The 426,740-nt window shown below is 41.4% G+C and overlaps 4 protein-coding genes and 1 non-coding gene across 8 annotated transcripts; 3 read left to right on the forward strand and 2 right to left on the reverse strand.

Moving 5' to 3' along the window:
* The first annotated feature begins 17,920 nt into the window (after positions 1-17,920).
* agrn (agrin) lies at positions 17,921-320,372 on the forward strand. 2 transcript variants are annotated; one of them, XM_049581026.1, is made up of 36 exons: positions 17,921-18,493; positions 20,133-20,394; positions 143,961-143,999; positions 196,269-196,484; positions 222,778-223,002; positions 225,172-225,396; positions 230,950-231,156; positions 242,961-243,182; positions 251,637-251,834; positions 252,361-252,561; positions 258,623-258,765; positions 259,679-259,784; positions 262,257-262,376; positions 262,977-263,141; positions 264,709-264,852; positions 266,873-266,997; positions 267,138-267,243; positions 271,583-272,014; positions 274,703-274,828; positions 278,636-278,763; positions 284,151-284,265; positions 286,549-286,668; positions 286,862-287,299; positions 288,787-288,979; positions 290,774-290,989; positions 291,992-292,221; positions 294,407-294,541; positions 297,172-297,262; positions 297,604-297,768; positions 298,819-298,930; positions 302,569-302,685; positions 305,170-305,353; positions 306,259-306,346; positions 311,049-311,273; positions 313,214-313,317; positions 317,474-320,372. In XM_049581026.1, the coding sequence occupies exons 1-36, from the start codon at positions 18,293-18,295 to the stop codon at positions 317,632-317,634; spliced, it is 6,285 nt and encodes a 2,094-aa protein (XP_049436983.1). In that variant the 5' UTR covers positions 17,921-18,292; the 3' UTR covers positions 317,635-320,372. The 2 variants fall into 2 exon arrangements, with proteins under 2 accessions (XP_049436983.1, XP_049436984.1); XM_049581027.1 differs by lacking the exons at positions 17,921-18,493; positions 20,133-20,394 and adding an exon at positions 135,681-137,989.
* Positions 320,373-328,802: 8,430 nt separating this feature from the next.
* Positions 328,803-378,768, forward strand: ptpn11b (protein tyrosine phosphatase non-receptor type 11b). 2 transcript variants are annotated; one of them, XM_049581032.1, is made up of 16 exons: positions 328,803-328,927; positions 346,260-346,382; positions 357,832-358,026; positions 361,914-362,106; positions 362,261-362,380; positions 362,576-362,689; positions 363,925-364,021; positions 364,251-364,330; positions 364,719-364,874; positions 366,427-366,558; positions 368,587-368,741; positions 371,503-371,570; positions 371,669-371,820; positions 372,152-372,252; positions 372,377-372,506; positions 375,772-378,768. In XM_049581032.1, the coding sequence occupies exons 1-15, from the start codon at positions 328,914-328,916 to the stop codon at positions 372,462-372,464; spliced, it is 1,788 nt and encodes a 595-aa protein (XP_049436989.1). In that variant the 5' UTR covers positions 328,803-328,913; the 3' UTR covers positions 372,465-372,506; positions 375,772-378,768. The 2 variants fall into 2 exon arrangements, with proteins under 2 accessions (XP_049436989.1, XP_049436990.1); XM_049581033.1 differs by having other exon boundaries at positions 362,264-362,380.
* Positions 369,097-369,188, forward strand: trnar-ucu (transfer RNA arginine (anticodon UCU)). Its single transcript is given in 2 exon segments — positions 369,097-369,133; positions 369,153-369,188. It is a non-coding gene; the product is annotated as a tRNA-Arg (tRNA).
* A 2,310-nt stretch (positions 378,769-381,078) lies between the features above and the next one.
* On the reverse strand, positions 381,079-388,108 carry LOC125891643 (RING finger protein 223). The gene is made up of 2 exons (XM_049581035.1): positions 387,799-388,108; positions 381,079-382,324 (listed from the first exon to the last, which is right to left on the reverse strand). Exon 2 carries the CDS (start codon positions 382,232-382,234, stop codon positions 381,512-381,514), a length of 723 nt encoding a protein of 240 aa, XP_049436992.1. The 5' UTR covers positions 382,235-382,324; positions 387,799-388,108; the 3' UTR covers positions 381,079-381,511.
* A 14,548-nt stretch (positions 388,109-402,656) lies between these two features.
* Positions 402,657-424,549, reverse strand: dennd2c (DENN/MADD domain containing 2C). Of its 2 annotated transcripts, none has more exons than XM_049581029.1 (19): positions 424,186-424,549; positions 420,023-421,087; positions 417,023-417,147; positions 416,354-416,427; positions 416,052-416,210; positions 414,957-415,035; positions 414,602-414,646; positions 413,203-413,387; positions 412,560-412,669; positions 411,671-411,740; positions 410,902-410,979; positions 410,490-410,630; positions 409,581-409,729; positions 408,688-408,865; positions 407,256-407,297; positions 406,449-406,557; positions 405,951-406,193; positions 403,591-403,677; positions 402,657-403,502 (listed from the first exon to the last, which is right to left on the reverse strand). In XM_049581029.1, exons 2-19 carry the CDS (start codon positions 420,877-420,879, stop codon positions 403,471-403,473), a joined length of 2,763 nt encoding a protein of 920 aa, XP_049436986.1. In that variant the 5' UTR covers positions 420,880-421,087; positions 424,186-424,549; the 3' UTR covers positions 402,657-403,470. The 2 variants fall into 2 exon arrangements, with proteins under 2 accessions (XP_049436986.1, XP_049436985.1); XM_049581028.1 differs by having other exon boundaries at positions 413,203-413,390.
* Positions 424,550-426,740: the final 2,191 nt, after the last annotated feature.

A 426,740-nucleotide genomic window follows, 5' to 3' on the forward strand; every position in this document is an offset into this window, starting at 1 on the left:
ACAGTCTCTCATCCACCGACACTAACGCTATGTCTTACACAAGGACAGCACATTAGTTCGGTTGATAGCTAATTGTTGCTAATAAGCTCAAATGACAGCTGTCTGTATGGAGACTAACTTAGTTTGACACTTATCTTAAAATACTTTTAAACTGAGCTGCTGACTGAGACAAACAGGCCCAACTGTCTACACCAGCATGTAACCAAGCTGGCGGAGCCAAATACAGGACACACACCAAATCATCTATGTCATCACACTAATTTGAACAAATTTCCGGAACTTTGAGGTGCAGTGGAAACGCAAACCACACAGATTCCCAGGAATTCTTTTACCCAGGTAAATAAATTCCTGGTCATAAAAGTTCCTGGAAATGTTGGTGGAAAAGGGGCTATTTACTACAAAGAGACCCGAAACCACAATAAGATGCATACTAACTACAAAGAGATGCAAAACAAACAAAAACAAGGCAAACCCACCATAAAGACTGTGTGTGTCTTGATCGTATGTAGAGGTGGGGCGTTTTGCATATATTTGCCTACGGGCCTATTGTCTCGTGGTCTTTGCCATGTTTCAAGTTACCTGGCCACCTACTGTCAACATAAAGAGTTGTTTTTAATGGGCATATTTTATTGGCCTCATCTGCACCTACAGCACTCCCAGCAGTACTTCTAGTTAAGATACCTCTAATTATTTTTAGGCAAAGCAGAAAAATCCATGTGACCATGACACAGAAAAAAAATCCCTGTCATTTTTTAACTGTATCATGAAAGCATCACTGAAAACTTTAGTTTTCAACTTGAAGCATTTATTTGAATGTGAGTGCATCGGCTGACTGTGACCCTGTCAAAAATGTCTTTTTTTAAATGCTGAATAAGTTAATAACCAGGGCAGCAGTTGCATTTTAGTCTGATGAGCCCTTCATTTCAAAAACTAAAACCGTAGCTGAACTAAACTTGCCCTAGCTTCAATGCTAGGAAAGACCATCACTTAATATAACGGATTACACCACACAGGAGCATCTGGGTTAAAGTAGTCATGAAACAACCTGTATTTGAACTCTATTTAAGAGTGTTAGAAGCAGTTACTGCTCTTGGTGAATGACAGAATTGAATCACCTTGACACATACACAGTAAAACTGACTCCTGGCAATGAATGTGTTTAATAGATGATAAAACTCTTAAAATTTTATTCTGATGACCCCTGTTCTCTAGTAAAAATAACGTATTCATAGACATAGTGTAAAAAACATTATAATCAAAATCTTTCTCCTAGGATTTCAGATTAATGGGTCTTCTTTAGCTTTTAAATAAAATGCATGAATTAATTAAATGTAGCACTTGAGGCAGTTCAGCATATTTGATTAAGCTGATGTGCTTGCTGTTTGGGGGTTGTGTCCACATAGATAATTGCACTTACTGTGAGTTGCTTGGATACAAGCGTCAGCTAAACAAGTTTCATGTGATGTAATGAATGACTGTTTTTGTGTTGTCTTGTACAAAGCTTTTTTATTATTCATAGTATAACCTCATTATCATCGCAAGAAATTGGGAACATAACTGCAAATGTCATGAATCCACGTCTTTGTTACTGCAAATGTAATGGTGGATAATTTGGTAACTAATATACAAAGTTACATAAGATTAATTACGTAAGAACCCAACCGGGTTGATACCGTAACAGCATGTAGCAGTGTGTTTGTGTGTGGGCATCATACGTGTGTGTGGGTGTGGGTGTGTGTGTTTGTGTGTGTGATGTGGTTTTGCAGAGGGAGGAGAAGTTAAAATAGAGCCTGACAGCCTTACACCACTTTACATGGAAAAAATGAGAAGGTGAGGGAGTTAGAGGGTGGGGAATGAAATGTAACAACTCTGGGAAGGAGAGCAGATTCTTACCTTTGCACCCAAAGGCCCCTCTATCAGGCCTGACCGAGCCAGACATATTTCACTGATGAGACAGTGATTTACTCAATCAGCAGCGCTCACCTTTCTTTTAGACATGTGCTTTCGCAATTAAAGACATTCACTCCATAAACTGATATAAAATGTGCTCAAGTTGGCGAATTAAAAATAACCAGAATGGAGTTTGATTGCATTCTTGCAGGACAGTTTGTATCTGCCTGCCACAATGTTGAGCAATTAAGGCTCTGAAACACCAAACCAACGTCAGAGAACTAGTGATGACAAGAACCCCCCCCTGCTGAGTTGCATCTCGTCGCCATGCCTCAGCCAGAAAGTTGCACATGAACACACCAAACCAACAGCCAACATGCGCGTGAGTTCTGTGCCTGTGTGACAGGACACAACCCTCCACAGAGTAGCACAGGAATGAAACCTTCCACCTGGAAATTAGTTAGCATTTTACCACTTATGGTTCCCTCATCACAATGTAAGTGGGTTATTTGAATGATGCCTGAAATAAGGCCTGTGGTTATCAAGCTTAAGAGACTTTCACATTCTGTTCTATGACATAAAATGCCAACAAATTCTCCACTAGTGAAGCTTCTATATGTCTTTAAAAAGGCTGTTGCTAACAAGTGGCTAAATGAGACCACAGAATGTCATTACGCCAAGCCAAATATGGCTGTGCCAATGCTGATTCGGGAACTGCCCATTGGTCTGACATCCCATTGTTCCGACCATATTAAACCCATTGTTCCTAAGTCCCGTTGTTCCAAAATCATCATGATGCCCTGTGGTTAAGGTCTGGTTAGGTTTAGACACAAAAACCACTTGGTTAGGGTCAGGAAAAGATCATGGTGTGGGTTAAAATGAAAAAGAAAGTGGCAAACACATAAGCCGTGAGCCTGCTTCGCCTCAAGCCTTTCCCAGGTGACCCAGAGCCGGTCACAGCACACCATCAAGGCAGAAATACGCCCGCCGGGAGCCGTTCAGCACCGCGGACCGTCGGACTAATGGGATGTCGGACCAATGGGCTGTCGGACCAATGACATGGACCCGTTGATTCAACATGCTGAATCAGTGAAAAAAAGGCCAACTAGCACCGACAAGAGCCAATAATGTGGGACCCACCCCAGTAAAAAGGGTGGCAGACGGTCACCAATGGCCCTCATTGGTACTAGTCAGCTTTTTCTTGACTTTTTTTTCCGCTTCAGAGTGTTGAATCGGTGGAAGCAGAGCCTGTTGACAAATACCATTTTTCTTTAGCCATTAAGCTCTTTGGCAGAAACAGTTCATGATGGTTTGTGTTATTGTTCACAGGTGCACAGTAAAAAATGCTTTGTTCTTTCAACATTGGATTGTGGTGCTAATGTGCTAACTGGCTAACTAGCGCCAAGTTCTTCCAGTTTTCCTTTTTGAATGACCATTACAGACTACCGCCATCTGCTGGTACAGAGTGGTCAAGGGATGAAGTTTTTCTGTGGGCAGATGGGGAGGTTAGCATTCCACTGGTTCCCTTGTCAAAAAGCCGATGAGATTTTTCCATTGGATTTTTGGTTATTGCCGAAAATAACCTCCATGGCACATAAACATTTATAACACTTACATGATTTGTTCAACATATGTGCTTGTTAGCCGTTGGTTTGGTGTGTTGATGTGCAACTTTTTGGCTGAGACATAGCAACGTGAGGTAACACAGCAGGGGGCTCTCGTCCTCACTAATTCTCTGAAGTCAGTTTGGTGCGTCCGGGCTTTAAGGGGTTAAGGAGTGGGGGCAGTGGTGTATAGTCAGACAATGGGCCCTTGAGCACAGTCATGCAAAAGGCCCCCTTACCTAAACAACATAGGAGCAAATCACACACACTTCATAGTTGTTTGGCTTTGTTTTGTGTTGCTGTTTTGCATCTCCGTGTAGTCATAATGCATCTTGTTGTGGCTTTGTATCTCTTTGTGGTTGTTTTGTAATTTTTGGGGAGTAATTTTTGTGTCTCTTTGTGGTTGTTTTGCCCATGTTTGTAATTATTTTGTGTCTCTTTGCAGTTCCTTTGCATCTCTTTGAGGTCATTTTCAATCTCCTTACAGTCAGAATGTGTTTTTGGGGTCCCTGGCCTGTGCCTGGTACACCCGTTAAGTAATCCTTCCATAAGTGGGGAGTTGTTTGTGCTATTTGTTTGTCTAGGTTCAACCTTCGATTCCTAGTAATGAAAGGACATTAATTTTGCAGTTGGAGCTTTGTACACTGTTATATATAAAAGTTTCTGGACAGATATGTGAAACTTCTCATTGTCAACATTCAATATGCATACAACACTTTGGCAATACTGTATTTTGTTATGGTCATGCCAATTAAATTATTTGAATTTGAATATGAGAAGAGAGAGAAGGAGAGAAGAGGGGGAAGGGTGCTTAAGGGAGATGAAACACACATACAGTCACTTGACTTCAACACACACATAAAACCACTTGAGTACCACAAATGCATGCCCACTCACAGCCACAAAGGGCTCTTGTCCCAACAGGCAGCAGGCCTCCTCTGCTAAGTGACAGACAGGATGTTGGGAGCACTTTCATCAGTCCGAGGCTTTGATTCCTCTGCCGTCGCTCCTGTTTATTTTCTGCTATGCTTCCTCAGCTGCGCTTTTGAAATATTTCCACTATGATGCAGCCTGTCATTCTGCCTAGATTGACGGAGGAGAGAGCAGGGAGGTTGAAAAGGTGAGCTCACTCCTGTACTTACTCCTCCACCCACCTTATTCCACTAACATCCATCTATCTGTTAATAATTCCCACCTTTTTCCTTCCCTCCCTCTGTCACGCACATTGTGATTTACCCTCCACCGCCCCATGTTCTTTCCCGTTCCTCATTTCATTCTTCCACAGGTTCTCAGGGATTTTTCCTTAGCAGAAGGAGGGATTTGGTATGAGTCACAGATTCCTGGGCAAGTATTCATAAGGTAACATCTGCTTCTAGATGCTAGGGGCGGTTCTCATCCCCTACCTGGCCACAGCCCAGCACTGTATCCTGGCCTGAATGAATCTACCCACTTGAACTGGCAACATGCCTGTGGATGTGTTCATTATGGCACTTCCAATAAGACTCCTTTGGATGAGTACTTTGGAGTCTGCAGTTTGAAGGGAACACTGACTTTAGTTTGAAGGATATTCCCTTAGTACAATACTTGGGTTAGCTCGTGTTCTTTGTAAATAAAAAGATAGTATAGCAATAGCTTAAAAGAATAGGCCTAATAGTGCAGCAAGCTTAAAGGACCTGTAACATTAAACGGCATTCAGAGCATATCTGTAATTCAGAGTCTGGGGTGGCATCATCTACACAGAGTTGTCAACCTGGAGGTGGCTGAGCTGGAGCTAGCAGCCAACGGTGCTAACTTAATAAACAGTGCTTACAAAGCTAACACTGTTAATCTATAGGGAAACCGGATAGTGGGAGCAAAGCTTCAGCGACAACAGAGTGGGTCAGGACAGCCTTATCAGCTGTAACCGCCATATGAGCGTAATGCAGGGTGGGGTGATTAGCTAGCCAGTGGGATATACACACAGGATCTCTCCGTGCAGTGTCTGTCATTTTTTCAACCAGCTCTTACCAAAGTTTATACTCAATCCAAAAACGAGATAGTTTACAATCTGTGGGTATGACTGGAGATAGTGTATTGAGGTCTGTAATCCATCCTTAGCCCAGTCAAACAGATCTTTGTTGTTTATCATGATTAGTTTGTCCAAATACCTACTTGACCACCCTACAGGTAATAAAGAGTTCCTCAGAAGACAGTGCCCCTATCCAAAACTTTTACACAGCATGTTGTCAACTTTATATTTTCTAATCAGATAAGGCAAAAAAAAAAAATTTATATCCATGCTAACTTGCCATTCATATTGTATTTTTCAGATTTAAATCATTAGCGGTAAAGTGGAGGGAAAAACATTCATGAATAGTATTTCCTACTGATAAAAATTACAAATCATGTTAACAACCTTGTGGCAAAGTGACCATTCATCTAATTGGTAAAGGAGACATGCAGCTTTTTGCAACTACTTTAAGTGTATGTAACATCATGAAAATAGCTAATTTTGACTAGTACTGTGGCCTGTAATGTGACTAAAGCCCCTTTTCCACTGCACAAAAAACCCATTTAACACCTGCTGCTGCAATGACGCACCATCACAAAATACTGTCGGTCTCCACCTAAGCAGCACTAAAACATCATTCAAAATTAGTCTTCACTGAGTTTGAAAGACAGAACGGATAAGTCAGACATATAAAAAAGGAAGACGTAACAACTGTAGAGTTTACATGAGCCCCCACGCTGCTTTCTACTGTTTACTAACCTGTTTTCTGACCTATCTGTGACATCAAACTTGACACACCAAAAAAAAAAAAAGAAAAATCCCACACACAGAAAGGCATACTTGTCTGCTGCAGAGCCATGTACACAGCTCTGGTCTACCAGCAATAGGAGAGGAGTCTAAAGCTTGATGCGTAAGCATAGCTATGGTAGTCAAGCAAAAAATGGTAACAGCAGCAGTCCACACAGTGTTCAATGGATCAATGATGTCAATCTCTAAGATTCACGGTTTGAATGATCAGTGTGTTGGATTTAGAGGCATCTAGCAGTGAGGTTGCAGATTAAAACCAACTGAATACCTCTCCCCTCATCCCTCCCTTTCCCATCATGTAGGAGAACCAACAGTGGCCCTCATTTAAATGTAAAAACATGAAAGGCTCCCTCTAGAGCCAGTGTTTGGTTTGTCCATACTGAGCTACTGTAGAAACATGGCGGTGCAATATGAGATGCATGGAAGAGGACCTGCTCCCTATGTAGATATGAAGGGCTCATTCTAAGGTAATGAAAACACAACAATTCCTAGTTTCATGTGATTATACACAATTAAAAAATGTAAAAATGTATATTGTGTTCCATTTCTGCCCTTGAACTCTGATGGATAGGTCCAGAATTAATAGTTGCAGTAAAATCAAATCATAGATCATGCGGCTGAATTTAATCAGCATAGCTGGTCAGATGAAAATGTGCAAAGTGGCACAGAGACAATGGAGTGTGCAATTAGCTAATGCAACCGGACAGTCATTTTGGGTTGAACCAAGTCTGCAGAAGAGGAAGCCAGGATGATGCGGCACTTTCTTGTCACAGTGCTTACTTTGTCTTCTGGCACAGTGCTCAGCTCCCTGACTTAGGAAGGGCATCTACAGACACACACACATACACTCACAGAGTCAAATTATTGATCATGCTTCCTTCCCTTGCTGAGACATATAGATCAAACGCTAATAAAGGAATCGCAGTGCAGGGAAACCTAAGACCAGCTTATGGAAAAGAGGATTCACTCTGACACTGAGTTCCTGAACATCAAAAAGTTTTTAATCAGGGAGCATAACAGTGAACACTGGTGCCTCTGGTTTATGATGGTGTTGGTGTTTCCATTGAGACATTACTCATCATTTACAGGCCACTGTCTTCCTATAGGTAATCCTGTTGTTATGGGAAGATTCAATAAGTCACACAGAGAGGAGATGTCTTTAATGGTGAATTGGAGTGGTCAGTTTCACATCATAATGCAACTCATTACAGATCTAACAACAGAAGCAGCCAACAGGTACAGAATACATAATCAGCTCAGCAGTGGCGACTAAATCACTTGGAGTCAGACAGGTTTTGATCTTGCCATTTGTCTGCAGTGGCGTGGTTGTGGGCGTTCGCAGTGGATTCATTTCCTAATGGACTCTAGCGAGCGCCTGCCAAAGAGCAAGCTGGGAATGAATGAATGGTATCCATTAGACAAAATGGCCGTCAGTAAATTGCGGCCACTCTGCATAAACGAGCAGTAGCTGGGCGGGAGCTGGGGCAGATGGATGGAGAGGTCTCGTAACCAACTAATAGTAATGGAAGCTGGCTCGCTATCATTCTCTGCTGCCCTGCCGTCAATATGGCCAGTAAACACTTCACAGCTGGTTTTAAACATAATGATTTACAGGAAACTCATACTCACATATTGCATTTGAGATTAACATTTTGCAACCCCAATTCTGAGTTTAGAAAATTCCATATGACCTTGATTCTATACTTCCATCTTATTATGTGCTTGTATGGCAACATTAAAATCCACAGGAGGGAACACGGTCACTGTGTGTGGCATGAGGAAGTGAGGGGACTTCATCTGGGTCCCTATCTATAATGAAGCAGACATACTGAGTCTACATGGTGTTCCTCACTGACGCTCCTTTATCTTGTCTCCACTCAACCTTATCTACAGCAATCCATTCAGATAAGACAGATACTGATAATAGTGAAAACCTCCAGGACCATATGGCTGGCATTTTTATTGGAAATGAACACAGAAAGACATTGCACATTTGAGTACAAGAGACACAGAGAAAAGAGGGACCTAATGCACGGCCTCTGTGGTTGTGCAACTCTTTGTAGTCGTTATGCATCTTCTTGTGTTTTTGTGTTTCTTTGTGGTTGTTTTGTGTCTTTTTGTGAACATTTGCATCACTTTGAGGGAATTTGGTTTCTTATAAAGATAGTTTTGTTTCTGTTTGGTCGTTTTGTGTCACCTTGTTTCTCCTTGTCATTGTTTTGTGTCTCTTTGTGGATATTTTGATCCCCTTTCTGGTCTGTCAGTCCCTTCCTGTTTATTTGAGTGGCAAGTGAAGGTCAGGGAGTCCCCTGACACTTTTGACCCATGGGCCCGTGCCCAGAAGGCCAGCTCAGCAATCCATGCATGCCTGCAGGACTCCACTACAATGCTCCCCAGACTTTTATCAGTTTGTCATACTTTTGACACCAGCAAAAAACATTTCAGCTCTGTCTAAACTAAAGACTCTCTCACGAAAAGAGAAAGCCAGAGAGAGAAAAAGAAAGAATTGGAGAGGCTTCACGGGGTATTGAACTATCTGACATTCCAGTTAAATGCACAGGGATAAAACCAGGTGTGAAACCACCTCTCCTGTTTAGACTTGACGCCACAAAGCAGAGGGCCATCTGGCAAACTGTCAAATAGCTAAACACAGCCTGTTTGCTGCAGCTTTACCTGTACTGTTTGTCTTGGGAAAGTGGTGCTGCAGTTGAAGGAATATATAATGAGGCACTAGAAAACACAGAATTTCCCCCTAAATGTTCCATCTAGCTGGTCTGTAAGCATACAGAATGGAGTCATTTGGAAATAAAATGCTTTGTATTTTCTGTACTTTAGTCTTTAAAACTAGCTCGGCTCTAGTTGGATCAATGCCTAATATACATCCTAAACAGCAGAATTGGACACATCTGCAATAAGTAAGTCCAGCAAACAATATGCAATGCCTGAAAAACCTGATGTTGTGAATAACACATCATACCTTTTCGAAATATCAATCAACTTTCAATGAACCTTCCACCAGACGGTCTAATAGCTCCAAAATTGAAATGTGGAGAAACACAAAATTGAAAAAAGCAATTTCCTTATGCAAATGCAGTGAGCTGCTATAGGCATTTTGTATATGGCGGACCTAGGGAAGTTCCCACAGTTTCTCAGACACATAAGCAAATGTTAATGTCTGCCCTTATGGCAAGAATAATAAAAACAGAAGTAAAACCATCTGACAATGGCCTCTTACCACAAAATGATCCGTATAAAAACAAGCAATACAGACTCTAAAGCTATTTGGATTGTATTCTGGTTCTCTGGTTCATAAAACTAAGGAAAGCTTGAAGCACGTCCTGTTTATTTACATTTTCCTTAGCACAGACCTCCCTGCTCCTCTTTGTATAGAATCTTCACACACAAACTCTGAGCATGATGCCTGACAGTGAACATGTGTTCAGCCAGTGTTCATATCAGACTCGTTGGTATTAAGAAAAATCATTGATGTTTAACAAAGGTCAAACATTTTTGGGGCTCAGCCTCTCAGTTATTATCCAGTGATGTCACTGGGATTTGTTTGCAGGCTTTCTTGTCATCCAGTGGTCATTTTAGCTTAGGGATATTTATACTATTCCGTGCATGTTTCATCTCTCTGCTGTCATATAATGTTACATTACTTGGTACCGCTACCACCCCACCACCACCAGTGTCGAGGCTTGTCAATACCTTCCTAACGGGGATAACCGATTGGCTGCTATTAAAGGGAGGGCTGCCGGCTGCAACACTGTCTCTTAATACTGGACCAAAAAAATGTTTTTCAAAATGTTTTCTTGTTTTTTTCACTTAAACACAAAAACATGGGAAAATATGATCGAAATACCCAAATTTTCCTTTAATATGGTTCTACCCCTATAAATCAATCTAAAGGGTCAATAGCAAATAATTTTATGATTCTCTCTTATTGTATACTCGAGGTGTCTGTCCTGACTTGAAATTTAACTTATGTTAATGCTAGTATCTCATGTTAATGTTAGTATCTTTGCTAATGAGAAAAGTGGGTTCTCTGACATGGACAGCTAAAACCATGGTATGGTATAGTCATGATCATTACAGTTCAGACCAAGGTGAGGAGCACTGGTTGCAAGGCCAGGTCAGATAATATGTGTTGACCTATCACACCAGCTAAACATGTTTTCCCTGGCCCTTGCTTCAGTACTAAAGAGGTGATAGATTGAAGAAAGCATGTCCGGTGTTGGCTTCGGGTTATTTTATCAGCTCACTGAAGGAGGCTCCAGGGATCCTTTAGAGGATTAATGGGACCGCAGTGTATTTAATGTATCTCTTCTTGACAAATACACAGATGAAGCAATGCTTTCATTCCTTTTGGAATGGTCAAAGTAACCTTCCCTTAAAAATGGTGTCTCTGTACTTTTTAAGTGTATGACTCTGTCAATTGCATTTGTTTTTGTAATAATGATGATTGGTTATAGTTTCATAATTGACTGACTTGAAAGATGGATTAAGGAGGATGTTAGAGTATGTTAACATTCAAATCCAGATATGAAATTAGATGCTCCAAGATTAAACGATTAAGCAAAAAACAAGGGAATAAGTTAAACTGACCCAAACAATGGATACAAAGGAAATAAAATAAACTGTTCCCGAAAAATGGGTGTGTTGCCAAGGCATCTTAATATTATAGGGACTTTTTTTTTGTCTTTGACACAATGTGGTTCAGAAACAACCTAGTCTATATTATACAGATCTATGTGTGGATTCATGCTGGAGCTGGGATGATATCAGATTTTCACTACAGGGTATCAATAGAGTTCATGATAACAATATTATCGCGATATCTATAAAAACAGAAAATAATGGCAATCAGTCCAACTCCTCTTTGACTTTGTTTATTTTGCATTTTGTCTCTCTTTTGCCAAATGAATTTCACTCAAAATTCAAGTGAGGTGGAGAAAGAGTCTGTCACCATAACTATACAAAAGCATACAAAAAGAACAATGACATTTTATCGTGAAAAGGGAACCAGATGGCGTTGGGTTAAAGGAGACAAAGTGATAACATGAGGAATCAGCGATAATTCAAGAGGCTCTGGGTTGTTTACTTGATATTATCATTACCATTATTAACATGATATCAGTATTGCATTTTTAAATGACATGGTTATCTTCAATACTGATGTACTGCGACACCATCATGCATGCATATACAAACAATAAACACAGCCATCATGACTTGCATTTCACAAGGTAAGCACATCGCCAGATGAGTTCATCCACAGCCAGGTCTGTCTTGCCAGGAGACAGCAAGGGAGGGCAAGCTGTAAGAAACTGGACACCATGTCTGTGGTCTGAGGCAGATAGATGCCAGGCAGGCGAGGCTCGCTCCTCTGTTCTCATGCTGATACCTGATAAAGGGGACTGGGCCTGGCCTCTGGAAAAACAAAAGAGCTACAGCAGCCTCTGGTTGATAATGCTGGAATGTCTCAGTGTGTGCGTGTGTACTTTTTTGTTGCATGTTGGGCAATGCTAAGTGGGAGTGTGCCTGCATATTATCTATAAGGGCAATGTAAAACATATTAAATGAACAGGGACTTCAGGATAAAGGATGTTGAAACAGAGTATAAAACTGAATGCCAAGATGCTGAATAACTTTAGGAGTGGTGCATTATTTATGTGTTACACACTGTAAGGTATCACTTACGTGCCTCAAACACAAGCCCAAAGGTTGGATTGGTTTTCGATACTGCACCGCACAGTGATTCTCTGACTGACCATGATGCAGTGATACACAGGGGCTCAGCGATGCAGCTGCTTCTAGGTGCAATGCAACCCCTGGGCTTTGCATACAATTTGGCTGCTAATGTTGCATCTCGGGTTACACCTCTTTCTTTCCAATGACACACGTCTGAATATGCAGTCAACTCTTTCCAGCTGCAGTGGGCTCCTCTGTGTAGGCCATCAACATAAGTATAACTTATCAAAATAGATTATAATAAAAGACTCCATCTGGATCCATCACTGTCATAACTGTGAAAAGTACAGATTGACCGCTGTGGGTTCTTTGAGGCCAAGTTAGCCAATATTTCATGTTGATATTTGACATTTCCAAATTCCACCCTTTTCCTGCCAAATATTATTCAAAACAGACCAACTAGCTTTGCACAGGCTGTGAAAAGGTGCTGATACAAGACGACACACTCATCAAGTTGCTCCTTACCAACCGAGAGTGTAAAATATGTGACAAGAGAAAAATGTCCAAGAAAAGTAATACGCAGTCTTTCTCAGTACACCTTCTCCATTTCAGCCAGTAAATCCCCTCTGAGGGAATGTGGGTTGATGTCTTTGCTCCCCAGCTCCTCTTTATCTCCTGCTGTACTGTAATTGCATCTGCCTACACTTTGATTCACAAAAGAGCCTATGAAATGTCTTCTTTCAGTCAAATACTTGTTAAAGCCTGTTTACTTTCTGAGGCTTTTGTGTTGAAATATTTGTGGGAGGAGGAGGACTGTCAGGAGATAACTGAAAGTGGGGGGATGTGATCAGTCATGTGCTCTGGCAAGTTTCACATTATGAGAGATGTTACAATAACCGTGTTTTGTGTCCACAGAGAAAGACAACTGATAATCTGCAGCGGTGCTCGATGTTTGTCTCAAGGACATTTTCCTGATACAGAAGATTATTGAGGGCCATCTGGCCCTGACAAGTTTTTGCATGCCACATCTGACTTGCATTTATTATGGTTCATACACGCATTTACAAAAAAAATTATATATATGTATATGGTGAAGAAAAAGAAGCTTCATAAACAACTTCTACATTATTTGGATATTCAATAATTTTTTTGTGGGATTCGTTCAAAGAGCAGTACAAATCACTGCTGCAAACTTTCACATGCCAAGTCTATATTTTTAATTTAGAGGTGAGATTAAATAGTTTAATGGAACCAGTGATACACTTCACATTCAGCTTCTGCTTCATTCAACTGCGGCATAATCTTTTTTTTTCTTTCTGCAACTGCAATACAAAGTATAAAATCATGGTAAACAACTTGAGAGGATCTGTTAGTTGAGGTTTTTCTATCCTCATTGAATCAAATTGGAATAGAAGTTCATTTCTGTTGGATACCAGTGCATGTTGGAAGAGAGGAAAATGAGACTGCAGATAAACTTGCTGAAAGTGGTTTGTTCTATGAAAGAAAAAAAAGTCAGTATAACCCACTTGTGAATTATAAACCGTCTTTGTGTCTTAAAAAAGGCGGTTGCTAACAGCTGGCTAAATGAGATATCATGTGACCGTGGTGTAGTTTCTTTATAGCCTGTTAGCTTTAATATTGCTGATTGCATTTAGGCTTCAAAAATCATAAAAGTGGTGTTCATTTGTGGGGATTATCTTGCAGAACAAAATGTGTTAATATAATAAACTTTTGTTTACCACAGGGCTTATTTTCTGCAACAATCCAAAATCCAGTGGAAAAATCCCATATAGGCTTTTTGACCAGGGAACTAGGGTGACACTGCTTCTGTGTTGGCCTACAGAAAAACATTATCTCTGAAGCATTCTTTATAACTTCTCAGAAAGCAGAAAGAAAGATTCATGTGTTTTCTTTTTTTAGTTGATAGTTTTTGGTGAGTAAAGTAATGCTTTTAAACCCTCTGGGACAGTTGGTGGCAACATGCATCTTAAACAATTGGTTTGAAGAAAACTTTTTTTTTTCTTGGCCACTAGGAGCAGTGGAACAAGCTTAACTTCATAAAGTCATAAAGTTGTAATGGTAGTGTTAGCAAACAACTGCGTCATGGAGTCATGTTTTTGGTTACCTGATAAATGTAAGTCCAATATCCACTCTCCTTTTTGCTCTTTTTTTGTTTTTTACCAACTTTTGCAGAAAATGTTTGGTCCTTTAGCAGCTAGCCGTTAGCTGCTAGCTGCTAATGTTCACCAGCTAGCCACTAGCTTTGTTGTTCTGCTGTTAAGTGCTGGGCTGGGAGTAAACAATGACTTTACAAGAGTTTTTGGGGGTAACAACAGCTGCTTACAGTAAGGGGAAACAGGGCTGTTAAGAGAGAATGCAGCAAATGTTAGGGACAGAAACAAACCAATGAGCTAAAAGATGCTAAAATGCTAAGGTAATGTCAGCCCACCTGTGGGTTTGTAACTGATGTACAAGCGGATATCCATTTTATATTTGTGTGTTATACTATAATTAGTGTGCAGAGAAGGAAATACCACTGAAATTTCATACCCCAAAACACTCTTTAATTTATACTCATTACTGTTTACTAAAGCCACAAACAAAGGAAGCGGGTTTTGTCTCAAAATGACAGCAGTAATTCCTGTCTGACACCAATACAGCTACATTACGAATAATTTATACACATAATAACATGCAGTGGAAATGTTTTTGGTGTTTGGGTGTACTCTTGTTTAAACTAGTCATTATTGAGATGAAATGACGCTCATTTAGATGTGGAAGCCAATGAAAATGTTATTTATAACCACAAAGTTGGTCTGCCGTTTACTTTCAGTGGAGCAGCTTCAGGTCATACAGTCGGATTATATTATAGATTAGCATGTCATTTGCTTATTTGAGGGACTATTTGTGTTTGAATAGTACTGATTTCATTGTATCTACTCAGAGGAATCACTTGTAAAGGGTGTTTTCTCCTGTAACAAAAAAGGAACACTCACCACATCTGTCTACAAAACATGAAAAGCACTGGCAAACATCATTTTTCATTCAAAAGACAGTTGTCTATTTGGGTTAACTCAGCTGTCAGAGCTGGGGCCTACTTGAACAAATTTCTGCAAATATCCTCTCTAGCAACTGTGCATAACCAAGCCTGTCATTTTCCCAGGAATAGAAGGGTAGTTAAAATTACAGCTTTTGAGGAGTGGAAATTTACGCACTGTCTGTTCTTAAATAGGAGCTCTAACAAAATAGCCATATGGTAACATTTACAGATTTAAACATGGGAAGTTTTACGATATAAGGGGAATCTTTAATGACATGTGACATAGCATGAGTTTAGCATCTGTTCAGCTGTAGGGTTCAGTTGTACATGCATTTTCAGTCACTTTTCATGACTCCAAAGTTAATACATAAAATGAGAGAACTACATTTGATAAAGGTTTGAGGACATTAAAACTGTGGACCAGAGTAGTTGTTCCATATCAGCGCTATCCTCCAATAAATCATATGAGGGTGATATTAAAGAAACAGAAGAACACTTTCAAGGATCCAGTTGAGTTCAGTTTGGGAGCAAAGGTTTCAGATGGCAGGGCATTGGATAATACAAATATAGGCCCTTGAAAAACTTTATTTAGTTTTATAGTTATTAGTCATATCGTTTTACCTTGAATTTGTGAAGAAGACCTGTTTTTCTCACATGCCTCCATGGAGAACAACTAGCATATTGATTAACTGATTGAGTGGGGACAGCATTTAACAACAGCAAAACCATTAAAACATCTGTTTAAAAACACTCACACAGCTTGTGCAGTATAATCCAAGTCTCATTTATCCAGGTGTTTGCTCATTAGTTCCCACACACATGCATTATCACTAAAAAAACAACAAAGTATTGCAGTTCAGCTTTGAAGAAAGCATGGATAAGGTTCACTTTCAGTTCAGTTTCACATAGTAAGGTTTTAGCGAAATGCTTGAGTTTGGGAAGTACTGAGCATATGACTGGATAGATAAGACTTGGATTATACTGCATGAGCTGTGTGACAGTTTGTAAATGTATGTTTTATCTCTGTTTTGGTCTCCACTAGGAATGGGCATTTTAGGTAACTTCCATATTTGAGTTCTCGCATTCAATTATAACAGAGTACTTGAGCACTCACCAAAAAGGGCGAGCTGTGGGAGTAAACCAAAACAATCAGTTTAAAGATACCAAAATGCTATGTACAAGCAACCCATTCTCATTCCCAGGGCATCAAATACGGCACCCTGGTCAGTGGCCCTTAGCCTCTGACTTATCAGGCTTACAGCTAACTCCAATGAAATGCTGTCCGCGGCAATTATGTGTTAAAGGGCAAGATAGTCCGTATAGGTTGAGAGGAAGGGGTGGTGGATGGATCCAACACGCACACCACTTTCACCTTGGGAAACTGTGTCCCATGTGAAACCAAAAGTCAACTTGATATTTTTTTAAAGGCATACAGTATGTCATGTGACAACAAAGTAAAGTGACATACTCTTTAAGTTAATGTAACAAGCATAGTTTCAGTGGTAGGGCACCTGGTGGCTTAGTGGGTAGGAGGGGTGTCCTATATATGAAGGCAATGTTCTTGCTGCAGCGGCTCTGCAGGCTTAAATCCAATAAAAAAAAAAAAAAGCCCCACCCCATTTTTTAAAAAAAAGTAGTTTCAATGGCTACCTGTCTTTCCTGTGAAGATGGAACTTCATTTTGAAAGACTCTGTAGCATGTAACAAGCGGAAATTGATACGGAATGTGATGCGTCCAAAACTGATGCTAGAGGGATACCTAGAGCATCATAGTTTGAAGCCTAGGGCCAATGACTCAGCTGCTGTATTTGACCAGTTGGATGAGAACACTATGTACAGCTGAGGGGAAAGGCAGAGATGGGTGATAATTCCCTATGGGTTTGTCACAATGAGCAAAAGCTTTTACGTTACTCATACTCAATAGATCCATTGTTAATGTAAAAATATTGATTAGTGCATTTTTAAGGTTACGGCTGTAACGATCTGAGTCATGCATTTTCTTTCTCTTCTTTTTTATCGTGTAACCATTCTAAATCTAATATCCTACCTGAAACCCATCTCTGGATTTGAAAAAAAAAAAAAGTATTCAGGTCCAATACTAAAGCTGACACTCTGAGCTGCATCTAATAATAGATCACACTGGTAGAGTGCAGGTAATTTTACAAGACAAAACATATTCTTTAACAATAAAATCACAGTGATAGACAACAATGAATATTCATACTCAAAGACTCAATACAGGACTTCCACACATTCTAAAACGAGTTTGGAAGAATGTGGAGGGCATGCCTTTTTTCTTAAAAGTAAATTTAACTCATGTCTGTGATAACATTGCTCCTAAAGCCTTTAAGTTTCTGTGCTCTGCCTGCTCCTGCCTTGCAGGTCTGAGAGCAGTCAGTGGCATTTAATATCACTTTGAGCTAGAACAGTGAAAATGGGGGAAAGTAGAGCAATATGCGATTACTACCAATACATTACTATTTGTTTAATGTGACAAAATACAGCCTAACATAGTGAATTGACTGTGAGCTGAAACGCTTGTGTTCTTTGCTTTGTCTTTCAAATACATTTTTAATAGTGCTTTGTAATGAAATAAATTATTTGGAGGTTAGAGGTGGATATGACCACATATGCTGCACACTGATGACCCATCTAATGAATGTCAAATTTTCATCACTGGTATGAATCTTAGAAGATAACATATGGAGAGCCCTGTTTGCCCCTGTTTTGTGCATCTGCAGGGTCTGGGGTATACCGCTGTTGGGGACCGGAGGTAAAGACGTTGTCTGTCCGAGTGGGGGCGGCGTTGGACAGTCACTTTGTGCAGGCATCCCAGTGCGCTCCCCACCACCACCACCACCACCACCCACCTCACCCTCACTTGTGGGATCAGCAATTCAGATCGCATGCAAATCCAGGAGCGTCACTGTGGATGTGTGTGTGTGAGAGGGGACAAGAGAGGGGGAGAGAGAAGTGCAGTTGCATTCCTGGGGAGAGATATCCCTGCCCCTTCCTCCTCCTTCCTCCTCCTTCCTCTCTTCCCTCCTGGTCTCCCAGCCGGCGGCGGCAGAGAGGGATTTTCAACCCGGGCTGCAGATGCGGGGAACAGGGCTACAGAGTGAAAGACACACTGGTAGTCCGTAGGGAAGTTGTGGATAGGAGCATAATTTAAGCGCATCGAAAGAGTTTGGAGTTTGTTTTCGGGCGCTCCGGGCGGTAAAATTTAATTTTAAGAAAGTTTACTTTTTTAGGATACATCCGTGTGGTGGTCATGGGTTCCCAGCGGACACTCGGGGCCGGCCGGACAGCGCTGCTTCTGGCGGGGCTGCTCGTGGCTCTGTGGCACCGCTGCGCCGCAAGTTGCCCGGAGAGAGACTTGGAGGAGAGGGAAGAAGAGGCCAATGTAGTTTTGACCGGCACGGTGGACGAAATAATTAACGTGGACCCGGTGCATAATACCTATTCTTGCAAGGTAAGTGTTTTAATGTGGTTTCTGTGTAACGATCAAGTGAAGTATCCGCAGGAGTGCGTTGCTTCAAGGGAAAGACACCTGCTCTTGCACGAAAACTACTAACAGGGTTTAAGTGGGCTATTAGAGGTCACATTGTCACTTAATACCTTTACTCTGGTGTAACTGATTGAAGTCATTACCACTGAGTTTCTAATCCAACTCTCTCAGAGGCATTAACAGCTTCCCTGAAAAACATTTTACAAACTCATTCATCCAGAAGCCTTTGGCAGCAGTTACATGGACTGACAGTGGATCCACTTTGTCGTCAGAAATAGATAGATGGTGCTTTTTTATTTCCACTTACCAATTATATAGCTACAAGGGAGGCCTAACCGACCTTGTAATCATCCCAAACATGCTGCAGTAAGAGACTGGCCCCTCACTGGCCCCTGGCTGTAGCTCTCACTTGATTTCTACCCTTAAGTGTTGAAAGCATGTACCATCACCCAGTTGCTGCAAAGCTGGTATTCTGAATCATGATTTATTATGTGGTGGTGACAAGTGCCACCCATAACTAGAGATTTGTGACTTGTGGCTGTAACAGTGATGTCTTTGAGATATAAAAAAGTGCATAACATGTAATAAGATAACTGTAAAATACCACAGAAACACATAAAGCGCTCAGTACAGGGATTTGTGATTGTAAAAGACAACAACATGTTTTTTTAATTCTCAATAGAGACCACTGAGAAATGCTGCAAGGTGTGCCCAAAGCAATAAAGATGCATAGCCATGCCTTACGGTGTCATTAGTCACTCATATGAAACCTGTGTGTTATAGACCTGAGAATGTAAATTTCCCCTATTCTCTTAATGTCACAGAAACATTATGTCTCTGACTAATGGACCACATAATAGCGCATGGTGAAAAAAAAACAAAAACATCCACCGTTCCACAAATAAACACATTTTCAGTCAGGATGCAGGCTTCCTCTGTCCCCATTCCAGATCCATTCATCGTGAAACTAACTTTTGCATCATCATGGACTTGTGGTAGACCACTCTATAATCTGTCAAAATAAACAGATCGTTTGGTCAGCTCTCTCGCTGCTCTTTTCCTCAGCACCCACATGCTTCCCTACTCCCGGTGAATCAGTGGAGTAGATTAGAGGCACACGGCTCTCCCTCTGGAAACGGAAACCACCACCACCAAGTGCTGAAATGAGACGAGACAGCTAACATGTAGCGGAAGGGGCGAGCTTTCTCATGACTGTGCATAAAGCAACCTTTGCTGCATTCCCTGATGCACTATCTGTGGGTGCTTGCAGTGTTTTAGATAAGTTTTCAAGTGGCTGTTTTTGGATCTTTTGCATGAGATATGTTCCAATAGAAATAACCACTTGAGAATCACTGTTATCACATGAAATGTCAGAGGATGTTTGGGTTGCAGACATGTGAATAACATTCTCTGTAAAGATTTGAACAGTAAAGTCAGAGAAACACCAGCCTGTCAGGACCTTGATGCAGATACCCCAGATCTGGATAATGCCCCCTAATATCTAACAGCACTTCTGTGCATACTTGTAAATGAAAATATGATGTTTGATTTTGATTCTGATAAAAAGCTAAAGCATGTTCTTGTCTTTCTGTTGTCACCCAAGGTCAGGGTGTGGCGCTACTTGAAAGGGAAGTCCAGTGTCAACCGCGAAATTCTCTTGGATGGCGGCAACAAGTTGATGATCGGGGGCTTTGGCAATCCCGGGATCTGTGACAACCAGGTAGCCACAGGCGACACACGAATATTCTTTCTCAACCCTGCTCCAGAGGCCATGGGGCCAGAACACAAGAACGAACTTATGCTCAACTCAAGTCTGATGAGGATTACTCTGCGCAACCTGGAGGACGTGGAACACTGTGTGGAAGGTAAGCAGCCATTTTTTTGTGAATGGAATAAGACCTATGTCTTTTATGAGGTGGGATATACAGCATATGTCAATTTGCTTTGACTTAGATGGATATTTTGTGTTACCTGTGAGAAGTTCAGTGTAGGTTCCCTGCTGTAGTTTCTCACAGTAATTGTAAATCACTTAAAGAAGCAAGGCTTTCCATACATCGGTGGCTGCTGAAATTACATAGCCTTAGGCACACCGCATCAAAGTTTCCCAGAACTCCCTGAAACAAGGACACCTGAGTCATTTTAGGAGCTTTGTTGCCATGGTGAAGCTCCAGCTTTCCCAGAGTGGCCTTGAGGTGGGTGTGTCTGATTAACACCTTAAGGACAGGGGTTGAGTGGAAAAGAGATGATTCCCAACCTTTGCACCCTGTAGCTGTGCCATTTTATTAAGTCAGAGGTGAAACTGTAACACTTATACATAACACATCACGTGGGAGCTTTACAGGGCAACACAGGTTGCCACACACTGACTCACCATTTTAACTTAAGTGTAAAATAAACACGATGACTCTTTTACAACACAGAGACCAAGAATGCAACGGCAGAAGCAGGCGATGAATGGCTGGATCAATCTCACCCACACACATGAAAAGTCCTATAAAAATAGTTTTCAAGTAGCTGTTGAAGTTTTGTGAGTATGTGAGCATGAAAAGAGTTAATTAGATACTTTTATTCCTCTGAGTCCTTATTTGGTTGCGAAGTAATTCGTCAGGTTCTTATGAGACGAACCATACTGCCATGACTAATAAATCTCAGCATCTACCATGACTGTGGGACTGTAGCAGCCTCTGCCCCCACTGCCAGCGAGCAGTGAGCTTGCTGCTGTTTAACTTTTACTGGTGCTTAACAATGTTGGCAGCAATTCAAAGTTTGAATCTAACACTTAGAGCGGCCGGGAGCACCAGGGGGAAATGAATCAGAGCACGAATCACCTTACTGAAGGCTTTCTGGGGCAATCACTGTTTCAGAGTTGTAGGGTCTATATCCTGGGTACTTTCCCTTGAACATTTCTGGGTGGCAGGATGTTCCAATGGATGGAGCTTGTTTGCAGTGTTAAGTTGCATTTGGCACACACATAAAACTTCTTCTGTTTGTCTGTCCAGGCACGAAACACTGCACTGCTAACCTTTTTATTCACCCCCCTTTTCTTCTTTTTGGACTCCTGTTGTGGAAATGGGAGTTTCTTGGCTCTGACAAACTGTCTAGAATGTGCCCTTTTTGTTTCGGGGCTTTGTATTTGAAGAGGGTTTATTCACATAACCTGATTTTCTCATATCACCTTACAGTCAAAGAGATAGCGGTAAGGAAATACTTCAAGAAGTCATCAGGCAGAAGTTAGAGAGCAATCGTGCTTTGAGACACCTGAAAAGACAGAGCTTTTTTCTAGGGAAGCTCTGGATTCTCTTCTGCACTGACTTTTCCAATAAGTGAAATTGGAAATTGGGACAATTGTAAGGTTCAGCACCACCATGAAATCTGTGTTTGTGTTTTTGGGGAGTGAAATTGGCCCCGATAATTAACTTGCATACCTCCATCCAGTAGAGAATGAGCTCTGAGGCTTGTTTCAGCGCAGAGTTTTAATTAAGAGAGTCAAGTCAGATCCCATCCGTTCTGTGCAACCACTGCCCCCGGAGACTGTGGGATGTCAGTGCAGCGGGACAAGACTCTACCTGCCGCAGCACTCATTGTACCCTCCTCTGCTTTCTCCTCATTCTTGACATTTTCGATAGCTAGGATAGACTCAGGAATGCCTGGCAGAGAGTTAGGTGGGGAGGCGCATTGTCTGAGGTGGAAGAAAAAAGGCTTTGTGTGAGCTCCTTGCCACCAAGAGTTTTAAGAAGGACACAGACATGAAGAAAAATAAGATGAGTGATGTAGAACGAAGGAAAAATAGAGGAATTTTTTGTACATGTGAAGACGTGGATCGTGACGGATGTTGTGTTTGCTGTGGCATATTTGTTAGAGCTTGGATCAGTGCTGCATGAAGATAGATGCCTTCAGGCATTATGTTTCACACTCTTTCTACTCCTGTGCTCTTTGCATTGGGCGGTGGCACTTCGGGGCCACTCAGTCCATGTGTGCGATCACTTGGCTTCAAGCTTTCATCTGCCACAGAGCAGCCCTCCCTAGAGGAGTGTTTACAAGATCTCAGTAAACACTCGCAGTGGCGACCAGCTCTTAGAATGCTGTACACCATATTTGCTGTGCAAAAGACTGCCCTCTTTTTTGTTTCCTGATGCGTTATCTTTACTTACTGAGGCCCCTCTGTGTTTGGAATAAGAAACTGAAATAGCAAAAAAGTGCAACTTTTCAATTCAAAGTGTACCACATCTGCATTGTTGGATTTACACCTTGTCAGGGCTGATAAGCAGGGGCCCTTTGGCACAGAATCTCTCCCTTTGTTTGGTCCTCCAGCTACCATTCAGTGAAATGGTACCTAAGTCAATTGTGCTGTGCAAAGAGTTGACAGATAATATGTCAGAATCAAGGGCAGACATTTTCTGCGTCTTTGGAAACAAAAATGAAGTCATGGTTTTGTAAAAGTGGATGAAGAGGGCAATTCAAGGCTCAAACAAATGGCAGCAGTTGAAAAATATGTGCTGTGTTTATTATCATTTCCATTTTTCTCCAATGCCGTGTTAATGGCAACAAAGAGAGAAGGCGGAGGTGTTAGGGGTTTGGAAGAGAGGAAGCCCTCCTGATGGAGAAATGTTGAGCGTACAGGGAGATCTTATCTGTCTTGGTCTGTTTATCAGCTGCTTTTGTTTCAGCCCTTGATGACTTGATGCCAAAGTCTTTCCCTCGAGGCCCAGACGAAGAACAGCAACAAAGGGCTGTTTCTTCCTTCTGTCATCCCTTCCTCTCCTTCCCTTTTTTTTTTTTAAAAATCTGTCTCTTTTTAGAGGAGGAGAGATGAGCCAGTCAGAAGTCAGTGCATAGTCATGCAACAGCTGCATCAAAGGTCTTTTCTTTGTCCCTTTGTGCTGCATCTATTTGAATACGTAATACTGAGTGCAGCTAGTGTGCTCCACTGGTTGGACAGTCAAAAGTCCTTGTGGGATGTTAATGACCAGCATTTTACAGCTCAACATACCACTGACTCTTTATGATGTGTGTGTACAGCAGTCCAGAGGCTCGCTGGTAATGGGGTTAGCCAGGCTTGCTGAGAACATGATGGGGGTCCTGATTTGCCAGCAGGTGGTCTTGCTTAATGATGGGCGAGCAGACAGTCCTGTGGAATGCTCCTCGGGGTGGGTGGGATGTGGGATGACTGTTTAAGCCCACCCCCCCCCTTATCCTTCAGCGCTCCCTCAGTGAATGAGCCTAGGCCTCACGGAAAACTTTGAGCTTTTTTCCCACTGTTTGTGCAGGGAGGAGGCCCAGAATCTGCAGGAATTCCTTACCTGCACAAGCTCCTACCTGGCTGCCTCCTCCCTCCTCACCTTCTTGATATGTGAGGAGATAATGATAGAATGATAAGGGCAAAATGGAGGAGTGAACGCTTCAGTTTTGGGCAACATGCTGTCTACTTTTTCATAATGTAAATGCCAATCATTGACAGGGCAGTTGACTCCCGTATTTCAAGACAGTTTTAAGACTTACTGAAAAATTCAGGGGTCACTTCACTGTTGTAGTTAATCAGTGACTCAGTGCCCTGGAAGATACTTGAGAGTATGTTGATATGCCAGCCCAGGTTAACTCCCAAGGCTTTTTTTTCTGCAGAGGTGGCCATCTGAGCTGAATTGAGATTCTAATGTGTCTCATGATACTATATGATGACCTATAGCCTCTCTCACTGAATATATGGCTGTATATTAGAGATGCTCCAATGGATCAGCTGGTGCCTGGAATCACATGACATCCAGGTTGATTGGCCATGATCGGTGACTGGACGGTAAATCTCAGATAAAGCTAATCCTGTGCTAATGAAATTTACACGTATTCACTGCACGATGGTTCACATCGCAAACAAGCTTTTGTCAAAGCTGCTGTTCTCAATAGTTGTAGTTCATTTCCATGCATGCTGCGAATGGTTTGAGAGCTTCAATGTTAAGCTAACTAGCAGACTGGGGTATACCATCTAAATTTGTGTTAATCATAGAGTTGATAAGTAGCTCAAAAATGCAGCATAGTAAAGCTAATGCTAACTGTTTCAGGTTTTCTGATAGTTACGAACATTAATTTTCACTCAGATTTTTGTGGATGCTTAATGAGACTCTCATTTTTGATATCGTATTTCCATTTTTACTATTTCAAGTCAAGTTTTTAGTGGCTTTAAAGAAAAATCCCCATTATGTTTGTGTGTGCTGTCAATTAGATTTATTAAAAACAAAAAAAAATCTGAATTGGACAGAATTGGAATTGGCAGGTGAGACTTAAAAAATTGGAATTGGAATCAGCCAACAAAAACTGCAATCGGTGCATTTCTAATGTATGTAGCTTCTACTATCTTATGTAGTGCCTGGGCTTGTTTTCCCTGAATGTTTATTTTATTTAAGTGTAATGATTTCCACTTAGTTTAGCAGAGGCAGTCTTTATTTCAGGCAAGGTGGTCCATATTCGCTAACACTCTGGGAACTCTTGCAGCATCTTTGTCACCCTATAATTTAAATATCAGGCTCCACTACTACCTGCTCATGTTTTAATCTTACCAAGACATCCTAGAGACAGATTATAACTACTCCATAGTGAAACATGACAACCTACTATATATTTGACTTTCCCAGGTATAAAAACATATGGCTCGTGGGTAATTCCGAAGGGGAGATGGATTTTATTTTATTGTGGCTCTGTAAAGTGTGAGAACACTACGCAGACAGGTGACTGATCTAAAGCACTGGGGTCTTTATCCAGTCTATGTCTATACATGCAGCTTTTTGTCTTCGGCAAGGAGAAGTCAAGAAGACTTACTTTAAGGATTGGATTTTTCTCAGGGTCCTTGAATGGATTAGGCTGTAGTCTAAGAGTGAGAGTTCATTTGCTTGGTGTGGAGCTTTTCTACAAAGGTGTACCCTTGGTAAATCTGTGTACCCTGTGTGGCTTATGTCAAAGCGTTTATGCAGTGAAGCGAACAGAATTGGACAAATAGAAAGGCTTGATGGAAGGCTTTGATGAAATAAGCAACAAAGGCTTGAAGGGAGAAACAAGACCAATGGACCTGTTTGCCAGCTAGCCCAGAGTCTCCAGAGTTATTGCACATTTTGGATTTTAATTAAAAATTCGGGAGCGGAGAGCCTGCTTGGCATGGCGATAAAGGACTCCAAAATGAAAAAGCCATGAAAGATGGAAGAGAGCAAAGGAGGAACGGACCACTTAACCACAGTCTGTTCACCTTGGCTCATATCCCAGCCCGAACCAGGAGTGTATCACTCTCATGCTGATAAGAATCATAGATGGTATTGATAGTGCGCAAAGATACCTACGTGTAGTGACATGCCTGTCACTTCAGTGAGATGTTAACATTTCCACTGTGTACATACAGACATACTGTGTAACATCTAGCTTGTCCAAATATACTGTCTATCTTGTGAAAAGGTAGTCTAAATTTATTGTAATGAATACTTGCTCAATGCAATCGGACATGATTTTGTTTGTTACCTTGTTTTGTAAAATACAAAACAAGGTAACAAGGTAATGCTGTTCTTCTTAGCTTACTACCCTCAGGGCAAAAGACATTGAAAAAATCTTGATGTTCACAGAAGAATGCAGAATATAGCCATCAGCAGAAGGTCTCCAACATGCATCAAAATGAAGTCATTTCATAAGTATTTTGATGTAAAGCTGACAGTCATTGACAAGCAGTGTTGTTTGAAGCTCCCAAAATTGAAAAGACAACGTAAAGTTAGCTGGTGTCAAAGTTGAGCTCTTCTTAAGTTGAAGAACAGGAAAGTGAAACTGACCTTGGAGGCTTTGGGCAGGGACTTGGATGTACAGTGACCCGGAAACCTCCCTCTTCTACCCCAGACATAAAGAGCTCAGAACAGCAGTCTGCATGAGATCTGGGCTCCCTCTGGGGAACTGGATCCGTGACAAAATTCTTGCTCCAAGACTGCATTTCTGAAGCAGGGCAGCTGCGGTGGCAAGTGTGGCTACTTACTGTCAACACGCCAAAAACATCAGGTTTAGAGAAAAGGGTTTTGGTGGGACACCAGGGGGATAGCAGAAGCCCTAATGTGATTTGTATTTAGGTCAGCTCAGCTGTCACTATGGAGCGGCTCAGATCAAGAGGAAACAAGGGAAGAAAATGAAAAATGTTTTTTTTTTTTGTGCCCTGTATACTCTTTTTGTTGTCGGGTACAACAGGGACTTCTTTGATAAACTTTTCCTCTGCAAATACTTTGACAAACTATTAGGTTCACTTTGTGTGCTTTGTGAACATTATTTAGCTTCTGCTTTTAATAAAAAGCAGATAATTGAACATACCCATCACATGCTGAACTTCAGTCAGCTGTCTCCAGATGAGTGTATGTCAGCATTTGCAGTATTTAAGATGCTGTAATTTTCTCAGTAATTTGAATTTTGTCAATATTTTTGGCCGCCTACAAATCTGTCCAAGAGTCTCCAACAACGGCAGTTTCCAGGTTGAGAGATGAGACTAAGAAAATATATTATAGAAATTATACCATAGTTGAATAACAGGAAGGACTTGGTTCAGAGGTTAATCACATTCTGTCACCTCCTGGATATGAGCTAGAGATGCACTGACCCATTGCTGGTAAATTAGACCTATCATGATCCCTGTTGTCATGTGGTATGCACCTGTTACATATCACTGGTCATACACATGGCAATGAGGCTAATTATATAAAGCCGTTATCCTTGTTTCCTGGGGTCTTTAGCTATATTTGGACTTGTTAAAATGTTTAACAATGCTTTCAACAAAGACCCTTATATGTTCCATTAGTGATTGTTGAATGTCTCTTGATTTCTTCTTCTAAGCAGGCTTTCTTCAAGAATTTGGATCCTGACTGTGGGAATTTGCTCTCATTCAGTCACAAGAGTATTAGAGAGGTCGGGCACTGTGATGTTGGCCGATAAGGTCTAGCTCACAGATGATGTTCCAGGTCATCCCAGTGGTGTTAGATGGGGTTGAATTCAGGGTCCTGGGCAGGATTTGGATTAAAGTTAGGGTCAGTTCTAGGGTTAAGGTTGGTGGTATCTAACGGTTGCAGCAATAGAGCTTTTAGTTGTGCCAAATCACATACATAAACGTTGCTGAACCCTATTTTGAGTCTAATTCCTTGCATTGCCTGATTTAACACAATGTACCTTACAGTGCTGCACATACAGGAAGCAGGGGAGACTTGACACATGGGGGTCCACCGCACACAAACAAATCACGAGATGTATAGGCTTTTTCTGGGCTATTTTACCCCCCCAGACAACAGCCTTGTCTCCGTGACTTCCTTTCCTCCCCCTCATCCGTCCGTTGATGGGTTGTCATGGTGAACTCTCAGGATGAGCACCTATCTCTCCCTTGTGACTTGTCCTCCACGTTTCCTTCTGTGTTTGCCGTTATCTCTTTATATGTCTTCATACTTTCAGGTGTTATCTTCAATCATATTCTCATATTCTGATGATGTACTGCACATCTGTCTGTCTGTCATCATGTGTGGACATGTCCTGTGCTTGCAACATGTTTTGGTTTGCTATCTCAGATGTTTCTCTGAGGCACTGTTGTGGCAGGCAGGGCTGATATATGAAAGCTGACCCATCACACTTTGGGTTTTATGTCTCTGCTCTTACCTTTAACACATGTTAAATTCTTCCCAAGTCTTTTGTTACCCCACCCGTCTCCCTGCTCTCCCCAGTCGCCCTTTTCTGTATTCTCACAGTCATCATCTTCCTCCTCCCAGTGTTCCCATCTCAAAGTGGTTCCACCTGTAATTAGACTGGAATCCCATGCCCTGTAAAGCTGTCATAGCCCTAACAACCAGGTGCAGTTCGTACAGACCAGCCTCTGACCTAATTCCATATCCCTCTCTGTGTCTCTCGCAGCCTCCTCAAGCACCAACACAACTGATTATCTTAAAAGTCAATTAAAGGATAATACTAGTTTATTTGAACTTGAATCTTTTTTTATTTTATTTTAAAAGGGAATTCTTGGGGAGTGCTACTGCATATGTGAAGAAAGCTGTATAAATTGTTTTGTGGCTGCAGTGGGAGCTGTGAGAAATCTCATAGATTGCCTCAAAGGATGTCACTTGACTTGACATGGGTTAGGGCTGAAGAAAAATCTGGGGGTGTGAAGTAAGAAAGAAGTGAGCTCACCTGACCTCTGTAGCCCACTTCCTATCTCTGCTTGGTTAACTGGTTAACTGCAGAGGACCTTTTTGACTGGTTAAGCATGTTGATCTGTAGCTTAATTTGTACTAGGACTATGTTGTACCACATGAAGAACAAAACTAATAGGGTATTCGTGCTACACTGGTTAGCTAGCCGTGGCCATTCTTCACAGCCAGTGGAAACTGGGGGGCAATGGGCACCATCTGCCTGCATGTTAACATGGCTAGCTGTCAGTAAAGCCAACAAAAAATAAAAGGTGAGACATTTACAACAAAAAAAACATTATAATGTCACCACATCTAAATGGATAGCATTCTGAAATACAATGCTAAAGCTCAGTGAGTCACTGGAGTGCCACACTAAAAGGAAAATGCCTCTCATATTTCACATCATTTTGCGTTTCTTTCTTTTTCTTAAAAATGAGCTCATTAGTTACCAGTTATGGGTGTCAGGCTTTCAAAAGCAAAATTAAACAAAACTGACATCCCTATTTCTAAGCAATGTAGGCGGCTGAGTTGCCCTGTGGGCAATGTAGGCGCCAGGTTTTAACAAGGAGGAAGAATGCGTAAAATATCAACGAGGATATATTTGGTTCTGCTCAATTGATTTTGATACTTTTTTTAAAGAAAAGCTGTCCATCATGAGTCTGAGTCTGACAATTTTAGTAATGTGACTGCAATAATAAATCAGCAGAGTACTTTTTAAGATAAGATCCAAGTTGTAATAAACTAGAATTGTCCTTTAAGATTTTCAGAAGATGCATTTATCTAAACTGGCTAAAAATGAATGAACATAAGTGTTGCATGTATTGATCAAGTACATTCTGACAGGATATTTGGCTGTTGATACAAACATCCATGAGTGGCTTTGGGGATTAAACCAAGAAATGTAATGCCATCTAAGATGTTAGACTTTTCTTTGTCTTCTTGAGTTATGGAATTTGTGATATGTCTTCTGACAGACTCTTAAGATGACAACTCTCCTGAGAGATGAAACCTCTTAGGAATTTTCCCCTCTCCCTCTCTCCCTCTCTTTCTCTCTGCTTGCCCTCCAGGCTGACAGATTTGTCTGGCTGGAGGGAGGCACTCGGCCTGCCCCTGTTGTTTTAGCCAACAATGGCAAGGACATGATGGCTTTCAGAGACAAACAGAGATATCTGGCAGAGGATGTCTCACTAGCTTGAGCATGTATCTGTTTATACACACACACACACACACACACACACACATAAAGACACAGACACACAGACTTAACTATCTCCCTATCAGAATGAGACATAAACATAATGCACTATGTGTCGCTGTATCTGACCTAGCCATTGCATTGTGATTGCTTTCAACAGTGAACAGTCTCAAAAGTAATGACTGAAATTCCTACTAGACGTGGTTATAGCAGTCAATACACACAGAGAAGAGATGGCTTCATAAGGGGGGTTTGGGGTAATAGCTCTACATTACTGCATAAACCATGTGTTGGTTTGTAACAGCCTTACTAAATCTAAGAAAGTAAAAAGGGATAATTGCCCAATTTTCAACCAGCTTTGTATCATAACGGTGTGGGTAGTATGTGTAAATAAACTGTGGTAAACTCCCCTCCATTTTACTGGCAGCCTGCTCAAATCTGTAGGATTTTTGCTGGCTGTAGGGCTGTTGCTCAAACTACAGATTGTGCTCCCACATTTTTGTATGCCCGCCACCACGGACACAAACAGTTTAGAAAGGGACAGAGAGAGAGAGAGACCCACTCCCCCCTCTCTCTCTCTTTCTCTCTCTCTCGCTCTCTCTCTTTCTCAGACCAAACACAGATCAAGTATAAACCAAGACTCTGTTACAGTATTGCCTATTTCTCACCTAAAACGGCTTCAGAAACATATTTTAGTGCACACTTTGGCTGTAATACAAGAATTTATGATCAAGAAGTGGGTAGCATACTGTTTCCTGTATTGTAAAAATGGAGGCAGAAAAAAATGCAATCAAATGGTAAAAGTAGACTGTTCTAATAAAATATGGACCACGATTCTGTTACTGTTACTGTTTTGCCCAATTTTTGCCTTAAATGTTTACAGAGAGATATTAGTGTATTGTTTAACTATAATGCAAGATTGTGTGTCACTAGCTGGTTGCTATATTGTTTTCTCTGAAAGAATGGCCAAGCTCAAGTTACATCGCCCACCAGCGAGAGCGTTTATTGGTTCGGTGTGGTGCAGTGCATTCTGGTAGTTGTAGGCTAAGGAAATAATTGTTTAACTGGCAACCAGTGGCAATAACAAAGCTTCATATTCTAATACCTGCTATCTGTTTTGATACACTTTAACAGCCAATTTTAAAACTTTTATGATATGATGTGAATGCAGTATAAGCTCATTGCAATCAATGGCCAGAATTTATGAGTCTAATCATATAAACTGATGTGACTGACCTTATCAGAAGCTCAAGAAACTTGAGATGAGTCTTCTACTGGTTAGTCAAATGCTCAGGAGGAAATGAGTAACGTGAAACCTAATTGAACTGTCAAATGGCATCAGCATGCAGTAGGCTATGGGTCAGCTGACACAGACATGGCAATTCAAGGGCCTATAATGGAAAAACTAAAGGCTCTGAGACACATGGAGCATATAGCGATACATGCATTTAATGTATTTTAGCACCATACAAGTTTTCTGTGGGTTTGTTTTCTGGTGCTGTATATCCTGTAGGGCCCATTTTGTTCACTGTTTGAGCAATGAAGTGCAACTGCAAGGAGAGAAAATAGCTCTGCAACAGAGGTAGTGTGACCGGTAATACAGCAAGGAAAAAAGGAAAGAAAGAGGTGAAGTCCAAGATTAAAGAGTATGAGCGATGGAGAGTTGAAGACAGCCAGGTAAGAGCAGACTGGAGAAGAGGGGAGGACAGAGGGAAAGAAGGAAAAGGATAAAAAAGTAGTAAAAAGAAGAAGAGAAAAGTTGAAAAGAAGAGCGAAAACAAGGTTGGCTAAAAGTGAAATGGGATGGAAGGGGTAGACAGTCGAGAACGTTGGAATGAGGTTGAGTGGATATACGTCAGTAGTAGTCAGTATCTCAAAATCTCAGCACATAAAACAAAACTGTTGGTCAGACTCTGTTAGGGGTAACTGAATTTTTTTTCTTGTAATTTAGGTGAACTGTCCCTTGCTGCATGAAGCCTGGATTATCAAATAGATTATCTGTAAAGTTTCTTTCCCTCTTGCACTGTGCTGGAGCTCCGTGCATAAAAAAGGGAAGCAGACTTGTAGCGAATGCCATGAGGCAGCTTTTGGCATTTTCCAGCAGAAGCATGGCGCCTCAGAGAGGCTTGGCCTGAGGGAACAAGTTCTATCACAGACTGCAAGCTGTTGCCAGAGGTATGCCCAGATCAGCCTCTCCAAATTTCCCCTTATTGTCACTCTGAAGCCCCTTGTAGTGAGTTACCTAGACACTGTAGCTTTATTATCATACCGCACTGTCAGCCATTTTGAAATGCCCCCAGTCCTCTTGTGACCATGAGAGCAACATCAACGACAAAAAAAGTTTCTACATCCATCTCTCAGAGAAATGATTTTTTCCCCCCTGCACTGTGAGTAGGTAGAGGCATGCCCTGGAAAAGCACTCAAAGCAGACATGTTTGAGTGGGCTCTCAGAGAAATATATGAGCACTGAGATGGACGGAGGCATTGAATGTGGAGAGTTTGGCTTTGCATTGTTCTAGTTTTTCCAACAGGGTTTGTGGCCTGCTTGGACAGGTTATCAGCAAGAATATCGTAGATAAATAAGGCCTTCCTTTTTAGGTTGTGCTCTGCAGGACAAACCTCAACCTGTTAGCAATTGCACTGCAGTGTTTCTTTGTAAATGACAAAACAACATTAATCTATTGGAGACAGATTTTAGTCTTGCTCAAAGAGTTTTGCAGGAAGTGAATTGCAAAAGCTAGTAAGAGAGTGTCGAATGTATAATGTAACCTTGTTATTCATGCTTTAGTTACCAGGAGTAACTATTGCAGCAAAAAGAAATTACATATGTTGACAGTGAACTACTCATAGAAAGAATCGGAGCAGAGATGTTGTTTCAAACTAGTCAAAAGGACAGCCAGTAGAATGGCTGCCGGAGGAATTCTGTCTTCTCATTACACTTTAATTGATGAGATTTTATCCAGACCTCTGTGAACTAAATTCTTGTCATGGGATTAGCAATTAGCAGCTGTGTAAGTTTTACTGGGTTAAAATGAGTATTTAAAAGGAGTAAATCAAAGGCAGTTTGATTTTTTAAAAATGGCTTGGTTGAGAATTTTAACAGACAACTGTCTGGTCTGGATTTTTGCTTAAAGCTGGGGTAGGCAGAAATCTGGAAAAGGCAAAAAAACAATCCTGAAGATCTCCCCTTTCCCCTCTCTATCCTTAGCCCCTCCCACCCTATGACCACAGGCATATGCACACACTTCATACAGTTACTCATTGCAAAGCCCCCTACCACCAGGTGTCACAGTAGGCTAGTGGCCAGAAGCAGCGCCGGGTCTAATCTGTGCAACAGCAGCAACAGAAAGTTTCCTTACCCGGTGGGGAGAAGGGGGTGACTGGTCCCCCAGGGCTATGGTTTGCACTGACTGAATTTGGGTTGCTGCAGCTGCTGACTGGGGTTCCGTCTCCAGAGCTGTTGCCCACTCCCCTCCCAGTAAGTTAATCAGTAGTCAGGAGTGAGGCGCAGGACGCAGTGTGATTCTAGGCTCTAGCTAACATTAGCTACATAAACATGAACTTGAAGCCGCAGCTACAAGTCTTTGGCTCAGCTCAGAAGGAACTATTAGCAACAATTTTTCTCCATCTTTGAAACACTGATATTGACATTTTTTAAATTTCTTTTATTGTCACTTTCTTGTAGATGGTCTCTTGGACAAGTGACTTTTTTTGGGTTGCTTTTAGAGTTGGGTGGTATCCGAATTTTGTTACCGTTAAACCTTCCCCACATTTTCCTGGGGTATACAGTATTACCGTAACTAATTAAAAATCACTTTGAAGGGCTCAGACGGAGTCGCCAAAATGTCGGCTTTCTGCCTATCAGAAACGATAACCAACATTACATAGGCCTAAGAATACTGAAAAATAACAACAAAACATGTACAACATTAACAACTTTTATTAATAAATATTTAAAAAAGGGCAAATACAGCAGTCAACCAAACAGAATGAAATAACAACAGATTGTCTGTGGGCTACAGCCCACTTCCAGTAGCCTACAGTACTCGACACAAATCAAGTAAATTAATACACAACCCTATAGCATCCAATACTTGTAGGCTTATGAAATAATAAAAAAGTAACAATAAATAACGACGGTAAAGAAAATGTGTGCTATACAGCGTATCCTCAGACCGCAGCGGGTACTGTCCGATGGCTTATTTTTAGAGCCTATCAACATAAATCAAATTAAACGCACTGCTTATCAAATAAGAAAAACAGAAGAATAAATAACAAGGCATGACTGAAAATGGGCATGTATAATCCTATCCTGAGAACGCAACGGGAAATACTGTTCGTTGGTTTATTTTTAGAGCCTACCTTTAGTTTGAAAAGTTTACCCTCTCCAAGACCCAGCTGTTTTGTCTGCCAGAACAGGCTACTGCTCAATGGAAATGACAAAAACAAAATAAAATAATAACTATTCAAGTTTTTTTCGCCAGAAAAACCAGCATGTTTACTTATTCCAGCTGGAGCCGGGCACGTAGTGGATTGACAACTTTGGCCGTGGTGCTGAACATCCACTCTGATGGAGAGCTTGTGGCACAAACGCACAGGTACTTTCAGGCAGCCGTTGACATCAGAGGAAAATGCCTGGCTCCATCACATTTCCACCAGAGAAGGGGGTCTTCGTCTCCCTGAATAACAGGCTTGCAACAAAAGGCAGTTATCTCTGCTCCTGCTCGCTCCTGTATGGTGCCGACCGGACCTGCCACCGCATCTGCTTTTCTTTGAAGGAGACTGCTGTCATCTTTTTTTTCTCGGTGTTTCGGGTTGCGCTTCTTCCTCCTCCACTATGATAGCCACTGGACCTGCTGCTGCTGCTGCTTCCAGAAGTTGTGAAGTTTGTGGGGGGTTTTTTTGGGACCAACTTGCCTGCTGTGCGGCCTACCATCTTTTCTTCTCTTTCTCGCTTCTGAGCTGTCACGTGACAACGTCACGTCCAAAAATGTCATCTCCTGACAACAGTTAAGAGAAACATTATAGCCTATTATTAGTCTTAAATTGTAATTAGTATTAAATTGAAAACTCAACCACACATGCATAGGTGCTGGACAAACACTCATTTAGGCATGAAATAAATTATATTTAATATTATATCGTTATTTTTAAATGACGGTAATGAAACTGATACCGTTGCTATTTTTTGATACTGCGGGATACCTTATTACCGTATTATCACCCAACCCTAGTTGCTTTGCGGTGTAGGCAGTAGTTGCCAATGCTGGAATAGCAACCTTCTTTGTAGGATTCTCTGCCATTATATCAGGCCTTCATTGAAGGAACCTGGATACGCACCTGCATTTGTAGGACAGCCAAGAGGAACGCCTTCTCTCTGAAATTACCTGTGATTGGCCAAAGTCTCCCATCAAGGGAGAGTTTGCTGAAGCCTGAAAACAGAGCCAAGAGGAGGTGCAGAAATGTAGTGCTGTCTAACACCATTTGAATTACAGTATACTCAGAGGTTATTATGGGATTTTTGTCCAGTGATGCCAAAATGAAATCGCCTACCTAAGCTTAAAGTCACATGACAAAATATACATGGTTGTTGACTACCTTGAGTTCATCAGTGCAGTGTTACTCATCAAGCACAGGACAAGTTCCAGCATGTGATTCAGTAAATGAGAAAATGTGAAATGTGTTATTGGCTCCCTGCAAATATTTGTTTTTTTGGGTGTCTCAGATGGATGGAGTCTAAAGGAGCTCCAAAGGCTCAAAGGCAGGACAGTAAAGTCCTCTGGAATTAATTAGATTTTTTTCTGAGCATGGCTGTAAGCAGTTATTTTATATCTTTCAGAAATGTGCAGGTTTAGGGAACTCCGCCAACACAGATAAAACCAATATGATTTCTCCTCATCCACACACACTTGATCTTGATCAGGCCTCAGATACAAAATTCCCACTGGAATTCCCCCAGGTTCTTTTCCACCCATTGACTTCCAGGGCCTCATTCAGGCCCCAGCAGCTTTCAGACTTGTGTACCTTCATTGTAAACAAGGGAAGAGTGAAAGGCAACAGGTCAGCCTCCAGTTAGCCTTTACCTGAGGCCAAAAGGAGTGTGAATGGGTTAGGGGCTGTCAGGGTGAAATCAGGGTCAGACGTGTTCGCACTCATCAAAGAAACCCTCGACACATTCCCAGTCCCAGATCAGGCGGAAATCCACTTTCTTTTCCAACAACTACACAGAGTTATTAGATTAAATGTCTCTGTATGAAGCACAATGATTCAGCAGTGTTTGTCAGTCAAACATCTTTTTTACCATCCTTGTTGGCTTATATCTTTTTTCTTTTTTTTTAAACTCTCCTGAATTAAAAGAAAGCTGATCATTAGGATGGCCTGTGACTGTCCAAGCTTCATGGTTGCTGTATTGAAATACAGGATGTGTGTGTGTAAGAGTGTGTGCTCTTGCCCTAAAGAACATCCAACCCCTTCCTCTTCTTTTCATTGCTTGATTGGTTCTAAAGTGGTTTATTTGTCGCTCCCTCTCAACCTAAATCTCTTTCTTTGTCCCTGTGTGTGTTTCTGCATGTCTTTCTGTATGTGAGTCACTCTTAAACACACTGTTGTTCTTCCATCGATGTCTTTCTCTCTGTCTCTCAGTATGGCTCTCTCTTTCTCTGTTCAGTCTGTGCAGATTGAACTTGCTGGTTACGATGCTAGTGGAATCTTGATCAGCTCCAATTTACATTGAGACAATGGTGGGAGTTGAGAGGCGATTGCTCTCCTCTTTTTCCTCTCATTTCCCCTCCTTGAACCCCCCTATTCCTCTTTCTTGTCCTCCCTTCTGCTTCTGTGTCTTTGCCAACAGCCCCCACCCCTCCTCCTTTATTGTGTTTTTGGGAAGATGGTTGTCTTTAGCGACGGGAAATTAAGGATGGAGAGGGAGCCTCCTTGACAGTAGACTAAGCTGAATGCTTCTGGACTTCATCTGTGCTCCTGAGGACACAGCCCTCCTGATAATGAACTCCACACACTTGTTAGTGCATACACCGACACACACCAACACACACCGACACACTCATGTTAAAGCTTGAGACAAGCTTCCGATGGCACAGCCAGCCTTCTGTAATTTCGTCTGCCCGTAATTTGTGCATATATGACATGTACTGTCAATTAACATAATCTTCATTTGGCATCAATTGTGGTGTCACATTCAGACATTGCAATCCAAATACTGATCCTCTTTGACAGAATGCATCCTCAAATAACAGGCTGCTCTGTGCACAAGCATGAAGCATATCAAATTTGACTAAGTGCTGCAAACTAAAACTGACGCGACATAATAATTGCTGTTTAGATTAATTGTATGTAAGAAGACAGCAAGGTGGAGAGGCCTGTCAGGGTGCACTTACACTGTAAAAAAAATCTTTATTTTAAGTCAGTTTAGATTAAGTCATAAAATATGGTTTTATGAAAAGGGGAATTGTAAATATGGACAATGAAATTTAGTAACCCTTGTTGGGTTGTTTGCTGTCCAGGTGCTTTAGAGGGTCTGAAAGCAGGGCTGATATCACTATTGTGTCTGTTATATTAGTCCTGGATGTGTTAGCTTAGCCCTAGAACTGGAAGTGATGTGGCTATCTCATGCCCTTATACCCTTGTATAAGCTGCTTTCCATTTACCTTGGAAGTCTGAGGTAGCAGCTGAGAATGATGTCACACCTGAGCTGATCACATTGTAGTACAGTACAAGTTGCAAAAACTAAGGTGTTGTCAGCAATACAAGTTAAAGCCAGGTTAGCCATTAATTGTAATACCAGTTGATGACAATGCATTGTGCTGTATTTTGCGCTTTCAAACACCATAGCAACATGTTCACAGATAGGAGTTGGACAGTACTGTGAGTACAACTGTTTTAATTACACACAAATAAAACAGAGGTGCCAATAAACAGTACATTACAGCTTTCGCTACTTTTGATGTGCAAAACAGCCATGTTTGATTTCGAGGTTGGGGTTTACGAGGTTCCTTTGACTTTAAGTCGGAAATTCTGACTGGGAACTCAGAAATTCCAACTTCCCAGTGCAAATGGAGCACACCATTTTTCACATCTTAGCTTCTCAGCAGGCTAGCTAGTGCTGAAGTGCTGTGTGCAGTCTGCGGGGCTAAGCTAGCTGTGAAGATTAGTAAATGCCTTCAAACTGTTGGCTGACCGCTGGTTAAACTACAAAGTTATGTTGCTGGGCTGATTAATGGAAAGTACCTGTCGAGTTATCAGAAAAGTTTATATTCTCAATGAGTACTGAGCAATGAGTGATTAATTGCATTCTCACTTGCTGAACGGTGTGGATCTGTGTAGGTCTGTAGCACAGCTCATGGTGGCCTGTTGTAACTGATACAATGCTCAGGAGTAACTAAGCTAATCGAAGCTAAGGTCCAAATCAAACAAATGAAGGACAGACCAGTATATCACCATGCAAACCCCTAAAATAACAAATTTGGTTTGTTATTTGCTTTATTTGGCTTGAAAATGAGACTTTCTAGTCCGTGTGTTACTGCAGGCTGTGGAGTGACTTATTAAAAAAAATATATCAGCTGCAGCTCAAGAAATTGTTAAACTTGCTCTTGTTTCATTAACAGTTCACGCGCATACTGTGGTCTGGTTTTACTTTGGGAGAGGGAAGATCTTGCTGATTGCACCTAAATGAAGAAATGCCAAAAAAGTGAGATCATTCTGTTTGATTCACAGCAGTTGTAGCTGTTTGAGAATGTGTGTGAAACTTGAGTATCTTTAAATAGACCCACCAAAATAATTGCATTTGAAACAGGTGAAATTTATCAAGTTTTCGAGCTCCTTTGAGGCTTTAGTCCTTGTGACACTTGGCGCGTGATGCGTAACTAATGTTATCCTTCAATTCAGAATCATAGCAAATAGGAAGAGTGGCCACCAAGTCACGGGAGCTCCTGTCTGGGGGCCGAGAGGCGTTCTGCCTCAAGGTTTACAGTTGGTGGATTACCTGCAGTCAGTCACGCCTGCTGTGTTTTGGATTCACTCGCTTTAGCCCCGCCATTACTCCTTTGAAGAGGCTGAAGTGAGATCCACCATGCAAATCACCTGGTTGGTTTGAGATGAAGCGCCAACAATCCTGATAAAGGGCGACGCTTCATTGCCTGCCCTCTCCGCATAAACGATAGAGTCTGAAGTTTATTAAAAAGCCTCCTTTCCCAAGAGTGCCCTTTTTCCATTTTAGCTTTAATAATGGAGATATGGAGAGTGTGATGACGCTAAGATGTGTGCATGCTCATGTGTAGTCCTGATTCTTGTGTGTCTCAGTGTGTGTGTGTTTTTTGTAAATTGTGTGCACAAATGTATTGTTGTGTGTGTTTGCAAATACACATGAACGAAGAGGAGCGGCAGCCTTTTTCTCTGAGGCACCAGGGCAGAGTATGAAACCTCCTGAGAGTGAGCAGACGGCTTTTTAATTTCGCTCCTCTCCGCCGCCGGTCGGCTGAATTAACAGGAATTGAAATGTGCCGAGAAGAGAGAAGTTTTTTCATCAACGGCAAACTTTGAGAGCAAACTGTTATCAGACTCACTCATTTATTAAGAACTGAAAGGGAGATTGAGTTCAGCTTGTGGAAGTGACGGTGGGGGGGTTCTATTGTATTTGCCAGTGTGATGTTTAGTGAGGATTGTGGAATATGCACTCAGGATGGAGCAGATTGTAAATTATCACCCTCAGGCCACCGCCCAAGCCTCTCTTAGATCAGTGTTGACAAAGGCCCGGAGCAAGGCTTCTGGTGGGGTGTGGAGGCCTGGGGGGTGCAGCCTTTGTTGTTGACTTCTTGTCTTTCTGAACCTTCCCCTCCCAACCACCTGTCTTCCATCATGGCTTATTACCAAAGCTCTGAAGTTAAGCTCAGCGTGCACACTTACCTCTTCTGGACTTTTTCACTTCATTGTGCTAAGCAGTGACAAAAAATGTTTTTGGTAAATAAAGAGAATGACTCTCCTTGGAGCAGCAACATCAAGTTCATGGAAGGAGGAACTGTTGGGAGGAGAATGGATTAAAGAGAGAGACCATGGCAGCTCTGAAGAGTCAGGGTATTGTTGCGGCCTTCTCATCAAAGCGTAAAGAGAATTCTGAATGAGCACAGGGGAAGGAGAGTATTATAGGTATACTCCTATCACACACATTCACACTCACACACACACAGTCTTTGAGTTTGAGCTAAAATATTGTGTTGCTTTGAACTTTAACAATTACAGTATTTAAGAGGGCCTTGAATTAATTCTGTAACTCCAAAACCATGACCACCACTCTCTAAAATCATAATCTTTAGGGGTAATTATCAGGTTTGTTTTGTGGGGCTTTGCTGCAGTGCATATCTACTGCACTTTCCATAGCTTACTTGTCAATCAAGTGTGGCCAGCACTGTTTTGCACCTTTGATTTAAAAAACAAAAAACATTTTCTTCATCCGTTCAGCCATCATGGTTTTGCTAACGCAACCACCCGGATCCTAACAACAGGTCAGTCCTAGTAGGCCTGTGGTGAGAGAGTCAGAAAGACCCACACACAAACGCTCACCCAAGCACACTTCATCCTGCCCACTCTGGGTTAGGGAGACAGGTTCTCATGTCGGCAGATTATTCACGGGGATTTCGTTCTAAATGAGGTGAAGTTATTGCTCTCTGTGAAGCGGGTCTTTCAGAAGCCGCTGCCAGGGCTCGAGCTGCTGCTTTTTGTTCCGCTCCCCTTTGTTGGCCTGCACGGCAGAGTAACCTGACCCCAGACGTGACAGGCAGTCAACTCAAAGAAAAAAGCCATTTTTAGCAATGACTCTAAATTTCAAGGAACGTTTAGTACGGTGAAGGGGTGTTCAACAACAGTGCTTCTACTCTTTCTTTCTTGTCCAGATACTTGGCTCTCTTTCTACTTATGATAATTGATTGAAGTTTTTAGTAATAAAATGTTTGCCAAGTACATCTTACGGTGGCTCCTGCATCTCAAATATGAGGATTTGCTGCTATTCTTCGGGGATTTGGACTCTCATTAACTTCTTCCACTCCGCTAGGATGCCAGCATCCTCGGCCCACATTACTGTCTTTCAGAGGCTGTAGTGGGCTGAGGGACTCTCTCTTACCTCAAGATGATGATGAAAAAGGTTTCTGTGGTTACCCATGAGTCTTCCCTTGACAGGCATGCCCACTTTATGCAGTTTTAGGGTAAAAACCATGCAGTTTTTTGCATGTACTACAAATATGTTATTTTTGCCTGTTTTTAAAATTTGAATATTTCTGGATATGGAGGTCCCTAAACATACTTGGAATTGAATAAATTGGGTGGAAAGCTGAGACTCATGTGGATACCATGAGCCCAATTGTATTAGTGTGTAATGATTTAAGTCCCAATAGTAGCCATTCCATTGTAGTGAAACCATTTTTTGAAACTTGACCATACTGATTAAACTGATATATAGTGACCTATAGGATAATCACTGCCTCATGAAACATTACAACCACAAACTTAAGACCGTGGGCATTCAGGGGATCTATGGCTCTCAAAAGTATATCGACAATAAGTGGTTTTCTCAGCAGTTTCCAGAGCAGGAGTCCTGACCACCCAATTGCCAAAAAATACAATTCTTATAGAAATGTCAGAAATTTTTGTCACCACATCGAAGCATGGATTATTCAGTGTTGTTCCTCTAGGTCTTGGTGTCATAATTCTTTAACACTTATCAATTCTAGAGTGGTCACAAATTGTAAAATTTAGCACAAAATCTGTGTGACAAATGGTTTCAACCCTGCACTATGAGAAATAATCCAGCATGGGAATGGCTATCAAGCTTCAATCATAATGTTCTAAGCTCCCATGCATCTTAACCATAATCACAACACAATGCTTATTACAGATTTATGATTAGAAAAACTTGACATGATTGGTCTATGGTAGGGAGGAGTGAAGTGGGAAAGGGTAATTGGAAATGAAATGAAACGGATTACTTTCTATCACTTTATTTTAAGTGGGAGGAAGAATAAAGGCACATGGCCAGCCAGTGTTTTTCTAAACTTGAAAAGCGGAAACCATGAGGTATGACATTTCCCAGTTAGCGCAACTTAGCACTCACTTCCCACATTCTTCACCAAGTCCTTAGAGGAAGGGATTGCATGTTGCTGTTGCGTAGCTCTGTGTATTTGCTCTTTCCAGGCCTGGCTGTCTGCCTTGCTGTGGGCCTGTGAGTATGTGGAAGTACTTGTGTGGTCACTCGGTAGTGCTGTAAATGCCTGCATGCACAAACACCATGCCACTTTGATGTCTGGACCACAAGTTTATTCAACATTTGAAGACAGTTAAGTGAGACAGGACTGTGTGTGTATGTACAACAGGTCACTGGGAAACGCACACAAGCTCCTGCTTCTCTCCTGTGAAACGCTCCTCCTCCTCAGTCATCCTCTTCAGGTCCTCTCCTGGCCTCCAAATCATCTGCAAACATTATTAACATACTTGATACGATGACCGTCAGACTCTCCGAGAAGGCAGCAGAGGATGTTTGCGTCGGACTGTTATCAGTTTTCAATACATGTTCAGTCATTCAGATTACTTCACCTGAACAGGGGCCACATGCAAACATCCCTGTTCATTTTTCCATTCCAGATTTATCCACTTGCCTCATTCCTTTCCAACTCAGGCACGTCCTGTTCTGCTCTGTCGCTCACAGAAGCCTAAGTGTGAGGGGAATCATGGGGGGAAAGATGCGGGGCAGAGCCAGGCTGCATTTGGAGTCCTTATCTGACTTTGGGGGGGGGGGGGGGGGGTAGCTGTAGTTGGGGGTCTTCTCCTGCTGTTTGGCCTGCCCTTTTGTCTCCCTAATGACCTGGCCGCGTAATGTTAGCAGCTCTATTCAGGAGGCATTAAGGGTCATTTTACCTGACGACGGCCATTTCCCCCACCACTAGCCTGGGGGAAGGGATGGAGAAGTTCCTCTCCAGTGGTCAGCCACAGTGCCTTTGAGAGCACAGTATTAACCATACTCCCAATCATATTTGACTTCTGCTTTTAAAGAATGGGGCGGTGAAAGAAACACATCGACTTGTTCTGTTATCTGGTCTGTTAATGTGATAATATGACACTTAATTGCTCCTTTTGAAGACTTTTTTCCCCCCTCCCCCCCTCCCCTCTCTGAGGTCTGGGGTCAGGATTTAGTTGCAGCACAGCAGTCATAAAGCTAGAAGGGATTCACTGTCTTGTTCAGACACTGCAGCAGGGTAGCTGTTTGCTGACACATGTCTTTGAACTTGGATCCTCCAATTGAGGGCACACTCAGTGCACTACTGCTCAGTGTCCACTACTTTTAAGCCCCTTTCCCATAAGACAAAAATCCCACTAACACCCACCAATGTCTGGCTTTTGTATTTAAAGGGAAAGGTTTTAATCAGCATTCACTCGAGAGACAAATGACTCTGCAGTAGTCACCAGTATGTATTGGCTTCAGCTCTGATCAGCAGAAATGGAAATACAAAACTCAGGTGGGTACTCTAATTTTAGCACCTTTGCCTACATGATGCAATGAAGGGCCACCACAAAATGCTGTCTGTCTCCGCCCAGGCAACGCTTGTCATGGTTCAAAATTCAGTTGGTGTCTAGTTTGAAAGAAACCGAGTTAGTAAGAGATGTACCCGCCAAAATATGCTGCTGTCTACTGTTTATTGGCCTGTTTTCTGGCACGTTTGTGATGTTGAACAGGACATACTAGAAAAAAACACAAACACAGAAAGACATTAAACTACAGAGCCATGTTTATGTTTTCCTGTGTTTGCATGTACTTGGTACTTTTGATGGAAAATGTTTTTCATAAATGCTAGGCATTGCTTTCAACTGCGGGAATGTAGGTTTTGAAAATGCATTTGAAATCCTGAAGGGTTTCTCATTCTTACTGGTCACACAGATGCTCTTATAGCATCTGTTGTGCAAGGGACTCTGAAAATGTCCTTATCAATCATGTTTAATCAACTTACAGGGACATTTATGGGACAAATGGACGGACAAAGAAACACTGAGCTTTCAAAGTCCTGGCAGCCGCCCAGAAGGACATTGAATCTATTCAAGTCGACTACTCAGACATATTGATTCACCCTCTGTAAAATGCCCCATATTCTTTTGAAGTTACTCAGTTTTCTCAATGTACAATGAACCTAGCAAGCAGATGTCCAGGATGCAGAAAGTCAGCGTTTGTAATTAGACGATGACCAAACTGAACCCTCCCGTAAACATTAGATTATATAAGTCAAAATTGGAGTAAACCAAACCTGATTAACCAAGCGAGATTACAATGGTATGTTCAGAGCTTAGTCTGGCTTCTTAAAGTGATTTGATTCTTTGCATGCACCCCAAAGGTCACATGGTCAAGTAGACAGAAAGATCTATATGCAAACATGCATGGTAACACTAGAACTGGTAAAAAAAAAAAAAAAAAAAAAAAAAAAAGATTTTTAAGGAAAAACATCACAGAGCTAGGGCAAACGTGAACTTGGTCCTGAGTGTGACATTTTTAGCTTTTTGTTTCCTGTATCAGACCTCAGACCGCATCATTTTAACTCAAATTGTTGGGGAAACTGATTAAGTAATCAACCCATCACCCTGACCAAGTGATCAGTTTAAAATGTCCATACAAATGTACTGCGTGAGGGTTAAGGCACTGGCATGAGCCTTCTCATTAGCATTCAGTTGCCAGCTTTTGGTTATGTGCTCTAGTACCTGCTTGGTTGCTAAGGAATTGGCACTTAGGTAATGAAATGCCCATCGCTGACGGGGGCACTTGATTGTGCTGAGACTGAGAGAGTGGGGCCAAGTGAGAGGGGAGTGGGAACTAGAGCGAGGGAGAGAGCTGGGGATGGGCCCAAGTGAACATTGAGCACATAGCAGAGAGCTGGAGGGGAATAAGTGGCAGAGGCTGCTGCTGCTGGCACAGATCCATCACCTGAGGAAGGGTCTGACTTGTCCACTTACAGAGTACTCTCTCCAGAGGGGCAGGTTGAAGGCTTTGCAGCACATCAAGGTCTAAAATCCCGCCCTCTGTGTTTTATGTAAGAATTCAGTTTGTGACTATCAGTTGGAATAATAAGATTAGAACTGGCTTCTTTAATTGACAAATTCAATTTTGTTTGCTGCTGTTTCCCTGTCATCCCCAACCTTTCTTGCTCTCATTTCTTTTCACTGCTTCTTTGTCCTCCTCTGTTCAGTAGTTGTTTTTTCCCACTCTTTCCCCTACAGATATCGCCACCCTTTTGTGCAACCTCCATGCTACACACAGTCACCTGAGTATGAAAAACAGCACATGCTCATTATCTTTAGAGCTTCCGCACCACTTTGGCTCCATTACCTTCAGGCCTCCCACAATCTCTGACCTTTGCTTTTACTTTTTGACCCCTGTCCTCAGATTCTTCCCAGCATTGTCCTGACCTCATGGTGATGCATCGACTACATTCATGCTTCAAAAACTAGCTAGACATAACAAGTCTACTCTGTATATTACCTACCTGCTCATTTATTATCAACTGCTTCTGTGGACACTGACAGGCAGGTTACGATCTTTGATTATGTTCCTGCAATAAGTAACAGCTCAAGTTAACAATGAAACCTGAGGAGACTATTTAGTTGAGTATTTGCACCTCTGTTGACTTTTGAACATTTCTCAAATTCCTTCCTCCATTCATGTTTTGTGTGGAAGTCGTCACGTGTCAGTGCACCCCTGGCCTTGTTCTGGTGTAACTTCCAACAATACAGTGTATCCTGCACTTGGATAGAATGAGTGCATGTCCTGCTATCACCTGTCATTTCTATGGGGTATCGGGAAATTCTCTGAACTCAGTGTGAATGCTGACACATAGGTAGGGCTGCACGACATGCAAAAGAATTTCGACTGCAATTATTTTGACAGATATTGCAATTGTAATATGGGTGACAATTTTAGTGGGATAGTAATTTTTGCATTTCATTTTCACTAAAAAAATAAATCTGTACCAAACAAGCATGCCTCTCTGTAGCACCACAATTCTTTATTTATGGTGACATTTTGGCTTTATCAAAAAATTGCAGGTCCTGTGATTTGGATATTGCACTTGGCTATATTGCAGTTTCGATTATATTTCATTTACTGTGCAGCTCAACACATAGAGCTGCACCAATTAATTATGTCGGAAGATTGACAGGCCATGACAATATCCAAGAGCCCAAGGGAGTGTCTTCAGATTTTTGTTTTGTAATTTTCTGGAATTAATCAACAAATATTCTAATTCTTTTTGCAGCTGTGCAATAAACAAAATGGATGGTAAGGTTGCAAGATGGTCAGTAATTCAAACTTACAAATAAATGTGAAACTTGACAGTTTTGCTCGCCAACTTCATATTACATTATGTTGTTTTTATTTCTTTCATAATTGTTTGCCTCCCCTCCTCTCCTCTGGAACCTTAATCAAACTATAGCAACTGGGTTTGATTGATGGTTTTCCTCTTTCATTCTGTGTTATTGCCTGCTTAGCCCATGTGGCCAGTGCACACTTTTTTTTCTCCCAACTTCAAATGCTAGGGGAGAAATTGATTGAAGTTGCATGCTCCCTAAATTGCTACCTGCAACATGGAGGTCTTAGCAAAAACCTGTGTTGTGGAACACAGGTGTTTTCATAGCAACAGAGAGGTGGAAAAATGAGGGTGAGGGAGTGTGGGAGAGAAAAGAAACACTATTGAGCCTGGAGATCTCTGAGATGGAGATTGTGTTTTCAGTGTAGAATATCCAGTTGAAACAAATTCAGCCTTTTTCTTTACCTGTTCCATATAGGAAGCTACATACAAAAGTCCCACTCCAGATTGAGTAGGGCGAGGGAGTGTATTGTGTAGGCAAACAGATAAGAGTGAATTGGCAGAGTCAGTCTTGTGCCAACAGTAGACAATGAAGCAGCATGATAAGGACTTTGTGTGGAAGTGCAAACTGGATCGTGATTTTCAAGGTTTAAACCACATGGTGCCATTCACACAACAGTTTTTTTTTTCTTTCATTTTTTCATATTTGTATAAAGTCTGAGGAATTTTATTGCACACATCATGGCAAACACTATGAAAACACCTAACAATGAAATTGTTGAACATTTCCATCCAACACCATTGTCTTTTCGCAGTCTCCTATCCAGGCTGTCCATGAGATCCTGAAACCTTGTTACAGGGATTTGCTCTTTGTCAGCCTAAAGAGTGTTAGTGAGGTTTATGTTGGTTGACAAGACCTGACTCGCAGTCAGCATTCTTGTCCAAGTCAAAGGTGTTGGATGGGGTTGAGGTCAGGACTCTGTGCAAGCCGGTTTAGTTCTTCCACACCAAACCTCCACACCATCTCTTCATGGAGTTCACTTTATACACTAGGGTATGGTTTTGTTGAAACAGGAAAGGCCCTTTCCTAAAAAGCATACTAAGTATTGCCTCTCTCCTACTGGACAAAAAACCCATTAACACCCACGAACATTTGGCTTTTGCCTTTAGTGGAAAAAGTTACAATCGGCATTCATTCCCAGGACAAATAACTCTGCAGTACTCACAGGTATTTAATCGACAGTGATGGAAATACTGGGAGGGTGCACTGATTTTTACCCCTTTTCCGGCATGATTTCGTGATGTGTTGCCAGGTATTTCATCTGTTTCCGTCCAAGCAGTGCTCAAACATTGTTCCAAATTAGTCGGCACAGAGTTTAAACAAGACACTAAGTAAAAGATATAAAAAAGAAGTAGCCACATTTTCAGTGGTCTCCATACCCCTTTCTTCTGTTTCCTTCCCCTGCATATACATGCTGATTTTGGTGGGAAAAGGGTTTATGTGGGTGAGGGAGTCCATATACTTTTGTAGCTCTTCTCTTATGAGTGAGAAGAATAACAGCTGGAGGAAGGGAGGATCCCGAGGTGTGGGGATATTTGAGTCTGTTGTAATTGAATTGTGGGTGTGAACAAATCACACTTGATGAGACACATTTTTTCTTGCAGGCTTTCCTTTACACATGACATTTGGTGATTATTTACAGTGGATTAAACTGTACTACTTTGTTTTGGGGAACATCTATAAATAAGGTCAGTTTCAAATAGGATTTTACTGTGTAAAGGCTGTATCGTTCAGAGTTAGTTATTCTTGATTGGTCAAGCAGGCCTCCTCACTGTAAACTGTGCACCCAGCCTTATTGGCAGAAGCTCTCGGTTCACGTCTCTCCCCTCCCTTGCTCACTCTGCAGTGGGATGCAGCATTTGAATTGAGGCTATTGTGATAAGTTGCCATGATTGAAGGTCGGAAACGCAGGTGCAGTGACTCACTGTTTGCTCATTTGGATTTGTCAATTGGCGGTGATAAGAAGCAAGGAGGGCTGGAGAAAGAGGGAGAGAGAGAGAGAGAGAGGGGGGGGGGGGAGAGAGAGAGAGAGAGAGAGAGAAAGAGGTGAACAACCTGTTCATTAAAGCAGCTTGCTAATGATTTACAAGAGCTTGAGAAATGCACTCAGCAGAGTTAGTGAGCCGAGACGAGGAACAGAGGGTGAATCACAACAGCCCTGTTTGTCTCAGATTTCTTGATGTCCATGTACCAAATAGCATAATTAAACACTCAGAAGTTCAAGCAGTCATTAGTGCTATAAAGCAGCGCGGATTTCCAGACCAGATTCTTTTATGGTGTATTTTTGTGTAACTTTCCTAACACAGCCACCATGGCTTCATGCTAAAATATTATCAAGGCTGTCTGAGTTTGATAGCAGGAAGTTTAAGCTATCTAAAATCAGTTTTATGTATGAGTCTCTTTAGGGGGTTCAGACTGAACACATTCAATCTGAAACCGGTGCCCATTTTGCACCAGAGTCAACAACCACAAAGGGGGAATGTATTGTAAAGTAGCCATAGATAGAGATACCATAGAGATATGTCAGATAATAGCATAAATAGATCAGAATGCAGTGCATCCACAGCACATGTTGAGGGTGGGGAACAGCTTGATCAGACACACCCCAGCATTTCTCATATTCCCAACCAATTCCAAATTGGTATTCTGGGCATTGTAGGAGCAGTGGGTACACCATATTGTGCAACAGCTCTTTACAGGATAACTCCTGAAAAGCTTAAACTCATTAGTGATGAGATAGTATCTATAGAAGTGTAATAGAATGACCATTTTTGTTCAGGCAATTCCTGGTGTTCAAATAACTCATCAAGAACTACTGCTCAGCCTCATATGGATAATGATCTCTGTGTGTGTAATGAAAAATCATTTTCGGAATGACTGCCTTGGAACAGAGGACAACTCCTAACCCCCGCAGGTTAACTGAGTCTGATCCCACTTGGAAAGATAGCTCTCATGTCCTCCATAACCTCCTTTGCTTTGCAGCCCACTGGACTTTGGGGCAGAAACATAAGCCTTCTGACATCTGGTTATCATTTTTCAACATTTTAAATTGGATATTGGGATTAGCCTGGGCTAGCCAAGTGTCCCTGGGCTCACTGTTGATGTAGCTGGATTGCTTAGCTTGTAGTGGGCAGAGAATCCCTCCTGACTTTCCCAGGGCTCATAAAGCAATCCCAGCACTTCCACTGCACAGTAATGAGCAGCTGCAGGGCTCAGGTTCAACCACGGGGGTTAAAGCCCAAAGCCAGAGCATCCACCACCACACCAGCCTGGACCGTAGCCCAGACAGTAGGGCGGACTGCTGTCCAGTAAGCCCCTGGGCTACAAACACAGACTGTTTAGAAGAACAATAGACAAAACCAGCAAAACTAAACCTCAGAAACCCCTTCAATTCCCCTCGGGTTTAGTCTTGTTTTTTTGTGAAAGCGAGGCATCTCATCTCCTGTCAAATTAGCCATAGCAGTTATAGATCATTCCACATCAGTTCTTTTTGGGACCAGAGGAAGCTCTGCAACATAATTCACATGGACCGCAATTTCATTGTTCCTCATCTTTTCCCTCAAAAGTTATCTCTTTCTGGCACATTTTACTCAAAGCTCAGTTCTTTTTTTGTAGTCAGGAAGTGTAAGAATACAAACACTTTTCATCAGTTTGCAGATAATCTTTGTGCTCGGAGGAGTATTGAGATAGGCGATGCAAAAAGATAGTGAGACAGAAAGTTTGCTTTTATTCTTTCTCTAAAGGCTAAACACAGCAAAGCTTCATGAAGGCCTACGGGAAATATCCACTCTCAGACACAGCGTTAGATCTCAGTGTATGATCAGTACTTTTCAGAAGTAAGTTTGCGATAAAGTGTTGTAATTTATTCCTATACCATTTTGTTTATTCCAGTTAGTGATTCGCCTCATTTGCCAAAATGACTTTCGACAGCCTCCAGAGAGTATACTTGTAGCCGGTGCATTCAGCTGTGGAAAGATTAATTGTGGTAACAATAGCAGGAGCTAGAGTTTTTCAAGATTCAGTGAGGATAAATTGTCATAATGATGATGATATGGAACGACAGACTTGCCGTTTTGGCTCTGAACGTCTGTCATCAGTGTTGATGTAGAACACTTTCCTCTGCTGAGCTCCCTTGTCACTGTGCTGCATGTGACAGTATGATATTATGTTGTTCAGTTACCCATGCAAAAAGAGACAGTCATACAAAATGATCTAAATTGTTCGGGTTCCGTTGATATTTTTCTTGAAACTTTTTTATTAAAGTATCCTCTGCTCTGAAAAGTACACTTCCACAAAGTCCCAGTCATTCTCTGTGATTCATGCAAGAATGCAAAACATTCATGTTGCCTTTCAGTGAATTTGTCACCCTGAATGCCAGCTGTAAAATATCATAGCCACTTTCTTAACAGCCCTCTTCTATAAGTAGCTCTTTATGCAGCTTTGCTCCTTCAACTACAGTTATCCATCACTGTGGCCTCTCATAAAATGAAACTTCATTTTGCCTTTTGTAAATGAAATACATCCCACATGGCTCACTAGCAACAGGTTTCAGATCATAAAGACTACTGAAGCTCCCCACATTGGCAGGAGTATTAATTGCCTGTAAAGTTTATGACATTGCTGAGCCCATCAAATTTCCCTTCCTTTAATGGTCTCCCATGGTTTAGCTCTCTCACCCAGAGTGACTCTGCCTCCCCTGCAGGCATCTCTTGGCAAAGCCCTTGGGTAACCATGGCAATTACCATGGGAACACCCCTGCCAAGCCTTATTAACCCCCGGCCTCTCAGGATCCCGTTCTTGACAGCTGGCACATAGTGGCTCCTTCCCACCACATCCTCTCCATTGACCCAGGAAGTGCTCCCTTTTCCCTCTAGAGGTGGCCCGCAGGTTTGGAAAACCTTGGCGCCCCTCCAGTGGACATCCCAGCCAATTTCCCCCAGACTCCTCAACTCACTTTTGCATGGTTGGACTGGTTACCTGCATGGTCACATGTGAAAGAAAACCAAGCAGAAGAGGTATAGGAGGGATGTAGCAAGAGCCACCTGGCTGAGGGGGATGAGAGTAGTGTTGCACCTAAGCTGGTGTCAACTTAAATAGCCGTAGGCCCCTGCAACCCCTCTGTGCTCCAGTGATCAAGTGGCTGGAAGCACTACAAACCAGAGCCAAGTATAGGCTGGCAGCCATTATAGCTAATAAGAAGCAGATTCTAAAAACATATGGTCTCACTTGATAAAACCCCCAGAGCCCAGAGAGGAAATGTTGTATTTCCACCTTATGAAAGCAGTCGAGAAGCACCTGTCACTTTGTTGGTTTTTCATTTGAACAGCTTTTATTACATTATGTTGAACTGCTGTGAAGACAGACAGCTGTTTAGATTGTGTTTCGATCTATTTGCTTTCCCTATAGCTTGTCATACAGCCATATGTTTCTCATCATGAGTGAGGGTAACGTACATGTACAGAACCGTTTAACAACCACATGCTCTGCCAATGAGCATTAGCCAATGAGATGCTGTTCAGCAAAAAGAGCAATCCAAGAATGTAAGAATTTTGTCTTTTAAGATGATTAAATCTTATTTTTACTAATCAGAAAAGTCGAGTTAAGCACTATTTGCATTTGATTGTTAAATTAATTCCAAGGTAACTGGATATATCTATTAAAGGGATAGTTAGAATCTTTTAAAGGGGGGTTGTATGAGGTGCTTATTCACAGTCAATGTAGTACAGTAGGTGTCTGTCAGAAGTAGGCAAGAGTCCGACAAGGCCAAGCAATGTGCTGCTGTGGATGGGGGTCAAAAATGTATTTTAGCAACCTATAAAAAGGCCCACCTAAAAAAAAATCAACATTGATTTAGGTGTACGCTATACACCTATACAGACAGCGATTTCTAACGCGGGAACTGAAGCCATTATATTGCTCTCTTCAGAGCCAGACTCCACTAACAGTGATTTAACATTGCTGAATACAGGACCTGCTGATCTACTGCTGCCTCTCTCAGTTTAATTTGTGTTATTGCGTGACTGTAGCTTTCTAAAAGGTTAGTTTAGATTCAGCAAAGTCACACAATAACACAAACTAATGACCTGATTGTGGCAGAAGTAGACCATCAGCTTCTGTGTTCAGCGAGCCAAAAATTACTGCTTTTGTCAATGGAATCTGGTGGCTTTGACGAAAGCATAGATGGGGAACTGAAGCTTCCCCATTGTAACGAGCTGTCTGGCGGAAAGGTAAAGCGGTTAAAATACTCTCAATGTAGTGTACCCATAAATGGGTACAGATTCTTTCAGGTGTGACTTTATTAGGTGGCTAAAATACATTTAGCTGCTGCCTCCATCCACAGCAGTACACTGTATAGTACTCCTGCCACTTCAACAAACTGGTGGCATGCCTATGGACATCGCTGTATGTTAAACACTGAGTAAGTACCCAATATGACCCCACTTCAAGACTACAAACCATCCCTGTAAGAGAAAACTTGATGGCTTTCTTATTTTAAAATCAGCTTTAGGGGCTGGTCACACCAGCGTTAAATGGGACTAAAATCAATTCATTTCAGTGGAATCATTCGTTTTGGTTAACTTTGACACCTAAGCTTGAAAGTGCTCACTTTTTAGGAAATGAAGACCAAAATGGGGGAGTAAAAACATTTTTTGCAGGGCACTGTGGAAATATGTTGTCACATTAGGGGCCTTTCTATGGTGTTGAAATTCAGTGCAACTTTGCTTGGAATGGCTATTATTATTAAAATGTGACTCAATCCTAGTATCTGTTATCTCCCAGTGGCGTCTTCTGTTTGCTGTGGCTGGAAGCAGCAAAGCCTCAGACAGCTCTGGGGTCAAAAAGGCAGATAAAGGATGACAGTGTCCATGGTGCTGCTGAAGCAGATATCTGTGTGGTTTATCCTCTCAGGTCGTACGTTTCCTCTGCCTTTTTATGAACTCTTAAATGTCTTGTTATTGTGTACATTCATTCCTGTTTGTCAGCCCTGCATGCTTGCTTTTATCATAGCAACATTCTCTCCTCTTTATCAGAAGGTTTCTGAGAAGCTTTCTGAAACATGTTGGCCTTGGTTGATTGCCAAGATCGACACCGGTGCAGTTCTCTCGATTTGCATTATTCATTTCCCTTATTGCAGTTTTCATATGCTAATCTAATTAGACTCATCTGGAACAGTTTGTTAATTAAACATACAGCAAAGAACAAAATGTAGGGCCTGTTCTGCTTGACGGAAATCTTTTGGAGCCTGAAAACACATTTCCTCATTGGAAACAAATCCATGACAGGCGTAATGCTAGAGATCACGGTGAAGTTGAGATTCGCAGTGCGTTAACTGTGTAATTATTTGAGCCCTGCATTTCCCTCGGCTGCTCATTTAGAAAACCTCATTGTCATGTTAAACCCTCATTAACATGACACTGGCAGACATGATGCTAATGATATTAGAAATTAGCAGTAATTTGGGCATCTGGGAGGCGTTATTTCAAACTGGAAATGAGTGAAATCAAGTCTGCTTTACACATGCTTATCCTGTAGCTCTTGGATGCATTGGTTTCTTGTTTCTCTTTCTCATTCACTGCAGTTAAGTTTCAGTTTAATTTGCAAAAAAAAAAAAAAAAAATATGAACAGGAATTGTGTTTATTGGTCAGTCTGTGCCAAAAACAGATTTTGTGTTTTCATTTGAAGGCCCAAACATGGTGAAAATGTAGCTGGGAGATAAGCACTTCTCTACAGTATAATGTCCTCGACTTCCCTGACTTAATAAGAACTGCTTAGAGTGCTACACTATCGACAAAGTTTAAAACTCCTAAAATTGTCACGGACATGGCCAGTTCGTCTTTCCAGTGTGTTTGATCAGTGTCCAAGATAGCACTACCAGATGAAGCCAACACACAGGACTTGTCCTCTACAGTGTCCCTCCAAGATATATTCAGACAGACATCTTTCTGTCTGGAACTACTTAAATAATCACTCAGGCACAGCGTTTTAATCAATATTTCATTTAAATTTATGCGGGCCACAAAATTAATTCTTGACAGCTTCATCCAGCCATTTATTTTGTTAAAATGATCCTTACAGAAGTGTCATAACACAAGCTGACAGATCCATCATGAGTTTGACTGTTAAGACAAAAGTGTTGCGTTGTGTCTGACAAAAGGATTAGAAGCATTTTACATGCTTGACTTGACTCAAACGCTTTTGAATATAATCCCCTTCATTTGAATACCTAATGAGAATTATTCTGTCTAGATTCTCACGCATGATGCCTGTCAGAGGCTGTGATGATTATTGCTGTAAAATGTAATTGTACCTGAGATTTTGTTAGCTCCAAACAGCAATCGGGAAACAGCACAATAACTTGTGTTGACAGTGTATTTCAGGGGGTGTTTGAGTACATGTGCAAGAGTTTTCTCGTGGACATTCTTCTAAACTTTGCCTTTACCTACAAACAACCCTGTGTTCCCCATAAACATCCAGTGCAAAGCTATTATCAGCAGTGATGGCAGGCCAAACAGAAGCCATTCATTAGCTTTAAACAACTGTGGCCATCTTCTGTCTTCCCTACCACTGTTTCAAAGGCACCTTAGCAACCATGCGAATAATACCAGTGCTGGTCATGGCCACAGCGTGTGTGTGGTCCTGTCCCAATTGTAAAAGATGCAAGACAAAGCACTTCGCAAGCACGGACTTTGGCTTGAGCAGGTCACGTCGTTTCGTAAGGTGAACGCACTTGTTTGCTGAGGGACAAGCCAGAGGAATGCAGCCACAGTGGCTGTGAAGTGTTTTGTGTGACATGGACTTGGCCAGGGTTTGTGTATAGTAAGCCTTGTTACTGTCTCATTGACATGTGAGGCATGTTTGACCTTTGGCACTTGCCTAGCCAGAGGCCATCCCTCTCCAGTCTAGCTCTGGAAGATGTCAATAGGCAATCTTGTGAAAATTCAATAATGTTGGTTTTCCTGGGAAAAGTTCAATTGATGGGTGAGATTTGATGGGAGTTCTTTCAATAAGGGCTCTTTGTTTTCCTTTAACTATGTGAGGGTGACTTTCATCTCTTGAGGAGAGACTGCAGCAATCCAGTGGATGCTTTTCTCAAGCGCTGATGGAGATCAATGCTGGCTCATCGTTTAGGCTGCTCAGTCGATGGTCCCTTGGCTTCTCTGTAACTAATGCGCTCTTGTGTTAGTACTTGATGTGAGGATCGGCCTTCTTTTCTGTTCAGGAGAAGAATGGTCCTGTCAGCTATGCACGGGGAGACGACTTCATCTCTCCACTGGTAATTAGATCACTGCCACCGCTTGCTGAGGAGCCAGAGAAAAGCACATTGGGCCCACAATAAATGAATCAATGCCACTGTATCTCCATTTGCCTGGTACTGTGGGGACAACGAGGAGAATGGAATGCTTTAATGGAAATGCTGTGGTGACCTGGGCTGTGGAGGCAGGGAGCAGCTTCAAACTGTTCCTTTGGAAGTCCTGCTGTCAACGTGCCTTTTCAGAAGTGCCTGTGGCTGTCGTAAAATACGCAATGAAAATGTTAACTTGGTTTGATTTCTTTCTTTCTTTCTGTGTGTGGCTCAAGACCCCCTGGGGTGAATGGGAAAATTTACCCTGAGTCCTTCCTCCACTCAGTCTTGTAATCTCTCGAATTTTCCCTCAACTAAGTCTCGCCCAAAACCAACCCAGAAAAACACCTTGTAGTTTTTGAAGTAATGTGTTTCACTGCCAAGAACCACAAAATGTTTGATGCTAATACATTAATATTACATCTAAAGACAAAAGTCTTTACCTGTTATGGATGGTCACACTTAGTATACTACACAGTATACTCCACTGGAAGTGCTTGCCCTATGTTCAGGTGGCTTCAGCGTCCCTCTACCCAAACACCTTTCTGTAGTCAGACTCGGGATAAAGTGTCTGACCATTTTTGTAACTTTCTGAAAGTCACGATGCGACACGATTCACAGTTTACATCATGACTGGCCAGCTGTGTGAGTAAAGAAAGTAAGCCATGTCTGATCGTCTCTCTCACATTTGCCTTTTGGACTTGAGACAACCATTTCTCTCAGTTTTTGTACAACTGAGTGCAACACTGTCTGAAAATGTGTGCCATTATATCTTGATTTAAACAATAAAAGGTCTCCCCTGTCTGTATGATAGCTGGCTGTTTTGATTTCCAAACGTGGTTTCACAGCACATTTTAGTTCTGATTGAACATACTCTGACTATAAGGGGGGCCAAAAGCCTGCTGTCATAGCTTCCTCCTGGGTGCATTTCACTGTCCCCCTGATCTGTCTATAAGAATGTTGTATTCTGAACACAAACATGTAAATCTTTCAGCCGAATGCACTCATGGTTGCTTGTAGTAACTCATCTTAATTGTTGGTGCAGATGATAAACAGATGACAACATATTTGAAATTGGTTAGAGTACAACTGAAAGCTTTTACGAGGACACCTACATGTTCTGTTTGTGTTTCTAACAGCTGCCTTCCATCACAACAAGTAACCATGATGCATTCGGCGGAGAGTCATGAGCTAGTTAACACTAACTCGTTAAACCAAAACATCAGACAGCATTGTACTTGTTCTGTTTTTTGGTGTCGACTGAATAACGTTTACTTTGTGGTCTTGAGGTTACAGTAATGCCACAGTCAGTTATAGACAGTAGCCCACTAACGTTAGCTAGCTTAGCAGTGTTTACTTGGCTGACATTACTAATTTCACCTTCAGTTGTTTCCAAAGTTAAAGTTTATCACTGCTGTTGGAGCAGCTGAGAACTGCACAGGTTCTTCCCGAACTCCAAGACATTGTTGTCAAAAATAATGTTACATGAAAAGTAAAGGTAAAAGTATGAAATTGCACACTTCTCTGGACAGCTAGCGTTCAAATGCATGGAGACTGTAATGGTGACTTGTTTACTTTCAGTACGCCTTGAATCATCTATATGTACCAATCTATAGAAACATACAACAGCTGAGATGTCAGTCATTTAAGGACCATACCAAGGTCAGAATCCAAGCAGGTGTCTTAATCCCCACATGCCCCCCCGTCATTTTTGTGCCAGTATGCATGCTTTCTCTGTACAATGCTGGCCTTATTTAGCAGAATACCTGTGTCAGGGTGCCTCTGCACTCTGAGTTCCTTTGCAACAATGGGATCCTTTCTCATTCCCCTCCGCCCTCCTTCACTCTGTTTCCAGCTGAGAGCCCTGCAGGCAGGCTTTTTTGTCGACACATTCAATAAGACCTCTCTGCTTTGCCGTGATTCATTACTGTAGGCGAAGGTCAGTGCTATTCACTGCAGTACAAATGCAGAACCAGTGCAACCATTAGCACAAGAGATGACATATTAAGAAATGCAACCATGCAATTGCAATGCATGCTTTGTGAATTAAGGTTTTTGTTGACTCTGATGGATTTGTGGCTGTTACCGGGAACTCATTTAGGGGAGCTTACTGGCACTGCTGCACATACACACACAGATATGCACATAATCAACACTGACACATACAGGGCACCTGAAATCATCCTGATTCATCAGTGAGATATTTCAGCAGGTCGACAGTGAGGCTTACGCTGCCACTACAAGTTCACTCATGTTTCCTCTGTTTGGCCTTTTGTTGTTTCTGTATAAACTCAGTGTGTTTTTACAGTCTGAAGTTCTTACCCGCAGGCTAAAAGCTCCACAGTAGATACTAATGCAGACTTGTTCTTCACAGGGCTGTGCTGTATCGACAGACATGTTCTCTCATGAGTCCAAGAGTTGTCGAACAGAGTTGTAGATTAATTTCTGATAACTAAATTGGGATTGCAATGCCCTATGTGAACAGTAGAATAGTCCATACTGAAATAGCTAACAATATCAGTGTGGTATTTTTTCCCCACTAAACAGTTTATTTTTCAGACTAATTAGTAATGGACAGAGGGGAGCAGCCAACACCAGCAAATTAAATGTTTTTGAGCATTATTGTGATACTACAGTCAGTTGGTTTACATGGACGTGGGCATCCCTGTTAAGAGGCTTATTCTGGTTTTGATCATATTTGAGATATGATGTTTACATGGAACGCAGAGAAATCTAGTTATTCATATCCCCAGCAATGGACAGGAAATATTTCACATGCACTTCCCTTTGACTGGTGTCAGCCTGTCACTGCTACTGTGTAGGACAAGGGAGCAGTAAATGAAGATTCATACGCATGACTGATGGGATCGGGCTGTTGTGATGGGGTTCAGAATATCTGTTTCTTTATCGCTCCAGAAGTTAGAAGGTTTAGCTGCCACCACCGTTTTGTCTATGTAACGTCGGTTGGCTTAAGCCAAGGGTAAGGGTACTATGATAACGGCTTATCCAAGGCCCTGTTTAGATGACAACGGTTTCTCTTAAAACGGAAAAGTCTGTCCTTTGCATTTTAGAAAACTTACGCGTTTATGTGACGACGTTATTGAAACGATCTCTGTTCACACGCAGCCGCAAAATCGAGTAAGGTAAAGCTGCAGTACCGGAGACAGCAGGCTGCAACCTGAAGTTTATTTATATTTTTTTGCTATACCCAAATACTACTTTCTTATTAAGTAGTTACAATCAGTGTTGGGCAGTAACACGTAATTTGATTGATGAAGCCCAGGTAACTATACATTACCATTGCCGGTCCTCTCCGCTCCCCTCACCCGCACCTAAACACCCATTCTGGGATACAGTGTTGGCCCGCTTTGTCTGACCTACGCGGTCCTCTCCGCTCCTCTCACCCACACTTGAGCATCCGTCCAGGGAGGACCGCTGAGGTCAGGTAAAGCGGGCCGACACTGTGTGTGTACCCCAGGACGAGTGCTCAAGTGTGTGTGAGAAGAGCGGAGAGGACCGCAGAGGTCAGGCTGGGTGGGCCGACACTGTGTATCCCAGAACGGGTGCTCAAGTGTAGGTGAGAGGAGCGGAGAGCACCGCGACAAGGTGGAGTTGCCACAGTAGATCTACACTTTGCTGGAGAAGCGTTGATAAAATCAACAGGGTGAGCAGCACAAACACAGCTCGGCATTGTTGTTATGATGGTCGACTTTCTCGTGCATGCCTAGTGACTGGAACCGTAATGTGCATGTGCGAAAAGTCTCAGTTTTCCGAGGAACTGCATATTGCAAATTTACATGACAACGGAGACGGTGCCGTTTCCAAAAAATTGCACTCTGGTACCTGTTTTCAAAACGTTGCATTTTCAGGCACCCAAAACGCCGCTGTCGTGTAAACGATCGGCCAAAATGCAACTAAAGTTTACCGTATTCAGTTGAAATCATTGTCGTACATATTTAGTAGTAGTACATTTTTAAGCTGGAATGAAAAAAGACCTTTTCTATGTTGATTGTTATGTGGACCATTATCAGTGGATTGAATTTCAATCAGAAACGCTGTCATCTAGCAATATTTCATTGGTCTGATGTAATGTTAGTGGTCACACAGTAACTCATGGTTCACTGTGCTGAGTCAAGAACACAAGTACCTTTACTTAAGTAAAACTTCTTTAAAGTCGAGCACAATATCGTCTTACTCTTTCCACCTCTAGAACCTGGCAGTAGTGTCGCTATGGTAAAGGGTTAAATTCCTCACACCAAATAAAAGCACACACACAAAGGTTTGCAGCATCTCGATGATGAAGACGTACAGGAGCTATTCACATCATCCCAGCTGGTTTGTATGGAAACAAAGTTTTGCAGATCTTACTAACAAGAACTGTTAGTTACTAGGGTGGTAAAGTTTTTCAGTCATTCAGGAAGGTGAGAACACAAGTATTTGGGGAGAGCCTCCGGCTAATGCCACACAAGCCTCCCAATCTGACCCTAATTTCAATTACGCCTCTGTCTGACTGGGAAAGTCTTTGTTTGATGAACCCTCTTATCTCATTGAGTTTCCAAGGGGCTCAGTGCTGCTCTGATGAGACACTCTGTGCTGTGTGTATAGGGGAGGGAGATGTATTCTGAATAATGCATAGTTCTGTGTGTGCGTGTGTGTGTGTGTGTGTGTGTCTATGAAGAGGGTGTACTAGTCTACCATCCCATCTTGACCCAATTTGGGTTGGTCATGTGACTTTAGATTCAACATTACACTACATACAGCGACTGGTGGGTGCTGGCCAAATTAATGTTTTATAAAGAAGATAAATAAAACAGAAAAACCAGTTGGACTTAGTGTTTCAGATGTTTTCCCAGGGTCTGTGTGTTCTCAACAAACCATTTCGAGCAGGCGAGATATAAATCGGTCTCAGCAATTAGACCCTTTATCTGAGGATTTAGGGAAGTTTGTCCCTTCACACACACACACACACACACACACACACACACACATTCTAGATGAAGGGGAGTAAAGTGAAAGATTGGGAAAAAAGAGAAAAGCGTATGTGTTGAACAGAGGAAGGAAGAAAAAGAGAATGAAGCAAGATCACAGAGCCATGCAAGTTCTCACTGCCAGAGGTCAAAGGTGACAGCCTTGAAGTGATGGGGAGGGTGAGGAGGCTTAGGGCGTCAGGTCAGGTAGTCTCTGAGACTGGCAGTCTGTGGGAACCACAGGTCGGACACACATGAAGAAGCACATACACACACAAACACACACACACACTAATTAGCAGTTAGTGTCAGAAAAACTACAGCTATGGAAGAGGCTGGAAAGAAAAACTTTGCCGACACTTTACTCTCAAACACAAAAAAAATAGTATTGTGACCTATGTTGTTATTAACTTTAAAATTGGCTGTTTTTGTACTCTGTTAGTCATTTGTATTTAAAACCCTTTCAGTTTACATTTTTGATAAATTGTGCATTAAGTGTGTTCTAACGTCCATACAGTACCTTGAAGGATATTGATGTGCTATACTATTTTTGATACCATGGGCAAAATTTTACATAGAGGGCACATGGTGTATTTGTCACAGTAGATTTACTAAAATACACTTGAAAGTTGCACATTCAGAGACTAGGGTGTATATTAAATAGTGAATGAATAAAATGTCAAAATGGATTAATCTAGTGAACACTATTTTTCCATCCTATTTTTCCTCATGTGTCATGTGTTTAATGTGTCAATGATACAGAGTCCCTTATTTTTATTTCACTGTCATGCATCACCAAGTTCCGTCAGAGCATGAGGCTGGTTTATTTCTCTAGAGGCAGTTTGAGCTTTAAGAAACTTTGCAGGTTTACCTGCTTGAAAGCAGAAACACGCTGAGTCAAAGCTGTCACACTTTGCTAGCGAAATGACCGTGAAATGAAAAGGTGAATCCAGCTGTAATGTCACCTGTGAGAACTTGACATTTCCCCATTTTTTGAATTAATAACGTCAACCTGCTAACGCTCATGAATCAGACGTCAGATTGCAGGGTTGAAGAAAAAGCTCAATGACGGGGCCGCTTTTGTCAGCTCTTTCTGTCAGCTTTCTTTTATGAACCACACCAGGATGGATGAATTAGATACTCCACATAAAAATGGATCATAGAGACAGACAGCATGCTGCTGGAGTTTCCCCTCCCATTTGTTTTATACCCCATCATCTGGCGTCAGAGAGAGAGGAGAAACATTTGTCAGTGCATGTCTGTATGATGCAGGACAGTGAAAACACAAGATTGCTTTTCCAGATGCAGTGTTTGCTGTTCTGCATGGTAGTAACACACATTTTTCTCAACTACTTGAATGATATCTGCAGATGGAATGAAACCTATCTACAGAAAAACAATACATGCTATGTTTTATGCTCATTGAATTTCAACAGAGTAGAGGCTGCTGCTATAAACTTCAAGCAGGAATTAAATTGGATTGGACTTTGCAAACAGCAGCCAAATAGCTTAATGAAACAAGAAGTCTTCGTTAATCAATGCACCCATTTTGGCTTAATGCACCGATCATGTTTTTAGGCTGGCATTTGTGTCAAACACTTAAGTCTTGAGTAATTCATATATCAAGGAAGCTGGGCTGCTCTTTAAAAGCAAATAGCCAAATTGGATTGAATCCTGATACATTGTGCTGCCACTCAACTTTGGCCAAATGAGATAAAGTACATTGTTCCAGCCACACTGTTACTGCAAGCTTGTCTTGTCTGCAATGTAGGCTAAGCTGTGCTTTAGTTTATTGTTTGGAGTTGAATAGAATGCACTGTTTAAGGAGAGGAAGGGCCGGGTATCCTATTTCTCTCGTGTCTTGGCATCTGTCTGTTTTTTTATTTAACATGTATCAGTCCTACATAATGTTGAATTCCTCACTTGTCAAAGTTAGCTTCAGTTCAGGCAGCTCACTGTCTGCAGGCGAACTCTCAGCTAAGCACTCCAAATCCTCGTACTTGGAAGTTAGAAGCATTTCTTGATTTAGTCATAATCCAGTTATCAGCCCAATCAGGAGTGCAAACAATCTCTCAAATCAGCAACCACGTTCTGTCTTCTTTTTCTTTTTTTCAAACATTACACACTGGTAAATACTGTCTTTGCAAAGTTATTGTCTCTGTTTCATTAAAAAGTGCATAACTTGTGATGATTCAATGTTTTGTCTTAAAAGATAGACATGTTTTACTCCAGTGCCTCTGAAAGGCTTTACCTTTTAGATTCTAAGCCATGGTAGCAATCCCTCCCTTCTGCTACACAAACATGGCTGCGATTTGTGAATGATAACGTATCAGCGCACTGACCCCAAAACATCAAAAGGCTTCACACCTGCTGCGGGATAAGCCTAGCCAACTGTGACATGATCCGTAACTGATTGTATTCATTCATAACGCTGCGGTAACTCAAACAACACAGTTAATGCAATAACCGGGGAGAGAAGAGAACAAACCCTCAGTGTGTGTGCTCAGTGTCCAAATGAATCGAGTCCATCCATCTCAGTAATACCAATCCTCCGTCCGTCCAGTCATTCCACTCAGCACATACGTCTTGAGAGAGTGTCAAGTACAGGTCAATATGCTCCTGGCAGCCCAATCAAGGCTGATGAATACGAGAACAGCTAAGTGCAGGGCCTCTGCAGTGAAACCACAGGAGTAAATGGATGACCCAAGACAAGGCCTAGAATGAATATTACATGACCTTCCTTTGCATTAAACACCATGAAATTCAAGCATATTAAAAGACATTATTTTCATCCAAAGTTTGATTGTCCCTCTGCTGTCTGACTTTCAGTTTTCTTCTATTCTATCATCTGCTTACAACAAATGTAGGAAGAATGTGAAACAATGTAAAGGGCCTAATGTGATCACTGGTATGGGCTGCGAGGAGGGATGAGCACACGTCACAAGCTTATTTTTTACTCATACATTGGTGAGGTCTTTTATCTAATAAATCATTATCTAACTAATGGTAACTAGGGCTGTACCCAAATATTCGAATATTCGTTTCTATGGGTAGGTATTCGTTATGAAAATTTGGTATTCAATATTCGTTTTTTTTATTTTTTTATTTATTTATTTTTTTTTACATATATTTTTGGTGCTAAATGTAGTCTTTTTGTTGTTGGTAAATGTAGGTTATCAATAAAAATCAAAACTTTTAAATTGCATTGTTAAAAATGTGAAAATATAGTATAGCTTACCAACTGAGCTTGTGTGCACGGCACGCTTGAGCGCATCCGTCTGAGGCTGTGGATCAATGCCAAGTTTTACCACTTTATCACTATTCCCTCTAACTTGCAGCTGTTTTTTCGTTATCTTTTGAATTTAATATGAATTATGGAACCGTTTTTGTCAACATTTGTTTCCCCCGTTTTGTACAATAAATTATTGTTTAAAGTTTCAACAAGTTTCTTTTGGAGTGCGTGACACAAGTGTGTTTTGAAAACAACCGCGGACTGTCACCTGCTCAACGCATCAGTACCTTCGAATGCCATGACAGTAATAGCCAATAATGTCAAAATATCATTTACAGACCGATTTAACAGACGATCACTGCTGCCCAACCTGCAGGTCCATTTGCAGGTTCCGTGGGTTACGGGTCGACCTGCGCATCACTACTCAGCTCAGTCTATAAAGGCTGTACACAACAGTAAGGCTATAGACATTATATTCTATTCAGGCCGGCAGAACCAGCAGCGCATCGGCTCTACAGTGCACGGCACTGCTGATTAACCATTTTATTGCAGCACAGAGTGTCTGCCAGCAACCAGTTACTTGCAGGGGCTTCCTACAACTTGTTTCAGCGGTTCCGATTTAATCAGAAGACAAATGAAACAGGATGACTAGCCAATGTGAAAATCAAAAGAAAGCACAGAATAATGTACTGAAGGAGACTGTTGTGCCATCACATTTTTTTGTGGTTTGAAAGCAAAGATCTGGTCGCCGCTGTGCAAAACTCCGCAGTACAATTAGGTCCGAAAAAAACCCGGAGGAGTGCTTCGCAAGGAGTCTCTGAAAGGAGCTGAGCCTGGCGTAAAACCGGAGAGAGAGTGAAAGTTAGCAAGTTGTGGCTTTTCACTAAAAAGATATGACTGTGAATAAAAATGTGACTAAATGTAATGGGAATAAAACTTAAACACATTAACTCATCCATGAATATGATTTCAGCATCATCAAAGTCCGTCTTTTGTTATTGTCTCCATTAAGAAGTTACATAATGCGCGTTTAAAACTTGTACAGAAAATACTGACCACAGTTGAGATTTCTGTCTTATTGTTTTCTTTATATTGTCAGCTAAAACACCTACAAAATGTTTTCCAGACTCTCTACACAGGGTTTGCTGCATACTGCTAAACCAGTATTAATATTTCTTTGTCCATTTACTGCTATTTAAAATTTTTAGCCATATGGCCCAGCCCTACGTAGACCTCATGAAAAAACTTACAAGACTACCTGATGAATGTCTTGATAATTGCTCAATCTGCACTGAGAACTCCTGGCCAAGCCCTCAGGGAGCGTCTGTTGTCAGCCTAATTTAATTATAGGGCAGATGAAAAAAAAGCCCCAACAATTGTTTGTATTTTTGACTTCCTGAATTTGAAACTTGAAACATTTGGCATCCACCATTTTCCTCTTCCCCTCATGTAGTCAGGATCTAAAACCTCTTGAATGATGACTCCATAAAAACGTAGTGCCCCTTTGCCACAGGCTTTTTGGAAATGCTCTAAATTCTTACAAACCCCACATGACTAAAGCGGAGAATTATAGACCTTGAAACATGAAACCACTCACAAGGAGGACTCTAGAAATCCTTTCAAAAGAGTCAAAACATGATTTACTGTACTTGATCTCTTTGTCAGGCCAGTTCTCTTCATTTGCTCAAGTCTCTACTGTTTCAACAGCAGCATCACACTCCTACTCAGTCTTTGCACAGGTGTCAGGGGGTGAATTGAAGTCAACGTGCCTCTGGAGAGCAGCACACAGTATTTATTGCTCTGACCCAATAAGTTAAGGGTCAGCAAGGGGGCTAGCAGGGTGGGTGGGTGGAGTTTGGAGGGTTGGTAGAAGAGATGACAGAAGTGTCAGTGGGGGTCGTCTGGATAGTGGTTCTTGTTGGGGGAGGTAGAGGAGTGAGACCAAACAGCTGGAACACATGGCTGACTGTCAGCAGCCCAGAGAACTGGGCCTGTTCCTCCTTTCCTCCTGATCTGTTTATTTATCTCCCTTTCAGAGGGCAGAGAGCAAGCTGGCCTTGAATGAGAATAGAGATGATTTAAATGAGAAAAAGAAGACAATGCATCTCAAACTGCCAGGCCAGCAGCTTTGTATGACTGAACCAAGAAGGGGCATCTATTTTTTTTTCAACCAACTCTGAATGTTTCAACAAAGCACTAAACCTGTCAGGCTTGAGGGTTTTCTCTTTCATCATGTGGATCTTGTCACAGAGAACAAACCAATGCATCTGTTTTCAATATATGGAGGACGATGACATTTTCTCTACATTCTGTTACAGTCTGTTTTAGATCTGTTACTGAAAGTGTATTTTAAGAATTTTAATTTTTCACTTGTAAGATTTATTTTGGCAGCCAAATAGTAGATGAACATAAATCTTCAATGCAGAAAGTGAAATGAAAATGAGAGTCCATGTTAGCCTGGATGAACTCTTTCTCTGTTGAGTTGTGTCAGATTTTAAGATGTGCTTATATAGTTATCCCAAAGCTATGCACTTCTCTTTGGCAGAGACCAAACTTATTGGATATTAATTGGATTGATTAGTAATTTATTGTATCTGCAAAGGTAATGTGTAAGATACAGACATCTCAAAGATTTAGCATAGCAATTACATTAAGTTCAGGGACTTGCAAGAGACAGATTGAAAAAAAGCAGTGGTCAGAATCAGTGCAGTGTAGGCCAAGATATCCCACCTTGCTGTCCTCATGCAACTGCCTTTGCCAGACAATTCCTGCTTGGTTAATGCCTACATCTTTAAAACTCTGTGGCCTAAGTGTCAGGTTTCTATTAACAATTTTCTAATAACCCAATCTGGGATAACCCTGATGACATTAACGGAATTATTCCTCACTTTTGAAAGCTCCTTTCAAAGCCACATAAGCGTCAAAGGTTTTGCGATACTGTTTAAAACCGGTGGTGTGCCCCTTTAAGCCTGTTTTAGCGTTTGTGTGTGTGTGTGTGTGTGTTGTGTGTAAGCTTGTCCTATCGTCCTTCCTCAGAGACGTATTCTGCAAAAGTTGCCTGCTTCCCAGATCCTCATCCCTTGCCAAGCATCCACAGCATGGCTGTAAAGAAAAATCTAATGAAATTGTTGCGTTGGATCCTGCATGCTTATTGCATTAAGTACAATCAATAAATCCTTTTTGTACGCTAGCGACCTCCCTCTCCCTGAATCTCAATATAGCTGAGTGCTCTCTGTGTAATGAAGATTGCTTTGGAACTTGATTACTCTTAGTGCCGTACAACTTAAGGGGCCGTTCTTGGCAATTTCCCCCCGCACTGTACGGGCCATTACCTGACTTTTTTAATATATGGGTATGCTGTTAAAACAGGGATGCTATATAATTTAAGCCTGTGTGCGCTGAGTCGAACTGCGTCATGGTAACAGGACAGGCAGGGAAGGTTTATTGCATCCTAACAGATACTGTATCTTTTTCATGGAACGCCAACTCACTGAAAGTGTCACTATGACTCATACGAGCCATTCAGAGTGTCACTATTTGAGTAAAACATCACTGTGCTGTTACTTTTGCAGCTAAAAGCCAGGTTGTGCTGCTAGAGAGACTGTGCAAGCTTGGAAGGAGCTGTTTCCATTTGAAGTGTCCCTATTATCTGGGATGTGTTTTCAGCAGACTGCACTCTTCAGTTTGAAATGTGTCCAACCTCTAGCATAGGTGTCTTCATCTGTACAATCTATGGAGGTGAAATTCAGTTGAAAATATTATTTTTATGCCTCTGTCCTGGTAATCACCATGGCATTCATAGGTTAAATGTCAAAGTGAATGTGACCTTGTCTGTCTCATTCTTGTAAACCTGCTATCTTAAGAATACCTTGAGGGATTTTTTTCAAATCAAGCATAAACGTGAACTTGGACTCAAGTCGGTGAACCAATTTTAATTGAATGGTCAAGGTTAAAGGAGCAGTAAGCGAAATTCATCATTTCTAGATTGAAGGAATTTAAAAAAATGGCTATGTGATGAACTAGAGGTGTAATTTCATCTAGAGTATAGCATGACCTCACACACCCACTCTCTGTGTTGATCTCCAGCCCATTTTTTACAAGCCAGTCCGGCTGCATGTTCATGTACGCCACCCCCCCTCCCACCCCCCCTCCCCCGGGGTCCTTGGCCCTCCCTCCCTATAAAAGCTACAGCCAGTGAACAATTGCAGCGCGTATTTTTGAAGCAATAACCGTAGTAGCTCTAGTGCTAATTCCAGGAGCTAAAGCTAACGTCCCTACTGTTCTCCGTGAGCCAGAGCCATCTGGAGAAGAGGAGGAACGTTAAGGCCTCTACACATGATCAGCTGTAAAACCGCTTTGCGCTGGCTGTCCCATTGTTTGTCTATGGAGAGGGCAACGCCTGACAAAGTGGCACCGCTACCCTTGGCGTCGTGCGCAACTCAGATTTTTTGACCGCGGTGCTGCGCTGCACCTGGCGGTGAGCGAAGCGCGCTATTCTTATCATGTGAAGGCCGCTTTAGCGTGGCAGCCAACTAGTGCTAACGCTAACGTCCCTACTCTTCTCCGTGAGCCTGGTGATCTCATGGAGAAGGGTAGGGACGTTAGTGTGGCAGCCGACTAGTGCTAACGCTAACAGGAAAGCAGGGAAATAGCTAAACACAGCAGAGACTGCGAGTGAGTGAAAGACATCGCTAACTGCTAAACTAAGCCAAGCTAAGTTGGCTGTTTAGGTTTTATTTCCTCGCCCCGTGGCGATTGAATCTGCCTGTAGTGAAACCGGGGTTAACCGGTGCTTCCTCCTCAGGCTCCACTTAACTCAGCTGCCAGCACAGCCAGTTAGCCTCCGCTAGCTTCCCAGCTAACGTTAGCCCCGGCTCTCCGTTTGGATCCAACCGGAGCACTGAGCCCTGGTTTGTTATTCAGGTTAATGTGTGAAGAAGCAGCGGGTTTATCGGGCAGCTGAGTGAAGTGGAGCCTGCGGAAGAAACACCGGGACCGTCTGGATGTAATAGTCCGTGGAGGTGCTGCGGTGCTCAGCTGCACAGAGGCGAGTGGGGTGGGGGGTGGAGAGCAGAGGTAGAGGGAGGTGTGGCTCATGACACACTTTGTTTTGGTCTACAGGCAGTGCACAACAGCGAACCTAGCGGTGAAACGATTTCACTTTTTGCCCCTTTAAAGTCACTGTGACCCTGGGTCTGTCTCATTTTTGTGAATGCGATATTTCAAGCAGATCTTGGGGGAATTCTCTCAAATTTTGCATAAATTTCCACTTAGATTCAAGAATGAACTGATTAGAATTTGGTGGTCAGAGGTCAAGGTTAAGGTCACTTTGATGTTACAACACTTGTACTTGACCGTAACTCAAGAATTCATATGCTAATTCTGACAAAATTTCACATTTCTGTTTTTAATTGAATTTCTGGCCCATTTCTTAGACAGGATTTCCACTTTTAGGTTCTCTAATTCTTTTTGTGCCTTTACCTCTGAAAGCCCCAACAGAGGATTGACTCAGCCTAATAGTGTGATTATGGTTTCTGTCCCTTTGTTCTTCCGCCCATGCTAACCAAGACTAAAGTAGACTTGTCCCAGTTACCTCACAGCCCACTCTGCCCCTTCCTCTCATCTGGGTGAGGGAAGGCTTTAGGGACCTGCTGGTTTCACCCGCTGTTCTCATGGACCAGACTAGATGGATAGGGATGGATATCACTCCTGGCTGAGAGAGGAAGCGACAACACAGAAAGGAGAGCAGTCTTGTTTTGTCTAGAGCTCTTTTTTTTTAACCACTGCAGGGTATCTCTTCATCAAGGCACCAAGCTGTGTGATAAACTTAAGAGCTTCTCTAAGAATCTCCATTCTCCCTCTTTATTCTCTCCATCCCTTCCATCTGTCATTATCTTTTAAGGGAGATGTAAAGCTCAGGAAACCATTTTCACTAAAAGTGTAGTCAGGATCACAGCTTTTCTGCACAGTGTGTTATTTGAGATCACAATCACCATTACTCAGCACTAATAAATCATGCATTATTACCTCTAGGTCCCAGGTTAAGTTCAAAAGATTACATACATGACATACTGTACTTTGATACTGTATCACCGTAAAAGGCAAAAGCAGGGGTGAAACGTGGGCTTGGATCAAACATTAATAAGACAATGATTTCTCCAGACATGGCTCTTGTCTCAAAGCTTTGCATTCTTTCCCCAACTCCTGCTTTGAAGTCTTATCAGATCAGTATCCTGTACATGATTTTCTGTTCTCATTTATATTCTGGGTTAGAAAGCTTGCCTTTGCAGGGCCCCCAATGCCTTTTTGAAATATGAATGACAAAAGGAAGATGACCACTGTGGCTCCTGCATAATGCCACGTGGAACCTGTTGGTGAACTAATCCTCAGACTGTAAATATTTTAGTGCTTGTCACGGAGCTGAAGGATGGTCGCTAAAGAGTAGGAAGGGATGGAGATGGAGTTTCTCTGTACTGCAGTTAATACCTTTCCCTTCCACTGGGAGCTATGGAGGAGTACATTTCTTCAGCAGCGGGAACACAAACTCAGACTGTGAACTGCAAGCACTCAGTATCTCTGAAATGGTTCTTGTGGACCTGATTCTGGTTACTGATTAATCCCAATAACCAATAAAAAGTAACTGAGCCAAGTTCAAGACTAATTTGATTAACAATTATAACATAATTATAACACCTACAATAACTACGATAAAGTGGAAAGCCAGTATATACAACAGAATCATGTTAAAATCTGACAACACATGAACTTAGTTTGTTAATTTTGACATTTATTACAAGGGATGCAGATTTCGTTACTTTTTTCTCTTTTGATGGGGGGAAGGGGGAAGTGTGGCACAATGTTTCTGCAGCAACGCCACCATGGATCAGGACGGCGTTACAAGTGATAATCAAATGAATGGCGACGCTACATTGTTCCCATCCAATCCATGTGGTGTGCAATATATAGTGGCGGTGGCTAGCTAACCAGTGTAGCATGAATATCTTATTAACTGTTACAGTTATGCTGTTGCATAACTCAGTGGTTAACTAATTACTGATTAACATCCTTAAAAAACATACATGATGGGTTATTCTTGACCTAATAAAGTAAATAGTTACATGGCAAAAAAATAAAATTAACATGAGGTCCACCTGCTAGCTTTTTCCATAGCTTTCAATTGAATCATGGGTGTAAATGTTGTATTGCTGGTTTCCGAAATTTGCAAAAATGGTCTGACACACCTCCCACCCAATGCTGGAAAGGGGTGTGTGTGTGTGTGTGTGTGTGTGTGTGTGTGTCTCCAAAGGTATTCGACCATCCAACAAGCAGTTCTGAAAGAGTATACTGACCACTTAAAAAGCTGCTGCATGAACATTTTTAAAACAAAATCCCCATTGTGTTGTGTGTGTGTTCCTTTCTGTCTGCTGCTTATTTTTTATCCTATTATGACACTGCCATAAATAAACACAAACCTTACGAGACATTGAACAAATCTAACAACATCAGCTAAAACCGGGTATCTACTGGGGGGAAAAATCAATACTTATCCTGTTACAACACCAAAGTCAGAGAGCTTGATGTAATTTTGTTGCGATCCAGAAAGGCAGATGCTTGCAGTACCCGTCAGAATGCAAGTATAGATCTCTTAACCTTGAAATATGAAGATGATTGATGATTTTTGCTGTTATGTGTCTTGACTCAAAGTGCTTTACAGTGATAGTGTGATGGAACACCATCTCTTTCCAGACAAAGTATCCATTATGGCAATAGTTTGGTTTCGAGCCCCCATAAAACCAATAGGGACCTCTGTCTAGACAGCACTTTGTCAGTACAGTGATTGTATACAAATGTGCTGATACGTGGCTTAAAGCTAGGTAAACAGTGTCTAATGTTTTCTTGTCTTTCTCTTTCATGTGCTGTCTCCTTTTTTTGTACTGCCAACGCCCTACCAGGTAAGACCACTCCCTTTACTTTAATCTCTCCGTCATAATGGCCATGGTCTCTTTCCAAAACCACATCTGCTCACCCCCCTTTCTCACCTCAAAAGACCACCGGATCTGTAGACATAGAAGGTGGCTTGGATTTTCTGGAAACAAATGTCAGAAATAGTCGTGTTTGAACTTGTATTTGAGTTGATGTACTTGTTTTGTTATTGTCTTGCTGTTTGTAGGTGGTGTCTATCTTAATGTTTAATCAGTGTTTTACAAGTACATAATTTCTTGGTGTATACTGGGCCAAGAGCTTTTGCCATCCATTTCCTGCTCATGCTGTGTGAAAACGACATCACCTAGACCTATGGTATGTCTCTGCCCCACTTATCTCACTGTCATTTTCCATGTAGTCAACATCTCCTATGAATTTGACATGGTTCTGCATGAAAAAAATTAGTCTTTTTCATGTTTAGAGTGGAAAAGTGGGAATTTGTTGAATTATTTATGGCTGTTTTGACGAACGTGTTTTAGCTTTGGGAGAGGGGTTGCCAAATGAGAGTGCACTGTCCTGTTCTGACTATTTTGCGTGCTCTTTGTACTCTTTACAACAGCGCTCATCGAGACAGTGAGAGTAATGTGTCTACTCAGGGCTCTGTGTCATGTAAGAGAACAGACAAGGACATTGAACAAGGAGTGACGAGCTCTATACAGTTTTAATAGTTAAAGCCTATGGCTCCATTTTAGCAGCTGAACTATCTGCCCTTTTGTTTTGAACTCATTGTGCACGAAGAGTGCTGATCTCCAGCTGTAGAATTGGATGGGCCATCAAAGAAGCGGAAGGTTTTTGCTCAGGCAGATGCCTTTGCGCTTTAATGGAACCTCCACCACCGCTGATGATGACACGATGAAGAGCAGCAGCAGAAACAACAGAAGTTTGTCAGGGGATTGGGTGCTGTTGCCAGGGAAGGTCCCAGAAGGACGTCTTTTGTCATGCATATTAAAAGAGCTCTTCAGTCAAAACAAGGCCGCTCAGTCTGTCATTAAAGCTTGCAGTTGACGGAGTCGTCCTTTCATGTGTTCCCCACTCAGGGCCCTTCCCTTCCTGTCAAAGCAGTCCAAGCCAAGCCCCTCTTCCTCTTGATCTAACAAGTCCACCAAAGTAGCTTATAAAACTGGGATGCCTGGAATGAGACGGGCTTAGACGCATTTGAAGCTGCTGTGATATGCATAAATGTGCACTTTTGACCAAGTGTACAGCCGTGATACATAGCATCCACTAAGGAGAGCATTTTTGAAAAGCTCTTTCCTTTCAGTGACTGAAGAGTCATTGTGAATGGTAGCCCAAACAGTACTGAGAACATGACTGCGTTTAACTGCTCCTTCTCAACTGCATTTGACTTGAAAAATTTGGGGTCTTTGATTGAGAAGGCAGCGCTGGTGCTAGTTAGCATTAGCATTTAAGTACCTTACAGTGTATTGTAGCATTACCAAGAAACAGTGGAGGCTTTGTGCATCGTAATAGGATTTTAATGCCTTCTCTTTGTGGCTCAGTGAAGATTTCTGCTGATTAAATTCCAGACTGGCCTTGTGAACTGAACCAGCTTTTCAGAATAAACACACCTGAAACCCTAAGAAGCACAAAAACCTCAAAACGAGCATGTGGCTTTGATGTGTAGTGGCTCCATTCAGCACTGTTTATACCCCTTCATTGTCACAGTGGCTTATTGATTGATGTTGAGTTTTACGTAAGCTCTGGTTTGTAAAGGCAGAAACGACCATGTTTGCCTTAGCATGCCAAGCTCTTCTCCCTGCTTGGTGTGGGATTTCTTCGGGCCTTTCTGTGGAAGTGGCCGCTACAATGGCCACATCACGCCGCTCTGAGTGAGACAAAACACCTGTCAGGAGTGGTCACGCCTCATCACGGTGCCTGTTAAAGTGGGAGGTCCTCTTGTCACTCAGTGCAGAACCCCCATCTTTTCCTTAAAACCATGTTTTTGGAGGAGAAAGCTCTTTAAAGGGCCTCTTCAGTCGTCAGTGCAACTTTTCCAGCATCACATCTACTTTTTTTTTTGTCTGTGATGACTCCTACTTGAAATGAGCTGGCTTCTTTGAATGGCTGTGCTCTTGGTTTGTTGGTGTGCATAGTTTTATGTGAATATAGGAATGCTCATGTACAGCCATAAAACCAGCACAAATGTGTATGGTCTTGGCCAGCAAGTCACACACAGCGGGTTCCCTCTGACATGAAAAGGGCAGAGTGAGCGGTTTGATGTCTGTGTGTGTGTGTGTCTGAGAAGGCTGGAATGCAGATTTCATATCCTCCCAGATAATGAGATTAAGGACGTGCCATCTGAGGGAGGAATTCCAGCTATCCCTCTTCCAGTTGCAGACTTCTGCTGCTCCGACACAGAGCTGGTGCAGGGCAGCTCTGCATCTCGGCTGCCCTATTTGCTGTTCTCTTCATTTAACTGCTTTTCAGCAGATCCAGAAGTCTGTGAAACATCTTCTTTGACATTATCCAAATGTAACTGATGACTTTATATTGTAAAGTCCCCATCGTTCTCCAGTTATCTCCTAGAGAGAAATTAATTTAGAATGCTGATTTCTTACACCAGAAAGGACTATGTCATTTTGTTGAAGTTATATTCAAAAGTGAACCACTATTTGATTTGTACAGTACTACCTTATTCAAATTATTTGCTCGGGTAAAATGTGACTTTTTTTCCCACAGGCAAGCACAAAATAATATGGTTTCAGATATGGAGAGGGAAGATTCTGATAAAAGTTAATATTTACTCTGAGTTTAATAGATAAAGTATGAAAGTATCTTCATACAAGGGTTCGTGTAATATCCTGCGAATTTGAGCCCCTCAAATGTAGTCATCAGTACTTAACATAAAGTTATGTATTTAATGTGAAGTTACATAGGTTAGGTTTAGGTAACTAAAGTTGGGTTTAGGACAGTAAAGTTACATAGGTTACCATCAGGAAAAGAATCAAGGTTGGGCGTCATCATGTTACGTACTTAAAGTTGTGTAGGTTAGGTTTAGGCAAGTAAAGTTTTGTTGGTTAGGTTTAAAAATGAATTATTGTTGGGCATCATCACGTTAGATACTTAATATAAAGTCACATACTTTATGTGAACTTCTATAGGCTGCGTTTAGGCAACTGAAGATACCTAGATTAGGGTTAGGAGAGGAAAGGTTACATTCAGGAACAGAATCTTGGTTGGACATCGCCATGTAACATACTTAACATAAATTTACTTAGGTAAGGTTAAGGCAAGTAAAGTTAGAAAGTTAGGTTTCATGAATTTAAGTTATGTAGGTTAGGTTGTGAAAAGTATCATGGTAGGGTGACATCATGTTACGTACTTAAAGTTGTGTTGGTTAGGTTTAGGCAAGTGAAGTTACAAAGGTTAGGTTGTGATGTATTTGTATCTAAGTTGCATAGGTTTGGTTTAGAAAAAAGACTCATGGTTGAGCATCAACAAAATACAGACTTAAAGAAAGTTGTGCATTTAATGTTATGTTATGAAGGTCAGGTTAAGGCAAATAAAGTTACGTGGGTGTAGGAAAAGAAACATGGCTGGGTGTTGGGAAGTACATGACGTAAAGTTACATAGGTTAGGCTTAGGAAAAGGAACATTTCAACAGCACCTTAATCTCTCAGAATGTTGGTTCTGTTTTCCTTATAATTAGTACCAAAGTACACAATCAGGAACATCTTATGAAATTATTGATAGAGTCACTAAGAATAGATAAGAACTCAGAGGCCTTATATATAGTTATTCAAGTGGTTTGAATCAAGTCATTTTTGTACTACATGTATATTCACAATATATATGTTCAACAGGAAAACATTTCTTTCCATTCCAAAGTACAGGCTGAAGAATACATCAAGCCAGTAACAAAAATAGAGATGACTCCTGGAAACCTGCATTTGAACCATCAAATCCCTCAGCAGGGTTTGTTTCTGTCAGATACACTTGGCCATATTTCATATTGACATACATACCGAGTTGTGATACCTCAGCCAACAGCCATACTGCGGATACATATACTGCAGATGGGAAATTTCAGGTGAAGAGATATGTCACAAAGCTTGCTACGTGTGTGTTTTTTTCATTTAACTAATGTACTTCCACTACTGTGTAAATCGCTCTGTCATCCTGTAACTCCTTTTCATGTTTTGGTTTGCCAACATGCCAGTCAGTCTCTTCTGTGGAATGCTAAGAGCAATTTAGAGTAGTAGATGATCTGCCCAGACAAAATCACTGTACACTTATTACGGCCTACAAAATTATAGACCACCATATCCCCTTCCTTTCTAACAAGCGCTCTCTAACACATGAAGTCATTACGAAATTGTCACTCTCAGCGAACGGTTGTCAGGAGTCATTGAATACAGATGCAGAGAGCTCTCGAAAACTGTGTGTGTTCTCGTGTTAATCCCTGCATGCAACCGCAGCAGTGACATGACTGCCTGTGTGTTTGTGTGCATGCATGTGTGCAAAATGCTGCATGCCTCTGTACCACCGCAGTATGGGGATCCCACACGGCAACAGGCACCTACTCCATGGTATGTGTGTGGGACTCTGTGTGAGATTGTGTGCGCAACTTGAGCCCCTCCACGTGACAGCCCTAGTCCCATTTTGCCCATTCACCCATAATTACTGGCCCTCCTGAGACACACACACACACACACACACACCACCTTACACACACACACACACACACACACACACACACACACTCCCAGCATGGGTGACTTCCGACATAGGATTTCTTTGGCATTTTCCCAGAGCCTCTTCCTTGGTTCACAGCTAAACGAGAAAACGATGTACTGCACAGACTTCAAAGCTCTCAAAGTGTGTGTGTGTGTGTGTGTGTGTGTGTGTCAGGGGAGAATGGGGAATGAAAGGCACACCTTAGAAAAGAGTAGAGATGTCAGGTAGGAATGGTGCAGAGGCAGAGACCTATAGAGAAGAGATGTGACAAGTTCATACATGTCAGAAGCTGATCCTGTGTCAGCCTGCACCTACATTCCTCTCTCTCTCTCTCTCTCTTGCGCTCAGTATGTGTGTGTGTGTGTGTGTGTGTGCGTATGAGTGTGTAAAAGCTATTTCTTTGGATCAAGTGAATCTGTTAGGCAGAATTTACTCATGTGTGGCACTGATGTGTTTGTGTGTGTGTCTAACTGCACTCAGCACAAAATGGGCCCATAATGTCATTTTAATGACTCTGTAATAGCCTAATAATGAGCAGCCAATAATCATCATTTGCCTAATGGGCATAGCTTCACAGCTAATCACTTGGACATGGATGTGGATTTCAGTCTTTCAGTGGCTCCACCATCTTTCCTTCTCTTCCTCTCTGCCCACAGATGTGACAGAAACAGGGTTGTAAACCAGCAGTTAATGTCGAGGCTTTTTGATGAGGATTTTCATTGCCTATGACGAGAAATGGGTTTGTTTCCAGTAAATTCTTGCATAAAAATAATCAAATTTCAGACGTTTCTGTTTCCATTAACTACCTTTATGAGTATATATTCAAGATGACAAGATTACATAATTAATTAAGCATTAGTGACTCCTATACATAACAGAACTGCTGCTCCCCACCTAAGACGGCATTTTTCATCTTTTTAATCGATTAATTTTTCTCTTTTGGTTCACATGCACCATGTGAAGTTTTTAACAGCCAGCAAAAGGCAAGGGCCCCTCTTCTGGACTGGTTACATCCCCAACACTCCCGCTCTTTTGTAATGTAACAGTGAGTGGCAGTATTACATGAATGCTTTGTCTAATGTTGAGGTAGCAGAAGCAGGTACTACAACATCAAGATACCTGTGAAAAATCTTTTTCCGTCAGCCCCTTGTCTTTTTCAATATGCCAGCTTTTCTTTCTCACCCATCCGGACCTTTCCACTCAGATGTTTGGCCAGGCTAGTGGCATGGATCGAGCATAGGCTGTATGAAATTGTGGACGTAGCCACTGTGACATCACTTATTGGTTTGTGAACTCCTGTTATGAAGCCTTGAGTTTGGCATTTTGGCCATCACCATCTTGGATTTGAGGAGCCAGAAGTAACCATGATTAAATGAGAGGGTGGAGCTAACTGTAAGTAAGCTGCTAGCTTAGTTAGCATGGTGCATTTACAGCTATGGTTAACTGTGCTAATGCTGATGCTAATTTTTGCTCGCAAGAAATGGGCTTAAAACCATTAGATCAACGCCTGATTGCAATACAGGCTCTGTTCCATTGAGTGTGTGCACAGTGCCGTGCTGCGGGTTCGGGCCGGGCTCGGTTATAATCGTATTGGACTCGGGTCGGTAAGGTCAGGAAAATGCAGCCCGAGCCGCGCTCTATACTGCTCACCTGTGTGTGTGTCTGTGTGTGTGTGTACGTGTCTGTGTGTGTGTGCATAGGGGCAGAGGAGAATTGTAAAGGCGTGACCATGTAGAGACAGAAATGACATGCCGTTGTGTAAATAAGATAAATAACATAAGGCTATTTAGTTTGTTTAGTAAGAGGACAAGGTATAGACCTGTTCTATGGGAAAGGTAACCTTAAATGACTTCTGTTGTGATCTTGCGCTATATAGAAAATAAAATTAACCTTACCTTCAAGAGGGGGCGGGGGTGCTGTTGGGAGGGCGGGGTTCCCTCCTAATATAATGGTAGGGGAAACACTGGGATATGGATTGACACGAAATCAACAGACATTCATGACCCCTTCAGGTTGGATTGTAGTCACTTTCGTGATCCTCTGACTTTTTATCTAGCGCATCATTGAGCGGGAACTCACAGGCGGGGCTGGTGGAAGGAACACTACTGCACATATTCAGTGGGCTGCATACTACAGAAGCAAACTGGGAAGCTAGAAGACTTTTTGGCGTATGCGCCAGGCTCCATTGGAATGGCCCTGTCTTGCCATCCAGTATTTAGTTTTTGTTTTTTTTAATCTATGGCTTACCATGAACATTTATTTAACAGTTATTTTTAGCATGTTAGCATGCTGATGTTAACTCGGAGCACCTCAGGACAGTGCTAGCATGCCTGTAAACTAGTCTTGTTTACGAGCAAACCATAAATTGTAACCAAGGAAGTGTCATTTGTTGAACATGATGAACCTTTGATCATTTTTCTACAATACTAACACAGATTAGGGTAATTTTTGTAACTAGTACCGACTGATTTTGGAATTTGTACATTTATTGTGTTTTTAGTTTCCACCAGCATCTGCAGTCACTCACGGAGACTACAAATGACTCCAACATGAATGTAAAACATTAGCCATTTACTTTGGCCTGACATCCTCATGCTCACATTTTTCTAAGGTAGGTCGATGCTTAAAAGCTTTCTCGTAAAATGCTGTCAAACTATTAATGACTGTTAATAAAAGTTTTATACTGCAAACTTTCTTTGCAGGGCCGTAATACAACCTGCTTCAATGTAAGTGCCTGTCATCGCTGTCAGCATATACTGTAGTCAATACGTGGAAACTCTTTGGTTGTGCTGAAGTACTTAGTGGTGATGGCATGACATCCTGGACAGAGACACCAACTTTTAGCTTTAAATCTTCCTGTCATCGAGCATACACGCCGCTGAAGTGTCCTTGTATAAGACGTCGTCACCCTGCTGATCTGTGACAGTCCCTGACCTCTAACCTCCCTGGAGGGTTTCATGATAAAACTCCCCAAGAATTTCATAATGATTATATATTGTTCATCATAGTGTTTTGAGTGGGACCTGTCCCCTTTACATTCTGTGTGCTCTTCACTGCAGCCTGTCTCTTTCTGTCTGTTTTAGTAGATTGATGGTTTGTAATTCCTCCATTGTCCCCCCTGTGGACACTTGGTATGTAACCAAACCCCTCAACTCATGAAATGGCTTAACCAGATGGCTGCAGCAGAGCTATACTGCAATGAATTCCTCTTCTCCTCTTTCTCAAAGTCTTGACGGCTCCCCTTTCACTTTGCTTTATGTCTGCTTGAGTCAAAGACGTGAGCGTAATAGAGAACCTGGGCATCCTGCTCACTACAACTCCACACAAAACACCAGCAGTAGTTACAATGGCGTTGTTGTCTGTGTTCTTTATTGTGGCTAGTCTATAAAAAAGATCTCACCTCATGAAAGACGGGGTGTGGTGGGAGGTGTTGGTCTGTGTGTGTGTGTGTGTGTGTGTGTGTGTGTGTGTGTGTGTGTTTGGAGCCCTCTTTCTGTTTTCCTCATTCACTGTTTTTCTGTCAAGTTACGTCATACTGGGAGAGTTTACCAGTGGCTGGAAAATTGTGCATGCTTTCACAAACAGCAGATACACACACAGCTTTCCATGTGGACCTTGTCATGCCAGCCAGGCTGTTGTATGTGTGTGTGGAGAGCAGGGCCCTCGCAGCATGTCTCTTCCCTGTGGGAACATAGGTGGCCATTGTTGGGTGCTCAGAGCGCTGAGCAGATGGAGGCGAGTTTCTGATGGTAATGCTGGAAGGGAGCCCAAAAATACTGGGGCAACAGGGCTCCCTGGCCTGTGTGTGTCTGTGTGTTAGGAGCGCTTTGAAATAACACTCTCACCCAGCATGCACACACACGAACACACACTCCGACCATCCTCCTTTTCATTAATTGAATTATCTGTGTGGAGCAGATTTTGCAGCCAAGCCCTCATTCCCATACCACAGCAAGCTGAGTTGGGCCACTGACTGAATTTAATCTGAGGATTATGGTCAATGTAGTCAGAACAGCCCTAAGAGCTTTCATGCTATACTGCAGTGTAGCTTTACAAGTGTTCTACTGCCATTCTGATAGATACAGTTGTATTTTCCAAAGCATTAGTTTTAGAGGTTACAGATGTCACCTCACAATTCACATCAGTCAGTACTGTGATATTGGATGTACTGCATCATATCAGAACTCTTGCTTTGAGGCATGTCATTGGGGAAATGACCCTTAGTGCGAACCCAGATGGTAAATGGTTCGAGATACAAGTATTCTCACAGGGACACCACTTTCTGCAAGTCTCTCTCTCTTTTACTTCTCAAACAGCTGGAAGTGTAGCCGGCAGAAACAAGTGGATCTCTGCTATTCCTGGGCCATCTGCCGCTGACTGGCGTAAATGTTGGGAAGCTAATGGATGTTAAAGAAGGCTGTGGTCTGTCTGCAGGCCTGCAAAACACTGCAGCCTGAGGCCAACTCTGGACTTTTACTGTATTGTCAACATTGGCTTTTAAGGATTCATTTTGTGCTTCAGCAATGCTGTTTTTTTATCCCTAGGAGTTGAAGAGGGCTGGAGGCTAGAGACCAGAGAAACAGGGTTTACAACTCATCCTGCATTATTTCATATTGTCTCGATGGGCTCTTTTTCGTAAGAAAAGTTCACAAGACAAACAATGTACATCAGAAAGTGAAAGGAGTTTGAGTCCAGAAGATGCACTTTTTTTTTTTTTTTAAGACGACAGACCAACACAGCACACATGTAATCTCCAACCCCCTGCTGAGCTTTTTTTTTCTGTTTGGAAGTTTTATTTAGGTCAGAAGAAACTACATTTACCCCTGAGAGATTATTGCCAGGGATGTAGTGTACAGAAGAGGGGAAACCATCCTTCTTATCTTTTCATTTTTTTAGCTGTCGTAAATGTAAGCCGAGCCATTCAAGTTGTTAAATCAAGAAAACATAAGGCACTATATGAATTAAAAAGAATATACACATATATATCATTACTGCTTTTTAAATGTACTGATTTATTGTTTCAGTCCAGCAAAACTGCTAAACACTCTTTGATTCCAGCTTTTGGACTGTTGATTAGGAAAAAAATGCAACTTTAAGCAGTCACTTCAGGGTTCCTGTGGGTCCTTAAAAAGTGTTAAAAAACATTTAATTCATTCATCTAAAATAAGGCCTTAATTGGTATTAAAATGTCTTAAATCAGTCTTTTAAAAGTCTTAAAATTGCTTAGACATGGGAAGTAGGATTTGATAAAAAATAATTGGTAACATCTGTCTTTTATATATATAATTTACCAAATGCCTCTCGCATTAACAGCACCAAAAAAGTCACGTTTTATGATAAAATAATTATTTGGTCAAAATAAGTGATTAATTTCTGTTTAGTTTTGGTTCAGTGGCATTCAATAAAGTCTTTAAAAGTCTTAAATCTAACTTGCCTTAAGGTGTAGGAACCTTGCATTTATTTATATTATTTATAGGATCAACAACGATCATAACATATAATACATAAATGATCCTGATATAAAAATAATCATTATCAATTAATACTTATTTGCAGCGTTAGAATTAATAGTGACTTTGTCCCTAACAGCATCTGTAAGATGACCAGAAGCTCATCAATCCCAAAGCCATTAGCACCACACATGGTTATCTGACAGAACACATCCTCTTATGGACGAACACGTCTCCAGGCTTTCAGCCTCAGTGGAGCTGTACAACTAGATCAGACGGTGCCTGCCTGCACACCTGCTACAGCCCTTGATGATAGTGTCAAGGGATGGACCCACACACATACACACACACACACACACACACACACACACACACACATGCACTCACAGAGCTACATAAGTACTTGCACACACGCCCTCCTCCCTCTAACCCTCAGGCATGGCTGTTGAACACAGCATCAGAGGATCAGTATATGAGGCAGCATGTTGATTACAACATTTAATTAGTGGTTCGTGACATGACTATTCTGTGATGTTATTAAAACCACCCAGGGCCAATTAGACTGATTATACACCCCTCTCCTGGTCCATTATACACGAGGCTGGCCATGTTTGCTAATAAAGTGGTCTGGTTTTGGAGTCCTAAAACCCAGAGGGGAGATAGCTTAATTTTTTTTAAGCACTGGGTTCCCTTGTCTGAAAGGCAATTATGATTTGAATGGAGTTTTGGTTAACGGGATGAGGTCTGTGTTTAAGGCATGCTTCAGACAGTTGCAATGTTTTATTCAGTGAAAGAAAATAAACCATTAAAAAGAACTGAAACACAGCGGGGTTGTTTCAAATAACAATGTGTCATTACACCGCCCTGAAGCCTTTAGACTTTAACACTTGTTCCCTTTTCAATTTAGCCAAACTCTATTTAGGTTTAATTTGAGTTATTCTGTGTTAAACACAGCTGATTTACAGCACCAATCAAAAAAGCATTGAGGTTATATAATTATTATTAAGGATACACAGATTAAATTCTGGGTCAATAATAACAATTTAGTCAGTAGCTCATACTAATACCAATATTTTTTGGTTGTTGTTTATTTTGTTTATGTTTTTTATTCAGCTTTTTATGCCAGGGAAACAAAAAAATCTTCTGTCTTTCTGACTAAACTGTTTTAAAGTAATTAAGCCTTTCATTACACTGTCTTTGAATGAGCACAAATTCAGCCATACAAATTTATGAAACAGTGTAATATGAATATGTAATTCCTCTGCTGTAAAAACATCAACAAATTTCTTCTTCAAACAACTGTAATTGTTCAAGTTTCTCCCAAAAACTAAACTTTGCAAGATGACATTTGAACACATCATAATTATTAGAATAATTTTCCTTCCCTCAGTACTCATTTTACTGAATAGACCTTAAATGTATCATACTGTAACTCAGTGAAACCTCTGTTAGCTGTTGGTTCAGGCCATCCTCTGATGTGTCGATAGTTTGCAGCGTTAGAATTATGTCGTATCCTTATGTCCTGAAAGCGTCCTGGGTAAGATCTCTATTCGTCTCAAACAAGTTTTCCTTTGTTACCGGGACGACGGGATGCCATTTGTCTTGAGACCTGCTTTTTAGCCTCCGCAAAATTTGTGCGACACAACGGAAAACCATTGTTCACTGCCATTGATGAGTGTCATCTTATTTTGCAATGCCAGTCAACAAGATGAATTACATAATCAGTTTTTTTATTACATGTACATTGGCCACCTTCATCTGTCAGAGGGGTGATCAGCAATCGTAAATTAAAACATCTACATCTTCGCAAACTGTTTTCATTTGTAATTTTAAAAATGTATGTAACTCACTAGCTCTCCCAGTGCTTTTAACCACATCTCACGGTCTTCATCAGCATACAGAGATTGCTTAGTTGTCATCATGTAACCTGCAGAAAGTTTTGGTCACGTGAAAACAGTTGGTTGTAAAGGTCTTTGACGATGGAAGTAAACGGCCTTCTCGATCTTTCACAGCGGTCCACTGAGTTTGACTTTAACTTCCCAGTCAATGTTGTTCATTTAAGTCATTTGTTCACAGATAGATGGTGGATGGTAGCATTCCAAAGCAGGTATCGTCCACAGAAATAGTCAATCTGTCATATGTGTCATTAGTTTGTGTCACATCCTCTGCCGACCACAGTTACTGGTAGAGTTACTATCCATGCATAAGGATCTGGGCTGTGCAGGGACTTGTCTATGTATGAAGTCATGCTCTGCTCAGTTTAAGAGGCTACAGATTCCTGCTTGTGGTAGTTTGGAGTTCAGACAGCTGGTTTGGATGGTTGAATGAGGACTGTAGATGTAAAAATCAAACAGATCAATCATCTAAAAGCCAAACTGCCCACCAGCTGCTGGAGAAGAGTTCCTTCGCACCTTCTCAGATTGGATTTTGTGGATTGTCCTGCTTGCTGCAACCTCTGTCACCCTTTATTTTAGATGAGATGGCATAACCATTTCATCCTAGAGGATTATGGGAAAGGTGCGCTGAGTCAGCAATGTCTCGCCTTTGTGGCCGATACTTTCTATCACATGTAATGACCTGCGCTTCAGAGGGGGCTGGAGAGAGATTAGAGTGATGGATGTATGTTGACATTGACATAGACACTGTTTTTGGATTAAACTTCATGGACCAATTTTAGCGGATTGGAAGAGAATTGACATCCATTGATTCTTTTGTTGGTTTTATGCCAGTAAAAACATTTCATGAGAACATACATCAACCCCTTAAGTAGGCAAATTGGCTATTCCTTTGTAGTTTTTGTTGAGTTTTGCTTTGTTTTAAGGTGAAGAAGTGATTTTTATTTGTCTTGTGCAGGGATTTATAATTAGGTAGAAAGTTCCAGAATAAGAAAGAGGAAAAGAGAAGGCGCAGATGAGCTTCCTCCATTTGTATGCAGCACAGGGCAGATAGGGAGCTTACCTTAGCCAGCCAACACTCACAGGAAGGTTTCTCATCAGCTCTCATTGTCAGCCAGAACACTTAAGACGATTGCTTCCCCGGTGACCTGAAATGCGTGGGAGGTTGAGATGAAAGGATGTAGAGAGAAAGAGGAAGGGTGGAGAGAGTAAAAAGGAGGTGAAAGAAAGACTGTGATGAGGGAGAGGAAAAGAGGTACAGGGTGTCAGTACATGCTGATATCGACATGATTCCTCCCTCTACTTTTTTGTGATTTTTTTTCCACATACCTTCAGCACCAGTAGTGTCAGGCTGACCTCTTGAACTATTGAGAAATAAAAGAGAGAGTAAGCATTGAACATACTACACACTGGTCATGGGAATCCTGGCATTTAGGGAGGTGAATTCCATCTAGACAAGGACGGTTAGGGAAGTTACAGGTTTAACAGCTTGATCAACAATCGCTCAATCGCCGGTGGTGCTACTGTAAGTTAAACTGGAGGAACCAAAATGAAAAATATACCTGTCAAGAACATTTTTAGTATCTGGTTTAGCAGAGGAAGTAGAAGTGTATTGAATTCTGCATCAGGGTCATTGTGGCAGGCCCGATAGAATATGTCTGTGCGGGCATCTCTGTCATTGTCCTGAGTATACAGCTATGAATGCCATCCTCAGGTGTCTGTGTGTGTTTTTGTGTGTGTGCATGCACCAGGACAGAAAGCCAGTCAGTCGACTGCTTAATGAAGTCTCTTTCATTTTGGTGAAGATGAGAGGTGGATGCACTTCATTAACCTCAATGCCACTTTGAACACACGCGTGCGCGCGCGCACACACACACACACACACACACACACACACACACACACACACAAACTAGGAGAGCAGAAAAAGACACAGGCTACATTGAGGGCGGAAGTAACTAAAGCACATGCCAGGCGGATGAAGATGGATGGCAACCTTTTCACTGGGTGCTTTATCTTGGCCCACACAAGACAAAAACAGCAGCTTTGTCCACGTCCCATTCTGTTTTTCCAGTGGTGAATAGAGAGACAATGTCTAACGACTAAAGACCCTGACGTTTATGGATATTAATGACATGTCGGTTGGGCTTCAGACAGAGCTGCGGTGCATTCATTGAAAGCAGAAACAATACCTGCTATTAAATTTCAGTACAATTCAGATAATTTTCATCTTAATAAGTCCTGTATATTCATGCTGAGAGAATCTTGTTTGGTTTCTTAAAATTTTAGTTTCAACTTCACTTTCACTTATGTTAGGATACTAGATAAGTAGGTGTCAGTACATTAAAACAGTGACTCCTGAGCATACCGATCAAGTCTTTAAACATGCAGTGTTTGTGTGTCCCTGAAAGAAATTCAAATTATTGATGGATTTTTACACTTGAGAAAAATCAAATTGTGAGAGTCTAAAATCACCAGAACTCTCCAAATCTAGTTCTGTATTGTATATTTCCATCAGTGCATTATTTTTTCTGTTAATCTGATAACTGTTTGGTCCAAAAAATGAACATCAGAAAAAGGCCCCTCTTACCTACTAACAGTCTGAAACTCCAACTCATAAAACAGGAGAATGTTTGCAGTGTTGCATTTATGTATGAAAAAATGACCTAAATGATTACTTGATTGTTAACGTTGCTGACTGACACAAAGTCAGTCAGCAACGTTTAGTAAAAACTCTTCAGTGAGAACATGAGTTGCGCAGCTACTGCCCCTTAGCTTAGGATGCTAAATGGATAGGATGCTAAATGAATTAAATGCATAGTTAAAATATCATTGCTTCCCCAGAATATGATCTTTTTATGACACGCCATTATCTTATTGAGTGAAACACACAAGTTTCTTTGTAAGAAGGAAGAAGGAATTTTTTCATGTCCACATGCATTGCTAAATTGCTGTAATTGTCTTTTGGAGTGGCTTTGTCAAATTTCAATTATATGGAGTTGTTGCGTGGCAGACCATATGTTAAACAGTGACTTTGAAATGCCTACTATTACATTTTGACAAAGATTTTGCATTGATTCTGGATGACCGCTACATCACGACCGAGTAACTGATTTTGCAGTGTTTCTTTTTTCCTGTAACTTCAACAGCTACCATGGAGAATACAAGTTATTGTTTAGGGTTGTTGACTTCAAAACGACATATAAATCTTACAGATGCTGATTTGATTATGGCTTGTGAAAAAAAACAACAACTGAGTAACTTGTAAGGTGTGTACACAGCATGGTGTTTTGAGAGACCTACCATGAATAAACAGAGCCGGAGGTCTATGATCCTGAATCCTAAATCTTGTTCAGACAATGCATGGACAACACAGTTATTCAGAAGGCACAGAAAGGCATCCCTGATGAGGATAAACTCTCCCTCAATCACTCCACTGGACTAAAAAAAACAGTGATAAACCATGTTTCCCATTCTTAGGATGTGATTGGGTAGTTTATTCTAGTCAGGGGTGCCTCTCTTTGCCTTTCAGTGATAGTGTTATTTTTACAACATGTAGTTTTCCAGCTGTGTGGAAATTGCAGAGGTAACAGTAAGTCTTAAAAAAACACCTTTTCAGTAGCATTCCTTCTTGAACTTCTGTCTTCTGTGTCTCTAAACTGGACTGCAGAGCTGATATCTCCTCTCTACATATGTTAATGCTTGTGTGCGAGTGCATGTGTGTGTTTTTAATTATGTTTGCATGTTTGCATGTAATAGACTTGTTCCTACAAATTTTTTCGTATGTTTTCCTGCAAAAAGCAGTGCACCCAAATTCGTACATATCCCACATATTTTGAGAGGCTGTGATCATGTGACCAATGTGCTGTCAGCAGTAAACAAGGAAGCAGTCCCGAACACTTGTGAGGAGTCAGGTTGGGGTGGTGGATGGGTCACAAAATAACCGACTTGCCCAGGACTTTCCCCTTGAGTGACATGTTCGTATCTGTGTGAACTTCAAATGAACTTTGAGTCATTTTAAGGTACATGCTAACCATGTTTCTTTTCCTAAACCTAACCTCAGTTACTTTACTTGCCTTAACCTAACCGAAAGACACCTTAACCTAAAGACACCTAATCATGTTTATTTTCCTAAACCTAACCACAGTGACTTTTGTTGCTTAAACCTAACCTCCATTACTTTACGTTAATTACATAACTGTACATTAAGGACGTAATGTCATTCGTAGGATATTATATGAACTGTTGCCCATGCATTTTTTGTAGGATATCAAACGAACCATTCTGTGAGAATATGTTGCTGTATGCCATCCAGAAGTAGATAATTCATCATAAACATTACCACATAGAGACACACACAAAGTTTAAAGATAGAGTATTTTGATGAAAGCACACTGTTGAAGCTACAACTTTACACCAAAAGTTCTACTGTGTAACATTTACAAATACTGTCAGGGTATATATGCATGCAGCAAAGAAATACGCTGCTCAAAAAAATTAAGGCAACACTTAATGGTCACAGTATAACACCAAGTCAGTTAAACTTCAGGGATATCAGTCTGTCCATTTAGAAAGCTCATGTGATTGTGAATCAGTTTCACCTGCTTTGGAGCAAATGAAAGTTGCAACAGGTGCAGTGAAGAGGCAAAAGCAAGACAACCCCCAAAAACCCCCAAAAAGGAAATGCATGCATGGTTATGCATGTGGTGGCCACAGACAGCTGCTCACTGCTTATCCTTCCAGACTGATTCTTTTACCTGTTGATGGTGAGCTGTTTGTAGAGGTGCAGTAGGAGCCTGTTGTCTACAGCCCTTCATCTAATATCTCACTGTGGCCGTTTCTGCTTTCATTTTCTTCCCTACGGTATTATTAGACCCGTCTTTATTGAAGAAAAGCTGTCAACAAAGTTCTGCTAATTCAGTGTTAAACATATTTAATTTCTTTTAAATTCTTTATAATAAAAGTCCCCTATTATTTTGTTATGTAAAAGCTTTTATTGTGAAGCAGCAAAATAAGGAAATGTTGAGTTTTCAAGCAGTAATTTCACACAACTTCTAATATGGCTGATAGCGAACATGGAACAGTAAAATAAAGCAGATGTTTAAAGTATAAACATGCCAGAGAAGAGAAACTAAACTCCAAACCACAGAGATTCAGTCAGGAGCTACAAAAGTACTGAGAGCTGAACACAGAGAGAATTTTAAAAACGCCTTTCTCTCTGGTCTCATGACTAAATGTCTGCATCAAAGTTTTTCTGCCGCTGCATTTAGTAGATGTGGACATATTTGACAGGATAAGTGGAAGTTTTGACCCAGAACTCCAGTAATTTAAAAAGAAATACAGTAATACATTTAGAGGATTTTGTCTCCCTTCAAAGAGAAGTAAGGGTGCTCAGTCAGAATCACAAAACTCTTGATGCAATGTACAAAGAAACAAATGCATCAAATGAAAAAATGAACCTTCACTGTCAAACTCTGAAGCAAGAACTTCAGGCCCTCAAAGACAGAAAGGACAGCTTTACCACAGTCAAAGAAGACTATGAATTTTCAAGAGAAGAACGTGAGGTTCTTCAAGGAGAAATTTAGTACCTGTAAAAGGAACTCCAAAATGTGTCTGTTTCTGAGAATATGTGCACTGCAGTGAAACAGGAGACAGAGGAAGGACAACAATGCACTGCAAAATGACAGCCAGCAGCTCCAGGAGAGGCTTGGGTCCAAGCAGATTGTAAGCATTTGAATGTTTGTTTCTTTTTTAACTGACGAGGAACAAAATATTTGATGTTGCGTTCAGTGAAAATGTGTTTTGCTTGACTACGTTTGTATTGAATATTTATTTCGGTCAAGATCTGGAATGCATCCCATGTCTATTAATTTACACACAAATAGTGCTACTATGTGAATGTGTCAGAAGTTATCCTGGAAAATGCAAATATTCAGACCACCTACAGGATGGAAAGAGCAGGAACTCTTAAGCTTTGCATACAACCTTAACACTCAGTTACTGAGGAAACAGCTGATTGTTGGGGATCATAGTAGGTTTTGGCTGGATGAATCATGACTTGAATTAAATTATTTTTTCTAGAGTTGAATGAATTGGATATTTGTGATTTGTCACAGGAGATTAGCTCGACATCCAAACCTTTTAACGTCGCAAACATTAAATGGCGAGTTGATGAAAGCATACAAGAGTCTAGTGGACTATGACTTCTTTGGGTGTGGTTAGGTCCACAACTGAAATGACTGCTGTCTTGTTTTGGATGGGTGATTCAGTGTGCTTGAGTATCTTTTATATTTCAACTCTGTACATGGATGCACCACTAGCAGGCTAATGTTACCAGGTAATTGTTAGTTAGTTAACTTAAGCTACTATTTTCAACCTACTAAGTCTACTGTTCCCAAAGGTTTTGTGACATGCTGTTAAAAATCTGGGTCGTGGCTAAAAACACAGAGAAGTTGTCACAGCACATTGTAACTGCATCAAACTCAATACATGTTCAACACAACAATTTAACTTTACATCTGAAATTATGTAACTCTGCTTGTATAGACTGAAGATAGAGGTTTTTGATCCAAACCTGCAGCTGTTTCTTTTTACTTCTCCTGTTTACACTCTACTATTTACGGCACTCAATCTTTGTTTTTTGCCAATTTGATTGTTTGGAATAGTTGTAGACAGCGCAAATCTTCATCTTCGCCTCCAGTTGCCTGCCCTCCATCTGGACACTGATGTGCAGTGTCATATGGAAATAAGCCATTTTGCCACTTCTGCTACCATTTTTGGGAGTAACAAGTGGTCTTGGGCTGGTGGGAAAGGAAGGCATGATAGAGCATGTCCATAACCCCGAACATACTGTACATGTACATGCAGCACGTGCAATCACATGCATGAAAAATGACCCGCTTATATACTTCTGGGGTGTGACTGCCTTTCCTGCCCAATTTGTTTCAGTATAAAGAAACTGGACCGTTAATAGACATTTGCCTTTTAAATACACCAGACTGCTCCTTCATTAACCAGCACACTGATCTCGCAGTCCTCTCTGCTCGTGGGCGGACATGAATCAAATCCTGATATCCCTCATCTGCCGAGTGCCTGTACCAAGGACGTTACACTTCTCAATTACCGTCCTCTGCACGTCCTCTGCCTGCCGGCTAATAACTTCAGCCTACATTCATCATCAATTTCGATTTTTCATCTCTCATGGTTGGATCAAAGTTTGTGCCTGATTCAAACAGAACGTTCTGGTCCTCTGTTTATGTGTGATAATTAGCGGATCATGGGATAGCTGATGGTCCCTGTCTTCCTCTCATTTTCCTCACTCACATGCTCGCTCTCTAATTCTGTGAATCTCTCACTCCGCTGATGAATTTACAAGCTTGTTAATTGGCTAAATTAAAAGCCATTTCCTCTAATAGTGAAAGCTTTAGGAGCCATTAATGGATCAGTCTATTTCGTTAAAAGGGGGTAAGGCTGTGTTTCTGATAGGGGTGGAAATTATCTAAAGGCAGGAGGTGATAAAAGATGGGAAAACCATAAAATAAAAGGGGGGTCGAGCAGAGGATTCAGTGATGTCATCAGTGGCACCGGGAAGAATGACTGGACTCACTGCTTTATGGATGGCTCTGGTACTTTTCATTTCCCTGTGCCTTTTTGACTTTGACCAGACCGACATTAACTGCTTGGTTGAATTACGCAGCAAGGCCCATCTGAAAGCTCGGCCATGCCAAGCCTGCATTTAGCAATGGACTCATGATCCTGATCCATTTGATGAATGCGTCTGGGAGAAAGCCTTTATTTCTTAGCTGCCACAGACAACGCTTGACAAGCTTAATATGAGATGGCACTTTCTGGAGTGATCTAGTGTCCTCTTAACAGCTAGGTTTCACTTTTGCTTGTGTAGTCAGTGTATTTTTTTATGGATTGTTTCTTCCAATCAGAGCCTTAGTGGCATCTGAGGCATTGCCCACACTAAAAGTATTTTCACACTTTGTGCAGATTTATGTGCAAGATATTCACACAAAAAAGGAGATAGGTAGTTAAATGTTAAAAAAAAAAAAATGTATCACTTGGAATGTTGCTAGATACACTAACCAAACTCTTCTCCACTTCCATGGAATCAATGGCTTTGACTGAGTTGAGCATTTCATCTACAGCAATGGATTGTTGGCATTGGCAGTGGTAGAGGAAGTACTCAAAACTTTGTTTTTCTGCAGTAAACTATTGTTACTACACAGTGAAAGTCAAGTCAAATAATACTGGATATTTAATGAGTAAAATTTCAGCATATTTTAATTTATTTTATTTTATTTGTTGTGTTTTATAAATAAAGTCTGAATCTGCAGTGTAACCAATAACTTGTCTCTCTCAGGTTAATGTAGCAGTAAACTGTTTTCCTCTAAAGTAGATGTAGAGGTACACAGTAAAGAAGTAATAAACCGTAGAGTTGCATAGTCTTTAACTGCTTTGGGGGCCTTTTGTCAGTTATTCTGGGGTACAAGGAGTTAGAATAGTAGTGTAAGTAATTATTTTTCATATCTAAACATCATAATAAATCTGTAGCTGTTTGGGGCCATTTTAGTTTTGGCTTCCTGGAAAATGCCTACCTTGCCTTTCAATAAATCTTCCCTGGTGTGTTTATTAACCACATTGTGTTTCCCCTGTGTTTCTTCTTAACGCATGTAGCCACAAATTGGGTGTGTGACGTAACAATGTCATGGCAGTGGCAGGTGTATTGCTCAGCAGTGCAGTGTGAAGTGTGAGGTTGGTGTTATGAGCGGATCTCTAGAAAACTGCAGACAGGGCCGTGTAATCAGCCCTTTCCGAACAGGCATGTTTTGAACAGGCACTGCACTGGTTATTAAAAAAAACTGTCCAAACTAGCAGTCTCATACTGTGTTTTAAGTCAAACTCACAGTTCAGTTGTTCTCATTTACATATTCTTCCGGTTCTTGTGGCAGACAAATGAATGGGTATAAAATAGTGATTTGATGGTGGCTCATTAAGGCTACCTGCGGACCAAGGCCAACAGCACAGGACTGATTTTCTGAATTCATGCTTTCAGATTTCATATCTAGCTTTAGCTTTGTGCGGACATGGCCTGAGCCTTCACACACCTTGAGGTTGTACAGTGCAGAGGTTTAGGGGAAACTGTCAACTCTTGCCACAGCTGGAATGTCAGGAACGTGGGGGGCCATCAGCCTCACGCCTCCTCATAATGTCATCAGTTGCAGACTTGGAGCTCCTTTATACCACGGCAGCTCCCACCTTGGATTTTTTAACATGGGCAGAGCTGCATACTGTTGCGGACTGCCAGACTAGGAGTGGGAGGAACGGTCCATGGTTCACATGTCAAAATAAGGATAACACTGACAAAGAGACAAGCCTTTGAGGCGTTTGGAGAGCCAAACGTTTTTATCCATCTAGTAATGTAATTTCTGTCACGATTCTCTCTAAATCACATAATCTGTGCTTTTAGGTAAGCATTTGTGATACTAGACTGAACATAAAGCTCATTTTATAGTATCTGATATGGGCACTTAAGTAAGACAATGAAGATGTGGCTGAACAAAACTGGCAAAAAAAACCACCTCATATAGCAGTGACAATTTATTTTCATTACAGCAGTGGCTTTTTCAGTCTGTCTTTGCTGTCTATCTTGATGTCTGCTGTGGGGTGTTTAATCTCTTCCCTCACACTAAATTAATCAAGGCAGGCCGGGGCCCACAGAGGAGCTGCCGATTTGCGTTGCGTGAAATTACGCTATTGTGAAAAGATTCTGCTTGAGCGAAAGGAAACTTCTTTGCATTTCTATCTTCTCTTTTATATAATCATGGTGCCACTGCGCTGCATATTCAAATGACTCATTACAAAATGTAAGTGGCCCTCTGTGCTCTGAGATTAAGCTAGCCACAGTGAAACACTACTAATCACAGGAAAACACTCTTACACGCTTGACACCCTGATCCAACTCACCTCTAACACTATATCCGGAAAATAGATTATTAAAAACACCAAATAGTTCCAGCGTGAGGACAGGCAAAGAGGGTGGATCTCACTCTGCGTGGCCTCAGCAACTCAAGCCTTTTCCGTCAATTTCTCTGTCAGCTCAGGCAAATCCACCACAATGAAGATAAACAAATGCAAGCTTTGCTTTTTCTTCTGATGAGCAGTTGTTTGGCAAAGTTCGCCAAGGCCACGTAAACTGGGGCAACATGAAGGATGTGTTGCATGAGGTAAACAAGTACCACAGGGATCCCTCTCTCCTTTTTCTCGTCTCACCTCTGTCCCATTTCTCAGCCTCTATTTATTCAAGTGGTGGAGAATAGGAGGGGATGGTGAAAGGGTTGTATACACCTCACAGCTGGAAACTGATAGGACTTTTTACAACCCACAGTGTCCTGCGTGTGAGAAAATGCATTAGTTGGTCCAAGTCCCTTAGAAATCTTCCCCCTTCCTCCGTTCTTGGCCCTGTTTGTGGATGACCCTAAGGCTCTCCAGTCCAGACTCACATATGTTGTCTGAAGCTCCCATACATCCTTTTTGAATCAGGGATCTGAAATGGCTGCTTTTGTTTGTCCTGATGATGTCCACAAGTAGTTTACAACTGGAAGAGAGCCTTTGGAAAAGTGGTAAAAAGAGTTTGTTAAATTGTGATTTTTATGTGTTTTAGACAGCAACCTTAACCACAACTATTATTGAGATATTAAACAGGTAGAACAGGTTGATTACAGCAGTCACAGGCTAACTTACCACTGTTCTGCAAATGCAAGGTTTCTCCTTAAAAGCCTGATCAATGTGAAAACAGAGGGACATATTTAAATGTGTACAATAGAGCTAGAGAGGGGGAGGGAGGATGGTGCATTTCTCTTCCTGACAGTGAAGTCCTTCCTTTAGGGGGGGCAGTATCCATAGATGAGGGGGTGTTTCTTTTTGCAGTCAACAGACAAAATCCCCCCCCCCCCCCCCACCCACTCCCCGCCGCCCCCTTCCCCTGTTACAAACACACACAAATTTTGATAAGACTTTTCACATGTCCATCTTTACAGTTCACAGCATTAAGAGAAAAAAAGCTGCATGCACAGTGTGTGACACATTTAAGACCTGCTTTGTTTTGCTTCAGACCAGATCTTTGTCTTTTTGCCTCTACATGTATTCAGCCACTTTTATGGAAAGCCCACTCCAGAGATCTTTTAGGGATGACCGATTTATTGCCCAGACATAGATATTTTGCGATATTCTCCTTGTAGACTGCCAGTAGCCTATCAGCAAATAAGATGACTTCCACCGATGCCACCAATTTTTATTTGTTGTTTCACATATATTTTGCATAGTCTAAAAAGTAGGGATCAAGACTAACGAGGTCCAGAGGACAATAAAAATGTGCTTTGGACAAACAAAGATCTTTACCAGGACGTCATCAGGACAAAAGGACGCAGTAAACTCACTATTAACACGTCAGGGAATGCACCCTATTGTTTCCCTGATAAGGCTACATTATGAACAACAAGTCCTTGTTGAAACTGACTAGAGGAGAGCTAGTTAATGTTAGCTGTTAGCAGCCAGTGGTCGCAACCAACAGCTCATGGAGGTTGCACTGAGCTACATTATGATGTCTTCAAGCTGCTTGAAGTAGCATTAAGTGAAGGTCTCATGATGTGTTCAAATATAATCTTGTAGGATTTAGATTCTGGCAAGAAACTTGAATAAATACAGCAATTTGAAATAGATATTAGAAAGGGAATAATGATATACGAGGTAAAAAGGCTTGAAGCAGTTTAGTAAAGATGTTATTTATGTAAAAGGTTATTTTACATTTATACATTTTTCATAACTTTGGTTAAACCTGTGCTCATTAAAGATAGTGTAGTGAAGGGCTGACAGACTTGAAAACAATTCAGTTATTTTTTTTATAATGGAGAGTTCTTTCTTTGCCTGGCATAGAGGGGGGAATAAATGACCAAAATATAATAAAACAACAACAAAACATTGGTATTGGCTTTCAAGAAAGCTGTTATTTTAAACATCGGTATCTATATTGGCCCAGAACTTCATAATCACTGCATCCCTACTTTTGATACAGAGATCAAGCTTTTGACGTTTGGGAGCTTAGTTTGAAGTCCATTGACATGCTGTGTCTGCCCATATTATTTGTGTGTGGGTGGCAACATGCAGAAAGCCATTCAGAGTCCAGTGGGTCCATCTGCCAGGTTTGAGGCCCTGCTCACACATATGGAGACACACACACACACACACACACACACACACACACACACACACACACACACACACACACACACACACACACACACACACACACTCACTGCTGTCCACCTCTTGTCTCTGCCGCTGCACCCTGCTGCCCAGCTAGATCCATATTTTCATCACCCCATCATGCCCCTTGATTATGTTCCTTTCCTTTTTAGTTTGGCCTTGAAATAATTGAATGTGCTTAAGACTAGACAGCCCACAATTACGGTCTGTTGCTTTGACAGTCACAAAAGAACACATGTTGAACAACACCATGGATGATAGGTACAGAGTCATGTTTCCTGGCAACCAATGAAATTCTGCACGACACAGTTTTTTGTTGTCCTGTCCTAAACCAGAAACTGACATCCAACAAAAACAAATAACCTTCTAAATTTATGCTGCCATTTGCACAGAAAGCACAATGAAGGAAGGAAAACTCTAATTCTGATTGGATGGTGGATGAGGGAAACATTGCTTATGTCTCCATCTAATGCTTAATGTCAACAAATGTCCTCCAGTTGAAATCATAACACATTTTTTTAAAAGTTGAAATAGTTTCAGTAAAAGTCATGGGTATTTCCATCTGCTTGCTACACATTTCTGATAAAATACCATTTCTCACAGAAAAAAACCTAGAAAGAATAACTCAGTCATAAGCTTTCCTGAATTCCCCAAGATGGCTCACAGGGGTTTGGAGCTGCATTAAAATGTAAAAGTTTGACAGTTAAATGAAAAAAGAGAGTTAGGTGAAATTTACTGAAAGATATTCTGTTCATTTCTGACCCTGGGTGGTACCAATGAGCATTAGTGTGCGCACATTCACTTGTACTAATTATGGTACCAGGCACTAAAAACGAGCTTGCACCCCCATTCTTATTTGATCTTGCATACATGTATGTGTGTTTCAGGAAGTCCTGTGACCCCCCCACTCTCCCTGACATGAATCACTTAGAACCAACGCAGTTTAAGCTAAATGAACTCCCCCTCTTGCTCAGCCTTAATCACATTAGCCTAAGTGATATGGGAACGCCAGGCCAGACACACACTCCCTCCTACTCTCTCTGTCTTTCAACCCAAATAAATAGCCACTCCTCCAGAGCTTTAAGTTGTCTTAAGCTCCATCTTTGGATAATAGACCATTTGCTCCTCCAAAGACCCCAGTGTGGAATAATGAGGATCAAGACGAAGGCAGAGAAAGCAGGTCTAGAGAAATGCAAGAGGGTGGAACAGAGGAGGAGAGCTGACACTCGGCTAATACCCGCCCCGGGACAAAACCCATCAAAACACCTGTTTTGTCAGGGTCCAAGGTTATTGTGCAGAACGACTACTGGATTTTTTCGTAGTTGACTGCTATTGGGTGGTGGTTGAATAAGTTTGAACAAAACAGGCTCATGCCCAGATGGTGGCCGTTTTTGACCAGCTGAAACTCCCAACTGTGATACAAGACTTAAAGCACAATGGAGGGTTATTTTTGATGTTTTAAAAAATAAGCATAACTGCCAGCTCATAGGGCTGTCAAGATAAATGAATTTCCCCTGTGATGGTTTAGGGTGGCTCAACAGCTTGTTATGTGCCATTACTGCCATCTTTAGTGGTTTTAGCAAATTGCCCAATTTACCCTGATTTTAGGGCTTTGTAAATTAGGCTATTATTAGGTGAATTGCTGCTTTTTGAATAACAAAGATGATAGTTTTAAAACAAATTAATACTTGTTCACTGTTCAGGCAGAGTATAGAAAGGCAATGTTGTAAAGGGCTAAGGGGCGCAGCCAGAGGCATTATGGTTTTGGAGTGTCTGTCCATCTGTCCCATTCTCATGAACATGACATCTCAAAAATGCCTTGAGGGAATTTTATCAAATTTGGCACAAACGTTTGGTTGGACTCAAGAATGAACTGATTACATTTTAGTGGTCTCGGGTCAAAGGGAAAGGTCACTGCAACCTTGTCACTCTCGTAAACTCAATATCTCTAGAATACTTTTGGGAATTTCATCAAATTTGGCACAAACGTCCACCTGAACTCAACAATGACCCACTTAGAAATTGGTGGTCAAAGGTCAAAAGCTGAGGTCATTCTGAAATCATGTTTTTCTCCTTCTCATGAGCTTGATATTTCACAAAGGATTTGAGGAAGTTTCTTAAAATTTGGTACAAATGTCCACTTGGACTCACAGTGACCTCTCAAAACATGGTTTTCTCAAAAATAATTTTTAGCAAAATTTTACAAAAAATTGAGTAGGATAAGGATTGATAGGATAGATAGGATTGATAGGATTCATTGTTTTCATTTTTTATCCATAAGATCAAAGGTCAGCATCACTCTGACATCATAGTGTTCTGCAAAAACATTTTTCTGGCCATTATTCAAAGTCATAACTGAGGAACAGAAGCTGAGACTGATGAGACTGAATGAATTGTTGACACTAATCTTGGGTGCCCACCTTGAAACTGTGCCGACTGCATAGATCTTCTGTGCTGCTGGGGGGAAGATGTGTGTGAAGTATCCATGTATTAAAATTTGTAGCTTCATGCAGCAACATCCATGCCAACTGCCATGGCTACATATGAGTCTGGACAAACATGGATGTAAACTGTAACTGTGGACGTTGACTGGTTCACGGAGGCATATAACTGTTTTGTCTGGTTGCTATGATACAGAATATCCGTGGAAGTAAAAATGTTGGCGCAAGGTAGAGTACCTACTTGCTCTGGCCCTTGCTCTGGATGGAGGGAAGGCTGAAGCACATAGGAAGTACTCACCGGTCTGTGTGGGTTCAGTAATAATTTCCTGCTGTCTGATGTGTTTCAGGCCTGATAACTTTGTTACTGCATAACATCAGATAAGTGGCACATTTCTAAATGAAAAAAACATGCGTTGACTGGTTATACCAAGTGCAGTGGCTTCAAAAACTGTAATGGCTAACAACTGCATGGAGATCATCCTTGTGCATCTATTCTTTGTGTTGGCACACATGTCTAAATCCTAGAGCAGTTGCAATTTGGCAGCATTCATATGATATTATACAGTTTTATTTGATGTTAATTTGCATCTCTGTGCAGAATGATCAATGTTACTGGCCGTGCAGGACACGGACAGAATGTCCCCATGTGCGCCTAGTTAATAATCGATGGAGGGGACTCTTTGGTATCTGTGTTATTCCACAGTAAATGGCTCCCAGTTCCTGCCCAGCCCAGCCCATCTTTTATGGATGAGCCTCTCATATGCCTTGTCAACACTGCTTGCCCTCAATCTGCATCAGCTGGGCAAACAGCAGATTGACTGGCCTGTGTGAGCTTCTGGTTGTGTGAGATCGAAGAGGTGTTTGTTGTGTTTGAGGTGGGTGGGTTTGGTCAGGTATACCATCCCTTACAATTGTTGTTGGTGCTGGGCTTTGAGCCATTGAATTCAAAGTTATGTGCAACTTTCAGCATTTTTTTCCATCCTGTTTTGCATTTCTTTACCTCAGCGATATTCAGAATTCTAGATGGAAGTGATTATATATATATTGAAACTTTTTGACATGCATATCTTTTGCCAGAGATGGTGATTGCTACTTGTGAAAAAGACTATTCATAGTCTGTGGTCACCTCACCTCCTCATCGTCCTCCTCCATCCACTTCCTGTCACTCATCCATCCCAGATCTTTGCATCTTTTTCTGCTTCAGGCCTCCACTTTTTCCAAAGTTGAACACATTCTGATTCTTTCATGTCTTGTTTGCTTTTTTAGAGGTCTAACTTTCACTAATTGTCTTTTCCCTTTCCCTTTTCTTTCCCTCTTTGCCTACTGAAGCTCACAAATATATAATTGCAGGTAAGAGCACCAAATTGTCTTCCAGTGCTTCGTTACCTTGCTAACAAGTGGTTGATCCTCACGGGAATCTGTATCCTGTTGGTCAAACAGTTTATCTTGAAAGACCCAAATCATATCTTGAAGCTCTTTCTCATTATGTAGGCCTAATTAAAATGACAGTCAATACAAGGAGCTTGAAGATCAGTGACACACACACACACACACGGCACTGAAGTACACCCCCAGGAGGTCTGTGTCTGAACAAAAAGTGTCTGAGTTGGTGTCTGTGTGTGTATGTGTGTGTGTATCTGATTTAATACGGTATGGGGAGGATTTATATTATGTGAGTTGTATGAGGATACATCCTCTCTGGGAATAGAGGGCTGTGATAGTGTTCACCTGTTGCATGCATGAAAAAATATCTCTAAAATTGCTTCCTCTTTTATGTACTTGATACTTGTAATTGCTGACAGAGTTGTCTCATGCCATGCATGCTGTAAGTATGCAATTTGCTGTGGTGTAATTAGTGCTGCTACAGTAATTTTATCACAGCAATGCTGCATTTGTGTCAAGCTGCCTGCAGAGAGAGGAATAATTATGTCAGCACAGGTGTTTTCTTCTAGTTTTTATTGTTTATTGTCAGTTAATTATTATTTTTGCTTTTATTATCATGTGAAATAAATAAATCATGGAAAATAATGTTTCACATTTTTAAATTTGGTTGGATCAGTCATTGGGAGTACATTTCACATAAAATTATGTAATAACTGTTAATTGGCTAATATTGTCACAGTAGGAAAAGCACAGGTGTTAATAATAAAGCTTAATGATGGCTGAGTTCCACTTAGCTGCGTGAGTTTTAAGGTCTTGGTGTTTTGCATGCAGGCTCATTGTCATGGCCTACTTGGACACTTGAATTGAACAGAGCCATTGTTAATGTTATTACTAACAGCTGTTCCTTCCCTACTATGACAAGTTAAAATGTCTGCTGTGCAAGAGGCCCATTGCCTTTAAGCTCTTATTGCTAACATGTTATAAGTCAATCCCTACTTACACCTACAGTAGTAAAAGCATGAGGAGTGTACACTAAGTTCTATATTTTCTCTCCTTTTTGCACTATTTTGGTCCCCACCAGAGTTTGGTCAAAATTCTATGTGGTTTAGTACATTTTCAGAGTGCACGTAGTTCATTAGATCCACTGTTAATAGAAAAGTACTGAGGAGCTATAAGTGCCTGTGGTTAAAAAAGACAGGTCTGTAATTGCATAGTATATCACTGTGCTTCTGGCAACCGCAAAATTGTGATATAATGTTCATGTTGCAGACCTTAAGTGGGCTGTTGCATTTTATATGATGAAAATTATTTGTTTATTTGTTTAATAGTACCAGTTAACCCACCATATCCCCGCAGCCTGTTGCGTTGCACAACTTCAGAGCTGGGAAATCAAAAATGCCAAAACCCTATGAATCACCTATGAATCATTTGTCCTGAACAAATGCGTGTTTGTGTGTTCTCAAAATACACACACCTGTGCATGACAGTGTCTGGTATTAAACTTCAAGTAAGGCTTTTAGACTTTAACAAGATTATTGGTGAGGATAAGGGTAGGGGTGAGGTCAAAGGTCATGCATGGTGGGGTGATGAAGGCTCTGGTGCTTGCAGCAGGCTGTGCCCTGCTCAGCGTCAGTTTCCTTTGGGAACTCATTAACTGCTATACAGGCTAACCATCCTCCACTAGCAAACAAGCACCTGCTGGAGGAGAAATCAACACAGTCTAGAAAAGCCTTCACACCAAGTGGGGTTCAGACTACAGGGTAATAACAAGGGTGAAATTTTTTTTTCTGTGAATTTTTTTGCCATACGAATCCTATTCTGCCCTCCTCACTTTTAGTATTGATGCTGCTTCAATCCAATTATTGTCTTGCTCTGTAACATCACAGTACAAGACAGTCTGTTTATGGTACTGGATGGTGTGCGGCATTTTGGATCATGTTAATTTGATAAGTAACCTACTGCCACACAGGCCTGTGGTTGGTGCCCTTTGTAGTCACAATTCAAATGAACCAGCTTGAGCCAGTGTGTGCATACCTAACCCGAACTTATCGGGTCCCCTCAGGTCTCTACAGGCTGGGTTCCGACAAATATTTACCACGTTGGGTTCAGCTTACTTGACGTGGTGCTTTAAGTTCTTTTTAGTGAAAACATAGTGTGAAAAAATAAATGGGTTGAACCTATCTGTTTCTCTCAGATCTGGGTAGGGTTTGAACAAAAATATATGGCCCAAGCTGCACTCTAGTTCTTGTGTCAGTGCCTAGTTTTGATATACAACATTGTTCCTCTATTTTGCTTCTGTCTTTGCGCTGTGAACCTTTTATGATCTCTCATGCACTCCTTTTCCCTTTGAATCATATGTTGTTCTTCATTTTAATTTGACAGTAAAAAAGGGATGAGGGTAAGGAGTAAGTGGGGCAAGATATTTTTCCTTTTTTGTCGACTAGTTTCTAGATCTTTGTCACATCTGCATTGTTAGACAGAACATTTTCCGCAGTGCTCTGTGGCAGTGTGTGACAGCACATGAATAGCACAGTCTGCTATCAGCTACATGAGTCTCATCACTGGCGGACCCATTATATGCACACCGGCATTTTCCTCGAGCACCCCCCATTCAACAAGGACCAGGTAGTTTGGCCCTTTTCAAAAAGCAACGCACCATTAACAATGCGCGCTTAGCTATGAATCGAGCAGATACCAATTTCCTTCCCTGGCCAAAGACAGATCCGTTGTTCCATTTGTCCGCTCCAGTGATCTCTTTTTTTCTGAGCCAGAACTCCATTATCAGCCCTTTAATGTGACTTTCAAATGTGAGAGGATGCAATTATCTGCTGTCTGGTTTGGGAGGTCAGTCTGAGCAGTAATCAGGATGGGAGGGTTGAGGCCTGTAGCTTCTGGCTCTTCAGCTCTCTGTTCCCAAGAGGGTAGGTGTCATTTATATTAAATGATAAGCTCAAGGTCAATATTATCCAGCTTTGTGGTGGATAAGTGGCCACTACACATTAATTCTTCATCTCTGCGCATCTTATCCTACTATTGCCCGCTGGACTGTTTGCAGAGGCCTGCTTCCTGACTGACAGCTGACAGTCAAAGGAACTGACATGTAGGGAGAGCACTTTCTTCTTCTTGCCTTCTTTCAACTGAACCCTGAAGGTTTTCTCGCTCTTGGCCAAATTTAAGGTAAAGCTGAGAAGCTCCATTTTGGGCCAGACAAGCAGCAGACCCACGTTATCGTTGACTATTTATCACTTGCAACCCCCCCCTTGTCATGTCCCTTTCACTCCTTCTCCTGTTTAACTTCCTCTCTGTCTCTTTCCTTGAGGTCAGAGCGAGGCCCCGGCTCCCCTCCAGGAGCCCAGCCTTGGATCGGAGACATCCTCATTTATCAGTCCAAAAAAAAAACAAAAAAAAAACCTCCCTGTAGTCAGGGCCATCCTGACCCTCTGTATCAGCCCTTCCTCAGATAAGAGGCTAATGAGCTGACATGCTCACAAAAGAGACCAGATTTTCAAGGACCATACCAGTGTTTTTTCATTGTTCAGCCCCTTAACCATGAATTGCTTATGCTTGACATTACAGCAGCATGCTTTGAATTGAAGAAAAATGACCTACCTTCCAGGCAGCTGTTTGGTTTCCGTTTATGTGAAAATTAACCTGCAGAGACTTGCTTATGATAGGTGATCAATCAGTGAACTTTCAGTCTGGTTTATCCATCTTGTCCAAGTTATTTTGTTATTGAGCACAGACTTTTGAGAACTCTTCCTTTGTGGTGTATTTCAAGACACCCAAGACATCCAAGATTTGTGATTTAGCTGCCAGGCATTCCTGAGGTATGTTGTCTGGAAATCAAACCCAGACAACAAACAACAAATAGATATGAATGTTGTGATAAGGAAAGTGTGGATGGCAAATTAAATGTAATTCTTAAATAGAATATGCTTAAAGCTCATGCATGGTCATAAGGTTGGCTTATGCTATACATTTCAGAAGACGCACAGTCTGTAACTGTTGGGCAACTTTTTGATGTTTATCCTTGTCAGTAAATATCACGTTTATCTTCTACATGTGTTGTATCCATTCCAAGGTGTCCGAGCCTCAGAGGTTTACGTGTCAGTTCTTGCATGCCGGTATGCGTCAAGTGTTTATGTCTGAAAGAGGGTATGACTGTTTATTTCCATCGGCGTACGTGTGCACAAGAGTGTTTATTTCCATGTGTGTGTGTGTGTGTGTGTGTATAAGAAAGTGAGCTGTGTATAGAGAGCAAATGCTCTCAGCAGCATATGTTTAGTGCGATGAGTGTTTATTTCCAAATGTGTGTGTGTGTACAAGAAAGAGGGCTCTGTATAGACAGCAGATTCTCTGAGCAGCGTACGGTATGTTTAATGCTGTGAAGCAAGGCAGGGCTGACAACATCTTTTCTCCCAGCACTTTAACAACTACAAACCATGCATGAGACTGTCAAATGTAAGAAAGCATATTTTAGCATCAAACATTTTACGCTTGACATGTATAACATAATACAGCTGTTGTCATTCTTATAAGTTTATTTGTTGACGAAGTTAGACACTGGCAGGACCAAAAAAAAAATACTCTGTTCAAGTAATCTTAACAGGCCAGAATTATGTTGCATAGCTGTGACAGCAAAACGAAACAAACAAAAAAGCATATCTCACAAACCTAGAAGGAGTTTTCATTTTTATGACTACAATTTCAAATTCATATTAATGGGGGCTTGCTCTCCCAACACACATACAAATCATTGACATATATTAGTTGCAAAACATACACAAAACAAAATGAAGTTGCAGTATCCTCTGAGCTTTTAAAATTGTGTTTCTGCTGTCTTTTTAGTATTCTTATATAGGAAATACTTTATATTAAGTTACACATATTTACCATTAGTGAGTTGCTCATTAGCATATATATTTGTAGCATACTGGTATTTAATTAAGAGGCATGCATGATAATATGGGCACATCATAAGCACCAGCTGATATTGGCTTTAAAATACAATGTTGGAATTGGCCAACATGCTGATAATACCTGTACGTCATCAGTATCGGCCAATATGGGTTTGAAAATGAACCATCAGAACTGGCCAACATGCTTTTTCTTATTTTGCACAATGAATGAATATTACATACTTTGAAAAGTATTGTATTTCATGTCTCTATCTGCTGGACCGTCACAATAAGACTATGCATGCATAATATGATGTTTATTCCACTATGATTGCTAAATGAGTTGTTAGATATCGGCATATTGAATATCGGCAAAAAATCCAATATCATGCATCCTTATTAATTTGCCATAACACACCACTTAATGCCCTATTCTGCTACCCTGGAAATCCAGAGTTCTCGCAAGAGCACAATTTGAATTTGCTCAGCGAGTCACTCTGACAATCAGTAATGATGCTCATTACCCATGCCCATGAAACCGAGCTGCACCAATCACATCAGTGTATCTGATATAGGCGGGCTAGAGGCGAGCTAAACAGGTGACGACAGCGCTGCGACGACAAAGTCCGGAATCAGTCAGTAAACATTGCAAGATGGCTACGAATGAACACCAGTTGTTTGAAACGGCTTTGGCTGCTACAATGAACGAGTTAGACTTGGGTTTTTCTCTAAAAGAGGAACAGAAGACAGCGTTCGAGTCTTTCCTTTGCAAGAAGGACGTTTTTGCTGTTTCGCCGACCGGATACGGCAAGAGTGTAATCTACCAGTTATCTCCGCTGGTAGCTAAGCGTATACGTCACCCCGTGTATTGTTCTGATTGGTCGTAGTGCTATCTAATTGCGTGCAGTGATATTTACAAATGCATGCTTGGTGCCGCCCCTCGAGTTGGGCCATTTTCATTACTCATGGCCAGACCCTAAATCTTTCTAGATTTGGGTCTGGATTTCCAGGCTACTATTCTGCATGACCTTAGTTTACAAAGACTAGACTCTTCCCTCAGCAACCTCCTAATCACTGCTTATTGATAGGAAGTAAGGAAGTTGTTGTACATGAATTATGATCTTGATATGCTTTGCTCAGTATGGGCCTTATAACATGATAGTACCACTAGAAAAATCATTCTCCCTTCAAACACTTAATAAATATGGTCAATTCTTATGTTACAACACACAAAACTACAGATGTGAATAGTGTCCAAATAACTCTAAATTAAGTCTTTCTAACTCAGAACATGTTCCCTAAAATTCAGCTTTCAAGATGTTTTAATGTCACTCCTGTTATATAAATATAATGTTTTGAAATACCTTTTGCTGGGAGGCTCCACCAAAGAAAAACAGTAAAATCTACAATCTAGTAAACTCTAGATCAAGAGGCATTGAATGCAGTGTAATAAAAATCATTGGGTAATGATCAGACAAACCCCAAAAAAACAAACAAACAAAAAAAAAACAACCATTAAAAATCTGAAGGGCACTCAGAGAGCACAGAACCCACCAATGCCAAATGCCCTATCTTGCAATGTTAATGAAAGTGAAAGATAATTTGTGTATCTGCCTTGTGATTTGGATCTGCTCCAAAATTTAATGGGTTCTTCCTTGGCCTATGCTATATATTTCCCATGAAAGCATTGTAGCAATATATTGTGAAACTATATACTGTAGTATGAAAATGATGATTTTTGTAATGGATACAGTTACTATCTACATTATTGAAAACAGTAATACAACCACATGAATAATCCCTATCTCTATTGTGCATCTCCTTTCCTCTTCGACTTACTGTATACTGTATACCATGAGACAGTAATATTTTCTGAGACAGTTATTGTACTCGTATGGTCAGTAATCCTGCTTACAAACAAACAAACCAAGCTGAAAACATAAACAACTTGTTTGGTGGATGTTAAAACATTCACTGGAAGCACGTCATGGCTGCCTCAGATCATTGACCATTTTTGTGAGGCTATGCATTACTGAACCATTTAAGTCTTCAAAATGTAAATGTCGTTAATCTGGTAGTTTATTTTATTTGGACTTCAAGTGCCTCTTGAAAAGAAGTATTTCAAGTGTATGTCTACTGATTAACAGCTGTGCTTTGCTATGACTTGTGTAATATTATTGTTGCCCTGAGGCATGTTTATTGAGTTGCTTGTATTCTTTTTGGCAGCTCCAAAAATGGCCAGGAGCCTGTCTGCTTGGCTGTCAGGGTTATGTTCCTGCCTTCCTTATTGGGAAGGAATCACTCTCCCTCTCTTTCTTTCTCTCTGACACAGACATACACACGCACACACACACACGCACACACACACACACACACACACACACACACACACAAACTGTGCTGTAACTTAATTGACTTGGTTGGAACATGACCAAGGGTCCTTGCAGTGATCCAAGCCACTCTTTCCCCCTGCAGGCCTGAACACTATCCTCTCTGCTCCACCTCACCGTCTCCTGCTGAAGCCAGATACAGGCAGCACCTCAGCTGTGTTTACACTACTCTCCTCTACAGTGATTTCTGACCCACATGCAAACTCTTATCTCCAAGGCTCCATCGAACTTTGTGTCATGGCCAAGCTCATTAGTCTGGGATATTCCTGCATTGTGTATTATTACCTCTGTCTGGTTAATGCCTTGGCCTGCTATAAACGCTGTAAACAGCACTGCAGAGGAGCACCACACCTTAAGAGGTAGCCGCTCCAAGTGGCTCAAAAGCACATGGGAAAGTGTGTGGAGTACTTAATGGGTCCTCTGCCAGTTTCAGTTTCCTAGTCATGTGTGTGAAGTGTTTTGGTGCATTGCAGTTCCTCATTTACCCTTAAAGTACCTCCAAAAAACAACCAGAAAGTGCCAGTACTTTACTTTTTCTGACTCTTGCAGACTAAGAGCATCAGATTTGCCTCACTTGACTCAAATATTTGAAAAGTACCATGGTTTTACTTGGTTAATAAGACTGATAACAGACTCCACTGTGGTATCAGTGCATGCCTGGTTCTACTTCAAGTTAACAATAAAATGGTGGCTTTGAAAGACAGCTCACTACTTATGCTCTAAGTCTAAATACTATAAGTTATGATCAGAGATGTTGTGGATACTAAACGCATACCATATCGATTAACCTGATCTTTTATGTGTCTTGATCCTCGATATATAGATTTGAATTACCCTGACTGAATGTATCTTGATGAATAGTATAAAGCTATAGTAGATATCACCCCAAAATATATGAGGGAAAAATATATTGTACTATTGACAATTCCCTGCAAATATCATGGATTTAGTTTCCAGCACGTACAGTATATTGACAGCTGCACTCAGTTAATGAACTTCATAGGTTTCCCACTTTTTTATGTAGTACTTCATCAGTCATGTTGATGTAGGGAATGAGATGGAGGTCTTCAGAATGATTAAGAGTCCTCCCACTCCACCCCACCTCACCTCACCCTCCCTCACCCCCCACCCACTTGTGGAGAGTTTTACAGTAGCTCTTATTCCTGGCACTGATGGCATGAATGAACAGACTGGGGCTACTCTTTGCATCTGCTGCCATCTCATGGCTGCCTGCTGCACACTGCAAAGTCAATGTACTGCTCCTTCATTGCACTGCTGCCCTACCTGTTACTGTAACATGTGTAGTACTGTAATCAGAAAAAAACGAGACAAGTGACTGTAAATTGGAGTTGGGTGTCTTGTGTTGTGCAGATAGCTTGTTGTTAGGATATTCTAAGGAAATTTGCAGTGTTTCTGCCCCTTTTATGGCTCTAGATCGCAACAGTAGTAAATCTGTAATTCTAGTTGGCTTTTCATTATTCCATTCATCAGCTCAAAGTTTAATTTGCACAGGTTAAACTGCAAGTGCCCAGTTCTCTCTTCATACTAAAACCATATAACCCATCTATTTTTTGTTGTCCTGGGTATCCAAAACGCTTTTTTTTCTGAGAGTTGCTGATAAATGAAACATGACTCAGCATGAAGAAGAAGAGGAAAATGGAAACAGATAGCACTTTGAAATAACTGTTGCTGCTTTGCTCTGTGTGTGTGTGTGTTGAGGTCAGGAGCACTGCCAGACTGCCTGGACAGCTTTCCCACATTATGCTTGTTCTTGTCTGGGTCTCAGCTTTTTTTGTCTGTTCTGTTTAAATGTTTGGAGAGAACATTTCTGTTTCTCATCCCTGAATATCCATGTATCTATCACCTCTCTTTCTGCAGATATGCAATAAGAATTGGGGTTCCTGAAGTATGGTCTCTGTCTATTTGACAGCCCAGGTTCAAGCCCTGCTTATGCAAAACTCCGAATCTCTGCCTGATCTAATTTGCTGTTGTGCAGCTGACACTGACCTCAGTGTTTCTTCACATGGCTCAAAAGAGAATCACAGTTACTTTACCACCATTAAAATAAAGAGACAGTTCATTCCTCCTTCACTGAGAGTGAGTTTCACCTTAGAATGCTCAGGTGTTTTCTTATTTCTGCAAGGACAAGAAGGTACACTAGGGGGCGCACATGCTCCAACACTGAGTATAGGAGGTGGCTCCACCACCATCCACGGGTCTGGAAAGTCCAAACTTGAGCTCAGCCTTCTCTCTGCCCTCCTCCTGCCTCTCTCTCATTAGGGCATCACATAACAGACTCAAAGCAGGCTGAGGACATTATCATTCAAATACATTCTTTTTACACAAAAAAAACCAAACTGCAGCTCAGGCAAAATGTGCCGTCACAGAGGTATTTTAATTTAATGGTGCTTTTTTTATGGTGCATCTGCTCTTTAGAAAGAAAAACAAGAGCCAAAAGTGACAGGAATGAGAAATGAGAGGGGGAGGTTGTGAGATGGATCTGAACCAGAAATATTATGAGCACATCATATACACTGCAATCATTAAAAGGAAGAAAACAAGGAGGGAAACAATGAAAGGAGGGCAGTGGTTCATGCACATTCATATTTAATTTGTCATTTGAGCTGCTGTTGCATCAGCTCTTGTCATTCTGGTGACTGAGTAGCTGCTGCAAAGTCTTCATCGATGCTGTGGTGGGCTGCTGGGGTTGTGTTGCCAAGGGCAGCGCCTCCATCGCAACCCACTGGGTCATGGGGGGTTAGAATATCTAGGTTATGGTAATATAATCTCTTTCACCCATGGTCGCACCTACTGTATATGCAGAGGGCTGCAGTGAAGGGATAAGGGTGTGTGTTTGCATGTGCCCAGGGGCCTGCTAAGTGGGTATATGTGGGTGGGGGGGTGTCCCATCTGGTGTGTTGTGCCTTTCCGCACCCCACCCTATGAATCTCCAGATTAAGAGGCCAGCACCGAGTCCCTGACCCAGAATTCTTGCCCCATCCCATCACAACACCACCCACGCCCTCCTCCCACGCAAAATGCCCCCCCCCCCCAGTCACCTCCATTTCCTCCTCAGGACAGACGGCCTCATGGGAGAGACATGGGGTGAGGTCTCCATTAGCGGGCCTGCCCCTGATGTGCGGCTGCGGTGTTGCATTCATGGACTCACACTGAAGAAAAATGGGAGTTAAAAGTGATGGTGTCAGCTGTGGATTTGAATAAAGGGGCTTAAACTGTTACAGGGTACAGGGCTACACTCAGCTGACATCTGGTAAAAAATGTTTCTGCATGGAAATGACATTCAGTCTGAATCACTGGGTGTACGATACTGGATTGTTAAGGCAAATATTGATATTTTTTAGATACCCATTTGTGCCCAAAGAAAAAATGTCAACGCATTTCTTCTCATTGGTCTAAAGTCTTAAAATCTGGTATGGACATACTTTGGGCACATATCTTTTGGTGACCACAGTCTTCCAAATTACGTGTGTTATACACAAATTACTAGCTCATGATTACGTACAATGTACGAATTTTGCTGCATTACTTTCTGTAGAAAAACATGCGAACAGTGCATGAGAACAGCCTGCATAAATACTAATTACTTGATTGTACTTATTGTACTTTCTGAGATAGAGCCATTTTCTTATCATAGCCAACTATATCTAGTCCTTGGACACATGGGACTACTGCTTTTTTCTGAAGCATAATGAAATATATTTATAAAAAACAGTTCCATCAGCCCAAAGACTAGATATAGTGTGATAAGAAAAACTCACAGTTTTACCAGTTTTGAAAATCTCTTGATACTTGTGCTTAAGCAAGACCAGAGAACATGTCCACCAAAGGAAATCCCAAATTTCAGTTCCTGGCACAAATGGGTTAAAAAATCTGACTGTGATATACAGTATATGCTGATACCCATCAGCTGATGATACAATGATATGGGTTGCACATGTATTTTTTGGCCTCATTTTGGCGTCACATGTCTGGCAGCATATTCTGAAATAGATTCTAAGATTTTTTTTCATGAAGCAATAACCCAGATATCTATGTATCAACTCTTCCCCCATATATCCATCTGCTTTACCTCTGTTACTCCATCAGCTCCCCATTGCTGCCACTCACTCACCCTGGAACCACTCTGCTGTCCCCAATACACCCATCCATCCATCCATCCATCCATAGACAGACTCTCTCCTAAGGCGCTGACCCAGTGGGGGCATTGTTTGAATCCAGGCCACACCCAGTATGGAGGACCCAGTTTTGTCTTGTCTGCCACACTAGGCTATGCTAGAGGCCTTGCCACGCTGCTTTACCTCCACAAATACCAAACCATGGTCCAATACTCTGTGCACACTGTGTCCCGTGTTAATAGGGGATGTAATGGATCTTCTTTGACATCAGAACAATAAGATATGGCTACATTTAAAACCTAAGCAAGAAAAGAAGCTGCCCCAAGTAACAGACTGTGTGTGCTGGCTTGTGTGATGCCTTTCATCACCCGAGTAGCACAGGACGTGCTTTTCTTCTCTTTTTCAGCACCAATTACCGTCATTGACAGTGATGAATTTTGATTTTGACACGTTGGCTTTCACGCAGCGATGTCGCCCCACGCTGTAACAGCGAGGAGGCTTGTTTGCGACAGAGCCGAGGAAATGACAACACAACATATGGGGCTTTATGATCAAACTGTAAGCATCCAAAATACTTTCACTTTAATGGAAAGCATGCCCCATCAAGTAGGGTGTGGGAGGCAGCATCTAAAAGCCATTAACGGCCAGGCTTCTACTGAATCCTTAATGACTACGTGTTGAAAATAATGTGTCCAGAACTGCACCAGTGTTTGAAATGATTGTTGATCAAACTGGGGAAAAAATGGCAAACGGTGCCCTTTGGCTTTCACTCTATTTCCAAAACTAAACAGTATTTGTCTTCGAGACAACTGTGTGCTGTTTGAATAATTCTTCCACCTGATTCTCCACCATCCTTGGGGGTCATTTGAAAATGACTCATGAATTTTCAAGTTCTCTATTTTAATTTCCTCAAGTGTCTACTCCCATTATCACTAAAATTAAGCTATAATCCATTGTATGGTAAATTGAAGAAATTGGTTTGGGGATTTAGAACGTACCTTATTTATGAGGTGATTGTGCCCTGTGGCAAGTCACATTTCTCATTTCAAAAAAGATTATGGTTCCCTAATTGATAAGATAAACAGGCCATTATGGGGTTTCTTTGCTAAACCTTGGAGACTGAATCAAGTTTCTTACACCCTGTCATGTAACACTAATCCATCTCCCAGTTTCTTAATGTAGTGCATGTATCAAGGCAACATTGTTATCAGACCCTTTCAATTATGATTTGTACTCCAGGCTAAATAATTATGTTTGCTCAGAGCAGAAACATCTACCCCTGCTTTTGGACTGAATGTTAAAGTGGACCTATTAAAGTTACATTATTTGGACTCACCATGGTGATGTAACTGGGGTAAATGGGAGTGTTGGAAGAGAGATAGTGGAATGGAAATCCATTAAGGGCCAGTGGGGAGAGGAAGGTGGGAGCTGCTGCTGGGAAAACGATGGGGAGGAGAGTGTAAGGGGACATGTTGCAGAGGTAGATTGGCCTAATTGGCACTTTTGGCCATCTTGTCACATACCTGCTTAATTGGCGTGCCGAGAGGTCGGGGAGAGTATAAGCAGGGGCTCAGGAGTGGGTGGCTTATGCCTGCAAATGTGTGGGAATCGTGTGTATATGAGCGGCGGCAGGGATCAACGGAGCTCAGAGTGCATCTTTCCGAGAACCAGAGAGACAGATAGAGCGTCAGCTCATCAGCATAAAGCATTAAACATTTACGCTGACCTACAAAGGCTGACAGCCCCCCCCTTTCCCTTCAGTCACACCCATCACCTCTCCTTCCTCTGCTTCATATCCTCTGCTCCTATCTAGCACTTCCCCTCTCTACACATACTGTACACACACTCAGGCGCATCAGCTCTGTTTTCTTTGGTTGATAATGAGGACTCGGCAGGGGAAAAACTAGAGAAATTGGTGGTTTGGATGGAAAATGAGGGATGGTGGGTTGTGCTCTCGTTAAAATAAGAGGCGCTCTTTAGGTTTTAAACAAGTAGCAAACCTGATGCTCTTTATGCGCTCTACCTTCAATCAACCACTCCACTTCTTTTACAAAAGAGGGCTTTTATGACCTGCTTTTATTTTGTAGAAAAATAAAACAGCATTTTTCCAGTTCTGGTATTAGCTGTCTCCTCTTTGCCAAAAGCTAGAATTTTTGAATAGTTGCATTGGAGTCTCATTAGTCTGGGTTTCTGAGGAGAATTTTATTGTTAAATGAAGGCTCTAAATACCCTATCCAAGGCTTTTGCCTCCTAACAAGAATTGTTTCTGGGAAAAATCCAGTTGTTTGTATAAAGATGAGATTATCTTCTCCATTACAGCCTCATTATGCAATTTGTTGTACAAAATGGATACATTTTTAAATCAAAAGCTTGGTGTGTCTTTAAAGATATCGGCATGAATGAATCAGCAGCTGCACTCCAAAGATGTCTACACCAATGTTTGCCTTCACAAGTTTTAATTCCTTGCGTCATGATTTAATGCATTCCATGAAGATGCAGCAGCTGTAGCTTTTACTCATGCGGCTCCATGGTTTTTAGGGAAACAAATGGGAGAGATGCGGGCTGTTTATCATGATCGACTGCAGATGTCTTTTTGTGGCCAGTGCACTCTGCTGTGGAAATGGTTTGGGCAGTGAGAGAGGGAAGAAAAATACAACAAGGATAAAAAAAAGGGGAAATGAGAGTCTCTCTTGGTCTGTCTCTCTCGTTCTCTTTCTTTCTCGGTCCATCGATGGTCTGTAATAGACGTGATGGAAATTGATTTCCAGGTGAATTATTTCGTGAGCCCCTCAGTCTCGGCGAGACAATAATCTTTCCCCTTCCTTCCTCCCAGAGAGGCCTGTGTCACTCTCAGGCTGTCCTTCGCCGCGCTTCTTCCAAGAAGTACTGCTTTAATTGTCCATTTCAATATTCTGGGCTGCTAACGTGACTCTTTCACCTCAAGCCTTCCCGCTCAGCGTTGAGCACTACCTGTCTATTAGGCAGCTGATTTGCCGATCGATAAGATGGAGAGCGATGTTAGGAAAGAGCAAAGCTAGAATCACTGGAGAAAAAGACCGATTTTTAAAGGGCAAGAGCGCCCAAATCATTTCTCTTTCTTTACCTTGGCAGCAGTCTCTGTCCCTCCACCTACAAATCACCGTCTTGTTAATCCCCTTCAAATCTTATCTTTCTGGGTAAATGCCAACGCGACTTTTGTGAGTTTTAGAAGGAAACCGCCACAAGAAAATACACAATGTTCAGCGCTGTGAATGGGGCTTTATCATCAGCATCGCCCTCTGTTTTTCAGGCCCGTGATCAGTCCTTAGGGGTCATTTCCTTTGTTTCGTATTTACAGAACCAAAGCAGAAGCTAAAAGGCTACCCTGTGCTTTATCGACAACAGAGAAAGGGGTGGTCGATGAGTCAACATTATTGACCTGGGGATATGGGACTGAGCAAAGATAAACTCTGCTGAAGGGATGATCAAGCTTACTCTAAGTTATGTCTTGCATCATCAGCTATTTGGGCTTTGAAGCCAAATCCTGCTTTGAGCCAAGGTCAGACATCTGGGCTTTTCAGACTGTTATACTAGAGTTACATTGCTCAGTATATTCCATTGTACAAAACACATATATAGTAAGATATGACACAAAGGTTTTCATATTATTTGAAGCATTTAAACTGGTACCTTTTTAGAACTAATGATTAACACAATCATACAACTAGACAATCACAGTCTGAAGTGCTTATACTTTCTGTAAAATCTGGATCAGTGTGTCTACAGGGGCATTCACCTGAGCTAGCACTACTGTAGATGAGCAATTTGTGGTCATGGTTCCTTGTGCCATCTTGGCACCTAAGCCACGGATCATTGCTAATACTCCAGCCTTGGCAACACAGAAGTGGAAGAATAGGGGAAGTAATGCTTGAAAAAAAAAAGGTCAGCACAACACCAGGCAACATGTATTAGTTTGGATAGTTTTGGCTTTGTGTCTGATGATAGGACTTAAGTGTGAGTTGAATGTGCTGCACGATAACTGTTCATCAGAAGAAAAACAAATGAAGGTTTTTGATATTTAAATATCAACAATCATTACCATGTTAGGTCTTAGACATGTACTGGATAAACTGGATAAATGAGACTTGGATTATACTGCATGAGTTGTTTGAGAGTTTGTAAACTGATGTTTTGACATAGTTTTGTGGTTGTTTAATACAGTCCATGTTTAATTCAAATCATCGAGAATGTTCACAGTATTTGTTGATTGATTGATTGATTGATTGATTGAATTATTGATACTTTATTGACAGAACAGGTCTGAAATTTGTGTTGTGTCTCAGTAAGTCCATTTGCAACATCATAAAAACAAACACACAAGACAAAACAAAAACAAAGCAAAAACAAACAAACATACATCCCACATGACATTATAACCACGAAAGTTAGGACAGGAGACAACAATATTACATTTAACAATATATAAAACACAGAAGATGACAAAGATGATGAAGATGTTGTCTTCTGGAATTCAGTGTTATACAGGGTGAGAAACTGATATACAAATGATCACATTGTGGTTGAAGGTTTCCATTAATCCATTAGCGTGTTTGACTATGTAGGATTTAGCATCTAGCATAGAAAAACAGTGGCAGGGTAAAAATGCCCCTCACCAGCAACATTCAGTGTTTGGGCCATCTTCTCACGTAAATGGGCTTTTCTGTCTTTGTTGTGATCATTTCAGCCTGACATGTATTACAGCTTGATAGACTGTAGCTTAAGGAGCAGCAGTGACAACACCAGTGCCAGATTTTCAACTCAGAGCATTGGAGTGGCCATACAAAGATGCCTGAGCAGCCACATATGCGCTCTCCTTATTGGGAACATTTTTTTAAAAACGCTAGCAGTCAGAAAACAATGCTATTTGAACACATGCCTATAATAATTTGCCTACAAATTGTCAGAAAATAGTGGAAAATGGGCATCAAAATTATCCAGAGCCCCAAGTGTTGTAAAGAACAAATGAAGATCTTGAAGAAAAGAACTACTTTGCAGGCAATGCATGTCTCTTCGCACTTTCACTTGTATGTTAGTGTATTACCTCTAGATGTATATTGGCTGTTGACGTGTTGCCCAGACTCTGAGCCAGAGCTCATCCAGCTGCATCTCACTTCCTCCTTCCACCTCTGACCAGAGGTTGGAGCACGCAGCCTAGGCAGGCAGGCTGTCTTACACCAGAAAGAAGAGCTCCCCTGGGAATTATCGCAGCAGAAATCCCTCCCTCCAAATCTCAACCACAGAGAAGTTGAGGAGCCTGACACCAACTCTCAGACCTGCCTGCACAGCATGCACCATACCACAATGCACACACACACACACACACACACACACACACACACACACACACACACCAACCTACACACGCCGCTCTCCTCTGCAAGCATCGGGGTCTTGAGGGTTACGCTGCTCAATTTCTCTCCCTCTTTTCCCTCTCTGGTTCTTCCTCTATCTTGGCAGGAGCTGCTCGCACCTCTCCCACCAGCCATTACCCTCTCGCTGTCTCTCCCTTACGCTCACCCTTTCAACTCTTCGCTGTCATTCCAGCTCCCCCGTGTTTTCTTCTCTCTCTTTCTGTTCATTCACCCCTTTCAAGCTCTTAACATCTAATCTCTCTTTTTTTCTGGCTGCACCTGAGTCCTTTTAGTATCACTCTTTCTGTCTCTCCTCTCACACCTCTCTCCCCCCTTCAAAACACACACTCCTCCCCCTGTTGAAGCAGTCCGTCTATTCCACCAACTTGTCCTGCTCTAACCCCCCCCAGTCTCTCTCTGTCCGTCTACCACTCTGCTCTTTGAGCTCTGCACTAATTTTCCTCCTCCAAGCTCGGCCCTGGCTCCAGCTCCTTCTCCCCTGAGATGTGATTGCCTGCAGAGTGTGTGTGAGAGCAAGTGTGAGATAGTGTGTGTGTGTGTGTGTGTGTGTGTGGGGAGAAGTTTGATTGTGTGAGCCCTGTCTGTGATATAAAGTGTGCATAGTTAAGTTCAACCTGTGTGTGCAGGTGCATTTTGAATTATACAGTTAGTGTTCAGTTGTGTGTGTGTGTGTGTGTGTGTGCGCGCGCGCGCGTGCGTGGCTGTATCTTCAACTCGACTTTACCCTTGTAATGAAGCAGACTGCATTAGCAGGACGTGGGTGCCATGGGATCTTGATAGAAGTAAGCCACAGGTTTAACACTCCCCCCAACACACACACACACACACACACACACACACACACACATAGACTGTGCCCCACTGTCTCCCTCAGGGTAACTCACCAGCTAGCAAATCATTTATCACGCAGTAATGGCTCTGATGATCTCTCTCCCTCTCCCCGTCTCTCCACTTAAGGGGTTTGCCCTAGATTCTTCATTACAGGAATCTACAGCCCCACAGCACACACGCACTCACACACACACACACGCACAGTGATCCAAGAGTGTGTGCACATATTAAAAACATCTTAAAGCTGCTCAGGACATGATTTTTACTGAAAAGTACACCTGTCTAATCAGCCAAAACCAGGAAGTCGGGGTGCAATGCAGAAGACTCTCTACGCTCTCATTAGCCCAAATGAAAGCGCGCTTTCATGTTTGAAAATCTGTAAAGATAAAAAGATAAACTAATGCTGAATTTATTATTGGTTTTTGTCGCTGTTTGACAAAATCTTGAATTGACAGTATTTGTGACGATCAATTAATCACTTATACATACATACACGTACATTCCTCAACATGGAAATAGTAGTCTGACAAAATAATCTTAGCTCAAAGTCCACCTACTGGCCTTTAAAAAAAAAAAGTAAAAAAATGTTCATGAACACCAAGGTTATTATAGTTAACTAAAAACTAAAACCATTTTTTGTTTACTGAATTGAAAATAAAAAACTAGACTTTAGAAAAAACAAAAACTAACTGAACTAACAATATTTTGTACTCACAAAACTAACAAAAAAAACTGAAAATATGTGGGAAATGTCTTCAGTTCTTGCCCCAGACAAATACCCCCACCCCTATATTATAATAAAAAACAACTAAAACTGATACTGAAACTAATAAAAATGAAAACAAAACTACAGATTTTAAAACAAAACAAACAAACAAACAAAAAAAAACTAAACTGAAGTGAGCATGAAATGACCACTGTGGAAACTGAAACTTGACTGAGTTGAAAACAAATATTAAAAACAAAATGAAAATAAAAACTGAAAAAAAGAAAAATGAAAAATACAAAGTTGCGGTTTATATTGGGTGTCGTGTGCAGGATTATTACTTGGTCAGGTGCAGTGACTTCACAGAGTTTCTGCAGGTTGCCTGACAACGTCATGACAACAGCACTTGAACAGCTTGATTAAGTAGACACATGAGAGTATTATCAGTCCTTTTGTCTAACTCTCAGAAGTGAGCAAATAAGCACATTTCCCAAAATGTGAAGCTGTTTCTCAAATACTGTAACTGTTGGTCAGACAAAACAAGCAGTTTGAACATGTCACAAAGATGCATTTTATAGACTAATTATCATCATGTGCAGCCTATTGACATCATAATTGTTAATATTAACAAAAAATATTAATAAATAGTGGTTGCTTTTTGACACAGTAATGATTCTGCCTTCTTTTTTATTTACTATTTTAAGTACCTTGTGTTTGGAAAATCTGTCAGGGGGAGAATCAGATGCACAAGCATTTGATTGATGCTTTTGGTTTGTGTGGTTAACATCAGCAGGTAATAGTCACCAAGGCTGAACACACAAAGAAACTAACATCACGGACAGAGACAATCCAAGATAAAGCACATGACTGTTGGCACTACAGCAATGACAGCAATCTTCAAAATGGAAAGATAAAAGACAGAAAAAGAAATTCAAGGATTACCACTGGAGTGAAATCCTGTCTGGCAAACAGCAGTGGGCAAGTGCTCCATCTTAAGAAAGCAGGACTCGCTGGTGTTAGATCCTTATTTTCTCTCTTATCCCTTTGGTACCCTTTGGTACAAAGCTTCACAGACCAGGCCTGATCGGTAAACATGAAGTGCCGCGTACAGGTTCTTAATCCTCAAAATTCAAAAACAGTTTCATCTCTCTGACATTTTGGGGCTAGCAGTATGTAATAATTGCATAGTGCTGCTTAAAAAAAATCTCATGAATATGGATGCATTGTGAAATCTCAATTCATTGCATTTAAAGTTCTGTAGCTTGTAAGCCTGAAATTCTCTTTTTGAGGCTCTTCAGACTGTTTTTCTTGCTGTGTTGTATTTCTCTTGAGGGATCAGCCCAGACAAGCAGAGCTGCTCTCCGTTAGACTACAGTTCTTTTCATTTTCACATTCATTCATAGTGGCAAAATTGAGCCTACAATTTATTCTAACTGGATTTGAAATACATTTTAAATTTAACCTGATGAAACCTGCCTGGATCTGCACAGCTTGCTCCGTTATAATGTGCCAGTAATGCCTGAATAAGAAAGCGCTGCAGCTCTGTGGTGCTCCGCTGTTAGGAATGATGGCAGAGACCCATGGCAGCCAATCAGGCGAGGTATTGAGCGCCTGGTTCATTTGTTGCTGTCGAGAGAGGCGAGACATACGATCTGGCTTCGGGTCCCCAGGGAGACACCGGGCCCTGCAAGGGCTCATAAGGGTCAGATGGCAAAGATCTGGATTTGATCAAGAGGTGGGGAGGATTGTTGGCGGAAACCTGAGAGGGGGACTGGGACTGAGGGTGGAGGGACAAAGAAGGAGAAAGAAAGACAAGATTGGAACAGGGCTCACCATTTCCCCCTTGTTTGGATGCAGGCACTGTTGTGTCCTGGCCCATACTATGCCAGTGTAGAAATTGCCAGTATGTTATCATTCAGGAAATGTAGTGGCATGCGGAGAAATGAAAGGGAGAGGTAAAACTGACAGAATGCAAATGGCTTGCAGGTGTTGGAATGGAAATGAAATGAATGGCAGATGAGGTGTTTCTGCTCGCCTTATAGAAATACAGTGACAGAAGTGACCCAAATTGTCTAAAGCACTGCTGCAAATTGCTGCGAGTGAAGCCTCACCTCATTCCTCTCCTTCTTCCTCTCATTTTTCTCTCACTGTATCTGTGTGTCTTTTCTTTCTCTCCCTCTTTCACTGTCAGTCTTTTTCCCCTCTTTTTCCCTCCTTACTCTCGACACTGAAATGGCTTTCGAAATGAAATCTCACAAATCACCATTTTTCATACCACGGCATGGTGTTTTCTGCATATGAGGTGTTACCGTAGCAACAGGGCAATAATTCATCCCCCTGCTGTCTCGTACAGATCGTGTTGCATGAATTTGGCATGACACGTGAGACTTGAGATATCATTTTTTGCTCTCTCTACCTGTGCTGCTAGACTGATGCATCTGTTTGGGACATTAACTTGTGCTTCAGAAGGATTGGCAGTTTGATTTCTGATTGGTGGAAAGTGGTCAGGGGTCTGATGTGGACAGTGCTGTGTGCACATGGTAGGTGGGTGATTGATGATGTGAGAACCAGTAGCCACTATACATTTGTTGATTCTGCAGAGATGTGAATCCTCTCTGTAACACCTTGTCTGATCAGGCACATTTTTAGGGGAAAAATGTTTTTTTTTTTTTTTTCCCTGAAACTGCGGAGTTGCTCCACATTACTCTTCTCAAGGATGAGAGCCGCTTTGCTTTGACCCTGTGTCCAGACCTTGTTGTTTACCTCGCAGATTAATATGCGCCTCAGGATGCCGCTGGTGCCGCCGGCTTCTAAATGTCTCTTTTGGTCCGTCTGCATGATTTTCGTTGCCATTGTTCCTCTTCATTTACCTCGTTTATCAGTTTGTTACCCAGATGAATAATGGATGAGGTCGCTCGTTGCCTCGGCGACACGCCAAGCTCATCATTGTCATGCTTTTGCTCGCAAAAACCAGGTCCACTGCCCTCCCCCTCCGCCTCCCCCTGACTCCACCCCTGCCACTTCTAGATGACAGACGATTTGACACATCAGCACACTCCGCTCCCACTGTGATTGAGTCTTGGCTGTCATGCACAAGCCAATGAAGAAAAGGAGGGATGACCGTGAGAGAAGGACATGTACAAATCCATACATAGACACATACATACAGGTCTCGTGTCTCATCAGGAGTCCAAAGAAGTGCATGTACCCACTTCAGTTGATTCACACTGGATTGTTTTTGGTTATGGACCCTCTGTCTTATATGAATAGATATATATCACTTAGTAAGTCTTGAATTGCGTTGTACTGCAAGGTCCATCTCTCCATCCATCCATCCATCCATTCATCTATCTTATTCAGACTCAAGGGCAAGGGAGCTTCAAACTATCCCAGCATGCTTTTGGCGAAAGGCAGGGAAACACCCTAGACTGACACCTAGCTTATTTATGAGTTCACAAACAAACACGTTTTATACCTATGGGCATCTATGAGTTTTCAGAGCTTTGCACTGTACCAGGATACTGGAGCATTGAGATTTAAAAAGTGTTCAGTATGAACTTAGTACAGAAAGGGTTAGAGGCGCGAACCGTGGGCCTTCTTGATGTGAGGTTCCAGTGTTTAACAGAACTCAAACTTTACATTGTAAGCACTGATCAGAAAATTCAGTGCTATCTTTGGTTGATGTACTACGCATAGAGTTGGTTAGCATTCACATTTCAGGGCACTTAGCGGCGCTTTTGCCCCCTCTCTAGTCCCAGCAGTCTTAATCAGATGCTTTCTCAGGTAAAGAGACTTGTCACTGATTGACTTAATGTAAACCGGTACGTAATAATACTGACATAATTTGGTCGCTCCCCTTAAAAGTAGAGAGTTTGGTACCCAGCCCCAATGATAAAGCACACCTATTTTCAATCCTTCCGTCCAAACGTAGACCCAAGAGGTTAGACTGACACAAGACAGATGACAACAACCTCCAATTCATTTAATGTTTTTCAAATCTGCTTTGCTCTTTGAGGATGCACTGTACCTCTACCATTTGTGGACACTAGTTAGAGGCTAAAATTGAGGTCAATCACCAGGGAAGATTGAGGTCTTTCTGCTTCGACCCAACATAAGAAAGAATGATACTTTATTGATCCCTGTGGAGAAATTCTCTTTTCTCTTGTCTCCTTAAAGATGGAGGTCAGAGGTCAGGCTTAGCTGCAGGACAGCACTCAGAAGCTGGATGTGGTAAAGAGTCTTGCACAAGGACACTTTAGCAAGCAGGATGTTTGTGAAAGCAGGAGTTTGAAGCTGAGTTTTCCAGGTAATCACTGTCTTGGCCAGTGAAGCGACTTCTTGGCTGTGAACAATTAAATTGGAGGTCACAAAACACCAGCAAGTCCTTCAAACTGGCATATGTGTGCAGATACCTGAAGCAGCTCTTTTTGAAGTCTTAAACTTTTTTGAATAAGAAATTATAAAACATCCACAGAAAAATCTGGTTTTTCAACGCTCATATAATTTTTGTCTTGCATTTTTCTCAGCCGACCATTTATTTTAACCCTGCAGCACCTTGTGGCATTTGAAAGAAGAAACGTGTCTGTCTCTATTGTTCTTCTGCCATGCGTGCTAATGCCAAGTCATCTTGTGTGAATGTGTGTGTTTGAGAGTCTTAGAGCATTGTGTGGCTGGAAAGGAAGCAGCTAAAGCCTTGTGGTTGACAAACGGCTGGTCTCAGGCTCATAGGAGGGTATGTTGTTGTCTGTCAGCCGGCTGAGGAGTCTTGACGATGGTTCTTTAGCAGGTACTCTCTGCTTTCTACAGCCAGTAATGGCCCTCTTTCATGGCTTTGGTTTCCTTTTAAGTGCAAACCACCTATGACAGCACTGACCCCCACTAACCCATGAGCTGAGGATACAGCAGCATAGACCAAGAGCAAGAAAGCCCTGTTTACTTTTCCTGCACCAACAGAATGATGACAATGGAGGCTATAATAGTGCCCTGCATCTCTTGTCCAGATTGTGTCTCGCTTTGATGCTTAAATTAAGACTGCAACTACCAATACATGTTCAGTTCAACTGTGGCACTGGGTATTGTGGCATAATTCAATAATAGGGCCTGAGTTTTGGTACTGATACCAAAATTATTCTTTCTTTTCAATGTTTGAGAAACATGAAGCAAATCTCTCTCTCTCTCTCTCTCTCTCTCTCTCTCTCTCTCTCTCTCTCTCTCTCTCCCCCTCTCACTCAGTACGTTTACATGCACAGCTATGCTCAAAATTCGATTTTGGCGTCTAATCGGACTTCTGTCCTTGTCCCAGTTTACGTGCAACTGAGAAAATCGAATTACTGAGGGGAACGTGTCCTCTTCCTCAACACTAGGTGGCGATATGCGTCGTTTCAGCAGGTTAATATGGCCCCCTTTCCAGTTGACCTATTACGTCACTTAATAATAAACAAGTGGAGTTAGGCAGCAGACCGGCATTTTCAAACAACAGCAAGATGGATAATTGTACAGTTTTGTTCATCTCGTACGTAAGGTACGCGTTACTGGTTGTGCAGATAAGGTGCACGCTATCCCTCATGGTCATGGTGATTTCGAGAGGCAGACAAGAACGCCGTATGCTGTTGGCGGGTTACAACAATAGCACGTCTTGTCTGTTTCGGGGAGTTGGAGAACTCCGATATTAGTTGGAATAACGCGTTTACATGCACTTCAGTTGTCCAGTTATTGTCTGATTAAGGCAATAATTCGTTTTTTTCAAGTGTCATGTAAACGTACTGACTTTGTGTGTGTGTTATTGTACAGAAACTGTGCCTCAACACAAGGCTGTTTAAAAGTAGATTAAAAAGTAGCAAATTATAAGGATACTTACTACTATTACTTAACCAGGTCTATCTTATGGTGGTGTAGGCAGTGTTTGCAGATTAACAGTGTTAAGGAGCCTCCATGTGGCCATCTTCCAGAGCTTCCCACACCTATGCCAGGCAAAATCCAATGGATGACGCAAAACATCTCATTGATGAAACAAAATGACTTGTTTGGCATCGTCCGGTAAACTTTTGCTGGTATGTGGGGGGCCATCACCTTTCATCCACACATACTGCCCGTACCGTGGTGACACAGACCTGGTTGGAAATCGGAAACCATTATTTAGTCAAAAACTGTTAGAAATAAATTGAAAATTATCAATACAGTAAGTACAATATCCAGACTTATGTTTTAAATTTGCTTGTTCAGTCCAAAACTTAGACATCAGCTTAAAGATTAAATTGGAGAGACTGTCCTCCCAAGATAGAAAGCATCAGTCGTTTGAGCAATTGCCCCAAAATGACACGTTTGCATTCAAGTGACAGAGCCTTCTAGCAGCTGTATTAATTCTGATGGGAGCAAAGGAGAAAGTAAGGTGATGTTGTTAAAGAGTGAAGTCCGCCAGTCAACATTGTTTTCTTTAAAGCATGGCTATGATCATTCCATAACCTTAACTATATGATTGCAACTATGACAAAGAAGGTCCCCCAGTCTTAACAAAGTACTTATTTGAACCCAAACCATAGTCTTTACTTAAATCTAGCCAGGTTGTTTTGGTGCCTAATCTCAACCAAAGGTTAACCATAATGTTTCCACATCATCAATCAGGTTCAACTTTCAGGTGCTGATTGATTGACTTCAGCACTCATTTAAACACTTTGCTTGTACACATTAAAACTTGTCACCTGTTCTATCTGTCTATAGCTCATGGTTGAATCCACGTGCTTTCTTTTTTTTTTTCTTTTTTTTGTGTCTTGCTATATAATCCCCCGCAGCCATTCTTCATGGATCAGTCTCATTTCATTCACACCTGGTTGCTAATAGTAGGTGTTCCTTGTGTGCATTCACACCTGAACTTTATCTGTTTTCTGTCTATCAGAATCAAACCCTCTGAACGCAGGATGCATTTTAATACCTGGTGCTAAGCGGGTCATTCATTTTCCTGACTGTGATTGCAGCCAGAAAACAGCTATTTCGTCATTGTGGCACCATATTTTCATTAGTCTTCTACTTCCAGCACATAGCCGTGTCTGACTGCACTCTTACCAAAAGGAACTAGAATTATTTACTAGGAGGGGAAAAAAAAGGAATAGCAGAGAAGCTGTCTTGTTTGAGAGAATAACTTGAGCACATGCTGTCTGATTAGGCATATAAATAATTTATAGCCGTTTCATTTATGGGCTGCGTCTCAACAAGGGGGTATTGCTCGCCAATTAATATTCCCTCTCTGCCCTCTATCTGAGAGGATCCAGCTCGATGTGCAGCCAGCAGCCAGTGACGGGGCTGAGAGGGAAGGAAGAAGAGAAGGGAGGAGCGCATGTTCATTACTGTAAATGCAAATGAAAGGGTCCCAGCATATAATAGCCTGTCACTGTCAGCTTTGATGTCAGAAGCCGATCATGTAAATCTGCTTGTGTACAATATGGATATGTTACAGCGATATATAATGACTCGTCGTGCTACAGTCAAACAAAGGTAAAGGCAGTGGTAATTATATGTTCAAAAAATGCAGGATTATTGATGTAGAACACAAGGGATTTGCTGTATGGTGGAACATAAGGCCTTTGATGGAGCTGGAATCTAAAATAGTCTATTTCTACTTCAAGTCACTGTGCAATGTTCCGCTTCAGACATGCCGCTCATTAAATAACTGAAACCTTTTATTTGCAAGAAATGTATGAAAAAAAACTTTCTGTCTTGGCATCGTTTCTCGTCTGTGGGCAGCAGTGTATCCCCATGGCCTTAGCATTTTGAGCTTTTAGAATTACACTTTACTGTATCTCTTGACTTTTTTTTTTACATTAGTGTTAACTTACTGAATGATAATAATCAAGGCTCCTGCACAGTTCTGTTGTCTCTTCTGTGTTCCCTCACATCTGCCTTAGGTTGGGTATCATTCGAACATTGGTGATTGGTGCCAATACAATACCTGAGATTACCTGAATGATACTTTTTTTTATTAAAGCCTTAAGGTGTGATCAGACTGAACACAAAGTGAATTTCAGAGGTGGTTCCATATTAAGTCATTATGTGGACATAAATAGCAAATTAAAAATCCTTGAAATGAAATTGTGTATCCTGAGGCTTTATGACTCTGATTAACAGAAGTAGAGAGACAAGAGGAAAAATAAGACAGGAACTGGAATTCCTGGTTTTGAGGTCAGTAAGAGTCTGAGCTGTCACACAAACACATCACAGACACACTCCACACACGTCACGTGTACACATTGCTCGCTACAATATCTGACCATTGGTTGCAAAAAACACTTAAGTGGTCATATTTTGTAAGTAGCTCAACTTTTTCACTTAAAGGCTTTGGATATAATTCTTTTTTTACCTGTATTAATCATTTTTATTGCCAATGGGTGAACAGATTGTAATTTAAACTGAGACTTTCCCTGATTATTCAGTTGCCTATAGCAGCCTGTGGACTGACTTCTATGTAAAGCACTCGAGCCACATTTTTCACAGAAAATTCAAAAGATGTGATGTTTTGCACATTCCAGTGCCTTGCCTCTCTTGAGCTTTACAACAGCACTAAGAGTGTGCAACAGTAGCTACGACCAGCACCCACCACAGTACAGAGTCCACACATGCTGTTTCTGTTGTATACATTTTGCAGTGGCAGTTCAGCGGAGACAGATCTTTACTTAGCACTCCGTCTCAACTTGAATTCAGCCAGAGCAAGACCAAGTGCCTGAGTGCTGGGGCTTTGATCCAGTCCCCCAGAGGAGTGTTGGTCTTTGAAGCTATTTCGTAGTGGCCAAAAAGTGGAATTACAACTGCTGGGTCCGTCACATGATGCCCTGTGGCCCATAAAGACTCACTGACTTACATTGACAAAAGAGACGTCTGTAAATTATTGGATACATTCTTTTTTAGCATCTCAACCCCTATGAAATGACTTGTTTTACTATCGGGATTTGATTAATTCGGTCCGTAAACATTTGGAAGTTCTACAAGAGCTGCACGATGAATCTTTTTATCCCCATTCAAGTTAATGGAACACTAAACTGGAAGTAGATGACTTGGCTGTCTCCAGTGCGTCTACTCAATGGGTCTCACCGTGCGGAGGCAGTGTCGACTATCCCTGGATCATCTGGGTAATTTTATGTGCGACAATAAAACCATTTTTGCTTCATGTGCCATTAGCAACTCTCACTAAATTGAACAGGGTCCTGCCTTCAACACTGCATCCAGGTGACTTTATACATCCATGGTCTGATCCTGGACTGCCCCAAGTCCCTGCCAAATCAGCACACTTCTTTGCTGCCCCTTTCCATACCTCCCCAGCTAACATGATACATGTTATGTGATACTACAACTAGTGTTGATTTAGCCAACAATAAAAGATGGAATGGAACAAAGTGCTTTCTGCTAGCCAAGAATGATGCAGCATCGACCAATGAGCTAACCGTAACCTTAGCTAATGTTCGCCAGCTAGCTGTAATATAACTATTCTGCATGGTTGCTTGATAGTGTAATTTGGAAAGATAAGCAATGATCCAAATGAAATACAGAAACTTTGCAGATAGTAACATTATTCTAAATAAGATAGTAATATATTTTCCAGCCTTCTATCAACATGACGATTGTCAGTCACAGTCTTGTGTTTGTCACTGTTTAGGCCGATGCCCAGGTGTTGCTCATGGTTACCGAGTACAAGCATCAGAGCATGAGCAACAGGACGCTGACTGCTGTTCGCTCAACCTCAGAGAGAGGTGTCACTAATTACAAGGACATTCTGAAAGTTACATACAGAACCTGTAATGATATATGGCAAACTGCTCAATGTATCAGTGTTGCATCAATAACTTCTTAAACTAATTTAGATATCGTCTAAAGTTTTCTGTTTCAGATCAAGTAATATCTAAAGCACCAGTGAACAAGCCTTAAAATCTGAACAAGCAATGCCAACTTTTTACATTTCACACTTTTAGACAGTACTCCAAAATCATTGATATTATGTATCTTCCTAGCGCTACTTGTGCGTCTCTATGTCCTCTGTCTACACCAATGCAAGGTAAGCTACTGCTGGGAATCGGCCATGTTGATAGGACTTCTCCAGGCTCATAATGACCGGTCAGCACGAGTCTCCCACCACTTTCTCCGCATGACGGGGCCAGTGTGACTTGGCCAGTTCCCCATGACAGATGGCTGACTTGGCCAGAGACTGACATCTGTATCATCCTTCAGCTCCATCAGCCCTGCCTTTCCTGTGTAAAGGCTGTAAGAGCCAGCCGCTCCTCCTCTTGATTCCCTGCTCCTAGCCTTCCTGCTCTGTTGCCACAATTGGCTCCATATGCCAGCCACATGGAGAAGTGTCTCTCTCCACTCGCTCTCCATGTAGCAGCCAGGTTGCTTTTTTCCTCTTCCTCTCACCTTTTCTTTTTCTGTCACTCTCCTTTTTGCCATTTCATCTTTCATCTCTTTCTGTCATTATTTGTCATTATTTACTTGCCTGTGCCTGTCCATTGGAATAATTTCCTACATGGCTATTAAGGGAAAATGTTGGCGCTGGCGACCTGAATAAACAGGGCAAGGCAGTGGAGCAGCGAGGATATTACATCCTGTAATCATTATTGTTGTGGGTGTTGATGTGCAGGAGGGGCTGGCTAGAAAATCAGAGCTTGCTAATAATGAGTTACTCCTTCCTGAATGAGTTCCTCTTCATTTAGAAGACCAATGGAAAAGGAAAGAGGAGGGTCAGTGGGCGGCAGGCCTGAGAACTGCAGCCCTCAGGCAAGGATCTGCGTCTTCTGGCTCCAGATGAGCCCCGAGGCGAGGAATATCATCATCACTGCATGAGGGGGAACTAGATGTCCAACAGCGGACAGGTCCTGGATGAAGCCCCAGGCTAAGAGCTGGCTCAGAGTAGGCTGAAATAGCAGGTCATGGCAGTGTGGGATGGAGTGGGAGGAAGAGGCTAATGTGGCCAGAAGTGTTGAGTGTGGACAGGTGGATCATATTGACTGGAGACTCCTCTGTGGTTGGCTAAACAGCATCAGCTGGAGGAGCAGCCAGCATTCTAAACAAAGTCAACATGCACTGGTATGGTAAAATGGTACTCAGATGCCAGATGTCAAGATGACCCAAGTGTTTGAAGATTCATTTTCAGCTGTGGGCTGCATTTCACCGCTTTCAGCGTCATAGTGTGCCCAAGTTGACACCAGATACTGGGCGATGTGTCACATTGTGAGTCATATTGAGTGGAGCCCATCTAGTGTGGGAACTCTCTCATTCACACTTACAGCAGTGCTGCACAATAGTTCCATAATCCACTGAGTCAGAAATAGTGTTGTCATGAAAACAGGATTTTGACTTTATTACCTACATATCAAATGTTAGAGCAATATGATTGGGGAAATCACTGACTAATGTTGTGCCACATCTGTAGCAGGTTTGTCCAGGTGTTTGCGTGCTGTTTGCATCTTTGACCATCAAAAAGTGCAATACACCATGAGTGCTGTCACCGATACTGGAATTTCTAATTTATATACAGTACCTTTCGTTACCATTTCTGATACCCCTGGGAAAAACTGACATTGAGGGTATACAATTTAAAGTAACCTAATATAACAAAATAACAAGGCTATAGCATGACAACAAGGACTTTTCCTTTCTGTGCTAGCATCAGAGAACGGCAGAATGACAGTAAAATTTTTTTATATTAAAGAAAACAATATTATTCTTGCGGTAGTGCACAGATGCAAAAGCCTGTCAGATTGTCACAATTTCAAAATGCAGTAAATTGTAAGTAAAAAACAAAACAAAACTGTGCTGCAAAAGCCCATAGGCAGCTGGAGTCAATTAGACAAATGACGTGATAACAGCACTTAAAATGAGTCGAGGGGGGTGGGGCTATGAGGGCACTGCAGTGCTGTGTGTGTCAACTCTCTTTTGGAGAGAAGAGAGAGCTCGAAAGCATTAATGATGGTTTTGATACTGAGGAAAATGAGTATTCAAACAGTTTCAAATATTCAGAATCAACATGTAACATATATTTTGATTTATACGTAGAGATGGTGGACCGTTTTGAATTTTTAACCCTTGTAGGCTGTGGTTAAGATCCAGATTCCATCAGTTAACTGTTATGATGTGCACATACAAAGTGATGACAATTTAAATGAAAATACAGGACACAAGGGCTCTGTGAATGGTTTAATGAGTCTGACAATGATGTGAAAAATATGCTATGGGCCTCACAGATACCACATCTGAACTTAACTGAACACTTAGGGAGCATTTAGGAGTGTCGCCTTAGGCGGCGTTCAGACTGACAGTCTCATGTCATTTATTTCAAAGAGCTGTGCTCCAGCAAAAATGAAAGGTCATCACCTGGCAACAAAGTTGAACCCGTCTTAACTTTTGCTGCTGGACAATGCAACATCATCCAGTAAGACACTGTGATCTGCAAACTAATACATGTAAGTGTAAATTCCTGGTGAAGTACTTGGTCGCGTGACATTCTACTGTTAATTAGGCAATCCTTGTGTTGTGATAACTTTTTAAAGTTAGAAAATCCTTCCTCATAGTCCTTTTAACTGTGGTGCACTCTTTTAGTCCTTTTAAACGAATGGAATAATTCCTCAGAGCATCCCCACAGGGCTGTTTTCAGTCTGAAAGCCCAGTGAGAGAGTGCTTTACCTCCATCATCAAAACACCAAATTAGGGAAAATGTTTTGGAACAATCATGTTCATCCCTTCAAACTCATAAATTTGAAGAATTTGAGACAAGAAGCATTTCAGCTGTTCTGGAGGCTTATGGTGGCCCAACACCTCACTGAAACATTTAATGCTTGTTTTTGTTCTTAATTTATCTCCCATCTGCAGCCACTGTTAGGATGTAAAATGTAATTTCAGTTTACAGATTGTGAAACAAGTACTGAACACTTCCAAAATGAAATCATCCAGGTGCTGCAGTGTTGATGCTTGGTTGCTATGATAACACTGGCCATAGAAGCATCTTGTTTTCGTCCCTCATCATCATCTGTCCTTGTACCTCCCACTCTATTTTCTTGAGACCCAGTTCAGCAGAGGTTAATGCCGCTAGCCATGCACAGCTGTGAGAGGCCCCAGTCTCGTCGTTGCTAGATGAGCGCTGCTCAGTTCAGAGGCGTGATGACTGGGAAGTCTGGGAATCTGTTGGATGCTGCAGTGAAGTCTGACTTATGATGATTGGAGTTAATACCATGGCGAGACAATTGGCCCACCTGCTAGCATCTCACTGCTGTCGCCCACTGGGTGAGGAGTCTGATTTTCCCTCCACCAGCCCGGCTACATGGCTCGATGCACATGAAGAATTCAACATGGCCTTCTGATGTCGGCCTAATGTCCCTGAAAGCGGAATTTGCGGCCTTGAATACATAGTTCGCCATGGAATTAGATACATTTATAGTCTCGCTCGACTCATGTACTGCGGGGCAGCCAGTAGGGCAATATAAATACATACCAGGAAATAACTGTCAACCATCAGATTGAGCTTTGAGAAGCAATTGGCTGAAATAACCCTCACTGCAGAAGATTTCTCATTATCTGTACATACGCATGCACAAAACACAACATGACAAATATTACAGTGAATTATCTTTGAAATGAGGCGCACATGAATAGTTGAGTGGGCCAGTAGACAGGCTTTAGTGCAGGCAATTACCAAATCCGTTCTAAATTTTAACAGACTTTATTCTTTTCATCAACATCATTAAAACCCTCATTTACAATGGACAGCAGGAAAGGATGATCTCTAATACCATTAGTGAAGGCAACAGCTTCACTTTTGATAGCTCCTGCTTTGAAAAATGGACAGAATCCCACTCTAATGGGGTGTTGGTATATTCATCAACAGGGATTTTTTTCCACATACTCTAATGTACAAAGCTGCTGTTGTCGCATTTAACGATTGATCTCTGCACAGTTTTTTCCAAACGGATTATTTCATGAGAGATTCAGCTGAAGAACTCATACTTATTTTATGTTCCAGGACAGTTCTGTGCTACTGAGCTTGAAAAAAAGAAGTATTATACCCAAAGTCAGACAGAGAGTCAGAACACTAAGCCTGTAACTAGGTTTGGGACGATATGCTATTTTATCGTGGATTGCAGTAAAAACACAAAGTGAAGATGATTGAGGTAAATTTCTGTAATTGGGACAATTGTGAACATTGTGTCATGCAGCACCCAAAGAGTCAGGGCTCAATGTTAACACTTCCCATTACCACAAGTAAACTGGAATGCATTATGCCCTTGCCCAATCAGGCAACTGAAAAATAACTGTGAAGTCTAATGTAACATTATCAGAAAAAAAACTGTGACTGTATCGCTGAAGTGGAGCTTTTCCAGCTGAGCTGCGTTAGTCTGTCTCACCACTAAGCATTAAACAGGACTAATGAGAGAAATCTGACATACTGGACACTATAGAAGTTAACTTGGTCAAGTCAAAGATGTAATTTACAACACAACGTTACTAATGCTAAATATCTCTGGAACGCTGGGTGTGAGAAGCTTTTTCTTATGCCCAGAAGTTAAGCATCTTGCTGTTCCAACAGATCTTTTTGCAACAAACATTAAATCTGTAATGATAAATCTGTCATTGGCTGTTTTCTGTGACAATTACTGTGTATTTTTTGTTGTTGTTTGTAAGCATATTTTGCTGATTATTGGGATAATATAATAAATTGCAATTATATTGTCAGTGAAAATCGCAACATTAAATTTGCATATTTTCCCTTGCCTACCTGTAACATTATTAAAATAAGTAGAATGACTTAGTTTTGTATTGATTTTGTCAGTTCTGAACCAGAAAATGCAGTGTTATGAGAAGTACATCCCTTGGGTGCTTATTCACCTTTACTCTCTGTGAATCAGCACCACAGTTAAAATGTTGTTAATGCACATTTGATATTTAGGTCTTTGATTGTTGCCTGTAGGAGAGAGTTCTGCTGATGTTGACTGGTTGTTGCTTAGCCACAGGCAAAACATGATGATACATGATGTTGAGACCCACCTAATCAAAAAAAAAATCAGTTGAGAACTTATGTCTTTCAAATCTGTAAACTGTAGAGCTTTAGAGATTTGGTAGTTTTATTAGAAAATGCACACACATTCACATCTCGTGCTTCTTATGTCAGAGCAGTGACCCCACTTTGCTAAACAAGCTTTTAGCTTTTAGGTACAAAACAGTGCTGCCTGGGTACCATTTATCGTTACAAAGTTGCAAAAGTATCATGTGATCTGACCCTTGCTCCTGTGGCAGTGCAGCTGAAATGTAGCTCGTTTGAGAAATATATAAAGATGATGCAAAAAGAGAGTCTTTAAAGTAAATCTCACTCGTGTTCACATGATAATCCTTTTGGCTTTTCGAGGAGAAATTGTCATTCAGCAAAGGCAACAACTGTTTTCTCTTAGATCAATTAGATCAACACCGGCCAGCCAGAAGAAGGGGATGTGCGCTGGGCTGCACACACCCACACACACACGCATGCACACGCACTTTGATTGAAGCATAATTGTCAATTAGATATTGAACTTGACAAATTTCTCACCCTCTGCACAAAGAATAGCACACACTCATATGAGCACATGCACACACACATATCAACTTTTACTTCTGCCAGACCATTAAACAAGAGAGCAGCTCCTTTGGCTCCTTAATGGAAATTGCCATTTCAAAGCCTTCAGAGGGAGATGTTAACCTTGCGCGCTACTTGTGGCATTAAAAATGGATCAAAGCAGTTGAGCTTTGATGTCGACGGAAGATCTTATTTGGGTCGTGGAGGCAGAGCAGAGTGCCAGGGCTGACTCCCCAGCACCCTCTGCTGGGAGAATTTGGCACCTCTCACTGTGATGTCGTGGTGGTATACACCTCTGAGTGTTGTAATTGTTTTAACCCCTTGCTGAGTCCACAATTCCCACTTGTTGAGACAATAAGCATGATGATAAAGACACAGTTACAGATAAAATTGAAAAGGGAGACACAAGAGAAGCAGCAAATGACACAGCAGCTGTTTCCTTTTTCTTTTCAGTCAGTCCATCAATCAGGTTTTGTTATGCAATGTGAGAGCTGATGTGGACTGTCTGGGGTATCGTGTCTGGGAAGGGCACAAAGAGGGGAGGCACCTCTGGGTGGGTGGTGTTGCTGATGATTTGGGGGGGGGTGAACTCTTGACCCTCAGTGGGCAGTCTAAAAATCTGGCTCCCCTCGTATAAGAGTCTCCCCCACAGAGCTCAGCTTAGGCCTGGGAATGAACACCCTGTCCAAAGAGATAAATGACTTTGGGGGAGAAGCAAGATCACCTACCTGTGTGTGCGAGAGAGAGAAGAAGAAGAAGAAGAGAGTGCACTGTAATATGAGTGCGTGTCCAAGTTGTGTGAGCTTGTAGGCTGCAAACTGATAGAGACAGAAAGACAGAAGGAGCCATTTTGCTGTGTGTATGTGTTTCTATCAGACAGAAAAGGCAATTGTGTGTGCATTCATGCAATTCCTCTGTGGATGCAGACACTCTGTGCATCACCGCCAGTGTGTATGCTCGCGCGCACCCTTGTGTAAAGCATGGAGTGGAAGAGGGGGTTGAACGGTAGAGATGGAGACACAGATAGAGAGAGTGAAAAAAAACATAAATAATTGATGATAGATACCGCCTTGCATCTGGCGCCTGCTGCCGTTGAGTTTGTTCAAAGTAGATATTGATGCAGGGTCTTGCTAAAACACAGTGTAACCACCCTCTGTTCTGACCTCATTATCACATTAGAAGTGTGGCAATGCATTACTTTTAAAAGGGCAAAATATTAACATGCTGTGACATAAATGTAAATGTGGATTGTTAATTAATTGAATATTGGCTTGTTATGTGGAGTTTCTCAGACTTGTTTCTGCACTGGTGGCACATATCGGTCAAAAACAAGTGGGCTGGGCTGTTTGGAGAGACTCAATACGTGATTGACTTTAATGTATTTAAGTTTTCCTCTCTCCCTCCCCTTGCAGGCCTATTTTCTCTGTTTGCCTCATTAAATCTTTGTGGAAATTCTCCAGCTCTTGTGGAAGAGACTTTCTTTTGATTAGGCTATAAACAAATGGAGGAGTTGGTTGACATCTCCCAAGACCGTAGCCCTCTTTTGTTTTGCTGCTGCACTGTTGCTGCCCCCCTCCCCGCGCTGACAGGACTCGAGTACTATTCCCCAAAGCCTTTATTCTCGCTCGTTTTCTTTTTTTTCCCCATTCCCTCACTCAACTCCAACCCCTCCTCCCCCCTGCCTTTGTTAAAGACAGCCTCTCAACCACTCCCCCCACCTCTCTCTCTCTCTCTCTCTCTCTCTCTCTCTCTCTCTCTCTCTCTCTCCCTTGCACTGTCTCTCTTGCTCTCTCATTATGCGCTCATCCGTTCCGCTGGCTGAGGGCTGAGAGAAGAGCGCTCGGGAGGAGAGTGTTTGGGAAAGCAGCGACACGCCGCTGCTGTTTTCTCCAAAAGAAAAAAAAAAGGTGGACCAAAGTGTCAGGAGCTGCTATTCCTTATGCCAGCACTCCTCCTCACTCCCGTTTACTACCCCTCTCTCTCTCTGTATCGCCGTGTCTGTCTGCTGACTTCTCATTGACTCACTCCTCTCTGCTTCAGCTGGCTGACTGAGTGCGCTGACACTGGGACCACTACCTGCTGCCTGGGGATTAAGCGCGCTATGAATACCCGGAGCCTAATTTGTTGTTTTGGCTGCCAGTGAATGTTGGATCCCCACAGAGGAGAAGCTGGTGCATAAATCCTTGTGGCCAGGACACTGGGATCGCCTCTGGACTGAGACAACCCAGTGAAAAAGGGACTGGATGCTTGAGGAAGCATATGAAAGAGAGGCGACGAATCAGAGAAAGAAAGAAAAGGATTGGACAAGTTCTTTCCTGAAAGGCAGAAATAGAAGAAGCTAAATCAACCTCAGTCTTACGAGGATCAGGGTGCAATGAGAACCTTTCCCTCTCATTATCTGGTTGGGATTCTCAGTCAGGGTGCTGACACAAGGAAAGAAAGCCCAACAAATCTCTGCCTCAAGCTTCTTCGTTGATTTCTGATCACACACACGTTTTTCTCCTTTTCTTTCCACGAGTTCATTCATTTAGAGCATCTCTGTGTTTTACTGCTCATCCATAGCTGGTTGGGGGAGAGGACGGCTCTGCACCGACAGGTCGAGCGGGGATTGGGATCGTTCTCCTCTCCAACTTTTCCCCCCCTCTCCACTACTTCTTCTGTCCTGCTTTCAGCCCCAGCGTACCAGCGGGGTGGGGGGCAGCTCCTCACCCACTCCATGAGACCGGCCGGGAATAAAGGTTATTGAACCGAGGAGTGGCAGGCACGCAGGAGAGAAGGGGAGGAAAAACAAACCATCTCCGCAAACCCCGGGAGCATATGGCTTAGCGAGAGGAAGCCAGCTGCTTTCCAGCCGTCCTACTAATCACGCCACAGCAGATACAAGTTGCTCTGGTGACAGTGTCAGGTTTGGACAGATCTAACGTGCCATAGTCGCATAACTCTTCACCGTGACAAACGCTCCCAGACCATCAGCCAAAGAAGCCAGTCTCCAGTGGATACAAGGAAGCAGTTGTTGAGTTAAAGGCACGCTGGGCAAAGCATTGCTCAGGAGAGCTGCTAACCTTTGTTACTCCAACAGGCAACAGCCTTAGGGAGGCTAAAAAAGATGCTTCTCTGTCGCCTCTTCGGGAAATACTTATGACACATGTTGTTGCTGAGCACCAGACCTTGGCTTGGTGTGTAAAGGCTTTTGACAAGGAAAGAAGGGGGAGTGCTCTCTGAGCCTGCATCCCCAGACCTCTTTCGCATCCATCTAATTATCCGTAAGGGTCACTGGGAGCAGAGGAGAGGATTCCATTTGTGGATTTACTTGCCTGGAAGTTTTCCGTGTGGATATTTGACAATTCCAAACACCCACATCCAATCACACAGATTTCTGGCTTAGGTGCATCTCACACACATACATGCCAAAAGCGCACTGACGCACATTTACAAACACATTATCACCACCCACTTAAATCCACACACATGTTTGCACTGTAAGTATAAACCACTTCACAACACACACACATAGTCACGGATTGAAAGCCCATTAGTTTGTCCTTTTCCTAGCGGGTACAGCAGAATGGAGGTCGTGTGGACAGGTGGGGGGCTGTAGGAGTCCCTGTCCCCCTGTCTGTCCTCTTTCCCCAAATGGATGTTATTATCTCTAAAAATGTGTTGCTTGGAAACCACTGAAAGCGTGCTGCTGCGATTCTCTGACAGAAACAGTCACCGGGTCCTCGCCACGGTGCACAGCTGGAACCGCAGCTGAAACACCGGCCATTACACGTCTTTTTTTTTGTTGTTTTTTTTATTTTACATTCATCTTCATCCTCTGCCCTTACCCCACCGCCATCATTTTTTCCAACGGGTCTTTGGGCACCCCTCGTCGCCCTCCTCGGCCCGTCATCTCCTCCACCTTGGAGGGGAGGGGGTCATTGGAGTGGAGCATGAGCGGGTGCCACTATCCCTCACCGCCGCCACAGGAGCATGACCGCAGGTACCAGCACAAGGTGTCCCTGGTGGTGCGCTACTTCATGATCCCCTGCAACATCTGTCTGATCCTGCTGGCCACATCTACACTGGGCTTTGCTGTGCTCCTGTTCCTCAACAACTGTACGTTTGTTCAACAGAAACACACAATTTTACTGTCATAGCACCTAAGTGTATGGGTCACTGCTCGGCAATAGAATGCTTGCCGTAAACCCGTAATTCAAAGTATTGCTGATTTTGCATTGCATTCTGCAGTTTTTTCAAACCCCCCCCCCCCCCAAAAAAAAAATGACTGCCCAGTCAACAGAATAAAATGTTGGCATTGTACATTGTACATTGTTTCATAAGTATGATGTAGATCAGATTACATGTATATTAGCCTATATTAGCTCACATCAGGATGGTGGATGGTCGACACCTAGGTGAGACATCAGTCAAGCTGAAGATTACTGTTCAAGACCAATAGAAGCAGGTATTATTGAACATGTTGGGACATATCCAGCCCTGTTTATAGTGACAAATTTTTATTTATTTTTTTTACAGGAGTTGAGGACATATTCACTAGTATTTGGCATGACTAAATCACGTATTTTGAGCCAAAATATGACCGTATGACCCTAATCCTAATCAAATGATCTTTGTGACTAAACCTAACCACATGTTAACCACAGAGTTGTCACAACATGAAATTAAAATGTAAATAAGTGTAAAGTTTCAATCTATTTGCTACATATGAAATGTACAAATGTAACGTGGTTTGCAGAAATGTACAATGCTAACATTCATTCTGGCAACTGGGTTGAAATTGAGCTCACTTTGCCTTTCATGACAGCCTTATCTGCACTTGAACTAGGGACATCAGGACATCTAAAGTCGCAGCCCCCCTTTGCTTGATTCTATGTCTGCAGGCTTGAAACTGCTTCATATCTCCACTCCAAAGACTTGGCATTTTCTTTTGAACTGCGGGATGAAGTATTAAATGGCGACTAAATGCCTTTTGGAGGATGAAAACATGTCTTTTGGCCTGGAAAGCCTCAACCTCTCCTGTCATCTGCCTCTAGTGCATTATTCTTGTCCCACTGTATATTGAAAGTACAGCGGCTCATTAAGAGCATAATGTTTGTGTGGCTCAGTTCCTGGTGGCAGTTTTGATGGTGACTATCACAGTATATTATTGGGTCAAAGAGTTTTCAGAAAAGAGAGTTAATTGCTTAATTCATCTTCTGTTGAAGCACATGCTGGGTGTCATTTGAAATGTTTCTCGTGCCAGTGAAATATGGGAGTTTTTATACAAAAACAATTTTCTTTGAAATGGTGCTCAAAAATGATTAAAATCTGATACTCAGCACTACCCATAGCAGGTTTAACCTTAAAGGTACAGTAGGTAACTTTTTAGCAAATATGGCCAAGGTTTTTTTTTTATTACTGTCACTGTTACCTGACAGTGGTGCATGAGGCACACAGTCTGTGGAAAAAAATCATGTTCCTCTGCCCCCTCATAGTGCCCCTAATGGCATTTGCTAGAATCACCAAAACAACCAGTCAGAGCTGAGGAGTCTCACCTGTCAGTCATGTCAATCACTGCTTGTGAACTGCAGCATTGTCTATTTCTCACCTCAAATATTTTCAGAAATATAATTCAGGGTACTGTTTAGATGAACTTGACAAAGTTTGCTCCAGCTGGTGAGCAGTGCTTTGTTTCAGCGTGACTGTTTTCAATATGACAGCTAGAGCACCAACTTTCTCAATTTACAGCTAAACAGTACACTAAAATATGTTCAGTAATAGTACAGTAACAGATTCATAGTTGATAAGTGCTGCCTAGTTTGACAGTTTGGCCACAGTTTACGAGCAGTGATTGACATCTTCTCTCTCTGAAAATGACCTGTGATTGGCCAGTCTTGCATCACTGGCTAGATTTTCCAAAGCCTGAAAACAGTCTGGTGTTCTGTCAGACCACTTGAATCACAATATCATCAAAATTTAGCGTGGGATTTTTGCCCATTACACCAATATTAAACTGCCTACCCCAGCTTTGAAGGGCCAGTAGTTTGCCTTCACTACATGACTTAATAAATTCACCTGAGCATATGCTACCTTTTTTCTACATCAACAGTTCAACTTCTGCTGTTGCTACAGTTGGCCTGCCTGTGTTAACATTGACTTATTAATTCTCCTCACTCCCTCACAGACTTACACAAGTCTGAGTGCCTTGCCAGTTTCGACTGTGTTAAAGGTGAGAGCCTTCCCAGCTCTCCAAAGTGAGCTATTATTTATGCAAGACCTGTGCCACATAATCACGTAATCATCAAGTAAATAAGTTAAATAAGCACAGTCATTTTCAGGCCTCCAAATTGGGGTTGAAGTGCTATTTGAGCAACATTTTAAAGGGAGAAGCTTGTTAATACTCTTTGTCCATGATTGTTGTTCCATGTCAGCCCTTTTTCTCTGACTTTCTGTGAGTCTGTTATCACACTGTTGACTTTTCAGCCATGTACAAGGCAGAGTCCGTTTAGCTAGATGCACCTCTTTGTGTTAGTCTTCTTTTCTAGGTTTGTGTCTTTTCTATCATTTTTGTCAGGCTTTTCCTCCTCAGTCTAATTGGTGGATGTGGGTGACCAGGATCAGGATGGTTCATTTGTAACCATGCCGTATTACCAAATCAATTTCAGCCAGACAGATTCTATTAGATTTAATACAGACTCAGTTAAAGCGGGCCAATCTTCACCTCTCACATGACCGAGTGAAAAGAAATGTGGGCTGGAGAAAAACTGATGAAGTAAAAGGGGCTCTATTATGCTGCTGAGAGCCCTCACCATGTGGCCACAAGGACAGCTGGATAGGATGGTGATAGTGCTGGCAGCGGTGACGTGTGTGTACGGGTGTGTGCGGTGGGAGGAGGGGTGTTAGAGGAGCCGTGCAACCTCGGATTCGCTATTTCTATTGTCGCCATATGGGGTGAAGCATGTCCACACACACACACACACACACACAGTTTTTTACCCCCCCAAAACCTCACTGCCTGCCAACAGAGCCCACACACAGACACACTCGGTTTATCATTCTGCATGACTATACATCAGCCACACCAATAGGGAAGATGACACACGTTCAGTGATACATACATACACCCTTCTCCCTGCACATGGCTAAATGTCACAGTCAGACACATATTGATTTGCTGAAGATATAGGGTGAATGATGGCCATGCTCTGACATTCAAACAGGCACGGGAACTCACGCAGGCTCTGCAAGGTGCAAAGGGAGATGGGGAAGGCTGATATGTTTATGGAAAGACCTTATCTTGTCCTTTCATTATGGAAATGTGACGAAATCGTTTAGCTTCGCCCCGGCACTCTGTACACCACCTTCTCTGTCAGGCTTTTTTTGATTCGCCTCGTGCGACAACACGTCTGTGTGTGTTTGTTTGTGCATGCTTCCAAGACAGAAGTGCAGCCCGTGCGGATGTCTGTTTTTGTGTGCTCTCCCTCACACTCTCAGCAGAACTCCTGCATTTTCCTCATTCCAATTTCTGTTTCACTCGTTTTATATGTTTTCTTGAAATCCCCCCCAGATGGAAATCAGTTACCGTCATGACTGACTGGGAAACAGCTTCAGCCGACACTTCATTATTCACCTCTAGCACTAGCCTCGCCTCTCCTCTCCCCTCTCCTCATTTTTTCTCTCACACACACACACACTTTCTCTCCCCCCCTACTCCAAAGCCCCGGCTGTTGACAAGCAATTTTAACTGAGCCTAAATTTAAAACTCAGCTGTGTCTTGGGACGCCGACGGGTATCGCACAAGTCCTGAGAAAGGCTCTGCCGTAGTGGTTGACGGAGCCCCGGAAAAATGTGTTAGCGGGGTAATTGATGTGATGTGTTTTATCTTCCTCATTATCCCTCGCACTGTAGAGACATCGGAGAGATGGCTGGGTGGCTGCACATCTTTTCTGAGTGTGTGTATGTGTGTTGGTGTGTACACTCGGCGCAGGCAGCTCTGACAACTCACCGGAGCTCTGTTTAGTGAGTCAGACAGCCGAGCTGACTGCGAGAGTGCAGATGGTGGTTTGGTTGTGCTCGATACTCTAGTGCCCTAGTACACTGTGACCAGTGTATCGTGATGGCCTTCGAAGAACACATCATATTTGTAGGAGGCTTCCAGTTGGTGAAGCTCTGTGGTAAATGATGACACCAAAACCGTTTCTGTAGATCAGTACTTGTGCTTCTTGAGGGTGATTTTATGGTGATTTGTGTATGTGTGTGTGTAAGAAATAGTCAGGAGCTGGAGCTGGATTTATTTTCTTTTTACATGATGTCTGTGAGCTTAATTTGCTTATAGCTTTGTATCGTTCAGTGCCAAAACTCTATTGTATCTGTATACACTTTGCATAATTGCTAAGCTAACCAAAAGGCAGATAACGCACTTGAAATGATTAGTTGTTTAATGAACTAGCCAGTCAACAAATAAAATTAATCTACCACGACTGTAATAGGCGATCAGTTGTTTAGCAAGCAAAAATGCCAAACATTTTCTGGTTCCAGCTTTTTAAATGTGGGGATTTTCTGTTTTCTCATCTCTCTTTCTTTATATTGTAAATTAAATATGTTTTGGTTTGTTTGTTGGACAATATAAGCAATTTGAACACACCCCCTGAGGCTCTGGGAAATTGCTTTTTCACAATTTTTCGGCATTTTATAGCCTGAACAATCAGTGGTATAATCGAAAAATAATCATCAGATTAATCGACGATAAAAATACAGCTAGTTGCAGCCATAATTCTGTTTGTGCTTGTTTTTTGTTGCCACTAACAATATCCTCCTATTTCCTTTCTAAACAATGTGAAAGCAAACTAGGCCTACATGTTCGCCTTGTTGTTGATCCACTTACATTGCTTGGTCAGGATTGTCCTCATTTTCAGGCTAAAGGATTACTTCAACCATTAGATGGCCATTTACATATCACTTAGTTGTGCTGCGTTACCTTGAATTCATGAAGCAAACTTTGTTTATCTCACATGCCTTCATGCAAAACTGCAAACATATTGATGTACTGATTGATTGGGGACCATGTGTAACAACTGCAAAACTATATCAAAGCATCTGTTTACAAACTCTCACACAACTCTCGCAGTATAAGCCAAGTCTTATTTATCCAGTTTATTTATCCAACTGAAAGTGAAACCTATCGATGTGTACATATATTAAAGGTCATATAGGGTTTTTCAGACAAAAGGCATGTGTTTGGGAAGCACTGAACACACTGAATAAAATAGACTTGGATTATACTGTAGGAGTTGTGTGATGGTATTTTATAGTTTTGCTGCTGTGAGATGTGGTCCCCAATCAATCAATCAATAAATAAGTATATGTTCACTGTTTTCTGTGGATGCAGCTTTCCTCAAGAATTCAAGGTAACACGGCCTGACTCACAGATGCACAAATGGTTATTTTTTGGGTGAAGTATTCCTTTAAGGTGTCAAATCTGCAAACGACTCAGGTTTCATGAGATCTTTTTTCCCCTGAGTGTTACTCCATACTCAGTCATTTGACACTGCAGGCCTTGTTTTATGGTTCCCACAAACCGACAAGCCTTATGTCATCGCCTGCTGGGTGTTGACCAGGAGAGTAGTATGATGTCATTTGATATACAGGAGGAAAAACAATCTGATTTATTCTGCATATGGTTTCACTGCTGCACTGAATGTTATCACTGCTGTGGAACTTCAAATCTTATCTCACACCTTTCAAACCAAAACAAAACAGATCCCTTCCCATGTGTTTTTCAATTCTCATGTTCTCTTATAATATCGGAAAGTCATGCGGTGTGGTTTTGGGATGAGACAACCATAGAAACAATGGTGATACTGCTATCGCTGGAATGTACTCCTGTCGATTAGCTCAGCTGGGTTCCCTGCAGGGCCCAGTCACAGCATTAGAATGTGTTAGATAGAAAAGCCAAGCCTGAAGTCAGAATGTGTCTCTCTTTTTTTTGGTAGCAACTCAATTACTTGGCCTGCACCCTTGGGAAGTCTGTGAATCTCCCCCAAAACTAAAAACCTATTTCTCTCTCTTTCTCTTTTATCTCTTTCAGACAAACCTCCTCACTTCACACCGGCCCAGCCTCCTGATGGTAAGTCCTCTGTGGTTTCTCTCCACTCGCCTTCGCTGACCACTGGTGTTTTGGGAGGGGGGGTGTACCTGCAAATAATGACCTCAGACAGCGGATCCCTGCCTTTGAAGTGGGCAGCCGTCTGTGCGCCATGCCAGATTTGGCCGCTCCGCTTTTTGTTTCTACACAGTTGGTATGGCGGGCACGTGGCCAGGTCTGCTCGGGGCTTTGATGTGAGAAGGATCTTTTGATGACTTGATTTGATCAGCTCCGCACGGCTAGTTGGGCTGATGTTCAATACCTGTTACCACAGCAGCATCCACATCCTTCTGACAGGGTCTAATGGGATAATACCCCCCCCTTCCCTAGGTATTGTACATTACCTGAGGCTGCTGGGGGTTTGTAGGGACAGGAGCGCAGTGCAGCGCCTTCACCTCACCTTGTTAACCACATGCTCTTGCCCCATCCTGCACAAATAAATCTTTGCAATGGGTGCTGCATTGTTTTAGTTGTTTTCAGGCCCAGTAACATGAGCTTTTAATTAAAAAAGCAACAATTTATTTCCAAAACAGCGCATCTCGGCAAGCTTTAATTGGAGGAAAACAGCTGGTTTTCAAGCTGCTATCATGAATATTTATCAGAGGCAGCGCAGTGAGACAGTGTTTGATAGACTTTGGTGTTGTATTTTCTTTTTACTGCACTGACAGACAGACAGGGATGGACTCCTACTAGTTCTGAAGGTGGTGTATCATCCTGCTTGTGTACAGGCTACAAAGCCAGAGGTTTGGAGGGAGAAAACATGAGGAGAAAATGTTTCTAATGATCCCAGCTGGCCAGCTGATGTCAGGGACAAAAGGCCACAGTAGGGGCTTTCTGAATCTGTTTCTGGTAATTGCTCAATCACTCGCCCCATAGGCCAGCTTGTTTGGAAAAAGCAGTTTGTGAAAGATGTCAACTTAAAAAAAAGAGTATCAAATTAGAGGTGGTTTATGATGAATGTGATTGTCTGGCGGAGTCGGGACAATAGGCTTTTCACTGTCGATGTGAAATGGCTGTGGCGTTTGGCTTCAACAAATAATTGTGCTTGATTGGAGCATTTCTCAACTTGGCCTCACCTCAACACCTGAGGAGCGTGCGAGATGTCTATTTTTTTCCCTTTGTTTGCCTCATATCACGAAACACTGCAGTTTCAATTGGAGCCGGCGCAGTTTACAGAAGCTATTTGTTTTTGTTTTAATGGCAGATGAAATTGACTTGACAAATGATTATATCTCGCAGAGAGGTCTCTATTTGTCTGTTTTTGAAGCAAATATTGCCATAAAATTTGGCTCTCCACTGGGAAAATGAGAAACAGTGTGCGGGCAGTGAAGCAACCCATTTCTGTCTCCCATTGAATTTCCCCCTACAAAAGAAGTAACGCCCTGCTTATCGATTGAGCCACTCATTTCCCATGTGTTAAAGTTTTTGCTGTCTGAGGGGCACAGTTTGTTTCTGCACTAGTCAACCATTTAAAAGCTGCTGCTAGCCCTTAATTACATTTCCAATAGTTCTGTAGGCTTTACATCAGCTGCCTATGCTGTTTTAATATGCCAAGCAAAACAAAAGGCAAAGTCTCCAATCAGCGGGGTAAGCCTGCCCTGTGGGACGCAGTTTCTCCGGGTCATTTAACGCTGGAGAGATTAGTGAGACAATTAGAGTTGGCCCAAATAAGACAGTAGGCCACTTTTTGGAGACGCATGGTTTTAGTAGTGGTGGAGGGGCGATTTAGATGATGCTCTAAACCAGCAGAGGGATAATATAGCTCTGCCATTAGTCAAATGTGCTCCAAAGAGCACAGGCCTTGTTCTACTGAACCTGTCCTCAGTGCCAAGGACACTCTGCTCCCCAGTACTTCATTACAGGAAATCACAGACAAGATACCTAGGAGTGTGCATTTTTAAACAGCCTAATTTGTCTCTGAACTGCCATTGATGAGACGTCCTTATTAGCGCGTGGAGAATCTGCAGAAAGTAAAAAGGAATTTGTTCTGCAAATTAGAGCGAGAGAATCTGGGGACTTGCTGTGGAAAAATGCAGGTTCGGCACAACATAAGCAAAAGCTCATAGATGATATTTATGGTGTGCGCCACCCGCAAATAGCTGACGAATCCTCCCCAATGAATGGCCTATAATCACCAGTCAAAAAAAAGTGACAAAAGTCACAAAGCAGCCTTTAATTAGGCGCTTTCTTTGAAAGCTCAAAGCAGCAGTTGCTTGGCTCAGGCCACACTCATTATTGCCTGTCGTCTCCTGATAATAAGACAGTTGTTACGTGTTTGGCCAAAGCTAGAAAGCTCAGAGAATTTTGTAGCTTGAGGGATTAGTATTGGGCTCTGGAGAGGGGTTCGACTCTGAGAAATGCTTGATGAATGAGGCTCTTGGCCCTAGCTGTCAGTGTCCAAACCAGAGGAATCATGTTTGTGTAGTGGTTAAGGGCACAGGAAGGAGGCAGTAGTATCAGATGCAATCTTAAGTGTTTTTTTTTTTTTTTAATTAGAGCTTTAAGAAGTATAATTACTTAACTGGGTATTTATGTCATATGATTTATGCCAAATCTAGTTGTAATTGAACAAGGACAAAGAATAGATTCACTTTTTGAATTGTGTCTCAAGGACTTCAGGCTGAGAGGAAAACCAGGTGTAGATTTCTCCCTGGAGCTACTCTTCATTTTATCCTATTACAACCTTAGGTGACTAAACATTGGCCAAACAAGGTCCAAAATAGGCCAGAGACTCACAAGAAAGGAAGTATAATAAGAAACAGAGCCTCAGACAGTTCAGAGGTCCTCTGTGACTGTCACTGTCTCCAGCACAACCTGCCTGGCAGGAGCCCATTTGCCATGAATCCTTCAATTTCGCATTTGTCACTGACAGTGTTCCCCAGAGGATGCTCCTCGCTGACAGACAAAATAAACTCCTGGACTGAAATGTGATTTGATCTGAGATGGTGGGATGCCTACAAAAAAAAAGTGCCAGAGGGCTCACTTACACTTTGAGAACACTACCTCTTCCTAAAGAATTGACATAACTCTTTGTCAGCTCTGGGAGAATACAGTAACTAAACGCTCCACACCCATTACCCCTAAGGTGTGTGTGTGTGTCTGTGACGGGACACACACACACACACACACACACACACACAAAACTGTAATTTATTCTGCCGGAGCCTTTCCCTGTGTTCTTGACAGTAAGCCTAACTCGGAGAGAGGCAGAATTAATTATGGCTCCTCGGCCTATCTTAATTAAATCATTTCACATCATAGATTTCACACAACAGAGGCAAAATATCTACCTCATCTTTTAGCTGGGGTGGGGCTACTGGCTGAGAATGCCTCACATCGAGATATCAAAGGTGCACTGTAAAGTTGCCTCTCCAGGAATACGATTTCACAGAAGAGTTGTCATGTCCGGCTTTTAACAGAAAGCAGCTTGTTAGCTAGCTATTGTGGAGGCTGGCAGGGGGAAAAGCGGAGGGGGACAGCTTTGACTTTATCAACAGAAAAGTTTGTTGCCCTTTTAAAGCACACAGAGCTTTCAAATTGCACAGCTGAACTCTGTACTATCCTCACCTTGGTTAGGGTAGCCTGTCTCGTTCTGTGTCTGTGGACTCAGCAGATGCTTACGTGAGCGTCTGAAGGGCTCAGTAAGTAGAGGTTTTTCCATAAACAAAGGTGAAAGGCAAAGGAATTAGCCAACTCCCGTCAACCCCCACGTCTAACCACCCGACTTTGACAGCGTTCCCACTCAGGCTCGCCTCAGCTTACCCAGTATTGATCTGCCAAGATAGGTTAGAAGCAGTAGACCATAGAGAGAAAAACAAAAATATTAGCCAGACAGGAGAGAACTCAGTGCTGATGCTGTAAAGTGCAGCGCTGTTTGCTTTTGATTCCCTATGACATAGAGTAATTATTGACACAGTTAACGATGCAGGTTTGCTTTGATGTGTCCCCTGGCTGCGGTAGCAACTCCTGCCGATTGTCGATGCCGCTTATTCCCGGACCTCGGACCTTGTAAGGATCAGTAGTTGTTTGATGTGGACGGACAGCACGCTGTGCTATCTGGGGCTGTGATCTGGAAGCTGTCAGCCAGCATCCCTGATAGCACCGTCTCATTTGTTGGCATTAGGCCTCTCTGTTTCATAGAAGCATGGGAGGTGGGTGGTTTCTTTGGGTCTCTTTCAGGTAATTTTGTGTCTTAATGAGGTAATTTTGTGTTTCTGTGAGGTAATTTTGTGGCTTTTTTGGTTATCTTGTGTCACTTGGTTTTCATTTTATGTCTCCTTGTAGTTGTTTCGTGCCTTCTTGTGGTTGTTTTGTGTCTCTTTGTAGGCTTTTATGTCTCTTTCTGGTTGTTTTGCCCATTTTTACAGTTATTTTGTGTGACTTTGCAGTTCCTTTGCATCTCTTTGTGGTCTTTTCATGTCTCTTTGTGGTCATTTTGACTCTAATCCTGGTCAGTACTTGTAATTTGACATTTTACATTTTGCAAGAAAAGGACAGGGCCCCCACCCCCTTTGGTCCCCTGCGCCTGTGCCCGGTAGGCCCGTTAAGTAATCCATCCATGCACAGAAGCTGTATAGAGGTGTGATCTGGAGTATCACAAGCCACATATCTGCTTCAGTTCAGCTTTTTTTTTTGTCCTCTTGTTGCTAGATAAATGTTTAAAAAAGCCAGCCACAAATTGCAGGCAAATCAATTTTCATTGTGTTGTTTTTCAGTACAGCATTTTAGTGCGTATTTCACTCATGAATATACGTCCACACTGATGAAAGCTTCCTGTGATGGCAACTTTTTTTATTTTGCCTTGTTAGTCTCACAGTAAATCCATCCAGACTTTGTACGAGTGATTTCCTTCTTCCTCATGGCAGAACAAGAGATTAAAAAAAGACGGAAAGAAAATAAAGCTAATTTCCAGTATGCCAAGTCTCTGAAATGGAATGGAAAGAATGACTTTAGCAGGATAAACAAAACCCCATCGACAGTATGAATCCACACGAGCCAATTAATAGCTTCTAGCTGCTTATCGAAGCCCTTATCACTCAGCATGGAGGTGCATGGGGAGGGTTGAAAGCCCACCCCTACTCAGCTCTTTGTCATATATTGGAAGTAATTAGCGTGCAGAATGGCCTAATGTCGCTTTAAATGAGCTCTCTATGTCCTTCGCATGTTGACGGCGACGGCGTCCATTCAGCACCAGTGAAAGGCCATGTCGTTCATTCCTTCTCATTAACACAGCGGCAAGTTATTTTAAATCGGGGCTTGGTTGTCATTCTATTTTAATCTGTGATGGGTAGGTGCTAATTTAATTGTTGGGTGGCGATGTCAGAAAATAACCACACAGGGAAGTGTAACCAGCAGGACGAATTTCATTGTCAGGTTGTTAATTAGAGGAAAATAAGTGGCTTGCCGTGTCAACGTGTTGGTGAACAATATTGCGCTGTGATATCCTGCTATTAGCCGAGTCCTGCATCCCAGTCAGTGTTTTCCCCATTAAGAAGTGGAAGTTATTGGAGCGTTTTGCTCGGCACTGACAATATCCAGTGTTCACACGGATCCTGTACATGTTGTGGATTTCTGCAGAAGCATGGTTGCTGGGAAAGTCAGGCATCTGCAGTTCAGTGCTCTCTTGTTCCCTCTTGTTTCTGTCAGACACACACACACACGCACGCACGCACACACACACACACACACACATACACACACACACACACACACACACTCACTCTCTCTCTTGAACATTTCACCCCTTGCTTCTTGTTTTTCTTCACTCAGCTAGAAACATTGTTTACAGATTGCAGTTGAACCTCAGGATGTGTGCACGAACACACATACACTCCCGGCACACACACATTACAGAACCCCGAACATCCGATTCTACAGTTTGTATCAACTTTTATCCATGTCTGTGTTTGCTGTGTGAATGTCCGTGTATGTGCTTTGTGTTCCTGTGTGTGTGTGTGTGTGTGTGTGTGTGTTCCTTGGAGGCTCATACACAAGGTGGGCAGGAAACTATCCATTCTGAACCTTCCACCCTCAACCTGACCCTGACACACACACATACACACACACACACACATACAGACTAAGTTTCAGGGTGGAATGAATGGATTGCCTCCGTCAAACTATCAATTTTAAAGTGAAGATATTACATTGTTTATTTGTCTTCTGTCCCATTGCATTTATTGAATGTTGTCATGGCAACCAGATGTACAGCTAGTTGCAGGCCAGTCTATGGAGTCTCAGTAGAGCCCCATACTTCCATTCTGGTAAATAGCCGATTCATAATTCACTGCTCGTATGGTTGCTCCATCTGCAGTAAGTAGGAAATCTCACCCACCCTGTTAATACACACACACACACACACACACACACACACACACACACAGTGGGTAGCTCTTTGCCTCTGTGTGTTTGTCGTCATCCCCCTCTCATTTGACTTCCGGACCTTGGAAGCCCTGACGTCAGCCACAATCTGTGTGTGTGTGTGTGTGTGTGTGTGTGTGTGTTGAATATATGTGTTCTGCTCCACTGGACACAATTACAACACACTGACACATGGCCCAGCAGCATGTCAGCGACACCATTTACACCACAAGACACACACATACACACACATACGTGTGTCTGTATAGCATGCTGATTGCTGCCCTCTCACTGAGCTGAGATTTATGATAGCAGAGAGTGAGACAGAGGGCAGAAGATATTGAGACAAAGAGAGAAACAAAGAGAAAACGACTGTAAATCACTACTATTTGAATGTTTCTGTTCGGCTTTTCCCTCAGCGTAAAGAAATAGAGATAATATACTGTATATATTGTAGCTGGGGAATGGGGGGTAAGGACAACATATTATATGCTTCAGTGTGACACAGAGCCAGCCAGGGGCATAGCGGAGGGTAAAGACACATTACACTGTTTACCCACCTGTCAAAGTCTAGAATAGCATTTTTGCATGATCCTGGGGCATAAATGTAGATTACATGTATGCATATACTTAAGTTCTGGACTTGCTGAGTTTGGGATTGCTGGTTTTCTCCTCCACTAGACTATGGTTTACTCATGTGAGCACATAACAGCCTGCTTGATAGCTTGATAGTGATTTGCTGATTCCTGTGCTGCATCATTGGCTGTTTTACTCTCTAATAGGTGTTCAGCTCAAATATGCATCGGGTCACCTACCTGTCGTGGTAATTATTATACATTATATTATAATAAAAAATAAGGGTGCACTAAGGCCAAACACCAATATTCCATAGTAATAGCTGAACATTTTATGGCCATTTTCTCAGAGATGTTCTGATTTGACTTAAAACAAAAAAATCTCCAGATTTGTAATGGGTACAGCTACCAAATTTTTAAATGACCAAAATTCCATTTTCATGTTAATAGGCATTATGTGTGGGATAAATGCTTGAAAATTGTGTTTTTCAGCACATATCATATTTTATATAACAATTTTCTTCACCCCAAATTCCCTATTAAATTATTACTGCCATTCAATTAGGTAAACCATTCTTTATAATGGGCTTGGTGTTCTGAAAAGTCTTTGAAATGTGCCTTGACAAAACAGTGGCAACCCTGTATAATGATTCCTCTCACAATCTGCCTACTCGGAACCTTGTAAAATTCCTCAGGGCTGAATGCACAGTCCCACTTAATGATACAAGGGATTATGTATGTAATGTAAATGTATGAATATACACATTATCAGTGTCTTGTGCCAACATCTTAAGACAGCGTAAAAAATGTCATATTTAATTGTCATGTCTTATGCCCAAAGAAAAACATCTTTTTAGATGATGTGTCAAGGTTGGGTTTCTAAAAAACATCCCTTTAACAATGCATTTATATGCACAAACAAACAAATACAAAACAACAAAAGCAGAATTCAATAGTCATATTTCATATAGGGTGACATTTACTTTGGAGGAGCTATGTGCCTTAACAACATATATGAGGTAACTGAAATGTGTGACACTTGTCCATACGTTTTAAAAGCCTACACTACAGAGACTATACTGGGTGTGTGCATACATGGACCTGTTCCAAGCATGCATTTTCATGCTTGTTTGTGAGTATGACAGAGTCATAAATTTGAGTTGCAGACCCTAGCAGAGAAAATAATTACGTCACATGCACACTCATGACCATGCGGATATGGAAAATATAATTTGGGCTTAAGTGGCCAACCGTGGAGATAACCAGCCCTTCAATTTAAAAATAAAATTCATCTCTGAGGCGGTCAGAATGAGATGCTCTCTTTCCCTGTTGTCATTTCATTTTCCAGCCAATCACTGTGCTCCAACTGTGCTGCAACTGCAGTGAAGAGGAAAACCATAACTATTTTCAGACGGATCATGATCTGTCTGTATCTATCCCTCTGTCCACTGCTTCTGTCCATCTGTGTGAAGGAATAGTTTACATGAGAAAAGAAAAAGAATGTTTTGTGCAAATGAGGGGAATTAATTTCCCCCCCAGGGGTGGCTTGTGCATGTATTGTTTTGTTCACTCCCCATGCATTTAACTCATCATTATATTACTTCGCCCTCAGTTTTTTTAGCCATACACCTCGGAGCGTGTGTGCGAGAGAGAACAAATAAAGAGCGCGCTTAGTATTCCAGCAACCTCGCACATCTGCCTGCTTGCTCATTTCCATAATGAGAGAGAGAAAGAGGAGAGAAATAGAAATAGAGTGAAGAATTGACAACAATTTGAACAATTTAGCTGTTGTGTTTACTTTTTGAGAGAGAGTTATTGTGTGTTTCTTGATTGTACACAGCAGATGAACGCATGAGGCTCAGTGTGTGAATAGCTCTGTAATTTGGTTAGGTGAACAGGTTTTATGTTGTATGAACTGGAAGTTTCCACATCAACACAATGTGATGAGCACAATATGCGGAGAGTCCTGTGGAAAATGTCAAAGGTTTCCCATAATAAGCCAGCAGGCAGGCTGGTGTATGTGTCTGTATATCAGCTCAGTTCTCATTCAGTTGAGCTTGTTTTTCCGCTGGAGTCTCATGTACCCCAGTATACTCTGAAACTCCATAATTAGGGGTTGGTGTCACTGAAGGCAAACACTGTGTGTGTGGCACTATGTGTGTGTACTCTTGAGGAAACTGCTGCATTTACTGTAAATTGATATTTGGTCCAACCCTTTGTCAGGGATAGGGTTAAGGGTTACGCTGCAAAAAATACTTTTAATTTTAGTCTTGAAATCTTTTCACCCCACCACAGTGAAATGGGTGAGACATCTAGGGGAAATACTTAAATGTTTTTAGTAGCTGCATTTAGGAAATGGGTAATTGTTTAAGGGGTATTTCACCAATTTAACACGTAAAGGTCACTTATCATGTAGAGTACTACACAGCTTGTAGAATTAACCAGGCAGGGAAGCTCTTATGAAAAGATGCTACTGGTTTTAGGGCTGGGCAGTATATCAATATTATATCCATATGGTGATATGAGACTAGATCTTGTTTTAGATTTTGGGTATTGTTATACCCTAAGTGTTGTCTTTCCCTGGTTTCAGTAAAGGTTTACAGTAAAGTGATGTAATTTTCTGAACTTACCAGACTCTTCTTGCTGTGCTAATATTTGCCTTTACCCACTTAGTCATTAGCCTTATTTCTGATGATTTAAAAAAAAAAATCCCCTTGTGTGAATGTTTTGTGAAAGCATCAATCGTCAGTCCTACAATATTGTAGGACTGACGATATCTTAGTTAAAAATAGTGTGAGTTTTGATTATCTCCGTATCACCCAGTCCAAGCTGGTTTGCATTATGGGAAATGAAGGATTCAGGACATCTCATCCCTCTGCTTCAATTTTGGACAGTCTTGGTCAAAAGGGAACGCCAACTAAATTAAGAATTCCAATATGTTATTACCATGGCCTAGGGAAGTTCAATCAATATTTGTGAACATGAGCTACTCTCTCAAAACCAGAAACCAGAGAAGTCTGAAACTTGTCATATCATCAAGTATGAAGTCTGGAGCTGCTCCATAGACAGTGAATAGGAGGCTGATTTTGTGGACCCATAAAATGTTTGTTTTCTTTTTTATACCCAAATGAGCTTTATTCTGTTGTAGTGCTCTCAGTTATGAAATGTACCCATATACTCAGAACATTCCCCTGGGTGCTCTGGTGTCATCAATAACATCTTTTCCAGTTCATTGTCTATGGAGCAGCTCGATGCTTCATACTTGATGACATAACAAATTTGAGCTTTAACACTCCAGCTTTTGGCTTTGGAAGAGTTCTCATGTTTACTATTTGGACTGTCTTAGACCATAGCAATAACATACTTTATGGAATAATAAATTACTCCTTTAAAGGAGTAAATCTGTTTTTAAGAAACTACTATTTTGGTTGCACTATAGTGTGAAAATTGTATCTTCACTCCAGTGATAATACAGTAAAGTGTTTTTTTTAACTTCCTTGATAAACCTGCAAGCACACACACATATACGCACACACACCAGCACAGCTCAGAGAGTTTTATGTATGTGTCTTGCTTGATAAATGGTTGAAAGGGTTGTGTATCAAATGATTGTAAAGCACTAAAATTCAGTCACTCGTACGCACACATGCACTCAACACGTGCTGCACACATGTGGAATTTCATTGCGAGTGAGCTCACATCTCTCTCTCTGTGTCTCTCTCTCTCTCTCTCTCTCTCTCTCTCTCTCTCACACACACACACACACACACACAACTCCCATCTTGTAGGAAACAAGCATCCAGTGTGAGTCTCTCCACATGTGATGTGTATTAGCTGTGACATTTCCCACTGGTGTCAGACAGCTCTCATCTCCCACAGCTGTCTCCTGTCACTGCACTGCAAAAACTTCATCTTACAGTAACAAGTTGGTTATTACTGAGACTTAAAATCTTAAATGTAAAAAGTTTATCAGCAGCTTGACACATTTTTTTCCCGTAATTTTTATTTTCTTTATTTTCTTTCTTTATAGAATTACAAATTTTCACATCTCTCCACCGCCACTCTATCAGGATGTTATAGCTTGATTCAAGGACGCGATTGTAACTGGTAGTACTTAAGAGTCTTGCTTTTTAGATATTGCCTGATAGCTTGAATCAGTGTTTAATCAGCTGTGGCTGTGATAGTGGCACCATTAATGTTTGAGGAAAGATGGTTTTACAGACTCCACACTTAACGGGAACCTATTATGCTTTTCATTATTCTCTGCCATATATAAAATAAGATGATGGTCTGAATACTCTTCTACTCTTGATTTCTTTATATGATCAGCTGCTCCAGGCGCACTACTGCAAGTGTAAGTCACATTACGTAGCCTACACTGCTACATATAGCTACATGCTAACGTCTGGGAAACATATAATCTTGGGTACTGATTTAAATTTGTCCCGATTTCAGATTATATTTCTGCTTGAACATATGCCATTGTGTTTAGAAGCTTGTTTTGATGAATTTTAACAGAAGAAAGTGCTGACAAAAACATTCAAAATCATTCCCCAGCTGCAAGTATACTGCTACATGCTAACATGGAAATGTAATCTTGGTTGCTGATGTTTTTAATTTCTCCCTGATTTTGGAGCATATTCCATGTGTGGTCATGTTTCAAAGCTTTTATTGTTTATTATTAACGGTAGAAAGTGCTGCTATTTTCCATCATATTCACACTTGAGCTACAAAGACAGGTTGAGATGCAGAGATGGGGAATGCCTTGAAATGCTGACCAATCAAAGCAGAATGGAGACAGGTGCTGAAATGGAGAGTTTCACTGCGATGATGACTAATGATCCAGCACAGACAGTACGAGGAAAATAAAGTGTTTTTGACCATTACAGCATGTAAACGTGTTCTAGTCGACACCTGAAAGTGACCATAATAGGTTCTCTTTAAACTGAATGCTTTCTGTTTTTGTTGTTTTTTGCAGTGTGCATTCCTTTTCTTAATCCCTTCAGTCTCTATCTCCTCTCTGTACTTTACTCCCTCTAAAGCTAACACACAAACACATTCCACATAAACAAAGGCTCTACCATAGACTAAACTACAATCCCAAGCTACACACACCCCCTCCACACACAAAATCGCACCAACTGTGGCTACAACTTACCAGGTGTGTTTATGTCTGCAGGAAATGCTGAATACATATGCATGTGGGTTCTTGTGAATAATGAGTGTGTGTGTGTGTGTGTGTGTGTGTGTGTGTGTGTGTGTGTGTGTGTGTGTGTGTGTCTAATTCGGTCCATTAGTTGTGGCTGTAGCTCATGCATGGTAGTTTGAGTGAGGAAATGGGGGGCACAAAGTGGCACGACTGTTGCTGTGGAAGAAGTAACTGTAGCTCACAGGCTTTTTGGGAGTATGTAAGCAGAGGGAAGGCTCAGAAGTTAGATTGATTAACAATTTTCCCCAACCAAGTGACAACCTCTGGGGCTGAAAAATGAAGCCAACACAGAGGTGCCAAAAAACAAATGCAGTTCCTTAAATTACCACTTGAGACTGACTCCAAAACAATCTCCATAGACCCCCATGTTAAATTCCCAACTTTACAGCAGAAATGAACATGTTTACAGCCTGGTACAAAAAAGGGTTTCAGCCTCTATAGCTCATTTCATAACAACTGTACAGAGGGTGAATTTTTATATATCTCTAACCTACAGAAATCAGACGACTGTACTAAAAAACCCTCTAAGGAGTTGCATATTTAGCTTTTCCAGTAAGTGTATTTTCTTTTAAGCCTGTTTTTTGCCATGCCATTGCTGTAAAAACACTGTACAAAACAAGCTGGCAGTTAATGTTAGTGTTTTCTCTATCCTTTCATCCAAATATGGTCACTTCTGGCTCTAAAAGTCCAAGATGGCAAATGCCAAAATGCCAATCTTTCCGCAAACCAATCAGTGACTTCACGGTGGCTTAGTCCTTTATTTTATATTGTCTGTGTTCCCAGCCTCTGGGCCAGGATGCTCACAAAGGGTCAAGAGATGATTATGTGGGTAAGATAAGTGATAGGAGGTAAGAGAGAGCAAGGGAAAAAAGTGTATAAAGGTAAGAAGGAAGACATGCAGAAAAAACGAGGTAGAAGGGAAAGAAAGAAATTACAGTGGGAGAGTGAGGGCATGGCAAGTTGGGCAAAAACTCAAATTTAAGCACCGCCACCATTCCTGCATACTGAGAATATTAAGTCATCAGTGTTCAGAAATTGCCCTGAACTGAAATTCACCTTCGATTTAAGTCCCTCTCCCTCTCCTCGTTTTTTTCTCTTCCTCCCTCTTCCAGAAATCCCTTCCACTTTGCACAGGCGCTGAGGGTGTGTTGGCCTGGGGGGAGGACTTAGCACCTTTAGAGTGTGCGTGTGAGTGTGCGAGAGAGCGTGTGCGTGTTTATCAGGAGCAGAAAGAGAATTTTAATTAAAACAGGCTGGTTCAATTGGAGCTTCTTATAGACAGCACACTTTTGAGTGGTCCCAGAATGCATTGTTCCATCAGTAGCTCAACTGTTCCCCTCTCTGTCATATCAAAGGCTAACATCATTAATGACTTTTAATAAAGGATCAAAATTAGCTCGGTCAAGCCAGTAAGTCACTGCAGAGCTCAAATCTGCGTTGCAGAGTGAATGGTCATTGGTGTGTTTTCTCAGTTTGACTTAAACGCAGCATGCGGTCAGTGCATTTACGCCCACAAGGGTTGGAGTTTAATTCAGAGACTCAAAGCCATGTTACACTCGTCAGTCCCCTGAGAGGCAATACATTCCCTCTTGTTCAAAATGAGACTTTTATGTGCGAGCAGAGGCAGCAAAGGGAAAAAAAAAAGAATGTGCAATTACCTCAGCGCCATGCTGGGTTCATCTGATGCCACACTACGATTCAATCACTTCCCCCACCCCCCGACCGGTTCCATTATAGCTGAGAGGAACAGGGATTGGTTTGGGTGATGATGTGAAGCTTCCTATTTTTGTCTTTCAATCAGATAACAGAATTTTCGGTATTTTTCCTTCTCCTCGTCTATCCCGTCTTGAGTGGCTCTGAACTGGAGCTGTTAAGGATGGCAGCCAGGTTCAGTGCTCCTGTTAGACGGCCGCATAGGTCAGGCTGCTACAGAGAGGCCAGACAGTGACAGGGGCAGATGGCAGCCAATACACACACACATACACACATTTTCTGCTCCTGGGGGCAGTGTTAGATTGGTCACAGTAGTCCTCCTGCAGAAGATGAGATATGGCGTTGGAGATAAGAGGTGGCTAGCTTCAGGGACTGAATACACACACATGCTCACATATAAACACATACAAAAACACACACACACACTGTCATTATTATGCATCAGCACACCCTCAAGCCAATGCAGGTAAACAAACAGGGATTGGTGTTTGTCAAAGGAAGCACCATAAAGCCAACTTAAGTAGGAGATGATATCTAGTCTTTCCCTGCTGCTCACTGACCAAATACATTTTTTATGCAAACTCAAACCAGCTCAAAATTGCATTTTGCTGCATACCCTGGCACATATGGAGTAAACAGTGTTACATGGAGAATTATGTTCCAGTCCAGGCCTGTTCAGTTAAAGGTTCAGGGATCTGCGGTTGTCTTTGAAGGGGATCTCGTCGAGTCCCAGTGAAGTTAAATTTTGCAAACAGCCATGCATATTTAACTCTCTTAGATGCAGCTTTGAGGGAACTTTTGAATTTTTTAAAAGTCGCAATCTGCAACATTCTCATAGAAATTCATCTTATCGTATTGCTGCTCCCATCTCTAGTCCATTGATTTAACACAGTGAATTATTCAGTCTGTATCCAATCACCAGAGGTTTCAAATTTGCTGTTCTAAACAGCAAGTGAAAGTCACACTGGAAATGATGTTCTTAACATGCAGCAAATAGAAGAGGATCTCGGTAGTTAAATGTTGAACACCAATAGTAGGTTACTAGAATAGATACAGGAAACAGCCCCACCTCCACTTGGAGAAACTTTACCAATAGAAAATAAAGGACGACCCCTCCTCAGTGTCACTCATTGATGAAGAGATTCCTCGTAATTACAATGTTAAAATGCAACAGCATACACTCAAAAAGCAAACAAAAATCTTTGCCTTTAACTGACATTATAATCAGTCTTTAAAATAAAAGTTGCCATTTGGCCAAGAGCCCATTTTTTATACTCCTGCAACACTTTTCATGCCACTATCCAGGTAGTAAAAGCTGCGATGCCTTAGTAAAAAACAAGCACCTTTTTTGACCTTTTTAATCTTTAGCATTTTTAGCAACGAGTCAATAGAAAACACACACATTTGGGGGCTAAAAAGCTAAAGAACACTCATGCTTGGGGACTAAACATTAAGCACCCCCTCCACCTCCCACTGACAAAGTCAGTGTATATACTCCGTCACTTTAGAAACTTTGACATGATACATGTGAAATGTGTAAATGCATCTTATTTGTGGTTTGCCGACACGTACAATGCTAAAATGTTCTCCCTGCGACTGGGCTGTAAAATACTTGAAATAATCCTCTATGCTCACAGATTGTTCATTTCTCCTTCTCTTCTATTTCTGACAAAGCATAGCTGCTAAAGTCGTGTTTGCGACCCAGGTGGTCAGTACAGGCGTCATTTTCAATGGAGCTCTGGGAATTTTATTATTAAACTCTCTGTACAGCTGAAGGGAACTGCAGACTTGAGTGATTCTTGTCTTTGTGGGTTCATGAACAACACCTTTCAAAATACACTTAAAAGTTTGTTCATGTGCAAATATTAGAGATATTAGTGCTGTTCTTATGATTGGATGTTTCAACATGGTAGGATATGGACTAACTGGGAAAACCTCTCTAAAGTTTCTTGGTATGAAGATTTTTAGAAAGCCCAACTTCCTTAAAATCCTGTCTCCTTCAGTATCTCGGCCATTTCTATCACTGAACACATTATGCTAATGGGCAGAGTAAAGGCCTGCTCTGTCAAAGAGCCGCTGCTGCTTTTAGAGGGAGTGTTCAGGTTCATCAAGTTTTAATGAGCCAGGAGAGAAATCAGCAGAGACATCGCACACCTCACTTTATCCCAGCGCACTCCTCTGAACTATATGCAGCACACAGGTACACCAGAGCTGTCAGCTGTTTGAATTCTCAGCAGCTCTCTTTTTATTTAGGAAAAGGCTTTCAATCTAGATTAAACACAGCTAATATTGCGCATAATGAAAAACAGGATTATCACAGTAATGCTTTTTGCCTTCCTAAAAAAGGAAGGCTCGGCTGTGCAGACGAGATGTAAGAGCTCAACCAAAGCCTGTGCTTCCATCTCTATAGCCTGTGTTCTGTTTTGAATTGGGTTTTTGCTGTTTCTCAGGAGACTCTGGGTAGATAGCTGCATTATTTAAGAAAGATATATGCACACAAATTTATTCACGCACCCTTGTTTGAATATTTTAAATGTTTTCGTTTGTACTTGCAAGCCATGGCAAAGGTGTAGGAGTTCTATTTTTTATTTTTTTGGCCAAGGCTGTTGTCTGCTTTGGATGCACCAAAGATGATGGACAGGGATTGGTTGGGACGGGGAGATCACAATGCATCAAAAACATTTGAGATCAGATAGGATGAATTTGGGTCAGTGCGGCAGCAGGGAAGACAATGTAGATAAGGCCAAAGCAAATACAGACTGTTGAAGATAAAAAACGATTTTGAAAGATTAACCGATGAGAATGTCATAATACAGCCAGCTCTCAGTTTTGTTTGATGCACAGTTTTGGGTTCATAGCTTGTTATCACATTACTTTGGGAGAAATGTAAGGCTAGATGATGAACAAATTCCTTTTTAAATTAGTTCAAAGCTGAAAACCTTTTTGATGCCAAGTCAAATAAAAACTGGGACCAAAGTTTGATTCCCAAATTAGCCTAAAGCTTTTGCTTGCAGCTGATTTCTCACTAGACAAGTAAATTGAGGGAACAGTACTGTTTTGCAACCATGTCATTTGCATTTGACGGTGAAAATCATGCTGTAGTTGCAGGAGTTATTATCCTGTACTAAACAAAAAAGTCTTTGCCTTTTTGACCAAAAAGAGACAATAAAAAACACATATTTACACTATGCTACAAATGCCAGGGGCTTGACGAGAAGCTGAGTGTCTATTCTACACATGGTGCAGCTTTATGTGGTTGCTGAGAGTTAGAAAATGTTCAGCTTTTGGGAAAATGCTGAATTCATCACTGTCACTTTAGCTGCCCAGTGGCAGTGGAGCAGGGGTGGAACAAATACCACAAAGACCAACTGTCACATCCTGCATGTACAAATGCTGAACAACAACAGAGATGGAGGAGAAATTAATACTGCTGGCCGCGTAGGCTGACAGGTCAGTCCTCTCTCCCTACACGCTTCATCCTTCTTTTATATCCAGAGCAAGTACTCTACCTTGGGTCAACAAGGTAGATATTCCATATCACAACAATGCAGCTAAAATGTATTAATCCAAGATGCATATCCTTAAATATTTAAATCAAGATATCCTGTCAGACAGACCTCCTTTACTGTGCATCCCTTTCAAATGCTGATGTGCAGGATTCAAGTTTTCATTTTACACATTAATGTAAATAATTATACTGACGAAAGAAGACACAAACAAATATGTGAGTAAAGGGCTCTTTAATGTGCCCAGATTGTTTAATACTGCAGATGGAGGTAACATATGCAACACATACTCTTACATGAAAATGAGTCATTATGCTTGCAGTGCTGAAGTGTTTTTCATGCAGGAAATTTTCTCTTTGACAAGTGCAGTTGCATCCCAATTAAGCTAAGAAAGAGTTCATGTCAGTCAGTGCTTCTCTGCCGCCAGTTAGTAAAGCTTCTATCTAGGTTTACTTAGTCTGAGCGCAAACACACGTCAGCCCAGGTGGGAAGTGAAGCTGTAACTCAGGTTGTGTCATCTCACTGAGCCGCAGGACCGCATGCGCCTCACACCTATATTATAGAGATTTGCTACACTACCATGAGCACATACAGTAGGAACTGTGCTGGGATGGTACGCCCAGAGGCAGTATCAGTGAGCTGAATCAAAAGTAAGGATCACGATTTCTGTGCTCCCTGCCTTGAGGAGCACACACGCACACCATCTGCATTCACAGTTTGAGCTCCTGCCATGTGGTAGAAGGTGCAGAGATTCACAGGAATATCTAGGAGAAAAAAACTCCACTTCATAGTGTATTCCACACAGATATGCAACTTTAAACCAGTGGGGAAAGATAAGGCACTAATTGGAGCTCTCTGTAATATAATCACACCTTAACTCTTCGTAATAAAAAATTAATTTGGTGCTCTTGGTGCTATTTACCATCTCATTTACACTTGTGGATACCTTGTACTGTTAAATTCAATACAAGAGGGAGAGGGTAAAGACAGAAGAAACTTAACACCACTGTGGACAGTAAACTTCATCAACAGGCAGAACTTAAGTAAACATATCGTGCACACACTGATTACACTTGTCCTTGTTCTTCATTTTACATGTTCTTTTTTCTTGTTCTCTCCCAGCAGTGCCTCCATAGAACTCAAGAGGCTGAAATGGGATGGTATAGTGTGCATAGTGTTGAAATAGCACCTGTAAGGAATCAAAGCCTGCTGCGAAAGAGGCAAAAAATAGTCAGCGCTTTGGAGGTGAAAGTGTTGCACTCTCAAACTTGCTCACAGACCTTTTTCATCATTTCCCTGCTTCATTTAATTTTGTTTCTGGGAAATTGATTGAAATATTTGCCTTGTCTCTGCCGCTTAAGGTTTAAGGATTCAACACACTAAATATGCTTGGTAAAAAAGGGGTGCTTGTGGCATCTGAGACCCCGTGTTTTGTACCTGCTCTGCAACATGCTGAGGTTTTGTTGTTTTTAAACCTCTGGATCGTCCACAGTTGGATGAGGTCTCAAGGATAGTCAAGGATTATGCAGGATTGCTGCTGCATTGCATAAGCTACTATAGAGTCTCATTGGCTTTATACGTGTTTGGGTGTTGGTGGGGCCATATGCTGCTGCCTGAGGGCCCACCAGGGGATCAGTACTAAGCAGGAAGCGTTGTGTTATTAATACCCCAGGTGCAACATTGTACAACTTCCCTGGGCATTTTTTTAATCTCTCACCTCCATGGAGTGGATTAATATGTGTGTTTGTGTGAGTCAGGTATGAATTCCTTTTTCCAGTCTTTGCGTCCAAAGTCTTCGGTCCGCCCTTGACTCTGGATCTGGTACTTGTGGGGGAAAATGCAGTGTGAATAAGGCAATGTTGATCACACTATTTTTAGACAGAGTGCTGGGAAATTTATCAATTATTGAAGCGTGTGTGTGTGTGTGTGTGTGTGTGTGTGTAGGCTGGAGGAGTTCTGAGGGAAGAGAGAATTGGTGTAAAGATGAATTATGAAGGACTGAAGTGTCAGAGATGGAGAGTGAAGGGAGAGAAAGGAGACGTATAAAGGTGGAGTATGTGTGTGCGGAGAGAGCGGGGGTTGGTACTGCCTGTTCTTGTACCTGGGGTGATAATAACTCAGTCCAACACATTTTCTGACACGTTTCTCAGCACTGACACTTGACTGGCCCGGAATATTAGAAAAGCCCTCTCAAGGATGAACACTGAGTCTGTTTGGTTTCAGATCAGTGATACTGAAACCATTATCTCCATATTTCAAGATGGAGTGTGGAAGTGAGTTCATTAGCTTTTGTCTTCCATTCATCCCTCAAATAATGCGCTAAAATATCTGATACTCACAATAGGTCTTGAATTTTTGACTGTGCTTTGCATCGGGCTTGTTTTTGATGCAGCTTTAAAATGCCACTGTTGTTTACACGTTCTCGCTTCACTCAGTAATTGGCAGTCAGAAAGTTTTTGAATACACAAATCTAAATTCATAGAGGGGTTTAACCAGGGCTGGGTAGTATATCGATAATATACTGATATCCTGATGTGAGGCAAGATATGGTCTTAGATTTTGGATATCACAATATCATATGTGTTGTCTTTTCCTGGTTTTAAAGGCAGCATTACAGTGAAGTGATGTTATTTTCTGAACTACTACCAGTCTGCTTGAGCTGTTGGCCTCTACCTGTACCCAGAATTACATCAGTTGAATCAGATTTGGCTGTTTCATACAGTTATTTGGCTGTTCACTCCTTTTTTTAAATAACGTTTTAAAGTTTTTGAACGGGATTCAGTGGGGCGTTCAGTGTGACCATCACATTCGTGTAATGTGGTAGAGTAAGCTAACTATGCTAACAGTGGATTGGAAATGTGCATTTTGTTTTTACGACACTAGATATCAAACAAAAGCCTGAGACTGTATCGTATTAAGTTGCTGTGAGCTGTAAATTCACCACTTCTAAGCAGAAGGCAGATGATAACATTATCTGGAAGACTGACCAGGCAAAGCCCATCCTCCTCTGTGCAGCTGCCTCCATGTACGCACCTCTGTACCAGAGAGCAATGTGAAAGTGAGGATAACTCGGTTTGCAGCGACATCTGGAGTTGATGGCTGCTTGATTGAAGGAATCTCAGTCAACTGAGGGGTCTCTGAATGATGAATCGAACCTCTGACCCTCAGGGGTCAGCCCCATATAGCTGTTAGACTACAGCCACAATGCAAATTAATTTATGGAACATGGATAATAAAGCCACTGATGAGAAGAACCTGCCAACATCATAATATCTGTATTTTCAAACACAATGCATCAGAAGCAGAATGAGTACAGATTAGACTGCTCACATTGTAGCATCTGCTCTGCTGTCGATAAAAGCTCAGACTTAGCTATAGTAACCTATTTTCCAAACTGCACAGCATCTTCGAAACATCATTGCTACTAGACTGAGATCATTTCACCTGTAGCCAAGTGTAGGATTTTAATGCCCACTGCCTGCTGTCTGCAAGACTCCAAAGGGAATCCTCACTCTCTCGAAAGTTACAAAGTGATCTACCTCTTACACTATTAACCTCCTAACAGGAACAGCACTGGAGCTGTCTTTCTGTTTTTTAAAGAATCACAAGATTTTCCTCCACATCTTGACCTTCAGATATCAAATGGAATTCAGTGTTTTGCTAAATATAACCTGTGATAGCGGTGGTAAAAACTCCTTTGTCAATATTAACTAGGATGCTATGCCATTACGAGTCACAACCATGCCCGTACTTTTCAAATGCAATTAAGTGTGTACAACTAATTGCATTTCATTTTCACACATCTGAAAAAGGGATTGATGCTCTACTTAACACTTCAGCAACACACCGTTAAGCTGTAGCCGACATCTCTTCAAGCAATGATGCGCAACAGAGTGCTGTGTGTGTGCGTACGTGCTGTTGCAAACCAATTTCATCCTGCAACTTTTGGAAGAAACCAATGCCATGGGGCAAGGGTAAGTGCCTCCCCAGTTTGAATGGGCATGATGCATTTGGGGTCAACAGATTCTTTGTATTTGCTAGGAAGTGGATGCAGAGTTGTGTCTCGTTCACACATAAGGATTTAAAATGAAAGGCTTTTTCTTGCTTCTGAGCAGCCTGACACTTGCAAGTTTGTGTGAGCATGTACGTAGTTGACCGCTCTGATTGGGCAGTTATTTCATCACATTGGCCCTACACCAGTATCCGGAGCAATGTGTTATTTTTTCTTCAACACTTTTCCCACTTAAGTCCCCATAGTTTATTAATATGTATAGAAACAGTAACTGTGAAGGAATCATAGGGCATACACTCCACCAGGTTAGCTATCAGGGCTCCTCATAGGTACATTAATATGAAGTTGCACATGACATGCATTTCCAGTGTTTGTGACCATAGTTTTGCACTTAAATTTTAGTTTTGCACTTAAATAAGGTAGTGGTACTTGTGATGACATCATCAGGGTTTTTTCTTAGACTTGATAAAGCTCCTCTTAAGTCAGCGATGACTTTATACAGGTGTTGCCACACATTAGCTGCACACACTGCACACACAGCAGAAACACAGAGCTGGTTGACAACCGTTAAAGTTTCCCTCTCAACATGTGATTTTGACAGCAGTGGCACTTAGATGTTCCTATTCTTACTGTTACATTCACTCCTCAAAGACTTTAAATGAGCCCCAAATTATGTTCACAATTAATTCAGAGCAGTTTGCCAAAAATATGCCAAAAATGTAAAACATGAAAATGTTATTTCTTTGTGGTTTACTTCTAAGTTATGTTTATTTTCTATGGGTATTTTCCAGTGGAAAATGGTCTGATTTTGCCAGCTGTTATTTTGTTCTCATATGTGATTACAGAGAGCATAAAGCAATAAAAGAATATAATTTTTTCTCATTGGAGACAGCTCATGCTCTGCATATGAATGGAAAGTTTGGTAAAAAACAAAGCAAAACCTCTCTGATTCTCTCAGTGATTATATTTCATTCTTTGGTCTAATTTCCTGTATGTTTTTGCTATTGCTGACACCGGTCTCAGCCCCAGCCCAGCAGACTTTTGGAGATTTGTACCTGACAGCTTTGTAAGTTATTAAATACTATTCAGTGCAGGGCTGATGGATATTAAAAAATATATCAGAGCGACAGGACACTCTGAGATGTGTCCGTGCTTCTCAGCAGCAAGACACCACTGCCTGTGTATGTTGACTGATGAAGCTGGATTGAAATGTAATCGACAGGGCAGCTATGAGAATGACTGTTTTTATTGAAGCCATCTGTGTTGTATCATTGTAAATGTTTTTGCAAGCGAGTTATCAATTCACACGATCTTCGCCAATCAAGGCTCTTTATTGGAACAACCCCCTCTAAGCATGCACACACAAAGTGTGGGTCAAAGGTCAGACTCCCACCCCCACATCACCTCCCATTACTTCCAGCCCAATTTCCAGGATGTAAATGGTCTCATGTGGAGCTGAATACATATGAGTAAGGTTGAAGCATGAATATGTAAGAACCCCTGCTACAACACACACACACGCACACACACACACACACATCAATGTCTGACCAGTCACAAACCCCCACCCAAGCCAGCTGGAGATCATCTGCAGGGAGGTGATGGACATTGAACAACCTGACCCCACCCATCCTCATGTTCTATTCATGATGACCTTTCCACCGCCCCTTTCTTTATCCCCAACACACACACACACACACACACACACACACACACACACACACACACACACCTCAACCATCATGGACTGGTCCAACCTGTGGCCCCTGGGTAGCTCATGCAGGTGCATTAAATCTCACTGCTGTTAACGTTTTAGTCCATGCATCAGTGAGTGTGCGCACATTAGTATGACAGGAGGGTCACATAACAAAGACTAAAATAGCCAAATAGTGCAAACACTCCTGCCTGCATTCAGTGATGGATGGATGGATGGATGGATAGGAGTGGGACAAGCAAACCTGTGGTTGTGTAAGGTCTCTGGTAATAATCCCCCACACATGATAGGGAAGTGTAGGTGGGGAAAGTTCGTTATCAATTCTTTCCCTTCCTTCAGCAACTCATGTTGAGGTGCCCTTGAACAAGGCACTGTACAGCTAGCTGCTGCAGTGGAGCTGCTCAACAGTGTGTGTGGAATGAGGGAATGTATCATCGTAAATTATTGTGAGTTAAGAGCTTGGAATTCAATCAACTGAAGGTTAAAAATGTCATTTTTAACAAAGCCCAATGATGAGCATCAAATAAATTTTTTCCTAGAAGATGTAGACCTTTGTGTTACAGGTATTCCAGCCTATAGTCTTTTTCACTATGAATCGTTAACCTGGTCAGCTTTGCAGGGCACAGCAGGCTTATATTGATCACAGTGAGGTAGACAATGAGGTGGCCGTGGTATGATTTAGCTTTACCTTCCATCAGTACAAATGAAAATTCCTTTTAGAAAAAAAGCTGTGGTGTATGATTTTCTCGTTTGAAAACAACAAAGCTTCACTGTGTTCTGCCTTATAAGTAGAACCCGAAACAAGTGACATTTTGAATATTGGCTGGAAAGACAGTACTGTGAATAGGTTACTACTACTGTCAAACTCCCTGAGAATGAACACTCAACACTGCAGCTCTCCAGCTTTTAGCCTCTTCAGCTCATTGCTTTTGTTCTTTAGCTGGACATAGATTAAATCATTAGTCTTGTGGCTCTCATTAACCCCACCCCATATAGAACAACAGGCAACAACAAACTAGTGTATAGTGTAGTGTACAAGCTGTGTATTGGCAAGAATCTGACGAAACAACACATATCACGATACAGTGGTTAATATATTGTGATATGTTGCGATACTGTAAGCAAGGCGATATATCGTGATTTTCTAAATTTGATTTAGGAAAACTGAACATATGAATAAAATTGGAGTAAAAAGGGTTTACTTTTTAATGCAATAAGAAAAATGGGATCTGCATTTGTAGTCCCTGTAACACACTAGCAATATGTTGTTATATTGGAGTGTAAGTGTCAAATGGTTAAAGATAGGTCTCAACCCCCCCATCTAGCAGTCCAGGGTTTAAATCATAGACTGTATAAAATAATGGATGTGTATGCAGCGGTGACATCACCCATTTGTTTGTAGACTTCCGTTTTTAACCGTTGAGGCTTGGCATTTAGGCTGTAGCCATCTTAGATTTTTGGAGCCAGAGGTGACCATATTTGGATGAGAGCCTTATTACCAAGGTGCATTTACAGCTGTGGTTGACAGTGATAACGCAAATGCTAGTAAAAGCAAACTTAAAACCGAACAAGAATGTTTTTTCATACCAAAATGTTATAATCAACATCTATGAACTGAAAACACACTGCGGTAGGGACAGCTACGGCTACACCTATACTCTGTAAATCTGGATTGCACCGTGGTTATGTTACCTAACCAATGTTATCACTGGACAGCATTCATCTGTTACTCAAAGCAGCCACATGTTTAGTTATGCATACCTTTAAATGTAAACAAGTGAGTTTTCCTCACTCATGACATACAATTGTCAAGAGTGGGGAAATTAGCTATAGAGACCAAAGTACCAGGCTGTAAACATGTTGCTCTTGGAGACAGCCTCAAGTGGCCATCAGAGGAACTGCATTTTTTGGCACTGCATTGGCTTCATTTTTCAGCCCCAGAGGCTGCAGCTTGGTATGACCACAACACAAAATTAACCACTGCTACAAATCTTTGCATGTAAACTATTGATAAATAATTGAATCAGTGTTTCTGAAAACTGATAGAGTATCTCAAAACATAGTATTGTGATACTCAAGTGTATCAATATTTGTTCACACCCCTAATTGCTAATGTTTCTCCGTATCTGAATGATGTGTAACTCGACAGCTGTTTGCTAACACATGAGCTTGAGAAGCTAACGGTCTATAAGGGCTTTTTCTATATAGTTTAAATACTTAATGTTGCTTTAAAAACAAATTAAATCACTCTCCATTAAATCCTGACTCAATCTTCATAAACCACGATAGGCTTTTTTGAGGCATATTTAATTTAGCAGTAAACTGTATTTTGCCATTATTTTATTAGAGACACACTATGTGCACAAAAGAATATTTAAGAATGCGAAGCATTAATGTGAATCTGTTATGGTGTTGGCTATTAGAAATGATGATTTATATGTTGCAGCTTAAGCACTGTTCTATGGGGAAATTCTTTTTCATGCAATGACAGGGATGTTATTACAATAGAAATTGTCAGCGGACGTGAACGGAATGAAATGCCCTCAGTGTGGTCTTGCTGTAATGCACTTAACAATTTCATCATTTTCCGTGTTAATTGTTCTGCAAAACTAAGTATCTGTTGTATGCTGCCTGCACAGCATCGGTCGCTCCAATCAGAGGTGACGCACACACATACATACACAGACAAACACACTCCAGCTGACTTCTTTGTATCTCCTGCTGTCGTGTATGAAAATGAAAACGCTGCATGCATAATGGGCAACAAGGCCCTTGGGTCTCTCCCTCTGTCTCCACGTTATTTTTTTCCCTTACGAAAGCAGTTGTTACTTTTCATATCTTTACTAAGCAGATACCCATAAATTCACGCTGGGAAAAAAAACACATACCCAGCACCACTTACCATATGAATAGCCCTACATTTAGCATAAGTGATTCAAGTTAATGCAGTCTGGCACTCCATTAAATGGAAAGAGAATCTGATGCAATCTAAATTTCAAGGCTGCTCGCCTGAAATGTTCTGGCGATGACAAACTCTCCACACAGTTGCCTAGTTTAGCAGCAGCAAACCCACGTACTGCTGTCACCTTATTCTGCCTTCAAGTACTTTCGGAGATATCATAATTACGTGTTGAGCACAAATGAGCAAGCTGACAAAGTAATATGACTCATAAAGTTGGAATATCACATCAGTCCCAAGATTGTTGAGAAATGACCTTATCGGTGACAAGAGGATTTAAAAAAATAATTTTTAAAATTAAGCTAATGGGTAATTTTTGATTTTTATGAAATTAAACACTACTGTATAATAATTCTATTATTGTTAAAGTGCCTACAGTTAAGACTCAATGGACACGAGCACAGCTGCAGAACATAAACTGAAGAAAACATCGCATGCACATTTTTGCCTTTTTCTGCTGCAGCTCTAAGTAGGCTCTGTCCTGCATGCTTTCCAAAATAAATCAGCCACTAAGTAAGAAAAAAAGGCTTTTGTTACAGTGTCCATTTTGCAGTTTGTGAACTTGGAAGACTGAGCTTATGAGGAGAGCTTGAAGGCAGCGTCAGACACAAGCAGCCAAATCATTTCAGTGAAGCACTCCATATGAAAAGAAAACAAAAGACTGGCAAGGAGGAACACATGCTGTAATGTTTTCCCGAGCCAAGAACAGCTCCTATCAAAACCGAAATGAAGGTTTTGGAGACAGATATTGCTCAGCGAGGTTCACCTGCAACCCCTTGCGTACCTCTGTGTATTTGCAGCTCTGAAATGAAACAACAAGCACTAACGAGCTACATTCGTTCAGGCTTTATTTTGCATGCAATCATATAATATCACAATTCCACCTGTCTCACTTTGCAAACTTGTCTGCAGCCCACCTAACTGGAGCTGAACTAATTCAGTCTGACATGATCCCTGTTGATACGTTGTCAGGATGCGGCGTCCTAATCGGCCTCAGACATATGTCATTCGGGCTAAGGATCATTAGCGGGCCCTCCGGGGGGAAACATATCATGCAGTTGAGTCGATGATGATTCAGAAATGAATACCTTCCCCGTGTTCTCTCTTCCCACTCTGTTCCCGAAGGTAGGAAAGGAGAACGGCTGCAGAATGAGCGTGGAGAGCAGGCGCGAGACTGCAGAGACAAAGAGAGGCATTTATCTGCGTTTCCATATGTGTTTAACATTGGGAGATGCTGAATCACTCAGCCAAAAAGCCCTTTAATATATGAAACATGCTACGTTTTAAAAGACTGTCTCGTTTGTAGACGATGTGTTTGTTGCAGCACATTAAAAGTGTTTTCCATTTAAATTGGTTGGTGCACGGCGTGATAGATAAGCTCCTGAGTGAAAAGGGACAGAATGGGGAGGGAGAGAAACCAGTGTCTGTGAATGAGCTGTGTTTTGTTGTTATACTGTTGCATTTGTGTTCACACATTTCCATTTCTATTTTGACACCCTCTTTGATAAAGAGGTGTCGCAAGGTAATGGAGTAAAATTAAAAGTCGTTTCCCAAAAGGTGGTTTTTTTTTTTTTTTTCTTAATCATTTCGTTCCTTTGTAGCTGATCTCATCTCATCCTTTACACCCGTCTGCCCAGGTCAGACCTCACACACTCAGTGGTCTGAAATGAAATATACACATCATTGAACTTGCCCCAAGAACAGGTAGCACACACCTGCAGGTGCTCACTTGTTGTTGCACACACACACTCATGCTTGTTTGTGTATCCTAGAGAGGATGGATCAGCGGTAGCTTTCCACTCTGTTCCGTTGGCTGCACAGACCATTAACACACATATACACATACACACACACACACACACACACACACACACACACACAAACCTTGGAATGCATTGTCTTAGTGCAGAATGGGATCTCACGCGCCCTTACACAGAAAAACACAAGCAGCAGTCAAGGCTCCACTGGACATGGAAGCAAACATCGCCTTCCTGCTTTCCATCTTGCCACAGGGCATAGCAGTGGGGTTTTTGCACAACTTCACTTGGCATTGAATAAGTGTGTATGTATATGTTATGAGAGTCTCTCATTCTGAAGCTAGCGATTTCCAGCGCACAGAAAAGGGTTGTCTGCAGAGGTTTCTTCCATTTTAAAACAGTCAATCCAGGTGATTAAAACCAATAAAAACACTGAATATAGCAGTGTTAAAAAAAAAGTGCATTAAAAATCAGTGTTTCTCTTAAGCTGTTTGGCTCATGGCAGAGGTGCTGCTATCCCAGCTCCTGCTAATGTGTGCTCACCTTTTTTCTCTGATAACTTAAGATCCAGATGTTTAAGAGGTTTTTACCAGGAGTGTAATTATCCACAGAGGTCTAATTCTCTCTTCCCTTGTCGGTAAAAATTCAGAATAAAAAAGTTTCTCTTTGAAAATCAGTATATCTTCAGTGTTGTTAAGCACGGTAGAGGCTGGAGCTGAGTTGCCGTTAATATTTGCTCAGCTTGCAGCTCTAATAACTCAAGGTCCAGATGTCTGCTTACTTAAAATCCTTCATTTGGTTATAATCTATCTGTGTATATGTCTTTTAAATGGACCTTGATTCTATGAAATAAAAGTTGATTGATTGAATATAGTTACAATCAAGATCTAAAAGGTGTAGCATAAAAATGTGTCTTAAATCTGGATAAAAAGTCAATTTATGACAGCTTCTGGCAGATAACCACATTGAACATTGTTGGAAACATTTGGGATGCTGCAAATATTCAGCTCAACAAAAAACATAACATAGGTCTTGTCATTTTAGACATTTTAATGTGGAAAAAGTACATATCATATATTAAAGACTAAATCCCCATCCCCAGTTGTGCTTTTTATTTAATGTCCCAGTGGGAAATGCATACCTTCATCGTATAAATCAAGACAGTAAAGTAATATGGTTTCCATCTGTGCCCACAGTTTAATTCAAGTAACTTTGCCTCTTTACAACCACTAATGCTTGAAGCTTATGGGTAGTGTTGACAGCTAATTTCGGAGGGTAAGTGTACCTGAATGACTTGCACACTTTTCCAACAAAGTGTAAGCTTGCCAGCTGGAGCGACCTCAATTTACCTGACATCTGAGCTCCGCTGCAAACTCAATCCAGCACTTTGTTTAGCCCCCTCGCTCCTTCTGCTCAGTCAGAATCTGGATCCGCTCTGGCGCTTTTCTGTTCTGTTCGGGCAGTTTGCTGGATTGTACTTTTTTTTTTTTTTTTTTTTTTTGGATGAATACAGCGACCATAAAAGTTATCCACAGTGGCTGACTTAATTTCATCCAGCTCTGCTTTTAGCCTAATTTAAACTTTTACAGCAAAGGCTGTAAAGTTGGTCCTCCTAAAGTTTGGATTGCATTCTCTTAAATCACTCCTATTTTTTGTAGTGAATTTGAGGCAGTCTGCAGGATTTGTGAACCAGACTAGTGTGTTTTCACGTTAAGAAAAACAGGCCTGGCTGAAGAGTAAAATGACTCTTCCTTCATGACAGATGAATGAATAGATTGTCCCTGATGTAAATGGAAGATGTTCTGTTGAACACAACAGCTGGAACCCAGCAGTTGCAATGTGTTTTGACCTTCCATTGGTCCTTTTTTAAATTCAGTATTTACATGGCTGAAGTTTTCTTTTATAACTCATCCTTTTCTGCTCTAAGGTCATACTGCATATAATTACAGTGCTGCAAACTACTGCTTCATAGTTTCCTTTCATCCATTTCCAATTAAGACAATCTTGACATTGTTCAGTGTGCTGTATGTTGTTCAGAATCTCCTCTTTTTCATATGATTTTTCTTTACAGTGTTTGTCTTTTCCTCCTGAAATAGACCATTTTCAGCATTGACAACATTTAACATTTTAATCACTTTGCTGACAACCATCACAGACAAAGTTTCAGATGACAGTGTTGTCAAGGACATGTTGGAGAGTAACTACTTACTAATGATGATCTCCATCATTAATTGATTGTTTTATCAATTTAACAATTATATATTTAGTCTGTAAAATTTCCAAAAATAATGGAAAATTCGAACCATATGTTAGCACAGCCTAAGGTCGTCAGACAGCCAATTTTTGTCCAAGCAACAGCTCAGAGTAAGTGGGTGTATGAGTTTAAAACAGTTTGATTTAATGCAGACTGGCTAAACCAACATTGGCGGACGTTGTGTTTGTCTGCTAGAAAGATCATGTGATGGCATGGTAGAGTTAGTGGAGTAAGGTGGCAGCTGGCTGGAGGGAGATCACCAGGGAGCTGAAAATTTCTTGTAAATGATAACTGTTAATAACAACCTATTTCCTGTTGGCTGTGTTGTATGTCATTTCCAGTAAATATCACAATATAAAATATGTGTTTTCTGTTTGAAAAGTACAAACACAGGAAGATGGCGAGTAGGCTACTCACCCATCTTTAGGTGATTATGTCTCCAGTCTGATCTCGAGTGCACAGCTGGTATTTATATTGTCTGTTTACATGAAGTAACACAAGTGCATATTTGACAGATTCAGTGTTGACAAAGAACTCGATGTTATGCCATGTGATGTGATAATCAGACGCTCATTTGCTGTTGGGGCATGGTGTCATTATGTTCCACTTTGGAGCAACTACTGAGTCAAGTGCGACACCTAGTGGTAAAATTCAGTATACTGGTTCTGTCCGGTGTTCAACTAAAAGTCAAACCGGTTTGAAAATTTTGACACTGGACAGCCCTAGACAATAATATTAAACACAGGCAAACAGCAATAGCTGTGCATGAATACAATGTGAAAGCTGTGAATTTTTCATTGATAAAGAAGGAATTGATTACCAAATATTTTTGTTGATTATACTGTAGGGATTGGCTGTAATTCAGTAAGTGAAATCAAATTGTGATCTAATGGTCTTGTGTTTAAATCAATGTGATTTTGCATGCATTTAGCATTTGTGATGTACAGTGTATATCAGTATCAGAAAGCATTATGACTCTTCCGCCACATTCAACCACACAGCCCAATAGCCAGCTAATCATTTAAACTGATGCAGCACTACGGTGGACATGTAAATGCTGTTGTGTACATTGGTGTCTGTGGTCATTTAAATTGATTAATGATACTTGACTGCCCTTTGTTTCACAGTGTTAGTAACTGCATTACAGTTAGTTCACTCAGCCTGAAGTAAGGTCACAGTAGTAGCATCAGCACAAAATTGAAAACTATATACATACTCACTCACAGAAATACACACGAACACACACATACCAACTTGCCCTATGTCATTGTTAATTTCCAGGGTCCACACCATTAACATAGCATCACCATGCTTAATTCTCTTTCTCTCTCTCTCTCTTGCTGTCACAGAAAACTATTGGTTCGTACATGGCAACACTCTGGTAGCTATCAATTATGTTGGTTGCTAACTGCCAAGTCAGATAGTACATGTATGTGTGTGCGAATATGTGCACACTTGCCATAAACTTTTGTAAAAGGTCTCGCATGCATAAACACTCAGCTGTGCAGAGGCACATAATCATACAAAAGCATATATATTTGCGCATATTCCTCCCATGTAACTCCGTCTCAATACTGATACCTGTTAATCCTGCAACAATGGGCACAAGGATGTTGATTTCTCCCACAGCGCCACCAATTATTAGTGATTTGTAAGGCTCCCTTCAAGCTGAGCAAATGCTGTGAGAAGGAAAAAGCTTGGCTTTTCAATCACATTTTAGTATTTTATGCAGAAAAACACATTTGGCATTCAGGAAACTGCAAAAAAAAAATAAAAATCTAACAATGTGCTTCTGAACTTTATGATCTTCCGAGTCTAGACTCCCAAGATTTAGGAAGAATTAAAACAAGATTCTCAAAAATAAAAAACTTACACTTGGAGGTTCGCAGACATAATGCTGAACCCAAAGTACTACATTTGCATTTGACAGCTGAATTCTCTGCGGTAGCTTAAATCAGGGCTGCAACTAATGTTTGCTTTCATTATTGATTAATCTAGCAATTAATCATTCAGAGTATGTCAAAAGGTAGAAGAGAGCCCAAGGTGACAGCTTGCTTGTTTGTTCTTTCAACAGTACAAAACCAAAAAAAATCAGCTCATAGTGATGTAAAACAGAAAAGCATAACATTTATTAGAGTTGTTTCTATATCAATACTAGTGTCAGAAATGCCTCTAATACGGCCTAAAAAGCTTGAATGGGGAACGGTAAGTACACTAATCTAGTACCGATCCAATACCATGCAATTCATTAAGAAACATAACAGCATTTTTACACTGGGACAAAATGGCAGTATCTAATGATTATTATCATTATCAATTAATCTCCCGATCATTTCCCAAATAATTGATTAGCCAGTTGGTTTATTAAATGTCAGGAAAGTGTGAGAAATGACACGGTGACATGTCTTTTTTATTTGTCTGACCAAGCCAGTGAACCCCTGTCGACTCCAGGCTATGGCTTCAGCAAAGTGAGTTTCCCAACAGGGAGCAATAAATGATCACGCACTTATCACATTATTGATGCTGTGATTCGGAGTTAACCTTGTCATAGGTTCTCGTAACAGCATCACTGCACATGTCAGCGCTCAGACCTTTTAGATTTATCACCCAGATTATATTAGAGCCAGTTATATTAAATGAATATGTTTGTACAGATACACTTACTGATGCTTTATGCGGCTAAAGGAGGGTGTCTCACACTGTCACAAACAGCCCCGACTTCTCAGCAAACATCTGTTCTACTGAAATGTCCTTGAACCAGACATTGAATCCCTACCAGCTGCATGGCTGCTCTCCAGCCACTCAGCCCAGCCTCTGATGTCCCAGAGGAGGAACGAACTAAAACAAAAGGCATCAATCAATATAAAGGTACACAGACCTCACCGGGCTGTTAAGACCAGATAATGGATCTTATTGCATTACTACGAGCAGCAGTGAACCAGACAGCCGCCACACTCACCACACTCACCACACACACACACGCATGCATGTCCAGTGCTGCTGTGTCTTTAATGATATCATTAGGCAAATTCTCCTTCACTCTCTGGTGTTACGACACCTCAGAGAGAGCTTCATTAAAGAGCAGTGCACAGTCTCCGCTCCTTTTGTCCTTTAGCCCTTACAGTACATGAATGGAAATGTGAATTTACATAATGGAGCTTATGGTAATGCATCTGTGTTTTTTCTCGTATTTATATGTTTGGGTGTACATGTTTAGATCTTAGTTAAGAGGCCTAGATTGGGCCATACGGTGAGGGTTTAGATAGGCATGATTGGTTTCATGAAGACTGTTTGCCATATGCAGCCTTTCCTCCTCATCTTATCATTTCCCTTGTATCTCCCGCACTCAAATCACCTTCCCCACTTGAATAGTAAAAGCTATTTTATAATGGGCATATACCCAAAACACCCTTTCACCTCTAGAGGCACAAGTAGGTCCTCCTGAATGAGCCTCAGTGTATAGCAGTGTCCAACCCAGGGCTGTTTAAACACAGGTCTTATTATGGAGGAAATACGCAGTATATTACGAGTGGAACGTGGTGTCATTCAATAAGTGCGTCTGCAGGCATGCCGAGCCTCATTCAAAGACACAGGGGAATGCAGGGAAGGAACAATATGAACGTGCCTCCACATTAACAGTTGCCCAGTTGTCCTGGGGAACCAAATTGTCATCAACCATCATGTTTGGCTTGGTTGACACTGGTGATAACTGAATTCCTATGTTATAGAAAAATGTATCCTTTGCCTTTAGTGTGGATTCATGTTCTGGGTGAATGAGATGCAGGGTTAATTAGCAGCAGAGGGAACCTATGAAGGGGCAACACTGCACCCTAAGGACACTTAGCTTTAGTATTACACTTCAGAAGAGCTAGAGCTCTGACGTCATTGGGAGAGCCACTTGTTTCACTAGCTTCTATAACTAAATGCAGTCATTAAGGATTGGTTTCGTCTGCATTCCTGAAAAAGTGAATCATGTTTGTCAGGTTCACAATCTATATCCTACTGTAAGATAATTGAGTATCTAATAAAGGATTTGCAGATAGAATTTCAAGCCTCTCTTATTTTTATGCTCATATACTGCCAATAGTGGATGAAGGCATCATTTTTCGGGTTGTCCATCTATACATCTGTATGTCCATCCATCTCATTCCAGTGAAGAGGATATCTGAAGAACACCTTGAGGAAATTTCCTCATATTTGGCACAAATGTCCACTTGGACCCAATGATGAACTGATTAGATTTTGGTGGTCAAAAGTCAAAGGTTACTGTTACATCATGTCTGTTTTATCGTGTGAATGCAATATCTCAAGAAAGCCTTGTGGGAATTTCCTGAAATTTGGCACAAACGTCCATTTGGACTTGGTCAAAGTTCACAGGTCAAGGTTACTGTGACCTCACCGAACATGTTTTTGGCCATAACTCAAGAATTCATAAACTAATTACATCAAAACAATAAAGTGACGTAATTTTATCTCCAGAAGGTCAAAGGTCAACATCACTGTGACATCATAATAGAACACTTTTCTGGCCATTATTCAGCATCATATCTCAGGAACAGAGGGGGAGACATTTGGTCAGATACTGAACTGGTGACACTAATCTTGGGTGCTCATGTTAAAACTGTGAGGATTGTGTAGATCTTCTGTGCTGCTGGGTTGAAGATACATGTGAAGTATCCACCTTTTAGAATATTTTAGAAGATACAGCTTTTTGCAGCATCACCCATGTTTGAAGAACTGTCAACTGTCATCTGGACAGACGTGGATGTAAACAGCAACTGCAACTTGATTGGTTTGCAGAGGCGTACAGCCGCAACGTGGTGATGCTAGTGTAAATTAAAGAGCAATGAATCTGTTTTAAAAGGCTATGGCTCACATTTTTTCCATTTTAGCAGCAAGCATTTCATATGCCATTGCAACAATTTCTACCTTATTCGTGATATTTCCCAGTGCTCTATTCTAATGTCACCTTCATAAATATTTAAGTCTAATCTCTGCTGCCTTTAAACATCTACACCGTTCAGCCCTTCCAGCTCATTTTCGTGGCTCACTCAACAGTTTAGGGCTGTGGGAAACTGGTGCTTGGTAAATGCAACTAAAAAAGACAGTATTATATTAACAATAGTATTATCACCATGCCTGTCTTAAAGTGATAATTCAGGTTTTTGGACATGAAGTTGTGTGAAACGCTGACCATCTGTAGCTCTGATGTGACGGTGTCACTACTGTCAACGAGCCTCCTGCTCTGAGAAATGGCCCGTAGCTTACCAGAGAAAAAGTAGTTCTGAAGATGTACAGGGGACACGTAACCAAAAGGTTTTAAGCTACAAAAAAGTATGCATGTGTTTTGTTAGACTATTTCAACAATTTTAAAACATACCCGCATTATGTCAGACCTTGCTATCAACTGGGACTATTTTCTGGCCAGTATCACTCTGCTGTGCAGGCCTGCAAGACAGCACGGCAACAGAAATCAATTGGACAGTTCATCACCACGCCGTGCAGGTGCGCAGGATAGCAACGGCTAACGAAAACTTCATCGGCTGTTTCCAACAGAGAACCAATAGGCTATTATTAGTGAGGAAAAAGATGTACTAGCCCTATATATACCTACTACAGCGTGAACACTGGCTCAGGCTCACGACACACCCTCGTCAGCTGCTGTAGGTAAACAGAGGAATACCAAAATGGTGCGAACTTGTGATTTCCCCAACTGTGGGAATAAAAACATCGCCGGCTCCCAATTCTATCGGTTTCCTGTTACAAATGTAACCCGTAGGCACATCAGAGCTACAGATTGTCAGCGTTTCACACAATTTCATGTCCAAAAACCTGAACTATCACTTTAACTAACTGAGTGTACAAAAAACAAGGATTTGTTTTTTTGGGCTAGTTTTGTAGTAATTAAAGTCATTTTGATTTTGAATTAGGTTTTCTCACTTCTGCAGCAGAACCTGGAAGTTATAATTTCACTTTTGCTCTGTATATAATTACCAGAAAAAAAAGAAAAAACTATGGGATTCTGAAACACCACGGACTCTTTTGAGCCCCAAATCATCTGCTGCATCTCCACATTAGAGGATAGCTCTTATCAGACGCGAGTGAGAAATGACATAGCAAATTTTGTTCCTAAATACACTACCCTGTAAATGTGTAACCTAAAAATAGTAAGCAAATATCATTTCACCACTGTTCATTTCATTTTAAAACTGCCACTTCTTTTTTAGTGAAATACAGTTCATGTGGATCTATGTCTGACAGGCAGAGCGAGCCACACAGATATTTGTCATGTTAACCATTCTTGGTATCACTACTCATGGGACATAATTACACAAAGGCATTATCATCCCATCATAAACAAATAAAATATGGTGAACATTCTGTCAAATTTGGGAACCAAAAGCCTGTTTACCAGCCTGCCAACCGTTTTATAAACTTCCAGCCCTGGTGTATCTCTCAGATGTGTTTGTGTGTGTGTGTGTGTGTGTGTGTGTGTGTGTGTGTGTGTGTGTGTGTGTGTGTGTGTGTGTGTGTCTCACACTTCATTTTACTGGCATACATAAACAGGCGTATACTGGTTCACACAGTATGATGTTACTGCCTGGCTCTGATTGTGAGTGTTTACGCATATGTGCAAATCTGCATACTGTAAGTGCTGTGTGTGTATGTGTGTGTGCGTGCGTGCGTGCATGCTTGTAGGTGCAGCCACTTGTGTGTTCGCGCGCGCAGCTGTTATGTAGTGGAGCCACAGCGGTGTGGGTCAGGATGGGCTAAGCGTTCCAAAGAGAGAAAATGAAGACAAATGAACAGAGTGGAGCTAAACACTCTTCCAGTCAGCTCCATATTACTTATCCTCCGCGCCCCACTCCTCCTCCTCCTCTTCTTTTTTTCTTTTTCCCATCTTCCCTCCCTCTCCCTGAGAAAATATTACAAAGCCTCACAGAAAGACTCCCGACACGGTAATGAAAAGCGCAAAAGCGTGGCACTTTTTGTGCTACTTTCACGTCACCGGCAATTAATTCCACAGTGGCAGCTGGCGGGGCCCGTGGTGCTATAATACCAACGCTAAAGCCAGCAGTGCTTGGACGCTGCCTATAAATTTGAATCTGCGTCAGGCACTTTTTCCCCCTCTATCATTTACCCATCCACTCCCAGTGTGAGCGTGTGTGTACATTATGTGAGCTTATGGCCTCCGAGGCACCTCACAGAAAAGTTCAGGTTGATGGATAGGCAGTCGATACCGCACTTTGATTTTCTGAAAATAACACAATCATATGCTACATTCACCTTTCAGGGCTATTAAGAGAGAGAGGCTGTTGTAAAAGTGTGTAGAAGTGAGTGTGTGAATGTGTGGGTGTGGGACAGTGATGGTGACAGGGTTTAAAATGAGCTCAGCTCGTTTGAAATACAGACACCCTCTAATAGCCCTGTCTATGTCTATTTGCCTGTTTACTTTCTCATTGGACCAGTGCACAAGTAACAAGTAGACCAAGAGGGAGGCAGACAGAGAGGAGGAGGTCACTTTTTACAATGACATCACTCTGCCCATCCTTTTTTCTTCCCGCTGGTTCACTGGGAGGGACGCCAGTGAACGAGTGAGGGAGGAGAAAAAGAAAATGAAGTGATATATGGTTGCATTGATTGGCAGGTCAGGGCTATTGATCAGAGAGTCAACAGAGGTGGAAGGATGGGAGAAGGAGGAGGTGGAAAGGGAGGAGGGGAGAGATGTAGCCTACTGCTTTGTCTGGGGCGAGGGGGATACTCCTGCGAACAGCTAGGAATGAACACATGGGGTTCATTATGGACGGGTGCAAAACTAGGGCACCCACAGCTCAGCCGGCCCAGGCATCTCCCTTGAGGAGCTGCTTTCATCAACTCCTCATGATGGGGAGAAGCTCTGCGCTCGATATTTCCTGCAGGAGCTTTTCAGCCGGGCACATCAATATTAATCTATAGGCTTTAGGGGAAGATAATGCCCTTTACCCCCTGGATCTCAAATTCACTTCTAAATGGAGACATCAAGAAGGATCTCCTGTCCTATTTTCAGGTTTCCCATATGGTGGCACTAATACCAACTGGCAAAAGGCTAGTTGGCTCCATTTTCTACTTTAAACACAATTCAACACGCTTTTGCCTGCAAAATTGCTAATTCCTTCTCCAACTATCCCAAAGTCTCTCCGGTGACTACGGCAGTGAGTCTATGGGCACCTCATTGTGATTAGGCACAGCGATGAGGAGCATATGGAGGAGGCCGCCTCCCTTTTATCCAGTGCAGACCAGCTCAGCACTTGAGAGCTGCCGCTTCCTGGCTCGCCTTCCAAGCTCTCCCCAGGTTGTCTCTGAGTCTCATCCTGCTGCCATCTGCCACTGACTTGGGCTCTCTCCAGCTATCCTGGAAAAAAAAAAACGAAGCACCCTCTCCTCTCCATAGCGGGAGCCAGCATGGAGGCCTGGTTTCCTCTCCAGCTCTTTACTTTAAAGGAAATCGCCAGTGGCTTAAGCTCCCTCCGGCAAGAACGAGCAGTAACATTGAATTCTGGTCATATGGCAGTAACTGGCAGAGTGATTTGACGTTTTAAAAGAGTAATTTGAAGTAGTCACATGTTCAAACCATCCAACGCCAAACACTCCAATTAGCACTCAGAAAGTAATTTGAGCGTCTATTTTGCAGCACAAAGAGCATTGCAATGCCTAGAATAAAAGAAAAATCCTGCAGTTGTCTTCTGTGCATTTCATGGAACAGTGATTACAAAAGATCTTGGTGTTAAAAATGGTTCATTTTTTATGTTTGAAAAGAAAAATATAATTTCCTGCTCATATGTGTAGATTTCGGCAGGTGACGCAGGCGCAAAGTGGTGCATAAAAATTTGCCAGAATGCAAGAAATTAAGTGTTTGATGCTCAAAAGTTCTTGTGAGAGGACCCAGGGCCCAAGTATCTACCATCTGAAAGCTGACATGAATGCAGTTTTCATGTACCATCCTTCCCCAGAACACATGAATGCAGAAAAAACCCTTATATAACAGTTGTTTCTCTGGCTGTTGGGCATTGTTTAGGGTAGGTCTGGTCAATCGTAGCTTGTTACTGAAAACACATTAGCACATTACTCACCTTTTCATCCATTCTGTTTGCATGAAATATGTTTGGAAAGCCTTTGGGTGCAAACAGTATTGCTAAGCAGAATACAGAATACAACATGCATGATATAACAAATGGCAGCCGTACCAAACGCCTTTTAAACCACATGGAAATCAGACAAATCCACAAACCACAAATTAGGTTCAGCATTATTGATAGAAAAATGTTCACACCCTCACTTTCCACCTGACTTCATGAAGGGCACACTGCTTCCTGCTGGCATTGAACATTGGCATTGGACGGAAATCTTAGGCTGCAAATTTTCCAATGTGAATGGAACTCCTTGGGATACTGGGCTGCACCTCATCGCCCAGTATTGATTTGTAGTCCAAGTGTAATTTCCTAATGTTAGGCTAAAATACACACTTATTGATTGAAACGTGGAGAGCAAACTTAGCCACTTATACCCTCTGCTTTGTTTACGGCCACTTACAATGTGGGGACTGTCAGGAGCCCAGAGCTAAAGATGCAGTTATGATGGTTAACACCCACATACTGTAGAGCTGACTGACTGCATGAGGCAAAAGCTGGATAGTTCTGCTTTTTGAACACAAAGAAAACAAAACATACAAAAAAAAATCACACATTTATAACTCAGTCAGACCTGTTATGAAGCATTTGCTGTCAGGAAGAAGGTCCCACAGTTTGTCTGAGGCAGCGTCACATAATTATACAGCATGAAGCCATGAAGCACAACACTCTTCTGCAGTGTGAGGCTGTGCTTTGGCGTTTGGTAGATCTAGATTTTGTCCTCATCCTTGGAAAAACAACTTTTAGGCAACCTGGTCTTCTAAATCGTTAAAAACTTTCTGGCTGATCGGCTGCTATCTCTCTTAATCAGGTACGGGGCTTTGGCTATGAGGTGACACTGACTGGCTCTGTGCAAACTTGGCATCGCTGCCCAGTTTTCTCGGTTTTTCTCTAGGAAACTGGAGTGATGTGTAGTGGAAATGAAGCAGAGAAAATGTGTCTGAAACCCCATGCTGTGGTTAACGGTGACAGAGAGGCAAGCTTTACCCTCTGCTACTCCTCCTCCTCCTCACTCACACCAACGCTGCTTTTTAATGTATGAAGTTAGAAGAAATGCAACACTGATGAAACATTTGACGATGGTGATGAGAGATGGAGTGAAAGAAAGTTGAATGCGCGAACGCAGGCGTGGAGAAGCTGAGATGACATTCGGCACTTTAGCGTGATGTCCGCGCGTGTTTGCGTGCCGACGCATCTTTGCATCCATTCTCTGCACGTCTGTGTGGACGTTGTTCTTTGTGAGAAACCGTCCCTCTCACTCCCACACAATGCCTACTTGCAATTAGCAAGCATAACAAAATATCAGCGTGTCTGTGTTTGTATGTGTGTGTATTACAAATAACAAGTCTTTGTGTTTAGAGTCCATCACAGGTCTCTGTGAGGTGACGGCAAGCTCAGACAACGAGCTCTGAGACGTGAACAAAAGAGGGCTCCTCTCCTCATAATACTGGCTTAGCTGAATAATTGAATTCAGGAGCGAGCTGGCAGCCATGCTGGTTTTCTTCATGTATATTGCAGACCAGCAGTAATCTGTTCTGGAGGAGCATCTCTGGCTGCCTGCTGCTGAGTTTGTGGAGGAGATGTGAGGTGACAGAATAGGGCTCTGTCACCAATGCCTCCATTATTGATAAGAGTGGGGCGGAGGGAAGCTCGGAAAGAGAAGTGGAAAAACAGGAACACTGTAAAGCTGAAAAGTTTGCTCTTGCCAACACACAGCTTGGTTCAAATCCCCATGTGACTCATTAAGAATAGCAAAGCACTACGACTGATGGGGTTCGGGGGTTGCGTTTCCTGTAAAGCACTATGGGTTGAGCAAAGTGCTATTAACACTAGCAGGGGTAGGGTTGCTGTTAAGTGGAACATCTAAGCTGGAGTTGGGTTAGGAAGGTTCTTTGCCCTCTGTATCGCCACTAATGGGGGGAGGCTGATTATTCCAGTTTTCTTCAAGCAAGTGGGACTCTCTCAAGATGAGGGGGTTCAGTTGCTGTTGTCGATCGCCTTCACTAGTCCATTCTCATGTCTCCCTCCCTCCTGCCTGTTTTCTCTTTTCCTGCGCTTGTCCCTGCCTGATAGAGACAAACAACCAAGTGTTTTTCCTCATATACCCTTCATGTATTTTTCTCCCATAACAAGCGTGATTAGGCAGATGTTCTAAGCTGTCAAGAGCTGTCAAATTTCCGGCCTGATTTATGAAGACGCAGCACCTGCTATATTCTGAGACCTAAAAGATAGCATGAAGGGTGGAAGAGAGTGTTCATTTTGAGAGAAGTGGCTACTGGTAATTTGAGTATGTAGATGGTGATGGATGTCAAGATTTTTCGGCACCCACATTTGCTGCATGCTGCGTGAGGAGACAAGTATTGAGGTGTTGGTTTACTGCAGTGCAGGATTTTAAATGAACCATAACTAATGATAACCCTTATTGAGACCTTTATTGATCCCATACTTGGTGTAGGAAACACGTCCTCCAGGCTAAATTAACAGGGGTCAACAGATTACCAATAAATCACAGTGTGCATAACCCATTACGACCACAATACATGAGGGTTGGATCGCAGGCTGATCACGCTTCCACATCATACACAGCTCTGGGGTTGGTTTTGAAATGTATTTTGAAACCTCTTTCAACAGGGTCTCAATCTAATTGCTTTGGCAGTCGCTGTGTTCTCATATGGCCACACAAAGTGAACAAAAAGGATCTGCTCCAGGGTTTGGAGTAACTTCTCACACTCAAGTAGGTGTGAAAAATGCATTTGCTGTACGTTTCGAATGCCAAAAAAAGAAATAAAAATAAAACGTAGAGGTGGTGCCAGTGCATACAAAGTTGATGAAAGAAGGCAAATGGTGAAAGACTGCTTTGCTCCGAGGAGAGCTAGTTGATGTAAAGACATTCATCCTCTTAAGTGAGACCTTTTATCTGATTAAGTTGAAAATCAATCAGCTTCAAACCGTTTTGTCACATTTTATAGCTGACACAAAATATAACATGACATTTGGATTGCTTTATGAAGAGCCAATATACAAAAATTACACAGTAATTGCCATTGTCTCTCCAATCTTTACCCGCAGAGAAGCCCAAAATGATCGAAGGTCAACACCAACAAGTCCTCCAAATGAAACGACAAATATGTCAATTGTCCCTACCCTCTATAACACTGAGTTGTTTTCTGATCTGACACTCTCAATGACAGGTCGACATCTTTTGTCTTTGCCTTTCAAAACTGTTACAAAAATACTACATTTGTTTTTTGATGCTAAGATTAAGCTTTGGTGGGTTAAGACTCAAAACGACTTGGTTAGGGTTAGGATAAGAGCATTGTTTGGGTTTAAATAAGTACTTTGTTATGGTAAGGGAGCTTTTGTTGTCATGATTTCAACAATAAAAATATGATAAAGGTTATGGAACAACTATGGTAAAAAAAAAACAACCAACAACAACAATCACACTGTCAGTGGGAAATAGAAAATCAAGAATGGTTTTCCGTGCTAAAGTCTCATGGTTTATTGACCCATCCAACCACCCTGACTTCTTCCCTACATGCACCCGTAGGGTAACTTCAGTATTTTTCAACCTGGACCCTATTTTCCCAGGTTTTGTTGTCCAAGTGACAAATGGTGACAACATTTTTTTTAAAACTGATCCAGTATTGAATGAGAGTGCTGCAGCTGGCAGCAGGCTGCAATGTAATCACTAGTGATGTTTGTGCATCGTCACTTTACATCCACTAAAAGTGCTTGTTTTTGCCACTGACAGGCTCAGATTATTATTATAAGTGTCTGACAACATTATAGAAAGGACCCTACAGAGGTAGGCCTTAAAGAGTAAGATCATTTCTGTTCGACCAGAAACAGCCCTAAAATCACCTTCACCAAACCCACCAGACTCCATTTAATTAATTTTAGCGTGTAAAGAACGAGCATATTTTCCCATCTAACTGGGTGAATTAAGAGTGTATTTAATCCAACCACAGTTGGTGATTGTTGGAACAGTGGAAAGATGAACAAAGACAGTTTCTGTGACTTATTCCCTCTCTGTTAACTTTGAGGAAAGGGTGTTTTACAATGATAAGATTGTTTATTATCTAGATGGAGTCTGGTAGGTTTCGCCATAGTGATTTAGGAGCTGCTTCTGATTTAACAAAAAGGATCTTATTCTTTAAGGTCAGTCTCTGTAGGGATCCTTTCCATAATGTTGTCATTATTATATTGACACTTCTAATAACAATCCGATCCTGTCAGTGGCAAAAACAAACACTTTTAGTAGCCATAAAGTGATAGACAGTGCAGAAATACCCCTAGTAATTACGTTGCAGCCTGTTCTACTGCTGCCAGGTGCAGCACACTCTCATTACTGACCGATTTCAAAAATTGTTGTCTCCATTATCACTTGGACACAAAAACATAGGAAAATAGGGTCCAGGTTGAAAAATACTGAAGTTGCCCTTTAAACATATGTTGTATTGGGGCATTTGCTGAAACAAGTGATGCTGTTGTTCTTCCTGGGAGGATAGTCTCTAATCACACTGTAACAGTAATAACTATTTCACCTCAATTCTTGTGTGTAGGTGTAAAACTGCTGGCATACTTTCAAAGAAACTGAACTTGCCCAAAACAAATTAAATGAACCTGCGGAGAACATATTTGTGTGTGCTCACTGTAGCTTTTATATGCTTTTTTTATTTACACTTAATGCCAGTGGGACTTCATTAAAATTAAAAAAAGTACCCATAACCAAGGGAGACTAGAAATAGCAACGACAAAATCTCAGAGCGCTAGCAACAATAGTAGCAGAGGTGACTGAGCAACAAAGTCTGCAGGGGAAAAATAAAGATCTAAAGGCTGATGGATGAGTTTTAAAGAAGCAGATCTCCTCTAACAAGCTGAGCCGCCATATATTTAAATTACACCCTATTGATTATGATACAGCGATGTAAATAAGGGCAATGAACACAGCTAAGTATGCTGTTGTTGAAGCCTGTTGTATACAAACACACAGTGGGAGCACACTTGGAGCTTTCTTTTTCATTTTTGTTCATAAGAACCAAGAGGAAATTGTTTCTGCATCAATTATTACGCTACAGTCTTCAGAGAATTCACAGCTGGAGAGAATTTCTTTGACTTGCTGGATTGTATGAGGCACATGTGAGAAAACTGGGAGAGATTTGAATTGTAGGTTTTTTCCCTCTGCCTCTCATATGTTGCTTTAACCTAACCCTCACCCTTTTTTCTTTCATACAATGTTTCTTATAATAAAAGCACCTTCTGCTCCTCCCCCTACCCGATCTTCACTCCCTCTTGTCTCCAACTTCATCTCCCAGTCTCTGGAAAGCTGCCGTTTGGTAAATAAGTTCATTCCACATGTTAGCCAGGTCAGGGCCAAGGCGCTCAGCTGGACAAGCGTATGTGTTACATTCAGGAAGCAGGAGGAGAGGGAAATTGATTGCCCCCTTTATGCGGGGGAATGAGAAAATACTGTACCAGCCTCCACACACACACACACACACACACACACACACACACTCACTCAAAAACCCTCCATCTTCAAGCGGGGAACTGCGGCTAAAGGCATGGAGAAAATAAACGAATAGCTCTTTACAGTTTGTTTTTCGTCAATTTGTTCATTCTGCTGTTGCCCTGATAAGAACAGCGCGGCTGGAAAAGCAGGACAAGAGAAAAGTTGTTTTCCTCTGAAAATCCCTTTGAAAGAGTTTCCATTCTCACCCTCTTTCGCCCTTTTTCTTTTCATTTAACTGGTTTAAAGAAGCGATTTTCTCATATTGAGCCGGTAAGGTGGGGTGTTCCTTTGTGAGCAGATGTTTTCTTTATTTCATGCTGGGTGTTGTATGATTGCAGCGAGATCAATAATTGACTGCATTGGTCCCCTGAGGACCACTAAGCAGAGATCGATAGAAGCCTCATAGGGTTGCTTTTTCACTTCAGATATTTTACCAGGTATAACTGCTGCCCACCGTTGCGTTTCTTTCTAAATTTATTTTTTTGGGGGAAAGGCAGACTACATGACTTCTGGACTCAGGACTCTTTGTTGTAAATAATCATATCGATGGGCAAGGGAGGGAAGTTCTCTGCAACTGTTAATCGATATCGCACCAATATATTGCTCTCCACACCTACACATCTATAGCCTCCGTGCTACACACGGCCATAGTGAGAATTAGATTTTCAAAATTAGATTCCCACCCTGAAGCGTTCAGCGGAGGGAAAGTGATGGAGAGAACTGCACAATCAGAGCAGAACAAAACCCTTAACATTTGTTTAAAAAAGCACTGTGAGGAGTTTGATATGTAGCCAGTGGATTCATGCAAAAGTTGCACGTCAGTGTGTGTGTGTGTGTGTGTGTGTGTGTGTGTGTGTGTACATATATAAACCACCTGTGTGCATGACAGAAAGTTTCCACTCCCAACACGATGAGGCAAGCTGCTCTGTGCCGATTGCATCACTGACTGTTGCCATAGCAACCTGTCCCCTCACCGCGAAGGTCTTCTGGCTCGGCTACATTGATAGAGAGTCTAAAGCCCTCTTATAGAGAGGAGGAGAGAGAGACAGAGAGAGGAGAGGACTGTTAAAAGCCGGCCGGGCCGAGGAGCACATCTGTATTACTTAGCGTCAGCTGAAAAGAAAGGCTCCCTTTATTAGGAAGTAAGTGGAAGACGTCCCTCAGGAGTGCTAGAGCGTAATGAATTTAGACTCATTCAACATTAATGCAATGTCGCTTCGGTGCCACCGAGCTGTATCTCCCTCCATCAACTTCCGTTTCCTGATTTCCTGACAGTCAGTAGGTCATTAGTCAATGTTGAAGCTACCGTTTGCAGATTTAATCTCATCACGGCACAATTGGCTTCACCTGAACGGGTTATTCAACACGTTTGCCATTTGTGCGTCAATGCCTCGGCTGTCCCAGTGATTCAGCCGCTATTCTTGTCATCCATGTAAAGTTCAGGACCGTTAATTATTCATGCGCACCTTTCTATCCCTGTGTTCCTTTCCTTGTTTCTTTTCCCATCCAGCTGAAGCAAACTGGACTGCTGTGAAATAATTTAAAAACGTGACAGGTACTCCCCCCTTCCCTCCTGCAGAGAACAGTGTTCCTTCCCTAAAGTAGCCATTTTGAGTTTGTCAAGGCGATTCTGTCAAGCCTTATTGGGTCTGAATGCGCTCATGCTTGCCACGACAGTCCATTTCTCCTTTTCTCACTTTGTTTGAGGTGAATGCAACAAGGCAGCAAAACAATGAAACTGATAGAGCATTTCACCACAAACACAGGCTGTGGGGACATTTTCTTCACAGAGGAGAAGCAATCTCAAAGTAATGGGAACTACTGGTTTTTGAGGGCATATTTATTGGATCTGTGTCTGTCTGAATCTATGCTGAAAAGCAAGCAACTAGCACAAAATGTTGCGCAGATGATGTTTAATGAAATGTATGTCTTTCAACCACCATGCGTGGAATCAAATATTATTTTAAAACTGGCTTTGAATTTGAAAGCACAGGGCTCCACCATGCAAACTGTGTCGAGTCCACATGGTCTACATGGTGGGGAATGGTCAGAAAAGAATTTTACACAATAACGTGCTTTGATCCACCAAAGAAATGAACTGAAATGTGTATCATCTTAGTCCCATACTGAATCCTGAAGCGTCAGAACTGGCAATACATTCGGTGGAAAATTGCCACCAGAGAACTATGCCAGATTTTCTTTCAACTCGTAAACCATGACATTTTTCCACCGTGCCTTTAATCACAACAGCATGATCCCTTTCCTTTCATAACCCACTGATGCAGTGAGAGCATCCTTAAGGCTCCGACACCATGTCATATTTAATGGATGAGCCGTCCAAGCACGGGATCAAGTGTTACCTGTACAAGACGTTTGCCTTGACAAGCGCAAACTGGACATGCTGTCTTTTCTCCCCAATGGGATTTTCTTCCTCAGCCCCCAGTAGAAAAAAAAAACAGCATGGAAGTGAAGCTTTTAACGCTGCTTGGCTGGAGGGAGATTACCTCACACACTGACATGGACTGGCAAGCATGCTTGCACACATATACACACACTCACTTAAAAAGACATCTGGACAAAGATTTGCAAAGCTTTCATTCATGCAGTTTTTCTAAAGAGATCTGAGGTGCCTGCAAAGGTATATCTAACAAGTCTGAAAGATGGGAGGTAGGTGCAACATTTCATAACACTAGGATATAGCATTTTCTATCATTGTATTTCTACAGTTTTACAGTATCAAGAACAATAAACAGTAAAACTGATAAAATATAAGTAAATGTAGTTGGAGATAATCCACAGCAGCTATCACTGGTGAGCAGAGTATAAGAACAGGGCGGTGCAGCCAACCACTCCATATTAAGAAAGGCATTTATTTTTTATAATGTCCCCTGTCATCATCTCAGCTCAGCTGGAAGCTACTTTCTAGCTTGGACACACCAGCTGAGCAGACTTTGTAGCACACGCGCGCGCGCACACACACACACACACACACACACACACACACCAAGAGAGAGGGAGAGAGAGAGAGAGAGAGAGAGAGAGAGAGAGAATACACATTTAAAATCCCCACGATTTCTGCTACTCGAGTGAGAGAAAGGAACTTCCAAAGGTCATGCCTATTATCCCAGTGGTGCAGCATAGTTGTTTTCATTAAAAGCGCATCTGTTATGTGGACACATGTAAATGGTCATTTAGTAATCTAGCCTTGGATGTGGGTAAAGCTTTTATTTTGATACCTTGAAGCCAACATTTTTTATTGCTTAGGGTTATGGATAAAGTTTACCGGTGGCACTGTGATGGCTTGAACTCTCTGTATGTACATGAGAATCTGTACTGTATTTCAGACTTCCATTTGAAATTTACGCAGTTGTCAAAATAATACAATTTAAAGCTTGAATTTGTCTCAGTGCTGGAGCCCTTTTATAAAATGTAACCATTCAAGGGACAATCAGCACTTAGGGAATCAATGCAGTCCAGGGAATGTTAATCCCCACATAAAACTCCTGATCTTTATTGCTTCATTGGGATTGTTAAAAATGTAGGACGCTCAAAGAATTCTAGATGCTAGCCATCAACCAGTGGGGTAAAGGAAGCCCTGAGGAGCAATACTGGGTCTTGGTGCTGTGGCAAGAGTTACAGGACATGTGACACCCTGAGACCTAGAAAAGCCTTTGGCCTTGAGCATTCAAGCAATGGCTATAAAACTAAGGAGAACATTTTCTGGGAATTAGATACATTGAAACTTGAAGCATCAAGTCTGACATACACTCAGTTGCCCAAGGGTGTAGGTTTTGTTTCAGCATTGGTCAGCATTGGGGGACTCATGAAATGGGAGTTGGGGGTCTTCTGCCAGAAGATGTGAGCATTAACACATAATTTTCTATATTCTCTTGACTTTATATACACCAATGTGTGCCTTTTCTACATCAATTTATGGCATAAATGTCTTTAATTTTGTCAAAACAAATGTCCTCTGTCCCTTTCAAGTTTATATTGGTTGGGACAAATGCACATGTTCTAATAATTGAGGGGGATGTGTCCCTTGCATCCTCACCAAAATCTACACCTATGCAATCGGCATTTTATTGGGTAGACCTAGCATGAAAGTCTTGCACATTTTGCCAGCAATGAATCTTACTTTATGAAGCTTATACTGTTCATTTTCTGTGGAAAGGCATTGATTCAACTCTATGGTCAGTTTGGAGGCTGTATTTGCGGTGTTGCTGAACTGTATCGTAATGTGCTGAGAGGTGCTGCCAATATTTTGCACAGCCCATTTATATACGTAGAGTAAAGATAAGAATAGCTGACAGCCTAGTGTATATTAAATAGCCACCACCATTTCTGTTATTTATCTGTGTGCGCAGTTTGCCAGGTCTAAGCCGGAGTAAATGCTCTAATGCTAATGCTAACGTGGTTAGAAGCTAGAGAGGAAGTGTGGGAAACATTTTTGGTTTTCATTGGAATTAGTGAGGCACCAAGTTTGGACACCTCATTTATCATTTAATACATAAAAGAGGCAAAGTAATTAATAGGAAAAGGTCCAGCCTCAAAGGTAACATTTGTAGCTTTTAAGCTAGCTGCTTCCTAGCTTGTTTGACCGTAGCAACTATGTTACCGAACTGCTTTCATTCTAAAATGAACAAGTCATCTATTTGACCCTAAATTATGAGGAAAACTAACTTTAATTAGGTATGTCAACATCACTTACTTGGACAAAGTAAGGGGGCCTATCTGTGTGTATGTGTAAAAAAAAAAAAAAGAGCCAGAATGTCGAGATGTCGCTCTACAGGTTCAAATGCTTGTCCCTGTTTATTTCAGTGTAATAATGGGACACATAACATCGGAGTTGTGAAAGCTGCCTGCGGGAAAAGCTTTGCATTGGCATCCTGAAGATTACATTTGATCACATTTGTTGTTTTTGTAAAGTGATGCCTATCTGTCTTCAGGACATCTCCACAGGATCCTTACTGTTGTTATTATTGTGTCTGTGCTCCTCGAGATCACCTGTCAATCAAACTGGGTCAGGGCCAGTTCGAATTTATTGTTGACAAGTTTTTGTTGGTGGTATACTTTTGTTTTCAGCCATGGTAGATAATGCTGTCCACACTGACTGCTGAGGGCTTCTTTCCATTCTTAAGAAATCGGATGTGTCAACTGTATCTTTTCTTGGGTACCTGGAGGATTTCTCCCAGGAAAGATCTCCGAGTACATAAGTATGCAGTTTGTACACTCGGTTCAGGGCCTTCACTTGATACCTTCCCTTTGACAGAGCCCTCAGCTCTGGTGTCAGCCTTTTGTCAGTCAGCTAAGCTTGAGGCTAGAGTGAGATTTTCTTATAGGAAAACATCTCAGAAGAGATCTGGTTACAAACCAGTGCTGGCATTCATGATTTTTTTTCTATCCAGGTGGTGTTTGCTGTCAGTGTTTACAGTCTGTATTTTGTGAGTTATTTGAACAACAGTATCAATATTATTTACTTTGTGGCTATTAGTATTACCTGGTACATGGCTGAGGAACACAGCTGATGCATTTAAACCACAGAGAGATCGTTGTTTGGTCACACACAACCTCAGTCTCTTGAGGGTTTGTTTTTGTCATCCTATCAGACACCCTCCCTCTCTCTTGTACACATCTGACACAGTTCGATTGAATTTCACCTCTTGTCACTCTGCTCGCATGGCTTCGCCTCCGAGCCACATGCTGACACTCGCATGCACAAACACACAGACAGACAGACAGACAGACAGACACACACACACACACACACACACACACACACACACATACACACAGCGCGAGGTGCGAAGTGATGCCAGAGCAGTGGGCCAGTCATGACACGGCCTTCATGCTAGCACCTGGCTGCGTGTGTGTGCGAGACACCTAATGCCTACACCTCTCAGACACACACACACGCTGTCAGGAATACAGATGCATTCATGGATAGCCTCTCACACACACACACACACACACACACACACACTTCCTTTTCCCCTGGTACGAAAGAGAGTGAGCTCAGGTAGCTGTCAGGCGCTCTCCCACAGGGAACAGTGGGCAAGTCAAAAACAGCCTCCTCGCCTGTCACTCCGCATGCGCACACACACAAACACACACACACACGCATTCACACACTGTGCTTCAGTGTGAGGAGAGAGACAGAATGAGATGCCTTGGGCAGATGCTGGACCAGTTGTCCATGCTGCATACAAAGAGTTTTATGTATATACAGTATGTGTGTGTGTGTGTGTGTGTGTGTGTGTGTGTGTGTGTGTGTGCGCACGCGCGCGCGCGTGCGTGTGTGTGTCTAACACACTGTCAGTCTCTCTATCCAGTACCGCAAAAGCCACCTGCCAGCGAGTCCAAGTGGACATGCCGCCTTGCATTTAGTCTTGGCCTGGGAGCCACTGATAAGAAATAGTTCTGTGTGTGCACGTGTGTGTGAGTGTGTGACATGTATATCCTCAGCAGTGACACTGGCTGTTCACCCCCTCCAAACAAGAGGACTTTTTTAAAAGTGGATTTTTATGTGCTTTCGTCCATTGATTTCCAATCAGGTTGGCTACCTGTGAGAGCTTGCCATCTCTTTTAACGCCCCCCAGTGCTGAGGCAAGGACGTCACGCCAGCTGGCTGCCCAACAGCCCTCTAAGTGGGCACAGAGCCACAGCAGCTGTAGCTGCCACAACACGGGTGAATTACTCTCTAAGTTGATGCTATGTACACACAACACGAGCACCCGCACACAGGTACTCCCTGTTTGCTCTGCGCGTTCAGCAGCCTCTGACAGATTTTGTAGTTTGCTGTTTTCTCGCCTGATCAAAGCTGAGGAGTCAGTGGGAAGTATGGGATCAAAGTCTTAAGAGTTGTTGTTGCATGACTTGTGTAGCCTTGAAGTGTTTGGCTAACCTTGGTTTGTCTTCGTGTTGCCGTCCCTGCGTGTTTTCCTGGACGGTGCATCATTGATGTTTCAAAGACTGCAGCCTCTTTAGAGGATGAAAAAAAAGATCTGTCCACAAGACTGCATATCAGTCTGCTATCTGTAGATTGATTTTAATGTTGATGCAAACTTTTTAAAATCTTTGACATTAAAGCTTTCCCAAATTCTGCAATAGTCTCAGCACGCCCAACAACACACTGTGCTTGCTCTGCATGAGTGGACAGATTCTCCCGGAATGAATTGAGAGCATCTGTTTGCTTTACGCCAGGATCACATTTAATCCCTGATGCATTTGTGCTGCTGAACTGTGTAGAGTTCTGCACAAAGACCCCAATGGCTGACGCATATTGAGACGAATGTGTTCAGACGTGCCAGACTTTCTTTGCATTCAGTCATGAAGACTTTTCCAGAAGAAGAGAGGGAAAGCTAAACAGTGGATTGTGCAGGTTTGTGGTCAGATAGCCTTGGGTGTCTGTAACTGACTGAAAATTGTGACAGAAAGCAATATGCTTATATGATTAGATGCTCTTTTATCAATCCTAACACCTCCACCTTTTTTTCCTCCTGTCTGACAGGCTGCAGAGGGATGTTGTGTGGCTTCGGCGCTGTATGCGAGCGTGACCAGACTGACCCGGCCAAGGCTGACTGTGTTTGCAAGAGAGTGGACTGTCCGTCCTTGGTGGCGCCTGTGTGCGGCTCAGATTCGTCCACCTACTCCAACGAGTGCGAGCTGGAGAAAGCTCAGTGCAATACACAGAGACGCATCAAGGTTCTACGCAAGGGGCCCTGCTGTAAGTAACAACACCTATCTAACAGCCACCAACCACTTTTAGAGAAACTGGCGGCAGATATATATCAATTTAACAACTCACCTAATTTCATTTTCAAAAGGAAAATGATTTGAGAAAATTCCATGGCCAAAGTCGCTAATGTAACCAGGGTTTTTGCGCAAATGAAGCTCTGCTAATGTGGCAATAAACACATTGTATTTCCTATAACTTCTTCACAGTAGAAGCATCCTGCTGCTGGTTCGCCAGTGGGAAGCTTGTAAAAGCAGGACCAGCAGGAAAGTTTCAGTTTGAATCAGCAGTAACTCAACATAGCTTCAATAGGCTTGAAAGCAAGTCAGCAGTCAGTTAAAAAAAGAAAGGCAGTATGTGAAAGTACAGATCGGAACACAGGAGTGAAACTAAACTCCCAACCACAGAGATTCAGGTAGAAACTGCAAAATCACTGAAAGCTGAACACAGAGAGACTTTAAAAGATGCTTTCTCTCTGGTATCCAGCACAGACAGACATGAGTTTAGTTGCTGAGAGCACAGCTGAGGAGAGTGTTACATGTTGACCCTGGCTGGCCATACCAACCAGGACTACCTGCTGTGAGGCAGTAGTGGAAATTATGTGATCACGGTGGGCTGCCATGATATCAGATTTTTACCACACAATTATCATGGCCAAAATAGGTAACAATAATGATAAAATAATAATATTTCGAGAGAAAAAAAAACTGTCAGTGCTTTTTGTTTCTTTTTTGGCAAATGAATTAAAGTCAAAATACAAGGTTAGGAAGGTGTAAAAAGAGTTTGTAATCATAACTGTACAAAATCGTACAGACAGAGCAATTACATCTAATAGATAGCAAAAAGGCAACCAGATGGCACTGGGGGATGGAGATATTATAATATTTTATGTGCATTATTAACATGATAATAATATTCAGGTTGAGATCAATACAGCCATATCAAAACATCTATAATCATGATATCACTTCTATTTAATGTTTTAAGATTATGAATATGAGACTTAACTTGTCGAGCTTGAAAGAAAAGTTAGTGGATTTAAAGTTCGACATTTGATTACTTATATGCTCACACATTTGAAGACAATGGAGGTCAAGCAGGTTCGACTGTTCATCTGCAGTTCTGTATTTATGTGATCATCACACTTCAAAAACAAATTGATTTCATTCTTTGAAGACGTCTGCATGCTTTCTGAATTGTTACCCTCAGTATATACAGAGTTTGAACATTTTGAGAGATCAAATTTTTACCTTTGATCCAGAAAAAGATCAATCGCAGAAAAGTTCACTGAATCTACAGTATATCAGAAAGCAATCTGACCTGAGACTGACTCTCTCCATTAAACTGCTGTGAGTTGAATTTCGATGCAGTGAAGTGTAGGTGAATAAACCGCTCAAAGCATGGTGAATGTGGAGGTTTGAAATAATTGATACGGGATTTGAGATGTTTTGATCTTTGAGACGGAAAACTAGCATGGCTTCTTCCTCAAACGCAAAGCTGCAAGTCTCTGAATGACAATAAATTGCTTGTTATTGTCAAGTAAATGGATTTCTATTACACCCTGTCCTAATATAACAGGCTTTGCCTTCCTATCTTTATCCCCCAATATTAAAACACTTCCCCATTATGTCCACTCTATTGTCTTTCCAATATGGCTACGCTCCCAGTACTTAAGTGCCACCTGCACCCTCACAAACAAAAAGTGTGCCATTCACTGCTCCCACTGGTAGCCATCCAGTGTGTGTTTTATCCCTTAGCCCCTGGTGGGTGCCTATACTCCTGCTGTACCTCTCATTGCTCCTCTTTAGCAAAGCCCGTCAAGATCCAGGGCTCTGAGGGGAGCAGCGGATTCCTGCCAGAGCTGCAACATTTCAGCAGCCTCAATAATAACTATAGTGTTTTGTCAGCGCCTTGCCTGCCCGCCAGAGTGGGCCCACTGCTAATTCCAGGGGTCTGATTACAGTGCCAGCTTGGACCTGGCACTAATAACAAGCTTGGTGACTGCTCACCATTGGCAGAAAGGAAATAAAGAGATATAAAGGACAGAGAGAAGACAGGAGGGAACAGAGAGTACAGGGAAGAAGCATCTGGAGGGAGAGAACAGTGTTGAAAGAGGAATGAGATATGAAACATTTAGTGAAAGAGGGGGATGCAAGAGCAAGCAAGTGAGTGATTGAGTGAGTGAACAGGTTAGCAGAACACAGTGGAGATTAAATCCAGGGAGAGAAAGTAATGCTGTGCTGCATTGATGGTTTATGGAGGGTTAAGGCCATCCGAAGCACCATAATTACCAGTGGCAACAACAGCAGGCAGTCACTAGGAAAAAGTGAAACATAATAATAATGATGATACTAATGATAGTATTGCTGATAATAACTACATGCTCACCACCAGAACAGAGACTTTGGCTTTTATAACGTCACATCCGGAACAAGAAGTCAAAAGCTTTTTTTTCTTTCCTCCGTTGCCTGCTTTTCAAATGGCACAATATAATTGATGCTAATGGAAAGGCAGTTTTTTTGTCAACTTTTTCATGTAACCATTGAAACCAACTGCTTTCCAAAGAACATAGAGCTTTCTGTGAGTGCAACTTGGAGACAAGTGTGTATATTTAAGCAACATCACAGGAGAGGGAGTGATGTTATACTCATATATCGTCACGGCTGTGATTTGGTCATAGGCACGAGGCCGCAGGCCAAGTGTCGAAGACAATCACAGCCGTGACGATATATGAGTATAACATCACAAGCTCGAGTGTGATATTGCTTTTATACAACAGTTCAACAGTTAAATAAGAGAGGCTGATTAAGAAATGTTGAAAAATGAGGACAAAATAGATAATTTAAGCATTTTATTTGTCTTCCGCCAACAAAAATAGTTCCCTCAGGACTCCGCTGTTACCGTAGCTATGTAACACAGACATGGTGCGCCAGGCGCTTACTCTTTATACACATTTATCTGCACGTTTCCATTAATTGTGCAGCCGGTGAAATAAGTCTCTGGTGACTGCATGGTGGACTGTCGCTTCACAGGCACAGCCGACTCTGCCTTCTGATCTGACAGTATGTTGCACCATTGTTTTCTGCTCTCCATGGATGGCTTCCAGTAGCTTTTTAACAAGCTCTCAGACCTGCAAGACAAAAGGTATATTTTAGGGCCTGACTCCTAATTAGAAGACTAACTTTACACATAGGCTATGTTAAAACAACATCATACCTGTGCCCACTCACTGTCATGATCTCCCTAGCTTCAAGACCCGCATCTGACAGCTTCTGTATGGCAGTCGCCCTGAGGCTGTGATTGGTGTAGATAGCTGTTGTCCCCGCCTCTTTACACATCTTCGGCAGCATCTGTGCGAGTGAGTTTATTCCCAGCGGAGCTTTAGTGTACCAGATATTGTCTGTGTGAGCTGCTGTCATCCTGGGCTTCAGATAAAGGGCATTTGCTTCTGGTGGAACTTTGAAAATACTTTTCCAGGGATGCAACGCAACTGCTGACTGAACTGACACTAACCGTCAGTTTTGATTTGATTGTTGATTGCAATCAGCTGTGAGGCGGAGTGATACATACACAGTGAAATAACCGTGATGTTGTACTCAGTATCGTCACGGTTTTACTGTCTCTCGACCAAACAGATTGCAGGGCCGGATCTAACTGTTGTATAAATCATCTATATTATAGTTCTTTTAAAGGTCCAGTGTGAAGGATATAGGGATATGTATTGGCAGAAATGGAATATAATATTCATAACTATGTTTTTATTATTGTTTACACTTGAAATTAAGAATCATGTTTCCGTTACCTTAGAATAAGCCATTTAGATCTACATACAGAGCCAGTCATCTTTCACAGAGTCCGCTATGTTGGTTCTACAGTGGCCCTTAACGGACAAACCAACCATTAGGTCAAGATAGGACCATTCACATTTTTGCATCGGCAACCAAAGTTCTCCTACACGCTTGGTAAACAGAATGAGTTTCAGTTAGTTGCAACCTGCAACCTCATCACTAGATGCCACCAAATCCTGAACACTAGACCATTAAGTTAGAAGTTCAGTGGAAAAGATTTAATCTCCAATTAGTGAGAGGTGTCCATCACGGTGGCTTTGTACTTCTGTACTAGTACTGGAAAATGTCAAACAGTGAAGAAGTGCATAATAACACTGTCTTTGAAAAATTTGCTTAACATGAAAGTATGGTATAGCTTGTTCACCAACCTGTTGTGTTTCTCACTTTTTCAGCCCTGTTTAGTTTTAACAAAGCAGTGAAAAATCGTAAAATGATGATTTGTGATGTAATCAATATACACGTGTTTAAAATAACTGGTGGTTATGATTGAAATAGACCCCCAGCCCCCTATTTCTGTATTACAGTTCCATTATGACAAAAAATATCAGATAATTAATTCTAAATAATTTATGCAGCAATATCCTCAAACCCACAGCCATAAAGTAATTTGGAATAAAGTCTCGTAGATGACCTGGCTAGGGTTAGTACTAGCTTGGCTACCCTTGTCGGTCACATGACTCTAACCTTAAGAGTCTGCCACATGGTCGCCACTTTAATGGTGGCCATTTTGACCCTGCAGTCTAAATAGTTCACATTCTGTTGCAGCCCATGTAGATGTAGGCATTTCTTTTTTTGTAGTTGGCTTTCTTTCTTTATTTATTTTTTTCTTTCCCTGGGAAGGCCTCAGATCTCTTTTATTACCTGTGGGTGAAAATGGTAACAGCTGTAAAAAGGGTGGTAAGTGTAATTCACACTTTGCTGTGGCAGAGCACACGCAGCTCGTTTCAGAACTTTATTCACAAAGGTGAAAGACATTCTTTTTATTGGTGGATCTGTCCACAGCTCACAGACACAATCTCGACTCCATGTGTTGAATAAGCTGCCAGGTACAGATGCTGATGATGGCCTTAAAGGTATACTATTCAGGATTTTACTTGAAACAGTGTACAGACTCATATAAAAGTAATGTCTCTCAATCATCACTATGACCCACGAGAAGTGTGTTTATCTGCAGAGGCCCTGCCCTCTGCTTGTACTAACTTATTTTGATCTTATTCTGCTGTGGTCGGGACATCTATCTATCTATGTATCTATATATATATATGTATATATACTGTATGTATATATATATATATATATATATATATATATATATATATATATATGTGAATTATATATGAATTTAAATATAGCATGGTAAAACACCAAGTGGACAAAGCTCGTTCCAAACAGAGAGTGAATCTGGGGGTGGCTTTCAGTTTTGCTGGTGTGTACTGAAGGAGAGGATAGGAATGAAGTGACCCAGAGTTATTCTGTTTTCTGTTAGACAGGTAGGTGACAGCGGTCAGTGTAGTTAGCTTGCTAAAGTATCAGCTTTTCATCACAACAAATTAACTTTTCTACAGTAGTATAGTCACTTGCAGTGTACATGTTAGCAGTGCAGAATAAATTCCATTCCATGTAAGAAATACAGTGGGGTGCAAGGTTCAGCCAAGTTGTAAGCTGTGGTTTAGGATTCATCAGAAGGTGCTTACATGGCTGATTTTAAGGATATTTGCGTTTGTTCTTTGGATGTTCATACAGGTACTGTAGATTAAGGTGAAAGTATAAGAGTGCAGGATGGTATTCGTGCACATAAGCCAGGGTGTGTTTGTTTGTGTGTGTGTGTGTGTGTGTGTGTGTGTGTGTGTGTGTGTGTGTGTGTGTGTGAAAGAGCGAGAGGGTGCTGGGAGGTCAGGGTAAGCCGAGTGACAGGTTCTCATTCTCTTTCTGCCTCCAATAAATTCAGCTGGTACAGAGGGTCTGGACAGGTCACTCTGGCTAAGATTATGGAGTTGTCAGGGCTGATGGAGGAAGAGAGAGGCAAAGATGGGAAGGAGGAAGAGTGGGAGACAGCGCAAGAGGAGAGAGAGCTGAGGGAATGAGAGAGCTTTTAACTTTAAGAATAGTGTGGGCGGTTGGATTGGTGCTTTTGTGCGAAGCCTCGTTTGACTCATTCGATTTGAATGGTGGGTTTTCATTGGGGTAAGTGAATTGGCTACCGTTCTGAGAAGCCGTCATGTCCAATTCAAATCAACTCAGGAGTCTTATCTGGCACTCAGGAGTGCAGCCACAAAAGAAGTTTTTTCTCACAGATTATCCCCCTTTTTAAAGGGACTGGAGTTATATGGAGCGTGCTGTTAGCACTAAATACAAGTCTGAGGCTTGGGGTATTTTTTTGCAAACAGGAGGGAAACATCAACCAGCAGGTCCCTGACAACTGTAGGATGCTGACACCGCTACATTTCCTAATGTTAGAATTTTTGTGCTTACTTAAAGCAAGACTGTGAAACTCTTAGAAGAGGAAATAGCACACTCTTGTTCCTACAAATGAAAAGTTGAATTCTCTCACAATAAACGGCACCCTTGCTAACTTCAGCACACGTGGGGGTTTGACTACTGTAGTACAGCAATACTTACTCTGGTATGGCCAGTAGCTTATGGTGTCTAATGTTTAACTAAACTTCAGATCATCATTGGTGTGTAACTGATATTACTGAGTATGTTGATTGACTTTATGAGTCTTCTCTACATGTGCTATCAGTACATGTACACTACATCTTTGCATTTGATAAGTATCCTCTAACAGCATTTTTGTGATTATGTGCCTATAAGATGTGTTCAGATAAAGGGGAGGAAGTAAGAAATCCATATACCACGTGAATTGGAAATTGATGTATTACGTAAAAGGGTTGGATGAACCTACAGGCAGCAGGTATTGTCAGAAAGATGAAACTCATGTTAGTTACTCGTGTTTATTCCCACAACTTGATCAGTTTGCCCAGTGTGGATATGATGATGGTCATTACAAATTACCTCATCCTCTGGACCACCTACTAACTTTACACAGCAAATCAGATGATAGCATGCAAGAGTCTAGAGGACTATAACTATTTTGTGTGCACTTTGATCCATGAACCTGGAGCCAAAGTAGTATTGAACGACTGCCATCTTGTTTTTGGACGGGTAAGTAAACCTTTATTTCCACCAAGCAGTTTGGCTCAGTTCAGGTCCTTTCACATAAGACCATTTTTCTGTTTCCATTATCAAAAGTTGTGGATGGTACCAATAGAACTATTCCATTCCTGTTTTTTGTCCCCCCTCTGTTGAGGTACCTAGCACACTGATCCAACACTTAAGAAATGGGCTAGAAATACTGCAGTCAGTTGATCGGTCAAGAGAGAACCATCACATTTGCTGGGAAGGACTTAGTACACAAATCTGCTATTTTTAAATAACTCGTCTATTGCAACAGAGACTCCTCAGATTGTTCTTTTTTTTCTGAAAATGTTGCCAGCAGCCCTGCTCCATGGATGATCAACAAGGAGTAGATGTTCTTCTGCATTGCCAGTAAGGAAGAAATACAGCGAGAGGTGGATGGAGCATGGACAACAACCCTACATTTAGGAGTACTGTCTGTGGCAGAAACGCTTAACGTGTCTAGGGTTTAGGTACATGTCTGTGTGGGTTACATACCGGTTGTAAGGGTACTATACCAAAAGTGTTTAATAGAAACATGGCTAAGATGTCCTTGATAATAACAGTCATTTTGTATTTTAACTCTGTACATGGATGCACAGCTGCCATCAAGCTACAAGCAAAATAAAATATTTAGCTACTATTTCCTACCTATTTGGTCAAATGTTCCCAGAGGTAAAATACCATTAAATACGTGGTTTGTGGCTGAAAAACACAAAGAAGTTGTCAGTCGCCATTTACTTACATAGTTCTGTCATGGTCCATACTTATTTAAAGTCCATTGGTCATCCTTTATCAGCCTTTGTTATTGTAAATTCTAGTTTCATACAACTTGGGTCTTATTTTCACTGTTTTGGCCATTATTCCCATTGAGAAACACCACTGTATTTACAAAGTTAGACTCACAAGTCAGTCTTTAGATGCTTTGCTTAACTAAAGACTGATGTCTTTTCCCTGATTTTGTGTTTAGATGGGCAGATACAATTTCAGAGTTTAAAAAAACTTCCTACGTTGCAGAACCAATAGTAAATCCGCAGGGCGGTCCTTCGGTGGCTCGCTGAACTCATGTGCTCGTAAACATAGTCCGACTGCGTTAAAAGTTTTAAACAAAGGGGGAGTGCACATTTCCGGGAGGGCGTGTCCTTTACAAAAATGCAAGAGGCGTTGCTTTGTTGTCACCATTTTCTCCGGTGTGTTAAACACACTTTAGAAAGGAGTGTCCCCAGACTATCAGAAGGCGGAGATCTCTGATTGTCTGGTGGCGAGACTATTACAAAGTTAATTGTTGAGATTTGGCATTGGAAGTGTTGCCAAAAAAAGTTGAAGGGGGAAGTCACAGATCAGCCTAACTTGTTTGGAAGAGAAAAGGAAGATAAACACTAAAATAAGGATCCAAACTGTCAGTTGCACACATCCATCCCAGTTTACAGACCAACTTCCTGGCACAACTTTGTCCCACTTCATTCACAATACTTGTGTGCACTCAGCTTTTTTTTCCCCCCAGCTTTGAGCGATTTTTATTAACATATTGGGTAAGCTCACTGTCTACAAATAAAGTGGCATGTTTACAACCTGGACTTTGTTATACACGGTTGTAGCAATGTCACCATGGTCTCAGTCCTCCCCTACTGACAGATGCCCATATATTCCCTCTGTTCTGACTGCACAGTTCAGCTCAGCTCAGTTTGGCATAACAGTGTAAAATCCCCCTTAAACACATTCATTTAGCACCTCACTCATAATGTTGAACTGGCTATTACAACATTTAAGTGCCAAGGTAATGGTGTAAGTCCCCTCCTGAGGGCAGGACAAAACGACCCACATGTCGTTGAGGCGTGGGCACTTAGTTGCCCCCAGTGCTCCGCTCTGATATTCACATAACCTAGCCCTTAATGGTTCAGACCAGCTCCGCGCCAGCTTCCTCATTATCTTCCTTTTGTTCTAGATGGATGATTTAAGATGGGCGGGGTTACATCTCTAGCGGTCAAGCGGGCAGGCGGTGAGCAGATAATAGCCTCTGATATTATCAAAATTAAAAGGAGAAGCCGCGTTTAAATTGGCCCAGCAGGAGTCCCTGACAACACAAGACAAGACGAGTAGAGAAAAGTGGTCAGTTAAGAAAAGAAAGAACTCGGAGGCAGATAGACAGAGAAACAGCCAGCAGAAGCACTTTCTGGTTCAGAGAGACAAGAGACGGGTGTGCATGTGTGTGTGCGTATCAGTGTGTGAATGGGCATGCACACGCTGCAATCGGCTGGGGAACGTGCACCATGTTGGCTCTCCTAATATTGAACTTGGAGCAGAGTGGTAAATACACTCCCTCTCCCAGAGAGAGCCACAGAAGTGCTGCAGAACTCATCTTGTGTGGCCACTCTAGTGGAACATGGTCTTTTCATTCTTTTTTTACTTTTTTCTTCATGAAGAAGTGCAACAAGTATTGCAACAAAAAAGTGGAGTGTGCAGCGAGGTGACTGGGGTTCGAGAGAGTGATCAATGGGGATTGATTTTGTGTGTGTGTGCACATTCGGTGTGTATGTTCTCGAGAGTTAGCCATAAGCACAGCCGGCCGCCTCCTACTCTATCAGTCCATTCTCTCTCTCTCTCTCTCTCTCTCTCTCTCTCTCTCTCTCTGTGCTTTAGAGAGGGCTTTATCTCTCCAGCACCGACACACTCTTGTGTCCTCGCGGTGAAAGGAGAAAGGCATCAGTACTCCACACCTGCTGCACTGTCTGCTCTAACATACTGCAGGCAGTCAGACCCAATACAAGGAGGACGTGAACCTCTCCATCTTAAACATAAAGTATGTGATGCAGCCTAAAGTGTACAGATAGAAGTCAGAGCTCTTCAGTGATTTGATGCAGTTGCATTCATTTTCTGTACTCATTACCTCAAAAGGCTCAAGCCTGTCTCATATACAACCATCTCGCATTCACAAATATGTTTCGTAGCAACAGTAATGCAGGCCAGATAACACTTTCTGTCAACCTAATGAGAAAATATTTATATTAAACATCTGCAAAATGCTCACTGTATTTGGATGCTTTTCCTCTAGTCTCCACTCCTGGCAGCTAAAGCATAATTAACATGTTTTTGGTTATGTTTTGAAAACTCAGAGCACCTGGTTAATATTTGGAAAGATTAGGATTGTGAAAGCCTGGTCTCTGGTGTCAAAGTAAATCTAATCAAGGCAACAATTACAACAATTTCCCTCTTATGTATTCGCCTAGGCATATTAGTCCTTTTCTGTGAGTCCTCTGTTTAGACATAGTTGCAGATATACAGAATTAAATGACACTGCATATCTGTGTGTTGTGTATGTCATATGTGCAAAGGTGTTTTTGCAGAACACGCTGTACTGTATTGCTGTATAGAATGTGTTATTCGCATATGAAACTGACAGTTAGATTTAGGTGGTGGTAAATTAAAGAAAACCTGAATAAATGAATAACGAATGTTGACGCTTCCATACAGGACATGAGGGTTCAGAATGTTTTGATGAGTAAATTGTCTGAATCATGCGCCATCCCTTTCACAGTCACAGGATTTCTACCTAATATAACACCTATGGGAGATTTTGGAGTAGCATGTTAGACAGCTCTCTCCACTACTGTTAAAACACATTTGAACTGTTTTCTTATATTAACTCAGGAGAAGCCGGAGAATCAGGTTCGGACATTGTCAAGAGTTTCTATTTCACACATGTTGCACACAACAGGAGATTGTGTTAGAAGCATTTTCATTTACTGAAAATACTCTACTTTGGTTTAGGCGTGGGTTGGCACCTGGGGAGAGCGTGCAGGAGGCAGGACATGATGTGGATTACACCACGCACCTGTAGCCAGTTCCTAATTTGGTCATAAACACAGTCTCTTGCTGCTCCTTTAATTTGTCTGACGATATTGGTTTCGGCCCATACCGACAGAAGTTCTTGAATCTTGTAATCTTGTCAGTTAGACATTTCTTTTGTTGTGTAAATAATTCTCCTTTCACCCTCAGATGTTTGTTTTCTTCCGGGTTTGAGTTAGCCTTATGACAGAAAGGTCATCAACATGCCCACTTGCTTGCTGTGAATTGTCTGCACAATTACCTGCTCTATTCACATGTGGGCTCAATCGGAAATTACACAGACTTTGTAACAGGGAGCTGGCAGGATAAAGTCTGTTTAATGTCCAATCCAACCGATTTGGACATTCGCGTTCTCACTAACAACTCCTCTGGGTAATGTCTAGATAATTTCGGGTTTGCAGCTCATGTGAAAGGGGTATCTATGACAAGGAGCATCGAATGTACTCATGGTTCAGCAGCACCTTACTGAGACTGAGATTAAGTTGTTTTTTCCTCTAATTTTCCACCAATGTGAAGGCTTTTTCCCAGAGAAGCTAAAGCCGTCTCTGGCCTGAGCTTGCTACCCCAGCCGTGCTTTTTGTCTTTTGTTTGGTGCTGGTGTGGCTGGTTGTTAAGGTGTCTGGGCTGGGCTGGGTAAAGCCCTGATTTATCCCCTTGCAGGGCCCAAAGCTGGCGGGGAGGGAAGGTTTCAGAAAATCTCCTGCGAGCAAAAGCCTCATTCTGCAGCAGAGCTGGAGAGTCAGGAGATGAAAGCCAACCTGCTTTATTCCTCCTTTACCCCCACATGCCCCCTTCCACTTCCTCTTCTTCCTCTGCTTCTCTTATTGCTCGTGCTCTGTCGATCCCTTTTGTTACCCCAGTGACATGCCCGGTTGCCCCAGGTGACAGTGGACCGGTGGTAAAAGCTGTAGATGGTGGAGATGACTTTTGGCTTTGCCAGAGCAGATAACATTGTTCTGCACAGTCGGACTGACGATTAGTCATCTCTGCCTCTACACCTCCTTTTCTCTTTTTTTTGCTTTCATTCTTTTGTCTTATTTCATTCCTTCTACCCTCCCTTCCTTCCTCACTCCTCTCCAGTCATCTTCCCGTCCCTCTTTTTCCTTTTCTCTTTTTGGTTGGTTTTATCCCTCCCTTTCCCCCTTCCTTCCTCCCACTCCCTCCTCCTCTTTCTATCCAACTCCCTGGTTCTTTCCCCCCGTCATCTCTCTCATTTTAACCCTTATTTCCTGCTTCCTTTTTCCTTCTTCTTCACTTTGAGTCCATTCTTCTTCATGTCTCTCTCGTTTCATCTCTCCTTTGCTTGCTGTTAGACCGGCCAAAAATAACTCTGTCACGCTCTCACCGCTTCTTACTTCTGCCTCTCTCCTTCACTTTCTCTCAGTCCCTTCCTTCTCCTCCACTTGCCTCTTTCTCTTTCTGGCTGATACTCTCATCAGTAGTAACATACACACACTCTCTCTCTCTCACACACACACACACACACACACACACACACATAGAGTAATCATATTCCTCCGTCGTGATTGCTGAACACATTAATGTGCACGCACGCACACGCACACACAAACATACACAAACACACACACACACAGGGCGAGAGGTCATTGTAAATAACTCGGTTTTCGTGCTTTCATTTCCCTGGGGCATTGACTCTTGCTTGGTATTCATAACCATAACATGCAGAACCTGACAGACTCACTGTGTGTGTGCATGTGTGTGTGTGTACTGATACTGTATTCATACCCCTATGCATGTACACGCATGCACACAGGCGTACTTACTGTAATATACACATACTCTCGGCATTTTGTTTACAGATAGATTGAAAAATATACATTCTTGCTATCGTCCTTCACCACACACACACACACAAACACACACAGAGATGATAATGGGCTTTGCTGGAATCCTCTATCCATCTTTACTCGCTGTTCCACTCGTCTGCATCCACTGATACTTGTAAGACAAATCCTGTCTTCTTCATCTCTCTCTCTCTCTCTCTCTCTCCATCCAGCGTTCACCTCTCTAAAACCTGCAGGCAAAACACCGATTATCTGCACGCACACTCACTCACGATATCCACACACATACACCTGCTAATGCCATACAAGGGGTTGTGTTTTGAGACTTTTTAATGTATTTATGCATTTGGCTTCTCCTGAATAATACATTGTTATTTGTTATTTTCCCTGCGTATACTTGGGGAGACATGGAAAGGAGTGAAAATAATAAAAGCAGAGCGGTGTTGAAAATATGAGGATAACTACCAGCTCAGCAGACAATAGTGGATATTTTATTTTATTTGTGAGGAACAAGAATGGTGACAACTGTCAGGAGCCGGATTTCTAAAGGATATCTATTTGTGTGTGTCTGTATTGGCTTGGTTTCTATGGTATGTGTGTATACAAATGTGTGTGTGTGTGTGTGTGTGTGTGTGTGTGTGTGTGTGTGAGAGAGAGAGAGAGTGTGTGTGTGGTGCTGTCACACAATATATGTCCTCATATAAACCAAACTTTCGTTCTCTCAATTCTGTTCCAGTCAGTGACTTTATGAAGAGACAGAAAGAGACAAAAGAACAGCTTGTCTTTACAGCAAACAAAAAGTTATTTGTGTTGAGTTTATTAATCATTTCGTTTTATAGTTTGTACAGCTGAACATGATCAGAAGTATCTACAATGATGTTTAATATTTCAAAAATATATCAATATTTCATCCCATATCTATGTGTTCTTCACTTCACTTTTAAACTCAGCACTTTAAGATGCACACACACAACCACTCCAGGCCTGCTGCCTCTTTAAGGACCCTCCATCGACTGCACTTACTCCCCAGAGTAATGCTGTGTTCACATTGTGGCAGTAGAGGGCAAATTAGATGGGCCGTGCTTTCAATAGGAGACTGATTGTAAATTCCACTACTGCTGATTTAAAATGAGCAAACAGATGTTAAACTTTCAGAACTTTCCACTGCCGTCGAGATTTTAGCGGTATGGATGTAGTCGTTTGTGTGTGAATGTAAATCACCTCACATTGTCTTGTCTCAAAGCCAAGATGAAGCAGTGCAGCGGTTATTGATCCAGGTCGTCAGGACCCAGAGTCCTGCTGGTGTTCAGGTTAGCGATATAATGAGACACTGTTCACACCTGGGGTGGAATGTGAATGTGGTTAACTGAGTGGGAGGAGAGGAAGTCAGCAGCCTTTTGTCCTCAGGACTGAGAAGTGCCTAAGAAGAATATATGTGGAGTATTAAAAAACTTAAGAACTTGCAACATTCTTTAGTCTAATATCCGATAACTTGCTGACAAAAAGCTCAGGAAGTGACCATTTCTTTTTATGTAATATATTTTTTTATGTGCAGTTGATATCAGTGCTAATCCCAGTTGGCTGCAGTAGGAAATGTTTGGTTTGCATAAGCAGTAACTTACTAGAGCTCAATATAAGGTGGTCAAGATGCTTTGAATGGACTGCATATTCATGTGTGTAGCTTATGCATTTGTGTTTTTTTTAATAATGTGCTTGTGTTTTATAAATTTGTGACGTGTTATGGATATTCAGTTCACCTGAACCATCTCGGCCACCGGATCCGCAAGACATCCATAAATTTACTTGAGAGTAATGAGATAAAGTTATGCACAGTAACGATAATAATGAACAAATGCATGTAGCATTTTGTGTAAATCCCATGAGTGTGCGTGGGCAATTTGAGTGGCATGCGGCCATGGTGGACTCATCCAGAATGAATAAAAAATTCTAATATCAAGAGGTAATTACAGAGCAAAAGATATTTTGGTATTGCAGAAAAATGCTGGCCATAAAGAGTATAGATAAAGAAGACTGTTTGATTCAGTGAAAATCTTAAGGATTAAAACTTCAAAAATAATGCTCTGGGGAAAAAAAGGATGATAATTAGACTTAATTCTTTAATATGGGCTACTACAATATCACTTTTAAAAATATAATGATTTGTTTCCTTCAAAAATCCTTCCAGTTATCCGATAAAGCCTGTAACTTAAAAGTTTTTAAAGTGGCAGCATTGCATTGCCCAAAAGACTGTTTGTAAATTTCACAGTGATGTGCTTCTCCACCCAGGAGCTAACAGTCTTCTGTGCCTTTTGTTTGTCGCAGTAGAGCATGCCCATTTTTGAACACTTCCTCTCTGTGGTGTGTCCTGACACATTATCCTGTTTATAATGGAATTACACAAGCAAGATGCCATTAAAATGCTGTTAGTCAGTGGATGGAAGAGGTCAGTTTTATAGTGTTGATCAAAATCACTTGACTGGGGGATGCTGACTGCATGACTAATATTCTCTGGCAACCATGTGAATGCTACTTTGTTTATCGTGTACTCCAATCACATTAACTTCATTGTAACTTTGTGAGAATTGTGAGGACAGCCCAATGAACTGTACCTTCATTTCTCCCTTAAATGTGTTTGTTTTCTCACTCCTAGATGTACCACTTTCCTTCACAATTAAAAGAGACACACAAGCACACACAATATGCCTGCCTGCAGTCATAATGCCTGCCAGAAAAGGAAGAGAATCAATCCAAGTTAGTTCCATCAACTATTTGCTCTAAATAAATGTCAGTACTCCCTGCTCCTCCCGCAGCTTTGGTCTGTCTTTCTCAGAGAGGCTTATCAAAATAGCTTAAATTAAATTGCTGTCATGTTAAACAGGGTCCTATATTGCAGGGTTGAAATGGGCATGCTGATTTCAGGGTCTATCTGATTGCAAATAAGAGAGAAAGAGAGAAGTTGATAAACAGAATGTTTGTCTTTTTTTACACAAGTTTTAAATTATAACCCACCGAATCTTTGTTTTGTTTTGTTTTGTTTTTTTCAATTAAGTCTCAATCTTTGGTGCCAAGCACTCATTACTGTGGTATTTCTGCAATTGCTTACAAGAGATAATTTCTTGTTTTCTGTGTTGATGAGGTTTCCATAGCTGTTGCTGCAGTTTTTAAAGTTTATTCAGAGAACTCATTGGTAACATAGTCTTGAGTCAGCACGCTGGTCACAGTGTCTTTAAGCTTATCATGCATTCATGAGGAGTGTGTGTTGATACCGTATGTGTTCATACAGATGTGCATGCTTGTGTTGAACACCTACTGTAACTGACTTTTTAGCAGCTCCAAACAGCATATTGCACCCAGCGGCCATCACTCATTAGCAAATGTTGATGGCAAAGGCCAAGTATGATTAGCCAACGCTTCGCTGCACATCAGTGCTGATTTTGGCTCCCCACCACCACCAGCTCCCGTTAATCAGGAGCTAATGAAAGGAAACTTGTGGCATATGCGCCACTTAGTCCAAATGAGTCCATGTACCTCTTTCTAGGGTCAGGATGACATTCTGAATGAATCTCTCTGTGATGTAAGTTCATTGATTTCTGACATGAGCATCTTTCTGTTTTCATTTTGTCGTCAGTTTGTGGACACAAAGGTGTTTTTGCACATTGGATTTATTCAGCTTTTAAAGTATTATTCACACTAAAGTCATTTCTCCAGTTATTTGCTCTCGGTAAAGTTTTAGTTATAAAAACATTTCATCAGTGAACCATAGCTGAGGTATAAATGTTTGCATTAATGCTAAATCTGCTAACGAGTTTCATCTCACTGCAGTTTGATCCAGGGGTGCCTGATGTAGAACTCAACAATTTAAAGCAACATAAATGCATTATTGATTATCTGTGATCCTGGCCTTCAAGAGGTAAACAAATGAGCAGTTAATAGCATCCCCGACTGCACTCCCTGACTTCTTTTGGCACTAAGCTCTTTTTTGTTACATTCAAAAGGCCTGAGCCTTAATCCAAGAGACACACCTCTTGGTACAAGCACTGACAGTTTTCCAATACATAATACTGACTTTTTCCCATAGGCCATTGAGGGGACAGGGAAGCCCAGAGGTTAAAGACACTGTCCATCAGCTTGTGTCTTTTCTTCTCATCTTTCCTCTCTTTAAGTTTACTTACAGGGATTACAGGTCTGAATTAAAGTCAGCTGGAAGTAAGTCGGTTTTTTTGACAGCAGTGGGTTTGATTGATTGTTCAATAAAAAACATCATCATCACTTCTATCATGGGACATTTAGTGCCTTTCCATTGCTGCTATTTATATGACAATGTTCTTTTTAGTCTACAAGTGTAAATGTAGGATAAGCAGGAAATCCAAGCCCTCCAAAATTAGGAAAAAATATAAACTGGAAGGGAAATCTTTAAAAGCCTTTATTGTTGTGGCTCAATCATTATTTCACAAGCCAATAGCCAATGGGAGGCAGTCACATGGCTCGAATGATAACATGAAACAAAGGTGAAATAAATTAAAATAATAATAACAGTAACTTACATGAGATGAGAATGCACAGAAAAAAATATATACATTATAAATGGAATATAGGTCTCCATATATAGGTTTTAACCTACACGTTCTCACTCCCACCTCATCAGATATGGCAGCTTGGTCAGTGGCCCTGCACTTCAGCCATGAAGCTCTAGGTACACCTCTAGTGTGTTTTTTGGATGTGTCAGGATCTATGTCAGTTACCACTTGTTACATGCATTGTCTTTCAAAACGTTCAGTTTAGAAAACCGATCATAATTTGGGTGAAAATAACCATGTTTGTCACAGTAACTTTACAAATATGTCACTTGACCACTATGGTACATAACAACTATGTCACATGATGTACACCAGTAACTATGTTCAGCGGTTGAAAAAAATTAAGTTTAACTTTTGGTGTCACATGGGACACAAACACTCATCTCTTGGATGAAAGTGGTGTGTATGATTGACCCATCCACCTCATCACACCTCCCTCCCACCTCACTCGGACTTTCTCGCTCTTTCGACAATGTTATCCATGTGGATGCGATTACATTAGAATAAGTTCATAGCCTGATGTGTCTCATACAGAGTACCATAGACCAAGCTGCTGTATTTGATGTCTTGAAAATAAGAGCAGGTTGGTTTCACATGAGTTTTGAGAAAAATAGGAAAGCTTATACAGAGAAAATAAAACCAGTATTAGAGAAAACATGAAGTCTATATCCTCACTGACAACAACATACTTAAACATATACAGTTGATGGACCCAAAAAGCTTCCTTCTGGTCAACGCTCTGTGTTCTGTGTACCCCTGACCAAAGGTTTAATATGTTCAGTGCCCTCTTTGCTCAGTAAGGAATCATTTGCATTGTGAAATTTGCTAATTATCACCTTATTGTTTTGGCATATTTATGCTCGACGAGGCAATCCCTCAGACATCTTTTAGTGTGAGCGAGAATTTCCCTTTGAGGAGGTTTTTTTGTGTTAGAATTATGTTTAGCTTGTTCAGATTATCACACATAAGATAAGATGGTTATGTAGATGTCATTTTCAGTCTGCAACTGTAGGTGCCCAAAGGAAGTGTCTCTAAATGTATGTTTTAGTATTAACTGAAGAATTTAAGGTTTTTTTTTTGTTTGTTTGTTTGGTTTTTTTTTTGGTGAAATTTTGCGCTGTCCTTTTGAAGACCTGTACATCTCTGTCTGTGTTTGTCATAAATGCCACATCCAGACGATTTAATCCCATCCTGCCTTCTTGCTGTCACTCAGCAGAATAAATGGGCCCTGTGTAGGCATTTCAGCACCCCACCTGTGCTTTACTGCACCTTTCAAGCGTGAGATATCTGCCACTGTAAAATGACAGCTAAGGTACAAAATTGTCTATTTTGAAATCATAAGACCTTACATCATTGCAACATTTTAGTGTTCAGTCATCTGTTGTTTATATTTTTCTTAAACATTTATCTATTTTACTACAGCAATTAAAGTCCCTGTTCTTTGTCCCCTTCAAAACTTAGTTTGGCATTGCCCACATCATCAGACATTTGAGTTCAAATCTGTTCTGGCAAACAGTAGCCACCATACGCTCACACACCACTACTTTGCTGTGAGTGTGGCCACCAGCGTACTGGAGTATGATGAGGGCTTTTCGTGGTTCATTTTCCACTCTCAAGGGTAAAACAGCAAAGCGTGTAAAAGAGAGCAACAGCTGCAGTTCAATGGAGCTCTTTGAAGAACTACATCAAACACAGAGAATCATCTTCCAGCCATTGGCCTCACAGTAGAGAAAGTGAAGGGAGAGAGAGAGAGAATGTATGTGTGTGTGTGTGTGTGTGTGTGTGTGTGTGTCAGTCATCCAGCATGTTGGAGAGGTGTGTAGGACTGTTAATCCTTTGGCCTTCCCTCAGTCCCTGCCTCCTGCTCCTCATCACTTGGTTTAGATGTCTGGCTGCACATTCTCATCCATATTTAGTTCTTGGATCTTGGTGTGTATTGATCTAGTCTGTTAATCTTGTTTATTTTCTGACCACTCCATACTGCCTTTTTCTTGCCTCCATTCTGACCCTTTCCCTTATCTCGCTTCTGCACACTTCTCTCTATACCACCTCTCAACTTTCAGCCTTTCCTTGCATGCTTGTCTCTGTCTTTGTCTAAACCCTCTCCACCCTTATATTTATTTATTTTTTTTATCCTAATTTTATTTTCAGTGCTCATTGTTGTGGTCTTCCTGCATTTCACATGCCCAGCATTGCTTGTCAATCATTTTTTTTTCCTAATTATCTTTTTTTCCTTTTTTGTACTTTGAATCATTTCTTAAATGAGTTCTATGAACACAATAGTTTTTCTTTACATTGTTGCATTTTTTGATGGCACTGTATTCTGCATACAGTGTCACACAGAAATCAAGCATACACAAGAAAAGCGAACAGAGTGCATTAGGTGGCAAATTGTGAGTGATTTTGGAGACAACATTAATCTTTAGAACTGCAAGTTTTAAAGCTTTCATGTTCCAGCTTGGTTGGATTAACATTGAATTAATGTTAAGTAGGTCTAAAGCTATCACTTATTTTAGTAATCGAATATTTTACCAATTCATAAGTAATCGGATGAGAAATAATTTTGCTTTATGATAGAGTAATAGTAAATGTGCAAAAGAGAAAATAAGACAGATATCTTGAATGACCAACATCACTGGTTTATTTTTTAAATAAGCAGCATAACGAAAAAATATACTTATTGCTTAAATTGCGTTCACTGATTAGGCTCTAATCATTATTTACACCACCTGCTATTTTGCTTTTGGGAGTATTTTATAGATCATTGTAAGGCAGAGTAAGTGTGCTTGTGTGTTTGTTCCTTCTCTTTCCCCGTTGCTATTTTCTCTCTCCTCCTCCATTTCTTCCTCCACAGTCAAATCATGCCCTCTATTTTTGGCATGGATGTATGATTTTAAGGTGTCTTCATCACGTCACCTGTCCACAGGGGAACTGCATTGTGTGACAGTAATAATAATCCATGTGAAACACAGTGCACTATATATAGTTATATGAATGAAACAATGATTTTCAGTAATTGAGTTACTTGAGTTTCTCAAGAAATGTTAACAGCCCTAATGTTAATGAGTGAAAAAATGGCCTAAGTTGGCCTAAGCCTTAGCATTTTATTTTCCATTGTATTTCTGATTAAAGTAAGACCAGCAATCAGTCTCTTTGTAGCTCTTTTCTGGTCTTCACCAACTCCTCTGGGTGCATCAAAACAAGCAACCCCATTCACACTACACATAGTAATTTGACCCATTGTTCATATAAAAATACTGATTAGTATAGTTATAGTATAGTTACTTATAAACATGAATGTCTGACCAGTGGTGGACAAAGTATTCAACGATATGACTTGAGTGAAAGTTAAGATACTCTTGGTCAAATATTACTCCAATACGAGTGTAAGTTGTTCAGTCATTTTTTTACTTAAGTGAAATTGCACCAACTGATTAACATAGCGGGGATCAAAATAAAATAAATAAATAAACAAAATTAAAATCAACCAAAAATCAACCAGCCACCCTCCTCCCCTGACAAGTAAAGAACAGTCCCTAAAGTGCGCTGAGGTTTGTGGACCGTTACCTGCCACAAAGAGAGAAATGTAAACGGCTCGTTTCTCCTCTGATACACCACATACCTGTGTGCCGCCACAGCTCGGCTGTTCAGGTACTTTTGGGCAGTCATGACACCAACGAAAGAGGAAATTATTTGACCTGGATCCGGGCTTCTCCGTCGCTGCTAAGCCGTTATCTTGCGCTGCGGAGCACTATGGCTGCCATATTTGTCAGGAATACGTATTCCTGTCCGTGTTTGTGTCTGTGACCCCCGTTCAACCCACAACCGGCAGGATTCGCCTTTCGTCCTGCTGCTGGTTGAAATCTGTAGCCTACTCGCACAGCGTGCTCCTGAATGATTTCTTTTGCTTGCACAAAACTATTTTTAGTCGCAAATGCATGTGGCGCACTTAACGTACGTGACCAAAGATCGTTTCTGCCTGAAATACACATTACTCTGCCAGGAAACCAGCCGATACCAGCATCGTTCTCCAGTAACAAAAAACTGCATTTTTCAATGGTAAAAAACTCGCCAGAGTGGCGAGTGGTCTTAAAAATTTACCAGCCAGAGACAATCGCTACCCGTAATTGGCGAGTGGCGAGTGTTAGTTTTGGACCCTGGTCCAACTCCAAGTATGGAACTGGAGTCAGGACGTGTTAAACCTCACCTGGCATAAAAACTGAGACAAAGGGAAAACAGCTTGGCTCTATCCAATCCCCTCAGTCGACGGAAAACACAATATTTAATTATTATTTCACTAAAGATGTCAAACTGTTTCATTTCCTATTTTGTATTTTTTTTCTCCACTGCTCTCATGCAGTATTTTCTCAACGAAATTTTAACTCAGTTCCCTCATTGGTGTTTTCCTCTCCTTCACAGTCTCTCTCTTCCTCGCTATCTTTCTTTCTCGCTTCTTCTTCTTCTTCTTCTTCTCTTGCTGGTGATAGGGGGGGGTTCTTGATTAGAACACACACTGCCAAGTCCCCCCACATCGCATCATTGCATTTGATTAGCTCCAACCCCCTGCTCCCTCCCTTATCACTACCAGCACAACAGGAAGCACCACACACACACACACACACACACACACACACACACACACGCATGCATGCACAGATACGCATGCATACATATCACAAACTCAATTGCAGACTTATCTGAACTTCATGGCTGCCTGTAAACGTGCACCGGCATATATGAACACACACAATCTTCACACTGACACACACACACATCTGGGCTGCTGCTGGTGCCGTGGCGGCAGGGCATCAGGTAAAGCCAGCATGGCGCTGACAGCTCCCTGTCCCTAATGAAGCATTAATAAAGTGCAGCACAAAACAGTGGATCAGAGAGAAGCAGAGCTCCCCACCTGCCTGGCTGTCTGCTGGCTGCCAGGGGGAGAGATGAGAGGGGAGAGGATCATCTGTAATCCCCCATCTTCCAAAACCCCTCTGCCCCACTTTTCAGGGAGACATATCCCCCCCCCCCCCCCCCCCATCCCCTGCTCTTCAGTATCGTGCTGAAGCTTCTGCACTTTTCAGTTTTCATGAGTCAAACTAAAACTCAATAAAAGACACCTCACATAATTAAACTACTATATAGTAGGACTGCTAACAGCTCTGCACCAAACTATACGGCTGGAAGTGCAAATGTTATTTTCTTTACTTTAATATGCAAATAAATGTGGTTATATTGAAAGGTTTGCAACACCTAAAGATAAACACATTTTTATGCATGCAGGAAAAACAGACTTGGAAAATAGAGAGATTCAGAGTAGTTGGCCAAAAAAAAAATACAGTTCTCAACAGATTTGGTTGGAAACTGTCTTCAAAAGTTCCTCATATCTGCAGTTCAAATAAAGTTGAAATGATGGTGTGTGCCCAGGAATCGACACAGCGCACATATTCACAATTAGGCACACAGGTAGTCCAGTCACAATACGTCTCGACTGGCAGACAATGCCGGCAGTCTGATTCAAATGAAGCAAACCTGCTGAGTGTAGATATTCCAGGAGGTGTGTCTATTCAAATGCTGCATGCCTGTGATTAGAAGAATTGGAGCAATTGTTCAGTTAAAAAAGAGCCAATCAAATCCAGCTCCAGCTGCGATTAACTGTCAGGAACGAGTCCAAAGAGAAAAATAGCTAAGGAAAAAAAAAAAAGAAAAAAAAAGCTGGATTTTAGAAAATACAGCATCTAAAATGTGAATGAAACAACATTTAGTCTCCTTTACAAGTCTATTTGAGCATACATATAGATATATAACTGAATACGCTTATAATTGGGCGCCAGAATGTTGGCCGTCCTTTGGGCCGTCCTCTCCTGTCTTCATCATGAGCTGGAGATGTCATCTCTGTTTGTGCTGGAATGCCGTTGCCTCTGTGTCACTTTGTATCTTTATCTCTGTGTCTATCTGTATCCTTATCTGCCTTTTTTTCTCATTATCCTTGCAGTCCAAACCTCACAGAGCTTTTATTCCAGTGAGGGAGACTGATCTAATTGGCAGCGAGGATCATTCTAATTTAGCGAAGCCAGCTTTGCTGACTTTTTCAGCTTTCCCCTCCTTTTTTTGCCACCTTTCACATGATAATAATGAGAAAATATAAGCGAGAACTCCCTGAAGTTTACTCTGGTGAGCGTGGGTTTTTTTTTCCTTCATGTGGGCTTGTTACACCGATCACATTCGCCCAGGCAATTTGCCTGCTTGTCTGAGTCTGAGAAGGGAGGCTTATCTGCACTAACGCCCCATCGAGGCTGCGCTTCGTATCCAAATCGGCCCCTGTTAGCATTCAAATCAGGAGCCCCCACCTCCCCTTCCTATTCTACCTAGCTCTTGTGCTCCTTACTATCGCCCCCACCCCTCTTTGCTGTCAACACGCCAGCTTCACTCGGAGGAAAAGAAGGCGAGAGAGAGAGAGAGAGAGAGAGAGAGAGAGAGAGAGAGAGAGAGAAAGCCTGGGCTATTATTTAATAAGATCAGGAAGTTTGAGGCGGATGCTGTTTACTGTCATAAAGCAAACAGGGGCTCCTCTCTGCAGGTGAAGAGGATCGCTGGGCTTCTCCCTCATCTTCATCCTCTTCCTCGATAGCTGTGACTGCCGCCCCCACCTTAACAACCACCATTTTACGGAAACTGTAAAGCTCCCTGACAAGGTGCCTCTCCTTGTCAGGACACCTCCTCCCATTCTCAACAGCAGGTGCATCAAAACAGCATGGCTGAAGGTTATTTCTGTTAGTACTGTACGCTACATAACAAATACTATTTTATAAGTGCAAGTTGTGTAGCAAGTGTAGCTTGTGTGTAATTACTGTTGCTGTGATTTAACATGACCTTTTACCTGCTCTGCCAGATACAACGAGGTCATTACTGCAGCGCTGTTTTCCACAGGCCATCAGTGTCTCATTGTTCATATTATTATACTGAAATTAGAGGCCAAGTGTCCCAATCACTATCTAGTCCACATTGACTGCCATTAAGCCACCATTGCTGGCTCTCAATGACTTATGATTAATACTTATGATTTCAGTGAGCTGTTTCCTGTCAGTCTTCTTTAGTTAGAGCTGTAATTTAGCACTTTATTTTGAATTTACTTTTGAGGTGTCTTTGTCATAAATTAGGTCTGGAGTCAGTTCCAGCTGCAACACAGCACAAATATAAAATGAGAAAAAAAAGTGTTCGTTAACGAGTCTCACGCACCGAACCTCAAAAAGGACTTGACAGGAGAGAGCGGCAAAAGAAAGAGGGAAGGAAAATGTGTCATGAAGATGAGGAAGGCGAGGTGGGGGGGTATCCTTTGATCAAAAGCACTCCTCGTAGCACTCCTGTCTCCTTACACATCCATAATATATCTCTGCAGGCATTCCAGTCTCTTATTAACAAGGCAGTGCCATTCACATCCTGAAGCAGGGTATTGGGTTTTCAAAAAACAAAAAACTGAAACACATACCTTTATTGTCTTTTCTTCAGAAGTGGTGAAAGACAAAACAAAACAAAATGCATAGCAAAGAATTTGTGATTCAATATATGCACTCTCCCTTTAAATTAAATCTGTTCATGTTGGTTGTAACAAAAGAGGGGATAATATCAGACATGGGTAAATATTTATTCTAAAAGTGGAAGGCTTAGGAAATGAGAGGGCTGCCGACGTTCTGCTTCTCTCTCACGGGAGAGTATGTTTGTCCATGACAGTCATAAATATGTATCATGTAGTGAGATGACAGCGATTGTAATCTGATGCCCGCCTTTTGTCGAGCATATGAAACCCAAGAAAGGGCCCCCATCAGTGGCGAACGCAGGCAAAATTAAAAGCTGCACCCTGTCCTATCATTGGAATGAGTCACTCAGCGACAAGTGGCACGCTGTTTAATTAGAGTGGAAACAAAGTCCTCAGGGGGGGGAATACCTCTCCCCCCCTTCCACCCCCCCTTTCTCTCTCTCTCGGTCTCATTTGTGGAAAGGTAAATATTCAGAGGGTCGCTTTTCAGCCGTAGCGATTAAAGCATGCTCGAGCATAGCAATACAGAATGTGTTGTGAATGCAAAGCTCCTAAATCAATTCGTGCTGTGCTGCGAAATGAAACGCAACTTGTTTGTACGAGCAGACAGCTGTGGCAGTGCGTCCTTACCCAGGGGTGTCAAGTAGTTCTTCAAACCCAGAATAACTGTGCCGGGCTTCCAAAAGTGCAACAGCAGCCACTTAAATAAGGTGGCCTGTCATCCAGGATGCACTTCAGTGTACAGTAGCAGTGTGTGTCCCGGAGTACAGCTGGTTGACAGGTGTATTCTTAAATGTAAAAACCTCTCTGCTTTTGACCATGGACTGTATGAAATAATGGAAGTAGCCACCTTGATGTCCCCCATTGATTTTTTGGACTCTTGTTTTGAAGCCACAAGTTTGGCATTTCAGTCTTTGCCATCTTGGATATTTGGAGCCAGAAGAGGAGAGCTAATTTTAATGCTAACTTCTAGACTAGTGAACTACCCTGTTTTTTTTGCTATTTTTCACTAACCAAAAACTTAAAAACGTGAAAACAGAATGTACCTACTGGAAAAAGTGAATGTCCAGGTCTTTAGAGGGCCTTTAAGTACAACAAAATGCTAAACAAGACTTTTTTAAGGGACCAAATCATTGAAATGAACAGTCATGACCTAAAAACCCACTGAAATAGCGGCAGCTACGGCTTTTCCTATACCTTGCGAATCTGGGGTTATGCCAAAGTTACAGAAACTAACTTGTCGTGGTAGCAACTTTTAGTCACTCAAAGCAACCAAACGGATGAGTTATATAAATCCCCTGTACAGTTGTCATGAAGGGGGAAATGTTTAAAACTTGTTGGTTTCTGTTGTAAAGTTGGGCATTTTAACATGGTGGTCAGTGGGGATTGACTCGACCTTTGAGCCAGCCTCAAGTGGCTGTTTGAGGAACTGCAGTTTTTGGCACTTGCCACTTGCTTTTAACTAAACCTTGTTTTCATGTGTGTCCCTGCCTACAGCTTTGAAGGACCCTTGCACTGAGGTGACCTGCAGCTACGGGAGCACCTGCGTACAGTCCTCAGATGGCTTGTCAGCTAAATGCATGTGCCCCCTCGACTGCGAGGGCAAGCCCGTGCAGACAGTCTGTGGCAGTGACGGAAAGGACTACCGCAATGAGTGTGAGCTCCATCAGCACGCCTGCAAGAACCAGAAGAACATACGAATGCAATACCAGGGGCACTGCGGTGAGCTCTCTCTCCTCGTGTTTACACATCAGGATTCTTTTATTATTCATTTAGTGTATTTAGTGTCCAGAAAAAAGATGAAAAGTGGGCATCACAGCCCAAGATACCGTCTTAATGTGTTTGATGATATATTAGATTTACAATGACATAAGCAAGGGAAAAGCTGAAAACTCACATTTGAGATGGTGGAATCAGCTCATTTTTGACATTTAGCTTGATAAATGACTCGAATGACTACTTTTGTTTCTCTCTGCAGTCTCTGCTCCTCTCTTTTCTTCTCCCTGCTCTGTTTACTACCTCTGGCTTTTGTTGTTCTTCCTTCACATACTCCACTTACTTACGGCGCGCCTCTGCTAATTCTCATTTTTCATTCAGGTTGCTTTGCTTCACACAGGTACTCCTGCGGTGCGAATTGTTGTTTTCTCTAAGTAGGTCTTCAGAGCTGTCGTTTTCGTCAGGCCCGGCTTTTTCGCTCATCCTTGTTATCATCAGGCGATAGTTGTTTACTCCCAAGGCGCTCAACTTTGAGGTTTATTTTGTTTGTTTTGAGCCAGATGGAGGGAAAGAAAAGCAGACACAAGCTCTGTCTCTTAGCAGCGGGAGCCTCGGGGAGACAGAGCAGGGTGGCGGGGAAAGAGAGATGGATGTGCAGGTCCGCCAGCGGAAGGTTGGTCATATAAATCCAGCCTGAGACGGCCAAAATGACCTGAGTTGCCCCGTCCTCCCTGGGGAGGGCCAGGGCTCAGGGGACCAGTCGGCACTGATGGTCCTCTAAATCTTCGTACAGCCATTTCATCTAAAGCCTTGGCTATTTCAAGTTGCTAGCCCTAGCCAGACAAATGCAGCTGATTTATCCACGCTGCTAGTTTTTGCAGCAAACAGGCCATTCTTTTTGTAATTACCCTCCTTGCTCAGCTAGAGGAAAGCATGGATCCTGGAAGCTGTTCTTCTCAGTTAATGGGAGGTAATGGTCTTTCTCTCAGATAATGGTCTGGCTGGCGGGTGAAGCACTGTGTTATGCAGAGACGCTGCATGCATTACGATAAACCCCCTGTTTGCTTGGTTGCTAGTCTCTGCAAGCCTTTGCATTGTGCTGATAGAAAACAATCTGAGGCCTGGCCAGAGCTTGCCGTGGTCACTCCGCCTCCCAGCCCTCCGTAGCCAAAGCACTCTGTCCCTTTTTATGTTCATGCATTGTCACTCTTTGTATCCCTGCCAGAGGTCTTTGGAAACCATTTCCCCTTATTTTCATTCTCTTTCTCTTCCTCCATACTCCTTTCCTGATGATAGGGTGTTTCATCCTCGGTGTGTTTTGAATGACTCGCCGGCAGCTTGGCAGTGATTTGATATGTCACGGTGCTACATAAATCCTTTGTCTTCCCACATGCTGAAAGCGTGGCGGACAGGATAAAGCTCGGGCTCCTGTTTCAAGGAGTAACACCCCCCGTCCCACACATCCACAAACCAATTCCATTATGATCACGGACTGATACGGCCGAGCGTGCCAGACCAACGCTCCCCTGGAAGAAGGGAGGTGCCAGGGAGCAAATCAAACGGACCGTCTCTTCATCCATTTCCTTGTCTCCCCCTTCACATCCAAGGTCCCACTCTAAGCTGCTCTCAGCTGCTGGGCCACTGATAATATCTGTGGAGCAGCAGTGATGGAGGATCATGTCTCCTCTTTCCTTTCATAGTCTTCTCCTTTCTCTTCTCTTCTCTTCTCTTCTCTTCTCTTCTCTTCTCTTCTCTTCTCTTCTCTTCTCTCTTAATTTACTCGACAAACAAAGCTTAATGCATTCAGCCTATTCTGAGATGATTATTTTGCCTAAAAAAACATTACATGATTGTTGTTTACTGCAATTTAAAAACAAGCTCACCGGAACTTTGAACTTTGGAAGGAATTTAACAGTTGCCAGTTTTGAGGCAATTAAGCCAGGACACATGGTATCTTGTTGTATTTGAATGTGTGTTTTTCTTTTGCCAAGGTATTGTTGTTTATTTTTCCACAGAGGACCAAAAGATGGACAAAGATGTTTTTGATTAAAGCTTTCTTGTTCAGTCCCCCAGGGTCTAATTAACATAAACAGATTTTTAAACGTTATCTCACAACAAAATTGTTCTACTGCTGTACTGTGGTACATATTCATGAAAGAGGTTGTGTCTCCACAGACCCATGTAAAGACAGTGAGAACAGTCTGAGCACCATGTGCCGGGTGGAGGCTCTCACCCGCCAGCCCCTCATCTTTGGCCTGCCAGAGTCGTGCCCCCCAGGTAATGAGCCTCTGTGTGCCAGCGACGGCCAGACCTACGCCAGCGAGTGCGCCATGACAGCAACTGGCATGCAGAAAGGCATCAAGCTCAGGAAGATCCACGCGGGACGATGCAGAAGGCTAGGTAAGCGCAGATAGGGTGAGCTCCCTTGCCAATAGCAGGCACTAAAAAGGTACTGTGGTGAGAGTCAAGCAAGTCAAGTTGAGCCACTGCTATAAGTCAAGCACGACAAGTCAAATCATTGATCAGGTCAAGCAAATCACAAGTGAGGTGAATGTTGGCTTTCTAGCTAAAAATTACCTAAATGGACTCATTCCTGTACCTTGCTTTGTGGGTTTTGTAGTGACGGATTAAGTTGGATGTGTGATGCTCATGTCATTAATTTTTGAGCTGTGAACCTTGCATACCGCTGTTCTATTCACACTGCCATCCTCGACAACATAATCCTTGAATCCAGAGTTTCTTACTTCTGGACTAGCCAGGTTTGCACACATTGCACTAGAAATCCACTAATCAGGTTTCAAAAACAAAACGTAACTTCTCAATATCTAGATTTATGCAAATATTCATTAAAAAATTCATTAATGTATGAATGAAGTCAAAGGACAAGTCATGTGACTCAAGTCCCAAACCTTTGCTAAAAACTTAAGGGTGAGAAAGAAAGTAAGTAATTTCAGTGAATGCAACATTCAGTGGGGATTTGTCCTTGCTGCGACTCACAAATAATTAAAAATGACACATAACACACAGAACATATTGGATTTAAAAACTATGCTATTATGAGCAGCTTAAGAAAAACCTCCTAGTTTGCTGGTGGGTAAATATTAAAGGAAATAGGGGAAAGTACGCACTTTTTATTCCTATGCCCCACAACAGCTCCTTGATGATGTCCTTCTTGTGGTTTTTTCCGGACTTTCCCTTGTTGTTGTAGCTGTGACTTTTCTTTGCTGTGGCCACAACCAGCTTAATACTTGCCATAACATTATACAGCCCATAATTGTCCTTGATTCATTTTTTTATAACCCACTGTTCCACCTGCAGCACTGTTGAATGTTCATGGACGGGTAGTGAAAAGCTAAATAAAAATGTTTTATATGTTGATATGTAGTGAAAGATGAGACTTTATAGTCATTTTCAAAAAGAATGCCCTGCTGTAAAAATAATCCAGGTACAGTGCTCAGGAGAGAACACACCAATTACCTTCATATTAGTACAAAGCACTGGCACTCTAACAATGTAAAACATTCTCATCACAAGGGTCAGCTCAACAGAAATAGTCAGGATGGTTTTAAAGGGTTAAACAAAGCAAAACAGTCATGAAACATCTGCATCACCTTGCCATATATGCAAGCATTCACATAGTTCACATGCTTCCATTCTAAAATTTGAACAGCTGTAGGTGAGCTAGCTTTAGGATCAAACCCTGTAACTGTGCTTTAGTAAATAATGGTACAGAGATAAATGACTCTGAGGTCTCGGGGTCTGTACTGTATCCATGCTAGCAGTAGCCTCTTCCAGCCTGATAAGAGCCTCCAGGGCTGTTATCTGTGCTATTAGAACAGGGGCTTTAAGCCTTAGTCAACAAAGAGCTGTCAGCTTTTACTGTACGTCTGATAGCCATCGGAGGAAATCCAATTTTCCCGCTGTGTTGTCGGCAGGGGCCTCGCAAGAGCCACAGTCGTGTTGGCTTACAGCAGTGATGTGCGGAGACCCCCACCCATGTACTGAGACCCCTGACAACACCAAAGACAAGAATAGATCACTGCATGACGCCCTTTGGTACAGTCAACAATGAAGGCTGATACACACTTCTTTGACACACCCTGCTTCTCCCGTTCGCTCAGCTTGACAGCCTGATGGAGGACTGTGAGGGCTTAAAATTGCACAAATCCCGGTCTGAGTAGCGTTATGAGTTTGTGTTTGCGTGTCAGTGTGTGTGTGTGTGTGTGTCTGCGTGTGCGCACAGATATATGTGTGTGTGAGCAAGTGGATGAACGCCTTTTTTTCCTTTTCTGCTGTGCGTTTTTCAAATGAAAGAATAATTCAATTTGAAACAGAGATCCATGAAATCATATCCTTAAGCAAATTACAAATTGGTATCTAATGAAAATGGCCATTTCGACTTGTAACCATGACATTGCACATCCTTGTAGCCCTCTCACTCAGATACAGCAGCGATGTAATTAAGTGTGGCATGACAGGCTTTTAAAGAAAGACGAAGACGGAATTGAATTGCTGTACAAATTTGATCCACTGATCAGGAATGAAATAAATTCGAAGCCTGGCGAGCGCCTGCAGAACAGAGGCCTGCTTCAAATTGGATTTTCTCACTTCAATGGCAAATTTGCCATTTTACATTACCAGTGTTTCTTTCTTTTTTCCTAATTTCCGTAGTAGATTTCTGCTTAGTGAGTCAAAATGTAATGAATATAATGGTTTAGACTTTAGCTTGACCCTAAAATAAAATTCTTGAGTATGAGTTCCATAATTTTATTAAAGTTACTGGGGAACTTTTATCATTAAAGTTAGATGGGAGCATGGCAAGCCTGAGCTCCAGTCAGTTGTCAAGGGTTACATCACCAAAAAACGTAACAGCAGCCAATCACAGTGTTATTAAGTGGGGGATTTTTGACTTGGATATTAATAAAAGTCACAGGGAACGTAAGAAAAAAAAGCACCTTTCTGAATGGAAATAGAAATGATATCTTCCTGACCCTACTAAAGTAATGTATTTCAATAAAATCTAATATTTTCACTTTTTCATGATCCAATCTCATGTGGTAAGAGCAATCATTTCTGCCACAATAGTGAATTACTCTCCCAGCTTCAAAGAATTCACCTCAAGTTCACCACAAAACATGACTGATACTTTTCTAAAAATGAAGCAAACAAATTAGGTGCTTTTTTTCCCAAGCACCAATGGTATAATTTATTCATTCACATTTGTAATTTGGTCTGTGGTTAATACAAGCTCAAAAGACTTAAACGTTTGGTTTAACAACATGAAATGTCAGCAAATACCCAACTTGTGATTTTTGAGGCTTTTATGTGTCTTAAAATGGCAGATTCTAACAAGTGGCTTAATGAGACTACAGAGCATCATAACCCTGATCACAGCTGTACAGCTTTGTTGTGGCGGCGACGTTGAGGTCATGTGACTGTGTTGTAGTTTGTTTAAAGCCTAATGTTAGCTTTTTACTTAAGGCGATTGCATTTAGGCTTCAAAAATCATGTCAGTGGTGTGTGTTTGTGAAGATTATCTTGCTGAACAAAATGTGTTGGTATCATAAATGTGTGTTTGCCACAGAGGTTATTTTTCAAAATTCAATGGAAAAATTGCATTGGCTTTTTGACAAGGCAGCCAAGGTGATACTGATTTCTGTGTCAGCCTACAAAAAAAATGTAATCTCTGCAGCACTCTATAAAGGTACTCTTTTTAGTGTGACTAGCTTTGTATCAGCCTGCCTGCAATCTAGGGGTGGGAATTACAGAGTAACTCACAATATAATACTATCATAATAACGATGGTATCACAATAAGGCGATTGTACGATACTTGATACTTGTCCATGATTCATTATGTTTATGTGTAACTGACGAAGAAAAAATAGCCCTAAGAAGGAAACAAAACAGGAATTATGTGTGTATTCACAACATTGTAGTGTCAGTTTTAACAGAATTGGACAACTGAGATGAAACAATGTACAGAAAAGTGCATAGAGTTTTAGTTTAGTGCCTTTTAACACACACATTGTAGGCTGACTGCCAGTGGTGGTAGTGTTAAACATTTTCTCCATGATGCAATTAGGATGATGACAAATCAGGTGGCTGTGCATGTTAATTGTGTTGCATATGTACTTTACTTTCAAGGGACAGTGGCCCAGACACTTAAATGATGACAGTCCCTCTCTGATTTGTTGTTCTCTGCTGTCCGCTCTGTTTGCCGTTTTCCCCTTGTGAGTGTCTTTTTCACCACAGTTAGTTAACTTCCATTCACTTTACCACCATTCATTTGCTAAGCGCCACCACAAGGACTCATGAAGTAGTGACTCTGGTAAGTCGAATTGGCAGGGTAATCCATTTAGAGTGCATACATGCTTTAATATAAATATTGATATTAGGCACCACAGTGCATCCATAACGTATCGCAAGAGGAAGTAACAACACATATTCCTATACTGATTTTTTTCCCCACTCCTACTGCAGTCTGGTGGCTGATCTGTTTGGCTTGTATTGGATTTAAATTAATTTGTGCAATCTTACATTTTTACTCTTATTTAAATGTAATTGAATTGATTTATAATTTTGTGTATTATAGAAGTGAATAGTCCCTTACACAGATCAACAACAACATTAAAACCACTGGTGGGTGAAGTGATTAACATTGATCATCTCATTACAATACACTGTTTTACTGGGAAGCCTTGGGTCCTGGCATTCATGTGGATGTCACTTGACAGGCACCACCCACCCAAAAATTGTTGTAGGCGGGGACACCCTTTCGTGGCAATGGCCCTCCCCGATGGCAGTGCACCCCCCCCCACCCCCCAGCAGGACAGTGTGCCATGCTACACAGCAAAAGCTGCTCAGGAATGGCCCGAGGAATGTGACAAAGAGCTCAAAGCATCAATCTGTCCTCCCAGATCCCAGTCTGATCAAACATCAGTGGGACATGCCGGTACCTCTCCTGACAACCCACAGGACTCCAAGGATCTGTCATCAACACCCCAGTGCCAGACCCAACAGGACACCTGTGTTCATGCCTAGATAGTTCAAAGCCAAGTCTGATCCAAGGAGGCCCTACTGTGGATCTGGGGTACCTCTGGGGTACCAGCACATCCCACGAATGCTTGACAAAATTGGGATCTGGAAAAATTTGAAGGCCAGGTTGATGCTTTGAACTCTCTCTCTTTCTCAGGCCATTCCTGGGCAGTTCTTGCCATTGGGGAGTGCCATTTTCATGAAGAGGGGGTACATGGTCTTAAACAGTGTTTGGGTGGGTGGTGTGTGTCAAAAGGCATCCACATGAATGCCATGACCAGAGGTTTCCCCACAGAACATTGCACTATAACAAGATAATCAGTGTTATTCACTTTACCTGCTTTTATTTGAAATGTTTAGGCTGATCGGTTTAGATTCTTCTTAGAATGACTATTGATTGTTTTAATACCACACTAATTAACCTGTAATGTGCATGCAATGTACCGGTAATCATTTCTTGTAAGTAGTTAAAACAATTCCTGTCTTCCTGAAAAAGGCTCAACCTCTGCTGTCGAAAGAACAGCTTTTACACGCGCTACCAGTGGCATCGGTCCACCCTGACATGTAATTACTTGTTTGGATGAAAACTGATTTATTCCCCCACGGTTGGACCTGTGGTGTCACGCAGCAGGAAGAACAATCAGTTTAACACTTTAGCTAGCTTGAAATGTTGTTTTTCTACGCTTGCTGAGTACTTCCGTTGTCTTTGGCTTTCCTCTATGGTGATCAGTCTTTCACACTGTTGCAAAATTGGCAGTTAGAAAAAATAACCTTATCAGTGTTTATACAGATGGGTGACAAATTAAAGGAAAAATCTGAAGAGTTTGGCTTAGGTTACCTTGAAATATTCCCAAGGAGGTATAGACAATTCACAGATGCTAGATTCATTCCTTTCCCCCCTATCTCCTTCTTCCAGAGGACTGTCAGGAGGAATGTCTCTTCAACGCTGTGTGTCTGGTGGAACAGCTGAATGCCCGCTGCTCCTGCGATCCCATCGAGTGCGACGGCACTTACAAGCCCGTGTGCGGCAAGGACGGCCGCACCTACACCAATGACTGCATGAGACGCAAGGCGGAGTGTCTGAGCAGGACCCTCATCTCCATCAAGCACCAAGGGCCCTGTGGTGAGTGGAGCAGGAGGATGGGAAAGAGAAGCTTTTACAGGGACTAATGCTGTTTCCTCTCAAGCCTTCTCTGTCTCTCTCTGCTAATTTTATTGCATATTCAATGTGTTTTTCCCTCTCTATCTTCTAGGCTAACTGTATGTACTTTGAACTTTGCTGAAAAGTGTCTGAAATGGTTTGGTGATGCTCTCTGAAGGGGGGGTCAGGGTAACTCAAACCGACAGGACTTGTGTGCCTTTCTTATAAAAAGCCGTGCCTTCACTTCTCCACTCGTTCACCTCCCATCCATCTCCTCATCCCTGACACGCTTCATCCCTCCATCTCAAACACGCAACCAAAATGAAACGCCACCTTCATGTTTCTTTCATCTGCTCTCTGTCTTCTACTCCGTCACTACTGCCAGTCTTCCACTTCGGTGGCTTTTGTCGTTTTTTTTTCCTCTCCTCTGTCTTTGTCTCTTTGTCTTGTGTGTTGCTCTTTCTTGTATAAAAAAAAGCTATTCTTTCTTGTTTCAGTGCGTCAGTCAGTCTGTCTGTCTGTCTTTGTCCATGTGGTCGTCTTCCTGGCTGTCTGGCTGCAAATGGGAAATGGGGTCACCCAGTGGTTGACCTCATCAGGTGGACTCTGGGAGGTGAAGCCCTTCCCCTCGCTCCAAAAGGACCTAACAGGAGGGGTCTTGTACCACTGTCTTTTTCTTCTCACTCCTTCTGTCTCTTTGTGTCATTAATGTCCTCTCCTTGTGTTTATCCTCCTGCAAAGATGTGATCCATGAGGTTGGAGAAGTCTTCCTCTCTCCCTGCTCTCTGTTCTATTTCCTGTTTAACTAAAAAAACAGCCTCTCCTGTTCCTACCTGCCTAACCACTGCTCACCTCTGACTCCTCTCTTTCTGCATGCAGTAGTGCACGTCAGCTCCTGACCTCACTGCCTCCCGAGCAATCCCTCTCTCTCCATCATCTCATCAAAGCTCGCAACTACCCGATGAATGCACAAAGCTCTGGGTTTTTTTTTAAAGAATTTCTGAGGATAAAAGCTACACTAGGGTCAGAGTTCGACTGCATTCAATGGAATCTTTTGAAATTCCTTATATGTGATCTTTTTAGGTTTAGAGTAAGTCGAAATCAGCTTTGCTATAACTTAACTTAACTTAAAATTTTGTTGAAATCTTGGACCACCTGTAACTGCGCTTCCCACTTGCCAGAATAAATGGTTGCATTTTACATTTCTGCAAATATGTTATATTTGTACATTCTTATGTAGCGGATACATTGAAATTTTATGTTTCAACAACACTGTGGTTACATGTGGTTAGGTTATGGCACAAAAACCACTTGCTTATGGTTAGGAAAGATCATGTTTCGGCTTGAAATACCCAGTTTTGGGGGCACAATCCCCGCTGTAAAAAAGCAATGTCTCAGTAAAAGACAACTGGTTTTCATGCCACTATCCCTGGTGGAAATACAGCAATTGGTTGCTAAAACAAACCTCATTTGGTGGCTAAAATGCCACTGGAGGACACAGTTTGTTGCTTGGTTTGCAGGTCTTGAACAGTGGTCTGCAGCTTGACAAACGTCTTGCCTAAATGCCACGCTATCCACTATCCCTGATGTAGCAATGATATTGTAGGGCTGACTACTGGTGTTTTCAAGGTGATATTTTTTTTTAATACTCATCAGTAATGTGGGTATAATGACTAATTGGGTGAAGGCAAATAATAGAACAGCTAGAACAATCTGGTAAGTTCAAATAATAACATCATTTTACTGTGATGCAGCCTTTACAACCAGGAGAAGACAACACCTACAGTATGACAATATCCAAAATCTAAGACAATGTTTAGTCTTATATCATGATACTGATATGATGCAGACCTACTACACTAATGCAAATGTGTCAATTTGACAGAAATGATAAAATGTAAAAAAAAAAAAAAAAAAAAAAAGTTGTCAGAATTTCTTGTGACAGTTTCACAGTAAATATCAGATTCATCCAAATCATATGCATTTTCCATCCCAGCATATTTTCTGAGGGTGATTGTTTTTTTTTAATATTGATTGTTTTTTCCTGTCAAAGTTTATTTTTTTAAAGAATGCCCTTAAACATGTACATATTTTTTAAAGATGACTTTAATCTGGCTCACTCCCCCCTCCACCAGTATCTTAACAACCCATTTTTGACACTGATCTGTGCTGTGATCTGTGTCACCTTTTGACTCAGGTCTACTTCCTTATTTGATCCATGAGCAAAAATCTGTATTTGTTCTACATGTATACTATAAGGCATGGCATAAACAGTTTTGGTTTTAGGGCCAAATGCCTCTCTAGTGATTCCTGAAGGTGATGTGAATGCCTCATTTTATGTGAATCTCCTGCTGAATCAAAAGCATCTTTGTTGTTTCCCGTCGTAACCCGGTAACCCAGCATGCACAATAAAGCCAGAGCAAACTGCTCATGCTGCTCAGTGTCACACTGCCTCAATCAACAAATCCGCACAGCAGACACATTGTATTATTTTGTCCAGAGTTGCTGTCCACATTTTCATTGCTGTTGTGACAGAGGCCGATAAAAACGAGAGAGATCTGTCCATCCCCCAGGCATTTGGGTGGAGCTGAATACCAAAGTTATCTCCAGTTGTCAGCATCGGGAGGCAAGCAGCACTCATTAGCATTATTCGGCCGTGTGAGCTGTGCATAAATTAATGGCAGTGCGAGCTCTTATGTGTTTTGCTCTGTTTCATTATTTCTGGCAAATGGTGTCTCAGTACCAACCCCCCACCCTAGTCCCCCTCCCTCATTTGTTTAGTTATTTTACTTTCTTTCTCTCTCTCTTCATCCTTCCTCTCTTCCCCTGCGCATCGCAGCCGTCAGCAACTGGTAGTATGTTTCTTTAATGCATTTTTATTGACATTTGCATATTTTTCAAAACAGAGCGCCACAAACGCCCTCCCCGATTCAGTTTTAATTAAACATCAAAAGAGGCGAGCGTAGGTGCCCACAGAGACTGTTGGTTTAGTCAGACAGATGATATGCATGCAAGGAGTGTGTGTGTGTTTGTGTTTGTGTGTGTGTGTGTGTGTCCATGCACATGTTAGAACCTTCTTTCTGTCTTTCTGTCTTCCCTTTCTGTCCCTCATGTCCTTTCAGTGTTACTGCCAGTGTGTTAGTAGGACTGAGTCCGGATTATGTAGAGGTCCCTCTCTGTGTAATAGCACCGCCCCAAAGACTTAAGATACACATAAGCCTTACACACACCCAAGGGCTGCATGCAGTGTGTGTGTGCGTGTTTGTGTGTTTGTGTGTGTGTTTCTGTATTCCAAAAAGGCTGCCTTGTCTGAGATCGATCAATAGCCCGCACTGATCACGCGACAGGAACACACACTGTATACAGTATGAGACACACACTCCCATTGTGCTCTTCTCTGCTTTTGCTCTGGCAGTGACTGGCAGTGTCAAAAGAAGCCTGCACAATGACCGCTGTGTGATCGTGGTCCACTCACACTGATTCAAGGCTTTAGACAAAGCTCCATGCATCTGAAAAGGAAGAGTTTGATCTATTAGATTATCATTATTTGATAAATAATGATCTCCATCCCCGTTTCATTGGCTGAGTGGTGCGTTGGGGCTGGGTGATCGATCGCCCCTGCCAGCTGTCAAACGAATGAAATGCTCCTGGTCTGGCACTGTCGTAAATCTTGTTTCATGTGGGTGACGGCGCCTAATGTCACCCCTCCCATGTCGGTGCTTGCCTCCACAAAGAAACGGTCATGCAAAGAACCCACATGTCCATAATGTCCTAACTGCTGTCCTCCCCAGAACAATTTGATTGATATCTTAAGCTCATCACTTTAGAGATTGAGACACCACGTGGCATTTAGTTGATTAACTTACGTCCAGGTGGAGTCACAAATCTTCTAGACGTCCAAGAACATGTGAGCATAACTGTGAAGGATTTTCTGGAAGTGAATCAGAGCTGGCTGCTGGGAAGGAGGGTGAATTGGTCTGCAGCCTTGGATTTTGCGATAGAATATGAGAGCCCTGTGACATGTGAGGAAGAAATGATGTTTGTCATCATCACAGAAGGAGATGAGATCACACAGCCAGTCACAAATCCACTATTAGTATTGTCAGTTCTGTTTTCTTTACTCTGGACTTTATTCTCATCATGTTTGCTATCATGATGATTACACTGGAATTTTCATAGCTGACTTCAATATAGAGCTCTTAAAGTACCATGTTGCTGTTCTCCAATACCCACACACACAAACTGATTAAAACATCATTTTAACCTCACAAGACAAAAGAACCTGCCATCATGCAGAATCTGAATAATATGCAAGAAATATCTGCTGCGATTAATTCATAATTGACTGTAATTCCATGCAGATGGTTTCAATTGGACGTTTCACAGCATGGAACACACAAGCGTATTTTTAGGCCAAAGCATCAAAGTCCTGTTTTTCCTCTTCCTTCCCATATGATGTCAGCACAGCAGGGCACCAGCACACACTAAACAAGGAAGAGCATGTGCAGCATTGGACATTGTTGCAGATATATATTTAGAGGAACAAGCATTGGAGGTACATTGGCACCCTGATGTTTTCACAGGCTTTTGTTCTTTCTTGCTTTTTTTTTTAGTCTATTTTGTTTTCCATACAACTTATTGGTCAGTTTTTTTAGCGCCATCATCAGTCCAGCATTTTAGGCCATTAACAGTTTTGCAGTCTCCCTGCAATATTGGGTTGCTCCAGCTACTCTTTGAATATTCCCCCAGCATACAACAAGCTGTTATGTTTGGTGTGGTCATAGCAAAAAGGGTTATCCTGAGAGAGTGGACATCAGTTTCCTCTTCGTGCTTTAAAAAAATGGCTAAATGACATGGTTTCTCGTCTGTACCTTGAATACATTGGGCATACCCAGTCCAATGCCCACCCCAAGTTTCTTAGAAGGGAGAGATGTAACTTTGGGAACTGATTGTATCAGACTGTCCTGTATCTTAGTGCTCAGATTTCTAACTTTCATCTTGGCCCTTCCTCGACTTCTCTTGGTCCTGGTTTCATGGAATCTATTTCTGATGCACCATCCAATTGGGGACATTTCAGCCATAGTGCAGACTGACAGGCATATGTGCAGTTTTTCTGTGAGCTGACAGTTTGTCTTATTGCATTATACTCTGTTGAGTGTATTTCTCCTTTTTTTTGTGTGTTGTAAAAAGAAAAGGAAAACTTTTCTAAATAAATTACGGAAAAAAAAGCAACTATGGGATGCCTTTAAAAAGGCTGTTGTAAAAGTTATTCTGAAAGCCTCACATAGACTTCCACTGAGGAGTGAAAAGTTTTTCAAAATAATTATGAGCCTTAAAAATCTGTTTACTCAATATTAGAGACTTCTTTTATAATTAAAGTGTTTAATTAAAACTTTTTTTTGTCTTGGCCCAAGTTATATCACTGCTTTGTTCCTGCCCAGATGGTTTTTTCCTGCAGCCCCTTTAAGTCGAGCTATTTCAGTGCATACTCAGTAGTGCTTTGAATCAGTGGAAACAGGGGTGTGAGGTGGCTCACCACAACTCCCTGGAGCCTGTTGATGTACTGGCCTCACGTCTGGTAGTAGTAGAATAGGAAGTGGAGAGTTTCTAAATTGGTAGTTAGGCTGTTCATAAAAAAGAAATACAAGCAAAGTGTGGCTTTTGAGAGCATAGACGAGGATAATTCTGTAAAACCACTGAAACACACACAGTTTGAGAGGAACACGTTGGCAGGCAAAGTAGGAGTGAACAAATGAAAGAGCTAGTTTTGCGGACAGAAATTCTTTATCCACAGCTCTTTTGTCATTTCATGTGCATGCAGCCGTGTGTGTGTTTGAGTGTGAGTGCATGATTGCGAGCACAGAAAAACTCATGGAAGTGCGAGAGAGTTGCTTGAAATGTGTTGCCTGTCGCCTCCGGAGGTTAACACAAAATCACTCAGCGGCAGACACATTGTCATTGACAAAGAGCTCTGCAAAGCAGGAAAGGAAAATCAGTCACCTTAGGTGTCAAGACTCTGTGCCGAATATTTTATCATTTGCATGTTTATTTGATTAGCATCTCTGCCGGCTGCAGTGATTGGACTCACAAACAGTCGTGGAGCTGGAGTATTTAAGTCAGCCTGAGATCACCAGTGCTGTTTTTCCTAATCAAGTTAATTAGAGGAAGTGCCGTGGGAGCCAGATTGACAGCAGCCAGGGACTGCCAGTCCACTTACTGCGGCCCGCAGGCTGTCATTGTGCCGAAATTGCAGAGAAATGTGGGTCAACAGGGTGCCAGAAGTGACTCGAGGCATTGTGATTGTCGCACGCCATCGGGGCTGTGATCAACCATGATTTCTACATTTTTCATTTCATTTCCTGTTTCTTTTGAGCCCTTCCTCGTGCTGTAGCTCCTGACTTGATTGGAGATGCAATAAATGTCAAGCGTTATTGCTCCATTTTCACTTGTGTTTTCTTTTGCATACATCAATCTGAGAAATCATTTTTGAAACTTCCTGACACACACCCCGATGACAAAACCACTTGTTTGGATTAGACGGTTTTTAGACGTCGTGTCACCTCTGATAGATACATGTCACAAGATCAGGGAACCCAGCTTGTCTTTCTTCTTTCCCCACGCTGTTTTTGCTTGTCTCCATTTTGAAGAGCAGCACATTCTTAGTTGTAAATGCACAAAGAGGCTTCGATTCACCCCCTGCCTGTGATAAGTGTTCAGTGGTAGACAGACACAGCCCGCGGGTATGCCTTTTGCTGTATGCTAATATAGCCTTTTCTCTGCACCTCCCTCTCCCTCGACTAATATGATACATAAATGTTTTTAATGCGAGGGAGGCAAAGGGAGTCGGATCAAAGCCCTGCAGGTGAAGAAACATAGAGGGCGGGGCTTGCTGCAGATTGGCTGTGCCCCATTGGAGTCCTGTGTTGTAATGGGTTGCAGTTGTAGGTGATTCTCCCTGCCAGTTGGCTACTGCAAGCATCACCTGGATTACACTGATTCACTGCCCTGCATAATACGGGGAGTGATTTGGAATTGCACACAGACCCGAGGGGGGAAAAGTCCAATTAACATATGTATGAGCTGAGCGGAGATGGGAGGAAGCTCTCGCCAAAATAATCTCCCAGCATTTCACCGACATGTTACGGGGGGTTAACAGTGTACGCCTGCTCACTGCGGCAACCACACAATCACAGCCAGCGTCCTGTCGGAGCTTGCTGTGCCATCATGGCAACCTAACGAGGGGTTGTTAAGCTTTAGAGGTTACACTGCGTACTCACCACCTTACCAGTCAGATAACACCATTAAGTGGGCAGTAATGATACTTCAGACAGACAGGTAAGCAGGTATCAGGGCATCAGGGGAACGTGTCCTCTCAGTTTTATCCGACATGGCCGACCATTGCCTCACCTGGGGCGAGCTGACACAACGCGGCCTAACCTGAAGTAATCCCCTCCAAGCCCCGAAGCGGGGCCATGCCATTAAAATACCACACTAATTAGAATAGAAAAGTTACACGGCGGCTGGCAGGAGAGGATACGGACTGAGGTGACACCCAGAATGTAAAGTCGTCTGAACCAGCATCATGGTACAGACACATAGCTGAGTGCACACTAGCAGAACAGAATCCTTGATTAGAAAGAATTATTCATGTTTTTTGGGGTTGTTTTTTTTTTACTGTTTCTCCTGACTTTCCCCTACTGCTACAGCAGACCACTCACTGCACCTGCTCAGCCACTAAAACAATGCCTTGGCTACTGCACTCATGTGTTTGGCACTGCAGATGTTCCCAGTCAACTGTCAAGCTAATTCTCACATAGAAATAGCTTGGTTGAAACCCAGCAACGCTGGTTTATTCTGGACCTGTCTGACAGAAACACTGATACATGCATGAAGAAGATGTATTTAAGTGTCTGGGAGGAGACCAGGGAGAGAGAAAGAGCTGGAGCAGGCTTGTGAACACCATCCCACAAGCCTTAGTTGTGACAGGCTGCCATTTCAAAGCTTCTGCCTGCATCCAAGAGAGAGGGAAAGACAGCTTTTTAACTGTGTCATAAGATTTTTACACTTGGGGAGTTTTGTCTAAGGTTTTTTTTTTTTCTTACACCCTCTCCAGTTAATAAATCAGGCAGAATTTTTGCCCCCCAGAGGTAGAGGATGATAAAAAATTAGTTTTGGAGGGGAATTTTCTTTCATCTTTTTTATGTGTGTGAAACAAAGAGAATGGGAGACTAAGGCGTTATCGGAGGCTGCAGTTGTGTTTTAGGAGCTCGTCCTTGGGAAGTGGGCTGGTGAACTTTTATGGAGGCCAAGGTTGTACAGTTAAGCTTGGATCACAAGCTTACGACTGTTACACGCGCATGCACGGTCACAGGCACATGCAAGGAGTTGAAAAGAGATCACGGGGAATCAATTGTTTTTGAAGCTGTACCAAATTAAGCAGCACTAAATAGCTTACATATTTATGTGGCACCTCCAAGCTCTTTTGAAACAGCAGCTTGGCATCAAAACACAGAAATCAATAGCTGTTTTCTAATCTGAAACATTCACTTCCCAAAATGGGACAGCCTGTGTCCTTGCTCAAGATCCGGAAAGATTTGTTTGATCACAGCCACAGCTTATTTAAAAAAAAAAACAGCAGGAGGTAGTGGGCAGCCCACAGTATATGTTCCGCTCTACTTTTTACTATTTTAATGTCTGTACCTCATAGGGATTGGAATCAAGAACCAGTTCAGTTAAGAACCGGTTCCAAATTGTCTGATGCATCAGACTGGTATTCAGACCTTATCAGTTCCTTTTATAAATGCCAGTGTTGTGTCAAAGACTGTTTCCCCATCGATATGTGTCACTACCTACCTAAATATGTCCCAAACTCTTAGCCCTCACCCTCACCACCAAAGGGGGTTGCTTGCATTAACAGGAGGGAAAACAGTATTCGATGGTGGAAACACATTTCAGTACAACACTGGCATGTTTTTATGACAGTTGAGCATCGCAAATAATGACATAGAACTCATGTGGCTATGCTGCTGGAAACTTACAACAAGAGGGAGTCATTGCAGGGAGGAAGAAAAAGTCCAAAGCGTGGCTTCAGTTCATGAGGAAAAATGACAATAGTGCCACTCGTAAAGTCTGTATAATTGTAGTTTCAAGGGTAAAAACACCTGCACTATGCTGGAAAATCTTTCTACACAATATGGGCTTAAATACCAAGAATGCCACATTTTTGACACTTTACACACAAGTGTTTCCACTTCCCAACTGATCAGCATGAGGGTAAATATTGTGTTATAGTAACAGTAGCTTAGGATAGAAACATTATGATTTAAATCAAGTTTATTGCAAGCAATAGGACAGTGTGCAGAAAATCTCCTCTCTAACCTGTGAACATTTTCCTCTGTCATGGCAAACACAACTCTTAGCACTTGATACTGTTACTTAGGGCTTCCGGGGCTTGGCTGCCCGTACATATAGTACATAACCAGAGAGTTTTGGCTGCCAGGCTAAAAGTAAGGGATTTGGGCCTACTTGATGTGACGGCCATCAGTCAGCTTGCTCTCCATGGTCTGACACTGCTTAGGGTTGGTCCTCATGTTACAGTTCATTTATAGACATTAAACACAGACAATAATATCAAACAAAACATTCAAAAACATCTCTCATCAACTGCTGTCCCCCACCTGGTCCAAATAGTCTCTTTTAATTACTTTGGCACGCCCCCTGTCAAACTAATACAGGGTCTATGCCTAGGTAAGCCCAACCCGCCTAGGCTGACAGCCATGTAGGACAGCCAATAGGGAGACCATGTGCCATGCAGGATCAGTGGACAGGAGGGCCAGTGGCCTGTGACACCTCCTGTACACCTGTCCACAATTTTATCAAAGCTGCACATTAGTAATAACATACAGAAATTTGATCAGGAGTTGGTCAAGAATAAGATTGATAAGGAGAATCAAAAACGCCATTGTTATTCTATTCAATTCAATTTTATTTATAAAGCCCAATATCACAAATCACAGTTTGCCTCAGAGGGCTTTAGAGCATACAGCATCCCTGTCCTTGGACCCTCACACCAGATAAGGAAAAACTCCCCCATAAAACCCTTTAATGGGGGATAAATAAACTCTATCAAGAAACTATTTCGCATGCCTAGTACCTCAGTTGCTATTATAATTTGGAAAGATGGTCCACAATTCAGATAAAAGATGTTTGGGTGACATTGATCTTTACTACCCACACTGCGCCCCTCCCATCGTTTCAATCAGAGTGAAACAAGCTAATTGCCTCTGTCTGAGTTACCGGTTGATAGTTTACGCCGGCATTAGAGGGACTACTGAACGATTCCGAGCTGATAAATGAATCATGGGGCTCTGAGCACGACAAGTCTCCCCCCTGCGATGCCATCTAATCCCATAATGGTCACGATAATGATGGAGCCATGGGTGGTGTCATTACAAGGGGCAGTTTCCATAACAGCACCCCCACCCCTCTAACAAAAGCTCAAGTAAAAGGTAGACTACAGGAGAAGGAAGTTTGCCTGACTTTGGGTGTAAAATGCACCTCTTTGAGCGCTTCTCATCAAAAATTATTTGATGCCTCCGTCTGCTTTTTCCACTAATCTGCAGACACACCACATTTAGCTGAGTGATCCGCCCCTCATGCGTGAAGCTTTCCAAATGAAAATCACTGTGGAGCTCTGCTATCGTCTTACTCTTGATACCGGAGTGTATACCATTCTCAAGGCTCACACTTTTAACCATCAAGCCAAGCCCTCAAAACTGACACACACACTGGCACCCTGTCTCCATATACACAATGCCATGTTATATTTTCATTGACAAATACAGCTGTAAAGAATGACTGAGTCAGGATGGGAGGCTGTGATCAAAAGATTGCTCATACCAGTTTTTATGCGTTTCCTCTCTCCTGATCAAGTCAGGTTATATCAGCACAGCCTACACCCGCCGCTACCAGGAATCATAGGTGCAAAATCCAGTCCTCGTTTTAATGAAGTCATGCCGGAGCTAGTGTGTGAGAGGGAGAGACTGAAGCAGACACCTCTCTGTGATGTTCACATTTCATATCTGCCTCTGCCCAGGAGCTTGCCTTTTTTGAATTATTAAGCAGAGGGCTCTTTCTTCTCTTCGCCTGTTTCTTTTTTATTTTTTCTCTTTCTCCGTCCTCTACATTTTTTTCTCTCTCTTGCTCTCTCACACTTTCTGCCTCTTCTTTTTCTCACTCCTCCATGTCAGTTCAACCAGCTTTGGCTGAAGCGGTGGCTCTCACTGAGATGCAAATGGCAGCCTTTGAAGGGGCATATTGGGAACGTCAATTAATCCAGGCGTTTACACGCCTGGAGAAAAAAAAAAGGCTGTGCAACCATTGTTCGTGGGTTGTTTCATCTCTATTGTGCTACAGGGCCATGTTTTTATCCGCTGTCCTCATGCCACCGGATTCGGCGGGAGCTCTTCAAAGATTCAGGATACATCAGGATAGGCACAAAGGCGAGGAAATGACATAGGAAGCTTAGGAAGCAAAGGGGTCACAGGAATAGGGCTGTATTGCATACTACATCATATCTCCTTTCCTTCCTAAACCTTTTTCTAACACAAAACCTGCAGTTCCCCATGTAGCTATGCTCTAACTTACCTCCCTGTCACCTATGCCCTTTCCAGCCCCAGACCTTTCTCCAACCTCTACTTTATATTCTTCCTGCTTCCCATCTACCCAGTTCAGTGCCCCCCCTCCTCTAACTTTGTTCTCTATCTCTTGGGTGATTGGCCCTTCAGATCTCAGCATACCGAGCCCCTGCCTGGATAAGGTGTGCGATCATGGGGCGGTGTGCGTGGTCAAGAACAACGAGCCGGTGTGCGAGTGCCCCGAGGCCTGCCCGCAAACATCCGACCCGGTGTGCGGATCCGACGGCCACAGCTACGGCAGCCCCTGCGAGATGCGAGCGATGGGTTGTGCCCTGCAGAGGAATATTCTCATCCAACACAAAGGACCCTGTGGTGAGTAACTGCACAACAGTTACATTACAGGAATTTACTATGCAGTCATAAAATCACTATGAAATGTGTGAATTATAGCTCACAGGTAGGGAAAGATCTCCCTTTGTGAAATACAATTAAGCTCAAATTAATTAATCGCACTACATTACCCAGAGGCAAAATTATAATCCAAAGGCATTAACAATTAACACATATGTATTATAGTCATGGTGATCCCTCGGGGCTTCCCATTTATATCCAACAAAGTCAAAACAATACTTAATATATCTCTACGTCTCTTGAGGAGTATTCTTATCCCTTGCCCAGTACTCTTCATCTCTTCCCTCCCGCTCTTCTTCAGCCCCTCTATACCAACATCAAGACTCCAATTTGCCTGTTTTGACCTTTAAGTAGAGATGCTCTTTACTCCTGATGAAAGAGAATACAGAGCATACTTGTCCGTAATTGGCTACATGAGTCACTTGGCTTTGTCTTGCAGTTTCGAAGCATCAGCTAGTCATTAGTACACCAGCGACAGCGGAGCTTCAAGTGGTAAAAATATCTTCAGATCCACCACACAGGCACACAGCCATACGGGCAGATTTTTACAGCTTGGTAAACCCACTTAGTGATTACTCTTGATGGCTTAATGCCATCTTGGAAGGCCAATTTTCCCATGGACTCTAATTGGTGATTGAGTATTCTTCCTTGTCTACCATCAAGCCGTTTGCTTTTCACACACACTGGGCAAAAGCGCAGCGGTTATTAGCCCCTTGGCCCAACTCTCTCACTTACCTCATTCGCTCTTTTTACTACAATAGATTTTTTTCTGCATATTTTGAAGACAATAACAATGAAAGTGAGTTGCCCTCTGCGGTGCTGTATTTGTGGATGAGCTGCACAGTTAGCTGAGTGATCGATACAACTGAATTAATCTCACATTGCTGGTATGAAATTGTGCTCTACTGTTTTGTCCTAAAATGCGCAGTTTATGGGTCGAGTTTGTTTGTATGAGCTAGTCTGACTGTTTTGTAAAATGAATAGTGGTTTGAGTTTTTCTCTGCACTGGGAAGATGACAGGGTTAGTTGTTGGAGTCCTATGCTCCTGCTCTGCCTGTCCATGTATTGCATCTGTCATCTTCCCCTCCCAGCCTTCTCTAAATTGAAATCCAGCGCAAGGATGTATGCCAACAGGAAATGGAGTGAGAGCAGTGTTTGGTCGGTGGGCAGGCAGGCTGACTCAATTTGGTGCGCTACACCGCAGGTAGACGGCAGGTCTGTCGGCCCAGGGTCCCTCTGCAGTAATGAATAGTCTTTATTTTAAAAAGCGAGAGGCAGAGCGAGCTGGCGGAGTGGAGGGCCCTGTCTGTAATCCAGCACTATGGATGGTTCTTGGCTCCCAGAGGAAACAGGCCTGTGTCAGCGCAATGGTGCCATAAAAATGCTGAGGCATTGGCTTGCCAGGCGTGAGCCAGCCGAGGAATGATGGCGATGATAATGTGGGTTATTTCTGGGCTGTTTGCACAGCTTTACTGGGCCTCATTCAGCGCCATAACAACTGACTGACTTAAGCTATTATCTCACCTAATTATCACAGGCTATTCCCCCCAGTAATATACTATACATGTTTATGGAGCAGAAAAGGAGAGAGAGGAGAAGAACATATGCTGCCTTCAGGTGCTGTTGGAAGTATTGGAATTAAAAGTTTAGGGTATGAGCAACGGAAGAAAGTGGTGAATAAAGTTAGATTTTCTGTGATATCCAGGTTGTTGAGTTACTCCAACTCTTATATTGCAGAAGCGCATAAGAAGTAATGAATTTTATTGTATGTTTTTTAGAGCTTGACCGATATATCAGTTTGGCCAATTAATCAACACCCACAGGATGTTTTAAACTATCGTTATTGGCAGAACACTACAGTGCCAAAGAAACCAGGTTCCCCTCTGTGTCAAAGTGTATTGTTCTTCATTTTAGCATTTATTTACTCAAAAGTTTTGGCTGGACAGCAACAGCGGGTCCAGCACTATAGACCTGGAGCTAAAGTCCCCAAATCTGTGAGTCTGCAACTGAGTGAATGCCACCACTTCCTGTTTAAAGTGAAAAGCCCTATTTCCAAATTATAAGACCTCTAGCGTTTCATACTCTAAAATATGTAATTAGGTTTAATTAAAGTTGACATTTTTAGCACTGTCAAATACCAGTTACAAAATTCTAAAAAGTAATTGAAATACATATTTTAAATGCAAGTAACAAAAATGCTGCCCATCTCTGATTTTGCATGGAAGCTCCATAAACAAAGTCAGTGTAATGTCATTGTGCAACTGAGAATCTCAAGGTGACTTTGAAGAAGGAAAATAATAAAAAAGAACCTAGATTTTCTAGGTTAGTTTGATGTTCAGTTTCAGAATTATATATATTTTTAGGTATTTATTACTTTACTTACTAAATTCAGTGATCCCTATTTATTTATTTATTTATTTATTTAGATCTGTGTTACTTTGAATTAGATGTTCAGTTCAACTGTTATCCAGCATTGAATAAAGTAAAAGATTGTTAGTTTCTGTGGGGGTTTATATCAGCTAATTAATTGGCTATCAGCTTTTTCCAGATTAAACTGTAGTTATTAAATTGACCTTCAAAAATCCACCACCAATTTATGTTAAATGTAACTTTTTGCTTTTCTTTTCATTTTTTTTTCTCCGTCAAAACATCAGATGTATACACCACATTTTCATCTTCTCATTCTGCAACATTAAGTAGGTATTTATAAGATGTGATTCCCAAAGTAGCCATCAACTTTTTGTTGTTTGTTTGTTTACTGGCTGTGTTTTGTTATTTCCATCCAAATGCGCCATAATGTGTAAGTTGTCAGATTTATGGCTTCTAGACTCTAAAGTATAGGAGCTTAAGGGAGACAGGTGAGGGTAGCAATAGTTTAAGAGGTGATAGGTGCCACAGTAGAAAATAACTGTGTGTGTGTGTGTGTGTGTGTGTGTGTGTGTGTGTGTGTGTGTGTGTGTGTGTGGCTTACCACAGCCTCTCATGGGCCCAGCCATAATTTCATTTCCTTCCCTGCGGGCTAGAAAAATAGCAGTTATCTATATGGCTCAGGTGCAACCCGATAGCGATATGAGTGACATTTGTTATTATTCAGAGATTTTTCCTCCAACTGCATTTGAGTGGCGGGCGACCTTGTAAGGTGGGCTGGGAGAGGTGCGCTCGGTTAATAGACCCCCCAGCTGGATATCAGTCGCCCCGGAAAAAGGGCCATTCATATGACTTTACCCGAACAGATGAGAGCAGAGGCGCCGGAATCATTTGAGGAAAGGAAACAAATTCCCCCTTTTTTCTCCCACAGGTGTTTGAAATGATATACACAGTTGAGTAAGAAATATAGGTCACACCAGCAGCATGAGAGTGGTCTGAGAGAGGCGGTGAAAAGAGGGCAGACGAAAGAGGGAGGGGAAAGTAATAAATGCAGGGAGGGAGGGAGATGGAGGTAAATAAGATGAGGAGGAGCAGAGAAAGTGGGGGGCAGAGTTAATAGTGTACCGGCCAGGCAGGCATCGACAGGGGAGTTGTTATCACCCAGGCATGTTCACAAGCCTTCAAAACATAAACCAGCCTACTTCTTTCTGCTTAATCCTGAGGTAATACTCCGCCCAAACCCCCTCAGCCGCAATTCAGGTTTTTTCCCGGTGAGGATATCAACAAAACGCTGCAAAGCTGGAGGGTCTTTGGTTTTTTTCCTCCTCAATGACTCAATCCTTCATGCTTTCAAGGCCACTTTTTACACCAACCTGCCCCTATTTCTCACTCTCACTTCCAAAAGCACAAACACTGCCACCAAACACAACCAGAGAAGCCGTCACAGTGCAAGAACAAATATCAGCAGTTTCCAACTTTAGGTCCAGGGGACTTCAAGGAGACCTTGACTAAATTCCAGCAGGTCCTCTGACAAAGAAAAAAGTGTGGTTTGATACTTAGAGTGACATGGCAGGAAAAATTAAAATACAGGGAAGTTTTATATAAGGTGATTATTATGATATATACAGCATTTTTGTGTTGTCCTGTCATGTACTACCTACATCAAGGAGTGACCTCCAATATTGTGTAACGATTCTAATACATCAGTACATGATACTAAAATTTCCATGGCTAATGAAAGCTGCTCATTTGACACACACATATCTGATTCTGAGCAGCTTAAGTTTTGGAAACATTTCAAACTTAATTTGTAAATTCAACACCTCAATTTGTGTTGAGTAAATTAAATACTGTATTTAATTTTTTAACTACAGCTTTTGAAATAAAGATTTCCCACGTACCAAAATGGCTGAGCCAAACAACAGCCTAAATGAATGGCCATGTTGCCAGACTCATGTCCAGCTTGTGATGAATGTTGCGCAAATATTGTCCTAACTCCTCTGATCTGGGCGCCAGTGCTGGCCCAAAGCTTGCCTGACTGTTTAAAAGTGTAGCTGATTCTCAGCCCATCTCCACACACCATTTATGGGTCAGAGGCAGGTTGCATTTGGCGCCGACTTTTAGCTGCAATCGAACTGAGTCAGGTGCTTTGGATGCAGCTGGTGTTAGATTTTATTAGACCTGGCATAGGAAGATCTTAAAATGTCTTACTTTGATCTTGGACACGCTGTGTTATACTGTATATTTTCTTGGCTGGAGAGATTCTTGCATTGGTGGACATGAAAGTAAATTTGAATGAGATGAGAGATCCCAGGTTCTAATGTTAGCACATTAGAAACTGTCGTAATGCCTTGCCTGCCAGACTTTTTCCCCGACCATTTTATGCTTGTGAAGTTGTCTGCCTTCAGGGAGAAAAAAGTTTTTCACCGGGACTCAGAATTAGTGATGACAGACTCAGAGATGACTGAATCTTAGATGACAGAAAGTGGACATCTTAACATTAGCAGTAATGGTGACAATTCTCCCTCTGCTCCTGGCTTTGAACTGGAGTTCCCCTCTTTTTCTGTCTGTCTGCGATGCGTGTTGTCTGGAGGATCAGGCAGTGTGGAGAGCCAGGTGCGAGGGCCAGGAGCTGATAAAGAAGCGAGGCTGCTATCAGGACACAGGGCCTGATAAAGGACAACACTCACCACCGCCACTTCCTGATTTATAGCCGCCGCAACCAGAGAGGAGACACAACTACAGCAACCCTCATTTTTATATTTTATGTTTATTTATTTTTGTCACAGAAAATCCCCAGCTATTTTAAAGCCTTTTCATCTTTTGCAGCCAAAACTTCCAAACCGTCTTGCAGTATAGAAGGAGCAACATCTGATCACTGACAATAGATGATTTTTAGTCTGAGTCATAGATTATTACACTTACAGTATACATGGCCAAAAGTAGATACCCCAACATTACACTGATATGTGATTGTTTAAAGAAATATTTCATTGCTGGAAAGATGGTCTTTTCATAAAACTAGGCTTTCTATGCAGTTGGAAGGTGAAAATATGTTTGAAATTGGTGCCGTATGACCATAGAAACCAGAGAAAAAAAGAGTGTGGCATTCACTTTTGCTCAAGAGCTAGAAAACCTCCAGCTAACAGAATGCACTGCGTGGCACCGGACCAATAAACGCTCCTGCTGGTGGGTGACATAATGCAAGCTGCTCGTCTAAAACTAATATGGCAGCCAGCTAGTAACAAAACATCTCATATTCCATTTAAACAGTAAGCTAAATATGCTTCTGAGGCTAGTGATAGGCAAAGCACTAACAGAATCTTTGTATATCTTTGATCAGCGCTGCTTAGTTTTACCATTTGATCTCAGTATTTCCAGCCTCCGTTTTCACAATACAGGAAACAGTATGGCACCTACTTACACTACACTAAAATACATTTCTGGAAACAACTCAGACACATGTTGCATCATCCAGCGGATTTTCATCTGGGTGCTGGCAAGATGGAGGAAACTTTACCATAGTTGATTTACACATACTGCCCACACTGTTATGATACAAAGCTGGTTGAAAATTGGCAAAATATCCCTTTAACACCTCATTCCAAAACCATGGGCATACATATTCAGCTATAACTATCTCCACCCCACTGGGAAGGCCTTCCACAAGGTTTTGGAACCTGGCTGCAGTGATTTTGCTCCCAACCAGTAAACAGAGCATTGGTGAAGTCTGCCACTGATGCTGAGGCTTGGCTTGTGTTCGATGTTCCAATTAATCCCAAAAGTGTTGGATGGCTTTGTGCAGGCCAGCTCAGTTCTTCCACAGCAAACTCTGAAACCATTATTTTACGGTTCTGGCTTCCTGCACAGAGGCATTGTCGTGTTGAAAAGAGGAAATTGGCTAGTCCCCTTAGTTGTAATTAGGGGGACTAGCCTAAACTATGAATAACAGCCCCAAACCAAAATTACACATTGGTTTAAAGGAAAAATTGGTCCTGCTTGCTCTGCTCATGTAATTTTTAAATATGACTTCAGAGAAATTAGTCATTCTACCAGTATACAATGCATTGCTCCTACAGGCAAAGTACTATATGTAACGTGCAACACATTTCCGTATTCAGTTCACAGTCAAGCTTTGAATCCGAGGAGAGAGTGGATGCCAGCATTATATAGAGAGATGAAGCAAATGAAAGACTAATAAACAGATTAATAATGTGGAAAGTTCCAGCGGCCAGTCTGGCCTCTCTCAATTAGTGCTAAATCAGCAGCGGGTATTAGCCGGCCCCTAATTGAATGTGATAGCGAGCTGTGCTAATGCAATCCTCCAGGTGTAATTGGTGTCAGAGGGAGAGGCACATCCACCGCTAGCCCTGTGTGTATATGAGGCCTTGCGTTTGCCTTCTCATCTGTTTCCTGCCCCCATGTGACACCACTCAGTGCCATGAACATGTCTGATCCCTGCTGTTTCTTCAGGGGAAAAAAACTTTGACTCCAGAAGCAGTCAATTCCTCAAGAGATGATCCAAGTGAATCCTCCAACTAATAAGGGAACTCTCAAAAGCTCTCTAAGCCTTTTGGGTATCTCAGCGCTGTCTTTTGGCAAGAAAATACACATATCATCTGCCTGCTTCAGTTTTGAAGTGTGGTGGGAAAATAGCATATTTATAAGCAGATATGAACAACCTTACAAAGTGAGAAATACAACCAGAAAAAAGTGTGACTTTTCTCACTTAGTTCTGACCAGTTTTCCAGTACTCACTGCTAAGAAGCATGCCCAGAAGATAGTGCTGGCACCATGCTTCCCCATAGGGATGTTGATGAGCAGTACCTGGCTGTCACTAGATATATAGCAATTGGCATCCAGGCCAAAGAGCTCAAGTCTTGTCTCATCAGACCAGAGAATCTTTTCCTTCATGCTTTCGGAGTCCTTTAAGTGTCATTTGGCAGCCAGGCTGTCACGTGGCTTTTTCTCAGGAGCAGGACTCAGCTCTTCCATAATGTCCTGATTGATGGAGGGCTGCAGTGATGCCTGTCCTTCTGGCAGACTCTCCTATTTTTGTATCTTTGAAGCTCTTTGTGTTCAGTTATTTAGTTTCAGCTCCAGAAAGAGGAGTTTTGGGTGGTTCCAGATGTCTGAGCCCACTGTGCTCCCGGGAACTTTCAGCACTTTGGCATCTTTTTATTTATTTATTTTTATCCTCTTCCTCAGATCTGTGCCTCAGTAGAATTCTATCTGCTGAGAGTTTTTATGAATTTCATGGCTTGGTTTTTAGCTCTCACATGCATGTGAACCGTGACGCCTTTTAATAGACAGGTGTGTACCTTTGGAAAGTATTTCAAATCAATTGAGTATGCCTCGGGTGGACTCCAATAAAGTTTTACAGCTATTCTTTACTCAGTATGGAAACTTTGCATCTCTGCACTCCTTGTATTTGTGCTGCTGCACTGCATCATTAAGCACTTCACCAGCTGTCAGTAACACAGCTTGTCAAGAGCTAGATAAAGAAAAGACAACAACTCATTTTTACCAATTAATTGGTGAATGGCTGTTGTTCACACTATGAATGTTAAAATGCAGGAAAATAATAAGTAAATAAATGTTTACAGCGTCTGTTAAATAGCATGTTAGCACAGTCTTTGTGACACAGTAACATTATCTTAATGGAAGTTGCTTTAATATTGACAGCCTATAGCAATGTACCTTTTTGTAAATATGTGCATAAAAAGAATAACAGTGCAGAGCTAAGGATGTGTAGTCAGGCAGAAACTGATTCCTTTGCAGCTTTCTATTGAGTTGAGGGATCATCGAAATGTAAGATGAGTTTGAAATGCACTGCAATGTGTCTGCAGATTAATGTCATACAATAAATTTGATCCATTTTAAGTCTACCAAACACCAAAATATGAAAGTGTAAAAAGGAATGAATATTTTAGAAATTCAGGGTATTTATTGGAGCTGACTTGCCACCAAAGTCATGTAAAAGCATACTTGAAATTCATACATAGAGATACACACTGAGCCTTTGCTTTCGTCCTTATCTCCATCTAGATGAGGCTTGTGCCAACTGCTCTTTCGGGGCAATCTGCGATGCCCAGAGCGGGCAGTGTGTGTGTGCATCGGAGTGTGTGGAGTCCCACCAGCCTGTGTGCGGCAGCGATGGCAGCACCTACAACAGCGAGTGTGAGCTGCACGTGCGTGCCTGCAAACAACAGATGGACCTCCGAGTGGTCAGCCAGGGAGAGTGCAGTAAGTAATGCATACATTTCTACAGCATGTGTCATACTTTATGAACAGCAAAGGAGGAACATGTTCTTGGCATAAGCATGAACTCTTGGCGATCAGTTTACGCTAAGAAAAATGCACGATATTCATAGGTAAAATATTCCATGGTGAATGGAGTTCTTTTTAATTAAATGTGGGTATAAAGAATACAAATGGAGCCCTACAGGAACGTCATACAGCTGCAGGCAGGCAGTTCATATTTTAACACGCTTGGACAGATGGAGAATTACTAAGGGAATGTGTATATGTCAGTTTTAAGAGAGGGATATATTACAAGAGGAAGTGGCATGAATGGCAATTAGGACAGCACCAGAGAAATCTCAGTTAAGTATCTAATCGAGACATGCATTTAAGGTCTGGTGTGTATGAAATCCATCAAAACAACTCCATGAATGTTTCTTCTTTTTGCACTGACCCATTATGCTCTGACCCATCCCACTGCTGTGTGTGTGTGTGTGTGTGTGTGTGTGTGTGTGTGTGTGCAATTCAGAAACATGCGGCAACACTGTTTGTGCCTGGGGTGCCCGGTGTGTCCAGAACAAGTGTGAGTGCCCACAGTGCTTAGACGAGCCCTTCTCTCCGGTGTGTGGAAGTGATGGCACCACCTACAACAACGAGTGTGAACTCCGTGCGTCCTCCTGCATGCGGAAGAGGAGAATTGATGTGGCGAAGCCCGGCAGCTGTGATGAAGGTAGGAAATGGACTTTGAAATGGTGTAATTATGTTAACCAATCGGCCATTGAAATGGTGTAATTATCTTTATCAACTGACCTGTGTGGTACAGTATCCAGTCATCTGTGGATTTTCATAATGGCTGCATATGCCACTAGCAGCATGCCAACAGGCTAGAAGTGAAAGTCATACTGCGTGTCCATCAGCAAAACATGAGCAGAAATAAGTTGTGGGTGATTAAGTTCAGGTCAGCTGTACATTTTATGGCTGGTTTTGTTTGTTTTTTCTTTTTTTTTTTTTTTTTTTTTCATAAGTGCATCTCACTTCACTTCCCAGCTATCATTAAGGCTCTTAATTTATCTCACCTGCAGATTATATCAGAACCAGGATCATAATGAAAGGCAACCTTATACTACTACTATATACGCTATTTTATAATGTTTCACAGTTTCATAGTAAGGAGCCTCCCTGTTTTCTGGTCTGCTTCTCTTCTAGCATGGATTTTCTCTTATTTTTTGTCTAAAAAAATTAGAACCAGTGAATTATTGTTGGTCTAACTTTCGCTCAGTGTTAATCTACTGTCAGTGAAACACAACACTAACACAGTGTTAAAGGAATTTAGTGGAAACTCACCTGAAAATAAGAATTGTAGTGTTTTCCTACTTTAGAATGACCTGTTTATATTTCATAGGGAGTGGATCACTGCAGTTAGAAGCCCATCTGCGACACTGACACTGAAAAACACTGACTTGTAACATGACTTGCTTTATTCAGTGTTTTTACCGGTTTAAAACACCAGGTCCATTTATTTTGGAGAGAAAGAGACCTCTGTGGGAATTTTGCTCTTGCTGAAAACTTGCTGAAGTTTCAGCTAGTTGCAATCTGCAATCCTCACCACTAGAAGGCACTAAATCATCTTAAATCATACACACTTAACCTTTAACAACTGCAAAACCATATCAAATTATCTGTTTACAAACTCTCACACAACTCATGCAGTATAACCCAAGTCTCATTTAAGTTGGTGAACTGATGTTTTGATATATATATATTTAATATTGTTAAATGCAGAATGTTTGGAGTTTTGGGATTCTCCGTTCACCATGTAGGCATACACGAATAAAATTCAAGGTTACACGTGGTGTATAATTGATACATAAATCTGTGGGTGAAGTATTCCTTTAAAATATTTATAAAGCATAAAACTTTGTGTGAAATATCTGCAGGAAGTGTCAAGTGACAGTAGCTTAACACAGAACAAAAGAATAGCATTAGTGACTGACTGAAGTATATCAGTCAAAGATTTTTTGACTGATATACTTTTGATTTCAGTATTTTTTGTTAAAAAGAGAAGCTCAGCAGACAGAATTTACCATATGAGCCCGCTTCAGTCTGCTTTTATTAGGGGCTGGGTTTCTTTTGTGCGTGTTGGCTTTTATTTGAAAATTTACGTTATACATTTTTATCTAACCCTTTAAGTGTGTGACCGATGGCACTTAATGCGAGTGTCCCTGATTTCTACGCCTGTAGCTCTGTCGTTCCTCCACATTCGAAATAAATGAAGTCTAATTCACCGTGCAAATCATATCTTGATCAGCACTGACAGACCGAGGCAGCATATCACAGTCCCTTGCTCGGCCCGTCTCGGGGACAACTCTGGAGGGAGCAACATGCCAACCTCTGGTTGTCATGCAGACGGCTGCGTTGCAGCTCCCCTGTGGCTGCCGGGTCGTCACAGCGAACATAGTCATCCTCTGACAAGGTGTGAAGGGGAGCAGATTACACCTGCCAGCAGGAGGGATGGCTGGAGAGAAGAGAAGAGGGGGTAGATGGAGGGCAGAGCAAATAGAGATGAGAGGAATCCTCTTCCATTTTGATTGCTAGCCAGGGGTGTTTCTTTCTTTTCTTCTTTCTTTCCCTCTTTTTTCTCTCTACCATTGTCTACCGTATTGGCCCCAGGCCCGTGAGGCGAATCATGCCGCAAAAGCTTCTTGTGGTCGATTTAACATCATTTCATTGACTGAAACGAGTGACCTTTTTTGTATGTGGAGCATGAAGAAATGTGAAACTGTACGCCCGCGATGCAGACTCACTGTCACCACACACATCCACACTCTGTTCTCTTTCTGTTGGTTGTCTCGTATCAGGCGAAAACGCTCTCTTCCACCTCCCCAAGGGCATTGCTATGCTTGTGGTGCCTGATGGCATTTTTTTTTTATTATTTTATTCTCTCTCTCATACTGTCTCTAAACATCCTGCTTTTTTTCATCAGTTGCTCATTTTGATTCAGAGAAAACCATCAGGCTTACACAATAGAATCTTTTTTTTTCCCGCTCCCCATCGCTCCCTGCCATCCCACCCACTCATGTCTCTCTCTCTCTCTCTCTCTCTCTCTCTCCATTTTGCACTCTTCTCCATCAAAATTGTGCCTCTCGACAAAAGGGGCACCGATGCTTTCACAGATAGGGGTGGAGATGGGATTGTCTGCAATCGATAAATTTCACACTAGGGGTGAAATCTGCAGGCTCTGTCCCCGCTCCTTTCAGCCCCCTCAGATGTGACCCAGACCCTCCACAGGAAGTCTGGTGTGATTGTAAAACGATCAAAACCAACTTGCTGTTTTTCCCCTTGAAATATCTGTGTTTGGCTTGTAATGTTTCTCTTTGGCTACATACATACAAAAAGGATTCCTTGTTGATGTAGTTATCCCCACCTAGATGTATGAGTGGTAGGTTTCTGCAAAATTATGAGTATATATTGTGTAATACAGCAGTCTGTCACACTGTAAGACCAAAGACTGTATTTTCTGGCTCTATTGAAGACAGCAGCAAAGCTCTACATCAACGGTGTGCACAACCCCCCTCACTCCATACTTCATATCTAAGATAAGCCTGGAGAGGAAGTGAACATGTGATTTATTCGCTTACGTAGACCTGCCTTAAAAACCATCCTCATTAGTCTTGTTGGGGAGGAGGGGGCCACAGAGCATAAAAATGGAAGTTGTTTTCTTCCGCCTTTTGTTTAACAGTAATGAAAAATGACAGTGTTCCCACTGTTGGCCATACAGGGAAATTTATCACCTGTTTAATTTCACACTCGGGTAGGCCTGGCCTCAGCTTCTTTTCTCGACACTGACAAAGTGGCAACTGAGAGCAGTGCATCACCTACGGGGGCCCAGGCCCTTTTTTAATTGAATAGACGCTTAATAAACAAGATTATGAGTGCAGGATCACACAGTGATGCACGGTCCACACCCTGCTCTTCACATATCGGATCAAGAAAGCCCCAAAAGACGTTAAAGGGCATGAAAAAAGAGCAAAGTGGCTGGCTGGGTGGTAAAAGAGCTCATCGAGTGAGATCAGCGGATTTTTCCTTCGTGGTCCATCCATCACAGGGCTTGTAACCTTCTGTTGAGGCAACAAAACTTCTTCTCTCCTTCCGCCATCTCCAAACTCCCCATCCCTTCTCCGCCGCCGGGTGTGACACTCCATCCCTCTCTATCTCGCAGAACTTTATTTGGACTAAAAGACGCTGTCACATCCCTCAAGAACGTGCATTACAAGGAACTGATAGATGGAACAAAAACAGAGGCAAATTGTGCCACGCCTCATCCAAAGGCCATCACCATCTTCGATCTTTGCCATGACACACGCCACAGTGAGGGAGGATTTGTTTCAGATGATGGATGTCCAAGTTGACATCCGCACAGGTCGTGATATCAGTGGTATCATAACGATATCGGTCACTCCTGGAGCCATTGATGTAGACACAAGTAATCTGGTCGACCAAACATCTTCAGGCAGCATCTCAACCCATCACGTGCATTTTCACCTCCCTATCCACTATTATTTACCCTCATCCTCTTCCTCTTCTTCTTCTCCCTCTGTTTTCTTTATCACACACTTTTAGACGGCTTTGACGATAGCATCTCCTCCATCATTTCTTCATTATTTTCACTGTCAAGTCCTTGTAATGCTTTTTCCTCTCTGTCTTCCGTGGACATTATTCTTATGCTATTCATTTCCTTTCTTCTCTCCACCGCTGAATTCTGTCTTCTTAATGGAGCTCCCTTGGCTAAATAGACTCTGGTTTCTGACATGATTGAGTAAAGAGGAACGGATGGGCAGTGTGGAGAGAATAGCTGATGCAGCCATCTTAGCTGGGGATGTATTAATTGAAAGGTTCATAGGCAGCGTGGGTGTCGGGCACATCAAAGAGCAAAAGCTAATTAGGACCCCCCTTCGCCCCTTCACTTTTATTTATTCCATTCTAATGTCTTACCTCTTTTATTTATTTATCTCGTCTCTGTAAGCGGGCCTGAGCAGAATATGAATTGGAGACTCCTGCATTTCCCTTTTATTGTGTCTTGCTGAGCTGGCGTACAGTAGACGGATACATGTAGCTGCCAGAGCCTCAGTTCTTATTCCTTTTTCTGATCTGGAGTCAGCTGACTTCTTGTCTTCAGGTGACTTCTGAAGTACCCTCAGATACCTGCGATAATGTCACTGGCAGTTGCAAGCCATTAGCCAGCACAATAGCCCCGTCACAAAATGTTATGTTTAACTGGGACTGTAGGTTCACAATCGATAAGTAGCTACAACAGCAAATTCAAGACAAAGCATTAGGGTTGGAGGTTCTGCTGGCTTAAAATGGAGATGGAGCGAGCCCTTAACTAGTCCTGATGTTTGTGGGGGATGTGGTCTCTGCACAAATCTACAGCTCCACTGCTGTATCCACTGCTAATGAAGTGAAGGCCCCTCCACTGTATCGACCACTCCGAGCTGTCACAGCCCATTGCTGATGACCCATATCAAAAAACAGCCAGGCTTCTGCCCCAGCCCCAGCCCCTCCCCTGCACTGTGACCTGCACCATAATCTACTTTAGAAGATGGGTTATGCTAAGTGGCACTTCCATCGCTACGACATTGATTTCACCATTAGAAGTGGCGCATCAATACAGCGAGTTGAATGAGCCCTGAAAGTATACAGGAAAAGGAAATAACACCTTGATTACCTGATGTTTTTTTGAGTCTCTCATCTGCGCTGGGAGCTTTTAGTCGGACTGCATTCCTTTTTTTTTTTTGAATAACAAATTTGTTTCAAATGAACTTTCTGCCAGCCCAGGGGGGTGCCTCTCTCTCTGTCTGACATTCTCTCTATCTTTCGTGCTGATGCTTTCATTCCCTGCTTTCGCACATATTCACCTAATCTCCCTCAGGAGCTCCACTGTAGGTGAAATTTGCAACTTCAAAAGCAGGATCCTCCCGGTTTCTCTGCCTGCACTCTGCAACAGCCCCCGATTTGTTTTTCATAAATGGAACTCCCAAACGGTCCTGCTGGTTTTTTCCCCCTTCATGTATGGATTGCTTACCTCGTGCTAAAGTTTCCCTAACCAATTCTAAAGTCTGCACAACAGCTAAACAATGACAATGGTTTTGTGAAACAACACAAATCCTGGACAGTGATTGTGAGACTTTGTTTGGCCTTGCTGCCTCTTTTATCAGGAGCATATTCCCTTCGATCCAGAGAAGTGCACTTTTAAGATAAATAAAAGGCCTCCCAGGGTCACAGTTAAAGAGTTGCTGGGACAACTTTCTTTAAAGTCTTAGGCGATAATTAGATTTTACAGAACACTTTGCAATTAGTTGTATTCTCATATCAGGAAGCAGGCATCCATAAAGAGCGGCCTTGCCACCAATTCTCTCTGCACACTTGGAGGCCAGAGTTAATAATTCCCTCCCTTTTTGTCTTTGATTTAATTGAAATGAAAAGGATGCCTCGCTGGTTGTGCAGAGATGTTGTGTCTAATTTATTTAGTCAATCTCTTGCCCTCACTACAGTTGGTCATTATCTTGTACTACCAGCAGTGCCTTTGGATCCCTTGCACTGCCACCAGTCTGAGGGAAATGTAAATTATACTAACTTTGTGATGTTCCTAATGTGTAAATGCTGCCTTAACTTAAAGAGAAATGAAAGTAGGACACTCTTTTCACCTGAAGCACTGATGAAGGGTCATCTCCCCTGTGTGTTTGTATGTTTTATTAATTGTACTGTGTCTTTATGGTGTTTTTATTATGCAGACTGCGGCTCAGGAGGGTCAGGCTCAGGCGTTGAGAGCTGCGAACAGGACCGCTGTCGCACGTTTGGAGGCTCATGGGACGAAGATGCTGAGGACGACCGCTGTGTCTGTGACTTCACCTGCCAAAGTGTTCCCCACAACCCGGTACGGCCGCCACTCATGTGGTTTAATCCTTTAAACACATTTAATGCAATGTGTATCAGAAACATTTTGCTCAGATTGATAACTCAGTCAGACTGAAACACAGGAACATCAGACATAATGAGAGCTGCACTCCACAGTTCATCAGGGATACATCCAAATCATTTATTTGTAAAAGCACACCTCATAACTTTACATCTTGTTTCCTAATCATCACAATTTAACTTTTTCTTCAGTATCAGTAGCAATTCAGGTGATGTTGTTTTGTTTTATTGTCATGGATGCAGCATCATGCAACCTTAGTGTGGAAATTTGGTCACATGATAAGAGGTGGTTGTCGTAACAACTTAGGTGCATAGCTAAGGATAGATAGAATAAGGATAAATAATTAGGTCAAGTCATAGGTGTGACACTTGGGACATGTCCCCACCACTTTTTGAAATAGCTGGTTTTGTCCCTATCACATTTTAAAAGGATAATTTGTGAAAATGTTCTGAAAAATAGCTTGTAACATGAAAGGTAACTTATAAATGAGAACCATTTTAGAAAGGTTTATTAGCACAGTAAGAAAATAAACACATTTTTATATTTTGAATTGTTACCTGCTGCCTGAATTCTGTAATTTCCTTTATACTTAAATAAAGACATTTCCACCATAAATTGATGGATAAAAATTCACCAGAATTCAGGAAATGAAGTGTTTGACGCTCATATTTCCTGGGGGAGGACCCCCCATTACATTTGCATCTGTTAAAGGCTGTTTAAGAAATATTTCATCAGAGCCCTTCATCCTCACCAATTTTCAACACAAAGTGACACCCTTGGTCAAGTGATGACAACTGAGCAAACTATCAGTGAAAGAAGACCGTGACCAGACATTGTGTAATTTTCAGTTTCCTTTGATTCTTTTTTTCAGGTTTGTGGCTCAGATGGAAAAAACTACAGCAATGAGTGCCAGCTGAAGAAGGCCAGATGTGAGAAACAAGAGCACTTGTTGATTCAAAATCAGGGACCCTGTGCAGGTCGGTACATTATGCCACTTAATGTCATTACAGTGCGCAGAAGCACCCTCACCAAGACTCATTGTCATTGACATCCCATTTCTCCACTCATTACATCCATTGATGGGGTAGTAATAGTCTGTGGTTCGGTTATGATTCTGACAGCACTGCTGTTTGTATCCCTGCAATGTGACCACTATAGCCATAAGCCAATGAAGTGAAGAAGGTCAAGGTTAAACATGATGTGTGTGTTTGTGTAATCTGTTCAGGGAAGGTTCTCTTAACACACTTGTGACTTTTCGGCGAAGCAGTTGTTCATATCTTGAAACTGAGCGATCCTCTGGGGCTGGCTAGTGTACAGAGATAAGAATCTTTCTCACGGGCATGTGTATTAATCAAGCTGTGAGCTATAATGATTCACTTTAACCGGTCCAGACATTCTGACAATTTAAACCATTAAACTTGAGCTCACAAGCTTGCTTCTTAACCCTCGGGATACCACTTTACCCCACTTACTTTAATATAAAAACCTCTCTCTTTGCATGTAAATGAATGGCATTTATCTGCCAGAACAGTTGTCAGATCAGTGGCTAAGTAGCAAAGGTTAGCCGTCTTCCTCTCCATGGCTATGGTAAATGAAGAGCTTTTGCTCTGCTGCTAGCACAGGGCCAGGGAGCAGAGCAAAAGGCACTTAAGGGATTTCGTGTGATCATTCCAGCCTGTTTGATTCCCCGTGGGTCTAAAATAGAGAAGGATGGAGAGAGTGAGAAAGAGGGAGCTGCCAGTGTTTTCACACATATCCCTACAGATTCTTCTCCTTCCTAAGCTGGCCTCCTTGGGCACTGACTGTCACGCTTCTCTACCATCCATGGATAATCAATCCTTTTTTGAAGAGCCCTCTATGGGTACGGGAGCTCTGGGCTCTCCTCTCCTATTGGCAAATGGAAAAACTCAGATCTTGGGAATTTCACTGCCCTCCACATTAGCTATGTAAGGAGAAACTTCATTTGACCTCAACTCTAGAAACTTATCAAAACACACCAGCTCTCAGTAGCTGAGCATGAAAGCAACCATGTTTTTTTCAGAGGTTCTGATTTTCTTTAAAAAATAAATAAATAAAATTACCTCTTTTGCATATGGTGTCAACAATGTCATCTGCTGCATGCACGTTTGTAAAGTTTGCCTCTTATAGCATTTCAAACCATCTTTTGTAGCTGCCTGCAAACTCAAATCTGGGTCAGGGATTTCAGTAAAATCCAAAGAAACACTTATTGGTTTACCAGACAGGCAAACATGTGCAGATGTGCCCTTGCGGGACTATAAAAGGCTCCCTACGATCACTGCAGCGGAGAAAGCACAGCAGCAGACCTTGGACACGTGAGAGTAATATTGCATTGTGGCGGACAATGGCCACTGAAGAGGAAAAACCCTTGAAGGGTGGAAGAACATATGAAATTAAAAGTTCCTCTTGTCCTAATAGGCTCAGCACAGATAGCTGAATGGAGCGCTGGAAAGTGGCAAGTTAAATGAACTGTGTCCAAAGCCCATCTCTGGAGTGGGAAAGCACTGGAAAAAGAGCGAGCCGAGTCATCACCATTAGGCTGAGGCTCATATCCACACCAGTAACAGTGTGATTTATGGCCCCTGTATCTCCAGCCTCCAAACTCCAAATGAGCAACACAAGAAAAAGAGATCGGGAGGGGAATAGAGAGAGACAGTGAGAGGGAAAAAAAGGGAGGGGAATATTTCTGCTTTCTATCTCTGCAACTTTACTTTTCACTCCAAAGCCTGGAGAGAATCTGAACAATGATATTTTTGCCTCGGCCATCGAACGAAACCCCTCTTCCTCCCACCGCGTGTTTTGTTGTTCTCTCCCAATTTCTGGCGAGGCGCCAGGTTTTTGGGAACACATTTGGTTTTATTTTGTTGAATGTAGTTCTTTATTCAGAGCTGTCACACTAGTTTGAAGGCTGGTGCATCCTGAGACAAAGGAGCTCTCCACACACTGTGCGCAGGCAGAAACTGCTTGGCACATTCCTTCACATTATGCAGCAGGCTTTCTTTTTTTTCTTTTCTGTAACGGAGGGTTGTAGGGCAGCAGTGCAATTCCGTAATATTAGACAAGAACAAATGAAGAGAACATGCCTCCTAGTAGGTGGTAAATGTCAGCTGCCGCACATTCACCAGCAACGCCATTGTTTGTTTTCACTGGAGGTAATAGCATCATTTTCCCCCTGATTTTGAGCCATTGTGGAGAAAGTAGCAAATAGAATTGTTATCTTGAAGCTGGCTGCCAGCCTCTCCACCTCTGCCCCTCGAGCCAATCTCATTGTTGGCAAAAAGTTACATGTTGCTCGGAGATTGTGTTGTCTAATTCCTCCCCCCACCCACCAAACCCCTCCCCACCGTAATCACTCAAATGTTGGTGTTCTTCTGTCTCTCTTTGTGCCATCTCCCATCTCCCTCCTCCCTTTTTCCTTCCTACCTCATCAGCGATTTCAGCCACATCTCTGCCTGAGCTGACAGCACCCCAGCACTGCAGTCTGTCTGTGTACGGCTGCTGCCACGACAACACAACGACTGCCATGGGAGTCGGACTGGCTGGATGTCCCAGTAAGTCCTCTTCTACAACCCTGTCGACCTTTCAACTTCAGTATGTCCTTAGTTTGTTGTGTGCACACACCAAAAAAGAAAAAAAAATGTAGATACTATCAGGGTATTTCAGCATATGGGACTTATTGTCCTTGACTGCAATTACAGTACTGAAGTTGCAGAGCTGAAAACGTTTCATCTTAATCCAAGGAATAATTATGATAATGTTGCACCGTATCAACAGAAAAATCTCTTCATCTGATGATCTTGACGAATGATAGCACACAGATGGGAGAGAAAATGCTGCATCGAGCCGTTAGCTAGGGGATACAGTGCAAATGGAGAAAATGCAGACTTGGAAACAGGGATATACAGAGATTTAGTAAAGGGGAAACTCACCTAAGCACACTTTATCCACCTTTTTATTTGTGGAATAAGGCTTACCCAACATTTGAGCCCAGCATAAGTCTTTAATACAAAATTTCCATCATAGTAAGCAGCATTCAGCTGTTGTAAGTAATGTGATGATAGGGATTTTTCAAAGTTAGAAAAGCATAAACCAGTGATGTACTGCAGAGGAATTCCAGTAGAAGTAAAAAGTGACACCCGTGCTCTCCTCAGGTACCTGTCAGTGTAATGTCTACGGCTCCTACAAGCGAACGTGTGATCCAACCACCGGCCAGTGCTCCTGTAAGCCAGGCGTGGGGGGACAGAAGTGTGACCGCTGTGAGCCAGGCTTCTGGAACTTCCGTGGCATCGTGACAGAGAACATGAGCGGCTGCACACGTAAGGAATCACTTCTTCACATCTGTGAACAGTAGGAGCACTCATTTGTATGTATGCTGCTTTTTGTTACTTCCCAAAAATTGGTTATAGCTTCCTTGCACCTTCTTTTCATAAAGGGTCAGTCCACACAGATTATTAAAGAAGTCTTCTTTTCTCACTTACCTGAAGTGTTATCTAGCCATGCAGAGAGTTGTGGCTTTATTTGGTTTTGAGATATCCCCTCTCTGAGGTTTCTGCTGTGACCTCAATAGTCTATCATTATTAGTGGAATTATTGTGGAGCGGCTGTGGCTCAGGAGGTTGAGCCTACCAATCAGGAGGTTGGTGGGTCGATCTTGACATCCCTGTCTACATGTCGAAGTCCTATCCTTGGGCAATGTGTGCGTGAATGATTATCTGATGAACAGGTGGTGGTGTCAGGCAGAATGTTTAAGTGTTTGGATTGAAGAATGTGGTTCTGCTGGGGGTGAATTGACTTTTTTTAATTCTAGTTTATTTAAATTGTCATCAAAGCATTATGTTGAATAAAAATTTAAATCAATACATTAAACAATTCTGTATTCTAGATAATCTAGTAACTCCAGATAATCTCTCTGTGGATACTGGAACTACTACTGTTTTTTTTTACAAAACAAAATTCCACTCATCTCATTGTACTGAGAGGGAGCCGAAAACCTTTTGAGACAGATATCTCAAAACCTGTATAAATAAAACCGAATCTACACAGCTAGATTTCACTGGAGGTAAGAGAGAAAATATATTTCTCAGCCGTAGCGAGAAAATAAATTTCTCACTGAATTGATAGCAATACCACTGAGCCATCTCTACTTGTACGATTAATATCCCTGAATTCAGTGGAGACAGTAAAAAGTAAAACCTACTAGCTGAACTATTAACGTTTAATATACAGCAAACCTATTTGACGGCAGGTTTTGTAGAAAGAGATTCTACTGTGTCCTTTAGTCCTGTCAAAACTGTATTGAATGGAGTGTTTGCATTTGTATTCAAGTGAAGAACGGGGTCAGGACCCCTTGTTTGTCTTGGTGTAATGCAATATGGTGACCGGCTCGTGTCCTGCCGCTGAGGTATCATAGGACATACGCTCCCAACGCCACAGAGCATTTTCAGTCAACAGCAGGAAGCCTGCAGGTGCCTCACCCATGGCCTGACCTTAACAAGGTTTACCCACAGCAAGCAGACAGCACACTGCACACCAATACCAGATTCAGCAGGAGAGGAGAGAGAAAAAAAATACACATCATTGATTCTAGGAACATGATGGGGTTGATGTCCTTCCCTGGGGTTGTTTTCTTGAGTTTCTGTTACGTCCTCCTCCACCCCCTCCTCCCTCTGTGGCCCCTAAGGCTGGCTGAACTATTCCCAACCCTTGACTCTCAGACATAGATATATCCGAAGTGAAGTTCAGAGGCTAAGGTTGCCTCAAACACAGTTTGTGCGCTTTATAAACCAAGTTGTTCATATCCGTCATCCTCTCATTTTCCCTAATTGATACTTTTTTTTTCTCATTAACCTTTTTTTCCCGTGTTTCCTCTACCTCTCCATGGCAGCGTGTAACTGCGATGCCACAGGCTCCGTCCGGGACGACTGCGAGCAGATGTCGGGTCTGTGTTCCTGCAAGACAGGAGTGAAGGGCATGAAGTGCAACGTGTGTCCAGATGGAAGCAAGATGGGCATGAATGGCTGCGACAAAGGTAATAAGAGAGAGTACCGCCGCAACTGGCGGGGCGTTAATAGAGCACATAAACACCGACACATTTTCTCTCTATCATTCTTAAGTGTCTGTCACTGTCTGATCTGTGGATCAGTTCTCTCTCTGTATGCTTTTCACATCCATCTGGTTTATTGGCACACGAAGGAAGTGGCGGCAGGGAACATAATCAATAGTGATTTGCTAAATATTGGAGTGTACAAATGACATATGCATGACACATCGCCCATAGCTATTTTATTTTCTCTACATCATTCTCCACTTTGGATGATTCGCAATACTTGTATGTTTATACTTATGCATAAGGATTATTAATTACTTAGATTAATAATGAAAACAGCTGCAGTGATTGCACAAGCTAAAAAGCCAGTTGAAGGAAAGGTTAGTTCCTGCTGCGGGGGCCTGCAGCTTCTTGATTAAGATGCACCATCAGATATCGACTGGAAGTCAACCGCTTAATGAAGCCAGCAGTCCCAGCACAGTGGTGGGGCACTCCGCCACACACCCTGCTAGATGAAAAGACAAGGTACTGAGAAGTGGTAGCACATGAAAGCAGGAGCCAAGGGATGGGGGGTACTCTCAGCCTCTGTGATGTTGCAACAATGCAAAGACCCCCACACTCACAGCCTGGCAGGTGGATGGCGGGCTTCTCGGCTGCAGCTCATGCCACGGCAACTTCAAGGCTTCAATAGCTCCTTTGGAGAGCTTCGGGAGAGATCTGTGGGGAAAAAAAGAACCAAAATATCCTGAATGCACACCTTTACAAAACTCTTTTTTAGCATAGTAAGGCAGTTTGGGCAAAATGCTGTGGTCCATGAAGCAATGAATAATTCATACTGTGTACCGCACAGGTAACTAGACAATTTTATAATTACAATACCGCTGCACTACTGTTGTTGTAAAGAGACTAAAAACAGGTTAGTCACTTACAGGGACAAACTTACTGAGTAATGAAACACTGTCTTACAGCATGTTCCCAACTCCTACGCGCATTTTGAAAACAACCAGAGTGGGATAAGGGGTGTCAGGGGTTGTGGCTCTTTGTAAGGCTAGCTCAGTTACACACTAGTTACAGCTTACACTATCCCAAAGCAAGGTGTTTTGTTAGCAAGATGAAGAATTCTACTATATCAATAGTATAAATATATATATATATTTTTAAATTAACTGCAAGAACACAATGCCTGGTGCATTCATTGCTGGAAAGAATGTCGTAACAGCCACAGGCTGAGGACCAGTTGACTTTCCTCCCCGCTGTTTCATCTGTGCAGCTTAGGTTCTAAATCTTATTATAGATCTTCAGAAGTGACCATATTTGGACGAGAGGGTGAAGCTAACCCTAAACCCAGCTGCTAGCTTGGTGCACACAGTACATTTATAGCTACGGTTAACTGTAATAATGCTAATGCTAACTTTGCCAGTAGAAAATTGACTTAAAACCAAAAAACCACTAAAACAAAACGCACTTACCAGAAAAATGAAATATCCGACTTCGTATAGGGTCTTTTAGTACAAGTAAACACTGCACAATACTTTTCTTCCACTTTTGGACCACAACCCACCAGTTGGGAACCACTGCTCTAGAGAACTGTCATTTGTGCCAGGATACGTTTGTTTTTGCTACAGAGTTGGGCATTTTGTAGACTATATATTTGGTATGATGTCATAAAGAAATTGAGTAAGCTTTGAGGCATCAACAGCTGTAATACTACTCTCCTATTAATATACAGTGTATATGAATGTGTTACTTTTGTTTTATTGCTCTTTATTTAATCAGGCTTTACAGATTTTGAGAAACTAATTTCATGGTTGTTTAACAGGCAGAATTTTTGCAAAAGTTTGGTAATTGTGAAAGTTTAGCATTAAATATGCAATGCAAATTCATCTTTTAATTTGGCTCTACATTTCACACAACTGCCACAACAGATATCATAAAGCAGCTGTATGCTGTACACTGTATGACTATGGGATGTTTAACAGCCAAAAACCCATTTCTACCACAGGTCCTGAGGCTCTGACTTCATGTGAAGATTTAGTGTGCAGTTTTGGAGCTACTTGCATTGAGGTGAACAACCAAGGCCACTGCGAGTGCCCTTCACCTGACTGTGATGAGAAAAACAAAACCAAGGTGCGTCTTTCAAACTGTCCACTCAGAAATACGTAGTTTGATCTAAAAGTTTGCAACAGAAGAATATTGTTTCAGTGTCCTACAGGGAGTTAACATTTGTTCCCATCCCCCCTCTCTCTATCTCTGTCACTGTGGAGCAGGTGTGTGGCTCAGACGGGGTGACCTATGCCGACCAGTGCCAGCTGAGGACCATAGCCTGTAGACAGGACAAGGACATCACAGTGCAACACTTTGGACAGTGCACAGGTGAGCCCCGTCGTAGCCTCCATGCATCACGCGTCGCATGGATGGCCAACTGTTGTCAGGCCCCCATCAAAAGATAATGAGCAGAGCCCTGGGCCCCCAAATTATCCTCCTCCTGCTGTTTCTCCTCTTATCCATCTCTCTGTCGCTGTCTCAGAAAGTAAAGTCACAGCAGTGAGCATGCAAATGTACCTTGAATTTTGTTTCTACAAGAAAGCACCTGCACATGATACTGCAGCAGTGCTATTGCAATCAAACTTATTTAAGCAATTCTAAATTTTTTATTTCAAAAGGCACATTTGTGATTCATGAATAAGCTCAGAGTCACATGTAAGGAGTCGTCTGGGTTTAGGTTCTCTTCTGAGAATTCTGCTCTTCTTTGTTTATAACACTGAACTTTCTCAAGCTGCATGATTAGGATTGTCTTATGGCAAATATTTAGTTCATTTCACTGTGTACATAGAGTATAGTAAAGTAAGCCTTGCCCTCCCCCTGCTTGTGAGTTGCCAGGTGGGAGCAAAATCATGTGCGACACTGGAGAAAAGTTAGAATAAGAAAGAGAGATATTGTAGCGTTTTAAAACCCAACAGCTCTGTAGTTTGACTGGAGTCTGAGTTTTGCAATCCCACAAGACAGCAATGACACTTCCTTTTTGCTTTCTCGCCCCTCTGTTGGGATTTAGCTTCATCTTCAAGCCCTCCTGTTGGGAAATGCGTCAATCGCTTTGCAGCTTTACGCTGTCAGGAACACAACGCCTCTTCAGTGTAATAGGGGATGTGGAGAACATGTGTACTGGGCGAAAGGTAAAGCTCTTGCCCCTTGGTCCAGATGCAGATGGACATTGTTTGGATCTATGTAATAGGTGCTGGGACACACGCCAAGGCCACGGTTTTCATGTACACTGAAGTTGTTGCACTGACTGCCAGCTTGCGTCACGACGGGGTTCTAGAGACGCCGCCGGCGAGCTCAGTGGGGAAGAGGAGTGCCAGCTGTGTGGTTCTGGCCATGAGCCACTGCCAGGTGTCTCGCATTTTGGGGGGAAAAATGTTCGTTCACCTCTTTGCTCAGTGGGCACAGATCAGGTAACCAAATACTGTGTCGCCAGTCCTCTTCATCTCCCCTGAGCACTCTTTGTCAGACCCAAACTAGGTCATATCCATAGGACGCAAGGCTGTTGACATGGTCTGTGTTGAATTGCAGTTGCAGGTACACAGATAAAGAATCCAAATATGCTCGGCAAGAGATCGACAAGGCTTTGATAAGTCCCCGAACATCTGGTACTTACAAATTCAGTGCCGTGGGTTACCGGCAAAAGGAGCCAAAATCCAGTCTGGTTTCACATTCCTCTGTTGCCAGGCAATAGAGATGTGGGTTGTGTGTAATCCCTCACCTAGCATTGCTACACACAGAAGGCAAGAAGACGCCTCGCAGCGGACTCTTTCTCTATTGAACCCTCAGGGGAGGAACAGACAGGCGAGCGCTTGGGCCCACCGACAGCCACAGAGGATCTTTTAATTTCTTCTCCCGGATGCGGTCGCACTGCGGGTAGCTGCTCCGCCGCTGCTGTCGGCTCGGGGGTTAGATCTCGAGCTCATTTCACGTGTGGCTGGGTGCGAATTAGCATTTGCTCTGCCTCCACCCCTCACCACGGCACAGCCCTGCCTGCCCTCCCTCCCGCTGTTTACATGCAGTGCTTCCAGACTCCCGGCCCTAAGCGCTGTGGCATGCTAATGCTCACCAAGCTGCTCTGTGGCTTGACAAGCGAGCAATGCCAAAGGCCTATATAAATGAGTGGATATTGATCCTTTTTTTACATCATTGATCTGTCGCAACTTTTTTATTATACCGCAGAGTGTGACTACCACCACACAGTCGGCCACTAATGGGCAGGCTAAGAAAAATCCTGCAGGAGAAGCTCCTTAAAATCTTTCTGCTTGTGACAGAGAACTTGCAGCTAACTGTGATGTTACCCAGCTCTCTCTGAAGTCTCCCAGTTAAAAGGCAGCGCAGCCACAGAGCACAGGGAGGAGTTTTTTCTCACTTCTTTGCTGTGTCTCAGCAAAAGATGAAGCGATATCTGAGAAACCCAGCAAAAAAAATGCAAGAGCGACTGTACCAAGCACCAGAGGGAGGGCATTTGGGCCGATGAGCAAATTCTGGCGCCGGGGGAAAATGGCCACCAAGTTGGCAATGACCTGCCTCTCCCATATGGTGTTATCACCTGTAGGTTTGCGGCAAATTGGCAACGAATGCCAGCATATGGCGTCGGCAGCCCTCTGCCTGCATGTTAGGGTCTGTTGCCTTCACCATCACTCTCCTCCATGTCTTGCGATTTTCTCTTATTACACAATCCCTCATTCTGTTCCCACTGTTTGCCTTGCCTATTCTCCCACTGCTAGCTTTCTTAACCTGTCCTTTCTTTCTGATTTAAACCATTTTCTTAAGGCTTTTATCCCTATCATTTTCTTCTTGGCTCTGTGGTTCCCTTGTCTTTCCTCTCCGGTCTCCTGTATCCAGATTTCTCCTCCTCCTCACTGAACACGGCTGACACCACAAACAATCTTAATAACCACCTTTCAACAATAACTACACGGCTGAGACAAGCCAAGATGACAATGATTTTTTTCCACCATGTCACATAACTGTCCATTGCTCCACTGAGAGGAAAAAAGGCAGAAAAAAGGCAAATGGACTGTTAAACCTGATTAAGAGAAGCATCAGCTGAACGCACTGTGCTGCCAGTCCCTCTCTCCTCTTGCAGACGTGTGTTCTTTTCTTCCCTTATCCCGTGTCACGGAGCACGCTGCTCGAGATATGCACACACCCAGACACACATTAGGCACTTCCCAGGGAGCGAGCCGCCTGACGCTAAGCTTGGCACCTGACTGACAGGTGTAGCCAAGAGGAAAGGCAATGCATGCCACCATTCTTGGTGATAGCATCACTGCTCTGTGCACTCCACTCCAAATCTCTCTCTATACAAATATCTGCCGAGCTTTAAGCTGACACCCCGTGTGTCTCCCAGGCTTTCTGCCGTCTCAGTAGGTATCACATTTCACACCCCGTTGAATAATTGCCGATCAAATAGGCGATTATAGCAGTGTAATTAAGTCCTACACATAATGTTAGGCGAATCCTAATGAGACGCAAATCTACGGTATAGGGTTCTTTTTTTTATTTTATATTCATTTCACCCACACATCTATACTCATGGGGACTCGTGGGACGTAAAGAAGTAAAGCAAGAACGACAGTATTGTCACGCCTGCTTGCCTCGGCTAAATCTGAAGTACTCACTTACGTAGCATCTCCCTGCCAACTTCACTTCTCCCCCTCAGGAGTTTTTGTCCTATTTATCGTTCTTTTATCGCAGACAGTTTGTCCTTTTGCACCAGAGCTTTTTGCATTGGTAATGATGGTCTCTCTGTGGAGAGCCTCTTCTCTCTCCCTCATTTGGAGTGATTTTTATGTTGCCGCATGTGTGTGTGTGCGTGTTTGTGTGCGTCTGTTGACAGCAGTGTGTTTGTGGTGGCGTTGACGGATGCTCATGCTCTCTGCAAGCAGCAGTGTGCCGTCTTTGAAGCCCGAGTTAAAGCCGGCTTTTTTTGCCCCATTTCTATCAATCATTCATCACCGGAGGCACTGGCTGTTGGTGATTAAAGCTTTGCTACTGGAGGGCAGCATTTGAATATGGATATATAATTCATAGGCATTGGCACAGCATGCACACAACACACGAACATGCATATTGTGCACACAAATACATGCCATATGCGTACACACGCACAAACACACTACACACTACGCATTGACACCAACTGAAGTAGTTTAACCCTGTCTGGGCAACATAACTCATCTGCAGGCAAAACCCACTGCACTGCATATTACTCTAAATGCAGTATGTCATCTGTTGGCATATTCCATATTCACTCTGCATATGGATGCTCTTCCATTACTTAAGGTTTGTCAGATAAAGATTCCTGACATCTCATCCATTGCAAGGGTTTTAATCAGAGGTTGCTTTTACAAATGGGAGTCTGCATGTTTGTGTGTGTTCTTTTTTAATGTAATTTCTTAATGACAGTGTTGAGCATCAGGGAGAATGGTTAGAAGATTAAAAAAGGGCACCATCATTCAGTAAATGCAGAGGTAAAAAGTTATTGTCAACAGTAGGTTGTAATAACCATTAAGTGGCTTTGTTATGCTTTATTGGCTAATGATGTTTTTATTTCCTCCGGTGTGGTTTCTGAGGTTGTAATAGAGTTAGGTGAAGCAAAATCAAACATTTTCATCTTTGCTCAGTCATTCATCCATTCCTTGCTTCCTCCCCTTCCCTCCACCAGAAACCATCTCTGAGCCGGCAGACCGACCCACCCCCAACCCCCCTGCCACTACCCCCAGCTCAACCGCCGCCGCCACCTTCACCACCCCTGCCCCCTCCCACCCTAACATGGTGTGGGCCATGCCGCCTCCAAGGACAACCGACACAGAGACCTCTGAGCAGCCCTCGGCCTCCACCCACCCTCCCACCCCCATCAACAACCAAGCAGAACCCCGCCACCCCATCCACATCCAGCCTCAGCCGCAGTCCACCGCTGCCACCATCACCTCCTCCTCCAACAGGAGCCCTGCTCCCTCTGCCGCCGCAACCTCCTTTGACGGCTCAGGTAGCGGGGAGCCAAGCGGGGATGACCAGACCGAAGAAGAGGAGGAGCAGGAAGAGGAAGCAGGTAGCGGTGTCCCAACAGAGGCCAGTGGGGCAGAGGAACCTGTCGGTAAATCACTGCTCTTTCACTTCATTACCCATAATACTTTGAGGGGTATGTGGGAGGGGATTTTTTTCCAAGAAGGGATTGAACAAACTCAGTCTTTAGCTGACATCATAACACTTTCATGCCACCATCTGTTAATTGAAAGATACATTAACATTAGCACAGGCTTCTGTATTTCTATGCAAATCATTTTAAAGGAGACAAATGTCAAAGGCAGGCAGGCAGGGAGGAGGAAGCTTTGTAAACAGATGCTGTAAGTGTCATTTCCACTCGCTTAAGATGTATATCTCAGTTTCAGACAGAAAGGAATGTATTTGCATGGTTCACTGTTGCTACATCACCCATGCTCTTTTCTCCCATTCCACTGGCACGCTCGCTCTCAACAGCTAGCAAAACAAACCCAGGCTCTGTAAAATACCGCTGAAACCGCTGGCCCGCATCTGGGGGATCTCTGGAGCCTGACTTGACAGGCTGATGTGACTGGAAGGTTGAGGTGTGTGTGTGTGTGTGCATGTGTGGGTGTGTGTGTGTGTGTGTGTGTGTATGTGTGTGTGTGTTTGTGTGTGGTGACTGCATACCTTGTCACATGACTAGTGTCAAATCTTTCTCGACATGCCCTCCTGACTGTAACAGCAGGCTGCAGTTCCGGGGCCTCTGCTTGGACAGCAAGGGATGACTGAGACTTTTCAATCAGAGCTTTTTTTTTATTTTTCTGTTGTTGTTTTCCATCCATCCATCCACCTCGCCTGACAGCTTGCAGTAACAGGATAGGATTGATGGAACGGCATGGCCCCAATGTGCTCTTCCTCGGCTCTTCCTCCTCCCCTCTCTCCTTTTCCCAGAGTCTTAGATTTATTCTCTTGTCAGAGGCTGACCGAAGTGCTCGGTGGCGCAAGAGGCATGTAGCCTGTCTGCCAGTGAGACTCGGTAGCTTGTGGCTGTGTGTGTGTGTGTGTGTGTGTGTGTGTGTGTGTGTGTGTGTGTGTTTATGTGTGTGTTTATGTGTGTGAATGAATGTGTATTCAGACGTGCATGGATGTTTTTTTTTACATTGTGCGTGCTTGCTGAAGTGCTAGCACACATGTCAATCAGTGATCAGAATGGGAGCAGATTAGGAGACTGTACAGTGCAGATTTCAACACAGATATAAAAATCTACACTAATCTGTGTCTCTTTGCGATTGTGTGTATGTTTTATTTGTATTTTGAAGTCTTATCTTTGTTTTGTGTGTGTGTGTGTGTGTGTGTGTGTGTGTGTGAGTGTGTGTGTGTGTGTGTGTGCGCCTAAATCAGGCTATCTTCGGGGACAGTGGGGGATCTCCCTATAGGCAACATAGACAGCCACCTAGGGTGCCATCCAGAAGGGGGGCATCAAAATCAAACATAAGGGAAATGGTGAAGTGGAGTGTATGTGTTTAAGTTAGTGTGAGGTTAATATTGGGGTTGGAATTGGGTTAGGGTTGGGCAAGTGGTGAGTAAGGTTAGGGTAAGTCCCCAGGAAATGGATGTTAAATCTATGTAATGTCCCCAAAAGTGTCATAAGTAAACTAGTGTGTGTGTGTGTGTGTGTGTGTGTGTTAGTCTTATCTCCCTCTCCTCATGTCACTGAGTTTGTCCAATTCCGAGTGCACATATCAGTGTCTGAGTATATAAATGTGAGCAGGCCAGAGGTGTGCGTTCGTTCGTGTTTTTGTATCCCTGCTCTGTTGAAATCTGCCCTTATCTGTGGCCTTGTGTGTCAGTGTGTGTGTGTGTGTGTATGTGTGTGTGTGTGTGTGTGTGTGTGTGTATTTATTTGACAGCTCTCATGGCTCCCACTGGAGTCATGCAGTGTCCCCTTGCTGTTGTGCACTGCCCTCTTTCCCCCAACCAGTGCTCTCCTCTTCAGCCCAGCATCTGTAAATCTGCAAACCACACGCCAACAGATGCCCTATAAACCCCTTCCTCCCCCACCTCCCTCCTCCTCCCACCTCCTTTGACCGCAAGTCCTTGAGCAGGACGTCCCTCGCCTCTGACGTCTTTACGACTTGTTTAGCCGCTAGCTGTTTGCCTCCACGATTATTTCTAATCTCTGTGCGGCCATAAACTGCGCCACTTCGACCAAGACACCCCCTCCACCAACACCATCATTAGAGGGGACGAGCCTTGCTGCTGTTACACACTCTCATACTTCAGAGAGAGAAAGCCCAGCCACTTTTATGTCTTTTATGTCCCAAGATAGCTAGATATACAGGGACCGTATTGCAAACATGACTATATGTTTTTTTTCCTCTTGGGAAGCCTTGAAGGTAACTGTTAGCCAATCAGCAGTGAGCAGTTATCACATCGCCTCATCATTTAAAGTGCTCTGTGTGTGACATGACTGGCAACAGTGCCCATTATGTGCTCTCTGCCTGACAAAATGAGTTCCAGGTGTAAAATCAATTCCCATGAAAATGCCATATAATCACTCCTGTCAGATGCCTCTGTTAGCGTCCAACCACAGGTCAGCAGACTGAAACTCGCAACCCTCTGCAGAAGAAAGAGCAAGTTTTGGGAAAAAAAACAAAAGATTTTGTAGGTTTTGACTTTGTAAACACTGCCCATCCTCAGAGCCCTGGAAAGTCTCTCCCCTCTGAGATAAGCTGGATTGAATTTATGAATTTTCCAAAGCTTCATGAATTATTATGAGCCCCTGTGTATCATCCCTCAGGTCCCACGTTGGCAAGCACCACTGTACCCACAGCTGAAGACAGGTCATCCTGTGACAACACAGAGTTCGGCTGCTGCCCCGATGGCAAGACACCGTCCAGCACTCCAGAGGGCGCCAACTGCCCCTGTAAGTCAAAAAGCCCCTTTAAAAAACACTGTCTCTACCCCATAATTACCTGGATATCACCTTGTTCTTCCCCCTTTGTGTTTTTGTGAACCATTCATATTCTGAGGTACAGTACTGTAGCGTCCACTACAGCACTTGCAATTAGCTAGACTATAATTTAAACCCTTTCTGATTTTAACAAATATTTATGATAAATAGCTATTCACTGTCTTGCTGACAGTTGGATGAGAATACTACTTTCATGCCTGTGTGTTAAGTATGTAGCTATAGGCAGGAGATGATTAGCCTAGCTTAGCATAAAAGCCGGAAGCAGGGGGAGACAACTAGCCTGTCTCTCTCCAAAGTAAAAAGGAAAAACGTTAAACCTCAACAACACTTTGTGCCTGTCTTTTGACAAGTGTGTGTAAATGTAAGGAGCAATCCGCACTGCATACTATAGAGAATGTGTCTGTTGTATGGCTGAATTTTAGTGTTTTTTATGATTTTAAACCAGGTTTCCTTACATGTGGGCCTGAATCCCAGAGCTTCCACTGTGATTTTTTTGTTGTTGTGAATGTTTCAATGTTAAGTGCTTACATCTCGTGCTAATGATCAACCAACTATTTTTTTCACTGTGCTGAATGGTTGTCTCATCTTACGTCTTTCCTCCTATTTGTTTTTTTTTGTTTTTTGTTTTTTTTTTGTTTTTTTTTACGCCCGTCTTCAATTTATAACCTTAATTTGGTGATGCATTGAGAATCAACACAATATTTTTTTTTTTTTCACATTTAATGTTTGCTTCGGGAATAGTGATATTGTGCCATCTGCCTTAAACAATCAGATGAACAGGTGCTATATATATATATATTTTTTTTTTTACTGCAGCGATTCTTTCATGAATCACCACCCTCATATGTAAATGATCATGTTAGCAGGTGGCGAGAAATGAAAAAAAAAAATCTGCAAACAATGGAAGTTTTAACTCAGGTATTCGTAGTTATCAATGCGACGACACTTGACAGTCTGACTCTGGTATTAGTTCAGTGGCTGATTCCCAGTGAGTTTCATTTTCTTTAGTTTTTCTCCACAATTTTGAATCAAGTATGATTGATCCAAGAGTCAGCATCATATTTTAAGGCCCATATGCCTTGGTTTATAAATAACCATCAGTGTCTCTATTCCTGCTTTTTCTGTCTTTCACCTTCTTTCTGTTTATTCTAATCCCCTACCTCTCCCTTTATTAACCCCCCCCCCCCCCCCCCCCCACACACACACACACACACACACACATTCTTCTCTTTGTCAGTCACTATCTCTCTCTTGAACTATATCTCACTCTTTTCTCTCCCTCAACTCAGTCAATCTCAGTCCAGTCTTGCATCAGTTCATTTCTCTCTGGAGTTGAGCGTGGAGAAAGGCGAGAGACTACCAGAGGCCGACGAGCGCTGTTGTACCAATCAGTGCCTTCTGCCAGACTCGGTTCATAAAGATAAAGGGCTTCTTTCTCCCCTTTGCTTCTCCGTCTCTCTCTCTCTCCCTCCATCCCTCTGCTGAAATCTGCTCTCTATTTGTCCCAGCGGTGTTGGTCTGACTGATTGTGAGAGGAGGGATTCTCTTTGGCTGCCACGGGAGCTGCAGGTCATGACTTTAAAGAGCCGAGGCCACAAATTAGTGTGCAGAGTTGCATTTCTGGCATGTTGAAGGTCCCAAAGCCTTTCAATAAACCAGTAGAGTTCAATGCCACACAATCCATAACATGATCTGAAGATAGCCTTCTGCCATTTATTTGTTTCACAGAATTTACGGCTAAACAGAAGTGAAAAGTGGAGCGTCACATCTGTTGAGGTTGGATTGGATGACATTTGGCCCCAAATCCAGATGATAAAAGCGTGTGCTCTATAAGCACCTGTGACAGGTTTTAGCTGTAAGACAACAGTTATAACAAATCCGCTAAAGCCTGTAAATATTTATCTCAGCCAACAATGACAGCGCACCGGCGATCAATATCTCATTCAGCTCAAGTGTTACCAATAAAGGCAGGCAGCACGATAGGCTGATCGATATGCCGGATCTTTTCTCTCCTGAGGAGGGCTTAGCTGAGCCTCCACTCATTAGAAGTGAAATGACACGTCCCTCATGCTAGAATATACATCGGCTTCCATTTCATTGTCCAATTTATTGACGTGCACCCAGCTATCTCAGAAACGAAAAGGACTCATTTTTGGTTGTTCCAATCTTCCCTTTTTATTGAGACATCAAATGGCGGCTCAAGGTTGAGTTTAGTCCACAGGAGATCTATGAAACCTTTTTTGTATTCTGTTATAAAGCTTCACAGTGGATGTCAGACCTTGGATAAGAATGTATTAAAGGGTCATTTCACTTACCTGCTGTTGTATTCAACCATGGAGATTGTTTTGGGTTTATTTGTTCAGGTATTGATACCATTCTCTGAGGATTCTGTGCCCAAAAAGGCTTTAGTGCATCATTGCTTCTTATGCCCTATTGTGTTGCTCAGAGAAATCCCTGCAGGCTCTCCATATGTTACATTCAAACAAGGCAATACCATTCATGTGACATCAAAGATAATGACCAGCAAATGCTCATGTGAAAGTTAATGGCTCGCTAAGCTCCAGCTACTGTAAAGTCTTCCATATGCCAGTGAGAGTCAGACAAATCTATTACATTTTACAGTTCACTAGAATCTGATAGTCAAATAGCTCTGTCCCTCCTTTTATCACTCTCTTTCTTTCTTTCTCTCGATATGTCCGTCATGGCAGTGGGCTGGAAAATCACCCTCTCTGATGTTTGTCTTCCTTGCAGATTAAAAGTCAGATCTCTCTCGCTGTCCCCGCTGTTTCTTTCTCCCCTCCCCTCGTCTTATCGGCCAAACCTCGCCCATTTGCCTCTATTTTATGGCCGCTGTCACATCTGAATCAATGTGTGCTGCCCGCGAAAGCACTGTAAAGATGAGGGGGAGACAGAAGGAACACAAGTGGGGCGAGTGCGTGTCTCCAGTGTCTGCTGTCCTTTTCATGCAATTTTAACCAGGCTGTGTCAGTCACCGGTCTGGCGGCATTAAAGAGACAATTACGGCTATCTTTCACGATAATCATACAAGTGCTCTTCCCGTTCTCCCTGCCGTTGCTCAGGCAGGGGGAGCCATGATTGATTTGGGCAATTTGTTCTGCTGATTACGAGCGGCGTGGAAGCATGGCATCAGCGCCTCGCATGCTCCTCCGTTCTTCTGCTCACACACGCACACAAAACCCCTCCACTTTCAGCTTTATTTCGAGCCCTTTCCTAGCTGGCAGAAAAAAGAAAAAAAAAACGTATAGAGAGTTGATAGATGTTGGACAACATAACCCCCAAGGTCGCACAGGGAGGCTCTCTCTTTGCTGAAGACGGCACTTTTGAGAGTGCCTGTGGGCTGTTTCCTCTTTAGTGTGTGTGTTGTTTTTTCCTTTATGTATTTGTGTGTCTGTCTAACTTGTTGTCTCTTTACCCAGCCCTCCATGCCTCGGCCAGCTTTTGGGATGAGTCTCAGTCTGGTAAAACTGGCCCGTTTTTCCACCTTCCCTCCTTCTTTGTTCCTTCCTTCCTTCTCTCATATCTCACAGTCCACCTCTTTCACCACCACAACCTCCACCACCACTACGCCCTCCCCAACTCCAAACACACAAGAACACACGATCCATCACTAACCCAAAAACTGGCACCACCCCCAAAATGAGCACTGTGTGAAGGCAGCAGGAACTGAGTGATAGAGGAAGGTTTTGAGCTATGATGTTACAGTATCACATCATCTTTCCTCACCTCCTCTCCTTGCAGCCACCATGAGGTTCAGCGGTTTCCTACACTTGGACCAGGTTGAGGGCCAGGAGATTTTCTACACCCCCGAGATGGAGGACCCCAAGTCGGAGCTGTTTGGAGAGACGGCCCGTAGCATAGAGAGTGCTGTAAGTGTAGTGTTGGAAATATAGCTCAAGTAACAATAATGATATTTGTTGGCTAAATCTACTTAAACAATTTTTGCCCACATCAATTTGTTTGCATTCACTATCAAAGTGAGACCATGAAACTGTCTAAAGAATTCATCCACAATAAATCACGTGATTTTGGATACTGACCGATGAATTCACTAAAGGATAGCACGGCTTTCGCTACACCTGCACAAATAAGACCAAATGAAACTGTGTAATCCTCACAGCACTTGCAAATGGTCAAAATCCCTCCTAACTGCGCTGCCAAGCAAATAGCTTCTGGTGCTCCTGTACTATTTGCACATATTTAAATGAGGTAATGTGCATCCATTTGGCGCAACATTGGCCCCTTTCTATGCAAATGAGCTTAGTTGCAAAAGCTGTCCAAGTCACAAAGATCAGCGCCACCAGCCACACACAGTTACAGTGGAATTATTAACATCTTCAACTAGTTGGTGGTAGTAAAGCGAGGATCATTCCATCTTCCTGTGCAGGATGAAAGTGTGCATTTGAAAATACCAACAGCACTAAGCTATATTCAATCCCATATACAGTTTCTTTCTGTGATGTCTAAATTCCTTGCCTGAAGTTATGAGCAGTACCTCTGCACCCCGTCGTTCAGGACCTTCAGCTTGCTGTCTGAAAATATCACTTTTTATTTTTCTCTTTACCATTGTTCTGCCTAATGTGTTCTTGGTGCAAAGGCAACACATAGACTTTGCTAAATGGATGGATAATTGCAGTCAGACACAAAAAGGGGACAAATTGCATTCGGCTGCAAAACTTTATGGGAGTATTTGCACTGTATAATATCGTTAGCGCAATAATCTTCTGTGAATCAGAAGAGGCAGTTGTGGTTGCAAGTGTTGTGCGATTCATGATGTTATCAGCAGCCGCAATCCATTATTTGTGAATTTGCCCCTGAGAGATTTTGCTGCTACAGCTTTACTTGGTAACCAGTAGCTTATGGCGGCTAGGCTTTGGTAGCCTACTGGAATAATCAAATCAATTGCTTTTTCAGTCCAATAGATACAGTTTGCTGCAATAAAAATGACTGAGGTGAGATGAAATGACTGAAACTTTAGAGTATTAGATAAAACAGATGTTGAGGGACATAATTAGCAGTTGAAAAAAGGTGATAAATCGCAGTGTATCCCAATATAGCCACTGTACGAAATTTTGCCATGAAATTTTGTGACACAAACACAAAGGTGATCGTCATCCTGGAGGAAATTTTACTCTACTCTGCTTGCACTATTGTTACACTTCATTTTAGCATGTCACAGTTTAACATTTAATTTCAAGTAAAACACAGCTGCCTCACCAGGACACATGTTTACTGTCTCCTGCTTGTGTTCCAAGGTCCTATAATGATAATGTCTTTAAAGCTGCACTAATCAATATTTTGTACATTAGCTATGGATCAAATGACTGTGTGAAGTGTAAGGTATCACTTGTGATGAACCCACAGAGAACACAGATCTTCACCTCTGCTGTTTTTAATCCTGCTTTAAAGCAACTGAATCAAGTGATGATCTCCACATCCTGTTCAGCAAACATAACATAGTCTAGCTTTAAATATTCCCATCAATCTTCATGTCAAGAGTGAAAAAAACAACATTCAAAGCATCGTAAGACACTAAAACTCTTCACCAAGAGCCAGACTAATCAAATTTCTTGACCTCCTTCAGGCAGCCAGGTTTCATCACAGGTTTTACAGACTTGACAACCCTGAAGCTGCTGAGTAATATTGTGTCACACTGGGCTGGAGTGATTTCTCTGGTCGGTGATCTGATAGAAAAATAACAATGATAAAAAACATATTTACCACCTGCAGTCAGAGAGGAACATACATCATATCAGAGGAAGACAACATAGGCTTGCTGATATTTGATTTTTAATAAAAGGGCAATATTGGCAAACTGTTACATCAGGTTAGAAAGGAATATAGCACCTGAATGCCAGTCATTTGACCCACGCAGGTGGATCAGAATGAAACAAGACTCTTCACGAGATAGCAGTCCATCATGGTGGTTCAATAATTATTTTTCATAAACATTAACATCAAAACTTCCTCACATATACTGCCGGCTAATTAAGAATTTTCACAGAACTTGGGCTGGGGCTTTTAATTTCAAGCACAGCATTAAAGCTTTAGGGCTGAGTTAGCATAGACACAACACAAGGCTTCCAGAAACGCTTCAAGTTTAATAAGAGAACTATAAAGAAAAAAAACTAACAGCTCTCTGCAGACTTGTGCAAAGACTAATTTGTCAATCGCTTGCCAAACACTTCACAGCAACAGAAAGCAGCATCTCATGTGAGATTAATTAGGATTTTTTCAAATATTTTGAAAAAATCAAGTCTTATTTTGGATATGAGTCTCATAAGTTTCTGGACAAGATGCTAGTTGCTGTTCATCAGCCAAGGCTGAGGCAGGCGTAGAGCCTGTACAGTAATCACAGTTTGGCCCGGGCAGTTCACCCTGCTCGAATTTCTCCGCTGTCCATTTTCTCTGTTGAGCTCAGACCTTTGAACAAATGTCTCTGTTGTCAAGCCAGGGCCTCGCTCCTCTGATGAAACGGGGACGTGTGTGTGTGTCTGTGTACACAGTACACATCTACCAGCTGTTGAATTGGTGTCACTAGCCCCCACTGGGACCTAATCTACTACCTCACAGCGATTTGTGCGTGTGTGCGCTTGTTACACTCCAAGCCCATGTGTCTCTGAAGCCTGGTGTGCCACTTGATAGCAACCACCCCCTCTTCATCTCCAAACACGCACACCGAGCACACACACACACACACACACACACACACACACACACGGGCAAACACACACACAGTGCTCACACAGATATATAGCATAGGAATCAAGCCTCAGCAACCTGTTACAATTAGTAAATAAATTAGGATATATATAAGAGAAAGAAGAGGAGAGGAAAGAGCCATCGGGAGGTTTCTAGGTCAGAGTGTCCACAAGAGAGTTTGTCCATCATTTCCATCCCTAAGCCAGCTTTAGAGGATTTTATTTTTGACCCGTCTACTTTGCCGTCACACCTCAACCCACAAATTAGAGACGTTCAGCACATGAAGGGAATAATCTGAGTCCTCAAGCTGACTTGAGTGTGCTGAATCGTCAGCCTCGCTGATCAAATCAGCAGCTGTTTGCATCCGAGCACACCTTGCCAGGATCTGAAAACGTCATAATATACAGTATCTTAGTTTTTTGCGGTGGGGTATATTGGCAGACATGGTATATAATATTCTTACCTATGTTTTTATCAGTGTATAATCATATAAAACAATGAGTCATTATGTTTTGTTTCCTTAGAATGAGCCATTTATATCTACAAACAGAGCTTCTACTCATTACAGAAAAGTGTGGAATTTGATATGAGTAATTTCCAAGACAGGATAAGTATTGAAAAACATATTTTTGTTTCCAGACTGTCGCCCCAATTGTGCTTTCTAAAAGATAAAATTCAGAATCTCTAAAATAAATTGATCATACGAGCAAAGTTTTTCATGCTGTTGGGAGTAGGCAGCCGGCACAGCCGAAATGTTTCCCTCTGTGTGAGAGAGTGTGGGCCAGAGCACGCTTGATATTGTTAAAAGCATAACAAGAAGTATGACGTGTGACTTAACACACACTCCTACACAGAGCTGCCTCTACGCAGAGCTGTACATCACAGCATGCAAAACAGCTCTGCCCCAAGTGCCTTGTAACTGAATCAAATCCAGACATCTCTGACCAAATTAGCTTGAAAAAGACAATGCAGCAATATCTTTGAATTGCATATATACATAGCATCACAGATAACCAAATGTTAAGCTTATCTGAACATTTGTGAGTTATGCAGTGATGTATTTATCAGAAAAGTAAGCAGCAGTCTATCTTTTCTGCAATATGATCATTCCATTAACACAGTAAATAAAGATGCAGGAAAATTTAATTATTTAACTTTTTTCAACTCATTGTAAGTGCATATTTATAAAAGAGACTTAAAAAAAATAGTACAAGTATAGGTATCACAGGTTAGTTTGCTTCCTTTTTGGCAGAGAAACTTGTCTGAGTTTGGTATGAATTGATTTATATGAGCTACAGTGTGTAGCTACATTTTTCTGGCACTTCTTTGGCAACATAACAGCATGCATAGTCAGAATGCAACATACATGTCAACAGTTGGATTGTAAAACTATTTAGTTAGGCAATAAACATCAAGCTATTTGTACTTAGATTTCAAATATGTAAAATCTATTTATTGCGAGATTTTAAAATTTGAGTCTGGAAAAGTATGACATGTTGAAATGGAAAATGTGAAGGAACCCTGTACATACGCAGCAGGGCCTCCTCCACTAAGTTTGCCATGTTGCTCCTGAAGTAGCCCAGAATGACAAAGTAAAGAATGGCTCTAGATAGGGCCATTTGCATTTTAGCATCAGTCACTGTATGAAATGATTAGAGTAAGCAAAATGACTATTCGTTTCCATCACAAAACTCAAGAGTTCCAGCTGAGTATGTCTCTTTCATAGAAGTCTCACATAATGGGGAAATCTTATTTAAAAACATCATTTTGTGGACAATGATTGGCTTTGGTAAAATATCGGTGAGATGCAGATAGGGCGTGTGGAGGAGTGCTCAGTGGAAACAGTGGAAGTGGCCACTCAGAGGATCCTCGAGTAAAGTGGGTTAGAAGGCCCAGTGGCTCCTGCAATTGTAACCAGCAGCTGAAATGAGGACGAGGCGGGAGGATTTTCCTCTTGTCTCTTGTTGCTTTCGAGTGTGTGAATAGGAATAATCCACCAGCATGCAGTCAAGAACAGAATAATGAGGGAAACACTGACTGTATGTGTAACTTTTTTTAAGTTCTAGCATGAAAATGCTCCAATTTTTAGATAAAATATTGGCCCAGATTTTTTGGCTTCAGGCAGCTTCAGTCTTACTGCTGTAATATCCCCGTTGGCTTTAAAAACATTTTAGTCAAACCTCCTTATGGAGTTCTTCTGGCTGTTACAAGTTGCACACAGGCCGGTGGAGGGGGGGGGGGGCATCAGAAGCAAAACCAATCAGGAGCACATGTCAGGGTTGCACGACATTTATCTTAGCTCCTCCCGAACTCTATAATTAATGCCACGGCTGCAGCTAAATGTCAATTTGTGCACCCACACCCGATAGGTTTCTTCTCTGCACCCCAATTTGAGAGGCAGTCTTTCTTCCTTGGAGATAGAGTACAGTCTTCTGGAATTGGACTCGCTGCTATGATAGCGTGGAGCTCATTACCAGCCTCATTTATCATCTCTTCCCTCTGTCCATTCCCTCCTCCCTCCTTCTCTCTGTCTCTCTGTCTCTCTCTACCTCAGCTCAATGAGTTGTTCAGGAAGTCAGAGGTGCGCAAAGACTTTATGAGCGTCCGTGTCCGGAGCCTGGCACCCAGCAACTCCATCCTGGCCTTTGTGGAGGCCCACTTCAAACCAGGTGAGAGATCTTAATGTAGAGTAAAAGATTTAAAAAAAATAAAAAATAAAAAAAACCTGAAAGATGGTGAAGTATAGTAGCCTATAGAGAAGGATATGTGCTGGGTTTGTTCCCTTTGTCTTTCAGCAACCAAGACAAAAATTACTTGCTTGAAATAAATGAAACTGGGATAAAAGTTAGGCCACCGGCCAATGAAGACCTAATTATTTTTTTATGCAGCATAAGTGACCATATCACCATTTTTAAAACACTTAACATTTTCACTGGTAACTCTTGGACTGTAAGGCGGAGAGGCTAAATTTGTTCTCTCCTTGATTCCTTGGTCTGGCACTCTATTCGGGATTTTTTATTACTCCTCCTACACAATTCATTCAGTGCTCACTAAATTAAGTGCATAACATTTTTGAATAATATTTTGACTATTCCATTCCTGAAAGAACAGCAATAACAACCAAATTGTACCTGCAGATAACCACTCTGAGTGACCCTGCAAACACAAATGGCATGTTGTCTCTACAGCAGGTGGCACTACAGCCACAAAACTCATTGAAATGGCCATGAGTCATCTATTTGAAATTTTGTTCACTTCTGCCTCATAAAAAGCATAAAGTTGATTTAAGTTTTTCTAAAAAAAAAAAAAGTCATTCTTATTTTATTGTTATGTGTATTCTCTTTCAGATCAGGATGCAGGTTAAGAACTTTTCTATTATTACAATAACAAATAAAGAGGATTGTGCATCCTTGGCAGAGATATGCACTCTCTCAGTGCTTTCCACTTATTTTTTATTTGGCTCATAACATTGCAAGGCACTGAATGTTTTTCCCCATTTGTATCTTTTTTTTTTTTAAATTTTCTTTTCAGTGCCAACTAAATCCCATGCTTGCAACAATTGGCCCTAGTGTTAAAAAAAACCACAACCTAGATGTTCACAGTGGTATTTGTTATTCGTCAGAGCCAGGAAAAGTTCCCTAAATGACCGTGCCGGTGAGATGTTGGCTTGTGCTCTGAATCAGCGCCTCTACGTGTCACCTGTACAGTTAAAGGTACAATTTGTGATTTTAATAAATATAGAAGTGTGCCCAAAAAACTCGTAACAGGAATGAAACCTGCTCTCTAATTGATTGACAGGATTCTTAACACAGTGACCAACACTCAACAACAACTGTTACTAATGTTTTTTCAATCTGTTGAGGGTTTGTTTACATCATGAGTGCTGTAATCCCAGGCTTATTAACTCCTACACTCACAAACTGCTGACTTTCTTAATTATTAAGACAGTCTTGTATGTATATGAGTTAAGTTCAAAAGGATATGGTTGATGCCAGTGCTGATCGGAAAGCTTCGAAGCATCGAAGCTTTGATTGTTGCTATGGTAACAGGCGACCACATCAGTATTTGAGTGGTTCATTTTTGGTTCATTTTGATTATATTAGTTCATCTCAATCTAGGGTACTTGAACTTAGCGATAGCTTTATGACTCTGACTTACTCAACTGACAGTTTGAGCACATGTGATATGCTAGCAAGATGCTGAAAATGTCAGGCGTCTGGAACAGTTTCAAAGTGTGCCACATATACTAAAGGAAAGTGGCATATATCACAAATCTACAATGAGCTTGGCAAATTACCTGGAAGCTGTAAGTAACAAACTGTTAGCTGCTTAGCTGTCTTGCAAAGTGTTCTTTTTTTCTAGCTGTTATGGCCAAGGTCACTGCAGCCTGCATGTCAACAAAGTGGCTGATTGTCACATTATTCAGGTGCATCGACTGAAAACCATTTCAGAAAAAGTCAAACTTATGGAATTAACTTTGATTACCCCTCACCCCACCCGCACCCCCTCCTCCTTGAACCTTTTATTAGTCGTGGATATTTCCTTCTGAAGTTTTGATGACCAAAACCTGATTTTCAGGTTGACGCCACAACTGGGCCTTTAAGGTCCTTTTGTACCATACAAAATGCCACCCCCCACCCTTTATCCCCCCCCTTTTTTATGACGGTCGTTCAGTGTCCTTCATACCCTTTGTACGGGGCAAAGTTAAGCGTTGCTCCTCCATGGCCTGTAAAGCGAACATCTGTAGCGAACGTTATGAGAGCGATTCATCTGGAAAAAAGCCGGACAAGCGGCGGGTGGAGGACAAGTGGTCCCTGGAGATCCTCCACCTGTCATACACAGGGCAGTCTGATATATTCATTGTTCCGCTAAAGAAGCAAGAGTCTTGTATTTGCTTTGGAGCACTCCTTAGAGGCCTTGTCTTAAGTGGTTGTACCTCTTGTTTATCGTAGATACAAGATACACAGTGGAGGACATCGAAGGAGCCCTGCTTAAACAGCTGAAGGCCTCTAAAGAGACCAGCATTGCCGTGAAGAAGCCAGAGGACGAGAATATTCGCTTCACCAATTATGGTAATACAGTATGGACTTAACAGGAGTGTGTGGGGATTAATAAAATGAAAAGGGGTTTTAAGTTATTCATGAGGTGATTTATCAAAGGTTTTACGGGTCTTGAGCAGGAAATCTCAGGACCGCAGGCTCAACATACTTTAACGTCTCTTTTTCTTTGTCTAATTTCCATTGTTCTCTCCGGCACCGTTGACAGGCCTCTCCTCCATTCCCGTCTTCACCACTACTACCACCACCACGGCATCGGTCACCACAGCTGCTCCCACCACCACCAGGCCTCCGCAAACCACCCCATACGTCACCCGCAGGCCTTACAACGGCAGACGTACGACCACAACCTCCGCGCCAGTCACCACACCACCACCACCCACCACCACCACCACCAGGCCTCCGCCAACCACCCCGTATGTCACCCGCAGACCTTACAATGGCAGACGTACCACCACCACCAGCACTACCACGACCGCGCTGCCTCCAGCTACCACCATAGCCCATGTTCGGGGCAAGCTTCACCACAAGGCCCAGAAGCCCTGCAGCTCCCACCCCTGCCTCCATGGGGGCACCTGCGAGGATGACGGCAACGACTTCAGCTGCAAGTGCCCCGCTGGGAGAGGAGGCTCCGTGTGTGAGAAGGGTGAGCCAGCTTTCTCTTTCTCCTCATACATTATTTCCCTCTCTTATATTTGTTATCACTCTCAAAAGTTTCAAAGTCTGAGCTTATTTCAAACTCATCTAAGAAAATGAGCTGGAACAGACTTTCCTTATAATTTTGTACTATTGTAATTAGCAATTACAAAGAAAGCACCAAAGGCTGACGTTTACAGTGATTTTGCAGGAACTAAGAGGGTTTGAGGCACTCCACTTTCCATTGTGCCAATCATCCCTTTTAGCTGTTCCATAATCACTGCTAACCACATCCTCAAGTGCTTTAATATATTTATAAAGTAGCAGAAACACACCATTATAATAAAAAAAATCAAATATTAAAGGATTATTTAATGAAACTCTTATTGTAAAGAAAAAAAGGACATATATTCCTTCTGTTAAGCAGTAGGTTTGTGTAATTGTAGCTTCACAAAGTGGCTGCAAAGTGACACCGTGAGTAGCAGTGTGAATAATGACTTTCAGTTAGTGCTGGAATATGTAAATGCGCTGTTATGTGGTCACAGATGTGGATTTATTGGGTCATATTTAGCTCAATGAGACAACAGCAATCAGAGCTCTAGACAGGGCATCAGTTTTACACTAGATTTTTCAAAAACTTGAGAACAAAGAGTTTAGGTGTGATCGAGTCAGACACAACATCTGTCCTCCTGCGCTTCAACCTCATCTCAAGTGATTCAGACAGGTTCAGCACTTCCGAAGTAAGCAACCGCTGAGCCCTTCACCAATTGCAACACAGAATCCAATCAGCACCACGGAGAAAATCATAAATCAAGCAGAAGTTCTTGAGAAGCACAACTCTTTTGTTTCCCCCCTCTTACCCTACTTTGGGATTTTTGGGGGATGAGGAACAACCTCACGCAGCTGCATCTTAAGATAATTGACACTAATTGCTTTGATGGGGATTAGCTGGTGAGAATCAGTGTGTGTCTTTGAGTTAGAGTGGCTAAATGAAGTCACACATACACGCACGCTCACACACAAACTGCGCGCATCCAGCCTCCCCCGAATCAATCAAGTCATTAGAAAAGAGGGAGCTCATCAGCTGCCATTCTCCTCAGAGAGACGGACAGAAAGACAGATGGACGGAGAGAAAAGGAGCCTGGGGAGAAAATGGATGATAATAATCATAATTGTCGAGTGGCGGAAAAACAAAGGTTTTCCTGTGTGTGTGTGTGTGCGCGCGCAAGTACTTGAATGTGTGTGAGTTGAGGGTGGCTGTAAAGCTCAGCTCCTCCTCTTTCTCGACCTTCTCCTTTTGATAAACTCGTCAAGCATTTTGGAAAAACGCCATTCCTCAAATAATCTGACAGAAAGGCTTATTTCTCTGTCATCAAGAGCCAGTGACACACCACCTCCGCGCACACTTAATTATGCACATTAAACGCCTATTACGCCACGATAAAGCAAATCATTTAGTAACGACAAGATTGGCTTGTTGTCTTCGTTCCCCCACAGTGATCAGGTACTTCATCCCATCATTTGGGGGCCAATCATATTTGGCTTTCCAAACCATGAGCGCCTATCACACGGTCCGCATCGCCATGGAGTTCAGAGCATCAGAGATGACGGGCATCCTGCTCTACAATGGCCAGGAAGGCAAGAAGGACTTCATCTCTCTGGCTCTGGTTAACGGCAAGGTGGAGCTCAGGTGAGTACTGTGAGACTCAGGAGGGGAAGCGGGTGATTCTTTTGCTTTTATTTGATTAAATCTGATGAAACTTAAATGATGCCCTGTGGGAAAACGGGGTCATTGCAGCAGCAGCTGAGAGAGGATGTAGATAAGAATAAAACAAATACAGAGCACTGAAGATAATGAGGCAAATAATTACAGCAAGTAAACATGTTGAAAACACCACTGCCAGAAAATGTAAAAAAAAAAAAAAAAAAAAAAGACACAAAAGCTTCTTGACAGATTTGAAGGCTAAGGCTACAAAGGCACGCTAACAGAAATGTGTTCAAACTAGTAGATAAGCCAATCACGTGATCACGTTTACAGATGGTGGGAACATATGTACAGAAATATGTGCAGGATGTCCAAATTTGCTATTTCATATGTAGTTTGTAAACACATACATTAGGAATGAAGGTTTATATACTGTTTGTATTCACAGATGGGATCAGTGACCTCTGGAAATGCATCCAGTAATGGCTCATAGATGCATGTGACTCAACATTTTACAGTAGGATAGAGGCCACATATAGTACTTATGAAACAGTGTTGGGGAGTAATTAACTACATGTGCTGTAATTACTTGTTTAACTACAGTTTGCAGTTGTCAGGTGGCAGATTAACCACATTCAAATCTCAGTAGCGTTTTCAGTAGTCAACTGCTTTGGGTCATGTAGTTAATTTACTTAACTACAAACTACATATTATTATTTTGTATGTTATACTGGATCCAATTCAATCTGCATGCTCTCAGTTTAACATTTGTAGCCTCAGAGCGAGGCTCACTCCTTGTGACTATTAAAGTGACTGTGATTTGTTAAATTGCTGCAGTGCCCCTTTAGGTTCTAGGTGTAACAGGGTTTAAACAAAATGTTTTTTTAAGGCCAGCAGTAGACTGGCAGTAACCAAAAAGGTTCATCCAATTTGTTTAAATTGGACCATTTTCCTGCCAGTAACCTGTGAAAACACTCAGTATTCATCGTTGCCCCACAGCAGCATTGTATGCATAAAAAATAATTTGGGGGTGAGGCAACATTCTCAGAGGAGACCTGAATGGACTAATTAGAGATTCTGCGGCGTGTCTGCTTTGGACCTATTATTTCAAACACTCTCCGCTTTCCTTATCTTTTGGGTCTTATGTTTCACCCTGACCCCTCCAAGCCCTTTTCAGTTCCTCCCAACCTGGCCAGGTTAGATTTCTCTATTCAGAGAGAAATCAATAGCAAAGTAAAGGAGATCATTAGTCACTTGTGCTTTCAAATGGAGCTCTGCCTCAATTCCAGAAATACAGCTGTGAGATTACCACCCACAGCTCTGCAAATCCAAGACGTGGGGAGAAGAACTAATTATTTGTGGCAGATAATTGCTCTCAGGTTGTGCTAATACTACCGTATGTGTGGGTGCACATACACGATAGTTCTTTTCTGTGATGATATGGCCTTTTCTGCAACAAAACCTCATTAGATAAAAGGTTTAATTAAAAAAGAGGGTGTGAAGACATTTTTTAAGTGAGTAACTGCATCATTCCAGTCACATAGTTTGGAATCCCAAATGGGAAATCCTGTACCTTTTTTCTTTCATCCCTCTCCGTCTTGTTAAACAATATGAGCAGATATCTGCTCGTCATTAGGCGCTGCATGATAACGAGCAAACATATTGGGTGGAAAATAAGCCCCTGGAGTGCTGTAAACTAATATGAAGTGTGCCGCAGATGTAATGTGATTGTTGGACAAAGTTGACTGGATGAATATGCTTTGTTTGTCTTCTTCTCAGGTTCAACACAGGTTCAGGCACAGGCACAGTGATCAGCAAAGTTAAAGTCAATCAGGGCCGCTGGCATCAGTTGGTGGTGACGCGCAACCGCCGCAATGCAATGCTCAGCGTGGACAACGAGCCACACATCGAGGGCGAGAGTCCACGCGGCACAGACGGCCTTAACCTCGACACCCACCTGTTCATCGGGGGAGTGCCTGAGGAAATTAAGCTGGAGTAAGACCATCTATGTACAGTTACACGTTGTGATAACTTTCAAGTCAGGAAGAAAATCATACAGAAAGTCAGTTAACTGTGGCTTCTCTTAAATATAAATGAAACCTACACAAAATTAATGTCTTGGATTTACAATAATTAATGGTTAAAATATTTCTTAAGGTGAATTTTAGATCATCCAGTATAGAACACTATTTGAGAGTTATAAAAGTATACTGTAAGTAGATCATAGGTAGCTCTATGATTAACCAGTTAATGAAATTTTGGAATCTTGGAAATTTCTTCGACCTCACCTCATCCCTTTTTGTATATTAAAGCTGCAGTTGGTAACTTTTATGAAAATAACTTAGTGTCATATTTACTGAAACTGTCACTACATACACACAGTAACTACAATCACTGCTTGTAAACTGCATTGCGTATTTCTCACCTTAGATGTTTTCAGACACATTTTTGCACACTGTTTAGCTATAAAATGAGAATGTTCGCTCAGGGCGGTGCTCTGTTTTTGGCTCAAGTGTTTTAAACATGGTGGCATGGTGACAAACGTTCTCATTTCACAGCTAAACAGCACATTAAATATATTTTTGAAAACATTTGACACAAGAAATAGGCAGTGCACTAACAGAGTTTTGATTCATATTTGATCAGGGCTGCCTATTTGACAGTTTGACTGCAGTTTACAAGCAGTGATTGACAGACGTGTTAGAGACTCCTCGACTCTGATTGGTTGTTTTTGTTCACGTGCAGTAAGGCCGGTAAAAGCACTGTTAAGAGGCAGAGAAATATGATTTATTAAAAGTGACCAACTACAACTTTAATGTACATTGTTGCATTAGATGTATCCTCAGTATTATACAGCATACACCATATAGTATATTCTTTACACTAAGCTCATTGTTATTGAGTAGTGGTCAGGAGTGTAATAATTAAAACTAGAGGCTGTGTCAAACTTTGTGTTAAAAAAGACATGCTTTATCTTTCCCCTTTTTTTCTCCTAAGTGTGAGGGAAAGGACAGAGGTGGCCACAGGTCTGGTGGGCTGCATCCGCTTACTGGATGTCAACAACCGGCTGCTCAACCTACAGGAGAACGGGGGTGACAGTCTGTATGGCAGCGGCGTGGGTGAATGTGGCAACAACCCCTGCCAGCCAAATCCTTGCAAGAATGGTGCTGCATGCCAGGTCAAGGAGGCAGAGATGTTCCATTGCAAGTGCAGCAAAGGATTCTGGGGTAAGATGCCAATAAAAGGATAGCTTCCTTACAGAGGTGTGGACTTGAATCACATGATTAGACTCAAGTCAGACTCAAGTCACAAATTTAATAACTTTAGACCCGACTTGACAACATTTTAAAAAAGACTTGCAATTCGATTTTGACTTTGAAAGATTAAAAAGTCTGTTTTTTAAAATGTGCGCCATTCATTTCCTGAATCAACTAACATTAACACAGTCTGACTCTCAATTTCCTGGATGCACTTTGTTTGAACCAATCCAACAGGATCCAGTCAAGTTTCAGGAGAGAAATATAAAGAACTAATGGTACATTACTGAGTGTTGGTTGGAAAAAATACAAAAGATAAGGTTGTTCACATACAAAAATTCTGCAGTGGTAAAAGAAAAATGAAAAAAAAAAAATGGATTGTGGTATGCAAAATGTGGAGATCAAAGACACAACAACTTCCGACAAATTTAACAAATAAATAAAACTTATGTGTATATGTATTATGCTATTACTTGGATGTCATAATTTATGAAATTATGACTTGTTTATGACTCATAACTTGAAGTTTCAGACTTGGGACGTACCAGTCTTGAGTGAGAGCTTGATTTGGGACTTATGTGCAGAGACTTGAGACTTACTTGTGACATGTAAAACAATGACTTGGTCCCACCACTGGTTCCTAACGATCATACTGGGATTTCTAGACAGTCAAGAGGTTAATTCCAATGCGGGCACATAAGTAAAAAAGATATCAGACTTTTCTAACACCTTGTTAAAATTATGTTTATATGTCTACTTTGCCTTCTCTTCTGGGATTCACTATGGTCATGACTTACTCACAAATCCTAAGTAAGCTTGACAGCCTAATTTGACAGTGTAACTCATGCCCCCAGCAGGAGAGCTGGAAGTCATTTTGTAAACACCAAAACCGTCAAATCTGTGTGTCCGACACAGAAACGAGAGATTAAATGTTGACGCACTACAGAAAACATGAAAACTTCCACCAAACGCTCAGTGATTGGCCTTTGGCCTATCTCTGCTTCCACATCCCTTCCTCCTTTTTTATCCTTCCACCAGATGCCAACTAACAAGCAACTCAGAGAAAATATAGCTACGAGCAGACACCAGCAGTGCTTAGCCAAGCGTGCCCCTTGCTGGTTGAACCACAGCCTACTGCTGAAAAGTTTCACACCAGAACCACATTAATTGTCAGAGTTAACTTTCATGCTTGAATAGTAAAGGATTTTGTACTCACACGAGGGCAGCCTCGTGGTTAGGGAAACAGCCTCTCAGCCAAGTTTTAAGAGCCTTGTTCCTTGAATTTAAAATGTGGATCAATAAAGTATCACATTACATTATTATTGCCTTTCATATAAGAGGTGCTTTTATGTTTTGTTGTTATTGAGAAGCCTTAGAAGAAGTAAAGATAACCCTGCACTCTGAAGAAGCATTGCTGTGATCAAAGTTGTCTTGGCAACACGGCGTGAAGTGAATGGTGATAATGAGAATTGGACCATTGCCTGCGGACTTGCATTCAAGTTAATTTTGACATCATGTCAGTTTTGAAAGTGGCCAAGATTGCGCATCTCGAGGGGAGGGACAGATCACAGAGAGCCCGAAGAGAGGATGAATGGGTGGAGAGGGTTGTAGTTAGAGGGAGGACATGTCAGGACAGGCGGATAAATGAGAGAGGTGAGAGCGTCAGAGTAAAAAGTAGAGAAGGTGTGGAAAAAAGAGCTGTGGTAGGGAAGAAGTGAGAGTGGAGAATAAAAGCTAGCTTCCAAAAGAGTGAGTGAGGAAAAAACGGGGGAGCCCTGTGAGCTCAGCGGGGATGGGGTTCATTAAAGCGCTCTCCTCACCACAGGCTCTGACTGCTAAAGTAATGACGGGTGAATTCAGATGGGCTGTGGCAGAGGGCAAAACCATCATCCACCAGACGCTCCCGAGCCTTTCCCACAGTCGGCGTTGGCCCAGAAACATGGCCGCATGGTGGGGAGGCTCTCCACTGTTTAATCTGGATGTGTAATATTTCCAAATCCTATTAGAAAATGACCTCTATTACAGAGAAAATCCGCATACCCCGCTTTTTTGTCTCCTCCTCCTCTCAAATGGAATAAAAGAGAAAATTGTTGAAAATGGTGGTGGGTTTCTCATGGGGGATTTGTATGTGTGTGTGTGTGTGTGTCTACTGTAGGTCCAACTTGTGCTGATGTCCATGACCCATGTGAGCCCAACAGGTGCCATCCATCCTCCCAGTGCCAGGCGATGCCCGAGGGAGGCTACAAATGCGAGTGTCCCATGGGACGTGAAGGGAGGCACTGCGAGAAAGGTAATTGGACTTAACACTGTGTATTCTGGTGTACCTCCTAAGCTTCACGCCTCAGTTGTTGTCTCTAGTGCTTATCAAGGAGTACCAGTGTTATGGTCCAGAGTCAGCAGAGTAGCATCCTCCTCAATTTTTGCCTCTTTTCCTCGTTTTTGCTTTCCGTTCTGTGACATTTCCAGCCAACCTGAATCAAACAGGGAGATCAAATGCAGAAAGAAGCAGTCCGTCGGGCCATTCACCACATTGACTTGACTATACGCTTGTTAGTGTTAGCGACAGCAAAGCCGCAGCCTTCCTCCACTCCCTCTCTCCCTGCTTATCCGCCCACAGGTGTTGTGTTCAAACGTGTTTGCTACTTAGCTCCACATGGCAGAACCGGGACGCGGTTGGGGAAAAGACCAGAGCACAGCTCAGCTGCTTTTGAAGTTCATCATTAGCATTTTTGGCGATGTCGCATTCTGAAGTCTACCCATGTTTTTTCCCTCCCTGGCTTTGTAGATACTGTCATGAATGTTTGCTGAAGTTGACTTCTGTAACTGGGAATAAAGAGAATACAGTAACATGCACATTTATTTATTTATTCAGGTTATAGCTCAGGGACATTCCTAACAAAAGAGAAACACGCACCCTTGTACCCCGGGGAATTTAGAAAAACCAGATGGGAATAGCCTCCTTCCAAGCCCCGAGTCCCAGTTAGCAGGTGATTAAAATAAATTGAGGTGAACCAAAATCAATGCTGTGTGAGCGAGAGCGTCTCCCATTCCAAAAGGCTATTTTTTCGCTGGAATCAATGAGATGACTAATCGCATCAGTCCTCTCTGCCCGCAGTGATTAATGGGAGCGTCAGTCAGCCCGAGTGTCAGCCCCAGACAGGAGCTCACAGATAAGGCGGCAGTCAGGCAGATGTACCCTCTGAGGGCTGCGCTGAGAACAGTTAAAAAGACAGGTAGCTTAGAGCCCACTCATCAGATCCTGAAGGTGAATTAGTCGTAATATTAAGAGTGTGTAACCCAGTGTGTGCGCACGTTCATATGAGCTATGGTTTCCATTTCAATTCAGCCAGGGTTCGTCAGTGCTGCTTGCTGCTATAATATTCACCATCAAGGACTTTTCTCAAGGGTGTTCCAATAGTATTGAATGGCCTACTTTCCTTGGTGCTTTTACGCTGTGATAGTGTAAATCATTACAATTTAGCGATGAAAGAAGGATCACTTGGACTCAGCCGGTCCTTGAGAAAACTAACTGCAGGGGGGGGGAACTTGAATTTCAACAATGTTTAACATTGAGCTCCTTAGCTACATTAAGCCAGAGACCACTTAATGTGCCTATGTGTGCGTGAGTGTGTAAGAGAGCGAAAGAGAGTGTGTGTGTGTTTCTGATTCACACTGCATGCAATTCTGTTGAAGAGCTGATTGATTGGGGGGCGGGATCATGAGCTCTGATTGCAGCTACAAAGTATTATAACTGGCAAAATGTGCATTTTGCCTGCCTTGTTATTGCCTTTCCTAATTCTATATTGTTTTGATGGGTTTTATTGCAAGTGCTAATTAGGCAGCATTACTCAAATACAAACAAAATTACCTCAGAGCTTACCGTCAACCTGAGCACTAGATGCAACAGCTTCGTGAGTATTGTTTTTTGAGGCATTTACTTCTGCCTTTAGCAAAGGACAGCTGTGAAAACTTCAACTTGACGAACTTTTCTTGGTCATCAAGGGCAACTCCCCATACGTCATGTGGGTTTTCCTGGTCATTCAACTCATTCCGATGCCTGGACCTGTGGTGACTTATTGATTGCGGTGTTTTCATTTTGAAACACAGGGTGAAAAAGAGAGAAACCTCTCTGCACTCCTCTAGAACATTCTAAGCCGCTCTTTTACTTTAATAGAGTTCAGTTTAGTGCATGAATCCTTGTTGCGTATGCAAGACTATTTTTCCCACTCCTCCATGGTGCGTGCCATCATCATTAGCAGTCTTCTGCACAATAGCTAATTAGCTTTCTCATCTCCGTCTGCCTTCCCCATCCTGACTCAACTCAGCTAATCCCAGCCAATTACGAATAAAAGCTTTTCTTGCCGGCTACATAGGTATGTGTGTTAGTTTGTGTGTGTTTGTGTGTACGTGAGCTTCTAGTGTTGCCTCTGAATGATGGTAGTTTTTGCAAACGACACCATAAACACATACCCCCGGGTGACACTTGACTGATTTTTAATGTCAAGCCACTTGTTAGAAGGATGGCACGGTGCCTGTCCTAATCACTCCAGACAGCCAGAAACGGGACAGCCAGACATAGACCCATCGCAAAGACATGAATTTGTAAAAAGGCCTGCCAAAATACAATGGCTGCATTATTTCATGGGTCCCGGCTGTGGTGTTAAACTCTACACGTCTCCAAAGGTTCTTTGTTACACTGTGGCGGGCTGTGTAATCAGTCTGACATAAGGGTTTTTGAATTTTTTTGTTTGAATTTCTGTCAAGAGAAAGTCTTAATCCCAAAGGCTATGAAAACACAAATCCATCTCTTTCCATAACGCTGACAGGCCCCTGAAAGATGTACTGACTATCCCTGAATTTCAATTCTGTCAGCAACAAAAACGGGACCTGAGGATGAATACAGTCTCTTTGTTTTTCCAGTGGCTGAGAGGAGAGGGGCTTACATGCCACTATTCAACGGAGACTCTTACCTGGAGCTGAAGGGGCTCCATCTCTACGGGCATGATCTGCGGTAATCCCATATCTCTGCATGAAACACACCTAGTCAAGACTTGCATGTATTACTTAACACGGGATACTGTGTAGTTTTCATAGACTAAGCTTGTTCTGTGCCTGAGGCAGCGCTGCCTGCTTTAAGCCTGAACTGAAGACAATGTCACACAAATAATACAACGTCATGTAGGCCTAAGCACCGAGAATATATAGTATCTCTACCTCATTTCCATATAGACAGAATACCAGTGCACCAAAAACAAGCAAGCAAGCATCTTTTGTTTAAATCTCAGGTATGTATAGTAATGTATCTCTGACTCTTGCCCGTGTTTAGACGCTTTGCTTATTTTGTTTCTGCAGTCAAAAGGTCAGCGTGACAGTGATTCTCATGGCCAATGACTCCAACGGTTTGATCTTCTACAATGGCCAAAAATCGGACGGAAAGGGAGACTTCATCTCTCTGTCACTCAATGAAGGGATCCTGGAGTTCCGCTACGATCTGGGGAAGGGACCAGCCACCATCAGGTTAGCATCATCTGAAAGTCAAAGAAGCTTTAAAGGGACAGTTCTCCCCCAAAATCACAAATACCAGTCATTTTTTTTCTCTGACCTGCAGTGCTATTTATCAGTCTAGATTCTACTCATGCGTCTACACATGGACAAGAGACTTGGTGTTGCTAGGTGAGCTAGCTGTAGATGCACAGTTCTTCTGCCCAGTGAAAATAGTTCCAACATGGAACTGCTCACAGTAAGGTCTGTGGATTATCTTGAGTAATGTGCTGGTGACTTCTGGAAAGAGACATTGCTGTTGAGTTTTTTCAAATGTATTTTTTGGCAATTTGAGCACCACAAGCCGAGTGCCATCTAGTTCCATTATATTGGAGAGAAGGCAGACATCTCTATGGCTGATATCCCCAGCACTCTGCAACTCACACCAAAACGATCAATAGTAATAAACAGCACTACAGGTAAGACTGACTTTGGGGGCGAACTGTCCCTTTAACATAGGTTTTTTTTTTTTTTTTTTCCCATTGTTAGTACTCTATAAGGGTCCATGTCATTGGTCCGACAACCCATTGGTTCGACATCCCATTAGTCCGACTGCGGTGCTGAACGGCTCGCAGCGGGCGTATGGTGCGCCGCGACCGGCTCTGGGTCAGCTGGGAAAGGCTTGAGGCGAAGCAGGCTCACGGCTTATGTGTTTGCCACTTTCTTTTTCATTTTAACCCACACCATGATCTTTTCCTGACCCTAACCAAGTGGTTTTTGTGCCTAAACCTAACCAGACCTTAACCACAGGGCATCATGATGATTTCAGAACAAGACTTCGGAACAATGAGTTTAATATGGTCAGAACAATGGGCTGTCAAACCAATGGGCTGTCGGACCAATGGGCAGTTCCCCTCTATAATGACAAAATAAGGAAAACATATTTTGTGAACATGCTACTGATTAAACTACATACTGATCACAGCAATGTGTTTTTAATGAGCTTGTGTTTCCTAGTAGATGACCCACCTGAGTGTCTGTGTATGTGTGCGTGTGTGTGTGTGTGTGTGTGTGTGTGTAATTCAGGAGTAAGGAACCAATCCAGCTGAACGTGTGGAACACCATCAGCCTGGAGCGCTCCAACCGCAAAGGAGAAATCATGGTGAACAAGAAAGACCCTGTCAGAGGAGAGGCACCGGTAAGAAAGAGCAAGCTAACAGGCTCCTGCTAATGGTGATCTTGGGCTGATGGGCCTGCTCTGTGTCTAGCCTTGCTTGTGCCATATTTACCGTATTTGTTTGATCATCTGCGTGCTCTTATCATGACATCGCCACAACCTGGGCTTCAGTGCTCCTTTTTTTGCCCTTGTAGAGGCAGTTCAACTTGCCGCTTCAGGCACAGTTGAATCAGCAAACTTTCCTCCCTTTGCTAAGGTTTTCCACACCGCTTCACAACATGTCGTTCTGCCGGCTTGATTTGCTGAAAATATGCCGCTATCCCCCGACATCCATCAAGGTAAGAGGGAGAGCTTCAGATGTAGAGGGCCAGTTTGACAAGCTGTCTTAATTTTGGAAGTCCTGTAATTCCAAAAAAGAAGAAAAAAAAACTCGCCTTTCAGCTTGCTGACGGACTGGAGATAAAACTTACATACAGAAAGCAAAAGCAGCTTTTACTGCTGGTATACAGTCAATTTTATAAACTCAGCCTTTGAGTTGGTGTCTGGGGAGGTGGAGGCAGATAAAGGAGATACAGTAGCAGCAGCGAGAAGAGCGTAATGAAACTCCTCAGCCCCACGTCTAGACCAATAAAGCAGGTACATGCTTTCAAATGAAGACGATCTAATAGTTTGATAAGCCTGTAAGTCAACCAATTATATTAACCAGTGTAATTTGTGATTATGAACATGAACTCTGTCAACTCCATCATCTTCCTCTAAGACTCAACGCTCTCCTCAGTCTTTTTTTTTTTCCTTCTCTCACTGCTCTGTCCTTCCCCCACCGCCTCCTGTCGTCCGTATGGTAATTGTGTTTTACTCCAGCAACAGAGGCAGAAAATCTTATTAAAAGAGGAGAGCAAGGGGAAAGCGAAGATGGGTGTGGAGGGGGTTGGGGGGGGGGCGCAAGGGATGAGCTGAGACTAGTTATGGAGCTCAATGCAGAGACCCCATCTAGTGTGGCTCTCAGCTAATTCTCTCCTACTCCTGCTGTAAGAACCAGGAGGGAGTTATAGTATGCCTTGCTTGGAGGAGCCTAAATCATATCAAAGGTGGACACACACAGGCACATGTATGGATGCGTACTGCATGTTGGGAGCATTCATCAAATCAAAGTTGGCCCGACTGCCAGCATGATAAAGCGCATACTTTGAAAGGCACATAGGTACGGATAGGAGAGATGAATCTTCCTCACCTTTCATTCAGTGGCAGCAGTCGGTAAATGAGGTTGGGTGAAGTGGAACTACTCACCGTCTCTCATCCATAAAGTTTATTCTTTTCATCTTTTCTTAATGGCACCATCTGCTTCATGCATGGCCTTCTTAGACTTGCGGACTTATTTGTATTCACTCTGTTTAGGTTTCAACTAACACTTGCACAGCTTTGTGGTTGCACACGGTATATAACACGAAGGTGCATGTGCAAAAAAGGGGTCTCACACATGTCTTATACTCTTATTTAATGTGCTTGTCTCACTTGTCTGTGCTACACTGCAGCTATGTGTAATGCTCTTAAAGGTGTGTGTGTACATGGGAGTATATGTGAGTGTGTGTGTGTGTTCTGAGGGCTTTTGCACTTGCTAGCTCCAGCTCTGCATGCCTCTCTGTGCACAGACACCTACTAGTCGTCCCCTAATAACTCTCTTCCTCCCTATTTTCTTTCCTTCTCTATGATGTGCTGTCTGGAAATAAGAAATCACGCAAGGTAATGAGACAAGTCCCAGTCACACCTTAGCCCATGTTTCATTTGAGTCCTTCACTATGTTCTCTCACCCCCATCTCTCCATGCAACAACAGCACAGAGAAAAAAGGTACTTCTGCAGAGCTGCGGGCAGCTTTAAAGGTGCCAGTTCTGGAGAAAAACTTTGCCATTTCATAAGCCCATACACACACACATGCACACAAACAGCACTGAAGCAGAGATGCTCTTAAAGAACGCGGTTTGGCTTTCACCTCGGTCCATCTGCTGTGGGGGTGGAAGGGGGTGAGAAGGTGGGAGGGAAGAAGTAAAGAAGACAGTCATCTTTGTGACGGCCATTGTTTTTAGCAACAAAGGAACGTCTTCATTAGTGTGGCGTAGGCGGGGACATTACGCCAGTGCCGCGTGGCTGTCGAAAAGTGAGAGCAAAGACGGGAGGCGAGCGAAGGGGAGGAAATATACCGTAGGAGACGGTGAGGTGCCAAGCCAAGCCGAGCTGTTCTTTTGTCATCTGCTCTCACTTCTTCTGCAAACAGGAGCAGTTCTCCATAATATCATGAAGTCGCTCACTCTTTCACTCAGTCACTCACTTGACCATAACAACACAAACACTCACTGAGCAAGAATCACTCCATAGAACCAGCTGTCCTCTCTCACCAGGTGCACATTATTACCTGTGTGAGACAAAACGGACCATGATGCATCATTTCATTGCATGCAATCTCACTTTAGAGTCATTGAAAAGTAACTTTACATAAGTAGAATGTGCTCAAAGTACCACATTGTAAAGAGGATAGATATACAAGATCCAAAAGTCCAGGGGAACAAGTTCAATATTTATCTGTAACTTTTACCTGCAGAGTAAGTGAGTGCTGCAGAGCAGTAATGTCTACATAAAAAGACAACTTTTGGCTGTGCCTAGAAGCATCAGCCACAGCTGGGTCCAGCAGCTTTGGCCAAGGTCCCCACCCTGTCTCTGTTGGAAGCAGCTCAAGGTGCAGTGACACAGCCCCGGGCTCCAGCCAAGCACCGCTGCCTCCTGCACTCCAAATCCCATCCTAAATAAAAGCCGTGCTAGTGCCAGCTTGCCTTCACAAAGCCTTGTTTATTTGGCCCTTTCCATCATTTTTCCAGCAATTAACTCCACTTTGGCCCTCTGGCAATTACTGCTCTACATAAAATAAAGATCATTAATTCCTTCCTTCTGAAGTGGCCCGGCTCTTCCACGCAAAAGAAGAGAAGCGGCACCTTGCTAATGCAAAGCAATTGTCCCAAAGGTTTGGTGGAAAGAATCGAATTTCATAGCCGTCTGCTGCGCAAATGAATTGCAATTAATGTGTCTCCACACTCAACTGTTTGAAAGGTCGGTGCTTATGATCAGCCATTCATTAGAGATGTCTGTTAAGAACCATCCATATCTCAAGTCCGGCCTGCTCCTGATTTCCCTTTGTAGTCGCTTTTTATGTCTCACAGATAGAGGATAATTGACCACTCTCTCTGAGAGACATAGAAATCAATTATGTTGTAATGTATCAAGTGTATTGATGTGGAAAGAAGGCGAGGGAGTGCAGTTAAAGCATCTGCGGGCTACAATATGGATAACTCCTTTTTTTTTAATGGGACAATCTATAGGACTGTGACATGTCTGCAAATTTGGTTTATTAATCTCACTCTTTATATCTCGACTAAGAGGATACAACTTATTTCATGCTCCCTGGACACAAACACGTGCAGGAACTCTCTCACTCACTTAAGTAAAGCCATAACCTATTACTTCCTGAATAGAAACCCCCTGAGAAGAATTGAAGATGGGGTACGGTGAAGATTAAATTGAGTGATTTTAAAGATATATATTGGAGCTTTTTTTTTTTTCCAAGTTTGCACATCTCCAGCTCATTTTACCTCTTTGTGTCCTGTCTCATCAGAACCTGCATGTAGATCTTAACCTCAAAGAGTCTCTTTTTGTTGGCGGAGCTCCTGATTACAGCCGACTAGCAAGAGTCGCTGCACTCACGGATGGCTTCAAGGGAACAATCCAAAAGGTAATGTTTACAAGCCTTTATCTCTTGAAGGTGTATTATGTCATTACCTCGCTTGTGGTTTCTACTAATGTATATATGTTATTATAATGACTCTGGGCCCTTGTGCCCTCCGTAGAAAATTCCGATGATAAGTTATTAGCTGTCCAGCTGTCATACAACAGACCCCCGTATTAGTGATTTTCCATTATAAGCTCACACTGTGACGGGCAGTGGCTCTGCTCATTTGGATTAGCATGCACTAATAATAGAATGCACATTTTGAAGTCCCTCCCTTTCACTATTCTCAGATCTTTCCCTGACAGCCTTCCAGTTTTTTTCTCCACTTTCCAGCAAAAAGCTCATCTCTGAGTGCCAGAAATAACCCCCTAGAACAAAGGCAGGATGTTACTGTTTGTGCAAACTTGTCATTAGTTCTCCTCTGCAAACTTTCCCTTGACAGTTTCGAGCAAATCAAAAGCTAAATGTGGCTTTTGTCTTGCTTGGCCTCTAGGGAATAATTAATTATGACGGTATGTATTCTCAGTACGATGCACTGTTTAAAGGGGACTGATTATGCTCATTTTCAGGTTGTATTTTAGGTTTCTACTAGAACATGTTAACATGCTTTAATCACTTTATTTTCCTGATACTGTCTGTGCTGGAACACCTTTATTCACCTTCTGTCTGAAATGCTGTGTTTTAGCACCCCTCCCAAAAAAGCAGAGTCTGCTGTGTTTGGTCAGCATTTCTTGGTCTTTCCATATCATTGCAGCTAAGGAATGACAGTAACAGCACTTTCTTATGAGACATATCACCAGTAAAAGCTTCTAAACCAAAATCTTCACAACCAGACATGTTCCAGCAGGAATATGATCTAAAATCAAGGAGTAAAAGGTTCCCTTTAACCTGTTTGTCATATGGACACCTGATTTCTGAGACATTTTACCTGGTAACAGTCCATGTACTAAGTTGTTATTTCTTGGGATTTGGTCTGATACATAGGTTTAATGGTCATTGAGCAAAAAACACAATGGTACCATTACTGGATGAGTTCTTTTTGGACAACAACCGAGAGTGGCAACAAATGATAATCTTCAAGTGTTTTGCTATTTAGAGAAAAATGAAATCAGATAAATTTGACAACCAAAGCAATGAAACAAAGGTAAGAGATTTAAAAGCAAGACAAGAATAATAAAGATAACCCTCCAAAGAAAGGTCAAAAACAATTAATATCAAGTGTGTTACATAAACACCAGTCTGTGTATGATTACGTGTAAGATTATACTGATTAAACTCTCAAAGCTTGCAGGCAGGCTGGTCCAAAATGTGAGAATAAAAATACCTAGCTTGTATTTGAAAACCAGAAATTCAGATTGCTTCTGTGGACTTTGTTTTTGACCTAAAACCTACTGTTAGCCTTACTGGAGTATGTAATATGTGTTTACTGTATATTATGTACAGTATGCTATGTAATTATGGCCCAGAAAAAATGTTTTCTCACTCAGCTTCTTACTATGAATACACTAGCAGTGAGCAAACCTACATGAACACACACTTTTCTGTCAGTGTTGAACAGCTTGGATTATTTAACGACAGATTTTTATATTTGTATTTTTGTCCTTGATTTTCTCACCAGTTTAAAGAGGGCAGGGCTCAGATGAGGAAAAAAATCAAAATTTTTTGCACCATTCAGAATTTAGAAACATGTGAATCAAGATGTATCTAAAGTCAGGGGACTCCCAAGAAACAAGAAGAAACAAGAAATATGGCCAAGATATCCTGGCCTCTATGCTATCCTCCAGACAACTTGGAAGTCAAACAATTTCTGACCCCCTTCTAGGAAAGTACAGGGTTAAAGAGTTCCTTCTTGTAAACTTGGGGCAAATCCATCTACCTTGGTTTCATGGAGAAGCAGATGTCGACATCACGCAGCAGTGGCACATAGCACCCGTGCACCCATGGAAGTAGACATTGTAAATTGTAACATTGTGGCAGTGCTGAGAGTTCAATGGTGTGTACATTTGCCAAAGAAACATCAGTTTGTCATGGTTAGCCATGTTTTTTGTTTGGCGTTGTGCACCTGGAACTTTTGGAGGTCAGAAGTTGGAAATTTCAACTGGGAATTTCAAACCTCCAACTTTGACTGGAACCCAGCATTGGTCCCTAGTATGGGTCAAACTTCAGGGGGTGTGGCTACTACATGTCTCATACAATCTTTTTGCAAGCATTTTTGTTAAACCCTCTCTGGTGAATCTTCACAACTTCATGCCTCAAGTTTGTAACGCAGGCTTTCTGTTATGTGTAGTCTCCAAGCCCAAACTGAAAAAACCATGACGACATCATCAGGATTATTTCTTAAAAAACTTAAAAAACTCCTCACAAGACACAGTAGACAATCTCGCATACTGTGCTAAACATGACTAGTAATTTGACCTTTTGTGTGTAACCTCAAGTACGCGAAAAGTCTTCGGCATGCCCCTTTAACTCTTTGTTCCCTGCTTCCAGATCATTCTGATGGGTACCCCCATCCTCAGAGAGGAGAACGCCCTGCGCTCCAGCAACATAGCCATGTTCCAGGACCACCCGTGTTCCCATGAGCCCTGCCACAACGGCGGCCGCTGCAACCCCATGCTGGACACCTATGAGTGTGTTTGCCTCAGTGGTTTCTCAGGGGGACACTGTCAGAACAGTAAGTACCTCAGACATTGTTGTTAACATCTATCCTTAGTGCCATATTACATTCATTTTAATCTAACTGTCAAAAAGTGAGAAAAAAAAAAAAAAAGTCAGAAAGTCACTGACGATGATGCTTGTTACCCCAAATATATTTGTGTGGGTCACTTTATTAATTAATGTATAAGCCAACAACTAGCGATACTTGCTGGCTTGAGATCACTTCATCATGACACTGTGAAATTGCAATTAATAATTGTAAGTGTACAGATTGTTCTATTTCCTTATCCAACATTATTTGGTTTTGCTCTGAAAGAATACGTGGCAGCATTCTGGCTGCTTTTAAAGTGCAGTGTGATGAGTGGGACTGAAATCAGCGATACTTTATGTAGCACAGTTTGTTCTTGGCTTCCCTGAATGGAAGGTGAACTACGAGTTTTATTTTTTTTCTGCTCATAACACTTTTGTTTCCATTGTGTTCTGTAGAGGCAGTAGTAATAATGTCGATATAAGACGTATGCTGTCTCTTTTATGTTAGGGTTATTATGTATTGATTTCAGAGTAAAGCGGCAGTTATGAAAATGATGAAACGTGCCAATTGAATATTCATGAAATGTTCTTCTCAAGAGTTGCACATCCCTTTCATCATCTTCATGTCACCCTGCCAGACATATACTCACTCTGGGCCGATCTGTCTTATATACTCAGTCACTGCCTTCGCCATTAACCTTGTGCGTGTGGCCGGCTGTCCCTTTCACGTTAATTAAAATTACAAACGCACCAACACTTCCCCCCCATCCCATTTGCTCACACTCCATTGCCTTCAGCTCTGATAACTGAACCCTCTGTCTTATTGATTGGTGTGATCTCATCCTCTGAACAATTCTCCAACCCCCCCACCCCGCCCCCCTTCCTTTGCAGCCATCTACGAGAAGTCTGCTGGAGAGACCGAGGCCATTGCCTTTGACGGGCGGACGTTCATCGAGTACCACAACGCCGTTACAAAGAGGTAAGGAAGAGGACAAGGGGAACATCCTCATCTATTCAGCTTCATCCAACATCTCCTTTGTAATAGCTATTAGCCAAATAACCCCTCTGTCTATTCATCTCCTCCCTTGGTAAGCCATGATGACAGTGTTGATGATATCATCAGTGCTAAGGCTTCAGGGTGAAGTAGGCGCTTGGCTAATAGCTCATCCCCCCCCTGTCCATGGCAGTCTTGCTCCGCTTTTGACAGGATTTTACTAATTAGCGAGACGGTTAACAATCACAGTGTTTGCCCTGAGCACACTCAGTTCGCTCTGTGGTCTCCTGCTGTGCACACACTGGACAATAAGCACACACACACACGATTAAACTTTTTATTCTAACACGTGTATGACTGTTCTCCGTAAAACTGGCATCTGAAGACACGTCGCCTGCAATTTTGAACACCCTGTAAAGAGAAAAAGCAGACGACGTAAGTGTAAAATGGCTTTTGGAGCGGGTGTAAAAAAAAAAAAGAAAAAGAAATCATGTCCCTTTAGGCAGCTGATGAGACATTTTTACTCTTCCATCCATCTACAAGGTTGGCAAGAGTGCGTCTCCAGGTTGGCATAAACAAAAATGTTTATGTGATGAACCTGAAAAGACATCAAGCATACGGCTCTATATCTTCGTCTCACAGCTCTTCACACAAACACTCAGGTGTGAAAACCGGGTCACAGCCTGCAGATCATCACACTCCCTTGGAGACGCACAACTCGCGCCCACTCAAAAACAACTGGCTGGAGAACTCTTGGCGGATATGTGTGTCGTTGTTTGTATCTTTGTTGTTTGTCTCAGCGTTCCAGTTGTGTGAGCTTTGTCCTGTCCTTCAGTCTGACTTCCCTTGTCGTTGTCCGCACACGTGTTGTCTCATATAAATGTCCTTCACTGTCTTTCCTTTTTCACTCAAGCCAACTGACCAATGAGATCCCAGAGTAAGTAAACTTTACGACTGGGTATTTGCCCAGCTTCAAATCAAGCCCAACTAACAGCAAACCGAAAAAAAGGCATTTTTTGATAGTTAACCCAATTGAAGAGATTAAAGTACATTCAGTTTCCAGTCATAATTTCCACACAGAAATCATCTTTACCGTTTAAGTCCGATTTTACATTCAAGCTCCATATCCATGATTTAATTTGACAGATTCCATTATTTTAAATACGTTTTGCAGTGTCACTAGATCTTTGCTTTTTTCCCCAGTGCAAAGAGAAGCATGAATGTGTGCATGATAAGCATTGTGCTCAACCCTCAGAGAAAATGAATTGCTGTACTAAGAATGTGCAATATTTTATGCATGGTTGTAACTCGTTCATAAACAAAATGAATTGCCGTGCACTTTACGCTGAATCTGTTATGTGGGAAATGAACGAGACCCCTTGAAAAACTGCAAGGATAGGATACACTAAATACCCCTTAACCTAGTTTCTGGTGCCTGCAGAGTTTCTGCTTGGGAAAGCCCTCGGTCATGACTTAGTTATTAAGGGTTTTTCTTCCAGCTCATTAGCTCGGTAAGTAACCTCTTTTTTAAAAAATCCCACAAAGCGACGAAGCAGAATTCAGCTCAAATTAAGCCGACTGGATTCAGCCCAGAGTTCCAATCCATGCCAGGGCTTCTGTCATTTCGTTTTTGCCAGATCTCTAACTGTAATTGTGAATAATTACGGAGTCGGCCGTACAGAGAGGCAGTGACATGTTAATCACAGATTTGTCTCCCTTTGTAGATTAGACCGCCAATTGAGATCTCTCCGCAGTGTGTAGCCATGGGCATCAATCTCACTTAGCAGGAGGGGACAGTGGTCCTTGGAGCCAGACTGTCAAAAGTTTAATGGATGTCACATTTACTAAGAGCCACAATGAGAGTGAATCTAAGCAAACCAAAGCCCTGCCGTGGTGCTCTGAAGGCGTGCCGATCAATTCAGCGTGATTTGATTTTGTAAAGGAAATGAAAACATTTTCTCAAGAGGCCATTAAGAGCTGGGTGAGGCCAAAATGTCAAGCGCTCACCTTGGGTTAATGCTGCTGTTACTATTTACAGCATCCTTTGATCGCTCCGCCTTCACCTCTCCGCCCATATCTGAAAGCTCAGGTCGATTTGCTCAAGTCCCATTATTTCGGTGACAAATCATATCTGGCCATGACTCTCAACTGATATGGCGCTTGACCCCATTTTTTGACAATTGCCCGATTTTTCCCATTCACCACTTTCATCTCTAGACAGAAGGTAATTGCCTCCGCTCCATGGCGTGCAGAGCCATAAATATAAAGGAGTTGTTCGATGATTGGACGCTGACTTAAAGTAGCCTTTGCACCTGTGTGGACACTGACCATGAGTGTACTTAATCTTGATGCTCACATTTAAAAAAAATGCTTCATCCAAGGGCATTTAGGTGCATTACTCATGCATCTTGATCCGGCTAGTTTCCCCGAGAGGCTCCTTTTATGGTTTTGGTGTGATCAGGGCTAAGCTACACACTTCCTTATGATCACACAGCAGTTGTTATCGACTGTTGACATGGTCGATATTGTAGTAGAGCAGATAAGTTTTGCAGCTCCAGGTCTAAACTGGACCCTTTGTGAGTCACCCAGCGGGCTCACAACATCCTTCCTCCCCTCCTTCCCTCTTTCCTTCTGGCCTCTTGCGCTTACACTGCATGCCGTTGACTTTCTCCCCTGCTCCCTTAAGTCCCGAGTCTCTGGAGAACCCATCTGATCAGAGGTGAGTCTCTCAAAAGCTTTTAGACTTTGGCACCGTCCACTCACCTCCTCATCCTCCCCCTCCTCTCCTCTCCAGACAACCCCTCCCCGACCTCTCACAGGGCTAAACCCTTCTCCGCCGAGACAACATTGTTTCCATTATTGAGATAGAGTTACCAATACGAATCACAAAGAGCCTCTGCTTCAATTAATTCTGAAGTTCAGAGCTCCGATAATGGCACAGAACCAGCCAGAGCTGCAGCCTATTAGCAGCAGCTGTCCTCCCTGATGGCATTTTTTTATTCTAACCACTACTGCCACCTAGAGTTGAAACGGAGGACAGCACTGAATAGAATTCCTGAGAATTTGAATACATATAAGAAGTAGATAAAATCCCTCCATTTACAAAAAGAAACAGCAACACACCAGCGATCTATGAAGTCAGTGGTGTATATGAGATTTAGAACGCTGTGCGCCGGCGTTGTTTTATTCATGATATATTCAGCACTTTTAATAACCTTGACCTTATCACTGACAAGCCGCTCCGATGGAGATTTATTGGGCCCTGTAAGCTCTTTGAGGGTTTGCCAGGAGAGGGTTCACTGAGCTGTATTTGTGGGAGCTTTTCTCTCTCTCTCTCTCTCTCTCTCTCTCTCTCTCCCTCTTTCTCTCTCTGTGTGGAGAAAAAAAATGATTCTCTTGAATCATACTTTTTTTTGTTCCTGTTTACCTCAGCGGATTTAGTTAATCAAGGGGGGTCAAAGTTTCCAACCTAAGCATGTTTTTGAAGCATTTGATTCTTGATTCCTTCCCCGCTTCTGCTGAGGTGAACCAGCATTATTGTTGGCCTGAACTGTCAAAGTCGCCTTCACCTCAGACCAGCAGTTAATAAGCTCCAAAGTGAAACATCATCCCATTGCTTCTACAACCGATGCTCTTTTTATTCTTGCTTGTTAATGAAAAGAAAATATTCAGAGAAAATGAGGAAATACTTCTTACAGTGTAAGGAGAAATTTAGTACTCAGTTTCTCTTTATCCCAACCCATTTCCTGTCCTATTTGTACTCCCATGAGCCTCTTTGTTTGCTATGCTGACTCCTTTGTCTTGTCGTCTGTCTTTTCTAATCTTTTCCTCCAGCTCTGTGCTGCTGTCCTTTTTTTTAATCCACGTGTCATTGGTTCTTTGTTGTATGTGTCCTCACCTTGTCTTTGTCTTTGTGTTTAAATAAATAATCTTTGAAGAACGTGGAATTAGATCCATTTGGCAGATGTGCAGGCAATTGCACAGATGCTGATTGATGACACGCACACACAATTGTACACAGACACACAAATCGGAGGTATGATTCTGTGCATCTCTGCTGGACTTACACAGACCACAGAGCCTTTGTAAAGTGTGTTTGTATGCAGGAATATATATATGATGGCGTTTGTGTGCGCACACATACAGTAGAGGCATATTGCAGTATGTATTTTTCTCACACATCTGTGACAGTGACGTACAGCGTCTCTTAGGGTAGGTGGAAGTCGCCAAGTCTCTGCATCCAAATCACCCCCGGAGCTGTAGCAGTCAAGAGACTGGAGATCAAACAGCTGCCTAAACAACACACACAAATTCACACACACACACACACACAGAGGAAGCACTGAGCAGCAGTGCAGTACAGGCTCAGTAGGATGTAGGAAAGCTAATAGCAAAACAGCCCCCTGCTACTCCTAAACTCAGTCTGCATCCTTAAAAATCACTGTAACTCTGTTAGGATGAGGCTGTGGAGCCCGAGCTTTAAGCTTTCTTTGTGGTAGTACACAGAACCATATGTCATTGAATTATGGGTAATGTACCCTTGAGACAACAGCAGAAGTCCCTTGCTTCACATATTCAACTAAAAATGACGCGAGCACCAACTGTGCCGTGTCAGCGCCGCCAAAGATTAGACCTCTTTTTGATGAATTGGACCATAAGCTAACTAATGTATTTTCTGTTCTCCTAGTGAGAAAGCTCTGCTGGTGAACAAATTTGAGCTGAGCATCCGAACAGAGGCGACCCAAGGCCTGGTGCTGTGGAGCGGAAAGGGCGTGGAGCGCTCTGACTACATCGCCCTGGCCATTGTGGATGGACACGTCCAGATGACATATGACTTGGGCTCCAAGCCTGTGGTGCTGCGCTCCTCCGTGCGCGTCGACACCAACCGCTGGATACGCATCAAGGCTAGCAGGTAAGATGGGGGATGGCAGGTAGCTGGGAAGATCAGTGAGTGAAAGCTTTTACAGTTAGACCAGGATTAGACTTAATCCATATTGTGTTTGTGTTGCTGCAAACTGTGTGATCTCTTGCATGAATTCTATGCTACACAGTGATCCCCTGCACTGAGATGACTCTGATTAGTTTCAGATTAAGGTTATTTTCATGCCTGGTCATGCATGAGGATGACGCATTTAGCATCGAATTGCTTAGGCACATTAATGAATGTTCAAAAGGAAGAACATGTGGCAACATCCCAACACATTTTGGCACATTATAGAAAATGTATCCAGGAAATAAATGAATAAATACATAAAGAAACATGACAGTATTTATAGTAATAGATACACTGTATACATACAGTATACACATTACATGCATTGATCCCATTTGAAGCCTCAATATAGCAGCTGAAATAATCTTAAAGGGGACCTATTATACTTTTCTGTATTTTGTGTCTTATTTATAGTGTTACAGTGTCAGATGTCCTTGTTTAACATGGCCAACTTTTCAAATAATGAAGTAAACATATGTGAAGTTAATCCCTGTCAGCAAAAACTTCACGATTCAGACCGTTCTAAACACTTTGTTTCCAACAGTTTTATCTACTTTGGCTAAATTTTGATGCCACAGTGTGATAGAGTGTTGACATTATCTTACACTGCTACATGTAGCTACATGTAGCTACACGCTAATGTCAGGGAAACACAGAGATGTTGTAGATGTTGTTTTCTCCCTGATTTTGGGTCATAGCTGTGCTGCGAGCTTTTTTTTCTGTGATTTTTTTTTTTAACAAGAGAATGTGCTGCTTTACAGAGTTATACTTCGGCTGCAGATTGACTGCTACATGTAGCTAAATACTAATGTTGGGGAAACATGTAATCTTGGTTCTCCCCTTTGAAAACTAGATATCTGCACAGGGAACCTCTTTTCAAGACAGGTCGTCAAACTCATGCTCTAAACATGTGACACAATGCTTTAGTAGTGTATATTCCTGTATTCTGTATTTAAATTGCAATTGACCAGATTGCCATTGGTTTGTGTCAATTCTGTTCTGTAGACATTTTATACACCTACAAACTGTAGCATGTGTCTGCAGTATGTACATCAATAAATAAGCCATAAATTAGACACAGCAACAGAGGTTTTAGTTTAGTACATGAATAATCATTCCAAACATAGAAAAAACAAAGCAAGCAATACTTTTTTGCCACACAGTGATGTCACATTAATGGATTCCTTCATTAGAAACGAATTAACTGCCTGAACTTTGAAAATGACCCACTTAACACCTTCCACGCGATCTCTGCTTTATCACTGCTGAACATTTGTTTTCAGCGTGGCTGTGAATGGAAGTACGGGGGATAATTAGATTGGTTTCATCATGTAAAGCAAGAATAATCGATCCTCAGAAAAGCCGCTGCATCCGTTTCAAACGGGGATTTGGCCAAGTCTCATCCCAGGCTTACAGGGAGACCACATGAGATGCAGGAGTAGGACATAATTTGGATGCTGATGATGGTGTAAATCGCAGCATGTGGCACTGCAGCTCACAAAGTTACATAGATATCTGTGTTTGTGGCTTGCCTTTAATGACACCCTCTCTGTTGGAAACCCGCTTTAATGGGTTCAAATTAGCCCCGTCGTCACAATTCTTAAGTGTGTGCTAATGCGTAGCGCAGAGCCACCTAAAATGAATGGTGCTCTAACGGCATCTGTTAGCTGGTAGACAGGCACATTTAGAACGCTGCTTGGCAAAGGCAGTTATGTGAGTGCTTAGTGTGCTGGCAGAGGAGCAATGGAGTCTTGATGCTTCTGATTAAATGAAACTGCAATTTACAGCTATTCAGTATGACATGCATGTATCAGACCAACTTCCAACTGCATCTCTCTCTTGTTTTTTTTCCTCCTCAGAGCACTTAGAGACGGTTCTCTACAGGTTGGCAATGAGGCAGCGGTAACAGGGTCATCGCCTTTGGCAGCAACACAGCTGGACACAGACGGAGCACTGTGGTTGGGTAGGTGCCCACATGTGTAAAAGGAAAAAAAACATCATTCAGACTTGAAAATATGTCTACAAATGCCATACATCAAGTCAAGGGAATACTTGTAATTCTGTGCTACTCTTTCATCCTAGCCAGTGGTAGAAGGCTGCCAAAAAATGAGCAATAAACTCATTGGCATTGCAGAGGATAAGCAAAGGCTCTGACAGGGAAAAAAGATTGCGGTTTGGGCAAAAAAAAAAAAAAAAAAAAAAATGTCCAAGCCTATTCAGGTATTGAGTTGAGAAATGAAAGGCTATCTGACTAATTCAAAAGTTGTCTGCTCTCCTGAATCGAAAATGACCAAAGTCGGCCTGTTATCTACCTGTTCAATTTGCTCTGAACTTGGCTCAGAGAAATCGTTTTTGAAAGAACACACACGGCACGGCGGGATTGAACATTCTGAGGAAACAACATCGAGGACAGGCAGCGAAATCAAGTCAGACTTTTCTTTAAAAATGCACATTGCAAAGGCGGCAAAGAGGCAGGTTTGAGAGGAGAAGCAGCCTGAGTGACATTTAAGAGACGCCGCGTGTCGAGGTGCGCTCGGTGTACTCAGGTACACGTATACAAGCACACACACAGGGAGGCAGTGCAGTGGAACAGGTGCTGAGCGAGCCCTGCAGCAAGAATACATAATCCTCACACAGCCCTCCCGTCGAGAGCCCTTCTCCTTTTTAAATCCCCTTTTCACTGTTCATCATTAATTCATCTGTAACTTGCATGAAATTAGCCCTGTCGATCCCCGATTCTGAGGCACGCAATCCGATTAAAGGGGGCAGGGACAGGGGATGTAACGGGCTCGACGGGGATGTGAACTCTCAGCCTGACAGATTAAAAAAAAGAGCAAAGAGGGAAGAGAAGGAGAGATGGGGAATGTGGGGGGGGAACAGTTGGACTAACATGAAGCGAAGAGAGAAAAGAGGATGCAGGAGGATTCTGACAGTGTAGATAACAGAGAGGGAGAAGGAGAGGGAGAGCAAGCAGGGATGGCAGCCAGGTAAAACATCAAAAACCAGGGTCAGCCTCTCTCCCAGTAAGAACAGATCTCATTAAATTCTGAATAAAGACATTTCATGCTGATTTATTGAGAAAGACACTAATGACTACTTTGGGTGTGCTGGCTAAAAAAGAGGAGCTCAAAACACCATCAAAAGGGAAAAGGAGGCAGCCACACACCCAGCAATTAGGTCATCAAGTTTCCACAAAAGGACGTTATGAGACTTTGTTGAAAAAAAAAGAGAGCGAGAGCTTTGGATGATTTGAAATAGAAGACAAAGTTAAAGCGAAATAGAAAGTACAAGGGACTGAAACATTTGCTTTGAAGTACAAATCCATGATATTATAATATTAAGAAATTTCCATTTTTAAACTTTTTATAATAGATAAAACACTTTAGTCCGTCAATTTACATCCAGTGCACAAGTACTTTGAAGGGTCATTCTGACAAATAATAAAAGTTCTTTCACTAATCTCTCTAGCCATGAAGTTTTGGGCCGCACCCCACTACAATGTAGGTGATTGGTATTTGGTTTGTGTTGCTCACAGCACTAAAACATTTGATCTAAGGTCCAGTGTGTAGGATTTAGGGGCACCTGTTGGCAGAAATGGTATATGATATTCAGAACTATATCTTCATTAGTTTATAATCACCTGCCGATAAGAATCGTTGTGTTTTTGTTACCTTAGAACAGGGGAAGGCAACCATGTGGCTCTTTGGCCCCGCTGTAGTGGCTCCTTGTGACTTCAAAAAATATATATGGAGATGAATAATATTATTTAAAAAAAAAAAAAAAAAAATTCATTCATCACTGTTGGAGGCCAAAATTGATTCATAAAATTCTACAAATTGTAAAAGTGTGTGGCCTATACACTGAATAAAAAATGTTTTATGTGCTTCATCAGTCTATGGCCTGGTGCCTTCTCCTCTAAATTTTGCAAATTGTTGGTCTTGAGTCTCCCTTGCCAAGTTAGCTAATAGCTATGAATTCTTAATCCAATAAAAGGGAAAAAAATAAATTTGATATTGCATGGAAAGGTTCTTTGCTTTCACCATCAACACTGCAAAATTAAAGAACCAAATAATCATAAAAAGCCCTCTTCAGAGTGGCCATGTCATGTTAAAACATATTCATGAATGCTCATTTCGACCTTTTGGCCAATTTAGACGTAATAGGCCGTGTGACCTTCATTATAAGCCTCAAGTATGTTTTTTTGCGGCTCCAGGCATTTTCTTTTTCTTTTTGCAAAAAATGTTTTCCTTTGATAAAAGGAAAAAAAAGTAAAGGTTGCAGACCCCTGCCTCAGAATAAATTGTTTGTATCTACATATGGCCTGGGCCCTCTTTTGCAGAGCGGACAAATCAAACACTGGCTCTAGATAAGGCCATTTGCGTTTTGCATCAGCCACCATTGTTCTCTTACATGCATGGCACACAGGAGAAATTTCAGTTCTGCAACCTCATCGCCAGATGCCACAAAATCCCTATACACTGGACCTTTTAAAAAAAAAAGAGAGAGCAGCAACTTCTCTTTTGAGTGTCCCAGAACATGCTGTCAACAATGTTTGTAGGGACTGTATTTCTGTGAAAGGAAGTAGTTTCAAGTTGGGTGAATTGGCCCGTCCGTCCTTCCCATTCTTGGACTTGGCGGTCCAAGGTCAAAGGTCACCGTCACTGTGACCTAACAAAATATGTTTTTTGGTCACAATTCAAGGATTCATCCGCTAATTATGACAAAATTTCACACAAATATCGAATAACATAAAATAATGAAGTGGTGACATTTTCTATCTAAAAAGGTCAAAGGTCAACTTCACTGAAACACCATAAAGTTCTGCAAAAAAATTGTTTTCTGGCCAATGCTCAATGCCATAATTGTGTTAAGCATCCATGTTTTCACAGACATGGGTGTCAATTGTAAGTGCCACTTAACTGGTTTGCAGAGGCAGTAATTCTAGGCTGATTTGCAGTCAGTCACACAGGAGGTGGTTTACTTCATGTCCTTGGTTTGTTAGGAATAAATAGAGAAAGAAGCAGTCAGTTAGCAGTGGTATCCAACAAAGATGAGCAGCCAAAGAAAAGTGTAGCACCTACAAGAACTCAAACTTTTAAAAAAAAGCTGTCACAGTTCTGAATACACCAGTTGATGGACAGGCGATATCTGCGGAGTTCACTGCACAGCAACGAGCGCTTAGCACTAAAGATGGAAACAAATTAAAAATAATGAGGACGTTGGGTATTCATAATTTTACACTCTGTCATCACCTTTCATTTGTAGCTCATTTTTTGAGCACTTTATGCACCGTGTCAAATTAAGAGAACCTTCTCTCTCGTCTATCTTACTAACTTACTCTGGCTGCTATGCAGGCTTTCTGCCTTTCTCCCTTTGATCATGGTGGTTTGACAAATAAAGTGTCAACCTGTCATGTACATCAGCCGGTGTCATGGAGCAAAAAAAAAAGAAATACAAAGCCTGACAAAGGCAAGTAACTGCTTTAGTACCAGAAATACATTTTTCTACCAAAATATTTCCGCAGCCCTTTGATGGCATTTACAAGGTCTAATGTGTTGTGAAATCCAAACCTTTATCCTGGTATTTGATCTTTAAAGGGCCAGTCCATGTATTTTACAAGGAAGGGTGAGTTTAAAATCATGGGGAGTACTACTTAAAACAACTGTGTAATGTCTCCACCCTTCCTGATGTCATCAGGAGCTATCTTGGTTTGGGTATTGATATATGAAATAACAGAAAGTCTGCATTTCAAAATGTGAGGTTGGAGTTTGGTCTGCTGTACTAAAGGAAATGTAGGAACTAGCATTTTGGGTGCTTGACCAATGCTTTATAACTGCAGTAACCCTTTAAAGGGACAGTTCACCCCCAAATCAAAAATACGTATTTTTCCTCTTACCTGTAGTTCTATTTATCAATCTAGATTGTTTTGGTGTGAGTTGCTGAGTGCTGGAGATATAGGCTGTGAGATGTCTGCTTTCTCTCGGATATAATGGAACTAGAGGGCATTAGGCTTGGAATAATTATTTTCTAATATATGTCTCAGTTATTTAATTAATATGACTATATGAGTGTTTTTAGTTAATTCAACATTGTACTAACGTCTGCCCGTCTCCCCTCAGGTGGTCTGGAGGAGCTGGCGGTGGCCCGTCGGTTGCCTAAGGCCTACAGCACCGGCTTTGTTGGTTGCATCAAGGACGTGGTGGTGGACGGTGTGGAGCTTCACCTGGTGGAAGACGCCTTAAACAGCCCCAAAATATTACACTGTCCCGCCGCCAAATAACCCAGCAGAGACAAAATATTGAGAAAAAGGAAAAAAAAGCAAACCTCCCACTCGCTCCCTCCATAGCGCCCATGTCTCCTGCTGTAATTATTTTCTATTTTTGTATACTTTTCATCGCTTTTTATATGGAAAGAAAATGAATATGTTGTTTTAATTTTTGTTTTATATATTTTGTTCTGTTTTTTTTTTTAATCTGCACCTCCATAAACAGAACACATTTTCTTTTTCTTTACTGCCCTGACCCTTCATCTTTTTCAAAAAAGCAGGCATCTCTGTGAAAAAAAGAGATATTTTATTCTTGTCAGTTTTGTTGTTTTAAAACAAACGCCAACTTTAAAAAGAAAAAAAAAAGCCTGCTCTTTTTCCACGCTCATTACTTGAACACTGGTGGACTTCGCCGATGATCTCTGGTTACTGCCTTGTCTTGGTGCCATATCTATCGTCCACATTCCCCAAGCATGGCCTATACATCTATGATTACACAGACGTACATTCCCCCCATGAGAGCTGGATGCAGTGTACGCTGTGGCCGGCGTGCGCAGCTCTTTGATGCTGCAGCCAGCTGGCGTCTCCAGTCAAGAAACTCTGTAATCAGCCCCGGTAGCCCACTGTATTTTCCTAATGGGACTTTTCAGATATCAGTCAAGCTGCTACAGTGAGAAAGTACACAGTCAAAACCACTCCATCAACCCCCATCTCATAGCGCCGAAAAAAAGAAAGAAAAGAAAAAACTCTCCGCTCAATCTGAATCCCATCAGAGCCTTTAGTTTTGAAATATGACTCACTAACACTGCAAGCCGACATGACGGAGAGAGCGCTGCGTTCCACAATGACTCGCATATCATTAGTCATAAGTCAAGACATGAATAAACGTTATAAATATAGAGTATATAAATAATACCTGAGACTGTGAATATGTAAGATGGGTTCTTCTTTGGAGAATTGTGCTTCTCATGTACTATTGTGCGTTCTGTTTTACAATCCGCAGATGAACTAATGATGACCACTATAAATGCATGCACTTCTGCAGTGTTGGTTTGAATCTGGTTTTTGTTTGTTTTTATTTTTGTTTCGTTCCAAAAAAAAAATCTATCTAATTTGGAAAATGTCACTGTTTCGGGGTTTGTTTGTTTTTTTGCAATGACTATAAAAAGGTTTTTTTCTCTTAATTCCACTGATGTGATTTCAGAAACGACAGAGCTTGGAATAATGTTTTATATTTGTTCGTTCCCTGTATCTTTTTTGATCTTTTTTTATTTTCCTTGGGAGCAGTTAGTTTTGCAGGACCTTGAATGGTGCATCAGGGGAAGAGTTGTTACCATATCTGACCTTAGGGAGGTGCTGAAAGCAAAGACTGAAGAAAAAGGACAGACAGAAAGGAGGCAAGGAGAGATCTTATCATGGGGAGTCCTGTCCTGTCAAACAACAGTCAGTCGTCAACACAAACAAAAAAAAGCTTCAAAAAAACTCTGCCCAAGACTTTATTTCTTTTGGTATTTGACCTAGGACCATTCCTGGAGGAGTCTTTTTTTCGGCTGTTGAGAAAGAGAGAGACTGTGATGTTGTTGTGACCTTCTGAAGCCATAACAGCCGCAAAAATGGGAGAAAGATGCATAATCCTACAGTACTTGCAAATTAACATAGTAACGCATGGGTTTGTATTACTAGTGCGAATTCTGTAACATTCAGTGAACTGATGCAACGTGGAGTCGTCTTTGCTGAACCACAATAAGCTGCGATGACTGACTTAAGGACACTTGTTTTGATATGAGAACTTTGGCAATATTCTAAGACAAAATCATGCCTGTTCGTGGTTGAGTATCAAATGGTCTTGTGCTATTTCTTTCTTTCTTTCTTAAGTTCTTAATTATGTTTTCTTCTTAAATCATCAAACAACCTGTTTTTGTACAGCCCTGCAATTTTTAAGTGTAAATTTAGCAAATGTGTTATCTGTGGAGGTTTATGTTTTTAGTAATATACACTGGAACCATGTCTGACTTGTCTGTTCGCCCACAAGATGATATACTTATGTACATGGGGGAGGGATAGCCCTAAAGCTATTACTGTGTTGTGTGTAATCAAGCTCTGAGTGTCCACACCAGACCAGGAAACCCTTTTCCTGGTCTTCTAAGACACGTTTAAATTCCAGCACTCACACTATTAACCTTAGACTGGTCTTATTTTACCACACTGTTGTTTGAATTTGATCCATTCAGGTGGTAACGCTCAATAAAGGAGAGATTCCTGTGTATTTGGATGGACTCAAGAACAATAAAGACAACCGCAGTCTGTGGTTTGGGTGGAAACTATTTGCCTTAAAAACCGGTCACCTCGACTCTGAGCAGGTGACAAAGACGTCATCCATATAACTGTTTCCTTATTTTAGCCAGTGTATTAGCCTCATCCCCATAATGTAAAGGAGTAATACATAATAATGATAATTATATTAGTAATAATGCTCATACACAAAAAAATCCCAGGGGGCCTCTGCAAATGTCCCCACTGGCTTTTTACAAAAAATCTTCTATTTACTGTTTTTGGAATCTATTTTCTGTTCCTTATTTATGTCTACATGTGGATTACCCTCCATGTCTGGCCTCTGTAAACTACTGTCCAACTGCGCAAACCTCCTCAAAGGGCAGTGCACCGAGAAAGAGTGGCATGACCTGAACATTACTAACTTTATGACCTTTGTCTTGTGTTCCTACCACCATGAAATAAAATGTCAACCAAATGGAGCCCATTCTTGTCCGCCGTCTTGATTGTGCCACCATCTGGAGTTGATTTGCATTTCGACGACTCTTTAAATGCAGCCCAGTCACCAGAAGAAAATGTTGGCATTGTACATTTATGCAAACCATAGATGCATTTGTACTTTTCATACATGTCATACCAGTGTTTCTAGAGTGATGTAGTATATGAGCTGTCATTGGGAGGTGGAGGAGGTGGTGGATGGTATGACACCTGGATGCCTGCCAAGCTGCAGACCACAACAAAACCTGTCACTGTGTTTCCACCAGGGATAGTTCCACGAAAAATGTTTGTAAAAAAAAACAAAAAACATTGCTGCGTTTCCAGTGTACATTTCCAACTCTAATTCTAACTCTGTTTTTTGTGCTTAAACCTAACCCCAGATTAACCACAGCGTTATTGAAACATAAAGAAATGTAAAGTTTCAAAGTATCCATTACATTGTTATGTACAAATGTAACGTGTCCATGGTTTGCAGAAACAAAATGCAACAAAAAAATGCTAACATTTATTCTGGCGTTGGGGTTTTTAAATGATAAGGCTGGTAGTGATCTATATTTTCCACATTGTCAACAAATTCTGGTAAAAGATAAAAGTCAACAATGTGTTAGTCTGTCTCTCAGTGCTTTCTAACTCTCCTACCCTGTGTGTGACTTTCAGCACTTAGCCCAGTCAGTCCTATTGAAGATGATTTTTTTTTTTTTTCAAAAAACAAGGTCACAAATATATACTTAAATTTTTAAAAAAGGCTCTGTCATTCTCTAAAACAGGTGAGCACTGTAGTTTTTAGCAAATATTACTCAAACAAAAGTAAACAGTGCATTTTTTGGGGACTATTGTCAGCTGTGGATTAATACACGTTTGGTGCTCGAGCGATTATTGCACCAGAATGGTGAATGTGGATGTGACTCAAAATAAACTACAATGCCCACACTGAACACGAAATTTTATCATTGATGTTGGAAACAGATGTTAAAAAAATCTTAACTCAAGGTCCACTTACTAGCTTTTTACAGAGATTTCATCATGCTAAGGAAGAATGTGAGATGTGGAATGAAGACCGGTCTTCAACAGTGGAGCTTTGACACAGAGGTGTAAGCTAAATCAGGCTTTGAATGCACAGACGATACTTGTTAGAACCCTTGGGTCAATTTATTGTTGGATGTCATGGAATTTGTTTATAGTAAGAGGAAAAGTTGGGTCTCAGGGACATTTTCTGACATATTTTTAATCTGGTGTTGTATGAAATCATGAGGAGGGTGGGGGGTTGTATGAACTTTTAAAAATAGTTTTTTTTCATAAGGGGGCGTTGTTTTACAAATACAAAACAATGCATATATGAATTGAATGACTGAAAAGGAAAAGTTGTATCACAAAATAATTTCAACCCAGCTTAATGTTTTTTGTGAGCTTTCAACCACTTCTGATGGTCTTCATCAGGAGATGGAGATGGTTCAGTTATCATCGTATTAGACGCCATAGACCATTGGTGACTAGAGATAAGGTTTAACAACCCCTCCTCCACATATGACCAGCTGTACTCAAGGCATATGACTTAGAGTCAAGTCAGACTTGAGTCACAAATTTTGATGACTTTGGACTTAACCTGATAAAATCAAAAAAGGCTTGCAACTCGACTTGGACTTAAACACTAATGATTGGTGACTTTACTTGGACTTGAGCCTTTTGACTTGGAAACTTGAAACCTTTCCCTCAAGATAATTCAGGAAGAGAAGGTACAGACATTTTTACAATATGAGGTGGGTTTAATACAAGAAGACAGCGCAGAAATGAGAACTTTATTATGTTGTGGTCCCATTTAATAGCACTATATACTATAAAAGTGCAAAGCTAGCACCACTTTTTTGTGTTTAAGGTCAGTTGCAGTTGTTTTAACAAATTTTCAAAGGCATTCTTGATGTTTGTAAATGTAAAATGTTTTTATTTGTTGTTAAAATGACATTGCATTTGGTGAAGAGCGTATTATGACATATTTAAGACTCAAAACTCAAAGTTTTAGACTTGGGAGTTACTTAGGACTTGTCAGTCTTGACTTGGGACTTGACTCAGGACTTAAGTGCAAAGACTTGAAACTTAATTGCAACTTTCAAAACAATGACTGGGTCCCACCTCTGCCTCCTGGTATCACAATAAGGATAGTGAAGACCATGAGATGTGATTAATAGCTCTCGCAAAAGCCAGCAAGAGGAACAAGTGGATTAGATTTTCTAAATTACAGGCCAGAACTTAAACTTACCGTACTCATATCCTTTTCCTTTACCCTGGGGTAGTTCAGTATTAACAAGGAAGAAGTCTTTTGATTCTTGTCCAAATCAGTGAAGGTACACTCTTGTACAACTTCTCTACATAATGAAAGAACTAATGGAAGGGAAGCGAGCCCACCCAGGGGTATTTTCTATATATTTCCAGGTTCATATCAGTTGAAATTGCGATAATTTAAGTACAATTTGGTGGAGAAGCTCAAGTATCTTATGAATTCACAGTGTCAGTCTTGTATTCACTGTTAGTTTCCGTGCACCTGCATATATAGACGCAATCACAAGTTAAGACTTCAATCTGTGGTCTGTCTTAATGAGAGGTTTCTGCTCACATCTTAATTGAAACGTCCAAAACAAACAGTGTTTTTCTGAATCAAAAGCAATTGAAGTTGGCACGCTCATACACACATCAATGAACAGGATTTCTGGCACCACTGATATTTACTTCTCATATTTCAAATCACCTACAGCAATCTCTAGTGCCCTACTGCTAATTGAAAGCCTGGAATTCAAGAGAAAAAAAATTGCTGCACAGCTTCATACATCTTTGAGTACATCCCCTATCTGTCTTGAGTGTTTTCATTAAGGCTGAGATTTAATGAGTTTAATTTATTCCTTGCTAATGATAGAGAAGGACACTGCATCTTGTGTTGTGTTAATTAAAACTCTATGAAATAGTGTAGATGAAATAGTTTCGCTCAGTGTGGGATCCCTCTGGGAGAAGATCGTTTTCAAGTTAATATGCGTAAGTAGTTTGATTAAAGGGTTTTCCAGGAATGAAAATCAAAACAAAATATAGATATAGAACCATATAATGAAATAGAGGATCACTGCTTGGGTGACACTCAAGGGAGCTGGAGGGTTGAGACAGTTCGAGGTGAAATATGTCTTTCGGAGGACACAGGATTCACAGAACCAGGGAGACACAGAAAACTAATTTTGATTCATGTGGAGCAACTGACTGGCTTTGAGAGAAGTTGCAGAAGCAAGAGCTCAGAGGTAGCCAGAACATTTTAAGATGTGCTGTTTTAACACATGTGGGTGAATGCAGTTTGTTCAAAGGTCAAAGTGGAGTTATGAATTATGCAACAAACTCAGGCCCTCTCTGGATGAAATTTCATCAGACCTTCCAACCTGAGCCAGACACAGGCCCTAGAGTACACGACATCATCCATGATGGAAGAAACTGTTCTTAGAAAATTGCTGAATGATCTTCTAAGAATGCTTTCTAAAAAAATCTTGGACAGTTACTCCCCCTGAATAAAAGACCTCACCCTTACATTTCATCCCCTTTTCTGAAATAAAGTTCCTCTCTCACAGCGTTTTATGTCCACATGGTAATAAAAGTTCTTTCTCTCTGACAAGGCTCCAGCTGTCCAGCTGCATCACCCTCACTATAAGTCCTCTTTGTTTCCCTTTCCAGATTTTTTTCAGCCTGTGGACGGACAGATTTGCAAGTCTCAAGGCAAAAGGGGTCAAAGGCCACAAGCCTATAGAAAGAGCCACCTCAGGGTAGATGGGACATCCTGGTTTCCATTCTCATGGGTGGGAAACTAGCCTTTGTGCTCTTGAGTCTTTTTGTCCCTCCTAGACTCAACAGGACAGCAGTCTGCATGGTGAGAAAAATAATAATAAACCTTGTATATAGTGCTATTCAAATCAAAGTTACAAAGTGCTTTACAAAAATAAAAAACACATTTGAATGTGAATGTTTCAGCCCAGGAACCTTGTCACACCTTTCCATCCCCAACTTTACCACTGCTATGATTTTTACAAATCGTGTATTCTTTACATCAGTCAATAACTGACCAAACGCCACTATTTTGTTTTAGAAATCTAATGGATTTTTTTATACTCATGTCGGTATGGTGTGAAAATCAATCAGGAAACTTTAGGAACTTGTTTGAGTTGTGTAATCCTGCAGTCATTTTTGTCAGGGTTTCATTTTTGTTGTGATGCAATGTAGTCTACAACTGTATAGTTTGCATTTGCAAAGTAAACTGCACATGATATAGAAATGAGTTTAACATATCCTATCCTATATACAATGGTTGATATGATATCTTACAAAAGTGCACATACAATGGTTTGTATGATATCAAACAATTCAGCACCCCATGAATGGTGTCCTCAAGTTATTAACTTACTGTGCTTGATGTATAATTGCATAGGTTAAGTTTAGGCAGGTAAAGTAACATAGGTTTAGGAAAAGAAACATGGTTGGGCGTCGTCACATTATGTTCTTAACATTAAGTTACGTATTCAACATAAAGTTACATAGGATGGGTTTTGGCAAGTCAAGTTATGTATTTTAGGATTAGGAATGTAAAGGTCTGTGGGTTAGATTTAGGAAAAGAAACATGTCCGGGCATCACCAAGTTATATACTTAACATAAAGTTACATACTTAACGTAAAGTTACATACTGTAAATTTATGTAGATTAGGTTCAGTAACATAGGTCAGGTTTAGTCAAAGATCAACATGATACGTACTTAATGTAAAGTTATGTGGGTTAGTTTAGGCACATATAGTTATGCAGGCTAGGTTTAGGAAAAGAAACATGGTTGGGCTTTACCACGTTATATACTTAACATAAAGTTAAATACTTAACGTAAAATTACGTAGGTTAGGCTAAGGCAAATAAAGTTATACAGGTTAGGTTTAGGAAAAGAAACACGGTTGGCCATCGTCAGGTTACAAACTTAATGTAAAGCTACATACCCAACGTAAAATTACGTACTTAACATAAAGTTCCGTTGGCTAGGTTTAGGAACTTAAAGTTATGTTGGTTAGGTTTAGGAGAAGAAATATTGGGTGTCATCATGGTACATACTTAATGTAAAGTTACATACTTATAAAGCTACGTAGGTTAGGTTTAGGCAAGTAAATTTATGTAAGTTGCTCACTTGGTTTCACACATGACATAAACACCAGTTTCCTTGAGGAAAGTCCTGTTTTTTGACCCATCCATCACTCCAACCTACCTTGTCATGTGGATTTTCACCATGTACACAGCTCCCTTCTTTAATTCTGTCAGCACAATGGTCATGTGATCACAGCTTTCCCAATTACATGGGTTATATATGAACTACTGGCTCATGATTACACTGGGGATATATGAATTTTGTTGCATTACTTTTCATATGTATACATATGAAAAATGCATTAAAGCCTGATGACTTCACCAGATAAAACTTGATAACACATTCCCTCTCCATTGTCCCATAAAGCATACCTCAAAATGATTTCACTTTGCTCCATACTTTGTCATATCATCAAATAAATGGTGACCAAATCCCATCACCTATATCACCACAGATCAATTTATATTCTTGTTGCCAGGGCAACACTCTCCTATACAGTTCTATAGAGCCTTTGAAAACTTACACCATAAAGCACCAGTTCTGACATTAAAGTTATCACACCCAGATTATTTTTCCATTATAGTCAACAGAACATTTTTAATGGCCACAATTACAATGTTTAAGGTCATGAAGATTTGTCATACCACTCCCAACACTGAAACATAGCTTGATTGACCTTTATCTCAGACACATTCAGAAGTCTAAGTGAGCTAATTTCCCTCAGTTATCTACTACAGTGTGTGTCTGTAGATGCAGCACAAAAATAGTTTCCTATCATTCTCAAAACCAACACAAGGTGTACAAAGAGTGTCTCAACCACCTAATAAATGCTCATAACTTAATTTTTCAAATCCCTCACTCTTGTATCTATCACATTTAGTATATCTAAATGTACACTCAGTATTTTTCCAGTATTTACCCTCCTCATCAATTTCCACTATATATTGATCACAGAGTAATGCCCTCCCATTGTGCAACAGGATCATTTTAACTGCTTACCAGACCCAAACAATAAACTCTCTGTTCAAACCCATGTATCCTGCCTGAAGCACGTTGCATTTGGCAGAGTGAAAAAAAGACATCTACTCTGGCAACAGAAATGCCACAGAGAGAAGAAATTCCCTCTCCATCATCTCAGTGTTTGTCTGTAGGCTGCAGCAGCACAATGGGTCAAACAGTGGAAAAGCAAATCCATAGATGTGAAGCCTGTGAGCTCACAGACAATTGCATAAGCCCATCCATCCCCCAGTAGATTAACCTCCACTGATAACCGCAGGCTGGTGACGTCAATGCTGCTCTGCCTCTCTTACTCCTCTCCAACACCATCAACTCCAGAGCTGGAGGGCCATCCCATCGTGAGGGTATAACAGAAGAGAAGATATATAGACTCGCCTTATCTCTCACAAGACAGTAGCAGAGCTTTACAGCAGCATAGCAAAACTCTGTCAATTAATTACTACTGCATCGCTGATGAAAATAAAATAAATCAATGGGAAGACACACATTTGAGTCATAATGCCAGTTTCTTTATGTTATTGTATAGGTTGCTGACCTACAGCTTTACTGACCTGCTGCTTCATAACTGGGCTAACACCATTATCAATGAAACACAAAAACGTATGAATAGGTCTTTTATTTTTGCAATTAATCACAGTTAATTCTTAGTACAGGCAAGTGGCATTCGCCCATGATACAGTATGGACAGCAGCTAAACAACATGTCTGTTTTAGCTTGCTAATTAATTAACAGTTAAACAGTCACAAGTGTGCAGTTTGGGTGTGCCTCTGTTTTCAGCTTGGATTATGGCCCAGTCAGTTAGAAGTGAGGAACGATCTATTTATGCCTATTTTTCAAGGGCCCTTGTAGTAAATTGCAGTGGCGTTGTAGTTGGGGGAACAGTGTGACTGAATACCCAGGGCCCCAGTGGGTGGGTGGCCCTCAAAGAGCCTTAATATAAAGTCTGGTTTTGTTTGCATTTTTTTCCCTAAGTTATTAGTGTCATAACTAAATTAAAATTGGCTGAATAAATCCATTGAAAAACTGAGCTTTGTATAAAAAGCAGTGGAAGCTCTCTGAGGCCTCTCACACCTCAAACTCATACTGCTGGATCACTAAAGTGCACTGTCATGTCTTTCCCCAAGAAAGAGAAATCACAGTTCCCAAATAAGATCAAGATAGTGAAAGATAGCAAACTGACGTAATAAAACAAGAATCAAAAGGCACATAAGAGGTGCATGAATCAAAAGAGGAGGGGTGCGGCCCACAGAGACTGAGCCCAGAATTTGGTGCTATACCTGCTCTGGTACATGGTTATAAAGCCTCTGATATTAACCTGAGTCTGCCAGGGAACTTTAACAATGTTCTTTAGATGCATCAAGCTAGCTCTGGTTAGTCAGACCAGGACAGGAATAGAAGCTTGTTTTGCAAAATAAAAGTATAAAACCATCACATGACAAAGAAAGAAGTGGAAAATATTAGTTTGGGGTTAAAAATTACCCTAGTTTTGTAACATTCTATGAAAATTTGTATTTCCTAATGACTTGTAACTCTAAAATATATGTTTCAAAAATTAAATATTTTAGAAGAAAGACTTCCAGAGGTGAGCTTTTACATTTGAGTACAAGTACAGATTTCCCTCAACTTTTATGATATTAAATGAGGAAAATAATTAAAGTATCTGATATTTACTTAACTTAAACATCAAAAGTAAGTTTATGATATTAGATGCACCTAAGTATTGAAAGTAAAAGTACAACTAACTAAAAAGCAAGCAGTCAGAATTTTGAGCATTAAGAAGCTTATGTCTTCACAACATGCACACCACCATAAAAATGGAGCCCATGTTACACTTGAAGAAAAAGAGGTCTTCTTCAAAACTTAAAGGTTTTAAAGAACAAAGTTTTTCTTTCCCTTCCAGTTTGGAAAGAAACAGTTTGTTTCCTCTAGGAAAAAAGTAGAGTAAAAAGTAAAAGTTGTCAAGAATACAAAACTCATGCGAAGTTCAGATATTCCCAAAAAAATACCTCAGTGGCCTACTGTTGTGAACCATTATTACTTTGTCGCATTACACCACTGAAGATTCATGTGCAGAAGTCGGGATATTGCAGCACATGCAGGAAAAATAAATAAACGTTTGAAATTGTTTAAAAAGACAATATGAACAGGAATATTTCAAATAGGTTGTTATTAAAATCTAACAAAAATCCAGCTCTTTAAAATCAGTCCACAAAAAGGCTTTTGTTTTGAAGGCAGTAACCGGAAGCCGTGTCAGTAGTTATATGTTGCTCACCAAAGCAGGTTCAACAGATCTCTCACTCTTCACGGCGACTCAGCAGAGGCGAAAGGGGAACGTTTGTGGACACTTGACAGCTTTCAGAGACTGCTATGACATCTCGCAGGTAAAGTCGAGTTTGTTTTTTAAACTGTCATCAACGGCGCCGTAATATTTAACAGCCTCTTTAACACAGCGCGAGCGGCCAGAGAGTGCACGGGCGAGACTGAACTGAGGCTGCCAGCAAAAGAGCAGGGGCGCCTCAACTTTTCCCAGCCACAGACCCCTGTAACAGACGCACTCCATTATATGTTTACATTGTTATTCACGAGCACTGAGTTATTTAACCTCCTTTTCTTGTGGTTACAAAAAGTGGCGACGTCGAAAGCTTTGATATAAAAGTACCGTTAAATTTGCTTTATTTGCGCGAGCGGCCACAAACAGTGTAAATAAAACTGCGTCAGGTTGCTTTGTTTTCATGTTTTACGTCTATTGGCATGTCGTGCGCATGTGTTTATGAGTGGTGTGATTTATTTCTGAGCTGTGGCTGCATCATGTCAGGCCCTAAAGTTAATATGAACTCCCCCTGACACTTTTACACTTTACACTTAAAGACATCGCACACGTTTTCATCCTCACTTTTCGAATTTAGTGTTATGGGCTGTTACTGTCTTCTGTCCTCTCTCTTTGTTTCTCTAAGGGCTCAGTGCAGGAAATTGGCTTACAGCTTCCTGTGAATCCAAGTCCTGTTCACAGAGTATTTCAGTAATCTTGTAACAAATTTGAAAGTGAACTTAAGTAAAACCCAAGAACAACCTCAAGTGTATTACAGCAACATTGGTTTTAGGTCTCCACTAATGTATTGTCAAGAGCCACAAAAACAATCAAGTCCGCATGTCATCAGTTGCTGGAACTTAAAAACAACTGCAACTCACTATAAACCATTTAAAACCAATTTATAATTACTAGTTAATACTAATGCAAAATACTCTAATTCCCTTCAGGAATAATAATAATAAACTATATAATTAAGATCTTCAAATCAAGGACAGTGGCCTGCTTTACCTTGACAGCTTTGGTAATTATTGTGTATATTCCTCCTACCAATAACTCGGTCCTCCTCCTACATATTATTAACCACATGCACATCTGTGGACTGGTAATGATTTGTAGATCTCCTTGAAACATTGATCTGCTTAGTATGTGAGGAATTAAGAGCTGTGCTGAACACCGTAAACATGAGTAGATACATGTCATGTAGTATGTAGTAGTAATTTAGGTTCTGCATATTGCATATCTGCATATAACATCAGACTTCCTCTTAGATGGTCCTGTCCAGGTACTTTCCAGTACATGGTTAGTAGGCTGATATTAGCTACTTGCCGTATGTGTGAGTAAAAATTATACTAATCAAAATATGCTAGGGTTATTTGGTTATGTTAGGTTATTTGGTGGGGTATATGCTGCAGCGAAATGCATTCGTTAGACTTTAGCATTTCTTTTTAGCATTCATTATAACTAATGGTCCACACAAATGCAACAAGTGTTCGTCCTAGTACAGATTTCTATGCAAGGTGACCTCTGTAATGTTGACTTCAGCAATTGGCTCGTCTGTTGACCATTATGGGTGTTGTGGACTCAAGAAAAATGCAATGTTGGCAATCAGGGAGTTTATAGTTGATACAAGTACTCTCCCACTATATGGGTAGAAGAGATAGCAGATGTGTTGTGTTGCATGGTATTTGACACGCAGCTGTTGGGTCCTGTATGCCTTTGGTTGGTAAAGCTACGAAGGTAAAATAATGATGTTGAGGTTAAAAAGGCTAGTCAACAAACTGAACAAAGAGCACTGAATTCCACCAAACTGTGTTATCACAGTAGAATCTAGCTGGATATGGCTTAGTCCTCGGTGCATCAAAGGGAGTTTGGAAACAGTTAAGCTGCCAGGCTGGCTGGTGCATTAAGAAAAATTCAGATTATAATCTTTTTCTTTACAACACACATTTCCATAAGCACGGGCCGCTACATTGCTCAGCTGCTTCCTGGTTCACCTAACAAGAATCTCCCTATATACTATGTGTTTTAGCTCTCTGTGTGGCTCAACTTTGTGAAAGCTATCGGGGAAAATCCAAATCCTTGTTAACTTGCTGCAGTGGCTGATTATTCATCACACCACTGCAACGATGCTGGCAGAGATGTCGACTCACGTCACATGGCTTGGACTCAAGTCAGACACCGGTAACCAATTTGAGGACTCTAGACTCATCTTATCATTATCAAAAAAGACTTGAAACTAGACTTGGACTTCAGCACCATCGACTTGTGACTCAACTTGGACTTGAGGCTCTTGACTTGAAAATACTTGATACTTCCATCAAGCCCAAAGATTAATGTTATTTAGAAATTGTGCCAAAAATCAATTCATTGCCTGTTAACATTAACGCTGTTTCCAGCAATTCGACACTTAATCCCAGATCCACTTGAATCATTCTGACAGCAAGTTGCAGGAGAGAACCATGAAGAAATAACATTACATTACTGAGTGCCAGTTTGGGTATGGCAGTATATCGATATTATATCGATATCGTAATATGAGACTAGATGTCATTGTAGATTTTGGATATCGTACTATTGTAAGTTTCGTCTTTTCCCGGTTTAATAGACAGTGTTGCAGTAAAGTGATGTAATTTTATGAATTTACCAGATTGTTCTAACTGTTCTACTGTTTGTCCTTATCCACTTAGCCATTATATCTACATTACTGATGATTATTTACCCAAGTATCTCATTGTATGGAAATTTTGTGAAAGCATCCTCAGTCAACCCTACAATATTTTGGCAATATTGTCGTCGGGGTATTTGTTAAAAAATGTGGTGATATTTGATTTTCTACATTTCACCCATCCCTGGCGCTAGTTGGAAAAATGATACAAAAATAATTTCATCTGCATACAGAAACTACAAAAAACAAGAATTACAACAATTGCATTGCAAAGCATGTGGGTTGAAATATTACAGTCAAAACAACTTCTGACAAACTTGTTTAAACAAAAAAGTATGAATGAAAAGCATGAATGATTTTTGTAGATTTTATTGAATTAGTATTGTGACTCTGTTGTTAAAATGGCATTACATTTAGTGTAGCATACATTATGGCTTGTATAGGACTCAAAATTCAAAGTTTTGGACCTGGGACTTGCCAGTCTTGACTTGGAACTTAAGTGCAAAGACTTGAGACTTACTGTACTTGTGACATGGGATATGACGCAATGATTTGTTCTTACCTCTGTTGGTGAGTCTATTCAGTTTGTACCTTAACACACACATGAAAAGCATACCAAACTGTGTGTTTGCACATGTATACATATTCATACATTTATATATGAATGGCTTACATATGTAAATATGCAAGCCAGACCTGCATGTTGGACAAGCATCCAGTTGACTAATACAATAGACATTTAAGGTATTTACCTTAAACTTAAAATTCACTTTTGTTTGCACTGTGGTTCAGATTACTAATTCATTTGGATTTAGATAAAAAGCTGTCGCCAGTAGTCACCACTTTAAATGTGTCTAGTAGTGCCACCTTATCAAAAATCTCAACAAAACCAGTAAGTTAAATGTTGTAACCACTAACAGGAATATTGGCAAAAAAACTTAAGTAAGAACTATTAGTAGGGCTGCAGCTAACGATTATTTTCATTGTCGACTAATCTGTCGATTATTTCTTCAGTTAGTTGACTAATCATTTCATCAAAAAATGTGTTAAAATGTTGAAAAATGTCGGTCTGTCTCTCCCAAACCCCGAAATGATGTCATCTAATGTCTTGTTTCGTACACACACCAAAGGGTTTTAGTTCACCGTCATGGTGAGTGTATAAAGCTGCCAATATCTGAATGTAAGAAGCTGCAAGAAGAGTATTTTGGGGTACTTGTATAGTACTTCCCTATAAAAAATGACTCAAACCAATTAGTCGACTACTAAAATAGTCACTGATTATTTAAATAGTCGATTAGTCATCGATTAGTCGACTAATCGTTGCAGCCCTAACTATTAGTGTCATCATTTCTCACTTTATCACTAGAATTGTATTTCAAGGAAATTTATTTCCCCTCACAGACATTTGTGATGCTTTTCTCTGACATTTACAATAAACACTTGTGAGCTGATAGAGGGCAAAGCGTTCAGTTGCCCCAGGGCCCAAAGCCACCAGCAGGCTCAGATCAAAAACAGAGGAAAACACTGAGACAAAAGTGAAGAGTTGTTTTCATCTTAGCTGGTTTCCATGGTTTGTCGCCGGCCCGAGACACGTATGACTGTTGCTCTGTGGCTCGCTCTTTACTTCCTGAGCTGAAATACCACAGGGGAACAATGCTACAGTGCGTGCCATCTTGATCAGACAGACCTGCTCTCCTGTTGATGATAGTATCACTCAGACTCCCCATTTCAGGAAGGACTTTAGTTCATCAATCTCTTGGGGAAGGCTGGAGTTTCCACGTATTTTTTCATTGTTGTCTTTGCAGTGAAGAGTTGTGGCGGTTTAGTCATAAAGGAACCATTTGTACCGTCCCTCATTTAACTGTACCATCAACATTACAATGATTAAGCATTGTAATGAGTTCAGTATAACTCTGTGGTTCCAGAGAAAGCACTAATGATGCATAATCGTTTTCGTTTCTGTTCCATTTTTATGTTGCCAGTTGGTTCTGTGTAGTATTACAAACTTTCCACTATTGGAAACCACCTCTGCCCCCCTTTGTTTAAAGAGGAGACCTCGTCTGTCACTGAAACTCATTTGACCAGCTGAGAACAGTGAGTCAGTTTTGTCGATAAGCCGACAGGAAAACAACAGCCCATGTGGAGGAATAAGATAGCGCTGCCAACATTTCCAGGAGTGCTCTGAACCAACTGTTAGGTTTTTCCAGATACATGTTTTGCATTTTATTCAGGCACAGAACAATGCAGATAGAGTATAGGAGACAAAACATTTAAATTATTTTAGCCTCACATGCTTATGCTCTTTAAATATTACTTAATGCTTGTGTAGTTTAGGGAAATGTGCTTTAAAAGGTAGAACGGACATGCCATTCAAAGTATATGTTAAATAGTCGATGTTTAACATATCAGAACTACACTACCCTTTTATTTAGCTTTGTGAATCCAATCTCAGTTTTGATCAGGTTAATAGTGCCGCACCTGCCGTTGTTTGTGGATCTTCCCTGATAACTGACTTTGAATACTGAAGTCACACTCGTCTCACCTCAGTAGCAAGTGCAATTCTCCCACCATCTTTGGCTGGTGACAAGAGCGGGCTGGAAAAGAGGAACAACGTGATTGCCCACACAAATATTTACCATTTAAGTTCTCTTTGCAGACAGTTTGACATCTATGTAAATAGGCAAGTTTGTCACAGAAAGCAGTACCTGCCTGAAACTATATCTGTTGTGTGATATTTCTCTCCATCACGGGTGTATGATGACTTTCAATGGCCCAGTGTCTAAGATCAGCAAACTTTCAAACTGAGTTTATGACTGCTGTGTGAGTGTTCATTCGATAATTATTTTTTACCATCAATAAATTAAGCTACCCTGCAGTCTGTCAGATACAGAAAACAATAGCAAATGTGAATTACGGGATACAAAAATCATCTGAAATTAATTTGTACAGTCTTCTATTTTCTGATGAGTTGGAAGGCAGAAGAGCAATTTCAGTCTTTGCATTAGCTGATTTCAGTGTGTGGGTCTTCAATATGAACTACATTCAAACTAGGAAGTTGGTAGTTTTGCATAGTAAAATGAGATGCGGAAAATCTTAGCAAAGTATTATCATATATTTGCTTTCCATAATAAGATTGTGATCAGTAACATTTTCCTGTGATGAATGGGAAGTGGCCCAAACGCCTGTCGGTAACCATGTCAGTAATGTGCTGTCTCTTATGTTGAAGACGCTTGTTTTAAATGCTTCTTGAGTGGAAAAAAAGAGAGCATATAAAACATTAGACATTGTTCAAAAATTCAAATATGACATCTGAGTGAGAGACATTAGTTAAATGTTAAACATACTGTGTGTACATTTCTGACAGTACATTATTTAATCCAAATTGAAAAGGGGATTATTTCATTATTTTAATCTTTTGCTCCCTGATAAATTTTTGCACAGAAGTCAGGCAAAATTGCAAAGAGTGCTTTCTTGTAGAGTCAATACGATGAAAAGTTTTTGAGCTATTACTCTGTGTTCTCAGTTTTTTTCAGGCATGAAGTCCGGTGTGTATTAACTAGTTTCTAGAAAGTTTGATTTCCATGTTGTCTGTTAAAAAATGTTGGATGTGTCTGTGAAAAAACATAGTAGTTATTTATTAACCATTAATGCCCAGAGCCACTTTTACTCTGTGTTTGACAGGTATTGTTTACTCTATGTAAATACAAAAAGCCTCAAACTATGGATACCCTGTGCGACTTGTTGTTTTTGCATGGTTAAAGAGCTGCCTAACTACCCTGAAAGCTTTTGACCATTTGTCATATCACCACAAGCATTTTTGCTTATCAGTCAGCCTCTGCTGAGTTACATGTAAGCGAGAGGTGAAAACAAACTGCATGCACGTGCGCAGCCTAAGTTGGTCATTAAGCCAATTTCACTAAGCTGACTGCTTGGTGCTACACAGAGAAGTGAAGCATCCAGCGACAGGGGGTGTGCGAGTTTTGCACCTCATGTAAATACCCCAGATCATCAGCTGGGCTAAAAATATCTGCAACATTACCAAAATCCACACCCTGGGCTTGTCTGTGACCAATATAGCTTTAGCAGAGGCTTTCATGCTGCGCTGTAGCTACTAAGTATATCACCTTTTTGTCAGTAGGCCGAGACGGGTGCGCTTTAAATAGCCAACCAGAGCTATATTGAACTTGAGACATTATGTAAGAGGATAGAGTGGTGGCTGGATGCACACTGGGCCTGTTTCCCCTCGACCAGCCTGAGGCCTAACCTGCAGCTCCCAGCTGCCTCTGTCTCTCCCACAGTACACCCAGTGTGTTGTCTCCTTTCCTGTCGACGTCTCGTCAGATAAAACCAGGCTTTTCGAAATCTCGTTCTCTTGTCTTGTCTCTGTCTTTCTCTCTCTCTTACTGCCCAAGGCCAGATGCAGGGAAATGGGGTGCCTGGTGGTTGTCAAAGGGAATCCTATTCTTGGAAAGCCCTGAGTCACTCCTGCTCCTGCAGTCATGATCTGAGGAGAGGAGGGAGGGAGGGTGGGAGAGAATATGGACATGGATAGTGACTCAAATGTACAGTATTACACAGAGAAATCCTTTCAGTGAAATTAAAAGGCTACACAAAACTTTCAGTTATATCACCCAATAATAGGGTTATTGCCATGCAAGTTTGGTGCTGTGGATCTGCACTGAGCTACTGTAAGGCAGAGATTATTCAGTATTTAAACAGCAGGTGATTAGCATAACCCTGAGTATGAAAATAAATACTTTGGTATTATAAAAATTTAATTTTTTTTTTGGTAATTGTTTGGCCTGTGGACACGTTGAAAGTTCTCAGTATTCATTATTAGTTAGGTTTCATACAACACAAGGTGGCAAAACAAAACAGTTCACTCAAAGAGAGGTCTTTTGCTATTAATGCAATATTTGAACTGGTCCTTCAGACACACCAGGCAGGTTCAGTTATGTAAATCATATCAAACTACACCCTCAGGGTTAAGTGTACATTTTCAAATATCTTTTAATTTGGCACCCTACAGCCATATGAGGTTTAAACAGGACAGTCAACACATGGCAGCTTACAATCAACACTTAGTTTCACTGAACAAAATTAATGTGTGTGGGGTTTTTTATGTACCCAAATATAAAGTAATTCAAAACACATCAGCATCACGGGTTGTATGCTGCATATTTACTGCAGTTGGTTAATATGACACTTGAACATTTGCAAGTAAATGAGCAGCTCAATAGTCTTTATCACTGGTTCCCAAGAACCAGGTCTGTTTCTACAAGCATTTCATAGTGAGGGATGGCCTAAAAGTTAATCATTATCCACAGCAACACACACTGAAAGAGAAAAAGCAAATACATTTTGTCCTGTGTTTTGACAATGAGGACACCCAGATCACAAAAAGAAATTGTTTCACTTCAAATCTCAAAAAAGGCTTCCAAGAAATCTATCAGGAGCCTTGCAGCCAGGATTGCATAAGTGACATTTTGGGAAAATGGGTTTCATAATTGAAAATAAAATGCCTTTGTTTGATCTGCCTTGTACTAAAAGGACAGTGCTGGAATTAGAGCAACAAAAAGATGTGTGGTCTTGACAGAGGATGCATTTCACCAAAATGTAAAAGTCATTCAGTGCTATTTATGTCTACTGATGAACATTTGCTTACTCGTGCCAATGGTAAAGAGACTGTACAATTCCGACATGCATATAGGAAGCTGACCTTGAGGTTTCATTTCTGGCCACAGTTCTTTAGGGTGAACTTAGAGAGAAAACATTATGGTTTGACATGTTGGTGAAGCCTTAGTAGCAGTTTGCCTTGGGTACAAACACAGTTTAAAGCTGCTAGATATTTTTAGCCATGCTTTGTTGGGCAGTCCACCCTACTAGCAGAACTATCAAATGGGCTGTAGACATTCATAGTCCCCAGAGGATAAATCACAATCAATTTGGTGACCTCCTTCCTCTCGTGCTACCATGAAGTTGACATGTTTTTTAGTGAATGTCTTGATAACTATCAGATGGATTGTTATAAAATTTGGTGCAGACATCCATGTTCCCCTCAGGATGAATTGTAGTAACTTCAGTAATTGCCTAACTTTTCATTATCAGGTCACAATTTCAGTTAGTCTTTACAATGAGCATTACAGTCTCACAGAGAAGATTTTTTATTCAATCTTAAGGTGTGTAATTACTAATACTAAATAGCTATGGTTAAAAAAAAACATGATAAATGATCTCTATATCCACTATTTGGCGGGAATAAAAAGGTAATACAGACCACATAAAACTAAAATCAAATGTAAAATAAAAGATGATAAAATCAAACTGGACGTGTTATTTGAGATAGCTGCAAAATCCAGAGGTCTTTGTAAGGTCAGTAGACATTATGCTGAAGCCTAATACGGCCAAGCTTTTGTTCTCTGCATTTATTTTCTAACTCATCTGCAAAGCTGACTAACCCAGCCCTGCAAAATTAATAGCCTAATGGCATACTGCTGAATTGGCTGGATTGGGGGGTTTAGCTTGGCAAGGTCTAACTATGATCCGGTGTAACTACGCCACACACGATTTGGTGTAATCTCCAGGCACGGGCAACACAGCTGTTGCATTTAGCCTCCGACAAGATAGCAGGGACCTTGTGGCTGGCGTGGCCTGGTCTGTGTTACAGCCAGAGAAAGCTCTGTCAGCTTTAGGATCACATAGTGGGCTTCGGAGCAGAGCCATCGGCCAGCCGGTTACCTCTTTGGGCACGAAGGGGAGAGAGGGTGAGGCTGAGGGAGCAGAGCAGAGGGTGGCTGGACCACTCTGCCATCGCCTGTCACATTCGTCTGAGGTGGGAAAGGAGGGAATGCAGGGGACGACTGATAGCACTGACGGGTGCTGGTATCAGGCCTGCTCACGCTCATCCAAATCCCAGATTAAAAGGCCCCCGCCCCCTCGCTCTACCTCCTGCACTCTCTCTCTCTCTCTCTCTATCTCTTTATGTCTCTCCTAACACTCTTACAAAGCACCCCCCCTCCACTTCTATGTCATTTCTCTCACTGTCTCTGTCTCACTCTATCTAACCCAGTAACACTTTTACAAGCACCCCCCCACCACCGCCACAACCACCCTCCGCCTTTCGTCTCTATATCTCCCTCGCTCCCTCCTGCCCTCTCTTGTGTAACAGTGCCCAGTGCTGGATTACTAAACTCTGAGGCTGCTGAAGCAAGGGGCTGTGGCAGGCTTCGACCAGAATGGTGAGGTAGGGCAGAAACGATCCCATTCAACTTCAGCATACTTACTGCTTTTGGGAAACCTTCACGCCTACTTTAACTCCTCCTCTCCCTGTTAATAATTGTCTTTATTTCTGCTGTAGTTTGCTATTTTACTGCACAGAATCCAGTGCTGAAGGATAACAGGTGAACTCTGGAGAGTATGTGGAGACCTGGCTGTGCAGAAGTGTGTGTGCATATGCACGTTATTTTGCTCCCATGCATTGATGTGTGTGTGTTGCTGTAAAGGTGGGCGTTTCAGGATGTTTGGTTACAGAAGGGCTAGGAGTACGCTCTAGTTGTTAAGAAGGCTGAAAAAGTTGTGTGCCAAGACACTCAGGGGAAGCTGCCCCCCCGCCTTCAGCTGTCTGTAAACCTGACAAGGTGAACAGTTGTGCAGTAGTTGCTGCTGTTGTGTTTTTGAAGCATTGGTCCAGTGTGTGCGCCTGGTTCCAGCCTGTCTCCATTGTTTTGAAAGTTTGACGAGTGACAGCAGCGCTGTGATGAGGGATTAGATATGGATTAGTGACATAAGGCATTTTTGCCCCACTGTTATTATTTTTCCGTATGAATCTGGGTAGGATTAAAAACAATACCAGGAGTAATCTGTCCACCAGCTGACACCCATGACTTGTCAATGGCTCCTCAGTAGAGTAACCTAAATGTAGTGGCCACTTTGAGTTTGTATTATAATGAAAGGGCTGTGACAGGTGGAAAATATTTAGCCATTAAACAAAGGAAATATCTCATTTTACAGCTATAATTATCATATAAATAGCGTCCAAGTACAGAGTATTGACAACTGTACCGTAAGATATCATGCTGATTAGATTCCATATGAGCGTGTTGTGATATATGTGATATATATTGGTATTGGCCTAAATGTCAGCTGAACAATGATTTGTCCATCGAAGACCACTGAAAAGTTTATTTACAACTGCAAAATGATCTCTGTCAGAAAAACAAAACAAAACCAAAAAAACAAAACAAAACTGTGTGTTCATTAAAAAAAAAAAGGCAGTTTAACGTGTTTTATGTAATTTTATGTATATTGGCTTTGGCTTGAAATGTATCATCCATCAAGCTGTAACTCTTTGCTCAGGAAGTTTCTGGTTTAATTATAGTTTTCCCAATTTTAGACTTTGTTTAGGCAAAGCTGCTCGCAGTTGAACATTTAGCATTGGATTTAGCAGTTTTGTAGGAAGACACATTTACATTCCTCAAAGGTACCAAAACTCAAGGTATCATGTCAGCTTTATTATCAAAAATCTTATTATCCACCCCTACTAGCTGGTAAGATATGGATATGGATATGTTAAAAGATAATCAGGAAGACGTCTTGAGATTCATATCTTATTCTCACACCCTGGAAGTATAAACAATAATAAAACTGAACAAGCTGTATGACAGTGATAAAACATTGTAAAACAGGAAGAAAGAAAGATGAGCACTAAGCAATTGCTGTACATTTCTCAGCACGCACTTTTTCACATTTTCCAGTCTAGAGATTTAATTGCATTTCAGTAAGAATAAATCTCCTATGGACTCTCTAACAGTGTTGTGGATGATACATTTAACACTTTCTTTCCGTTCCATTGAGTCATTTCCTGTCTGTTTACAAATGGTCCATCCCAAGCTCAACCACCCAGCCTCTCTGCCAGACTTCCAGAGATATTTCTAATATCACAGGGAGGGCCTTGTCCAATTTACCCTCCACTCATACATGTTTTTAAGACTAATCCCCTTGTAATCGGTTAGTGTTTATTATTTGTAAAGTTCCCCCTATAATCTGCTCGCTAGGCTCGTGGAATGAGAGAAAGCGCAGCAGATCGGTTTTGCCCCCTGGTTAGGATAAGGGGGTCAGGTGCAGTCTGGGTCAGATGTCTGGTCTGGTCTATTGTGGTCTGTCTGTCTAGAGCTGGACCAGTCTAGTCAAGACTCACTGTTCATGCAGGTTGGACTGATATTTGTATCAAAATCAAGCAGATTTTGGTATTTTATTTAACACTACCCTGTGGTAACTCCAACAATAGGTGATCCTCAATGACATCAACGGAGAGGTGCAGTGCACTGCGTTGGTCTGAATTCTAATATATATCATGTGTCATTCCCTCCTGTACAAACTCTATCACACATTCAGCATCATTAGTGATTCTCGTGCAGTGTCTGTCTCTCGCTTCACCTGTCTCTTCTTTCACTCTTCTCGTGTTTCCTTGCATGTCATAGTCAAAACAGGTCAGGCAGCTTTGTGATTGACAAGCAGTCAGTGTCACTTTGATTCATCTGTTGAATGCAAAACGGTGACAGTTGCTTCATCTACAAAAGCGTACATGTCTGACATTTGCATTTAGCTCTCAAAAAGCAATTTCAAGCCTTTTCGATTCAGTTTTAGTAAATGTCACTCACATTTCATTTGAACAGAATTTTCACAAACAGAAACTGCAACAGTCAACAATGAGAATGTCAAGCTTAGATATCCTTATTATACAGTGATTATATTTTTGTTTTTGTGGTAATATGAGTTATTGAAGAAATTAATAGAAAGCATTGCGTCACATTACATGAGGTGAGATTCAAACCTTAGGATCAGCAGTGACCACAACAGTATTCGGCTTTGTATTCGCCACTCTAAAGTGACACCAGATCTGCTGAGCTGACACATGAGTCTTATTTTTATCTTACTGTCATGGGTTTGTGTCATACAGTGTACAAAAACAGAAACGCCTAAATGCTCGCCCACTGTTGTAGCTTTCAGATATTATCTCCTCAGCATGAGCTTCATGAAGGCGCTCTTGTGTCACCATCTGCCTGCTCTCCACTGGGTTATATTAATCAATAATAAGCCTTTGTAATGTGCCGGGGGTGGTGGTGAAAGGCTATGATTTAGGATGTGAAATGCATGATTTCCATGACTCATTCAGTCTATATGTCACTCTCGAAAAGTCTGTTTTCCCCTTCTTGTTGAATCACCAACATTTACGAGCATTTTCTTTCCAGAGACAATGTCAAGGGCTGCATGTAAAGGTTATTTTTATAGGTATTTAAATAATCTAGGGACAAAACTCATCTGAAATGTATTACCAGCAAAGACAAAGCGGTGACGGCTCATATTGTTTTCACCTCATCTCTGTGTGTCTGTGTGTGTCATCATGGAAAAATGTGGTCCTGGACACATGTTGCGAGAACCACCAATAAAGCCATTTTGAGTATTTTGCCAGTTGTTTTTGTATCAGGTGTGTTACAGGTGTGTAGTTGAGATTGAAATGTAGGCCAGACTTGAAGGTGAGTAAGGGGGGCAGAAGTAGGGTGGTAAGAAGTAGGGAAGGGGCCATTGACGACCCACCTCCTTCCACACACACATACACACAAACGCACACACACAGACGCACACACTTTTCACCCCTGGCCCACATTTGTTTCAAGTCATGGATCACTGTAATGTGGCTGGAGTGACCCCATGGCAAGATGGTCTCTAGTTTTTTTTTTTAATTTATTTCCTTTCATTACTCCAAACAAATTGCAGATTCTCTACATGAAGGTAAAAAGGAGAAACATAGGAATTTCCTCTAAGTTATAGAGAAATAAGTTAAAAGGAATAAAAAAAAGGTATACAGCTTTTCATGGTACACCTAATGTCATAGCTGCCTATGATGGAACTGATATTGTAGAGCAGTGTTTCAACTCGTGTCTTGAAAAAAAGATGAAGGCAAAAAAAGAAAATAGGTCATCCTGAAGTGAGATTTTTAAAGAAAAAAAAAACAGTGAATTTTGCTAACTTGTGAAATTCATTGGACATCACAGTCATAGATGATACAGCAGTGAAAGATGATCTGGAGGAGCCAGATTTTTCTCTATAGTCAAGGTTCGTCATCACTGATCTGTGAGTAGCAAGAATACTCGCCAGCTATCAGCTGGCATAGACCCAGAGAGGTTTCTTTAAGATGTTGGTGTGATGCTTCTGTCAAAAATTTTTTTTATTTTGATATGAAATGCTCTCAGAGTTGTAAAAGTTGCAGTGTAAAATGCTTAGACTACTGTTTTTGTACATGTTGTAACAACAGTTATTTAATGAACTAATGTATAAAAAAAACACAGATAATACATTGCTTAGGACTACAATTAACAGTCAGAATTTTATGTATGATATAAAGCAAGAAAGCGGCAAATTGTCAGATCTAAGGAGCTGAAACCAGCAAGTGTTTGGTAGTTTTACAGTTAATTATCAATATAAATATTGATTGATTTATTTATATTTTTATCTCAATTGACTTACAGTATTTGTAAATGACTGGAACTGTTTAATTGCACACAACCAATTTGGTCAGTTTTCTCCCCTTGCTGCTGCAGCCCAAAATGGTTGCCCAGTTACTCCATGAATATGCTGTAGGAAATAACTTTTGCTGCTTTAGGCAGTGTATACAAAACTAACTTTAAGGCACATTGTGGCATTGTTGTCACTAAGGGTTTCATTTAATGCTGCTTACCACACATGAATTATGGCACATTTTTTGTGTCACCACTAATTGACAGTATACCAATTACTGTTTATGTGTCAGTTTTATTAAATCACTCTTCCTTAACACACAAATGGGGCCCTGGATGGCTAATGGTGCATTGGATTAGCCAGCAATGGCACACAGTAGTTAGGGAGGTTTAACCCAACGATCCCTGCTTAAACATGAGCTTTAAATCCACACAGCTGACACACAGCCATTCACCGGGGCATTGCTGCTGTACCTACTCACTGCTTCCATGAGATTAATGTAGTCCTTCGCTCATTAAACACAGTTTTTACTCAACACTCCAGCATGCTAGTGATAGTGCCTGTGTGTATTTGCTGAGTTTATGTCTTACAGCTGTTTGTGAATAATGAATTTGGTTTGGATAAGTGGCAGCGTCAAACACTCCAGTAAGAGTGCACAACCCAGATAATCGGTCGACATACCTGGGAAGTGGATGGAATAAATATTTTCCTGCACTGTTTTGCAACAGATGAAGTAACATGTAATCGTTAGCTTTGGCTTTGCAGTACTGTAAACCTGAGTGTTCTTCCCTTTCAGACCAGAACAGGACATACTAATGTGTGGTTGGATTCAGAGAAAGAAGTACACTACGTAGTAATGCTTGGCCTGTCACAGTAACTACTTTTGTTGGACAATAAATTGTCCCAGAAATAATAGCAATAAACAATATTTTTGTGATTTTAAGACTGATATTATGATAATATAATAGCAAAAGAATGCAAGTACACCTAGGTTTGAAATAAGCATAAGCCACAAGCCAAATGCTGGTAACGTGAAAATGGCTGCTTGATTTCAGACACAAAATAATGATTTAATATTGAGTGGTCAGTGAATTTGAACATTTATCTGTCAGGGGCTGGTAGATGTTCACATTGTAAAAAATACATTTCCCACCCTGAACTACACTCTTTCAAAAAGCAATGAACTTTTAATTCTTAAAATTTTTTTACACATTGGAATTGAAATATGAAACTTAGACACAAAGAGCAGACGAGAGGACAGACACACTACAGTTTTTTTACTGTTCATTCAGCTTAGGTGCTGTGAAATAAAACACTTAGGTACTGCATCCAAGGCTTATAATGGTTGGAAAGGCTGTGCTGTTTATTTTGGCATCATGTTGGCTAAAATGCTGGGCGATATCATTCAATATATAGACATCACTTTGGATCATTTTTGCTGACTTTGATAAGTTGATAATGTAATTATTGTGACAGACCTTACTAATGCACAACCAGAGTCATTATTATGGATATTGCTATATACCATCTGTCAATAAATCTTTAAGAATAAGAGCATGAATGCGAAGGGAAATCATTTTAGCAGTTACTGTTGCCTCCAGTTTAGCCTGAGATGTGGTGAAAGCCTTCTTTTTCATACAGCTCACTTTTGACAAAGAGCATTAGTAAGACAAATGCAGTTCAACATACAGTAGCTGTGTTCGTAAAGAGTACTCCATTTACCTTTTAATGTAATTTTACTCTAAAAAGTTGTTGAAAACACTGCAGACAGGCAACCTGTGTGTGATCTAAGTTATCATTTATTTTAAGTAAAGTAACTTTAATGACTTTTAAATTCTTAGTAGATGGTGATATTTTGGAAAACAACAATAAAAAAAGCTAAAAGATTAACATTGTCATTGGTGTATTACAAAGGAAATAATTCAGCATAATATTCATAACTAGAAATGAGTGCTCTATAATCAGTTTCTTCCTCTTTCTGGAATGGACCTCACACGACTGTGTTCCTGATAGTGTGTTACAGAAAACTGAAAGTGCAACCTCTGCCCAAGGATTCATGTCTAGTACTATGCACATACCCTTTTATGACCATCAGTCACCTAATAAGATAACCATTAAAAAGTCTGTCGCTTTGATCAAACCGATTTACGACTTGCAGCTGTGCCCATGTCACAAATTGAAAACTTTCACTGCTGATAAACACTTAATGATCGGTGAAGCAAAGATTCCTGCCTAACTTTTCCCTTAAAGCAGCCATAAACACACAGTAGCAGAGTAAATTGCCTAAAATACCCCAAACCAGCTATATTTCACCCCTTACTGTTTGAACAAAAGATTGACTTTGGTAATAAAATCCAGGGTTCTGAGTTGAAACATCACTAAGTCATATTAGCTGTTAGTTTGTTCTTGTTCACTCCATCTTAAAAACCTAACGTGTGTCTCAGAATGTCCTAACTAGGGTGCACTACTTGAACTTAACATGCAAAGGCCAGTTAAGTCCTTCTTTCTAAACAGGAGTCTGTTTATTCAGCAACATTTAACAATTCCACAGCTGTATAATTTCTGTTCTTACAAATGGCCATTAGATGTATAATAAGGGACAAAGTTCCTACACTGTGAACAACCTCAAATTGAAGCTAGAAGTAGGCACTTAAACCTTATAGTCATTGTTGCATTTCAAATTTAGTGGACTGGATTACAGAGTCAAATAAACATAAAAAGCATCACTGTCCAAGTACGTGTGGCCTCATTGATTCTGTACAGTATTTTGTGTTGCAGTAACTGTTATCAGTTTATGTAATGTTTCCATCTACACTGAAATATCCAGTATGGGACTTTGAAAATGAAACATTACACCTTTCATCTGTCACGACCGCTGCAAATGAAATATGTCAAAACACTCCTACAGGTCTGTACATAAATAGCACTCTGAAATGTAGAGCTGAGTGGTTAAAGCTAAAACACTGCAGGCCCTCAGAGTCAGCTACACTGCAAAGCTGCCATTTCAGACTTAAATGGACTCTTGTTTCTGACAGACACAGAGTAAACAAAATGAAACAATATACTATTTTGAACTCAGGAGATCTAGTGTTATTTTTGAGTTAGTAGGAAAGGAAGCTGGGGGTGCTAAGAGACAGACATCACTGCATACATTCTCTAACATGGACACGAATCATTTTGGTGTTCAACAGGCTTCTTTTTTGTCCCATCTGTTGTTTAGGTGGTTCCACCCCAACATCACCGGTATCGACGCAGAGCAGCTCCTGTTGACCCGGGGCGTCCACGGCAGTTTTCTGGCCCGGCCCAGCAAGAGCAATCCAGGGGATTTCACCCTCTCTGTCAGGTAAGGCCTCACCTACACTCCCATGCTTCCTTTTCATTTTATTTTTGTTGTTCCCCATCAGCCTCAGTATTTAATCTTAATATTCTCACTGGTTCAAAGTTCAGTCCCAAAAACAAACAAGGCTCTGGGGCTGTCGTTTTGAGAGGTGTTTAGAGAGGCAAGTGGTATATTTTAGGCACTAAGATTGTGTTCCAATCCACTGTGGTTTAAAGTGAGTCCAAATAAGCCTAATGCCTGCATGACCAGAAGATTTCACACAAACAATACTCAAGAGTGCCCCAGTACCCTTAAAATGATTATGTCTGTTTTCAGTCTAACACTGAGGAGTGACTGTGCTGGTTTGACTGAAGTTCACCACTCAGGAGTGGGCAAGGCCTTAGAGTCTCTGAAATTCCTACCTGAGCTCAGCCAGTGATGTAACATTTTGTCTGCGGGTTAACAGATGCCATTTGAATAGAAGTTGTTTTGTATGAGTGTTTCTAGGAACATGTTAGGTAACAGATTTGGAATGTGTGAGCTGGTAACAGAAAATAATAATTTGGGGCAGCAGGGTGGTGCTGAGGTGAGTCGGACAAGCACAGCCGAGTGTAATGCCCCGTGAAACCTGTCACTGATGCCCTAAAACATATTTCTCTTCACGTCTTTAACTGCGAACCCTGGTGTGTTACAGAGAATGCGAAATTGCTGGTAAGTAGGACTCAGCAGTACATGCTGTGGTGATTACAGAGAGCAGGAAACAAAGTGAGATAGAAGAAGAGAGAGTTTGAAGAGTGGCTCTTCCTTGGCAACGGAAGCTTTTAAGAGATACATCAGTCGGCCAAGCGCCTGGAAGAAAGCCCAAATGCATTTGTTACTCTGCGACTGGCATGGTGGCATGGGCAGGGGGAAGCTGTGTGTGGGTGTGCGTGTGTGCATGTGTGTGTGCGTGTGTCTGTGTGTGTGTCTGTGTGTGTGTGTGTCTGTGTGTGTTTGAGAGAAACAGAGACAGAAGGAGGAAAAGGAAACAGTGAAGTTAGACAGGCAGTCATGAGCTTTTAAATAATGTTAAAGAGTAAAGGACCTGTTAAGGCTTTGACCTTCACTGCCTGTGGTTTGCATGCATGTGTGTGTGCGTGTGTGGTGGAGAGTGTCATAAGTCACACACACCACAGGAAGGTTGGTGGGGTGAGTTGTAGCCACAGTTTGTGGTCTTGACAGACTTAAACACATACACACACATACAGGTCAAGTGGCCAGTGTGTAGAACCGCAACACCTGCGAGAGAAAGCAGGCCACATTGAGCTAAGAGGGGGAAGGAGGAGGGAAGCAGACTTCATATAAAAGAGAGACCATGTAACTTTAGAAAGACAAAATAACAGTTTTCCTCATACAAATGAAAAGTTGAAAAGTGAAATTCAGAAGTCATTAAATAAAAAGCACTTCTGGGGACACATGGTAGGGAAAAAACCTCAATATGTAAATCCAAACAAAGGTTTTGTAATCCATGCCCTTGGATTAATAATCCATATTGATAATGTAGCTTTATCACACTCTCAGTTTACGTTCCTTCAGCCCACTACCTGAATATTTACTGTTGCTATGACAACAAGTGCCACCTAAAGTTAGTTCATATTAGTTTACAGTATATTAATCTTTCAAACTTAACATTGATAAGCCATGAAATTACAATTGGAAATTTTCTAACAAAGCCAATTACAACCGCCAAGAGTCATGCCCCTTAACTTTGTGTTGTCACAAGTTAAATTCTTAAAATTTGAAAAATAAAAGCTTAAATCCCTGGGGAGCTACGTTAGCAAAAACATTATGGTCCTCAAAAGGATTGCACTGCTTTTGCGACTGCTAAACCTGTGCAAATGAGAGAAAAAAATAGCGTGCAATCCACAAAGCACATGCGAAGGGTGAAATGCACGCAAACTGAACACAAACTGCACTGCCAGTCCTAGCTGCGCCGGTCCAATTTGCATGCATGTAAATTAAATTCATAAATTCTGCGCAAAATTGCCCCCTTCTTATGCAAATAAGCCTCATTGCAAATACCACCTAATCCACAAAGACCAGCGCTAATTGCCACAGGCAGTAAAGCGGTGCTATTTAACGCCAGTGAGACCCGTGTATTAAATCCGCGCAATTTCTCGTTCTCCCTCTCTCATTCTCTCTCTCACGCAAAATGATTGCAAATTTCACTCAGTTGGTGGTAACTCTGGAGCATAGCCTATATAAGGGCTGTCATGCCAGGACTCCGGTAATCATGGCAGCAGTGATTGTAGCCAGGCGAAGGCACCGTAATGGCAGGCGCGCACCAGAAAGGATTTATCGGAAGAGAGTATCACTTTTTGATTTAAGTGACAATGAAATCATTTGCAGATACCGGTTGCCAGGCCGCATGGTCCTTGCGCTACTAGATGACATCAAGGATGACATTGAGCCTGCCACCCAGAGATCCCATGCTTTACCTGGTATTGTCAAATTAGTGTCTACTAGTGATGCGCGGATGGGCTCTGACGGCACCCGAATCCGCATCTATCCATCAATCATCCATCCACCACCCATCCGAGCAAATTAATTTTCTGTAATTACAGACCCGCATCCACCCGCACCCACCCGCACCCGCATGTTTATATTATCAGGAAAGATTAGATCCTGACCGATCCCGTCAGCTGACTGACATTAAAATAATCAATAAAATGGCGTTACATTCGCGTGCGTAAAGGCATTAATGAGGAGACACTCATTTCTGCTGCTGCGGGGATCACTGTGTTAAATAAACCCTTCCACATGACACATTTAAAGAGCATGCTTGCCCAACCAATCATACATTATTTATCAGCGGGATATAAGCATGATGATATGGAGGGCCTATTGTATTGCACACGACACAAGTAGGCTCATTTCACATTTTAGAACATGCAATACATTTTCCCCTCATTAATGTTTGTCAAAACAATTTGTAAACTTTGTTTTTAAAGGGTGCGATTTAAATAAAAGTTATTATTAGGCTATTATTTTCACCCGCCCATAACCCATCCGCCATTAATCAGATTGTTCATTTTTATCACCCGATCGACCTGGCGGTTATAACTGCCATCCGCGCATCTCTAGTGTCTACACTACAGGTTCTTGCATCTGGCTCTTTCCAGAACCCCATTGCAGGCGTCTCAGGGCTCTCACAGTCATCCATCAGCAGGGCCATGTGCCGCAAATTGCGCTCAGCTGCCAAACTTTGTGGGCGTGTTAGCGCCGGTATATGATTAGAGCAAATTCTTTTGAGGATAAGGCGCTAAAACAGGGCAGATTGCGCGAGCTAATTCTGTGCAAATAATGGCGCTATTAGCAGGAGCAATCCATTCTTTGTGGATCTGGCCCTATGTTATTTAATTCATTTTAATTTTAATCTTAATTTAATTGATTAATTCTCATTTATTGATGAGGGCAAATTACAAAACTGCACAGATTTACATATTTATTTTTTTCTGTCATGTGACCCCAGAAGGGTTCCTGTATAAAATGTACCAGCACTCAGTTCAGTACACTCAGGGGTTTGGCTGATACAGCCTTACTTCATCTAGCCAGTAGTTCGTGATGGCTAATGTTGGCTAAAGTTAGCAAGACAGATATTGTTGTCAAAATTACATTTCTTAGTTAGTTTACAAAGTTTAGGACTATTCTTTGCTACTATAGCATTTACCAACATCATGTTACTGTTGTGTGGCACTGAGGTGCAGTGGTTAGCATTGTTGCCTCACAACAAGAGGGTTCCAGGTTCGAATCCACAGGCTTGTCGGACCCCTGTGTGGAGTTTGTATGCTCTTCCTGCGTCAGTGTGGGTACTCTGGGTACTCCGCCTTCCTTTCACAATCCAAAGACATGCAGGTTAATTGGTGACTTTAAATTGGCAGTGAATGGTTGTCTGTCACTGTGATAGTCTAGCGACGTGTCCAGAGTGTGTCCTGCCTCTTACCAGTGACCCAAACCCTGTTCCTGTTACAGAATATGAATAAATGCATGTTACTGTCACTTTTTCTGGCTGCAAAGTAGGCTCACTTAAATATTTTCAGGTTCAAGCAATTTGTATCTTTTAAATTAATAAAACTTCGATTTGAAACAAAATGTGAGGTTGCAAGATTAGATGCATTTACAGGGAACTTTCTGTAGCCATTGTAGTTTACTGTGCAAGAAGTATGAAGTATTGTAGAAAAACAAGTCATCTTGTTGAAAAGCTGTTTCAATTTAAAACATTATTGTATCCGTATGTTAAGCCAGTTTCTTTAACTTCCTGCCTTATTTTGGGGATTAATTAATGCCTTACAATTGGCCATACGTAAATATCTCAGCACAATAAGTTATCTCTTCCATTTGAACAAACAGCCTCACATACATAAAAACAAATAAAAATAAAAATCCGGCAACCTTAAAACTTTCAAAGTGACAGAGGGCCAACATGGTACAGCAGCGAATGCTGCGTTATACATGCATGTCCTGCCACAATATTTAATTATTTCTCAGGAAACTGACTCAACTATAGGGGCCAAATTCAACACCTGTAGCTGTCTGTGACCCTTGTAGAAGCCAAGCTTTTTATCATCAAGTACACCTCCATCAGTGCAAAGTAAAATTGTAAAAATAAATAAATAAATAAATAAATAAATAAAAGTTTTTAAAGTGTGTAAGAGAAAAAAAAACATGTCACAAGGTTTTGTAATCTTTTGAATCAAACATTCACAGATGGCTTTTTTACTTCTGGCTTTTACTGATTGTACTTCACCAAATAGTCTGTAAAATGTAGAAAATATCAGAATATTCTGAAGATAATTACTTCATTATCCTGTATCTACAGAAGTTATTCTGAGCTAGCATATCATGCTACTGAGCCCAGTCACCATTTCTTTTCAAACACACACTCTCACATACACATACAGTGTCTTATCACAGCAGAGGAGAGGCTAATTAGCCAGTCATTAGCTAGGTTTCATCTTACCAAGGCCATTATGAGTGTGATAGTCACTGTTCAGATTGTAATGGACGCTGAGGGAGTCCGTTGTCCCTTTCTCTCTCTGTCTTATCTTCCTCTCTCTGCCTCTCCTCCTCTTATCTCCACCACCTCTCTTCTTCTCTGGTCCACGAGGCGAACAGAAGAAGGAGGGGTTGAACAGAGCTGCTGCTAAAAAGCATCTGAAGGCTGAAGTCTGAAGTCTGAGACGCTAATGAGAGCTTTTTGAGGGGTTTGAAAATGTAATCAATTCAGAGTTTCATAAAACTCAAAGACATAGAAAGAGAAAGTTTGAAGCAGAAAAAGTTTGGCTATAATTTATATCCAAGTCCAATTCCGTAAGGAGCGCAGTCTGGTCAAGTTTTCTCATTTTTCATGCTCTTTATTCACTCTAAAGACCCCGAGGAGGAATTTTAAGGGCACTCTTAAGAGAGAATTTTGCAGGGCAAGTTACCACAGAGAGCAAATGGATTTCTCCTAGCCTCTGTATTATATAATGCTAACCTTAGATATGTTTCCACTGCTGCCAGGCTATTTATAGGTTGAAACAGTTGAGTAAAAAAACATTTCACCATCATTATTGTGAATGTCAATCTCTGAATGTTAAGTCTTCATTTATAACATGTTTCAAGAGTTCCTTAATTCCTATGTTGAATGTAAATGTGACATTCTGACATGTAAGTTCCCACATGGTAAGTTTAACATCCACAGCTAGTAGGTGTGCCTGAATCTTCATGACAGCAAAGACAAAGACACAACAACCATGGCTACACAGTGTGCAAATGTGTGTGTGAGCGTTTCTGCTTCCTGATGCGTGCCAACACCGTAGGCCTCCTGCATGTACTGTGGACAACACACAACACCTGTGCAGCTGAAATACTGAAACAGAGTAAACATGTCCATTTTGGCTGTACTTATTAACAACGCTAACGGCTAGCTACTATTAAGTATGCTATCTGCTTTAAGCAAGAAGCTACAACAAATACATTTGTATTGTAATATACAAAGATAGTATTAGGATACAGAAACTCTTTCTCATTCTACTCCCTCTTGAGTTGTTGTTAGTGGTTGTTACTTAATACTCCTTAATAAAGTTTGTAGAAAAATGAGACAATTCAAGTGAAAATCTTTGCAGTGTGTTTTGAAGCTCTTTCATGTCAATTTTGACAATACTGTTTGGGAAAAAATCTAAATGCCACCTAAGTATGTGCATATAGCCAACAAATGTTGTTATACATGGCTAGCTGTAAAGAGTACTTAAGTAGCAAAGCTAATCTGGTGATTTTTGTGTTTTAGACTGAACCTTCCAACAGCACAAATAGTAATGTAGCTATTGTTCAGTAGTTTAACCCAGTTTTTTTTGTTGTTTTTTTACGTTAAAAACTTTAATTGAGGTTTTCAAATTAAGCGTCAAATGTCTGTTGTCATTTTTTATGACGTCATTACCCTAAAAAAAAAAAATCCTTGAACAAAATCCTGTAACAATGTTGAAATGTTTGAATCACGAGTCAGAAAAAATCCTACACAGCCACCAGTGAAATCAAACTTCCAATCTACAAATAGTTTAACACAAATATCAGTGCAGCCTAATCTTTATCTGCAACACCGGGTTTAAACAGAACAACAAAAATAAAAAAGCTGCTCAGCATTTGAGTGTTCATTTAAAATTTGAATTTCAAGGGGTGTCGGTAGCTTAATGGATATAAATAAATAATAATAATAACAAATAATAATTTGAATTTCAAGGTTATGAATGAAGCATCGAACTGTTCAGTACAGCCTTATTGATTCTGATGATTTAAAGATTTCATGGATGTCTGAATTTGCAGACAACTCTTTCAAACTGAAATTGCCCAATCTTCAGAGGAGCTGAGGAAATAGATATAGTTCAAAAAGATGTCGGCTTTTCAGCAGATGATACATTGGTTGTATGCCAGTTTTTTCCGCTGTCTATCAGGAAAAGCTCTTGAGACACAGACTGCATTGACCTGATATAACGTCTGAAATTTTATATCAGGTTTGAACATGCCTCCTTTAGGATTTAGGTAGGGAAGTACATGGAGGCCAAAACTTTATCAGCCTCAATTTGATAAGTGAACGGGATACAGTAAAAGGGATTTCTCAGTGGTTTCAGACTGTATTGAGTGAAAAATATTGCTTGGAATAGCTTCAGGGCAAAGCAAGCAATAATTTATATTTTCTGGGCTTTGTACATGCATATTTATGTGCATTTCCCAGTTGTCTGTGTTTGAGTATGTGTGTGTTTGTGTGTGCTTCATCTTATCGTTCAGTCTTACTGATCAGAATATTGTTTATTACTAAAACTCACTGTTTCGCTGGCTTCAGTGCTCTGGATAAAATGCAAAGAAGTTCTTGACACATAATTCCACACAGATGTGATCTGTTTGCTGTTGCCTGTTGAGCTACAGCAGAACGACAGTGTTCACATTGAGAGGCACTGTGAAAGATTCTGTGACACTATGTACATTTGTGCTTCTGCTCAGTCAGTCCTATCAATGCAGACGAGTTCATAGGATAGGCTACTCAAGGACAAACTTATCTACTGCAATGGTTTTCCCAGTATGGAATGGTTTTCCCAGTAAAGCAGGATACCATCGTAAACTTAAATACGTAGTGCTGAGAACATAGACACTGATTTGAAAATGCAGAACTTTGGTCAGTAATGAGGAACAACCTTGTACTTCTCATGGATGTTTATTTCTACAATTTTATGCTACATCCTCAACTGTGAAAGGTCTGAGGAGCCAAACCTTGCTGATAACGTGACAAGTGGCTGAGGGTTTGTTAGTTTTTTGCAGTGAATAGTTTTTGATCCTATGCATTTGTCAGTGAGACGTTCTGGAGTGCAAGAACTTTGTCGTTATTGTTTTGCTTGTGTCCTCAGCTATTAAGTCTACTACATGAATTACATTAACACCCATCTTGGAAGGTTTAATTTTTTTGTCATGAATGGGATTAAATGGCATTGAAATGAAGGGAAAACCTGACTTGTTTTAATTAAAGGTAATGACTTGTAAACATCCACAACACTTTGCCAAAGGAAAGATTCTGAGTTGTAATGTGCAGTTACTAACACATGATGAATCAACAAAAAGGATTGTTAGTGTTGTAATAGAACTATGCTTAAATTTGACCCCAAAACACACTTTATGATACTGTAAAAAAATGTTGCATGCATGGATTTATGCACATTAGTAGGATTTAAATGCTTTAAAAAATACAACAGGCTCTGTATCCTAGATTGCTCTTTATAATTTGCCATGAAGCTGAAAATGCCATTGTGGCATCAAGGACTCTTTGTGGATACACTGTGCAAGAATGCTTCATAAAGCAGCAGTTATGTTAGGTTGTTAACTGTGCTGGTCATTAGAGGGGATTTTCTCTTTCAGTGCAGTTTCTTGTGGGTCGGTGATGATTACATTATACTGTCATGGCGAACTGTGATTCTTTTTTGCTTCTGTTCATTAGTGTTATGCCATGCACTAAGGCTGTGCAAAACAGTGAAGATCTATAATGTACACATGATCAGAGTTAGGTGTGGTGTTCTTGTTAATGTCTCAATGATTTGAATGCTTTGTAAACCTTTTAATTGGTTAATTTATTTACCTTGAAGTATGGTTGATAGGAAGTTGTTACAGCTTGGGACTGCGTTAAGCTATTTTACCAAGGCGAAAAAAAATATTAAGGTGTACTACATTTTGTTTTTTAAGGAACCTTGCTCTGCTAGATCACAATAACAATATGCCACTGGCCTGGATGGGTTTCTTGTTTAGTATAAAAAAGACAGTCCTTCATTTTGTATAGTTTGGAACCACTGTTGAGACAGAAGAACTATCCACAAGGCTATTTGTGGATTATAACTATTTCTGAATGATAATTAATTAAATAATATAAATTCTCTGTGTTTGAAAATTAGCAAGAGAAACTAACTGTCGTCTTTTTCTCCGGAGATGCCCGGCACCCAGATCTCCCTGTTCATTTACCAACGGAAATATTTTGGGATTGTGACAGAGAGCCGCCTCTCTCTCTATCTCTCTCTTTCTCAAACGCAGACCAAATTCAAATTAAACGGTAAAACTAGGCAGTGCTGATCAAATATAAACCAAGATTCGGTTACTGTTTTGCTTATCTCCAAACTGTTTTCAGAAACATATTTAACTGCACTGTTTAGCTGTTATATGAGAGTTTGTTAACAGGAAGTGGGCGCCATACTGTTCCCTGTGTTGTAAAAATGGAGGCTGAAAACCTAAGATCAAACAGCAAAACTAAGCAGTGCTAATTAAATACAAACCAAGATTTGTTGTGTTTATTTCTGTATTCTGTTTCTCTGATGAAAAGTTTTCAGAAATACATTGGCTTACCGTTACCACGAGTGATGTGATCTGTTGCGGAGCAGTGCAAGTATTTGTCTTTGTGCTGCATATACGGAATAGTTTTGTGAATGATTGATGATGATGATGACGATGACGATGATGAAAGATCACCTTTCTAGCAGAAATGTGCATCTGTAATAAGACAATGCAGACTGTCTTACAGTTGGTAAGTTGTTTAGTAGGATAACTACAAATACAGTCATGGTATGTAATAATTTTTGTTGTACATCAAAAGAGGATCGGCTCAGCTGCCACTTAAAGAGCAATATATTGTATTCTGATAAAGAACACCATCTAATCATAGCTACGTCTCTCACTCTTTTTCACATAAGCATGGAGTAAAAGACATTTTAAGTGATCTGTCATGTATTAAAATAGACAGTAGTGAGCTGGGGCCGAGCAGAAATGATGCTGACCTTGGCTCTCTGAATTCTCTCTGTAAAGAAGACTGCCATGTCGTAATAAATCCATAAATGTTATCAATGTCAGAAAGAGGCAGAGCAGGGAAGTGAATGAAAATCTAATAGGACGTGTTTGGCTCATTCCAGAGTTAATGGTGTTAAACTCTGAGAGAAAAGGGGGCTTTGGCCTGAGAGTTAAGGAGGGGCCTTTAACAGGGCCATAGACCTGTGGCACCCTGCCAACAGCCACTAATAGAGCCATAAAGCAATTACCAGGAAATACTGGGAGAGAGGGATGGAGGGAGCGAAAGAGAGAGATGGATTATGGGACAGAAAGGAGGAAGGAAAGGATTTACAGTATGTTGAGTGGGAGGATGGAACGAAGGAAAAAAGGAATGTGACATTCATGAGGACAACAAGAGAAGTGATGGAGGGAAATAGGATTTGTGCCATTTGATATGACCATTAGCTGATAATCAGTTTGCAGAGAGGGAGAGAGACTATTGTATCGACAAAGTAATATATTCTTCAGATCAGATAGTACTGACTGCCTGGTTAACCCCCCTCTGTTGTTTGTGTGTGTTTGTATGTCATCATACTTAATATGTTTACAGGATGTTTTGTTTATCTCCACTAAAGAAACATGTCAGATGAAGTCACTGGAGATGGAAAATGGAAAAACAAGTACATTAATCAATCGAGCCTTAGCAACATTTCATTCTTGCTTCCAGGCAAATATTCTTATAAAGAAGAACTGTATATGAGTGTATGTGTGTCGGTGTGTTTTCAGATTTGAGTGCACCTATTCAAACCAGTCAGAGGACTTTGAATATGCAAAGTGGAGCCAAATGTTTTCTGGCTTATCAGTCTTGGAGCTCGGCAGCAGCATGCTTTTCTTCTGTACTGTTCTGCAATCACGACACAGCCTTTCTCCAAATACATTAGATATGAAAACTACAGAGTATTAAGAAAAAGGGATGATCCCTTGTGAAAAGATTTGTGTTGTTTTGTTTATAGAGTCAAAGTGAAAATAGTCTGTGTGATAAAATGGATCAGTATTTTTAAATCACTGCAGCTTTGTAGCCTTTTCTTGCATTTGCTTTGCTGTAGTAGCTTGTGGCTTATTTTATCATTCCAGTGTTGGCACAGTTACTTTATTATAACAGTTATTTACTGATAATATATATCAGTATTTTCAGCTCTGCAACAAAAGTATTGCAGAGAAATTAAAGTGTCCTAGACAGAAGACCTATAGAAAACAGACAGGATGAAATAATGTCACCACATCTGCACATTCTTTAACGCGTTTTTGAGAAAAATGAGGTTCAAAGTCTTAAAATGAGAGCAGATGGCTTGATAAGCTGAGCATTTTTATAGTGTATGCATTTATGCTCTGTGAGTGAGTGTGGGCGACAAAGTGTGTATGGTCTTGATTTTGTGTGTGTGAGCATATACTGCATGAACATGTGTGGGTGGCTGTTTGTGTGTGTGTGTGTGTGTGTGTGTGTGTGTGTGTTCAGTGATTAAATATCTGCAGGGTGCAAGTGAAGAAAGTAAAAATGCAAAGAGAAAAATGCTGAGTGCGTCATCGGAGTGAGTCCACTTCTGTTTACACACATGGTAGCTAACAGAGTAATGAATTCCCACTGTGTTTTTTTCCCACTCAGGCGCAACGATGAGGTGACCCACATTAAGATCCAGAACTCAGGTGACTACTACGACCTGTACGGAGGCGAGAAGTTCGCCACGCTTGCTGAGCTGGTGCAGTATTACACCGAACAACAGGACCTGCTGCGTGAGAGAAACGGCCATGTCATCGAGCTCAAGTACCCACTCAACTGCAAGGACCCCACCTCTGAGAGGTGCCGCCAAACACTAACACCCACACATGCAAAGAAGCTCACATTTGCATACAGCTAAGCACTATGTGGATAAATGCAGGCAGATAGACACAAATATACATATAAATGTACCTAAGGTCAGCTCGATATGTTGCTCTGCTGTCTAAACTCATTAAAAGTGCATGAAGTTTCTCCCCTGACCACAAACAGTTATTTTTATTTCTTACAGCTTCAGGGCTGTCAGGCTGTGAAGCCTCATTCTGCCATGAGAAGCAGCTAAACCACCTGAGAAATGTTATTAGTCGAGCCTCCAGTGCGGGCACAGTATCCTGCTATGGCTTAAATGCTGTTTATGCGGCATTTTCACCCTGCAGAGAACAAAACTCTAGACAAAATATAGAATTATTGTAATTTCTTGAACAGGATTTGGTGCATGAAAATTGTTACATTTAATATTATGCATTAAAGTTTTGTGTCATCATGATGCATTTCCAGTATGTTGAACCTAAAGAAGCAGTTTTGAGATCAGTGCAGCATTGTAATTAAGTTATGTGGGGGGAAGCCATTAATGCCACACAAAATAAATGTATGGGAAGCTAAAGAAAACAAACTTATTCTAACATCTTAACAGTTCAGAAGATAAATTATTATTAATATAGGAACAAGTGAGATCAGATCTCCTTCATATCTTGGAATAGAACTTTTTTGAGCTGTCACCACAGGGCTGGTTGATATGGTTAAAATTTCCATAAATGTGTGTCATTTCATCCATTGTTGAAATAGAGATATTGATTAGTGCAGCTTAAAAAAATTTTATATACTGTTTGTTTAGAGTATTCTGTTTAAGCAACAGAATTTGTAAAACGTAAGCACAACGTTATCATTACGATGCAATTCCAATGAGAGCTGATAGATGATAATATTGATTTCTTGTCCAGGGACCTCATTACAGAAACACTGCCTGTACTACCTAAACTCATGGCTGTGTCCTATCCTTTGTCAGACCTCCGCTGTTATTTTAAATTAATGAATTGTGACTGTATCTGAAGATTGGATTCTTCCTCCTGCCATGCCTGTATCTAGGTTCAAAATGTACACAGACTGCCTGTATCTTTGATCAGAGCTTACCAGTGGACAAAAAAAGATGGACATTCAGTTTTAGATGTGAGGAGTCAGAGGGACTAATCCTGCCGGTGGAGGACACTGATTAAATTGATGAAAAATTAAAACAATATTTATCATTAATTCATTGAATTGGCAGTGGATATACTTATTAATACATGTTCTGGGAAATTTAAAGCGTTATCATATGATTCCAGTAGCCTGTCAGTCATTATATTTTGGTGTTCAAGTTGTTCCCCGTCTTTATTGTCATAACCGCACAAACCTGACAACAATGCTGCTGCCATTTGTGGCAGTTGTTTTGAATTTAGGACAGGGCGTCTGTGTTATCCTAGCGTGGGAAAACAACTAAATTCCTATCCTAAAATAAGATACATATTTTTCCTAAATGCAGTAAGGAATTGGTTTTTCTAATACCAGAAATCCTAAATGTCCTGGATTTCAGACTTTGAAAGTTTCTGTGATGAGGACCCAGGCCTACATCACTAGCAAGATAACCTAAAGAAAATAAAAAGAATCAGCCATTAGATCACTGACTGTGTACCTGTGCACATATGTGTTGACACATACTGTTTGCAAGGAGGATGCATTAGTCTTTACACATGCACACCCACACATGCAACTCAGATGCACTTAACATCCACATGCATAAATAGTGGCATATTCCCAGATGCATCTTCAGACAAACTAAGTGGGTGGTGCCGCTGTTTATGTTTATGCTCACCGAGTATCCACATGCTAACATCCTTCCATAAAGTATACAAAGGTTGGACGCAGCTATATGCTTCATCACACCTACACACCCTCATTGAAATGAGACACTAAAGCAGCTGTTGTATTAATGCCAGGAATCCATGCATGCACTCACGCATACAGGAAGCATTTTAGGGAGCTACATGATCATAATTATATCATCATTTACAAATCATCACTTCTCAGCTGTGTTTTGTATCATCTCAGGCTGAGCAGGTTATGTGTATCTTAATGTTTTCTACCCATCTGCACATTTCGATGTGAATATCTTAGTTTCTATTTAGGTCTAAGAACAACTGATCTATGGTTTTGGTTTACGTGGTTTTTCCATTCTACATACGTCTCTTGTCAGAGCCTCCTACACGTTCATGCTCACCACACAGGAAAAAAGAAAACGCACTCATGCAGGTTTTTCATCTTTACATCAGCAGATGAGTGAGACTGCAGCAATATAAGAGACACTTTCATTCTCTAGTAGGAGTCTACGCTCACAATGCACATATAGATAGACATTATGTTAAACCCTGAAGCAGCAATATGGAACTTTTTCCCTTGAGGCAGGAAGCATATTGCTGGTCCTCCCCCTCAGTTGCCATCATTTTTCTAACTAGAAACAGCATCTAGATTGTGTCAGAGCTTCTCAATCTCCACAAGATTTGGAGAAGCACACAGTGAGCACAGCCACTCTGATATAACCAATGCTGATGTTCGCTGTCTTTTTGTTAATTTTCTCTCGACAATGTGAAAACAACATGACCAGATGTAAAAGGGGTCGTTCATAGTGATGACTGATAATTATCACTTGAATCTGCTGTTCCCCTTTACATTTCATTGTTGACCTTTCTGGCATGCAACTGTACTGTTTTGGTTCACTCTCACCGCTCTTTTTGGCCGCAGCAGGCAGCTGTTTACAGCGAAAAAGGCTCTTAAACCCAACTGTGCTCTGCCTGCCCAGCATCAAACAGCAGACAGACAAAGTAACTAGCTCATGAACACAGTGAAGCATTTTGCAACTAAAGAGGCAAAAAAATTTCCTCAGGAGTTAGCAGAGACCAAAAACAAAGCTCAAAGAAGTGTGAATATTGGCCATTAATCAGGCGGCCAGAAACATGATTTTTCTCTGGGACTGCTGGATCTGTAAAAAAGCTAAAAATTTGTTAAAAAGTTTGCCGGTTCCATGTGATAATACATATATGTTTTGTTCACAACTTGTTTCCGATGCCCATAAGTAGCTAAATAAATTAGTCACTGTGGGTTTATAGTCAATATTAAGAGAGTGAAGAATATGTCTGCAACTAACAATTATTTTCTCAATCGATTGATCGGTTTCTCAATAAAATGTCAGAAATAGTGAAACATGCCCTGTGTGATTCCGCAGAGCCAAAGGTGCTTCAAATAGTATGTTTTATCCAACCAAACCCAAAACCATTCAGTTTATTGCCATGTATGACAAAGAAAAGCATCAGATTCTCACGTTTGTTTGTTTTTTTTCGTAAATATTACTAAAATGATTATTTGATGGTCAAAATAATTGCAAATTAATTTTCTTTTAATCGACTAAACAATTAATCGACTAATTGTTGCTTCTCTAGTGGGAAATGAGGGCACATGAGGATGCCAAATGACCCAAGAAAGTGTTTATTGTTGTTTAATGTGGAAACATTTTCTATATTGCATGAATATCTTATATTTTATACATATATATACTTTGTATTCTATACTGCGTGAATAAAATTAAATATGATATTATAGCCAATGATCATTTCTAATATAATTATAAGGTGGCATTAATAATTATACAGTAATAATGATAATCTAGTAATATTTAAATTTTGTTTTAAATGTAATGTCAGGATTTATTGTTTTTAACATGTTTGGATTATTTGTTGATTTTCATTTCAAGGAATTGCCACAAATCATATGATATCTTACATCTTATCTTACCTTACAAGTTCAGTTATTCAAGCTGTCAGTTTTTTAGTGGGTATTGTTTCTGTGTTGGTAAATCAGTCTCTTCTCTCACTCCTGTCCAGGTGGTATCATGGGCACCTCTCTGGCCGAGATGCGGAGAAACTGCTCACAGAAAAAGGCAAAGCTGGTAGCTTCCTGGTACGGGAGAGCCAGAGTAAACCAGGTGACTTCGTCCTCTCCGTTCTCACCAATGAGGAGAAACATGAGAATGTGGACCGCAAGACCAAGGTCACCCACGTTATGATACGCTACCAGGTGAGGTAACTCTCCCTCACCACTCAGACTGCCTTATACTGTTGGTGCTGTGAGTCATGTATTTTTTAAGCAGGTGATGATTTATTTTTGCGCTTTAGCAACTCCGACTCAGACCAGCTGTTAGTGTTGTTGAACTGTTGATGTTTGCCTCTAGCAGGACGGTAAATACGATGTGGGAGGCGGTGAGAGGTTCGACACCCTGGCTGACCTGGTGGATCACTACAAGAAGAACCCCATGGTGGAGAAGAGTGGAATTGTAGTGCACCTCAAACAGGTATGGAAGAGAAATGAAATGAACAAAAGCATCTAATCAGGTGAATCTTTTGCATACAGTGCCTTAAAGGCACGGATGGTGTTGTTAATTCAAACATAAAAATATTACTTTCACACTGGAGCTTTTCAAATTTAGAGCAACTTGTTTTGCTCTGTTGACTAATTATATGTCCCCCTTCTAACATGACACCAACAGCCCTTTAACGCCACAAGGATAAATGCAGCCAACATTGAGAACCGGGTACGAGAGCTCAACAAAGTAGCAGACAACTCAGAGAAACCCAAACAAGGATTCTGGGAAGAATTTGAGGTATGTAGCCTGAAAACTTTCAGTGCCAGACTTATTTCTTTTCTATAATGGTTTTTGAAAAAATATATCTCAGTTAATATTGTTGATCATTTTGAAATTCCAATCATTTTAAAGCCTTCACAGGTTCCACTGTTTTATTAAATGAGGCTCCAGTTAAGAGCTGGATGACTTCCGTCATATATACAGGAAATTATTTGGGGAAACTGAGTCATGTAAATTACTCCTTTGAGTGCCATCTATCATATCTATTTGTGTGGGCTTGCATCTGTGTGTTTTTCAGTGAGATTTGTTTTCTTGTCTATCAAGGGAAATCCAAATGTATTTATGCTGTCTTAACCTTTGATTAATGATGTCGAAGCTTGTCTCGTGGCATGCTCTTATGTTCCTGTATTTGTCACTTTCATGCAGCTGGCAGGTCATTAATGTGAATCATTTCTATCGTGTCAGTGGATATTAGGCAGACAATTATTATTTGGTATTTACTGGCCCAATGCCAGGTTTGTCTGCAAGATCATAGTCACTGATCAATGTCTGGTTTCTGGATTTCCTGCTGCTAGACAACAATCTTTATCGTAATGATTATTATTTTTCAAATGGATTTAAATTACTCACTGCATCTTTTGTGTGTGGATGACATCATACATGGAGCATACACAGTATTTTTGTTATTAAGGCTGAAGAAATGTGGATAAATGCTGTACTTGCTTGACATATTCTGCTCTTCAAGAGCATATATGCATCCAAAATGAATTAAAACTGAGAGATTTTGAGACTCCATGCTAAAATGTTTTCTCATTAGTCTACAACCTGAGCACTGACCCATGCAGTTTTTCTGCATTTGCACTCCAGGGTGACCCCTACTGTATTAACGGCCAATTACATTGTTCTAACACAGAGCATTAAATGAGAAGTTTTCTCACATTCATGCAAAAGTAATTTTAAAGTTCAGGGTTATACATCTTCTTTCCTGTCTTTATTGGTGCATTGCTGTTTATCAGAATGAATTATAGCCACATGTTGATCAGGGGAATAGAGTGAAACCATTGTCAGAAATGTGTTATCCATTGTGCTACTAGAGGTTTAAAATTCCACAAGGAATATTTAAGTAGCATCTAAACATTATAATCTGAGCATGGCTGATATGAATGAATGACCTCAGAGTTAGTAGTTTCATTATAGTGGATATTCTTTTGTTTGGAACTTTTTTCTCATCATCTCCTTTCATCAACTACCAGGTACTTCAGCAGCAGGAGTGCAAACTGCTGTATCCCCGGAAAGAAGGCCAGAAGCCAGAAAACAAGAGTAAAAACAGATACAAGAATATCCTCCCCTGTGAGTCACGTAGCAACCTGCCATTTCCTGTCTCTCCAACTTCCTGTGGAAAGAATGACACAAATATACAACAGTCAATGTAGAGGCCTCAGCATAGTGTGAACACGTTGCTTTGATGGCTCACAGCCTAGCAATTGATATTTGTTTTGAAAAAATGCATAAATTGTGATCTCAGGAGACTGTAGACTTTTTGTTGTGCATTAGTGACAGTTTGACCTTGTGTTTTCAGTTGACACAACTCGTGTTGAACTCAGGGAAGCAGATCCAGATGTTCCTGGTTCAGACTACATCAATGCCAACTACATCAGAGTAAGTCTGCTCAGCAGTATACAAGGCCATTTATCTATTTAACTGTAGATTATTGAAAGATGGCAGGAGTACACAACATTCAGCAGACACGCAAGATAGTTAATGGAAAATAATTGTGGGTGGTTTAGTGCCAGCAATATGCAGATAACATACAGAAAAACAAACCACCTATTTTATAAGCAACAATATAAAACATATTTCTTTATGTAGTTTAGTCTTTAATTTTATCTGTGAATATTTTCATAAAGAAATTAAACCATTTGTACATTTCTGTATATTTTACTTCATCATGAGGTAGCTGACAATATTACAGTCTCTGTGTGAATATAAATCTGCTGTCTCAGTGTCAAAGTACTTAATTAAATGTGTCATTGTCCTTGTTGTACAGAGTGTGAATGAAGAGGGGCGCCATGGGGACGAGGGCAAAGTCTTCATCGCCACCCAAGGGTGCCTACAAAATACAGTTGTTGACTTTTGGAAGATGGCTTATCAGGAGAATACACATGTCATCGTCATGACCACGAAGGAGATGGAGCGAGGACGGGTGGGCAATTGGCACTTAACATACTGCAAATATACAGGGGTCGTATTCACAAAGCTTCCTAGCGCTAAGAGTTGCTCCTAGTGACGACATTAAAAAAAAATCTTAGAATTGTGACGTTTTCTTAGAATTTCCCCTTTAAGTTAAGACTAGGTCCTTGTAAAGATAAAAGTTATTCACAAAGTATCTTAGACCTTAAAAGAGCTCCTAAGGTGAAAAACTGTTAGGAGCAGAGAGGAGGACTTTTAAAGGGATAGTGCACCCAAAAATGAAAATTCAGCCATCATCTACTCACCCATATGCCGATGGAGGCTCACGTGAAGTGCGCGAGACCATGAGATATGGGCACCGCGTTCATGTGTGTTCACTTGAAACTCAAAGAGGTTGGAGAGATATTCTTCAAACTCTGGATGACAGTGAGTAAATGAAATGCTACAGATTAGTTTGCGCATGTCTGTGACAACCAATCACATCTGTTAAAAAAAAGTATCACACCTAGCAATGGGGTCAGCCACTCAGTAAGATAAAAGTCTCTGTCCCTTCCTTGCTCAGAGTTGCTCTTAGAACTTTCCTAAATCACTCCTAAGCTCAGACTCCTTACTAAAAGTTTTTATTCTAAGTTAGGAGCTCTTTTAGGGTACTCTCAGAATGTTTGTGAATACGGCCCCAGAAGTGTAGTTCAGCTGAGGGCCTGTGAAATATTATGATTGCTTATGTTTACCTTAATGTTGTATTAAAAGGGTATTTTAATTAAGTAGATATGTTTCTACACATTATATTTCCAAAGCAAGTTGGTTCGTTTTCTCCCCCCAGCTCTTTTCATTTGCTTTTTCTTGCGTTTACTCTGAAATGGTCTCTCTGTTGTGATGGGTTGCACTCCTTTAAGCTGATTGCTGTTGATTGCTTGTAATGAAGAAGATCTATGAACTGAGGGGTGTACTGTGATGGGAGACTTAAGGGGTTAGTAATAATGGCATGAGCAAAACACCCCACAACTCAGACATTAAATTTTAAAAGAATCCCCTGCACTAGTCAAGTGTAATTAATCTTGAAGTTGCCTAAACAACCAGACTGGTCACAAAGTGTTTCACAGAGCAACAAAAGATAACAGCTCAAATAAAAACAAGAGGTGGACAGTTTTAGTGTCTCATGATGAGCTAACTGCTGTTTCAGGCACTTTCCAAGAAACCAGGGGACACGAAATGTTCATATTGTTTCAATTTAATGACACGGTATCAAGCCCTGGTGTTGACCTTTACAAACCCACGTTGTTGTTACCGCTTGTCAACCATTTTGTTCCTGCATTCTCAGTTGAAAGACAGTGCTCGATGGCATTAACTGATTCTCAGAAAGAGGGGTGGATATGCGTAGTAGGGATGATGATGTGTGTGTATGGTGTGGGGGTGGGGAGGGAGACGGCTGACAAGGATACTATGACAGTTAAGCTCATTGGAAAGCTGCTTGAGATGAGCTGGTTCTTTCGATTGTCTAATACCAAACACCCTCCCCCTCCCCTCTCCATATTCCTCTCTCTCTCTGTTTTTCTCTGATTTAGAATAAATGTGTTCGTTACTGGCCTGACCTCCACGCCACTAAGGAGTTTGGGAAGGTGCTGGTAAGGAACGTGGATGAGCGGCCAGCACAAGACTATATCCTGAGGAAGCTGGAGGTGACCCGTCTAGACCGGGTAGGGAAAGCTGTGCACTCAATCAGAGTTGACCCACTGACCTGGGGTCAGATTATTTAACTCCTCACACATACTCACACAATCCTACAGCACAAGCTTGTGCTTACAGGAGGATCAACTGTGGGGATTTCAAGAATACAAGAAGGAGACTGAGAAAAAGTAGATAGCCAAAGTTCACATAGCCCCTTAAGATACTTGTTTTCTTGCACTAGAGCCTAAAATTGGAAAAAAAACTTTTATACATGAATACAGGAAGGAGCAAATGAAGGATAAAAAACAAAAAGCCTCTCTTTTGTTGTTGTTGCATAATGTCAGTGTCCAATTAATGCTTAGTAGAAGCCGTTGCTGTGTTCTCAGTAGTCAATCTGTTTAAACTTCATTTAAAAGGGAAGGAATTTAAAATGGGATGTAAAGCCTGCTAAACCTGGCTGAGATTTACTTAGCAGTATTGTCTCCCAAGAGTGCCTCCAAGTGAGCCTCCTGACTTAATGAGTCTCCAGACTAATTGTTTGTGTTGAGGTGAATGACAGTTAACTGAAGAAAATCAACCAGCACTCGTTTGTTAATATATCAAACTCTCTCAGTTAGTCAAGAGTTCTGTCTCCTGTAAAGGAGACTAAAGGGTTGTCTACTCCAAGAACGATAACTATAAAAATATATAAATCGGAGTCCACACCACAACTGTAATAATGACAATTGGGATCACTTTCAGAGTGATTTGAAAGAAGAGAGAAACAAAGATATATCCATCTTGCTTAGCAGCTAACTAGGGCTGTGTAGCAGTACATGATACCTTAAGTAAAGTATTAACCGAAATAACCCAAGTAGTATTGAAACTTCTCCAGTCAAACGATCGCTGCATTTGATCCTTTTTGTATCCACATCTAAAAAAACTGTTAGTATGGTTTTGCTTGAAACCTATTACCATAAGCGTTCTCCAGTTTAATGCGACATGTGATTGGCCCACTGCCACAGCAGCCACAAATCATACAGTCTGTGGTGGGGTGAAGTCAAACGTGCTGTATTTGACGGAGTTAGCACTTCACAGCATGCCGAGATGTCACCACAACATTTCAAAGTATGACTGCAGTACACCCCTGTGGCGTCTGGTCGTATTTTATGCAACTGAATGCTTCCATCCGCATGACTAATATAAAATAAGGTAGAAAAAAGGTATCAAATGAAGTATCTATTGGTATCTATATCACTTTAAGGGTACTAGTATTGCCACTGGTATTGTCATTTTTTTTTTAAAACAGTACCCTACTGCAAACACAGCTGAAGTGCACAGTATGTGCTTGGTCCCATTATTAACCAAATGTTATTGTTTGTCAGTGTGGATACTCATCTTTAACGTTACAGTTATCGTTACCCCTCTTGGCGTGAATGGCCCTTTATTCAGACAGTTCATCCATGTTTCTGCACATTTAGTTTTTTCACCGTGTCATAAAAGACAAGGAAAGGCTTTTTATACTGGACACAGGAAGGGTTCCTGGTTGCTTAATCCTTCACTTATATTGATCCTAAGCATTAGTCCCTCAGCATGAGTCCACTGTATGAAATTAAGGACAGCAGCTACAATCCTCATTTTGCATAGAAGCATATTCCTGCATTTAGGGTCACGCAGAAGTACTGGTGTAATTGTAATGTTACCACCACACATACAACTAACAGAGAGTATCTCTCCATTAAAGTACAGTGATCAGTGATCAAGTCCAAGCCAACACAAAGAGAGGATTTTGTGCTGACTGTGACTTTGGGAAAACCCACTTGACTATGCTAAATCAGATTGTTGAAGCATCATATTAACTTTGGCTGAACTTTGGAAAGAGCATTGTGGTATTGTTCCCTGTCTCTCACAGTAAGCCTTTTAATGAATGCTACAGAGCCAGTATGGTGAGGAAGGATACATGGTACATCTTACCTTACCTTACAACATTATCAAATTTTAAAATAATACTGCAAGTGTTAGAAGAAATTTTTGACAACTTCAGCTCATCATCTTTTTCTGATGTGATATCCTTACAGAAGGAGCCTCTGAGGTACATCTGGCACTACCAGTACCTGAGCTGGCCGGACCATGGGGTGCCCAATGAGCCCGGCGGTGTCCTCTGGTTCCTAGAGGAGGTCAACCGCACCCAGAGTACCATTCCAGACACTGGACCCATCATCGTTCACTGCAGGTACTACTAGTTCTACAGTTTGAAGCGTAGAGTTTCTTCTTTTTTTTCTTTTCTTTTTTTTTGCAAGACAATACAAAACACTGTCACAACAACAAAAACAAAAGTGAATACAGGACAGTAAATTAAATATTGTCAGGGGACAAGGTTGTGTTGGCTGTTGTGTGTGTGTTTGTCTGTACTCCACAGGTTTGACAGGCGAAAAGATAGGGGAAGAGGAAAAATAAATAATTAGATAAAAATACAAATTGAAAAAAAAAAGATAATAAAAAGGGGGAAGAAAGTGTATCAAAATGAATCCTACCTTAGTAGGAGGTAGAGATATATGTAATTTGCTAATATAGACACAATGTCATGTGGCTCTGTGGCGCAATGGATAGCGCATTGGACTTCTAGTTGAGTACAGGAGAAGTGATTCAAAGGTTGTGGGTTCGAGTCCCACCAGAGTCGATATTTACCACAGTTATTAAAATCACAGTGGCTGTTATATTTCTTATCTGAACTGCAAAACTGAGGAGAGTCTTACTGTAGACATCCAAAACTTGGGTTTAGACTGTTACAGTTCACTCTATTTAGAGGCATCAATGTACATACGACCGGAAATTTTAATAATTTAGTTACACTTATCAAGTTGAAACACACACACATTGTACTGTCTTTGGTGAAAGTAAGGTGATAAACATCCAATCAGATTCAGAGACATGCTCACACAAACTGTTAGATGTGACACATTCATTTGTCTGGCTCGAACTCTGGAGGGGTTTTCCCATATGGCTGAACTGTGGGTCACTGCTTGCTCTTTTCCTTTTTCTTCCTCGTCTCCATGTTGACTCAATTTTCCATGAGATGGTAAAACTGTTGTGGACTCCTTAAACTTTCCTCACTAAATATAAAGTTATGAAATTAGGATTTCAAGAAATATGGTTTCAGTTGGCCACTTGGGTGCGCTGTAATTAAGGTAAAACTTTTCCCTACTCAAAGGCAATAAGTCTTCACCAGACTTGAACAATCACAACTGATCATACATGGTCTCTATATTCATTCCCCCTGTCCCTTATGAAAACATGATTATTAATAGTACAAACACAAATGCTCTTAACTTCACTTAAAACTGTAGATGGTAACTTTTATTACAAATAACTTTTTGTCATAACTGCTGAAACCATCACCATATTCACACAGCACTAAATGAGACAGATAATTTATGAAAAAAAAATCATACTCCTCTGCCCACTCTATTGCCTCATAGTGCTTCTTATGGCCTTACTGAATGTGAACGACAACAACCAATCAGAATAGAGGGGTCTCTAATGCAGCTGTCAATCATGTCAGTCACTGTTTGTGTGCGGTCAAACTGTCAAACTAGGCATCATTTCTCTGTCTTCAGAAACATATTTTAATGCACTGTTTAGCTGTAAAATGAGAAGGTTGTTTTCAACATGGTGGCAAGGTCACAAACTTTCTCATTCTACAGCTGTACAGTACACTAAAATATGTTTCTTAAAACATTCAAGTCAAGAAATAGGCAATGCAGTAACGGAATCTTGATTCATGCTTGCTGCTGTGTTAGAGACTCCTGGCTCTGATTGGTTGCTTTTCAGAAGAGATTTTAGTGGATTAGAAGCAGTAGAAAGAGGAGGAGGAACAGCATCTGTTTTTACATTCTGTCTCGTATTTTTCAGAATATAGTGAGAGTTTCAGCAAATTTGACAAAAAGCTATTTTTAGAAATGCCATCAACCACAGCTTAAAAGCAGAACTGTAGCTTTAAACCTTCATGTTACCACTTGCAGGTGTATTTACTTTTACAACCTGTTAGATAAACCTCTGCTTTTGCCAATGTACTGTTACTCCACATTCTTTATTTACATCGATCTGTTTTACTTTCAAAGGATGTACACACGTCCACTAACTAAACAGTAGAGACTATTTGCAATAGCACAATCTGTTAAGTTCTGTAGTCAGGATGTCTTCCTTGTCTTGAGAGAATAAACCAAAATTCAAATAAGGGGTTTGAAAATAAAACTGATTCCTGTGGATTGTAACTACTTCAGATTTATCCCTATGGTACACATTTAGTACAGTTTATCATATTTTTCATTTGATGATTGTTGTAAACAGGCATGCACTGATTCACCACTCTTTCACTTCTTACTTGCTGTCCATTTTGTGTTGACTGATCACATTTTGTGTTTATAATGAGATGTTTTTTTACAGCAGACAGGTAACTGCCACTCTCAAACACTGTTGATAGCAAATGAATGTTGTAATACATTTGTCCATTTGGTGTGTTTGCACGTATTTCACCATACCCCCCCCCCCCCAACACACACACACACACACACACACACACACACACCCGTACTATAAACATGATGACAGATTGACAGAACACATCTGACTCATGAACTTACCTGATTCGACGGCTGCTGATAAATTAATGTTGTTATTGTGGGGAAAATAACGCTGAGCTGAGCTGAATTCTCTCTGAGATCTAAGAGCATTTTATATGTGACACAACAACAAATTCAAGTTTATTGCTGTCGGCAAGTGCGAACCTATAATTCATGACCTTAGACTTTCATGTGTTACTTTTATTGTCATGTACAGGCTGAGAAAACTCTTGATGCTTTTATATTGCTTCTCACAACTCTCTAGATAAAATCAAATATGCTCTTTTATGAGTAAGTGCATCAATTTTTCACTTTGACATTGATGCTTATTTCCTTCACATGGTTTGACTTTTTACTTTGTTTTCCCCACAGTGCAGGCATCGGCAGGACGGGCACCATTATCGTCGTCGACATCCTCATTGACATTATTAACCGCCAAGGTGGGTGACTCAGATATGAAACAGACCTTTTTTTCTGAAAATTTTTGTACTGCACCTGTGCTAATGTTTAGATGTGTGTGTACTTGTGCGTGTTCCAGGTCTAGATTGTGACATCGACATCCCTAAGACCATCCAGAGAGTACGGCAGCAGAGGTCAGGCATGGTGCAGACAGAGGCCCAGTACAAGTTCATCTACATGGCTGTGCAGCAGTACATAGACACAGCTCAGAAGAGACTGGAGGAGGAGCAGGTACTCCATTACTGAAGAACATTATGAAAAGAAATCAAAATGCATCAAACATTTTTTGAAACTGTAACAAAGGCTTTAAAATATTTATATAAGATGTGAAGTCACAAGGCCTGAAGGCCAGTACTGTGTTATGTTCTGACAGCTAGAGCACTGAGGTAAACATAAGTATGGTAACTACCGCAGCAAGTTTCCAGAGAGCTGTTCCACTGCTGAACGTGGATGCCATCTGGGACTATTTAAAGTTAAATTCAGCTCCTACAGACACAGGACGATTTGTGAAAGCTTTTTCCTGTCAACTAAATCTGCCTCTTGTCATGCTGTCACTTTGCAGAGGAATAAGATGAAGGAGAGGGAATATTCCAATATCAAATATCCCCAGATGACCAACTCAAGGTCCAAAGCCAGCATGGCATCCTCTCGCTCTTCTTCTGTGTAAGCATAACATACCAAGTCAACAAAGTGGCAATTATGTGATTAACGTGATCAGTAGAATATTAAGCAGAAAATGTTATTTGTATTATGAGTGAATTTTTTTTTTTACCCTGTGTTATTTTAGGATGACAAATGACGATTCATCAAGTGTGTACGAGAACATAAACTTTAAAAGCCCTCAGACATCTTTTAGCAGTAACACCAGGAGGTAAAATCATCGCTGTTGACCTCCACATCTCTCTGTCTGCCTCTCAGTAAGTACTTAATGAGATTCATTCTACATAGTTTGCTTTTCACTGTTGCTGCTGTGGCATTCAGACTCTTTTGTATAAAATTGGCACTTTTTTCCTGCAAAGGTGAGCAAATCTGTCAAAGCATCATCATCATCCACTTGCTGGAGAAACAGCCTGTTCTCATTTGCAGGTTGTCAAATACCAATGCTGTGTCACACTCTTCAGTCTGTGATATCAACTAAAGTGGCACTCTTCAGTGTCTTTATGAGATGCATTGGGCTTTCACTCCCATCCCTTTCAGACCCATCTGTGGCAATACTTGACGCTAAGAGCAACTGACATAGTTAAGAGTGAGAAAGTCCAAATAGGTTGGGAGAGAGGAGGAGAATGGGTCAAACAAAACTGGACTTTCAGCCAGGAGACCACAGCTCTTGTCCCGTGTGAGACCAAAAGTCACTGTTGTTTAATGTTACATAATTAACGTATCGTCATCGTGCACCAACATCACTCAAGTGACATATTTACATCACATTAGGTTATGTGACGTATCAAATCTACTTATTCTAAACCAAAACATGATGTTTTTCCTAAACCTAACTAAGTAGTTTTGTTGCTCAAACCAAACTGTGACAGTTTCATGACATTAAACACATGTTAATATGTGTTTCAACAGTGCATCACATAGAGACACCAAAGGGTGCCCTCCACATTGCTATAAGACGCTGAGAGGCATGACAAAGCGTCAGTATTTAATGACCTGTGAAGGAGAATGGGTTTCAAAGCCACTTTTTACTCTTGCACTGTCATAAAATATCTGCATTACGGTAGGTGTGGTTGGAAAATGTTGTTGATGTTATAGTTGGGATGTAGCTTTCGTTGGAAAAATTGAGCTATAATTTAACCCTAATTTAAAGCTTCCCTGTGGAGTTTTAGACCTATAGTATCACTATGGAGCTGTTTTGTGCACATTGGCGTGGCGATACACAGTCAAACCAACAGTGTCACAATATTCCACTGACTAACAGGTGGCAGTAGTGTGTGGGGTTGTAATAGTATGAGAGTTTCACTTTATGATAACTGTCAGTAAATATCGTGGGTCACAGTGTCACATCTTTACATAATGATTATTGTTATTATCCGTTACGGTGACCCTTAAAGGAATGAAAACAGAAGTTTTCCTGGCTAAACAAATGTTTTATTACTATAATTGAAACCATTTTTATGAATGAAAGAATGTGTAAAAAGTCTTCCTTTAGAAAATAGCTCAAATAAAGGTGAGATTCTTGGTCCAGTTGAGTTTTTGTTTTAATACTGTAAATAAGTAAACGTACATAGTATGATAACCTTCAGTGTTCATACCGGTGTACCGCTGCAACTCCAATAGCATGCCAAGATATGCTGCAATGCATTAGCAGAGGTAAAGAAGAAGCCAGCTAGTAAACATGGATGTAAACAATGCTGAATTTAGGAAGGAAATGTACTGGACACATTTGTTAAACCTCCAGGATACACACAGTGTGTTTGATGAGTAACACTGAAAACACAACTTTTGTTTGTGTGCGAGAAAACTCCACAGGGCAACTTCCTTTAAGGCTTGACCAAATTTTCCCCTCAGTTCAGAACCCACCGCGCTGTTCAAACTTTTACACTGATTCAAGACAGAGTTCACTTTCTTCAGTCAAATTCAATTTGTAAATGTAATGTTCCCTTTTTTTATGGCTCAAGTTATAGAGTGGCCAAAAGCAGCTGCACTCCCTTAAAAGAAAACCTGAGCTCCCCTTAAAGCAACAAAAGATCCAATTTACGTTCAAATTATAATCAGCCTTATTCTCACAGGCTCATTCTTTTCTCTCTCACAGTGATTAATAAAGCAGACAGGGAACCCAGCTGTGTTATAGTGAGTGAATCATGGCTGTGGTTTGGAGTCATCAGCACAGGCCATATACTGGCAGTGTTTTAATCACCAGTGAATGTATATTAAACACACATTCAATTTTTTGCAGATTTCTATTTAGCACATTTTTATAAGCTTGCCTTTGTGTTTTAAAACACTCAAATTATAGCACTCACCAATATACAGATCAATTTTTTTAATTCTTCTGTAGGTCTGTCATGGTTAAACCTTCATAAATTTAATTAATTGATTTATTTTCTTGAACTCTCATTGCATAATTGTAACAGGGACTTCTTTGGGGCTTTTTAGAATGTGAGAATTACCATATAATTCAAAGTTCTATATGTGTTTTTTTTTTAGAGTTGTGTAATTGGAAGTCAGGTCAAGTTGTCATTTCACTTGGTTCAGCCTGTCACTCATTGGACTAACTCTCTCTGGGCCTCTGAAAAAGCACTTTGCTTTGTCTCCAAAAAGTTGTTTTTTTAGGTTTTAGGTTTATATTTGCAGCCATAAATAGATGTAAAAGATGTGAGAAATGTTTCCTCCACATTTCCTCCGCATGGAGCATTTTTCTGGCTGTTTCTTATAGATCTCTGTTGTAGAGCATGACAGATAAATCACCTGCACCAGTATTAACTTATCGCAGATAAAATGGTTTATGTCGGCAGATAAGCAACTAAATTACAACCCACAATTGATAAATATATGTGTACCAGACAAATGGAGTCAAATATCTGCCTTAAAAATCTAGCACCAGTCAAGTTTTACTGTACTCTGTCGTCGTGCTTCTGCTGGTGATAGCTGTGGCTGGAGGCATTATGTTTTTGGGTTGTCCTTCCATCCATTCATACGTTTGTCTCATTCCTGTGAATTTGATAACTCAAATAATGCCTTTAGGGAATATAATGTTCTGCAAAAACACTTTTCTGGACATTACTCAGCGTCATATCTCAGGAACAGAAGGGGAGACATTTGGTCAGATACTGAATTGGTGACACTAACTTGTATATAGGTTGTATAGATCTTCTGTGCTGATGGGGGAAAGATGTGTGTGAAGCATCCATGTTTTCACAGACATGGATGTAAGTTGTTGCAACTTGACAGGTTTGTGGAGGCATGCAACTGTGAGGCTGTAATTCTGATTTTAAACCTCACATACCAAGTTATTGTAAAGGCAGTAAAGGTTGAATTCCTGACTGAATGAAAACACCTCCAAACATTGAGCTTAAATGATTTAAATTTCAAACCCATGTGGACACACTTTAGATAATCTGGCAGGTGTAGTGTTGCTGAGTAAGTGCTGCTTTTAGCTCCAGGTCCCAGTGTTCATGATTCAAAGCGACACCAGCCATTAACTCCACTTGTCTGCCTGTCTGTTTGTGTTTGCTTCAGTTTCAGCGGAGGTGTCGCTTCATCAGCGCCTGAATATCCCTTGGGGGAGGAGGGAGTGCGTTGCTCTGACTACACCCCACAGCAGTGGACCCTGCCTGGGCTAAAGGTGGCGAGCTGACCCCCCTTTCCTGCTGCTGTCCTGCTGGACCTCTCTGTCTGGAGTCAAACCTTACCCTCCATAGAGAGGATGACTCTACAGCATAGTGCTCTCGCTCAGGACCTTTGTCACTCCCCTCTCTCCCCTTCTACTGCTCCACCCCCTCCCTCTCTTAACCAATGCAAGTGCCTTGTCACAGAATGTGTCTGTAATCTAGCCTCCCCGAAACTGCTGTTACATCTCCACTGTTACTACTTTCCAAATCCTGGAAGTTGACGTAGGAAACCACCAGTTTGTCCTTGTGATGATGCTTAGTAAACATGGAGTCTACCCCGGCCTGAACTGAACAGAACTGTACGGGACCCAAGAAGAGGTCAAAGCTAAGCTGTTTGTCCTGCTTGTTGCCAGAAATCACTCTGTTCGCTAGCCCTCTTCCTCTGTCTTTGCTGGCTTCCATTTGAACTAGAAACTTTTGACAGCATTCTGTCCCTCCAGCTGTGGTTATTAATGGTTATTAACATGGCCGCTGAGTGATAGCAAGGACAGTTATGTAACCTGATACAGGTCCCCGAGGCACAGGGAAGGCAAGCGGGCCCCCTTCTTCAAAAAAATGAACAGAATAATTTGTAGGTGTAAAATTGGACTCTTGATTTTTTTTTTTTGACTGATTGTCAAAGTGTTAAAGAGTTTCCTGCAAATGCCAATCAGCTGCTCTGTACTTTTACAGACCTGCAAGTCATTTTTACTTACTTCTTGGGGTCACTGGGATATACAGTCCACATCAGTCCTGTCTGTCATTTGAACATGGCCTCCAGCTGGTCCCACTCTGAGCACAAACTCGTTCTTGTTTTCATTACTTTGTGGTGTTTTTGTTGATACTGTGGGTATCATGGTTGTGTAGCATATGAGATGTAGATTTTTTTGAATATATATATCTATATATTTATAAAGGAGCATTATGGTGGAAAAGATCATGTTGAAGCACAGTTGTCTAAGCAGCATCCCCAGCACTAAGTTTGATTTACAGATAGATTGTAATAGTAGTTTGAAGTCCACATTTGACGGGAAACAGGTGGAGAGGATTCCTGAATGGGTGTTCTGAGTTGAGCTTGGCTGGCCGCTGCCTCTCAGCTTCGTTCGACTGGCTGTCCTCGTTAATCAGCAGGTCTGATGCAGTTCAACATCTGTCGGCGGAGATCGTCACAAGGAGACGAGGGAAAGGGGGCGATTACAGTGGGCCAGATGGCCATCTGCCTGAGATTGAAGAATAGATTTGTCTCCAAAAAGTAATTTAGAAGATGGCCATAATCCAGGCTTGATGATAGTGGGGCGAGTAAGCTGACGTCATTGATGTGATAACGAAGACAGTGGTGGCGCGGAGCACTGAGCCCTCTGCACTGTCTGGCAGATTGTTTGCTATTTTTAGCCTCTAGTATCAGCACCAAAATATCCTGCTCACATAAAATTGCTGGTACGTTGGTGAAATCTGACCGAGCTTGCTGAAATTTGTAATAACTTAATGATCCTGAAGTCCTTTAAAAACTGTCTTTTGCAGTAGACAGATGTCCTGATAATGTGTTTTAATGTGTGTGTGTGTGTGTGTGTGTGTGTGTTTTTTTTTAAAGCATCAAAATAAATGATGAATGATCTGCTCTTGTTGGTGGCGTCTGTGCTCAGACCATTCCTCTTTCTCCACCAGCAGAAGTGCTCGACTAACCAAGTCAAGGACACTCACAGGCTGGACTCGCCTTGTTTTCTTCAGTCGTAAATTGGCCAGTTTCTGCTGCTGCAGCTCGTGATTCTTAAGAAACGTGATTTAAGATACAGCTAATTGTAATCAGAATGTACTGGAGTAATAGCACTCAGTCACTGCACTGTAATAAACTGTAATTTAATACTGTTGACCTTGTGAAGGATATTAAAATATAGTGAAAGTGTGACCTGCAGCAGCCATATCGTCCTGTGTGAAAACCGAGTTCTGTCTTTTTAAAGAGCACTGAGTCCTTTTATGAAGGTCTCAGTTGAAGCTTTGTCTGTCTAGTGATTTCAGTCAGGAGAGTTTTCCTGGTATGAAGTGTTGCCAATGTATTTTAATGGTTGATTCCTTGTGAGAATAAAAAGCTACATTTTTCTGAAATGTGTGGCATTGATGCCGTGTGTCAGTGATGGCTGATGTCTGTCTAAAAATATGCTGCACCACTTGATGTACTTCAGTTGCATTTGAACAATGCAGACATGTGGATTCTTCTGGTTCTTCCTTTTGTCCTTTTCCCATCTGAACTGTGATCTGTGTCTGACGAATGACAAAATGACTTTTGTGGTTTTGTTTCTGTGTTCCTGAACTATCTTGCGCTGTGGATGATTCAGATTTTTATTGTATTTCACTTTGCCTCTATGGGTCAATTTTCTTTTCTTTTTTTATGAAATGGTGAAACATCAATACTTGAAAGTGTGAAACTGCTGAATCTTTGGCCTCAGGCTGTGTGTGGATGTCCGTTGGCTGTGGAAGTATTTTTGGTAGTGCACTAGACTTTTTGGTGTTTTGTTTTTTTTTCTTGTTGTTTCATTTCAAATTGTATTTCTAATTGATTGTTTTATCCAATATTGCATTTTGTATTGTGTCAGAATTAACATTATTATTATTATTATTATTATTATCATTATTGGTGTAATTTCACCATGCATAAGTAAATTCTGGCTCCGAGTTGAACCAGCATACATGGAGGTATGCAGTAGTAATATGGTATTTTCTTTCTGCTCGTCCTCTTACATTTACTTGAACATGATGTCTTTTTGTTTTGATTCCTTTTTCCTCTGTTGGTTGCAGTATGCCTGAAGTGAGTATACTGAGTGCTCCCATGTTGTTCAGTGGAGGCTCTTCTCCTTTTTCCTCTTCTTGCACTGGCTCTGCCCAGACGCCTTTTTGCTGTATAGACTACAACTGCTGATGCAATGAGCTGCCAGAAATGGCAACAAAATGGTTTATTATCATATAGTTTAATAAAAATCTATGATGGCACTATGTTAGGTTACATTTTGCTTGTTTCTGGTGTGCTTGCTTGTGAATCTGAAGCTGTTCTTCTGCCGGACATGAAGAATCCATTTTTGAAAAAGGTTTTTGGAAACTGTACCCCAAAGTCAGTGGCAGTCCTAGACTCTGGGAGGCCCCAGGCTAAGAAGCCCATTGAAACCCCATAAAAATTCCTTAAGTCAAAAACTGCATTTTGTCAGTTTTGCTTGATCAAACGTCATAATCATTTATTAAGAAAATAATAAATAATGTACACACACATGTCAGTATTTTAACATCCAGCTGTGGTATGGTAGCCAGAAGGTGGAGGTTTATAGTAAATATGGCATTACGTGACCATCAGGGACCCTTTTCCACAATTTTTTGTGAGTGGGCCTCAAACATGTGCCTGGTTTGCCTCTCCTGATGGTGCCCCCCTCTCCAAAGTGGATGAAAAATCAGTATATGAAGCAAGCTTCCTGTATCTTGCCTCCAGGTGAAGTCCCTGCAGTGGAGCAGAGAACACAGGACAATGTGTCGTTACAAAGCTGTGTTTGTGTTGAACCCCGCTGTGGCTCTCCATCTCACATCCACTCTGGTTGTCTCCTCAGCTGGAAAAGTGCTCCACTGCATGACCCGCATGATGACCGAGAATATTGCTCAATGAGCAGGAGTTAACCAACATTAATATTGAAAAGCAAGGCAGGAAACTCATTCCAGAAAAACACCAATTTAAACGATAATGACAGATTATTTCATGGTTGAAGTGGCCGGCAGAAATTGTGGTTTATAACTCACGATAAAATGAAAGAGAGGGGGAAAACACAAGAATGAGTTTGAAGTTAGTGCTGTTTTAACTGTTATTTTCCGCATTTTAACACATGAGACACATTAGGTGTTAAATAAAACAGTTTTATGTAGCTGCTATCCACAAGGAAATAGGCTGTTTACTCTGCTTTATTGGAGAGAAGGAAAAACTTAACACAGACAACTTCACATTGGGCATCCTTTGTGAAAATGTGTAGTTTAAATGCCCCAGAGCAAAATGAGGACAACTAACAAGAAGCTTTTATTCATTCTTTTACACACGATATTTATTATTGTCTGCTTTGTTTATACCTTTATTCATTTAGGAAACATTTTCACAACCCATTTGAAGCCATGACTGAGCCTTTTTGTTTTTATCTGCATCTGTTGGTTAACTGTGTGTACTGGCAGTTAACACAGTGCTCCAGGAAGTAGCACTTTTATTATGGCCGCTCCTAAATGAATGTTTGAATTTAACGTAAATGTCTTATCACCCTGTGTCACAAGTGAGGTACCTGGAAAACCCCACAGCCTAACTTTTTGTTTATCTGACACACCCAATCCAGGAATAATAAAAGCAACTTCCTGTCAAGGCGAAGAAAGGCTTTGCTTTTATAGTCATGTGTTCAAGGTGCAGATAGGGAGGAAATGACACACAGCAGTCAGTAAATGGCTCAACTGTTTTGCAACTTGACCCTGAAACTAGTGCTTCTTTTTTAATTGCAGTCAAGCACGTCAGCAGCTTTGTGTTATTTTAGGGGAATTTACTACACTTGCTGTTTAAATAGATTAAATCACTAACTGACGCAGAGAAAATGCAAGAACATGACAAGTCACAGTCAAATGATATCAGTCTAAATAATGAGGCTGTCGTGTACAAATGATTTGTTCTTTCCCAGAAACAGGATCTTTTTATTACAGTTCTGTAAACAAGGACGTATCAAAACACACAAATCAAATGTACATTATATAAAGTTTGAGTTCGTAGTTGGCACATTGGGTTTACATTCATTTTCTTCTGTTGCAGACCTTTTTTTCTTACTAGAACTCAACTGAAGTGTTTTTTAGTCAACCAGATGTTTGCAAAGCAAAGTTCACATCAGTATTTTATACGTCACTGTTTGGCTTGGATACAGCGGCGAGTTTCCTCTTTATTGCTTAATGATTTGCACAAATCAACCCACTCATGTCCTCTGTTATCAGATACTCTGCCAAATGTCCGAAAATGACAACAAATTCATTCAAACCAGTTAGACCCAAAATTCTGATGTAATTTAAAACTACAGGTGTTGATTTAAGTGCAAAAATGTGGAGTCTGTGTTTGTGTCACTGGACACAATTGAAGTGTTCATCACAGTTCATCTCCCTCCACACTTTGGTCAAGTTGCTTTGGTTTCATTTGTGTCTTTGCAAGCTTGTATGAACAGTTGAAGTTGCTATGGGTTAAATTTTCATGTGATTCTTATTTTGAAATTCAACCTAATTCTAATAAGTCTGATGGCATATGACACAATAACACAAAATTCAAGTGAAAATTGGTGCTGTCGGTATAGCTCTCAGCTCCTTCATCTCCATCCCTTGGCGGGGTCCACCACAGTCTCTCTTTTGTTGAAACCACTGCCAGGGGCACTAACGTCAGACATCTTAAAAGCCTACACATAGAGGCTTTAACATCTGTGGTTCTGTTGCAAGTTAGACATCTGAGGTCTTCACAGTTGTGTGTGTCAATGTGCACTTAGCGAAAGTGCAGTTATGCACAAAGAATGTACAGTGTCAAATGTGTCATAAACAATATAGTTCCAGTGAAGTCCAGTCAGTCTATAAGTTTAATCTGTCAGACCAGTTTGCCTGGCGAACAGGTTGAGATGAGTGGTAGTTGTTGGGGGGGTAGTTGGGTTTGAGTGGATAGGTTCTCGCATACAGCGCATGTTCCCAGTGGTGAATACACACTGCAGTGGCCACAACACAACTACAATAAGCAGCACCATGAGCACGATGAAGAGCACCATCCTCTTCCAGTCTGATAGCCGGTCCAGCAGGCCAAAAGTCCGGGTCTGGGTCTGGGTCTGGCTCGGAGCATCCACTGCCTTACTCGCTCCAATATCAATGCAGATGCAGAAGGCTGATGGACTGTCAGGGGCGCCCGAGCTGGCGTCCTGCCCTGAGCTCTTGTAGCACAGCTTCTCCCCTTCCAGCCACACTGGCTCTTCGTGCTGCTGGTGGCTGGGCAGCTTGCAGAGGACCTCGTGGCTGGTTGTCAGAGCAGGGGGTCCCTCCTCAGGCAGCATGGTGGGGTGACGGCAGAAGGGACAGGAGAGGCGAGTGCTGCCGCTGTTATCGTCCTGGTCAGCCAGAGAGACAGCCATGAGGCGGGAGAGGCACTCCAGACAGAAGGTGTGGGTGCACTCCAGCAGCTTGGGTGTTTTGAAAACATTGTCGTAGTAGTTGTAGCAGATGGAGCACTCTGGCTGGCTAGTGACTGACACCTTCTTTTTCAGATCTCCGGCAGTGTCCTGGGGGGAGACCTGCATGTGCCAAATCTGTTCCATCGTCAGAAATGAATTTCCACTCTCTCCTCTGTTGAGTCTTCCTTGGCCCTTTCTTTTCTCCTCCTGGTCTGTCTTTAACTTCTGAACTGTCTGAAAAAAAAGAACAGATGGCAAGTACAGATTAGTTTTCCTATTACAGTTGATATCTTGCTGCTAGCATCATGAAAACTGTGCAAGCACGTGCAAAACATTTTTTCAGTCATGCACAACTGTAATCCCATCAAGCTAACAGGATTTTAGTCAATCAGTGCACATTTTATACAGCCCAGGTGAATGTTGAACTTTTAACTATTTTAAGCCTCATGTAGAGCACACATAATATTGCAAAGGTGACAGGATTTTGGTCTGTCAATGAGTAATTCAATCACGGGTGTGATGCAAAATGGGACAAATGGCTTGAATGTGACTGTGGGCTTGCTAAAGCAACAGCGACAAGCACAAACAAATCAGCGGCCTGCCAGGACAGGAATGGAAAGGACAATGTCCACCCCGTACGGTACGTAGTGTGGGCAGCACTGACTGAAACATACTGCATATACAGAGTGAGTGCTACTGTTTGGATAGCATGGTTATGAGGAAGCAACAACAACAACAAAAAATCAGTGGTTTCATTTGAATCAGGCAGAGGTGAGACCAGGTCATTGTTTTGCAAGTCACAAGCAAGTCCCAAATCTTTGCACTGAAGTCCCAGTTCAAGTCCCACATGAAGACTGACTCCTAAACTTTGAGTTTTGAGTCATAATGTGCTCTTCACCAAATGTAATGCCATTTTAGCAGTAATATAAGACATTTACAAAACTCATGAATGCTTCATAAGTCACTGGTGTTAAAGTCCAAGTCAAGTTGCAAGTCTTTTTTGATTTTGTTGAGTCTATAGTCATCAAATTTGTGACTTGAGTGAGACTCAAGACCAAGTCATGTGATTCGAGTCCACACCTCTGAAATCTGGACACAAGGAATCTGCACATCTGGACATCTGGACCCCAAACCAGAAAAACAAAGACGAGCCTTATCAGGACCCTTGATTCTACCATAAACTGATGTAGGTCTGCTCTCTCTGCAGATTCACGTGAAGGCCAAATGACACTTCTCCCAGTATTAACATAGGCGAAAAATAATTCCTGCATCTGCCCTGTGATTTGTCTGGTCCAAAATTAAAAGGGTTCTCACTGGCCCATGCTGCACCCCTCCCCCAAGATTCCTGAAAATTGTGAAAACTAATTTTTTGGAAATTCACCTGACATACAATCAAATCGATACAGAAACTGAACCGAAAACATAACCTCCTCGGCAGATGTAATTATAAAATTACATAACCTCTACTTACCTCCACTGACCTACAGCAGTTTAGTGTTGGAAGGATTGACCAGCGAATGACTCTGCCGCGTCTCATCATTTGCTGAGTGTCATATCACAATGCTAAATGGGTCAGCCAAACAGTAATTAGCGGTCATTGTAAACATGGTGACACTGGGTGTATTTTGCTTGCTCATGACCTGTACATAGAGTCAGTCAGAGTGTAAACTTTATTGTCCTCAGGGTACATTGCTTAATTGATGAGGAAAGACACTTTCCAACCTAGTAAATTTCCCAGGGCAGATAAACCCAGAGGGGTGCAGCTTTAACTTTCAAATATTTCATTAATATTTATATAGTGATATCCTAGACTGGTGAAAACTCAGAATCTATGTTATCTAACCAATGATTAAGCAAGCATACTTTGGTAAATTTACACTTAAAGGGTTTAGCCCAAGTGCTATCTTTCCTGCTATTGTAAGCTACTGATATAAACTGCTCCTGTTAGTTTTTTAACCCTTAAACAGCCCCGCTAGAGACACCTTATTTTTAAGGTTTCGCTTGTACACCAGCTGGTACAGGGAGTCCTTGGGCATTTTTTGCATCTAGCAGCTGATGAAAGACTGTTTTGGACGCGTTACAGTATGTGGCCCTCCCTGGAATAGAATCAGGGATAAACACAGGCTGCTTTGTTAGTGTGACTTTTTGAACATGTGTGTTCAAATCTGTATATCAGAAGCTAATAGAGCAGGTTTGGTGTCTCTGTAGGTCACCTGTATCTTATTTGGAAAGTGTAAAGTCTGCAGATCTCAGGGCTTTAATGGGCCAAATTGTTGCTGTCCTCTGAGTTTGGCCTCCTCGTCCACTTCTTTTAGGATGATAAGAATATTACATGGTAATAAACTGTCTGCTAGTGCTTTGGCTGAGGTATTAAAGGCCCCTAGTGAAGAAGACTGTGTTTGTGTGATAGGGATGATGGATTGTCAGAGCACAGGTGTTCTCCTCTCTGTGCCCTCAGGGCTGGTCCTGCCCCAGCACTCCCCCCTACACAAAGTCTCTGCTTGTTCTCTGTCTAATCGCTCCATCTACCCTTGAAATTCCTGCTTCGCCAACTCTCTCTCTCTGCGTCTCTACTGAATTCGAACATGCTTTAGTGGGCTGAGGGCAGATTTTTCTGTATAATTACACCTGTCTTATCAGTTTAAAGCCTCCCCTAATCACTGATCAAAACTATATTCCCCTACTGCTAACACTGACATTCTGTTATCGAGTGTGGTCAGTTGGTGAAGACTCCTGTGTAAAAGTGTATCCAGATAAAACCACAGTGGACAGTGGACAATCCTTCTTCACCAAGGATGTAGGTTTCATTTCAATATTGGGAACATGTGAGGGGAACATGTGAAACCGGGGTTTGGGGCGTTCTAAATATTGAGGGGGATGTGTCCCTTTTGTCGTCCCCCCCCTCCAAAAAATCACACTTATGCACCTCATCAACCACTAATAAGAAAATACCTGCATCCAGTGAGAGAGCAGCCAACTGAAAAACTCAATGAAGTCCTTCAAGCATTCAAATATTTACACAGTGGCTTCTCATTTTCAAATGAAGCTGCTCAAGCATGCAAAGTGCAGTTTCAAGAAATGACTGAACAAATGACACAATAAATATCTTAAATAGTAACCATGCTATGACAATTTGTGTCAGTTGTCTCCTCTCTGAACTGGAATTGAAATGAACTACTTTGCCTTTTTTCACTTTGAGAACTGGATGTTTTTTTGGTTCAAATAAAGTAATTTGTGGTTCAACAGACAGGCATTAACCACAGTCAGGCGCAGGTTGCTCTCTAAAGCTATGCCGTTATAATTTGCATAGCCAGTGTTTACACAAAGTGTCCATTCACACCCATAAAGGTTCATATTAGGTTAATCAATATATGTTTCTTCACATCAGTCACGGGTCATAGAGATCAAGCTCAAGGTCTTTAAAAGGAGACACTGTTTCCCAAAGCCCCAGGTCATGTTACCTGTAGAATGAGCACTAAGTAAACAGCAACCATCTGAGCACTGAACAACAACACAGTCTCCCATTGTCAAAAGCCAATGAGGTGAGAGCGTTTTAGTGACAGCCCCAGGCTGCACTTTGTTGTACTCCTAATGATTCCTCTAATGGTCCTCATCAGAACACCAGGCTCCAATACTCACCTGATACAACAGAGTTCTAAATAAATACGCCAAAAAGGTTCAAATACATTCGCTTTTACAGGGTAAAAATAAAAACAAGAAGATCAGAACCTGGTCTAACCTGCTTAGCTGTGAGCTTGATGTGACCTCACCTGTGTGAAGTCTAAGTTTGTCCTCAGGTCATCTCCATCTCTAGTGGTTTGGTTACACATTTAACTTCTATCTTAGCTAAAGGTTCACAGCATTTGTCCACTGGCTGGTCAGGAGGAATGCACCGAAACCACTCCACACCTCTCTAAATTCCTACTGATCTTATTTACAAATGCAAAAATATGCTGTTCACATCGTGATCTGACCCTCTGAAAGTCTTTCACACATTCCAGTCACAAGTGAGACTGCACTGAGAACAATTTATGAAATATCTCCCTGCATTGGTGGCGTCTCAGTTTTCTGAAATTTAAGCAATTGGTAGTCTAGATGAGCGTGGTATTGTAGAGATATCTGTCTAGTAAAAAGATATAGTTTTAGACTCATTAAATGGGACTAAAAGTTTTGAAATATTAAATAGCTCATACATTCTTTTACAAAAGAAAAGTTGAATTTATGAGCAATTTACTTATTTCTTATGATTTCTTCTTCTGCGAGCACTAAATAACTACAGCTGAAGGTGTCTATTGGTGCCAACCATGTCGGCAAAGCTTGATGTGAACTTTGTTATGTTCCTTACAACCATTGTACTCCTTCAAATTAAAGCTGTACGTTTGTCTTTTTAAAGAAAAGGACAACCAGCCTATTTGAAGAACAATGAACTGACTAACATGTAACACATTAAAACAGGATTGCTGTGGAACTCAAATTGTTAAATGTACTGGTGTTAGTCTATGCACATCAAATAATTGGTTATATTAACCAATTAGGTTTTAAACTAGCCTATATATTTTAAGAACATAATAGAATTCCTAATTTTCAGTTATGGCTTTTGGACTTGGTGTGTCACCCCATGATTTTCAGTCTGGCCACCCCTATGAAAAATATCTTGGAGTACCACTGGTTTAAGGTGGAGAAACTCTAATTGCCTATGTACTGATCATTTGCACAACAGAGATGTATAAACCACATTGAAGTGTTTCTGTCATTGTTTTTTAACTGTCCAGAGTCCAAGTGGAGGAAAGGTAATCCATAGGGCTTTAGGGACAATCTAAAGGTTCATGCACTCGACAGCAGAGTCAAATATTAACTGCTGAACCCAAAAATACCAACTTCAAACACAGGAGAGGTCCCTTTATTGTCTTTGTACAGTATTGTGCTGTGTCCCTCATTATCAGTGGCATATCATGTTTTTCTCACCTGTCCTACTGACCTATTAGTGTACAAATCGCACCTCGTCTGTCACGAGACCTAATTTAATCTGAAACGTTCCCTTCAGTCTTCATGTCAAATACCGTAGTTTTTCTTTTTGTTAGCCCCTTTGTGTCGGGCTCAGCTGTGTGTATCATCAGCTCAACTGTCATCCATAATGCTGCCCTACCTGTTCTCAGTCTGAAAAGTAAGTGAAACTCGATCAACCTGCCATTTGAACTGAGGGCGGGGGTGCTGGCAGTTAAACTGAACATAAGGCTGGCTGAAGCGGAGACAGACCGGAGCATGCACAGATAGCACATGTGTAAATACAACACACAATGCAGGAAACAGTATGCAGATACCTGAGGATCCTAACTGAATATACAGAAAAAAATGTGACCACTGGCTCATGCAGCTGCTACTGGGGTTCTGTTATCCACCTTATGATGGATGTAATCCACCTGCACATTTATTTGTGAATGAATAAACTTAAAAAAATAAGTTAAGGAAATGCCTCATTGATTACAGATCAAGCCAACAGTCTGGATTTTTATAGGTACTTGGTTTTAGGAAAATCTCTTCACTCACAGTGCTGCAGTTCTTAAAAAGAGTCAGGTCATTTATGGTCTTTACTTTCAAAGAAACTGCTTAAATGAAAACACTGTCTTGTATTATAGGCCACAAACCGATATAAAAAGCACAAAAGCACAAAAGCACAAGGCAGCATTTAGAGTAGAGGTTCAGTTTACCTGTGAACTGAAGAAGATGTCAGATGATCCTTGCTTTATCTCTCTGGGCCAGGCTCAGCTCACTCCCTTTACTCTCAAAAATGCATTTTCCTGGAGTCAAAGTCAACTGACTTCTGAGATGCCGGAAGGGAGTTTGGGGTTTTAATTGTGCCTCTGGACAGGCCAAGGTCCTCCTCTGTACTGGTCTGAACACTGTGCTGGAGTCACAGGTGTGTGTGTGTGTGTGTGTGTGTGTGTGTGTGTGTGTGTGTGTGTGTAGGTGGGTGTGCGCTCAGAGGCTGTGTAATAGCTTTTGTCTGCTCTGGGTCCTCCTTCCTCTGCGTCCGTTGGCCAATATTACCTGCCTTGCTCTGTCAGCTCCCCTTTTAGCACTTTATGCAAATAGGTTGAGACAGTGCCTTGGCCTTGAGGTGGTGTCTGGGGGTGGGGGGGGGTGGGGGGGAGGAAGAACCCTTAGACTTCAATGAGAGTAATACACATTCTCGCCTTCTCACCACCCCTCCCTGTCTCTTTCTATGTTGATATCTTTCTCTTTTTCCTCCTCACCTCTTTTATCCCTGTCACCCACCCTTACAAAAACACACACATAATGCAAATACCCCTCACCTCCAGCGCTGTATACAAACACACACCGTAATAAATCCTTCAACTGACAACTGCATTTACTTTCTTGTCAACTATATCTCACATTTGCACTCTTAAAAAACTCTGCAGGCTGCACCTTTTTTTTCCCCCCAGAATGACGAAAAGCAAACTGAATGAAACAGCCGATGTGGCGTAACACCACTGTGCAGGACATTAAACACAAAAGACACACAAACTACACAGCCTTTGCATGAGCCAGCATGTTTAAGCTGCACAAAACATATAAAGGATTCATTTCCATTTAGTGAGTGATAAGGTAACAGGTGGTGATACAGGACTGTCTTCCCACCAGAGCGCTGCTCACTCTGAATAGACTGTTGTTCCACCTCTTTAACAGCATACAGTTTTGCTGTATGACACAGTATGACACTTTAGCACTGGCCAGGATGTACCCCACAGTGTGTATTCAGAGTAGTAAGTTTTTAATGATTGCATGTGTAGTTTGAAAACTTTTCCAGCTATGCTTCACCAGGGACAGTGTCTTGACATGACAGGGCTGGACCTGGCAGATTTGGCCACCTAGAGCACCTTTGTACTGTGCCCAGGATTGCTTTTACTTTTTCATTTTGGCTTAGGACGCATTTTTGATCCGCTTTAAACGAACCCTGGTGTGCTTTCAGGGATAGTTCGGTTGATTTGCAGTGGTGTGAACGCTCATTCGAATTCTGGTGCTGACCACACGAGTGATCCCTGGTCCGCTTGAAAACTGGAGGTTTCGGTTCACTTGCAAGTGAACCCTGGTGTGGTTCGCTTACAGTGGGAAATGCAAAGAGACTATCCAGCAAACCAAAGAGAGGAAGTGACATAGAGCACAATGCATTTTGATGTTTGTGGTGACCAAGCCGGCTGAAGGGGATGGATTTCCGTTTTCGGTCCTGGCCAATCAATGAACCGGGTTTTCTTCTCCCTTATGCTTTTATTCTTCATGGTCAGTGGTCATTTCGGGCATTACTGCCCCCAAACAAGCAGCAGTTGTAACTGTGTGAAGTTGTCCAGGCGATTTGGTTCGCTTTAAAAGGTGCAGTGTGAAAGTGAACCGAACCAAATAAAGGTGTGAAATTTTTTGGCATTCCCTGCCCAGTCGAGTCCCCCCAACTATCCTGGCGTGAATGCGCCCTTACTCTAATGCTCTCCACATACACCCCACCCCATCAGACCCTTGTGTGGGTAATCACTTGAACACATTAGGCTGAACTGCATTGTCAGGACTAGAAGTCAACCATTATCATTAGACCTTCAGATCTTTTTCCTTCATATTCAATTATATATATCAAAAACATATATATGAGGGTGGGGCTGAGATCGCCTTTAGCAGCAAAGAATATTTTCTTCAAATCTGCATTTTCTAAGACTTTTATAAACATTTATTCAATATTTAATTCAGGAAATAAACATAAAAATAACAAATGTACATCCACCAGGAAGAGGCTCCTGCTCATTAAGCTGACTTGAAGGATGTGTGTTAGGCTTTTTATTTGACTACTCATTTTATTTTATGGTAATGACTAATGGCTCTGGGCCATTAGCAATAGCATGTCGCTGCAATAACAGCTGCCTAACTGACTCGGTTATTTAGTAACCCAAACACAAATAGTGCCGTATCATATCAGCAAAGTAATTTATTGGGCACTGAGTTGTGAGTGCTTTGAGGAAGGAGAAGGTATACAATCAGAACCTGTTTTATTCCCCTTCCTGGAATCCATGATCCCGGCTTTGTAATAAACATGCCAAAGATTTAGTGGCTGGCTGGGGGAAAATAATAAGCTACGGTAAGTTATCTTGCAGGATGGAGGGTTGGGTGAGGCTGCTGCTGAGGTCGGAGAGGGATACACGTGAGCAGGAAAGATGTGTGTGCAGGCAGGCTGTAAAATAACACAATGTTGACTGTCTCTCTATTCTGCCCGACATTTACTCCAACACTAGAGAGCAAAGATGATATTTTCAAGGCCATCGAGGGCAAAACCTGTGCTCTTGCATTTTTCCAGGGTAAAACACAATGTTACGTCTGGGGCGGCTGGTGGGATTAGGCAATAGAGGTTTGTGTACACTGGCTTTGTAGTAATGACCCTGTATTTCCTGTAATATGTAGAAGAACTTGTTCAGTATTGTCCACCTCTGATAAGATGTTTTTTGATTGATCATATTTTCAAGAACCGTCAGGATCATTGTAGCTGTCAATGGGACGGCAGTAGTAGTAGTAGTAGTAGGTGTAGTCTTTTAGCAATGCGAGCAGCTTGGTTCGAGGGATGGGTAATTTGATTTTGACATTAATGTTCCCCAGTGGACAGACCCCAAAGAGTTTATGACCAAGTACCTGCAAAACCAGTGATCCCAGGGCTGCCCATAAGTGGGTAAAGATTTCAGGGCCTTAGCCATTGGGAGGGGCCCATGGAAGCCAGATATAAGCATGTAAATGTGAGCAATGATAGATACATATTCACAAAATATTCACTATTATCAATTAAAGCAACAAAAATAAACATTTTCTGTTGCTTTAATAGAATGTAATCTGTGTCATAAAGAGAACCCCCTCTCCTGAAAATGGTATGAGTCTTTTTCTTTTTTTTTTCTTTTTTTTTTTTGGTATGCAAATGTGAGAAACAGACTGCGGGCCGCCGGCCACATGACCAGGTATGTGTTGAAAAGAGTAAAGCAGATATGGGAATGCTCATTCACTGGACCTTTTCAGGGGCCCGGCCTTTTTGTGGGCTGGCTTGAATGTCACATCAGGCTAAGCTATACTTTGTGCTTAGTGCTAATTAGCAAATTTTAGCATGCTAACACACTAAACTAATATGGTGAACCTGGAAAACATCATACCCATCTAAACATCAGTATGCAGTTGTAGTTGTAGTGTTGGATCAAACATTTACTTTCCTGCTTTTGATTTTTTTTTTTTTTTTTGCATCAGTATTTGGTGTAAATGTCTTTAATTTTGGCAAAGTAAAAGTACTCTGCTACTTTCATGGTTTTTATTGCAGGGCACAAATACATGTCCCCCCTGAAATCTACACCTATAGCCACTACAGCTTCGACCTGAGCAGAGGAAAAATCAAATGAAACTATCATGATAATTTACTAAGCATATCCATGTTTCCCAGAGAATGAACCCTTTTGGACACCCTGTAAAGCTTTCTTTCTAGCATCTGGTAAAAGTGTCAACTTTTTACACAACATATTGAAATGTAGTCGTCTTTTTATGAACCTTGTTCTGAAAATGCATCTGTATGATTTCAGCTACGCTCTGGCATTTACTCCAGCATTGACCTGAGGGCAAACTTCACATTTTTTACCCTATGTTTCGGGCATTGTTGCCTTGATTTTATAGAGAACAGAGGAGAGTTTGACAGGAAAGGTTAGGGTTAAGAGAGAGGTGAATGATATGAAGCTAACATCCCAAACTGGAGTTGAACTATGATCGTTGCTGTTGTGCGATATGGATTTTTAGCCAATATGTTGCCCTGATGCTTTAAACTTTTTACATTTATTGGGAAGTTTCTTGAAATTGTAAAATCATCACTATGTTATTGTTTTTAGGCATTTCATCTTGTTTGAATTTTTCTCCATTTTTTTTCTTTATCCTTTGAAAAACCATGATAGCCTCAATTGTTATTTGCTATAATCTTAAATTTGATGCCCCTTTCAGTAGATAATATATATTCTATATATATTCAAATTCTTATTAGTATTTTATTACATTTGTTCACGTGTCTTTACTTATGCACTGTATATAGACTTTTAGATTTACATACTGAATATGTGACATGATATGATAATATAAAAGGGTAAGAGGTTATTCAGGATGCAATGCTGAGGTAGTGAGTGATAGTGCATGAAACACTAGAGCTAGCTGCAATGTTGGACATACCAGCTGATACAGAGCTCCTGGGTAGGTGATGAGAATACCAGACACCTCAAGGTGCCTCTCCACCTTCCAACACCCATCTGCCTCTCTACACCACAGCAACCACTGGCAGCATTACATCAGTTTTTCCAACATAAAATCCTCTGACAGGGAGTCTTTATTGGGATTTTGAAGCTTTCAGCTGAAGAACTGGTGCCAGTATGAAGCACCCAAGTTGGTGTCACTTCCTGTCTGCGTCCTGTCTTAACTGTTAACAAGTGAGGTGCAAGAGAGGAGAAAAGGTTACTGTTGAAGTTTAATTAAAAAGCCCACATACATTAAATGCTAAAGGTAAGATATGGAAGGCCAGTCCATTGTCATTCCTAGGTCATAAAGAACTGACACTCTGTTACACCCTTCGGTGTGTGATATTGAGGCACCCTTCAGCATCTTCACAAGAGACACTAGACTTTCACCAAACTCCAATTTGAATCCATCCATGGCAATACGTGACACTGAGACCAACTGATAGTATAAAGAGTGAGAAAGTCTGCATACTTGGATGGGTCAAACAAGCAATGACTTTCATCCAGAAGACCTCTGTTCATGTCCTGTTTGAAACTAAAAGTCAAATTTGTTTTAACATTATGTTATGCAGCCTAACTTACCTACCTAATTCCCATGCGAAACCAAAAGTCAATGTTGTTTCAATGTAACGATACACAGCTTACAAACCTATGTCCCATGTGAAACCAAAACTCACTTAAATAACACACACCACATCCAAAATCATCAACCATCCCACACCTGACCTCACAGAGCTCAACCACCGATCTGTCACACGTCTCGCACGAACAATAACCAATGACTCGGATCACCCTCTCAACCCACACTTCACACTGCTGCACGCTCTGGGCGCAGATACACACCCTGAGATGGAGACGAGCACGCTTCAACAAGAACATATAACGTTACCTAATTTATGTGCGGTCATCACACATTCATGTCACTCAGGTTTCAGGTTAAAATAAGTATTCTAAATACTTGAAAATTATGTAACATGATGTGAATACATCGTGTATTTTTTTTCTAAACCTAACCGCAACAGTTTCACAACATTAACCACGTGTTAATGTGTTTCAGCTTTGTGTCACATAGAGATGCTTAAAGGTGCCCTGTGCATCGTTTGAGATTCTGGGGTACATCTGTACCTGGGAATAATGGCTGGAATGCATGTTAGTAGAACAAGCATGAAGACTTGAGCTTCAGGATAGGTGTTTTTTTTTTTTTTTTACTAAAATATAATAGCTTAGGGCTCTAAATACTGCAGATGCTGTAATCTGTGCACAAAGATTTGTTTAACCTCTCATCTGTTGTTTATATTTGAGCCACTCTAGGTGAGACTTCAGTAAATCACAATATTAAAAAAACTGTACTATGTACTACATGATTGTATATTAGATATTGGTCCAGTCACCTATGTCTTTAGACAACAGAGAAAAGAGGTCATATTGAGGTCTGACAGTTGAGGTCAGAAGGACTTTAAAACAAAGCAGATAAACATTGTAAATATTGGTTTACAAACTTATGAGGGTTAATTTGACAGTTAACTGTACGTCACATCAGGCCATCAACTTATCTTTATGACCCATGACTGAAAACACTCATTCTCTTCTTTAAATTATCTTTGGCTGTGTGGCTCTGACTGCAGTGCTCTGTGTTTTCTTGCCAAGTCATTTGAGGAAGAGGGAAGTATTATCCATTATGCCTCTTATCAGGGTCACATTATCATCATCATTATTATCACACACGTTATCATTAAGAATTAACCAAAAGTTTCCAGATCTATCTAGGCTGAACGCAGCTTCCTCTGAAACAAAGATGAGTTAAAGCAGGTCAAAACATCACACTCCAAAAGGTTATCACAGTGCTATGAATAGCTTTCCACAACAAGTATCCCACTTTAAAAATCAGCTCACGCAGTATTTCTGTTTGGCTTGAGATTATCATTTTTCCAGCACGCTGACCTTCACTGTCAACATGCGGCTTTTATGGTTATAGTCATGCTGAGTCTATTTTATGCATAATTGCATGCAGCCAAAATGACTCTTGGAAAATGATGACACATTGTAAAAAAACACCTGTTGTCACACACTCCCTATCACACACAACCCGTTGCTAACCCTGGACATAAAGATATGGTGTTGTGGATAGGATGCACCCATTTTCCCAATAAACGTTAAATTTAATCTGAAGTGTTGTCCTTGTTGTTTTTGTTTCTTTTTGCCAAGGAGATCATCAAAAGCCTTTTGGAAAATACCCACTTGATTTTGTAACATCAGATCTCAAAAGCCCCATATGAAGTTTTGAATGGACTTTTGTAATGAGGAAAGTAAAGATTACAGAGAGCAAAGCTAATCCAATCTACATATGAGCATGTAAGTATTGTTTGAAGATGTACTTGAAAGATGTGAACTTCTCCTTTAAAGCAATACTTTTGATCAGCTGAACAAGGACAGGAAGAAAAGAAATTTAAATAACTGGGCAAACTGGGGGAACTGCCCCAAGGCTTCAGTGACCAGAACTACACCAAGTTTAGACTTAAGTTTGTCCCTTATGCAAAATATGTCCCTGAGCTGAGGGGTTCATTTAGGAACATTGCATAAAACCTCTAAGGTTTTCTCCTTGGCTAAGTGTTTATGTCATGTCATCATCCTTTAATGTTACTTGACAGTAGTATTGTCAGTGTTAGCCAGCTTCTCCAAAATAAACAAGAAGAATACAAAAAGAAATAGAAAGCCAAGCTGGACAGAAGATGAGAGAACAAACACGCACAAGCAGATGTGGCAAAAAGTAACAGACAAAATCAATACAAGAAATCTAGATGTGGAATGAACGGCAGAGGAGGTAATGAAGAAATATGAAAATATCTATACTTTCTAACAAGTTGAACATCACTAGTGTCCACTGGGTATCTTTGGTATCTCCTCCTCCTCTTTAATCACTTTAAATTCAGCCATTGACTTTATGTTATGTAAATTATTTCACTTCAGGAAACTGGTTTTGATCCCTTACATTTTTCTGAGAGAAATGGTTACTAAGGATCTTCTAGCAATGCATAAGGGAATACTTAAGGGCAAACACTTAAAGATCAACAGTTTTTTCCTTACAAAATCCTATGGAAATTCTTATGATAATTTCATGCAACTCTTTTTTCTACGGGATTCTGAGATGAAAACTGAAGGGCAACCTTAGCCTAAGTGTTTATATATAACAGACCTGCAGGAGCCCTGAAGGCAAATGGTTAATTTAGTAAATGGTGGTAATTTAATTAATGTCAAATTTGTGTGGTGACATGCTCAACTAAAGCTCAGTATCAGCTGATATGTCAAAGGCCTTTAGACTTGAGACCTTATCTTGTCATAACTAGTTTTAATACCTTTATTGTTTCAGTAGTGCATATTCTTAAGAAAATAAATAAATGACCAATCCAGAGGCAGGGTAGGACTCCACGGGACATATTGTGTTGCATGGTTGCAGTACAGCCACGCACACTATCTGATGAGTAAGGCGACAGGGTATATACAGTTCACAGTGCAACGACAGTGGGAGGAATATGTGGGCATGTAAATACAGGCAAGCAGCTCAGTTTTGCCATGAGACCCACTCGCAGCGTAATCCAGCCTCCCGGTCTCCCTTAGTAGTGCTAGCAGAGAGAAGTGTAGTAGTGGTGGTATTAGTAGTAGCAGTTAAAGTAAGTAAGTAGTAGGAATGTCTAGTGTATTTATACAGCACTTTCTGAGAGCAAAAATAGAAACATGCATGAAAAGCACCAAAACAACATGACATTAACATAGATGGAATGCAAAAATAGAAAACCTTGTTTATCCCTGTTCATCACACCATTAACTTTTACCTGAAAACTCAAACTAATATTTACTCAAAATTATAAATTCTTTACTTTCATAATGTTACATACTTTTGATAAATGTTCTAATTATACCTCTGCATGTCTGGCAGTTAAGGGATCCCTATTTTTCTCTCTTATTTAAATGAAGAGTTTTTTTTGTTCACTTTATCCTTATCCAGATACAAGGTCGAAAAATTAAAAAATAATATATGTTGTTCAGATTGTAAAACCCTGTGAGACCATTGTGTGACTGACTCTGAATCTGAATCTGAATCTGAATTGAGATCCAACCAGCAGGCTCTGCTCAGAGGCCCTACAGTAAATGACTCGATGATGCACTGTGCTATACTGTAGGTGGATGTCCCTCCATACAAAGCTCTGGTGTGAATTCCCTCTGTGCTGCCGGGGGAACGCTGTCCCCAGAGGCCCAAGAGACACTGTGCTCCCAGCATGACACCCCTGATTAGATGAAGTGACTCCAGGTGTGTGTTCAGGTGTGCTCTGACTGACCAGGTTCTCACTTGTTGTGTCTCTGATCTCAGCATGACTACTGACGGTGTAAGTTTTCTGTCTTTATTGTTGAATTCTTATTATCATATGATCACATTTTCATCTTATCTATAGTCTTCCTTATTGTAGTGAGGATTAATTACTCCATACTATTTGTTTGGTGGATTTTACTGAAGAAACCATGCATTTGATAATACAGAAAATCCTTAGATCCATTCAAACAGTTGTTGAAAATCTGCTGCAGTGCTAGAGGGCTTCAAGACCTTTCAGTATAGCTGGTGAAAGTCTGAGCAACAACACTGTGGACCATCTGTAGGTGATAAAGTGATATTTGCAGCCCAAGTGGGAAGAAATAGAAAAATGAATAATCCATAGTGGATTGTCTTTACCCTAGTAAAAGTACCACTACAGCCAGTAAGTAAAAGTCCTGCATTCAAAATCCTATTTAAGTAGAAGTATTATCAACAAAATATAGGCTAATATATGAATTCAGTAAAATTACAATGCTCTGTATGCACAGTGCGTTCTCCCATCACATATGCAGCCCACAGTACTGCACTGACTGAGCCTTTCATCTCAGCTTTTGATTACACAACTGGAGCATGGGTGGATCATGAGACAATAGCCCTCTGGGCACAGATATGCAAAGGGCCCCACCACCTCTCCTACACTGAAGGAAAACACACAGACTAGATCACTTTGTAGTCATAATGCATGTTTTTGTGATTTTGTGTCTGTTTGTGGTTGTTTGCCCATGTTTGTAGTTGTTTTGTGTCTCTTTGCAGGGCCTTTGAATCTCTTTGTGGTCATTCTGAGTCTCTTCCTGGTCACTATGTGCTAGTTTTAATGACATTTTGCAAGTGAAGGCCAGGGGCCCCCTGACACTTTGGGCCCTAAGGCCCGTGCCCGGTAGGCCTGTTCAGTAATCCACCCATGTACTGGAGTGAATTTATCTTGTATTTTTATGATATTGCAGTTAACCAGCAGATAGTAGCCTAAGTAAATAACACAGTTCACGACTTGTTTACACCTCCCACTGGTTCTTGTAGCCAGCTGTTACCATGTGGGATGCAGCTTTATTGAGCGTGCTGTGAGGGTTTTACATTAATCTCTTTCTATCCATTCTTTATTGTAAAACATTTCTATTATTAATTGCTCCCTTCAAACCTCTAACCCTTTACCCATTAGTAAACTTGCTAGCTCTCTATGTCACCACATGGCCCATTTCACATTGACATATTTTATGGATATTCCATAAATAACATTCCAACAATAACAGTACAGAACAAATGATAAACTTTACAACTGACCCACGTACAACCTGTCCATTATCACCCTCATTTAAATCTAATGGGAAAAAAACCCTGTGCTATAGTTCATGTATGGACCGTTTCATTGCTATTCTGTTGCTAGGGCAACAACTTTGGTCCCTGTTTACTTCCTGTCAGCTTCTGCATTAGCATACATTCAAACAGGAAATACAAAGGGACCCATGTAGAATGTTTATGTTGTCCGGTTTGAAACGGTCTATTAGTTATGTTTATGTTTTATGTGTATGTGTCAGTTTCATTTATGATTATTACATCTTGTTGTTTTGTCATGTTTAGGAGATAAAAAAATTATTTGTAATAGAAAAGATATGAAATTCTAGAGGGGAGGTTTTCACCATGAGCCCCTTTGGGTGTCTTACCTCTCCTGCTCCTCTCCTGTTCTTAATCACATCTTGTGTGCTAATAAGATTCAAATTCAAATTCCCAGCTGCAAATGTTATGTAAAATGACTAATTATGACAAGTTTTGAGCAATAATTGCCTGCAATTATTACATTCAGAGATGAGTCTTTCCGTTATTTGTGGGAACATTTATACTTTTTCTATACTTCTATATACTTTTTTTTAATATGTTCTTTTATTTTCGATCATACATACTTAAAAGGCTTCCTTTTGAGAAAATCAGTGATTTCCTCTTCATTTTGCCTAGCTCTTTGGTTGTTTTAATTGTGTGCTTTTCTAATGCAGGATGAGGCTGTTTAGCAGAGTGAAGGTTCTATGAATATAGCTTGTCTTCAGGTCTTCACTGTGACCTGTGAGATTTCTTTGTATTTTATATCTCGAACAATTATCAAAACCTTAAAAATGTATATATATATTTTTTTTTTTTCAAATAATCAGCGATGACTAAAATGCTGAAATATAGGACTACTGTATATATTTTTGAATTTTTTTTCTTGCACCCCTTAGATTAGAGAAGGACTTGTGACCCCTTGTGCGGCTTTGGTGACTCCCAGTGGGCCTCAGAACCCCCACGTTGGGAACCAGTGCACTATAGGGCCGTTTGCGTGATTGTGTTTTTGCGTCAGCCACTGGAGTTTTCCCACAGGCTTGGCACACAGGAGAATTTTAGTTCTGCAATCTCGCTAGATGCCACTAAATCCTACATACTGGTCGTGTTTTCTGTAAAACAAGAAAACCTAAGGCATCCATTGGTACCAATCATGTCATGTTAGTTTGGCAGGACAAGGGGCTTGAATAATGTTCTAAAGTTAGGCTAAATGTTCGCAAGGAAACAACTGGCATGACTGTTTTCAAAAGGGTCCCTTAAACTCTCATCTCAAGATATCTGAATGTAAATGTGTGGGTACCCAGGAGTCTCCCCTCAACTTGAGAAGGCTTGTTCCCAGATAATGTTATGTTCCTTACAATCATTGTACTCGTTTAAATTAAGGCTGAATATTTGTCTTTTTGAAGAAAAGAACAACCAGCCTATTTGAAGAACAATGAATCTGTATAGATGCAGATACATAACACATTAAAACAGGACAAACAAACTTAAAATGTTGACTGTACCGGTGTTAGTTTGTGCACATCAGATAATTAGTAATGTTAACAGTAAAATAAGAAACCAAAGTATATCAGTTGTGATTCCTTAACTCTCACATTGACATAGTTTTCAACTAGCCTACATAAACAGCATGATTGCATGCCTGACATTCAGTTATAGCTTTTGCTTTTGGCGTGCCACCCCAAGATTTTCAGTGGCCTTATTTGGCCACCCCTATGAAGAATTTCTGGGGGCACCACTGGCCATTGCTAGTTTTTGTCTGTCTAAAAACATTCTCTGGATTTCTATTAAAATGGAAAGTCACAGCTTCTGATCTTCTCAAAGTTAAATACCATGAGTGTGACAGTGTCTGTAGCATATCACAGGGAGTTCTGCCTGTTTCTACCTCAAAAATGTGAAGCAGTCATATTCTGTGAGCACCTGAGAAACCATCTTTGAGACATGAACAGGCTCTAAAACTAAAGTAACTGTAGGCCTACACACTTTACAAGATCAGTGTTGAAATTATTGTCCCACTCTATTTTTTTATTTGTCAGACATTACAACAATTTTTTAATTTATTGGCCTTGATTTGAGTTGCCATTAGTAAATCATCAGGGCTTGTGTACATGATCAAATCGCTGTTAAAGGCAGGTTACAGTCATCATTAGTGACAGTGAAATGAAACTGTTTGTCTCTAAAGAGACGGTCTTGGCAGACACATTTGCATCAAACCTCTGTGACATCCTCAGTCTGACAGTATTCTATGTTTTTGTTCTCGTCCACAAAACCTATAAAAAGACCAAAGCCATTTTCCCGGTAGACATTGCGAGTAGCAGGAAAAACACAAGTAAAGCAAATTAAATTAATGCGGCCTCAGTTCCATCAAGTGACCTAGCGAGCCGTGCCACTGAGCCAGCATGCACAATAGCATGACCCTGAAACTAGCTCAGCTAAACAGAACACAGTCGTTTTTAATGTTATCAATTACCCCTGTGCTTTTCCTGCTATGACAGGCCACAGTGTCTGCTGAGAATCAGATCTCACTATCTCTCCAGCCTGTATGTAGCTCACAGTCCCAAACCCATTGATTCCTACTGAGGTTGTAAATCTTAAACAAAGATAAATAAATAAAAAATAAATAAATATCTTTAAAGGCTATACAATTGACTAAAACAGCTGGGAAGTGCAGTCTGTGAGCAGAAATTACTAAAGCAGAAGCAGAAGTAGAAGCAGTAGATTTATCCACATTGACCAGATTTACCCTTAAAACTGAGCCCAAAAAATCTTATTTCATAACATGTGATCCTGTGTAATATACCCTGAAGCAGCCAAAGTTCCTACTCACAATTTTAAACTGTAATTTCCTTTGGCATCTAGTGTTAAACAGCTGAGGTCAAACTATATTCTAAGGTTAAATAAACAGTTCATTATAGTCATAATTTTCCTCCCTCTAAGACATTCAGCACATATTTATAATCTAGGGTTAACGCTACTCAAATACCAAACATGTTATATCTGAGATGCTGTTGCACTAAAACAGAAAAGTTACATAAAGACTTTCAGTGCATTGAGCTGAAAACTCAACTCTGCAGGTTGTTTCTTGCCAGTGGAAGCACATGGAGCCAGTGCCCCCATGTGGTCACAGTGGTGACATGCTTATATGATGTTGCTTGGACACTCGTGTGTTTTTAGTGTCTCATAGTGCTTCAGAGGAAGGGTGTGTAATTCACGTTAAGTCTGCCCCTCAGGCTGAGCTTACCCCTGTGTACCATTCCAACAAGCCCAACCATTTAAATGGTAGTATTTTGGTTGGTGCTGGTTAGGGTTAGGGCCATGTTTTGGATTTAGGATCTTGGTATGGGAAGTGAGAGAGATGTGTGCAGCAAAAGAGGAAGTTGTGCCTGAGAGGCTAAGCAGAGGGTGGGGAAAAAAAGTCACTTTTAAGAAGAACCTGTTCTGCCAGTCTTTATCCCTGCTCTCTCAGGGTGTGTCATTCAATCAATACACCAGTCCTCTAGAGGATTGGCTCCTCTGTGCAGACATTATTTTCAAACTTAATTATTCTGGTGACTCCCTTTCTTGGTTTCAGGCCCCTAATCGTATGAATTGGACATAACAAATGGGATGAGGTCAGAGGTACTTGCTGAAGAGGCAGTTTAGGTAATGTGCTACTAAATGGGAATCAGAGAGTTACATCACGCAAAGGGCTTCTGTTCCTGTGCCTTAAGTGGAAATGCATGATGGGAAATTTAGTAGAAATCCTGTGATCCTTTATACACTCTATGATTCATAGGGTCAGTAACACTTAAAATAGTTTTACAGCAGAAAAATGTTATATGTAAGTGTTTTAGCAGGTCAAAATGACTTAATACATTCATTTTGAAAAATATTTTTGCCTTCAGCTCAGAAGGCTAAATTTGTCCAGGCTTGTTGGAAGGCTAACTGTCTATCACAAGAGTACAGAGGGAAAAGGAAAAAGTACTTTTAGCTAATGTTACGTTACGTTGTGATGTACATTTCTTATTATTATATTATTATTTTTCCCTAAATTCTGCTGTCACATTGGTGAAGATGTTTTCCTAATATGCTTGTGTTTTGTCTATTTGTATGTTTTCTTAAAGGCAGGGTTTGGAGGATTTTCCAGTTGCTGTTTGTAAACACACATTCAAATTCGGCCCCTCCTATCAGGCTCAGCTCTCCCGTGTGTACGGAGCTCGGAGGTACGGAAGAAGGCTTCACAGAAGAGGTTCAGGCAAGGCTTGCGCTGGTGCATGCTCGGACACGGCACCTGCGCTCTCTCATTGGCTGGGGAAATCTGTGTCCAGAAGCGGTCCGAGCTCACAAAAACATCAAAATACAGTTAAAGGGCAGGAGCTCTGCAAACAGAGTCACCACCACACATGAGTAGAAGCCCATAGGTGATGATTAAGCAGGATTTCATTTGTATATGTCTATATTTTGTTTTGTTTGAAAATCCTCCAGATCCTACCTTTAATTTGCAGTGCGCTGAGCTTTCAGGGACACCATATTCATGGTCTCCTACACAAATGCCTGATCACGAGTGTCATAGTTGTGCAGGGTTACTGTACAGCCCAGTTTTAATAGCATAGTCACTCATTAGACGCTGTCCTTAAGAACCCATTTTTTTAATGTCGGACACATCATGCTTTAATACAAAAATATTCCAGATACTGTACACTGGTTCTCAACATTGTGCAAAATGTAAAAACAAACAAACAAACAAACAAACAAAAAAACCTATTTACAACTCCCATTAACCAGGAGAAAGTCAAGGACAGAAGAAAAAATGTAAATATTAATGTTGATGAGGTTTAACCTGGAGTCTTAACACTTTGAAATGCTCTGATCAGAGTAAATAAACCTACTTGATCTGAAATGCAAACAAAAAGAAACGGTAAACAAAATGTTTATGTACAGATTGTGCTGAAGGGAATGCAACGTGGATAATGGAATTTTACAATAAAACGTATAAGAACATGCATCAGGTTGGAACCAAACAGATTATTTTCAATTGTAAAGTACTTACAAGATTTAAGTTTAACAATAAAGTTGCATTTACTGTGTAGCAGAGTAGAATGTATGTTAAGTAAACAAGTTTCAAGTCCGAGAGAAAAAAGTTACAACCACACATGTTCAGGTTGATAACTGAGGTTAAGTAGCTGGAATGTATTTTTTTCCATAGACATATTGCCTTGTTCACAATGTTTCATTAATGTTTTCCAGTTTTCGTCCATTAAAAAGTGCACTGCTCTCAGACATGCATACATGGCTATGAGATGAACCTGGTCCTCTGATACCCAAACTCTTGACCATCCCATTCACATCTTACACAAAAAACTCCTCAGCAAGTCCAGCAGCAACAAGTGTTCTGTTAGTAATTACAAAGTCTTTCATTTCAGAGCCACTGTGTCGGTCTGTTTTCATTTCATTTGAAGGAGCTTCATCTTGCTTCCTAAAAAAGAAAAAACCCCCAAAAAGAACAACAATTAGCTGTTGAAAGACCTTTGAAAGTGAACACTTAATGACAGAGCAACACTTACCCAGGCCTTTGAGAAATTTGTTCACACCACTTGGCTCTGGCTCAGGGTACGAATCCAGATACTCAGCCACTCTGACCTCAAAGAGACCTGGGAGATAATAGGTAGTGTTGAGCCACTGAGACAGAAAGTGTTCAGAATAAAATATCTAACTTTAAATAAACGTTTAGATTCTCTTCAAATTTTTCATGTTTCATTGATCTGGTATTTCAAATTTATTGTTTTTAGGTCAGTGCATGCTGTTGAAGAGAAACTTTAATATTTTTCAACCTTATTTTCCTATGTTGTTGTGTGTAAGTGATCAATGGAGACAACAATTTTTGAAATTGGTCCAGTATTGAAAGCAGCATCAACAACAGGCAACTGTGCACTGTCGATTTCTGTCCACTTAAAGTTCCTGTTTTTGCCACTGACAGGCTCAGACTGTCATAAACACAAGAAACTGTTCCTGACACTCCTCTCTCCAACTCTCACTAATGTTTCCACCTTTGTCTTCCTGCAACAAGTGACCTCTCTCGTGAGAACAAGATTTCTCCTTGAGTGAGGCGTGGTAATAAACGGACTGTGAAAGGTAAGGAAAAACTTTCCATTTTTCTGTAGGGTCCTTTTTGTAATGTTTGCCTGTCTATATCTGATAATGTTAGCCTGTCAGTGGCAAAATTGAATTGGTGAATTGATGGTGCACAATTGTCTGTAGGGATTGCATTGCAGCCTGTTTTACTGCTGCAGCACTCTCTCATTACTGGACCAATTTAAAAAATTGTTACCATTAGTCACAAAAACCTGAGAATATAGGGTCCAGGTTGGAAAATACCAGAGTTTAACTTAAATACCTTCCTTCAACTAAGGCCACATGTCTGATTTGGTATGATTGATTAAACAGTGCAACTTAATCATTTAAAAAACAATCATCAGATTATTTTGTGAAAAGCTCTGGCATCTTTACTCTTTACTTTAGTTTTATGTGAAATCTTAGCATGGTATTATCTTCACAAACATCAGAGTGCATCAGTGCCACCCTTCAAATCTCAAACACAGATTTTACAAGCAGACTGAGTTCAAGTCAAGATGGACACTGGCTAATTTTGTTTTGTTTAGTTCTTTTGCTGTATGTGCATAATCTCGTAGCAAAGCATTGTCGGAATATTAAATGTTAGAGAAATCTTAAAGATATACTATGCAGGATTTTCCTAAAAAACAATATATACTCTTCTAAAAGTAATCCCTCTCAAGCATCACTTATGATCCACTAGAAGTGTGCAGCAGTGTATTTATCTGCAGAGACTCTGTGTGCAGGTGAGGTCATACCTTCTTAAAAATGTACTGACCAGATGCCAGACTGTAAACTGCACACATCCAAGAGGAAGCTACGAAAATTGCAGAGCCGAGGGGGGGGGGAGCATATAGCAAAGCGAAACACCAAGCGAACAAAGCTTGGGTTGGCTTTCACTATTCCTTTGTGATACTGTTTACCAACAGTAACTGACTATTCCCACATAATATACCTTAAAAGGAGCTGTATGTGACATTCAGAGCATATGTATGATTCAGAGTCTGGGGCAGGATTGTCTGCACATGGTTCTCAACATGGAGGTGGCTGAGCCAGTGACTAGAAGCCAACAGTGCCAACTCAGTAAACGGCGCTAACAATGGCAACGGTGCTGACAGAGCTTACATTGTTACCTGGGGGGAAAATGAAAGGTGGGCGCTATGCTTTCAACAATGTCACAATATCAGTGAAAGACACATTATTAGCGTAATGCAGAGCAGCAGCGATTAGCTAGCTGTTTAGGATACACACACACACACACACACACACACACACACACACACACACACACACACACACACACACACACACACACACACACACACACACACACACACACACGGACTCGCATGCATGGCCAGCACAGCTTTCACAGCAACACACAGATTACAACACAGAGGTAGTGTGACTTCATTCTCTGCTCAGGACGCCATTACTCCACCATATCTTTACATAGTAATTTGTGTTGTGCTGCTATATTAATGCTCTTTAAGTAGCATTGAAATCTGAAGGTATCAAAGATTCATGTATAAAGTTTAATCCTCATATTGACTTGAAGGAAAAGTACCAGTGAATGTTTATTTTTCTTCCTATTGATTTCATTATTATAAAAAAGTAGTTATTCTGTCAGAACTGAGTGTAAATAATTTTTTTTTAATCTTTTAAGATCTCATAAGTGACCCTTAATGAATACAGAGAGAAGAGTTAATCTTGGACAAGATAATTAGCTATTTATAAGTCTTAATGTTTTTTTTTTTTTTTTTAAAGACTGAACCCTTATGACAATTGGTCTGCTGCATCAACACAGTTTTACCTCTTCCTCCTCCCTTGCGCAGCTCTTTGTCCTGAATGAAGCCGGCAAACATCTGAGTGTCCATGAAGAGCTGTAGGAACTGGCGGACTCCACGGGAAGGGTGTGATTTTCGAAAACTGTCTCGCTGGAGCTCCCGGCTGCCATTGGAGGACTCGACCATGTGGAGAGGATAGTGGCCCACCAGCTCCACGAAGAACCGTGCAAAACCCTCCGACACCAGAGAGCTCAGGTCAGCCTGCTGACCTGGACAAGCCACACGTTGGATGAAGATAAAAGGGTTAACTGAACCACCTAAATAGGTCATCAGTTACCATCTGACTACAGTTTCAACTGCCCAGTTTAAATAAACTAAAGACTTGGCAGCAGTCAGTAGGTCATCAGAGGTCCAGGTCTGTAGTGCAGCTGTCAATTGCAAGCTACTATCATTATAAACAAACAGAAAAAAGTGATGCATTGTTGAACATTGTTTGGAGCATGTAATCTCTGTAATATACCAACCTCCACTACTGTCTCCATCCTCCTGTCTCAGGATGTCTTCCCTCTCCTCCAGGATCTGCTGCAATGCTGCCTGCAGTTTACTGGGCAGGATGCAGTCTTCATCGCCCAGCTGTCACACGTCACAGGAAAAGTCAACAACAGTCACATGATGCCATTTACAAACACATCTCAACTGTCCTGCACACTGTTGCAACATATTTTTCTGATGTTTCTGGCCTCAGTGGAAATGTGTTCCCTGTGATCTGATCATGTTTGTTCTGATGAATGAACAGCTATACATTTTTTTTGGTTTTTGAATGACGTTTTGTGCTGTGATACACAAATGAGTTTTAAATCTGGTGGTATAAAAAAATAAAGACCTAATGCTGTTATGCACTAAAGGCAGTTAATGTTTGAATGGCAAGTCAATCACTGCATATCCCATTAGCTTGTAGTTAATAGAGAAAGAGACTGCGCCTGAACAAAGATTAAGCTCACTAAATTAAATGTCAAATTAAAACAGACACAAATATGAACACAACAAAACAAACAAGTTTATCATTAATTGAACAGACAGAGTGATTAGTTTTGACTGACAAACCTCGGCTCTGAATTAGCAGCTAAACAGCCTTCCTGTTTGCGCCATGACACGATTCAGGTCTGGGCTTACATCCTGTATAGTTTTATCTCTGCAGCGCTTGTGGGTGTTACAGTTTTTTGTCTCTGTCACCCTTAAAACATTCTGCAAGGGACAAGTGTAGGCAAAGCCATCTTTCCCCAGTGGGACCACACCTATCATTCCCTTTATACAGTGCTATGTGTACACACCTGAACGACAAACTTGTCTGCGCACAGATCCACTATGAGCACCTGGGAAGACAGCAAGAAGAAAGAGAGACAGTTACAGACTGGAGGAGTTGACTATTTCGCAACATGAGTTATAATAAGGTGGAGTGAGCCTGAGCAACAGTTTCTTCTGGGCGTTCCTCCACCACTCCCGAGACACAGTGGAAGTTACCATGCAGCCCTTACTACTCCTGTTATGATTCATTCACAATGTTTTAAATATATAGAGCCAAAAGATGGTACTTAAACCATTATACCAAGAATCCCACACATTTTTATCAATCAACTTTCAAAACTTTTCCATAATATCTTACCACATTCCCTTACCACATTCCCATGACTTTAAGTAGTTTAAAATGTGATATATGGGATAGGACATATATCACTGGACATGCACTTCCCAGGCATTTGGTGATATGCAAACTGCTAGCGCTTGCTAACTTAACTCGCTCACATTCCCACTGCCAATGAGCTGCATATGCCAATAGACCAGACCTGCACATACGGGTAATGTACAAAAGGTCAAACCACGGCCAATCTGGGGGAAAGAAAAGTGAAGAAAATATAGAGTCTAAAAATTGTTTTGCTTGTGATACATTAATAAATAAGGGTCTATGTTTGGATCACAACACCTAGTGATGCAAACAAATCAGTATATTTGGTTGAATGACCAGGTATCACTATGCTAAGTACTGTCTGTAAATAACCAACCTGTTAATGGTCACCTGTTAAATCTAGTTGAGATTGAGATCAAGAAGACAGTCTGATGCTGCTACACTGTATGACTGCAGTGGCCCCTCACTCAAGCTAGCCTTAGCTATCCATCCGTAGTAACTGTCACCAGCATCATTTAGACCAGGGCGTCCCAACTGGTCCAGCCACAGGTTCCAGATTTCACCTTAGTCATTAGTTCAAGGTCCACACAGTTTAAAACATTTAGCATCATACTTGATTAAGTCACCACACATCAGCTTTTTTGCATTTTCAGTTTCTCTCCTGACATGACAGTGCATTTCTTTCCCCTAAAAGGAGGTACAGCTTTGGCAATGACACAGTGCTGGTCTGGTCCATGGTTATCATGTGATACTAGTGGCATTTAAACAGCAGCACAGCACTAGATTTTAAAAATAGCACTACAAGTAACATATTTTGCATAACATTTTACAGGTTCTGGGATTTTTATGAGCATATTAAAAAAAAAAAAAAAAAAAAAAAAAAAATAGTCACAACAATGTGTATTCAACACTTTCCCAAAACATTTAGTTAAATCTAAACCATCTCTAAGCCTGGAAAACAGTTTTTTAAAATTGTATATCTTTTCCAGGAATTCTATGTCTGGTTCTAGATGAACCAGTCTATTTAAACTGCAAATTAGACAATGATTTTAAAACATTTAAACAGAATTCTGACCGACCTCCTCGATGGGAAGCTCCAGCACCTCTGGCAGGCAGGGTGCCAGCACCCCAATAAGGAACGGGGTGGGGGAGCAGCTGATGTCCAGCATGCTGGCCGGTAGCACAGGCACAAAGGTATGCTGCCAGGTGAAGGGGTACAGCAGCGCCAGCACTGCATGGCTACACCGAGACAGCACGCTACAGTGAACAGAGGGGAGTGAAAAGATTATAGACAAAACACTACTCAGTTCTCACACAGATCATATGACACAAGGATATCAATCAAAGCTCCCTGAAAATAGCGTGGTCATGCTATTATTCATCTTTTCCAGCACATTTTCAAAGTGACCAACCTTAAGAGCTTTCAGCAAACAGCTCTTGTGTAGTAAATAATTCTCCCAGGAGGCAACTGATCTATGCAAATACTCTGTGCAGTATCTGCTACTACCATTACTGATGACACACCTTGTCCCTTTAAAAACCACTGTTATACTCAGCAAAAAGCATACCCTGAATCCTATCTGCTATCACTTAATATTGAATCAACTGCCAAATAATTCTATTTCTGATACCCTTTTTAATCTGTTTTATATCGCTCTGTTGTAACATAGAAACTGCCTTAACATGCTGCTGACTCCATCGCAACCTTTTAATTCTCAATCAAAGCATAGCATTTAACATTGCTGGTATTGGCTTGTTATAACTATCAGCATATATCTTTGTTTTTAAACATTATTTTTTACGCAATTTGCCTTCAATGATAGGAGAGCTGTTGATAGACAGGAAAGGTGAGAGAGAGAGGGATGACATGCAGGTGAACTAGAGGTCGCCCCGTATCAGTGTAAATGTTGGCAGATATGCAAAAAGGAAATACTTTTCCTGTAGCCTGCATTTTATGTATATATGGCAGTACCTGAGTTTGTCAGCGACGAAGATGACCCTCCTCTCAAGCAGAAGGGAGGCAAACACCTGCAGGAGATTCCCCACACTGAGACACTGCAGCAGACTGTCAAAGTCCACGTGCTCCAGTCTAGAGTCCACTGGTCGACACAAAGTCAGTACCTGGCAATGCGACAAGAACACACAGCGTCAGGCTGAGTGTAAATAAATACAGTGGTATTTGTTTACACTAGCTGATCCACACTGACTGTTGGCTGAGTGCCTGGCCGGAGAGCGATGCGTCGCTTTGGCTTGACTGTTTTAAACATGGCGGTCCGGTCACAAACTTTCTCAATATACAGCTAAAGAGTAAACTTAAATATGATTCTGAAATGATCTGAGGTGAGAAATAGACAATGCAGTAACAGAATCTTGATTCATATTTGATCAGTGCTGCCTAGTTTGACAGTTTGGCTGCAGTTAATGAGCAGTGACTGACATGATTGACAGCTGGCCTGTGATTGGCTCACATCACAGGCTAGATTTTTCTAAAGCCTGAAAACAGGGTCAAGCAAAGGTGCATAATTCTGGTGTTCTCTCGGACCATTTGAACTGCAATATGCTCAAAGGTTATTATGGGATTTTTACCCAATGATGTCAACCCAAATTTAAGAGCCACTATCTGTTGAAAGAGAAAATGTAGTGATTTGGAAGGGGTCATGACTTCACTTCTTTTGAGTCTGCAAATAGTAATGACTAAATTGATATTGTTGATTGTTATAATATACATAGCTGTCCTAACATGAACCTCTCAAAGCTGAAATAGCTGTGCCTATTGTGTGCCGATAACCTCCCCTTCTGAGTCATTCTGAGTCTGCAGAGAGGAGTGGTTAGGAGGAACAAAACTACTAATTAACATTTCCTCCTTTGGTTTCAGGGTTACCTCATTCCCAGAGCCAGGGAGGAAGCTCTTGACGGTGACCGTGCGTCCAGGGGCTGGAAAAGGGGCCTCCATCACGCTACGCATAAAAGGATAAACCAGCGCTGGGGAAATCTCCCTGCGCCTCTCCACCTCCTCCAAAATCTGGACGGACGGAGATACCAAAAATGACTGTGTCCTGACAAAACTTGTGTTGATTAAAGTGTAAACAATAGAACAGAGCCAAGATGCAGCTCTGCATGTAAATGAAGTTTTCCTCCTGGCCACATTCTCACTTGCTGTTTGTAACTTTCACACGGCCAACTGGAAAATGGGTGTGACTCAGATGCATGCATATAATTCCTTTTTTTGAAAAACACACCCAGGGATTACTCAAAATTATCAAGAGAGCAGATGCACTGTATAGTTGCCTTACCTTCGCAAAGAGGTTGAAACAGCCTAGTTTGCTGACAACACAGTGCACCTCAGGAAGCCTCTTCCCTTTTCCAATGGGCTTAAAGACACATACAGTTTCATGTCATAAAGTGGGTAACAACAGGGCTACATATGCCAAAAAAAACCCCCAAAACATCAAACATTTACACAGACAATGTGTACAATCAGGTTCTCAAAAAGAGGACATGATCCCTTTAAATGTATTTACTAGTATTTTTAGTGACAACTTTGTAGATAGGAAGAATAAAATAAATCAAGAGTCTAAAGTCTAAAGTTCTATGATTGTAGTGGTTGTCTTATCTACCCAAAAATAAAACTCTTCACGTTAGGTTGGGCCCAACTGTCAACACCAAATACAGAATGAACAAAACAAAACATAGTCAAGGAGACCTTAACAAGACAACCATGCTCACAATAATAGAAATGAACACACAAAATAGAAAAGGCAGACATACCACATCATTTCAACCTTAAAAAGTATGTTTTGAAAAGTGTCTTAAAAAGACCTAAAAGCTGCTCTCCTTGTGAGGCAAAAGAGAGGGGGAAATGATGAAATTCTTCTTGCTCTCTGTCATCGATTCAGAAGTGGTTTATGGTCTGTGATTCACATGTACTGATTCACATCTCCTCAGAGATGTTGAGTAAGCATGTGGCCGGCTGCCATGTCATCTCTCACACACACACACACACACACACACAAGCGCTCGAGTGAATGATTCAGATGTAAATGTTAATGCAAGAAAACTCACCAAGATCTTACGGCAGTAACAAAACCAGCGGCTGCCGTCCTCTCCAGTCAGGACAAAGGAGAAGGTCTCACTGTAAACATTGAAGACACCCACACACAGGAGATGTTATTCAATTGATTTCATTTCTTTAACTGCTGAAAGAAACATATGATCATAATCTCAAAAACGCTGTAATTCCTTGTTTAAAAAGTGGAAAAAAGAGATTGGAAAATGTCTGTAGGGAATTACTTCATTTATAAAAGCAAAACAAACAGCAAAAAAATACCGTCTCTGTAGATCACGACTGTTTAATTTACATAGATAAAGGCACAGCATACAGAAACTAGGTAAATGGACAGGTGTGTCTATGTGTGTGTTTATTGCACTACCTCAGATAAGTGTTTTAAAGACAGGGAAGCAGTGTAAGTTGAGATCATAACCCACATTAAAACAATGAACTATATCCGGTAGTAGAGAAAAAAGAAAGAAGAAGAATGCCCAATGCCCCTTAGCACTCAGAGATTTAATTAGATCAGTTGAAATTTTAATTATCCCTGTGGGGAATATGAGTTGTTGCAGCAGCAATTTATGGGTTACAGCTGAAGATATAAATAGGAAAAGGGGAAATGGGGGGTATTAAACATAATACAACTGATAATTAAGGTGCCAGAACTTTATAGAGGAAATACTGTAGAGGAAAGAAAAGTTGGACAATATTTATTAGAGCACATGAAAGCTGTGTGTATATTGCCAACAAAAGAGAACACCAACATAAAGGAAATGATGACAGATGAAAAATAGAAAACAGTATCATGTTACCATTGTGCCATGTTCCTAGCCTTTGGCATGAAGTTACTACTGTATACATCTATCATGCTAGTTAAAATATTACTGTAGTGCATGGGCTGACCTTGGCATGTGTGCAGACGGCTTCCAGTCGTGTGAGTCAGGAAAGCAGAACTTGGGGATGACCCTCAGCTGATCCTCAGCCTCTCTGGAGAGCCGGGATGACTTCTCAAACTGAAACACAGGGACTCCAGTTACAGCAGCGGTTCTCCAAATTACTTCCTTGAGCTTGTTTCAGGGGGACTCAGGTGCAATCAGTGGTTATTTAATTGCATAATAATATAATTTATTGCAACCTATCTTAGTTATGTATGAGATATTAAGAATGACTTATGCAAGGTTTACTTGTCTCAAGTATTTCTGCATTATCTTCCCGTATAGGTGCCTGGGACAAAACCTTTCTAAAAATGGGCAAAATTCTAAAGTTGCTAAAATGTCAATAAAAATTAGTATGGAGAAAAAAACAGCAACAACTTGCTTTCATGAAAGCTCTTGACTTATGTAAACCTGGGAAAATCCCTTTGAAATGATTCATAATCACTTATGATGGGAATCATCTTCCTTTAATTTTACCAAACAAGATTATATTTTGGACATGACATTATCAAATCACACAGAACATCATTCAGTCAAAGCATTATGATCAAAGCACAGTTAATTCCTTTGCCTAAAAGAAGGGCAGGGTTTTGTTAAAAGCTTCCTCTAACCATTTTGGGGAACTGCTGAGTGATTTCAGGGGAGTAGGTGTTTCCTGGGGAGCCTTTTCTCAGCGACACCACCACGAAGATCTGGAAAAGCTGCTGCTGCTGCAGCTGGATCAGGTCTCTCTCCAGGGTGCGGTAGGCTGGCCGACGTTTCAGTGTAGACTGGATGTAAACTGATCTCCTGGAGCCTGCTGGACACCAGACAGTGAGACTATATGTTAAATGCTTGTCCTGGGACATATCCCATCCAGCACACTGGAGCAATATGAGGTATTTTAAATACCAATATAAGTATAGTTGTCAACAATGGTCATGGATAACTGGTAGCCTGTATCTTACAGTTGGGGTATTATTTGAGTTTCTCAAAGTTAAAATCTCCCATTACCTCATTGTTACTTCTTACAAAGAATATGTTGCTTGGATGGGCCTTCCCAGTCTTTTTTTTATTGTCACTTTGGTCAAGACAGATACATCTTGACAAACACTGTATTAGACGAATTTACATTAAATCTGGTGCAGACAGATGTTCCCCTGAAGATAAAATGTAATAACTTTGGTGAATCTGGAGCCATCATCAGGTCAAAGTTTAATTCTGTCCAATACTTTGGTTTATAGCCAAATACCTGCAAAACTCAAGATATTCCCAGCCTCAGCTGTACTTGCTTATTGCTAATGAGCAAATGTTAGCATGCTAACTCCCTACAATTAAGTTTAAAGTAAGCATGGGTAATATTTCCTAGTAAGCATCTGTATTAGGTTTGGCAGGATATCACTACCTGAATGTAGCCAGGAGTTCAAAATAATGATATAATCGCAATATCTATAACTTATATAGTATGTAATATCTTTATATCTAATTTTCAAATAGAGTTGTCGTCAAAGCCAGTGTATAACAACACCGCTAATCAGTACGTAATCATTTTCATTGTTAGCATGTTGACAGCATTTAGCTCAAAGCACCTCTGTGCCCAAGTACAGCTTCACAGAGCTGCTAGCATGGCTGTATTAACAGAGATACACAGCAAAAGCAAGCGCTTGGCATTTTTGATTGATAAATGACTAACTGTTTCAGCCATAGTCTTGATAGCCCCATCATGTATAATCAGGTGCATTATGGTCCCATTATGGTTTTATGGCACTTGATTGGACAGATATATTTAACATGGCCAACATTAACTAGCACTTAAGAGTGATAATAACATCCCTGAAGCTAATAAATACTGCAAAGGGGCTATAGATATATCTTTTTTCAGTGCAGCCCTGTGTTTATACTAATTACAAATACTGACTGACAAAATGAGGATTTCTTGCTTCATACAAGAAGATGTACCTCTAAACTTTAACTTCAAATCCAGACTAAACATAAAGGGGCATTACAGACATATTAACTCTGTGGTGTTACCTTTGGGGTTGTCCTCAGCGTCACTTTCTGTCCCACTGGTCTCCTCTGTTGATATGAATTAGAGGGGGGAGAGAGATTATGGAGAAGCAGAGGAATGGAAAAGACTTGAGAAGCCATAATCAGATGCAGACAGTCAGCCTTTGTTTCATAATCAGCGGCTTCGCCTGCTGCAGCTGGCCTCGTGTGTACCATCAAAAGCTGGGTATTTCCACCACGAGGCTCAACTTAATCTTATTGAAGTGTTGATGTGAGTGACATTTGGGCATCTGTGACAGTCTATGTGTATGTATATATGTATGTATGTGTGTGTGTGTGTGTGTGTGTGTGTGTGTGTGTGTGTGTGTGTGTGTGTTACCTCGCACTGAGAATCCCTGGTTCTTTACTCTCTTCCTCCCTCGCTTGTCGTCAAAGATGGTCTCAATCTTGTTGACATACTGTGCAGCAGAACACACACACACAGGTACTCGTCAGCCCCATAATTTCACAGCCATTATAGAATCATGATTACAGGGAATCATGACATAACAGCCACTAAGTACGTAATTATATTACAGATTTTCAGCATTTTTTAAACCTTACATTCCTGCATTCTTCTGTTAGTGGTCTGAGAGAACACAGTTCAGTATTTGTAGTGGACTCAAGTCAACTGAGGCCCACAGAGTTGGGCTCAACACAAAAACAGGCACATACAGGAAGCCAAAACTTATCTTAAAGAGGACACACAAACGTACTTACAGCTGAGGAGGCAAACTTGTATGACAGTGTATAGAAAGAAAGTAAAATGCCTCTACTAAGATAATGGTGCTGTTGTTAAGCAGAAAAACACATGAGGTGTTATTATGTCATTGTTGTAACATCTCTGTCACAGATGTGATATAAAAGAGTTTGTTGACAGCATAACATAACTAAATCTTATGTTTTCTTATTACTATCACAGCTGTTTATTCTAAACTATTTAGAATAGTTAGATAATGGAAAACAAACACCAAGGATGTAAAATACAGTCTAAAAATAGCCTTGAATGGCATTCGTCAAACCTGCTGGTACACAAAGCACAAGCGTCACATGCGTTTTAAAGCTCTCCTTTCCTAGTCATAAGCTTTACAGATACACGTTCAGAAGCCTTTTTTTTTGTTACTGTACCTTATTGTCAAAGTTAGTCCCTGTCCACGCTCTTCCCACCGCCATGAGTCGTTTGATTGAATTCATGAGTTCTGTCTAAAATCCCACGAAGCATGTTGCTCTACCACTATCTATTACTTTTAGTGTCCTCTCCTTCCTGCTCAACAAGTCACGCCTCCTTCTGTTCTTTCCAACATTATTCACCATTCAGCAGAGCACATACCACTTTGTTTGTCTACCATAGGGCAATATAACAAAACACAAAACATCTCAGTCAACCCTGGTATCATAATAAAATGACTAATATCACAATCCATGTATCATATACCTGAGGCATCCTCTGTGTTTTCTGCGTGCTTGAAGGTCGGGGTGTTGCTGGTTTGGGAGTATTTGCAAATGTTGAGGCTTTGGATGCTGTTGATGCTGGGAACTTCTTCATCTCCACTTTGCCAGCATTGCCTTGCAACATTTGGGGTTTGGGAGGCAGCTGGAAGACAAGAAGTGCGGCGTCATTGCTTGGTTTTGGATAATTACAGGATATCAAACTATAATACTTCCTCCCTTGGAATATCAGGTTAGGCGGGGCTCTTAATAAAGCCAACAGCTAATGAAAAGAAATACTTTCATTACCTTTGGCCTTGCAATAGGAAGACACATGGGGGATAGCTTGACATCCTCATAGGGGTTATCTCTGGTCACGTCACCTGAGGGAAGACAGAGTGATGGGAAAGATAAGATGGGCTGACTGGATGTTTTATCAGTGAAAACTTTCAGAAGATGCTTACTATAAAAACAACACAACTTACTTAAAGTGCAATGTCTGCTGCAGACACAGTCGTCTATGAGGCAGTGTTTTTTACTACCTGTCCTGATTTATTATAAATCACTTTAATGTGCGGTTGTGCTGTCTCTTCCCATCTTGAATATAACTTTCAAAATGTTACAATATTCCAGAAACTGTAAGATTGAATTTTAGCCAAATGTTCTTCGATGATTTTTCCAGATTAGTTCATTGCTCCCTGTTCTGCATCATCTTTAACAGGCCCTGTTATGGTAATATAACAAGCTCTAAATGGGGCATTTAAGAATCAGAACTGTACATTCGACCAATGACAGGAACCTGACAGTCTTTATGACTTCCTGTCTTTGTCTTTTGAAACAGAACCGGTGGGAAGTTAAGTAGTTTGAAATACACGACAAGCAGACTGTCAGTGTAAGGATCAAAAGCTCCAGACAGAAGTGCATTCACAATTAGCTCCACAATGTCTCACTTTAGATGACACAGGGAGTTCAACTTACAAACGATGTCCTCGTAAATGTTGTCGTCAGAGTAGGCATGGTAAAGGCCCGAGTGTCTATCCTCGCCTCCCAGGGTGCCTTGCTGTGCCGTTAGACGCGCCGCATCCTCGTACTCAAAGGACTTCCTGTGGCAGTGAGGGAAGGGAAGCCAGTGAAAAAGAGGGGCCTCGCTGCTGTCCTAAAGATAACCACCATACTATTGTTCACTCTATTGTCTTACACTCAGTCAGCGTCCCATGACAAAATTCCTTGTGTTGATATCAAACACAGCAAGACAGAGAGAGTGTGATAAATTGTCATGAAAGGAAATGACTAAGCATATGGTATAAAAGTTGTTTAAAAGTAAAACAAGGAAAAAGCGTATGACAGGATTTAGACAGAGATAGCAGTTGGCAATGTCAGCTGCGGTAGTAAAAATTAGGTCACAGTGCAACATTTCTCTACTGAAAACTTAAAAAAAATTAAGATACAGCTTTATTTACTTAGAGGTGATTTGTCATGTAGCTCTCTGGTAACAAGTGCAGTTCATGTTTTATAGTTACATTTTCTTTTCCTTTTTTTCTTATATGTACTTGTTGCTTTTGCAATGCACACAAGAGCTGACACCAAGACTGTTACATGATTCATGGTTCAGTGTGATGTAATACATAGCCCCATGCAGAAATTTCATAATGCACAAGAATGAATGACAGCTAATGGCTTCCTCTGAAACTGGTAAACAAGGAGCCCTGTAGAGCTGTTAGCCCTGCTGTTTGTAGACATGGCAGGAAGACTGTAGGTGAAAGACAAGCTATTGACATAAACAAAACATTAATAATTTGGATAACACTCACAATGTACCACACTTATTATTTTTTCCATCAACAGGTGCAGTGCTGCCAGATTGGACTACCTTTTATTTATTGCATGGGTAAAAAATGTTTTGAGCATCTTGCAAAAAAAAAAAAACCTGCCAACTTTTTGTACCCTTTGGGAAGTTTCCAGTTATATTCCATGACTGATAACCAGGGTTGGAAAGCAGCACCGGCCACCGGCCAAGTGCTGGTAAAATATGCAAATGGTTGCTAGCTTTGCTGACCTCACCAGCATCTATTGAGTAGCTGGGAGATTTTGGACTCCACCAGCTACAGTGACAGGTGGGCAAAAAAGTTCATTTCCAACCTGCTTCACATTATTACAACTAGGCTGACATTTTGTCCCTCTCAAATTATTATTCAGTCAAAGCTCTGTGATTAAAGACTTGCAAAAGCATTCATCTGTATGTATCGGACATGTGAGGTGTAATGCAATGTTATCCAAAACAATACATATTTTGTTAATGTAACAGACTAACTTTACTGATATTTTAAGGTATGCCTCATAATAATAACACTTACACAACTATGTGTTCATCAGGTTTTGTCTTGCACTCATAATCAGATACACTACATGAGGCTCCTTCCAAGCTTAAAGGGGAACTATGCCCATTATAGGACTGCAGCAATATACCGGTTTTAGGGTATAATGTAATATAAAAGATGGTTATCATACCGTGTACATTTGCTTAATATACAATATTAAAAAAAATGCAACTGGATGGAGAATCTCCCCTTTATTTTAGTAATGTTCAAAGGGGAGACTTTTTACACGATACTTCCATTAACAAAACGGTTTCAAGTTTCAGTTAGAGTAATAAAATGTTTGTCCGACCAAAAATAACTTCCAGTTCATTCCTTTTAGGGTCATTCTAACTGATAACATAAATTCTGTCATACTCTGATACCATGAAACTATATTAACTAGTCTATATTTTCTGAGATGATTATCTTTTCCGTGAAAATCTCATACCATTGCAACCCTAATGCCCAATTTCAAAATTCATTTGTTATTCCTATGGTCTAAGACAGTCCAAAAATATTAGTAAATATGAATGTCTCTCTCCCAAATCGAAAATCTAGAGTGCTAAAACTCAAACTTGTGATGTCATCAAGTATCATTCTGGAGCTGCTCCATAGGCAATGACTTGGTAACAATGTTTAAGGTGATATGAAGAGCACCCAGGGGAATGTCCTGAGTATACAGGTACATTTTCTGTTTCAGAACTGTGAACACTACAGCAGAGTAAAGCTCATTTGAGTATACAAAACAACAACACAGTCTACAGGTCCATAAAATCAGGCTTACATTTACTGTCTATGGAGAAGCTCCAGACTTTATATTCTATGACATTACAAGTTTGAGACTTACTTCTCTGGTTCCAGGCTTTGACAGGGTAGCTCATGTTCACTGATATTAACTGAACTTAGGAGGATGCAGTTTGTGGTGCTATTGAACTGTAAAGCACTGACAGGTGTTTCTATTATTTTGCCTGCCCTATTTATATCAATAAGGGTGGGCTAAATAACAGACACATTCCTTTAAAAATCAAAACTACTATGCGGTTTAATATGTTTTGTTATCTCAATTTTGAATTGGAAATTGAAAATATCTTTGTTTGTGATTATATTATCAACAACTCCTGGGCAATGTTTACGTGATACTGACGGACAACACCAGGGCATGACAGTCACAGAGAACTACATCATTAGAAGTCATGTCACCTATTAAGTCCTGAGCCAAATGTGTTCATGGGTTACAAGTTGTGTCTTGTTTTGCTTAACCTTCAGTGAATGAGAGAGCGCGAGTGTGAGAGTTTGTGTGCGTGTCTGTAGATGATGACCCTGGACCCTGTGGCTGCTGAGGAACTAGGCCACATCCAGACAATAGAGAACAATGTTGCCAGATGTCATGTGACATCACACTTGGACCCGAGCCAACAATGAGACTCAGTACCCTCTAAAAAAAGGTGCCCTAAAAACACTGTGGATTTTAAAATATCTGTTTAGGTCAGTGTCTAAAGCAGAATGTTCAATGTCCACTTGTGCATTTCCTTACTGTATCCGCAGGAGCCGTCTTCTTCAAATATGTTTCAGATATCAGTTATAGAGTTATTTGTGCTCTGCTTTTAGTGTACTGACTCACCTGTTCTTTTTATGCCTCGAGAGCCCATTAGTCTTTGCTACAGGACATGGAGGAGGTGGGAAGCTAGGTGGCTGGGCTACCCTCCTACTCCTCATGTAAGAGCGGTTGACATGAGGGGTTTTGCCATCCCATCGCACTGTGTTCCCCGTGTTGTTGTTGTTGGCTCCCTGATACTGGAATGTCCGCAGAGGTTTGGGAGGAGGCTGAGCTTCACCTGAAGACCCTCTGCCTTTTTCCCAGAGCAGTCTGTCCCCCTCAAGCTTACGCCAGAAACCCCGCGAAGTGTAGAAGTTTCCAGCAGGCATGTTCTCTTCTTGGTCATCGGTTGATAGAGGTAGGATTTTAGAAACTACTTCAACTTCCAAGGTGTGATCTGATTTTTGGTCACCATTGGCGGTCAACATTTGTTTACCTGTAGAGTTAGCAAGTGGTTTGTTCCCTGAGGTTGTAAACTCAGCGGAACATTTCTGCAGAGGGTCTGACTTCCTACCAACCACACCACGTCCAGCTTGTGCTGGGGATTCTCGAAAATCTAAGCCCAAACTCGTAGATTTGGAGAGGCTGGGTTTTGCCTGAAGCCCTCCTTTCGATCCCTCATTGGAACATCCGTTGCCCAGAACATCTCCAGAAAACGTTCGGGATAGAGTCGGAGGATGTGCTTTCACCCCTGCATCCTGGCTGCTGCCCTGCTGACTGCGACCTTCCCACTGGGAGATCTTCTCTCTGATGTTAATGCGCTGCTCGTGAGAAGGGGGCCTCCCTGACTGGCGGCCCTGCCAAGCCACAGTGGCCCCTTTCTGCAGGCGATCGACTTCACCACCCCCTCGCCTGCCCTGCTCCAGCCTCAGAGCCAGCATACTGAGAGGGGGCAAATGAATGCATCAGGGATTGTCTCACAAACACAGACAGGCAATGCCACGTAATCTGTTGTCAGTTAATCCAGAAATGATAAGTAAAAACAGGGCTGCCACAAGTTTTATGGTTATAACTGATCCTTTATGTCTTTATGCGTTTTCTTGTGCAGAGCAGAGTGTCATTTCCCCCTGGTCTACTTTTAGAAACCACCTAAAAAGAAGACAAGACACAAAAATTACTCATCAATCACTGCACTTAAAAACAAGTCCAGACAGCACACTGCTGGGTCAAAGGGGTAGTGAGGCAACACATGAGGACACAGTTACTTTTGAAAACAGAACACATCTGAAGCCATCTATAACTTGTAGGAAGGGACACAGAGAAGGTCAGGAAGAACAGGCTCCTGTCAAGGTCGGTTTCCAAAAATAAATATTCAGTAAGAATAAGGAAAGTCAGTGACACGAACAAGGTTACCACAGATTTCTGTTGCTGTGTGTCTTAAGCTGCCCAACCCTCCTCTAGCCCCAGGGGAATTCTGTCGTCTCTGTAGCTGTTGTCCTTAACCGCATGGCTGGCCAAATACAAAATGCCAATGATACAGCAAAGCATTAAATCTAATTTAGTATTCTTGCAAAGCTGTCTTTCAGATGACAAGGAAGAATGTGCACTTTAGATAATTTCAAAGAGCTTCAGAGGCAAGAAAACACATGGTTCTCAAGCATTACATAAAGCGCCAGTGACAATTAGTTGAATGATGGAAAACATTTTAACCACACCTCTATGCGCAATGTTATAAAAGCTCTTCAAATGGTTTAGCTATGTATGAGACGCAAGATAAAAACATACAGGACCACAGACTCTGATTAACTAATGCCTTCGTGCTAGGATAACAGTATAGTAAAGACTTATGATCTATGGTCTTGCTCCCTCTGACCAAATGCTATCAAACACTGAGATTAGATGAAAAGTTCTGCAGCGGCATCCACCCTGACTCACATTCCCTGAGTCGACATCAATGCGGTCACTGTACACTCTCGTACAGCAGCTCCTGGCTTGCTGGAACCAAACCATTTGGACACGTTGCACATTAGGACCGGGGCTGAGAGAATGCGGAGAAGGGGAGACATGGTAAAATTCCACTGCACAGCTCATGATCATAATAACTCTATGAGCTGCATTCCTGCAGAGTTGTACAAGAGGGGGGTCGGGGAATAAATTTAACTAGAGACAGTCGGTCAGTCAGTCTCGCAAGTGACGCCTTTGTTTGGTTTGACCTAAATCAAATGTAAGTGTGCATTGGAATGCTGCTCGATCATTGCCAGACCACGCAATGACAATGCGACTCCCCAACTGACCCACTTGCATTATTTGTCTGTGTGCGGTATGTTGTACAGGAAGGCATGAGTTGCACTTCCTGAGCTGCAGGAAGAAGGATCAGCAAACTGTCCATAATTATGGTGCAGAGAGATTTGCACCCAGTTGAAACCACTGATTTGAGCTATGTTTGGATCATCTATATTCAAACCCCGTGATGGTAAACAAACATTGTCTCTCTGAAACACAGTAAATCCAGAAATATACCAGTGACTAGCTGGTTACAGTAACTTTTGCAAACTTGTCTAAAACTGTCACCTCCCCCTTTCCCATGGCATACAGCTTACATCAAACGTTGTTATTGCCAGTGAGGCACTCCTTGAGGTGCTGTGATATCAAGTGACAAAGCCAGAGAGTCAAAATGAACTTCAATGACATTTATTAGGCTGTCAACTCTGCAGAAAGGTATCCTTACATTTTCAAGTGAAACTCACTGACTCATCTACGTAGACACGAGACAGGAGACCCATAAAGCTGGAGTACCCCGTCATCACTTGGCAGCTAAATCAAACCTAATTACACCTTCAAAACCACGACAAAACACCCTCCCAAAGAAGCGTGGCATGACACAACATGTTGAAGCTAAAGTATTGTACGACTGTGGTTCACCATCAACAGTGACAGTTAAAGCAATAATAAAAGAAAAATGTGGGTTTGCTAAATGCCAGCTAAAAGGACACACCAAGATTGAGTGCCTGAAAATGACGGATCCATCACCAGCCACTAGAACAGCTTGCCTGCAACCAAACATTACTTTCGACAGTGTGACTAAAAGGGTGATAAACCACTTTAACACAAGTTCCACCATTTCTTGTCATACCACTGTCATGAAAAATGTCTCCAAAGTCTCTTTTAAACTCAGACCAAGACAGTTACGATATCAAAACATTTACACACACACTTTGTGTCACCCAACTAAAGAGCTTTAGCACAAATGCATTAATGCAAATCTATTCATTAACAGTGTTCTTGGTGTTAATTTGTCCCTTTTCTCTGAGGGGATTAGTGGCATATACATCTCAGATGCTTTCAGCTATAGGCAGTTAATTATTAACTGAACTGTTTTTCCTACATTTGGCAGCACCTGCAGAAGATTTCCATATCACAGATGCATTAAGGTTCAATGACCTGAGCTAACTCTACAACCTGGATTATTGCTTGAGTCCTGGCAATGCTGTTAAACGTTTGTCGGTAATCAATGAGTCAACTACAGTAAAATGGGAATAGATGATGGTGGAAGAGGAGAAAAAACTCGCCCTCGTTCTGTTACATTAAGAAAACACGCCAAACTCCCTTCAAAACTATAGATATTTAAAATGTTCTTTCTTACTGCAAAGCCTCATTACCATAGAAATTAAACTCAAACATCCCACTGACTTCATAAGATCTACTGTCTAATTCGGCTTTATTAGCAAGCCAAAATAACCTAAAGTAGCCTGGTGGTTTACACCTCTAGCGTCATATCACCAAGTCTAACTTCTCCAGTTGTCTAATGGAAGAGCGTCAGGACTGACGGTAAAGGATAACGTTATACGTTTTTGTTTCCACTGATCCGGATAGTTTATATTGCACTAAAAACGTTTGAACCATAGCCGAATGAACAACAGGACTTACTGATACAAACATCTGCTTGATAATTTACTTAAATTAAAAGAAAACTACGACTTTTCACTGTAAGGAGAAAACCCCAACTACTGGAAAACACATAGCAGAGCCTACACGTTTTTACGAACATCAACTAATTGAGGTTATGTTACTAAATACAACAAAATTACTCTTAACTTTTACTCATGCACTGCTATGAAGCGTTAACGGTAGAAGAGAAAGAAATGAATGTAACATTGGTCAGAAGATTAGTGTGGTAAGTTATCAGAACAATACTACCACCATATGACCACATGGAAGATGCATAAACTACATTTATCGGGACTTACCCCTCGTAGTTTAAAATGATGAGCAAAACTCCAGTTCTTTCCTCATTTTCATTTCGGTAAAAAAATTAAAAACACAAATGTAATCCGAGTAACGTTAACGTTACACTCGCTCGCATCGTTCAAAGCGGATAGGTTAGCTGTCTGAATAAGTCCAGGCGTTGATGTCCGCAGCCAGTTCTTTGTTACTTAAAAAAAGTGACTTAAAAATAGACATTTATGAGGCATAAAAACGTGTCCGCTATAATAATAATAACTAAACACAACAACAAAGAAAGTGTCCATAAACTCGAGAAAAGTAAAGCAGAACAATCCTCGCCCTCCTTCGCTGGACAGTTGAACGTTAAGTCTACCAGAAAGTATATGACTTCCGGTTACAACTTTCAAAATAAAGTCCTAATTAACTACGGCAAAAATGTTTGCAAAGGCGTCTATTTTTGCTCTTTTTGGTGAAATTACGCAATTAATGTTGTACTTGTTATTAAAAAGCTTGTTTTTTTATGTATATATTTTAATTACATATTTTAAGTGTTACTTCCTTATTATGGCTTTTGAAAGCGCCTCTTTTCATTAAAGGAACAGTGTGTAAGATATAGGGGGGTTTAGTGGCATCTAGCAGTGAGGACGGCAGATTGCAACCAGTTGAAAAACTGCCTTTAATGAGAGCTGTTCCCACAGGTCATTCCGCTCCAAACAAATGGTCAAGGTAATTAAAACCGATAAATAAGGCAACATGGCAATCATCATGGACAAGGAGATATAAATGGCACATTTTAAGGTAATGAAAACACAAAGCTTTTTTATTTTCAGGTGATTATACACTAAAGAAAATGTTAATTATACTATATTTCATCTCTGCCAATGTGTCCATCTAAATCCTACACACTTGACCTTTAGAAACTGCAGGTGGGGAGTGGCCTTTGTTTTTCTGGTTAAGTTTCTTAGTATGTATAATATATTAATATTTTATACAGGCAAATAACCTGTCAGTGAAGTTTTGGAAAGACCAAAATTTCCATTTTAAGTGATAAGAAGAGCTAATGCCACATCCCCAGTATATATATAAATGTAAGCATGTAACTGGGGTAACATGTTGGCTGTGTAGCCTATGTGGAAATGTGTGTGTGTACGTATAAATAGATAATAATCATTTCAAATCAAACCCATCCTGCAATGCTCACTGAAAAGCAACCAAACCTTAACAGATCGGGCCCTTTTCTTTCTTCCATCTTGCATTTGTTTTTCCCCTTTCCTTGTCTTTCCTTTCCTCTCAATCTAGTTATTTTTTCTTTTCAAATTTTATTAGTTTAATTTTTTTCCCATGCTGTCCCTTGATACTTATGTGTCTTTTATGTTTTGTAAATCAGTAACAGCTGTACATCTGTTGTTGCCCTTTTTGTATTCTGTATTTTTTAGTATGTCCATATTGTCTACATGTGTGTGCACTAATTGGTGAAAGGGGATAAAAAGAAAAAGAGGAGGAGAAGGAAGAAGAAATAAATGTGCTGCATCACACAATGGAGGATAAGGGTTTAATGCACACAAGATGTAGCAGCTTAATGATCAATTGCTGCAGACTACGTGCTAATTAAAATCCACACTGTCTGAGGTGTTTGACAATAGTTGGTAGATATTTTTTAAAAACTTTTTTTAACATTGTCCCTATTTTGCCCACTTGTTTTCTACAAGTAAATGTCTTTTGTTTTTGTTTTTTTTGTTGACATACTTAGGCCTACACATAACTTAGCTACTCTAATGTTCTAGGTAAGCCGTTTCACTTCCGGTTTTTCTCTGGGTGTTTCTGTAAAACTTGACGCGGCTGTGACTGTGAGAAAGTTTGGCTGAATCCTCCCGATTCAAGAGGGAAGACGTCATCTCATCAACTCCTGCAGCTGTCAACGATGAATAAATACTGTTGTCTTCAAGTGTCCTGGGAAAAATAGAAACTGTTTTATGAGCTGCACCTGCGCGACTCCACGAGATGTCAAATATGACTGGGACTTTACTGTCATTCATAAAGTCACGACACGGGATGTTCTGGTGCAGGAAAGTGATAGACAGCGCTGAAACTGTCGTGCAAAGTATATAGCTGAATATGCTAATTCAATTGCTTCAAAACAACATTAAAGCTATCAGTCAGACTAACTCCACTTTGGAAGTCTTGTAATTGTGTATTTCTGCAGCAGAATTAAAAAAAAACGTACTTAATGAATCTATACACTGGAGCAAAACCAGATTATATTTTACATATTTGTTCAGTTATTTAAGACAAACAGTGGAACACAATACTATGAGCTACAGAGTGTATTAGTCTTGGACTCACCTGTAATTTTCCTCTTCAGACTTTCAAAGAAACCTCAGACTTCATCATGGAACAAGTTGTAATGTGAGCTTAATCCAGCCAAGATATAGCTAATGTTGACTTTTCCATCCCAGTATAGATTTTCAGTAATAGGTAGGGTGTGTCCTCATGAGGAATAGTAGACATCATGGAGGCTTTGTCAATAACCGATGGTAAAAGTGATGCATTATGCATCAGTTTAGACTAATAACTTAAT

The sequence above is a fragment of the Epinephelus fuscoguttatus genome, linkage group LG7, assembly GCF_011397635.1.
Source record: "Epinephelus fuscoguttatus linkage group LG7, E.fuscoguttatus.final_Chr_v1".
In the NCBI taxonomy this organism is placed as follows: domain Eukaryota; kingdom Metazoa; phylum Chordata; class Actinopteri; order Perciformes; family Serranidae; genus Epinephelus; species Epinephelus fuscoguttatus.

Bases quoted from the DNA above. Each gene is read 5' to 3' on its own strand.
- agrn (XM_049581026.1), top strand. From the start codon at position 18,293: ATGGGTTCCCAGCGGACACTCGGGGCCGGCCGGACAGCGCTGCTTCTG. The intron at 287,300-288,786 runs GTGAGCCAGCTT...GTTCCCCCACAG, and splicing joins AGGCTCCGTGTGTGAGAAGG to TGATCAGGTACTTCATCCCA. The intron at 288,980-290,773 runs GTGAGTACTGTG...TCTTCTTCTCAG, and splicing joins AACGGCAAGGTGGAGCTCAG to GTTCAACACAGGTTCAGGCA.
- ptpn11b (XM_049581032.1), top strand. The intron at 371,571-371,668 runs GTGGGTGACTCA...TGCGTGTTCCAG, and splicing joins TGACATTATTAACCGCCAAG to GTCTAGATTGTGACATCGAC. The intron at 372,253-372,376 runs GTAAGCATAACA...GTGTTATTTTAG, and splicing joins TCCTCTCGCTCTTCTTCTGT to GATGACAAATGACGATTCAT.
- LOC125891643 (XM_049581035.1), bottom strand. From the start codon at position 382,234: ATGGAACAGATTTGGCACATGCAGGTCTCCCCCCAGGACACTGCCGGA.
- dennd2c (XM_049581028.1), bottom strand. From the start codon at position 420,879: ATGCTGGCTCTGAGGCTGGAGCAGGGCAGGCGAGGGGGTGGTGAAGTC. The intron at 411,741-412,559 runs GTCAGCCCATGC...CAATGTTTACAG, and splicing joins CCGTCTGCACACATGCCAAG to TGAGACCTTCTCCTTTGTCC. The intron at 408,866-409,580 runs GTACTGCCATAT...TGTTCACTGTAG, and splicing joins TTCGTCGCTGACAAACTCAG to CGTGCTGTCTCGGTGTAGCC.